Source organism: Prionailurus viverrinus, chromosome D1 (assembly GCF_022837055.1).
Source record: "Prionailurus viverrinus isolate Anna chromosome D1, UM_Priviv_1.0, whole genome shotgun sequence".
Classification (NCBI taxonomy): domain Eukaryota; kingdom Metazoa; phylum Chordata; class Mammalia; order Carnivora; family Felidae; genus Prionailurus; species Prionailurus viverrinus.
Window position 1 is genome coordinate 107,804,847 of NC_062570.1, and position 506,973 is coordinate 108,311,819.

Below are 506,973 nucleotides of genomic sequence, written 5' to 3' on the forward strand. Positions count from 1 at the left end.
TCCAGCTGCCCACGTGGCCTGTACCAGTCAGACACCAAGCCCCATCTTATTAACACTCTCCCCACCTCCGTCCTCACTGTCCCTGCCTCGTCCAGTCTTCCTCATCTGCACTGGCTTCCTCCGCTTTGACCTTTGGTCCGTCTTTCATTGGCCTGGCTGGTGACCCTTCTAGAACCTGGATCTGATCACGTGTCTCTTCTGCTTAAAATTCATCTGCAGCTCCCCACTGCCTCCGCTCAGCCTAGCAGGCAAAGCTGTTCCCAGCTGACTCCGACCTGCTTTTCGTGTTTCACAGTCCTCTCGTTCCCAAGCTCCGAGTTCCTTTATGTCCGTAGCCATTTTTGAATACCTTCCCTGTGGCAATTCATAAATGTTATTCCTAGTTTTCCCCACAACCCTGCAAGGTAAGTACCATTGACTCAGTTTTAGAGATGGGGAAACTGAGTCTCAAACAGGCTAGGTCACACTCAGGTCCATGCTCTTTGAGACATGTTGGCTCCTCTCTGTCATTTCTTCCCGGCCTCCCCGCCTTGGCTTATGCGCGAGCATAATAAGACTGTCAGCCCCTAGCAGCTGGTTGATGATGTCCAAGGACTAAAGGTCCCAAGGCTTCTTCTGACTCCTGTGGTGGCCACACTTCAGATAGGCACCTTGGTGGACATTGTGACCTTAGTGCCAGGCCTGGCTGCTAAGGGTGGACACAGGCCACCCGCCAAGACCACAGCTTCCTGCTGCCTCCTCTCACCACCTCAGCCAGAAACACCAGATCCACAGGGCAATTTTCTGTCACCAAAATTTGCTAAGAGGTTGAGGGATTGCAGACGATGACAAAGCGGCCATCAGTCTCCTTTAGGAGGGCCCAAGCCAAGGTCCCTTATTTATTTATTTATTTTTTTATTAACTAAACTCTACCCCCAACATGGGGCTAGAACTCATGGCCCTTAGATCAAGAGTCACATGCTCCGCTGACTGAGCCAGCCGGGCTTCCCGGAAGTCCCTTAAAAGAGGTTCTCTCGGGGTGCCTGGCTGGCTCAGTTGGTTGAGCGTCGGACTCTTGATCTTGACTCAGGTCATGATCTTAAGGTTCAGGGGATCGAGCCCCAAATCGGGCTCTGCACTGATGGCGTGACCGTGGGCTGGGCTGGAGACAAGGCAGCCATCAGCACTGTGGCCAGTGAAATGGATTGTGATCCTCTGACCTCTTTCTGGGATGCGGGGAAGGGATGGGGAGGCTGACAAAGCTGGGAGAGAGGCAGAGGCAGCCGCTGCTGGGGCTTGCGTGGAGCTTGCTCAGGATCATAGCACACTGTCCCTGTTGGGTCCCAGGCAGGAGGCGGGGCGGTGGGGGGAGGGGTGTCTCCTGGGATCCATCCAGGTCCCAGGAGCCTGGAGAGTGCAGTCTCAGATCCCTTGGTGCCCATTCTGGCCCCTCCCGCCCCATTTCCTGCCCCAGGGCCTGTGTGTGCCTTGGTCCTGCCTTCTCCCCCAGGGCCACCCCACACCCTGACCTGCCAGCCCAGAACTCCTCACCCCCTCAGCCTTCCCAGAAGAGCCATCCTGGTCCTCGGAGGTGGAGGGCGGTGGTGAGTTGGTCCTGGGGGCCTCAGATGGAGGAGACCAGGCGGGGAGCACACACACCCTCGGCCTTGGGGTTCACAGCTCCCAAGCTCTCCTCTTCTTCTCGAAGGATTGGATCGGATGGGGCCAGTTCATCTACATACGGCCCAAGGGAGGGGGAGAGCCCTTGAGAGCCCAGCCCCAGGTCCTCCAAGGGGGCGATGGAGGAGACCATGGAGGGGAGCACTCCTGGGGGAGGCCCTGGGTGCTTCAGCCCAACGTCTCTCCTCACGACCACGGAGGGGAAGGGCCCGGAATGGGGAGCAGGAAGGAAGCAGAGACGCCACAGGGACTCGAACCCTGGCCCAGCAGCACCGGGCGTGCCACCACCAGCGCCTTTTGCTTTTTCCTGCTTGTTTTCTCACAGACTCAAAGGTGAAAAGCAAAACCTGAAGGCGGCCATGGGCCGCGTCCAGTAAAAGAAACACCTGCGGCGGCTCCGGGCCCCCCTCCCTCCCAGGTTCCCCCTCGCTGCCCTGGCAGCCCTGTCAAAGGTGCAGCCAGGGGGACGCGTGTCCCCTTGGCCGCGTGGCCACATGTTTCCTGTTGTGCTGGACGCACATCCCAACTGCAGGAGCTCACGAAGTCCGACGGAAAACTGAACCACAAGTTATGGTCCTGCTCACTGTAGGGCAATGTCTTTGTATGTAGATGGAAATTTCCAAAAAGATCCTAAGAAATGGGAGAGGCCACCTCTCTGCAGTAGGGCTGGGATGAGTGAGGGGAGAAGGATTTTACTTTCATTTTATACCTTTTTCCATGGCTTGAATTTTTAACTCTATGCAGATGACTTTTATAATTAAAGGCAAAACTTTCAAGTTTTTCATCCAGAACAGGAAATCTAAGAACTAGAGGAAATTTCAAGCACCCCAGCCTAGCTCAAATGCCAGTGGTCCTCCGCATCTGCTGGGCCCCTGCTGTGTGGGGCCACACGGTCTAGCCCACCTGCCTGGCCTTCCGTCCTCGCTCTCTCCACCAGTGCCGGCTGTGAGGTCCTTCCTGCGAAGCTGCCACTGCTTGAAAACGAAGTCAGAAGCACAGTGTCCCCACCAGCCTCTGGCCCCGTGTCTGAGTTCCCCGAGAGGACGGTCTGAGTCACCAGGGCCCCAGAGACAGGAGGAACAGGAAGCGTACTCTGGACCCTGGGCCAGTTTACCTGCCCTGGGCCACCCTCCCCATCTGGGCCCCAAGCACCTGCTGCTCCCAGGCTGGGCTCTGCCTCCTGTGGGCCCACGGCGGGTCCAGTGGGAGCACCCCCAAGCTCTGCAGTCCTCATCCAGGAGTCCTGTCCTGGCCTCTCACGAGGGGAGGACTCCTGGACCCCTTCAGCCAGCCCTGAGGAGCCCAGTAGCCCTTCTCCAGCGGAGTCCAGAGGAGAAGGTGAGGCTCAGAGAGGACTGAGACCTGTTCAGCGTCACACCAGGCCAGGCTGACAACGGGTCCTCTCTACTAGTCCCGACGGATGCTCTGCAAGCACAGCCAGTCTCGTCTCTCCCTCTTTCTTTCTCTCTCTCTCTCTCTCTCTCTCTCACACACACACACACACACACACACACACACACACACACACACCAAGGTCTGGGGACCACTGGGTGAGCTCAGAGCCAGGTTTCCATCCCCCTCACCCATCTCCCTCACCTCTCCCCCACCTCCTCGCTTGCCCATCGCCCCTCCTGGCCTCTCGCCAGGCTTCAGCCCCCAAACACACCACAAAAGGCAGGCACTTACTTACTGCAGCAGGAAAGAGGAACCGTGCATAGCCATCTAAGTCCCAACCTGACGGAGGAACAAAGCTCTGACCTTAAAGGGCCTTAGAAATGGGGGGGTAGTCAAAACACAGTCTGTAAGATGAGCAAAGAATTAATTCAACATGTTAGTGACAAGACCCTCAAGGTGTCTGCTTAAGGAAACTCGGAGAGTGACCTACACAGGGAAACGTGTCCCCAGTGAAAATTAAAATGGCTTCAAGGGAAAAATAAATAAATAAATAAAATAAAATGGCTTCAAGGAAGCACTCCACACTCACAGTCAAAAACAGAAAAAATTGTGTTGGCAAGGCAGTGGGCAAAACAGGAGTGTATAACCGGCCCTTTCCGAACATCTGCACCCAGGGCAGTGAGCGAAGAGAAGCAAGCGATTCCTGCCCCTTGCCTCCGGCCAGGGGGACAACCAAGAGCAGCCTGGAGGTATAAAAGAGGATTTGCCCAAAGACGCCTGTGCCCGTGTAATTCAGGATTACAAAATGCTGGAACCAGCCCACGCAGAAGCCCACGAGGTGACAGTGGCAGGCTCACAGCCCGGAACACCCCAGAGAGCCTCAGCCAGAACAGGTGGATTATTTCAACACGAGTCGCTGTGTCTACAAGTGACAGTGTAGACACTGTGTCTACAACCTGAAGTGGAAGAAGCAAAATGGCTCCCGATCACAACTGTATGTACAACGAAGGCACGACACGGGCAGGAAACAGACGAGAGATGGAAAGACGGTTTCAAGGTTCAACAGTTGAAAATTCCAACACACAGGTACTTCATTCAACCCGCAAAGGAGGAGACAGTGAGGTGGGGGTGGGGAGGGGGTGGGCTCCCGTCGGCCCGGTCAGCACCCGGCACTCCACGCGGCAGGGCCGGACTCCACGCACCAAATACACTGCAGCGAAACACACAGAACAAAACTGGTGAGCAGTCTTGGGGGCAGTGGAGAGAACCACGCGTGGTGGGGAAAACGGAATCACACTTCGCATTACATAGGGACGTCGTGGCTTTGGACTGGACCCCAAACCGTCGAGAGGGACGGACCCAACGTATGGAATGTGACAAAGAATACTTTCTCAAACGCCATGGAGCATTGATAAAAATAATCATACCTTAAGCAGTGAAGAAAGGGAGCCACAGATCCAAAAGGCGGAAATTGTACTGGGCGCTTCCTCAGGTAACCATTCATTAAAATAGAAATTGATTATAATAGTTAAAAAAAACCAAAACACAACCCTTCCAAAACCTCGGAAAATTTAAAGCGTACTCTTTAAATAACTATGTTCAAGTGATACATCAGAACTAAAACCAAAAAGCAAATAGGAAATGAGGACAATAAACTCTTTTCCCAAATACAGACGGGGAGCCTTCAGGTGCACCATGGGGCACCTCCTGAGTCCCCACCGCGGCCCGGCCAGCCCCACCTGCACTCCTAGCTCCAGCCAGTTTCCTTCACAGCTCAGAGGCTTTGCTCACGCCCTTCTCTCCGCCAGGAATGCTCTTCCTTACAGCCTCACCTACCTGTCAAGTGACAGCTCAAAGGTCTCCCCTGGGTTAGGGCTCTGTCTTCACCCTCAGGCTGCACTCCATCCCCGGTGGCCGTTGCCACACTGTGTTAACTCACCATCTATCTAGTCACCATCGGAGACCGGTCCCCCGGGAGAACGGGGGCACCACGGGAAGGCAGGGCCCTTCATCTCACCTGCCTGTGTCTGTGGAGACCAGCTGAGTATCTGGACACCGAGGAGGCTGTTGGTTGGAGTGATCGTTAGAAACCGAACTGTGGACCGGAGCAACAGCAGTTGGCCGTTCCCCCCTGCAGAACGCCCCCCATGCTCCCGCTGGGCCCTGGCCACTAACTGGCCTCCATGCATCCTCCGGCGGCGGGGGTGGCGGGGGCGGGGAGGGGGCAGCAGTTGCCTCCCTTACGGAGGGTCCACGCGTCGGCGTTGGAGGGCTCTGTCCATGGTCACAGTGGGGCTAGAGCAGGACCGCCTCCTGCCACAGCCTCCCTGACCGCGCTCTGCCTCCCCCTCCTTCCGCACTAAGTATATAAGGCAAGACTGGAAAAAGAGGGACAAACAACATCCGAGGAGAGCACAAGAATTAATGAAGTAAAAGCAGAAATTAATAAATTACAACATGAAAGCAGAACTGGGTATTCTATCTAAAGCTGCTTCTTTGAAAAAACCAGTAAAATAGATTTCTCGAAAGTCTGTCAAAGATAAACTAGGAATAAAAAGTGAAAACTATTTTTTTCCCTTCCACCCCCAAAAACCATTGACAAGGATATTAAAATGCAAAAAAAAAAAAAAAAAAAAAAAAAAAAAGCTCTACACTAATTTAAAAAGGCGATTTTCTTAGAAAACTGAATTCAAGCACATTGACTTACAATGAAATAGAAATACGGACTAGCCTATAACTCAGGAAGACACTGGAAGTTCGCAAAGAACTTGGAATCTCCAAAAGGAAGTGGCAGCCCGGGCGGCGTTACCCAACACTCTGTGTCCAGTCAACTGTGCCAAGTGGGGAGGCTGACAGGGACCGGAAACAGCAGGGCCCCTCACTCCCAGCACCTGTGCCGTGTGACCCCTCATCTCAGCCTCACGCAAACCACGAGTTATGTTCTGACTTTATTTTTGTCCCCATTTTATTAAGGAAACAGGCTTCAAGTATTTTAGAAATGTGGCCAACGTCACGTGCTAAGTGGCAAAGCAGGGAACAGAAAGTCAGTTGTCCGGCTCAGAGGTCTGCTCTTTGCGGCTGCTCTTAAAAGCGTCTCTGCCTTTCCTGAGGTCCTGATACGGAAGCCTGCCTGACAACTCCCTGAAGCTGAAGTGGACCTTCTGATTCATTTCTGTGTTGGCGGAATAGAGCTCCAGGCCTGGGACCGGTGTGTTTCAGAAATCACAGGAGGCCATGATATTCCGTGATGCAATTAATCATGAGAGAATGAAAGGAGAAAAACTCGATGCTTGGGGGGGCAGCGGCGGCGGGGGGGGGGGGGAATGCAGAAAAGACATCTGAATAAATGCATTATCTATTACTGGACACAAAAAACAAAACCAAACCTTCCAAGCACTCCAACGAGATGACCCCGTCACACATACCAGGTAGAACCCGCTGACGTTGCACAGGAAGGCGTGCTGCTCACCCACTTCACGCTACAGGATCGGAACACTCTTCTCTGCCCCCAAACCTTAATCATTCACACGACACCTGGACATTTTTTGCCGTATAACCAGTCCCAGTTTTTTTTTTCCCTTAAATCAAGTTACTTTCGACATATAAATTTATTTTATGTCAAAGAACACTATCAAGAAAGTGGAAACACGACCCCCAGAAGGGAAAAACATGATAAGGCTCTAGTATCCAGAATACACAAAGAACTCTTAAAATTCAATAATGAGAAGATAAACACTCAATTAAAAAGGGGACAAAAGATCAGTATAGACAGTTCTCTAGAGAAGATCTACACATGGCCAACAAGCATATGGAAAGGTGCTAGACACAGTTAGTCATGAGAGAAGTGCAAATCAAAATCACAGGAGATACCACGTCACACCCATTAGGATGGCTATGATCAAAAAACCAGAGGGGTGCCTGGCTGGCTTGGGTGGATGAGCATGCGACCCCAGGTTGGGAGTTCAAATCCTACACTGGGCATAGAGCTTATATAAACACACACACACACACACACACACACACACACACACACACACACGCACAGACAGCCAAATAAGAACAAGGGTTGAGGGTGTGGAGAAATCAGAAACCTCATCAATTAATGGCGAGAATGTAAAATGGTGCAGCTACACTGGGAGACAGTTCTGCGGATCCTCAAAAAGTTAAGCACAGAGTTATCTGACCCAGCACTTCCACTCTGAGGCACACACCAATGACAATTTAAAACAAATTCAATAAAAAGTGCATAGAGATATTATTCATAATAGCCAAATGAGTGGAAACAACCCAAATGTCCCACAAATGACTGGATAAACAAAATGTGGTGTAGCCACACCAAGGGCGTATTCGGCCTCACAAAGGAGTCAAGTATTGTCACATGCTGCCACGTGAATGAAACTTGCAAACACTGTGCTAACTGAAGTAGGACGGACACAAAAGGACAAATGTATGATTCCCTTCGTAGGAGGAACCTAGAATAGGCAAATAGACAGAGAGTATAGTAAAGGTTATCAGGAACCAGGAGGAGGAACACCAACCTGCAGAAGCTGCTCGTGCTGTGTTCTTGCCAATCACTAGGTTGCCTCTGCCAAATCAACGTCACATGTACTTAACTCACATTCACATCTATTGCAAACAGACTTTGATCAGCTACAATAATGAAAATGCAGGAAAAAAAGCGGGGTGGGGGGAACCGGGAGGAGGGAGGGAGAGAGGGATGGGAAGTTACTGTTTTATGGGGATCAGGCTTCTGTTTGGGAAAATGAAAAAGTCCTGGAAATGGGATGACAGTGATGGTTGGCAAAACACGGTGAACATACTAAAACCCACTGAATTGTACACGTTGACAGCATGAATCTTACAGTATGTGGGGGGACATTTCAACTAAAAAGAGAACATTTCCTCTTAAAAGGAAATGTTGTATTACCACCATAAATAGAAATCCAGCAATTTTCAAATACATGATAAAACAAATACGTGAATATTAAAATTTGAAGAGCTCTGTCAGCAGATCACTCCAGCTGAGGACCGTCAGGATGACAACCAATGGGCAGCCTGATGTGTGCTGCTGGGGCTTGTGCACACCTGCCAGGGCCAGCGTGACCCTTCTCTATCCGCCGACAGATCCCACCAGCGGATTGGGTGGGAACAAGACCACGATGCTCACAGCTCATTAGTGATTACAGCCAATGCCAGCAAGACAGGAGAGAAGCAAGAAAAACGGAATGAATCACATGGATGGCAGAACCATTAAAGATGACTCTTACTCTGAAACTCCAGTAGAACAGTGCTCACTCCGTGTCAGCAGAGCACTGAGCACAATGCCTCTTTATTTCATTAAAGCCTCATCCCACTTCTTAGTAGATAATATGATTATCCCTTCTTACAAATGGAGAAACTGAGGCAGAGAGCTCACGGCACAGAAAATAAATAAGGGGCAAGTCAAGCATGAGATCAGAGTCATCTGACTCAAAAGCCCTTTTAGCCTGGATGCTATATTGCCTTCCAATTGGCCTTAATAATCAGCCTATTTATGTCCAAAATAACGTATACCTATCAAACAAGTCTTATCACATACTACCACAACCAGGAATTTTAATGGAAAAATATATCTAACCACAACACAGAATATAACATATCTAGGAGCGAACTTCATAAATGTCCATAACTTGCCTAAGAGAGGGCTAAAATTTCTGAGGACACGAAAATCATCCAATCCTAAACGAACAGGGGGGGCCCGTTCCTACGTGGAAAGTCTCAACGTCATAACATATCGATAAACATAACGCAATTCCAGTAAAAATCAGAGTACCTTAAAAAAGAATGCCAGGGGCTTGTATTACCACGTTTTACAATCAGATGTGATAAAGCTTAATATAATGAAAACACTGGACTGGCGGAGGAAAGATAGATCGGCGGAACAAACTAGAAAGTTCAGAAACATACTCAATTACATTAAAGGTACTTAGTACATAACTAACAAGTTTCAGATCAGTAGAGAAGGCATCACCCAGGAAGCGGCGCTGGGGAAATCAGCCATCTTGAATTAATTGGATTCTTACCTCACACTGTACAAACACCAACACGACTCCTAGACGGATTAAAGAGTTATGTCAAATGTCAAAAATGAAAGCACAAGGAAGCCAGTGGGAAATACAGCAGAACATCAAAGTATGAAACTATGGTCAAAATAACAGACTTGACAACAAAACTTAAAACCACTGGCAAGATGCAACAAGTAAATTTAAAAGGCAAATTACAACTTGAAAGCAACGCGGCAGCATCGCACGTCAACTTAAAAAAAAGAAAAAAAGGGGCGCCTGGGTGGCGCAGTCGGTTAAGCGTCCGACGTCAGCCAGGTCACGATCTCGCGGCCCGTGAGTTCGAGCCCCGCGTCGGGCTCCGGGCTGATGGCTCAGAGCCTGGAGCCTGTTTCCGATTCTGTGTCTCCCTCTCTCTCTGCCCCTCCCCCGTTCATGCTCTGTCTCTCTCTGTCCCCAAAATAAATAAAAAAATGTTAAAAAAAGAAAAAAAAAGGGGGAAACTACAAACTTAAACAATGTTTTGTAATCATTCGAGGGTAAACGTCCTCCAGTGAAGAGTTCTCAGGAGATGAAAACATAACTGAGGCACAAGCAGTCACACACGTCGGCCAACAGAGTGTTCACTCAGCTTTACAGAATCACAAAGTGGAAACTGAGCCACGGCGACACTGGAGTTTACCTTCTACTCAGCAAAGATAAAACCCCAAACGGCCAAGGCCGGGCTGCAGGGAACCGCTGCGTCTGCAATGGGGCGGGGGCTGGGGGGGCACTTCACAGCCTGAGTCATAAAACCAGAAGCCCTAAAAGAAAACATTGATACCTAAGTATATTTAAAACTCTGAACAGCAACATTCTAGCATGAAACACAAAAGCCGGATCAACGACAAACAGGCAAGTATTTGCCGCATCAGTGACAAAGGGTTAATTTCTTCAATATATAAAAAGCTCTTGAAAATCTGTAAGTACACAGCCCAATAGAAATAGAACTCAAAACGACAATGAAATGCTATTTTTACTTCTCACATTGACAAGCAACCAAGTTTAAGAACAGTGTTGGTGAAGTGCGGGAAAATGTCAAGCGGAAGAACGGAACTACAGCGAGCATGGGCTGGCAGTACCCATCACATTCAGAAAGACACACAGACCATGACCCAGAAACATTCCCCCAAAGGCACAGTTGCCCATATACACAAACAACCACATAGGCAGATACTCAGTATAGCCTTATACACCGTAAAAATTGCTAGAAACAATCTAATTGCTCCTCACAAGGGAAAATGGGTACATTTAAACACTGACTACCACACAGATGTGTTTCGAAAAGCCCAAGGTAGGCCAAAAAAGATAAGCGGTGAGCTCCTAGATGTACCGTTAACTGAACAGTCCAAAGTGCGAGACTGGATGTGGTGTGCCGGGGCCTCTGTAGTGAAATAGGTACACAGGATTATCCAGAAAGAAATTCAAGCAACTGGCCACAACTGCTGCCTCTGTGGGAAGGGAGGCTGGGGTTAGAGAAGGATGTCACTACATCCCCTTTACAGGGTTTGAGTTTTTCATATGTGCACATATCACTCTGAACATTTTTTATACCTTGAAACAAACTGGAAGGAAACCGGCAGAGCCTCTGCCCTTGGGGTCAGCAGGAGGCAGAGGCAGGGCCTCGCTCTGACGCACAGACAGCTGGTCCCACAGCTGTTACATCGACAGAGGAGTCAAGGGGACAGCTACCACTCACCCCAGAAGCGAAGGGGGCAAGAATAAGGCTGCCAGGGATAGATCTGGGCCTTGTGGTTCCCAGCGTGAAGCTCCCCATGACCCTATTAGTCGAGTAAGAGACAGAGCAGGGCTCACACTTGTGCTCCTGGCCCTCGGGGGGGCCTCTGAGGGGAAGCACGTACTTAAAGGGGGAACCACAGGCAGCAGAGGGAGCAGACTGTGCCCCACCCGGATGCACGCCTTTTCCACTTGGGATTAGAAACGTTGACAGACAGATGCCAGGTAAGAAGATTTCAACAAGACCAAACACATAAGATATAATTAAAAGCCACATTCGGCGGATGTCACAACTGCTGTCCTAGAATAGTTTGTTTTTCAGCCTGCTTAGGAGAAAGAACGCCAGAAGTAGACTCAGAGTCTTGCTAGGTCTAAATAAGTCAGACGGTATCTGATGCTCAATTCTGGTACCGACAAGCAGTTGTAGAGACCGATCAATTTTAACTCAATTCCATAGCACATTACTCTACTTTGGCAGCAGAAACTCTCAACCCGCCTGACAAGATGGAGAATCCCAGATGGCACAGCTGCTGTGCTGTGCTGTGCTGTCCTGGAGGGGCTGTGAATGCCTGGAGCTTCCTTAACAAACACACTTAGGTGGATTTTTTTTTTTTTTAAGTTATATGAAAAGAAAGCAAGTAAAGATAAATCCAGTATTTGGGATGGCGATTACGTTGGCCTAGAGATGGGGGCAGGGGGAGAAGATGACCACCCAGGTAGAAAAAGCTACTGTCTAACGTCCTAGGTTTTACACTGAACACAAGTCTCAGAAATGCTTACCACATTATTAAAAACACCAAGGAAGCAAATAAAAGAGAGCCATGTCATGTCACAAACCAAAGATTAACCCAGTTCTGTGTACTCAAGTTCCAACAAGGAGAGAATACTCTTGGCTTAAAGGAGCAGCATAGCCTCCAAATACTAGGTTTTCAAACATAGTAACAGTGATGGTCATTAAAATTTGCTGTATTTGACTAGAAACAACAGAAACTAGCGGCTAAAAATTCCAGAAACAGATTCAGGCAGATAATTAATTGCAAGACACTAATACTGACCTGGAGCAAAGCAAAATAGAATTCATTCAGTAAAAGTTTGACATTCCACTTTATGAGTATAATGCATCAATTTAGATTCACCCCTAAATTGGAATCATAACTCCTTAAACGGTGAAGACTACTCAGGAAACTGTAAGAGTACACAGACATTTAGCTACTAAAGAAAATGTAATCAGAAGCAAAATGAACAGACTTACTAATTATTATTAGACTTGGTAGATGGATGTTTCAAAAGTCCTTGTGTGATAGATACTTTTTGTACCAACAACAAAAGGGGAAAAAAAGGAGTACGTTTGACACTCGTAAGTGGCAAACGCTTACCTTCTGAACGGAACAAAGAATTTACGACCATTCTAGAACTCAGTGAGGAATTTCATACAGTAAGCGGGCAAAGAGGTAAAAGGCAGATGGTAAACCAAAGGGTAAAACGGACTAACCAGTAAGTTCAAAAACATGGATTAAGACTACCACAGCACTTTTAATAGTAGCAGTAAATACTTCATGACACTGGACTTGGCAATGACTTCTCGGACATGGCACCAAAAGCACAGGTAACGAAGGTAAAAAATAGATACGCTGGACTACATGAGGACTAAAAACTCCTGGGCATCAAAGGACGCAATCAACAGACTGAAAAGGCAGCCCACACAATGGGAGAAAATATTTCTAAGTCATCTATCTGATAAAGGGTTATTATTCAAAATATATTTTAAGAACTACAAGTCAATAACAATAAAAAATGATCCAGATTTTAAAATGGGCAAAGGACTTGAAAAGATATTTCCCTAAAGAAGCCATTCAAATGGCCAAGAACCTTATGAAAAGATGCTCAACATTACTAAGTATTAGGCAAATGCAAATCAAACCCACAACGAAACATCACCTCACACCCAACAGGATGGCTGCTATATAAAACAACAGAAAATAGCAAGTATTGGGGAGCATGTGGAAAACTGGGATTCTTGCGGACTGGTGGGAATGCAAACTGGCGCAACCACTGTGGAAAACAGTATGGAGGTTCTTCAAAAAATTAAAAGTAGAATTACCATATGATCCAGCAATCCCACTTCTGGGTGTATCTCCAAAAGAAATAAAAGCAGGGTTTCAAAAGGTATTTGCACACCCATGTCCCCAGCAGCATCATTCACAATAACCAAAAGGTGGATGCGACCCAGGTATTAATTGACAAGTGGTAAACAAAATGTGTTACATACATCTGATGGAACGTTCCGGCTCTTTTATTTTTTTAAAGTAAACTCCACACCCAACATGGGGCTCAAGCTCATAGACCTCAGATCAAAAGTTGCACACTCCAATGACTGAGCCAACCAGATGCCCATTTCAGCTCTTCTAAAAAGGAAGAGAATTTTGACATATATAACACAGATGAACCTTGAGGATATTACGCCAAGTAAAATAAGCCAGTCACCAAAGACAAGTACCGTATGATTCTGTTTAACATGAGGTACCTAGAAAGGCCAAACTCCCAGAAACAGAGAAGGGTGGTTGCCAGGGGAGGGAGGGAGAAGGGAATGGGGAGTTTAGCAGGTACAGAGTTTCAGTTTTGCCAGATGAAAACGCCCTGGAGATTGGTTGCACGACAATATATCACGCTACTGAAATGTACACTTAAAAATGATTAAGATGATAAATTTTATGTTGTATTTTACAACTAAAAAAAAAGTTGTAACAAGAAAAATTGAAAATATCTGATGTCACCAACTACGCAGGGAAATGGATATACTCACAAGAGGGAAGTGTAAGTTTTCCGGAGAGTATCTGAGTCTGTGAAACTGTGCATACTCACCGAGCAGGCAAAGCCACACACACACCACATTCACAGAGATGCTCACAGCAGGCACAATCTAAAATAGTCAAGACGCTGCTTACTACTTAGGAGACGGAGTAAACATCCTATAGTATAAGCACCATGGGATACAATAATGCAGTTTTTCATTTGATCTTTTTTTGAGGTCATGGGCCTCTTCGGCAAGCTTATGCTTTTCACACACACACACACATATATATGTGTATATTTATAAAATACACACCGTTTCTGAGCACTCACAGACCTCTAGAAGCCATCCATAGCATTCTTACGGAAGAATTAACAACCCTGAGAAAAAGCCACGTCCAATGTACTTGTGAACTCCACTGATACAGGGAAATGCAAATGAAAACAGAAATGCAAAATCAGAGCAGACCAGAATATGCACACTGATTGTCATCCAAGGCTCAGAGCAAGGCGGGCAGGGAGGGGGAACCAGGAGGTAGCGGTTGGACAGGAGGCTGGGTAATGAGAGGAAGGTGGCCCTGCAAACGCTCGATGAAGAGTAACCGTGTGCCCAGGACACACGTTCACCTGGCGCCATTTCACAGAGGAGGGAAACAGGCTCGGCGGGTGGGGTTCAGTGACTTTCTCTAGTGCATAAAGCTTCCAAGTGGCCAGGTCGGGCAAACCCAGATCCATCCTTCGGCACCTGCTTTGGACACCTGCCCCCGGGGCTGGCGTTGCCATAGGTCCAAAACAGTTAGGATGCGGTAACGCAACCTCCATCATGGAGGCCCCCACTAGAAGACAATACCTGCCTGTCCCCAAGGTCTTCTCCAGTGAACTGTCCTATTGTGACAGCCGTGACTCTTCCACTCAATCATGTAGCCACAGGGCGGGGGACACCAGGAGGGGAGCAAGCTCTGGGGGGGCTCTGAGAGGACATCAGCCCCTACCCCCCACTGGCTGCACAATAAACTCCAGTTGTGGTATATGTTTAAGCATAAAAAATTAAGCCATAAGTGTCACAAGAAAATCCAGATTAATATTTATATACTTTTGGGGTGGGAGAGATCTAAGCAGAACACCAAATGCAGAAACTATAGCAAAAGGACCTCAGAAAAATGGTGCCACTCTTTCGTATGTCTGAAACACAATACACAAAATGAAAAGGTAATCTAAAAACCGGGAAAAGTATTTATGTTGAACATAGATTGTTAATATCCTTAATATGTGTTCCTACAAAACAACCAATAGGAAAATGAGCAATTAGTAAGCCCAAGTAACCCCCCCCCCCCACACACCACTGCAAATGGCCAATCCACAGACATTCTGTCTCAGTAGCGGTAAAGATCTAAGGTTTTTAGTATAGTAATACCTTGGAATACTGTAGAAAAGGGAAGACAAAGCCAGGCTTACCTCAATTATGAGAACATTAATTTAGAAAGTCCCTCTGGGAGGGCTATTTAGCACTGTAAATGAACCTAAAGTCTTAAGTTTGACGTAGGCATTTCATATGTTCATATACCCCAAAGAAAGAATATCAGATGTGATCAAGTGTGAGCTACAGGGAAGGTCATCATAGCTGTACTTCCTAAGAGAAAAAAAAAAAAAAAAAAACCCTGGAAAATAATATCATCTAACTTAGATTGTTTAAATTGATATAGCCATATGATGGATTACATCACCGCAAAAGATGCTTTAAGTGACAGGAAAAGATGTTCACTATATATTAAACGAAAGGAGTTGCAAAGCAATTTACAGCATAATCCCATTTTTTGTAACAAAAAAATTGCATCTCATGCATAGGAAGAAAAAAACACTCTAGAAGCAAACGTACCAGTAACAGAAAATTACTGAGCATTTTGGTTTTTCTGTCTTATTTGTAAGCCTCATGATAAACCTTTTTTATACGTGAGAACTCAGTTAAGAGGTATTTAAAAGAGAGGGAAGGCGGCACAGAGCTGAGGGGCCTGCAGCAGAGAGCAGGCAGTGTCCTTACCCAGCAGGCCAGAAGGTGGCGGAGAGGACACCCACAAGAGCAAGGTCAAGGCCACACCCTCAGGGACATACACCTTTGCATCTTTTTATTTTTTGTTATTTTGCTACCTTCCTCTGCCCACTTCCAGACTGCAGGGGTGCAGTCTGTGTTAAATACGAACGCTTAAAACATACAAGTATCTGTAAGCCTGTTGGCATTTCATTTAATATCAGCACCACACAATAGAAAGCAGACCAGAGGTTAACATTTCCTCCAGACCCTCAGCCACACAGAGCGGCATAAGAGGTCCTACAAGTCCCTTAATGTCCAAGGTCAGGAAGACAAACCAAGGGCAGCCGACAGAGTGGAAGAGGTGGTGGTTAGCGTCTGATCCCTTTTGTAAGGAGAGCCACTTAGACAGTTCCGACTATGCCCAACCTGGGCACAGAGAGGCCTCAACCCATACTTACTCTTAGGCTATTTTCCTTTTTCAATGAACTTCCAAACGCAACTTTTGCTATCCTTGTGCCCCCATTACTTTGATCTTGCACCAGATCACCATTTTCTACTTAATGAATTTCATTGTGTCGTCCACTGCCTGTGCGAGTTCCGAGAGAAGGCCGAGTTCAGATCTATGCACTAGAAGGCAAAATGATTAGCAAAATCATCAACACGGTCATTCACACCTGCAGCCCATTCACTTGATGGGAGAGTAATTGTGGGTGAGGAACAGGCAGAAAGCTCCTTTTTCACAGACCATCTCAGGAGCCCCTGGATTGGGTGGAGGCTAGGAGGCCTGAGCTTCAGCTGCCTGCTGTCTGCCAATACCAACCATTGGGTGCCAATCACACCCTTATGGAAATCCTTTATCAGCCAACATAGTTGCTAGGAAACACTGCCATTTAGAAAAACATTTATAGCAGTTACCTTCAAGGTTGGAAGCAAGAGTTTTGTAGTCAGCATATAAAAAACAAGAAGAAACTAGTTCTGAAAAGAGGGCAGGGCAGCTGGAGGAGGGCTGGGGTAAAAAGCAAAGAGAAGGGAAGGGGTAAGATAGGAAAGGAGACCTAGATTGTTCTACAGGGATGGAGGACCACAGCGGTGAGCAGGGAGAGGATCCTGAAACTTGCACACAGCCGTGCCCACTCTCAGCAGAGCCTTTAGCCTGTCCCACACCCCCCACCCCTGCCCGGCCACGTCCTCCTCCCCAGCACCCATCTCCAGTTTCTCAGTAGCAGACACATGAGGGTTTACCAGGACCCTAGACGCAGGCCACCTAGACACAAGAGGGAGGACAATAGCCAGTCCCATGCCTGCTCTTGGAGGAATTCTTCAGGCCACGCTCTCCCACCCCTTTGTTTTGGTCACAGACCTAGCCTGTCCCATCTCCTCTCCCCTTCCAAGGTAAACTTCCCTTTCGGCTCCCTTGCAAACTAAAGCCTTAGCGGAGGTTGGCAAGGGTTTCTATCCTGAGCCCAAAGTTTTGCCTCCTGCGAGGCAAAACCTTTGGGCCCAAGAGTAAATACACAACAGCAGTGTGAGGACTTTGCTCCCAGGATGAGCCTCCTGCCACTTCCCCACCCAGGACAGAGTCAATTTAGACACATGAGACAAACTATGGATTCCAAGAGCTTCTGCTCACACTCTGTTTAACCTTGGCCTGCTCCGCAGAGCAGGTGCACAATCGAGCCCAAACTCATGTCACTTACCAAACCAATAAAGCCAAACCAAGTCTTTGTTACTAAAGATGAGAATTGTGTTTAGATTCGAGTCCAAAATACATTCCAGCTCCCCCAAACCACAAGTACAGAAAACACAGAACACGTGTCTGTTGTATTCTTCAGACGGTCTCCCTTCAGCAAAGGGAATGATAGGTCCCCTTTCCAAGGATACCATTTGGAAATCTAACCAGTTAAAGTTCCACGATATTAAAGTACTCGCCCAGGACCTTGACACTGACCTTCACCGGCTGGGTGGTTCAGCATCAGTTTGCATGACTATTAGACACTCCCTACGGTGAGCTGAGCCCCCATTCCTGTCCACCAGGGTGCAGACCATTGAGGACACGTTTTATTTGAAGTTACTACACACTCCACTAAGTGACCTCAATTATTTAAAGCAAATAATGAACAGCAAATCTAGGCCTAATTCTATAAGAAGATGATACATCCAACTTCATTATCAAGATAACTTGTTTACAGAAAAGATAAAGGTCGAAAAACATAAGATAGCAATACAAATTAAAGAGTTTTAGAACTCAAACCTTTATTTGTGCTGTAAAGAAAACGATTAGTAATCATGTACACGATGCAACAGAAGACTAGTTCTCAGCACAGAGCAACACAGAAGTACTTTACGCAGTGTAACAGCTTCCATTTCACAACAGCATACACAAACACATTTCCCCAAATGCGCATGACTAATAAATTCTGAGGACAGGAATTACATCATACCCAAGTCATGATGAAAAGCTGAACGATACCAACATATTTTTAAACATTAAAAAAGAACCCATAAGACAAAAATCCCAGAAGCAACAGGTATTGGGGATTTTAAATTTTTAGTGAAATCCAAGGTTAGAGACCAGGAGAAAGAGCTACTGGTATTACTTTACCAACTCCCTGGATGCATCTCAGAAACACGTAATCATAAACGGTTTTCTTGTCTTTCCCTGAATTCTTAAAAACAGACTACATCGAGCAAAGGCTCCCTGCTCCCCCCGCCACCATTTTGCCTGTTCCCCAAACTGATTTTGGCTGAGAGTTGCTCCAATGCTGGATCAATCTGAAAAGCACAAATGTTCAAACTAAATTTAGAATCGATTCACTCAACCTTTGCAAGGCTACATGGATTGTTTGCTACTATATATCACAGTAATTTTACAGTGACCATAAAAAGGTTATTCTGTTACAAAAACTAACAGCAAAAATTTTTACTGCTATTAATACGGACCACAAAGGCAAGAGATGTGTTTGAGACATAAAATTCCTATCATTGCACGTTCACTTTGCTCAGAATTTTCAACCACAACATCTCAGTAAATAGAAATGTTCCAAACCCCAAAGAGTACATCTAATCTCAAGTGCACACCACAATTTTAAACTTCAATACTTTAAAAGCTCACAATTTGCACATTTAAAGTCCTTTCTAAGACTTACAGCTCCCCAACACCCGCACACCTTCATATAAGCCACTGAAAAAGCTCATGGAGCAGCAAAGGCTAGTGAGCACTCTGCCGACGGGGACTCCTGCCACCCAGCTTTCATGGGACTTGTACTCATGTTCAGTTGTGCTCCCTCCTTCCCACCTTGCAGCAAGGCAAAACAATTTTAGCTTCTTTCTAAAAGTTTTGAAGCAATCTTTTGTGCTTTCTAAGCACAATGTAACTAGCACTAACAATTTAGTAGCGTTAACTAGTATCTTCCTCTGTGAGTCGATTACCTTCCCCAGAATTTTACCCTTTTTACCGTAATTCCCTTCCAACCCCCATTCCCTACCACCCCTACCCTCTGCAACATATACGGTATCAACCCAACCCTCTCCCTTTCCTCACCCCCACCCCTCCCAGTACCAATGCCAACGTGTACCACTCCAACTGTCACCCCTGCCAGGACCGATGCCAAGGTGTGCCCCCCCAACCCTCACACCTCAGTTGGGTCCTCCCATTTGAAGTTTACTTTCAAATTAAATCAAGCAAAATCCACATCAACAAATACATAGAAGCATCAAAGATCACTGGTAGTCCCCCAACCATTTCCCTCACTTAGTCATCTGTGATGCAATCAGAATGCCCAAAGACCTGCCATTTCTAACAGAATTTGGCCACAACCAACTTGTACCCACCCCCGGACTGTAGCATAACACGACCCCCCCCACACCCCCACCCCCTTCAGTTTGCCAGTAGGCTTCATTGAAGTATTTGCTCAAGGCATTTCAAACGTGAACACTTTCCCCAGACACAGGTTAGACCATCACACTAATTCCTCCAACCAGTGTGCAGGCAGGCAGGCGCGTGGGTGGGTAGGCGAACGAGTCACTGGGCTCCATCTGCAAGATTCATCTACAAGGCATGACTCTGCGTGGTGGCACGTTAGAACGTCCTACAGCTTAAGAATCTTCTTGAAGCCATGTTCGTAGCACAGAACTAGCAAAGACCGAAGGCTCAATTTAGAAGACGCAGCATCTGAAAACCTCCGCCCCGGAAAAGGAGGGGTGCCTGGGGGTTGGTGCTCCGGGATCAAACATTCAAAGCAACAGATCTGCTGATGGCCCGATGCATCTGCTTTGGACTTTGAATGATTGCCCCCTCATGAGCTCATCTGAAAACCTGAAATGGTGGCCTCCTGAACACAGGGCTTCCTGAGCAAGGCCTGGAAACAGGACACTGGAGAAGCTTCCACCTCCTAAGCCTCTGGAAATTCAATCTGCAGACATCAACTTAGGCGGGCTCTCTCCTTCAGGGTCTCCCCTCCTGCACTGCTACGACTCACACTGGCCATGGGCTCCATTTCTCCTGGTGCCATCTGATCACCACGATGAACACTATAGTAACAAACCATGGTCCATGAGGCATTTCGTCACTTTCAGCTGGTGCCATCGCTGCGGGCCCACCCAAGGGTACACATTCAGTCCCCACCCTCTCCGCAGGCAAGCAAGACCACCCCACCCCACCCCGCGTCTCAGCAGGGCGTGCCTCTCCTCCTCCACGATTACCGACGTAACCGAACTTCTCAAGGCCGTTGCCAACTTTCCCAGGCTTACCAGGTTACCAGAAGCAATGTTTTAAAACGAATGGATAACCTCGAGAGAGTTAAAGGGAGGAGGAAGGGCAGAGGGAGCTCACAGAAGAAGTTAGCACGGAACCTAGAGGAAAAGTCCAAAGGGGAGCACTGCCACCTGGAAAATAAAGCTTGGGTCAATTTTGTCCCCAGACACACAAATATCCTGCCTCAGCAGCCCCAGCCTGCCAGGCGTCAGGCGCCACACCAGTAACCGCTTTGATGGCACCCTACCTCCTCAATCACTCCTGAGACCACCCTTACCTCCGACAAAGGGTCTGACCTCACACCCAGACCTGGGGTTCACCAGGCTGGGCACGGCCTGGACCCTGTCCCAGGCCGAACCAAAATTACATACCACCCTGGGCCAGAGCTGTCAGGCCCGCGAAGCTAAGTTCAGTATCCACAAGACCAGGCCTCATCCCCACGCGGGTTCACAACCCTCTGAAAAAAAAGGGGGCTGCTGACATTGACGAGTTCGAGGTCTGCCCTCCCAGCCCTCCTGGGGCCCTGCACCCCACTGCCTGCCTTCCTGATCATGCTCAGGGAGCCAAATGCCCAATTCCGCTTCCTCTCCAGTAAGGGCGTTGAGATCCTGTTCTCCCCCTGCTTCTAACTTCTTTCCTCCTCCCACACAAGCCAGGGCACGGGGCTCGCTCGGCCCACGCAGGAGCGGTGCCCTCCTAGAGGCCAAGTTCCCGTTCTCCAGAAGGAAGCGACAGCCAGGGCTAAAGGGCTGTCCTCCCCTGGGTCACTGCGGGGACCTTCAACGCAGCTCTCCCCACCACAGGTTCCCCAAGATCTCGTTTCCTCTTTAACCTTTCTTAGTCTCACGCCCCGCCCCCCTCGAGTCTCATCTAAGCTTGTCATCTCCCCCATCTGCCCCCTGAGGCCCTGAGCTGGCCACTTCCTCCCCCACCACTACGGCCAAGCCCGCGGCCCTCCCTGTCGCTAACTCCTGATGGACAGGCCACAACTTTTGCTTTTATAGCCCCGGGCCGCATCACTCGGGGCACGGCTCAACGGGACGATTCCTCCACTGCCACGCGAGGGGAAAAAAAGTCCCTCCCTGACCTTGCCCAGGGAGACGACTCGGGGCGGGTCTCGGTCTCCCGGGGCGTCCACCACCTGGATTCCTCAGTTGTCCCCGCCTCCCCTTTAGCAGTGCCTCGTGACACGAAGATAGATTTCAAGGTCATATTTGGGAAGAGGAATCCGCGGGGGAGCGTCCCCTTTTTCTTTTCGGAGGACGAGGGAGTAGGAACACCCTTCCCTGAGAGACCGGGCAGTAGGGGTGGGGGGGGGGGGGAATTGGCGGGCTGGGGCCGCATTCCCGAGGGGGCCAAAGCAAACGCCGGGTCTTCTTAGGTCGCCCCGCCCCGCATAAGCCCGAAAGAAGGGCCGGCAGAGCGCCTGGAAAATTCCAGGCGGCGGCGGAGGGATCTCTGCAGAGGGCGCATCACCTCGGGCGGTGGCGGCGGAGCGCGGCCGCGTGACTCCTCGGGCGGCGGCTCGGCCGCGTGAGCGCCGGTGACGTCAGCGCCGAGGCGCGCGGGTGGGGGCGGGGCGGCCGGAGGCCCCAGGCGGCCGAACTCGGGACATTTCTAAGGGGTGCGGGGGCTGCCCGCCTGTTGGCGACCAGCCGTCCCTCGCAGAAGCGCACGCGGAGCTGCGCCTGGTAGCTTCTCTGGTTGAGAAAGCCCGCCGTGGGGTCGTTGTGTTAGGAACGGTTGGGGGGCAGGTTGATTAAAACGTTAATGCCCCGCGATGTTCCTGCGTGGTGGCTTGTAGGGAATGTGTTACGGCTTTGCTATTTTGTCCCCAAGGGGCTGACGGTTTGAGGTGTTCCGTAAGAAAACCACGCCTGGGATAGGCTACTGAGTGATTTTTCATAATGCATTAAGGGGAAATCAGTAATTGCCAAATGATGAAATCAAAATCTTGCCAGTGCAGAAAACAGTATACAACTGCGTGGCTGTAAGACCGTTTTACTTCTGGATTGGGAGGCGGGGAAGAAGGGAGACTTTGGGGAAAAAACTGCATTTATCCAGGGTAGTTTACAGCCTGTGATGGGGCCCAGGGAGCCTGTTTGATGGCTTGGGGTCACTGCCTGCTGGCTGCCCACGTAGAGCAGGCCTCCGACGTGGGTCTTCTAGAGCAGAGGCAAAGGAACCCGCTGGACTTACGATCCCCTCTGCCAAGGCCCGGCGGACCCAGGCCTGAGCGCTGGGTCAGGCTTTTGCAAGGGACGGGTGGTATCTCGCTGCCAGGGTGAGGGAGAATCACAGCTCGAGACCCCCTGTACCCTCCGTTCAGACCTTGCCCCCTGAAGTACATAGAGTGGAAGGAGGACTGTGTGGTCAGGTTAACCACAAGCGAGGATGGCTCCTTAGACCAACTCCGTCCCGGAAAGCCTCCTCCCAGGGTAACCACCCGAGCCCCAAACAAAACATTTCCTGACGACAGCCTCCTTTGGCAACTGGGAGGAAACTGCGGAAGATTTCTTCCCCAGCCTCAGTGAGATGGCATCTGCAGATGGGCCCCTCCTTGTGGTTCTTGCAAAACTCATCTCATGACTCTCATGTGACCGTCAGCATTGATGACTGAGTTTGTGGCAAGCCCGGGCTTGTTCCCCAATGGCTGCTTAGCCGAGCTCCCCCGTCCGGGAAAGATTCTGGCCTCTCACCTTTCCTCGAGATCTGCCCCCGCAGCCTTGTCCTGGCAACATTTCCAGGGGTCGATTGGAGAGACTAGGCCTGAGAGAACAGTGTGGGAAGAGAGAATTGCCAGTCACAATGTTTTAGAAAGCTGTACAGCGTGAATAATACCAAGCAGATTCCTTTCCTGCCGCGTCACAGTACCAGGCTGTGGGGTCAGCCCTTTATTTATCTACAAGGTGCCTGAGAGGTGGTAGTCACCACTGTGTCATTGCTTCCTGGGCCCAGCCTGAAAGCTTGCTTTTCTCCACCTCTGGTCTAAGAATCGCCCTCATTCATACAGATTCCCAAATCCCAGAAACAAACGTCTTTAGATTTTATTTTTTCAGAAAGGTAGGAGTAGGTGGAATTAGCAACACGAAGCATTCGGGTTCCACAAGGCTTAGGATTCGCCATCGCAAAAGGACATAAGGCCGTTCTTTGTGCCCTCGTGTCTGGAGCTGCTCTGTCCACCTGCTTTATTTTCAAGGACGAAATGGCAGTTTCAGAGGATCCTCGTGTAGAAGGTCTCCGGGCCTCCGGTTCCACACAGCCGGTTTTGTTTGGGAAAGGAATGTCCTTGAGGAGGGTGGAGAGGAAGACAGTGGTAAAAATAAACGACCCAGCTAAAATGGAGTCATGTGTGCTAAGCCCCATCAAGATTTAATGCCTGACTTAACCGCAGCTTCAGACCCATCAGGAATGTCCAGATCAGCCCTAGTGAGGTAGTCTGCCTTGCCTGGCTCTCCCCCCTAAAGGAAGGTGATCTTGCTTGAAACAATCCATTTCCTTTCACTAATACCCCCTTGTCACACGGTATCTCGGCCTGTAAAACCCATCTATTTTGCACAGCTCCCTCGAGTTCCTTTCTATGGATCAGATGGGATGCTGCCTAACTCGTTGAATCGTTGAATACAGCCAGTTAGGTCGTTAAACTTGCTCAGTTGAATTTTGTTTTTTAACAGTAGAAAGCCATACAGGGACATCTCTGTCCTGTGTGGGGGATGGGGGGGGGGGAGGTAGTCTCACAGTGAGGTGGACAAATGTGGGGCTTGGGTTCTGCCTTTTTTTTTCAACAAATAAGGCTAAAAATACCTCTGCCCAGAGGGAGGAGAGCAGGCAGTGCGTCAGCAGATTTCTCTGGATCAAAACAAGCTGTTCCAGGAAAACAGTCGTAAACAGAGAAACTTGGATCCCTGGGTGGGGCTGGTTGATGATGGGTCCACCCCACCCGAGCAGGCAGGCGGCTGAAGCTTTCTCCTTCCTGGGCCGCCCACTGAGGAGCTCAGGGTTGGAGGGGGAAGGAGGACGGGAGAGGGCCCCTTGGGCAACATCTCGATTTCTCAGGGTCAGGGCCTGGGTTCCAAGTCCTTTCTCCGGTCACGGCCGCCTTCCCCTCTTATTCTGAAGCCGGCTCAGCTCTGTTGCCAAACACACACCAGCCCAGGAAAGGACCCAGGAGATTTCCTGCAGGAGCTCCTGTGAAAGGGAGAGGAGAAGGGCGAGAAAGGGGTGTTACTTCAGGTTCACACCAAGGGCAGGGCAACTAGAGAATGTGCCGGAACCCTGACTCCATTCCCCACAGGTCCAGTTGCGGAGCTGTGACCTCCCGGGTCACCTTGGCTCTCTACTTACAGGAAACCCTTGACTGGGGCCTTTTCCCTCTGAGCCATAAGGCCCCTTGTCTCAGAGCCTGGCAAAGGAAACTGCACAGTCACCCAGTGGTGGCTGGGAGCCCTTCCTGCCCGGCCTTGCCTCGCCTTGCCTCACAGCAGCCGGTGCTGGAACAACATCCTGCCCCACCCCCATTCCCTGCTCAGCCCCCACTGGCCTCTCCTGCCCCGGCAGGAAGCTGGGCCCCATCTCACAGTGTAACCCTGAGCACGCTCTTAACTTCTCCCAGCTAGTCTTTCCTCGTTCCCACTTCATAATTCTGACCCGGATCGTCCTGACCAGAAGGCTCTTCACCTGGTGGCCATCTGGCCCAGCCGTCCCTCAGCTGCTTGAGGCCTCTGCCCAGAGGTCACCTTCTCAGTGGGTCCTGTGCACCCCTGGGACTTGGGCTCCTGGGGCAGGGGTTTCTGTTCCGCCCTCCACTGGATCGCCCCAACCCCGCAGTCCCTGGCACGCAGTGGACCTCAGTGAAATGTGTTAACAAAAGCAGCCTGTGTTCCGTAAAGGTCATCTGTCCGCTGTGAGGCTCTTGACAAATATTTGCGATACTGGCAGACTGAAGGAAGGAGATGAGTGCCCAGGTCAGCAGCAGCCCCACAAATTCAATGGCAGGCCCGGATTTGGGAGCCTGTCCAACTTGGACTCCCAGGTCAAGAGACCAGGAGGAAGGGCCAGGGGCTGCTCCGTGTGGACTGGGGCCCAGCAGCTCACCCTGAATGCCTGGGGCCAGCTAAGGGAACTAGGGAAGCCTGTCTCTGCTGGAGCTGGCAGAAGGCATTTGAGGGACAACACAGTCTGTTGGGGTACAGACTCCCCATAGGCTGGTTTGTAAGGCAGGGGAGGAGACGGACCTAACCTACATTTCATCCTACATTTTTTTTTTTACCCTGCCTGGACCAAAGGGCAGGCGGCCAGAGGAGGGGGAGCAGGAGAGATTAGGAGAGGGCTCCTTCCCATTTGATTCTTATCTCTTGTTGGTGCACGGAGCCTGTGGGCTCTCAGCCCTGATGCTCTTTCCTGAGGCTCTCCCCTCCTAAGGCCAGGCTTCACGCTTTGGCCAGGCCTCCAGGCAACAACTTGGATAGTGTCAGTCCTTTGCATCTGGATCTCCTGGACCCACTGACACATGCACCTGATACCCCTGGGCGTCAGGCCGTCGGTGCCCCGGCCCTACTGACCACCCCCTGCCTTCCCTGAGTCTTGCCCAAGCTGACCTTCTGCCCGGAGCCCGGCCTTCCCTTCTCCTGCCAACTCTGTCACTGGCTCGTGGTCACCTCCCTATGTCCTAAAGCCGCTGCCCCTTAAGCGCTCACCAGACCCGCCTGCCTCCTTACTCCCCATGTGTCGTCACTTCTCAGTCCCCAGCAGAGGGAAGTCCTGTGGAACTAGGGACCCTGACCCACAAGCCTTGTCTCATTTGACCACTGCTGTGCCCCACCAGTGGCCCCCAGACCTCCTCAGTCCCCCTGTTGCTGACTGAGCAAGTCCCAGCTTTCCTAGGCCCCGCCCTTTGGCCTGTACCCACCTTGCCAGCCCCTCCCCAAGCCCCACCCACCAGGAATCCTGGTGACAGTGTCTCTGGGCAGGGAGCTGGGGGTGCCCACATCCTACTACCCCACACCCCTAGGTTTGCATAGCCCCCAAGAAGCCCTCTACCTTCTCCAGGCTGCCTGCAGCCCCCACTGCCGAGCCTCCCACTTCCACTAGGGTCCCTGCTGCTAGGGTCCCTGTCCTCAGGCCTGAGCCTCGTCTTGTCCCTAGAGTGACTCCACCAGAGCACTGAACCTCTAAAGGAGCCTTTTCTGATCTGACCCCATGCCCCCTCCCATGCCCTTTGCATCTGGGAGCAAAACGTGCCTGGCACCAGGACTTGTGCAGCACTGGAGAAACCCTCTGAGTGGTACCCCTGGCCCCTGGAGGCTGCTGACCTTGACACCGTGAGGGAGGCCTGTGCTCTCACTGGCCTAGAATATCAGTGATTACTACAACCCCTTCCACCAAATGCCAAGGTCAAATAGGCAGGGGACACAGGAACCCTGAGAAAGAGCTGGGACTATTATTATCCTCTTGCAAACTGTATTTATGACAAGTAGTTTAAAAATAGTTGGCGGGCTCAGTATGGGTGGGGAAGGCAGGTGCTGAGAGACAGCTGGGCAGGGGGTGGGGGCCTGTCGGGCAGGGGCCGGGAACAGTCAGCTCTTGTGGGCACTGGGCAGAGCAGGACGGAGATGACTGGCCCAGGGTGTGCCCACCCCACCCCCTGGACTTCCCCACGTAGCCCTGGTGTTAAATATTTTGACTCGGTTGTCACTCTACAGAAAAACAAACAAAAAAATTCCAAAGCAGAATCTGTTTGCAGGATGCGGATCCTGATCTTTGGAAAATGTGGGTCCCCTCACCAATCAGTGCCCTTGGAGCTCCAGGACCCCCTATCATGGACTGTGGGACGGTGGTGGTGGTCAGGAGCCAGGGCCACTGCCCTAAAAGGGGTTGCGGGGGGGAACGAATGCAGCACCAGACCGGACCCCTCTCCTCCTCCCCTGCCGGGGGAGATTCTGCCCCGGGTTCCAGGTTCCAGGGATCTGGGCAGGAAATGCCGGCTCACTGCCTCTGCAGCCCCGCTGGAGGAGCTGGAGGAGCAAAGGGCGGGCTCAGCTGCCCCCTTCTGGCTATATCTGGACCTGCAGGCAGACTCTCCCCAGCTCTGCGTACCCCGCCCTTCCCACTGCCTCAGTGTCAACCTGATGGGGGCAAAAAAAAAAGGGCAGCCAACCTTGGGGCATGCAACTTACTGCTTAAAACTTAAGTCCTGACCCAGGCCCAACCCTGCCATCCTGTTCTGGGTGACATTGGGGTAATCCGCCTGCATTCTCTGAAGTGTGGACCTGGTCTGGACAGGGAGAAAGTGTCAGGCAGCTCTAAAATGTCCTCCTTGCCTGGGAGAAGGAGGAGCAGTGAGAATCTGCCATGAAGTCTCCCACTTCCCTTGGCTTCGGGCTGGCGGTGTCTTTCAGGCTCAAGGTCACAGCCAGGCTCTGCGCGGCTCCCCCTGCTCTGTGCCTGTACCCTCTCACTGTGCTCCATTTTTTCTCTATTTTATGGAATCTCTCAGGCCCTCTCCTCTAGGAAGGCTTCTCAGATCACCGAGACCCCCCTCCCTATCTGTTGTCTGTTTCCTTTGTCTCCCCCTGTCTGGGTGTGGCCAGCTCATCGGTCAGGTGCAAAGTGGCTTATATTCCTGGTCATCTGTGTTCCCATCCCCAGTGTCCCCTGCAAAGCCGACCGGACTCCGAGCTGACACCCTTTGGGCAACTCAGTCACTAATTCTCTCAACTCCTTTTGCAGGGGCATCTAGAAGTGCTCCCTGTCACGGTCACTGCAGACCTCCCCTTGCCAGCGCTATCTGTGTGCCTTGAGGCCTTGACTTCTCAGACTGAGCATGCAACCTTGCGCGGTTGCTCTGCCGTATTCTGAATCCAGTGTGGCTTCTGGCCTCCTGTGGGTGTCTCCCCACGCTGGCACACCGCTGGCTGCAGCCCTCCCCCTGTGGCCGGATCTGAGGCGCTGTGTGCGGTTGAGGCAGGAGCCGCCCGTGCCCGACCAGCTGAGAGGCCGAGATTGGGAAGGCCTGCGCAAGGGTCCCGGATGCTGTAAATGGTGGAGAATGACCCGGGACTGCCCCGGCCTCAGAAGGGATTGCCTGTGTAGACTGTTCCAGGGACCTCTGCTGTTCGAGTTCTGAAGAGTTAGGGGGTCTGGGGGCCCTGAAGTCCCAGTACCCCTGCACTGACCGCCATGGGCCTCTTCTGGTCTGGGGACCTCTGGAGCCGGGTGCTGGCTGAGCCAGGCTCTGTGTGCTAGGCTAGCAGACATAATCCACTAGGGCAACCCAAGGGCAGCTGGTATTTTATTATTACTTTTAAAAAAATTTTTAATGGTTTTATTTACTTTGAGAGAGAGACAGAACATACAGCAGGGGAGAGGCAGAGAGAGAGGGAGAGGCAGAGAGAGAGGGAGACACAGAATCTGAGGCTCCAGGCTCCGAGCTGTCAGCACAGAGCCCGATGCGGGGCTTGAACCCATGAACCGTGAGATCATGACCTGAGCCGAAGTCAGACGCTTAACCGACTGAGCTACCCAGGCATCCCTTATTTTATTATTTTTAAAAAATGTTTAGTGGGGCACCTGGGTGGCTCAGTCGGTTGAGCCTGATTTCGGCTCAAGTCATGATCTCACAGTTCATGAACATGAGCCTCACATCGGGCTCTGCGCTGACAGCTTGGAGCCTGCTTGGGATTCTCTCTCCCCTTCTCTCCCTGCCCCCCCCCACCCCCCCCACTACTGTGTGCTCGTGCTCTCTCTTTTTCTCTCAAATAAATAAACTTTATCATTTTTAAAAAATGTTTATTTATTTTGGGAGACAGAGAGACAGAGGGGGGGAGGGGCAGAGAGAGAGGGAGACACAGGATCCAAAGCAGACTCTAGGCTCCGAGCCTGTCAGCACAGAGCCCGAGGGGGGGCTCGAACCCACAAAGCACGGGGATCATGACCTGGGCCAAAGTTGGACGCCCAACTGACTGAGCCACCCAGGTGCCCCAATAAACTTTAAAATAACAAACTTTGATGCACTAAAAAGCCCCACCAAAGGAGACCAAGATAGTAATCTATTAGGGTGGTGTTATAGGTTGAATTGGGTCCCCTGCAAAAAGATGTGTTCAAGTCCTAACTCTTGGGACCTCAGAATGTGACCTCAGTTGGAAATAGGGTTGTTGCAGATGTACGGAGTTAAGATGAAGTGGCAGAAGGTGTGCCCCCAACCCAACATGACCGGTGGCCTTTTAAGAAGACGGCGACAGGAAGACAGACACACGCAGGGAGGAGCCATGTGATGAAGGCAGGGGTTGGGTTTATGCGGCGCAAGCCAAGGATTGCCAGAAAAGCACCGGAAGCTAGGAAGGGGAAGGAAGGATTCCTCTGCGGCTTTCAGACGGAGCATGGCCCTGCTGACCTCCTGGTTTTGGACTTCTGCCTTCCAGAACTGTGAGACCATAAATTTCTATTGTTTGAAGCCCACCAGCTTGGGGCACTTTGTTATGACAGCCCCAGGAACCTAAGGCAGGTGGAAGAGAGATGCATGAAAATGGCTTCTGGAAAACGGTCCGTCCTCAGGGATGAGTGAATGGACGAGCCTGACAAAATCACATAAAGATACAGCCACGCGGGTTCCAGGTGGTGTCACATCTGTTACCCAACGTCACCCACAACCTCATAGAGGAGGGGTGATCGTCCTCACTTCACGGAGGAAGAAACTGGGGCTCACGGAGAGGACTTCCGGCCTCACAACGGTGGGGGATCCTGACTCTGCCGCCACCTCTCCTGCCTCTGCAAACAGGTGCCTGACTCTCATTTGCAGAGGTGTGCAAAACACAGTGCTCTGCCCTTGGGCGTGGGAAGAAACCTTTAGACAGGCATCATACCTCCCCCACGAAGGGGAGGAGTAGGTATTGCTACTGTCCCCATTTTAGAGATGAGGAAATGGAGGCCCAGAAAGGTGATATAATTTGCCTAAGGCTGCACAGCAGGGAGGAGGAGTCAGACAATGAATGGGGTCTTGGCCTCCCCAGGGAGAAAGATCTGATCCCGGGGGAAGTCACCTGTCCAGGGTGAGAAGCTTGGGTGAAGGGAATGTGGGCTGGGGGGGGGGGGGTTGTTGAGAAGCCAAGGTGGGGAGGGGGTTAAAGAGTGCCGAGCCAAGCCCCCCGAGTGGGGAGATCGTGGGGTATGTTCTAAAAACAAGTGGAGGGGCACCTGGGTGGCTGTGGGTTAAGCATCCGGCTCTTGATTTCAGCTCAGGTCCTAATCTCACAGTTCACGAGTTTGAGACCCGCGTCAGGCTCTGCGCTGACAGCTTAGAGCCTGTTTGGGATTCTCTCTCCTTCTTTCTCTGCCCCGCTCCCACTTGCGTGCACGCTCTCTCTTTCAAAATAAAAACAAAAGCTTTATTTATTTAAACAAATTTTTTTAAAGTTTATTTACTTTTGTGAGAGAGACAGAGCATGAGCAGGGGAGGGGCAGAGAGACAGAGGGAGACACGGAATCCGAAGCAGGCTCCAGGCTCTGCCGTTCACGTTGCCGTCCTCACCATCCAGTCAGGTGTTGCTGGCCCCCTGCTCGGAGCAGGGACTTGGGCTGGTGCCACCTCAGGGGGATGCGTAACCCAAGACCCATGGGGGACACAGAAGGAGAGCACTACACAGTGTGGGCAGATGCCTGAGTGGAAAAAAAGGGGGCAGAGCGCCTCCCAGACCAGGAAGCCGACTTCCAGGGGAACTTCCGGCAGCCGCCTTGCCATGCAGAGCCGCGCTCCCCAAGGGGATCTGGTTCTCAGCTGGGCTCCCTCCCCGGGCCCCTCTTGGGTCATCTCAAGGGTGCCTGGAATTGGGATCACAGGCTCGGAGCCGAGCCCTCAGAGAATGGAAAGGCCTCCCCGGCAGCCAGCCTCTCCCTCTCCTCCCGCCGGGTCCCGTATAGGTCACAGGGGGCGGTTTGTAAGGGTCAGCCGGCCCGGGGGTGGAGGGGGACACACAGTGTAGGGTGGACAGCGTCTTCTCCTGCTGTCGTGCGCGGTGGCTACAGAGGGAGCACAAAGGCCCTTCTGTGAGGGCCAGCCCGCTGATGGCTGAAGCGGTATGTGGCTCCGGGGGGCGGAGGGGGGGGTGCACATTCTGAACTTAGGCCCGTGAACCAGCTGGAGAACTGGCGGTGGTCCTGGAAGGGGGTCTCCCAGTCAGCTTGAGCCTGCCCACGGACAGGCAGCCGCTGCTGCTCGCCAGGCCACCGGTGCAGGGTGTGGGACGAGGCCTGGTCAGAGACGGCAGAGGGGGCAAACGTGGCGGGCCCGGAGCACGAAGTGGTGCAGGGCTGTGGCGGGAGGGGCGGCACAGTAGGCAGAATAAGGTCCCTCCAAGATGTCTGTGTCCCGGTCCCCAGAGCCTGCGAGTGTTAGGTTATGTGGCAAAGAGGGGTGCCAGGTGCTAGTCAGCGGCTGTTGACAGGGAGATGAACCCGGATTGTCCACACTGGCTCGGTGTGATCACACGGGCCCCTAGACCTCGTGAGGGGAGAAGAGAGAGATGTGAGGACCCCACATGGAGGAAGGGGCCACCAGGCAAGGAGAGCAGGCTGCCTCTAGAAGCCGCAAAAGGAAAGGAAAACAGCCTCTCCCCGACAAGCCCCAGAAGCAACGAGGCCCTGTCGATACCTTGACCTTAGTCCAGTGAGACTCATTTCGGACTTCGGGCTACAGAACTGTGAGGTGATGAATGTGTGTGGTTTTCAGCCACTAAGGTTATGCCCGTTTGTTACAGCGGCCGCAGGAAACGAATACAGGTGGCGAGGGCTGACGGGCCCGGGAAAGAGGAAGGGGCTCCAGGTGGGCCGGGCTCCAGGCCGTTGGTACCCCCTCACCCACCAGAGTGGGGGTGTCCGCGCTGTCGGCAGGCCCTGGCCTCTCGGGTGGATCCTGTTCTCCCTGCCGGTGTCCAGACATGTGACTTGTAGAGACGAAAATAGCTAACACCCATCAAGTGCCTAGTCATCGCCAGACCCTCAAGCACCCCAACAACCCTATGAGACGGGTACTATTATCATGGCCTTCTTAAAGGGCAAGGAGTGGAGGCTCCAGGAAGTGCCCACAATCGTGCATCAGGCTGCCCTTGCCAGATGGCGGACCTCACGGAGGAAGGCAGGATAGGGGAGGGGCCCTAGTCCCAGGACCTCACAGCCACAGAGACACGTGACTTGCTCCTTCTGGCTCCCAACCCGCTCAAGTGTGAACTCCAAACCCCACACGGTGCTCACCCTCCAGGGCCAAAGCCTGTGGGCGCCCACGACAGGATCTATGGCAAACAAACCACTTCCTGGCAAGGCCTGGGGCACGAGGCATCCTCGGGGTGGGCACAAAAATCACCCCAAAAACGTCCTGGGTTCTCTGGCCTCTCGGCTAGGCACTGGTGTCCAGACTGTGCCCTCAGCCCCAACCCCAAGGTGTGAAGAGGAACGGGAGGGCAGGGGTCTGACAGGCCATGGCAGTATGGCTTAGGCCATGAGGGACAGGGGACAAAGGCCTGCCCACCATCGGTGCTTCGTTCCCCTGCCTCCCTGCAGACCTACCCCCTTGGTTCCCACCATGAACCACCAAATCCCTCCTGGACCTTCTTACCCTGGGAGTCCCTGCCCAGCCAGCGACACTGGAAAACCTCACTCTGGGTTCTCCATCGAATTCCACTCTGCAGCCCAGAGAGCTGCATACCTTGACACGTATTCAATAAAAAGCAAACATGCAGCCTATAATCAACTCGCAGGCTGTACTTAACACACTCCTGGTATTTCGTAACGTGAACCACCCAGAGTTTGCTGGAAATTCATTTATTATTAATGAGTCACATGATACAAAAGAATGAGAATATTCAAAGGGCACTTGGTGAAATACTGCTTTGTCCCAAAGGCCAGGCAGAAAAGGTCACGTCACAAGGGATGCTCAGAGAACAGCAGAGAGGCTGAACAATAAAAACAAGTAATGGGTCCACACCCGCCCCTCGCAGCCAGACCAGCAGATAAACATTCACCTGGGTCAAAACAGCGAGTGGGAAGAGATAACCAGATGGCTGCGTGCCGGGCAGGCCGGGCAGCCACTCAGGTCCAGTGATTCCAGGAGGGGAGATAAGATGTTCTCTGGCTGGGACATTCCAGAAGGCTCGGATACCTATTTATTATAACAAGCAACACAAGTCCCTACTGCTGGAGGCAAGCCCCCCTCAGAACATCTGGAGTGTGCACAAGTCACCAAAAGGAAGAGGAAGTGAGTGGGCTCCGCCCCTGGAGCCAAGTTCGCGTTTCCTCTGCCCAGGCTCTCCAGGGGAGGGGAGAACAAGGCCGAGCCCAGTGCTCTGCTGGGCCTGCCTCTTCCCCGCGGAAAGTCCCAGCAAGCGCCGTGAGAGCCATGGAGCCACCACGGAGGAGCCGAGGGGCTGGGAAGGCCCTCTGCTAGCCTGGCTCCTCTGGGAGAAGACAGGAACGTGAGGCAGGGGAAAAGCCACACCCAGTGCCACATCCAGCCTCCCTACAATGTCCCCGCAAAGATGAGACCAGCTCGCATGGGACATCCTCGCACACAGGCCACCCCAAAGGGTCACGCGGATGGACACCATGGCGCCATCTTGAAGGAAAGCCAGTAGCTCTGAGGTTGGCGGGAGCATTCTCCCAAGTTGCCCCCAGAGGCCACAGGCTTCGCAGAACTAAAGCAGATGAAAAAGGAGCAAAACCCAAACCTGAAGCCCAGGGTGGCTGGGAGCCTGTCCAAGTGTGAAGTGTGGGTCTGGCGGCGTGTTGGTCCACAGGACGGCCACCTCCCGGCACAGCGTTGTCACCAAAGGCTGGCAAAAAGGCATTTTCCTTCCGGTCAGAGGGTGTCCTGGCACAAGGGGCCTGAGTGAGGGGCACAGAATGCCCCCTGAGCCAGGCCCTGCCTGGCTCCCTCTAGTTTCATCCGGCAAGGGAGGGTATGGGTGAGGGGCCTCGCCTTCTCTGTTCCTCCTGTGGTTCAATGCACGAGGGCCCCTTCCTGCCCAAAGAGCCATGCCCAGACTGGCAGCAGGTTGTGGGGTGTGGGGGGGGGGTGCGGCAGAGGAATGCAGGGATGTGGTCACCAAAGTCCAGGGAAGAGACCAAAGACACACACTGGATCTACCGGTCCCGAACCCTATTCATCGGTCACCTGCCATCAGAGCCGCCACTGAGGACTTCAGAGCAGGGGACACTGTCCATCTCGAGAGGGGCACGAAGACAAGTCCCTGGCTGGGGGGAGGCGGCCAGAGCCTCCTCAAATGCTCCTGAGACGGCAGTGGGGCCGAGTCCAGGGAAAGTCCAAAAAAGACCCTGCAGGAGCCCCCGGCCAGCTCCGTGCAGCCTGCGTCCCATCCCAGGCACAGAAGCCACTTCCTCCCGCTCGAGGTGGCCCTCTTGCCCGACGCCAGAGCCGCAGCCTGGTCCCGCCCCTCGGGGAGAAGGGCCCTCGGCCAGGCCCCAGGGGGCCTCTGGGTGCCACCCCCTGCCTGGCACCGCTGCCCTCAGCCCTGCTCCAGGCTGTCAGCGGGCTGCACCACGGTGTAGCTCCCCTGGCCCATGGACAGCTGCCGGCTGAAGAAGGACGTGGTGCGCTTCGGTTTCACCCGCTTGATCTGCTGACCTATCAAGGAACAAGAGGACCGCGCTGAGGGAGGGCTTCCCGGGGTGGGCTGGTCCGCGCCCCCCCGGGAGCCTGGATTCTGGCACCAGGGCCTGGCTCCTTCCAGAGCCGGTGCAGACCCAGTCCCCCTCACCGCATCCACCAACTATCTGAGCCTCAGTCCCGGACCCCAACTCTTCTGCCCACGATGGGGAGGGCGGGGAATGCGGCCAGCCTTGCAAATCGGAGGCTGTTTCGGGTTTTCATTTGATGCTGGGCCAGCTGTGCTGTCTGAGGAGCTTTTGTTAAACCCAGTTCAAGAACAGACCAAAGAGGGGCCCCTGGGTGGCTCAGTCGGTTAACGTCCGACCTCAGCTCGGGTTGATCTCACGGTTCGTGAGTTCGAGCCCCGCATCGGGCTCTCTGCTGTCAGTGCGGACCCTGCTTCGGATCCTCTGTCCCCTCTCTGCCACTCCCCTGCTTGGGCTCTTGCTCTCTCTCTCTCTCCCTCTCTCTCTCTCTCAAAAATAAACAAAAAAAACAGACCAAAGAAACAAAACACCTACAACACAGACAACTGGTTTGAGGTGAACCTCGATAAGACAGAAAGAATTCTTACAAGTTAGAATTTCAGGCCAGGTGACCAAGGTCAACACCAACTGTCACAAGTCATGTTGATAATGCACCTTTGATGTGATGTGATAAAAATGGCACTTTTTTACCTCTGTGATCTCCCTCCCCAGCCCACAGCTCCTGCCTAATCACGAGGAAAACATCAGGCAAATTCCAATAACAAGGCATCCTACAATATCCCCAAAGAGTCATCCTCAAAACTGTCAAGGTCATCAAAAACAAGGGAAATCTGAGAAGCTACCACAGCCCAGAGGTGCCTACAGAGACACGAAGCTAAGTGTAGTATAGTGTCTTGGATGGGATCCTGCCACCTTGAAAAGGGACATTAGGTTAGAATGAAGGACTTTAGGGGCGCCTGGGTGGCTCAGTCGGTTGAGCGTCCGACTTCAGCTCAGGTCATGATCTCGCGGTTTGTGAGTTCGAGCCCCACGTCGGGCTCTGTGCTGACAGCTCAGAGCCTGGAGCCTGTTTCAGATTCTGTGTCTCCCTCTCTCTCTGACCCTCCCCTGTTCATGTTCTGTCTCTCTCTCTCTGTCAAAAATAAATAAATATTAAAAAAAAAAAAGAAAGGTTTTAATAATAATACTGTATCAGTATTGGCTCGTTAATCATTAACAAACATACCACATTAACATACCATGCTAACTAAAAAAAATCAAGCAACGAAAGAAAAATAGACAACAGAAATGAACAATAATCCAAGCACATAAAAATGGTCCAACTTCACCGATATTCAAATACCAACCCAAAAAGGTCTCTTTCAGTGGGACAGAGAGGGGATGGAAGCCTGTGCGCATTGTCTACTGGGAGGGGTGCAAGCGGGCATGCGGTCTGATACCGCAACGCCGTCTCTAGGAATTTGTTCCAAGGAATCGGTTTGGATTCTAAGCAAGGATTTAGCCACGGCTACATTGTTTGTAGTGGCTCACAACTGGAGATAACGGTCATGTCCCACACCAGGGAGCTGGGTGACAGTGCCTGCTGGCCATTCCAAGGAAGACTACAATGGGAGAAACAGTTACGTTATTGAAAAATTATTTTGCTGTTTCTGATTATAAAAGATTGGGGCGCCTGGGTGGCGCAGTCGGTTAAGCGTCCGACTTCAGCCAGGTCACGATCTCGCGGTCCGTGAGTTCGAGCCCCGCGTCGGGCTCTGGGCTGATGGCTCGGAGCCTGGAGCCTGTTTCCGATTCTGTGTCTCCCTCTCTCTCTGCCCCTCCCCCGTTCATGCTCTGTCTCTCTCTGTCCCAAAAATAAATAAACGTCGAAAAAAAAAAATTAAAAAAAAAAAAAAAAAGATGACGTGCTTGGGGCACCCGGGTGGCTCATCAGTTAAGTGTCCAACGTCGGCTCAGGTCATGATCTCACCATTTGTGAGTTCAAGCCCCGCGTCGGGTTCTGTGCTGACAGCTCGGAGCCTGGAGCCTGCTTCGGATTCTGCCTCTCCCTCTCTCTTTGCCCCTCCCCCACTCGTTCTCTGTTTCTCTCTCTCAAAAAAAAAAAATACCAATTTAAAAAAAATGACGTGCTTCTCGTAAAAAATGTAGGGGTGCCTGGGTGGCTCAGTCAATCAAGCGTCCGACTCTTGGTTTTGGCTCAGGTCACCATCTCACAGTTTGTGAGTTCAAGCCCCGCATTGGGCTCTGCACTGACAGTACAGAGCCTGCTTGGGATTCTCTCTCTCCCTTTCCCTCTGCCCCTCCTGTGCTTGCTCTGTCTCTCAAAAATAAATACACTTCAAAAAAGTTTTTAAAAAATGACGTGCCTGTCATAAAATATGTAAATACTGCAAAGACGCACAAAGAAAAAGCGAAAGTTACAACAATTCACCACCAGGGCTGGCACATCCCCCTCCTCCTGCACACGGATGCAGTCTTACGTGGGGCTGTCCTATTACCTGATTTCTATTACTTGGGTCTTATTTTGTGAACATCTTGCCAGTTATTAAAATTTTTTTAATGTTTAATTTTTGAGAGAGAGAGAGAGAGGCAGAATGTGAGCAGGGGAGGGGCAGAGAGAGAGAGAGGGAGACATAAACCGAAGCAGGCTCCAGGCTCTGAGCCGTCAGAGCCTGGGGCTCAAACCCACAAGTCGTAAGATCGTGACCTGAGCTGAAGTTGGATGCTCAACTGACTGAGCCACCCAGGCGCCCCGACATCTTGCCATTTAAACGCAGGTCTTTGTTACTGCGTTTAAAATCTTATTTTGGAATAAAACCAGATTTATCGAGAAGTTGCAAAGATAATCATACAAAGAGTTCCCGTTTGCCCTCATCTGGCTTCTCCTGAGGCTGGCATCCTCCGTCGCCGTCTCACATTTGCCAAAACTAAAACATAAACCCCAGTACGGTATGATGAACTGAACTACATACTTCGGGACTTCCCCAGTTTCCTTACAAACGTCCTCTGTCTGCTCCAGGGCCCGGACTGGGACATCACCCTGCACTCAGCCCTCTTTTTTACCAGCTGCCCTGATTCTACTGGATGTGGCTCCCTTGTTTCTGTCCCCACACCGAACTAACCGACGTCGGTCATTTCTAGTTTGTCACATCTGGACACTGCTGCAGGGAACATCTGTGGACGCAACAGTGACAGGGCCAGAAAAGGACTCTCCCGCCAGGGCCCCAGAGGCCCCCATTCCCAATCACAGAGCTCACAAGATGCGACCCTCACCCAGCTTCACTTTCTCCCGTTTAGGTCCCTGGCAACTGGACCCTACCTCGCTGTCCCCGGGGCCCTCCGTGGCGCGCATATGTGCATGTGCACGCGCGTGTCGTGTGTGCGTGTGCACGTCGTGTGTGTATGTGTGCGCATGCTCACCTTCCTCCACGTAGTCGATGGTGGAGAGATGCTGGAGGCGGCTGCACACCACGCTGCCCTGCCTCTGCAGCTGCGGGCGCTGAGCAGAAGATGGCAGGGAGCTGGCGGCCGAGGGCGGGCCGGACACAGACTCCTGGGGGGCGGTGAGCTCTGAAGTCTGGTTCAGCTCAATGCAGTACTCAATGAGGCCGCTCATAAGCTCAGCCTGGCGGGGAGAAAGGGGCCACCCTGAGGCCTGGGCGGTGAGCCATGGCCCAGGACACGGCCTTCCCATACTCTGCAGGGCGAGACGGGTAAGATGGATGGGCCCCTGCCTTCTGCTGGGGGAGGCCGAGGCGGAAACAAACGCCATTTACATAATAAAGGAAGGGGGGGTCAGGTGCTCTGTGGGCAGAGGGACAGGGGAGGCATCCACCTGGGGTGACTTCGGAGGTCAGTCCTGGAGGATGAGTAGGGGTCCCTGTCTCAGGTCTGGGAGGTGGGCTGGGCGAGAAAGAGCATTCTAGGCAGGAAGGCCGAGTGCCATGGGTGGCAGCAGTCAGGCCAGATGGGAAAGAAACTCAGCTGCGCGGAGACGATAAGGAAGGCAGGAAGAGGGCTCGGGCGGGGCGTCCTGGGTGGAAGGAATGGAGGGAGTTGTCTGAGAGAAGAACCTGCAGGCCCATGAGGAAGGCGGTGGTGGTCAGGTCACAGGGCTGAGGGTGGGGGACGCCCTCTGAGCACGTTCTTCAAAGGCGACACCTTCTCAACCAATTTTAAATATAACGCATGTTGACATAAAAGGTGAAGAGACCAGGTGTCAGTGAGCACAGTCCAGACACCACGTGATGGGGACACCAGGGGTCTGATGCGTCCACAGACAGCCAGCCGTCAGCGGGTGGAATCCCTCGGTTAGACAACATCCTCACCGAGCGCCTACCCCGTGCCAGGTCTACTATAGGCAGTGGGACACAGCAGGGACCGAGGAGGACCGAATGCCTGCCTCGTGCTCCCAAGAAGAGTACCCACAAGGGGTTGGGGGTCAGGGGCCAAGGGGATGGCCCCCCGCTGACAGAACAGCGGCCTGGCACCTGTGCCCGCACGGTGCAGCCAGAGGCCTCTCCGGAGCAACACAACCCGCCCTGGGAGGGGGGCAGGGCAGGAAACGCTGCCTGGGCCCAGAAGGAAAAGCCGGCATCCATTCTCCACGCCTGCCTCCTTTTCTCATGCAGAGATTGGCTGGTGAGTGGGAGGGCAGCCAGTGGGGACAGAGGATACGGGGCTGTAGGCACAACAGGGAAGCCCTCAAAGTTCCCTGGAACAAAACCTCAATCACAGCGTGATGCTTCTGAGGTCCAGGGAGCCTGCCATTAAAACGACCCCACATCTGACCAAATTAATATCCATTCAGGATAAAGCCTGGCAGACCAGTAACAGAAGGGACTATTAGCCTTCCTCGACCAGATGGGGGTGTCTGTGAAAAACCTGCAGCTAACACCATACGTATTTCGAGCAAGACCAAACATACTCCCGCCCAAGGTCAGGAGCAAGTCAGGATGTCTGCTCACACCTACCCAACACTGTACTGGAAGTCCAGGAGTGGAATCGGTCAAGACAAACAGAGGCACACACACTGGAGGGTCAGAATACAACCGCCCCTATTACACATGACATGACTGTCTATAGAGAAAACCGCAAAGAATCTGCAACAAAACTATTAAAACCAGCGAGTGAATTTAACAAAGTTGCAGGATATATGAATGTGTAGATAACACAATCAATTGTATTTCTTTTTGTTTTTTTCTTTTAGAGAAAGAGTGAGCACAGGAAAGGGGCAGAGGGAGAGAGAGAGGATCTTAAGCAGGCTCTAAGCTCAGCAGAGCCCGATGCGGGGCTCGATTCCACAACCCTGGGATCATGACCTAAACTGAAATCAAGGGTCAGACAGATGCTCAACCTAGGTACCCAGGTGCCTCCAAATCAACTGTACTTCTACATACCACAATGAACTGAAAATTGATATTTAAAGAGGGGATGTTTGCCTCTCCCTTTTTCTTCTTCCTGTTGTGGAGCATGTAGATGTGATGGCTGGAGCTGAAGCAGCCATCCTGGACCATGAGGTAAATTTAAGAGAAGAGAATATGCGTGGTGGAGAAAGAAAGTTAAAGGACTCTGAGTTCACAATAACAGATCTGGACTGCCTACCTATAATGTTACGTGACAGAAGGAGAAATTTTTTTATGTTCCAAAAAAACAAATAAATAAAAATAAATGAAAAAGTACCATCTAGGGTAGCACCAAGGAAAGAAAGAAAGAAAGAAAGAAAGAAAGAAAGAAAGAAAGAAAGAGAAAGAAAGAAAAAAAAAGACAACCTTAAGGATAAATATAATAAAAGATGTACAATATCTCTATGCTGACAACTATAAAATACTAGTGAAAAAAATCAAAGCCAAATAAAGGGAGACATAGAAATTATTGGCCTGGAAGATTTAGGATGTTAATTCTCTCCAAAATTGATCTACAGATTCAATAGAATCTTAATCTAAATCTCAGAAGACTTCTTTGGGGGGAGGAAGGGTTACAATCAACAAGCTTTTCCTGAAATTTATATGGAAATGGAAAGGAACTGGGATAGTCAAAAACAATTTTGGAAAAGAACAAAGTCCTAGAAATCATACTACCCGATTTCAAGTTTACTATTAAGTTTCAGTCATCAGTACGGTGGGATTATTAGTGAAAGGCAAACACATAGATCAAGGGCACAGAACAGACAATCCAGAAATAGACCCACACACACTTGGCCAACTGAATTTCAACAGAGACACAGGGCAATTCAATGAAGACAGGGTAGTCTTTTGAACAGATAATGCTGGAACAAAAACAAAAAAGAGAGAGAGAGAGAGAGAGAGAGAGAGAGAATGCTGATTTATACATCACACTCCATGTAAAAAATTAACTTGAAATGGAGGGACAGGGAGCGGCAGGCACACATCTGCGTGACGGCTGTGGACGGCTTGGCAGCGTCTCCTCAAGTGAGCGTGTGCTGACCTGGGGGCCCAGCCATGCCACTCCCAGGGGGACGCCCACGTATGCGCACAAAGCACACGCACGACAGTGATCACGACAGCGTTGCTGGCAACAGCCCCAAACGGGAAATCCAAGTGTCCATCAGCAATGGAGTGGGAAAGTCAAGGCTGGTGAACGTGGACGATGGGACATCGGAGAGCCTCTCCAAAAGATCAAGCCACTGCCGCCTGCAGGGGGGACAGAGCTCACAAACACACCACTGAGCAGAAGAAACCAGACAGAAGAGAACAAACTGAGGGAGCCTGTGCCAGAAGGGTTCAAAAACAGGCAGAAAGACTCGAGGGTGAAACAAGTCAGGATGGGGGCGCCCTTGCTGGGAGGAGGCTCGAGGGGTCTCCTGGGGTCCTGGTTCTTTTTCGCAATCTGAAAGGTGTTACGTGGGTTTATTTTCAGAAAACCCGTTGAGTCATACGCTTAGGATTTGGTAACTTTTCTCTACAGATGATACAGTAACATATTTACTTTGAAAAGGGGTCTAGCCTAGTGATGTAAAAATGACAGAATCATCAGCGGAAGTGGGGACAGTCGTGTATGCAAAGCCGTGAGAGGGAAGCCTTTGTGATGCTATAGGCCAGGGGTCAGAGGAGCCACTGCAGGGGACAGGAGTGGCCAAGAGCTCACGGTCAAGCTGAGCCGGGGACGGAGGACGGCCATCTGTGTACTGGGTGTGGCAAGGCAGAGCCCACTGGGCTCGCAGCAGGGAGGTGCAGGGATGAGGGCCGGGTGCACAGAGTGAAACAAAGGTGCCGAGGGGCCTTCGCCCCGCCACGCCCACTTCTCCTCTGAGAGCACCCAACTCCCAGGGGGCTTCGAGGACTGGAGCCAGTGCCGGCTGGTCGCACAGCCACAAGCCCAGCGTGGCATCTGCAAACCGGGCCTCTGACTCGCAAGAGTGGCTCTGGCCCAGCTGACGTCAGCTCCCCTGGTCCCCAGGCGCTCGGCAGCCCTCTCGCCTCCTTGTCAGCCAGCCCGGAGCCTCCAGTAGCCTGGGACCCCTTGAGCCCAGGCCACCCCACCCCGACCTCGCCCCCGGTGCAGGCAATGCCCACTACCTGCTTGGAGTAGATCTTGAGCAGCCTGTTGACCGGGGTGCCCTCGTTGTCCCCATCGAACTCTAGCCACAGGACAGACTCCTCCTCCTCGGGAGAGGTGTGGTCCCACGACAGCTCCTGGAAACGCAGGCCCAGGAGGACGTGCTGGCCAGCAGGAGACACAGAGCTTGGATTCTCGGAGCCGAGTCCATTCCCCCACTCCAGCCTGCTCACGTGACACCAGGAGGGGACGCCTGGCCAGGCTGTTTATCCCCAAGGCTGAGTCTAAATTCCTGTATGAGTTTCTCGGAGGAGTCCCCACTTTCATCAAACCCCCAAAGGCGGTTGTGGTCTGGGGAGGCTGAGAGCCCCTGACCCATGGCACTACTCACCAGCCGGTCAAGCCCCTGACAGTTGGGGCAGTCACGTGGGGGAAGGGGTGGGGGATAGGGGGCTTTTCCATGAGATCAGCTGGGTAGCGTCTCAGCAGGCTGAGCTGGGCTCTGGGCCCAGCATACTTGGGCACAGGTGCCCAGGAGGGGCTGGGGTCCCTCTCTGGGGGTAAGTCACCCAAAACTTTTCTGCTGGCTTAGGAGAGACTCTGGCCCAAGTGCAGAGAAACTGCCCCACAGGGCAGGATGCCGACACCACCATCTACGCAGGGAACCAACCGACAGCCTGTGCCAAATACAGGGGAAGAAGCCCGATTCTGGCAGCCGGAGAGGGCTTCTAGTCATGAGGCTTTTCTGGAAAACCAATAGCTAGTCTCCAGCCATTGGTCCGGCAGAGTGGCCAGGCCAGACCCCCTCCACCCAGAGGCTTTAATCCCAGCCCCAGCCTCCCCTTTCCCTAGCTGCCCTCCTGCCTAGCGTGCTGACAGAAAAGCTGACCTAGAGCAGACCCCAAGGAAGCTCCCAGGATGACACTGGAAGCCCCAGGGACCGTCCGAGGGGTAGGGAAGCCACACAGGCCATCCAGTCTGCCTCCGGGCCAACCACCAGCCCGCGAGAAGCAGGAAGGCCTGCGTGAGCACCCCGTGCCCTCTCCAGTGAGGCTCCCTGCTCCCCCAACCCAGGTCCCACCCTGGAGAAGCTGGAGGTACCTTCTCCCTGCTGTCGATGACATGCACGCCCTCCAGACTGATGGCCACCACCACCGGCTTTCGTCCGCCCCGGTGCAAAAAGCCCTGGGCCGGCTTGTCAACCTCACCATGGAAGAAGGCACACCTGGGAAGGGGAACTGCCATTAGCCGGTCACCTCCCGCACCAGGAACAGACCGTCCGGGGTCACCCTCCTCAATGCTCTGGCCAGGCCCTGCCCTGGGCATATGAGAAGTTTAAGCCATTTTGGTGACCGACGGTTAAATGGAAACCTGCCCCTGGGGAGGGAGAAACAGAGAGGGGGTGGGAGGGAGGCTTCCTGGGGGTGGTGGCATCTGCACTGGCCATGCAGGACAGGAGGGCTTGAACAGACAGGGGGAGGAGAGGAGCATCACAGAGAAGGGCAGGCACCTCAGACGGAGAGAAGAGTGTGAACCTGGGGGTGGGACAGAGGAGGCTACGTCCGGGGAACCGCCAGGAGGGGATGGGGCTGAGGCTGCTGGCAGCTGCCAGGCCGTATCAGGTTGGGAGAACTCCGCCGCCCACAGTCTGTCAGGCCAAGACCCTTCAGCGGCAGTGGGGTCAAGTTGCACCTGCTCGGGGCCATGAGGGGACAGGGGCCACTCAGGGAGGCTTCAGGGCTTGACACGGGGAAGGGGAAAAGGTATAGTGGCCTTGGCACACCAACTCACTGAGCCGCCACCCTCTCCCCCTGCCCCGCCACGTCCTTCCCTCTCCTACATCTGCCTGGCCTGCCGCCCCCTCGCACCAGGCGAAGCCGGAGCCCTTGCTGAGTCCCACTCTCTGTGACAGCCTGCACCCTCGCTCCGGGACTGGCCCGGAGACAAGCACGTGCTCCTCCGGGTCCTGAGAGCAGCCTCGCTCCTGTCCCTGCTCCTGGAAGACTTCTACAGGTTCAGCGGATGGCTGGGACTCCTACCTCACTGAGGACACGGAAGCCACCAGAAGCAGCCACTTGGCTGCCCTCATCTCAGTTTCTCACCCTCTGTCGGATCAGCCTGATCTGTACACACACATTCGCTCACCATAAAAATTAAAAGCCTCTGCCCCCGCATCCACCCATAAAGGCTGCATCTCTGGACTCCACTGCACAGCACCGACCCCTAAGGGGCCAGCCACACCGCTGTCTCCTGTCTCTTCTCACTCTCCTCCACCCGCTGCCACCCCACGATGCTGAAACCAAGGTCAACCAGCAGCCACCCAGGGCACGTTGAATTCGACCCGGAAGCGGTAGCGTGCGACGCTTGGTCACTTCCTCCTCCCTGACACTTCCCTCTGCCTGGCTCGTAGAGACCCACCCGCCCGCCTCGCCGTCCCGGGGCCTCCTTGCGCCTGTCCACTCGCACCTCCTTGGCCATGTCTTCAGGCTCCAGGTTTCAAACCGCCCAGATGCTGATGCTCACCAATGACCACCCGACTCTAGACTCAGAAACCTAACTGCCCGCCCGGAATCGCCAGCTGGGTATCTAGCGAGCATCTCAAAATCAACACGTCCAAATCCAAACCCCCAAACCTTTCCCAACCCGCTCCGTGGCACGGTCCCATCTCGGCTGATGACACCATCGCTCGTGTGCTCACGCCAGACACCTGGAGTTCTGCCTCCTCGCCTTCATCTGTCCCACTGTCCGTCTGTCTAGCAAATCCTGTCGACCGTACCCTCAAACACCCCGGCATCTGACCGCGTCTCACCTCCCGCGTTATTGCCACCCGGCCTGAGCCGTATCTCCCCTTCGGGGCACGGCCACACTGTCCTCGCCGGTCACCCGGCTGCCGCCCGTGCCACCTGAGGTCTCTACTTCTGCTGCTGTCTGACTTCCCACCGGCAAGGCAGCCTCACCAGGCAGGGCCCGCGTCTCTCTGCTCACCGAGGTATCGCCGGTGCCTCGATCGCTGGCACGCAGCAGGTACCCGAGAGCCACCGACCACTGTTGGTGGCGTGAGAGAACTGGCCACGCGCAAGGTCCGCGGGCCCAGCGGCCAGGTGACCGTGGCGGGTGGAAGGAGGGTTGCCGCCCGGCCTGGGACAGGTGCAAGGGGAGGACAGGGGTCCGGCTCGGTCCCCGTGGGGCCCGAGACACACCCCACGTGAGGACAGAGCTCAGCGGGCGCAGAGGTGGGCACCCTGGCAGGCCGTGCAGACTGTTGGGCTGTCAGGGGAGGGGACAGCAGAGGCCCCGTGGCCGTGGCTGCCCGGGACGATGACAGCCAGGGGGTCGCTCACCCGTAAAAGGGCAGCTCGTGGCTCTTGAGGAGGTAGGCACGGTAGTGGGTGCTGAGGGAGGTCCCGCGCCCGCTGTCACCGCCGGCCGCTTCCTTCACCTTGCAGTAGGCGTTCAGCAGGCCCTGCTCCCCCAGCCCCGCCTTGGTCCCGCGGCCCCGGAGGGCAGCAAAGAGCCCGTGGCCCCGCTTGCAGAGGTGGGCGGGGAGGAAGGAGTCCAGCTTCTCCCTGCGGAGGAAGGAAGTGGGGGGCTTGGTGGGAGGCGGGGCTCCAGGGCGGGTGCCCGGCCAGAGGTGCCGAGGTCCTCAGGGTGCGGCGCGCTCACGGGCAGGGGCAGGCGAGGCCCCGGACGAGGACCGCCAGAGAGCCCACTGCCGCGAGCCCAGCGGCAAGCCTGGCCGGTGACAGGCCTGGAGGACAGTCTGGGACACCAAAGGGGGAGCCGAGACCAGGCCCGCCGCACAGCCAGCCTGTGGCTGGAGGGTTTCAGCGCAGCGTCTGTGTCACTGAGTCACGAAGGTTTGGATTTCCGAGCTAGTGGAACTTTTACAACCAAAAACCAGGACAGCCAGTGACCTACATATACCTCTCCACGGATTTTCTGCCAAAGAGGGACATAAAAAAAAAAAAAACACGTCAACCCACAATCCGTCAACACAGGTCCAAGAAGAAAAGCTCGCAACCATAAAGAACCTCGGCATAACCGCACTGCTCCCGCGTCAGGCAGCGCTCTGACCGTGCGGGCTGCGTGCCAGCTGCTCCCAGCTGGGGGCAGCCGGAGGTGTGTCCTCGGGCAGCGAGGACCTTCTCAGAGGCCCAGCTTCCCCAGGGATAAAACGAGGACACCAACCGCTGGTTGCACGGAAAGGCGCCAGCAGGTGCCTGGCACCTAAAAAGTACCGCTGAGGTTGCCATTTTCACCACAGAAGGGAGGGGTCTCTCCTGGGGCTTCTGGACGACCAAACACCCGCCGTCAGCGGGAAGGCTGAGGTGAGGAAGGAGCTCGCGCCGGCCTGGTGGCCAACAGCGGGGCAGTGTGAGAAGGGGTGTCCAGGGGGCCGTCACCCTTTTCGGGGCTGCTGTGGGCGCTTTCGTTGCTCGTGCTCCCGTATCCCATCTTCCAGCGACAACTCTCGCCTGTCATCTGGAAATCCCGCCTTCCCCACACCCGTCGTTGGGGCCTGGGCAGGCTCAGGGCAGGCCCATCAGCGCTCTGGCCACCGTGTCTCCTTTGGTCGGACCTGAGGCTCAGCCAAGGGAAGGGGACGTCAGAGTGAGTCTGAGGACTCTTGTGGGTCAGGGAAGAGGCCTCTCCCAATACACAACTGGCCTGCCTGAGTGTGAGCTGGCCCAGAGGACACGGGGCCGGGCCAGGAGTATGAGGACAGGCGTCTGGGGATCTAACCGGAGCCTCTGCACCTCTGGATCCATCCAGAGCTGACAAAGTCCCTCAAGTACAAACACTTTGGGTTGCGTAAAGCAGCAGACACTCCCGAGGGGCAGGATCCCTACGGCCACCAGCCCCAGCCAGCTCCATGGGGAGCCCTCCGGCTCGACTGAGCCAGGTGGTCGCCGTGGGGCCCCAGCTCTTGGTCACCTGGCACAGGGCCCTGTCTCTGCACATCCTCTCCCCCGACACGCCGCCCACTACAGTGCTGGGGTGGGAGGAGTCTGGGGTCTAGGAGCAGGCTGTGCCGAAAGTTCATCTCCACTGGAATTACCTCTAAACCTCAGGACCATTGTCCGTGGAGGTCAGAGTCCGGCCTGGTGTGCTTCCGGGGCACACTCACTGTCACAGCAGAGAGCATTGCTTCTTGGGAGGGAGTGGGAAGCCCAGAGCCCGCAGGCTGGAGTGCCCGGGGAACGGGACCTCGTCCCTGGAGTACGGAACTAAGCTGGACGGTCATTGGTGATGGGGGTCAGTCCCCGGAAGAACCAGCTCACCTCCCTCCTGACCTCAGATGGAGGCTCCACCCTCATGCACACCTGGGGGCTCCTCTCACAGGTGTCACTTCACCCAAAGCTCCCACTTCTCAGGCCCTTCAGCCCAGAGCAGACGAGGAAAAGGAGGCTCAGAGAGGTGGGGTGAGTTGCCCAAGGTCACACGGCGTCGGGGCCAGCCCCAGGGGGCCTACGCCTCCCGACTCCAGATCTTGTCAGGTCACCTGCAAGCAAGGCTCCAGGACAACCCTCCCCACCCCGTGCCCCCGCCCCAGGTCCCACTGGCCCTCACCTCACGGCACAGGCAGTGGGCTGGCCAGGCTGGTAGGGCCCGAGCTGCACGCGGCACACCAGGGCGCCCAGGGCCTCGCAGTCCTCCACGTCACATGGGTACCGTGCGGCCAGCACGTTGCCTTTGGCCTCCTCATAGAGCAGCCGCAGGACCTCCTCGTCGTGGATCTGTGGGCCGGTGCGGGACGGAGGGGCTGCTCAGCTGGGGTGGCACACCAGTGTCCAGGGGTCTGCGGACAAGGGGAGGCCGGACACAGGGCCCCAGGGACGGGGGCACCGCCTGGCGCTCACCGCCTCACCTGGAGCTCCCGCCGCTTTGGGAAAAACACGTTCCTTCGGAACTGCAGGGAAGGCTCATCTGGGGAGAGAGGCTGGGGTCACCGCCCGGCTCCCCGGCTCGGCCCGGCCCTCTCCCCTGACAGGCCTAGTGCCCCCCTCACCCACCACGACTGACAAAGCCGGAGGGCTGTCCAGAGACTGGGGGGCTGGCTTGTCTCAGTGCACTTGCTGACCCCCGGGGCCACCCCCCTCCTGGGTTCCCCTCAAGGATCCTGCAAAAGCTGGTTAGTGAGGCCCAAAGGCCCAAGGGGCTGCCCTCCCTGGCCCCTGGCACAGTCTGCCCCCCACCCCTCCACACCAAGGATCTTCCCCTGGAAGGAGTGGCCGAGGGTGCCTGGGAGAGATGCGGGCCAGCGGGCGGCGGCACTGACCCATGGCCACATCGTCATCGGGGGCGTCGGTAAAACGCAGCAGCAGTTCCGGCCACTGGCGGCCCAGCTTGTAGGGCTGGTGCTTGGGCTTCAGCTGCACCTCTGCGGGACGAGAGGGGAAGCGGCCGTGAGTGTGGCCTCTGGCCAGTACGACTGCCACCCGCGAACGAAGGCGACGACGATGGCCGTCGTGGCCGGTATTAACTGAGCAGGTACAAGCACCCCGAACCATTTCGAGTGGTTTACGTGCATCTGCTCTGTAAGAACGCTATGCTCGTTTCACTCAGGCAGAGAAATGAGGCACAGAGAGGTTAAGTCACTTGTCCAAAGTCACACAACAGGTGAGAGAGGGTCAGGCTCTAGGCAGCACCAGCCTCTGACTGTTCCCTCCAGCACGAGAGGCGGTGGCCGACAGAAAGAGCCGGGGATGGTGGTACAGGAGAACCCAGCACTGCCATCAGGAAGCAGAGCCCAAAGCTGATAACTGGGACCCACAGACCCAAGAGGCTGTCTTCTCTTGCCCCTGGCAGAGCCTGGGCTTCCTCCTCTCCAGGCCTCACCTCCAGCATCCTCCCCAGGAACTCTGGCTGACCTTTATTCCATGCCATCCAGCTTGCCCACCTCATTTCCTCCTCACTCCTTCTCCCGCTCTGCTCCTGCCATACCGGCCTTCTTCAATAGCTTGAATCTCCCCAGCATGTCGGTGCCTCAGGGCCTTTGTACGCGCTGTCCCTCCAGCCTCAGGCATCCCCCCACACCGCCCCCCACATGACCGGCTGGCTTGGGTCTCAGTTCAAGCGTGTCCTTCCCCAGACCCTTCACTGAGGCAGCTCCCCTCATCAACTTCCTCCGTGCCAACTACACCCTCATGTGGTTGCCTTTACGGCGTTTACCACTATCTGATGTCACCTCCCTGCCTATGCTCCACTAGCTGCTGAGTCCTCGGGTCACCCGGGCAAGAGTGGCTCTATCCCATTCACTGCTTTACCGCTGGCCCACCGCAGGCCCTCACATGGGTGGACAGAATGGCCAAATGCGTCTCTCGTGGCCCCTTGACTCTGGGCAGCCAGCTGGCCCCAGGGCTCGACACCCCGCGCCAGGAATAAGAAAGCACTTTCACCTTACACGTCAGTGACCACAGCCTTTGAGAAGTCAGAGGCCACTTCCAAGCCATCAGATGAATGAGGATGGCTGCTGGAGGTAGGGGAGTGGGGAAGTGGCAATATCCATGCCATCAACTAGCTACTCCTGCCTTCTGACCCTGCTTCTGACCCCTATCTCCTCCCTCATCCCCCACCAGGGGGCTGGGCACCTTATCCTGTCAGCATGAAGCCAAGGGTCTTTATCTCTGTTCTTTGGGCTTACATCTGATCCCCGATCTTTTTTTTTTGGGGGGGGGGAGGGCGCAAGTAAGCAAGGGGCAGAGAGGGGAGAGAGAGAGAAGCTGGGTTCACCCAAAGCGGGGCTTGTATTCTCCCGAAGTGGGGCTCGAGCTCACCCGGAGTGGGACTTAAACTCACGAACTGTGAGATCACCACCTGAGCCAAAGTCAGTTGCTTAACCAACTGAGCCACCCAGGCGCCCCCATCTGGTCCCTGATCTTGGCTACAAAACAGTAGCCAAATCCCCCCAAACTGGTCTCCCTCCTGCTTGCAGCGTCTCCCATCCACCCCTGCATTCAGCTTCCTCACACCCCTTTCTCCTCCAATGTTTCTCAGATATTCAGATTTCCCAGTGGTTCCTTGTCCCTCATTTCCAATCTAGATCCTTGCCCACACCCATCTGCCGCCGCCTCTGCCACACCCAGTGGCAGCGCCCTCTCCCCTCCAAGAAAGGCTCCGTCTTCAACCCTACCCACCCGGCCACTCAGCTTCCACATGCTTTGCACCGGGATGCTCAGAGGATGCCAGAGCCAGAGGGTACGGAGACCATCCACTGAACAGGTGGGAAACTGAAGTCCAAAGAAAGACAGTGCCTGCCCAAGGCCACCAAGAGTTAGTGGCAACCAGGACCACAGCTCCTGCACCACACTTCAGACTGCGAGTTCCCCCAGGGCAGGGACACCTTTATTCCTGCTTCCCACTGTGTCCCCGGCATTTAGATCACTGGCCGCCACAGGGGTGCTGGGAGGCGGCTCTGGACCTACCTGTGAGGTGACCAAGGTAACTGACTAGCTGGGACCTCTGGACACACTGAGAGGGAGAGTGGACCAGGGGCAATGGTGCCCTTCCTTCTGTCTACAGCCCAGCCCTGATCTCGAGCTCCAGCAGCTCAGGGGACTCCCGTGATCAGAGCAGGACTACACTGACCCTGCGGTCCCACACACTTTCAGACAGGACCTTCCTGTCTGGAGGCTTTCACTCGAATGAGACTGATGGTCCCTGGAGCCTGTTCCATGCAGAGTGACAAGGGCACTGAGAAGGACAAACATTCCCCAAACATCCAGCTTGAGGGGTGGCTCCAGCCCACAGCACCCCTCCCCCCTTACAGCCCTGGGGCATTTGTCATAGCTTAACCCACTCTGGGGTTGGGGGGCAGCCAAGGGTTCCGAGGGGCCTGAGTCAAAGAAGAAATGGCCTTTCAGCCTTCCCGAACCCAGCCAGGGAACCAAGTGGGCACTGACTTCATGCTGGGGCCTCTAGCCACCCTCCTCCTGGACAGGGTGGTGCCCCAGGGTGACCCGGGCCGGCCACACAGGCAGCCCATTCATGTTCTTGCGGGGGGGGGGGGGGGGGGGGGGACAGGAATGTGAAGAGGAGGGAGCGGGGGCGGAGGAAGTAGGAGGAGCTGCCCAGCTGCAGGGACAGACAGAGCCTGAGGCGGGGCAGGGGCCAGCCGAAACCCTTGAAACAGACACCACCAGCTTCCCAAAGATACAAACCAAGGGGCTCGCAGTTTCGACCCACACCCGGAGGGTGGAAAAGGGGTAGGCTGAGCTGGATGGGGAATGGGTGGAGGAGACCTGCCAGCAGGAAGAGGGTGGGCGAGAGTAGCAGCTGGACAGGAAGCTCCAACGGGGCAGGGTGGGGGGTTGGACACAGGACATGGACAGGATGGAGAATCACAGGATGGGCACTCCGTCTCCCACTGGTCACTAGAGATTCTCCCTCTGGGGCAGAGGCACAAATCCCACTGGCCTGGCAAAGAGGTAACCACTAGGGGCCCTGGGGGACACATCACCCCCTTCTTGCCCGTTCCTCTACAAGAAAGGAGAATATTTAAGCTCAGCAGACATGCCTGGCCCTGGAACCTGTTGGGGCACCCTCTCCTTTGGCCTTCTTCCTGTGCGAGCCAGCAGGCCAGGGACCCTATTCAGAGGCCTCAGGGACACCCCCACCCCCCATCCCGCCCCCAGGCCTGAGGATGTGGAGAGCTACCGCCTCCCCGCCTTGGGATCTCAGCCTGAAAGGACAGGACACAGGTGGTCATGGACCAGAAACCAAGCAGGGCTGGACGCCCCGTGCAGAAAAGTCAAGTTCCCACTCGTCCTGTTCACCCCACCCTCGGGGGTGGCCGCTCCTTGGCCCACCTTCCTCCCTGCCCCCAACGAGGAGGTTGCAGTTCAGAGGCTGGCTGAGGAGGCCCTGTCCAGGCTTCCATTCTGATCTGGGTCCTACCAGTCACTGAACCCACCACTCCAAACCTCACCTTCTTCATCTGTAAGACAGGGCTGGGCCGTTAGGGTGAGGAGAGATTCTGCTCAAGAAATGCCAGCTCAGGTTGTGGCATGGACCACATGCTCAGTGAATGCAGATCCCTTCCATCCCTGTCCCCCAGTCCTGATCCTCTTCATGCCCCAGGTCCAGCACCAGTGAGGCTGAGGGGCAGGCTTGACCCCTCTCTGCCACCAGCAGAGAGAGAGTGGGGGCAGAGGATCCAGGTGTCCTAAAAGCGGTGGACAGCTCCAGGACATACAGAAGTCCCACTTTCTCCCGATGTCTGTGGCCAGAGGTTCCGGAAGCTGTCCCCTCCCTACTGGTCATTGCCCCTCCAACCCTCCGGCCTGGGCTTCTGACTGCCAAGCCTTACCCAGCAGAGGGGAGACAAGCCAGAGTGCAAAGACATCCAGGGCGATGTCTGGGAGCTGCAGGACCTCACGGACAGCCCGGTGCAGCTCGTGGGCATTAAGTGAGGGCAGGTTCTCCACGGCCAGGGGCACCACTGTGTCATCCGCCAGGTACACCAGCACGTCAGCTGCTGCAACAACAGAAACTGGGCAGGGTCAGCTGGGCCTGCTACGTAGGCAGAGGCATGCTGACCAGGAACCCTCTACCCCCCTCCACTGGGGCAAGAGCCCCCCTCCCCTGCTGCCCCAATCCCTTAGAATGCCTCCATACTCTAGAGGCAGAGCCCCAGCATCTTCAAAAGACCCTGTGACGAGTGGGGTTAAGGCTTATTGAGACCCTCAAACCACCCAGAAACACAGCAACTCTGGCGCAGCCCTAACTCCCCACCCTAGCTCCCTAGGCTTCTTCCTTGATGGAGAACATTCCACAGGTGAGAACCGAGGCAGAGACAGGCCAAACCCGTCCTGAGATTATAGGAGTTAGTGTATCAGGCTTCGAGGCAGGAGAGTTGGCGACTGGCTATTATCCTCAAGCAAGTCTGTCTCAAGCTGTCTCTCTCTGGCCCCAGCTAAGATAGAACAGGGGACTCCTAAGGCCACCCCAGGGTAAAGCAAGTTCCAGGGTTCAGCTTCCGTAGGATTCTCCAAGCCTCAGGACTCAATACCATGGCCTTCCAGGACAGTCTAACTAGGCCAGGAGAAATATAACCTAAAAAGCTGAGTGTTCACTTGTGTCAGCTTTGTAGGATTCTTATTTGGAGTCTGGTGCCGAAGGGAGACCCTCAGAAGAGCAGCCAGATTCAAATCCCCATCCCTGGAACTGCAGGTACAGTGAAGGACCCCTGAGCTCGGAGGCCCAAATACCTGGGTTCCAGTCCAGCCGGGGTCCTGGCTGGTGGGCTGATTCCAGCAAGTGTGAATGTGACTTGCTTCATTAAAGCAGGGCTAATCCCCGTCTCTCAAAGACAAGCTGTGAATCCAATGGGGTAAAGCCTATGAAAGGCAAAGGCATAGTTTATCATCAACACACATGAACGTGCGTTTTGGATCTCCAGTCTGTTCTGCCTCTAACAGCTACTTTCTTGACAGACCATAAAATAATCTCCAGGAGGCTGTGATTCAGACTCACTTTTCAGGTAGGGAAAACAGAGTCAATGCAGGCTCCAGTACCCACTGACTTAACCTCTCTAGGGCCCAATTTCCTTCCTTATAAAATGAAGATAATGATGCCTGCTTTCACCCTGCTGTTTGTGAGAAAGAAATCAAAGAAAGTCAAGGTGGCACTTTCATTCATGAGGTTTCATTTCAATTCCACAGCTATGTAAGATATGTTCATTTTACAAATGAAGAAAGGGAAGTTCAAGAACAGTACCCAACTTGGCCAACAGCCTAGTGACAGAGCCCACGTCCTCTGTCTTCTGTCACTTTTCACACGGCCACAGACCTTATTTGTTAATTACTATACTAACAAATGAAAGAGATGACAAGCCAGGGACACTTCCCCAGGGCTGAGACACAAACTGGGTATGGAGATTAGGTGAGGGGGGCAGGGACCCACCTCGGGCTCCCACGGAGGACACGCTGCTTCGATGGGACCGCTCAGCGGGGCCCGGTTGCCCAGCATTGCCTTCTGTCCCGTCCATCTACACAAGGAAAGAGAAAGAACGGCCGCTGGGGGGAGGGAGTGTCCAGGGATGAGGGGATTGGGGAGCCCCTCAAACTCTCACTGAGGAAGGCTGGAGTCCCGGGCTGATCTGCGAAAGTGAACAGCGTTGGCTGGGGGCACCGGTGTGCAGACCAGCGGGTCTTCAGCCAACTCAAGCTCGAGGCTGGTGGTCAGGTGCGGGGTCGACTCGCCGGGATGCCCCGGGCAGGGCACGGCGCCTTCCCATCCGCGGTGAGGACCCGCGCAGGGCGTCGTCGCGCTCTCACCTCGCAGGGAGTCAGTGCCCGCCGCTTCAGCCCAGGGTCCTGGTCTAACTCCGACCCCTCCGGTCCGACTCCAGCTCCGAAACCGGGTAAGACTCTGGCACCCGCTCGGGGTCCGGCTACCGGGGCGAGGACGCGGAAGCTGGGGCGGAGGAAGCGCGACGCGCACGGCCCCGCCTCCCAACCCGCAGGAACCAATGGGAGCCCGGGGCTGCGGCGCACGCGCCCTGCCTGGCGCCGGCGCGCTCTCGCCTCGCACGGGCCCGCGGAAACCTGGACCTCGCGTGTTTGGTTACGCCCCTGGTCCCCAGGCGGCCGGGCCGCGAAACATCCCCGCCACCAACACGGTGACCGAGGGCAGCGCCCCCCCCCCCCCTCCACCGGCCTGCCCGCTGGCCTGTAACAAGGTGTGGCGAAGGTTCAAGGAAATCAGGAATGGTGACCGAGCTATGGGCAATCACTTGCGCGTGGTTTGGGGCCGGTGCCCTCACTTGCAAAAATGGAGATGCGTCCTGGGACGTGTCAGGGACCCGCACTGTTCTGGGTGTTGCGTAAAGGTGACTCAGGCAGCAGCCTGTACTGCAGCAGCTCCCCCTGGGCCATGAGGGGTTAGGGGCTCTTTGCTGTGGTCAGAAGACTGGGCCCTTCTACGGACTCGGCCTGGACAAGCCCCTTCTCCCCCGGGCCCCAGTTTCCGATCTGTAAAATGGAGAGATTGAACTCAGTGGCCTCCTAGGACTCTCAGGTTATATGCTAGAACCCCAGGCCAGACACACTTGATTTTCCAAGGTGCAGTCACGTGAGCCCTCTCTATCTTAGACACACAGCCTGGAGACCTTGAGCCGTTCCCACGCCAGAAAGAGGCATTGGGCCCCTGAAGAGACAGGTGTGAAACCATTATCCCAGGGTCACGTCACCAACATGTCCTGGCAATGCCAGCATGTGTATGCCTGAGGTGTAGCTCTCAGGGAGAAAAACAGGTCCATGGGGCACCTTCCTAAGCCAGAGGAACCAGAAATTGTTCTCACCACAATGGGCTGGGTGATCAGGGATGGTGGGGGTGCAAGGGGAGGCGTGGGCTCACCATGCTCTAATTCCTCCCCGCCCCCTGCATTGGGAGGCTGCCCCATCTCCTAACCCAGCACAATTTCCTCAGTGTTTGAAACCTCTCTTTACCTGCCCTCCAGGAGCCACACTGCTGCGCAATTGAGCCCGTGACAACATGTCTTCCTCGCGTGAACTGAGGACTCAAGGGAGCTCAGGTGTGAGCTGGAGAGAAGAGTGCGGTCAGAGTGGGCATCTGCCTCCAGGTTCTAAGCTCTGGGACCCTCAGACCAGGACACGATGGTTTGGTGGCCTCCCTAAACCAGTGGGAGCGAAGTGGGACACAGTTCAGTGTGCTTGAGTGCGTACTGGGTGTGGGGTCTGGGCTAGGGCAGGGGATGGGGGCCAGGGTGAGACACTGCCCTGCCCTCAGGAAGCTTCTGTTCTGGTTGAATTAGGGAGTGGAGGTAGAGAGGGGGAAGAGAGAAGCCCAGAAGAAATGCAGGTTTAAAACTACAACTACCTGAGCCCTGCTGGGTGCCAGGCCCTCCCCTGTCTCCTCATGTCACCCTCATGGCCCATGTGGGTAGAAAAGTAACCAGCTGCTGTTTGTGGAGCGTATACAATGTGCCAGATTCTTTTCTTATGATTTTTTTCAATGTTTATTTATTTGAGACAGAGAGACAGAGACAGAGTGTGAGCAGGGGAGGGGCAGACAGAGAGGGAGATACAGAACCCAAAGCGGGCTCCAGGCTCTGAGCTGACAGCACAGGGGCTCCAACTCATGAACCATGAGATCATGACCTAAGCAGAAGTCGGACGCTTAACCCACTGAGCCACTCAGGCGCCTCTCTTTCCAAAGTCCTTTAATCCTTATACCACACTAGGAGGTGGATAGTATATCTCCATTTGTTGATGAAAAAATAGGATCAGAACGTTTAAATAACAAAGCTGATGTCTGGCCGTATGTGGTGGTAAGGAGGCCGGAACCCACGTCCCGTGAGGAGGGGCACCAGAAGAGATTCCTGAAGGCATTCCCAGTAGTGGGAACTGTGGGAGCGAGGTTAGGACACCGGGGAAGCCCTGGGCAATCAGAGCACAGCAGGCGAGGCTGGGAAGATGGGGTGGCACCTGGGAGGGGGTGTGAACACCAGGGCGAGGGGTGTGTGGTGGGTTTGGCAGGCAGTGAGGATGTCTTGGAGGTTGTGAGCTAGAGAAGGACGCGGTCAGAGCTCTGCTCTGCCAGGCAAAAGGCTAGCCTGGCAAGGCTCCAGGGAGTGGTAGTGGGTCTCCCTTGAACTGGGGTGGTGGGCTGGGATGAGAGAAGAGAGCAGGGCCCATTCTGATGTGAGGACACCAGCCCTCAGGCCTTTAGAGCCAAGAGGTCTTGGACTCAGCAATCAACTGGGCTGGTTTCCTACCTCTGCAAGCAGTGAAGGACCCTAAGGCCCACAGAAGGGATTGCCCACCATCCCTTGGGAGAGGGTACGCAGCAGAATGAGGACTGTAGTCCAGCCCTTGGTGAGAAGCCAGCGCTCAGGAAGGTCACTGGGGCAGCCCAGGGACCCCCAGGAGGTCAGACGTGAACCCCGCTTTGTAGAACCTGTCTGCCCGCAAGAAAGTAGTGGGGGGGTGGATGCTGCTTTGGCCACAATGGGAAAGCGGAAGGGTGAGCGGGACTGATTCTTGGGCATCTGCTGGGGAAGTAAGAGTTGCCACGAGATCTGGAGGGGCAGGTAGGAGTATTGTGGGGACTTTACATCCTTTGGGGCCATTTGGAGATGGGGCTAGAGAACTGGAGACCCAGGGGTGGCTGCAAGGCTGCCCACTAATGCTGCCCCCTCGCTTGTCTGCTCATTCACACTTGCAACAAATATTGATTGAGTGCCTACTCTGTGCTACGCGCTGTTCTAAGCCTTCGGGATAACATCAGTAAACCAAACAGCCCGAGATCCCAGCCCAGACAACAAGTTAATGACACAGTGCATCAGACAGTGATGAGTGCGATGAAAGAAAGGAAAGGTAGATCCAGGAAAGGGGCACCAGGAATGCCAGGCAGATGACGTTTGCGTCCAGGCTAGACCAGGCCAACAGGGAGAAGGGACAGCCGATGCCCAAGGCCTGGAGCCAGGAACCCTTCTGAAGAAGAGAAGGAGGCCAGAGTGGCTGGGACGGAGGTCAAAAGAGCATGGGGCTGTACTGTGAAGGCTTCTAGAGCCTAGGAAGGACTTTGGTTTTGACTCTGAGCAGGATGGGACCCGTGCAGGGTGTGGAGCAGAGGACAGACATGGCCTGACTTAAATTTCACCTGCATAGCTCTGGCTGCGAGGTGGAGAACAGACTGGAAGGGGGCAGGGCTGGAGGCAGGGAGGCCAGGCAGGGATCCAAGCGGAGGTGATGGTGGCTTCGGGCCTGGGTAGTAGCAGGGGAGGAGGTGTGGAGGGGTGGGGTGTGGGATGTGTTTTGAAGGCAATACCAACCCAACACAGTTTCCTTATGGAGTGTTATTGGGGTATGAGGGAAAGGGAGGGGTCAAGGAGGACTCCAAAGGTCGGGACCCACATCTGGTGCCTTCCCAGATTTCTGTGGGCCATGGCACCTGAGCACTGGACCTCTGTGCCCTCGAAAGAAGACCCCGCCCCCGCCCCACTACCCAGCATACCTAAGAATAGAATCTGACAGAACATTCTGTGGCTGTCGATGGAAACAACACGTTACATCAGAACCCCTGTGCGCTCTGTTAATGTCGGAGGTTCATCGTGTTCAGCAAGCTCAGCGCTCTCTGCCTGCACCCATGGGTCTGCCCTGATGCCCTGCCTCTGCCCCCAAGGCTGCGGGACTGCCGCCGTGCTCCCGTGCCCCACTGCAAGGGAATCATTCAAGTGCAATGGAGAAAGTCAGAAACACAGCCCTGGATGAGGTCGTGATCCTGAACGTGAGCACCACCGCCCCAGAAACCCCCTCTAGTGACCTCTGGAGACTCCCAAAGGACGTGGGAGAAAAGCGCCTCGGGAAGCACGCGCCTTGCCACAGATCACTTGGCTGGTGGGGGCAGAGCTGAGACCGGACGACACCACAGCCCATGCTGCCTCTGCTCCTGTACATCGGCCCCCCCTAAGGCAGAGAGAGGGGGCGGAAGCAGAAACGATAAAAGTACCAGACAGCACAATAAATTTCATATGTTGAAAAAAAAAAAAAAGTACCAGACAGGTGTGAGACACACAAGGCATGAACGGTCATCTAATTTCTCAAAAGATGCCACACAATTTTTAAATGATGTGAAATACCATTTTCAAAACAACACGGAGGAGTGTATTTAACCGCACTCAGCTCGTAAAGAGCCGATGGGCGAGTGGAATAATGGTGCACGCTGTAGCATGTTGAATGTATTGGCAACAGAGAAGCTTGCTCGAAGGAAGCCGAGAGCGAGAGAGAGAGAGGGATTCAGGTCCCTGCCGTGTCAGTTTGGGTTATTGTCCAAAGAGAAATGGGCAGTCATAACCCTTGAACTGAGACACACACCAGCCTTTACACGCTTGAAATCCCCAGCTTTCCCCCTAGAAAGGAGGGATGGAGAAGAGAAGGCCAAGCGAGGGAAGCTGTTTCTGACTCACACGAGGGAGCTGGGGAGCCATAGACAACCCTGGGAGAAGGCCGGGCTTCAGGCCCAAGAATCACTCCTCTCCTCCCACGCCGTCTGTCTGCCCCCCGGTGGCTATGCCCCATCTCTGCAGGCCTGGCTGCCTGTCCCGAGTGGGCGACAGCCTGGCGTGAGGTGCTGTGGGGATAGAGGGGGTTGGGGCCCGCTGGGCCAGGTAAGCAGGGCCTTGCCCTCAACAGGCTCGTTAAAGCCGGAGGCAGCCCTGGAGGCTGGGGCCCGGCTGCCCTGCCTGGTCACCGTGGGAGGCTGCGAGGCCGTCGTTGGCCGGCAGGGGGTCAGGCCACCTGGGCCATCACCCCTGCCCTGAGATTTCACATGGTGCGCCCTCCTCCGCTGTCGAGGCCACCCGAGTTGGCTCCCTCCCTTCTCCTGGTGCCGAGGTCTGGGCACCGGGCCACTGCTCACCCTACGGGCAGAGTTAAACATTAGTGGCAGGTTATCAGGCAGACCAGGGGGAGGGAGACCAGGAACCGGCACTCACCAGTGTCTCTGCTGGAGCCACCAGTTTCCGCCCCTGCTGGACAATGCCCGTGGAGGAGTTTGTGGCCGGCTGGATCTCTGGTGAGACACTTTTCTCCCTTCTGTCACATCCCCTTCACCCCAGGGGTGGGTCACTTCCTGGTGATTTGGGAGGAGCTGAGACCAAAGTCCTGGTGGCCCAGAAGCACCCAGAGCCAGCTATCCCGGAGCCTCCTGGCAGTTGCCTGAGGGGAGCGGAGAGGAAGCCAAGCTGCCCTCGCCTCCAGGGCCAAGGCGAGCGCTCCCCCAGACTCACCTGCGCCTGCAGACCCGCACCAGGAACCCCGCTTCCCTAGGCCCACCCTGGGGGGCTCAGAAAGGAAGTTCACCTTTGACCCCAGCAGCTGTCCTGCATTCCCCTTTGGGCCTCTGCCCTACCCAGCCGTGGGCTGCAGGCCCTGTCGCTGAGGCCTGTTGTGCTGGGGACCCAGCCCAGCTTCTGGGTGACACTTCTCTCAGAAGAAAAGAGAGGGACGTTTCGAACCTGCCTCCTGAGAAGGTTCTGTCTCCAGAACCTGCACCTGCTACACAGGGGAGATGGCCTGGGGGCCGGGACCCTCCTCCCCTGGTGTCAGCACGACTGTTCTAAGGGCTCCCAGCTCCGTACTGCTGGCTGAGGGGGTGGAGGGGGGGAGAGCAGGGCCCCGTCTGGATCGAGGCCACATACTCCACGGCAGTAGTGAGTGGAAGGCAAGAGGGAAGGAGTCAGGCCAGCAGCGAGGCAGGAGCACTGGAGAACCCATCCCACCGCCCCACGGTTAAATAGGCAAGACAGGCAGTGTTAGACGCTATGAGGACGTGGTGTCTGTGGTTGGCTCCTCCCTTTGGCCTGTGTCCTCCAGGTGGGGCCAGGGCTCTCTCTGATTGTCCCCATGTCCCCACGTCCCCATGCCTGCCTCACCCAGCACTTGGTGTGGAGGAGGTTGCAAAGGGGACAGCTGGAGTTTCTTTGGAGTCTGGCAGGTAGGGCTCTGCCCCATTTTCTCCCCCCTGAATTCCCCTTCCCTCTAGGCACCTGCTTCCTCAGCGTGGCGCAAGGGGCCTCACTCATACCGTCTTCGTATCCCACAGGAGCTCTGGGTTTGGTCCTGGGACACCCTTTTGACACTGTAAAGGTGAGTCGAGGGGATGCACTCAAGGAATAAAGGCTACGACCTGAACCAACAGTCAGGATGCCTTGAGAGGGGGATCTTTCCTATCAGTCCTGCCCTGCTGGCATCCTGCTGGGCAGAGGGAGGAGCTGGGCTAGAGCCATCTCTGCCCATCCCTGCTGGGCTGCCTGCTCTGTCCTCCTCATCCAGGTGCGGCTACAGACCCAGACCACATACCGGGGCATCATCGATTGTATGGTGAAGACTTACCGCCATGAGTCGGTGGGTGTCTTGCTTCTTTGGGGCTTTGGCATAGGAGGCCTCTGGGTGGCCAGCACCAGCTTTCTTGCCCCCTGGCAGGGCTCTGTCCCTGGAAGAGAGATGACCTAAGTCTGGGGCTACCCGGGGCTGGGTGGTAGCTTGGTGCCCCGAGGATGGACCTGGGGCTGCCTCGACCTCCCTTCGGCAGGTTTCAGGAGTGGTTTCTAGCCAGAGGAGACCCTGCCAGAGGTGGGAGGGGAGAAGAGGAGGCCTCCCTGGTCCCCCAGCCACTTTAGCATTTGCCACATCTTTCTACAGCTCCTGGGCTTTTTCAAGGGAATGAGCTTCCCCATCGCGAGCATAGCCATGGTCAACTCCGTCCTGTTCGGGGTCTACAGCAACACCCTGCTGGCGCTCACGGCAACCTCTCACCAGGAACGGCGGGCCCAGCCACCCAGCTACATACACGTCTTCATAGCTGGCTGCACCGGAGGGTTCGTGCAGGTGAGAGGGAGGTGTGGGGTGTGTCCACACGAGTACGGTCATGCACACGCGCACAGGTGTATGCACGCACACACATCCACACACGCGCGCGTGTGGGCACAGCGAAGGTCCGTTTGCTGCTTCCCCTCCCAGCCCTCTCTGCAGACCCTGGGTCTCCCCACCGGGTACATGAGGAGCTGTGGGGGAATGGCCAGCTCCTGGCTTCTGCCCGATGACCTGGCCTGGCAGAGCTGGCTGTGGCCGTCTGGGCTGCAGGCTTGGAGGGGAGGGTCATGGAGAACACTGTGGGGGGGGGGGGGGGGCGGGGCAGAAGGCAGAGAGAGCTGGGGGTGGGGTCTGGGGAGACGGTGCTGAGGGGGCCGCGTGGAGAACAGTCGATAACCCACTCTGAGGCTGACGGGGCTTGCCCACTCCGGAGGGCTCTGCCAGCCTCAGGGCTCTGGGAAGACTTCTCCCCCAGGTGACCTCTTGCCCTGGAGAACTGATAGCGCTCCCAGAGCTCCGAGCCCAGCCCTTCCAGTCCTGGTGTGGTCCTGGCACTGCCCCAGCTCATGCCCTGCTCAGCCCCTTTGCCTGCAGCCTGTGGCGGGCCGGGATCTGTGAGCCTCGCGGGGCCCCAGTCCACAGAGCTCGCTGCGAGAGGCCCAGGGCATTAATCATTAAATAGCTCTCATCATTCGGTTTTGGTCTTTGTTCTCAGCACTTAAGTATCCAGCTTTTGATTGATGGGGTGGAGGAAGACACGGCTTCCGGGCACCAGGGGGAATCCCAGCTGATTGGGGGGCGTGAGCACAGAGGTGGAGGGATTCTTGCCTGGCTCCCCTCCACACCCCGGTTGGGCGCCTTCCGTCACCCCCTATCTGATATTGCCCTGACGCTCCTAACATACTTCATGGGGCAGAGAGCAAGGACAAAGGACAGAACCAGGCGGCTTGCTCAAGTGAATTAATGATTCATGAGACCCCCCAAAGGTCCTGGCCTTTCTCCTGCCCCTTCTTGTGCAGGACACATGCCTGCATATTTCCCAAGCCCTGAGACTTGCACCCCACAAAAACAAGGAAGAGAACTGAGACCCCAGGCTAGTAGCCGGCCCAGAAAGGCCCAGCTTCTAAGTCACCCTCCCCTCCTGCTCTTTAGAAAGCAAAACAGGGGCGCCTGGGTGGCTCAGTCAGTTAAGCGTCTGACTTCAGCTCAGGTCATGATCTTGCAGTTTGTGAGTTCGAGCCCCGCGTCTGGCTCTGTGCTGACAGCTCAGAGCCTGGAGCCTGCTTTGGATTCTGTCTCCCTCTCTCTCTGCTCCTCCCCTGCTCATGCTCTGTCTCTCAATAATAAATAAATGTTAAAAATTAAAAAAAAAAAAAAGCAGAACAGATAGCGGAACGAGGTGTTATAGGGTCACTGATGGGGACCTGGTCCAAGGGCCGACTGGAACTCAGTTTCCCATCAAGCCTATGGATTCGGTTTAACAGGATCTTGGAGCAGAAATTGTGTTTCAGTGTGGAGAAGGTCAAGAAGAGGCAGGAAGTGACCCTGGTTAGCACAGGGCAGGGAATGACAACCTCTGATGTGCACAAAAGTTGCCTTTGGCTCAGTAAAGGCTGACACTGTCAAACACTGTGGCAGTGTCTGCCGTCCCCACTGACCCCATGGGCACAGGTTAGGGAGTGAGGACCCTAACCTGCCCCTGCTGGCCACCCTACCTTGGGCTCGGCCATTTCCTCACCCTCAGGAGCCCTGGACTCAGGGGCACATCGCCTGGAGGAGTCCTGAGTTTGGCTCCGCCCACAGACTCTGAAGGATGATATCAGGGTCACGCCTCAGGGGGAGGGACCCCAGGCCGCTGCCCCTCCTACAGGGGAAGAAGTAAGCAAAGTTGGCCTGTCGCCCTCTGACCATGGCCGCCAGAGCCGACTTCCAGCTGCCTCTGCCATCAGCCATCTCCAGGGCTGAGGACCTGAGCTCATGTACCTTCCACGAAAGAAACAATAACCACAGAAGCCCCTCATGACGTGCTAACCTCAGCCTCACCTCAATTCTCATCTGAACTCTAACAGCTGACCTTGACCTCGTACATCCGCATTGATTCGCACATTGGCCCCTGCCCCCACCTTCCCTCCACATCCACGCGGAACCACCTTCAGTCCTAATACTACCCCAAATGTTCGTTCCTTCTGCCTCAGCCGGGTGATAAGATCCCAGGACCCGCAGATCCCACCATCACCCACCTTCCTTGGGACACAAGTGGCTGGTGGTTTTCAGGAGGCAGGAAAGGCTGGCCCAGCACTTGACCCCGTCAGGGGCCTCTGAGAGGTGTCCTGCAGGAGGTAGGGGAGGGAGAACCTATGAAGTGGAGTCTCCAACAGGACTGAGGTGACCTCCTTCACCCTGCGGGGGGTGGGGGGGGTGGCAATCAGCCCTTTGCTGTCTCACGGGCACAGACTAAATCCTTTCTTCAGACCCAATCACTGCAGGTGGGTCTCACCCTGGCTTTGGGGAGGCTAGAAACCTATCCTCAGTCTTGGGGAAACAATCCAGGTTTGTCTCTGAGCACCAAGCACCAGGCAAGTTCAACGCTGTTGTCCAGGGAGAGGGGCAGTGCTGCTCGCTGTCAGGGGTCTGATGCTGTCAGGGGTCTGATGCTAAGGAAGCGGTCTGGCCCATGCCGAGCCCTGTGTGCAGAGGCTGCAAGCGGGGACCGGGGGGGGGGGGGGGGGGGGGGGGGGAAGATGCGGCCCTCTCTGCTCCCTACCTTCCTCTTGTTAGGATCAGCCCGTTGTTCTCTGCCCGTCGTTCTCTCCCAGAGCCCCACCCAGGGTCTTCCTGCTTCCTTACGTACAGGTCTACTGCTTGGCCCCTTTTGACCTCATCAAAGTCCGGCTACAAAACCAGACGGAGCCAAGGGCGCGGCCTCCGGGCAGCCCCCCGCCCCGGTACCGGGGGCCTGTGCACTGTGCGGTCTCCATCTTCCAGGAGGAGGGGCCCCGCGGGCTGTTCCGGGGAGCCTGGGCCCTGACGCTGAGGGACACCCCCACGCTGGGGATCTATTTTGTCACCTATGAGTGGCTCTGCCGCCAGTCGACGCGGGACGGCCAGGACCCCAGTAAGTGAACTGGCGTTGGGGGGGGGGGGGGGGGACGGACGGGGGAGCGGGGGAGGGGAGCTGGCCCTTGCCCGGAGGATGGGGAGGGACGCTGGGGATGGGGGGGGAGGGTGCCTTGCTCCTCGGGGTCTGACACCCGTCTGGGCTTCCTCTACCCCAGGCCCAGCCACGGTGCTGGTGGCAGGGGGCTTCGCAGGCATCGCCTCCTGGGTCGTAGCCACGCCCTTGGATGTGATCAAGTCCCGGCTGCAGATGGCGGGGCTGAAGCGCAGGGCGTACCGGGGGGTGCTGGACTGCATGGTAAGCAGCGCCCGGCAGGAAGGTCTGGGGGTCTTCTTCCGGGGGCTGACGATCAACAGCGCCCGCGCCTTTCCTGTCAACGCCGTCACCTTCCTCAGCTACGAATACCTCCTCCGCTCGTGGGGGTGAGTCCGGGCAGGTAATGCCGGCCGCTCCCCAGCGAGGCCACCGCCCACCTGCCCAGCTTGGCGGCCGAGGTGAAAGCACCGGCTTGCGATCCGATTCGAGAGGCCCAGTCCTTCCCAAGGGTGAGCAGCAGTGGGCCCGGGCCCTGGGCTCCGGAACACAGGCTGACTTCAGCCCCCCAGCAGCGCTCGCCTTGAGTCTGTGAAGTCCACTCCCCGGCCCGTGGTGCTGGTGACCTTCTGGCCCCCAGCCTGGGGCTTCACCCCTTAAAGAGCTCTTAGAGGCTGCGCCCCTGGGCGCTAACCAGCCACCGCCTGGATTCCAGCAACTCGTCCTCACGGGCCCTCCTCACCTCCTTTCAAACTGCTCCCCGCGTGACCCCCCTGGAGAGCAGCCTTCTGTCCCCTGCTGGTCCAGAGTCCTTCAGTGGCTTCCTTTCCGGTCTGGGGGAGAGCCCCCCCCCCCCCACCTCCTGGGCCCTCCCTGTCCACTAGCTTTCTTCTCCCTGGGGGCTTCCACAGCCCAGCCCCGCACTTGGAGAACAACCTGTGCTGTTATTGGCCTTGGCCTGGAAGGCTTATTCCCTCGTGGCCTGGAGCAAACAGTTCCCGAGGGGTGGCTAAGCCCGCTCCGGGCCCAGGTCGAGCACTGTCCCTTGGAGTCTTTCCTTGCCTCCCCCTTGCCTCTTGACTGGCTGGGGGGTTTTCATACCACTCCCAACCCCCCACCTCCTAGTCCCCACCCCCACCTCGTCCCCTGATCTCTTCCACATCCCCCACAGGCCTGGATCACGGCCCTCCCTCCCCTGTGCTGTGTCGTGGTTGTCGATTTGCTTCTCAGCCTAACCCCGTTACACAGGGAGCTCCTTGAGGTCAGGGGCCAGACTTCTGATCGGTCCTCCAGCTCCAACCACCACACCCACTTCCTTGGTACTGCACTCCCACCTTTCTACCGGGAGTTTCTGCCTGCCTGGCCCCTCTTGGGGTCGTCTCCAGGGGACCGGTGCCAGAAGTCGGGGCCACCTTCCCCAGGAGTGCTGGCCTGGCCACTCTCACGGACGGTGTTTGTTTTTCTTACCCATCTCAGTTGCTAAGTGGGGGTTACAAACTGGCCAAAGAGGGGTTCCTTGATTGGCAATGAAGCCGAGGAGAGTTTGTACCCACTAATGTCCCTATCTGGTTTGCGGTCAGCCTGGGCCCACCTTCTGGTGACCTGAGTGCCTGGGATTCTTACCATTTACTGGGGGCTCCCAATGAAAACCATTACAATAGGGGCACCTGGCTGGCTCTGTCAGTGGAGCACGTGGCTCCCATCTTGGAGTTGTGAGGTTGAGCCCCCCGTTGGGTGCAGAGATTGCTTTTAAAAAACAAAATAAAATCTTAAAACAAAACATCATTGGATGCCTGGGGTGGTTCTGTCGGTTAAGCGTCTGACTTTTGATTTCAGCTCCGCTAATGATCTCACTGTTCGTGGGATCAAGCCCCTCGTCGGGGTCCACGTTGACAGGGCGGAGCCTGCTTGGGATCCTCTCGCCCTCCCTCTCTCTCTCTGCTCCTCCCCTGCTTGTGTGCCCGCTTTCTCTCTCTCAAAATAAATAAACTTTAACCCCCACCCCAAACCATCACAATATTATCACAGTTTACAGCGTTCTAGCTCTTATCACAGCCTTAGCTCAGAGAGTGTGTGTAACGTGTCCAAGGTCACATGGCCAGTATGTCGCACCGCCTGCCCGGACACATCCAAGCCTCCAACTCCAGAGCCCAGTTGCTCTGCCCCCCCTGTTCTGCCTGGGGCCCGCGACAGCCTCCCACCAAGTTCAAACCCACCCGGGGCTGGCCTGATGGCATCAGCCCCACGTGTGCTCCTCAGAGCTCTCCTTCACTGGACGGTGGCCTGCAAACTGCGGCGGCACCCAAATAGCGCCCGTCTTTTTTTCAGTGTCACGGTGTGGCCACAAGGCATGTGCCCACCGAGCCGGGCTCCATTTCCTAACCTCCCTCGCGACTCAGGGGGGCCCTGTCCCTGGGCTTTTACCAGAGAAATGTGTAATGCCTGCAAATTGCCCATCTCTCTTTTTGTTTAATTTTTTTTTTAATGTTTATTTTTGATAGAGACAGAGCACGAGCGGGGAAGGGGCAGAGAGAGAGAGAGGGAGACACAGAATCCCAAGCAGGCTCCAGGCTCCGAGCTGTCAGCACAGAGCCCGACGCGGGGCTTGACCTCACGGCCCGTGAGATCGTGACCTGGGCCAAAGTCACACGCTTAACCGACTGAGCCACCCAGGGGCCTTGCAAATTGCCCATCTCTTACCTTCAAGAAGATTCCTCACTGTTGGCCGGAAGTGGGGCCCCCAGAAGGCCCTGCTGAGGACGCAGGAGGCACCCCGTCGGCCCAGAACCCGGGTGCCCACGACCACCTGGGCTGCTGTGCTCTGACACGTCTTTGTCGCAATAGTCTGGCCTCACCCTTGCTGACACAGTAGGTAGGGGTCTGCGGGTTTCCAGGTCGGGCTGATTCCAGTGTGGTCTCTGGAGCAGTGGCATCAGGTTCGAAATGCAGGATCCCGGGCCCCACCGGGGGTGGATGGAATCGGAATCTCTGAGATTGGGGCCTAGGAATCCGTGTGGTGCAAAGCATTCTGGTCCCTTTTATACACATTAAGGTTTAATGGTGTTCAGGTGCTCCTACAGGCAGAAACGTGTGTGCTGTCCTCTCGAGCTAAGGGACTTATGGGTCCAGTAGAAGGGACTTGAACTCCTAGCTCCAGTGGCCTCCCCACCTGGCCAGGGTCAGGAAGCCTGTGTTCCTGATATGGAAAGACAGGGTCTGGCTCAGCCAGTCACCGCCCTTTCTGTGCCTCAATTGCCTCTGACATCTGGTCGGTTAGTGAGGCCCCAGCGGCTGTCCAGCACCACGTCGGTGCCATATTTGGGGCCAGATAGGACGGTGATGGTACAGCAGTGGTTGGGGGCAGGGGTGGGGGGGGGGGCAGTCGGTACATGTGAGAGAGAAGGCGGCGCTTATAAATGGGCCAGAAGGGAGCAGGAGGTCAGGGTGGCCCTCTGTAGTTTGCCATTTCGCACATTACCTGTCAGCAAGAGAATAAACTTTAAAAATCCGTTCTTGACTGGGTTTTAATTAAATCCTCTTTTGGGGTAGCAATTACACCCTTAAGCCTGCCTTTGCACCGTCTAGGCATAGGCTTCCGTTTTCCCTATCTGGTTCTTTCCCGGGGTGTCTCTGGAGGCTGGAGCTCTTCTCTCCTCCCTTACAACCAGAGAGAGTGCAGGCCTCCCACGGGGCCATGTACTCCCGGCCCGAGCTGCTGTTGCTGCACATGGCAAGGGCTGCCAGCTGGACTGACAGAACAGAGCTGGAGGGAGGTTAGGGTTAAGTGTGAACACGATTAGTGAGAAAACAACTCATTCTTCTTTCCGAGGCCCAGGGAAAGGACACAACAGTGTTGGAAAGGGGGGTGGAAAGACAAAGAACAGGCAGGAAGTGGCCAAGGATAATTAAAAAAAAAGATTTTTTTAAATGTTTATTTTTGAGATAGACACACACACACACACACACACACACAGAGCACAAGTGGGGGAGGGGCAGAAATAGAGGGAGACACAGAATCCAAAGCGGGCTCCACGAGGCTCGAACCCACGAACCGCGAGATCATGACCTGACCTGAAGTCGGACACTTAACCGACTGAGCCCCCAGGCACCCCAAGACAATTTTTTTAAGTTTATTTGGTGAGAGAGAGAACGCATGCACGCACACGATCAGGAGAGGGGCAGACACAGAAGGAGAGAGAATCCCAAGCAGGCTCTGCGCTGTCTGTGCACAGCCCAAGGCAGGGCTCGAACTCACAAACCGTGAGATCATGACCTGAGCCGAAATCAAGAGTCAGATGCTCAACCGACTGAGCCGCCTAGGGATCCCCCAAGGATATTTCTAAAAGCCAAGTGTTTTTACATCAGCAGGGTCTCATAATAGTCACGTTAAGTTCCACAAGGAATTAACGTATCGTTGGGGGTCATCGTTACGTTTGAGGACTCGCTGAGGGGAAAGGAATCCTTAAGAACTAGGAAAGAAAATAGCAGATGCACTTGCTTTGAGTTGACAACGGGGATGGTGTCTGAGGCTTGCACGTCAGGAGCTTGTAACTTGGGCGAGCGTATACAGCATCTTACTGGTTTCATACTGTCAAATGTCACGTTTATTTGCAGAGCAGTGACCACAGGAGGCTAACTTATGTGGATAGTGACACAAAGACTATAGGGGGAAATGACACACCCAAGGACGATTCTGGCTTAAATCACTTCCTTCAGACTCGTGGGGATTCACTTCGTGAATGTGACTTGTTTCTGGCTTAACCGCTGTCCGGAGCTCCAGGGGCCCACACTGCCCTCTGTCTCTGGTCACCTATCCTTGAGGATCTCAAAGGCACGTCATGGCTCCCCCCGGTCCCCTCCTGCTGCCGTGCTCTGCGGTACAGGTGTGTCCTCGGGCCAGATGTCTCCAGGAAGCTCTCCTTTCCCCCTCCTCCCATATCAAAGGAGTCCCCAGCTCCTGCCAACCCTGCTTCTGAAGTTTTCTAGGACTCACTCCCTCTTCTGCCAGCCTCATGCCACAGCCTTGGTCCTGTCCTGAATCTGAACAAGTAACTCCGCTTTTTCAAATGCAGTTCTGATCAAGACACCCTACTCCTCTCATCCTCCTGGATGGCCTTCCATCACTCTGAGGAATCAGGGCAAGCTTCTACAAACTTCAAGGCCCTCAGACATTCACCTTCTCTTGGTTCCTTAAACAACCAGATTCCCTCTGACCGCAGGACATTTGCACATGCTGTTCTCACTGCCTATGTGCCTCTCACTCATCTTTCTGTTGTCATCACCACTTCCTTAGGGAAATTTGGTCAGCCCCTCTGTCTAGGTCAAGTTCCTTTGGTTTATGGCAGTAGTTTAGAATCACCTGGGGTGGGGGGGGGGGCTTGTTGAAATACAGATTACTGGGTCCCATGCTGGCGTTTCCGATTCAGTAAGTTTGGGAAGAGGCCAAGGACTTGTGCTTTACTAAGTTCCTACTGATGCTGCTGGTGTGGCCCACAGTTTGAGAAGCACTAGCTTTATGCAATCCCCACTTCGCCTGTAATCACACTTGTTTGTGTGATTCTTTATTATAATGTCTCTGCTCTAAGCTATGAGCTCCATGAAGCAAAGACCTTGTCTGCTTTTGTACATCATCACAACCCTAGCTGGCACACAGAGGTGCTCAATCGATGGTTTTGAACGAATGAATGAATGAATGAATGAAGAAAGAAAGAAAACTGATCTTCCCAACTCCCCCTCTGGCAGACTGATGCTCTAGACTTTACCTAGATCCCTCCTACTATAAAGCAACTAGACTCCAGATCCATTAGAACAAATAGGATCTTAAAACCCTAACCTTTCAAGAAGTAAGGGAACTTCCCAAGAGCCCCTTCAAAACAAGGAAGTAAGTGTAAACCAGCGTGTTGGAATTGGAGCTGCTAAGGGGCTCGCACTAATGCTTCTCAGCATTTAGGTTAAATAACTGCATGGAACTGTCAGGGGAAACTGAACCCCAGACTCATACATTAAGCCAAGATTCTGGAGAGGGATACACCTTTAGTGCAAAGGTAGACCAGAAAATCTCCATCCACCAGTAAAGGGAATTTACAAAGAAACCTACCTCTCCCTCGTGGTGGACAAAAATTAAGAATAAGATCGTCTCCCCTGTGAACCAGAAGCCACATGCCTATTCATATTGCTTCAGGTCTGGGACACCTTTCTTTCCTTCCTTTTTTTTTTTTTTCTTTTTAAAAAAATTTTTCTTAATGTTTATTTATTTTTGAGAAACAGTATCAGCAGAGGAGGGGCAGAGAGAGAAGGAGACACAGAATCCGAAGCAGGCTCCAGGCTCCGGGCTGTCAGCACAGAGCCTGACGCAGGGCTCGGACTCACAGGCGGCAAGATCATAACCTGAGCTGAAGTCAGAAGCTTAACCAACTGAGCCACCCAGGTGCCCCAGGGACATCTTCCATGGAGAAATTAACTTATCATGGTAGGCGCGCCCTCTGGTGTCTGGCAGGAGTAACTACAAATTTTTCTGAAGAGGCGCTCTCCTAAACGAGATCTTCGGGTTTTCCAGAGATGAAAAATAAAAACATGGGGCGCCTGGGTGGCGCAGTCGGTTAAGCGTCCGACTTCAGCCAGGTCACGATCTCGCGGTCCGTGAGTTCGAGCCCCGCGTCAGGCTCTGGGCTGATGGCTCGGAGCCTGGAGCCTGCTTCCGATTCTGTGTCTCCCTCTCTCTCTGCCCCTCCCCCGTTCATGCTCTGTCTCTCTCTGTCCCAAAAATAAATAAATGTTGAAAAAAAAAATTAAAAAAAAAAAAAAAACACAACAACAATTTAAATTGTTGTTGTTTTGTTTGTTTTTATTTATAAAACAATATATTTGTGTGTGTGTGTGTGTGTGTATATATAATATATATACGAGAAAGAAAATGAGGCCAGTAAGGTGACGGGGATGCCTGGAGAAGAAAGAGCTTCAAGAAGTTAGAAGAAGGGGCGCCTGGGTGGCGCAGTCGGTTGAGCGTCCGACTTTAGCCAGGTCACGATCTCGCACTCCGTGAGTTCGAGCCCCGCGTCGGGCTCTGGGCTGATGGCTCAGAGTCTGGAGCCTGTTTCCGATTCTGTGTCTCCCTCTCTCTCTGCCCCTCCCCCGTTCATGCTCTGTCTCTCTCTGTCCCCCCCAAAAAATAAATAAACTTTGAAAAAAAATTAAAAAAAAAAAAAAAAAGAAGTTAGAAGAAGTATACAACAGAAGTTAGCGTCCCGGGAGCTTTCCTTAATACACTGAGGATTGTGGGGCGCCTGGGTGGCTCAGTCGGTTGAGCGTCTGACTTCGGCTCAGGTCGTGATCTCGCAGTCCATGGGTTCAAGCCCTGAGCCGGACTCTGTGCTGACAGCTCAGAGCCTGGAGCCTGCTTTGGATTCTGTGTCTCCCTCTCTTCTACCCCTCTCCTGCTCACACTCTGTCTCTCTCTCCTTCAAAAGTAAATAAGCATTAAAAAAAAATTAAAAAAAAAAAAAAAAGAAAGGTACTTCATCAAAGTCGACAAAGTGCCGCAGCCACGCCCCCAGTGAGGGGGAGCCTGGGCCAGGGTGCAGGGGGGCGTGAGCGTGGCTGCCCTGGGTGCCGTGTCCTGGACCGCAACACCCCCCAGAAAACTGTGCCGCGCTGGCTTGTGATGGTCGATTGCCTTTTCGGCCGCAGTAGGATTTGGGCCTGAGCTGGACGCCTCACCAGCCAGGGTCCGTCTGTGTCCACAGCCCATGTCCTTTCCAGGTCAACCCATCCTCTTCAGATCCTACTCCCCGATCTGGCTCAGGCTGCCCACCTCTCACCTGGACCCACGTCTCCACGTCTCAGTTATTCTAAATTTTTAACACATATTTATTCATTTTTCAGAGACAGAGAGAGCACAAGTGGGGAAGGGGCAGAGAGAGAGGGAGACACAGAAGCCGAAGCAGGCCCCGGGCTCCGAGCCGTCAGCACAGAGCCCGACGTGGGGCTCGAACTCCCGAACTGCAAGATCATGACCTGAGCCGAAGTCGGACGCTTAACCGACTGCGCCACCCGGGCGCCCCATGGATCCCACGAATGACCTGTCCTCACCCTGAGACCCCCTTGGGGTGCCCCACCAGCTTGTGTGGTGGGCTGAAGACCCCTCCTGCTCCCCACGCCTCCCCCTGCGCTCTACAGGGACCGCCTGCCTCTGCTCACCACCTGGGGCCCCCTCCTTCCCGGCAGGCCTCCACGCTTGCCTCCCCTTTGCCTGGATTGTCCTTCCCGCTCCCCCCCTCCAGGACTCTCCCCAGGCTCCTGGGGGCCACAGCACTTTGCACAAGCCCGTGGGACGGCCTTTAGTCACACCGCACTGTCACTGTCTGTGAGGCCCTGCCCGGCAGGGAGGCCATTTTTGCAAGCTCACCACACAGGAGGCTTGCTGAAGAGATGTGAAATGATCAAAGGAACGGATGGCGATGCCAAGTTCTGGCTCCGTGTGGTTTCCCTAGACTGTCCCTAGCCACCCCTCCCCCCGTTCCTAATGCCACGATCTGAGAGCGAAGTCATCAGAGCGGCAGAATGTCCTGGGACGATACTCGGGATCTGTCTGTCGGCAGGTAAGGGGTCCCCGTTCCCGGGGAGTCCTTCCCGCTGGAGTTCTGGAAGACGGGGGTGCTGCTGGTCACGTGCAGCCACAGCGGCCAAGCCCGGACGGCGGCGTCGCGGCCAGCCTCAGCAGTCAATTTTAAAAATCTGAGTTGAAAGTTCTCGCCCCTTTTCCATGCAAACAACACCCCGACCTCTCTTCTGATTAAAAAACTTTATTTCCAGAAGCAGAACTGTTTCCGACACAGAGTTCAAGGGATCGGCCTGTCCGTAAAGCCTCAATTCTTGCTTCCCAGGTCCCGGCCTCCCTGGAGGTTGAGAAACGACACGCTAGCCTCACACCCCGCCTGGCGCGCCCCATCTTCAGAACCCTCTTCTGGAGGCTGGGGCGACCTTCTCTCGGGGCTTCGACTCGGTCTCCACCGCTTGTCTCCCTTCCACACCTTTCCCGAAGCTCCATTTCCGCGGGAAAGAGCCCAGCCTCCAGCCCGCCTTCCTCGCGAGGGCGTTTCCATGGGAAACAGGAGGGGGGGGGGGCCCGGCCAGCAGCAAGGGGGGCCCCTCACGAGCCGCAGAGACGCTCCACCTCCTCCTCGCAGGCGTAGAATTTTTCAAAGAGCTCAGGGGAGGTGCCGTTGCACTCCAGCCACCTCCTCAGCGTGCCCAGTGCCCGGAGGGCGTCGGCTTTGGTGGGCAGGGGCCCGAGGCCGTCCTCTCCGGCCCCCGCCTCGTCCTCAGTGCCCGTCTCCTCCTTGCACCCCCCAGACGCGGGCTCCTCACCCTCCAGGTCCACAAAGCGGGAAAACTCCTCGAGGCTCAGCCCGCCGGGGACCGGCGGCATCTCGGAGGCTTGGTCTGGGGACGGGGACATCTTGCAGGGAGCCAGCCCTTCCTGGACGAAGCTGCTCCCGATGAGCTGGGGGGGCACCTTGGCCCAGGCGGCCGCCGCCATGTGCAGCGCGTCCAGCACGGTGATGCCCGCCGCGGCCTCGGCCAGCGAGGCGCCGGCCCTCTTGCTCCGGACGGCAGCCAGCTTGCCCAGCAGGCGGTGCCGGTAGTGGGTCCTGAAGGCCCGGACCACGGAGCCGGGCAGCGAAGGCGTGCTGCCGTCGGCGGCCAGAGGCAGGAGCCGCACGTGGCGGAGCCCGGGCCGGCCGGCCAACCCCTCCGCCACCCGGGCGGCCAGCAGCAGGGTCACCTGTCGGCCTTGCCGCGCCATGTCCCTGTCAAACTGGGCCAGCCACTCTGACCAGGGGACGCCCAGGTCGGGGTGGTAGGAGGCCGGCAGAGCCGCACCGCTGACCCCGAAGAGGCACGTTGGCGCGGCCCGGAGCCCGCTGACCCACACGCGCCGCTTCTCGGTGCCTCTGCTGTTGGCGCACAGCAGCACCTGCACCCGGTCGCGCGCGCCCCCTCTGCCGGGCACTGCCCGGTACAGCAGAGGCACTTCGGCGCAGCCGAAAACGTCCTCGGGGGAGAAGTCTTTGAGAGAAAGAGGAGGCTGGGCCTGGGACGTGGGGCCCGGGGGAGGGGGCTCGGGGGGGAACGGAGGCGCCAGGACGTGCCGGGCCCCGAAGCCCACATTGTTCCGGCGTTTCCAGCGGACCAGCCAGCCAATGCTGGGGACAAAATCCTGGCCCATGATGTCGGCCAGCTCCTTGGCTTTGTGGAGCAGCATGGGCCCCGTCACGTCCCAGGCCTTGGCCCGGGCGATGTGGTACCAGCAGAGCAGGGCCTCGTCAATCCCGCTGTACTTGGACTCCCGCTTGCGCTTGCGCTCCCGGTTGGCCGTGCCGCTGCACCAGTCCGCCAGCAGCTTCTCCTTATTCTTGCAGATGCGTGAGATCTGGGGCTGGGAGACCTGGAAGCGCCGGGCCACCTCCGACTGGGACATCTTGGACTCATCCAGCAGCTCCAGCACCTGGATCTTCTCGGCCAGGGACAGGGCGTGCAGCTTCTTCTTGCTGCTCAGCTCCATGGCTTCTCCACGGCACCTGTCGGGGGAGGAAACAGTGAGCGGGGGTAGAGCCGGCTGAGGCCAGGAGGATGGGAGAGGAGCACAGGCAGGAAAAGAGGATGGATGAGGACAGGGAAATCGGCTGGTGTAGGGGAGACCCCGGGGAAGACTGGGCCGGCTGGGAGAGGGTGAGGGGGTACACTGGGTAGGTGTTCAGAGGGCTGGGCTGGAAGGAAGGGGGTGGCTAGGCTGAGGGAACCGTGGGCTGGGCACAGATCAGGAGGGATGGCAGAACAGAACCGGGGAGGGGGTGGCTCACTGGTTAGACGGAGGAGTCTGGGCTAGAGTTTCGGGGAGAAGGATGGATAGAGCCAAGGGGACAGCTGCAGAGACAACAAAGGAGTATGGATGGGGGAGGACATGGGGCTGGGGCTGAGTGGGGCAGGTGTAGGGGACAATCAGGGCTGGGGGGAGGAGTCCCTGGGAGGGGGAGAGGGATGATGGCCTGGGCTGGATGTTGGGAAGGGGGGGTTCGGGGAGAAGGAGGGGGCAGAGTGGATGAACAGAGTTGAGGTGACAAGTGCACAGACGACAAAGAGGGACGGATGGGAGCAGAAGGAACCAGGCTAATTTGGTGCTGGGTCCTGAGGAGGTAAGACTGCGGGGGGGGGGGGGGAGGGGGGGGAGGCGGGGGGCGGGGCGGGCCTGGAGAGGCAGTGCGAGCGCAAGGCCCAGAAGGCAGGTGCACAGGCGACAAACAGCAAGAGGGGTGAGGAGGCCGCAGGCAGCCAGAGGGACGAGGTGTCCCCAGAGGGGAGGGTGGTGGCCTGGGAGGGGGACTAGGGCGCGGACCCGAGCGCCTGGGACCCAGGCAGGCCAGGAGCCGGGCTCCGCCACCTGGCCGACCTCTCTCCACCTCGACGCGGGGTCCTTCGGCGGGGCGTACCCAGGCGCCCGCCCGCCCGGCCTCCCTGCCTCCCTGTCTCCCGCTCCGCACCCACCTCAGGCGCTCGTCCCGCGGCTCCCGCCCCTGCCCCGGCTAGGCTCGGCTCCCGAGCCCCTGTCCGGGCGCCGACGGGAGAGCGAGGGAGGGACGGGCGCCACGACCCGAAGGGCGGAGTGGGCCGAGGGGCTGCGCGGGTGGCGGGCGGCGGGCGCGCGCACAGCGGGACCCCGTGCGCGCCGCCCGCGCCGGGCTCTCCCCCGGCTGGGAAGACCGCGGTGCAGCGGCTCAGCTCCCACCCGCCGCAGCTCCGCCCAGGCCCAATCAGATTGGCCCTCAATGACGTTCAGTCCCTCCCCCAGCTAAGTCTCATTGGACGTCGGGGAAGTGGCGGGGCCCTCCTGGGGGCGGGGCTTCCAGCGCGAGGGGCTATGAGGCGGAGCCAAGACCCCGCGGGAGTCCCGGAGGCGCCGCCAGCCTCTGGGGCCTGACGAGCCTCTGGGCAGCGTGGGCACGGGAGAGAAGGCTTGGCGTCTCAAGGCCCTCCTGACCTTGACCTAGGCAGTCTCAGCTTTTCTCATCTACCAAATAGGGCTGACACCCCTCACGGATTGGTTGTGAGAAAAATGGATGAAAGCTTTAAGCCACACAAAAGCTGTTACCATGGACAGCGCTGGTCTCACGTCGATCTGTCCAGCTAGCGGTAACCACTTGCCTGGGGCCAGTTCTGGTTTAGGGCGAAAAAGGACTAATTTTTCTTGGTTTTGGTACCTGTTGGCAAGATTCAAGTTTCTTGACTCAAGATCTAATACCAGTCCCTTCCTCGGTAACCTTCAGTCCTGCCTATTGTTAGCAACTGGATATAGACACTTCGACCTGCAGTAGAGTGCTTCCCACCCTCAACCTCAGCCGGCCTTCCAGCCTCGTTTCCCTCCCCCACTGCCAGCTCTGATGGGAAGCCTGGGGCCACAGATGGGATGGGGGCCACAGAGAGTCCCCATCTCTCTGCCTTTCTCACAGGCTTCCCTCCCCAGCCCAATTCTACCGGCTGATTCTTCTTCCATCCCTCTATGTCCCATCCTAAATCTCATCCCTTGCAAACCCTTCCCAAATTTCTTATGCCTGCTAAAGCATTTTTTTTTTTTTTTTACATTTCTTCTTCTTTTCACTTCCTTTTCTCTTAGAGACTACTCAGCTACCAACGATCATTGCTTTACTTCCTCTGCTTCTGGCCTACTTCCGTGTAAAAGCCTGAGGACAGGGGATGTGCTTTGTTGCTACCAAAATTCCCAGCCTAGAGCACCCTGCCTACTTATTGAATGCAATGGTCTAGGCCACTGGCTTCTAGTAGGTAACAGTGGCTTTCAGACTGTTCCAAAAAATGCTAAGGATACCTCAGTGGGTTCATAACTGATTGATTCAAATCTTAAGTTTAAGAACTTCAGGGCACCTGGGTGGCTCAGTTAGGTGTCAGACTTCTGCTCGGGTCATGTCACAGTTCATGAGTTCAAGCCCCACATCAGGCTCCATGCTGACAGTACAGAGCCTGCTTTGGATTCTCTCTGTCCTTCCCCCACTTGCACACACTCTTTCGCTCTCAAAAAAAAAAAAAAAAAAAAAAAAAAAGCTTAACTTCAAAACACACGCTCAAGTGATATAGAAGATCCGTTATGGAAGCTATCAAAAAAAAAAAAAAAAAAAAAAAAAAAGCTGGCTGCAAAGAAGGAAACTCGTTTTTGTGCATGTAGACAAGTCCCGAGGAAGGTGGCAGTGGGGGCCGAGCTCATGCACACTGTACCTACAGGAACGAATGCCAGGCAAGCAAGGCTGAGTGAGGGGTCTCTCTGCTCATGTGCATTATCCATGCACAAAGCTTTCACATGTCCCATCGTAGTATTTTCTTCTGTGATTCTTTTATATTTAGACTCAAGCTCCTGAACCCGTGTAAAGTATCTGAAATCCCAAGATCAACTCTTAGAAACCTGTCACCATGTGCATATACAAGTCTCGCAGAATTTCCTTCAAACCAACCAAAATACAGAAACAGGATGCTGAACCCGACTCTAACCCAAGTTTTGTATTAACTGGAACAACTCTGTCCTTTACAACAAGGAATAGTTGTAACACAAATATACGTTAAAGAGTTAGAACAGAGTACTTGATTTTTTATATATGCTTCACATACAAGGGTTCAGCAAAAACTTTAATTTGAGATTAAATAAAAACCACTGTCCTAGGGAAGAAGTTTTAGGATGAAATGACCTTCTGAACCGGGAAAGGGAGTCAGGAGATAAACCATCCAGCAGGGAGTTCTGTGTAAAAACGTTTATTTGTACTAATGTTTAGAATACAGGAACTAAAGAAAGAAAAGACACCTCAACTCCAAAGCGACAGTGAATTAGGGCCTGCCCACAGCCAAGGGGAAGGCCACTCCAGGGTGTCCTGGCATGGACTGTCCCCCCCACTACTTCATGTCAGTGTCACCAGGCAAAAAACTGAGGAATCAGGGTGTGAAGACCTTACCAGCCGCTAGCGAGCGTGCAAGGGAAGAAAGGGATGTCTGTGTGGCTTCCCTGTGACCCAGGAGCCAGGATACACAGAGCAGGAGGCAGAGGCTCCCAATTCAGTTAAGGGCAGGAGCTGAATGTCCAGGTCCAGGAAGAACAAAAAGGGGATTTCGGAGGTAGGCTTTTTCATCGAGTTAAAAAACAGGCACATTATCCAACGTCTCCCTGTGGCCCCCAAGCTGCTGGCCTGGCCCCCTGATTCTTCCCCTCTCCCCACAAAACCAAAGGGAATAAGGAGAGGAGGCAGAAGACAGGAAATTCCAAGGGCGGGGAATGCTTCGGTCGTTAGAGACCGCCTGCGAGCGAGCCAGGTGAGCACAAGGAAGAATCAGGTGAAGCTGCTACTCCCCCTGGGGTGGGGTGGAGTGAGTGGGACAGGACAGAACAAGGAGGGTGACCAAGAGCATCCTGGCTCAGGCAAAGGATCCTGGGTAGCAGGAAGAGAGGGCTGCAGAGAGCCATTCTCGGGGAAGGAGGCAGCGAGGCTAAGCGGCACAACAGGCCCGGAAAGCTCCGTGCAAGCGCTGCCCCAGCTCGCTCAGCTGCTCACTCCCAGCCGCTCTTGGCAAAGAGACCCTGGTCTGCTCACCTCCAGGGGACGGGAACACCCTGGGGACCAGAGTGGAGGCAGAGCAGAGAGAAAAGCGAGCTGCTCTCCTACTCTTTCTCAGAGGACACTGTTTGAACCCTGTGATCACCAGGGCCGGGGCCCAAGGCAGGCAGAGTGAATGCACGTCACGGAGAGCAGTGAGAAGCCGGGCCGCAGGCATGCCTCGGGGCAGTGTGCTGCTCCGTTCTCCCTGAGGGCCTAGGGCCAGGGGCGGCCAGAGCTGCCACCCCAGCTTGCTGCTGCCAAAGGCAGATTGGCACGACCACCCGAGGTTCTCTGGACTTGTGAAAGAGGAGGAGGGGAGAGGTGGGCATGAAAAACAAGAGAGGAGGAGAGAAACAGCCCTAGATGCACGGGGGTGGGGGAGGGGAGCGGGGATGGGGGCACATCAAGAGGAGTTCTGGTTCTGGTAGATGGAAGCTTTCTCCTTCAACAGGTCCAGACACAAGTGGCAGCTCCAACTTCCTGCAGAGAAACAGAAAGGGTCAGGACGGGGCCCACACGGCCCTGGCGTGTTGCCCCTCCACTCCCCACCTCTCCTTCCAGCAGCAGGACCAGCTACAGGTAGGATGAGAGATGTTCTGCCGCAGCGAACTCCGTTACCCTGAGCTAAAAGAAACCTCTAGGGCTTCAAGTACCATGAGAAATAATTCTCGGGGCTGAAAGAAAGAATCACCTGGAGGACTATTTCCAAATGTAGACTCCTAGGCCCTCTTGGCCCTATTAAATCAGAATCTCTAGGAGGGCCTGGGAGGACAGAATTTTTCAAGCATCTCAGCTTTAGACTTGTGATTACAGAAGAACCAGACTTGGTTCTCATGGCCCCAAAGGTCAGAGCGGAGATCACGAACAGAGGCTCTAGAGAAACCAAGTTTGATTCCACAGTAAGCCAGCTTTCTGTGAAATCCACAGAAAGAGGAGACGGGCTTGCCACCGTCACTGGCGTTTGAGGAGAGTCTGAGGACCGAAGAGAGGAAAAGGGGCAAACTGTGATGACCCAACTTGCTATTATCTATTTCACCGAAAAACTGGAAAAAATGTCCCTTGTCAGAAAAATAACTGCTTCATACTTTGCTTATTAATATTTATTACGGTTGCATTCTTGTTTTGGTTTCTAGAAAGAAAATGAGCCCTTAATGCCTCAAAATCATAAATGTAATTGTACACATGTGGATGTGTACACGGGAGAGAATCCACACCTTTTATAAACTCTTCGGCAATCTAGGACTCTCAAAATGGAAGAAGGTCCTTTCTAACTGAAAGGTCAATACCACAGGGGCCGGCAGGCTTCTCTGTAAACAGCCAGCCAGAGCGTTAAATATTTTAGGCTTTGTGAGCCACATATAGTCTCGGTCCCATGTTCTTCTTTTTTTAAAATCTCCTTTAAAAATGTAAAAACCATTCTTAGCTCGTGAGCTGTATACACTAGCTGCGGCTGGATCTGGCTTACGGGCTGCAGTTTGCTGACACCCGACTTAGAGCCTAGACCGCCTCACGGCTTCTAGAGAGTTCTCCCTCAGCTGCCTGCAGCTCTTCACTACCTCAGCATCTGAAAGTACTTCACTAGGAAGGCCCTTGTACAGTTCATGTCGAATTTCGTCCGTAAATTAATATTTTACGGTTAAAAAAAATAAACCACAAAACACATGACTTTTCCCCAAAGTAGATACATAAAGTGGGCATGACCGAGGACACCAGCTGTGTGCTCCCCTGCAGCTGCCAAAGGACTCTCACACTTCGCTAGTGTCTCCTTCCCTAGGGGGGTGACAGCAGTCTGACCTCTGTTACAAGTCAGCTTAACCACACAGTGGGTCACTCGCTCTTGTCTGTAATGCTGGCCCACATCCTCTGTGCACAGTGAAAACCAGACACTCACATCCTCCCGAGCCAGCTCCCGAATTTCTATAAAGGAGGAGTCTGGGCACACAGATCTGGCTGGAGGGGGACTTCAGAGACGCTGCCACTTTTTGGTGCCACCACGGGTTCGGCTGAAGAGCTTCCACAGACTCAGAGCATCATTAAGCAAACTACTGGAGGGGCAGAGTGACCCATTCAGGCTCCAGGTTTAACAGTTTTCTAGACCGGTCAAGGGAAGAGAGATGCCGTGGACACTCAAACCTGTCAAGTTCAAAGAGCTGACACCAAAGCCTCACATCAGACAAACTACAAACGGAGTTTCCTGGACCAGCTGGAGGAAAACAAACCACTCCTTCTGGTAACTGTTTTCTGCTCAGCATTTGTTTTCTCTTGGGCTGGGGATTTTCTGCGTTTCTAAATGTATCCAGTGATAATGTGCACACATTAAACCCTTGAAGTTGAAATGCTAGGAAAGCATTCTGAGTGAAGGCAAAGTATCTATTCCCTGAGAAGAACAGGTCACCGAGAAGAGAACTCACTTATTGCACGAGTGGTCTTCCAAGTGACTAATGAGAACTGTTCCAAGCAACCTACCTTCAGGAGGCTCAGACATGGATGGGGTGAGACAGTACATATGGTAGCCACGATCACAGTCGTCGCAGAAGAGCAGCTGGTCCTAGAGAAGGCAAGACGGAAGAGGAAGGGGCAGGTGAGTGACTAGTGGGCCTGTCAGGCCACTGGGGGCGGGTAGGGATGGGAGCTTCTGTAGACACCGCTGCTACTTCCAAGAGGGGTGGGGGAGGTGGCAGGTAAGAACAGACTCGGGAATTTCTGGATAGAAAATGGCTGTCCTGGGGCACCTGCATGGCTCAGTCAATTAGGCATCAGACTCAGTTTGGGCTCAGGTCATGGCCTCATGGTTTCGTGAGTTTGAGCCCCGAGTCAGGTTCCGTACTGACAGTGCGGAGCCTGCTTGGGATTTTCTCTCTCTGTCCCTCCCACACTCGCGCTGTCTCAGTCTCTCTCAAAATAAACAAACAAGGAGGACGAAAGGGAAGGAAAGGAAAGAAAATGGCTATCCTCCACTCAGACTGAGTGAGTCACTGTCATTCCACCTGAATCCTCCCAGCTTCCTAACTCAGCTCCTGGCCTCCACTCTCGTCCCCTATGTTCTATTCTTCACAGACTAAAGTATCTTCTAAAAATGTTAGACAGGGCACATCACTCCGAGTAAACCCTCAGACCTGGTGGAGCGCCTTCCGCGCTCCCCACCCACTGTGCTCCCACTGCAGGAAGGCCCCAGCTGGCCACGCTGCCTCAGTACACTTGGCTCGTCTGCCTTAAGTCCTCTGCACGTGGTGCCCCACCCCTGGCCACGCTGTACCCGCAAACCTTCTTGGACCGGCTCCTCTGCATCAGCCAAATCTCAACACCAACGTCACCTCCTCGGCAAGGCCGGCTCTGACCACCTACACGCATTACCCAGGGACTCTGCCACACCACCGCTTCCACTCTCTTCACGGCCTGTCGCCAAAGTGTCACTCATCTCCTTGCGCACCGCTTGTTCCCGGGAGGGGACAGATCCCATGAAGGGAGTGGCCTCGTGGGTCTTGTGTCCTCAGTGCCTAGAACGGCAGCTGACACGAAGCTGGCGCTCAAGGAGCACCTGCCGAGCAAGGGACCCCAAGTTCTCACTGGGGTGCTGGGGAGGGTCTTGCTTCCCGCTCACAGGGAGCTCCCGCACAAGGGCCGCGGGTGGCCGGAGCCAGGCGTGCGGGGTGGGGACACGCACATCGTTCTCGGAGGTGCCGCAGATGTTGCAGCACTTGCACTCGATGCACTGCCAGCGGTAGGTCTTCACGGCCGCCATCATCACCGGGGTGAACTGCAGGCAAGACGGGTGCCCTGTGGAGGGTGGGGGAGCAGGTGACAACAGGCAGCTGTGGGGGGGTGCGGTGGCGCAGGGGGCGGGTTGCCCGGGGCTCCCCGGGGGGGGGCCGCCCGCGGCCCTGGGCTGGAGGTACCTGAGCGGCCACAGTCGGAGCAGGACACCAGCTCCTCGGGCTGCCCTGTCTTCTTGTTGATCTTGGAATCCCCCAGGCAGAAGTCGCAGTAGTTGTTGGGCAGGGCCAACCCGTCGGGACCCTTCTTGGCTACAGAGAAAGAACTCTGACGACACCCACCGGGGCCTCTGAGCACCCCGCATCCCTGCAAGGAGGGCTCTTCATAGGCCGACTCCCGCTCGCCCCACCTCCGACGCTCAGCTTACATTTCTGCTCCTCCGACCTCTGGGAAACCGGGGTGGGTGGCTGTGAGTCTTCCTTGTCCTCACCCTCCTCCTCAGCCAAGTGGGAGTGGGCGTAGTGGTAACTGAGGCCTGGTCGGTTCTTGTAACGTTTTCCACAGACTGAGTGGGGAGAAGATTGCAGAGAAAGGTGTTAGGATCCGAGAGTGCCACATCCCCGCCCCTCCAAGTCGTGGGGCTCCACCTGAGGCAGAGGCAACCACCCTGCCCCCGTCGGCTCTGTCTGAGACAGGCCTTCAGTGATGGCCGCCTCCCCTCGGCTAGGAGCGTCAGGCCCCGGGGCTCTCCAGCTTCCGTAGCCCTTCCCCGTTAACCCCCAGCCCGTGGCCACCTCTGCTCTTCCACACCGGCTGTCTGGGAGGCTGAACCCTGGCCCCATTACCACTTGCCCTGGCAACAGTCTGGGGAGCTCCGGGTCAGGAAGGGAAGGGAATTTCTATACTCTTGCAATATGGCAAGAAGGAATAAAGGTTAAGGAAGAGACGCCAAACTTTTTTTTACCTCTCAGTCCACGTGGGAAGCTCAAGCTACCCGTGAATCCCACAGAGCTCGTCTCTGCCCAATGAGGATAAAGGAGTGGGGAGTGGATCACTCGGGGATCGCCTACCAACTGAGTCCACTGGGGTATCTGGCCCCCAAGGCAATTCAAAGACACTCTCACATCAGTGCCCTGCCCACCCCCTGCCAACCAGCAAAGAAAGCAGATCCCCGCAAGGCATCTTGTACTCTTAAGCAGTGACACCAAAGAGAGCAAGGGGGCCGGCAGGAAGGAATGGGGAGAGGACGGGAGGAGGTGGTGAGACGGTGAGAAACGTTAGCTGACCACCGAGTGTCTGTTCTGGGGAAGGGGAAGCAGAGGGATCTGTTCGTAGCGGGTTCCTTAGAATGCTTTGAAGCCACCCCATGCAGCGGGGCCGAGCAGCCCTGGAGCCAGTCTGTGGGAGACAAGCAGCGGTAGAGGCAGCTTCCAGGACTGTGAGGAGCGGAGCACAACAGAAAGCCCCCTGCTCCTACCCCATGCCATTCCAGAAATTTTTACACTAGCATCACGGGAGATGAGAAAGGTGGGAGAAACAAGGGAGGAGGGAAAAGGGATAGGAAAACCAAAAGTCTGAAAAGTTGAGAGAGCTACCTCTCTGGGGCGCTTTCGAGGTATGCTTTTGTTTGAAACTATCTGAAAGACAGAAAGAAAAGTCATGAGAAGAAGGCCTTGATACACTTGAGACAGGAGCGGCAGCAGCAGGAGAGCGGAGCGAACGAGAGAGAGACCAGCGGCGATGGCGCTCCCAGGGTGGAGGAACAGAAGTGGGGCGAGTCAGAGAAAAGGGGGAGAGCAGACATTGAAAAACTCAGTGCTGGACTCTGGGGGCCCTGGCTTGACTAGGGCCAGCAGACCTGGACACGGTCTATTGAGAGGCCAATTCTGCCTGCTGAGTGGGCCCCCACCCCCAGTCCCCCACCCCCAGGGACAGCAGAGATCTCTCCCAGAGCATGCAGGTCCCACCCATCGTGGAGCAGAGACCGGGGCCTCCAGTCGGCAGGCAGGACAGTGTCGAGGCTTGTTTTACCACTCTGACCAAGAACAATACCCTCCCTTCTCTCGCATCCTGAGCAGGGGCTGGGTCCAAGGCAGGGACTACCCACCCACTCATGAGGCACTCACTGTCACAGGCATAGGGCTTGTCCCGATCCTCCAGGATGGAAGCGTCCAGCTTCTTCCGGGCACTGCCCACACCTTTACCCTGCCAAAAAGAACAAAAAGATGTCTTACCAAGCTGTCTAGGCCTGAGGAGTTAAGCTCTCCAGGAAGTGGCTGCTGACTTCACGAGAGGAGAAATGGCAATGACAAACAATAACGCAGAGGGACTCCGCGGGCTCCCCTGCAGGCAGCACCTTGGCTCCTCACCTTGGACTTCCCCTTGCCCCGACGCTTGGGAGTGTCTTCTTCATAGTCCTCGTCATCAAGGTCATCCAGGAAGTCATCTGGTTCTAGGATCCGCTGAGTGGACAGGAGGATTAGGATGGGCAGATACAAAGTACACTCAAAAGCTCCCCCACGACAGGACTGGCCAGGCCACCCACAACCTCCTCGGTCAGCTGGCCCCTCTGCTCCGGCCTCGTTCCTTACTGCGGCCCTTCAACGCCCTACCGCCCCAGTCCTTCTCTGTTCGATGCCGTGGGCTTTCCTTCCCTTTCGTGTTGTTCTCCTGGAGTGCCTTCCCCACCATCAACAAGGGACCGAATCAAATGCCATGTTTTCAGAAAGTCTTCCCTGGTACCCCAAGTAGCCATGTCCTCTCCTGCCTCTGATCTGCTGCCCTAGGGGCACACCAACAACGGTTCCCTTCCCTCTGACATCCCGCTTGCTAGATTTTTTTTTTAGTTTAATTAATTATTGTATTGTATTGTATTGTATTGTATTGTATTGTATTGTATTATTTGTTTTTAGTAATCCCTATACCCAATGTGGGGCTCAAATTCACAACCCGAGATCAAGAGTTGCACACTGTTCAGACCAGGCTAGCTAGGTGCCCCCAATTTTTAGATGTAAGTTAGAACTTTGTTGCTTACTTGTGTGGCCTTATAGGAAGTTTCCTTTTCAACTACTCTGTTTCAACTTCCCTGCATGTGAAATGGAGGCCACAGTACCTACTTCATAAAGTTGTAAAGACTAGAGAAAGTAATGGGAAAGCACTTAGCACAGTACCTGCCATATTTTTAGCTCTTATTATTTCTATGTATAGTTTTATCTTCCCTGTTGGCAGGGACCAGGTCTGCTTCACCCATGTAACCCCGGGCACCAAAAAACATCTGTGACAAAAGATGAACGAAGGAGAGTCTGTCCTTAGAAGGAAAGAAACAGGAAAAACTGGATGCTAAAAGCAAAGCCAGTCAGTACCCAGTGCTAATTAGGGAATGAAGCAGGAGAACCCACGGGCCTGCCTCCTGGCCCACAGCCTCTGCTTCCATTCTGCTTACTGGGTGGCCTCTGATGAAGAGGAGGCTGGTTTCCATCAAAGCTCCCTTAGCCACAGTGTTAATCTTGTACCTTCCGTGCTCGACTGTTGGTTACAGGAAACTCGCCCAGGCTGTCATCATCCACTCGGGGATCTGGGGCGCCTCGCTTCTCCAGGGGGTCGGTGCGCAACAGAGCCTCTAAACTACTGCCATCTTGAGAGATCAGCCCCTCTTTCTTCAGGGTTTGGTCTGTGTCTGCAGGCAAGGTCAGGATGAGGCGAGGCTCACAAGGGCTGAAAGCAGACCGCTCTGGGTCTACAGAGTGTGAGGCCAGCCATAGACCAGTCACTGTCATTTGGTCTCTGGTTGCCCAAGACACTCCAGTTTACATGGCACCATAACTTATCTGTTTACCTGTCGCTTCTATTAGACTGAATTCTTTAAAGGAAAGAATGGCTTCTCATTCATTTTAGTATCTTCAGGATCTAGCATTGGCCCTGGTATATAATAGGTAATTAACAGGCCTCTTAACCATGCAGCAGGCCACACCCCTACTCAGGGAGGAGTGTGCTTTACCTGGTTTAATAGATGGGAAAGAAAGTCTTGGATCCTCAGGAGGATGGGCTCGCCGCTTTTTCCTCCAGCGCCGGGCAGGGTAGGAGTACAGCTGCCCAGAGGCCAATCCTGTGGAAACAAAGAGAGAAAAGTCAAGCTCTAACCCAGTCCTAGGCAATAATATCAAACACTTTCTAGATGAGTAGCCCTCCCCACCCCATCCCAGCCTTGAGTTCTAGAGCAAGGGAGGAATATGGACAGTGAGGGTCCAGGGGCGGGAGGAGGGACAGTTTGTGCAAAAGACAAATGGGTGTAGGCACAGGGGCTTTGGCTGACACATGGCTTCCAAGAGCCCAAAGACAGCCTCAGCAGGCAGCCCTGCAGAAAACAAAGATGCGGGTATGAACCTGTCTGCTTCATCCCCCCTGGGCTTCTAATCAAGACAAGACCATATTCATCCTTGGGCGGAAAGCAGGAAGGAAAACCCTTTCAGCTGGCTCATCACTGAAGCTGAGGAAGCTCCTTCCTTCCTGTGCTTCTGAGTGTGAACCCTCACCTGGACCCCGGTGGCGCTTTTCCATCCAGATATAACAGTTGCTCTGGGCTACTCCAGTCTGTGAGTCCAGGAAAGGAAGGCGTACACTGCGCTCAGCACAGAGGCGGGCATTGTAATTGTGGCACTGCTCCATGGCATCTTTGTAGTACTGCTCCCCGAGGCTGCGGAAAGACCAAGATCAGGGTAGAGCGGAGCACAGGGTGCTGAGCTATCCCTCCCTTGCCATCTGCTTCTTTAGAAGGTTCCAGGGACTGGGAGATCGTGGCTGGGTCCTATCTGCCTCCATTTCTGCCTCATGGGACACCAAGTCCCTTCACGAAGCCATTATGAGGAAAGGCACTTTATAAATAAATTACCATCAGGAACACATGATCTCTCACGTGTCTAATCAGACCTAAGTCTAACCCACAGAGAGAGAAAGAAACGAATGTTCATTCTGTGCCTCTCTTGAGTCCAGCCTTGTGCTAGCCAAGATGCTGCTTCTCTTAACCCTCATGACTGAGAAGCAGAGGTTAGCTTCTTTTTATGAATGAGCAAAGGAGTTCAACAAGGTCTGGGGGACTTATTAAATATATTTAACAAACTACGGCGTATCTATACAATGAAATTGTATTTAGCCATTTGAAAAAAAGAGGGAAACTCTTCATGTGCTGATATCAAACAATCTCCAAGATGAGTAGAAAAAAATAAGCGAGGTACAGTGGTGAGAAGTGTTAGGAGATGCTACCATTTACGTAACAAGAGGTGGAAAAGAAACCGTAGGCCTCCAGAGAGAAAGACTGGGGGCAATTTCTCTTCTATGCCATTTTATACCTTTTGAATTTTGAACCATGCACAGGTTTCTCCCACTGACAGTTTCCTTTATGGCACTTCACTTTTACAAAAGACCTACATTAGTACCTGTTTTCACTAACCAAAAGAGATTCAGAGAGGATTTTCGCTTTCAAGAAGTGGTAATTGCTTCGTTGCTTTATGCCATTTCAGCTTATGAACAGTTTCATAGGAACACTCTACTTTTGGATAGCCGGGGTGAGGCGGGGGACCTGTATTTAGACAACTAATTAATTCTATATACTAATTTTTACAGTCAGTGGAAAACATCTGAAAATACCTGAACTACCTTGAAGCCTACTTTTTTAGTGTACTATTAGAGTGATATAAAACCTGTTTGCTCAGAGGCCCATCCTAGGTCCTTTCCCATTCCCACCATCAAATTATTTACTCAAAGACTCAGCTTGAAATCTGTATCTTCTTTCACTCCAAAGACTCAGTTTGAAATCAAAATCAAAGGTAAACCTTGGGGTGCCTGGGTGGCTCAGTCGGTTAAGCCTTGGACTACTGGTTTCACCTCAGATCATGATCTTGAGGTTCGTGGGTTTGAGCACCACACTGGGCTCTGCGCTGACAGCGTGGACCCTGCTTGGGATTTTCTCTCTCTCTGCTCCTCCCCTGCTCGTGTGTGCACGTGTGCACTCTCTCTCTCAAAATAAATGTTAAAAGAAAAAAAAAAAAGAGGTAAACCTTTAAGTGCTTTAAAAAGCAGGAAAATTACACAGTGCCAGGAGCTACTTGGTTCTAAGAAGCATGTATGGAGAAACAATCTTGTTCTCACCCTTCACAGTTTAACAAGCACTTTATTAACGGAACTTAAACTAACTATAATGATTCGTATCTACATATTCAAGCAATCTTAAAAATAAACTGAAGGCAGGGGTGGTTTCTTTGCCATAGTATCCCCAATACCCTCAAAGGCGTCTGGGACATCCTGACTTGACCTGGGAGTAAGACCTTGCATGGCCACAAGTCACCAGACAAATGTCGACATTTAATCAACCCCTGTGGAGCTCCAGCCCCTCTGCTACAGACTGGGGAGGTTGGACTAGATCAGCTCAAACATAGTCTGTGAAGGAGACCCCTAGCATGAGAAGCTGGACAGAGTATGTCTTGGTTGCTCATGTCCACAACTCAAGCTACACCAACAAACCATGCTCTGGAATCAGAGAGGGGGCTCTCACAGCAGCCGTAAGAGACTACTTAGGCACAGCCTACTTAGTATGTTCCCAAGCAACTGAAAAAGACACACACCATACACAAGACGGTGACAACACAAGACAGCCTGGCTTATTTCAATGAGCTGTAATGACTGTAATTTGAGGGAAGCATGAATCTTGTGTTGGAGAGTAAAGAGAAAGGAACAGGCTCACAGTAGCTGGCCTTTAGGAGGCAGCCATGTCCTTACCACACAGAGGAAAATTGGATAAACACGGCTGAATGCTGCAGCTCCTTTGTTTCTGCTGATGGGAATTGATACTGACACTGGAAGTCAAATGGAAGGAAGGATGAGATGGACTTTGGGCTGCAAAGTCAGAGCAAGGAGGCTAGAATTGGTTTGGGGTGAAAGAGTGAGAGATGTTCTATCAAAGCCCTTGTGACTTAAGTGGGATTTCAGAAGGCGGTGCAAACGGTCTCCCGAGTAGAGAACTGGCCATGAAACACCTAAGCTGGGAGGAGAGGATCTGATGAGGAGAGATTAAGAGAGAATTTATAAATAGGAAGATTCTTCTTCCAGAACAAGATGCAAGTCAGAAAAGATGAGCTAGTAGTCCTGACCGGGATGTATCATCTCAGCTGTTCAAAGAGCAGGCACACCATGATCAAGAGAAGCTCTGGAAAGATATCTCTCTCCACGGTGACGATGCTATAGGAAGAATACAAACCCCCTCTTAAAGGGCAAGTTCTGTAGGAAAATGTATTAATTGCGGCTCACAGCCCTCTGCAGCTACAACAGAGGAGAAAGTTACTAGTACTCAGGAACCAGTGGCTGGTGACCCTCACGATCTCTGTAGTTCCTTGAAGACGAATAAGTCATGCTCTGTGTCAATAGGCAAGTCCTCCCTTTTAGCACCACATGAAAGGGTTGGCAACTCTATTTCCCTGAAGAAAGTCTCCCAACACAAAGTCTCATTACCTATTAACTCTCCAAACCTAGGGAAGTCTGACATCCCCCAGTACAGTAAGATTTCTAAGGTAGGGGCTCTGATTCTTTTCTGGGAAGTATGAAACCTTTGTAAAACCTCCCCTTACAATGGGATTGGTGGGGGGGGGGGGGGGAATCAACAAAGAGAAAGGCAGGGAAACAAAGAAAGAACATCTGAGTCAGGAAGGATAACTATACAAATGGTAGATCAACAGCGACATTTCTAAATTGAGGGAAATGTCAGCCTGAAGAAAGAGCTGGGGGAAACTGGAGTGGGCAGATCAGAGAGAAAGATAATAGTGTTAGGAGGAGGGGTAGCTGAAAGAGGAGGCAGGATGGAGCTGAAAGCAAGTAAAAAAAAAAAAAAAAAAAAAAACCCACAAGAGAAGGCACTTAGCTTAATGGAAGTGGGAATGCATTCTCAAAGAAAAAGGCTACAGGCAGAAAAGGGGGAAGCAACATACTCTTTAAAAAGGCTCTTGGGAAGAGTGGGGGCTCAGCCCACCACAAAGGCAGATGAGAAGCTGCGAGTCCCTCAGAATAGTTGCCAAACCTTTACCTTGTCATCCAGGCAAAATCCAAAAGCCCTGCCTGGACATCTAGACAACGAGACACCTTCCAATTTTCCTACTGCTGCACCAAGCCCAATTTACCCATTAAAAAGAGCTTGCTCTATTTGGCCACCCGGCATGAACCCATTTCCATCTTCAGGGAGGAGGCTGGGTGAAATCAAGTCCCAAAGCATCTTGAACTCACAGCCAACAGACCCCTCTCCATTGCCCAACAACCGTTAACTAACTTTGCTCGACACCTGCCTGGCACAAGGGGACTGCACAGCGCGCAGCCTGCCCACCTAGGTGCCCCTCTGGGCTGCAGAGGCGTCCTGGACTGCTTCCGTCCAGTTCCCCTTTTTTGGTAGCTGGACTGGCCGGCGCAAAGGCCCGCTCCCCTGAAGTTCTCGCTCTTCTGCATCGGCTCCTCCACAAATTCTTCCCAAGAATGTTTTTGGTCTGGGGTAGCACATCCTCAAGACCACCCCCCCCCCACGCCGAACGTCACGGGGCTGTTAAAACAGCTCCGCGGGGCTTAACTGCGCCAAGGCTGCTGAGCCTGTTGCTCCAGGACCGGCTGCGGGCAGCCGATGGGGAGGGGTCGGCGGCCGGGCTTCGCGGGGACACGGGTCGGTCCCGGGTCCACCCTCGACCCGGCCCCTCCGGACCGAGGCGTCTGGTCTCTAGAGCGCACCCAGACTGGTCTCTCGTACGCCACAAGGGCGCCATGCTCAGGACACCGTGAGCCTTAAGGAAAGCTCAGACCGCACAGCCCCGCAGGGAGGCTGCCTGTAAGGGGCTCCCGTGGGCCCCCCTCGGGGCCTCCACAAGTTTCCAAAGAAGCGCAACGTCTTCTCGGGAGTCTCCTGTTGCCCTCCCTACCAGGAGTCGCAACGACGCCTTCTCGGGCACGTCCTTCCCTCCGCCTCGTCCCCTCCCGCACCGCCCCCTACTCCCAGGTCCCTTACAAGACACCCCCCCCCCCCGCCCCCCGGCCTAGGAGAGAAAGAAACGACAACTCACAGCTTCACTACATTTTCCACCACGGCCGCCATCTTCCCTGCTCCTCTCCCTCAGGCCGGGAGGCCCGGAGCCCTCAGTGCGCAGGCGCCGGGACCGCACCAGGGAACCGGTTTCCTCGTTCCTCTGCGCAGGCGCCGTGCAGGCGCGCGCGCCCGAGAGCGAGGCGCGGGGAACACGCTGGGTGACGGTCCACCGGGCCCAGGCAGCCGAGGGAGCCCTGTGCGCAGGCGCGATGGAGGCGGGCGCGCGCTCCAGGGGCTCCAGCTCGAGCCCGGTGTCTTCCCCTGGGAGGGCGGGACCAGCGAGAGAGGATCTGGCCTGGTGCAGAAATGAGAGGATGGATGAAATGATGAAATGCAGGTTGGTGAAAACTGGCAGGCCCAGAGATGGGCTAGATGGAGCATATACGTTCTGCTGCCTCGCCGACCTTTAACCTTGTGGTTAACCCTTTGCCCTCACTCACGGGCTCGGGGACGGGGATGTTGGTGGCTAGCCAAAGGCAAGAGTGGTGCACGGTCACTTGTCTTCCCCTCCCCCCCCCCCCCCAATCAAGTGCCCATTTAGGGAGAGGAAAATTAACGTCCAGAACTGGGCAGTTCTTTGTCCTGAATATTGGACTCTTGGCAAAAGTTACCTCCCTTTCCTGTCACCAAACCCAGCCACCGACTGAAGTGATAGCCACTTCTCCCATCCTTCCTACTTCTGTCCCTCCACCCAGGCTCTGAAGAACTTCTTTCCTGCAGCTGTCTGTGAATCTTTTGTACCATTCATTTCTCCTTCACTGTTGACTCATGCAAATTCATGTACAAACATGGCTTAATATCCTCTTAAAAAATCAGAGCTCTTCTGGCGCCTGGGTGGCAGAGTGAGTTAAGTGTCCTACTCTTGATTTCCGCTCAGGTCACGATCTCATGGTTGGTGAGTTCGAGCCCTGCGTCAGGCTCTGCATTGACAGTGTTGAGCCTGCTTGGGATTCTCTCTCCCTCTCTCTCTCTTCCCCTTCCCTGCTCATGCTCTCTCCCTCTCTCTCTCAAAATAAATAAATGAACATTAAAAAAAAAAAAAAGCAGAGCCCTTCCTTCAGCCCATGTCTGCCTTGGATTATCACCCCATTTCTTTCTACCCTTTCAAAGCTAAGTTTCTGTTTATACACCCTATCTCTGTTGACTTACTTCCAAGTCCCTTTCTGCCCAGTTTAATGGTGATTCTGTTCCCCCTAGTTCATTGAAACAGGTCCTAACAAAGACACCAGGACCTTCATTTCAACACATTTAGAGATCTCGTCTCCATCCTCATTGGCCTGTCAACCTCATGACACTACTCACCTTTGCCTCCTTTTCCAAGCTCTTCTCAGGGTCTCTGAGATGCACACCCTCCGGCTGTGCTTTGATCACACTGGTCCTTCAGGCTCTTTTGCTGACTGTCTGTCCTCTGTTCCACTTTTAACCGTCACAGTCCTCAGGGCATGGTCTTTGGTCTTTGACACATACCTTATCCCATTAATCCCAGGATGTGCGTATTCCCAGGCCTCTCTTCCATCTCAGGATTTTCGAATCAGAAGACGTCTTACCATCACTGTGCCTTAAGACCATTTTTGGCAGAAAAGAGTTGTGGGATATCTGTCCCTGCCTACCCTGCACCACATTTATAGAATGGGTGCCAGCAGCTTGGAAGCAAACCCCAGAGACAATACTGATGCACTCTTTTCCCTAGGAACCAAATGATTGTGGGGACAAAGGGTATCCGAGGTGACTCCAAAGCAGGAGTCAAAGGCACATGGGGCGCCGGGTGGCTCAGCCAGTTAAACATCCGTTTCTTGATTTCGGCTCAGGTCATAATCTCCCAATTCGTGGGATCCAGCCCCGTGTGGGGCTCTTCACTGACAGCACGGAGCCTGCTTGGGATTCTCTCTTTCTCCCTCTCTCTCTGATCCTCCCCTGCTTTCACACTTGCGCACATACACTCTATCTCTCCCTCTCTCTCAAAATAAGCATTTAAAAAAAAAGTACAGTATGTGTTGTGGCCTGAATGTTTGTGCTCCTCCCAGGCATATGTTGAAGCCCTAACCCCCAGTATGATGGAGGGTATTTGGAGGTGAGGCCTTTGGGAAGTGATTAGGTTTAGATGAGGTCATAAGGGTGGGACCCTCTTGATGGGATTAGTACCCTTATAAGAGGAAGAAGACAGATCTCTCTCTCCTTGAGGAAAGGCCATGTGAAGTCACGACAAGATGATGGATATCTACGAGTCAGGAAGTGCGCTCTCATCAGAACCCAAATCTGCTGGCACCTTGACCTTGGAGTTCCCAGCCTCCAGAATGGGAGAAATGTCTGTTGCTTAAGCCCCCCGGTCTGTGATATTTGGTTATAGCAGCCCAAGCCGACTAAGATAGTATGCTAGCACTAAAGCTGAACATACACAAATCCTATGGTCCGGCAACTCCACTCGTGGATACATACACCAAAAAGCATGCACAAGAATGCTTACCACTGCGTTCATTGTAATAGTTTCAAACTGGAAAAAAACCGATGCCCACAACAGTACAATAGATTGAGCAAAATGGAAAGAATAAGTTACCGCTATACAACAATGTGAATGAATCTCAAAAACTTAACACTGAATAAAAGAAGCCAGTTTCAAAAAAGGACATATTGTATGATTCCATTTATATAAAGGTACACAAATAGGCACACTAATCCATGGAGTCCAAACCCAGGAGACTAGTTATCTTTGGAGGATAATGACAAGAGGGGGCAAGAGGTAGCTACTGAGGTCCTAGTAATGTTCTTTTTTTTAATGTTTATTTTTTTGAGAGAGAGCACATTAGAGTGGGGGGGGGGCAGACAGGGAGAGGGGGACAAAGGATCTGAAATGGACTCTGCACTGACAGCAGAGAGCCTGATGTGGGGCTCGAACTCACTAACTGTGAGATCATGACCTGAACCGGAGTCAGATGCTTAACTCACTGAGCCACCCAGGCACCCCATGTTTATTTATTTTTGAGAGAAAGAGCGCAAGCAGGGGAAGGGCAGAGAGATTGGAGACAGAGGATCCAAAGTGGGCTCTGTGCTGGCAGCAGTAAGCCCTATGTGGGACACGAACTCATGAACCACGAGATCATGACCTGAGCTGAAGTCAGAGGCTTAACCAACTGAGCCAGGCGCCCCCTATAGTAATATTCTTTTTCTTCATCTGGGTAGTGGGTACGTAGGTTTGTTAATAATTTAGTTATTTATTAATAATTTTATTATTACTATTTTACATGGGGAAGTTGAGTAGAGTTTAATAAGTTTTTACAAAGATACAAACAGGTTTAGGGAAACCAATAAAGGATAATGCAGTACTCAATGGTTTATCCAGGTGTTGTGAGGTTTTGTGGCTAACACATACTCAATTTTTAAAACCTTCTTTAAGAAAATGAATGCAAAATCATTGATACAAAATAAAATTTTAGAGGTTAAGATGAGAAAGAAACCATATCAAATCACAAATCTGTAAAACTAAAAAGGTTTGTTCACTTTATAAAAATTTATTGAACTACACAAGGGGGCACTTCTCTGCATGTATATTTCAAACAAAAAATTTTTTTTAATTTTTATTTATTTTTGAGAGAGAGAGACAGAGTAAGAGCAGGGGAGGGGCAGAGAGGGGGAGACACAGAATCTGAAACAGGCTCCAGGCTCTGAGCTGTCAGCACAGAGCCAGACGCAGAGCTCGAACCCACAGAGCATCAGATCATGACCTGAGCTAAAGTCGGACGCTTAACCAGCTGAGCCACCCAGGCACTCCATCTGCATGTATATCTCTCCTCCTCCTCCTCCTCCTCCTCCTCTTCCTCCTCCCCCTTCTTCTTCTCTAACATTTATTTATTATTGAGAGAGAGAGAGACACAGAGAGTGAGCAGGGGAGGGGTAGGGAGAGGGGAAGACACAGAATCTGAAGCAGGCTCCAGGCTCTGAGCTGTCAGCGCAGAGCCTGACGTGGGGCTCAAACTCACAAACTGAGATCATGACCTGAGCCGAAGTCGGTTGCCTAACCAACTGAGCCACCCAGGTGCCCCTGCATGTATATTTCAATAAGAAATTTTAAATTAAAAATATTAGTAATAATACATAGGCTAGTTCTGTTTAGTTGGAAAGGTAGCATATGAACCCAGCGTGAATGCCTTTCAGTTCTTTTAGGATTCTTTTAAGAAATGCTTCATCACCAGGGGCGCCTGGGTGTCTCAGCTGGTGAAGCATCCAACTCTTGATTTCGGTTCATGTCATGATCTCACGGTTCGTCAGTTCAAGCCCCAAGTCAGGCTCTGAGCTGATAGCAAGGAACCTGCTTGGAATTCTCTCTCTCCCTCTCTCTCTGTGCCCCTCCCTGGCTCATGCTCCTGTTCTCTCTCTCTCTCTCTCTCTCTCTCTCTCTCTCTCTCTCTCTCTCAAAATAAATAAACTTTAAGAAATGCTTTGTCACTGAACAATAGATTCACTGAACCATTGACCAGCATGTACAGTGTTTCTCTTACAGACAGGAACCAAGGAATGGAAGTGGGGTGCAGCCTCTCCCAATCTCAACTAGTGACTCTTGCAAAATATTTCCTATTTCTGCACCTCTGGATTCTGCCAGATCCAAGAGAGGAATGCTTCCATCAGGGAGCACAATAACGATTTCTCCACATTAGGAGCTAAGATGGCCAATGGGCCATGTTTTGCTCTGCATGCCACTGGGCAAGAAAGTTAAAAGAGGGGTGCCCGGGTGGCTCAGTCAATTGAGCAGCCAACTTTGGCTCAGGTAATGATCTCACGGTGAGTTCATGAGTTCGAGCCCCACATCGGGCTTGCTGCTTTCAGCACAGAGCCTGCTTCAGATTCTCTGCCTCCTCTCTCTCTGCCCCTCCCCAGCTTGCACTCTCTCTCTCAAAGATAGAGATAAACATTAAAAAAGAGAGAGAGAGAGAAAGGAAGTACTACTATTGTCTGGGGTGTTGATTCTAATTGTCAAGGTGAGGTAGGATTATTACCCAATGGGAACAGGGAGAAATATAAATGAAACCCAAGGGATCTTCCTAATATTACATATAGGTAGTTAATGGGAAACAGGCTCCTGGTTAGGTATTTAATTCCAATATTCCCAACTGAACAAACGAAAACAAAACAAAACAAAACAGAGGAAATGGGGAAAAAAATCTTAAAGGCATTGAAAAGCTAATGATATAGTGAGAATAATTGGACCAATATTTAGGAAGCTAAAACCCAAAGAGGTAAGCTCAGAATTCAAAGCAATTTTTGTCCTGGGGACATTTACTGATCTGGAAGATACAACTGTGAAACTGAGCTGTTGTTTGGGGGTCTATGGTGGGGAGGGTTAAAAAATCAAATCTCAGAGCCCGCCCAAGGTGGGAAGATGGACATTCCACCATGGACATGTCCACACTGTGAGAAGGGATCCAATTGTGTATGAACCTGTAGTCCAGGATCATATTATCTGGGTGATTCAGGGAAGCTCAAGCCTTGAACTTGGATTAAAGTAGACCCACTCTGTCTAAGCGAAATTAGTCAGTCAGAGAAAGACAAGTATCATATGACTTCCCTCATATGAGGACTTTAAGATAACAAAACCGATGAACGTAAGGGACAGGAAGCAAAAATAATGTAAAAACAGGGAGGGGGACAAAACATAAGAGGTTCTAAAATATGGAGAACAGAGGGTTGCTGGAGGGGTTGTGGGAGGGGGGATGGGCTAAATGGGTCAGGGGCACTAAGGAATCTACTCCTGAAATCATTGTTGCATCCTGTGCCAACTAATCTGGATGTAAATTATAAAAAGCAAATACATTATAGAAAGAAAAAAAAAAAAGTGGACCCATCCTCGTAATGCCTCAGGACACCTAGCTGAAGCAAACATATTTGGTACCGAATCATAGACTTTAGGAAGGAATTTACCGTCATCCCAGTCCTCAAATTATGTCTAAAAGTATTTTTTTCAAATATGACAAAGATAACCAGGCACACAAAGAAAAAAGAAACCTTTCACAAGAACCAGTACAAAAAATACAAAACACAAACTGACTCACACAAAGATTTAACATGTTGGAATTATCTGATGCTGACCGTAAAATAACATTGCTACTGCATTTAAAGGAGTTAAAAACGAGCATAAGAACACCTTCAGGGGACAAGTACTTATTAAGAAATGCCACAACAGAATTTTAAAACAACAACATGGAACTTCTCCAACGGAACAATAAAATAACCAAAATTAAAAACACAATGAATCCTTTAAACAAATTACTCACAGCTGAAGAGAGAACACAGAAACTAGAAGATAGGTAGGCAGAAATTGTCCCTAACATTGCATAGAAAGACAGAAAATAGAGAATTAGAGCAGAAACATAGATACATAGAGAGATCTAATATACATTTAGTTGGGGCGTCAGAGGGTAAGGAGAAAGGGGGCCGAGGCAGTATTTAAAGAGAAAATGATCGATAATTTCCCAACAATAATGAAAGATGTGAATCCACAGATTGAAGAAGTCAAATAAAACCAAAACTGAGCTAAATAAAGACTTCATGGAGGCGCCTGGGTGGCTCAGTCGGTTGGGCACCTGACTCTTGGTTTTGGCTCGGGTGTGGTCTCATGGTTCGTGGGTTCGGGCCCTGCGTTGGTCTCCATGACGGAGGCATGGAAATTACTTGGGGTTCTCTTTCTCTCTTTCCCCCTCTCTGCCCCTGCCCCCTCTCTCCCTCTCTCTCTATCTCAAAATAAATGAATAAACTTAAAAAAAAAAAAAAAAAAAGACTTCCTGGAAATGAATGCTAGAGCACTTGGGATGAACTGTCGTAATGTCTGCAACTTATTTTCAAAAGGTCAGAAAAAAAAGTTTTTGTAGGCAAAGAGATAAAGGAAACGAGGCAAAATGGTAAAAGGGAGCCTGGCTGGCCCAGTCGATAGAGCATGTGCGACTCTCAATTTCAGAGTTGTAGGTTTGATCCCCACGTTGGGGGTAGAGATTACTTTTTTTTTTTTTTAATTTTTTTTTCAACGTTTTTATTTATTTTTGGGACAGAGAGAGACAGAGCATGAACGGGGGAGGGGCAGAGAGAGAGGGAGACACAGAATCGGAAACAGGCTCCAGGCTCCGAGCCATCAGCCCAGAGCCCGACGCGGGGCTCGAACTCACAGACTGCGAGATCGTGACCTGGCTGAAGTTGGACGCTTAACCGACTGCGCCACCCAGGCGCCCCGAGATTACTTTTTTTAAAAGTCCTGAAAAAAATTCTTGAAGGAGTCCGTAGCTTCTACGTATGTTTCTTTTCTCGCTGCATCAAGTGTATTTTTATATATTTTAATTCTCCCATTCTCTCCTGCTTTCCGCTCTTGAATATAGGGTGTATTGGTGATAACTAACTTTATAGCACAGTTCAGAGTTTGCAAAGTATTGAGATGGGGCTGGTAAAAAAAAGTTGCAGGAGGAATGAACATCTAGAATTCCTGGACTTGCAAGTGGATGTGATCATTGACAAGATATTGAGTTATCTCCCTTTGGAAAAAGAGTGAATCTATTTTTGACAGAAATAGGAATAGATCCATTCTACTAGGGAGGTTTATATTATATTATAGCAAGTCATGCATGAATGTTGGGCATCTAAAACAGCAGACTGTACGGACATTTGTCTTTTTTTTTTTTTTTTTTTTTTTGGCTGTCCAATGACTTCTCTGTTTGGGGGAAATTCCTTTTTGTGGGTGGTATTTGTAGGGCATGATGCCTGAACAGCACTGTACAAGCTGAAGAGGAAAGATCCATGTTTCCATCCCTGGCTACCTTGGTGCAGGCAGGTGTTTCTAGTTCAGTTAGTCTGATGCTTCAGGCCCCCTGCCTAAGTCCCTTTCTCCAGCAGCTCCGAGTGGTTTCCTAGGTCTCTTGGGTGGGTGCCTGATGCAGGGTGGGTGGGGGACAGTTCCAGGGGACCTAGGGCAGGCATGTCTCCGCCCCATGGCTACTCTGGCCTTGACTCTGGTCCAGGGCGAGGTGCAGCCTTCCAACTGGGTAAAGCTGTAAGGAAGGTTTCCTTTTTTCTTGTCTTCCAAGGGAAGGGACAAGCCGTTCAAGCACTGAGAGGGAGCCTACAGGCAAGAAGCTGCTGGCCCTTCAGCTCCCCACCTTTGGTCTTCACACTTGACCAGTTCTGATACAGAACTTCCGTTGGGGCAAGAAGGTTGCAGTGGAGTATAGGCTTTGGGGCGTCACAGGCCCGGGCTAAAGCCCCACAACCGATAGTGAAACCCCTAATCTCTAAATGACGGCAGAATGTTCAGACTAAAAGGAAAAAGTTGAGCAGGGACGTAAAATGATGCACCTGCCATGGAAAAGAATATGGTGGTTCCTCAAGAAATTCAACATAGAATGAGGGTATGATCTAGCAATTTCCGCTTCTGTGTATGGACCCAAAAGAATTGAAAGCAAGGACTCAAACAGGTATCTGTACATCCGTGTTCATAGCAGCATTATTCACAATAGCCCAAAGGTAGAAACAACGCATGTGTCCACTGATGGGTGAATGGATAGACAAAATGTGGTCTAGAGGGTATTCAGCCTTTAAGAGAAGGAACTGTCAACACCTGCCATAGCGTGGATGAACCTCAAAGAGGTCACGCCAAGTGAAATAAGACGATCACAAGAGGACAAATACTGTGTGACTCCACTGATTTCAGGTCCCTAGAGCAGTCAGATTCATAGAGACAGGAAGTAGACGGCGGTTGCTGGGGGCTGGGGGAAGGGAGAATGGGGCGTTAGCGTTGAGTGGGTATGGAGTTTCACTTTGGGAAGATGAGAAAAGTTCTGAAAGGAATGGTGGTGATGGCTGCAGAATAACGTGAATGCACTTAACACCACTGAATTATGCACTTACAAATGGTTAAAATGGTACAACTCATGTTGTATAGATTCCCCCCCCTTCCCCCCCCCCCCCCCCCCAGCCCAAGCAAAATGCCTCCTGGTCAAATTCAGCCTCCGCGATGAAATCTGACACAGGACCTGGAGGCGAGAGGCTGGGGGTGAGGTGGGAGTCTGGGATCCACAGGGTCAGAAGGATGAAGAACCAGCGGACAATGGAGGAAGGGGAAGCTGAGGCTTGAACTTGCCTCCAGCTGCCCATGTGGTCTGTACCAATCAGACACCAAGCCCCATCTTATTAACACTCTCCCCACCTCCGTCCTCACTGTCCCTGCCTCGTCCAGTCCTCCTCACCCTGCACTGGCTTCCTCCATTTTGACCTTTGGTCCGTCTTTCATTGGCCTGGGTGGTGGCCCTTCTAGAACCCGGATCTGACCATGTGTCTCTCCTGCTTAAAATCTGTCTGCAGCTCCCCACTGCCTCCGCTCAGCCTAGCAGGCAAAGCTGTTCCCAGCTGACTCCAACCTGCTTTTCGTGTTTCACAGTCCTCTCGTTCCCAAGCTCCGAGTTCCTTTATGTCCGTAAGCCATTTTTGAATACCCTCCCTGTGGCAATTCCTGTTATCCCTAGTTTTCCCCACAACCCTGCACGGTAGGTCCCACTGACTACCTCTTAGAGATGTGGAAACAGTCTCACATAGTCTAGGTCATACTCAGATCTATGCTCTTTTCACCACATGGCAGCTCCTCTGTCATTCACTCTGGTGCCCCAGTGCCTTTGCTTATGCGCGAGCATATCTCAGCCCTCAGGTCTGGCTCAGAATCACATCTATCCCTAATGGGCCCTGACACCAGTTGCATGTCGGCCCCAAGCATTCGCGATCGTGTTTTCTTCATAGTGTTCAGCACAGTTGGAACTCACCCTACTTGCTTACAAATTCAATATCCTTTTCCCACTAGAATATAAGCTACAGGAGTGGGGATCGCAGCTGTGTGATATCCCCAGCACCTGGAGCACACCTGGGTGCCCTGTAGGTGGCGATGAGCCCGCTGACAGGCACTGTTGGGTCCCTCCCAGCCCCAGGCCTGGCCGGTCCCGCCCGTGTGCCCCCTTAGTCTTCGGAAGCTGGAGAAGCTGCTGGTCCCTTGCACTAGGCCTTGGGATTACTCTTTCGCTCTTGGGTCTCCCCCGGTAGACCCCAGCAGCCTGGGCACAGCACCCGGATGACGCCAGTGCTCAGCCCCCTCTTATTAAGCACCTGAAGCAATATTGCAGTCTCCCTAGATGGCATTGGTGTATTCCTGCCTCTTTCTCACTATGGGCTTGGGATCCGGTAGAGGCTTCCCAAGGGCAGGGCCCGCCCTGCACACAGCCTTCTGGGAATGGGGTCTCCCCCAGGGTCAGCCCCGGGTCGCGGAGTCTGGTCTGTCTTCAGGAGGAAACCCGGGTCGAGGGTGCCGGGAGCACAACTGTCAGCAGCAGCAAGTTTTATTGCGACCAGAATCTCCCGGTCATGTGAGCGAGGGTGGGGCAGAGGGACGTTCGGTCACCAATGCCACGTTCCTAGTCCAGGACAGCGAAGCCAAAGTTCTGGCTGGCTGTGCCTTGCCTCTTCCCCAGCCCCCAGTCAGGGCATCCCATGGGGCTGAGGCAGAAGGGAGGTGGAAAGGGGACTCCATTTCGGTGGAGCCTTCATCCAAGGGGTCTCAGGGAAGGAGGAGCAGTTGGGGGGGGGGGGGGTCCAGTGGCCTGAGATGCTCAGGGCACTTTGGGCTGACTTCTGCACGTGTCCTCGGTGAGCTTTAGGGGAAGGCAATGAGGCACGCTCTGCCCATGAGGAGAGGGTGGGAGCGAGAGAAACAAAGGCTCAAAGAAAAGAAATCACTGGCCAGTGACCACACAGGGGGGCCTAGGGATCCCGACGTCTAGGCCAGGGCTCCATCCACCCCCTGCCTCCAGCATTCACTCCACCCTGAGCACCCGGCCTGGCCAGCCGTGGTCCTATGTGGGGATCTGCACGTGGCCCAGGTCCTGGTCCATGATCTGGAGGACGTCATCCAAGATGGAAGGCCCCAGGTCCACATGCAGGGAGAGCAAGGAGCTGGCATGGGACAGGAAGGGCTCCTCGGACCCCGACTCGGGCGTCAGCCCATTGTGGGCAGAGCCAGCCTCTGGAATTCTCCAGATGTCCACACTCCCTGCCTCCTGTGGGGAAGGCTGTGGGGAAGGCTGTGGGGTCTCCAGGTGCAGGCGAGGGGGTTTGGGTGGGGCCTGAGTTGCGGGCAGGGTGAGGGCCTGGGGCCCCCCGATGACAGGGAGGGAGATGGCGTTCTTGAGCAGAGGGGACGGCCCGTCGGGGAGCTCCCGCCCACACAGCGTGGCGGTGCGGGTGAACTGGAACGGGAGGTCCAAGGTGCCGTCCTCCTCGGGTCCCTCGACCGCCGTCCCTGGCAGGAGGTGGAACTTGCCCTGCAGGAAGGAGATGTCACCGAACATGTCGCTGCCACCGCCGCTGCCGATATGAATGGTGTGTCGGAAGTCCCCCAGCGGCGGGCTGATCATGTCCGAGGACAGCAGGTCCCGCAGCTTCTCCTTCTTGCCCTTGCGGCTCCCGCGCTTTAGATAGATGGGCACCTTGGTGGACATCGCGACCTCCGCGCCCGGGGCCGGGCTGCAGGGGCTGGGGACGGCGCACCCCCGGGGACCACGGCCTCCGGCTGCCTCTTCTCACCACCTCAGCCGGACGCACCCAGAGGGGGGGTTTCAGACACCCAAACCTTGCCCAAGGGCCCAGACAAGGGTGAGGGGCGTGGCTGAAGTTGGCCGGAGGAATGAGAAAAAGGACGATTAATGATCAGTGAAGTCAGAGGGCTGAGATAACAGAGATCACTCTCTCCCAGAAGAGTTGAAAATGCTCTGGAAAATTAGCAGCAGAAAGGTGGCGCTCTGGTGGGCAGCAACGGGCTCTCCGGTCTTGTTCTCACAGGCTCCCCGGTCCAGTCTGGGGCTGAAGAGCTGAAATACCAGAGGTATGAGTCAGGGACAGAAGGACAAAAGTCAGAGGCATCCGTCTCATTTCTGGGCCCCCTGCGTCAGCCCCGGGAGCCCAAGTGGGGCCACTCTCCTGCAGAAACCCTGCGAGAAGTCTGTGGTCACTTACAGACTCACTGCACCTTAGAGCCTGGATCACCAGCACCGAGCCCCTCCCTTTACGAGTGGGGAAACTGAGGCCCGGCAACGTGAGTGAGGGGCCCAAAGTCATATACAAAGTCATATCCTGGCTCTGGTCCCTTGCCTGGGGTCCCTGGCTCTGCTCATCACCCCCTATCGCACATCAGCTGTGCCCCAAGACATAAGAGTCAAGTTGTGTGTGTGTGTGTGTGTGTGTGTGTGTGTGTGTGTGTGTGGTGGGGGGGGGGGTCTCAGACTTGTCTCAATCCCGTACTTGACCAAGGAGAGAGATCTTGTAACCCCGTCTCACCCACCCTGTCTGTGCCAGACCTGGACACACAGGAGGTGTTCAGCCCGCAGGGCTGAATGACGGACACCTCCTGTTCGGCCCAGTCTCATCCCACCTAGAAGTGAGGGCACCTCGGAGTTTCTCTTTTCTCCTCCAGGTTAGCAGTTCCTACCTCTGGGACTGAGTCCAACATAGTTACTGGCCCTCCCCCCTGCCCAGCACCTAAGGGGAAGGTGGAGTGGAGGGTGCAAATACTTTGGGGGGCTCTGTTCTGTGCCCGGCATTTTGCTAAGTTCTTTGCAAACGCATGTCATTTAATCAGAGCAAGCTATCACCCCATTTCAAAATTTGAACCAGAGGGGCACCTGGGTGGCTCGGTCGGTTAAGCGCCTGACTCTTGATTTCGGCTCAGGTCGTGATCTCATGGTTCGTAAGATCAACCCCGAGTTGAGGATTCTCTCCCTCCCTCTCTCTCTGCCTCTCCCCTGCTCACAATCTCCCTCAAAATAAATAAAATTTGAACCAGAAACATTTTGGAGGGATTTGCACAAGGCATTGCCGAGGGAGGGAAGCAAAATGCAAAAATGTAGTAGAGAAGATTCCATTTCTTTTTCTTTCTTTCTTTCTTTTTTTCTGAGAGACAGAGAGACAGAGCTTGAGCGGGGGCGGGGCAGAGAGAGAGGGAGACACAGAATCTGAAGCAGGCTCCGGGCTCTGAGCTGTCAGCACAGAGCGTGATGCAGGGCTCGAACTCACAGACTGTGAGATCATGACCTGAGCTGAAGTTGGAGGCTTAACCGACTCAGCCACCCAGGAGCCCCTAGAAGATTCCATTTCTGACAGCAGTGATCAACTCCCCTCCCTCTACCCCTTCCCTGTATATATATGCATGTGTGTGTACCTATATATACAGGTCGGCATTGGATTATATCCTAGATAAAAGGAGAGAAGAGGCGGCCCTGGGTGGCTCAGTCAGTTAAGCATCCAACTTTGGCTCAGCTCATGATCTCACGGTTTGTGGGTTCAAGCCCCTTGTCAGGCTCTGTGCTGACAGCTCAGAGCCTGGGGCCTGCTTCAGATTCTGTGTCTCCCTCTCTCTCTGCCCCTCCCCTGCTCGTGCTCTGTCTCTGTCTTTCTCTCTCTCTCTCAAAAATAAATAAGCATTAAAAAGAGATAGAGAGGGAAGAATCTGGAAGGCCAGCACCAGGTTGTCATATGGGTTATGTAGATCGGGATGGGGGGCAGGGATGGGGTGTGAGGTCAGTGATGTGGGAGGAAGGGTGTCCTCAGTCAGAATTATCTGTAATATTTGCTACTGTTACTATAAAATGATATATGCAAATATGAAAAGGATGATTGCCAACATGTTGGTGGTGCTCTCAAGGTGGCAGAATTTCAGATGACTTTGCCTTTCTTTTCCGTACTTTTTTATAAGCTCAAATTCTTTCTTTTTCAGTTTTTAAAAATATTTTTTATTTTAGGGGTATCTGGCTGGCTCGGTCAGTTAAGCGTCCAACTCTTGGTTTCAGCTCAGGTCACAATCTCATGGTGTCCTGAATTCGAGCCCTGCATCAGGCTCTGTGCTCACAGCGAGGAGCCTGCTTGGGATGTTCCCTCCCCCCCTCTCTCTCTGCCCCTCCCCTGCTGCCTCTCTCTCAAAATAAAATAAAGAAACTTAAAAGATTTTTTTTAATTAAAAAAATAAGTAATATTTTTATTCTAGAAATTGAGAGAGAGAGAGAGAGAGGGAGAGAGACTATGAGAGGGGGAGAGGGGCAGAGGGAGAGAGAGAGCAGCAGGCTCCAGCTCAGCATGGAGCCCGCCACGGGGCTTGATCCCACGACCCTGGGATCAGGACCTGAGCTAAAATAAAAAATTGGACGCTCGACCGACTGAGCCACCCAGGCGCCCCTCAAATTCTTAATGATAAACACATGTATTATTTAGGTGCACATATTATCCATGTAATCAGAAAAAATAAGCTATTTTTAACGTGGAAAAAACAATGCAACCCGGAGGGGGTGTCATGCCAGCTTCACAGAAAAAGGAAGCATTACAAGCACTCAACGGCGTTCCCACAGCTGTTGGAGGGTTGGCCTCCTACGTGGCCACAGGAGAGCCCACATGTAGAAGCAGAGCACGGAAGGCAAAGAAAGAAATTTGTCCAAGGTCATCCAGAGGGGAACCAGATGAGCGCCCCCCTCTCCCACCGCCCAGGCGGGCAGGGGCTGAGCAGGTGGGAAATGGGCCAGGGAGGGGCGGGGCCACAGCTGGGAGGCCTGGCCGGCCCCATTCTCCGTGCTGGGCAGGGCGAGGAGGGAATGAGGGGGCCGGCAGGAGGGAGCCGGAAGGAGGAAGGAGCATGCAGGACAGGCAGAGTCCCAACTCCCAGCCCGGGCCCTCATTCAGGAAACCCCACCCCAGGACCGGACACCCTAGGTCAGTCACACTGAGCCACAGAGACCGGACATCTTGCCCCTCCCTGAGCACCTGCAGCTTAACAGGAAACAAAGGAATGACTCTCCAGTGGCGAAATTCCAGCTAAGCTTGGAAGGAGCTGGGGGGAGGGTGGGGGAGGCAGTGGGCGCCTCAAGGTCGTGGAATACCGTCCCTCACTCATCTACCAGACATTCACCTGTGCCCACCACGCCAGGCCTGGGGGCGCCCCAACACACATCCTACCGGTCTCCTTGATAGGCGAGCGGCCCTGAGACAGCCTTTCCCGCCTTTCCAGCCATGAAGAGTGGGGCCGACTGGTGGGGTTTGTCGTCCCCTCTCCCCCCTCCCCCCTCCCCCGGCCCCCCTCCGCTCATCACGTAGGGCGCCAAGACAGCCTGAGTATTTCCACAACAGATCGGGCGTCCCTGACAGCTGTCTCACTCGGAGCCAGCCGTACCCGCCCAATTCCAGATGTGGGGAGAACTGAGGCTGAGGGGGAAGGGCTGGGCCGGCATCAAGCCACCCAGGGGAGAGCTGGGAACTGCAATCATCAAGCCCCAAGTATTCGGGTTTGGCAAGCGTGAGACCCCAGGCTCCAGCGGCCCTTGCAGAGTTCCCACTTTTACGCTCCCAGGCACAGCACGGTGGGCGTCACGGCTGCCTTTTGCAGAGGCAGAAGCTGAACCTCAGAGACCTTAACGTTGCTGAGGTCACCCAGCTGGGAAGAGAAAGAGGGGGCACTAGTACCCAGCCAGGTCCTGTGGCTCTGACGCAGTAGGCCACCCAACCTCTGAAAACTGCTTGCAGGGAAGGAGAGAAACAGGCTCCCAGCTGGGCTGGGGCCACTGGGTCCCCAGGCCTCCTCCTTGTAAGTCCTACCGGTCGTCTCCGTCTCCCCAAACTTGCGTGGATCCAGAGAGATGAGAATGAGCTCTTCGCCAGGACAGGGTATGAGGGGCTGGAAGCGGTGGCTTCCCTCAGCAGTGGGCGGAGCAGAGGGCAGCCAGCCCAGCCCTGTGGGCTTGCTCTGGCCAGGAGCCCTGGGCCTCCTCCGGAGCAAAGACTTCCTCTAGGCGCAGCCCCTCCCGCCCTGAGGAGTACTAGCCCCCTGCCTACCAAGGTCCAAAGAGCAGCCCTCACTCTGTGACTTTGGGCAAGACGCCTCTCCTTTCTGGCCTTCACCTTTCCCATCTATAAAATGGGCTGACGAAGTCGTCACCAGGGGGCTACTGGAAGACCCTATTGCCACAGTCCAAGTGAGAGCAGAGGTACAACACACAGGGTTAGCGGGTCGCTGTCAGCCCTGTCATTCATTCAGCAAATAACTGTAGGTTTTCCGGGGACAGTGCTCCGAACAAGAGCCCCCATCCTCCAAGCGTCCGCCTTCTGCTCTGGAGGCAGCCTACGCAGAGTCCCCGTTGCGGGCCACGGGAGGTCTGGTCGCCCCGGGTCCCTGTGCAGAGTGGCGCTCGGCTCCACGGCCGCTAGGTGGCGCGCTCGCTCGCTCGCTCTGTCGCCTCGCTTCCCAGAGGAGTCCCGGCGCGCACCAGGGTCTCCAGCGCGCTTCGGGCTCCAGGCAGGGCCCCCCAAGGAGCTGCACGTTCGCGTACCAGATGCGGATTGTCTGAGGGATCTTCTTCTCTTGGGGTGTTCTGGTCTCACAACACGACAGTAGAGGGGGAAAGGGGCGATCGGGGACCTTGCCAGGGTCTCCAAGCTCTGGGAGGAGCCTGCCCCGTGCTTTCCGGCCTGGGCGATGTCCGAGTGTCCTCTAGGCGCAGGGCCAGACCTCGGGCGTGCAAGCCCCCACCCCTGGCTCCCGTGGGTCCTGTTCCTCAGCCCCAGCTCGGGTTCAGCGTAGACCCCTCCCCGCCCTCTGCCCGAGCGCCCAGCCCGGATCCGTTTCAGGACACTCGCGGCCGCGGCTAAAGATAGGAGGACACCTCACCATCGACTAAAAATACGACCCCTAGCCCGGGCGGGGACGCTGGGCGGCGGGAGGGCGCTCCCACGTCCCGAGTGTGAGACGGGGACGAGGGCTCAGGGTGAAGGGCGGGACCGCGAGTTCGGGATCTGGATGCGCGGCGCCTCGCAGGCGGAGGGGGCGCGGGCGTGGCCGCCTGGACCCAGGCGCGGGCGGGAAACACGGTGGAACCCGAGGTTCCCGGGAAAGGACCTGCGCGGAGGTGACACAGGGACCCGGGTGCGACCCAGGACGGGGCGCCACGGGGGTGGTCCGCTGCGGGGCCCCCTGGGCGTCGCGGAGGGGCGGCAGAGTCCCGGCCGGAACTCACCTTAAGGCGCTCAGGCGGCGGACCCGCGGGCTGCGAAAGCTCTGGAGCTGGACCGCGAGGCTATGGGACGCGTTCCCGGCTGTGAACTCAGCGCGATCCGTGGCCCCTGAGGCCCCGCCCCTGGCCCGCGGAGCCAATGCTGGGGCCGCCCCAACCAGGCCCGCCCACAGCCCCGCCCCACTCCGAGCCCCGCCTGTGCTCCCCCTTTGGTGGCGCGGCGCCCGGGTCCAGCAGCCGCGCGGACGTGGGGTGCAGTGCAGGCTCGGACGGCTGCGGGCCAGGCGGTGTCGGGTGCCCGGGCTGGACTCCGTAGACTCTGGCTGTGCCTGTCGGAGCCAAACTCGGTGTTAGAAGGGCCGAGGGCGCGGCAGCCGGAAGGCCGAATTATAGTTCGTCAGAATTCACCGAGCGTCCTTGGACCCGTTAGCTCCCTGAAGGGCTGGGTCGGGGGGAGGCGCCCGCGCAAGTGTATTCAGTGACCACTGAGGGAATGAATGAGGCCTTGGAGGCTCCCGAGTTAAAATACTACAAACTTGCGAGAGCTTTCAGGAGTTTACCTCTCCCTAGAAAAGAGGGCACTGAGGGTGTGCTGGCAGAGTGGCCTGGGTACGCCCGTTCGTCATCAGTCTAGGTGGCTTCTGGGTCAGGGGGTGGAATCCATACTTAGACTCGTTCCGTCTTCGTTTGTTTCATTCATTCATTCATTCATTCATTCATTCAGTACTAGAAGCATTTATTGAAGGGCAGGCCCTGCACAGGGCCCTGGAGATAGAGGAGGGAAACTGCCCTTGCTCCATTTAGTGATCCAACAGACACTTGAGCATCTAGCAGGGACCAGGTGTGGTTTTTGTCGCTGGGGATGCAGCGTCCCAGGAAAGATGGAAGACTGAAGTTCAGGGCCCTGATAGTGATCTGCTCCTCCAGAAAGCAGAAAGCGAAAGACTTTGGGCTTTAGGCCTTCCTCCTGCCTCAGGCTTCTCACCCAGCCATCGTCCCCACTGCCCTGCCCCGCCCCCCCAAACACAACCCTGGGAGAAGACAGCACTGTGCCAAGCCTTAAGCACTACCCCTGGGCCTGCAAGAATGCGGCTGAGGCACAGCCCCCTACCCTCTGTCTGCTGAGAGTCCTCCTTTGGGGGAGGGAGATTGGGAAGAGTCGAGAACTCCATTCAGAGCTGGTGACAAAATGGAAAGTTGCAGGGATGGAAGTTTGGACAGGCAAAGACACCCAAGACCACATGAAACTGGGAACCAGTTCCAAAACTCTTTGAAGAGTTGGGGTTTTTTTTGTTTGTTTGTGTTTTTTTTTTTTGGAGGAGTTTATTGGGGAGCACTGGGGGATGGGTAGAGAGCAGCGGATTTGGCCCCTTCAGCCTGGCCCTAGCCCCTGCTCCCCTCCCTCAGCGACTAGTTAGTAATCTGTCCACCATGGCTGCCAGCCCACGACTCCTAACCAGGGCCCTTAGCCATAGGAGCCACCATCTGTGTCCTGGGGACTGTTTTAAGTCCACCTGGATGTGACAAGTTTCCATGTACGTGCTCGCTCCCCATACTCCTGCCATCAGCCAGAGCTCGCTCAGGGCCCACACAAAGCCTACATTACATCCAAGGTGTGATTTGTGCCTGGTGGTGGGTTCTGTGCTCGCGCTCTCCATTCACAGATGAACTTATGTCACTTGCCTGGGGCTGGAGGAATCCCTAAGGAGCCAGCTGACGGCGCCTCTCCTGGAGGTTTTGCTGAATAGACAGGATCTTCGCGTACACACCCAGCTGCTGTGGGAGCCCTGCAATTAATGCGCATTTATGAAACAGGATTTCGTTTGCTAAAATTGGCTATTTTACGCAACTTCTCAGGCTGTGTGTAAGGGCCTGAGTGTGGGCGGGGAGGCTGGGATCCTGGGCCAGGGGATGGCCAGGGTGTCCTGCATTTCTGACTCAACAGACATCCAGGCCAGTGCTCCGCCTCCTGTCCCGCCTGCACCCTATGTCCAGGGAATAAAGCCTCAGCCAAGGCCTGGACTGTTCTCATTGGAAGGGCTCCTCCTGGACACGCTGGTGGCTGAGGGGGCAGGAGCCTGAAGAACGTTTGGGAGGGGTTAGAGGCCTTCCTTACATAGCCTTCCTTGGCTATGATGGAGCAGTGCCTAGAATGGGCTATTCAACTTCCTTCTCCTCCACTGGGAGCTCCCCCTGGCCCTGAGATGGGTCTAGTCCGTTTCTCCCACCCGGTGGCTGCTTCCCCCACTGGGGCCCTGTAATCACCACACAGTGACTGACTCAGCCCTTCCTTCCCCTCCCAGCCCCTTCTTCCTGGAAACCATCCACATCAGCCCCAGCCCCCGTGGGCCCAGAGGGAGAGAATTGGAAGCCGCCTTCTCCAAGGTTAGCTGGGGAGGATGGAGGGGCCGGTGGGGAAGCCTCCCCCCCCCAAACCAGGCTGGAGCCAGCTCTCCAAGGCCCCACTTACCTGGAGAGCTAGGCCCTGGGAGGCAGGGGGAAAATGTGACCAGGAGTTTCGGGGCAGGTCTGGGGGCAGAGAGTCACAAGGAAAGGGCAGTGATAATCTGGGGGCGGGGGGAACCTGGGGGGGGGCCAGTGAGAGGAGACAAAGTATCTGGAAGGGGCCTCAGCACCCCTACCCCCCCAGGACCACAGGGCAGCAGGGAGCTGAGCAGGAGCTGAGTCCACCCCTAGGAAGCCTCCCCCACTCCAGCCCGAGCTCAGCCTGCAGGGCCCCATGGCCTCAGCCAACCCCAGGCCTGGAATGGATTTTTCCTTGATTGTTTCTTATTTCCTTCCTCCCCTGGGCTCCTGCCAGCTCCAGCCCTGCCCTCCTCGCCCTTCATCCTCCTGTAGAGAACTCTGACCCACCAGAGGCTGGGATTCCAGATGAGAGTCCCCTCGGAACTGCCCCCAGCTTCTGTTTCTGTCTCGAACCCCTCCTGGGGAGTTGGGTGTCAGGGCATTGCGGGGGGACTTTCCTTTGGGTCTGGACTTTGGACCCATGCCCAGAGCCATGGGGGTTTCCAGAGTGGTGACAGCTCTGTCCTAGCGGGGACCAGCCCAGGCATTTCCCCCAGAGGCCTCTGGGAGCATCCAAGCCGCATGGCTGTCCTTCGGCCTGGGGAACACGGAGTCAGCTGGGGTCTTCTTCAACACTTCCCACCTCTCCAAGACATCTTGTCCGTGTTCATTTTGAAAACTCCTATTTGTATCTACCTCTTGCCTAGGGCTGTGCTGGACACAGAATGGCCAAGGCTGGTCCCCAGCCCTCAGGGAACAGATAACCCCAAATGAAACAAATAACCAATTCTAAAATAGCACATTCTGTGCCATAAAGGAGGGCCTTGAGGGTAGAGGCTGGCTCTGACTCACTTCTAACTGGCCCAGGCCAGCAGGGATGAGGCTCAGTCAGTGACTGCGGAGTGAAAGAACTAATAAGAACAGGAGCGAGAAGGATTCGATACGCTAGAGGGGAGGAAGCAAAAACTGCAAGGAGGAGGGGATATTTGAGCAGGGTATTAATGGGTGAATAGGAGTTCACCAGGCAGAGACTAGGAGGGAGGTTGCAGGTGGAGCCGGCAGAGACAAAGGCCAAGGCCAGGAGGACTACCCGTAGACGCATGGTGTGATCAGGAAACAAGAGATACCCAGCAGACCATGGCATAGGAGAGGGGGACAGTCTTTTTTTTTTTTTTTTAATTTTTTTTTTCAACGTTTATTTATTTATTTTTTTATTTTTTTTTATTTATTTTTTTTTTTTTTTAAATTTTTTTTTTCAATGTTTATTTATTTTGGGGACAGAGAGAGACAGAGCATGAACGGGGGAGGGGCAGAGAGAGAGGGAGACACAGAATCGGAAACAGGCTCCAGGCTCTGAGCCATCAGCCCAGAGCCTGATGCGGGGCTCGAACTCACGGACCGCGAGATCGTGACCTGGCTGAAGTCGGACACTCAACCGACTGCGCCACCCAGGCGCCCCATCAACGTTTATTTATTTTTGAGACAGAGAGAGACAGAGCATGAACGGGGGAGGGGCAGAGAGAGAGGGAGACACAGAATCGGAAACAGGCTCCAGGCTCCGAGCCATCAGCCCAGAGCCCGACGCGGGGCTCGAACTCCCGGACCGCGAGATCGTGACCTGGCTGAAGTCGGACGCTTAACCGACTGCGCCACCCAGGCGCCCCGAGGGGGACAGTCTTAAGAGGGTCGCGGGTGAGCAGTTTTCCTTGCCCAGCACCCATCCCTCCTGGTGACCACTGCTCCGTTTTCCAGAGTCTCCAGTATGACTCAGGCCACTCCCAAGGCAAAAGTGCCCCTCTTACCCCTGTTCCTTAGGCACCCGTTCTCCCAGAAGACAACGAGCGTTATCAGCTTCTTGTCAACACTTCTAGAGATACGCTTTGCCCATGCAAGCAAAGCCCCTCCCATCTTTTTTACACAAATGGCAACATATAGACAAGTAGGGCCCAACGTACTGCAGGTCCTGGTGGCGATGGGGGGGGGGGGGGAGGGGGAGAAGACAGGCTCCACTGTCAATAACAGTGGAGGTGACTCTGCAGGGCATGCGGGAAACCGCACCTGATGGAGCCTCTGCTACTGCCACTGTTCTGCGCCTGGCTTTTCTTCAGCGAACCTTCTATTTATGAGCGCACTCCATAGCAGGACACGGGAGGTGTCGTCACCTTCACATGTTTGCTGCCACACAGCGTGCCGGGGTGTCACAGTTTTCCTCCGCAGCTCTCAGCTGGAGCCCGCGTGGGGTGTTTCCAGCCCTTTCCCAGGCCAGTCTGCGCTGCGGCGGGTCACCTCGCGCAAAGGCCGAATCACGCACGCGTGCGCACAAGCTGCGCAATCATTCCTACGCGCGTAGGGGTGAAAGGACGCCCGCAGGTGTCACCTGGTCAGCTCTGTCTGTTTGTCCTTCCAGGGCATGGGCCGGGTGCCAGGCCCCTTTCTCCTCAGCCTCACCAGCATCTGGTCCTCGACCTCTCTGATTTCTTGCAGCCTGAGAGGGAAAAATGAAACAAAGCCAAAGGAGCCTGGGTGTGGTTTTAGTTTGTGTCTCTTACGATAAGGGAGTTTGGCCGCCTGCTCGGAGGCTTTAGGGCCATTCCTCGTTCCTTTTCCTGTGGACTGGCTGCACGGTCTCGCTTAGGAGGGTCACTTTGGAGTGTGTGTGTGTGTGTGTGTGTGTGTGTGTGTGTGCATGTGTGTGTGCGCGGGTGGGTTCTGGAAGGGGGCCGGACCGGGGGCAGGGGCGACTCTGCGGAGAGTCGGTTCGGGAAAAAGAACTTGACTCTGAGCTGTGGCGTAAAAGCCAGAGTTGGAGATAATAAAGTAGAAAGATTGGAATTTGGTGACACACCGGCCACGGCGCCCATGGAGAGACAAGGGGGGGGGGGTGTCGAGCCCAGTCCAGGGCGATGACTCAGAGTGGGGAGGGTGAGGCAGGGAAGGGAGGAAGGTGCGGCCACCGAGGAAGATGGAGGGTCCTGGGGGAGATGATGTGCCACCTGCCCATTCTCCACCTGGCATCGTGATTGCGGTGCCACATGCCCCCGCTGACAGGCTTCCGGGTCCACAGTCCCTGGGCGGGGCCCCTACCACCCGCTCCCCGCCCCCCACTCCCCCCCCCCCCTTGCAGGGGCGGCCCCTTGCGCCTGCTCCGCCCTTCGCCTCACCTGGCCCCTCGCAGGCCTGGGGGGCATCTCAGCTGGGGCATCTCTCCCTCAGGGAAGCCTTCCGAACCCCCGGTTGATGTCAAGTCCCCATGTGGCACCCTCGGAGAAACCCTGGGCCACTGTCGCGTCCGCACCACCGTCAACTGATTCACGCGCACCCCCCACTGGACAGTAGCCTCCAGCGTCTCCCCAGAGTGCCTGCAACATACCTGAGGGAGGAACAGAGGAAGGAATCCGCGGAAGAATGGCAGAGTGCTGGGGACAGCGAGAAGGGGCCATATAGGAGACAGGGTTTGGGAAGCAAGGGCCTGGAGCCAAGAACCTCTCTGTGGCCCCTCCCCTCCCTGGCGCCCCCTCTGCCCCGCCTGCTTTGCTTTCCTCCACAGCGTTCGCCTCCCCCTGTGCCTGGTGTTTGCTTGCTTGGGGTTTCTGCACCGGAGGGGAGCTCTGGGTGGGGCAGGCGCTGTCTGGGGTCCCCTCCGAATCCCAACCCGATCCTGACACAGAGCAGCCAGCGTCTGCGAACAGGAGCAAGCGGGCGCACTGATGGGCTCGGGCTCCAGGTCTGCATGGCAGAGGCCGAGGCAGAGGCTTGCTTCTCTCCAGGCGCCCGTGTGGGAAAGGCCGGAGGGAGGATGTGTGGCGACAGAGCATTGCTTCCGCAGGCATCTCCGGTGGGCCTACCGCCCGAGAGGCGCTCCGCAGGGACGGGTCAGGTGCCCAGCCCTCGGGAAGCAGGCATCCTGATGGATTCACGGGGGGGGGGGGTGGGGGTGGGTGGGTGGTATCGACGGGGACGGGACACGGAGAACCGAGGAGCTGGAGGGACCAGATCATGCTGTGTATATTTTCTTTTCAAGGATTCCCCACATGCGGCACAAGATTTCCAACGGGAGAGGAGCGTGGACGGGACGATTGATTCTCCGAGCCCTCCTGCCCCTGACTCCTAGCCCTTCCACTCCCACCCGCAGAGGTAAACCACGGTTGCTAGATGTTCTTACTAGATGCTTGAAGGGGCAGAGCACTTGGCGGGGACGGAGTCCTCAAGGGGAACGTGGGCTTCGGGAAGGGCCTGCGGGAATCAGGAACGGCCGCGCCTTCCAGACCCTGGTCCCGTTCTCCTCCTGCTCCTGGAGCAGAGAAGCCGGGAGGGTGCTGCCGCCTGCTTCCTGGGAGAGCGGCTGCCCTGAGGGGCCGCCTCAGCCAGCCCGGCATCTCCCCTTTCCCACCCCTCCGGGGGGCGGCTGACTCGGCCCTGGAGGCCCCGGGTTCCTTCTGAGCAGATGCTTCAGAGTCTGGGAAGATCTGGGAGTGATGGAGCCGGCAGAGGAGACCAGGCTCAGCTGGGCCCTCAGGGAGCAGTGTTCGGGGATGAGGGGTCAGCAGGGTCACGGGGCAGCAGCTGTCCCAGAGACCTCGGAGGGGCCCCTTGGCCCAGGCAGCTGCTGGCCTCTCAGCTGTCAGGCGGGCAGGGGGCGGGGGCAGGGAGCCCGGGGCTTGAGGAGGAGGGTGGGTCTGGGTGGGGGAATCTGGAACTGGCCGTGGGCCCAGGTGGGTCGAAGGGCGGGCTGGCCCCTGGGGGCCTGGCATTTCTAGGGCAGACCCAGAGGGAGCAGATAGGCCCGGCTGCTCAAGGATAGAGAACCCAGGATGACAGAGGGGTCCAAATGTCCGAGTGCAGCTGAGTCCCACCTCAGTGACAGCCACCTCAGTGACCCGCAGACTGGGAGGCCGGGAATGTCAGCTCCACCTCCAGCTACCACCCCGCACCCCTCAGGCAGACCCCCAGTACCTCCCAGTACCTCCCAGTTCGGCAGCTTTTCAGTCCAGTGAGCTTTATGTAGGCGACTCCCAGATCAACCTGTCCGGTCCCCACTCCTTACCAGAGTGCTACTCCTGTCACCGGACAGCCCAGCTCGGTAGCCATTTGGGTGCCCCCCTCAGTCCCAACCTGCCCCCGGTAGTCCCAGGCACGTCCCTAAGCACCTCTCCTCAACAACTTCTTCGCATGCTCCCAGGTCCCTGGGCGGCTACCTGTGACTCCTTTTCAGTCTGTCCTTGTTTACGTGCCAGGTTGGTCAGCGTGGCAGGGTTGGAGAGATGAGGGGTTTGGAGTTGAAATCCCAGCTCCGTCACTTACTCAGGCTGGTGACCTCCAACCTCTTAGCACCTGCCAGCAGGGTTTGTTGGGAGTTCGACGCGATCTCCGTGTCAAAGTGCACACCGTATGTCCTCAGAAACGTTAACTCCCTTGTCTTCCCACCTGAGCTGTGTCTTCTCCGTCTGTGCCCTGGCAGTCATCCCGATCCTGCGGTCCTGGATCAGGCCTTCATTGTTTTGGTTGCAAATGACAGAAAATTCGATTCCAACTAGTTTAAGCAAAAAAAGAGGGGGGTGGTGTTTGTGGCTTAGATTTTGCGGGGGCGAGCCTCATCAGAGCTCAGACAACGTGGCCTGGCACTGACCTCTATCTCTTGGCTCTGTGTCCTCTGGTTTAGTCCATATTCACAATGGGTTTCCCTCATGGCGGCAAGATGGCTGCAGCAGCCCCACCCTTGCGGCTGCCTCTTTTCTACCCCTTCCATGGAAGTCCTGGGGAGTCATTGTGTTTGCCCTGTCTTAGGTCCTGCCCATCCCCGGCTGTTCACCGAGGCCAGGGAGATGCGATGTGCTGCTTGGTTTAGGCCAGGGAGGAGTGAGGAGGGGGGAGTGGTTCCCCACAGGGAAACTGGGGTACTGTTTCCATAGGAATCGAGAGTAGGTACTGGGAGGCTCTGTCTTCCGAGAGCTCTTAGGTGCCTCTGGCCTCCAGCCTCTCCCAGCTTCACTGCCCTTTGCGGCACTGCGAGGCCTAAGGCACAGGCTCCATACTGTCCATCTGCTCCACTCCGAAGCCTTTACCAGTTCCCTGGGGTGCACGGAGTCAAGTCCAAACTCCTCTGCGAGGCATTCCTGACTTCGCGGTCTGGCTCCAAAGCTCCGTTCCAGGCCCACCACTTCTTTCTGTCCCCTCTTTCCTTTCTCCTTCCTCGCTTTCCTCTTTGCTTGCATTCCTTCCGCCATAAACCCAAAGCCCCTTCTCCACCAATCCTAGGTTCACACACACACGGGAGCATCATTCTTTTTTTTTTTTAAAGTTTATTTTGAGAGAGAAAGAGCATGCGCGGGGGAAGGGCAGAGAGAGAGGGAGAAGAGCGAATCTTAAGCAGGGTCTGCGCTGTCAGCGCAGAGCCTGACGCGGGGCTCGAACTGACAAACCGTGAGATACGACCTGAGCCCAAATCGGGTTGGATGCTTAGCCACCTGAGCCACCCAGGTGCTCCAGGGAGCGTCACTCCCAACAGCCCCAAAACTAGAAACAGCCCCAGGGTCCATCACCCCATTGAGTGAATGAAGAAGATGCCGTCTATCTGTACGATGGGAAATCACTCAAAAAAGGAAAAGAAATTAAGTACTGACACCTGCTATGGTATGGTGACCCCTGAAAACGGGACACTCAGCGAAGCCGGCCACAGAGGACCACGTATCGTATGATTCCATTTCTATGATGCGCCCAGAACAGACAAGTCTGTCGAGGCGGAAAGTAGAGTTGTGTTTTCTAGGCGATGCGGGCAGGGAGGGGGAGGGGTATGACTGCTAGTGGGGATGGGGTTTCTTTCAGAGGTGATGAGAATCCTCTGGAATCACATAGTAATGATGTTCAAACAACATTGCGAGTGTACTAAAAAGCACAGCATGGTGCCCGTTAAAATGGTAAAGGTGATGTTGCCAGATCTCAATAAATTTTAAAATGTTACCCCCCACCCTGCCCCGCCATCAGTCAAGGCCCTTCATGGTGAGTTCAAAGGCTCAAGTCCGGAGGAAGAGCCCCGTGTGGCCAACCAAGACTGGTTCTTGGGGTGGGGTGGGGGGCTCGGCCAGGAGCCTCAGGGTCAGGGGAAAGGAAATGTGTCCCAAACAGAAATGAAATATCAGCCCAAAAGGCTACTCCCAGCACCAGGGGAAGCTGCAAGACAGGCTGAGCCGGGCTGGGTGACCCTAGGTCAAGGGAAAGGAAACACCAGGCCCAAAGTAGCTGCAGAAAGGCAGGATACGGACCCCAAGGAGCAGAGTCACGGCCCTGCCCCAGCCCCCCTCCGGGTGCCCCCACCGCCCCAAGCCCCCAGTTTTGTTCTGGGGACCCACTTGGGTTCCCCTCAGCAGCTCACCCCTGACCTTCCTAGAGACAGAGCCTGGATTCTAAAAGGTGGCCATGCAGGGGTTAAGCGAGGGCAGCCTCAGGCTCTACCGGCACCAGAAGAGGTGGTTGGTAGCCCGGGTGGCCCTGAGGGGACACAACAGCTGGGACATGGAGGTGTGGAACTGGGTAAGAGTACAGAGACTTTGTTTCCTCAGGACCATCTGCTCCACCCTAAGGCTTGTGTCCCGAGGACACGGGCACGCCCAGGACCAGAGGAGGTGCTGTTGAGCGTTGAGCGAAAGGGGGTTCTGAAGCAGGCGGATCCCTGGCGCTCTGGCCAGGCCCCGGCTCCTCGGCTTCCTCCACCCTCCCTCCTCACCGATCGCCCTCCCAGAGCCTCACTCCAGACCCAGAGCCTTACTCCAGAGGTCGCGTGCCTCGGCGCAGGTGGGAGCGAGAGGAAGATTCCAGAAATTAGCGACCCAGCTCAAAAGGGGCTTAGGAGCAGCCAGCTGGCTCAGCTGGGCACCGACTTCCTGACAAGAGCCAAAGGGACCATCTGGTGGCAGAGAGGCCCATGCCCGCCAGACCTGTCTGCAATCTGGGGTTCGCATCCTGCTTTCTGTTCGAGTTTTAGATGCCTGCCCTGGCCCTCCCCGATCACTTCCAATAGTCACACGACTCGTATCCAGGCAACGGACTCACGCTCCCATTCATGCTGAGCGCCTGCTTTCTCACCCGGGAGGCTGCACCCCCTTGCCTCCGTCTGCCCTGCACACGCCTCCCCCCGCACCCCCCCCCCCCCCCCCCCCCGCCGCGGGTCTTTCCTCCCCCTCTGCCAACTGCCCCATCTCACAGGGCCTCTGGACTCAGATGGCTGAGTCGGTAATAAGGGGAAAAGGGGCTTCATACCTTGCCAAGTGAGGACAAAGACACTACAATTCCCCGGGAGGCTTCTTCAGCAGCAACACCCGGATTCTTGCCAAGAGCCGTGGCTCCCTGAGAGCCACACAAGGGTTCACGAGATAAGGGCTCAGAGGCTTGTTTATCATGGCCAAGGGCCTGGTGGTGAATCTTCCCAGGCAAGGGCTTTCCAAGGCGGGGAGGGGCAGGCTTTTAGCCGACCCTGGGATTGGTAGACGTACAAATGCTATTCCTGAACTGGGGTTTAAGGTTGTGGAAGAGGGGCCCGGGACTCCCCAAATGCCACATCCGGAGACAAAAGACATGAGGTCCCCAACCCTGCAGCTGGGTGCTTCACGTGCAGGGGATCTTGAGGGAGAATCAGCTCCCCAAGCTGGGGCTTGTCCCTGGTTCTTGTCTTCAGACGAGGCGCCTATAAAGTGAATGAAGCAAAACCGCAGCTGCTTGTTTTCAAAGGGAGACCAGTTTCACCCAAGCCTGGTCAGACCTGCCGTTGATTCCACCTCACTGTCCCAGGTGGGAGGCAAAGGTTGGACACCGCTCAATCACCTATTTATCTCTGACTCAGGGCATAGGCACTGACACCCGCTGCTCCCTCTCACACTTTCCCTCGGCCCAGGAGCTGGGGTTTCCGGTCTTGGCTTTGGCATACGAGGCAGGGCAGCCTGCCAGCTTTGGGCAGAAACCCACCCCGCATTTGACCAGTGACCGCCTTTCCCCAGATGCCAGGACACACGGGACGCCGGGGGACCCCGGAGGGCCCTGCTGTCCGAGCGCTCGGGGTTATGGGCGAGCACCGGGCCACGCTGTGCGACTTGGCAGGGTCGGCACCAGGGAATCCAGCTTTGGCACGGCTCCGTGCGGCCGCCCCGTCCAGATGGAGAGGTCAGGCTGGGACCACAGCGTGCATGTGAGGGCTGCGCGGGGAGGGCCGGGCACGCAGCCAGCTGCTTGCTCTGTAGCCCGGGCCCAGGGCCCCAGCCCAGCACACCTCCTCAGCACAGAGGCCTCAGGGGCCGGGGGCAGGGGTGGGGGCGGGGATCAGGGTTGGGGCTGGACAGAAACCCAGTGTGACAGACGCTCTGCCTTCTCTGGGCACAGGTCAGGGAGGCAATGTTCTTCGTTCTACCGGGAAAAAGAGAGAGCGGAAGAAGATTTAAACTCAGGAGTTCTCCTCAGAATTTACTTTTACTTCTCCAAAAGTCGTTTCCGTGTCTGATATCAAGGAGAAAAATCAAAAAGCCTTCTTGCGTTTTCGGAGCACGCCGCGTCCACGGCCGGTTCTCTCTGGACTCTGCGTGTACTTGAAGAAACAGCAGCTTTCCTCCCAAGAAGTTCAACTCAGAGCCAGGGTCCAGCTGCACGAGGCCTTGCCCGCCAGGCCTGGACCCCGCAGCCTCTTCTCCAGCTCGCCGCCTGCTGCCTCTACCTTTCCACGCCTGGGCTCTTGTGGGAAGGCCGCTCCTGGGCTCACGTGTCCGCGAGGCCGCGTGATGGGGGATGATGGAGCACCGGGGCCTCAGATCCTGACCACCTGGGCGGCCGCACACGGACTCCGCCTCCCCTCCCCGTCCTCAGCCCGCTGCCTCCTGAGGAGGAGTCGGCCGAAGGTGCCCCCCACCTGCCCTTTGGTGAGGCGCCCGGGGTTCACACAGACACAGCCGAGGACGTCCTGGGGAAAGGAGAGGGGCCGACGTGAGAAAGTTGGAATCATCTAACCGTCAGACCCCAGCGAGGGGTTTATAAAATGGAAAGGAAGGCCGAACCCATCTCAAGTCTGGTCTGTTAACTTATTATTGGAAAACCCTGAATTCCTTAGGAGCTTCTGAAACAGAATGAAGGAGGTGAACCGGCAGGGTAACAATCGGCTCCCAGACTTGGGGACAAATGTCTACCTCCTGAGGGCGAAATGGCTCTGGGTTGGCCAGAGGGGTACTGGTCGGGAGGATCCCCTACGAGGGACCCACCCCGGGGCAAGGTGGGGGGGGTGGAGGAGCAGGCCTCGGATGGCACAGATGACAAAGAGCCAAAGGGCTGAAATCCCCCTGGAGGTCACATCCGCATTCAGGGGCGGGGGCAGGCAAGTGCAAGTGTGAAACCTCTCCAGGTCACCCTGACATGGCCCCAGGTGACAGCCACTGTTTGAGGGGCTTCCTGCCCGCCCCTGGGACTCCCAGGCTGGGCCGACGGAGCACCGTGCTCTGGGGCGCAGGCGAGCAGGGGGATGCCTTTTTCCTTACACGTTTTACTAACAGATTAGTTTACCACCCCCCCCCCCCCCAAACAAATGAGGCCACCGTCCCCAGCACGAAGAGCGAGGAGCAGTGGTCTAGAAGGGGAAGTCAAAGACCGGTTCTGGCATTTCTGGGAAAAAGCAGAGTCCAAACCCACCTTCACGAAGTATTTCAGCTCTGATGGGATAATGAAGACGTCTGGGGTGACAGGCAGCTGGGCGTAGGTGTAGAAATTCTCATAGTCAATGGCCATGTCTTCCTGGGGAGGGTAGAGCGGGTAGTAGCTACAGAGACAGAGAGAAACAGTCAGCAGTGGCTGATCCGGGCCCCACCCTTCCCGCATGGCTTCCCTCTCTGCATCCATGCTTTCAGATTGTCCTTCCTGCTCCTCTGTGTTTGGGGGACAGAATGCGGGCTTGTCATGGCAGGGCAGAGTTCCCTGGGAACTCTTCCCAAGGAAGGCGCTCCCAATCAAATCGGTCAGAGCCCGGGACCCCGGAGCACACTCTTCACGGTCAGTTATTCCAGCGAGCCGGCTCACCTCCTCTGGGTCAGGATGTGCTTGAGGATTCGGCTGAGTCTGTCTGAAGTTCCGGAAGAACTGGGGAAGGAAGAGAAGCAAGAAACGGAATGCAGAGCCCTGTTTTTCAGCTTCTGTTTCTCTCTGGGGAGGACTCGAGGCTTTCATAAACTAGGGGGAAGCTACGCGGCCCGTGTGCGGTGACGGGAGGGTACCTCTGGGGAAGTTCAAAGACCCACCCCCAAAGAGCTCGGTCTGTCCCCACCTGAGGAGGGGAGCTGGCCACCGGGCTGCGAAGGGAAAAGGCAGGCATCCCTGGTGACGAGACCATAGCGGGCCATTGGCTAGAACCGCAGCGTGCAAGAATGGGCCAGGGGCCCACCAGTGGGTGGGGGCGTGCAGTCGGGGTGACCCTCAACCACAGCCAGCAAGCGCACACCCATCTGGCCCAACACGCCAACTGCTTCACACTCCTTCCGGTGACGGGGGAACTGAACTGCCGGACCTATGCTCAGCAGGTGTGGCGGGGTCTGATTCTGCAGAACGACACCTGCTCTGGTAAGGGAGGCTGCCCGTTCATTCTCCCGGAGCAGGGGCGCCCACTCCTGCCTAGGTCACGAAGGTGGGAGGGGAAGGAAAGCAGGTGAACTTCTAGGATTATAAAGGAAGCACAAAGACGTGGTTCTTCGGGGTCTCCGACACTGCAGACGAACGTAGCAGAAACGTATCCAGTTGCTGTCTTGGGGACAGAGAAACTCTAATGGCCAAAAGGTGTGGCACAAAGTGCTGCTCTAGGGACTTCCCAGGCAAGGCTGCCAAGCAGCCCCTCGATTCTCTGGTCTAGAAAGCCAGTGCCCTGCCTGCTGGCCCAGAACTGCTTCTCACCTACTGATCTCCTCGGCTCCCATGTGGAACAGCAGATCCGTGGACGTCAGGCCGAAGACCACTCCGTTCACGGAGAGGCTGCAGGGCTCAGACACGAACCGCACTCGCTAGATTGAAGGGGCGAGACGAGCATTTGTACACCAAAGCTAGAAACTTCTTCCCCATGAAAGTGGGGCGTCTCCCAGGGCTGGGGAGACCACCGAAAGAGGGAGCAAACCAACAGAGAGTAAATCACATTCACTTGTTAAAAAGAGAAGCCTAAGGGGCGCCTGGGTGGCTCAGTCAGTTAAGCGGCCAACTTCGGCTCAGGTCATGATCTCTCCGTCCATGAGTTCAGGCCCCGCGTCGGGCTCTGTGCTGACAGCTCAGAGCCTGGAGCCTGTTTCAGATTCTGTGTCTCCCTCTCTCTGACCCTCCCCCGTTCATGCTCTGTCTCTGTCTCAAAAATAAATAAACGTTTAAAGAAAAAAAAAAAAAAAAAAAAAAGAGAGAAGCTTAAAATTCAGGCCCTATCCGTGCCCCCAAAAGGCACCCCCCTCCCTCCGCTTAGGGGGAAGAGCTGGGTCCCCCGCAGCACATTGGATTCGGGCTGCCTGCTTCTCAGGGAAAGGATGTTGGTACCTTGATGTCTTCTCGAGGCAGATCGGAGTAGCTGAAGGGTGGCTGTGGGTACACGGACTCGTGGTGCACATCCCTCAGCGATGGGACAAAGACGAGGTGGGAGCCAGAGCTACTTTGTCAAAAAAGCATCAGGAAAAAAAAAAAAAAAAAGCATCAGAAGAGGGAGAAAACTGAGCGCAGTTGCGTTAGAACAGCTGGACGACAGACTGAAGATGTCGCAGCTTAATACGAGAGCCTGCATCCAGGGAGGAACTTGAGAACTGAATTCTAGAAGGAGAGGTGCTGTTTCCCATGGGACACTGTGAGCAAAAGACGACTGTTCTCATCTCTACCCTTCTACCTCAACGAGGCTCAGGTCACCCAGGACATGCTTCCTTCCGGGTGTTCCACTTTCTTCTGATGTTCTACTGGGGAAGGGATGGGACCGTTTGGTAGAAAAGGGGGAGAAGTTGGGATATAGAAAATCTAGAAAGACAAGGTTTAGACCAAAGAGTCAGAGCTGAACCCAAAGTTCTGTGTCTTCGCGCTACGCAAACAGATGCAGCTCACGGGCATTAGTCTCCCTGACCGGGGCTCTTTCCCGGGGAGAGGCCAGGCCTGCCGACCGCCTGCACACACGGCCCTCCCGATCAGGGATCAAACCAGACCCTCCCGACACAACGCTCGGTCTGAATTACGACGGAGACAGAAGCGCCTTCAGAGGGACGGGGAAGAACGCAGGTGGCCTCTCCCCGAGCCAGCCCTGTGCCTCTCACGTGCGGAAGCGAGGCCCCAAGTTTTTCTCAGCAGCCCGTGTTGCCAAAATGACAGGGATATTTAACAGCAACAGCAAAAGCAATGATTCCCCCTGACGGAGGCAGAAGCGGGGAATCTCTAGGGGACAACATGTAATCGCGAAGAAAAACCCTGAACTCTGGGACCCAACTGTTTATCCTCCTCAGCCACACAAAAGAGGAAAGGGGGAAAAAAAAATCCTGTTTCCCTGGTTCCCTCAGCGGTGCTTGGCAGTGGGGCCTATTACAAACCACACGGGCGCAAAGTGTCACTTTGGGGGCATGTTCAAGACTCACCAACAGCTCTCCCTGCCAGCTCCCTCTCTTGCTTAAAATGTGTGGCCTTCCCAGATACAGGTACAGGGATAAAGGCATTGGTGATTGTGGTCACATCTGTCACTTGTTTGTCATACCTGCTCAGAGTGTGAACTGAGACTTTTGCAACAGAGAATAAGGATCTTGAGACCACAGATACTTTGCATGCTATGGTCCCTCTGACATGGAAAAGTGCACTATCATTTCCCAAGGCCCGGCGGGGGAACCCAAATGGGACTCGCCGTGCTCCGGACCCCACGGGCTCAGTCTGTGGTGGACACGAAAGGCGGCTGTACAGCTGGCCCCTCTGTTTCAGCGAAGGTTCTGGAAGAGCAACGGTTAAGGAGAAAACAGCCCTCCCGCTCATGGTTATGAAGTGGCTGTAGGGGGAGGGATCCGAAAGAAAATTCCAACTATGCTGAGCATTGCACAGCCCTCAGGCATCACGGTGGGAGGGTCCCCGCGGCCGCTCCCTCTGCGGCTCAGCTCTCTGTGGAGGGGGTGCTTCCTCAATAGTTCTGGCTTTTACTGATAAATCAGCTTTGTGCTCCGCGTTTCTGAACTCTCAGGAATAAAAATAAATTCCCCTAACGAGGAGACGCTGACCACTTATATACAGTTAGGGGAAGGGGGGGCGGCTCTCCCTGCCCTGAGGCGCACACTGGCCACAGATGAAAGTGCCTGGCGGCGCTGGGTGTTCACCCCACAGTGACAATGCCCCATTTGTTCTTTGTTTGTCCCACCGCTGTCACCACCACACGGGGCGAGGAACCAAAACCAGAACCCGATGTCACAGGGACAGCACCCGGCCCACTGGGCACTGCTATGCAGGTCCCTGCCCACCCCCAGGGGACCCGAAAGAAGGGGACACCGGCCCTGCTCCCGGATGCCGGGAGGGGGCAGGGGGGTGATCTCAGAGGAGGAGCACTGGGCGCTCTCCAGCTCTGATGAACCCGGCCAGGGTCACAACAACGTGGGAGGCAAGAGGGCAGGCACTGTATGGTCTTCCTTTGTGGAAGGGGGGGGGGAAGGGGAGACCCAGTCGCATGCAGGCCGTCACTGGCACGACTCAAGTCCCCCACTGGCAGGTAAGTTAGAGGGTGTCTTCCCCCATCCCCGAGGCCTACCACGCTGGCCGTGCTGCCCATACAAGAGGTAGTATTACGACTAATCGACTCTGGGATCAGTTCTCACGGCGGATGGGCAGAAGATTATACATCTTGTTTTGAGAACCACCTTTGTTACAGACTCGTTTTTAAAAGCTTAGCCTCAGGAATGTGTATTTTTTATGAGCTCAGCTACAGGCGAGCAAATCCCTGGAGGAGAAGATCCATCACCTACCCCAATTCCTTTCAAACCCTGGCACTGGAAGGGCAGGGACAGGAAGTGAGGAGGTCAGCTTCCTGATTAACTTCCTACATGCAGCTTTAGACTCTTCCTGGAACAGTGCCCTTTCTCTCAAATTAGAACCGCTCATCTCTTTCATCGCCACTGTGACCTCTCACCGTCCCTTCCCCTTGGTCTACGGCGAGGATCCAGGGTCCCACCCTCTTGGGAGTTTCTACCACGGTTTCCTGGCCGTCAGCAGTGCCCCTCGAAACCCAGGGAAGCTCTGACGCCGGGGAAGGACTTGGGCTCACCCCAAAACAATCACTCGCGCAGCAAGATGTTTGGGGCCCCTGGGGATTTTGTCGGGTAACTCATCAAACACTTCTCAGAATCAGCTGGGAAGATTCCCATGGAACGAGCTTATACAAAGGCGAGCGAGAAAAAGGAAGGAAGTAAAAGAACAAGCAAGGGAAGAGCGAAAGTCTATGAAGCGTTTTCCTGTCAAGTGTGTTTATCTTTGTGTTTGACAGAGATGCCTCTTAACCTGGCGTCGGTGCACTTGAGGGTCAAGAGTTGGATCCGATCTCTGTAGTTCAAAAGGATGAAGGGGGTAGGGGCTACCATTGCTTTCCATCAGTTTCAGCTTCCTACTGGGAAGCCCTGGAGAAACCAGGCAGCTTAAGGTTCTGTCCAACATTCTGAATTCTGACCTTCGTGTCCCTTCAATAATTGTCCGTAGACACTGCTTGAAGACATCTTCAAATGGACTTGTCAGCAGACAGTTCTGCAAGAGAAGAAGGGACACCGATCTAGAGGGTAGGCGTTGGCCTTTGTTCACCTGCCTAACACGTTAGTGACCTCAGGGGCCAGCTGTTGAGCGAGGAGCTGGAGGGGATACAAAGACGAAAGAGACGCGAAAGGAGCGGAGTCTACCAGGGGGCAGGAGAGGAGATGGGGGAGGAATTCCAAATCCCCTGGAATGTAAGCTGAGACAAAGACTAAAAGGAAGAGCGTCTCGAAATCCTTTCTGTGGAAGGTACAATATCCAGAGAGAAGGGTAGGAGGCACCAGCTCTCGGCCGAGAGATGCCCTGGGAAGGGCCACTTGTGTTTTATGCACCAAGGGACAGCATGGTGTGGGGCAAGGAGCTGAGGGCAGCAGCCTGGTGGGGCGCTTTTGCACGTGCGGCTCCGCGACCCACGGACACCTGCATCCGAGCTAGTGCCCTGCGCCTCCGCATGCAGTGTCCCAAGGGGACACCGGGACTCACAGCTTTGTATTTCCCTCCCCCAGCTTCCAAATGGCCTTGTGTGCTGGGGAAGTGAAGCCTTCAAATTCCGTATCTTTACAAAAATGCCCCGCTACAATGTTTTTCTGTTTAGCCACAGGGATTAATTTAGGTTTGTTACAGATGCAGCGTAAACTCCGAAATCTGGAAGTAACAGCGAGGGCTCAACTGAACGCAAGAATCCGGCACTTGCCCATCCCAGCCCCGGTCACTTACCTCAACCTGCTCATGCTTAGCATCCAGGAAAGGTCCCAACTGCAACAGGCCCAAGGGGAGAGAAACAAAGGTGTCAGAACCACACGGTGTCTGTGAGCACCTTCACATACCCTCCTAGTGGTTCTCTGCCCAGGATCTATCTGTCCCTCCGGGCTGCGCGTGGAGCCCAGGACAGGTAGCAGATGGGGTGGGGGTGCCCGGCTGTGACCCTGGATGGAGGGGGGCTGCCTCCTACAACACTGGGCCTTTTCCCAAAGTCTCTTCCCCAGTTTTCCCATTGGTACCCGCCCCCCCTCCACCCAACGAGGCGAAGCTGTCCCAGGAGGGTTTCCTACCAGGATGCAGACATCTGGCCGGTCGCGGTTGATGATGTCAATTAGATCGAGCAGGGGGTCATACGTGATGCTGTCGGAGGTCGTGTATGGCCCGCAGGCCACCAGGACCATGTTTTGCTCAAAATCTAAGACAGAAAGGATCACGAGGTGTTGATTAGAAGAAAACGGAACGGTGGCAGAAAGGACGATTAGGGAAAAAAAAACGCCCCAGGATTCAATTGATTGAGAGTCTCCCTAGGTGTACAATTCTGGGAATCCAAGAATAAGACCTCATTCCCAGCCTCAAAGAATATTCCATCAGCTGCTAGAGACGGGGAAGTACGCGAATAGCCAGAGCACGACAGGCGGTTTGTTAGCAGCACACGTGAGCGATGGGAGGAAGCAATCGGGAGAGACGTGATCAAGGTGAGGTCTGCTAATGCGCTGCCTCCCTTTTTTATTGGGGTAAAAAAAGCACAACATAGGGGCGCCTGGGTGGCTCAGTCGGTTAAGCGTCCGACTTCAGCTCAGGTCATGATCTCACGGTTCGTGAGTTCGAGCCCTGCATCGGGCTCTGTGCTGACAGCTAGGAGCCTGGAGCTCGCCTTGGATTCTGTGTCTCCCTCTCTCTCGGCTCCTCCCCCGCTCATGCTCTCTCTCTCTCTCTCTCTTTCAAAAATAAATAAAAAAATTAAAGAAAAAAAACAAAACCACAGCATAAAACTTACCATATTAACCATTTTTAAGTGTACGTTTCAGTGCCATTAAAAGAATCCAGAATGCCGGGCAACCATCGCTGCCATTCATTCCCAGAACTCTGTTCCCATTAAACACTAACTCCTCCTCCCCCGCCCCCATTCTCCTGTCTATGATTTTGGCCGTTCTAAGTATCTCATGTAAGTGGAACCACCCAATATTTATCTTTTGGTGACTGGCTTATTTCGCTTTGCTTATGCTTGTAAGTAGGATTTTCCGGGAGCCAGGGCAAGCAGTCTCCTGGAGAGCGTGCAGTTTGAGTGTGTTTGGAGTGAGGGAACATCTGGTGGTCCCGTGTGGCTGCCGAACGCGGTCCACGGAGGAGTCCAGATGGGCTGGGTGTGAGGCTCGGAATGGGATTCCCGCGTGAGCGGCACAGAGGTGTGGCGTTTGGCCACCTGTCGCACACTGCCCTTTTCCCCACAGCATCGGCTTTCCTTTGGGAGAGCCAGCCCTCTCCTCCGTAAAGCAGTCTGGGGGCTGCAAATTAAGTGTACCGTCGTCCCCTGGTCCGGAGACAGACGTCTGACCAGTTTAAGCCATCCACACTCTTCTCCCTGGTTCTGGCATCTTGAGGTGAACTATCCAAGAACAGAAAAAAGGGTGGAGCTGACCTATTCCAGCCAGAGGTAACCGGGCGACATAGTTGGGGAATACCTGCTAACCGGATACCTCGAGTTGTGAGGCCCTTCCCTGCTTCTAAGTCTGCGCTCCTAGCTGCCTCTCTTACCTGTGGGCTAGCTGGATTTCCCCTAACAAATTCTCTTTTTAAGTCCAAACCAGTTTCTGTGGCTCTCACTGACAAAACCCGAAGATCCCTGCCTTCTCAACGTGTTTTAGCTTCCTATGGCTGTTGGGACAATGATCACAAACTTAGTGGCTTAAAGACAACACAGGTTTATTATCGCGGGTCTGGAGGTCAGAAGTCCTAAAATCAGTGTTGGCAGGGCTGTGTTCCTTCTGGAGGCTCCAGGTGAGAAACTGTTTCCTTGACTTTTCCAGCTTCTAGAAGCTGTCTGGCATTCCTCGGCTCGTGAACCTTCCTCTACCTTCGAAGCCGGCAGCCTACCATTTCTGTCTCTGACTCGGATCATTCTGCCCCCCCCCCACCCCTTACAAAGACCCTTGTGATTGCACTGGGCCCACCTGTGCAGTCCAGGCTAACCCCCCCCACTCAGGATTCTTAAATTAAGCATACCTGCAACGTCCCTTCTGCCATATAGAGTAACACAGTCACACGTTGCAGGGACTGGGGTGGGGTGGGGGGGCGCGTTACTGGTCTACCAGAGCAGGAACCCCATGAAATGAGATGGACAGTTCAGGGAGAAGAGTAAGTTTCATGCAACGATAGGGCAGAGGACAAAGTTAAATTTGGTTCTGAGGAGCCTACAGGAGATGTAAACCCTGGAGTAAATACCAAGTGCCAGCTGGACGAGGCCCCTGTCTTACTCTGTCTCCACGAGTGCCCGGCTCAACACCTTGGTCAAAAATGTTTCTTAATAACCTATTCAACTGCTTCCAGAGGCTTCCCTGGCATACAGCGAGGCTCCGGGCATCTCATGTCAATTTCGTTTCACTCCCTGAAGTGGACTAATATCACCAAACTAATCGTGTTGCCAGAAACACCTATCTTCTGATACAATGGGCAATGTCACAAACTCCTAAACTGCATTCCTGATTCTAGGTCATCTCCAAGAATGACCTCATCACTATCAATGTGCACAGGGGGTTGACAATACCCTGGCGTCAGCCATCTCATTGTGAGTCCTCAATAGTCTTCTGCTTTGCTTTCAAAAATGCTTTGAATTATTTTGAGGCAGTCTGTTAACACTTCTTTTTTGTCCCTTCCCCTCTAGATTAGTTATCAAATGACTCTGGGCTTCCTTAGAAATTTGTCTACTTTTTTCAATTTTTAAATTTTATTTAAATCCAAGTTAGTTAACATACAGTGTAATAATTGTTTCAGGAGAATTTAGTGATTTACCACTTACGCATAGCACCCCAGTGCCCACCCCAAGTGCCCTCCTTAATGCCCATGCCCCCACCCAGCACCCCTGCAGCAACCCTCAGTTTGTTCTCTGTATTTAAGAGTCTTTTGCGGTTTGCCTCCCTCTGTTTATATTTTTCCTTCCCTTCCTCTATGTTTTGTTTCTTAAATTTGTCTAATTTTTAAATAAACTTGCTATTTTGGAATAACTTTAGAAACATAGGAAAGTTGTAAAGACAGCACCAAGCTCCTGTATATATACCTTTCCCCCAGCGTCCCGTAACGTCCTAATGCCCCCAGCGTCCTGACTATGGTGCATTTGTCAAAACGTAGCAATTAACGCTGGCTCATTACTCTTAGCTTCTGAATTTATTTGGGTATTACTAGCTTTTCCACTAATGTCCCTTTTCTCTTCCCGGATCCCATCTAGGATAACACAGTGCATTCAAAGAAATTCTTTTATATAAATATTCCTATTTTCCCTCTCATAAAGTAACTTCCAGATACAAATGGCATGCCTCTTGTAGCCAGAACCCAGGTGGCAACGCTCACTGGGCTCGGACCCCGGCCTTCCACAAAGCGCCCGTGAAGCCACCAATCTGCTGTCACCCCTAGCCTCCGCCAGGGTGCGCCCAGGCAGCTTCTGCAGTTTTCCCAGGGCCTGAGGAACCTCGTCCACCATATTCACTGTTAGCAAAACAACGTTTGGACCCAGACTTACCTTCATCCTCTTTGGGGGGCTGGTAAAATGGAAGCGGCACACCCTTAAAGACAGGAGAAAAGCTAAATTGAGGCCTTACCCCAGGCACCATCTTTGGTTAAAAAAAGGGGTGGCCCCTGACCGGCATGGGAGGGGGGCGGGCAGATAGCATTTGCAGGTGGGAGGGAGGGTGGTGGGGGAGGGCTGAGATGCATAAGAAAGCAGCCTCAGTCTTGCTCCTTGGAGCTAAAAGCTCACAGATCTGATGATACCTGCATTCTTCTGTATGGCTCAGGGTGACCAAGAAATGCACGTAATGGGAGGTCACGGCTAATCTCATAATATAACTCAAGACAGGTGCTTAAAGTACCAGTTCCCTAGGCCAGGACCGGACAGCAGGGAATCTGAGACTTCTGCTTGCACTATGTGAAAATCAGCGGAGGATTATCACCTAGAGCAGGGATAGGTAAACTAGGGCCTATGGGTGCAACCTGGCTACTTCCTGTGTTTATAAATCAAGTTTACTGGCACAGAGCCACACTCATTGGCTTATGGGGGGTCCATGGCACTTTTATGCCACAGCGGCACAACTGAGTCATTGTGACAGAGACCGTATGTCCTGTAAATTAGCCTGAAATAATTACTCTCGGGCCCTTTACAGAAATGGTTTGCTGACCCCTGGCCTAGAGGCAGCTTCCCATTTTATAGAGAATTGGGAAGCAAACAGATAGGCTCTCAAAAGGGATGAGTTTCCAGGACAGTCAGAACTGCACGTACTGTGCCGGCAGCAAAGCGGGGGGGGGGTGTGTGGGGGGGTGGGGGTTGGGCAACTGCCGGGGTACCTCGTAGAGTTTGGTGGCAATAAGTTTTGCACCCGTGGTGTTGATTCCTTCCAGAATGACGACCTGAAGGACAAGAAGCAGAACGGGAGATAAATGACAAGTCACTAATACACTATTTTGATACAGTTAAAAATTATTAAGTATCGGGGCACTTGACTGGCTCAGTGGGTAGACCATGCGACTCTTGACCCTGGGGTTGTGAGTTTGAGTCCCACGTTGGGTAGTTTACTTAAAAAAAAAAAAACTTAGGTACTAAGTCCAGCTATCTCATTTTGTAGTTGTAAACGTGGGGGTATTTTTTTTAGAAAACAAATTAAAGGGGCTGGGGAGCCTGGGTGGCTTAGTCGGTTAAGTGTCTGACTCTTGGGTTTCGGCTCAGGTCATGATCTCAGAGTTCGTGATCTCACGCTTCGTAACAGTGTAGAGTCTGCTTGGGATTCTCTCTTGTCCCGCCACCTCCCCACGCCCCTTCCCTGCTTGTGCTCACTCACTCTTGCTCTCTCTCTCTCTCCCTCCCTCTCAAAATAAATAAAAAACTTAAAAAAAAAAAAAAAAAGAAAACAAAGAGGTTGTATTAGTAATAATTACGCTCTATACGGATGACCTAATTTTTTGTAATGATCCTATGAGGTAAGAATTATTATTCCTATTTTAGAGACGAAGACACTCTGGCTTCAAGAGGATAAGGAATGTGGCCAGAATGACACATCTTGTGGGGTGGAGCTGGACCCCGGCAACAGATCCCAGAGCCGAGGTCAGAGCACTGGGGGAAAGCTGGAATCCCCATGAGCCTGGGCTCTAGCTACACCCCCCGCCGCCACAGGTTGAAAGTGACAGGCAGCCGGTGACAGAACGCTCGTCCCCAGAGCTGCAGCCCGCCACACGTACTACGGGGTGAACAGCCCACGCGCGTCCCATCTCACCTGTCCGGGAAACAGAGAGTATTCTTTGAGCTCAGATAAATCCACTGGAATTTGAGCCCCTGAGGAGTGTTCCCGGTCTCCCTCAAGAATCACGGATTTGCTGTTCAGCTTCCCGTTGGTATCGCAGCCAATCTGGCCCAGCAGAGTGACAGGCTCCTACCGAAGGTGTAACAAAAGAATGACAGTCTTGGGGACAGGAGCTCAAAACCCGAGGTCAACAGAATAAATCACAAAGCAAATCCCAAACGGCAAATATTTTTTGGCGGGGCATCATATTGACGAGGATCACCGCTGCCTCTCACGGCAGAAGAACGAACACTCAGATGGCATTTGGTCTGTCTGCACCCCCCCCCCGCCATGCTTGAGCCCCTCTAAGTGGCCACCTAAGCTTGAGCATCTCAAGTAAAGGGAAACTTGCACCCCAAGGCAGCCCACCGCATCTCTGGAGAGTTTCGACTATCAACAGGAGCTCAGGTCTACCGAGCTCATGAACATCCGGCACTGTTCTACAGGCTTACGTGTATTAACCTGTCTAATTTTCACAATTGTGAAACCGTGGATACTGTTATTGTACTCACTTTACAAATGAGAAAAGTCAGCCCGACAGGTTACATAATTTAATCAAGGTCAAAGAGTGGGTAAAGTCTGGTTTGAAGTTTGGCTCCAGAGCCATATCCTTAACCACATACCATATTGTCTCTTAACAGGAAGTTCTTCTCTGAATTGAGCTGAAATTTCTCTCCCCGGGGCTTCCTCTATCCTGTTCCCACTCCTGGGGGCCGACTGAGGAAGTCTAATCTTTTCCCAAACTTCCTTCTATGGCATGGTTTTGCATATCTTCCCCAACTGGTCAATCTTCTCCGAATGCAAACAATGACAGAAGTACCATAAGGAATGTTCTAGAACACATTTCCCCTTAGGTTAAAAAATGTTTTAGAGAGAAAGCACTGGTCCATATATGCCAGATGATATCACCATTCAAGATACTACTGGCAACAGTTGGTCCCTAAGGACAGAGACCAGGAGCCACCGCTTCTAGACTCCCTATCCTTGCTGCTGTCCTCATATCCTGATAACCGAATGCTTCTATCTGTAGGAAATCTCCAGGGGGCACCTGCCTTACCACTAAAAGGAAAAGGCCTCAGTCTTTGCTTGAGCACAAGACCCTAACCAAGTGCACCGAAAATGACCGTCTCTGGTCACAAAACCCGACAGTTCTTGTAGGTCTTTCTTCAGAAGGATCCATTTTATCAAATTCGACCAAGACGGATGTTCTAACTAGAATGTAGACAAGACGTAAAAAAGGACGCAAGAAGGATGCCTGTTCCCCGTCAGTTAAAAAGTACAACAGTAACTGGGAGAAACTGGGAGAACAATTCTTACTTGAGCTGGGACCAGAACGGAAGTAAAAGCCTCAATCTGGTAATGTTCCTTAAGTTCGCTGCCGAGTTCTTCTATCTTGCAGGTCAGAACTGAAATCCCAGAGGGGAAAAAGTATCGCGTTTAGGACGTTCCGCTTGCCGAGGGGAGAAAATACCGCACGCTGTAAGATATTAAAGTCAGCCAGAAGCAGGAGGGCGCCCAGGACGTCTTTCTAAAGCCTGACGAATCTCTCGAAATCGGGTTGCTGGGGTGGCCTTCCGTTTGGCCACATATCGTGTAGCAGAATCCCTGAGAGTCAGCACGGATCCCCACAACCCAGTCTTCCTTTTATTTTGGTCATCAGTGAGGTTTAGGGGAAGTCAAGCCCAACCTGGAGCGTCTTCCATTCTTTACAAGGAAGAAGCCGTGAGTGTCTTTGACCTCACTTGGGCTTTTTTGACATAGTTCAAGTGGTTGCCACTGGGAAATGGTTGCGTGCTTTTTCTTTAGCACTTTTCTTCAGGGAGGCAAAGTGACTTGGGAGAGAATTACTGAGAGCATCCCCTCCACTCATGTCCCTCCACTAACAGGGGCATCTGGAGGACACCTACCGACTTCTATATTCAAAGGCAACCTTGGGACTCATTCTACCAGCCTTGCTAAAGTTTTGTTACTTTATACCTTTCCAGGTGGTTTTATAGCTTCTGAAACTTCTTTCTTTCTTTACAAAAATTTTTTAATGTTTTATTTATTTTCGAGACAGAGAGACAGAGACAGAGACAGGGAGGGAGAGTGTGAGTGAGGGAGGGACAGAAAGAGAGGGAGACAGAATCTGAAGCAGGCTCCAGGCTCTCAGGTGTCACCACAGAGCCTGATGCGGGGCTTGAACCCACGAACCATGAGATCATGACCTGAGCCAAAGCTGGGCGCTCAACGACTGAGCCACCCAGACACCGCTCCAGAATTTCCAAGGGAAAAACAATCACCTTCTCGAATATCTGGAAGCTTCTGAAACATTGATTTGTAGCTCCCGGTTAGTGCCTCTGGACACCCCAAGACCTTCAGGCTGATATTGCCAGCCCCTCCTCTTCCAGACCAAGACCCTCCCTGTGCTGAGCCAAAGGAGGTAACCACTTCTCCGCGGTTACTTCTCGCGTTGTACTTCTGAGAGGGAGCAGCACTGATCGGAAGCAAAACAGGTGAATATTACTATACTCGTATCTAAAGAGAGAGGGGAATACAATGAGGTCACCTTGGGGATTGGACAAACGTCAAGCTGGCCTCACATTGTCTAAATCTAATCAGCTTAATGGGGTCGCACATACCCGGACCTTTAAGGAATTCCAGGAATGAGGGTAAGTTTAGAGACAGAGACAGATTTTAAAGGGTTTTCTCCTGGCTTCAAATGAAATAAAGCGAGACCAAACCAAACCAAACGCTGAACTGATTAAGAAGCAAGTTTCAAGTATCACTTTCCTTGGTTTCTTACGATTTTTTTTTTTTTAGCACTTATTAGAATACCATTAGAGCCTGGCTGTGGATAAGCCCAAAGTTGCTGTGCACATCTAATACCTCACGATGTAGTTTAAGGTAGACACCCCAATAAAACACAGTTAAAAGGAATTAATCAACTTTCCCCAGTGTCTACGGAGGTGGAGATGTAATGAATTCAGTCAGTTGGTGAACAAATATTCCCATTCTTCAAGGCTCAACTGACAAGTTCTCGTATTTCCTCTCACTGACTGGTAAACAAAAACACACAAATACTGCTGAACAGCTTGGATGACAGTGAGGCCCTCTAATCCTCTGGTGGTGCACACAGCTCACAGAGAGGTCTATTTCAAACGGTCTTCATTTAATGCGCCGAGACTCTGCAGGGGCCAGTTTTATGTGGGTGACGTTGCAACTGGGGCTAGGAGTCCCTCTTTCGACAGACAGGCTACAGAAAATGAGCTCAATTAACCACCTCGCTCTCCAGGGCCGCCTCTACTTGAGTAATTTAGAGGTTACTTTCATAAATTACCAAACCAGTCTCTGACGTCAGCTTTATTAGCGTGCATTAAAAAATGCCTAGGCGGTGCATCGCCGACTTTTCCAAGCTCCTCCCAGAGCAACTCTGTGGGACAGCCATGACCACCGGCCCTTTAACGCCATGACATTTTGAGCGACTGCTTATTTAGAGATTATAACCGCCATGATAGTGCTGGTTCAGCTCATGAGAACCATGTCTATTCAGCAAGTTTCAAAGATGCCCTTGGAAGTCTAGAAAGCTCACGCCCGAAACCTGAGAGCAGGAGTGGACCAAACTGGCGTTAACTGTCCATCAGAGTCCAAGGACTGCTCATCTGGAATGATTGCGATCACCTCCTTTCTCAAGAGAAGGAGCTGGGAAATCTTAAGCTCTGCTGAATCTGGAAGACGTGATCCGAAGCACAGGTGGTGGCCGATGGCAGTCAGTATTTCCCTAAACTGTTAACGTGACCGCTTCTTAGCCTCATCCTGATGTGGCAACACCAAAACCTTTCTCCGACTCGGCAGGGCCCTCACCTATGGGATTCTCCAATAGAAGACATGTCATTTACGGATTTCAAAAAAAATCACATGTGATCTTTGTGGATTTATGTGCAGAGGTGGCAGCGGGGATAAAAATGCCAATTAAGTCCGTGTAGAGTCACAGCGACAAGAAACCTCTCAGAAACTAGTTGTAACCTGAGAGAGGAACAATAAGCGGGTTACACAACATTACGAACGCAGAGACGTGCTTTTCTTTTTAAAAACTAAATACTTTAGCTTAAGAGAAGAAGAAGAAACCCAACAACAAATGAACTAACAGAGGCAGGTGAAAACCTATTTGTCTCAACTGGCAAGACTCCTAAGACTCCAGGACTTCTGAATAGATAGGTTGTTTTCCACAGAAGATATCAGTTCCTGATCTAGGAAATGAGCCCCAGAAAAGTGGGTGGAAAGTGAGTTTCCTTAACTACTGGAAGACACGGTAATTTTCCACACAGGAAGAGAAGGCAGGGAGGGCAGGGAGAAACGAGGCTCTCCGGCCAGGCACCGCGGAGGTACATGTCCACCTGCATCTTGTAGGGTCACTCTGTAGAGTCAGCTACGCGATAACCAGAGAAAGGGGAGGGCAGGCCTGCTGTCTGGCAGCTGGATTCATTCTGATCCATACCTTGGAGAGAAACTGGATGGCGAGAGAAGCTGATGGGGGCTCCGAGTAGACACAGTCCTTTTGGTTAGGGGGGTTTCTGGGGTGGTGGTAGCTCGCTTCTGAGAACCCTAGGAACAAAACAGAAGACAGAATCCCAGTCACTGTAGATGCAAGTTGCTAACCGAGTGTATACAGCCCCTTAGGAAGAGAAGCATGGTGCCCAAATGTAGGGCACGAGGTAGGACATTTTGGCAAAGTCCCCCGCCCGTTTTCAAAATCAGAGATAGGAACAACTCCAGGCGGATAACATGGTTGAGCTCATAGTTGGAGACTATTTAGCAAACACCTCATTGACGGTCACTTCTGTTTTCTGGTTTTTTCTCATCAACCAAGAATCCAAAGATATGCCCAGGAAGGAGGATGAAACCCACAGCTCAGAGATTCATCGCTCCCCAAAGTCTAGGACAGACGACTGTGGCAGAGCAAAGACAAAACCCTTGCTGGGACCACGACCAGGAGGCCAGCTGGCCTGCGGTGGATTCCCTGCCCTTGGGCTCCTCCTGGCTGTGTACAGAAGTTATGCCACTACGGCTATCTGCTGGGGATGACTGGGGACAGAACACAAGAGAACGGACTCAAGACCGTCATTAAGTAGCTGGAATGGAAATTAGATTTTAAAAAGACGCTTATGCTACCACTCTTATACAATAACCATTTTCTTTTCACCCCTCTGCTTCCTGCCCACGGCTGGAGACTGCTGCAGCCCAGCCCACAATAACCATTTTTAAAAGATGTTTATTTTTTAAAGAGACAGTATGAGCAGGGGAGGGGCAGAGAGAGAGGGAGACACAGAATCGGAAGCAGGCTCTAGGCTCTACAGTGACAGCAGAGAGCCCGACGCGGGGCTCAAATCCACAAACGGTGAGGTCGTGACCTGAGCTGAAGCCAGATGCTCAACTAACTGAGCCACCCAGGTGCCCCTACAATAACTCTTTTTTAATAGTATTTTAATATTTTTCCAATTAAAAAAAAATAAATTCTAATATTTAATCTTAGTTTAAATACAAATCTTGGGGCTCCTGGGTGGCTCAGTCGGTTAAGCGTCTGACTTCGACTCAGGTCACGATCTCGTGGTCCATGAGTTCGAGCCCCGTGTTGGGCTCTGGGCTGATGGCTCGGAGCCTGGAGCCTGCTTCCGATTCTGAGTCTCCCTCTCTCTCTGCCCCTCCCCCGTTCATGCTCTGTCTCTCTCTGTCTCAAAAATAAACGTTAAAAAAAAATTTTTTTTTAAATAAATAAATACAAACCTTAATTTGAATATTACATATACTGCTTTTTTTGCACTATATTAATTATGAGCAGTTCCCCACATTATCAAAAACTTTGTCCTTTTTAGTAGCTGTGCTAATTAAATTGCTACGTAATAATTTACATAACTACTTCTCTACCGCTGGATGTCTGGGATGCTTGTAGTTTTGGGTGATTACATATAATGCTGAGATGCCCACTTTTACACAGATAGCGTCTCCCATAATTTGGATTATTTCCTTAGGGGAGAGTCTGACTAGGGATAGTTACTGGACCAAAGGATGGATAAGATTTTATGGTTTTGCTATACATTCTCAAACTATTTTCTTAAACGACCCTGGTAATACACAGGGGCTGTCCAACTCTGGGGCCAAGGTGGGGTGGCAGTATTTCAAGAGAAAGACAGTCTGTCTCCCAGGACGCGGCCAGAGGAGGTTACTCTGGGAGACAACGCAGTCTCACGGTGCTCGTCCTCAGCCCTCGCAGTGAAAGCTGATTGTGTCAATAAACCAACTCCAGTCATGCTTCTTGGGGATGCGCTCTGACCAAGCTCATGAGGTCTATCAACACTACAGGCCAGTATTCATTCACAGCGAGGACAAGTGACTGAGGGTACCGTATTCCCATAAGCCGGGGTGAGCACATGCTCACGCCACACAGAAACCCAAGTTACGGCCAAGGATGCCAGTTTACTAACTTGCTAGAAACAGAACGCTGGCGGCCTGGGAACTTCAGATCCTTGGGCTAACACATTCTCCCCTGTCGGGCAGGACATGAGGAAAGCCAGACTATAACCACTGGATTTACGGTGAGCCTGGAGGCAGAGAGTGGCTGTCAACCGCACAAGGCAAATAATGATGATAAACCAAGGCCACTGGAACATTCACCCCCTATAGCACAGGTACACCTGCCTCTGAGACCCGACAAGGGCCTGGCAACCTCACTGTGGCACCGCTCGTGTGGGAAAGACCGACGTTCGGCACCATGACTATTTTGTCAGGAGGCCACTGATGTGTGGCCTAACAACGATCAAGCAGTTTCCGTGTGGCAGCTCCTGTTCTGAGTATTTTACGTTCCTCTAGCTCAGCCCACACGGCGTCTCCCCTGAGCTTCAGATACATTTCATATCGTTTGCTCATTTCAGTCCGACTCACTCAACTCTGATTCCCTGGTCACCAAGTGTGATGCTTCCGTTCTAAGGGAGGGAGGCAGACTAAAACAAAGAAGTAAATACAGAACAGGTCTCATGGCAATGGGTTCCACAGAGAAGAACAGAGCAAGAGAAGAAAACGGGGGAGGGAAAGAGGAGGGGGCTTTGCTCTCGCAGGCAGAGCTGTTCCCTCAGGCAGGGGGCATAGGAGATGGACACGTGTGATGTGTCTCAAGAGCAGCAAGACCACCAGAGTGGGGAGGAGGGTGGGAAGACAAGGGAGTGGGGCCAACTCCGGACAGACGCTCACACGCCTTCTGAACGTTATCAGGGACGATGGCAGAGCCAGGGGAGAGCCGAGAGCAGGAAAAACCTAGTCCGACTTGCATCCGAAAGGGGCACGGAGCACCGACTGTTGTGTGAATTGCTTGGAGGCGGACAGAGTGAAAGAAGCCAGGACGGGAAGCCATCCCACTCACTCGGGAGACGCCGGTGCTGCAGGCCTGGTGGTGACAGGTCCTGGCGGACAGGGCTCGGCGAGGACCCGGATTCTGGAAGGAGGGCCGACGGGACTGGTGGAGGAGTTGGATGTGGGGTGTGAGAGGGAAGGAAGACTGGGGGAGGTCTCCAGGGTTCCTGGCCCGAACAAACGCAAGAGCGGAGGTACCTTTTAGTAAGGTGTGGGCTCCCGGACAAGCCCATCTCTAGGGGGACAGTCAAGTGCGGATTTCAGATCTCTTCAATTTTAGGCTAAGGGAAGTCGCAGGAGGCTCACATAGTATGTGGTGTGTGCCTGTTTTGTGTCAGCACCTCCACGGGGCACGTTTTTAGCTTTCTTGCTCGCCGCAGGCACACCTGAGCTACTCACCTTCCTTCTCACAGGGTAACCTGCTTTGAAACATTAAGGCTTGCTCCGTGCTTATGAATTTCTACACATTTTAAGCTTCTTGAGGGCAGAGCCCAGCCATGCTCGCTTCATTCACCACTGTTCACCCGGGGTCTCGTACAGTGCCTGGCACTCAGCAGCTGCTCAGTAAATGAACAAAAGCACCCCGATTGTAGAGCTGAGGAAACCGCAGCTCAGATAAAACAACTCACCCCAGGTCACCTAGGTCTTTTGACTCAGGCTTGGAGGGCAACACTATTCCACTTATCCTATCCTGCCTCTTACGCTGGGATCCAACACCAGAACTGCATTACTCCATTGTAGGACTTCTGCCTGACACAACACTGTGTAACTTTTACAGAGAGTAATTATGGAGAGACTGTATTTGTAAACATTTTATGATATGCTACCTGAAAAAAAAAAAAAAAAAAAAAGCAGGGTAGCTTCGTGGTCACAAGGACTGCTGTTATGTAAGCGCATCTATGCCCGTGATGGGAAAGGCAGACGTGGCAGGAACCGTATACGTGGTTCATCCCACCGTATACGTGGTTCACCCCCTCCCTTAGAACTTCAAATGTTGCGATAATGTTTTAATGTTTCTAGAATGAAGACCAAAAAAAAAAAAATGCTACTTGTAGAACGCACTTCCAAACACTATACTCACCTTAGAGGGTGTGGTGTAAGAGTTCAAGAGGGTCTCTTCTTCTTCCTCCACTTCAATTCTAAAAAAAGTGTTTAAGGAAAACAACCAAAATCTAAGGCGATGGTTGATTAGATAAGAAATCTAAGCAGTAGGTACTTAACATTTTTTTTTTTTTATTTTAGAGAAACAGCCAGTGGAGGAGAGGGGCAGAGGGGGAGAGAGAGAGAGAAAATCCCAAACTGGTTCCGTGCTCAATGCAGAGCCTGACGCGGTGCTTGATCCCACAACCCTGGGATCATAACCTGAACCAAGTAAGAGTCGGATGCTCAACCAACTGAGCCGCCCAGGCGCCCCAGTACGTACTTTTTATTATTGGTTTTTATTTTATTAAGTTTATTCATTTATTATTTCTGAGACAGAGAGAGAGCGAGCACGTGCACACATATACACAAGTCGGGGAGGGGCAAAGAGAGAGAGAGGCAGACACAGAATCCGATGCAGGGCTCGAACCCACCAACCAACAAACCGCGAGATCATGACCCGAGCTGAAGTCGGATGCTCAACTGACTGGGTCCCCCAGGTGCCCCTACTGTTTGTTTTAAAATTACACAAATTATGAAACACAGCATGTGGCTTGATGCAAAGACCTTGGGCAGAAAAGGATACAGTTCTTGTATGGAAACAATGTCTCTAGCTCCTGCGTGCCCACCATCCCCGGAGGCTCTGTGCGAGGCTTTGGGCAATCTTTTGCTCAGACACTGAGGAATAAAAGATAATGAATATATATTATTGTGTAGTCAAGTAACAGAGAAAGTGTTTTTCACAGCCGTGAAGTAGGCGTTCAAAACGTAATCACATATATCTAAAATTCCTCAAAGTAAGAATTAAGAGGATGCACGATAGACTAAAAAGGAACAGTTATCCCGTGACTATTTGTTTCTAAGAACTTAATTCTAATAACAAAACCAATGGTTTGAAGACCTACCACCCGACATACAGTTTTAGGTGATTTATACCCACTCTCATGTAATTGTTACAGTAACCGTAAAAAATATGGGTGATTAGAACCACTAACAGAAGAGGAAACGGAGGCCCAGAAACACGTTCCATAGTTTGCCCAAGTGCACCTCGGGACCAGAATCCAGACCTGATTCTACAGCCTGTGCTTCTCAACACATCCCAACGCCTTCCCTCAAGAGCAAAAATAGAGAATTTCAGGATTAGTTTCCTTACATTTTGTTCTTACCTCATGCTCAAAAGAGCTCAGGATCTCTGAGGTCAGGCGAACGTTACCTATGCTGGTGCAGAAGGCTATAAGCTCAGTGGCCATTTTCTCTTCATTCTGTCCGTACAGAATGCACAGCTCTACCACTGTAGGAAGGAAAACCGGATGAGTAAGAACTCAGTTCACTGCTTGCAGCCTTCCCCTTGAAAAGTGAAAATAATCCTCTATTTACTCAATCAATATTTATTCAGCACCCACTAGGGCCAGGCACTGTTCCAGGCATGAGACTACAGCAGTGAACAAAACAGAAGAATCCTGGTCTTCACGAAGCTTACTATTGGAGACAGAAAGCAAGTAAGTAAAAATCTGTAGGATGTTAGACGGTTACGTGTGCTGTGTAGAAAAATAAAGCTGGGGAAGGGATCAGGGGTTGGTATTTGTCAACACAACGATTAGAGCAGGTTTCAGTGAGTGAAGACCGGAAGTGAGGCGTGCAGTATTCAGGGAGAGAGCTTTCAAGCAAAGATCCCGAGGCAGAAGCAAGACCAGCAAGGCCGCTATGGCTGGAACATAGGGAGGAAGGAGACAGAAGATGAGCCGAAGGGCCAAGAAGGTGCAGATTGCCGGCCACTGTAATTACCCTGGTTAACACTCTGAGTAACTTGGAAAATCACTAGAGAGTCTGGACAGAACAGGATCACTCTGGATGCTGTGTTAAGCATAGACTAAAGGGGACAAGGGCAGATCAGAAGGACCAATTAAGATAATCACGGCAGGGTGCCTGGGTGGCTCAGCTGGTTAAGCGTCTGACTCTTGATTTAGGCTCAGGTCACCATCTCACGGTCATGAGATCGAGCCCCACACGGGGCTGTGCGCAGAGCGTGGAGCCTGCTGAAGACTCATTCTGTCTCTCTCTCAAAAAAAGAGAGAGGGACAGAGAGACAGAGAGAGAGAGAATTATGGCAAAATGCAGGTGAGAGGTGATGGTGGCTGGGATCAAGGTGGTGGCAGCGGAGGTGGGGAAGAAGTGGTTGGGCTCTAGATGGGAGGCATCCTGAGCGTAAGGCCAGTGGGACTCGCTGATGTGAAGCAAAAAAGGAGTCAAGGATGAGGCTGTTTTCAGCCTGAGCCCCTGGAAGGGTGAGGAAGACAGCAGAGGAAGTACCGTGAGGACATACAGGAGCTTGGCTTTTAGACACATGGAGTTTGAGATGCCAATTAAATATCCAGCTGGCAGTAGAATGGACCAGCCTGCAGTTCTGCAAGAGGTCTGGGCTAAGATGTACACCTGGGAATCACGAGCAACACATGGGATGAAAAACCACGAGACCGGCTGAGATGACTAAGGGGCTCGTCTGGGGCTCAGGGCGAGCTGAGAAGTGGTGACAACCAAGGTAAGAAAACAACCAGGTGTAGTGTCTGAGAAGCGAAGAGAAAAACGTGTTTCAAAGAGGACACGACCGTCAAATGCTGCTAATTTGAGACGAGGGCTGAAAATTCACCCGACTTTAGCTAGGTGAAGGTCACTGGTGACCTTGAGAGGAACAGTTTCAGCAAAGTGCTGGGGATGAAAAAGCTTCCTGAAATGGGCTGAGGGAGGAAAAAAATGAAGACAGCAAATATAGACAACCCTTTCGAGGAGGTTTGGTGTAATTGGGGAGGAGAGAATTGGAATGGGGGGGGTCAATAGAATGTTTTTTTTTTTTAATTTTTTTTTTCAACGTTTTTGTTTATTTTTTTTTTGGGAAAGAGAGAGACAGAGCATGAATGGGGGAGGGGCAGAGAGAGAGGGAGACACAGAATCGGAAACAGGCTCCAGGCTCTGAGCCATCAGCCCAGAGCCCGACGCGGGGCTCGAACTCCCGGACCGTGAGATCGTGACCTGGCTGAAGTCGGACGCCCAACCGACTGCGCCACCCAGGCGCCCCTAGAATGTTTTAAAAGAGGAGCAAGGGCAGCCTGAGTGGCTCAGTCAGTAGAGCATCGGACTCTTGTTTTCCGCTGAGGTCATATCTTGTGGCTCATGAGTTTTGAGCCTCGCATCAGGCTCCGTGCTGACAGTGTAGACAGAGTCTGCTTGGGATTCTACCTCCTTTGCTCTCTTCCCCTCCCCTGCTCACACTCTCTCTCTCAAAACAAATAAATAAACATTAAAAAAAAAGGGGGGGGAGCGAGAACCACATTTCTACGCTATTAGGGGAAAAAGCTCTCAGAGCGAGAAAAAGGGAAAATATAAAGAGTTTAGAATTACTGGGGTGATGTTCTTAAGAAGGTGAGAAAGAATGGGATTTAGGACTCAAGTGGAGGGTCTGGATTTTGCTAGGAATATGGAGAATTTATTCATTATAATAGGACGGAAGGAGAGGTAGGTGGGAAGAAGGAACGGTGGTAACTTATGGAAGTTTCCCAATTCTATTTCCTTGGTGAAACAAGTTCATCAGCTTTTGAGTGGGACAGAAAGATGTCAAAGGTGGCAAACAGTCATCCAGGACACGCAGAGGGGAACAGATCAGGGAAATATGGTCTGACCGGCAATGTTAGAGTCCCAGTGAGGTTAGTGATTATGAACTCAAAGCCTAGCGTGCCAACGTCACTACCAAAGTAGTTCTGGGAAATGGAAGCAACAGGAATTTTGGAGAAGAACGCACTGGGCATACGGACGTGGACTATTCTGGTATCTCACGTTAAGTTAACATGTTTGCATCCTGGTTTTATGTATTGAAAACTGCTCCTGGCCCAGAGCCTGACCAATAACAGGGAGCACTGGACCGGAGGAGAGGGGACTGGGGTTCAGGGACCAGCTCAGGCTGTTTCTCCCTCTGTAAACAGCTGACAAGCTCCCCACAGTTCCTACCAAAGTTCAAATTCAATTCTGGAAACCCACCTCAAGGGAGGCATATTAGCACAGACCACCAGCGGCTTTGATGGGAACCGACGGATCAGCAGAAATTTAAAGAGGCTGGAAAGGGAGGAGCCAGGAATAAAAAGCCATATTGCACCCCCCCCCCCCAACTCTTGCTCTGTTATGGAGGCTTAAATAATTTCCCAGCTCTTGCCACCGGGCCTAGTCTGAACCTGGCATGTCCCAAGTGCACCCTTCCGAAACTGCGTTGATTTAAAGTGGTGCTTCGTATTTTTATTTTTGAGTTGGGATCCAAGAGCACGCTGCAAACATTTCAAAGTCCCCACATCCCGAATCTCAACACCTGGATTCACTCTTCACCTCCCAACCACCAAGAGGTCCGATCTAGGGGAGGTGGGGCTTGGAAGCGGTCCCCCTCTGGGTTCTACGTGACCGGGAACACGGAGCGCGAGCGCGGACCTCCGCTGGGGTCCGGGGCGGAGGCGAGGGACTCACATTTCTCAGCCAGAGCCTCATCGCAATCCACGTCAAAGATCTGCAACTCCTCCACCAGGCGCTGGGCCGACACGCTCATGGTGACCCAGGGGGCGGCCGGGGGTCCGGCCCACCGAGCTCGGACCGGAGTCTAAGGAACCCGCGGCGTGGAGATCGAGGGGCAGGACGAGCTTCCCCTGATCCTTTCACCCTTCGGGAGACCGAGACGGAAGGGGGGCCAAACAGCCCGAGCCCTCAGGCGGTCAGAAGGTCCCAGGCGTCAGTCACGGAGGAGCGCCTTATTTTAATTGGGAGAAGCCCCAAACACCCGAAGGGAGGAAGCGGAAATCTCGTTAACTCGCTCTTCTGGAGAGAACGTCCTGCTTCCTAAAAGCTACGGCGGAGCATCTCGAGGACTGGAGCAAAACCGAGCAATCAAGGAAAACCCGCCAAATGGTGTGCGCGGAGCGCGCAGGCGCGAGGCCCGGTTCAACCCCACCCCTTCCCCTCCGCTTCCTTCTTCACCTTCCCAGGCGCCGCGCGCGCTCGCGCGTCTGAGGGCGCGTGCGCACAAACGCCAACGCGCCTGCCCGCGCGCTCGCGTCCGGGCCCCGCGGGCGGCCGACCCTGTCGCGGCTGCGCGCTTGCCTCTCGTAAGGCGCGAAAGCTGGGCCCCGGCGCGCGGTGTCCTTGACTCCCCGGATCGAAATCGCGTCCCCGTGCCAGCCGCGGTTGCTGCATTTCGGGCACCGCCCGCTGGGCGAAGCTCCGTGACGAAAGTTCGTCACCCTTTTGTCTCGTGCCTTGGTGCGCAGGCGCTGTTGTGTATACGCCCGCCAGCCTTCCAGACCTGTGCCCCCGCGCGGGAGAGGGAGGGCAGGTCTTTCCTTCTCTGTCCCCGTCTTCGACCCTGGAGTCGGTGTGCTGTCGCTTATCTTTAAGAGGGTGATTTCTTCGGGGAATCTGGTTGGTCGTCGTCAGTGGTTGTCAGCTTGGTCCCAGCCATAGCGCTAGGTCTGTTTTCTCGATCTGGGGCATTTTGGTGGAGGATGGAGGGGATGGTGACAAGTGCCTCAAGGTTTTGAGCGCGTTGGGCTTGGGTGCCTTTCCCAGTGGGCGACTGAAAGCTTAGGGGTGAGGGTGGGTCACTGAGGGGAAGAGTGTGGAGGTAAAATGAAGGGGTGGTCTTCCCCCTGAAATAGCTAAGCCTTTGAGCCAGGAAGTCTATTGGCTCAGCTTAGGGCAAGAACCTTAGACGTTATACTCCCCTGATGGGGCGCTGGGCTTTCTAGAAACGTTCATGTAATATACATCAGCCCTAAAGATGTTCATTTGCTCTTAACTCCGCATGTCTTATCCTAAGAAAACCAGCCAAGATCCAGACAGAGATCTTTTACGTACAGAGATGTTTGTGGTCGCCTTATTTACAATATAAAAAATGGAAACGGTTCCAACATACAAAGGTAGAGGCCGATTAAGGAAAGTATGGTTTTACCAACACAGTGATTCTCAAGACTGCCAAAGAGGCCAAAGGCTTCTAGGGGTCACCCCAAGGAATGAGCTGAGGCAGGGCCAGGCAGAGCCAGAGCCCCCTGTCTTGGCCTCAGCCAGGCAATGTAGAGCAGTCAAGGGCAGGATGGAGAGGGAAAACCCTTTCCCCTAAGGCCTCTTGCTGGTGGGTACCAAGGGCAGGCCCACCTGGGTACCAACAATAAAGGGTGTCATCGTTTTCTCTTGTTATGTAATAATTTATCACAATTTTAGCGGCTTAAAACATCCATTTAGTAGCCCAAGCGTCTGCGGATCTGAAGTCTGGGCATAGCATGTCTCTGTTCTCTGCTCTGTGAGGCTGAAATCAAGGTGTTGGCCAAGCTGGGTTCCTTTCTAGGGGTTTCTTCACCAGTCAGAGAAACTCTGGTTTTAAAGGGCTTATTAAGGGGCGCCTGGGTGGCGCAGTCGGTTAAGCGTCCGACTTCAGCCAGGTCACGATCTCGCGGTCCGCGAGTTCGAGCCCCGCGTCGGGCTCTGGGCGGACGGCTCGGAGCCTGGAGCCTGTTTCCGATTCTGTGTCTCCCTCTCTCTCTGCCCCTCCCCCCCTGCATGCTCTGTCTCTGTCTCAAAAATAAATAAACGTCAAAAAAGAAAAAATTTAAAGGGCTTATTAAGTCAAGTCCACCCAGATAATTTCCCTCTCTTGAGGCCAAATGACTTGGGACCGTAATTACATCTACGAAATAACTTTACAGTAGTGCCTAGGTTAGTGTGAAGACGGTGCTGTCCTTACATGGAACGATACTGACTCCGTAGAGCCCAAGAAAGAAAAATAAAGAGCAAAGGAGGAAGTTACTGAATGTTTGTATCTATTTTGAAATATGTAAGGCCTTTGATGTTGGGTATAGTTTCATTTTGTGATAAAAATAAATGCTAAAAATAATGTAGTATCAAAGAGGAGGACTTAGATCATCTGCTATGGGTGTTAAAAAATAGACTAGGTATGACACCGGCTCTCCTCCCTTCTTTCAGTCCTTTCCTGAATTATTAATTGCTTGTTATTATCTGGAGGCGGAGGATGGGGCTGATTGTCAAAAGACTGGCTCTGGTGTTTTATGGAAAACTTCTTTTTTTTTATAATTTTTTTTTTCAACGTTTATTTATTTTCGGGACAGAGAGAGACAGAGCATGAACGGGGGAGGGGCAGAGAGAGAGAGGGAGACACAGAATCGGAAGCAGGCTCCAGGCTCCGAGCCGTCAGCCCAGAGCCCGACGCGGGGCTCGAACTCGCGGACCGCGAGATGGTGACCTGGCTGAAGTCGGACGCTTAACCGACTGTGCCACCCAGACGCCCCAATATAGAAAACTTTCAAGAGCATGTCAATACTCTCTCTAGAATGTGGGGTTATTTGTCGTATATTGTGCTCAGATAACAGGAAGAGTCTCATTCCACATCCTATTATAAATGCTTAGTGGCCATTTGGATTTCCTTTTCGCCATCTTGCATCCTTTGCAAGATGCACTGGTTCCAGATCGGAAGTCAGTCACTGGTTCCGAACGGAAGTCAGAGTCTCAACTGACTGAGCCACCCAGGTGCCCCTCCCCTTCTTTTCAAATATTGGTGCCAATACTTTTATTTTCCTGTCTCAGTGCATCAATCCAAACCTTGAAATCACGGTTGAATCACAATGGACATCTAGCCTTTTTCCTGTTTCTCAGGGCAGTGGGTTCGGCATGGCCTCATGTGGTTGAATGGTTGTTACTGGTTTTGTTAAGAATACGTTATCAGTGTTTAGTTATTTTCTTCCAGTTCTGTTTTACTTAGAGTTTATTAGGAATGGCTGCTAAATTGTACCCAACACCGCAAGAGAACACTTTCCTCTTTTAACTCATGGATGTCATGAAGTGTGTCACTTACCACTTTTCTGATAATAAAACAAATGTTTGGGGTGCCTGCGTAGCTCAGTTAGTTAAACGTCTGACTCTTGATTTTGGCTCAGGCCAAGATTTTACCCACATCAGGCTCTACACTGATGGCTCAGAGCCTGCTTGGGGTTCTCTCTCTCCCTCTCTCTCTCTGCCCCTCTCCCACTCATGTGTGCGCAAATGCACATTCTCTCTCTCTCTCTCTCAAAATAAATAAACATTGTAAAAAATGCACTTTAAAAGATCATGTATTAAAAATATTTGTGCATCAAAGAGCACTATCAAGAAAGTGAAAAGATAATTCACAGGATAAGAGAAAATATTTGCAAATCATATATGTGATAAGGGTCTAGTATCTGGAATTATAAAGAATTCTTACGACTCAACAACAAAAAGACAACCTGGGGCTCCTGGGTGGCTCAGTCCGTTAAGCGTCCGACTTCAGCTCAGGTCGTGATTTCGCGGTTTGTGGGTTCAAGCCCCACATCAGGCTCTGTGCTGACGGCTCAGAGCCTGGAGTCTGCTTCCGATTCTGTGTCTCCCTCTCTCTCTGTTCCTTCCCCATTCACACCCTGTCTCTGTCTGTCTCTCAAAAATAAATGTTAGAAAAAAAAGACAATCCAATTTAGAGGTGACGAAGGACTTGAATAGACATTTCCCCAAAGACGATATACAAATAGCCAATAAGCACATGAAAACATGCTTAACCTCATCAGTTATTTGGAAGATGCAAATCCTATCTCTTCACACCCACTAGGAAGACTATAATAAAAGAGATAAGCAATAAGAAAATACCGTTGAGGACGTGAAAAAATTAGAACCCTCAAACACGCTGGTGAGAATGCAAAATGGTGCAGCCACTGTGAAAAAAATAGTCTGGCGGCTCCTCACACAGGGAAACACAGAATTACCATAGGATTCAGCAATTCCACTCCTAGGTATATATCCAAGAGAATTGGAGGCATTGAAACATACAAGAACGCTTACAAGAATGTTTACAGTGACACTGTTTATAATACCCAAAATAGGAACAACCCAAATACCCATCAACTGTTCATGGATAAATAAAATATGGTATATCATACAATGGGGTATTATTCAGTCATAAAAGGGAATAAAGTTACTGACACATGCCACAACATAGGTGACCCCTGAAAGCATTATGTTAAGTGGAAGAAGATACAAACAAAAGGCCACATAGTATATGATTCTGTTTACGTAAAACGCCCAGAAGAGGCAAAAGTGTGGAAACAGAGGACAGATTAGTGGTTGCCAGGAGCTGGGGGAGGGAAGAATGCAGAGTGACTGCTAACGGGTATAGGGTTTCTTTCCTTTCAGGGTGATGAAAATGTTCTAAAATTTGATGGTGGTGATGGCTGCACAACAGTGTGAATCCGTAACACTGTGGATGTGTTAAAAACCACCGAATTGTACAATTAGAAAACTTTTTTAATCTTTATTTATTTTAGAGAGGGAACGAGAGAGACAGAATGCAAGTGGGGGAGGAACGGAGAGAGAGGGAGACACAGAATCCGAAGCAGGCTCCAGGCTCTGAGCTGTCAGCACAGAGCCGGACACGGGGCTCGAACTCACGAACCACGAGTTCGTGACCTGAGCGGAAGCCAGACGATGAATCGACTGAGTCACCTAGGCGCCCCTGAATCGTACAATTTTAAAGGGTGAATTATCTCAAGAAAACTTTTATTTTTAACAGGGTTATGTGTGTTATAAGCAACACAGTCTAGTATAAATGCTCATTTTTTCTTTAATATGAGATCCTATATCATCAATCCCTTATGTTCATCTGTTTTGTCTCTTAAAGTCATCATATGAGTGAAGTCATATGATATTTGTCTTTCTCTGACTAATTTCCCTTAGCATAATACCCTCCAGTTCCATCCACGCAGTTGCAAATGGCAAGATTTCATTCTCTTTGATTGCCGAGTAATACTCCCTTGTATAGATATACCACATCTTTATCCATTCATCCATCGAAGGACGTTTGGCCTCTCTCCATACTTGGGCCATTGTCGATAGCGCTGCTGTAAACATGGGGGTACATGTGTCCCTTCGAAACGGCACACCTGTATCCCTTGGATAAATGCCTAGTAGTGCCATTGCTGGGTCATAGGGTAGTTCTACTTTTAGTTTTTTTGAGGAACCTCCATACTTTTTTCCAGAGTGGCTGCACCAGCTTGCATTCCCATGCCACATACATTTGTACCTTAGCAGGGGCAGATGCAAAGTAGGAATCAGATGGAACATGAGGGTCGAGATTTCATCTTTGGAAACTGCAAACTGAATAAAGGCTTTGAGAGAATCGAGTCAAAGAGCGGCAGTAGATATAAATATATAATATTTATAATATAACATAATAGCATATATGTGTGTTAGATCATACGTCTATGTGTGTATGATCAGTAATAGATCATCACACCCCTGCTCCAAGGATGCCAAAGGGAAATTTTAAAGGGCTTGAGGGAAGCGCAGAGACAGGACAGAAACACTTCGAACTGTCACGTGATAATGATATGCTATAACCTAATCTCAGGAGAAGCAATGTTACCTCCTGAGTCGAGTGAGAAAGGACTTATTTCACTCTTTAAATTTAATTTATTTTACACTTTCATTTTTTCCATTTATTTATTTTTTTATATCACAGTAAACGCATATAACGTACAACTTACCATCTTAACCATTTTCAAGCATACCGTTCATCAGCGTTCTCTTTACTTGGGACATGAATGTTGCCCGGAGGCATTGCTTTACACCTTAGGCACCGCGCCACCAGGTGGCAGCAGCGTGGCGCGATCCGGGATCGCTATTCAAACCGTCCTGCCCAAATTTCCCCTTCCGTAGCTATGTGAAGCTAGGGCTTTCAGGGCCCGAGCCTTGAACCAACGAACTACTGTTTCCCGAGTTCCTATCCTGTCTGAGGCATTGGATTTGATCTGTGGTGGAGAGGGAGATGGGTGACAAAGACAGTAAACCCCCTCCCCACCCCCCACCTTTACTCACCCTTTGTTCTTCCTTCTACAGCCTACAGGTCTGTCTGCCACAGGACTTTCATCCCCTGGGTGGCGCCCACCTTTGCAGAGCTAACTCCAATTCTTGGTTGCCTGAACCAAGGAAACAAGAAGCTGGAAGTTGCCGGCATTTGCTTGGGGTCCCGCAGCCAGTAGAGATCCCAGCCTAGAGTGGATGCAGATTTGCACTCTATCCATTCAGGTTGGCTTTGAGCCCTTGGTGACCTTGGGCAGGTTGCTTGATCTCTGCACTGCAGCTTCCTAGTTTGTCAAATGAGTATAAAACCACAAGGAAGGGCTGTTGGGCTCCAGGGCAGCTGTGAAATGAAATGAGTTGATGCGGGTGAAGCCTCTAGGCCCTGGAGTGTTGGATAGAGACCCATCAAAGAACGTAAATGATCTCATTAATCATGTTTTATAGGGGAACCTGGGTGGCTCAGTTGGTTAAGCGACCGACTCTTGATTTTGGCTCAGGTCATGATCTCACAGTTTGTGAGGCTGAGCCCCGTGTCAGTTGAGCAGGCTGACAGCACAGAGCCCGCTTGGGATTCTCTCTCTCCTTCTCTCTCTGCCCCTCCTCCCCTCAAAATAAATAAACTTTAAAAAAAAAGCCAACATACAAAGCGATACAACAATGATATTACTCTTCTCCTTGATTTCTGTGCTCCAGCCCCAATGGCCTTGCTTCCACGACCAAGCCAAGCTTCCTCCTGCCACAGGACTCTTGCACATTCCCTTCCCATTGGTTGGGTGTCTCTTTCCCCCTCTCATTGCTTGGTAGCCTCCATTCTTTTTTCAGATCACAGACGAACTGGAAACTATCCCCAATCCACTTGACCAAGTAAATTTCCCTCCATTATACCCTCGCATAACTCTTATCCTAATGGAAATTTTATATTATTTTTGTTTTATTTACTTATCTATTTACTTTACAGAGAGAGCTTGAGCAGCGGAGAGGTGCAGAGAGAGAGAGAGAGAGAGAGAGAGAGAGAGAGAGAGAGAGAGAATCTCAGGCTCCATCCTTAGGGCAGAGCCCGATGCAGGGCTCAATCCCATGACCTTGGGATCATTACCGGAGCTGAAATCAAGAGTCAGATGCTCAACCAACTGAGCCACCCAGGTGCCCCAGGAAATTTTATATTATTTTTGACCCCATGCTAAATGGTGGGAACCCTGCCTATGTATTCACAGTTGTGTTTCAGTGCATGGAATGTGAGAAGTGTTCAGTATTTCAGTAAGTATTAGTTGAAGGAATGTTACTTCCTGTAATCTTCAGAATAACCCTGTGAGGTACACACTTTTATTTTCATTTTCCAGATGAGGAAACTGAGGCTAAATGACTTACCTAAGGTCATATAGCAGAAACGGAACTCACCTCCAGCTGACTATACAGACACATCATCTATCCCTCTGTTATTTGGCAAAGGCCCAAATGTCTTTCTGAGTTTGTCTACGTTTTTTTTACTTCCTTTTATATAACCTGACATTTTCCTGGGATTCTCTTGAGTCAACCAGCCTCAAGTAATTATTGCTGTGACATTTGAAGAAGTGTCAGTACATTGCACATGATCAGAATCAGGCTAGGTGAACTGCTTTCCTCCTACTGTAGAACAGCTTCCTGTTTAGTGATTAAGCAGAACCACTGAGTACAGTTGTGCAGGCGGTTCACTGAGCCAGCGCACCTGGCCAAATGGGTGGGAATGAGGTGGTGAAATTAAGCCTGGGTTCTGCTGGCCAAGCTGTGCATCTTGCCGTGAAGCTGTATCCCCCCAGGGTGGGGTGGGGATTGGGACTCTTTCCAGCTTGTGCCAAGGCACCCTTCACTCACCAAGCTGGTTGCTCAGGGAGCTGCCTCTGCCCAGAGGGGAGTGTCTTTCCCAAGGTCACTCAAGGGTGGCATGTGGTCTAGATGGCCCTGGATTTATGTTTAGCCCACCTGCGTGTTTTAACTGAATGAAGCCTGCTCTGCTGTAGCAATTTCGGAAGAAAAGGGTCCTTGTGTATTTGGGGAGTGTCGTGTATGAACGGGAAAAGATGAAAAGGACATCAGTTGTTCTCACTTTCCCAGTCCAGCCTTCAGGGTGGGTGGCTCTCACCGGCTGGACATTCTTCTTTAGGGCGTCGTGTTAACTGTCCTTCTAGAACCAGGGCTAGACTGAGCCTAAGTGCTCACCCTAACAGGAGGGCTGTTGGCCCAGACGCTCTAGCTTTCTCGGGACGGACAGTCTGACAAGTTTAAGAAATTCAAATATTCGGGGCGCCCCAGTGGCTCAGTCGGTTCAGCGTCTGACTCGTGGTTTCTGCTCAGGTCACGATCTCACAGTTAGTGAGTTGGAGCCCCGCGTCGGACTCCGTGCTGGTGGTATGGAGCCTACTTGGGATGCTCTCTGTCTCTGTCTCTGTCTCTCTCTCTCTCTCTGCCCCTCCCCCCCCACTCTGTCTCTCAAAACATAAACTTCAAAAAAAGTTAAAAAGTTTCAAAAAAAAAAAAAAGAAATTCAAATATTCTTCTGGCTCATCCTGGGAAAAGAATACATTTTCAGGAAGACGAGATGGTGCGCAAGGTGGGCCCGGGAGACGGAGCTCTCAAGGACGCGAATTTTTTCTGTTTCCTTTTTTAGAATTAGCTGATTGTTTATTACTGAACAAAGCAAACACCCTGAATGTACACACGTAGCTAGCGAGTGGCCACGCAGCTATGGTGCATTTTCAGCTCCATTTACGTGGAATTAAAGCTACGGTTTTTATACCTTGTCCTACTTTTGGTAGACAGCAGTTTTCAACTCGTCCTCACAGTCAGAATGAGCTTACTCTGACATCGTATTTTTCGTAATTATCAGACTGACTCTGACGATCTGTTCTTTCACGATTCCGTACCTTGTTTTCTTGTCTAATATATTTCAATAGTTACATCTCCTCTCCTAATCCGGCAAAAAAAAAAAAAAAAAAAAAAAAAAAGTCGAATTTGGAGCCCTTTTCAGATAAAAGCTGACATTTAGCTATTTCCACTTCTGTGTGTAAGATTTAAGTCTCTCTTTATGTTCTGATGTCACTCGGTCACTTTTTAAACATCAGAAATATGTTGCCTGGCTTGCCGAGAAGTAATGGTTATCCTGTTTGGCGCGCTGAATGAAGAATGATCATTGCAAGTTTGCTGAAAATTTTGCTTCAGGGCCGCCTGGCTGGCTCAGTCCGGTAAGCGTCCGACTTCGGTTCGGGTCACGGTCACTGATCTCGAGGTTTGTGAGTTCGAGCCCCGCGTCGGGCTGTGTGCCGACAGCTCGGAGCCCGGAGCCTGCTTCGGATTCTGTGTCTCCCCGTCTCTCTCTCTCTCTGCCCCTCCCCCACCCACGCTCTGGCTCTCTCTGTCTCAAAAATAAACATTAAAATAATTTTTTTTAATATTAAAACAAAAAAAAATTTGCTTCAAATGGACATTAAAGGAGTCTTGTCAGTTCTTAGTTTTTACCGGTTTACATGAAGTTAAGCAAAAGCTGGGGAAGAGAATAAACTGTCTACGTTCTGGTAAAACCAACTTACAACACAGAAACCTTTGTTATATGTTATCGGAGTTTCTCTGAAGAGTCACATTTCTGCGGCAAGCAAGCTTTTACCCCTTAAACGCCTGAACCCCCGGGGGCCCCTGAGGCGGCTCTGCGGGTCCCCAGACCATGCACACTTCCACTGGAGTCCCGTCCTTCCATAGAAGTTCCTCCAGTGGCTACTTTGGAGACCTTTGCAAGTTCTCTCCACCCCCCCCCCTTCAATTCTCTTTTGCTTTGTTTGCGTCTCTGCCACTTGCCCGTGTCTTGGAAGGGCAATAACAGATCCTTGACAGCTTGTCTCTTTCTTTTTTTTAACGTTTATTTATTTTTGAGAGAGAGGGAGACAGAATCCGAAGCAGGCTCCAGGCTCCGAGCTGTCGGCACACAGCCCGACGCGGGGCTCGAACCCACGAACTGTGAGACCATGACCTGAGCCGAAGTGGAAGGCTTAACTGACTGGGCCACCCCAAGTGCCCCCTTGACAGCTTGTACCTTAAGGGGAGGAATTCGTAGGTCCTTCAGATACTTTGTGTTAAGCAGTTCTAAGACAAATCAGCCTTTTTCTTTTTCCTTCCTTCCTTCCTTCCTTTTTCTTTCTTCTTCCTATCCTTTCTTTCTTTCTTTTCTTGGTCTTTCTTTCCTTTCTTTCTTTCTTTCTTTTCTTTCTTTCTTTCTTTCTTTTCTTTTCTTTTCTTTCTTTCTTCTTCCTTCTTCCTTCCTTCCTTCCTCCTTTTTCTTTCTTTCTTTCTTTCTTTTCTTTCTTTCTTTCTTTCTTTCTTTTCTTTCTTTCTTTCTTTCTTTTCTTTCTTTCTTTCTTTCTTTCTTCTTCCTTTCTTCCTTCCTTCCTTCCTTCCTTCCTTTTTCTTTCTTTCTTCCTTCCTTTCTTTCTTTCTTTCTTTCTTTCTTTCTTCCTTCTTTCTTTCTTTCTTTCTTTTCTTTCTTTTCTTCCTTTCTTTCTTTCTTTTCTTTCTTTCTTTTCTTTCTTTTCTTTCTTTCTTTCTTTCTTTCTTTCTTCCTTCCTTTCTTCCTTCCTTCCTTCCTTCCTTCCTTCCTTCCTTTTTCTTTCTTTCTTCCTTCCTTCCTTTCTTTCTTTCTTTCTTTCTTTTCTTCCTTTCTTTCTTTCTTTCTTTTCTTTCTTTCTTTCTTTTCTTTTCTTTCTTTCTTTCTTTCTTCCTTTCTTCCTTCCTTCCTTCCTTTTTCTTTCTTTCTTCCTTCCTTCCTTTCTTTCTTTCTTTCTTTCTTTCTTCTTTCTTTCTTTCTTTCTTTTCTTTCTTTCTTTCTTTCTTTTCTTTTCTTTTCTTTCTTTCTTTCTTCCTTTCTTCCTTCCTTCCTTCCTTCCTTTTTCTTTCTTTCTTTCTTTTCTTTCTTTCTTTCTTTCTTTTCTTTCTTTCTTTCTTTCTTTTCTTTCTTTCTTTCTTTCTTTCTTCTTCCTTTCTTCCTTCCTTCCTTCCTTCCTTCCTTTTTCTTTCTTTCTTCCTTCCTTTCTTTCTTTCTTTCTTTCTTTCTTTTCTTCTTTCTTTCTTTCTTTCTTTCTTTCTTTCTTTTCTTTTCTTTCTTTCTTTCTTTCTTTCTTCCTTTCTTCCTTCCTTCCTTCCTTCCTTCCTTTTTCTTTCTTTCTTCCTTTCTTTCTTTCTTTCTTTCTTTTCTTCCTTTCTTTCTTTCTTTCTTTCTTTTCTTTCTTTCTTTCTTTTCTTTTCTTTCTTTCTTTCTTTCTTCCTTTCTTCCTTCCTTCCTTCCTTTTTCTTTCTTTCTTCCTTCCTTTCTTTCTTTCTTTCTTTCTTTTCTTCCTTTCTTTCTTTCTTTCTTTTCTTTCTTTCTTTCTTTCTTTTCTTTTCTTTTCTTTCTTTCTTTCTTCCTTTCTTCCTTCCTTCCTTCCTTCCTTTTTCTTTCTTTCTTTCTTTCTTTTCTTTCTTTCTTTCTTTCTTTCTTTTCTTTCTTTCTTTCTTTCTTTTCTTTCTTTCTTTCTTTCTTTCTTCCTTTCTTCCTTCCTTCCTTCCTTCCTTCCTTTTTCTTTCTTTCTTCCTTCCTTTCTTTCTTTCTTTCTTTTCTTCCTTTCTTTCTTTTCTTTCTTTTCTTTTCTTTCTTTCTTTCTTTCTTTCTTCCTTTCTTCCTTCCTTCCTTCCTTCCTTTTTCTTTCTTTCTTCCTTCCTTCCTTTCTTTCTTTCTTTCTTTCTTTTCTTCCTTTCTTTCTTTCTTTCTTTTCTTTCTTTCTTTCTTTTCTTTTCTTTCTTTCTTTCTTTCTTTCTTCCTTTCTTCCTTCCTTCCTTCCTTTTTCTTTCTTTCTTCCTTTCTTTCTTTCTTTCTTTCTTTCTTTTCTTCCTTTCTTTCTTTCTTTCTTTTCTTTCTTTCTTTCTTTTCTTTTCTTTCTTTCTTTCTTTCTTCCTTTCTTCCTTCCTTCCTTCCTTCCTTTTTCTTTCTTTCTTTCTTTCTTTCTTTCTTTCTTTTCTTTCTTTCTTTCTTTTCTTTTCTTTCTTTCTTCCTTCCTTCCTTCCTTTTTCTTTCTTTCTTTCTTTCTTTCTTTTCTTTCTTTCTTTTCTTTTCTTTCTTTCTTTCTTTCTTTCTTCCTTTCTTTCTTTCTTTCGTCAGGGAGGACCTGATCAGGATGTGTTAACATGCAGACCAAGTCTCCCTGTCTTTACTCATCTTAGTGATGTCACATCTGCCGGCGCGGAGAGCGTATGTGGTAGGGGAGGCTGAGTAGCAGGACGGTCGTACCTGCAGCAGTGGGCGTAGGAAGGTGACACATAAAAGTTCATTCCACCACAGGCATATTGACTGGGGTTGGGAGGGTGAGAAAAAGCAAATCCCCTTAACTGGCGAAGCTGAGGCCAGCAGAGGAGAGAAATGTTGCCCACGTGCCTGGAGCAGAGAGTGCCCTTCCTGTGGCCGGGGGTTGGGCCCATTCTCACTCATCATGCCTTCGCCGTGGGCCCCATATGGGCAGTCAGCCCCTGTTCCTTGTCTTCTCTGTGGCTGGAAGCCCCCCTGTACCCCACCTCTTCTCTTTGTTCTCTTTTTTTTTTAATGAAAAAAGTTTTTTCTAATGTTTATTTTTGAAGGAGAGAGAGAGACAGAGCCTGTGGGCCAGCTCTTCCCTCAGAGCCCCATCCAGTCCCTCCCCATGTCTCTTCTCTTGCCAGTTCTGGCTCTTGCTCACAGATTAACGCCTCCCACGGAAAAGACTCGACTTTCTGCGGATGGGACCAGCCGCATGAGTTGAAGGGCCCAGGGCTCCTTGTTCCAAGATGATTAAGAATTTCAAGATGGCGGGGCGCCTGGGTGGCTCAGTCGGTTGAGCGTCCAACTCTTGGTTTCAGCTCAGGTCATGATCTCGCGGTGCGTGAGTTTGAGCCCTGCGTCCGGCTCTGCGCTGACAGTACAGAGCCTGGTGAAGATTCTCTCTCTCCCCTTCTCTCTCTGCCCCTCCCTGGCTCGCTCGTGCTCTTTCTCTCTCAAAATAAATAAATAAACTTAAAAAAAAAAAAAAAGAATTCCCAGATGTGGCAGCAGAGCATTGAACCAAATGTGGGACCCCCCCGAGTGTGGGGACAGGTTGCACATCCTTCAGGGTGGCTGCGTTCAGTCATTCGCAGCTAAAGTCACAGCGTCCCTTTGCTTGAAGCCAGCGCTGGGCCAGGACCATGCTGTTGGTCGCCCTTCTCTTGACTTGGGCCTCTCAGCTGCTGCATTTCTCCTCAATGGATCTATAGTATGATTTTGTAATTTTTTATGTTTATTTATTTATTTTTGAGGCAGAGTGTGAGCAGGAGAGGGTCAGACACACACACACACACACACACACACACACACACAGAATCTGAAGCAGGCTCCAGGCTCTGAGCTGTCAGCACAGAGCCCGACATGGGGCTCGAACTCACGAACCGCAAGAACCTGACCTGAGCCGAAGTCGGACACTTAATGGACGGAGCCATCCAGGAGCCCCATCTGAATGGATCTACATTTTTGATGAGGGAGCGTGGGGCAAGCTAAGGGGCAAAGCACAAGCTAGCAGCCCCCCACCCAACCCCCAGGCGGAATATGGGTGATATTCCTCGGACACTCCTGGCTACCCAAGAACAAAGGGGAGGTGTTTACGTGCTTACCACGGTAATATGGGAAACTAAGGCAAATGAAAAACGAAATTCCCTTACTGCCGGCAGCCCCCTGACAAGTCCTTGAAACCGACAGAGTGACCTCCCTCTAGGAGCTCAGCTGCCGTAAGGATGACACTTTGCTGGGGGCAGAAGAGAACCTTAGCTCAACATTATCCCAACCTCAAGGACCCTGTAAGTTTACTTCCTTTATCTCCACTGCCCCAAGATATGTGCAGGCAATCACACCCCCGAGGTTATGGCCCCTGATATACATCTGAAGAGTCTCATGACTGGGGTTTTATTAACCAGTAATAAGTGGTGTTTCCCTAGCAACGGCTAGCCCCTAAACCTTGCTTCCAAAATACCTCCGAGACTTACTTTATCCCTGACCACCTCTCTACCTGAGGGTATATAATTAGTTACCTGTCAGCTCTTCCTGCCCATGGGTCCTGTCCCCGTGCTTGAATAAAACCACCTTTTGGTACCAAAGACGTCTTCAAGAATTCTTTCTTGGCCATCAGCTCTGGACCCCATGAACCGACCCCCCCCAAAAAAAACCTTTATCACTGTAACCCTTACTAAATCCTTCTGAGACCAGCCGCTGGTCTATGAGAGGCAGGTGGTTATGCTGGCAACAGCCCTGCCTGGGGAACCAGGAGACCTGTCTAGGATTATATGACAACGGACCTCGGGTTGCCCTTGAGCGAGGGCTTGCTAAAGAGAGAAATGGTCCTGGGACCCGGGAGCCAATAACAACGGTAGCACTATTTAAGATATTTTCGAGGGTATTTTCTTTTGTTATCTTCTCTTGCGCAGAACTGCTCTGGAAATTTCCATCTAGAAGGAGTAGGAAATGACCCAGAAAAGTCATATTCTTCAAACATTCATTACCTTGTTCATTAAAAGTAATCAGCACCCATTAGGAAAGGTGCCCCCTCGAAAACGAAGGAGACTTGATGCCCTGGGCTTCTTGAGCCATTGGACTCCAAAACCCATCGCATGCTTGAAGACAGCTGGAGAGGATGTATCTGGAAGAGTGCAATGGCAGAAATGTTCTAGATCTGTGCTCTCTTATACAGTAGGCACATATGGCTACTAAGCACTTGGATTGTGGCTAGTGAAACCGAGGGACTGAATTTTGTCTTATTTATTTATTTTTAAAGTTTATTTATTTATTTGTTTTTATTTTTTAAATAATTAAAAAACTTTTTTTACCCTTTATTTATTTTTGAGACAGACAGAGACAGAGCGTGAACGGGGGAGGGTCAGAGAGAGGGAGACACAGAATCCGAAACAGGCTCCAGGCTCTGAGCTGTCAGCACAGAGCCCGACGCGGGGCTCGAACTCACGGACTGCGAGATCACGACCCGAGCCGAAGTTGGACGCTTAACCGACTAAGCCACCCAGGCGCCCCTAAATAATGTTTTTAATGGTTATTTTTGAGAGAGATAGAGGCATAGGGAGAGTGGGGGAGGGGCAGAGAGAGAGGGAGATAGAGAATCCCTAGCAGGCTCCATGCTGCCAGCGCAGAGCCCAACACGGGACTTGAACTCACGAAACCGGGGAGATCATGACCTGAGTGGAAACCAGGAGTCAGCCGCTTAACTGACTGAGCCACCCAGGAGCCCCTCATCCTTTCCTGATTATGCTGTTAGGCTGTGTTGTAGAAACAACCCTAAGACAGGGTGATGACGGTACCGTGGCCTGTGTTATCCACCAAGAGGTCAGCAAGGACAGTGGCCCTTTTGAAATGGCAAAGTGGGGACCTCCACGAATCTCCCCCCTCACCGAAAAACAATGTGAGTAGTTACAAGGAGATATAAAAATCACCTTTTTCAGAACTCTGAAAATTAATCACAATTAATCAGAGGCTTGCAAGAGAGGTTCAACAGATTAGTCATTTGGGAAATGCAAATCGAAACCACAGTGAGATGCCACGTTACACCCACTGGGTTGACTATAATCAAAAAAATAATAATAATAACAGGTATTGACAAGGACGTGGAGAAATCAGAAGGCTCATCCATCACCTTGCCGGCGGGAATGTAAAAAGGTGCCATCTCTGTGGAAAACAGCCTGGCGAGTCCTCACAAAGTTACCCTATGCCCCAATAGTTGCCCTAGCCACCGTACAACCAAAGGAATTGAAAGCAGGTATTCAGACCAATACTTGTACACCAACGTTCATAGCAACCAACTCACAATAGCCCCAAAGTGGAAACAACTCAAATGACCCGAGAGGTGATGAATGGGGACACAGGGTAGTAGATCTACACTATGGAGTATTATTTGGGCGTAAAAAAGGAATGAAGCACGGATGATGCTACAGTGTGGGCGACTCTTGAAAGCATGACGCGAAGTGAAGGAAGCCAGACGCAAAAGACCACGTATTACGTGATTTCCTTTCCGTGAAATATCCGAAATGGGCAACTCTATGGAGGCAGAGAGTAGACCTGTGAATGCCACGTGTTGGGGGGAAGGGAGGAAAGGAGAAGGACTGCTGGTGGCTACTGAGCTTCTTTTTGGGATGATGAATATGTTCTCCAATTACACAGCGGGGATGGTTGCACAAGGCTGTGAATATACCAAAGTCCACAGAATTGTAAACATTAGAAGGTTACATTTTATGGTACGTGCATTACATCTCAAAAAAGGTGTTATGAAAAACAACCACATAAAGCTACCGATTAAAAAAAAACAAAAACACTTTGTTGCATCCACACGACTCCTGAAACAGAATGCTACGGGCACCAGTGACAGTCACAACAAAATTTATTGCAATGAGAAGCAAGGCCGACCGATTGTGACCCCGAAACAGCAGAGGTACAGAGTTTTTAAAGCCGATCACATCGTTTTATCATCACCTGGGAACAGAACAGAGAAACAGTCCCCAGCTGAGTTAGAAACAGTTGCCGAATGAAGTGATTATTTTAGACTTTCTGCCCCTGAGTTGCAACCAGTGGATCTCCTTGACCCTGCCTCTGATGCTCTTTTCTTTGAGCGTTTGTTTCCTTCCTTGGTGAAGCCTGATTTACAAGAGTACGAAGGGAAGCGTAATTTACAAGCGTAAAGCAAGGCTGTTATCTCTTGACCTTCAGTGTGGGAACAAAGCTGTTATTTTTCAAGCTACAATTAGCCCCACACTACAATTTAACCCTTACATTTCCCCCTTTTCTTGTCAGTGAATCAATCCCTTGATTCATTGTTAGGAACTAAGGGGACATAGTTGGACCTAATCATCATTATTTTTGTTTCACCAACTCGCCTCTTGACCTACTGTACTAACCAATTGATAATGCGCGGGCCGATAGTTAACCCGAGAAGTAACAATAGCAGTGGCCCAACTACGGCGGTGAGCAGTGATGTGAGCCAGGGGGACCAAGAGAATAAACTCTGATACCAATTATCGCTGGCCTCCAAGGCACGTTCCCTGGTCCTAAGATTATCCCTGACCAAACTGAGAGTGTCTCGGATTACTCCGGAATTGTTGGCATGAAAACAGCACATTTCCCCGAGGGCCACGCAGAGGCCCCCTTCCTTCATGAAGAGTAAATCAAGCCCTCTTCTGTTTTGTAATACAACCTCGGCTAAAGAGTCTAGTTGGTGTTCCGGCCGAGAAATTGAAGTTTCCAAGTAGCCTAGGTCTCGGTCTACTTGCTCGCTTACAGTTTTGAAATTTTCGTCCCCCACAATGAGTCCAGCAGTTCCAATAGCTGTGGGTCCCGCAATACCCAGTCCCACTAGGAGTGGAATTATATTCTCGGGACACTATGCACCAACCCTGTCCTTGGAGGTCTCCTAGGGTTAAAATTGGTTGTGAACCCCAAGGGGACAATGACATGCTTGGATTTAGCAATTTTATGACAGGCTTTTCTATGTCTTGTCTAATGCTGGCATTTGTAGCCATTCCCACATAATACGGGGGTTAGGGTTTAAACACAGCCAACAATCTTGTACAATCTCGGTGTGAGATGAATTTAGCCAAGCATACATAGAATCTACTGCATTTGCAGGGGAGAATGGGCTCTGGATATGACCTATAGTTGGTAATTCTGACTTTGTGGGGGCATCCGATCGCAGGGTAGGTTGGGAAGGGACAGTCGGAAAGAGCGGGGGTGTAAAATCATGTCCTTGTTTGGCTCTACCGGATTGGGTGGAGTTGTTTTTTTTTTTAACCCTTTGTATAGTAAAGGAAATGCCTTTGTCAACTCTTGGAGCAGACATCCTGAGACCCCAAGCGTATCCAGTGTCCCAGGAAGAGGAAAAGGTACGGGAACTAGAAACCTTTTTTAAACATATTTTTGTTGGGTTGCCTTTTCCTTGGGTCTTACATTTGGGATCTGGAGTTCTAAGGAGGGTGATTAAGGGGTCATGGCCCTGTCCCGCCAGCCAGGGAGCCAGCGTTTCATAACCCCATTTTGCACAATGGTATTGGCCTTTTCCTTCGCATTCGACGTTTCTATTTGCAGGGCAACTGTATAACCCTGGTATGTCAGCCAATTTTTGTTCTTGATCCCTGTGTCCACATCCATACGTAACCATATAGGGGTTTTTGGGGACCGGAGGAGCAAAGCCCGTTGGCTGTTTATAATTAGTAATTAAAGTCCCCCATGAGTCCCCCACCAAGTCGCATAAATCAAACAAAAAACAAGGCACAGGGAAGAGGTATTAGATGCTATCACCTACCCTGTGACAGTGTCCCTGAGTTCCCCTTGGTATGGCCAAAAAGATAAGGGATGCAATTCCGTACAGTCCCCCACGCTTACCATTATACAAACCCAGACAATTATTATTATTACGCCCACATCAGTCTTAGCTTTAAAGGATCCTCTGGGTGCCTTCGGACCTTCCATTGTGTTCGTTATCCGGTTCCGTATCAGTCTGGGGGTGTTCCCGCCTTCACGCAGTTTTTCTTGACCTGAGAGTGATGAATCCAGGTTCGGACACTGTCTATCTTCACGGCCACGGGTGTAGTCAGGATCGCAGCGTGCGGTCCTTTCCGGCGTGGCTCCAGGGTTTTAGGCTCGTGCCTCTTGACCCAGACTAAGTCTCCTGGTTGAAAGGGGTGGGGAAGAACAGGAGGATGAGCGAAGGCTTCTCTCAAGGGCCTGGTTATTTCCTTCTGTACATGTTGCAGGGCCACGAGTGAAGCCAGCAACTGGTCCTGTTCCAACTGTTCCATTCTGTCGTCTCCTAGCCTCGGCAGGATAGGTGGAGGTCTGCCAAATAAAATTTCATAAGGGGAAAATCCCTTGACGAATGGAGTAAAACACGCTCGCAAAAGGGCAAGAGGCAGGACATCGACCCAATTTTCGCCCGTCTCAAGGGACAATTTGGTTCAGGTCTCTTTTAGGGTCCGATTCATCCTTTCCACCTGACCCGAGCTCTGGGGTCTATATGCACAATGTAATTTCCAATCTACTCCCAGTGCCCGGGCTAGACCCCGGGACACCTGCGCTGTGAAGGCCGGGCCATTGTCCGATCCTATGCTCAGAGGCAGCCCGAATCCAGGAATTATCTCATTTAATAATTTCTTAACTGTCACCTGAGCCGTTTCTGATTTAGTGACGAAAGGCTCCACCCACCCGGAGAAGGTGTCTACAAAAACAAGCAGGGATTTGTACCCGTATTCCCCTGGTTTAATTTCAGTGAAATCTACTTCCCCCAACCGGCCTGATTGACTTGGGCGCAACTTACACATCTTTCAACCACCTCTTCAATCTCTTCTCCCAGCCCTTGCGCCCTGAACTTTTTCCGCACTAAGCGCCATCCTCCTCTTTCCCAGATGAGTCCCTTGGTGGAGCTGACCCACCATGCGCCGCCCGAGTGCCGCGGGTAGGAGTATCTTACCTTCAGGATCCTGAAACCACTTTTGTCCCGGCATCTTACTTCCCCCCTTTTCTGGAAACCCGCTCCAAATCTTTAGGAGTGCAACTGGGCTCCGGGGGAAGCAGGACCGGTCAAGATCGGTAGCTGCAAGGCACTTTCACTTTTAGTTAGGACAGCTTCTCGGGCTGCGGCATCAGCCAGGCGGTTTCCGACTGCCTCTAGGGAGTCGCCTTTTTGATGTCCCCGGCAGTGAATGATCCGCCAGTTTTGCAGGTTCCCAGACGGCAGCCAGAAGGTCTAAAATTTTAGCTTTGTTTTTGACGGCCTTGCCTTCCGTCGTGAGGAGGCTGCGCTCTTGATAAATGGATCCGTGCACATGGGCGGGGGCAAAAGCACAGCGGCGGTCCGTATAAATATTAACTGCCTTGTTTCTTTCGAGTTTTAGGGCTTTTGTTAGCGCCATGAGCTCTGCACGCTGGGCTGAAGTTCCCGGGGGGGGGGGGGGGGGGGAAGGCTCTGTTGCCATAGAACCTCGCGGTCTGTCATCGCTGCAGCGCGGGCATGCCTTTGCCCTTGAAACACCAAACCACTGCCGCCTGAAAACATGCTGATATCAGGGTCCTGTTGATATCAGCGTCCTGTAAGGGAACGTCCGTAAGATCGGAGCGGAGGGACGAGATCATCGCCAAGGTTTCTGGGCAAGAGTGCAGAGGGGGACCTTGTCCTTCGGGCAGCAAAGTGGCTGGGTTTAAGGCCGCGGGGGCACAAAGACGTATTCGGGGCCGGTCGAGGAGCAATGCTTGATATTGGGTAATCCGAGCATCTGACAGCCATCGCTCTGGGGGAGCCCGCAGCAAAGCCTCCACTTCATGGGGCCCCGTGACAGACAATGCCTGCCCCAAGGTTAGTTTGTCTGCGGCTTTAACTAGGAGAGCAGTGGCGGCAATTTGTCGAATGCGTGGGGGCCACCCGGAAGCAACTGGGTCCAGCCGTTTGGATAAATAGGCCACCGGTTGGTGCCAAGTTCCCAGGCGCTGAGTCAGAACTCCTTTGGCTACCCCACCCCCCCTTTTTCGGCTACAAACAAATGGAATGGCTTGGTGGGATCTGGCAGGGCCCAGGCCGGTGGGGTCGTGAGAGCATCTCGTAAGGCCTGGAAGGCTTTAGTTTGAGTCTCCCCCCATGTGAAGGACTCCGGAGACCCCTTGAGAGCGGCATACAAAGGGGCTGCCTGTTCAGCAAAGCCAGGTATCCATAGTCTGCAATGGCCTGCCGCCCCAAGGAACTCGCGGACTTGTTTGTGAGTTCTAGGCTGAGGAATATCGAGTATAGCCCGAATTCTTTGTTCACCGAGATAGCGCTTACCTTGTTTAAGGTTGTCACCTAAATAGGTCACCGCAGCACGACAGAGCTGCGCTTTTCTGGCTGACACTCGGTACCCCAGTTTTCGCAGAAGACTCAAGAGTCCTTTGGTGGCACTTCAGGCATCCTAAACGAGAGGGGGCCGCCAACAAGATCTCATCAACATATTGCAATAGAGTTACCTGCGGGTTGGAGATTCGAAATGGCTCTAAATCCTGGGGCAGGGCCTCATTAAAAAGAGTAGGAGAATTTTTAAATCCCTGGGGGAGTCGCGTCCAGGTGAGCTGTCCGGCTTTTCCCTCTTCAGGATCGTCCATCCAAATGCAAATAGTGGCTGGCTTTGTGGGGCCAGCGGGATGGCAAAGAAGGCATCTTTTAAGTCCAGAACTGTATATAATACACCTGAGAAGGGGGAAGCAAACTAGGGAGAGTATGAGGGTTGGGTACAGTGGGATGAATGTCCATTGCCCTGGCGTTTACTGCTCTTAGGTCCTGAACTGGCCGGAAATCGGATGAGTTAGGCTTCCGGACAGGGAGAAGCGGGATGTTGCATGGCGACTTGCATGGGATCAAAATGCCGGAGTCGCGCAAACACTTGATGTGAACGGCGATTCCCCGCCGAGCCTCCCGGGGCGTGGGATATTAGTCTTACCCGAAGCGCGGATGCCTTAAGTTCCACTATTATCGGAGCTTGATGAATCGCCAGCCCCGGGTGGATTGGTCTCAGCTCATACCTGGGGGAAGCCCGCCTGGAGGCTTTTGAGGAGGGGATGGACTGCATGGACACTTCCATTAGGCACCGGAGTGAGCAGGTCCTCTTCCCCAAGTGGCACAGTCGCCATTACGGTTGTTGGGCCATCCTGGCCGACTTTAATATGCATACCCCCTTTAGTGAATTTCAAAGAAGCCGTTAGTTAATGTAGTAGGTCTCCACCTAGTAATCCAGGGCAGGGGCATTCAGGCATGATTGGGAAAGAATGTGTGACAGTTTTACGGCCGAAATCTACTTGTCGTTCGGTGGTCCATTTACAAGTCTGGGACCCAGACTTGCACCAGGGTTGCTCCTCGCCTGGTGGGGCCAGGATCTTGTTTTAGAACTGAAAAGGCTGCCCCAATGTCCACCAAGAAAGTCTTAGGCTGGCCCCCTATATTAACAGTAACCAAAGGCTCAGAAGGGGCCACCGAGCCGTGGTCCCGTCAGTCGGAATCAACTGTCATTATCGACGCCTGGGGTGGCCGAGTTTTGCGTTGGGCTAAGTTGGGGCAATCTTTCTTCCAGTGTCCCTCTTGTTTGCAATATGCACATTGGTTTTTTCCTAGTGGCGCTCTAACCCTTTGTCTGTCTTTTTTCTTTGGCCCAGACCAGAATTCTTTGGGCGTTTGGGGTCCTCTTCCCTCGCGGGCATCCAGGACGGGTGTTACCCCCCTAGTCAATTTTTGTGTCTGTCTTTCTTCCTGAGAATCCCTACTGTTAAAAAGGTTTTGGGCTATTTCAACTAACTCAGATAAATTTTTTCCTTTCAACCCATCAAAGTTTTGTAACTTTTTCTGAATGTCTGGGGCTGCCTGTGAGACAAAGGCCAGATTTAATGCCCTTCTGTTTTGAGGTGCCTCAGGGCCTACAGGGGTAATGGTGCGGTACGCCTCCATGAGCCTTTCTAAGAAGGCCGAGGGGCTTTCCTCGGTCCCCTGTATGACTTCTGTTACCTTAGACATGTTTGTGGGCCGGCGGGCAGCCGCTCGGAGACCTCCCAGTAGAGTCTGGTGAAATAGAGTCAATGATCGCCTACTGTGAGGAGTGTTTGGGTCCCAATTTTCAGGATGCGAGGAAGGAAAGACTTCCTCGACTACAGCGGGATCCTCGGTGGGTTGCCCGTTTGGTCCCATCACTAATTTCTGAGCCTCGCGACGGATCTTACCTCGCTCCTCAGTGGTGAAGAGAGCTTGCAACAGCTGCTGGCAGTCATCCCGGGTTGGCTGATGGGTCACAAATATAGTTTCAAGGAGAGAAATTGATGCTTGGGGTTTCTCTGAGAACGAGGGGTTTCGAAGCTTCCAGTTGTAAAGGTCGCTAGTGGAGAAGGGTACATAAGTCATAAAGGGTCGGGCATCACCCTGCAGGGGTGGCCTTGGACGAAGGGGTCGGGTAGCGGGAGGGGGATGGAAGGGAGTCCCTGACCAGGTGTGAGACGGGCTCAGGGGAGTGTCCCGACTCGGGCTTGCCTCCTGATCTGAAGCATCTTGACCCATATTCTTTGAGCGAGAACTATAGGGTGGCGAGTGGTAAGTTTCTTTTTCTTCCTCCGGTGCAGGTGATAGAGGGGGTGGCTGCTTAGTCCCATCAAGATTCTTATTCTGAGCTCCAAATGGGCGGCCTTTGAGCAGCAAAGCCTGTACTTTAGGGAGGCGAGGGGGAAGGGGAAGGGGAAGGAGAAGTTTTAACCAATCTGGAGGGTTTTCAATGAGGGTTCTCCACGCTCCAATGTATGGGATTTTGTCTTCGTGCCTAGAAAAGACAATATCATGAACCTTATATACCAAAGAAAGGTCAAAGCTCCCCTGTGGAGGCCATTCGACCTGAAAGCTGGTCCATTCCACCTCGCAGAGAGTTCGAAGGACTGGCTTCTTAACATGGAGGCCAAACACTGAGGCAGCTTTTTTATAGTCCTGGAAATGGGTTAGTACGAGACTCAGAGGGGTGGGGGTGCTCTGATTTTGACCCATGACAAAGATAGGCAGAACTGACAAGGACGCACAGACAGTCAACAGGAAGAAGACAATTAAGACACGAAGAAAACACAAGTTCGAGATCTCAAGGCCAGTAGGCCGTGGCAGCCACCTGAAAATAGGATCCTTCTTGACAAAAACCAAACCAAATGGGGCCCACCGGCGTCCCAGTAGGATCCCTGACTCTGGGTCTATAGCCGCGTCCAGCAGACCCTCCTGAGTCATTCAAATGGCGCGCTCCAAGAATTCCTTACCTCTCCCAATCCCAAGCCTCCTCCCAGGGGTCGGCGGAGCAGTCCGAGGAAAGGGCCCTGTTTCAGACCTTTCACTTTCCCGGCCAATGCACCGAATGTTGCATCCACACGACTCCTGAAACAGAATGCTACGGGCACCAGTGACAGTCACAACAAAGTTTATTGCAATGAGAGGCAAGGCCGACCGATCGGGACCAACACTCTTGATCAGAGCGTGGCCTCGAACAGCCAGGGTACAGAGTTTTTATGGCCGATCACACCGTTTTATCATCACCCGGGAACAGAACAGAGAAACGGTTCCCAGCTGAGTTAGAAACAGTTGCTGAATGAGGTGTTTATTTTAGACTTTCTGCCGCTAAGTTGCAACCAGTGGATCTCCTTGACCCTGACTCTGATGCTCTTTTCTTTGAGCGTTTGTTTCCTTCCTTGGTGAAGCCTGATTTACAAGAGTACGAAGCGTAATGTACAAGAGTAAAGCAAGACTGTTATCTCTTTAACCTTCAGTGTCAGAACAAAGCTGTTATTTTTCAAGCTACAGTGTCAACACAAAGCTGTTATCTCTCAAGCTACGCATTAGCCCTACACTACAATTTAACCCTTACAGTTGGACCAGGTGTGGGAAAGGAGATGAGGCAATCAGACACGTCTGAACGTCTTACACACTTAGAAAACTGTTTGGCAGAATCTGGGGCCACTCTGTGATCCTACACGCCCACGCCTGGGCATACACCCAGCACGAATGAGTGGCTGTGTCCACCCAAATACTTGTACAAGAATGTTCATGACCATGATGTTCATAATAGCCCCAACCTGGAGACAGCACAGATGTATTTCAGGAGGAGAATGGATATATACACTGTGGTACATTCGTACAATGGAATGCTTTGCAGCGCTGAGAAAGAACCAACTCCCAAAGCCTGTATCACCATGGATGACTCCTAAAAACCTGTAATGAGCACAAAAAAATCCCAACACACGGAAGAGCGCATACCGTACGATTCGACTGGCGTGAAATTCAAACATAAGCAGAATCAACTGATGATGATAGAGGTCTGAATGGCGGTTATAGCGGGGATCCAGTAATGACGCAGAGGGCTGCGAGGGAGACTGCTGGGGTCCCGGAAATCACCTGTATCTGGATCTGGTGTTTACGTGTGTAAAACTTACCCAGCTGCGCACTTAAATTTTGAGCATTTAATGGAGTTAAGTTATATCTTGATTAAAGTAAAACAAACCAACCAAAAAAATCACCAGAAGGCTCAGCACTTGGCTCTGGCTTTGCCTCCCCTCAGAAACGATCGACGAGTCGACACTCTACGTGTACACCCACCCATCCAGGCAGGGCTCGGTGTCCGGACTCAAGAAGGAGGAGTCACTGAGGTTTACGATCTGCCAGGGGGGCTCGGAGGACCTCAGGCATCGCTCAGGCTTCTGGTCCTTGTCCAGCGGGATGAAGACTCAGCCGGTCCCCATCCCCTTTGAACTTTTGTTTCTTTAGTTGGTGAAGCCTGATTTACAAGAGTATGAAGCGTAATGTACAAGAGTAAAGCAAGACTGTTATCTCTTGACCTTCAGTGTCAGAACAAAGCTGTTATTTTTCAAGCTACAGTGTCAACACAAAGCTGTCCCATCCGGGACAGGGGACCCATTGGTCCAGTTGGCTGGCCAGCAGTGATGCTCTGGGGTCATGGCTGTGACGGTCTTCGGGAGGCTGTTACAGGAGGCCAGGATGGCAGGGAAAAGTATAAGCATGGTTCAGACGACTTGGAATTTCCCCATGGCCCAAGCAGCGTGGAGAAGTTCCGGGAAACCCATCGCGTCTCTCTCCGCTGCAGGTGTTCACAGAACACACACTCATGGCCTGTTTTATACACTCTCTTTACTCCTTCTTCTAGTGGGTTCTCGGGGAAGAGCTTCCGGGCATTTGTCCAGCGCCATGATACAATCACATCTTATTTGCTCTCCATCAGGAAATAAGGTGTTTCTACAGAAGAGTATTTCTTCAGGGAATAAACTTTTCATGTGACCATTTAAATGGAAGCCTTCCCGATAAGTTCCCTGAATCTTTTTTTTTTTTTTTAATGTTTATTCATTTTTGAGAGAAAGAGAGAGAGTGTGGACAGGGGAGGAGCAGAGAGAGAGGGAGACACAGACTCCGAAGCAGGCCCCAGGCTCCGAGCTGTCAGCACAGAGCCTGACGCGGGGCTCGAACTCACAAGCCGAGAGATCTTGACCTGAGCTGAAGTCAGACGCTTAACCGACTGAGCCACCCAGGCGCCCCTAAGTTCCCTGAATCTTAATTGTGTAAGTCAGTTGTCGATATCTATCAAAGACCTGCAGACCCGTCACCCCTCCGGGCTCAGGGGTTTCATTTCCGCTGTGTGTGAGATGACAAAAAGTGACGAATTCTCTGAGACAGCCTTGGTTAAAGTGAGAGGTGAAACCGTAGGCCACGGTCAAACTCGCCCGGGAGACAGTGCCAGGCCAAGGTCAAGCCTGACTGATGTAGCTGCTACAGACACAACGAGCCCCGTTAGATGTAAGGGTGATTACTCACATAGTGAGAAGGGGAATCAGTGAAAGGTGCCAGTTTCCTGGGGTCCCGGTCGCACGTACCAAAAAGGACGACCTCGAAACCAAAGGGGCCAATGGGCCGCAAGGTGAGTTGCGGGCTGCCTGACAGGCGGGAAGCCCGCGCCAGCCCCTGGCTGAGTGTTTTGTATCCGGCAGCTCTCCTGAGGAGGCAGGTTGGAGGCCTTGGGCCACATCAGAGCATGAAAGTGACAAGAAAGTCTCATGGTGCCTCAGGGTCGGTAAGTGAGCGAATGACAGATGACCTCGTTGAGGCTCCCACAGTCCTCCCACCCTCTGGTGGCTCGGGTGACCACAGCTTCCTGCCCAGACTTGGAGGAGCTCTGGTTCAAGCCTCCGCCTGCGTGGCCTGTGGGGACATGTGCAGTGTCACCAGGGCGCCATGGGGGAACACCTTCCCCTAAAACTCTGCCCCCGATCTTTCACCTGCAGCTAAGGCCGCCCCATCAGATACCGACATTAATCGTACGGATAGGGAGGGGCTTGAACTAAGTATTCTTTCAATGTTTAAAATTGTGATTTCAAAAAAATTGTGGTAAAATTGTTTTTTTAATTAAAAAAATTTTTTTTAGTGTTTATTTATTTTTGAGAGAGAGACAGAGAGAGAGTGCGAACAGGGGAGAGGCAGAGAGCGGGTGGGGGAGACACAGAATCCGAAGCAGGCTCCGGGCTCTGAGCCGTCAGCACAGAGCCCAACCCGGGGCTTGAACCCACGAACCGCGAGATCATGACCTAAGCCAAAGTCGAATGCTTAACCAACGGAGCCAGCCAGCCGCCCCTTGTCTCTATGATTTTGACTGCTCTAAGCACCTCATATAAATGGAGGAATACAGGCTTATTTTTTATTTTATTGTGTCAGGCTTATTTCACTTAGCATAACGTCCTTGTGGTTCGCCCGTGCTGTAGCCCGTTCAGAATTTCCTTCCTTTTAAGGTTGAATAATATGCCATTGGATGTATATACCACATTTTGTTTATCCAGTCATCAATCAACGGACACGTGGTTTCCTTCCACGTTTTAGCTCTTCTGGATAATGCTGCCAATAAACACGGATGTACACGTATCTCTTGGATTTCCTGCTTTCAGCGCTTTGGGGGTACATACCCCAAAGTGGAATTGTGGGATCATTAGGTAATTCTATTTTGGTTTTTCAGAGGAGCTGCCATGCCGGAAGCCAAGCTATCCAACCAGCCTGATGTCCGGGCCCAGGCGGGGAACGGATGGGGACCACATGGTGGCCCGGCGACAGTGAAGCTTCTTGTACTCCTGCTGTCATGTCATTTGGCCTTAGCGTTGGTCGGGGCGGCCCCCCTACCAGTGAAAGTACCTAGGGATTTGCCGGTTGGATAATTGCCCATGACGGCCCCCCCCCCCCCCCCCGGGAAAAGAACCACTGGGGAAAGAAATAAGATGCCGCAGGGAAATTGTGCGGCCCTACATCCAGCCCTTGCCACCCCCTATAAAGACTCCTCTACCTAAAGGAAGGACAGCCCCATATATTTCCCAGCCAAGGAGGGGGACAAACGGGTTTGAAATCCCCACTCCGGCAACAAAGGAATGTATCTATGGATACAAGTTACTCCAACCCCTAGGCCCCCTTGGCCCCCAGGAGGCATTCCAGATGATAACCGGACCTGGTGGGTTAAGGTACAGAATGGTTCATTAGTTCCTAAGTATACTTTGTCTCTCTGGGAGCGCGTAAGGCGTGGGTCCCCAGGGCCCTCTTGGCTCCCTCCCGGCACCCCAGACCAAAGCGAATACTTTTGTTCCTGGTACCGCCAATGGCACAAAGGAACAATTAAGGAGTCATGTCCTTGTAAACATTCCACTTGAGGTGTTGAGAGCTTGATGACCTTGAAAGGGCAGGAGGGAATGTTCTAAGAAAATAACTCTGTTGTTCCCTTATGGGTGATCACACAAAGGAACTTTTTTTAGAATCAGGTAATGCCGAGAAACATAGAGAACGCCCGCTACAAGGAATTTGCTAACAAATATAACGCCACGCTCGCCACGATAAAACGGCCAGTCTAACACTCTGCTGTTGTCTGTGTCCGTCTGTCATCTTCGCCGACGCCGTTCATCCTTCGGGAACCCCTGGACCTGCTGGGGCTGGACCTCGGCAAGTGGCGCCCGAACAGGGACCCGAAGGTAAGCAACTAAGAAAGTAAGCAATTGAGAGTATTCGGGAAGGCTAGGACTCCCCCTGGGGTGCTGCAGAGCCCCCTGTAGAGGATAAGTAGGTAGGCGAAGGGTGGACAGTTCAGAACAAAAGTTGAGAAGTCACGGGCCCTATTGAGTCTAAAGAGAGAAGACTCTTTATTGAAGTGCCATTGCGCATGCTAGGAAAAAGAGGGATTAAAGTCACCAACAGCCGGTTGGCTAGATTCCTGCATTTTGTTCAGGAATGTTGTCCGTGGTTTCCTGAGGAAGGTACGGTAAATTTGCAGACATGGAACAGAGTGGGAGATCAGCTTAGAGAATATTATACTCTCCATGGACCAGAAAAGGTACCTGTCGATGCCTTTGCTCTTTTTTGGAATTTAATCAAAGATGCTTTAGAACCCCAACAAGAGGTGGAGAAACTTCCCCAGCGGGAGAATTTTTCTTTAGGAGAAGGCACTCCTTGGCTTTCTCCTGCTAAGTCTCAGGCGATGCTGGCTTCGGCCCCGCCTGATGACGATAAGCTTACACCCGAGGAGGAACAGAATTTGGAGGATGCTGCAGCCAAATATCATGATGAGGGAAGCCCTATAGGGGTTTGTGCAGCTCAGCTAAACAATAAAGAGCCTGCGAAGCCTTTTCGGGCTCCCCCTGGTCCTTCACACCGTGATAAATTGTTTAGACGTCTGCCAGCTTGTCCCCCTCCTCCAATGACCTTGGCACCACAAAAGGTCCATGGATCCTCAAGTTTTTCAGCTGCGTTAAGACAGGAAGAACTTGGGGCGCCTGGGTGGCTCAGTCGGTTGAGCGTCCGACTTCAGCCAGGGTCACGATCTCGCGGTCTGTGAGTTCGAGCCCCGCATCAGGCTCTGGGCTGATGGCTCGGAGCCTGGAGCCTGCTTCCGATTCTGTGTCTCCCTCTCTCTCTGCCCCTCCCCCGTTCATGCTCTGTCTCTCTCTGTCTCAAGAATAAATAAACGTTAAAAAAAAAAAAAAAGACAGGCAGAACTTGCAGGGATGTTGAGTTTGCTCACTGTTTTCCTGTCACGTATGGAGGAGAATTTGATGAGGAGGTCACTTGGGAACCTCCGCCATATAAAATACTCAAGGAACTAAAGGCTGCACATCAGGACTAGGGTCCTGTTGCTCCCTATACATTGACTCTTTCGGACACACTGCTTAACCGATGGATGACACCTTATGATTGGGTGCAAGTGGCCAAGGCCTGCTTGTCTGGTGGCGATCATCTACCGTGGAAGGCGGAATATGAAGAATTGGCTAAAAAAGCAGGCTTCCATAAAAAGAAAGCCTAACGATGCTCCTATGACTATAGAAATGTTGTTAGGGAAAGGAGAATATGATACTGCCCGGAGTCCGATGTAATTTAGACAAGGATGTCCTTGCAGAAGTAAATTCCTGTGCAATGTTTGGAAGTCCTTGCTGGTCACCACTGGAAAAGCAACAGCACTAGGAAGTGTGAGACAAAAGGCAGACGAGCCTTTTGAGGATTTTGTCTCTCGCCTCATGGTGGCAGTGAAGAGCCATAACAGGTGAGGACGCGGCCAATACCCGCCTACCCTTCAAAAGCTTTTAAAAAGCAATTGTGTAACACCTTCAACATTAAACATACGACAGGAATTCCTTATAATCCTCAGGGACAAGCTATTGTAGAGAGAGCACACCAGACCTTAAAACATCAAATTACCAACCTGCAAGAAAGAGAGCTCAAATATAGTTCCCCTCATCATATTTTAAGCCATGCCATGTTTGTTATCAATAATCTCAATATGGGGGCGCCTGGGTGGCGCAGTCAGTTAAGCGTCCGACTTCAGCCAGGTCACGATCTCGCGGTCCGGGAGTTCGAGCCCCGCGTCGGGCTCTGGGCGGATGGCTCGGAGCCTGGAGCCTGTTTCCGATTCTGTGTCTCCCTCTCTCTCTGCCCCTCCCCCGTTCATGCTCTGTCTCTCTCTGTACCCCCCCCCCCCCAAAAAAAAAAACGTTGAAAAAAAATTTTTTTTTTAAAATCTCAATATGGATACTGCGGGCATGTCTGCCATGCAGCGTCACCGGAACCCTGATCTTGAGGCTCCTAAACCATTGGTACAATGGAAGGATCTTCCTACAGGAACGTGGAAAGGGCCTGATGTCTTATTGACCTGTGGGAGAGGATACGCTTGTGTTCTTCCACAGGATTCAGATCTACCTTTGTGGATTCCAGACAGGCGCATCGGACTTGTCCAACCCACCGCCTCCTCCGCCTTACCACTTGCTGACTCAAACAAGAGACATCTTCCGGAGGAGCACCTAAGAGAACCCCTGACACATCACATGAGAGAGCTTCGCCTTCAGGACAACTGGCAGCCGCTGAGACCGACACCGGCGCCGCGGCGGGGACCGACCCAGACGACTCGAGAAAGCAGTCCGCCAACTTGGGGCCAACTGAAGAAGCTGACCAAAGAAGCCGAAGGTGTGGTTCTCAACCAAGGAGTTCAGTTTCTGCTTCTACTCCCTTTGTTGCTATGCTTGCTATCTTGGCGCGTCAGGTAAATGGTGTTGAACCGGTTGCTTCGCATTTGGGCTTATTTACCTAACCTTCCTTCTTTTCTTTTCTTTTTTTTTTTTTAATTTTTTTCCAACGTTTATTTATTTTTGGGACAGAGAGAGACGGAGCATGAACGGGGGAGGCTAAGAGAGAGAGGGAGACACAGAATCGGAAGCAGGCTCCAGGCTCTGAGCCATCCGCCCAGAGCCCGACGCGGGGCTCGAACTCCCGGACCGCGAGATCGTGACCTGGCTGAAGTCGGACGCTTAACCGACTGCGCCACCCAGGCGCCCCACCCTCCTTCTTTTCAACCGGTAACTTGGGAAAATGAGGTTATCCCAGTTTACACGAACATTCCTCTTTGGATGGGGGGACCTCAGTCTCCTGTTCAATTGGGACAGGCTGTTAATACAAAGAACTTCTCCTTTGATGGAGTCTCAAGTTCTGTTGCTGTCTGCTTTCTTATCCCCAATTCTACGGAGGATGAGGCTCCCTCCATTGATGGTTGTGCTCCAACTTCTTATAAAGGGTTGTTGACAGGTTCTCCTAATGATGCAGAGGTAAACAAAAGACTCCTATGGTCTCTAATCTTGCTTCTACCTGGAGACTCTTCTCCTAGAATGTCTCCTCCTGAAGATCACTCTAAAGCCTTTCCTGTTTGAGCCACGTCTCCTCCAAAGAGGGATGACACTACTGAGGAATGGGTCTTTGTGAGCCCCAAGCTAGGCTTCCCAAAGTGGAGGCACTGTGCTTATAAAAATGAGATTCGTATTGCTATTCCTGGAACAAATTTGACCTTAACTGATAAAAGGTGTGCAGATCCTTCTGTAGATTATAGACTTTTCTTAGGATCAGCTCATGTTAGATACTCTTGGAAAAATGAATATATCCCCGCCCCATGCCAGTTAATAGATGGCATATTAATGCATGGGTGCCAAGCATCTTGGCTATCTCTACAAAAAAGGCAGGGTATTTTCAATCTGAAGTATGGTGTGCAATTGCTGTCGAAAACCGGTAACGCTGCCCAGGCCGGAAAATCAGGGCAGATATCAGGTACGAGCTTGCTTGCAACCTCCGTATGCATGTTTAACCTCAAGAGATTATAACTCCTCAAATACCTCTAGGTATGCTAACAAATATCACGTACCCTGTACCCGCTGTAATCTTTCAAATTGTATCTCCCCCTTAACAAACGTAAAGACAACGATTGTTCGGCGACCCCCATATTGAATGCCTCCTGTCACTTTAAACACTACATGGCTTGGTATGGTTTGCAAACTTTGCACCACGTAACTGCACTTCTCGTTCGCGGTCGTCGCTTTGTGGCTTCCCTTCTTCTCGAAACGACAGCATTTATGACTTTCGCAACCGAGTGGAGGCTGCTTCCTCCTGGATTCAGTAGCTGCTGGCAGGCGTGGGATTAAGACTCTTTATTCGTTAGTGGTCAAGTTGAGGGTGGCCGTGGACGCCTGGGTGAAACGGGCCAGACGTCCTGTGCACAAGAGCTGGAGAAAGAGATTGGTGTCCCCGTCTGTGCCTTGACCTCCCGACTCGAAGCTGGTCCCTTCCTTCCACAGCCCTACGACCCCCATGCCTGGTCCCTGCGACGATCACATCCTTTTCCAGTCTTTACCCACACCATTTGCCCAGGCTGGTCCCCCGGGGGCTCAGCAGTTTCTTCTGTATGTCCCTTGTAGCACCCTAAGTCATCTCCCACCACCTGCCTTGGGGGCCACGCCAGGACACCTCGAGAGTCATCACCTTTTGTTCTTGATCATTAGCATCAATATCAACACTACTGATTGCCCAAAGCAGCGCCCATAGTGGCTGCAAAAGAAGCACCAGGTTCGAGTCCCCCACCCCACCCTCTTTTTTGCTACTTGCAAATTCTAGTGACCTGGTTGTCCAGGGGTAGGCATGGGAAGGGAAAAAGAGAGGGTGACGGGTTAGTTATGTGGTTGGGCTTCTTAGAGCCAGTCTGGACCGCCTCACCCCTCCCTAGCTTCATAATCAAGCACTCTATTAAAGCTATGGAACCCTTTAGGGCTGGGAATTTTATGGAATTCTTTCCGTAAAATTCTTTACGGAATTTAGGGCTTGGATTGACAGTGTGTGTGCTGAGCCCTGGACGTCCAGTTGACTTTTTCAGTTTCGCCTTTTAGGGGCTCCTGGGCGGCTCGGTTAGGTGCCCGGCTCTTGATTTCTTTTTTTTTTTTTTAATTTTTTTTTAAACGTTTATTTTATTTTTGAGACAGAGAGAGACAGAGCATGAACGGGGGAGGGTCAGAGAGAGAGGGAGACACAGAATCTGAAACAGACTCCAGGCTCCGAGCTGTCAGCACAGAGCCCGATGTGGGGCTCGAACTCATGGACCGCGAGATCGTGACCTGAGCCGAAGTCGGCCGCTTAACCGACTGAGCCACCCAGGCGCCCCTCTTGATTTCGACTCAAGTCGTGATCCCACGGTTCGTGAGTTTGAGCCCCACATCGGGCTCTGTGCTGATATGCTAGCAAGGAGCCTGCTTGGGATTCCCTCTCTCCCTGTATCTCTGCCCCTCCCCTTCTTTTTTTTTTTAAATTTTTTTTTTTTTTTTACAACGTTTATTCATTTTTGGGACAGAGAGATACAGAGCATGAACGGGCGAGGGGCAGAGAGAGAGGGAGACACAGAATCGGAAACAGGTTCCAGGCTCTGAGCCATCAGCCCAGAGCCCGATGCGGGGCTCGAACTCACGGACCGCGAGATCGTGACCTGGCCGAAGTCGGACGCCCAACCGACTGCACCACCCAGGCGCCCCTGCCCCTCCCCTTCTTGTGTGCATGTGTGTTCTCTCTCTCTCTCTCTCTCTCAAGATAAATACACATTTTTTAAAAATTAAAAAATATAAGGGTGGCTCAGTCGGTTGAGCATCCGACTTCAGCTCAGGTCACGGTCTCATGGCTTGTGGTTTCGAGCCCCACATCCGGCTCTGTGCTGACAGCTCGGAGCCTGGAGCCTGCTTCGGATTCTGGGTCTCCCTCTCTCTCTGATCTTCCCCCATTCATGCTCTGTCTCTCTGTCTCTGTCTGTCTGTCTCTTCCTCTCAAAAATAAATAAACGCTAAAAAACTGAAATAAATAAATAGATAAATAAAGTCTACCCTTTGGTGGCTCCTGCCATCCAGCAGCGCAGGCTGGATCAGCATGTAGATCCCATTCATGTTGCGTCTGGGTCACGGAGAGGGGGTCGTGGGCCTGGTGACATCTTCCTGTCCTCCCGCTGCCAGGCACCAGGCCACGCTGCCTGTGGGTCAGCGAAGATGTAAGCAGGTGCATTGTGGGGGCTGCTTTCCGGGGTGAGCACCATAGCCCCCAAATCTGCCCAGTGAGCTGAGTTTCCTCTTCCACGTACAGTTCTCAGAAGCCGGGATACCACCAGCCCTTATCTCAGCTGACCTTTCCCGATCTTGCCTGGTGCAGGCATTCCTTGATCTTCGGACCCTGGGCACCTCGGAGAGCCATCTCTCCGGAGCCACAGCGGGAGATGTCCAGAACATTGTTGTCAAGGGCTCCTAGAAACGAGGGCCCCGGCTGGTTAGTGCCTGGGGGAGTAAAAGATAAAAAAAAAAAAAGTCTGGAGGCCGTTTGCCAGTTACCATGAAAATGATTCTAGGGGACAGCAGGCAGGGGGAGTTCTGTTGAAACAGTTCTCGCTCGTATCGTGATCAAGAACTTGTCTTCCCTTAGTTTCCGGCCAGTATTTTTGGTGCGTGGCTTTATCCCGTAGACTGTGACCTATAACCTCAAGATTATCCTCGTTTTTCATCGGAAACTTCCTTGTCAGGATGTTTGTTGGAAACAATCAGGTTTGTTTGTTCACTTAGAGAGACGTATACTCTTTGTCCTGACAAATCACATAACCTCATGGCAACTACTCCCCTAACCAGGTATTCGGAGAGTATTGCCATAATAACCCTATCAACTAGGTTAAGCTGTGTGCGTTTTCTTGCTGGTTAGGGAAACTATGTCCAGATCAATGTTTCTCAACCCCAAATAATGACGCGAGGGCCCCTGGGAGCGGGCCCTTCCTAGCACTGGTATTTTTCAAAAGTTTGCAAGTGATTCCAGGATTGGGAGTCACTATTTTAAATTTTCTCCAAAAATAAAAGCTAAAGTGGGGCGCCTGGGTGGCGCAGTCAGTTAAGCGTCCGACTTCAGCCAGGTCACGATCTGGCGGCCCGGGAGTTCGAGCCCCGCGTCGGGCTCTGGGCTGATGGCTCGGAGCCTGGAGCCTGTTTCCGATTCTGTGTCTCCCTCTCTCTCTGCCCCTCCCCCATTCATGCTCTGTCTCTGTCTGTCCCAAAAATAAATAAACGTTGAAAAAAAAATTAAAAAATAAATAAATAAAAGCTAAAGAAAACCAGGAAACCAAGACTTAAGAGCCAACCTAATTGCAGGTTTAGCCTCTCATACGAGTGGAATTTTAAACCAATCAATGGAGCAACTCCTGATAACACTAGTGATTTCCTGGTAACACTACCCGCTCGATAGACCTCTGCCCTTCCCCGCCAAAAGGAAAGTGACTGAACTATTCATTTATTTGGTCTGTGAATTCCATGCTGCTGCCCCCTTTTGCCTATAACAAAGCTTTTTAGTCGGTACAGCTCCTCAGAGCTCCTTTCTGTTCGCTAGGTGGGATGCTGCCCGCTTCATGAATCATGGAATACAGCCACTTAGATCTTCAAATTTACTCTTTCAACTTTGGGGGTTTTTTTTGTTTTTTTTTTTTGTTGTTGTTTTTTAACAAATTTGGCAGCAGGGATAGGATCTGAAGCCCAATTTTTGAGGGCATTTGGGGACCACGAGAAACGTAGGTTGTGGCACCCTGAAGCTTTTGAGTTCTTTGTCTTTCTTGCTGTTTCTGAAGCCACGGGCAAGTGCCTCTCAGTTCTGAGCTCTGCTTCCTTTGCGTCCAGCTCCTGGTCTCACTGGCCTCTGCTACACGGCAGGTCAGCTTGAACCGGCGGACAACTCTGCCCGGAGCCCATCTGAGCTGGCAGGTGGTTCTGCCCAAGCCAAGCGTCCGGCCTCTTCCACTGCACTTCCCCGATTTTTGAGCGGACAACACCCAGCCCTTAATTCTTTCTGAGGATCCACGTGGGAACCTTTAGTGGCAGTCCCCAGTCCCACCTGTTGAGATCTGCTGGTTCAATTCTTTCCCCAGTCCAAAGTTCAAGGGCATTGGTGGTGGTGCCCACGGGTCATTCGCTTGGCCAGGGTCATTCGCTTGACATCTCTTGGTTACTGTTGGTTTGTCTTGTCCCATAGAGGTAAAGGCTAGTTGCTAATGAGAACTCCAGGAATCAAAAAAGTCCACAAAAATTGGTGGGCATTTAAAGCAATTAAGAGCTGGGGCACCTGGGTGGCTCAGTCCTTTAAGCAACCGACTTCAGCTCAGATCGTGACCTCATGGCTCATGAGTTCGAGCCCCGTGTTGTGCTCTGTGCCGACAGCTCAGAGGCCGGAGCCTGTTTCAGATTCTGTGTCCCCCTCTCTCTCTGCCCCTCCCTTGCCTACACTGTGTCTCTCTCGCTCTCTCAAAAATAATAAACATTAAAAAAAAAATTTTTTTTTTAAGTGAAGCATTTAAAAGCTGTTAGAACACCAGCCACCTAACCCAAAGAGTCTGTATTAGGGCACGTTGGTCATGGAACAGGTCAGATTGATATTAGATTACCTACCAACCTCAAGAAAACTGTGCAACAAGGTACGCTGAAAAACATCACACAATTCCCAACCCAGTGGCACGTCCTTTTTGGGTGTTAGTTTGGCTCCAAGATACCCTAAGCCTTAGTTAAAAAAAAAAAAAGTAATAATAATAAAATTGGATCTTTGAATTCCATAGAGTTGACCATACCCTTTTCTGGCATTTTAATATCTAAGAACTGTGGTCCCTGAAACTTCAGACAGCTACACAACATTACAAAACCTTACTAAAAACAACCCGAGGTGGCTCAGGTGGTTAAGCACCTGACTCTTGATTTCGACTCCGGTCACGGGTCTCACGGTTCGTGCGTTCAAGCCCCACGTCGGGAGCTGCGCTGACAGTGGAGAGGCTGCTCGGGATTCTCTTTCTCCCTCACTCTCTGCCCCTCCCCCATTTGCACGCGCACGTGCGTGCTCGCTCTCAAAATAAGTACAGAAAAATAAAACAAAAATAAATAAATAAAAGCAACGTGTGGTTAGACTATTCATTTAAAGAACACAACCGAGGGGCGCCTGGGTGGCTCGGTTGGTTGGGTGTCCGACTTCGGCTCAGGTCATGATCTCGCGGTCCGTGAGTTCGAGCCCCGCGTCGGGCTCTGTGCTGACAGCTCGGAGCCTGGAGCCTGTTTCGGATTCTGTGTCTCCCTCTCTCTCTGATCTTCCCCCATTCATGCTTTGTCTCTCTCTGTCTCAAAAATGAATAAACGTTAAAAAAAAAAATTAAAAAAAAAAAAAGAACACAACCGAGGGACGCCTGGGTGGCTCAGTTGGTTAAGCATCCGACTCTTGAGTTCCGTTCAGGTCACCGCCTCACCGGGGTGTGAGGCCTCGCACCCTGTGTTGGGCTCAGAGCTGGATGTGTGGGTGTGGTGCCTGCTTCAGAGTCTGCCTCCCCCTCTGCCCCTCCTTCGCTCTCTCTCTCTCTCTCTCGCTCCAAAAAAATATATATATAAATAAATAAATAATAAATAAAATAAATAAAAAGTGCATTTGAAAGTAGAGGTTTTCAAATTAAACACAAAGAACGGGCATACCTATTTTAGGTGGCATGCAGGGGCCTCCAAAAGTTTCCAAAACTACAAAATAGCTTCATTGAAAGATTCATGGGAAAAAGCTAATGAAAGATCAAAGATATAAAAGGTACCTAAGACAAGAGACTGTACCAATCCTGCCTGAACTGCCTTTTCCACTATGGAGGGACTGTTAAACAGTTAACTTGTTAAAAACTGTTTATTTTCAAGAGAGAGAGAGAGCACAACTGGGGCAGGGGCAGAGAGAGAGAGAGGGAGACAGAGGATCCAAAGCAGGCTCTGCTCTGACATCAGCGAGCCCGATGCGGGGCTCGAACTCAAGAACCGGGAGACCATGACTTGAGCTGAAGTCGGCCGCCAATGGACTGACCCACCCAGGTGCCCCTAATGTTTTTTTTCATTTCTGGGAGACAGAGAGAGACAGAGCTCCAGCAGGGGAGGGGAAGTGAGAGGGGGAGACACAGAATCGGAAGCAGGCTCCAGGCTCTGAGCTGTCGGCACAGAGCCCGACGCAGGGCTGGAACTCAAGAACTGTGAGATCATGACCTGAGCTGAAGTCGGATGCTTAACTGAGCCACCCAGGCGCCCCAAAAACCAAATTCTTAAATGAAGTCTGACCTTGAACTCACTTTGGGATTTTTCAGAGGTCCTTGGAACGTCTCAAAAGGTTTGTTCTTTCTTCATAAGAAGGGAGATGTGAAACTAATTAGGCTAATTGGATATGTTAAATTACATGGGAAACACTGTCAAATAAGATGTAATACTAATTCTCCAAGTTGTATTTTACAGGTCCATGTGGTAAGTGTCCCAGAAATTGTGTGAAACTCTTAAAGTGGTATGTCCTGGTATAATGTTAACATCATAACTCCAGTTATTATTTAAAATATTGAGGGGCGCCTGGGTGGCTCAGTCGGTTAAGCGTCCGACTTCGGCTCAGGTCATGATCTCACGGTCCGTGAGTTCGAGCCCCGCATCGGGCTCTGTGCTGACAGCTCAGAGCCTGGAGCCTGTTTCGGATTCTGTGTCTCCCTCCCTCTCTCTGACCCTCCCCCCGTTCATGCTCTGTCTCTCTCTGTCTCAAAAATAAATAAACGTTAAAAAAAATAAATAAATTGGGGCGCCTGGGTGGCGCAGTCGGTTAAGCGTCCGACTTCAGCCAGGTCACGATCTCGCGGTCCGTGAGTTCGAGCCCCGCGTCGGGCTCTGGGCTGATGGCTCGGAGCCTGGAGCCTGTTTCCGATTCTGTGTCTCCCTCTCTCTCTGCCCCTCCCCCGTTCATGCTCTCTCTCTGTCCCAAAAATAAATAAACGTTGAAAAAAAAAATTTTTTTTTTAAATAAAAATAAATAAATAAATAAATAAAATAAAATATTGAGTGTCACAGAAATAACCAAACTTTCCTGCCAATTCCATTTTAATGAACTCTCATCATATCTTTAAGAATGGATATTTATGGGGCGCCTGGGTGGCGCAGTCGGTTAAGCGTCCGACTTCAGCCAGGTCACGATCTCGCGGTCCGTGAGTTCGAGCCCCACATCGGGCTCTGGGCTGATGGCTCAGAGCCTAGAGCCTGTTTCTGATTCTGTGTCTCCCTCTCTCTCTGCCCCTCCCCCGTTCATGCTCTGTCTCTCTCTGTCCCAAAAATAAATAAAACGTTGAAAAAAAAAATTTAAAGAATGGATATTTAAACGTCTTTGTCACTTACAGAATTATTATATTACTCCGATGCTTTTATGAAAGCCTTCCCACAAACTGCTTCCATTTCAAGGAAATTCACGGAAAGTGCTCCAGAATACAGGGTTTTTGGTTGTTGTCTTCTTTTCATCTTTAAGGTCATAAAACTGAACTGGGTAAGAACTTCCAGAACTAATGGAAACATTGGATTCCAGCAGAACAAGAATTCATAACAGGGGAAAGAATGAACTCATCAGGGATGATTATAGTCTTTAGGACTTTTTGTTTGAAACGTTGCTGGCTCCTTAACATTTTGCCTTTCCGGATTTAAGAAAACTTTTTTCTGTTTTCTCTTACTATGGCTTATAGCAGTTTGGTAAGGTATACCTTTGTAAACAAAGAGGAAACGTTAATTTTCTCTCCCTACCCGATCCCTCCAGAAACTCTTGGGTATTCTTGTCATGGCCACATAGTTATATGCGTAAGTTTGATAAGACTCGGTTCTCTCCTTGTAACAGGACACATTTAAAGACACTGGCTGTATTACCAAAACTTTGGAATATCATATTTGAGAGAGATATGTAAAACTCAGACATGACAAGACAGCTTTAAGGAACTGCTTTAACCTTGGCTTTGCTTCCTGGCCTCAGGCTTTTAAGAGTTTAATCTGAGATTTCTTATAAAAATTTCCAGCAAAACAGTCTTGAAAAGAGCTTATATAGGGGCGCCTGGTCCCTGCCATCCTGGGCTCGTGCTCTGTCTCTCTGTCTTGCTCTCTCTCAAAAATAAACATTAAAAAAATAGCTGCTCGGGGCACCTGGGTGGCTCAGTCGGTTAAGCGGCCGACTTCGGCTCAGGTCATGATCTCGCGGTCCGCGGGTTCGAGCCCCGCGTCAGGCTCTGTGCTGACAGCTCAGAGCCTGGAGCCTGTTTCAGATTCTGTGTCTCCCCCTCTCTGACCCTCCCCCGTTCATGCTTTGTCTCTCTCTGTCTCAAAAATAAATAAACGTTAAAAAAAAAATTTTTTTTAATAAATAAATAAATAGCTGCCCAACAAAAATCCTTAGACTCTCTGGCCAAAGTTTGTTCTTGATGATAGGATAACCCTTTATGATCTTTTCACTGAGCAAGGTGTCTGTGCTGTGGCCAACCTGTTACACCTGCAGGGGTGTAGTTGAAACCCAATTACATAAACTCAGCCATACCCCATTATGTACAATTACATAATTACACTGAGCAAGCTGCTAGGCTTAAAAAGGTGACTGCTTCCAAAGGGTCTTTGACTCATTTGATTTTGACTGGATTAGGTACTGGGGACCGTGGCTCTGAAGTGTGCTCCAGACTTTGGGAATTATCCGGTTTATAATGACCATGGGAATCTGCCGGGCATGCTGTATTCTCTCAAGAGGTTTAAATGCGTGTTGGCAATGGCTAACCATCAAGTAAATGATCTCCCTAAGACTGGAGCATCAGAGAAGGAACAAAGACTAAAAAATTGTAAACCTGAAGTCATGACCTGTGAATACCAGAGAGGTTCAGCAAAAAAACCGTCATGACCTGTGACCTGTCACCCAGAGGATCAATAAAGGCTGGGAGAACTACAGAGTGGTAGCTGAAAATGGCGCTCATGCCTAGAATTTTGATCACATCTCTCAGGGTGACAGTCTAATCAAAAGAGGGGAATCGTGGGGCGCATGGGTGGCTCAGTTCTTAAGCATCTGACTTCGGCTCAGGCCATGATCTCACGGTTGGTAGGTTCAAGTCCCACATCAGGTGAGCTCAAACCCTGCTTTTCTCTCTCTTTCTCTCTCTCTCTAAAAAAAAAAAAAAGATGGGGGGGGGGGTGGGGAGAATCGTTAAAAAAAACCCAAACAGGCCAAAATAGAGTCATTTGTGCTAAGCCTTACACCAACAAGCCAAGACTTAACCTAATTGCAGTTTTAGCCTTTCCCAGGAGTGGACTTTTAAACCAACCAGTCTAGAATTTCCTGATCAACACTAGTGAGGTCATCTGCTTGATAGACCCCCTGTCCTTCCCCCAAAGGAAGGTGGCCTTGCCTGAAATAATTTTTGGACGCTTAACCAACTGAGCCGCCTGGGGGCCTTGGCCCGTTAAGTGTCCGACTTCAGCCCAGATCATGATCTCACCATTCGTGGGTTCGATCCCTGCATTGGGCTCTGTGCTGACAGCTCAGAGCCTGGACCCTGCTTCAGATTCTGTGTCGCCCTCTCTCTCTCTCTGCCCCTCCCCTGCTCGTACTGTCTCTCAAAAATAAATAAATGTTAAACCAATTAAAGAAAAAAAAAGATGACCTAACTCTGTCTTCAAGGAGCCACTAAGTAAGTACGGAATGGATCCATTACGACACAGTAGGGGGAATGTGAGGAGGGAATCATGGGAGCCCAGAGGCAGGCAGGGGAGGTCAGGGAGTGCTGCCTGGAGGAGATGACTCCCAAGGTGAATCTTAAAGTATGATCAGGCACAGAAACCTTCCACCTTTCAAATGTACTGAGCTGTTGAGGGCTGCGGGTTGAGAAGAACTCAAATAGGAAAACCCACGTGGAGGATCGTTGAATGAGAGGTTCACTCTGTGGGAGGGACTGAGGAGTCGGTACCTCGAGGCGGATACCTTGGGACAGCTTTTTGGATTCTCATCCAAGCTCCCTTCCAAGGGCTGAGCTGCTGAAAGACGACCTTGGCAAAATGGCAGGTTGCGGTGGTTCCTGCCCACACTGTGATAGTCTTACTTTCCCCCCCAGATCGTGCTTTTCCCTGGGCTTACGGGGATGGGACACTGATCTCGTCGATTCCCTGGCCGCTCCAGGAAGAAGGGATTAGACAAGGAAGTTTGCCTGAGACTACGAAATGAGCCAGGACTTGAATCCCTGGTGAAAATCTAATCTGAATTCCGGTGAAGGTCGAGGTCAGGGAGGCAGGCACGAGGTCAGAGGGATGCCGTCCCACACCCGGGGTTCGTCTCTCTGCAAGACTTGTGGAGAAGCAAACCGCAGCCCATTTCTGCAAGGTGGTGCTGCGGGGAATGCAGCTGAGGGCTAGAGGTCTCTCCGGCTCCTAAGTCTGGTTTCACCGCTTATGCACCAACTGCTGACTAAGCACGTAAAGCACGTACCACGTGCAAGTCCCACATTTGCTAGTTGAGAAGGTAAGTCACAGACACAGGGGAAGAGAGCTTTAATGGCATATGCGGCCAGAAAGAGGCAAGGCCCCATGAGTGGGGCAGAATGGGTTCTCAAGAACAAGCCGGGTGGGGCTGTTCCAGGGACAACCAGGGGCAGAAATGTCAGCCACCCTAACGCTGAGACGTTGTTTTGAGGCGGGATAAGAACGAACAGAGGTCTGAAGGGGGCGGATTCAAGGACGGAAGGGAAAACAGCTCCTCCTTTGGTGCCTGGGCATATTTCTCTTGACTTTCTGCATGTTTGGGACGCCAGTTGGCTGCTGCTGGCCGGTTTTCTTCCAGTCGCCACAGCTCTGGTTTGTGGGCAGCTCTTTGGCACGGACTCGCCGGGCCACCACGGTCCTTGGCCAACCTCACCCCTGATCATTGTCAGGAAAAGCCCCAGCGGTGTCTACACACCAAAGAAGGTGCGGCCAGCAGGCTCCAGGCTCTTGGCAGCTTAGATGGTTTCTTTGAGGGGAGAAGCTCCCAGCTGCCGGAGAGAAATTTCTTCCGTCTTCTCTTCTGCATCCTCCTTGCGAAGACCTTGTCGGACTCTGTTGAAATGAAAAGGCAAATGGAAAAATGAGACGGAGAGGCAGAAAAGAAGGGGTGAGAAGCAGACGGTGTGAGCACAGCATTCATGGGTGTGTTTGTGCTACGTGCAAGGCATGCGTCGCTGCTGTCCCCAGGAAGGTGGGGGCCGCAGCAGCACTCCCTCTAGTTCTCACGGGCACCTCAGGGAAAGAGCGCAAGGTCAAAGAGTTTTCCAGTGAGGACGTGCCAAGGTCACCCAACTGGTGAATGGGGCACGAGGTTCAACGAACTTGCAGGTGCCGGGCTTGGCTCCCTGCGGACCAGGCGCTCCGGCAGAGACCCTGGGGGAGTGGGCACTACCAAGGCCCTTCTCCCCCAACCCAGGTAGAGAGTCAGCCAGCCCTGGAGGCAGGGAGGAGAGTGAGGGGAGGGGAGATGGCAGGGAGGTCACCAGGAAAGCCTCCAAGTCCGAGAGCTGCCCCTTGGGGCTTTCTGCTTGACCGGCTGAAGTTTTGCCCTTTTCTCTTTTATCCGTGTTTCTTTGAAAGGATCTGTGTCTGGGGCGCCTGGGTGGCTCCGTCGGTTATGTGTCCGACTTTGGTTCAGGTCATGATCTCACGGCTCGTGAGTTCGAGCCCCGTGTCTGGCTCCGGGCTGACAGCTGGGAGCCTGGAGCCCACTCTGGATTCTCTGTCTCCCTCTCTCTCTGCCCCTCCCCTGCTCATGCTTTCTCTCTCTCCCTCTCTCTCTCTCAAAAGAAATATGAAAAAAAAAAATGTTTTATCAGTGTTTTTATCCTTACCTTGTAACTCTTTTATTTCTAATCTCTTAGTTCAATCGTTTAAGCCATTTTTGCGTGTGATTATTGCTTCGATAATCACAAAGAAACACTTTTCTTCTGGCTTTGCTGTCCTCCATGTGTCTTTTCTGCACTTGAAGCCTTTCCTGACTCTGCCCCTTCGGTCCATCCATCTTATCTGTTGTATCTGTTGTGTGCCTGCGGGGGCTGACGGACGGCCCTTATGTCCCGCCTGCCAGTTTCTCCCCAGTTCTGGCCACAGAGTCCCCATCCCTTTCAAAGATAATTCCGAAAAACCCAGAGCACACATTCTCCAGATCCAACTGCTACAATGGTTAGGCTTGCTCAATATCACTTTTAAAAGTCATCTTATGAGCAACAATGACCAGAGGCAGCCTGTTGTGTGACCTGGAGTTCATGGTCTTCTTTCTTTTTTTAATGTCTGAAATACAATACAGTCAGCGTTAAAAACATGCCGGGGTCAGCCATGCAACTGGTGTTCACCATGGAGGAGAGGGCGGCAGGAGGTCCCAGCTAACCAATGGCCTGGGCTTTGGCCTTGGTGGAGTGCCAGACCTCTTGCTGCAAGGCTGAGAGCCCATCCCCCACCCCTCCCCTCTCTAAGCTCCCAGTACCAATGGGAGAAGCTCCATGGAAGGTCACTGATTGGATCCTTGGTACTTTGTCCGGGCCCTGCTGCCTCTCATCTGGGTCTTTCCAAGATCATGGCAGGCTTTAAGGAGCGTCAGACCCTTCCCTAGCTTCTAGGCCCCCAGAGGGGCTACCCTGTGTCTGGGAAACGACTTAACTGAATGCTTATAAATGCTTTCCTTGTGTGCCTCTCCCCCTTAATTACCAAAGAAAACCTGCTCAATATAGACAATTTGAAGATAATTTTTATGTTGAAAAATTTTTTTTAAGTTTTATTTATTTAAGTAGTCTCTGCACTCAACTTGGGGCTCAAACTCAGTCCCCTGAGACTGAGTCGCATGCGTTTCTGACTGAGCCAACCAGACACCTGGAGATAATTTTTAAAATGTAAACCAGCTAGGAAAAAAAATTAAATGTCACTCATACTTTGAGGCAACCACTGTCACCATTTCAACCTATTTCTTTCTCTCTTTTGAGCCCCTATTTTTTGTTGTTGTTGTTTTATTTCTTTTTTGTTGTTTAGTTTTGTTTATTTATTTAAGTCATCTCCACACCCAGCGTGGGGCTCAAACTCATGACCTTGAGATCAAGAGTCACATGCTCTACCGACTCAGCCAGCCAGGCACCCCTCGAGTCTCTATTTCCGGATATAATTAAGAAACTATCATAATTATTTTAACATACTATTTAACCGTATATTGTAAATATTCCCATGCCCTTAAAAACTCTTCATCAACATAACTTTTAATTATTGCACAATATATCATAATCTATTTAAATTGTTGGAGATCTGGAGAGTTGACATGTTTTTCCTGATACATCAAGCATGGTGATGAATAGCCTTGTAACTAAACCTTTACGTCACATACAATGGCCACATTTCAGCTTATTTCCTCAGGGCAGAATCCTGGAAATGTCACTGCTGCTTAGAAGAATATGAAAAATTTTCCATCTCATGAACAGCAATGCCAAAGAAACTTCCAGAAAAGTTGCAGGACTTTCCTCCTTCCTGTCCCTACATCTTAATTAACTACTACTATGTTTCCACTTTTTTTTTTCCTTATTGGGTATTTTAAAATGACCTCTCCCCTGTTTTAATTTGCATTTCTTTCATTATGACTGACCTCAATACCTCTCTCCTATTTTTGATCAGCATTTCCTTCTTTGTGAATGTGATAGTCTTACTTAAAAGGGTTTTTTGAACAGGGTTATTCGTCAACTGTTCCCTTGCTATGTCGCCCCCAAAATCTGGGGCAGAAGTCCAACTGGGTCACAGAGGTTGACTCAACCCCACACCAGGCATTTAGACCATTCTGAAGAAACACTATCTAGTCTTGTGATTCATGAAGGATCTGGCAACTTACATAGAAATAATTTATTTACAAATGGGTTTTCGTCAGCCTGTGAAGTGGAGGAAGTTCCCTTCCATCGTTACTCTGGGAACCAGCATTAGAAGGTATGTTACAGGGAATCCCTCTCAGCTTGCGGCCATCTTGGAGATGGGTAACCTGAACCTTGGACAAGCCATTTTCTTCTCTTAATCCTCGACACCCAAGGCCTGTGACCAGCACTCGTAATTAGTTGATGAGATTAGAAATTGAGGAAAACGAAATTGGCTGAGGAGTTCTTGAATTCTTATTGTCTCAAATATCAAAAACTCCACTCGACTGACTCATGAGAGAGGCTATCTCTTGTCTCTGGTTCCCCAGCATCACTATTTCCTACCAAACCAGAACAAGTTGAGTCGTTTCTGTCTCATATTTGGTTGGAAGGGAATTGCCAAGAAGAGCTCCTTACAAGTTCCTGAAGAAGCCCATGGACCAGAACACTCGGGAACCTTGCAGAGACATGCTGAATGTGGATCTAATTATAAGCCCCTCAGAGGGTCTAAAGATCTTAACTACAAGGAGTCCTACGGCTGACGGAACAGGCTATCATTGTCTATGAATCTTCGAGGGGGAGATATTGCCCCCAGGGGGCAACAAGTGGTTCTTGGTACAGGGGAGGGGACAAAAAATCTGAGATATTACAATGGCTTGTGGTCTTCCAAAGGGTCACGGTTCGTGAATAGATACACAGTACATCTGTGGCATTAAAATGTTATTGGGAGGGAGGGGGTGTGATTAGGGAAAAAAATGTATATACAAAAAGGTCTCTGCAGTGGGGGTGGGGGTGATAATGTAGAAAGGTCTAAATTCCTAAACCCAAGGCCCCATTTAGGCTGAGATTTACTAATGCAAAGGAGACAGAAAGGGTTTTTAAAAATCAGATCACATCAATCCCTTCCTCCAAGTCCTGCGGTCATTTCTCTACTGATTTAAAAGCCTAAATTCTCGGTCATCTCTAGGGCTGCCCCTGCCCCTCTCCAGGCTGGCCTTTCAGGTTCATCACTCAGCTCCTCCCAGCTCTCTGGGACTTCAAGGGGCTTTCACTGGGTGTTCCCTTTTCCACGAACACACGCCTTCCCTTCTCAGCCTGACTCATTCCATCTCTCTCAAGTCTAGGGGCATCCCCAACCACTCAATTATTCTCTCTTTAAAAAAAAATTTTTTTTTTTAACATTTATGTTATTTTTGAGACAGAGAGACAGAGCGGGAGTGGGGGAGGGGCAGAGAGAGAGGGAGACACAGAATCCGAAGCAGGCTCCAGGCTCCGAGCTGTCTGCACAGAGCCCAACGCAGCGCTTGAACCCACAAACTGATCATGACCTGGGCCGAAATCGACACTTGACCGACTGAGCCACCACCAGGCGCCCCTCGATTATTCTCTCTTAATTACATATTTATTTTTGTGTATTTGTTCTCTATGTGCCTCTCTTAACTCTGTAACCTCCAAGAGGGCAGGGATCACATCTTTTTTGTTCGCTCTACACCGACACTGAGCACTGTGTCTGGCACATAGTAGGAACTCAGTGAATAATAATTTAATACATAGATCAGATGTCAAAAAGCCTAAATTAAACACCAGCTCAAATCTTTGACTTCCAGAACTCTCCAGATCTCCCTGTGTCCTCCACTCTTCTTGGCTCACTTATGGCAGGGCTCCATCTGGACGTGCCCTTGCTTGGTGCCTACTCGAAAGCAGGCTTTGTTGCCCCAGATCTGGCTGTTTCCTCCTTAAAAAGTCACAGGCTTCAATTTTGTGTGCAAAAGTTTAAATTTTTTTTTTAATGTTTATTTATTTTTGAGACAGAGAGAGACAGAGCATGAACAGGGGAGGGGCAGAGAGAGAGGGAGACACAGAATCTGAAACAAGCTCCGGGCTCCGAGCTGTCAGCCCAGAGCCCGATGCGGGGCTCGAACCCACGGACCACGAGATCATGACCTGGGCTGAAGTCAGACGCTCAACCGACTGAGCCACCCAGGCGCCCCTTGTGTGCAAAAGTTTATATGAAATGCAAATAGACTTTGAGTGCTGCTAGTCTGCCTTTTGGCATGGTTACACTGGCTCAAGGGGAAGGATAGAGGGATGTGAGGCTGGAGGAGTGGGGAGGCCAAGGGGATTGTCCTTTATCTATTTAGGAGAACAACAACCTGTGCCATCGAGAATATATGGAAAACTTTTTTCCTTTCCCCTCCTGAACAATTCAGTCTTCAAGCCATTATGTGGGAAGGGAGTTAAATATGAGAAGGGAGAAACGGGCGGTGGGGGGTGTCAGATTGAGGTTGGAGGTAATGGTGTGAGCTCATCGTTCTCAGTATGATCTCTGGATATGGAAAAACAGATATACAGGTGTGTGCTCTATATGTATATTCATATATTCGCCGCTTCTGTTCCCTGAGAGGGCTTGAGAGTAGAAAACCCCCAGTAACGGTGAGCCCCTCTCACCTGGATCTTGGCTTCTAAATACCATTCTCTATTAAATGAACCAGGACACTCAGAGAAATGGCCGATCCCAGGACAGCTACAGGGAAGTGATGAGCCTAGAATATCTGGTTGTGCCAGAAAACAGGGATGTGCTTAAAGAATTTTAAGGGGGGGCGCCTGGGTGACGCAGTCGGTTAGGCGTCCGACTTCAGCCAGGTCACGATCTCGCGGTCCGTGGGTTCGAGCCCCGCATCGGGCTCTGGGCTGATGGCTCAGAGCCTGGAGCCTGTTTCAGATTCTGTGTCTCCCTCTCTCTCTGCCCCTCCCCCGTTCATGCTCTGTCTCTCTCTGTCCCCAAAATAAATAAACGTTGAAAAAAAAATAAAAAAAAAAAAATTAAAATTAAAAAAAAAGAATTTTAAGGGAACACAGAAGTCAAAGGGGTCCTACTTGTCAAATTTGGAACAAATTGAGCAAAGTAAACAGGGTATAGGGGCCCCTGGCTGGCTCAGTCGGTTAAGCATCCGACTTCGGCTCAGGTCATGACCTCGCCGTTCGTGGGTTCGAGCCCCACATTGGGTTCTGTGCTGACAGCTCAGAGACTGGAGCCTGTTTCAGATTCTGTCTCCGTCTCTCTCTGTCCATCCCCCACCTGAGCTTTGTCTCTCTCTCTCTCTCTCAAAAATAAATAAATGTTAAAAAAAAAAAAAAAAAGAAGTCCAGAGTCGGACACTTAACTGACTGAGCCACCCAGGCGCCCCGAGAACATCCTTGTTCTAAGGAAATACACACACGAGTCTTTGGGAGAGATGTCTCAGTGACTTTCTCTCCTATGATTCGGACAAAAAGTTCCTTGTCTAGCACAGCAACATTTGTTGAGCTTAAGAGAGCTCCCTGCCTTTTTGGAGGTCACTTAGTTTTCCACACTCCTGGCAGGACCAGCTAGGTCAGATCCAGTCAGCAAATTGTTGTGGGAAAAATGGCCTTGTTATCAACTTTTATAAAAATTAAAATTATTTTTAGTAGATGGCCTCCATTATTTTTTAGTTGTTGGTTCATATCCATAACAATCTACGGTAGTTTTAGAATGTTCCTGGGGCGCCTGGGTGGCTCAGTCGGTTAAGCGGCCGACTTCGGCTCAGGTCATGATCTCACGGTCCGTGAGTTCGAGTCCCGCGTCGGGCTCTGTGCTGACAGCTCAGAGCCTGGAGCCTGTTTCCGATTCTGTGTCTCCCTCTCTCTGACCCTCCCCCGTTCATGCTCTGTCTCTCTCTGTCTCAAAAATAAATAAACGTTAAAAAAAAATAAATAAATAAATAAAAAGAATAAATGTTCCTGGCAGGATCAAAGGAAGCGGTGTTACCCCAGCTAGAATTTCATTTGGCATTGGTGCGATTTCTCTATAGCCAGGGAAAGCAAAATGTGATCTTAAACATGCCCGGGATCAGAACCATCGCAGTAACATCAGGGGAGGGCACTTCTCCGGCTGCATTTTCATGTACTTGGGTCCCTCAGGCAACATCTCAGAACTCCCGCAAACAGGCTCTGGCTTGGGTTCCCGACAAATATTTACCCAGCATCTGGGGCGTCTGGACCTATATCTGTAGTGTGGGTGGGAATTAAACAGGTAGAGAGCATGGGGAGGAACATTCCAGACAGAGAGAACAGCCTCGGTGGCGTCAGGGGCCAGATCCTGGGAGCCTTGTAAGAGGTCAGATTTTCTTTTTTTTTTTTTAAGATTTCAGATTTTTAAAAAATGTTTTTATTATTTATTTTTGAGAGCGAGAGAGCTCCAGCGGGAGAGGGACAGAGAGAGGGGGGGACAGAGGATCCAAAGCGGGCTCTGTGCTAACAGCAGCCAGCCTGATATGGGGCTTGAACCCACAAAGCATGAGATTGTGACCTGAGCCAAAGTCGGACCCTCAACCAACCGGGCCACCCAGGTACCCCGAGATTTCAGATTTTACCTTTAGTGTAAAAAGGTGCCAGTGAAGGGTTCCAAGGAGGAATAGTATGTTTCTTTACATGGCAAGCCTTTTGCACCAGTTGCCGTATGAAGAATAAAGTGGAGGGGCACCTGGGTGGCTCAGTTGGTCAAGCGTCTGACTCTTGGTTTCGGCTCAGGTCATGATCTCACGGTTTCGTAGATTTGAGCCCCTCGTGGGGCCCTGCACTGACAGCACAGAGCCTGCTTGGGATTCTCTCTCTCTCTCCCTCTCTCTCTCCCTTGCTCATGCTGTCTCTGTCTCTCTCAAAATAAGCTTAAAAAAAAAAGAAGAAAGTGGAAGGGACAGGGGAGGCTATGAGGCTTGTATAGTTATCTAGACCAGGAGGGGGATGGTCACAGGGGTGACAGAGATGGACAGGTTCTAAAGACATTTTGGAGGCAGAATTGGCAGGACTTGCCAAAGCATATGTCCTTGTCCTTGATCTATGTGAGTCCAGCCCTAGGCCATGGCTCAGGTTAGATGTAGGATGCTCACGGGGGATTATTTTTATTTATTTTTTTAATGTTTATTTATTTTTGAGAATGAGAGACACAGAGTGGGAGCCGGGAGGTGCAGAGAGAGAGGAAGACACAGAATCCGAAGCAGCCTCCAGGCTCTGAGCTGTCAGCACAGAGCCCGACGCGGGGCTCAAACTCACGGACCGCGAGATCATGACCTGAGCCGAAGTCGGGGGCTTAACCGACTGAGCCATCCAGGTGCCCCCACCCTGGCACTTTTAGAAACATCGTCAAAGACATTGTCACCTTACTCCGTGACCTCTCTAAGGAGATCATTAGAGACATTTCATCTGGTGCCAACTGTTGAGAAAAGTTTCACTTCCCCCAGAGAACTGGTATCACTTTGTCTCTCTGACAGTAGGACAAAAGGCATTCACGGGCTCTCCCTTTCTGTTGCCAGGAATCTCTGAGCCAAATCTGAAGGCCACCACGGCAGCCACACGGGCCTGTCTTTGAGTCAGGATGTGATACCTCCCCTCCCCACAAACTGCCATCCCTGCTTCTCTGCCCCGCTTTACTCCAGCTCATGTGCCTGCTTTGCTTGGTCCACGGTTTATTCTGGGCTCTGTTTTGACACTGGTTGCCGGCTCTGTCCTTGCCGGACGCTAAGCCGAGATCCCAGACACAAGCGTAGGCGCGGCCTACACGAGTCTCCCAGTACGGCCCCGCTCGCCATGACATCGTAGCAGCCGCAGGAGGACACTCGCCCCGGGTTGTGTCACGGGGGACCTGGGCCTGTCTGGCCACCCCCACCCCACCGTGCCCAGAGGCTCCTCACCTCCTCTCCATGGCCTCGATGGTCTCCACCAGGGGCGCGTTGCGGGTCTCAGCCAGGAAGCAGACAGCCAGGCCGGCCAGGATCGGGGTGGCCCCGAAGCCCAAGGGCGGCAGGATGGTGCTGAACTCCCCAAGCGTGGTGACCAGGGGTGCAGTCAGACCCCCAAAGCGGGCACTGACCGAAGCAAAGCCCATCCCCATCTGCCTAGAAAGTGTGGACCGGTCAGTGGCCGTGGCCCAGACCTCCCAGGGGGCTGGGAGTGCCAGGGCTTGGGTGCCAGGGGGCAGAGCAGAGAGGAGAAGGGGTCCTGCTTCAGCAAGCCCAGCAGGTGTCGACCTGGAGCTCCCGGGCCTTCCAGGTTGGGGCAGGTGCTGCTCAGCTTGTCCCCACGCACCCACCTGATCTCTGTGGGGTACAGCTCGCCCGTGAACAGGTACACACAGATGAAGGAACTGGCCAGGCAGCCTTTGCCGAGTGCCGCCTGGGCCATGCGCAAGGCCTGCATGTCTGTAGAGGGGGGAGGCAGAGCAGAGGGTCGGGGGTGCTCGGAGCCCCAGAGGGGATCAGGGAGGCAGAGGGGGTAGTGGTGGGAGCAGGGCGCTCAGGAGGGGCTGGGGCATGGAGAGGAGGCAGAGGGTGAGGCTTGGAGCCTGGAAAGGGGGGAGGGAGGCCGGGAAGGTGAGGGATGGCTCACCTTCTGGCACAAACATGTTCGCGATCACCATGAGCCCCGCCAGGAGGAGGAAGGAAGCCACTGTGGCCCGGCGGCCCACGTAAATCATGGTGGTGGTGGCTACCAGCATGGCCGGGATGTCTATGACCCCAAACAGGACCTGGACCAGGTAAACGCTGAGTCCAAACTTCTGCAGGTCTATGGCCAGCCCGTAGTAAGCCAGGGAGTTGGAGAACCTGGAAGAGGCAGCAGAATGGTCCTGCTCCAGCCCGGGGTTCACTGTTCTGGACCCGGGGGGACAGCACACGGGATGAAAGACACAGGACTCCTCTCCCGGGGGAATATCACCCGACTTCCCATTCCCCGCCACCAAATCCAAGTCTCCGACTTGAGTCTTAGAGCCCTGGTCCCTCCCCCCGCTTGCCTGCCCAGCCACCTGCTCCCCCAAGCCCGTGGGTTCTGGAATGTGAGTGTCCTCCCCTGTCCCCTCCACCTCCAGCCCTCAGTGGCTGATCTGAGCTTCACGTCTAAGAGCTGGAGGGAGATAAACGAGAGCCTTCCAACAAGGCAAAGACTCCACGGGACACCCCCCCCCCCCCCCCCCGCCCCGCGTCTCCCAGCGTTTACTGAGAAATCGGCACCTGAAGATGGGCTGCTTCCCGCAAGGGGGTTTACGGCCAATCTGACAGCAAAGGGGGGTAGAGTTCCCACACCCGGTGGGGGGGTGGGGGGCTGGGGGGAGGGGGGGGGTCTCCGCGGAAATTTACGACACCCCTGAGGCAGTGTCTCAAAGAGACATTTGTACATACATGTGCATAGCCGCATTATTCACAACAGCCGAAAGGCAGAAGCAACCCAACTGTCCATCGACAGATGAGTTGAGACACCAGCGTGTGGTGTATGAGGCCAACTACTCAGCCTTAAGAAGGCAGAAATTCTGGCACGCCCTGGGTGGCTGCTTCGGTGAAGCGTCTCTCACTTTCGGCTCAGGTCATGACCCCAGGGTCGTGGGATCGCGCCCCGCATCAGGCTCTACACTGAACATGGACCCTGCTTCCAATTCTCTCCCTTTCTCTCTCTCTCTCTCTCATCTCTCTCCCCCCCCCCCCACTGTGCCTCTCTCCCCCACTTGCGCACTCTCTCTCTCTCACAAAAAATAAAAAGGGAGTAAATTCTGACACGTGCTCCAACATGGATGAAGCTTGAGGTGAAATAAAACAGCCACAAAAAGATAAATACTGTACGTTTCCGCTTCCCCGAGGTCCCCAGAGCAGACAAAAGTAGAGACAGAAAGGAGAACGGCGGTTGCCAGGGGCCGGGTGGAGGGAGATCGAGCACTTGTTTAATGGGTTAAAACAGAGTTTCAGTGTCGCAAGGTGAGGAGGGTTCTGGAACGCAGCAATGCTGAACTGCACACCCACAAACGGCCAACATGCTGAATTTTGTTACGTGTATTTTACCACACTTACGAAAAGCGAAACAAAACAAGGTCCAGAGGAAGGGGGCTTGGGGTTGACGACCCTCATGAAGCCCTGTGGGTCGGCCTGGTTTTGCTTCCGGCGGACCACATGCTGACGCGGCCTCAGGAGCGTATGGGGAGGGGAGGTGGGAAAACAGAATCCGGCGGTGGGCTCTCCCCAAGCGGGCCTGGCATCTGCCCCCTTCCCCCGACGGAGAAACGCCTACCATCCCTCCCACCCACCCCGGCCACAGGAGTCAGGGGAGATGGAGAAAAAGCAAAGACGCTTCTGGAAAGGTGACCCGGTAATTCTTGTTGGGCAGGTCTGAGGGAGTCCACGGGAAATCCGGGTCTGATTTCTCCTCCCAGGTGGAGCTGAGAGGCAAGGCCGCCAACATATTATTTTGACCACTCTGGAAAGCAAACCCAGGATAAAACACCCTGTGGCTCTTAATACTGAGGGGAAGGCAGCGTGATGTAGGCTTTGTTTGCTATGCTTTATGATTTATTTATTTATTTATTTTTTTAACGTTTACTCATTTTTGAGAGACAGAACAGAGCGTGAGTGGGGGTGGGACAGAGAGAGAAGGAGACAGAATCCAAAGCAGGCTCTGGGCTCTGAGCTGTCAGCACAGAGCCCGAAGCGGGGCTCGAACTCACGGACCACGAGATCACGACCTGAGCCGAAGTCGGACACTTAACCGACTGGGCCACCCAGGCGTCCCTGTTTGCTTTAGCGTAGATACTTTGACCAATTGGGAAAGACCAATTCTGCCTCATCAGTCTCCTTACCTGTCTGGACATCAGGGGCATTGCTCGGACCCCCTCTCGATGTCCTTCTGTCCCCACCCGGTCCTCCCCAACCCTTCCCTTCTGGTGGGCTCCTCTTGCCTCGGCTTCCCGGACGCTGAGCCCTCATGCTCTCCCTCCCCCTCTGTCTGGTATTTCTCTGTCTTCTTCCCCCTTCCTCGTTCTCTCCGGTGTACATGTTCCTGCCTTTCTTCCTTCACAGCATGGAAATAAATGTTCCACCACGTCCGGGCACACGGCCGTGAACAAGATGGACGCGGCCTGCCCTCCCGGGACTTCCGGTCTGGTGGGGAGACAGGCATTGTGGGAAGGAAACCGCGCTCCTCTCCCCATCGTGGAAACAGCTTTGTCACGTTATCCAAACACAACACAATTATCCTTCGTGTTTCCCTGCCTTGCCGTCTCCTGAGCGGACACTGGGGCTCCCTTCCTAGTAAGGCCTCCAGAGCCCCTGGCCTCCTTTCTGGCATGGTTTTGGCAGGAACGTGGGGCAACCTGGACCCCAAGGACAGCAGGGAAGGGCTCAGATGAGGACAAAGACTCTCATGGAAAAAGCCCTAGACTCTCACTTTCCACCCCTCTCCTCATCTCCCCTCCTCTGCCCAGGGGTCTGCTGCAAGGCCATACCCCTCCCCCATGGCATTTCGGAAAGGCTCTCGTATTTCAGGGAGGGGTCATGGATGGAGCCTGGCTGTCTAGCAGCTTTTATTATTTTTTTTTTAAGTTTATTTATTTGGAGAGAGAGAGCGGGAGAGGGGCAGAGAGAGAGAGAGAATCCCAAGCAGGCTCCGCGCTGTCAGTGCAGAGCCCGACGCGGGGTGCGAACTCACACGCTGTGAGATCACGATCTGAACTGAAACCAAGAGTCGGACGCATCACCGGCTGAGTCGCCCAGGAGCCCCCATCTAGCAGCTCAGTATCTCTGTCCCCCTCCAACCAAAACAGTTTGCTCTTTATCATGTGCCCTATTTTCATCTTGGGGTAAGAATGACTTTCCAAGGGTGGGGAAGACAAAGGCCTCATCCCTGCTCCCCTATGTGAAACCAGTCTAGAGTCCGACAACCCCAAATGATATTTTTCTCCTCGTGGCCCCTGCCACCACCACATCCTGTGTCATCAAAGATGGTGAACCTAGAAAACTCTTGACTGGGTCACATGAGGCTATGACGTCAACAGGAAGAGGAGGGGCCTAAAACAAAGGCAAAATTCTTACTTGCCTCCTAGTCATTTTATCATTTAAGAAATGATGAGGGGTTTAGGAGTTCTGTGGGAGGAACTGGGAGCAGAAACCAATTTATACACTTTCTCTTATCTCATATCACGTAAGGTAACACTCACAGTCTCCTGGGATTAGGACAGGGAACGATACTACTCACCAGTTAACTATATACAGAGAGAACATATGATTAAATAAATATAAATATATATTTATATTCTGGGTAGAGTTTTTGTCGGATGTTGGTTTTTTGTTTACATTTTGGAAAAAGTTTACATTCACAGAAACTTTGAAAAGTTAGATTAGACGCCTTTGGGGGGGGTCGTTATTCAGCCCCCCACAAGTAGTATATTCATACAGTGGAATGTTACACAACGAAAATAACTAAGTTATATCCTGCAACCTGGAGGTACCTCACAAACATGATCTTGAACAAGAGAAACTCGTTGCAAAAGAGTACACTCTGGGGGCGTCCGGGTGGCTCGGTCGGTTACGCATCTGACTTTGGCTCGGGTCATGATCTCACAGTTTGTGAGTTCAAGCCCCGCGTGGGGCTGTGTGCTGACAGCTCGGAGCCTGGAGCCTGCTTCGGATTCTGTGTCTCCCTCTCTCCACCCCTCCCCTGCTTGTGCACACGCTCTCTCAAAAATAAAGAAATCAACATTAAAAGAGAGAGAGAGAGAGAGAGACCAAAAGAGACTCTTAACAATAGAGAACAAACTGAGGGTTGATGGAGGGAGGTGGGTGGGGGATGGGCTAGATGGGTGATGGGCATTAAGGAGGCCACTTGTTATGAGGAGCACAGGGTACCGTATGTAAGTAATGAATCACCAAATTCTACCTCGGAAACCAATATTGCGCTGTATGTGAACTAACTAGAATTTAAGTAAAAATTTACAAAAAGTATTGCAAAGCTGCTATGTGCCACGAGCTGGATTCATACAACACTGTACAAATATTTACATATGTGATTAAGTTATTAAAAGTAAGCAGCACGGGTGCCTGGGTGGCTCAGTCGGTTAAGCATCCGACTTCAGCTCAGGTCACGATCTCACATTTAGTGGGTTCAAGCCCCGCGTCGGGCTCTGTGCTGACGGCTCGGAGCCTGGAGCCTGCTTCTGATTCTGTGTCTCCCTCTCTCTCTCTGCCCCCTCCCCCTCTCATGCTCTCTCTCTCTCTCTCTCTCTCTCGAAAGTAAATAAAACATCTTAAATTTTTTTTTTTAAATTCTAATCTTCACAACAACCTATGTGGTAGGTACTTTTATGACATCAATGTTACATATGGGGAAACTGAGGCACAGAGAGGCTAAGTAACTCGCCCAAGATCACACAGACAGCAAGTGGCAAGAGTTGAGATTCTAATCCAAGCGATCGGGTTCCAAGTCCCGCCTCTTTTGGTTTTGCTTTATTTTTTTAATCGAAGTACAGTTGAGTCCTGCCTCTTAACCAACACACTGTACTGCCTGTATGTTTCTGAGCTGTTTGAAAAGAAAATATTTTTCTCAATGAGTACGCCGTACTTTTTATCTAGGAAAAAAGCCAGCGAAGAAAGAGAAATGCAAATTAACAGAAAGCATTTACAACAGAAGTTTGTGAAAGTCCACCAGTTCCCAGCACTTAACCTTCCTCCCGAACCTCCCCACCCGCTGACAGAAAAACCGTCTGGGCGGCCCAGTCACTAGCTGTCCAAGTTCCTCCCTTTTAACAGAAATGGGCCTTAGCTTATTCTTCCCAGAGGGATCCAAGAGGGGACTTTCAACCCTGGAACTTTTGTTTCTTTGTTTTTTGGTTTTTTAAGTAGGCTTCACACCCAGAGTGGAGCCCCACGTGGGACTTGAACTCACGACCCTGAGATCAAGACCTGAGATCAAGAGCTGGACGCTTAACTGACTGAGCCACCCAGGCACGCCCACCCTGGAATTTTTAATTTATGATGTTTCTTCCCAGTGGGAAGAAGACAGGAAAGTTGGAAGCTCGCAGGCCAGGGGAAAGCCTGGGTCAGCTGGGTGACCGCGGTAGGGCGTCCCTTCCCTGACTTGGGTTCCGAGGAGTTCTCTGGCTGCCCAGAGCCAGAACTGCCCCACGGGCAACACTGTTGGGGCAGAAGCCCTCTCAAGGGCCAGAGTGGTGGACCATTCCACATTCCCAATGCACAGCAGATACAGTTCCAGACTTAAATCAGAGAATAGAATCTACCTGAGCGCTTAAACCCCAGCCAGGTGTGGGGTTACGTGTCCAAAAGTTGTGTTCTCTCTCTCACTCTCTCTCTTTTTTTTTTAAACACTTATTTAGTTTTGGGAGAGCACAAGCAGGGAAGGGGCAGAGAGAGGGGGACGGAGGATCCAAAGCGGGCTCTGTGCCGACAGGCTGATGGCAGCGAGCCTGATGCGGGGCTCGAACTCGTGAACCGCGAGATCGTGACCTGAGCTGAAGTCAGACGCTCAGCCGACTGAACCACCCAGGTGCCCCCAAACGTTTAGTGCTCAAAAGGACCTTAGGGGTAGGTATCTAAGTAGAAAATTGTGGCACCAGGAGGCTGGCTGGCTTGTTCAAGGTCACCCAGGGAGTCTGTCTTCTATCACTGCCTGGCTGGTTCCCACTAAACCCAAGGGCTGGTTCTGCTCCAGAGAACAGGTCATTCATAGCCTGTGTTCCCTACTTCACATATATCCCTACTTCACACTTACTATTATTCTGCCAAGTGAAATGACAGTGGTCCCCTCCCATTTTTTAAATCAGCTCCTTATCTGAGGATTTGCCAGCTTCCAGTCTGTGCCAAGGGGAACGGATTGCTTTTGTATTTTTACCCATTAAAAGAAACTTTTTTTTAATGTTAATTCATTTTTGAGAGAGAGAGAGAGAGAGAGAGAGAGACAAAGCACGAGCAGGGGAGAGGAAGAGAGAAAGGGAGACACAGAGTCTGAGGCTACCTCCAGGCTCTGAGCTGGCAGCACAGAGCCCAATGCGGGGCTTGAACTCGTCAACCGCGAGATCATGACCTGAGCCAAAGCCAGACGCTTAACCGACTGAGCCACCCAGGCGTCCCTGTATTTTTATCCTTTTTACATCTTCAGGCCCATCTACACAGCTGCTGTGAATTTCTTCCTGCTCATGTGGCAAACTCCACAGCCATTTTGTAAAATCCCCCTAAATGCCATTTCCTGCATGAAGCACTCAGCATCCCCAGCCAAGAGAACTGCCATAAGGACGCTTGTCATACCTCATAGACATTATTGTTTCCCTGTCTGTCCCCTTCTGGACCCACAAGTGTTTTTCTAGAGTGGGACACTTCCCAGAATCTCCTGGAGAGCCCCAAGGGCATATCAGGATGGGACAAGGTGCATTTGGGAAAAGTTGTGTGAGTGATTTCAACAGGTGGCCCTCCACCAAGGTGAGACCCACTGCCCAGATTTGGGGTCCCTAGGTCAGCCCAGATGTCTCATCTATGACCACATGTCAGCGCCCAGCAGAGGGTCAGAGGACCCTAGAGAAAGAATACGAAACAAGATTGAATTCACAAAGCTCACGTTGAGAGTATTTAAGAACAGACTTTGGAAGTGGGAATAAAAGGCATGTCCCGGCCTCGGGTCAAGGACTTGGGCTTGAGCACATCACCTACCAGACCACCATGAGACAGCACGTGATCTTTCGGATGGCCGGGGTTCGGAAGAGGTCCAAGACTGAGTTGGAGGGGCAGACACTTGCTATCTCACTCTGGATGTAGGAGCTCACCACCTGGGCAAGGAAAGGTTGATCAGCAGAAGGGAAGGATCTGGGATCCTATCTTCCTGCCAGGAGTCCCTTCATCTGTGGAGAGGAAGCTCAAGGTTGAGTTCTCTGGCAAGATGGCTGTTTCCAGTCTCCTCTCTGTCCTGAGACCAATGGCCCTCCACAGATTGTGTCCCGAGCTTTAGAATGAAGCAGAGGCTCTCATGCGAGTTCCAAGACTCCTGAGCTGCCTGCTGCTGAGGCTGAAATAGCCACCTGTGGTTCAAGAGAGACCCTCATGCCTCACTTCTGGTAGAGGATCTGAGATTGGCTTGGCCAGTGGTCAGGGGTAGGGGTTTCTCGTGGTTCTGCCACTCGCCACCGTGTGTTCTTAGGCAAATGACGTGAGGCATTCAAACTTCAGTTTCCTTATCTGCTACAGTGACAAGTAAATGAGATTATGGGGGCACCTGGGTGGCTCAGTGGGTTGAGTGTCGGACTCTTGATCAAGTCACGGTCAAAGGAGGGTGGATCAAGCCTGCTTAAGATTCTCTCTCTCTCCCTCTGCCTCTTTCCCCCACTCGTGTGCTCTCTCTCTCTCTCAGATTAAATAGGTAAATAAAGAAATGAAATTATGTACCTTAGCATGGTGCCTAGCACGGGGCTCGATAAATGGTACTTAATTTATAATAACTGGTGACTGTCTTATAAATGGTAATTATCTTATGAGGGTATTTGTAATACATGGTGCTTTTATTATTGATTCTTCGATAATTTCATTTTATGATTTCTATGTTAATGTTTTCATTTTATTTTGTTATTGTATTTAAGTTTCAGCCAGGCGTCGATGGGAATGGGGTCCCCCCCCCCGCCCCTCCCTTGCATAGATGGATGGCCTGATCAACAAAGCAGTTAAATTATTTATCTCGGATCACACAGCCGTTCGATGGAGAACGTTTTGGCCAGACCGGAACTCATCCTACTCTTATTCCGCCGCCTCTCCACCTGGATGGTGGACGAGTCCTGGGAAGCTACTAAATCCTGGTACATCTTGAGGCCGGCCACCAGCAAGATTAGAAATGGTTCCTACTCTTCCTGTACCCTTGCTGCCCACCTCTTTGGTCAGCCTTTCCCCTTCCTCCATTCTCCCATTCATAACAGCCACCTTCCGAAGGTTCTCCACAGCTAGCTGGGACTTGCCATGGAGCAGGAGCCATCGGGATGACTCTGGCAGCCACCTGTGACCGAAAGAAGGACAAAGAATGGCAGCGTTGAGCGGAACCCACTCTCCAGACCCAAGTACACCTTCGTTCCCCTTCCTTTGGACCCTGAAAGGTGACGTCTCCTGCTGCCTGCTGAATCCGGAAGACTGGGACATGCCAGCTTGCCTTTTTCAGCGCGCACCAGACAGGGAATCCCTGAAGGGCATCTAGTAACTTCCACACATCCAGTTTTGAATCTGGTTCTGACGCTGGTGTGTAGCTTAAATGAGGCACGGGCCCTCCCTGGGCTGTGCCTCGGTTCCCCACTGGTTGTGAGTTGCAAAGGAGCTGATGAGGCAAAACCGCTGTAATATTCTGGAGCCCCACGCTAGCGTAAGGGATTTTATTGGAGCTTCCCGATAAGCCACGGGCCGTACCTGTGAGCCCGTGGCCTCCACGGGCATCGACCCTCTTCCGTGGGTCACTGCATACCCCAAACTTGTCATCCGCCCCACGCCCCACGCCCCTCTCTGTCAGGACATACCAAGAATAGAGGAAGAAGATGAGGAAAGGAACAGAGACAGCAAACTGTAGCCACCGCCAGGGGCGGATCACGTATGCCACTCCGGCCAGGATGAGCTGACCCAAGGTAAAGGAGTACCCCAGCAAGACCCCCGCCACGGTCCGGCCCCGGGTGGGCATCCACTCCACGACTGCAGAGAAAAGCAGGACAGAATCAGTGGGACTCACAGCCCACGGGGTTGTCTCATTCACCTGTGCCCTTTATAGGGACTCTGTGGACACCTGAAATTTTTCCCGAGATCTGCTGAGACACAGGGAGCACCAGAGAATCAGACATAACCAAGAAAACCACAAGGATGTTAGGAAAAATCACGGCAGATTTTTTTTTTCAATCCTAGAGTCAGGAAAGGCTTTTCTAAGAAAGTCACAAAACCCAGAAGCAACCAAAGGGAAGATCAACAAAACTTGACTCTATAAACACAGGAACGTCTGAATATAAACAAACACAAAGAAACACCACGAGCCAGGTCACAAGGTCAGCGAACACAAGCAAAGGAACAAAAAATTCGCAACTCAAATTACAGATAGAGGGTGAATTTCCCTAACACTGGACCGGTTCCTACAAATCAATAGGAAACGGAAGAAAAGGCAAAACAAACGAACAAAAAACAGGCAAAAGATGTACGTGGTTGGTAGGAAAGGAAATAGAATGGCTCTTAATTACATGATTGTTTTGTAAACAGCAAAACTTGGGAACAACCTACAAGCCCATCTATGGGGGACTGGTTGAATCATGCACGCTCGGAGGAGGCAACCACAACAGATTAACGAGGACACGTCTTCCCCGTGAGCAGCCAGCTCCTGTGTCCATCGTGTGTCCAGGCCATCAGCAAATCCTGTTGCTTCCACGGGCAGAATCTAGCAGAACCCCTCCTGCTTCCTCCTGCTACCCCCTGGTCCAAGCCCGTCTGCAGCCTGCTGACCGGCACGGGAGCCCCGGAACTGGCCCCCACGGGGATCCTGGCAAATGCTAAGCCAGATCCTCTCCGCAGCTCGGGATCCTCGAGTGGCCCCCGTCTTGCTCAGAGTCAAAGCCAAAGTCTTGTAAATGGCCACAGGGCCTAAGGGTCTGCCCCCCAACTCCCTGACCTCATCCATCACCACTCCCCTGCCCCCTGCCCACCCCGTGCTCTGCTCCAGCCACAAGGACCCCCTCCTCTGGAGCCCACTAGAAACACACACCCCTCGGGGTCTTTGCCTGGAATGTCCTTCTCCCCAGATAGCGGCAGATGCCCTCCCTCCCTCCTGCGAGCTTTACTCAGTGACCACTCTCAGTGAGGACTTTCCCGGGCCACTGCCCCCTCCCTCTGCCCCCACCGCAAGCTTATTTCCTTTGTGGGCTTTAATTTTCTCCTGTAGCACTTATCACTTTCCAACATACTATATAACCTACTTATTTGTGTTTCTATCTTTCTTCCTGCACAAGAGCACGGGCTCCACGGGAGCAGAGATCTGCCTTGTTCGTTGCTCGGTCTCTGGTGCTTAGAGGTGCATCGGGTACACGGCGGTGCGTGTATGTGTGTGGGGAGGGGTGTGTGTGTAGGGGTGCATGTGTATGTAGGGGTGTGTGTGTGTCATAGAGGCGATTCTAGCATGAGATGGGCCATGCATGTCCATTCCTGCCTTCAGATCCCACGGGCTGTGGCTTGACACCCCATCCCGAAGGCTGAGACGAGTGGGCTGGGATTTGCTGGGATCCTGAGTGAGCTCGTGCAACCTTCGATGTCCTGATTCAGGGAGGGGGGCTGTCAGGTGCGCCGGCCTGGCACCTCCCGGTTCTCCAGCCCCAAGATCTCCCCCACCCCTGAAACGAAAGATCCATTCCGTCTTTGGCAGCCGTCTGGATGCCTCAGACCCTCCCTGAGCCTGTCCCGGGAGCAAACTAAGTCATCAGCAAACGCAGGTGGCTAGCCTGCATCCACCGTGGGTTTCCTGCTGCCTGACAGTGCGCTGGGCCAGAGTCACTGGGAGCTGCCTGAAACCAGCCTGGAGTGAGGACGGACCCTGTTACTTCGGCCTGGGCAGGGGGGACGTTCCCACTTGGCTTCCAGGGCGCAAGGTCTCCACCATGGCGCTGTGGAGTCACCACCTTTGCAGCCTGGGTGAATCCTGCCCCTTTGGAGCCACATAAGCCCCGCCGCCTTGGGGGCCACTGTATCTCACCTCCCTTCTGGGTCCCCGCCCTGAGCCCACAACGAGTCTGGCATACAGTAGGCGCTTACTAAGTGGTTATCGTTGACTTATTCACACAGGAAATAATTCAACCCTCTCAGCATACAGGTGGGCAAATCGAAACCCAGGGTCCACAGCTCACTGCTGACAGGGCCATGGTTGAGAGCCCAGGTCACCCAAGAACCCCGGGCTGGGGGTTCTGAGTGGAGGTTACTGGGTGAGACTCCCAACACAACACAACAGGAAAGACTGCACTAAGAGGGCGGCCATCCCCCCTTCCACGAGCCCCCCTCCCCGCCAGGCCCCTCCGCGGCCGGACTCACCCAGGGAGAGGGAGTTGAGGATGATTCCGGAGAAGGTCATGCCCATCAGGAACCGGAAGACACAGTAGGCACCGAAGGAACCGAAGTATGCCGTGGCGGCCCCCGAAACTGCCAGCTGCAGGTAGGACCAGACCAGGGGGCCCTTGCGGCCCAGCCTGAGCCAGGGGCCGGGCACGAGGTTAGGGTCGGAGGTGGCAGCAGCAGGGAGGGCAAGAGGAAGTGCCCCCCAGGCCCGTCCCTCATAACAGAACATCGGCTGGGCCCCAGGCCCTGGAGGCAGAGGTTGGTCAGGGAGGGAGAAGCATGGTGTGGGAGAAAACTGAAGACACAGAGATGTATTTCCTCTTTGGCCCCTTCATTCGAGGAGTATCTCTGCCCCCCCCCCCCACCTCCTAATCTTCAGGCTTAAGGAAAGGCAGGGATTCTGCCAAGGTCCAGAGGCAGGCGCAGCAGGTGGGGAGAGGGTCCCCTGCGCAAACTTCTGGCTGGCTGGAGGCCTCACCCTGGAACTCACGGGCCACTGGGAGCAGGACCCCCGGGCCAACTCTTCACGGAAACTGGTCATGTTGGGGAGGCCAGGGTGGGTTGGGGCCTTGTCACACCACAAAGGGGTCAAAGGTCAGGATTCAGGGTAGCAGGGTTATCCCAGTCTGGTTCTGACACTGCCCCGTTTGTTCAGTGAGGGTCCAGGGCCAGAGTTTTCTAGCTGGGCTGGGAGGGCCGCAGGCCATCAAGGGGACGGGCAACATTTCTTCTCCACACACCCCATGATACACTCACTCATTCAGTCATTCATTCTTTTTGGGGGGGAGGGGGAGAGAGAGAGGGCGGGGGGGAGGGGCAGAGCGAGAGGAAGACACAGACTCCCGAAGCAGGCTCCAGGCTCCGAGCCGTCAGCACAGAGCCCGACGCGGGGCTTGAACCCACAGACCGCGAGATCATGACCCGAGCTGAAGTCGGACGCTTAACCGACTGAGCCACGAACGCGCCCCGGGGAGGGCTCTCTCTAATGAAATACGCAGAGACCTCGAAGTGAAGAAAAAGCCGGTCACAGAAGCATGCGTGGGGTGGGCCAGCATTTGTATAATGAAGGTGGGACACAGCAGGTGCCCACGTGTCCATGTTGGCTTGGACTGCATAAAGTCATGAACTATCGCTGGTAGGATGCACAGAAACCAGGCTGCCCTCTAGAAATTACTGGACGGCGGGGCAGGAGTGGGAAAGGGACACGTCCCTGCATGCTCTCTCCCACCTTCTGGAATTTTGAACCGTGTGAATGTGTTATGTATACACAAATAAGCCTCAATAAAGGAACATTAGGGGCGCCTGGGTGGCTCAGTCGGTTAAGCATCCGACTTCAGCTCCAGGTCAAGGTCTCACGGTTCGTGGGTTCAAGCCCCACGTCAAGCTCCGTGCTGACAGCTCGGAGCCTGGAGCCTGCTTCAGACTCTGTGTCTCTCTCTGCCCCTCCTCCACTCGTGCCGGCCTCTCACTCAAAAATAAATAAACATTAAGAACTATTTTTTAAAAATACAGAAATAAGAAAAATTAATGAAGAGGCTCAGGTGGCTGGGACCCTCCTCCCTAAAGGCTCACCTGTCCGCAAGGCCACCAAACACGATGGCGCCCACCAGCACGCCGGCCATGTAGATGGACTGAGCGAGGTCGCGGAGGGGGCGGGCCTCACACACCAGATCCCACTGCAGGGGAGAGAGGGACGCTCCAGCCTCCGCCTCGGGCAGCAGCCTCCCACCCCGCCCCCGGCCCCCGCTGACCTCCATCACGATAGTGGACGGGAAAACGCTGCGGTCATAGACCCAGCCGTCCCTGCAGCCCTCCGTGGCCGCCCCGCGGACAGACGTGTTGGGGCTCAGGAGGGCCCACTGAGGCTCCTTGAAGCGCCGGCATGGCTCGGGGTCCCCCAGGCGGTCCAGGGGTACGACGGCCCTGAGCCAGGCCCCCGAGTCGTTGGTGGCGGCCGCGGTGTGGTTGGAGGGGCCTTGGCAATGGTGGCGAGGCACGGCAGCCGTGAAGTTCTGCAGGAAGTTGTGACAGGCCAGCAGGCTGCAGGGCAGCAGCAGCAGGCCCGTGTAGACGAGCTGGAAGCGACCCACTCCGCCTAGGCGGTCCAGCAGGTCTGTGAAGGCCATGGCTGCGGGCCTGGCCTACGGCCCAGCCTGCCGGGGCCTTATGTAAAGGACGGGGCCCTGGGAGGTGGAGGAACAGGCCCGGGGTCAGGACCGCAGATGCCCCGTGTCTGGCAGGTCGGAGGGATCCAATTACACCTCACAGGAGGCCTCGAGTGTCCCCAGGTCTGCAGCCCCCCCGCCCCCCGGCCCTTTGTCCTTGTTTCTCTTAATCTCACTTCCCAGTTCGAAGACCAGGGGTCCCAGGGCGCCACCTCACAGCGCACTGCCCACCGCTCAGGTCTGCAGGCCCAGCCACCGGTCCCCTGCCTTCACCAGGAGGACCCCAGCAGTAAATGGGGCACCATCACCACGCTCCCCTTTATTCTGGAGGCCTTTGTGAGGCATCCTCAAGAACCCGGTTCCAGCCTCGGCACATGGGATCCAGTTCCCGTCCCCTAACCCTCAAGAAGTCAGGGGCTGGCTGCACAGGAGAGCCTGAGGTGGGGGGCCGGGGGAGAAGTCCTTTAAAAATGCTCATACAGGGCAGGGGCGCCTGCGTGGCTCAGTCGGTTAAGTGTCCAACTTCGGCTCAGGTCATGATCTCGTGGTTGGTGAGTTCGAGCCTCGCATCCGATTGAGCATGGAAGCACAGAGCCCGCTTCAGATCCTTTGTCCCCACCTCTCTCTGCCCCTCCCCAGCTCATGCTCTCTCTCTCAAAAATAAATAAAAATTGAAAAAAGAAAAAAAGTTTGAAAATGCTCAAACAAGGCAGCCAAGGGGGAGCCCTGATCTCCCTGCCTCCGCCCCAGGCACTCAGCCCCAGGGTGGGGGTTCGTGAGGGGTTAGGGCCGCCAGATCATCCAGACCCTTAGCATTCCAACCGTCTCATCAGACAAAACCCAATACAGAGAACTAAGAGGGCGGGGCCCAGTGCACCTGCCCTCCCAGCCCTCGACCTGGCCCTCTCCCAAATCAGCCCGGGCTCCCAGGAAGTGATGGCCACTCCCCTTACAGACAGGACGCCAAGGCCCAGGACCTGGTCTAGGACTCCCAAGGACAACACACAGGCTCAGGACAGTGGGTCCGGGCCCTGTGCCAGCCTGTGGCAAGCAGTGTCCCAAAAGTCTGCACTTGGGGCTCCACCTGGGGCTCTGAGGGCAGCTCCCACCTCCGACCCAGGCTCTGTCAGCCTCTGCCCTGCAGATGCTATCCTAGTTTGTGGCTTACCCCTGGTCCCCCCCCCCCCACCCCTTCCCACTCTGTCTCCTCTTCCACCCTCACTGCAACCCACCCTTATCTATGGGAAGAAAAGCCAGGACCCCAGAGGGGCTGGGGCAGCTTACATAAGCTGCAGGTGTCTAGGTGAAGGAGGCTCTTGTGCGCTGGGAGCTTCCTGGGAGGTCAGGTTTGTGCTCAGCGGGAGTCTGGGTGTCAGCCAGAGCCTCACAGGCTGGAGTATACAGGGAGGGCAGGGACCGGGCTGTGAGGAGGGCACAGAGGATCAGCAGAGTCACATGGGACCTCAGCAGTCTGGCCCCGTCCCTGCAGCTGGGGCCCCATCCCTCCCAACGTCCTAGATACCCAGTACTCGGGCAGGGGTGCGAGCCCCCAGGGTACTGGGGAAGGAGACAGCGGGCGGCCAGGGGTGGTGTGAGGTCCCGGGCTGTCCCTGAAGGTCAAGGCTTGCTGATGCCTTCCTGGGCAGCAGGTTTGGACAGAAGCACACTCCAGAGACAGATGTGGGGCCTTTTCCTTTATTGTTTGGGGTCTCTCTGCATGGAAACCCGAGACCCCACCCCCACCCCACACCCAGGTGCCTCTGGCACCCCCGTTACTGGTACACCGGTCCCTGAAGAGTCCCCTGTAAAATCACCGATATAAAAAAGGAGGGAGCGAGGGAGGGAGCGCCTGACCACCCCTCAGTCCAGGTGACTCCTGGTCGGCAGGTGGGGCAGGGCTGGGGGGGCAGGCCACGGAGGTGAGGGGCACTGGCTTCTGCACGGGGGAGAACAGGCATTCCCAGCCCCAGGAAGAGGCCTCGGCTGGGAAGGGCTTCTGCACATCTAGACGGCAGACTGTGCAGAGTTAGTGGTTATGGTGTAAAGTCTGCAGGTGAGGCCGCTGGGTAGGCTGGGCGGGTGCCCTCTGGCTGCAGCGAGGGGACAGGACACGTCAGGATGCTCGGAGGCCGGGGGCCGTCAGCTCCCCTGGCAGCCTCATCCCGAGGCAGGAACAAGCGAAAGTGGCCTTCCTCGTTTGGCGACGGGAGGAGCGGGGGGAGGGGGGGAGTCCATCTGAGCCCGTGACTGGCGAAGGCAGGGAAGGCCACACGGCTCTGCGCAGAGCAGAGGAACCGTGGCAGCTGGGAGGTGAGGGGACAGGAGGACAAGGCCGCCTCCTGCTCCAAGGAAGGCACTTGCAGCTGGTGTGGCCCGGTGCGGCATGGCGGGAAGGCATGGCTTGGCAGACGAGGGAGAGGAGCACGGCAAGGGGACCGGAGCCCCTGCCTCATGCAAACATGGTCAGCTGTAACCACTGCCGGCAGAGGAGGGCAGAGAGAGAGGTCAGCCAGCGACAGCAGAAACGCCCAGTCCAGCCTCCTAGCCCAGGGGCCACCATCTCTGGGGAGGGGCACTTTCTTACCTCCTCTACCCCTGGGAGACCAGGGCGCAGGCACCCACGAAGACCTCCAGGAGCATGCCCCCCACCTCCCTTCCCAAGATCCAGACACCCCCACCCCATCCCATCCTTCCATCCTTCCAGAGGCCTGCCCTTTGGGTCTGGTTCTGAGGCCACAAGTTCCTGCCCCAGGTGGGTAGAAAGCATCACCACCCGAATACCCTCCCCCGCCACGGCCAAGGGAAGCTCCCACCTTAAACAAGTCAAAGGTCACCACCCCGTCCAGATCTGTGTCCAGAGTTTTGAAAAACCCTACGTTCAAAAGAAGACGTTTTGGCATTAGAAACCAGTGGGACATTCATGCAGGACCACCCTGCCGCCTGCCCCTCCCCCGCACATCCCCACGGCACCCCAAGCCCTCACCTGTCACACTGGGAAGCAGCTCTCTCTGCTGTCCTCCCCCTCCCCCAGTCTCCCGACTCGGCCTTCAGGTTCCCAGGTACTTCGCCTCTCTGGGACACGCCATGGCACATAGGTCCCATCTGTAGCTGTCATTCCCATCAGCTTATGGGAGACAGAACCAGAGGCAGGAGCCAGATGAAGACACTCACGGAACATGGTCTCCAGCCGCACCAGGCAGCACACGAAGTTGTCAAAGTCCACGGCCAGGTCGGGCTCCGAGTAGCGGGTGATAATGAGTTCGTACAGCTTCTTGTTGAGCTTGAAGCCTGGCCCAGGAGAGTGCGTGAAGGCCAGGGAAGCGGGGCCAGGGAGGGGGGCTGGGGCCTGGGCAGGGTGAGCCCCACCTGAGCAGGGCCAGGAGCTGGGTGCGGGGGGCGGGGGGTGCTGGGCAAGCAAGTGCCAGTCCGAGGGAGCAGGAGCCCAGACCGCCCCAGGGAATCAGCGGCCAAGGAGGGCCCGGGGGTCCAGTTTTGTTTGTGCCGAGTGCCCTCGCCTCATCCTGACACGGGACTGTGAAGATGAGGCCCGCACCTCTCTCACTGGAGGCCCTGGAGCCCAGCTCCACCTCTCCCTGGCTGTGTGGCCGCAGGCCAGTCACTGTCCCCAATCGTGCTTTTCTCCGGGCGCAATGGAGACAGTAAAAGACCTTATCCCCGTTAGGCCACAGTGAGGACACGGGGAAGCGCTGATAAAGCACTTAGCTCAGTAATTCAGTAAGAAGGCAGGAGATGGCTGTTACCGCCACACCATCACCATCTCCACCCCGGGGACAGGGCCGGTGCCGCGGGCCGCCACTCTGGGTAGCCGCCGACAGGCAATCGGCCTTGGGCCGTCTGCCTGGGGACAGGCCTTACCCGCAGACTCGATGGCCATCCGCATCTCGTAGGCACTCATGCTGCCCGACTTGTCCAAGTCAAACTTCCGGAAGATGGCCTAGAGTGGGGAACAGAGGATGAGGGCCAGGCCGAGGGAGGCACCCAGCCCTTCCGGCCCACCCCAGGGTCGGGGGCTGCTGCGGGTGGAGGGCAAAGACCCGAAAGGTGGGCCGGGGGCTGGGGTCTGGAGCGGCAGACCCAGGGCGGAGGGCCTAGACCACGCAGCCCGTCTGGGAGCCCGCAGCAGACCCCTCCTGGGACTGAGGCCGCACAGGAGGGAGGGACCACCTACCAGGTAATTCCGGATGCGGTTCCACAGGATGTTGAACTCCACCAGGCCCAGCTTCCCGTTGCCGTCCCGCTGGGGGGCTACCGTTAGGAAGCTTAAACCCGCACAGGGTGAGGGAACAATGGGGAGAAGGGGAGACTGACAGCAAGACGAGGGGAGGGGGAAGGGCAGGCGCCCACGGGGCCAGGTGGGTTGGACAAGGAGGGGTGCCACCAGCACCAGCCTTAAGGTGACTCAAGGACCCAGGCCCTGCTCTACCTCTCACTCAACACAAAGCCTGTGCCTCAGTTGCCCCTCCCCGCTATCCCCCCCCCCCCCCCCCCAATCATGGGGAAATGGCCTGGGAAAAGGACTGGTTCCTCTACACTCCACAGAACACTGTTCCGGGAAAGGTCACAGGGCGTCCTTCCCCACCACGTCCCCCACACCAAAGCAGCCTCACGAAACGAAAGCAAAAGATACGTCCATGAGGTTCACCATGCTGCGGCACGACTCCAGGCTGAAGCCCTTTGTCCGCAGGTCCTTGTCTGCAAGAAAATCGGTTCCAACACCTCAAGCAGCAGGCTTCCGGGGCCTGCCCCCGGGGCACTGGGCGGGATGGGGACCAGGGAAGTTCGATTCCTGGCACCTGGTGTGCAAAGCCTAGCAGAGTGGGTGCGTCAGGTCACTCTTATCGGCACAGTGTCAAGTACTTTAGCAACCGAGCCGGTGTCTACACCACGAAGAACCAAGAATGAAAGGAGATCAGTGCTCCACCAAAGCGAGAGAAACGCAGTAGAAACGTGAGGCCAAGGCGGCCAGGGCGGGGGTGAGGTTGGCCGCAGGCCCCGAAGGGGGACAAGAGGAGAGGGGTCTGGGCTGAGGGAACAGCAGGGATGGAGGTCAGAGGCAGGGGCAAAGGGACGGTTGGGGGGCGGGGCTGCCTAGAGCTGCGCACGCGGGGGAGTGAAGCCAGCCCCGTTCTGCAGGCAGCCCCTCGGCCTGGCCCTGGGGCGTATCTTCCAGAGGAAGGGGAGACCTGTTCCTTGCTCCTACGGTGCTGTCACCAACTCGGCTTCTAACGACACCAGGTCACGGCACTTGGGCATGGAGAACGGGGTCCGGCAAGATGGTGCAAAGAGTTTGGGAGGAAAATGGGGGTGAGCAGGGCTCAGAAAGGCAGTGGGGGCTTCCCCTGCCCATGAAGACCAAGGGCTTGGGTTGGGCTCCGTGTGAGAGCAGAAGCCTCGATTCTGGAGTCTGGAGGAGGGGGGGTGCCGACTACAGGGTGGAGAGCTGCTGTCCTGGGACACTCACGTTTGCTGATGATCCTGTTGAGGATGGTCCGCAGTTCCTTGACGCTGATCTCCATGTCCTGGGGGAAGAGGGAGGAGGCACCCACCCTGGAGAAACGCTGCGCCCCTGCGCCCCCTCCCCGCCCTCCGCTCCACCACACCCTGCCTACCTCCCCTGCCAGCTGCCTGAAGAGGGCCTTGAAGTTCTCATCAATCTCCTCTTCTGAGAGCACTTGCTAGATGGAGAAGGGGGAGAGCAGGTGAGGGGCGCTCCAGCCAGGCCCCCGCATGGGCAGCAGCTGGGGCGAGGCCGGGACCACTCATCACCACACGCCTGCCTCCTCGTGTCTCTGAGCCTCCCTCTGGTCACCAGTAAAGTGGGAATCACTCTCCCCCTGCCTGGGGCTCTGCGGCCTGAGGAGAGTGCAGTTCAGCTCCGTGATGGCGGTGGGGGGGAGGCTTTGGGCAAGTTCCTTAACCTCCCCGAACTTGACTTTCTCGCTGAAAGGGGAGATGGTGGCCTCACCCGGACAGGGTTGTTGTGGAGGCAACGGGGTAAAGGGCTCAGCACAGAGCCGCCAGAGACCAGCGAGAGCTCAGGGACCTCGCGTCACTATTATCACCAAGCCCTCTGCAAAACCGTAAAGTGCTGGGCAGATGAGGGATTGGTATTACCCCTAAAGCTTCTGTCGGGGGGGCTCCCAGGAGCCAGGACACCCAGGTCCCCGCGATACGCCCAGGGTGAAGGGGTGAGGCAGAGGAGGAAGGCACCTGGGCGGTGGGGGGGCGGCGGGCAGGGCACGTACCTCATCAGGGAGATTGGCCTGGATCTGGTCGTCCAGCTCCCTGCAGAGGTGGAAGGACAGAGGGGCCAGTCAGGGTGGGGGTGCAGGGGGGCCCGGCGGAGGGGGGGGAGTGGGCACCGGGGAGGGGCCTTCAACTCACTCGGTCCCGGCCTTCTTCTCCGAGAAGAAGCGTAGCACGAAGTCACCCTCTTTGTTGGGCTCGAAGGTGGAGGGCACCACCACGTACTCCCCGGGCGGCAAGCGGAAGCGGGTGCTGACCTCCCGCAGGTTGATGAACTGCTCCGAGCGCGCCCGCGACGAGTTGGCCAGGAAGAAGTCCCGCTTCAGGTGCACGGCCGGCTGGCCCACCAGCTGGCGGGAGGGGAGGAGGGGGTGAGGGCTGCAGCCGGCCGCTCAGCCCGCCCTCGGGGAGCTGCCCGCACACCGCACACCCGGGCCGCAGGCCCCGGGCTCCAGCCGAGCGGCCGGCAGGCTGGTCTCGGCCCGGTTGCCCTCGGGCTGCACGGCGCCGCCAGATCATCTTGTCTCAGTTTCCCCGTCCGCAAGATGGAGGGGACAACGCTGCCTACCGCACAGGGCGGAGGTGAGGACATACTCTGGAGGTGAACGTGAACGCTAGGACTCCGGCGAAATAACATTCCCGCTATCGTTACCCAGAGCGTCCCCCCGAGTCAGACACCGTGGGGTACCCTCCACGGGGCGCCTCATTCAAAGCTCACGACAGCCCCGTGAGGCGGCGCCCTGTGCCCATTTTACAGATACTGACGCCGAGGCCTAAGCTTAAGCCACTCGCTCGAGGGTGCAGAATATTCAGCCTGTCCACCGCCCTGCTCCTAACCGATGCCCGAGGCATCCTCCGCCGGCACTAACTCAGCGGAAACAGTAAGGCGGGAAGAGCCTCGTGTGTGCGTGTTGGGCGGGACTCTGAGGGCCGGGGTTCAGACCCAGCTCTCTCACTTACTACCTGTCCTGACCCCCTGGGACAGCAACATCTGCCCCCTCCGGGGGGGGGGGGGGGTGGGAAGACGGTTCACGAACAATAAAACGAGGTGACTTCTTAACTCTCTACGTGTGGGCTTGCTGCCATCTTGCTCCCCTCTGGGCACCAACAGGCCTTGTGTGTTCAGGGGTATGTAAATCCAGGTGTCAGATGTCACCTACCTCCGGAGGAACCTGCCAGAGAGACGGAAGAAGTTAGAGATGTGTGCTTGGCCTACAGGCACAGCGTGTGCTGGACAGAGGCCCTGAGTTCTTAAGAATCACGGGATCTGAGGAGACCGGGAGGCAGGGCTCGGGGCCACTGGCCGCCCAGACCTGTCTTCACGCCAGAGAGGCACCTCAGGACCTCAGGAAAGGGCCCCGGGCAAGGTCCTCTTCACCCCTGGAACACCCTGGGCCTTGGCTCTGAGTCGGACCCAGCACAGCCCCCAGAGCGGCCAACTGCAATGTCCTACAGCCCAGGGACATCAGAGCCCCCACCAGTTTGCTGTCGGGAGCTCCGGGCCTGGGCCGAGACTGTAGCGGTTCTCTTTCCCTGCCAGGAAGGTCCAGAAGTTTCTGTGTTGAACACAGCAAGTGAAGCAGGGCCCTCCCAGGCCAGTCTCTGCTTATATACTAAGACAGTGAGCTCACTACTCCTCCAGGGCCGCCCACTTGCCCACTTCTTTCTGAGGCCGAGCCAAAGTCTGTCCCCCAGAAGCTACCTCACAGTCATCAGCTAAGCCAGAACCCTTGGCCCAAGGGGGGCCACGGCAGGCGCCTCCTGGGGACAGTGGCCAGGGCCACCTGCCTCAGGACTGTGGCGGCAGTGTCCTCTGGCGCCCCCTGGTGGGGCTCGCCCACGGTGCACCGGGAGCCCGGCTTTCGACGCCGGTTCATCGTGATCGTGTGATCGGCTCACCTCGTAGACAGCGAAGCCGATGGTCTCCATGTCGCGGCCAAAACGGCGCTCGCGGCGGCGGTGCTTCTGCATGAGGGCTAGCACGAAGCTGCAGCCTGATTCTCGACCCCCGTAGTAGTCGTCGTCCGCGTCGTCCGCCTCCTCCAGTCGGATCTTGAACTGGGGATTGACCCAGAAGGTGGCTGTAGGAGGTGGGTTGGCGGGAGGGGTCAGGGGAGGCGCAGAGCAGAGTGGTCCCCGCCTCCAGGCTTCCCCTCCCCCACGTGTCCCTTCGTTCATACGTCCCACAAGTATTATTACTAAGTGTCCGCCGTGTGACAGACGGGCAGTGGGGGGCACACGCGGTCCCTGCCCTCATGAGCTCACATTCCAGGAGGGGAGGCCAAGTCTGAGCAAGTCGGGGCGCTTATGAGAACAATTACAAAGAGTAAGCAAGCTGGAGCTGGGAGCCGGTCAGGGAAGGCGTCTTTGAGGAGGTGACATTTGAGTGAGATCTGAAGGAGAAGCCCTGGGAAGACACTGGGAAGCAGGAGGGAGAAACAAGGACCCACACGAGGGAGACAGCCGGTGTCTAATGCAGCATCCAGCTCCGGCAAGCACGGGAGATGTGGACAGTGGCAAAGGTCGGCGGGAGCCGGGTGGGCAGTGAGGAGGGTGGTTTGAATCAAAGGGCAAGAGGCCCTCCCCACGCCCCAACAGGCTTGCACCAGGAGTGGCATGAATGGATTCGGATTTGCAAAGGTAGCTGCAGCTGCTGTGTGGACGATGACTTAGGAGAGAAAAAGACAAGGCAGGGTCTGATAGGAGGCCACTCGGCTGCAAAGGGTGACAGAGACTTGCGTCTCTGGCAGTCTGGTGACTCAGTCGCCCACGACCCCCTAAAACAACCAGGTGCTGGACACAGTAAGCAAAGTGGCTTTTTAGAGGCACTAATAAGCCACAGCATTCCCCTCCCCCTCCCCCCCCCCCCAAGTTGACATTAACCAAAATGACGGATATCAAGTGTTAGCCGGGAATGTGGAGAAATCAGAACGTCACACGCTGCTGGTGGGAATGTAACACGGGGCCGCCACTTCGGAAAACAGTCTGGCACTTCCTTAAATGGTTACACACAGAATTATCCTATGACCCTGCAATGATACTCAATACTGCAATGTATGAAAACGTACATCCACACAAAAACGTGGATGTAAATGTTCACAGTGGCATTATTTGTGATACCCGAATGGTAGAAGTGACCCAAGCCGTCCATCAGCGGAGAAATGGATTTTTAAAAACGTGGTATAACCAAACAATGGAATATTATTCGGCAACAAAAAGAGAGTACCGATATGGGCTCTAACACAGATAAGCCTACGAACGGGCAGATCCACAGCCGCAGAGAGGAGGCTGGCGGTTACCTGGGAGTGAGGAGGAGGGGTCAGGAGTGACAGCTGTAGGGTGGACGGTTTCTTTTTGGGGTAATAAAAATGCTCTAGAATTGATGTACTGATAGATGCACAACTTTGTGAATATATGAAAACCACACTGAATTTTCCACTTTTAAGTTGGTGAACTGGACCGTATGTGAGTGATAACTCAATAAAGCCTTTTTTAAAACATGGCCACTAGGAGCCCCGCGAGGTATATAATGCCGAAGGACTCCTGCAGATGCCTGGAGACCCTGAGCCCTGGGTACAGGGACAGGAGACAAAATCTAGCAGGAGATCTTTGCAACAAAACTGGGACCCCTATGAGGAATGCCAACAGCATACATAGGAAAGAAAAATAAACCCCACTGGGAGGAAGGAAAAAAAAAATTCTCCCCAAGAATTTATAACCACAAGCCTTCACGTGATCTTGCAGTTTCAATTTGTTCCTTCTTTTCTTTAATTAAAAAAATTTTTTTAATGTTTATTTTTGAGAGAGAGAGACAGACAGAGCACAAGCGGGAGAGGGGCAGAGACAGACACACAGAATCCAAAGCAGGCTTCCAGGCTCTGAGTTATCATCACAGAGTCCGATATGGGACTTGAACCCACGAACTGTGGGATCATGACCTGCGCTGAAGTCGGATGCTTAACCGACTGAGCCACCCAGGCGCCCCTTTTTTAAATCTTTCAAAAATGTTTATTTAGTTTTGAAGGAGAGAGACACAGAGCGTGAGTGGGGGAGGAGCAGAGAGCGAGGGAGACACAGAATCCAAAGCAGGCTCCAGGTTTCAAGTCGTCAGCACACAGCCCAACGCGGGGCTCGAACTCGTGAGCCAGAACATCACGACCTGAGCTGAAGTTGGACGCTTAACCGACTGAGCCACCCACGCGCCCCCAGTTTCAATTCGTTCTGCCTATGAAGTCAAGGAAACCTTCAGGAGATAATTTATTTTTAAAAGTGTCCTGGGATTCAAAGAGTCATCCCAGGTGACTGATAGAAACACCGGAAGAACCTAACTTCACCCAAGGACTCAAAGAACTCCCACAGATGAACTTCTAGGCCAAAGGAGACAAAAATCTCACAAGGAAAGCAGGCATGAGTAAGTGAGAACCAGCAGCCACAATGGACCAAAACACCAACCCTCTGAGACTAAAAATATTGAAATAATCAGATGCCAGAATATAAAAGACTGGGTTTATTATATTTAAAGAAATAAATGAGAAGCTTGGGAATATGAGCAAGAATAAACAGATTTGAAAACCAGGGGCGCCTGGGTGGCGCAGTCGGTTAAGCGTCCGACTTCAGCCAGGTCACGATCTCACGGTCCGGGAGTTCGAGCCCCGCGTCAGGCTCTGGGCTGATGGCTCAGAGCCTGGAGCCTGTTTCCGATTCTGTGTCTCCCTCTCTCTCTGCCCCTCGCCCGTTCATGCTCTGTCTCTCTCTGTCCCAAAAATAAATAAACGTTGGAAAAAAAAAAAAATTGAAAACGAGCCACTAGAACTTCTACACATTAATTTTTTAAATAAAACTAAGTACTTGTTAGAAGGATTAACCACCAGATATGACACAGCAAAAAAGACAACTCGTGAAATGAGAATGGATCGGAAGGAACTACCCAGAAGCAGAAGGCAATGCAAGGAAATTAGGAGACGGCAAATTTGAGCAATGGTAAGAGACTAGATGATTGAGCAAGGAGTTCCAGCTTACGTTTGATTAGAATTCTAAAAGGAAAAAATGAAGAGTGTAAGAAGGAGCTGTTATTCTAAAAGATCATGGCTAAGAATTTTCTAGAATTGTTGAAATACATCAACCTGCAGGCCCAGGGAGCCCCGTGAATCCAAAGCAGAATAAAAAGAAATCCACACCTCAATACATCTTGGTGAAATTACGGAATATCAAAGATGAACAATCTTTTAAAAAAAAAAAAATTTTTTTTTTTTTACATTTATTTATTTTTGAGAGACAGAGTCAGACAGAACATGTGCGGGGGAGGGGCAGAGAGAGAAGGAGACACAGAATCCAAAGCAGACTTCAGGCTCTGAGCTGTCAGCACGGAGCCCAACGCGGGGCTCGAACCCAAGAACCGTGAGATCATGACCTGAGCCGAAGTCGGCCACTTAACTGACTGAGCCACCCAGGTGCCCCTCAAAGATGAACAATCTTGGGACGCCTGGGTGGCTTGGTCGGTTAAGCGGCCGACTTCGGCTCAGGTCATGATCTCACGGTCCGTGGGTTCGAGCCCCGCATCGGGCTCTGTGCTGACAGCTCAGAGCCTGGAGCCTGTTTCAGATTCTGTGTCTCCCTCTCTCTCTGCCCCTCCCCCGTTCATGCTCTGTCTCTCTCTGTCTCAAAAATAAATACACGTTAAAAAAAAAAAAAAAAAGATGAACAATCTTAAAACAGAAAAGACAAAGCATCACAGAAGGCGTGGGAGACAGAGTCTCGGCTCACAGAGCAACCAGAGAGGCAGAGTGAAGAGTAACGGTACTTCCAATGGGCTAAAAGGAATGCAATCCAGAATTTTGTGTTCAGAGAATTGTCAAGAACGAGCACACCGCAGAGGTATTTTCAGAAGAGTGGAGAGAGTTTATAGAAGGAGAAGAGGGGGAAGGAGGTGGAGGGGAAGGAGAAGGAGGAATACGAAGGCTTATGTTTTAGGCAGATGGAAATGAGCTCAGATAAAAGTTGTGGAAATGGTGAGCAATAAATACTGTTCTTCTATGGGTGAGCCGGTGAATATGGGCTGTACCAAATAATGATACGGAGCAAACACCTCGGTCCTCCAAACCCAGAGACGGGAAAACTAGTAGAGGGAAAAGCAAGAGAACTCAAAATCCAAAATAAGGCATAACAGGAAGGACAAACAGAAAACGCACAGGAAGTCTGCTGAAATAAATACAAAGTCATCAGCAATCACCATGAATGTCAATGGACTAAACTTTCCAATCCAAGGGCAAAATGTTTCAAACCGGATGATCAAAAAGCCAGTGGTGTGCTGTTTACAAGAGCTAACCACCGAAACACTGAGCTATAGAAAGATTGGACATCAAAAAGTATAACAAAATATACCACAAAAATACTAGCGGAAAGAACATTGGGACAGCTATAGTGACAGCGACTGAGAGGGACTAGAAAGTTAAAGAATTACACCCGGAGAAGGCAGCCATTAAATAACAACAACGTAACAGGTCTGACTCACTAGGAACTTATAACAAGTCTAAGCTTGATGCAGCTAATATCATAACGCAAAATCTGTAAAGCAAAATGACAGATATAAAGGGAGAAACTAGCAAAAACATCAGCATGGCGTGTGACTTTATCTTCCCTCTTCCAGTAACTGACAGACTAAGCCGACCAAATATTAAGTGTGATCTGACGGACAATTATAAAACATTCCCCCTAACACTCAGAATTGCGTGACACTCGGATCGTTCAAGAGAACAGACTGTAGGGCTGCGATGCCTCTGTTCCAATCCCAGCTCCGTCACTTATCAGTGCCTCACTTTCTTTACCTGTAAAGCAGGTATCATAATAGTGCCAGCCTCACAGGGTCAGTGTGAAAGTTAAACAAGTTATCATACTTAAAATATTTAGGGGAGTGCTTAGCATATAAGACACACACACAAAAGCGTGAACCAGTCTTCTGAGAACATGTGAACACGCGCTGGGCCGTAGCACCAGCTTCTGTTTATTTCAAAGCTGCGATCTCATAAGACCGTGTTTTCTGACTACAAGGAAATCAAGTTAGAAACCAACAATAAAACGGTAACTAGCAGGTTATAACTGGGGCGTTTGGTTATTAATTCACTCTTAATTGTTACAGGTCTATCCAGATTTTTTCTTTTTCTTAAGTTGGTCTCGGTAGCTTGTTTCTTTCCAGGAATTTGTCCGTTTCACCTAGGTTAGCTCATTGGTTGGCACACAATGGTTCACAGTACTTCCTTATAATCCATTTATTTTTGTTGGTTTGATAATGATGGTCTCTCTTTAAGTCCTGATTTTAGTAATCTGAGTCTTCTTTTTTTCTTGTTTACTTTGGTTAAAGATTTTACAACTTTGCTGAGCTCTTCTAAGGACTGACTGTTGGTCTCGTTGATTTTCTCCATTGTTTCTCCATTTTCTGTTTCATTTATGTGTACTTTCATCTTTATTATTTCCATTCTTCTGTTTGCTTTGGGTTTCGTTTGACCCTTTACTACATTCTTAAGGTAGACGATCAGGTTGTTGATTTGAGATCTTTCTTTTCTAACATAGGTACGTACTGTTTTAATTACCATTCTGTGTGATTTCTCATATTTCTGCATTTTTTAAATGTTTATTTAGTTTTTGAGAGAGAGAGAGAGAGAGAGAGAGAGAGCATGAGCAGGGGAGGGGCAGGGAGAGAGGGAGGCACAGAATCTGAAGCAGGCCCCAGGCTCCGAGCTGTCAGCACAGAGCCTGACGCGGGGCTCAAACCCACAAAGCATGAGCCAAAGTCGGCCACCCAACCGACTGAGCCACCCAGGCACCCCTGTTTTCTCATTTACATTATCATTTCTTTTTGACAAACTAACTCATTCTATGAAGCCAACACTATCTATCTTGATACCAAAGCCCACCAAATAAAGACATCACGAGAAAATTACAGGACGATATCACTTATAAATATCAACATAAAAATCCTCAACAAAATACTAGTAAATCAAGTCCAACAGTATATTAAAAGGACGAGATGGAACAAAATAGGATTTATCCCAGGAATGAAGGCTAGTTCAACACAAAGTCAATCAATGTAGTAAGCCACATTAATAGAACAAAGGGGAAAAACCTACATGATCATGGTTTTTTTAAAATATATTTTAAAGTTTATTTATTTTGAGAGAGAGCGAGCACGCACAGGGGTGAGGCAGAGAGAGGGATTAAGAGAATCCCAAGCAGGTTCCTCACTGCCCACACCGAACCCGAAGCAGGCCTTGAACCCACGAATTGTGAGATCATGACCTGAGCCTAAATCAAGAGCTTAACCAACTAAGCCACTCAGGTACCCCATGATCATCTTAATTGATGCAGAAAGGCATTTCACAAAGTCCAACACATGTTCATGATAAAAACATTCAGGAAACTAAGAATAAAAGGGAATGTCCTCAATATGACAAAGAGTGTTTACGGAAAAACCAGCTAATATCATACTCAGTGGCGAAAGACTGAAGCTTTCACCCTAAGATCAGGAACAAGATGCTTGCTTACATCGTTGCTACACAACCACTGTATGGGAAGTTCTAGCTAGATGAATTAGTCAAGGAAAAGAAAAAAGGTATTCAAGTTGGAAAGGAAAAAGAAAACTATCTCTAACTGCAAACGACATGATCCTGTAGGTAGAAAAACATAGAGTCCACAAAAAAGTTACCAGAACTAATAACAAATACAGCAAAGTTGCAGGTTACAAGACCAAGACACAAAAATCAGTTGTTTTTCCATATACCAGCAATGAACAACTGAAAAAGTAAATTACAGAAACAATTCCTTTACAATAGTATCCAAAAAAATAAAATATCTAGGTATAAATTTAATAAAGGAGTTGAAAGACTGAACACCGAAAACTGCAAAACGCTGCTGAAAGAAATTAAAGACATGAAAAAATAAAAAGACATCCCATGTTCATGGATCGGAAAACTTAGTAGTATTATGATGTCAACATTACCTGAAGTGATCTGCAGATTCAATGCCATCTTTATTAAAATTCCAGCAGCCTTTTCACAGAGGTGGAAAGCATATCCTCAGATTCATATGGAATTATAAGGGTCCCGGAAGCCAAAAGATTATGAAAAAAACCCAAAAGTTGGAAGACTCGCACTTTCTGATTTCAAACCTTACTGCAAAGCTACAGTAATTACAACAGTGTGGTACTCGCATAAAAACAGACGTACAGACTAAAAGAACTGAGAGTCCAAAAATAAACCCAGACATCAATGGCCAACTGATTTTTGACATGGGTGCCAAGACCATTCGATGGGGAAAGAATAGTCTTTTCAACTGATGATACTGAAACAATGAATTTCCACATGCAAAAGAATGAAGTTGGGCACCTATCTGACACCAGTGATCTTTTACATCGCTACTGTGCTTGTGTGGGGGCACCAAAAATCACACCCACGTAAGACAGCAAACTTAGAAAACTGCTGTGTGCATTCTGACTGTTCCACCCACCAGCCAGCCATTCCCCCATCTTTCTCCTTCTTCTGGAGCCTCCCTATTCCTGGAGATACAAAAATCTTGGAACGAGGCCAATTAATAACCCTACAAAGGTCTCTGAGTGTTCCAATGAAAGAGTCCTGTCTTTCACTTTCAAATCAAAAGCTAGAAATGATGAGGCTTATCAAAAGTCAAGATAAGCAGAAGCCTAGGCCTCTCGCATCAAACTGAGTGCAGAGGAAAAAAATCTTGAAGGAAACTGAAAACGTTACTCCAGTGAACACACATGATAAGAAAGTGAGACAGCTTTACTGCTGATATGGAAAAGTTTTAGTGGTCTGGATGAAAGATCACACCAGCCCCAACATTCCCGAAGCAAAAGCCTAATCCAGTGCAAAGCCCTCATTGTCTCCAATTCCATGAAGGCCGCGTGAGGTGAGGAAGCTGCAGGATTAACGTGTGAAGGTAGCAGAGGCCGGTTCGTGAAGTTTAAGGAAAGAAGCCAACTCCGTAACATGAAAGTGCAGGGGGAAGCAGCAAGTGCCGTGCAGAAGCTGCAGCAAATTACCAAAAGAGCTCGCTAAGGTAATTAGGGAAGGCGGCTGCCCTAAACAGCAGAGTTTCAATGTAGACGAAGCAGCCTTGTATCAGAAGAAGATGCCGTCCAGAACTTTCATCGCTAGAGAGAACCCAATGCCTGGTTTCAAAGCTTCAAAGGACAGGCTGACTCTCTCTAATCAGGGGCTAGTGTAGCTGGTAACTTTAGGTTGAAGGCGATGCTCATTTGCCATTCCCAAAATCCTAGGGCTATTTAGAATTTTGCCAAATCTACTCTGCCTGTGCTCTTTAGGGAACAACAAAGCCTACACGACAGCACACCTGTTTACAACATGGTTTACTGGGCATTTTAAGACCACTGTTGAGACCCACTGCTTAGAAAAAGATCCCTTTCAAAATATGACCTGCTCACTGACAATGCACCTGGTAACCCAAGAGCTCCGATGGAGACAGAACAAGATTAATGTTGTTTTCATGCCTGTTAACATAGCACCCGCCCTGCATCCCCTGGATCAAGGAATACTTGCAACTTTCAAGTCTTACTACTTAAGAAATACATCTTGGGGCGCCTGGGTGGCTCAGTTGGTTAAGTGACCGACTTCGGCCCAGGTCATGACCTCGCAGTTTGTGAGTTTGAGCCCCGCGTCAGGCTCTGTGCTGACAGCTCAGAGCCTGGAGCCTACTTCAGATTCTATGTCTCCCCCTCTCTCTACCCCTCCCCTGCTCACGCTCTGTGTTTCTCTGTCTCTCAATAATAAACATTGAAACATTTTTAAAAAAGAAAAAAACAAATACATCTTGTGAGGAAGATAGTGATTCCTCCAATGGATCCTGGCAAAATTAACTGAAAACCTTCCGGAAAGGATTCGTCATTCTAGATGCCATTAAGAACATTTGTGATTTAGGGGCACCTGGGTGGCTCAGTCAGTTAAGCATCCAACTCTTGGTTTCAGCTCAGATCATGATCTCATGGCTTTGTGGGTTTGAGCTCTGCATCGGCACCCCACCAATAAAGTATTTTTAAATCAAGGATGTATACAATTTTTTTAAGACGTTATAATGCTATTGCACACTTAATAGAATACAGTATAGCATACATATAATATAGGCACTGGGAAACCAAAATATTCATTTAACTCACTTTATTGTGGTATTTACTTTACTTGGTGGTCAGGAAATGAACCCACAGTATTTATCTCTGAGGTATGCCTATACAAAAATTAACTTGAAATGGACGAACAATCTAAATAGGAGAGTTAACACTGTAACACTCTCAGAAGAAAACACAAGGATAAATCTCCATGGTCTTGGGTTTGACAATAGATTCTCAGATATGACACCAAAACCATGAGCAACAAAAGAAAAAATTGAAAATTGGGCATCATCACCATTAAAAATTTCCATGCTTCAAAGGACGTTATCAAGAAAATGAAGACATCCACAGAATGGAAGAAATTATATGCAAATCATCAATCTCAAAGTCATATCCAGAATGTATAAAAAACACAACTCGGTGTGCCTGGTGGCTCAGTCGGTTAAGTGTCCAATTCTTTGTTTCAGCTCAGGTCACGATCTCTAAGTTCGTGGCATGGAACCCCACGTAGACTTCTGCCTTGACAGCACAGAGCCTGCTTGGGATCCTCTCTCTCTCCCTGTCTCTCTGCCCCTACCCCGTAATCTCTCTTTCCTGCTCTCTTTTTCTCTCTCAAAATGAATTTAAAAAAAAAAAAAAAAAAAAGACAACCCAATCTAAAAATGGGCAAACTACTGGAATAGAAACTCTGAAATATATATGTAAGTGCCCAATAATTACATAAAAAGATATTCTTATCAACATCATTGTCATTAGGGAAATGCACATCATCAATGAGATACCATTTCATACCCACCAGGATGGCTAAAAACCATGGACAACAGCAAGTGTTGACAAGGATGCGGAGAAGTTGGAACTCCCACATTGCTAGCGGGAACGTAAAATGGTGCTGTCACTTTGGAAAACAGTTGGCAGTTCCTCAGAAAGTTAAACATGGGAGTTACCATGGATCCCAACAATTTCGCTCCTACTTAGAGACCCAAGAGAACTTTTGCTCACACAAATACAGGTATATGAATGTTCACAGCATTCCTACTCATAATACCCCAAAACTAGAAACAATCTAAATGCCCGTCAACTGATGAATGAATAAGCAAAATGTGGTATCTCCAAATCGTGGAATATTATTCAGCCCTAAAACTGAAATCAAGTCCTGACACACATTACAAGATGGACAGATTTTGAAAACATCACAATAAAGAAAGAAGCACAAAAGGCCACACATGTTGTGTGATCCCATTTATAAGAAATGTCTAGAAGAGGCAAATCTAGAGATAAAAAAAAATGTAGATTAGTGTTTGCCAGGGGTTTAGGGGGAGATTGGGAGACAGGGAGTGACTGCTCACGGATACAGGGTTTCTCTTGGGAGTAGTGAGAATGTTCTGGCATTAGTGATGGTAATTGCACAACACTACCGGTATACCAAAAACCACTGAATTGTATACATTAAAAGTGGGAATTTTATAGCATGTTATACCAGTTATTCAAAACATTATCAAAATTGTGTAACTCAAAGATGCACTTGGAAGGGAAATGTATCACCTCAGGTGTTTACAAAGAAAAAAATAATCGAAATTAGTGAAATAAGCCACTAATTGAAGAAGTCATAAAATAAGGTCTAAAAATAAATCTAAAGAAAGCAAAGGAATGAAATAATGAATAGAAAAGCAGAGATCAGTCATATGAAAAGAATACTATAGGGGCACCTGGGTAGCTCAGCCCATTAAGTGTTTGACTCTTGATTTCAGCTCAGGTCCTGATCTCACAGGTTCCTGAGTTCTAGCCGTGCATCAGGCTCTATGCTGACAGGGCAGAGCCTGCTTGGGATTCTCTCTCTCCCTCACTCTCTGCCCCTTCCCTGATCGCAATCACCCCCCACCAAAATAAACATAAAAAAAAGAAAATAATACTATACAAAGATCAACAGTCAAAAGTCATTTCTTTAAGCATAATACTAACAAACCTCTCACAGAATTAATAAAGATGAAAGAAAGTGCAGGGGCGCCTGGGTGGCTCAGTCGGTTAAGCGACCGACTTAGGCTCAGGTCATGATCTCGCAGTCCGTGAGTTCAAGCCCCCCATCAGACTCTGTGCTGACAGCTCAGAGCCTGGGGCCTGCTTCAGATTCTGTCTCTCCCTCTCTCTCTGTCCCCTACCCTGCTTGCATTCTGTCTCTCTGCCTCTCTCAAAAATAAACGTTAAAAAAATAGATATATAAAAAAAGGGAAGTGCAAATAAATAATACAATAAATAAGAGAGGACGTCATTACAGAAGAGGTATCGGAATATATTAATACCTTTATGCTACTAATTTTGAAAACAGAGGCAAAGGATAAATAAACTCCTAGAAAACACAACTTGGTCAAAATAGGTTCAAGAAGAAATAAAGGACCCTGAATAATCCTATAACCATTAAAGATCAGTATCAAAATGTTAATTTTCACGCCAAGAACAGAGCAGGGCTAATAGCTTTAAAGATCAAGTCTACCAAACATTTAAGCAACAAATCATCCCATCTTATGCAACTCTTCCAGAAAATAGAAGAAGATCACTTCCCAGTTCACCTTCTGAGCCAAATATAGTACCCGTACCAAAACTAGACAAGGTCAGTATGAGAAAGGAAAATTACGGGCAAATCTCATTTGTGAACTTGGATGTAAAACTACGGTTTAAAAACCTATGTCATGGCCGCGTTGTTGTTTTTTCACTCGGGAATGTAAGGTTGATTTATAAATTTTTTTTTTTTTCAACGTTTAGTTATTTTTGGGACAGAGAGAGACAGAGCATGAACGGGGGAGGGGCAGAGAGAGAGGGAGACACAGAATCGGAAACAGGCTCCAGGCTCCGAGCAGTCAGCCCAGAGCCGACGGGGGGGGGGGGGGGGGGACGGGACTCGAACTCACGCGAGATCACTCGAGATCTCGCGAGATTGTGAACTCACGGACCGCGAGATCGTGACCTGGCTGAAGTCGGACGCTTAACCGACTGCGCCACCCAGGCGCCCCTGTAAGGTTGATTTAATATTAGAAAAGTGATTAACGTAATTTGCCGTTTTAAGAGATAAGAAGCATATTACAATAATAAATACACCTAAAAGCACTGAATGACATTAAAACCTCATTAACATGATAAAGGCATCTACAAAAAAACTAGAACAGAAAAAACTTTAGGGATAAAATCTGTAGTAAACATCCAGTAGTAAAAAGTTGCCCTTTATGAAAGGGCTAAGGGGTGGGGGTGGGGGTGGGGGTGGGGGTGGGGGGAGGGGGCGCCTGGCTGGCTCAGTAAAATGGGTGGGGAGTGTGCGAGTTATAAGAATTGGAAACGAACAAATTTATCATTATTTGCGATCAGAAAATCAAAAAGGATCTATAGATAAATCAGTAAAATTAATTATAGTGGAACAAGTTTGCTGGATACAAAATACATTTAAAAGGTCAACTGCATGTTACTGTTTATCAGCCACTATTACATGGGAGATGAAATTTTAAAGAGATACTGGGGCGCCTAGGTGACTCAGTCTTAAGGTTAAGCATCCAACTTCAGCTCAGGTCATGATCTCACAGCTCATGGGTTCGAGCCCCACGTTGGGCTCTGTGCTGACAGCTCAGAGCCTGGAGCCTGCTTTGGATTCTGTTGTCTCCCTCTCGCTCTGCCCCTCACCTGCTTGTGCTCTCTCTCTCTCTCTCAAAAATAAATAAACACTGGGGTGCCTGGGTGGCTCAGCTGGTTAAGTGTCTGACTTCAGTTCACGATCTCACGGTTCGTGGGTTCAAGCCCCGTGTCAAACTCTGTGCTGACAGGTGGGAGCCTGGAGCCTGCTTGGGATTCTGTCTCCCTCTTTCTCTGCCCCTCCCCCACTCTCTCTCTCTCTCTCTCTCAAAAAATAAACATTACATTTTTTAATATTATTAATATAATAGCAACAAAATGATACAATATCTAGTAATAAATCTCAAAACCTTTAAATAGAAATTATAAAACGTTACTGAGAGACACTGAAGACCAAAATAAAGAAAGAGATATACCACATTCTTAGATAAGAAGACTCAACACCAGAAAGATGTCCTTTCTCCCCAAATTGATCTATAGATTCAGTGCAATTCAAATTAAAGTCTCAAAAAGGATTCTTTGTACGACCTGGTAGCTGATTCTAAAATTCACGCAGGGAAACAAAGGGCGAGAATAGCTAAGAGACTCTTGAAGGCATTCACCCTGCCCAAAAGCTATAAATCTGTAGCAATGAAACCAACGTGCTATCAGCCGGAGGGACAGACCGAGGGATGGAATGGTGAGCCCGGAAACAGAACCACACATACACGGGAGCTACAGGACACAGCTGTCACTCCAGGACAGCGAGGAAAGGACAGATTTCGCACTAAATGATGCAGGGAACAGTGGTCTTCTAGTTGAGGAAAAGCTCAAATTGGATCCCCATGAGGGAGAAGAAGACCAAAACGGGGCTGTGAGCCATGCTGGGAAGGTGGAGAACGCAGGACATGAGAACAGAGCGGAGGTGGGTTTGGCAAAGATAAAGGCTCCGGTGTGGCCTTCAAACCAGCAGTGACAGTAGCATGGTGAGGACGGAAGCTGGACGGGCGTGGGTTACAACGTGAGCTGGGAGTGGGAAAGGAAACGCAGGAGGGTGGCAAGCTGGACATTGTTGCCTCGAAGGGGAGCCCAGAAATGGGTAGGAAAGCGGGGTCAAAAAGAGGATTGCTCTAAGCCAGGAGGTTCTCCATAATGACCCAGGAGCAAGAAGTGAAGGATGAAGGAACCAAAGGCTTCTAGACACACGGGAGAACACGAGCAAGAGCAGGGCTGGGCGTGGTCCCCATGAGCATGGACAGTTCTGCCACTGTCACAGTCGGGAAGGCAGTAATGACAGGCACAGGCTGAGACAGGCGGGGCGAATCCAGGAGGCGCCCTGCGTGAAGACAGCTATCTTCCAGTGAAGTACAAGGCCGAGTCCACAGATGGGAGGAACCACGGAGGCCAGTTTGAGGGCATGGGAACGTTACTCATCAGCAGTGGACTTGTTGGGGACCACGAAAGGTGGTCATCTGGGATTTGTGGCCGTGAATTCACAGGGCAGGTGCAGCCCCGGGTGTGTGATTTTCTCTGCAGCCACACTCGGTGGTCCTGAAGCTGATGAAGGGGGCTCAGTTAGGACTCTGGTTGTGCCGGGGGAGGCGGGGGAGGAGCAGAGGGAGCCACAAGGCAGGAGCCACAGTGTTTGCAGGGACAAGATTACAACAACGACACCAGCCTGATGAGAAGACAAGACGGGAGACAAAGGACACCACAACAGTGGCTTTAACGGACCAGATAATAAAACGCCGCTGAGGCCTGCAGGATAAGGGAGCTGAACGGGTGAAGGCAGAGGTCAGACCGGAAGGTGTGGCTGGGCTCCCGGGTGTCTCAGGGGGTGGCTGAACTAAGGTGGAAGAAAAAAAGGCCACTGCAGGTCAAGACGGGGAAGAATAGAGAGGCCAGGCCGTGGACCAAGTCACCCACGTAGATTCAGAAGCCCAGGCAAAGGTGATGGAGGCCCAGGGAGGAAGACAGTGGGCCAGGAGAGAAGGTTCCAGAATGAGGAGTGACAGAAAAGTGGCTGGATGGCAACAGAGGCTTCTCCACTTGTTAACTCCCTGGGCTCAGGCCCTAGGATGGGGAATCCAGCATGGCTCTTCAGAATTTACAAGTACATTCAACACTGTAGGTCTCAAAGCAAATCCCAGAGCTCAGCACAATCTATCTCATGCTATCTTACAAACGAGGAAACTGAGACCCAGCCAGGGGACCTGCGGTGGGCGAGGCCCTCGAGCCGGGAGGCAGCAGGGCCCGACTGCCACCCCGTGCTCCCTGCCCCTGTGCGCCCCGCTGGCCGCGAGGTCAGATCACCTGGGTAGTTCCGGCAGCCCCCTGCGGTGCTCCCCCGCCGCCAGGTGCCCTCGTAGAGCGTGGTGTTCCATTTGCGGATGGACCGGCTCTTGAGCGCGTCGGGCGTCAGGTTGCAGATCTCCAGGCGGGAGAACTCACGCAAGAAGTCTCGGAAGGACATCCTGGGGTCACGGTGCAGGGATGAGCCATGGTCCCCAGCCAGGGCACCCAGGGAGGAGGCACATGCGGAATTTGTGCAGCTTGGGAGCTGGGGCGCCAGGCCCCGAGAGGGACCAGACTAAGGAGGGGGGGCGCTCACCAGAACTCTCCATCCTCCATCTTGATCCGGAGCTGCTCCCGCTCGTAAGGGTCCACGTTGTTCCACTCCGAGGAGCTGGCCGGGAGAAGGGTGCTGCCAGGGGCTGGTGGGAACTGACCCGCCGGCCTCTGTTCCTGGGGCCTGTGCTCTCAGCCCAGGTCAGAAGACCTCCGCATGGTCAAGCCCGAGATTCCATCCCAGGGGCTGTCTTGTCATGGCCAGCTCTGAGGATGCTCACAGGCTGGGTGCGGAGGCCGGTTGGGCCTGAGCTTTGTCGGGACAGCCCCCCAGACCCGGTAACATGGAGATGCCACCCCTCCCCACCCCCGTTCAATCCCGAGCAGAGCCCCAGCAGAAATGCCAGTGGCACTGACCAACTTTCCCCAGCCTCCCCGGCCAGCGTCCTCTGCCCCTCACCCGTCGCTCCAGGCTCCCGTCCACTCCACCTCGCCCCAGGGATTCCGCATCCGGATCAGGCTCACCATCTGGCCCTGGTAGTTCACCTGTGCCCCAGAGCTCCCGTCAGCACCTGCTTCTGGCACGCACCTTAAACACCCCTGCCTGCCACCTCACTCTCAGGAGCCCCGCTCGGTACCCAGCACCATGCCAGGGAAAGTACAGCCCTTTCTCTAGGAACTTACCATGGAGGGAGGCAGCTACGCACAACACTACAGAACATCAGGGCAGGGTAAGATAAACATCTCAGGACGAGTGGCCCCAAGAGACAAATAAGATGCTCCAGGAGGTCAGAGGAAGAGCCAGCCCCTCCCACAGCCCTGGTCACAGGCCAGACAGGCAAAGGCAAGCAAGGGGGCAGGAACCACCCTGCAGGGACAGCCCCCACGTGCGGTGGTACCTGCTTGGCCCCCGTCACAGAGTAGGCGTGGCCCTTCACCAGCTTCTTGAAGGTGATGGCCTCCATGTCCAGGACACTGGAGATCTGTAGAGACACACGTGCTGTGGTCAGGGGCCAGGTTCCGGGGACCAGGCTGGCGTCCCCATCCCCAGTCAGGAGGTGAGTGCCAAACACTCACGGGTCTTGAACGTTCCCCACGCACATACGACAGCTATTGGGAGTGGCAGGCAGGGACCCTGACTCCGCCTAACAGCCCCTCACACGGTGCCCCTAGAAGAGGGGCCGTCTGGGCACTCCGTCCACATTACCGCCCGTAGGGGACCTGGGCAGCCCACTGACACTGCTTTGGCCAGAGCTGACCGGACTCTGTGCAAACACGTGTGTCCACACACGTACAGTCGCCATAGCTCCCCCAGAGCCCCAAGGCCCTTGCGAGGAGGGATGCAGTGAGGTAGAGGAGGGGGTGAGGACAGGCTAGAGGCGGCCGGGACCGGGGAAAGGTGGAAGGTGGGAACGGGGTTAGAGTCGAGGATGCAGTGATGTAGGGGGAGGAGGCTGAGATCAAGGGTGAGTCGTGGGAACAGAACAGCAGCAAAGAGGGTGAAGGAGGCTGGGCGGGAGCGGAGGCTAGGAAAGAGCTGAAGTCGGAGGCTGGTGAGCTGGACGGCGGGTGGGCACAGCATTAGATGACAGGAACAAGCAGCGGGAGGGCGGGAAGGCAAGCTGAGGTCTGAGGTTTGGGGGGCAGGGATGACGCCAGACACAACGGAGGCAGATGGGACCGGAGGGATGGATAAGGCCAGGGAGCATCCAGAGACGGTGTGGGGTGAAGGACAGGGTCTGGAGCCAAGCCCGGGACAAGGGACGAGGCCAGGCTGCAAGAGGAGACTGGTCACAGGTCGGGGTGCGAGGGGCAGGGCTGGGCGCACTCACGTCGATGGAGCAGCCCAGGAGGGAACCTCGCTCGAGCGCCTTGAGGATGATCTGGTAGAGGTCGCTGGGTGCCTTGCGCAGCTCATACCACTCAGTGACTCCGCCTGTGAAGTCCTCAAAGCCCTCCGAAGTGCTGCCCCCGGAGAGGGCCTCGTAGCTGCCATTCACCCTGCAGGGCAGCCCCAGGTCAGCACTCTGACATCAAACGAGACCCGAGACCCCAGGGGTGCCTGGAGCCCTGCCCCGGGCCCCCACTCACTTGGCATAGGCCTTCTCGAGCAGGGCGCTCCAGAACTCATTGCCTTGGGCGGAGTGCACAAACACCAGCTTCCCGTCCTTGATGGGCAGTAGGTCATCCACGACCACATCTACCCATTCCCCAAACTGCCACAGCTGGAGGGGGGGAGAGCACAGTGAACACCTGCTTTGGGATCTCCCAGGCCGCGGCTCAAGTCTCAACTCTGCCATTTACTAGAGACGTGACCGTCTCTAGATCCAGGATCCTGAACAAGTTATCCTCTCTGAGCCTCAGTTTCCCTATCCATAAAAGGGAACAGCAGGGGGGCGCCTGGGCTCTGGTCATGATCTCCCGGTCTGTGCGTTCGACCCCGCGTCGGGCTCTGTGCTGACAGCTGGGAGCCTGGAGCCTGCTTTGGATTCTGTGTCTCCCTCTCTCTTTGCCCCTCCCCGCTCATGCTCTGTCTCTCTCTGTCAAAAATAAATAAACACTAAAAAAAAAAAATTTTTTTTTAAAGGGAACAGCAGGGCCGTCCTCAAGGGAACACTAAACGCGATCACAAAGGTAAAGCTTTTAGGGCAGCACTACTGATATTTTTGAAACAGACCAAGGTGCTTTGTCAGGTATGGAGAGGTTGGAAAGCCCTGGGGACCTGGCTTCCATGGAACCAGCCCCCTATCTCTCCTCTCCCCAAGCTAGGTCCTGACGTGTGTGTGTGTGTGTGTGTGTGTGTGTGTGTGTGTGTGTGTGTGTATGGGGGGACGGGGTGAATGTGTAAATTAAGTGTAGATCAAAAATGTGGCATCTCGACCACAAGATGGGTGACGTTCCCCGCAATCATGAGTTTGCTTCAGGGATGGCCAGAGAGACGGGTTTCCCAGGGCCCAGAGGAGTCAGGACCCTGGGGCAGAAGCGGCCAAGGGCTAGGGAGGCGGGAAGGAGGGCAGAACAATGGGACAAAGGGAGGAGGTGGACCCCAGTAGTGAGGGTTGTAGGGGGAGTGTTGAACGGGCCAATCAAGAGGTTGAGGAGGAGCCGATTAGAGGAGTGAGGGAAGGGGGCGGAGGAAGGGGCAGCGAGGCCACACCCCTGCATACCAGCTCGGGGAGCAGGTGCAGCACTTGGCCTAAGTAGATGGCACCGTGGGTCCTGTAGGCTGGTCTGCTCGGAATAGGGTAAGGGACTCCCTGACTAGGTGTAAGGGGAGGGCCCCCAGGAGTCCTGAGGGCAGGGCTGGGGCCACCAGGGTCAGAGGGTCTAATCCAGGATTCCCGGAGGTGTGTGTCTCCCACCATCAGCTGACTGAGAATTCCTTAGTGTCACTTGAGAAATGGGTCCTGTGTGCAAGAAAGGAATAACTGGTTTAAACAGACTTAAATCCTGTCTTTCTTTTCTGCAGGGCTCTGTCAGAGGCTGGAGACCGACAAAGTCACAAGAGGAGGTGGGGGTGGGTGGGTGCAGACGTTTACGTCTTGGGTGGAACGGCCACATGTGCTGTTCCGTTTCTCCCCGTGGAACGTTATTTATTTTTCAGATGGGGAAACTGAGGCCCTGTGGAGGAAAAGGATTTGTCCCACAGGATATAACACAGAGATCTCTCTATCCCTCCAAGCGCTTTCTCCGTGAGACGCACAGGGAAACTGCCAGCTGAAATACCTGCCCTGCCCAATCGTTTCACACATGACAGATCTGAGATAGTATCAGGAGGTCAAATTCTTTCTAGAGGAAGAACTGGCCCCCACAGGGTGTGGACTTAAGCCACCTAACTGCAGACTGCTGTGCGTGACCGGTCCTCACCTCCTCCGGTGCCTGCTACCCCTCCTTCCCCCACGCCCTGGTCCCCCGTGGATTCGGGGCTCCTCACCTGGAAATGAAAGATGCCGGCATAGCCATTCTGGAAGCTTTGGCCATGTGGAACCACTCGATGCAGAAGCGTGTCATTAAGGGTGAGGGAGGCAATGGCAGCCAGGAGCCAACAGTCCCCTGGGATGGGAGGGACCCACATCAGACCTGCTCTGCCAATCTGCTCCCAGTGATGCACGAGGGCCCATGCTGGGGAGAAACTGGGATTCCCTGGGTGCCGGGTCCCTCGACTTACAGAAGAGACCCAGGAATCTAGGCAAACCAGCCCAGCACTGATAGCCAGAGCCTGTCTGAGCTTGCAGGAGGGAGGGGTTAGGGCAGAGCCGGAAGGAGCAGGCATGGGGAACTATAATGGAAAAAACACCCAGAACCCCCCCCCCCCCCAGGGCCTACCCAGTGCTCCCTGGCAGATGTCTGTGCGTGTGGCTCCATCCACAATGAACTGGGGGTTTGAGAACAGCTCCTGCAAGAGACCCAGAGTCCTGTCTCTGGGCCAGCCCTCCTAGACACTGGAACCCAGCCACCCCAGACCCCACTCCCCACCAAGGACCTGGAGTCCTGTTCCCATTCCTCACCCAGGATGGGGGTAAACTGAGTCCCACCCAGGGTGGTGGTCCCTCTCACCGTGGGACGCTTCCACTTGATGCCATAGGTTTTGGAGGAGTTGGGGCCCAGGTCCTTGTAGCCCAGGCTCTGGGGCACCGGGGGGAAGGCCTCATCACGAAAGAGGACCCCACTCTGCAGACAGTGAGCCCGCAGCTGCTCATAATCCTGGCCCATGTACTTGATAGCATTTTCATGGCGGCCAAGGCCCAGCTCCTTGGCCCGCTGCTTCTGCACTTGTGCAGACACCCCCGTGCAGTACACCGGGGTGATGATTTCCTCGGCCATCCTGCAGGACAGACCACCCTGCTCAGAACCCAGGCCTTCCCAGGGCTCCTGCCTGTGGTCCCCTGCCCACCCTTCCTTTCCAAACCTGGGGTTTCCCCACCTCTCTATGCTCCCAGCATCCAGGAGAGGGGCTTCTCTGCCCCTAGGTGTGCTGGCCACCACCTCCCTACCCCCCCCCCCCTCCCCACACACAAGGCTACCACCTCTCCCTTCCCAGACTCCCATTGTCCTGGGCCTGCAGTGCTGTGGCCAGCCAGCCAGGTGGGGCAGGGCAGAGCCTGGAGATAATAACACGGTAACCCCCTCCCCAAACAGCCAAGCTCCTAGGCGCTGGCCCCTTTCCCTGGCTGGGAGGCTGAGAACCTCGGGCAGCCAGGGACCCCGTCCCCAGACCCCTGAGGCAGGCTGGGTGCTCAGGGCTGCTGGACCCCTTCCCCTCTGGCCTTCCCCCAGCTCAGACCCTGGAGACAGTGATGAGCGCAGGCTGGGCCGGTGGCCCGGGCGGTGCGGCTTTCCCCAGCCCCCGCCCCTGTCCCAGGCACGCAGAAGGCCCCGGGGTAGGGGCAGCCCCTCGGCCGGCAGCAGTGGCCAAGGGTCGGGGAATCCCGGCCCGGCCATGCAGCTCCTTACCTGGGGGAGCAGTGTTTGGGGGAATCGCAGCGGTCCCCGCGGCTGCCTTCCCGGGTGGCGGCTCAGGGCAGGGCCCAACCAGGAAGAGCGCTCCTCCCCGCCCTCCTCCCGCTGCTCCTCCGCCCTCCTCTCCCCCTCCCTCCTCCCCCTTCTCCCTCCCCTCCCAGGCTCCGACCCCCGCTTCCTCTCCGCTCTCCCTTACCTCTCCGCCACCTTCTGCGACTATCTCTCTAGCGGTGTCTCCCCGCCCCTCCCTCGGCGGCCAGCTCCGCGAGAGGACAAATTAGTAAAAGGCGGAGTTGTCCCCCGGGAGGGGCCGCCGGCGCCCAGACGGAAGGGCACTGCGGGGGAGGGGGAGGGGTGCGGGGAGGGCAGGGCCGGGGGTATTTTTAACCCGGGGCAGCGGCTCGAGTTGCAGGGCCGGGCGGCCCCACCCCACGCGGCGCCCCCGGAGGGCATTCCCTGCCCCTCGGGCCTCCCCGGGCCGCCTCCGCCCCCGCCCCGGCCCCCGGCCCCCAGCGCCCAGCCGAGATTACCCCCGGCGGCGGCAGCAGCCGCTCCAAGGAGGGGCCGGGCAGGGCGCTTGCCTGCGGGGGGACGCTCGGCCGGCAGCGGCCGGGCTCCCCCCCACCCCGGCTCCCCGCCCCCACCCCACCCCCGCCGCGCGACCCTGGGCGAGTCCTTGCCCCTCTCGGCCTCGGTTTCCCGTTTGCGCCGCGAAGGGCACGGAGGTGAGCCGCTGCGGGCACCCGTCTCTCTCGCGCGCTCTGGGGTCTCCGGAGCCCGGACCCTGCGAGGGGTGGGCGTCCCTGCCCTCGCCCCCAGGCCCTCGGCCCACCCACCTGGGAGCGCCCTTGTGCCGCCTCCCCCAGGAGGGGGCGGCAGAGGCTGCGAGCCGGTCGCCAGGCCCACCCAAGGCCGGGAGATCCCGCCTCCCGCCCGCAGAGCTGCGCCGGGAGAAGTTGGGGAAGCCAGAAGACCGAGGGAGGGAGGAGGACTAGCGGCGTTCCCCCAGCCCCGGGCTTCGCACTGACCTCTCTTGCCCCCTCCGCCCCACTCCCTTGCAGCCTCCTTTTGTACAGATCTGAGCAGTCTTCCACCCCAAGTGGAGTGTAATGGAAACGCCCATGGTTCACCTAGCCCTGCCCTAACGCTCTGCTCAAGCAACACTAGGCTTATCTATGTAGTTTTAGGGTTTACATTTAGGTGTATAATCCGGGCTGATTTAGACTTTGATATGATGTATCCTAAATAGTTATCAGATCCGTCTACTTCTCTCCTGAACCTACGATTCATTCCCTAGTTCCAGCCACCGGCCCCCTGGTGTGTTTTGTTTTGTTGTTTTGTTTTGTTTTAATCTGCACGCGCCGTTTCCTCTCTTGCCTCCTCCAACCCTGATCTCTGCTCAGGTCATGATCTCACAGTTGGGGGGAGGGAGGCCCACCTGGGGCTCTGCGCTGACAGCACAGATGATATTCTCTCTCTCTCTCTCTCTCTCTCTCTCTCTCTCTCTCTCCTCTCTCTCTCTCTGTCCCTCCCTCATTCAAGTGCACCTGCTCCCATCTCTCTCTCTCTCTCTGCCCCTCCCCCATTCAAATGCACCTGCTTCCATCTTTCTCTCTCTCTCTCTCTCTCCCCCTCCCCCTCTCTCAAAAGGAATAAATAAACTTTAAAGAAATGCCTATTGCTCAGTAAAAGAACAGGGCATCAGGGTGGCTTAGTCAGCTGAGCGTCTGACTCTTAATCTCATGGGTTCCTGAGTCTGAGCCCCACATGGGGCTCTGTGCTGACAGGGCAGAGCCTGCTTGGGATTCTCTCTCTCCTTCTCTCTCTGCCCTCCCCCCAAAAATAAATAAACTTGTAAAAAAAAAAAGAAGCCATTAAAAAACTATGTAGTGTAGGATTCCAACTATGTAACATTCTGTAAAAGACAAAACTAGAGATAGTTAAAAAAAGATCAGTGGTTGCCAAGAGTTTGGTGGAGGTGGGGAGGGATAACAGATGAAACTGGGGGCATCTTGAGGGCCTGAAACTTATGTATGATGCTACAATGATAGTTACATGACATTATACCACACAAACGTAGGATATTAACAACAAGAGAAACAATGTAAGGGAGAAAGAGGGGGGTATGTGCCCAATTCTCGGTATTTAAAGAGCCATTTTTCTGTAAACCAAAAACTGCTCTAAAAAATAGTCTATCTTAAAAAAAAGAAAAAAGTTAAAACATACACCTACCATATATGACCCATTATTCCACTCCTAGGCTTTTACCCAAGAGAAATAAAAGCGCATGTCCAAAGACTTGTGTATGAATATTCATAGCTTTGGTAGGGACGGTCATCAAACTATCTTTCCTTGAGATCTTTTCCTTTGTAGCTGGGCATCGCACTGCACCACTGCTGACATCTAGGGTGTCGTGAGGGTGACAGCCATCCACACTGCATCCCACAGACGGGGCAATCCCCATGATCTCTTTAGTGGGTTCCAAGTGCTCTAGTTAAAGGTGGGTGCGGTATCTGTCCAGTAACTTGACAATATTATCGAAAGTGATGTTCCCACCGTGCTTCATGTTTTCCTGCTTCTGTCTCTGGGTGGTTTCTTGAGGGGTTTGATGATCAGGGCAGAGGCAGAAGGCACCGCCCGTATGGCGTCCTATCTGTTCACTGTCATCCCCAGCCCTTGCCATCACCAGTTTCTTTTGGCGATGTCGTTACCAATCTTCTTGAGGGACAGACCCTACGTGCCAATCTTGGGGGCCCAGGCAGACATGGCACCGGCCTCCCTGCCAGTTGCACTTTAGGTATACAGTTTTGATCTCCTGGGGCTCGAATGTAAGCGACGTGGTGGAGGTGGCTAGTGCCGGATGATTTCGGGACTGGCGACGAAAGTTGCACTGGGGCCTCCTCAGAGCAAGAGAGCTGAAAGCTATTCACAGAAATTGTAATTGTGGCAGCCCAAACTAGAACCAATCAAATGTTCATCCACGCATTGTGAATGCATAAGCAAATTGTGGTATGCATGTACAACAGGATACTACCCAGCAGTAAAGACGAACAAGAAGTGAATCTCAGAATTACAACAAATGTAAGAAGCCAGGCAGTTCATCCTGTGTAATTCCACTTATATGAAAATTCCAGAGAAAGGATGCCAATTGAGTGCCAGAAAGCAGATCAGTGGTTACCTGGAGGCGAGAGTGGGGGCCGGCAGGTAGGAAAGGGTGCGAGGGAAGGATGGACAAGGGGTTCGAGGAAACTTTTTGGGGTGATGGTTACGTTCACTACCTCAATTATGGTAATATGGGTGTATACATGTCAAAACAAAATGTACATTTTTTTTTAAATTTTTTTTTTCAACGTTTATTTATTTTTGGGACAGAGAGAGACAGAGCATGAACGGGGGAGGGGCAGAGAGAGAGGGAGACACAGAATCGGAAACAGGCTCCAGGCTCTGAGCCATCAGCCCAGAGCCCGACGCGGGGCTCGAACTCACGGACCGCGAGATCGTGACCTGGCTGAAGTCGGACGCTTAACCGACTGCGCCACCCAGGCGCCCCGCAAAATGTACATTTTAAGTATATGTGGTTTATTGTACGTCAACTAGACCTCAATAAGCTGTTAAAAACACCACCAGGACTTGGAGTGCCTGGCTGGCTCAGTTGGTAGAGGATGTGACTCTTGACCTTGGGGTTGTAAGTTTGAACCCCACGTTGGGTGTAGAGATTACTCAGAAAATAAAAATCTTAAAAAAAATTAGTCTTACACACACACACACCAATAGGACCTAATTACTGATTAGATCTGGCTCTTGGAACACCGGGAGGGATCAAAGATAACATTGAACCCTTGATGTGGCTTGACCACTTAAGTGGATTAATGAGGCAGGGGGACTCACCAAGCTGGGGAGACAGTGGAAGACCTTTGGGAACAATCCCTCCAAGCAGAGATGCTTGAGGAGGGAACAGCTCTCAGAAGTACAAATTGGGGAGCCACTGGCCACTGGTGCCATCTGAAAGAAGCAGAAGTCGGGGGACAGACGCTTTATTCTGGATACCAAGATACTTCACAACGATGTCAGTTCTCCTTAAAGTCATCTACAGATTTATCACAATTAATATTCTGATAGGGAGGTGGTTAGAAAAGCTGATTTGAAGGTCACAGGGAGGGGCACCTAGGTGGCTCAGCTGGTTAAGCCTCAGACTCTCGATTTCGGCTCAGGTCATGATCTCCTAGCTCACGGGTTCGAGCCCTGCGTTGGGCTTTGCGCTGCTGGCACAGAGCCTGCTCGGGATTCTCTCTCTCCCTCTCTCTCTGCCCCTCCCCACCTCAAAAATAAATTTAAAAGCCTTAAAAAAATAAAGTTCATAGGGAAATTAAATAAGAATAACCAGGAGATTTCCAAAAACAAAGAAAAATCAGGGGAGACTAACTCTGCCAGATATTAAAACACAACAAATCCGGGGCGCCTGGGTGGCGCAGTCGGTTAAGCGTCCGACTTCAGCCAGGTCACGATCTCGCGGTCCGTGAGTTCGAGCCCCGCGTCAGGCTCTGGGCTGATGGCTCGGAGCCTGGAGCCTGTTTCCGATTCTGTGTCTCCCTCTCTCTCTGCCCCTCCCCCGTTCATGCTCTGTCTCTCTCGGTCCCAAAAATAAATAAACGTTGAAAAAAAATATTAAAAAAAAAAAAAACCAAATCCATGATAATTTAATGTAATTAAAGAGGGGTATTGACACGCATAGATCATTGGAAGATAGAAAAATCTAGAAATAGATCCAAATGCACACAGGAATTTAGTATACGATAAAAGTAACATTTCAAATCTGTTGAGAAAAGTTGAGTTTTTTAATAAAAGGCATTAGGAATATAGGAAGGAATTTTGTATATGATAAGTTCCAGATGAACCCAAGATTTAAAAGGAAAAAATGAAAACAAAAATGTAGCCAAGAGCGAAGGGAGAAGATTCTTTAGTCATGTCAGTGTGGAAAAGGTCTTTTCAACCATGACACAAACCCCAAAAGCCCCCAAAAGCTTACTTTACTACATTAAAAAATCTGCACAGCAAAGGCAGTAATGAACTGAGGAAACTACTTACAATTTACATCTTGAAGGGCTATTTTTCCTGCAAACCCTTTTATGTCAATCAGAAACCGAAAACAGGAGAAATGGGCAAAGAACAGGGTAGTTCACAGAAAAAAAGACAAATCGCTCTTTTTTTAAAGATTGTTAAATTTTTACTTTTTAATTAAAAAGATTTTTTTAATGTTTATTTATTTTTGAGAAAGAGACAGGCAGAGCACAAGCAGGGGAGGGGTGGGTGAGGGCAGAGAGAGAGGGAGACACAGAATCCGAAGCAGGATCCAGGCTCCAAGACATCAGCACAGAGCCCGACACGGGGCTTGAACTCACGAACTGTGAGATCATGACCCGAGCTGAAGTCAGCCGCTTAACGGACCGAGCCACCCAGGCGCCCCAGGAGAGAAACAGTTCTTAAAAGGTATGACTCTGAATTCACTCAAAAGAAAAATAAATGCAAATTTGAACTTCACCAAGAGATCATTTCCCAAAGATAAAAAGATCTGGTAGGTTACTGACTCATGAATATTCTGGAAGAGAGCGTTCACATGTACTGCTGAAGTGGGGATCGATATGGGTACAGCCTCTATAGAGGGACCTCTGGCAAAAATTGTAATGACTATTTTGATGTAGCCTTCGAGTAATTCTAGGAATCCAGAGTACAGATATCTTTTCACTTTTGAATAATGATATCCTTACCCAGTCTTAGTGACTCTGTAGTACTGTTGGGAATAGCAGAACTCTGGAAACAACCTAAGTGTCAATTAATAAGGAACAAGTTACATTTTGGTCCATCCATGAAGAGGAGTACTATAGAGCTGTCAAAAGAAACACGGATAAGGAACCGTCTTCAAAATATGTGGATAAGCACACACCAGGATGCATGGAATTCTTCCCTTTGAGTTTTTAAAAGGGAGGGGGGGCATATGTATATATTTGGTGTGGTGTCTTTCTTCTGACACCGATTCTCACATCAGATGTGTTTCTTCCCAGATACCAAATACATGTGACTTTTCCACACCAATTCTCCAACTCCCCAATGCCAACTAGGTGCTTACAGTTCAGTTCAGTTCTGACATAAATTCCCAGTTAGTACAGATCCTGTAGGTTAAGGGTTCAGTCCCACAAGATGCCAGCCACAAATGGGATGCCCAGGTGACCCACACACCTGTCTGGCTTACTACAAATCTGGGGTGTCCACCACCCCCTCCTCAGCTTTGCTGATTTGGTAGAAGACTCGCAGACCTCAAGAAAGTGCTTTGTGTACGAGTTGTTTAAAGGATACAACTCTAGGGGTGCCTGGGTGGCTCAGTCAGTTAAGCATCCGGCTTCAGCTCAGGTCATGATCTCACAGCTTGCGGGTTCGAGCCCCGCATCAGGCTCTGGGCTGACAACTCAGGGCCTGGAAACCTGCTTCGGATTCTGTCTCCCTCTTTCTCTGCCCCTCCCCCGTTCACGCTGTGTTGTCTGTCTGTCTCTCTCAAAACTAAAATAAACATTAGAAAATTAAAAAAAATAAAGGATACAACCCTGAAGCAGCCAGATAGAAGAGGTGTGTAGGGCAAGGTATGGTGGAGAGGGGGAAAGAGCTTCCTTGGCCTTTCTAGGCGGCACCCCCCCATGCCCCCCCCCCCACCGGGTACAGTCTCTGTTCATCAACCCAGAAACGTTCCAATGTCCAGTCCTGTCCTCTCCTCCATTTCCCACTCTTGACCGGTCTTTCGGATGACCGGCCCCCACTCTGAAGATAAGTGGGGGCCCCACCCTGAGTTGCCTCATTAACACAAATTCAGGTGTGGCCCAAAGGGGCTCACCGTGAATAACAGAAGTCACTCCTGTGACTCAGAACATTGTAAGGGTTTTAGTAACTCTGTCCCGGGAACCAGGGACTAAGACCAAATACATATACATATTTTTATTACACCACATTTGGTTATGGATGTTTATATTCTCTCTGTGGAAGGACACAAACGATAAGTTTTATAGCTTCCAGGGAGAGGAGCCAGGGGTAGGAGGTGACTCTTGGTTAAGAATTTAAAAGGTACAGGTGAATATATTACTTATTTGAAAAACAAATTAAAAATACTTTGTAGCCCTCGTCTTGGCTTCTAATGGGCTCAACCTCCAGGCTTTCTTACTTCTACACTTTTTGGGAGCCACTCGTAGAGCATGCGAGGTAATGGTGCCCAGACTCCCCTGTTTGACCATGTGGACTTTTCCAGCTTCACTTCCAGCCATTCCCCAAACACACCCTCCCCTCCAGGCTTTCCCTAGGCATTCCCTCTACTGGTAACACCTGGGGCTTCCATCTGAGCTCTGTTCCTTTTTTTTTTTTTTTTTTTTTTTTTTGAGTAGGCTTCCGGCCCAGCATGAAGCCCAACTCAGGTTTGAACTCACAATCCTGAGAGACTCTGGGATCGAGACCTGAGCCAAGATGGAGTCTGGCCGCTTAACGGACTGAGCCACCCAGGCGCCCCTGAGCTCTGTTCCCGAGACAGCTTGAAACCTTCTGGGATTAATGCAATTCAAACCTCACACAACACCCATCCCAGAGTAATACCCATTTTGCGGAGGAGGCGATGGAAACTAAGGAACATGCCAAGGCCACACAGGAACCTGGGATTTGGATTTAAGCTGCCTGACATCAGAGACCAAGTGCTCGTCTCGACTCTGGACTATCCAAGAATATCCTACCTCCCAATCTCTGTCCCTTCATGGGCAAACTTGACATTGTTCCAGGCCCAGTTCAAAGGCCACCTTCTCTGGAAAGCCTCATTAACAAGTTGACTTTTGGGGATGGGGGGTAGATGTATTATAAGAATTACCTTATATGTGACTGCAGCCCAGGGCAGTCACCAAGTGTCATTCCTAAACAGACCAGGCCCTGCAGCCCTGTCTGAGCTAACCACAGAGTACTTCTCCATTTAAGCTTTCTTTTGTCCTACAGGTTCCAGGGCCTTGTAAGGACTGCGTGTATTTTCATCTCATTCAACCCCAGCTATGCTGTGTACGGTTCATCATGCATAGGTGATGCTACAGAGGGGAAACTGAGGCTCAGGATGACCGGTCATCAATGGAAAGGAAAACTGCTATTACAGAGCCTCTGCTCGTGAGTCTCAATCACTGATACCTAAAGCTGGCAGACCACCCCCCCTCCAATTCCCTCCCTACCCCTACCCTGGGTCAAGGAGCCAGGCCAGGGCCTAAGCACAGTCGGTGTCCTGTAGACACGAGTTTATTAGAGGGGCCAGGGTCAGAGTGGGTACAGTTGGGAGGAGGGGACTGGGGGGCCTGGGCAGCACTGCCAGCCTGTGGCCAATAAGACAGAAGGCCGGGGCGGGGCGGGGGGGCCCACAGCCGGTAGGGCTTGGGTCAGCAGACAAGCAGGCGGGCTGCTCTTCACCCTGCAAATATCAGCGCCTAGGGCACGGTGGAGGCTTCGGGAGGACTGGGGAGAAAGGTCAGGGAGAGGCTGAGAGAGGAAACCCACCAAGCGCCCACGGTTAGGAGGTGGCAGAGCTGGGACGTGCGCCCAGGCCTGCTGGACCCCAGGCCCTGTGCCCCAACTTCCCGTTCTGTTGGGCCCCACATCTGCCTCCCAAGCTCCCAAGCCCACCCCCCGCTCCTGTCCCCAACTCACTGTGGAGAGTGTAGGTGCCCGGCTCCAGCTGCAGTTGGGGGGGCAGGATGATGAGGAAGCCCCCCACCAAGGGGTCTTCGGCCACTGAGAGACAAGCTTGGGAGGGAGGGCAATGGCACTCAGGGTTTGGGGAAGGGCACTTGGATAAGACAGGCAAGGGGCGGGGCTGGTGGCTGCAGAGGCCGTGGGCAGGGAGCAAGCCACAGAGGGAACAGTGAGGAGGCGAGAGGCCGGGGCCTCCAGGCAGGGGCACCCGGGCCTTTGGGCAGCCCCTCTGAGCTCCACCGTGGTGGGGACGCCGCTCTCGAGTCCAGGCCCAATGGGACGGCTCCTTGGCCATGACCTGGCATGAGGAGAGCGGGCAGTCAATGGGGGTGGGAGGTCCGGCCTTGTTCCCCCGCCCCAGGATGGCGGCGGGGCCTCACCTCCTCACAGCACTGGCGGCTCACCATGGCCCGGAAGCCCATCCGGGCCCACAGCTTATCCCTCTGGTGCAGGAAGTCCGCCACCTGACGGCGCCAATCTTTTCCCAGGGCCCACAGAAAAATCACACATTTAGGGTCCTCCAGATCCTCCTCCATGTCATTTGCAAGAAACCTGGCCTCGGAGGCAGGGGGCGGAAAGCAGAAGTAAGCATCTGCCCTGCCCCCTCCCACAACTCCTAGCAAGGGTCCCCCCTCTCCTGCCCTGGGCACTCACAGCGCCAAGAACAAGTTGCTGTGGGTGTACTCGCTGAGCTTCAGGTTGGCACGCCGGAAGTAGACCAGCACCATGGCCAGGAGATACTGCAGACACAGAGGGGGGCAGAGGTGACAGTTAGGCACCGGGAGAGGGGGCCGTGAGGGGCCATTTGCACCCGAGGAAGCCGTGGTGCAGGTTAGAGAACCCAGGGGAAGTAGTGGGGTGAAAACAAGGATTTAGGGGCGCCCGGGGGGCTCCGCCGGTTAAGCATCTGACTCTTGATTTCAGCTCAGGTCACGATCTCACGGTCTCCTGGGTTCAAGCCCCGCGTCAGGCTCTGGGCTGACAGTGCGGAGCCTGCTTGGGATTCTCTCTCTCCCTCTCTCTCTCTGCCCCTCCCCTGCTCACGCTGTCTCTGTCTCTCTCAAAAATAAATAGACTTAAAAATAATTTAAAAAACAAAACAAAACAAGGATTTAAAAGGGAGGTGCTCCCTCCATCAGACCGGGAGACTCAGTGAAATAGCAGCATTCAAGCCTCTTGTGACTGGGCTTCTACTCCGTGTCACCTCACCTTATCTGAAATCTGGAAACAGGGATCTCTGGAAAGGAATTCCTGCAGCAAACTGTGCTCTGGAGTAGAGAAGAGAAATGATGGACTGGGGTTACCACACCCCCACACAAGCCAAGAGTGGCACCCCAGAGCCCAAGCCTCCACCCAACCCACTTGCTGACATGTCCCCCCCCCCCTTCTCCCTGGGGTCACCTGGGAAGGGAAGGGACAGAGATTTTAGATGCCTGCCCTGGGCAGGTCCCACCTCTCACACTGGCTCACACTGGGTCCCCCCAGCCCCCCAGCACCCCGCCCCACTCCCACCCCCGGGGAACTCACCCAGAAGGCTGAGGAAGGCCTGGAGCTCCTGGTGCGGGCGCGGGCGGAGAGACACGCTGCCCCCACCCTGACGGCTCCAGCCCCCCAGCTTCACCTGGGTGGCAACCACGGGGAAAGTGGCAAAGTCTTGAGTGTCGCTCATTTCATGGGGGTGGGGGCGGGTAGGGCGCGGTGGGGCAGGATGGCCTGTGGAGAAAGTAGCCTCGGGACTCGGCCCCGACCCCCTTGCCCCCCACCCGTCGAGGGGGTCGAGGGTGGCCAGACAGGGGGCCTCCAGAAGATGGAGAGTCGGGCGTGGAGACGGGGGTGGGGGCGGCGCTCGGAGCAGGCAGAAACTGGGGTATGCGTGGGCTGGGGAGGCCAGAAACGCAGCCGACTTGCTGCAGCTCTCGCACCGCGTCCCAGCCCCCCCCCCCCCCAACCAGGCCAGGCCGGAGAGCAAGAATGGGAGCGACAGGCACCTCTGGCTCCGCTGAGCGCTAAACCCCAGAAGATGGGTACACCCCAATACCCCTTTTGCAAACACAGGAGCCGAAGCGGGCAAGACTCGCGGCTACTTAACTGTGGGGCCTGTCTGACGCCCCCAAAGCCGAAGAGTTTAATTGCTCCCCAACTCCCAACTACCCCTTCACCCCACACCGAAGTGGCATACCTGGAAGGACCACCAACCCCTTTCTTCGTGGAGAGGAAACTGAGGCCCGGGAGTGGGGGGGTGGGGGGAGTGCCTTTAGAGCAAGTTGAGCGGGGGGCACCTCAAACGTTTCAAGCTACGGGGAGAGACGCCAACTACGGGGTTCAGAAGGTGCGGCCCGGCACCCCGTGGCCAACCTGGGGGCCTCCACCTAGGCTCCCACAAGCAGCCCAGCCTCCTCCAAAAAGCCTTACCTGAGCTACGGCATTACCTACAGCATAACTCCCGGCCCAGAGCGGCTGTATTTATAGAGCCCCGGCGCTGCCCCGCCCTCGCAGCCCTCCGCCAATCAGGCCCCTTCCTGGGGAGGGGGCGGGGCTTCGGGGCATCACCGCTCACCTCTGCCTGGAGTCAGCTCGGGTCTCCACATTCGCCTCCCAGCTGCGGCTCCCCGGGTAAGGGCTTCTCCAAAGCTGCACCACCTTCAAGAGGGGTAAAGGCAGGCCGGCGGGACCCCAGGGCCTGCATGGCGACACGGCCCCCTCCCCACCTCTTTACAAAGGTGGAGCCAAGGTGCAGGGCCCGGAAATGCGGCCTGGGCCCCGTTCACTGATTGCGCCTTGCTGGGGCAGGGTCGCTGGCTGTGTCTGTGTTTGTTTCAGATCCAGGAATCTCAAAAACCTCGGAGCTAGAGAAGAGAGTGTCCTGGCACAAGAATTCCCGGAGTCCACATCCCCTTCCCAAGATCCTTTAGCGGCTGGGGGAGCCGGGCCTGTGGCTCCAAGCCTGGAGAGGAGGCCTTTGCCAAAGACAGTCAAGCCCTCTCCTCGCCCCTAGCTGCCCTTAAGATTTTCGTCTTCACCGCTTCATTTACTCCCTCTCCAACCCTATGGGACAGTCAGCACCTGCATTACTTTCCACATTTGACGGGTGACGCTTTGTTTCCCAATTTTTTTTTTTTATTGTGGTAAAACATACATAATGAAAATTGCCTCCTTAGCCATGCTTAAGATCAGTAGTTTAAAAAAATTTTTTAAATCTTTATTTATTTTTGAGAGAGAGGGAGAGACGGAGTGCAAGCGGGGGAGGAACAGAGAGAGAGGGAGACACAGAATCCGAAGCAGGCTCCAGGCTCCGAGCTGTCAGCACAGAGCCCGACGCGGGGCTCAAACTCACCAACTGCGAGATCATGACCTGAGCGGAAGTCGGACGCTCAAACGACTGAGCCGCCCCAGCGCCCCTTAGGTTCAGTAGTTTTAAGTACATGCATAGTGTGCAACCATCACCACCATCCGTTTGCAAAACTGGACGCCTTTACCTGTTAAACAGTAACTCCCTGTTTCCCTTCCATGGTCCATGGCAACCACCATTTTACTTCTGCGTCTGTGAAGTCAACTACTCTAGGGACCTCATGCAGGTGGAATCACACAGGGGTTGGCTTTTTTTGTGATGCCCTTACTTCACTTAGCATGTCTGCAAGGTTCATCCACGCCCTACCATGTGTCAGGATGTCCTTCCTTTTTACGGCTGAATAATATTCCATTCTGTGTATAGACCACAGTTTGCTTATCCCTTTATCCATCGATGGATCAAGGCCCACCTCGAGCTCTGTGCTGACAGCACGTAGCCTACTTGGGATTCTCTCTCTCCCTCTCTTTCTGCCCCTCCTCTGCTTCTCCCCGTCTCAAAATAAACAAATAAACCTAAAAAAAAAAATAGAATAAAAAATAAAATACATATTTTAATAGAAACGGAGGCCAGAAAGAAGCTGAATCGTTTATGCTCCAAGTCCCTAGTGGGCTCAAGTCACGGGACCAACACACCTGCCCGTGGGAAGTAGGTCTTGTGGTTCTCGTTGCCATTTCTCAGATGGTAAACTGAGGCTCAGGGCCTCGGCCTCTGACATTTAAATGAAAGATGAAGGGAATGTGGCTGGGCCACATGGGTGGTGAGTACTGGACCAGGTTTGGAGCTCAGGTCCCGGGACCCCAAATGCAGGCTCCTTCCTGTGACCCAGCTGCTCGTCACTGGTTGGACACCCAGCAGTCGTCTCTGCTTTTGCTCCCAGGCTCAGGCTTCGGCCCGGCTGCCAGTGTGAATTTTCATTCGTAGGGACTGCCCCTCCTGCTCTGTGTCCCCCAGGCTCTGTTGGTTTCTGAGTCGCTTAATCTCTTGATCTCTCTGCTGTCTCTCAATCTCTCCGAGTTTCTGGGTATCCGGATGTTTTGGGGTCTCTTGGCCTCAGGCCCCACATTGAAGCATAAGGCAGGGAGCCTGGCTGTCTGGTCTAGAGCCTGACATGGAGGAGGTGTTCAGAATGAATGAATGAATGAATGAATGAATGAATGAATGAATGACTCCCCCAGGCCAGCTGTAGTTTTGACCCCTCCCCCTCAGTAGGTTGGTAGAAAAAAGCTTGCGGGTGTGCTTCAGGCCCATCCCCTCGGTGACAGCCTTGGGCATCTGACACTCCACACTGGGGAGAATTTTTTTTTTTTCACTTTTTATGTTGAAAGAATTTAGACTCGCACAGATGTTGCTTAAGAGGTAAGGAAAGTGGCGTCTTTGTCTGGTGTTGGAATCAAGGTAATGCTGGCCTCAGACAATGAGTTTGGAAGTTTTCCTTCCATTTCTATTTTTTGGAAGAGCTTCAAAAGAATGGGTGTTAACTCTTCTTCAAATGTTTGGTAGGTTTCCCCTGGAAGGCCATCCGGTCCTGGACTCTTGTTTGTTGGGAGACTTTTTTTTTTTTTTAACGTTTATTCATTTTTGAGAGACAGAGCATGAGTGGGGAAGGAGCAGAGAGAGGGAGACACAGAATCTGAAACAGGCTCCAGGCTCTGAGCTGTCAGCACACAGCCTGACACGGGGCTCGAACTCACAAACTGCGAGATCCGGACCTGAGCCGAAGTCGGACGCTCAACCGACTGAGCCACCCAGGTGCCCCTGTTGGGAGACTTTTGATTACTGGTTCAATTTCTTTACTGGTTATGGGTCTGTTCAATTTTCCTATTTCTTCCTGTTTCAGTTTTGGTAGTTTATACGTTTCTAGGCATCTGTCCATTTCTTCCAGATTTCCCATTTTATTGGCACATCATTGCTCCTAATGTTCTCTTATTATTGTTTTCATTTCTGCTGTGTTGGTTGTGATCTCTCCTCTTTCATTCGTGTTTGTGCCCCCTTCACCCAGCTTCCCCCAAGGGTAACATCTTGCAGAACCAGAGAGCAGTTAGAACCAGGAAACTGACGTTGGCACGACAAAACTCTACATATTATTCGGATTTCATCAGTTTTTACAAACGCTCCCTTTTTGATTGTTTTTTGTTTGTTTGTTTGTTTGTTTTGGTGCTTGAGACCCATCCAGGTTGTTGCATGTTATCAACGGTTCCTTCCTTTTTATTCCCAAACGTTTCTATTACCATCTAGTATTCCACTGTATGGAATGGGTGATCTCCAGTATGGGCCATTACAAACGAAGCTGCTATGAACATCGATAGGGATGTATGTACAGGATTTTACACGGACACAGGTTTTTATTTCTGTAGGGTTAACCACCTAGGAGGAGTCCTGTGCTGAATGTATGTTTAACTTTATGAGAGACTGCCAAGCTGTTTTTCAGAGTGGCCGTTTTTCAGAGACAGTTTTGGAATTACCAATCTTCTCTTTTAGTCCGTTGTTGTTGTTGTTGTTGTTGTTGTTGTTGTTTTGGGCACCCCCTTCTACCCTTCTAGTTATTTCCACCTGTAAATGAATATGCACCTTCTTCACCATTTTTTTTAGTACTCGGACGTCATCCACATATAAACTTTCGATCGTTGGGTTTCGAGGCGACAAATTTTAATGAAACAGTCTTCACTGGAACTCTTTGTATAATGTGTTACATACTTCTGCGTCTTTTTTTTTTTTTTTTGGTTTAGTGTACAATATTTTTTTTTTATGAAATTTATTGACAAATTGGTTTCCATACAACGCCCAGTGCTCATCCCAAAAGGTGCCCTCCTCAATACCCATCACCCACCCTCTCCTCCCTCCCACCCCCCATCAACCCTCAGTTTGTTCTCAGTTTTTAACAGTCTCTTATGCTTTGGCTCTCTCCCATTACTTCTGCGTCTTTCTTACTCGGTTTCCTTAGTTGCGTGGTTGTGATTCGCATTTCCCTGATGGCTGATGATATTGAACATCTTTTCGTGCGCTTATTTTCTGTCGTGGGCTGAACTGCTGACCCCAAAAGATGTGTTGAGGTCACCCCCCTCCCCGCCACCACCGTTTCCTGTGAATGGGATGTAATTTGGAAATAGGGTCTCTGCAGATGTAATCAAGTTAAGATGAGGTTATAGGTGATTAGGGTATGTCCTAGTCCAGTATGACTGGTGTCCTTAGAAGAAGAGAAGAGACACAGACGGGCACACAGAGGAGCACATCAGGTGAAGACCGACACTCAGAGGGCAGACAGCCAGGTCACAACAGGGGCAGAGATTGTTGTGGTGGCAGGCCAGAGAACACCAGAGATGGCCTGCACCCACCAGAGAGGCAGCATGGCCCCTCAACACCTTGACTTTGGGCTTCTAGCCTCCAGCACTGTGAGAGATGAGATGTATCTTCAAAGCCCCCTGGGGTTGTGTAACTTTGTTACACGGCAGCCCCGGGACACTTTTGCATCCATGCATCTTCTCGGGCAAAGTGTCTGTTCCAGTCTGTTGCCTGTTTGTTAATTGGATGGTTTGTTTTCTTACTGTCGAGTTTATTTTTATTTAATGTTTATTTATTGATGGGGAGGGGTGCACGAGTGTGGGAGAGGCAGGGAGGGAAGAGAGAGAGAATCCCAAACAGGATCCACGCTGTCACGTAGATCCCAACACGGGGCTTGAAGTCATGAACCCATGAGATCGTGACCTGAGCCAAAGTCAAGAGCTGGACGCTTAACCAACTGAGCCGCCCAGGCGCCCCTCTTACTGTCGAGTTTAGAGAGTTCTTTACATATTCTAGATCCAAGCTTTGGTCAGATATATGATTTGGAAATATTCTCTCCCAAACTATAGCTCATCTTTTCCCCTCTCTGGGCATTATCTTTCACAGAGGAAATTTTTCATTGTGATGATGTTCAGTTATCGATTTTTTAAAAATAGATTGTGGGATTTCAAAGGGAGGGATTCTCCCATTCAAGGGCCTCAAGAAGCCCCAGAGAGAGACCAAAAAAAAAAAGCCAAAGAGGAGAGGCAGCCAAGGGTAGACCCCTGGAGAAGAAAGAGCCAGAGGCTGGGGGCTGAAGCTGCCCCGGGTAGACCTGTAGGGGGCTGGCTTGGATGGAGACACAGGCCTGGGGGGCAGGGGCGGGCAGGGATAGGAGGAGGGGGGAGCTGGACATGAGCCCCGAGTGCGCATGCCCAGAGGGTTACCGTGGATCCAAGAGGCAGAGGACAGCCAAACTTCCAGGCCTGGTTCTGGGCCCCTTGCCTCGGCACCTGCTTCCCGATTTGCTCCCTGAATTGCTTTATTTTTTCCACCAGCTGTAAATCCTTCCAGAGGCTCCAAAGATTCTTCCCGGCCCTGACACTCCTCCAAATCCACACTTGTGCCCCTGGCTGCCTCTCGGACATCTCTGCTTGTTTTCTCCTCATCTGCCCCCATGAACCTGACCCTTCCTCCGTTTCCCCACCTACTTACCAATAGTTGTTTAAAATTAACATGGCGACAGGCGCGTTGGGGTGGCTCCGTTGGCAAAGCACCTGGCTCTTGCTGTCCACTCGCGTCGTGATTTCACACTTTGTGAATTCAAGCCCCACACTGGGCTCAGCCCTGATGGTGCGGAGCCTGCTTGGGATTCTGTCTCTCCTTCTCTCTGCCCCTCCCTCGCTTGTGCGTGCTCTCTCTCTCCCTCTCCCTCAAAATAAATAAATAAACTTTAAAATTAAATTCAATTAACAGGGCCACAGCAAAAACCTGGAGGTCATTGCTTTTCATTTTTTTATGCTTTCTTTATTCTTTCTATTTATTTATGTAATATTTTATTGCAGCACAGCAGCCGCATAGAAATGAGTAGCTGGATGAATTTTCAGAACACGCCTATGTAGCCAGCGGCCCCACGTGCCCTGCTCGGTCTCTGGTGTCCCCTCCCTCTCTGTTTCCCCCAGGACGAATCACCATTCTGGAGTCTATCCTCATAGGTTAGTTTTTAGTCTCGCCTGCTTTTAACTTTATGTAAATGGGAAGCACACAGTAGGTCTACTTTGGGGTAGGGACCCCCCCCCCACCACCACCAAGCTGCTTCTTCCTTCCCCTTGCTGGGCAGTGTTCTCTCGGGGGAGAATTTGGAAGGACTTCTACTTTCTTTCTCACCCCCAACATCCATTTCATCACTGTATCTTATGGATTCTGGCTCAAAAATCTCTCCCTAATTCACGCCCACCTCTCCTGCCCACTGCCTCCCTGGGCATCAGCTCCGGCATGACTACCCCAGTGGTCCGCTGGACAGTCTCTGACGTCCTGTGCTTTGGACCCTCTCTACAGCTGCAATGATCTTTTAAAAATAGTCCTTTTGGGGTGCCTGGGTGGGGTGGCTCAGTCAGTCAGGCGTCTGACTTCAGCTCAGGTCATGATCTCACGGTTTGTGGTTTGAACCCCGCACTGGGCTCTGTGCTGATGGCTCGGAGCCTGGAGCCTGCTTCGGATTCTGTGTCTCCCTCTCTCTGACCCTCCCCCGTTCATCGTTCATGCTCTGTCTCTCTCTGTCTCAAAAATAAATAAACGTTAAAAAAAAAAATTAAGAAGACACGAAATGGATCCAAAGTCAAACTCACAAAAGGGCATGCAATTTACGCAAGAGATAAACTTTTGTTTTTGAAAGCCACTGAGATTTTTGGAGCTGCTTTTTATCGCATTGGATCTCTCTTTGCGGCTGTGACGAACTGCCACAAACTTAGCGGCTTAAAGCAATACATATCTATTACCTTACAGTTCTGGAGGTCAGAAGTCCAAAGTGCGTCTCGCTGTGCTAAAGTCAAGGTGTCAGGAAGGTCCCATGCCTTGTGCAGGTGGCCGGCGTTCCTTGATGCTCAGCCTCCCTCTTCTACCTTCAAAGACAGCAGCAGAGAGAACATCTCTAACTCTGACTCCACTTCCACTTTGAAGGACCCTTATGATTACATCGGGCCCACCTGGTTAATCCAGAATAGTCTCTCCAGCTCAAGATCCTAGACTTAATCCCATCTGCAAAGTACCTTTTTTTTTCCCTAAGTTTTTATTTATGGGGTGCCGGGGTGGCTCCGTGGGTTAAGCATCTGACTTTGGCTCAGGTCATGATCTTGCGGTTCGTGAGTTCAAGCCCTGCATCGAGCTGTCTGCTGTCAGCACAGAGCCTGCTTCGGACCTTCCACCTCTCTCTCTCTCTCTCTCTCTGCCCCTCCCCAGCTTGCACATGCTCTCTCTCTCTCTCTCTCTCTCAAAAATAAAAATTTAGGGGCGCCTGGGTGGCGCAGTCGGTTAAGCGTCCGACTTCAGCCAGGTCACGATCTCGCGGTCCGGGAGTTCGAGCCCCGCGTCAGGCTCTGGGCTGATGGCTCAGAGCCTGGAGCCAGTTTCCGATTCTGTGTCTCCCTCTCTCTCTGCCCCTCCCCCGTTCATGCTCTGTCTCTCTCTGTCCCAAAAATAAATAAACGTTGAAAAAATAAATAGATAAAAATAAAAATAAAAAATAAAAATTTAAAAAAATTTTAAGAAGTAATAAAATTTTTATTTATTTGTAGAGAGAAAGTAGGGGAGAAGCAGAGAGAGAGGGAGAGAGAACCCCAAGCAGGCTCTGCACGCTGTTAGCACAGAGCCTGACTCTGGGCTTCAAACTCAAACTGTGAGATCATGACCTGAGCCAAAGTCAGACGCTTAACCACCCAGGCGCCCCTGCAAAGTACCTTTTGTCACGTAAGGAAAATGATCAGAGTTGCCAGGAATTGGGATGTGGACATCTTTGAGAGGGCATTATCCTGCCTACCGCACTTATCACAGCATAATTTACACTATGCTAACTAATCTACTATTTATAACATAGTATATCAGCACTGCATGCTATTTATACAAGATACACATAAAACAGAAGGATATAAAGGGTTTGGAAGCACAAGGATAGGGGAAAAATCAAGCAAATGCTAAAAGAAAGCTAGAGTAGCTACATTAGTATCAGAAAAAAAAATAAATTTCAGGTTAAAAGCATTACTTGACAGAAAGAGGGTGCTTGCATCATGATTTTCAAAATATATAACAATTTTAAGTTTATTTACTCTTAAAAATAAAGTCCACAAGCCATAAAGATATGTACGTATATACATAGTAGATAGAACCACAAGGGAAAACAAATAGCAATAAAGCAATAAAAGTATGTAAATTTATATATATAACATATACACATAACATATATATATATATAAATGGATAGAACCACAAGGAAAAACAGACAAATCACAGTTGTAGATTTGATGGCGTGTGCAGGCAAAAAATTTAGCAAAGCTATAAGAGATATGAAGAAAGTGGTTAATGAATTTGACCTAGTGGACAAATAGGGAGCGGTGCACCTAAATGCAGAAAAGCATACGCAGAACATTTTCCAATAAATTAGTTGATTAAATTCTAGACCAGAATGCACCTCAACTAATTTCAAAGTACTCAAATCATTGTGGCTTTTGGCCACAGTGCCATTAAGTTAAACATCACCAATAAACAGATAAATAGAAAAAAAAAAAATTGGACACTAAAAACGTTTCATGACATTTCCGGGCTAAGGGAAAAACACACACACACAACAAAAGTTAGAAAATAGGTAATAGATTTGTGTTGTTTTAGACTGCAATCATAATGAAAATATCACGTATCAAAGTTGGGCGACACAGCTAATAATTCTCAGAGAGGAAGTTATGACCTCAAACGCAAATATTGGAACATAAGAAAGGGTGAAAGCTGATGAACAAAACTCTGTCTTAAAAAGTCACAAAACAAAAGGGGGGGGAAATTCGGGGTAGCTGAGGACCACAGGAGCTGCCTGGATCCCCATTTCTCGGTGTTTCCTCCCCAAACAAATCAGAATAACAAGAGTGGGGATTAAAACTCTGCTGAAACCACAGCCTCAGCATAACTTGAAAGTAGAGTGTCCAAACTTGAAAATAACTGTAAATAATAAGAAAGCCCGCCCAATCACAGCGCGGACCCCACCCCGCCGGCCACCAGGCTTGCGCGCGCAGAGAAACCAGGGACAAGGGGTTGGCAACAGGGCCCAAGGTTGATCCAGAAACTCTGCCGCTAAGATGTTCTGCCACAGTCTGAAAATGCCGGGAGAATGTCCTGGGAGGTCAGAGCTTACACTACCAGGAAGGAATTTAAAAGTGGATGGGATTGGGAGGGGGGGGGGGGGGGTCAGTCTTTAAAACGCATAGGTTCTGGGGCGCCCCACTGGCTCAGTTGATGGAACCGGACCCTATCTGTGGGTCATCAGCTCAAGCGCCACGTCGAGCATAAAACTTACTTAGAAAAATGAACAAGGGGGCGCCTGGCTGGCTCAGTCGGGTAAGCCTCCCACTTCAGCTCAGGTCATGATCTCCCCGTTGGGGAGTTCGGGCCCCAGGACGGGCTCGGGAGCCCGGAGCCTGCTTCGGATTCTGTGTCTCCCTCTTTCTCTGCCCCACCCCCACTCACGCTCTGTCTCTGTCTCTCTCTCTCAAAAAGAAATAAAATAAAATAAAATAAAATAAAATAAAATAAAATAGGTTCTGGGAGAAGGAAAAAAAGGCGAAAATGAGCAAGGGGTGTCCTTGAGCAACTGGGTGGTGGAGGGGGTAAAAAACAAAAGGGGAAAATTCAGGGTCTTACAATACAAAAACGGAAAAGTTGGAGGCCACAAGCCCCTCCCCCCACCAAACAAATGAAAATCCACTCAACTGTGGACTTTGCTATATTGACAGGAGAGAGTGCTGTTGAACTAGGAATCTTGTAAAACACTCACTACCACAAAAATGAAAAGGAAGATCATTAACAGATCTGTATGGAGCTATTAGTAAAAACCAAAACAAGGTGGGGGGCACCTGGCCGACTCGGGAGAGCACGGGACTCTTGATCTCAGGGTCACGAGTTCAAGCCCCACATTGGGTGCAGAGCCTACTTAAATAGGGGCACCTAGGTGGCTCAGTTGGTTAAGCGGTGGACTTCTGCTCAGTCATGATCTCACTGTTCATGAGTTCAAGCCCCACATCGGGCTCGCTTCTGATCCTCCATACCCACCTCCCTCTCTCTCTGCCCCTCCCCCGCTCATTCACACACACTCTCTCTCTCTCTCTCTCTCAAAATAAATAAACTTTTTAATTCATTAATTAAAAGAACCCCAAATCAGAAAATGAAACACATCAACTGAGGAAACTCCCCCCCCCCAAGAAAACACAACCATGAATCCAAAGAAACAAAATATTCAAAACAACAACAAACAAACCCTAATCACGCTCCAGTTGCAAAGAAATCATCGGTAAGTTCGATAAAGTAGAAATGCCAACAGTATTCTCTGAGCACGACACAATAAAATGAGAAATTATTCATAAACACAAAACCAAAAGTAATTTGGGGAAAACAAACCGGAATACAAAGTTCTAAAAAGTACCGATAATGAAAATACCACCTAGCAGTGTGGGGCAGAGGTTCTGCCCAGGCAGAAAGGCAGGCCGTGAGGGTGAAGAGCTCCAGGGGTGCATGGGTGGCTCAGTTGGTTGAGCTTCAGACTCTTGATTTCGGCTCAAGGTCGTGGGATCGAGCCCTGGGTGGGGCTCTGTGCTGAGGTGGAGACTGCTTAAGATTCTCTCTCTCTCTCTCTCTCTCTCTCTCTCTCTGTGCCTCTCCTCCATTTGCTATTTCTCTCTCTAAAATAAAAAATAAAATAGGGGGCGCCTGAGTGGCTAAGTTGGTTCAGCGTCTGACTTCAGCTCAGGTCCTGATCTCACGGTTCATGGGTTCGAGCCCCTCGTCGGGCTCTGTGCTGACAGCTCGGAGCCTGGAGCCTGCTTCGGATTCTGCCTCTCCCTCTCCCTGCCCCTCCCCTGCTCCCACTCTGTCTCTCTCTCTCTCTCTCTCCCTCTCCCTCAAAAAAATAAAATAAACATTAAAAATTAAAAAGATAATAAAATAAAATCACATGTAGATACAGAAAAAGCATTCAACAACATCCAACACCCATTCGTGATAAAAACTCTCAGTAAACTAGGCGTAGTGAGAAACTTCCCTAATTTCATAAAGAGTATCGACAAAAACCCCACAGATAACATCACACTTAATGGTGAGAAACTCAAAGCTGTGCAAATAAGATCAGGAACAAGGCAAGGATGTGCCCTCTCATCACTGTTTTTCAACATTGCACTGGAAGTATTAGCTAATGCAATCAGACAAGAAAAGGAAATAAAAGGGGTACAGATGGGAAGGAAGAAATAAACCTGATTGTTGTTTGTAGATGATATGATCATCGATGTAGAAAATCTGAAAGGACCAACAATAAATTCCTAGAACGAATAAGTGATTATAGCGAGTTTACAGAATACAAGGCTAATATACAAAAGTCCATTTCTTTCTGGGGTGCCTGGCTGGCTCGATTGGAGCATGTGACTGTTGATCTCAGGGTTGTGAGTTCGAGCCCCACGTTAGGTGGAGAGATTACTTAAAAAAAAAAAATCTTAAAAATAAAAAAAGTCCATCTCTTCCCTAGACACAAGCAACGGACAAGTGGAATTTGAAGTTAAAAACACAAAACCGTTTCCATTAGCATCCCCCGAAAATGAAATACTGAGGTATAAATCTACCACAACGTATACAAAATCTATATGAGGAAAACTGTAAAACTCGGATGAAAGAGATCAAAGAAAGACTAAATAAATGGAACGATAGGGGCGCCTGGGTGGCGCAGTCGGTTAAGCATCCGACTTCAGCCAGGTCACGATCTCGCGGTCCGGGAGTTCGAGCCCCGCGTCGGGCTCTGGGCTGATGGCCCAGAGCCTGGAGCCTGTTTCCGATTCTGTGTCTCCCTCTCTCTCTGCCCCTCCCCCGTTCATGCTCTGTCTCTCTCTGTCCCAAAAATAAATAAACGTTGGAAAAAAAATAAATGGAACGATATTCCATATTCATAGCTAGGAAGGCTCAACATTGCCAAGATGTCGATTCTTCCCAACTTGATGTATGGATCCAGTGCAATCCTGACAAAAATTCCAGCAAGTAATTTTGTGGATATCAACAAACGGATTCTAAAGTTTACCTGGCGAGGCAGAAGACGGGAAAAGCCAACTCAATATCGAAGGGCAGAAGGACTACACTACCTGATTTCAAGACTTACTGAAAAGTTACAGTTATCAAGACAGTGTGGTGGGGGGGGCGGGGGGGGGGGGAAGTAGACATATAGATCGATGGAACAGAATAGAGAGCCCAGAAATAGAACCACATAAATATAAACAGCTGATCTTCGACAAAGGAACAAAGGCAATACAGTGGAGAAAATACAGTCTTTTCAACATCGGTCTGGAACAACTGGATATGTACACGCAAAAAAACGAATCTAGACACAGACATCACACCCTTCACAAGAATTCACTAAACACGGATCATACGCCTCAATGTGAAATATGAAACTATAAAACTCCTAGAATATAACATTGGAGAAAATCTAGCCGACCTTGGGTCTGGCCATGACTCCCCTGCCCGCAGTCCTCTTGAGGTATAATTGACATAGAACGTGACATTGAAGGTGTAAGATCATGACTTTTAAGATACGACACCAAAGGCACGATTCGTGAGAGAAAGAAATGATAAGCTGGACTTCCTTAAAATGAAAAACTTCTGCAAAAGATAATGTCAAGAAAAAAAAAAAAAGATAATGTCAAGAGAATGAGAAGACAAGCCAAGGACAGGGAGAAAGTATTTACACAAGACACATCGGGTAGGGGACTGTTGTCCAAAATAGACAAAGAACCCTTAAAACTCAACAATAAGAAACCAAACCGATTTAAAATGACCTTACTATCATCAGGCTGTGTTCCTGGACAGCTTCTCGGGCTGGGAAGGCAAGCAGAACACACATTCCGAGGATGGGGGAGAGGGTGAGGAGCCCCCAGTTGCCTGGGTCCAGCTGGCGGGGCGACTGGCAGTCACGTCCTCTGGATGACCTCCTCCAACACACGACCAAGGGGGCTTTGTTCCAGAAATTCAAGCTGGGCTCAATGTTAAGAGGTCCATTAATATTACACAGCATATTAATAGATTTAAGGGAAAATTTGTATGATTATATTCTTTAAAAAAAAATGTGAATGTTTATTTTTGAGAGAGAGAGAGAGTGTGAGTGGGGGAGGGGCAGAGAGCGAGAGAGAAACAGAATCCAAAGCCGGCTCCAGGCTCTGAGCTGGCAGCACAGAGCCCGACGCGGGGCTCGAACTCACCAACTGTGAGAGCCAGAGTTGGACGCCCAACTGACTGAGCCACCCAGACGCCCCGTATGATTTTATTCTTTAAATTTTTTTTTTCAACGTTTATTTATTTTTAGGACAGAGAGAGAGAGAGAGCATGAACGGGGGAGGGGCAGAGAGAGAGGGAGACACAGAATCGGAAACAGGCTCCAGGCTCTGAGCCATCAGCCCAGAGCCTGACGCGGGGCTCGAACTCACGGACCGCAAAATCGTGACCTGGCTGAAGTCGGACGCTTAACCGACTGCGCCACCCAGGCACCCCAATTTTATTCTTAATGATGAAAAAAAACCTTCCACAAAATTCAACACCCTGTTTTCATAAAAACATTGAAGAACATAGAAATTGAAAGATATTTTATATATGCATATATATAGTATATATGTGTATAGGTTAATATATGCATGTATAGATGTATGATATGTACATAGTGTCACATATTATTAAGTATAACAGCAATTGTATAATCCTAAAATATGATATATTAATATTACATGCCTTATTTATTTATTGATTGATTGATTGATTTTGAGAGAGACAGAGAGACAGAGAGAGACAGAGCATGTGTGTGAACAGGGTAGGGGCAGAGAGAGAGGGAGGGAGAGAATCCCAAGCAGGCTTCTTGCTGTCAGTGCGGAGTCCAAGTGAGGCTCGATCTCACGAACCTCAACGACCCAAGCCAAAATCAAGAGTTAGATGCTTAACTAACTGAGCCATCCGGGCACTCCACTAATATTATATATCTTAATTCTGATGCCAGTATCTAACTAAAAGTGAAAACACTAGAAACATTTCACGAAGTTCAGGAACAAAGACAGGAATGCCCACTTTCTCTGCTACTCAACATTTTACTACAGGTATTAGCCATTTGTGGGAGATAAGAAAAATAATTTAGAAGCATAAAAAAATGATAAAGAAGGACATAAAAGTGTGCCTTTTTGGAGATAATGACAGTATACCTATAAAACCCAAGGAAATCGATGATAAAAACTAACTCAGACTATAAAATATTTCTAATAAGTTGACTGGATAGAAAATTAACACACAGAAAGCAATAGTCTTTATACACAATAAACAATAATCAGAAGATGTAATGGCAGAGAAATTTATTTACAACAGCAACAAAGAAGATTGATTCCCTAGGAAGAAACCTAACAAGAAATCTGTAAAGCCTAAATGAGGAAAACTTTAAAATATTGCTAAAAACATAAAAATAAAAGTAAAATATTGCTGAAGACACAACAGTATGTGTGAACAAATGGGAAAACATCTTTGTTCGTGGAATGGGGGTCCCATCAACTTTATAAAGATGTCAGTTATTCTTAAGTTATTTTTTTTTCTTTGAGAGAGAGAAAATGCAAGTGGGGGAGAGGGGCAGAGGAAGAGAGAATCCCAAGCAGGCTCCACACTCAGCGCAGAGTACAACTTGGGGCTCGATCCCACAACTCCAGGATCTCGGCCTGAGCCACAACCAAGAGTCAGACGCTCAACTGACTAAGCCACCCAGGCACCCCAAGTTAATTTATTATTTTAACGCAACCCCAATAGAAATAGCCAGCAACTTAGACAACTTGATGCTAAAGTTCATGCTGAAAAAGTAGTCAGGAAAATACTGGGAACAACAACAACTAGGAAGAAAGATTTGGGAGCCGTCCTCCAAGGTGTCCCCCAGTGACGTCACTTCCTTTTATAATCCCTTCCTACACCGTTCCTGGGTTGAACCAATAAAATGCAACAGAGGTGATAATATGTCAGTTCTGAGACTAGGTTATAAAAACCGAGGTTTCCATATTGGGCCTCTCTTCCTTTCTCCCTCTTGGATCAGTTATTCTGAGGGAAACCATGCTGTGAGCAGTCCCATGGAGAGGCTCACGCCGGAAGGAACTGAGGTCTCCAGATAGGGACGAACTGAGGCCACCCCACAACCACATGGGTGAGCTTAGAAGGTGACTCTGCAGGCTTCAGCCTCCGTGGAGCCTTGAGTTGACTGTGCACTTGCCTAACAGCTAGATTAGCCAGAGTCCTCAGCCCTACACTGTTGCCAGATTCCTGGCACACCCAGAAGCTGCTAAAACACAGTAGATCGAGAGCTATCACACGACAGATCGCTACACAGAGGACTAACAGGCTCTAAAACATACTATAAAGCCTCTGTAATGAACACAGCATAGCAGGGCTAGATGGATAGACAAACCAATGGAACAGAGTACCGTGGAAATTTGGTATAGGAAAGGAGGCACAAAGCATCTCAACTCACTAGGGAAAAGATGGCCTTTATAATAAATGGTGTGGGGCAACTGACTGACCATTTGGACAAAGACAAAAAATAGACCCATTCCTTACCCTATACATGAGTCCTCGGCTCAGGAATCTGAACGTAAAATACAAAACCACAAAAGCACTAGAAGAAAATAAGGGTGCATTTCTCTTTAACCCCTGAGTAGAAAAGGGCTTTCTAATTCGGACTCAAAATCCAGAGAGAATAAAAGAGAAGATTAGTAAGTTTGACTACCTCACACGAAGATCTTTGCACAGCAAAAATGCCATAAACCAGGGGCGCCTGGGTGGCTCAGTCGGTTAAGCTTCCGACTTCAGCTCAGGTCATGATCTCACAGTTCGTGAGTTTGAGCCCCGACTCGGGCTCTGGGCTGTCAGCGCAGAGCCCACAGCAGATCCTCTGTGTCCCTTGCTCTCTGCCCCTCCCCCGCTTGCACGCTCTTGCTCTTTCTCTCTAAAAAACAAATGAAACATTATTAAAAAGGCCGTAAACAAGCTGTGACCGCCATCGTAGGACCACCAGAGGGCACATCGGGAGACAAAAATCATTACGCTGAGGATGTCAGAGTGGAAACATAAGAAAATGCTAGATCTCTGATGACATCATCGAGCCACTTAATTATCAGAGGAATGTACCACCTACTCGGACTTCTTTTATGTGAAATAATAAATGTCCTTTATTTTAAAGCCTTTTTACTTGCCTTTTACTTGCTGTTGAAATTACCTCGTGTTAACACTTGATCCCCATAAAACATTCCAGCCATAGAAACATTGTATATACAATAGAAAACAAAAGCCTCTCACAGTTTCCAAAGACACGGGACAAATGAAGACAAAATGTGTCGACCTGTATCCTTAATAGAGAAAGAACTATTACAACTTGAGAGACAAAAAGACCAAAACCCTGGTTTTATTTTTTTATAAAAAAAAATTCTTTTTAACCCTGTTTTTTAAAAAGGAAAAAAGATCTGAACGGAAAATTCACAGACTAAAAGACATAAAATTCTTTTTCAGGGGCACCTGGGTGACTCAGTCGGTTGAGTGTTTCACTCTTGATGTTGGCTCAGGTCACGACCCCAGGGTCGTGGGATCAAGCCCTGGCCTCTGTGCTGAGTGTGGAGCCTGCTTGAGATTCTCTCTCTCTCTCTCTCTCTCTCTCTCTCTCTCTCTCTCTCTCCCTGCCCCTCTCCCCCATTCTTGCCGTTACAGGTTATGGTTGCGTACGAACTCCAAAACACCAAGAGCGATCGCACAAAACCAAGTTTATGACGGCCGGGCCAGATGGGAAGTAACAGTTCTCGAAAGTCTGGCCCCGAACTAGGTTTGAAGATTTCTTACAAAGGCTGCATAAACCAATCAGGTTACGAAAGGTGGTAGTTGAAATAGGCGGGCCCCGGGGCGCCTGGGTGGCGCAGTCGGTTAAGCGTCCGACTTCAGCCAGGTCACGATCTCGCGGTCCGTGAGTTCGAGCCCCGCGTCGGGCTCTGGGCTGATGGCTCAGAGCCTGGAGTCTGTTTCCGATTCTGTGACTCCCTCTCTCTCTGCCCCTCCCCCGTTCATGCTCTGTCTCTCTCTGTCCCAAAAATAAATAAACGTTGAAAAAAAAAAAATTAAAAAAAAAAAAAAAAAAGAAAAGAAATAGGCGGGCCCCAGGGCGCCTGGGTGGCTTGGTCAGTTAAGCGTCCGACTTCGGCTCAGGTCATGATCTCACGGGTCCGTGAGTTTGAGCCCCACGTCGGGCTCTGTGCTGACAGCTCAGAGCCTGGAGCCTGTTCCAGATTCTGTGTCTCCCTCTCTCTCTGCTCCTCCCCTGTTCATGCTCTGTCTCTCTCTGTCTCAAAAATGAATAAACGTTAAAAAAAAAAATTTTTTTTTTAAATAAAAAGAAATAGGCGGGCCCCAATCACATTGCCTTAGAGTTATTTGAAACATAACTTACTGACTCCAGCTAGTTGAACGCTGAATCATGTTGTTCGTAATGTTAGTTTTTAATCTAGTTAGAGCAGGATGGGGTGACTGAGTATGGGGAAGTATGATTATGCCAAGCAGTTTACGGAAGCCAAACAAGCCATTAAGAGGAAGCTTTAATTGTCAGTAACTCAGCAATGTGGATTTAAGCAGAACTAATATTCAGGGAATAGGAACGCCGCATTTTAGCGACGATATCTTATTTCTGTGGAAGCCCAACGTAAACATTGGCTCGGTATCCCAGGTCCTAAGGTCCTCTTAGGTTCACATATAGTTTATTCTTGGACGCTGGGATGTTAACTATGTTTTATTCTTCAACATTGCTCTCTCTAAAATAAAAATAAATTTGAAAACAAAAAGTAAGAATCTTTTTCACACGCGCGAAAACATGTTCAAACTCACTTAAGTAAATCAAATTAAATCAACACCGAAACAACCATCAGATTGGTAAAAAAAAGTAAACAATACCAACATATTTTGTTGGTGAGGCTGTGGGGAAACAGACCTCATATGTCACCAGGGGAAACGGGAACTGGTATAACAACCCTTCCCCAGGGAAATTTGGCAACTTCTAGCAAAGCTACATATGGACTTACTTTTTGGCCCAGCAATGCCACTTCTAGGAAATTCCCCTGAGAATACATCTCCAACAATACGAAAGCATACATGCAGATTATTTTTTTTTTAATTTTTTTTTTAACATTTATTTATTTTTGAGACAGAGAGAGACAGAGCATGAACAGGGGAGGGGCAGAGAGAGAGGGAGACACAGAATCTGAAACAGGCTCCAGGCTCTGAGCTGTCAGCACAGAGCCCGACGCGGGGCTCGAACTCACGGACCGTGAGATCATGACCTGAGCCGAAGTCGGACGCTTAACCGACCAAGCCACCCAGGCACCCCATACATGCAGATTATTTACTGCAGCTTTGTCTGTCATTGCAAATAATTGAAACAAACTTTGCATACTATACCATATGTGGGAGGTGGGTGAATAGATTTGGTACATATAGACAATGCAGCTATAAAAAAAAAAATGAGAAAAATCTCTATGAACCACGAGGGAGTAATTTCCAGCAGCAGATAGGGTGCTACCCATATGAGGGAAGAGATTTTAAGAAAATAGACATACATCTGTTCCTTTGTGCAAAAAGAAAGACAAGAAAGATAAGCCAGAATGAATGACATTTATTACTTTTATGGAGTAGGTGGGAAACGGGTTAGAAAGAATCCAGGGGGTGCCTGGGTGGCTCTGTTGGTTGAACCTCTGACCCTTGATTTCAGCTCAGGTCATGATCTCACGGTTCGTGGGTTCGAGCCCCACATCGGGCTCTGTGCTGGCAGTGCAGAGCCTGCTTGGGATTCTCTCTCCCTCTCCCTCTCTGCCCCTCTCCCTCTCTCTCTCTCTCTCTCTCTCTCTCAAAATAAATAAACATTAAAGAAAAGAAAGAAAGAAAGAATTCAGGAATGAAACTGGCATAGAAGGGGTAAGGGAAGAATCTGAGTACAATTTTTGTATAGTGCTGACTCTTAGGTCCGCCTGCTCCCCAAAACAAGAAATAAATAAAGTCAACCAGAATGTGGTGGTGGGGGGGGGTACCTAATAAGGAAAATAAACAGTAAGACATGAACTTAGCTGCATTAAAAACGAGTAACATAACCATACTGAAGGTCGCCTGGCAGTATTTTGATTACATACAGTAAAGCAAAAGACAAAGGTTGCACTTCAATTACCATATTTGTTTTTCAGAGCGGTATGGGTTAGAAATTCTGAAACTATCTAATATGTATATACTTGTATTGAGCAGGTAAGTAATACATTGTGGATGAAGAGAACCAGATTTGTCACTGTTGAAATAAGAAGTTACAAATAAGGAAAAGGGTAGTGTTGGATTGGAATCAAAGACATTAAATATAAACTTATGGGGGCGCCTGCGTGGCTCAGTCAGTTAAGTGTCTGACTTCAGCTCAGGTCATGATCTCGCCATTCATGAGTTCGAGCCCCGCGTTGGGCTCTGCGCTGACAGCTCAGAGCCTGGAGCCTGCTTCGAATTTCGTGTCTCCCTCTCTCTCTGCTCCTCCCCTGCTCATGCTCTGTCTCTCTCTCTCTCTCTCTCTCCTTCAAAAATAAATAAAAACATTAAAAAAAATTTTTTTAATATAAACTTATCATCGGGGCGCCTGGGTGGCTCAGTCGGTTGGGCGTCCGACTTTGGCTCAGGTCATGACCTCGCAGTTCGTGAGTTTGAGCCCCAGGTCTGGCTCTGTGCTGATCAAGCTCAGAGCCTGGAGCCTGCTTTGGATTCCGTGTTTCCCTCTCTCTCTGCCCCTTCCCCACTTGTACTCTGTCTCTCCCAAAAATAAATAAACATTTAAAAATTAAAAAAAAAAAAAGAAGAAGAAGAAGAAGCATCGAGAGCAGACGATGATGTCCAGCTTAAGCAGTCCGGCAAGGGGCAAATGCTTCCTTCCCCCACCTTTTGTTCTCTTCAGGCCCTCACTGGACTGGATGATGCCCACCCCCTTTGGGAAGGACTAACTGCTTCCCTGAATTCAGTGATTCGTACGTTCATTCCATCCTGAAACCCACTCCAGACACACCCCAAAATACTTAGCCAAATATCTGGGCACTTCGTGATCCAGTCAAGTTGACACATAAAATGAACCATCGCAGATAGTAATCGATTGTTACTTAAAAATAAAATAAATATGGGGCGCCTGGGTGGCGCAGTCGGTTAAGCGTCCGACTTCAGCAAGGTCACGATCTCGCAGTCCGTGGGTTCGAGCCCCGCGTCGGGCTCTGGGCTGATGGCTCAGAGCCTGGAGCCTGTTTCCGATTCTGTGTCTCCCTCTCTCTCTGCCCCTCCCCCGTTCATGCTCTGTCTCTCTCTGTCCCAAAAATAAAAATAAACGTTGAAAAAATAAAATAAAATAAATATGCATGAGCCTATACTCATATAAATAAATGGGGTAGAAGAAACAGCTCTTCTTTAAGTAGGATTCTAATAAATAAATGCGGAAGGAATGATAGAAACAGAGAATCAGGAGGCACCTGGGTGGCCTAGTCGGTTAAGCGTCTGATTCTTGATTTCGGTTCAGGTCAGCATCTCATGGTTTGTGAGTTTGAGCCCCGAGTCAGGTTCTGCGCTGACAGCCAGGAACAGGCTTGGGACTCTTTCTCTCCCTCTCTTTCTGCCCTTCCCCTGTTCTTTTGTACATGCGCGGGCTCTCTCTCTCTCTCTCTCTCTGTGTCTCAAAATAAATAAACATTTAAAAAATGAAAAGAAGTAGAAAATCATCATTAGACAAACCCCACAGTAATAATTGTTGCATGAATCACTCATGGATGTTAAAATTAGTAAGTAAAGTATGTGAGAAACAACATATTTACATCAATCCAAAGTATCTCCCCAGAGATGTTTGCTAATCACGAAGAGAAAAACCTGAAAGGCACCACCTTAACCAAGTGGTCAAAGCGTACGTGTCCAGTTATAAGACGTACCAACATCACGGACCATGTAAGATGCAGGACTTACAAGAGGACTTCACTTCTGGAGTATTCTTACCCAAAGCGAATCATCTCAAAGTACGCATGACAAAACATCAGAGAAATCCAAATTGAGGGATATTCTAGAAAATAGCTGGCCAGTACGCTTTAAAAAAACAAAAAAAGGGTAGGTTCATGGAAGAAAGATAAGGCTGAGACATTGTTCCAGATTGGAGGAGACCAGGGAGGCATGACAAGGGTGGTAACCAGCCTCCAAAACGGCCTGAGAGAGGCTGCTATTCATGGAACACGCCTGACCTGTGTACCAACAGGATATTGTGAAAACCACACAGCGTGATTTCTGAAGCTAGGTCATCAAGGACTTTGCAACTCCAGCTGTCCTTTCTCTGGGTGAAGCCAGAGGCCACTCGAGCAGCACCCTGGAGAGCCCCACGTGGTCGTGAACTAGAGCCTCCTGCAGTTACGTGAATAGGCCGCCTTGAAAGCGGATCCCCCAGTCCTCATCAAGACGTCAGATGACCACGGTCCAGGCTGACATCATGAACGCAACATTCTCCGAGACCCTGACCCAGAACTACCCAGCTAAGCAGCTCCCAAATTCCTGACCCACAGAAACTATGAGATAAAAAAAATATATATATATATATATATTTGTTATTTTAAGCTACTAAGTGTTAGGGTAATTGTCACATAACAATAAATAATACAGCAGTGATATGCAATTTGGAATCCTGGAATCCTGGAATTCCTGGACCAGGAAAAAGACATTAGTGGGACCACTGACACAGATAAAACAAGGTCTATAGTTTAGCTAATAGTATTATGGCTCTGTTAATTTCCTGGTTTCAATAACAGTCCTGTGGTTGCGTAAGATGTTAGCATTAAGAAAAGTTTGGTGAAGGGTATACAGGAACTCTCTGCACCGTTTTTGCAATTTCTTGCAAGCCTAAAATGATTTCAAAATCAATAGCTTTAAAAAAAGAAGAGAAAAATATTCCTAACGAAAGTAGAAGGAATAAACTTAACAAATACAAGAGGAGAAATGAATAAAATAGAAAAGGAATTTTGAAGACAAAATTGGGTTCTTTGATAATACCAAGAAAATCGACAAACCTCTGGCAAGATTGATTCAGAATAATTATTTTTTTATTATTTTTAAAAATATATATTTATTTTTTATTTTGACAGAGAGAGAGAATGCGTCCAAGCAAAGGAAGGTCAGAGACAGTTACCATTTATTATAAATAAGTATCATTTATCAAGTCCCATGCTAGGCACTAAAAAATGTGGAATCTGCTCAATGTGTCACTGAAAATGGGAAATGGAGGGGCGCTTGGGTGGCTCAGTCGGTTGAGCCTCCCCCTCTTGTTTTCTGCTCAGGTAATGATCTCACAGTGGGTGGGATCGAGCCCTACGTTGGGCTCTGCGCTGACAGCTCAGAGCCTGCTTGGAATTCTCTCTCTCCCTCTCTCTTTCTGCCCCCTCTCCTTCCACATGTGTGTGCTCTTTCTCTCTGTCTCTCTCAAAGAAATAAACTGTAAAAAATAAAATAATATGGGGCACCTGGGTGGCTCAGTGGGTTAAGCGTCCAACTTTGGCTCAGGTCATGATCTCACGTTCGTGAGTTCAAGCCCCACGTCAGGCTCGGTGCTGACAGTGCGGAGCCTGGAGCCCTCTTCGAGCTCTGTGTCTCCCTCTCTCTCTGCCCTTCTCCCTCCCCTGCCCACCCTCTGTCTCTCTGTCTCTCTCTCTCAAAAATAAATAAACATTAAAAAAATTTTTTTAAATAATAAATAATAAAAAAATTAAAAAATACAATAATAAAAAGTAGGGGTGTGGAAGTCAGGGAGATGTGTTGGGAGGAGGCAATGGAGAAACAGAAATGTTGCCAATGTTTTGTTTTTCAAATTTGGTGTTTATTATCGCACTCCATGGTTTATGTACATTTGACAACCATTTTGTACATATCAAGTATTTCACAATTTTAATTTTTTTAATGTTGATTGATTTTTGAGAAAGAGACAGAGACGGAGCTTGAGCGGGGGAGAGGCAGAGAGAGAGGGAGACACAGAACTCAAAGCCGGCTCTGGGCTCCAGCCTCCGCACTGTCAGGACAGAGCCTGACGCGGGGCTCGAACTCACAGACCGCGAGATCATGCCCTGAGCCGAAGTCGGAGGCTTAACTGACTGAGCCACCCGGGCGCCCCTCTTTCACTCCCATTTTAAATGTCACTTCCTCATCCCATGTTTCGTTGTATTTTATTATTCACTACGAGGTGTGGCATTTAAATAGCTCCCTAACAATCTCCCTCGCTTTCTATATCCCTGACTTCCAGCCAAATGCAGAGGGTCTCCAGGGCACTCCGTGGGCCCCCAGGGGATGGCAGAGCCACAAAGTGGAAGGAGCCTGGGTTCTTGCATAAACAGATGGGAGCCTGCCCTCCGATGGCCCCTCTATCAAAGACACTTGGTGTGTTAGTTACCTGTTGTTGTAGAAAAATTATCCCAGAGCTTTGTGGTTTCGATCAAAAAGCAATTTACTCCCTCTCTGTTCCGTGGGTTAGGACTTCAGGAGCAACAGAGCTAAAAGTCCTGACTCACCATCTCTCGTGAGGTTTGCAATCAAGATGTCAGCCGGAGCTTGGCACAAAACAGACACTCAGATCAATAGAGCAGAATAGAGAACCCAGAAATGGACCCACAAACATATGGCCAACTAATCTTTGAAAAGAAGGAAAGAATATCCAATGGAATAAAGACAGTCTCTTCAGCAAGTGGTATTAGGAAAACTGGACAGTGACATGCAGAAAAATGAACCTGGACCCCTTTCTTACACCAGACACACACAAAAAAACTCAAAATGGATGAAAGATCTAAGCATAAGACAGGAAGCCATCAAAATCCTCGAGGAGAAAGCAGGCAAAAACTTCTTTGACCTTGGCCGCAGCAACTTCTTACTCAAAACATCTCCGGAGGCAAGGGAAACAAAAGCAAAAATGAGCTATTGGGACCTCATCAAAATAAAAACTTCCGCACAGCAAAGGAAACAATCAGCAAAACTAAAAGGCAACCGACAGAATTGGAGAAGATATTTGCAAGTGACATAGCAGATAAAGGGTTAGTATCCAAAATCTATAAAGAACTTATCGAACTCAACACCCAAAAAAGGAATAACCCAGTGAAGAAATGGGCAAAAGACATGAATAGACACTTCTCCAAAGAAGACATCCAGATGGCCAACAGGCACATGAAAAGATGCTCCACATCACTCATCATCATAGAAATACAAATCAAAACCACACTGAGATACCACCTCACGCCAGTCAGAATGGCTATCATTAACAACTCGGGCAACCACAGATTTGTCGAGGATGCGGAGAAAGAGGATCTCTTTTGCACTGCTGGTGGGAATGCAAACTGGTGCGGCCACTCTGGAAAACAGTGTGGAGGTTCCTCAAAAAACTAAAAATAGAACTACCCTACGACCCAGCAATGGCACTACTAGGCATTTATCCAAGGGATACAGGTGTGCCGTTTCGAAGGGACACAAGTACCCCCATGTTTATAGCAGCACGATCGACAATAGCCAAAGTATGGAAAGAGCCCAAATGTCCATCCATGGATGAATGGATAAAGAAGATGCGGTATATAGATACAATGGAGTATTACTCGGCAATCAAAGAGAATGAAATCTTGCCATTTGCAACTACGTGGATGGAACTGGAGGGTATTATGCTAAGCGAAATTAGAGAAAGACAAAAATCCTATGACTTCACTCCTATGAGGACTTTAAGAGACAAAACAGATGAACATCAGGGAAGGGAAGCAAAAATAATATAAAAACAGGGAGGGGGACAAAACAAAAGAGACTCTTCAATATGGAGACCCAACTGAGGGTTACGGGACGGGTTGTGGGAGGGGGGATGGGCTAAATGGGTCAGGGGCACTAAGGAATCTACTCCTGAAATCATTGTTGCCCTAGATGCTAACTAACTTGGATGGAGATTTTAAAAATAAATTAAATTAAAAAAAAGAGAGAGACGCCAATCAATCAATCAATCAATAAAAAAGATGTTGGCCCGAGCTGTCATCATCTGAAGGCTTGGTAGGGACGGAGGCTTGTTTGCAGGGTCCCCTTCCCTGGGGGCTCACTCTCATGGCTGTGGGCTGCAGGGCCTCAGCTCCGACCCTGTGGTCCTGCCTGCGTGTCTGCACGCCATGGCAAGTGGCTTCCCCCAGAGTGAGTGACCCAAGGCAGAGGGCAAGCAGGAAGCCAAAGTGCCTCTTGTGACTGGATGTCACATTTTTCAGCCACCATTTACTCATTAGAAGTGCATGACCCAGCCCAGCGCCCGCTCAAGGGGAGGAGAATTAGGGACCGCCTCTTGCCTAGAGGAGTATCCAGAACGCATGGACACCTCCCAGACGCACCATGCCCTGGCTGAACCCATTCACCCACCTACGAGATACCTGCACCTGAGGAGAAGCAAATATGATAACCAGAAGGCTGTTTGACTGTGAACTGGGGCCACGGGAGTCTCTGGGCACGCACCTCCTTACATTCTCCTGTGTTTGTCTGTGTGGATCCCATCCCTCTTTTTTTTTTTTTAATGTTTATTTATTTTTGAGAGAGAAAGAGAAAGACAGCGCCCAAATAGTAGAGGGGCAGAGAGAGAAGGAGACACAGAATCTGAAGCAGGATCCAGACTCTGAGCTGTGAGCACAGAGCCCGATGCGGGGCTCGAATCCACAAACTGCGAGATCATGACCTGAGCCGAAGTCGTAGACTCAACCGACTGAGCCACCCAGGAACCCCTATTTATTTATTTTTGAGAGAGAGAGAGAGAAAGAGAGAGAGAGAGAGCACGCACAAACAGGGGAGGGGCAGAGAGAGAGGGAGAGAGAGAATCCCAAGCAGGCTCCATACTGTCAGCACAGAGCCTGATTCAGGGCTTGAACCCACAAACCATGAGATTGTGACCTGAGCTGGATGCCTAACTGACTGAGCTACCTAGGTGCCCCACCCCTAATACCTTTTTTGGTACATTTGGGTAAGAGGTGCTGTCCCTGGACCTGTCTTTAGCCCACGCCTGTATTCTACGTCCCTTTACAGATGCCCTCAGGACCTGCGTTCAGAGTTACGACATGGCTCCCGGTCTCTGCTCTGCCCTCCGATGACGCTCAGGCTGTCTAGCCTGGTGGTGACCGTTCCCTGGCTTTTCCCAGAGACTGTGAGGAAAGGCTTAGCCCAGACACTGCTTGGGTTAGGGGCGTAATTCACCACAGGCCCCGGGGGACCTGGGTCCGGACGGTGGGGCCTGTTGGCTCACAAGAAGTGCTAAGGTGCATTGGGGAACCAGACAGAGTCCTGGCTCGGCCAGGACTCAGAGACACCCAGCAGGGTGACTCTGGCTAAGTTCCCTAGCCTCTCTGAGCTTTTTCTTTCTCAGCAATAAAATGGCCACTTGCGGGGCACCTGGGCAGCTCAGTCAATTAAGCATCCGGCTTTGGCTCAGGTCACCATCTCCCAGTTCGTATGTTCAAGCCCCGCGTCGGGCTCTCTGCTGTCAGCACGGAGCCTGCTTCAGATCCTCTGTCCCCCTCTCTCTGCCCCTCCCCCACTTGTTCTTTCCTTCTCTCTCTCTCTCTCTCTCTCAAAATAAATAAATAAAAACTTAAAAATAATTTGATAAATAAATAAATAAATAAAATGGCACCTCGGGGTGCCTGGCTGGCTCAGTCAGTAGAGCATGCGACTCTTGATCTTGGGGTCATGAGTTCAAACCCTAAGCTCAGCTTAGAGTTTACTTTAGAAAACAAACAAACAAACAAACAAAAAACAATGGCAGCTTGTCACAGGACAGGGATTGAGAAAATGGACAAGGGATAAAGTAAAAGGGGTGAGAACAGGGCTACGGGGCCACCCTGCCTGGGTTTCGGGGCTGACGGTCTTTCCCTAGCAGCTCTGCAAAGCCCGGGCGAGTTGCTCAGTCTTTCTGTACCTCAGTCTCCTCGTCCACGAACCATGCACGATCACAGAACCTGGCTCGTGGGGCCGTTGTAAGAATTAAAACCACGCCCGGCATCCAGTCGGAGCCCAGCACACACGGGCTGTGTGATAATCCTTACGATTTGCAGCATCCACAGGGGAGCAGTTTTCATTATTCCAAACCCTGCGCCGACGGAGGCCACAGACGTGGGAGCAATTACAATACGGGGTCGTACGAGATTGTGTCCACGCTGGCTCGGTGCCACGGGCGCCAAGAGGAGGGAGGGATTCATTTGGGTTCACAGCCGATGCCTGGCAGTGTCTCAGACGAGTGGAAGCGGGTGTAGCCATCTGGCTCACGTGGCGGCTGTCCCAGGCTCCTTCCAGCTGCCTTCTTGGACTGCAGAGGTTGGAATGATAAAACGAAGCCAAACAGAGCAAAACAACAACAACAACAACAAAACCACATATGCTTCAGCTGTTCCGTGGCAACCACGGGAGACTTAACTCTGGAACCCAGTGAAATAGAGCCCCCCCCCCCCCCGCCCCGGTATTCCTTCTGTCCCTGTGCTTCCCAAACCGGGGCACCGCGGAGCCTTCCAGGCCCCTGGATGGCAGTGTCATCTCACTGGAACAGCCGTGTCCCCACTGCCTGTGGTATGCCACCTCAAGTGGCTCTGACTGGAACTCTGTGCAGGAGGAAATGATTTCAAACAATCGCAACAGGGACTGTCCCCTCGCTTCTCCACGAAGCTGCTGCCCTCTGTGTCCCTGATTCGGCCAGAACCGACCACTTCAGGGCCATCAGGCCCAAGACAATGCACGTATCCACCCATCTATTCATCTACCCAAACGTTTGTTTATTTACTCCTTCAATATTTACTGAGGACCCACCAGGCCCTGGACCTGGGGCTGGGAACGGGGAGACAAACCGGGTATGATGCCCACTGTTTGGGCCGTCTATCGCTGTGAAACAAACCAGCCTAAAACCTAAAGGTTTGCACCAACAACTGCCGTTTCATTCCTCACCGTTTTGCAGTTTGGGCAAGGCTGAGTGAAGCGCACAACTCTTTTCTCCCCCATGTGGCATCATCTGGCACAGCCAGCTGTCTTCCCAGCAAAGGATGGGCTTGCTCGGGAATCGCTGAGAATTTACAATCTGGGACGAGCCAGCTGCCACGGTGAAACCGCAGGCAAGTCCCCGAACAAGGGAGAGGGCCGTTCTTTGATAGAGGCAAGTGGGGCGTCGGGAGTCATAAACGGGGAGCTTGACGTATGGTGACTTCTCAGTGGCTGAGCTGCGACTGTCTGTCCTTGGCTGGGCTGTGGCTGGAGGAAGAAGAAATGAGCCTTCCTCCCGCTGGGATGGTCGGTAAAATAGTACCTATCCGCTCTTCGAGTTCCTTCCCTCCCCTTTGGCTCTGCAGTTGACAGCTAATGTTGGGCGTGAGAGCTCCCCCTGCTGGCCTCCTGGCTCCCTTCTAATGAGGTTTCCTTTCATCCCTTTTCACCCGGGCAGGGGCTCCATAGAGAGAAGAAACAGAAGCTTCAGGCTCACCTGGCCACCCAGCTCCCAGCGACCTGGAATTGCTACTGCCTTTGTTTTTAAATCTTTATTTATTTTTCTGTGTATGAAAGGAATCCCCTTTCTTGGTGAAAAATTCAAACCTTACAGAAATGTCTAACCCATAAATACAGACACAATCCTATCGCTACCTTCCACCCACATCACCACCAGGACTCGTTGGTGAATATTCCTGCGGATATTTTAAGGGATTTTTTCCCCCCTCGGTTCACAAAACTGAAATCTTACTGTATAACCATTGTACAATCTCTTTTTGCCATAATAACATGGGGTGGACAACTTTTCATGGCAGTGACAATGAACTCAATTTATCCTTTTTTTTTAAATTTTTTTAAATGTTTATTTATTATTGAGAGACAGAGCATGAGCAGGGGAGGGGCAGAGAGGGGGAGACACGGAATCCGAAGCAGGCTCTGAGCTCTGAGCTGTCAGCACAAAGCCCGACGCAGGGCTCGAACCCATGAACCGTGAGATCATGACCCGAGCCGCAGTCGGACGCTTAACCGACTGAACCACCCCGGCACCCAGATTGTATATATACATTTTAAAAGCAGTGGAATATACAATTCCACCAAAAAACCTTTTTGATCTAGATTGAAATTTTAGGTCCATTTGGAGAAGAATTGAGAGTTTTACAACCCTGAGCTTGTTAACCCTCTGGGCCTGATAAAGTCTTCTGTTGTCTGTATCTCAGGAGGAGGAATGGAGATAGTTAACTACTGACTCATCTTAAAAATATTTATTGGTCTATTTTTGTTCTCAGTTTTAGCACATCTTTTATTTTCCAGAAGTTGTCCATTTCACCTAAGTTTTCCAATGTATTGCCATAAAATTCCACCTACTCTATTTATATTATTTTAAAACCTCTGCTGTGTCTGTGGTTATTTCTGGTTTCCATTCTTTATATTATTTGGACCTCAACTCTTTTTTTATCAGTGTTTTTTTTTTTAATTTTTTAAAAACTTTTATTTATTTTTGAGAAAGCGAGAGAGGGCGTGAGCAGGGGAAGGTCAGGAAGAGAAGGAGACAGAATTCGAAGCAGGCTCCAGGCTCTGAGCTGTCAGCACAGAGCCCGACGCAGGGCTCGAACTCACAGATCGCGAGACCATGACCCGAGCCGAAGTCTGACACTTAACTGACCGAGCCACCCAGGTGCCCCCTTTTTTGATCAGTCTTGACAGCAGTCTATCTTGGGGGGGTGACCGATCAGGTGGAGGCTGGTGTCTCAGAGGTGAAAGAATTCACCCAAGGCAGAACAAAGGAGTTAGAAGTTCATGGAATACACTGCAAGGGAAGGAGGGCAGGACAGCAAAGAGATTGTCTGCCTGGAGGCGGGGGTGGGGGGCTGTAGTTAAGGGGAGGAGGTCAGGAGGTAGGGGAGGTTCGTGTGGAATTTTCTTTTTGGTGCCTATGACCGGTTGTAAGTAGCCCCTTGGTCAGCTAGGGCTTATGGGTATTTTGAGGTGTGGCACCTGATAGGTGGTCACGGTGGGCCCCCTCTACCTTTCTCAGGTTCCCACTGCTCAAGCCTGTTGCCTAAAAGCAGCCTCTACATATCTTATTATTAGCGAATTCAAAGTGCCAGCTTTCACCTTTGTTAATCTCTAGTTCAGCTTTACTTATTTTATTAATTTCTACTTTGCTGTTTCCTTGACTTTTTCATTGGTAAAATTCACATACCATAATATTCACCATTTGAAAGTGTACAATTCAGCGATTTTAAGTATAGTTACCAAGTTGGGCAACTGTTACTAGTACGTATGCCAGAACATTTCTATCACCCCCAAAGGCAACCCCACATCCATTAGCCATCGCTCCCCATTTCCCAATCCAGCCCCTGGCATCCACTAAATTTCTGTCTATGTGGACTTTACTCTTCCAGATATTTAACATAAATGGAATGATACAATATGTCTAGCTTCTTTCACCGAGCATAATGTTTTCAAGGTTCATCAGTGTTATAGCATGAATCAGCACTTCTTCCTTTCTATAGCTGAATAATACTCCATTGTATAGATATGTTACATTTTGTTTCTCCGTTCACGGACCTTTGGGTTTCCACTTTTCAGCTATGTTGAATAATGCTGCTACGAACACTCATGTACAAGTGTTTATGTGAACAGACATTTTCACTTCTCCTGGGGATGTAACCAGGAGTGGCATCGCGGGATCATAGGGTAACTCTCCGTTCATTTTCTTGAGGAAACGCCAAACTGTTTTCCAAAGGACCTGTACTATTTTCCCCTGCTAGAAATGCGTGAAGGCTCCAATGTCTCTACATCTTTGCTAATACTTGTTATTATGGGGCTTTTTGTGTGTGTCTTTTTTATTATAACCATCTGGGCGTGAAGTGATCTCATTGTGGTTTTGGTTTGCATTTCCTTCGTGTGCCTATTGGCCATTTCTTCTTTGAAAGAAATTTCTGTTCAACTCCTTTGCCATTTTTGAATTGGGTTATCTGCCTTTTTATTATTGAGTTGGAAGGATTCTTTTTATGTTCTAGATACAAGTCTTTCATCAGATATATGGTCTGCAAATCTTTTCTGTTATTCTGTGGGTTGTCTCTTCAATTTCTTGATGCTGTCTTTTGAAGCACAAAAGCTTTAAGTTTTGATGAAGTCCAATGTAGTGTTCTTCTTTCATTGTGATGCTTTTGATGTCATATCCAGGAAACCATTATCTAACCCAAGGTCATGTAGACTTATGCCTGTTTTCTCCCTAAGACTGTTATAGTTTCAGGTCTTACATTTAGGTCTTTGATCCATTGTGAGCTAATGTTTTGTGTATGGTGTGAGGTAAGGTTCCCAGAACCATTTGTTGACAAGACTACGTTTCCCCCTGCTGCCTCGTGTTGTTGATAATCAACTGACTATAAATGTATATGCTTATTTCTGGACTTTTAATTCTACTCCACTTCTTTGTCCATCCTCTTGCTATTACTACATAATCTTGATTGTTGTAGCTTTGTAGTAAGTTTTTAAAATCAGGAAGTATGAGTACTCCAACTTTCTTCTTCCTTTTTGAGAATGTTTTCTCTGTTGTGGGTCTCACGCATTTCCACATGAATTTGAAGATCTCATCAATTTTTGCGATGAAGGCAGCAGGGATTTTGACAGGGACTGCTGAATTTTTAGATCAATTTTAGGGACCATGCCGTCTAACAATAGTAAGTCCTATAACCCATAGATATCAGATATCTTTCCATTTATTTAATGTTTATTTTTGAGAGAGAGAGAAGATCCAAAGCAGGCTGTGTGCTGACGGAGAGCCTGATGGCGGGGCTCAAACTCACAAACGGTGAGATCATGACCGGAGGACTGGAGCCAAAGTCAGACGCTTAACTGACTGCGCCACCCAGGCATCCCTCTATGTGTCTATTTTTGTGTCAGTACCACACTGTTTTCATTACTCCAGCTTGTAGTATAACTTAAAATCTGGAAATGTGATGCCTCCAGCTTTGTTTTTCTTTACCAAGATTGTTTTCGCTGTTTGGGGTCTTCTGTGGTTCCATACAAATTTTAGGATTATTTGTTCTCGTTCTGTGAGTAATGCTATCGGTATTTTGATAGGGATTGCATTAAGTCTGTAGATTGCTTTGGGTACTATGGACATTTTAACAATATTTGTTCTTCCAATCCCTGAGCATGAAATATCTTTCCACTTGTATCATCTTCAATTTCTTTCATCAACGTTTCGTAGTTTCCAGAGTCCAAGTCTTTCGCTTCCTTGGTTAAGTTTATTCCTAGATACTTTATTATTTTTGGTGCAATTATAAATGGGATTGCTGCCTTAATTTCTTTCTGTTGCTTCATTATTGGTGTATAGAAATGCAGTGGGTTTCTGTACATTGAGTTTCTATCCTGTAACCTTACTAAATTCGCTTATTGGATCAGGAACAGGACGAGTCATACACATGACACATCTGGGGTCCCCACAAATAGGGCATATGCCTGACAGGCAGAGCGTGGGGAGAGGAGACAAGACGTGAACGGAGGTGTCAGAAGATCTTTCTGGCCATTGTAGGGGCAATAAGTGGAGAGCAGAGAATAGGAAAGGAGACGAGTCGGGTGGCTGTTAAACTGGACCAGGCATAAGATGGTGACAGCCTGGACTAAGAAGGCCAGGAGATAGCGATGGAAACACTTCGAAGGCAGACTCAGTAGGACTTCATCTTTCTCTCTCTCTCTCTCTCTCTTTTTTTTTAATGTTTATTTATTTTTGCGAGCGAGAGAGACAGAGCCTGAGCAGGGGAGGGGCAGAGAGAGGGAGACACAGAATCCGAAGCAGGCTCCAGGCTCTGAGCTGTCAGCACAGAGCCCGACACAGGGCTCAAACTCACGGACCGCAAGATCATGACCGGAACCCGCGAGATCATGACCTGAGCCGAAGTCGGCTGCTTAACCGACTGAGCCAGCCAGGTGCCCCTCCCACCCCCAGGACTTCATCTCTTGAGTAATATACCGTAAGAGCCTCCTGCCCCCGCCCCCCCCCCCCCCCCCCCCCCCCCCCCCGCTTTGCCTGCAACCCCACTCCATTCAATAGCACAGGTGCTAGAGTGACCCTCTTACCTAAGTAGAGCCTTTTACAACATCTCTGCTCATGGCTCCTCATGTCACTCAGACTAAAAGCCAAAGTCCTGGTAATGGCTAATGCCACCTGGTTCTGCCTCCTCCTCCTCCTTACCCTTTTGCTATTTCCACTCTGGCCACACCCACGTCCTCCAACAAACCAGGACAGGTCGACTCTTACCTAGCTGCAACTCTTTACCCAGATATCCACTTGGCTCACGCCTCTACCTCCTTCAAGTCTTTGTCCAGCTTCTCACTGATATGGCAACGTGCTTCAAGCACCCTACCGCACTCCTGACCCCCTTTTGTTCTGCCCTTTTTTTTTTTTTTTTTTGCCTAGAGCACTTATTATTCATTGCCTCCCAACGTAGTAGAGAATTCACTCACATCATGCGTATTGTCTATCATCCAGCACATTTACCAGAATAAAACGCCAAAAAGGCAGAGATCTGTGTTTTGTTCACGGACATCCTAAGTTCCTAGAACAGGCTGCATCTGACACATACTCGCAGACAACTGAATAAATGACTTATTTACCAGTCGGGATGTGGGGACAGACGGGAGAGGGACAGGGGAACAAGATGCCCACGTTTCCGGAGCCGGGAAAGAGGGGATGACTAGGGACACTGAAGTGTTTTAAAAACAGGAGATATTCTAGTAAAGACCAGACGTGGGAGTCATCAGCACTCGGGTGGGGAAATGGAATCCACAGGAGCAGAGGACATTATGTACACAAAACAAACAGAAGGGGCCAACGTGGACACCGACATTTAAATAAAAGGACAGAGGGAGGAAAGGGGCAGATGTACAGCCAGAGAGAAAAGCAGAGGCCTGTGGGATCACAGAAGTTGAAGGAGGAGACTTTTTACAAGAGGAAAGAGATCGAGTCAAGCGAGAACCGAAAGCTGACCATTGGTTTTAGTCACTAGAAAGTAATAGATGGCCTCGCGGGGGAGCCAACCCTGTGACAGCTAAATTGGTCAGGCCAGTCGGGGAGGTGGTGAAGGTGATGAGGCCAACCAACAGCACGGGAATCTAGAATCAGACACACCCGATACCAATCCCAGGACAGGTCGTGTTAAATCTCTGAACATCAACAGTCCCAAGTCCAAAATGAGTATAGCACCTTCTAGCTCATGAACTGTACTGCTTGGACGTTAAATGCGACGGAGGACAACGCAAGGCACAAATTGGGTGTATCGGCTTCATTCTGTCAACGAGCCGACTGGGTTGGCTGCGACTGCGACACAAACAAATACTACGCAGCCCAAGATCAGTAGTAGCTGCGATTACGGCCCGGGGCTGAACACAAGGAGAGCAAAGCTGTAGGCGCCGGGAAGCTGACGTCAATCCCTTTGCATTGAACACCATCCCAACATTAGCCGGAATTAAAGGTCTGCCTTCTTAATCCCAGACACATCAGGCTGCCCCTCCCTTTTGTGGCGCAGCAAATGTTCCCGCTGGGCAGACACAGATCACCCGCCCACGGACTGCGCCCCCCCTACCCCCCAACCCTGCCAGCTGTCCGCCCACTGGGGTTGGACCCAGACCTAGGCAACGCTGCCTTCCGTCCCTAGCAACCGCTCACCTGCTTTTCTCTTTCCACAGGCCAGCAAATGTCCTTCCTTTTCTTATTGGTCCGCGTAACTCTATCTAGGCCAATTAGTAGCAGCCACGGGGACCCAACTCACTCCCACACAAATCGGGGGTGATCGCGGAGAAGCAAATTTTTCTTTTCTGAACCCAGTTCTCCAAGGAAGACTCTTATTTGTGAAGTTGTTGCGAAATCTTCTGGAATGAGACTCTAAAACATTTTATTTCTCTTAAGCCCGTAATGCTTGTCCCTTGCACACTCCCCCTTCCAAGTGGTACGGCCCACACGAAGCCCCACCTTCCAGCCTCTTTGAGAGCCTGAGCCCTCCGCTAGGTTGAGTACACTCAGCGGCGGAGGCGATACCATCTTTGACTGATAGATGGGGGGACTCCAACTATCTCCCGGGTGGTCCTATTCCGCTCCGACCACCTCTCGCGTCTTTCGCTCCGGCCGTGGGCACGAAGCCTAGATACAGTGGCGGGACTACCGCTCCCGGCACCACGGACGGTGCGCGGGGCGGCCAAAGGAAGGGTGCACTTGGTACGATCCACGCCGCGCCCCGCCGGAAGTGAGGTGTCTCTCCCCCGAAGTTCCGGCTCGCAGGGGGTGGGGAGTGTTGTTAACCGGGGCCGCCTCCGCAGTCGCGGGGATTGAGCGGGCTCGCGGCGCTGGGCTCCTGGTGAGTCGGCCGGGGTGGGGCCCGGGTTGTGGTTGGAGTCGGGACCTGGGCCCTCCCCTTGCGGTCTCCGGGGTCGACGCGCCCCCTCAGCCCCGCTTGCGGCTTGTCAGCTGGCGGTAGACCTCAGGCTCCCGTGCGGCCGCTCTCCGGAGGCTGGGCCCCACCTGCGACGTTCGCAGCTCCCGGAGCTTACAGGTGCGGGGGCGACTCGGGTCCCTCTCCGTGCCGCCGCTGCATCCCTCCAGTCGGCCGTTTCTCCGGTGCCCCGAGTGGACATTGCCCCGGCGGGTGGGGGACGCCAGGGTTCCAGGCTGACGTATCCCGCCCGCTCCCGCGGGGCGCGCGGCGGGGTTGCGCACCCCGGCCGAGCTGTCACCGGCGCCGTCGCCTGCCCGGCTGCGCCCCCCAGCGCCTGGCTTCTCCGAGTCCAGGAGGCACGTAACCGCTTCTGGAGATTTCTGCGTTTGCATCCTCTCCATCACCTTCACGGTAGAGCCCGTGGTAGCAGTTCTCCTTCCTGCAACACGTTTGCCTTTCCCCGTTCCTCCCTGGAGGCGGTGGCTTGGCAGGCGGCGTGGAAAGAGCCCTAGATTTGAAACAAAACTGACCCAGGCTCCAGGCCTTGCGTCAGTCTGATCGCTTAACCCTTTTGAGCCTCCATTTTCTTGTTCGTAAAATGAGGGGGCGGGGGGGCGTTTGCTATATTTGACGTCATGATTGTGTGGGAGAGGTGAGGTGGGGGGGGGAGTCTCTCCCTGGTGTTTAGTGACATCGCGCGCTGGGCACTGTTCAGGGTTTGCGCAGTGTGCGCAACACTCAGGTTATTCCTTCCCTGTCCCCACGCAGGTCTCCAGGCCGGAGCGATGTTCCGCACCGCAGTGATGATGGCGGCCAGCCTGGCGCTGACCGGGGCCGTCGTGGCTCATGCCTACTACCTCAAGCACCAGTTCTACCCCACCGTGGTGTACCTGACCAAGTCCAGCCCCAGCATGGCAGTGAGTTCAGGGCTCAGGGTGGGAGGAGCTCCCTGGGAGGGAGGGAGGAGTCTGCTTGAGACAGGGGCGGAGCTGGGGGGTCAGGTAAGCGTGAGAGGCGTGAAGCTGCCACCAGCCGCCTAACTTTGAACGAATTGGGACGGGGACATAGGGAGGTTCCGGAATCATGAGCCCCAGACATAGCAGAGCAGAAAGTGACCTCAAACCATAGCCTCTTCTCACTCCTAGGTCCTCTACATCCAGGCCTTTGTCCTTGTCTTTCTCTTGGGCAAAGTGATGGGCAAGGTGTTCTTTGGACAGCTGAGGGCAGCAGAGATGGAGGTAAGATGTTCACGACTCCCAAAAGTGAGGGCCAGGGAGCTGGGCAAGTAGAATGTCTTGAATTCCTCGTCCTTCTCTGCCCAATCCCCAGCACCTTCTGGAACGTTCCTGGTATGCCGTCACTGAGACTTGTCTGGCCTTCACTGTCTTTCGGGACGACTTCAGCCCCCGCTTTGTCGCACTCTTCACTCTCCTTCTCTTCCTCAAGTGTTTCCACTGGCTGGCTGAGGACCGTGTGGACTTTGTGAGTTGGGTCGGGGGTTCTCAAAGCAGATGGGAGCCAGGGAGTGGCTTGGTAGGTGGGCTTGTGAAGTGAAGGCTGGGTGGGGGGGTGGGGCGTGAGCCCCAGCCTTCCCGACAGGCCCCCTTTCTGCTCTGCCTCAGATGGAACGCAGCCCCAATATCTCCTGGCTCTTTCACTGCCGCATCGTCTGTGAGTGAGATCCATGGGAAGGGAGAGGAGGGAGCTGGAGGGAGTAAGAGGCTCTGTGGAGGATTGGAACGTGATAAGTCACGAACTGCGGACCCGTGCCGTAGAGCGCAGGCTTCCCCCTCGACCCGCAGCTGTACAGGAAAGATAATTTGGGAAGTTAATTTGCATCATCTCTGCCCTGTTCCACCCCAGGGCTTTTCAACTGTCCAGCCCCTCAGTTCTTTGTCTCCTCACCTGGAACTTGGGCTGCTCTAAAACCCTCCTAGGCAAAACTGGAGCTCCCAGGGGGCCGGGGTCAAGCCACCTGACTAGATGGCTAGGGCTTGAGGGTGGGAGGTGTCTTAAAGCGGGAAGTGGCTGTCAGTCCTTGGGCTGACCCCACCAACCCCCTCTTTGGGGGGTCCCCACAGCCCTTATGTTCCTCCTGGGTATCCTGGACTTCCTCTTCGTCAGCCATGCCTATCACAGCATCCTGACCCGTGGGGCCTCTGTGCAGCTGGTGTTTGGCTTTGAGGTAACACTGGCTCGGGAGGTGGGGAGGATGAGCCTGAGGTGGCCCCGAGTGTGCCTCGAATAACCCAACGGCCCCTCCCTGGGCACCTGTTCTGTGGCCAGGCCCGTGCAGGCCACCAAGGAGCAGCCGTCAGTCCCGCTCCCGCCTCGTGCGCTCTCACGCCTAGGAGAGCAGGGGAGGCACAGAAAGAGGCGTGTGTGTTGGGGGAGCCCTGACCCGGCGCTCAGGGAAGGCCTCCTGGAAGGCGACGCCAGAGGAGCTGGCTGTCGTTGGGACGGAAGCACTTAGCTCGATGGACAGCTGGGGAGGGGTGTTCAGCGATAGCAGCTCACCGTACGCTAGACCCCGTGCTGAGCACTGGCTGCGTCTTTTAATCGGCAAAGCAACGTAGTCACTAAGGAACATTTAATGCCGTCACTTGGCAGACAAGCAAAGTGTCTGACGTTCCGAGAGGTCTGGTGAGCCGCTAGGAGTCAAACCAGCTAGTGAGTGCAGGCGCTCGGGAGACCCCAGCTGTGTCCAGTACCACGCTTGCGTCGTTGCACTCTGCTGTAGCGGCCTGGGTGTGGCAGAGGGTGACCAGAGCAAGGAGGTGTCGTGTGCTTAGGTCCCCGCGCCCCCTCCTCCCTCCAGTATGCTATCCTGATGACTATGGTGCTGACCATCTTCATCAAGTACGTGCTGCACTCCGTGGACCTCCAGAGCGAGAACCCCTGGGACAATAAGGCCGTGTACATGCTCTACACGGAGCTGTTTACAGGTGAGAAGAGCCTGGGCCTCCCCTGACCTGGACCAGCGTCCCCAGCCCTGCCTCCCAGGCCCTGTGACTGCTGCTCTCTGCACCTCCCCTTGCCCCCCAGGCTTCATCAAGGTTTTGCTGTACATGGCTTTCATGACTATCATGATCAAGGTGCACACCTTCCCTCTCTTTGCCATTCGGCCTATGTACCTGGCCATGAGGTAAGCCCAGCTCAGCCCAGCCCAGCCCGTCCTGCCCCTGCCCCTGCCCCACACCTGATTTTTCTCCCTCACCCAACTTTCACTGCAACTCTCCTTTCAGGCAGTTCAAGAAGGCCGTGACAGACGCCATCATGTCTCGCCGAGCCATCCGCAACATGAACACGCTGTAAGTGGGTCGGTCCAGTTGCTCTCCCTAGCTCTGCCCCAGGTTCCTCTGTCTCCACTTCCGGTCTGGACATACCCTTGGCCCGTCCTCACTAGGTATCCAGATGCCACCCCGGAGGAGCTCCAGGCAACGGACAATGTCTGCATCATCTGCCGAGAAGAGATGGTGACTGGCGCCAAGAGACTGCCCTGCAACCACATTTTCCATACCAGGTGGGAGGGGCCTGGGAGCCTGACTGCAGGGGATGGGCTCTGGAAGGCAGGCTCCTGGGGACTTGCCGACCGTCACCTGTTCTTGACCCCCAGCTGCCTGCGCTCCTGGTTCCAGCGGCAGCAGACCTGCCCTACCTGCCGTATGGACGTCCTTCGGGCATCACTGCCGACCCAGTCACCACCGCCCCCTGAACCTGCGGATCAGGGGCCACCACCTGCTCCTCATCCCCCACCACTCCTGCCCCAGCCCCCTAACTGTGAGTGGTCCCCTCATTTGGCCGTCCAACACACTGTTGAGTACTTGCCTGGAGCTGGGTAGGGGAAACACGGAGGTGAATCCTCCAGAAGCTCAGTCTGGATAGGGGAGGGGGTCATAGAAGGAGACCTCCGTGGACTGAAGTCACGTGTCATCAGTGCTGAGCTCAGAGAGGCCCATGGGAGCAGGGACAGAGTTCCTAACAACCAGTCTCTCACACGTGATTCGGAGCTATCTCACTCCGGACCTTTCTTCACTGCCTCGTCCTCTCTCTGCAGTCCCCCAGGGCCTCCTGCCTCCCTTTCCTCCAGGCATGTTCCCGCTGTGGCCCCCCATGGGCCCCTTTCCACCCGTCCCGCCTCCCCCCAGCTCAGGAGAGGCTGTGGCCCCTCCACCCACTAGTGCAGGTGAGTCTTTTGGCTACGGCGACAGCCAGGGGGCGGGAGGAATGGAGAGCCGAGGCCTCAGCTCTCACCAACTTCCTGTTCTCGCTCTGTACCAGCCCTTTCTCGGCCCAGCGGAGCAGCCACGACCACAGCTGCCGCCGCCTCCTCCGCCTCTGCCTCGGCACCCGGCTCTGCCCCCGCCCCCGAGGCCGGCCCCGCTCCGGGCTTCCCCTTCCCTCCACCCTGGATGGGCATGCCACTGCCTCCACCCTTTGGTAAACCGAGCCGCCCTCGGGGTTGATCTGGAGGGATTTGGGCGGCGGGCCCAGGCCGCCCCGGCTGAGCCTCTGCCTCCCTCCAGCCTTCCCCCCGATGCCCGTGCCCCCCGCGGGCTTTGCTGGGCTGACTCCGGAGGAGCTGCGGGCTCTGGAGGGCCACGAGCGGCAACACCTGGAGGCTCGGCTGCAGAGCCTGCGCAACATCCACACCCTGCTGGACGCCGCCATGCTGCAGATCAACCAGTACCTCACCGTGCTGGCCTCCCTGGGGTACGTCTGCACGGGGGCCTGCGCGCGTGGCGGCAGCCTGGAGCTGCCACCGAGGCCCCCGGCCCCGGTCCCAGGCCTTTCTCTTCGGCCACCCTGTGATGCCTGTTGGTTCACGTCACCTGTGTGTAGGCGCAGCAGGATCTCTGGGTTTCTCGATGCCTCTGTTCTCTCGCTCCAGGGGGCCTGCCTGGGTCTCAGGAGGGCTGGTGTTTATTATTAGCAGAGAGTTGACTTCGAATCCTGCTCCTTTATATTTTTCTGTAGTCAGTTCACTCATAATCGTCACCGCTTTAGCTCATCACATACACCTTTCTCACGTGTGGTGACTCTGTGCCCGGGAAACACTGCCCCTGATCTGAGACCGCGCGTAAGTCACCCAAGGGCACCTGGGTGCCTCAGTCAGACGTCCGACTTCAGCTCAAGTCACGATCTCACAGTTCGTGAGTTCGAGCCCTGCATTGGGCTTGCTGCGGTCAGCACCGAGGCCACTTCAAATCCCGTTCGCCCTCCGTCTGCTCTTCCCCTCCCCCCGCCCCCAAAAAGTCACCCAGAACCAGCCTGGCCTAAGTGTAAGTTATGGTGCCCACCACTCATTTGCTTCGTGACCACTGTCACTTTAATTGAATAGAATGGTCCTAGCTCCTATTCACGGGTCACACACACAGAGTGTCTGGCACACAGAGCACAGGCTTGGAGGGGAGTTTGAGTCTGAGCAACCGGAGTACGGTTTTCTTCAGTGGAAAATCTTAGGTGGGAACTCTGTGAGGAGCGTGGCGCCCCGCTAGAGACCGCCGTTTACCAGCGAACAGGCCAACGATTCTTGCCCGCAAGTAGTTTAGTCTGTAGTATGAAATCCCGAGAACTCACACACGCTCGCTGGCGTCTGCTGCGGACTGAGGCTGCAGAGGTGCGGGCTCCACCCTGCAAGGCTCACCAAGGGCAGAATCTTCTCAATCATGCCAACATGTCCAGGCCTCACCTCCCTCGTCTTTCTCTCCTAGGCCCCCTCGGCCTGCCGCCTCAGTCAGCCCCACTGAGGAGACCCCTGGAGTCGTCACTGCTGCCACCCCCACCAGCGTCCCCAGCTCGGAGGCCACCACCCCATCCCCAGGAGACTCCCCGCCGGCCCCTGAACCTGACAAGCCTCCAGGTAGTCTGGGCGAGCGTGGGGAGGGGGTGGGGGTTGGGAGGGAAGTTCTCTGGGTTCCACTTCGGAACTCTGTCCCCAGCTCCCGAGTCCGTGGGCACGGAGGAGCTGCCTGAGGACGGGGAGCCTGACGCCGCAGAGCTCCGCCGCCGCCGCCTGCAGAAGTTGGAGTCCCCTGTTGCCCACTGACACGACCCCAGTCCTACTCCTGCCTCCACTCTCTTGAGCAGCCCTCGCTGTAACGTGTCCTGCCACCAAGTGCCAGCTCCCTCTGTGTGCACCAGGGAGTAAGAACCCCCAGCTCTGAGACAAAGCAGGTGGCATCCCCTAGGCCGAGTGGAAAGAAGCCTGAGGCCCCAGTTGACTCCAGCCCTTTCAGTCCCCGGCAGCCACGGGGATCTCGGGTCAGTCCCAGCCTTTCTTTCCAACCCGTCACCCTTTTCTGCTGGGGCCGTGAAGGCAGAAAGGCAGTCTCTGAGAAGCCCTCTACCCGCCTCGGGGAGAAGGGGCAGCCCTTCTAAGCCCACTTGTGTGCGTGTGTGTGTGAAGTCGCTTCAGTGCTGAACAGTATTAGCTCCCCAATCCCACGTGTGAACTTTAGGAGCTGGAGGCAGGCCAGGAACTTGCTTCCTGGGCCACCCACCAAGATTGGTACTGATTTCCCTTTTCTTACCCTGAACTCCCTAGAAGCTCTTTGTGACGGTGACTGTGTCACTTACGCCCTGTGGTGTTTCCGCGTCTTAGTGGCAACCGCACAGCTCTGGGAAAGGAGTGCCGAGCAGGTGGGCAGCATTGAGGTGTCCACGCCCCTCTCCCTGCAGTTTGTCTAACGTGAGACTTCCTGGTCTCACCCAGCAACCACTGCCCAGCCTCACTCCAGGCTGAGGGCTCGTGTGTCTGCCCCTGAACCACTGCAAGCCCCAGAATCTGTGGAAGGCCACTTCTCAACTTACAGAACTTTTCTTGAGTTGAGAAGAATTGGAATTACTTCCTTGCCGTTGTCTCTTGGCTTAAATTTTGTCTTTGAACTTGAATGCTTGACCCTAGGAAAGAGGAGCAGGAGTGTCAGACTCCTGGTCTTTCCAGTTTAGAAAAGGCACTGGGCCAGGTAGGGACCACAGGAGCCGAGGCCTGCCTGCCCTTGTCTCTTTCTCCCTTGGTTTTGTGTTACAAGAGTTGCTGGAGACCGTTTCAGATGATTATTTAATTTGTAAATATTGTACACATTTTAATAGCTCAAATTGTATATACCGCCAAATAAAGACTTGCATTAATGACCGGTGGAGCTAGTGTCATGGGGTCAGTGTGCCGGGAGTGGTCTTCTTGCTCAGGCTGTAGACTGGAGAATCCCGGGTGGGGGGGGGGGGGGGGGGTGTGACGGTTTCTTTAGACATTAAACCATTACAACAGTATCTCCATTTTCCAGATGAAGAAACCAAGCCCCAGAGAGTTAAGCTTTTAGAACTCCCAAGGACAGGGCAAGTGTGAAGGCCCACGGGCCCAGAGTGGGATGGGAATGATGACAGGGGCAGAAGGCCAGCATCTTTTTTCCTGCAAAGGCCCTGACCACTCCTGACACCAGGTCAGGAAGCTGGCAAGAATGGCTTGTTCTGCGCTGGACCGCTAGAATCTCCCAAGCACCCCCTCGTGGACAGCCCAGCTAAAGCTAATCACTTAGCTTCCTGGAGCTAGAAACCTAGTCACGCCCAACTCTGGCCTAGAATGGAGCAAAGGCCACTGGGCCGCCTTCTCCAAGGGTGAAGAGAACGAGCCAAGGGGCTGACGTGGGTGCTTTATGCCTATGCCCAGGACTGTGCCGGGAACTGAAGACCTCTAGGACCCACGCCTGAGTTCCCTGTGTCCTCCGTAGCCTCCACCAAGCCGGGTCTGGCCTGGAGCAAGGGCTTAAGGGTATTTGTGGTAGTGAGGGTCTGAGGGCCAAGGAAGGCAGGTGCTCAGTGTGTTTGCCCTGTGCCACCCCTCCCCTGAACTGGATTGGGCTATTTCCCCCAGAGGGGCAGTCAGCAACCTCCAGAATTTGAAGAGCTGAGCCCAGTGAGCTCCAATGAAGGTAGGGTCCAATGTCAGACACCCCGCCCCCAGTGCTGGCCCCTGTGTAGAGCGTCCCGTTCCCCCTTAATGTGAGCAAGGCCTGCTCTGAAGCCCTCAGCCCTCATTTAACCCGTCTACGCTCTCAGCCCTGCCATTTATACCTGCTGTCCTGGTTGGTCCTACAGCCATCTCCCTCCTGGCCCGCCCCCACCCCAGACTCTAGTTGTGGGGAACGCTGTCAGGCAGGCTGCTCAGGTGGGCCTCAGAAGCCCTTTTCCAGGAGCCAGGCTTTGAGCTGCTGGTCAAAGTAGCCCTTGACCCGCAGGGTACCTGTCACCTCATTGATCTGGGTGACTGGTGTCTTCCCGAGCAGTGGACTCAGAAAATCTTCCACATCCTTCTGCAGGGCCTAGGTGGAGAGAGGACAAATCAAGCCCGGTCAGACCATCCCCTCTAGTAGACTCCCCATCCTTCAGCCCTGAAAAGGTCAGAATCAGGCCCTAACCCATCCCCTTGCTTACCCAGATGTCCCCCTCCACCTTTCGGATCACAGTCATCTGGCGGTTGCCATGTGTGATGTCCTTGTAGACAGGGATATTGTGCATACGAGAGCGCCTCACAAAGTAGGGCAGGTTAGGTGGGGGGTCTGTGACAGGAACAGTGAGAAGTCAAATCTCCCCAGGCTTTATGCCACCTTAGCCAACACCCTTCCCCTCACAGTCTACACAGAGTCAGTGCACCCAATGGCAAAGCCACCTCTAGATTTCAGATCAGAAGACCCGCTCTTTCCCTAAGTTTAGAGCCAGGGCCAGATTGTTCACCCTGGTAATCTCGCAGGCCCAACACAGGGCCTGGCACCAGAAGGTGCTCAAGAAGAAACGAAGTTAGGGCCATGCCTCCCTGGATCCTCATCTGGGGCCAATCCTTGCACTTCTCCCCCGGCACAAAGAATCTCTGGCACAAAGAAATGGGGATTTACAAGCACTGAACACCTACCTACCGCATGCTGGGCTCTGTGCTAAGTGCTTTATGTACTGAGCAGATTATCTCCATTTTGAGAAACCGAGTGACTAATGATCACGCTGGCAATGAATAACAGAGCCAAATTCGAACCCAGCACTGCCCAACTCCCAAGCTATGTTCTCAATTATGGTACGAGGCCTACTGGAGTCGGGGCATGGAGGTCCCAGCTCTTGGGTCTTCTCTCTTTGCTTCACTGTTCCTGAATGGGAAGACCTCATCCCAACAGCGTTGATGGATGGGTACTAGTAAAACAGGGCTGCATTCCCAGGCCCCTCCTTGAACATGAGATAGGTGCTAAGCCCTGAGTGCCCTCAACACAAATCCTGAACCCACTGGGGAATCCAGAGCCTCAGCTGGGGAAGTACACCACTGGGGGGGGTTCCCTGTAGCTTCCAAGCCATCCCCATCACCCAGCTCACCTCTGGGTGGCCGCCAGCCACTAGGAGTGGGATAATGTTCATGCTTTGGGGGCTTCGGGATGCGGGTAGGGGGTAACAGGCGCTCCACAAACTGGTATTCATCCACAGACTCCACAAAGCTGGGGCAATCAGGAGGCCCCTGGGTCTGGCTCTGCGGCCAAAATCAAAAGCAAACAACCGTTGCTCTACTGGCCCAGCCACCATACACCCACCCACCACGGGAGAGGCAGAACTTCAGTAGGTAGAAACACTACAGGTGCAGAGACTGGGATAAATAAAAGACTGGAGGTAGGAAAGCATGAGACTTGTTTGCCAGGGTAGAGGTAGGACTGGAAAAGAAGTTCAGGCACCCTGAAGCATCTGCCTCTCTTGGGATTTCTGTGGGACTCAAAACCCAAAGCCAAATCACTGTCAGTCTGACCAATACAGCATTTTTCAGTATTTTAAAGTTTCCTCTAAACATCCTGCTGAAATGTTTCTAGTTCTGGATGAGGCACTTTCAGCAATCTTGATAATGCCACTCACAATCATCTGACGTGACCCTCGCTTACCTGGAACGTTTTGGCCTCATATAAACACCGCCAGGCATTGGACTTAATGTATTATGGGTACTGTTTTGAGTTAATTCCTACAATGACACAGTAAGGTATTTTATTACCCCCTTTTTTCATCTAGGAAAAATTAAGACATTAATAAACAGTCTACCTAAGGTAACTCTCCGCTGTCTCTCCATCCTCCAACAGATAATCCTGGAGTCCTGATGGGCCCCGGGGTTACAAGCAGAATGAAGTGGCCTGTATATCACGAACCCCAGGTTCCCTAAGTGTCGCCAAAGATCTGGGGCCGACCCCTACCCTGTGAAACGGCTATCCCTTTTTAAAATTAGGCAGCAAGCGTTGATGTGTAGCCTCTCCCAGTTCTGACCAACCCGAGCTGTCCACCAATCAGGTTCCAAGCCCCACACACAGGGGCGCGTCGTCGGCCCTGCACCTTGCCTCTCAACCTTGTATGTGAGCTCCAGGGTTACAGGAGTAACAACCAGACTCACACGCAGCCCGCTTCCCCCACCTCCAGGCTCAGCGCCCTCACCAGCCACCGTAGCCCGCAGCCCGGCTGGACGCCGGTTCTCCAGCCCCTCAGCGAAGCTCGGAACAAGGACGCTGCCATCTTGCACCGCTCCCGTACACTGGCCTTCTGCGCGCGCAACCGGCCTGGTTCCGCCCCTTCGGGAGCGCACCGCCCCGGGCCGAAAGAACGCCTGCGCAAAGCGTAAAGAGGCGGAGCTAGGACTGCGGTGGGCCGTACAAAAGCCAGAGACCTTCGCGGTCGCTCAGCAGTGACGTAGCACGCAGCAGGCAGTGAGGGCGTGCGCGCCCTTCCTCCTTCCTCTTTCTCGACTCCATCTTCGCGGTTGCGGCTGCGGTGGCCGTAGTTCAGGTAAGATTTGGGTCCCCGCTGGATCTGGAGAGCTTAACAGTAGGTTGGCCGCGAGATCAGAGGGCACGGGAAAAGTAGAGGCAGAGGAGCTGTTCTGAGGGCCAAGTTCTGTTTCCCACCCAACCTCCCTGAAAGGCCCGGCCTTACCCACGTGAGATCCCGCGACCACCTAAATCCCAGAGCGATCGGCCGCGGCCCACCACCCATCCCCCGACCCCTCTAGAGCATTGTTTCTCATACAAGCCTTTCTTTCTTCAGTCGCCGACATGCAGCTCTTTGTCCGCGCCCAGGAGCTACACACCCTCGAGGTGACCGGCCAGGAGACGATCGCCCAGATCAAGGTAAGGCTGCTTGGTGCTTCCTAGGCTTCATCTTCTTTTTTTCTTTTTTTTCCAATCTCCCCTCCCTCGGGAACGCTGACGAATCTTTTTCCCGGTAGGCTCGTGTAGCCTCTCTGGAGGGCATCGCTCCGGAAGATCAAGTCGTGCTCCTGGCGGGCACGCCCCTAGAAGATGAGGCTACCCTGGGTCAGTGTGGAGTGGAGGCTCTGACCACCCTGGAAGTAGCCGGCCGCATGCTTGGAGGTGAGTTGGGGAGGATTGTCCTTTGAACTGTTTGTAAGCTCATAACGAGTGTGGGCTGTGGAGTTCATTGTCCTCAATCCAGGGTGGTTCTTGTTTACCTCCCTTAGAAGGAACTCCTGAGAGGTCCGTGGGAGACTGAGCCAGAGCCTAGTTCTCTTTTCAGTCATTTATTAGAGCCTATAAAGGCTTGAATTGAGAGAGAGAGGATTCTGCTGGGTGGGGCCTTGTTGCTCCCCTGACTGTTGGCTGTCCTTTACCATCGCAGGTAAAGTCCACGGTTCCCTGGCCCGTGCTGGGAAAGTAAGAGGGCAGACTCCTAAGGTAGGTGAGAGTATTGGTGGTGGTGTTCGGAATTTGTTTTGTTTTGTTTTCCTTCTTCAAAGTTAAGCCAAGACCTTTGGCCTTTCCTCTTGTCTACCTTCTTCCTGGAGTTGGGCTGAGGGAAGGCACGGAAGAGGTCAACCTGGGTCTGATCGTTCCTTCCTTTGCCTAGGTGGCCAAGCAGGAGAAGAAGAAGAAGAAGACGGGTCGTGCCAAGCGGCGGATGCAGTACAACCGGCGCTTTGTCAACGTTGTGCCCACCTTTGGGAAGAAGAAGGGCCCCAATGCCAACTCTTAAGTCTGTCGTGATCCTGGCATTCCCCAATAAAGCCACTTAGTCCAGACATCTCATAGTTTCACCTTCACTTGCAGGGCTTCGGGAGGATACGTGGCTCCCAGGGTCGGTGGTGTGTTCATTAGTTTCTTGGCACTGTCTAGTTGGAAGAGGCAGGGACCCTTGGGCTGGCATGGGCAAAAAGTGATAAACTACAAGAAAAGGCTTGCCGTGAAAATAACTCGGTAATTCTCCCGAGTCCTTTTTTGTTGTTGTTCTTTAAACAGAAGGTGGCAAGAATCGTGGGAGGATTATGGAGGCCGTGGTAAAGGAGAGGGGTTTGAATAGTAGATCTATCAGGAGGGCCATTCTGACCTTCCCTTGGAGATGGGACCAGCTATGTATGGCCTTAGTGGAGTCCTTGGCAAGGGTCGGGCCTGTCCCCACTTTAGAAAGGTGGGGTGACCCCATTGGGTGGAGGCCAGTGACTTGGGCAAAGCAGTGTAAAGAATTCACCCCAGGCAGAACAAAGGAGATAGAAGTTTATTGAACACAGTGCAAGGGAGGGAGGGCTGGGATAAGGTGAGGAGGTAGGGGAATGTATGGAATTTTCTTTTTTTGGTACCTGTGCCTGGTTGCAAGTAGCCCATTGGTCAGCCAAGACGTATGGATATTTTGAGCTGGGTCATCTGATGGGCCTGTTTGTTGCCCAAAAGCGGCTTGTACAGAAAGCATTGCCTGATTACTTTGGCATTGTGTAACTTTGCTCACCTAATCACAGGTCAGGTGGGTTGTTTCTGTGTTCCCAGAAGCGGAATTCTCTGGGATTCATTTCAAGGTCCCTTAGCTATGTGGGTACCCACTTGTTTTGATAAGGTTTTTCAATCTGCTTGTTCTTGGAATACAGTATAACATGAGGTAAAGACCTCGGGATCTAGACTTGGACTGCCTTGAGTTTTAATCCTCGCTGCATTTATTTTCTGACTGACAAACTACTTATTTAATCTCTGTCATCATCAGAGTTGCTGTGGAGACTAATAAAGGATGTGAAAGACTGAGATCAGTACTTGCCACATAGAAAGTGTGCAAGTATATTGGCTATTTTTATCTCTAGTAATCTTTCTAGAAAAAAGACGTCCCCTCCCTTCTAGGAGTTTGGATTCTCGTGGGCTAAGTGCAGAAGCTAGTTAGTTTCAAGTGCTAGAGCCTCAAAGAAAGTAAGCAGGGTGTTGTAATGAAAGAGGGGCAGGGGGTGGTGGGCAGACATAACATCATAGGGAAGGGCTCTGAGGATGTGTGACACCTGAAGCAACCTGTCAAGTGAGATGACCAGAGTTCCAGCCAGGAGAACAGTGTGCAAAGCTATGTGGTATTGTTAACATGGAGGAGTTTGGGTTTGAGTCCCAAGTGCCAGTGGAACGTCGCCCGAGTACAGGGAAAGGTTTTAAGCACGTGCCTGATGTGATCTGACTTGTGATCCAGTACTTTCTCTGCCTGATTTTTCCGGACAGCTGGCAAGAACAGAAACCAGTTAAGGGACCAGTAGCTTAGACCAGTGGTCGTGGGGATGGAGAGAAAGAGCAGACTTGAAGGTCCTCAAATTCATCCAGATCTTGATAGGGAAGGAAGTGATCCACATTGAGATAAATACAACTTACTGAGGCTGGGACTAGATGGAGGTGAGGGACTAAAGAACCAGAGCTCACTTTGATGGGTGCCATGGATGGTCTTCAGGACACTTGCCACGGTTTGTGTGCGTTATCATGCCCACTCTGCCACAAATAAGCTCCTTTAGGACAGGGACCACATCTCTGCCCCTCAGTGTGATTTTGGAACCTGCTGTGGATTCTGCCTTTAAAAGTTGGATAAACCACAGATTAGGAGGGGGATTCAAACAAGTTCAGTCTTCAAAATTGCTTTCTTCTCCAGAGGGGAAACGCCTCCAACACACACACACACATTGTAGGCCAAGTAATCTATCTTCATTCTTTTTCTATTCCGCTTTGTGTCCCCCAGTTAGAATGGCTACCCTCCCAGCGCAGGGACGCATCTCATCCCCCGAGGGCCTGGGGCAATTAGCCGCCTAGAGTTAGAGTTAGGTGCCTCGCCGAGGGTAATTTCCGCCACCGCGCTTTCTGGTGCCAAAAAGGGAGCCACTAGGGGACGAGCTGGTACCGGCGGAGCTCCCGCCGAGCGCGCTTGCGCTCCCTCCTCACCGCTCAGGCCGGGCTTGTGCGTCAGGAACCCTCTCCTGCGCCTGCCCGAGCCCTACTTGACCGAGAGGTGGGGTTTGGCTCCCGAGTGTGGGCGGAAGTTGCCGAGAGTCCTCGGGAGCTTTGGCTACGCCCCGTTGGCCTCCCTTGGAAGCGGAAGCAACCGCTTAGCGCCGGAAGTCGCCCCGCGCCGCCTGCGCGTGTTCGCCAGTGGCACCGGGCGCCGGTTGCCATGGAGCCGGCCGGGCCGTGCGGTTTTTGCCCGGCGGGGGAGGCCCAACCAGCGCGCTACACCTGCCCTCGCTGTAATGTGCCCTACTGCTCGCTGCGCTGCTACCGGGCGCACGGCACCTGCGCCGAAGACTTCTACCGGGACCAGGTGCTGGGGGAGCTCCGCGGCCGCAGCGCCTCGCCCAGCCGCCTGGCCAGCGCCCTGCGGCGTCTGCGTGAGCAACGCGAGACCGAGGACGACCCGGAGGACGCAGGCCTGAGGCCTGGCCCGGCGCCCGGCGGCCTCTCGGGGCTCTGGGAGCTCCTGGCCCCGGCCGAGAAGGCGGCCTTCGAGCGGCTGCTGAGCCGGGGCGAGGCCGGGCGGCTGCTGCCCCCGTGGCGGCCGTGGTGGTGGGGACGCGGGGCCGGGCCGCGGCTCCTGGAGGAGGTGGGCGATGCCGCGGGCGGTGACCCCGTGGGGCTGGAGCCCACCCCCGCGAGGGCGCCACCGGAACCCGTGAAGGAGGCCGCCGCCGAGCCATTTCTCGGAGACGCCCCCGAGGCCTGCGCGCCCACCGTGCCCACCCGGATCCCCACGCTGGCCAGCCTGAGCCGTGGCCCGGCCTCGCCGCTCGTGCGCTTCCAGCTGCCCAACGTGCTGTTCGCCTACGCACACGCTCTTGCCTTGTATCACGGCGGCGGCGACGACGCCCTGCTCTCCGACTTCTGTGCCACGCTGCTCGGCGTTTCCGGCGCCCTGGGTGCGCAGCAGGTCTTCGCCTCGGCCGAGGAAGCCCTGCAGGCCGCAGCCCGGGTGCTCGAAGCCGGCGAGCATCCTCCTGGGCCCCTGGGCACACGGGGCGCCATGCGCGAGGCCGCCCGCATCCTGATGGGCGAGGGCCCGGCCAACCAGAAAGGCTACACGCTGGCGGCACTGGGGCACCTGGCGCGGACCCTGGGCCAGGCCCGGAGGCAAGCTGTGGCTACCGAAGAGCGAGATCGCCTCTATCGGGCGCGGAAGAAGTGCCAGTTCCTGCTGGCTTGGACCAATGAAAATGAGGTGGCCCTCACGCCCCTGGCTCTAGACTGTGCCAGGGCCCACCGAGCCCACGCTGTGGCCGCCGAGGAGGTGGCAGCCCTCACTGGGGAGTTGGAGCGGCTTTGGGGAGGCCCCCTGCCACCTGCTCCAAGAATTCTCATTGAGGAACTCCCTGGCTGAACTGGGATCTCTTTGTCATGAATAAAGCCGCGACTGCTGTGCCCTGGCATCGGTGCCCATTTCTGAGTAACAGCTGTTGTCCCACCCCCTCTCCCCTCCCCCACCCCCACCCCTGGGGCCCACAAACCACCTCTCAGCTTCTCCCAGATCAGAGCTGACCCAGCCGGTTTTTAAACACCCTAACCCCAGAAAGGGAGAGAAGTGGTACCAAGGGTTCCAGATGTTTATCCGAGGAGGACGAGCAGCCCCCCCCGCCCCCCCCCCCCATTTTGGGGGCACTGGCTTCATTTCTCCTCTCTCCGGAGCACCTCCCTGAGGCTGTTCACCCCTGCCCGTGGGAGCTCAGAGCAGGGGAGGGGTCCAGGCTCCTGGTGCTGCGTGCGCTGACGGGCGGGTGGGCACGCGCCCCCACCCGGGGTCGGTGGAGCTGCTTCAGTAGACGTAGGGCAGGATTCGGTAAGGCACGCGCCGGCAGTACTCCTGCCAGGCCAGGCCGTACTTCCGTAGGCATTGCTGTTCATCCCGGGCCTCCCGGTGCACCAGGAGCGCCGTGAAGTAGAGGAAGTAGAAATAGGGCAGCAGGTGAGACACCCCTGTGGGGAAGCGGAGGCTGTGACCCCTCAGCAGCGCCCCCCCTCCCCGCCCCAGTTCACAGAGGTTTCCACACCCACTGGCTCACGGGGACCCCGGGGCTCTATGGTGAAAGGTCCAGGTCTGCAGCAAGGCGCCGGCACGGCTTAGGTTGGATGGAGGTCGGCCCCGGCCACTCAGTCCATCCCCAGCCCCCTGACGGCTCCCTCCACCGGGACGCACCCCTGCTCTGCATTCCACACCCAGACTGGGCCTCCTGTGTTCACCATCTCTGCCCCCCGCACGCGTGGTGCCCGCCCTGTGCCCACCCGAGCCGCTCACCGCAGGGCAAGGACCACGCCAGAGCCATGATGAGGTCCCCGAGGTAGTTGGGGTGGCGGACCATACCCCACCACCCGGACACCAGCAGCTGCCGCCCCGTGGCCGTGGGGATGGTCTCAAGGCCTGGGGAGAGACAGGGCATGAGGGGGCGGGGGGACTGCTGGAAGCCCAGCTGTCCTTGACACCTCACTCGTGGCAGCCCGGGAACCCAGCTCACCAGCCACTCTGGGGTCAGAAGGATTCTTTCGGAAGGTGTTCTTCTGGGAATTGGCTCTTCGGAAGATGTAGTAACCAAGAGCTAGGGGAAAGCACCAAGTGGTCAGGGCTGAGGGTTATAGCCTTCTACCTGACCCTAACCCTCCCCGCACAGCCCCGGAGACCTCGGACCCAGTCCTCCCCAAGCCCCGGCTTTAGAGAAGCGCCTGAGGCTTAGCACCTACCAGGTGCCGAATAAACATGACGTGAATGAATGACAGGGGGAGGAGCCCCTTCCAGACTGACCGTTGATGAGACAGATGGCGGAGGCCATGGGCAACCCCAGGGGCTGCGGGTGGTGCAGCAAAAATTGGGCCTGCAGGCTGTAAGTGAAGGGTACCCAGGCTAGGTCCCCAAAGGCCAGCATGAAGCCAAACCCGTCGTGTGTGATGTCCATGGTGGTGAGAACAGCCTCCTGCAGGGACGGGACCCAGACACACTGGCTCAGTCCCCACGAGGTCCTCAAATGCCCTCCCCGCCTCTCCGCCCAGTCGGGCCTCACCTCATGCCAGAGAGCATCACCCACATAGAGTAGCTGGAAGCCGTTGACCAGCCACATGGCCAGTGAGGGACTCCCCCGAAGTTCCGCTTCCTGCATCAGCAGGGCCAGGTTGATGAGGACCTGGGGTCGTGGGGGAAGGAGAACAGGGCAGTGTGTCCCCAGCCCGTCTCTACAGAGGTGGCAGCACCTACATGGGAGAGGAGCCAGCCTTTCCCCTTACAGCTCTCAGTCCTCAGGCCTTTGTTGAATGGATCCAGGCCCTGTACCCAGGGGAAAGACTGCAATAGATGCTTCTGGAAGTGCTCCCTGCCTGTTGGCTGACTCTTGCCTCATCCTATAATATTCCTTTTGGGAGAGCAACAGACAAGGATTAGAACAGATGTGGTTTGGGGGCGCCTGGGTGGCTCCGTCGGTTAAGCGTCCGACTCTTGATTTGGGCTCAGGTCACGATCTCACAGTTTGTGAGTTCGAGCCCCACGTCAGGCTCTGCGCTGACAGGGCGGGGCCTGCTTGGGATTCTCTCTCTGCCTGCCTCTCTCTCTGCCCCTCCCCCGCTCGCTCTCGCTCAAAAATAAATAAACATTAAAACACACACACAAACTCTTCAAAACAGACCTAGTTTTGAATCTCAGCTTTGCGACTTGGGCAAGCCGCTGGCCCTCTTCAAAGCCTCCTTTCCCCCACCCCATGTGGGAAATGATCGTGGACCCGCCTTATGGAGCTGAGGACCAGTGGACCTGACGCATGGACAGCACGAAGCACGATGAGTCTAGCACCCAGGAAACACTCAGTAACGGCTGGCTGGCAGCCAGCCTGTGCCGAGCGCCCCATTCCGGTAGCGGTGGCTTTGGTGTCGCCGTTAACGTCCCCGCTTCTAATCCCCACAAGAACCTCAGCAGGAAGCTCTCTGACTTTATTCCATTTCACACATGAGGAAATGGCCTCAGAGGCCAGAGAGACCTTGCCCGAGGGACCCTTTGGGAAATCTTGACCACAGTCCAGCATGGGGGATTACAACCGAAAACCACAGTTGGCATGTCATCAAGGCCACTGGTGACGACCAGGTTGCCGCACCCAGTGACCAGTCTTAAGTTGGGCACCGCTTGGACCGGCAGGCAGCATAGCATCACCCTGTCCTGTCCTCAAAATAGATCTTGAACTTGACTGCTTTATTGAAAGTTGCACCTGCTCACGTAACTCCCTCCGTGCCTTTTCTCCCGAGCCATGCTATATATTTTTTACTTCTGTTTTGTCTGCCTTCCCCAATAGAGGGTAGGCTCCATGGGGACAGAGATTTTTTTTTTTTCCTTGCTTTCCTGTAACTTTTTCTCCTTTGTCTCCTTGGACCTAGAGCAGTGCCCAGGGCACACAGTGGACTCAACAAATATTTGTGGAATGGATGATTAATGGTTTACATCTGCACAGCATTGGCCCTGCCTGCCTCAGCAAGCTTATCCATCCCACCCCTCCCCTTAGCCGGGCCCAGCATACCCAGCCGATGAGGCCAGGCCGCAGTTCACAGAAATATTTGAAGTCAAAGGAACAGATGCGCGGGTTGAGCTCCCGTCCCAGGAAAAAGTCGTAGATGGGGTTGCCTGGAGAACAGCCGAGGGATGAAGGTGCAAGCGAAAGCACCCCCACCTGCCCCCATCCGCTCCCTACAGGGCCCCCTCTCACCTGAGGTCCCCCCAGGTGCCAGGGCGGAGGGAGGGACTCCCAGAGCCTTCAGGTAGAGAAGGAAGCTGAAGATGAAGGCGGTGAGGGTGGCCGCAAACGCCAAGGGCACGAGCATTTCCGGGAGCGCCCCCAGAGGCAGCCCCACGGACACTGCCAAGCCCACCAACAGGGCCGTCAGCACCAGGGCCTGGAAGCCTGAAGCGCAGTCCACGATGAGTCCTGGGGGCTGCGCCCCTACACCCCTGCTCTCCCCCTCCATGCCACCCCCACCCCACCCCAACACACACACACAGTCCAAAGCCCAGGGAGGTCAGGGACCTTGCCCTTGGCTTTCAGTGGGTCACACCGACCACGGCTCTGGTGCACAGAGTAGCAGCAAATGCTGCGGGTAGGGGTGGAGGAACAAGGGACGTGCAGAGGGACAGTGAGATCCCCCACGTCGGCCTGGGCACATGGCATGAAATAGGCATCTATCGGAGCTTGGGGTCGGGGGCTAATCGCCACTGGGCCTGGATCTCCACCCCCACCGGGCGCAAGTCCGGCGCAAGGATCCCCCAGGCACCGTTAATGGGGTAGCGCAGGCGACTCTTGTCCTTCAATTCCAGCCCCTCGGCCACCTGCAGGCACAAAGGGACTCTGTAAGGGGGGAGGGTGCCTTCTCTCCGGGGGCGCCCCCTCCCTCCGCCCGCCGAGTCCGCACCTTGCGCGCCGGCAGTAGGTAGAGAGCCGCCTGAAGGCCGAGCCAGGTGAGCCACAGCAGCAGCACCCGCGGGCTCCACAGCACGTCGGGACCCGGCAGGTAGGGGGGTGGGCCCAGCAGGCGCGCCGGGCCCGAGCGGGCCACCAGGAGCAGATGGAACATGGTGGCGGGGAGCAGCACCATCAGCGCCGCGGCGCCTGGGGAAGGGGGCGGTCGCGTCGGGGGTCCGCTCCGCAACTCGCCCACGGCACCCGCAGGCGCCCTGTTGCCTCCAGGGCCCCCTCAGCATTCCCACTGCCTTCTTCCATATCCCGTCCTCAGCCCTCAGCCCCTTCCCTGACTTCCACCTTGGTCCCCGCCCCCACGCTCGCCCAAGGATCCTCCCCCTGCTCCCCATCCTCCGTCCAATCCTCCACTCCTTAGATGCCGCACTCTGCAGCCGTCTCCCCAGACACTCCCCCCCACCCCCCACCGGACCCCTCTGCCTCGGGATACCCTTCAAAGCCTTCCATTCTCAGACCCTGCACCCTCCCCCATCTCTCAGTTCACCCCGTACCCGCCGAGCCTCTGGTCCCAGCCCCGCCTGCCCCATTACCCAGGGGTCCCCCGAATTCCAGCGGAGCCCGGGAGCCCTGAGGATAGGCCATGGTCTCCACTCCACCCGGGGCCGGGGGGTACACAAGCGTCCGTCAAAGGAACACCGTCCACCCCATCCCCCAGGAGATGAGCTTGGTGACGCAGAGGATCGGCCCGCTTCACGCAAGCACCTGCTTGGTCCCCGAGCTCGGACTACAAGCGCCCGAGTGCCGAGCTCTTTAAATGGACCCGCCCCCGGCCCATTCCAGGCCCAGCAATCCAGCCAATCGGCTCTCGGGAGCGGGCCTGACGCGAGGGCCTCCGAAGCCACCTCCGTAGCCTCACAACTCCACCCCGGGCAAGCCCCGCCCCCGCAAGCGACAAGGAGGAGGAGGAGGCAGCGCGTCTTTATTTGGCAGGTTTTGAGGCTGGAGGGGAAGGGCCGCCCGGGCGGGAGACCAGGAGATGGGAGGGTTGGGGCAACTGGGCGAGCCTGTGCCTGGCAGCGGCCCGGCCTAGCCGCGCTCACAGATGACCTCGACGACACTGGGTTCCATGGGCACTGGGTCCGGGCAGCGCAGGGCGGCTGAGGCCACCACTTCATCCAACAGTAGGTGCACAAGCTCCTCGTCGGCCACGAAGCGCCACAGGTAGAGCTGCAGGAAGTGACAGTCCACCTGCACCTGCTGCAAGCCGAAGCGCCCAAAGGTGCGCAGCCGCACACACTCCAGCAGCGTCTTCAGGCTGATCTTGATGATGCCGGTCAGCACCGATACCTGCAGGCAAGGAGAGGAGGCTGCTCTGGGACAGCAGGTGTTGGGTAGGGGCACTGGATCCCGGAGGGCACCCACGTTCTGGGCAGGGGCCAGAGAGACAGTAAGAGGCCAGTAGCTGTGACGGGGTGTAAAAGTCCCAGGACCCATCTGAGACGGAGGGATGGATACAAGGTTAGCACCACCATCCGGAGGGGGAACAGACAGGGAAAACCCAACAGTCAGAAGCAGAGATGGGAGAAGCGCCTGGTCGGTTGAGTGTCCAACTCTTGGTTTCAGCTCAGGTCATGATCTCATGGTTCGTGAGTTCGAGCCCCGCATAGGGCTCGGTGCTGACAGTGCAGAGTTTCCTTGGGATTCTCTCTCTCTCCCCCTCTCTGCCCCCTCCCCCATTCACTCTCGCTCTCAAAAAGAAAAGGCAAGCAGAGATGGGAGTCAGCACTGACACCAGGAGCGGGAAGGCTTGCTGAGTTAGAGGCAGAAGAACACCAGGTCCCCGAGTGTGGGCTGGGTTGGGGCAGGGCCTATCGTGTGGACAGGAATCCCTGATGAGGACCCAGAACTCCTGTGGCAACAAGGACAAGGATAAAAGAGGCATTCCAGATCAGCATCGAGACCCAGGCTGGGGGCACCAAGGTCAGGGCAGAGGGCCATGGGATATGGCAATGGCGGGGCTGTAGGTGACCATTCACTCCTAGAAACAGCCCAGAGATAGAGCCTGGTGGCAGGGGGCAGGGGAGCAGAGGAGTCCTAGACTCCTTGAGTCAGATGCTTGAGCCAACCTTCCCAAGGGCCCCTAGAAGGTGGGGTCACAGGGGACTTCAGACCTTGTTGAACTCCACAGGGCTGAACACGTCGATGCGTTCAGAGAACAGCTTCTGGATGTTGCTCAAGAGATTGGTGTCCATTGGGGCACTGGATGGGGGGAGACAAGCAGTCAGAGCCCACCCTGCACCCACATCCTCCTTTGTCCATTCCCCTGGGGTTACCCTGGCCGGCCAGACCTGGGCGTGTAGCTGGGGGCGTAGCGGCCCTGCTGTCGAGAGCTGCTGTACACGGAGAAGGTCCTTTTGCTGGAGTCACTGCTCTGGGCCTTGCGGACACCCTCTTCGTACAGAAGACCCACCTGGTGGTGGTAGGAGGCACTCACTGTAAGGAGGCCAGAGCAAGGGGACCCTCTAGCCCACCAGGTGCCCAGGGTGAGGGCCAAGGACACTCTAAATTACAAACTCTGGGGAGGCTGGGTGGCTCAGCGGATTAAGCTTCTGACTTGGGGTTCGGGTCGTGATCCCACAGTTTGTGGGTTCGGGCCCCACATCAGACTCTCTGCTGTTGACACGGAGCCCCCTTCTGGTCCTCCCTCTGTCTGCCCCTCCCCCACTCACGCTCCGTCTCTCTCAAAAATAAATAAGCATTAAACAAAATAAGAATAAAAATAAATTACAAACTCATCTGTTAGAAGCACCACAGGGTAGTGGGGACCTGGCATCTGGTTGGTACCCGGTCGCTCTTCATAGAACCGGTGGAGCGGGCCAAGGGTAGGACATCAGACTTGGCGCTGAGGCTCAATCTTCAGTGCTAACCCTGTCCTGATGCCCTGGGTGACTCTAGAGCTCAGCCCCCTCATAGGTGACGTGCGGGCAATGATGCCACAACCCAGGGCTGAGGAGGAACGAGGCCACGGACGCAGGCACTGCTCGGCCCTGCCGTCTTGATCCTCTGAGGGCGGCTATCTTCCAACCTCCCCGAGCCTGCATCAGGACCCCTCCTGGCCAGCCCAGGGCCAGCACCTGCACGTCGATAGCCGTTGTGTCCTCCACCACCCGCTTCATGACAGCACGCACGTTCCGGGGCTCCAGGGTACTCAGCCAGTCCCGTGTCTCTACACTCTTACGCAGCATCTGTGATATGACGAGGCCCTGCACCTTCACATAGTGGGTCAGTAACCGCCGCGCCGTCTCCCTGGCCTCTGCGCACAGTGTGCTCACGGGGGTCACTGGAGACGGGTCCTGAGCCGGGGACGCAGAGGACAGAGGGGCAGTGAGTACGGGGTGGGCAGCTCGGGGGCCACCGCCAAGCAGGGGCGGGGCACGGGCTGGGCACGGGCAGCTGGCCCGGGTCTGACGGCGAGGGCACCGCCCAGCCGCCTGGACTCCCGGTACCACCATCCCCTTCCCTGCTATGAGTGAGCGGTTCACCTGCACGAGAAACTGTTCATCGGTGAGGGTGAGGATGTAGGAGATGGTGGCTGTCTCGTAGTCCAAGCAGAGGCGGGAGAGCAGCAGGAGCAGAGCAGGTGGCGTGGCACCCCCCTTCTCCCCAGGGCTGTCACAGAAGCTCTGAGCCGTCTGGCACATGGAGCGGATGAAGCCCACGATGAGGCCCTCGCGAACACCCTGGCTGCAGAACTCGCCCTGTGAGGAGGAGGGCCGCAGATACACAGCAGGTCCCCTCTTCCAGGCGGGGGCCAACAGCGACCCTCTACTGGGGCCCTACGTGCCCTAGCCCCTCTCCAAGGGACAGCTTGGTCCTGCATTCCGGTCCCCAAGAGCAGCTCCCCCCGGGGGGAGGGGGGGCGCGGGAGTGCAAAGGGGACAAAACCAGCACTGGGGACCCTGCTTGCAGATGTCCTTGGAGCCTTCCCCCCCCCCCCCCCCTCTGGGTAGTGCCAGCCTTCCTCGTGACTCCCTCAAAGCACACCCAGAGGGCCTGGGGCAAGGACTGTGTGCTCCAACAGCTGCCAATCTACGGGATGAATGAAACAATGCCCAGAATGGGGGCTGGGGCAGGGAGATAAAAGCCGGAAGGTAGGCCATACCCGGAAGTAGGGCTTGTTGGAGAAAGACACCTCCTTGGCGGTGAAGAGGTGCACAGCTGCCAGCGAGGCCTTGATGTGGCTCAGGATGGAGCTGGCCACGTTGGCCAGCAACTCGGCCAGGCCCGGGCCTTCCTTTCCAGCCAGGCGAGGGGCAGCCAAAGCCTGCCGCACATCGGTCAGGCAACCCAGGAAGGCCGACCGCAGGCCCTGCAGGTGGTGGCCCAGGCGCTCGCGGGCCACTCGCTCCACGATCTCCGTGGCCGCCTCGGCCAGCCCAGCAGCGGCCAGCAGGGCCCCAGGAGCCCGCAGGCGCCGATGGAAGCGGTCCAGCGCCCGCACCAGCAGGGAGTTGTCACCACCACCCTGCTCCTGCGCCAGCCGCCGCTCCACTAGCGCAAAGTAGCGGCCACCCAGCTCCCGGGCGAAGGCTGCCAGCTTCTCGGCACCCGCCGGGCCCTGGGCCGCAAAGAGCTCCTGGTAGGCCGAGGCCACCTGGCAGAGGCCACCCACAAAGCCACTTCCTCCGCGATCCGTGAACTCTAAGACGTCGGGAGCCGGAGGGGAAGGCCCCAGCTCTGCCTCCAGGCTCCGCAGCTCGGCCTCCAGCCGCCCGCGGGCGTGTGCCAGGAACTCCTCACACAGCTCCTCCGCTGGCTCGCCCAGGGCCAGCAGCAGCTCCACGCACTCTGCCTGCTCGGGGGCGCCGGAGCCGCCCTCCCTGCAAAGTGGGGGGCGGCGGTCAAGGGCAGGCTGATCGAATTCGGGCGGGAGGGCGGAGGGGGACGAGTTTGGACCGCAACTGGCAGGCCCAGGGCCCCGGCTGGGGGTGGGAGAGGGTCCCGGGGGCCACACCTGAAGCGCTGCCGCAGCTGCTGAGCCAGGCGAGCCGTGATGACCTGGCAGTCATCCTGGATGGCGCGGAACGAGGGCAGGTGCTGGTACTGCTGCAGGACGGCCCGCGCGCGGCCCTGGTAGCGCACCGCCTGCCCGTAGGCGCCCAGCTCCACGCACTTGGTGAGGCGCGAGGGCAGCTCGAAGAGGAACTGCAGCTTCCGCAGCAGCGCGTGGACCCCTGGGGGCCGGGGACAGGTGGTGTCAGCCCCAGAGCCTCGGGGTAGGCCGCTCCGGCACCCGCTCGGGGGCAGGGCCCACCTGCTAGCTTGGTGATGCGCTCGTGGCGGTCCTGCAGGGTGGCGCTGATGCGCGCACTGAAGTCGGTGATCACAGCCATGTTGGTGGCCAGCCGGTCCATCTCGTCCTCCATCTTCCGGAAGTCGTTCTTCATCTTCCGGATGGTGTCTGGCGGGGAAGGGCGCGGGGGAGGGGAAAGGAGGCGACTTGTCAGCTTGCCACAGGGTCCGACTGCTCCCCCCACCACACACACACACACGCACACATGCACACACGCACACACATGCGCACGCGCACAACCCTCCTTCCCAAATGCCCCTGAGCCAGCTCCTTAAGGGTCACGTTGATGATTCAGTGCAAAAAGCAATGGTGTTTGGTCACAGTAAATGGGAGGGAAGGCCGCATCTTCTGAGCACAAGTGCCCTGGTGCGGAGACAGCCCGTGGAGCCACAGTCCCTGCGCTCAGAAGATGCCAAAAGGGGGCACAGAGCACTTGGCAGGAGCCTGTCTGCTCCTTCCCAGGGGCATCCTCCGCGCCCAGCGCACTATGCGGCACAGAGGAGACAATAAATATCTGTTCGCCCTTATCTCCTTCGCAGACTTCCCAAACCATTTCACTCCACTTTCTGGAACATGTCCTCTCTTCTCTGAAGGGTCCTTTAGCTCTCTTGTCTCAGGGGAAACCTGCCTAAGAGTTTTTCTTTTCACAACCGGTGCCTCAGGGCCTGGCCCCTTGACACTTCTAGATAGTTTCTACTCTTCTTCCCTTTTAAAGACCCCAGCTTCGTCGAAGACTGTGCCGTCAAACGGCATCCCTCTTGCTGCTGTCCCTCCCCTCCTCTTTGCCTCACCTCTCAGTGCCTGGTCACTGTCACCTCCTTGTGGACATGACCATCCACGTGAATGAGGCTTCAGACATTCCCGACTCTCCGTTCACAATCTCCTCAGTCCCACCCACCCTTGCCTCTGCCTCATCTGTGCCACCTCTCCTGGTCCTCGGCAAGACCTGTCAATCTCAGCTTCAAGCCTCGCACCTTCTGTAATTCTGATCATTCACCCTGTCTACCCACTCTAACAATCCTTTGCCTTTTCAGGAACTCTGGACCCCTGCCCCTAGCTCAGGGTCACTACTCATCACACTTCTCACAGCTGCAATTCCCTACTCATTCCCCAGGAACTCTGACCCACCACCAGTGTCATCACATGTTTACAAGCCCCCTTGCCTCTCTTGTCCACTCCCTCCATTACTTGCTAGTGAAACTCTACCGCAGGTTAAGCCCAACTAGCCACCTATCCCATGCATCGGAACAGCTAAAACCACGCCACAAGAGCATGCCAACTGCCTCCCTTTATTTTTTTTAATATTTATTTGAGAGAGAGAGAGAGGGAGGAAGGGGTGGAGAGAGAGGGAGACACAGAATCACAATGCAATTAAATTGGAAATTAATAACAAAACTAGAAAGCAAAGAGACCCCATCATTTGGAGAAAAAAAAGAAAACTTCATTCTTAATCGGCTAGTGGGTCAAAAGGGAAATCAAACTAAACTGCAGCATATAACAACGAGAACACTAGAAATCAGAACCTATAGGCTATAGCTCTCTAGAGCAATGTTCAGAGGAAATCAGTTTTAAATCCCTATATTGGGGCGCCTGGGTGGCGCAGTCGGTTAAGCGTCCGACTTCAGCCAGGTCACGATCTCACGGTCCGTGAGTTCGAGCCCCGCGTCGGGCTCTGGGCTGATGGCTCAGAGCCTGGAGCCTGTTTCCGATTCTGTGTCTCCCTCTCTCTCTGCCCCTCCCCCGTTCATGCTCTGTCTCTCTGTCCCAAAAATAAATAAACGTTGAAAAAAAAAAATAATAAATCCCTATATTAATAAATTAGAATAAACATTCAACTCAAGAAGTTAGAAGAAAAAGTACTACAAAAGAAAGCAGAAAGAAATTAGTAAAGCTAAAAGCAGAAATTAATACACTTTTTAAATGGGGTGCCTGGGTGGCTCAGTTGGTTACGCATCCAACTTCGGCTCAGGTCATGATCTCGCGGTTCATGAGATGGAGCCCTGCATCGGGTTACTCGCTGACAGTGAGTAAGTTTATCGCAATATAAATAAAAAAGATCAGGATCACTGAAAATACAAGGATAAAAAATAAAATTTATAGGGGCGCCTGGGTGGCACAGTCGGTTAAGCGTCCGACTTCAGCCAGGTCACGATCTCGCGGTCCGGGAGTTCGAGCCCCGCGTCAGGCTCTGGGCTGATGGCTCGGAGCCTGGAGCCTGTTTCCGATTCTGTGTCTCCCTCTCTCTCTGCCCCTCCCCCGTTCATGCTCTGTCTCTCTCTGTCCCAAAAATAAATAAAAACGTTGAAAAAAAAAAATTTTTTTTAAATAAAATAAAATTTATAAAATGTTAGCTAACCTAATTTTTTTAAAGGGGAAAAAAACGAAATAAGAAATAAGGGGTGAAATAATCATAAATACACAAATTATAATAATCACAAGATACAAGTTTGCTCGATTCCACATAAAAGAATTGAAAACCTGAATGAATAATTTGCTACAAAAACAGAATTTACCTAAGTGGATTCCAGAAGAACAGAAAACACAAACGGAGGGAAGGGAGAATGTTGTCAATCAAAGATTCTCCCTCCCCTCCACACAAAGGCACCAGGCCTAGGGGATGTCGTGGGGCGGCTACCAGAGCTCAGAAGGGCAGTTCGTTCCAATGCTCTGTGTAAGCAATGCTCAAACAGAAAACATTAGAAAAGCTTTCACGTTAATTTGTGGAACAAACCTAACACTGACATGAGAATGTTAATAAAAAGTTCAAAGATGAAAATGGTACGTTCATGTCTCTTATGAATAGAGATGCATAAATTAATAAATGGAGATGTGTAGGTAAATTAGCCAACATAATCCAGCAGTGGATTAAAAGAATAATTGATAAAATATGTCCAAATGTTTTTTATTTCATAAATGTAAAGACAGCTCAACATTAGAAGCCCCTCCCCTGCCCATTCTCTCTCTCTCAAATATAAATAAACATTCAAGAACATTTTTTAAAAAAGAACTTTCAATAACAATTCACCCATATAAAAGGTGAAAGAGGGCCAATTCAACATCTATTCTTGAATTTGAAAAAAAGTCTCTCAATAAAATATGAACAGGGGCGCCTGGGTGGCTCAGTTGGTTAGGCGACTGACTTCGGCTCAGGTCATGATCTTGCAGTCTATGAGTTCGAGCCCCGCGTCGGGCTCTGTGCTGCCAGCTCAGAGCCTGGAGCCTACCTACTTCAGTCTCTGTGTCTCCCCCTTTCTCTACCCCTCCCCTGCTCACGCTCTGTGTCTCTCTGTCTCTCAATAATAAATAAACGTTAAAAAATGAAAATTAAAAAATATGAACAGCTGAGTATTTCTCTAACCTCCAAAACCCAGCATCAAGTTAATGAAGCAATGCTAGAAGCATTCCTCTTAAAATCAGAAAGATAACAAGGATAACCATGATCACCACTACTATCTAAGGTTGTTCTGAAGATACTGGCCAATTCGATTGGACTCAAGAAATATATTATAGAGATACACAAATTGGAAAGGAGGTGAAATTATCAATATTTGCAGACGATAGACTTGTATAAATAGAAAACCCTAAAGAATCACCGAAAACGTTACAACAAACAATAAGAGAATTTAGTAAGGTGATTAAGTATGGAGTTAATACAAAGAAACAAAATATAGTTGGATTCAGACCACATGCTCTCTCTCACACACACACACACACACACCCCAGACGGATCAAAGTTTAAATGTGATTTCAAATGTAATCATGGGGCACCTGGGTGGCTCAGTTGGTTAAGCATCTGACTCTTGATTTTGGCTCAGATCATGACCTCCCAATTCGTGGAGTTCGAGCCCCATGTCAGGCTCTGTGCTGACAGCTCAGAGCCTGGAGCCTCCTTCAGATTCTGTGTCTCCCTCTCGCTCTGCCCCTCCCCTGCTCACACTCTGTCTCTCTCTCTCTCTCAAAAATAAATAAACATTGAAAATTTTTAAATAAATAAATAAATCATTGGGGTGCCTGGGTGGTTTATTCAGTTGAGCGTCCAACTCTTGATTTTGGCTGAGGTCAGGATCTCACAGTTCTCGGTATTGAGCCCAGTGGCGTCAGGCTCAGAGCTCACAGTGCGGATTTTCTCTCCCCCTGTCCCTTTCCCACCTGCTCTCTCTCTCTCTCTCTCTCTTAAAATTAATAAACATGAAAAAAATAAAATAAATCATTATGAAAAAGAACAAGTCTATAGAAAAATAGGAAAAGGACATGAACAGGCAGTCCACAGACAAGGATACCAAACAGCTCTTAAACAGGCAAAAGACTTTCAACCTCACAAGAGACATTGAAACTACACAGAGATACCACTTTTCACCTATCGGATGGCCAAAGATGAAAACTTTTGGCAGCAACGTTGGCCAGGGTGTATAGAAAGAGCTCTTCTCTTAGTTGCTGGTGGTTGCACAAACTGACCAATATGTACGGAAAGGAACCTGGCAACATCTAACTGCGGTCATCTGTGAGGCTTCGCGCACCCACCGCTGGTTTGTGTGTGGCTCCTGGGCCAGGGGAATATTCTCGGAGCAGGACTGGAGTAGCAACCCAACTTGGGGAGAGAATGCAGGGCCAGTGGTCATGGGGGTCCTTGGAAGGTCATGAGGCATTTCAGCCCCCCCCCCTCCCCAGTTCTTGTTCTTGCTTGTTAACAGTTTAACCTGTGATACAACCTCCTCCCAGGTCTGTCAAATCATACCATCAAAAGAGCAGATTCTTTTTTGGATTAGGTGTTTAGGCCCATGATACTTAGGTGCTACCTCAAAAAGGAAACTTGAATCTGACTTCCAAAGGGGGGAAAAAATCCCCAAACTAAGTTATCAGAGTAAGAGAGGGGCACCTGGGTGACTCAGTCGGTTGCGCGTCCGGCTTCAGCTCAGATCACGATTTCACAGTTCGCAGGTTCGAGTCCCGCATTGGGCTCCTGCTGTCATCGCAGAGCCTGCTTCAGATCCTCTGCCTCCCCCTCTCTCCTCCCCTCCCCCACTTACGCTCTCTCTCCCTCTCTCAAAAATGAATAAACATTAAAAAAAAAAAAAAAACAGAGTAAAAGAAAACCTACCGCTAGTGTCATTGTTGCTGATTTCACAGGCCCAGAGCCACAAAATTAGAAATTAAAGTTCTACCATGTCAAAAAAAAAAACAAAAACAAAAACAACTTCATACCACCAAGTAATAAATACTACACTGTGTATCTTTGAACTATTTCAAGCTTGTTAACTGAACCAGCTTGGGCTAGGGCAAATGGTTAGCTGTTTGGACACCAATATACCAGCCTGGGGGAGGAGTGGGGGGTAACTGGTTACTGGTAGGAGACTGGAGGGGGCCTTGCTAGCCTGCAGCTTACTGACCTGGGTGCTGACTGCATAGACCTGTTCTGTTTGTGAAATTCATGGAGCTGTCCACTTATGACCTGTGTGCTTTTCTGTATGTCTGTGAATCTTCAGTCAAGTTCACCATCAAAGACTGCTTTGTCTTTGCCTGGAGAAAGGAATGGGAAGAGGCTTTTCATTGCACAACCTTTGAGAGATCTTTTCAATTTTGAAACAGATAAACGCATTATTACATAAACTCAAGGTTGAGGCCAGATGCTGGCAAAGTTTAGCCCGCAGGCCAAACCTGACTTGATCCCTGGTTGGGTTTTTGTTTGTTTGTTTGGTTGGTTGGTTTTTAACCGGGATATAATCAACATACCATAAAATTCAGTGGGTTTTAGTATTTTTGGTATATTCACAAGATTGTGCAACCGATATCACAATCTATTTCCAGAACATTCATCACCCCAAAAAGACCCTCAGCAGTCACTTCCTGTTCTCCCCATGCCTCAGTCCCTGCCAACCACAAATCTGTCTTCTGCTTGTATGAATTTGCCCATTGTGTACATTTAACATAAATGGAAGCATACAATATGTGACCTTTTGAGCTTGGCTTCTTTTAGTTAGCATGATCTCAAGGTTCTCTGCATTTTAGCATGTATCCGTATGTGGGGAGTAAGCTTAGGAATTCCCTGAGCTTGCACTCATGGGTTAACAAGGCATACAGGAATAGGAAGCCCCAGGATAAAAGCATCCAAGATTAGGTAGGCAAGATTAGGTATTCAGGGCAGACCCCCCCCCCCCCCACTGCCAATTTAGTACAATAGCAGAAAGCTGCTTTCACGGGAAGGAAGGGCCAAAATAGGTAAACAGGTAAACAGGGCTATAGACCACAGCAGGACAGTGGGGCCAATTAGCAAAAGAAAGCAGGTGCCTTGTTGACCCTGAGGTAGCCAGCTGTCTTGTCCCTGAGTTAAGTTAAGATAAACAGAGGTGGCGCCTCATGCCTGCCTTAAACAACCATCCCCCCCTGGCCAGGATTTTGTTTTGTATTGACCCAAACCCCTAACACTGCACATCTGTCTTCAAAACCCCCTTTCCCTCACACCCATGAGTTAATGTTCACAGTTTCATTGTCTCTTTGCACACATCCTTCAGGCTCATCCTTCAGGCTCGTAAGCTTTCCTGATCCTAATAAAAACAGAGCAAGGACCCTTACTTGGGGCTTGTCTCCTCCCGGACTTTAGCCTCTCTCTCACTTTAATCCTGTGTCTGCTCTCTTGCTGGACAAGACAGAACTCCAGACCCAGAGTCTATGACATCGGTATGTTATATTTTTTATGGCTGAGTAATCTTACACTGTACGGGTCCACGTTTGTTGTTCTATCCACCAGTTGGTAGCCATTTGGCTTCTTTTGACTATTATGAATAATGTTGCTATGAACATTCATGTACATGCTTTTGTGCAAACATTTTCTCTTCAGTATATTCCTGTGAGTGGAACTGCTGGAACATAGGCGAACTCTGTGCTTAGCTCTTTGAGGAACGGCCAGACTATTTTCAGGAGCACCATTCTGTATTCCTGCCAGCAACATATGAGAGTTCCAAGTCCTCCACATCTCCAACATTTGTTATATCCCATTTGCTGGAAATCCCAGTGGGGGTGCAGTGGTATCTCACTGTGGTTTGGATTTGCGTTTCCCCAATAACTAATGATGCTGAGCATCTTTACATGTGCTCATTGGTCATTCGTGTATCTTCTTTGGAGAAATGTCGATTTGAATCCTTTGTCCATTTTTAAATAGGGTTGTCGTTTTAGTGCTGAGCTGCAAAAGTTCTTTATATATTCTGGACATTAGACTCTTTTTAGATATATGCCTTACAAATACTTTCTCCCATTCTGTAAGTGGTCCTTTAACTTTCCCGGCAGTATCCTTTAAAACACAAAACTTTAATTCTGATGAAGTCCAATTTACCTATTTTTTTTTTTCCCTTTAGTTACTTGAGCTTTTGGTGTCTGTAAGGGGAAAAGACACTCTGGTGCCTGTCCTCCACTCTCGATACTCCAACGCAACTTCGTATCTGACACCACGTGTGTGGGGTTTCCACACATCAAGCAATTCTGCAACACCAGCTGGGTGTCCCACGATTTAACTTCATTGTGACACTATTTGCCTGGGGTTAGTGTCAGATCTCACAAGTTCAGGGCTCGGTCACCCAAGACTACTCTACCTCCACCTCAAACGTCAGTCCAAAGTTGAGGTTGTCACTGGTACTTTTGACCAACTGGCTGTAAACTGGAGGGTTCCCACCCATGATCCCTCTGCAGGTTCAACTAATTTGCTACAGCAGCTCACAGAATTCAGGAAAACAGTTTACTTACTAGATTACCGGTTTATTACAAAAGGATACAACTCAGAAACAGCCAGATGGCAGAGAGGCATAGGACAGCATATGTGGGAGGGGCACAGAGCTGCCATGACCTCTCTGGGCATGCCACTCTCCCAACTTCCGCATGTTCACCAACCTGGAAGCTCTCAAACTCTCTCCTTTTGGGAGTTTAGTGGAGGCGTCACCGATGAGGCATGACTGATCAAAGCGATAGCTATTGGTCACTGAACTCAATCACCAGCCCCTCTCCACTTCCACATCCAGGAGGTCTAGGGGGCGGAGCTGAAAGTGCCAAACCTCTAATTAGTCACATGGTTGGTTCCCCTAGCAACCTGCCCCTATCCTCTGGTTATCAAGGGGCTTTCCAAAAATCATCCCATTAACATAAACTTAGGTGTGGTTGAAAGGGGTCTGTTATATGAATAACAAAAGACATCTATGTTGCCTTTATTGATCTGGGGTTATTTCAGGAACTGGAAACAAAACTAAATATTATTACAAAAGATGCCTTGCAAATATGGTGCATTCCACTGATTGATTTGCATGTTGAACCAACTTTGCATTCCTGGAATAAATCCCACTTGGTCATTGTACGTAATCCTTTTTCTATGTTGCTGGGTTTAGTTTGCTAGTATTTTGTTGAGGGCTTGGCATCCATATTCATAACGGATATTGGTCTGTAGTTTTCTTATGTTGTCTTTCCCTGGTTTTGGCGTTCGACTAATACTAGCCTCATAGAATTAGTTAGCCTCCTCAAATTGTTGGAAGAGTTTGTGCACTATTTAAATGTTTGGTAGAATTCAGTAGTGCAGCCATTCAGTCCTAGGCTTTTCTTTGTGGGAAGTGTTTTTTCAATATTGATGTCTTTCATTGTTATACATCTTCCAAGATATTTTATGACTTCTTGAGAAAGTTTTGGAAGTTTGTATTTCTCCAGGAATTTGGACATTTCACCTCATTTTCTAATATGTGAGCATACAACTCCTCACAGTGTGCTCTTATAATCCTTTGTATTTTTGCAACATTGGTAGTAACATCTTCTTCCTCATTCCATTTTAGTAATTTGAATGTTCTCTCATTTTTTTCTTGGCCAGTCTAGCTAAAGTTTTGTCAATCTTGCTGAACTCTTCAAAGAACCAATTTTTGGCTTCATTTATTTTCTCTATTGATTTTCTACATGATTTACTTTGTTCTAATCTTTATTATTCCCTCCTTTTGACACACTTTGGGTTCTGTTTGTACTCCCCCCCCTCCCAGTTTTTTAGGTAGTATGTTATTTATTTGACATCTTTTCTTTCTTTCTTCCTTTACTTGCGTCTGTATGTATATAATTTCTACACCCATCTCTGAGATTAAGAGTCCCATGCTCATCCAACTAAGCCACAGCCAGGTGCCCCTCCCTCTTTCTCTCTCTTTTTAAATTTTTTCATGTTTATTTATTTTTGAAGGAGAGAGACACAGAGCGTGAGCAGGGGAGGGGTAGAGAGAGGCGAAGACACAGAATCTGAAGCAGGCTTCAGGCTCTGAGCTGTCGGCACAGAGCCCGACACGGGGCTCGAGCTCACAAACCAGATCATGACCTGAGCCAAAGTTGGATGCTTAACCAACTGAGCCACCCAGGTGTCCCATCTCTCTCTCTTTTTTAATCTCTCTCTCTCTTTTATAGCTATAAATTTCCCTCTGAGCGCTGCTTTTATTACATCTCATAAGGTCTGGAATGCTGTGTTTTCATGTTCACTCATCTCAAAGTATTTTCTAATTTCCTTGCAATTTCTTCTGTAACCCATTGGTCATTTTAGAGCATGCTATTTAATTTTCACATATTTGTGAACTTCTCAGACTCCTTTGTTACTGATTTCTAATTTAATTCCACCATGATCAGAGAACATATCTCATGTGATTTCAATCCTTTTAAATTTATTGAGGCTTTGTTTATGACCTGACGTATGGTCTATCCTAGAGAATGCTCCATTTATCTTGAGAATAAGGTGTCTTCTATTGTTGCTTGGTGGAGTCTGTTAGGTCTATTTGGTTCAAGTGATCTTTTAAGTCTTCTGTTTACTTGTTTTTCTATACAATTGTTCTATTCATTTTTAAAAGTGGGATATTGGAGCTTCTATTATTGTTGACTTTCTTTTTCTCCCTTTAATTCTGTGTATTTTTGCTTTGTGTATTTTGGGACTCTGTTGCTAAGTGTACAAATGTTTACATTTGTTAAATCTTCCTCATGGACTGACCCTGTCATCATTACAAAATGCCCTTCTTTGTCTCTAGTAACAATATTTGCCTTAAATGCTATTTTGTCAGACATTGGTACCACAATTCCAATTCTCTTCTGGTTATTGTTTGCATAGAATATCTTTATCAGCCCTTTTTCTTTCAAGCTATTTATGTATTTGAATTGAAAGAGTGTCTCTTGGGGCGCCTGGGTGGCTCAGTCGGTTAAGCGTCTGACTTCAGCTCAGGTCACGGTCTCGCGGTCCGTGCGTTCGAGCCCCGCATCGGGCTCTGGGCTGATGGCTCGGAGCCTGGAGCCTGCTTCCGATTCTGTGTCTCCCTCTCTCTCTGCCCCTCCCCCGTTCATGATGTGTCTCTCTCTGTCTCAAAAATAAATAAACTTAAAAAAAAGAAAAAAAAAAAAAGAGTGTCTCTTGGAGGCACTCTTGAATCATGTGAGGTTTTCAAATCTATTCTGCTTATCTCTGCTTTAATTGGAGAGTTAAATCCTTTTACATTTATTGTAACTACTCATAATGTGAGACGTACATTTGTCTTTTTGTTACTAATTTTCTGTCTTATGTTCTTTTTTGTTCCCCAGTTCCTCTATTCCTACCTTCTTTTGCATTAAATAGATATTTTCTAGTGTGCCATTTTAGTTCCCTTTTGGGGTGTGTGTGTGTGTGTGTGTGTGTGTGTGTGTGTGTGTGTTGGGGTATACCTTAAAACACTCAACCAGGCAGCTTACAACTCTGCCTCAGCCTTCACTTACTACATGTGCAGAGCCCGAAGATGAGCCAGAGGTGAGAGCTTAGGGCATCCTGAGGTCTTTCTTAAAAGCATGTGTACTGGGCATCTGGGTAACTCAGTCAGTTAGGCATCTGACTCTTGGTTTCAGGTCAGGTTGTGATCTTGCAGTTCATGAGTTCGAGTCCCATGTCAGGCTCTCCACTGACAGTGCAGAGCCTGCTTGGGACTCTCTCTCCCCCTTTCTCTCAGAATAAATAAATAAACTTAAAAAAAAAAAAAAAAAGCATGTCATATATATGTGACCTTCAAGATTCCCAATATGGATGTCTCATTTCTTAGCTTTTCTTTTAGGCTTTTTCTTTTTAAGCTTTTTTAAGTCTATTTTTCGCCCCAAATATTATCCATCACTTGAGGCAGACACAATACCTGTCTAATTGTTTTTGACAAACACCCCCTGGTGAAAGGCTTTTAGTACTGGGTGACCTCAGGGTCAGGACAAATAAAGACAAATCTAGGGAGTAGAATCTTTCAGGAAAGCACCAGACAGGTTACATAATGACAATTCTCTCAGCATGAGGCTTTGAAACAGGTCCAGTCCTGTTCTGGTCCCTCCAGAACTAGAAATAGAGGCTATTTTCCAAGGCTACTGCTGAGCTGGAGAGGAAATGGTGGGCCAAGTTAAAACATCACTACTACAAAGAATTCACTACTTTGACCAAGATTCAGCTGTTTTTCTTGAATAAAGGCTCGTAAGATTGCTACAAACATTTGGTTAATTTCTAGAAGTCTGAAAAAGTTGACTCTGACCGTTTTGGCCAGTGTTTTGGTTCCTTTTATGGCAGGGAGATTTCCAAATACACTTGCTCCACTGTTTTCGCTGATATTCTGGATGTCACAGCTGTTGGCGGAAAGGAGTTTCACCGGAATACAACCATGTATACGCTTACCCAGCGTCTATAGCTGCTTTCAGGCTACAATAGCAGAGGTGAGTACAGAAACCAGGTGGCCCACAAAGCCTAAAATATTTACTCCACCCAGAAAATGCCTGCCCCCCCTCATGTACATCCTATGCAGTCGGGTCCTGTTCCCATCATCCCGTCACTCTTACTCTGGTCATAGAGTTCTCAGGGCCTCTGCACAGATCGCTTCCTCAGCCTGAGCCACTCTGCCTCCAAATCCTCCCACGGTCAGCTCTTCGACATTCACCTTCATTGTCCCCTCCTCACAAAACCCTTTCTCTGCCACCCCATTCGAAACCACTCCCAACCGCCCACTCTCTCTATACTATCCTGTTTCATTTTCTCCAGGGCTCCTGACAGGGAAAACGATCCTATCTTCTGTCTCTTTCTCTAGAATGCATGTTCTGTGACGGCTGAGAAATTGTCTCGTTTGCAGCTATATCCTCGGGCCTAGCATAGCGCCCGGCGCACAGGCAATCCAATACTTGGCAAGTAAGTGAACGAACGAATGAATCAGCCGAATGGATGTACATTCGTGCTGATACCGCGTTCCCTCTGTGACCGCTCCTCTCTCTGCTACAGGCTCACCCTCTTCTGTACGGCCGTCAAACACGCACTCCTCAGAGGCCTGTTCTGGGCTCTCTCCTCTTCTCAGGCTCTATCCTGTCCTTGGGCAGTCCCACCCACACTTCCCTTTAAAACCTCCTCCTCTTCACAGCAGACTCCCAGGCTTATCCCTCCAGCCTAGCTCTCCCCTCTGAGCTCCAGACCCACACATGTATCTGCCGTCTCGTCAGCTCCTAGCACCTCAAAACCTAACTCCCTTAGCCTCCGAGTTCTGAGATCCCGCCCCTCGATAAAGGCTCCCCACCTCCAGCGTGAGTCAGAAGGCCACTCCTTAGAGGTGCTCAGAGGACAGAAGAGATGGACTGGACTAGATCTGTCAAGGCTCCTTCTAACCTGAGACACTGTTGTCATCTGACATGGATCTCCAGAGTTATGATGAAGACCAAAATCCTTCTCATGATCTACAAGAGCCTTCATGATACAAGGGCCCCAGGGTCCTCCAGGTTTGTTTCACGTCTGGCTCCCTTTCAGAGAGTAAAAACCACAAACAAAAACACCAACCTAGCTCACTTTGTCCCTGTTCCCACACCTGATCTTCTTGTAGTTTCTGGAGCACCAGATCCACCATCCAGGGGTCACGCTGAAACCTAGGGGTCATTCTTTATGGCCAAAGCTCTTCAACACCGTGTCCCGTCAAGTTGCTGCAAATACTTCTCAGCTGGCCCAGCACGGTCCTTCTCCACCACTCCCGTCCTGGGGTAAACTCCCCAAATCTCTGGCTTGGACTAGTGAAAAGACCTCTCTCCAGCCACCTCTCCAACCCATTCCTCCCAGTGCAGCTGGAGGGATCTTCTCAGAACACAAATCTGCCACATGACTCCTGTATCTAATCACCTTTGTGTGGCTTAGCGCTTAGGAGGGATAAAGGCAAAATTCCTTAATACGCTCTAGGAGGTTACACTCTACCGTGTCTGACCACCTGACTGGCTCCGCCCACACTCTGCTTCCCCTTCTGCAGTAGTTGGCCTGCTCTCGTCCCCTCTCCCTTCCCTGAGGGCTTGGCTCCCGCGGTTCTCCCTGGCTCTTGCACCACGGATAAGCAGTCCCCACACTAACGTTTAGCCCATGCTGATCAATTCTATTTCCTGGAATGCTTTCTTCATTTGGCTTGGAAGACACCCATGCTCCTGACTGTCCTCAAACCTCCCCAAATGCCTGCTTCCTTTGTGAGATCTCCCTTCTCTTCGTGACTTTCCGAACGTCAGGCTGCTGCAGGGCTCAGTCCTTAGACCTCTTCTCTTCTCTCTGTATACTTCCTCCCTAGGAGAGCTCATCTTATTCCAGGGGACCTCGAGGTCCAGACTTCTCTGAACTCCAGACCCTTCACCTAATCAATTATAAAAAAAAAAAAAAAAAAAAAAAATCTTGAATCATTCTACTTTTCGACTGCTGACATGCTTCCTGGTCCCTGCCACCAGCATCTTGCCTGGACCACTCCAGTAGCCTCCTAATGCATGTCTCTGCCACCCCTGCCTCCCTAGAGTTCATTCACTGGACAGTGAGCGTCCTTTTAAAACCACGGTCAGGTCACCCCATTCTTGTCATTTCATCTCACTCAGAGTAAAGTGCAGGATCCCCACAACCACTTATAAGTCCCTAAAATCTGGTTCCCACTAACTATCTACCCCAGTCACCTACCACTCTTCTCCCTTGCCTCCCCCCTAAACTCCCTGCTGCACTCTGAATATACCCAACATGCCCCTCTCTTCAGAGCCTTTGCCCCCGCTGTTTCCTCCCCCACAGTAGCTGGTTCTTTCTCATCAAAGCCCTGCTCAAATGTCACCACCTCAAAGAGGCCTTCTCATACTTACCCTAGCTAAAGGCAGACCCCAAGATATATTACTCGTTTCTCCCTACTCGGTGTCCTTCTTCTAGTACTTACTACACCTTTATTTGTACATTCACTGATTGTCTGTCTCCCCAGCTAGAATGTGGGCTCCAGGAAGGAGCTTGATCTAGCTGGTTCATTGCTGTGTCTCCAATATGCAGAACAGCTCTTGGCAAAAAAAAAAAAAAAAAAAAAAAAGCCAGCCAGGAAGGCAGGAAGGCAGGAAGGAAGGGGCATTCAATGAAAACTTCTTGAATGGATACAAAACTTTACAGTATTTATAGATTTAGGACCCCTGATTCCAACGCTCAGTTTATAACTCTCTCCCCTTCATAGGAAAAAGATAAAACAGCAAACCATCCTTATTTAAGCAAGAGCTAAATGTCAAAACTATACAAATTCTAAGAAATGGAAAATGTAATGTTTGCAAAGTTCCTGTGAGAAATTTCTTAGCACAGGAATTATGATTTCTTGCTGGTTGACATTGGTGTTAGCAAACACAGAGGTGCCTATTCATTGAACCGGCTCCCAATCAGATAAAAGAACAATAACTATGTGTTACTACACCTGGCATTGTGACACTTAGTACAGTAAGCGATGTCACAGTGAACCTCACAGAGGTTCATGCAACATCCTCGTGGGCCACAGGTAGACTCCTCAGGATCTGCCTCTAGGACTAAGTACACATGGGTCCAAAATGATCACAAAACTCTGAGTAGTGCATCTCACCAACATAAGACAGAAGTTAGTGTGGATGATAGCTAAACATTGTGTGGCACTGTCCTGGACAGGGAATAAAGGGGACAGGAGGGGGAAAAAAAGAAAAGAAAAGAAAAGAAAAGAAAAGAAAAGAAAAGAAAACCTTTACATGAATTTTGTGTCCCTTAATGTCATAAATTTTCTCTTTGCTTCATTTAAAAGGGAGGGGGGAGGTGGAGAGAGGAAGGGAGGAAGGGAGGGAGGGAGAGACAGAGACAGAGACAAGCCCCCCCTCAAGAAGGACCTGGACAAGAGAAGAAAGCTACCACTAATGACAGAAACTAATCCTTACTGAGACATCCTTAGTGTCACGGATTCTGAGTGGTTAAGATAAATCCATTTCAGTTTAAAAATGTCTTTGAGTTTTCTCTCCTTTGACCCTCAGAACGACCCTCTGAGAGCAGCTATTAAGCCTATAGTCGTTTGACCACAAAGGTTCTGAGCGGGAGGTGAGCGTAGATTAAGGTCAGGGAAGGACTAGAATCTGGGTCTTCTCCCCCGGAATCCCTTGCCGGTTTCCCCAACACAGGAGGAACAGGTCAGCGGGACTGCGAAGGGTAAGGTCCCGGTGCGAATCACCTGTGGCTGAGATGAACTTGTTGTAGTTCTCATAGACCAGGGTCTGCATGTCGCTGTCTAGAGCCCGGATCTGCCGCACCATGTCTGTTTCACTGTCCATCAGCTGGGCCAGGGGGCACTCTCTACGCAGCTGGAGTAAATGGGGTTGTTAGTGTTCAGGTCAGGGGGTACTCAGGTCCCTCAGGCTTTCAGAGCACGAAAACCCGCATCCCACCCCTGTCCGGAATCCTAGACATAGAGCCTATAAGTGGCACGGGTCGGGAGTTACTAGGTTCGGTCCTGTTTGGGATTTGTCAGCGTTTCAAACGCTCAGACCCGGCCAAGGCCCAGTCCTTATGCCTGTCAGCGCCTGGGCCACGCCCCCTACCCGGGGCCCGTCAGAACGTCAGCCCGGGACACCTCCGACTCCGCATCACTTGAGGCCAGTCCAGATCTGCCCATGCCCCCCTAGACTCCAGCTCTGCCCCTGCTTCCTGCCCGACCGTCGTCGTCTTTTTATGAACCCCTGCTTCCCTCCCCCCGCAACAAAGTCGAAGGCACGATCTGGGGGTGCAATGTATCGGGAGCCTGGTTCCCCCCACCACACAAACACACACCTTGTCCAGATACACTTCCGGGTCGAAGTGCGCCCCGTTGAGATCCGTCGGGTCCAGGGGGTCCGACCCCGAGGGGCGCCCCGCCGCCTCCCCCTCCGAGAGGCCATAGTAAAGCTTTAGCATCCCGTGCGCCTTCCGCCGACGCTCCGGAGCCTCTGCCTCGGGCCCCTCCGGAGAGTCCCCGGGTCCAGACCCCGGGCCAGGCCCAGCGGCTGCCGCCGCCATCGCTCCAACTGCAGCCCACGGGCGTGAGGCTGGGAAGAGGACCGGGAGGAGGCACTTCCGGGAGCCATAAAGTTCTTGTTGAAACGAGGCAGTCCTGCAGGTGAAACGTCCCCCCGCAGCCCTGGGTCCTTCGAGACTAGAGTTCCCCCGCACCTTTCCTCCCCGAGCGAAGAGGTTCCGGGAGAAGCCTGGGCTCCCCCAGCTTCTCGGGTGGAGGGAAGGAGTGAGTGGAACTGGTCCGGTTGCTTCCCTCCCGGATGGAAGGCGGGTCCTGGCTCCCAACCCCGCGCACCCTTGCGGGCAAGGACCCCCGGAATACGGGGACGGAGCTCCCGCCGCGGAGCCAGAGAGCGTGTGCCGGACGTCCTGGCACTGGCTCCTTACCTGGGCGGCGGCGGCTCCGTTTCCCCCATTCCTAAACTTGGGGGACAGACTTCACAGTGGGGTTGCGAGTATTAAATGCCCGCACAAGAGGACAGGTAATGACTTGAAGTTCAAACTGAGATCACGATGAGCTTTAACGGAGAAAACGACTTCACGTCGTGGTCCTTGGAACATTGCTTATGATGGGCTGTGGTGGGCTCGCGGCGGGGAGGAGAGGGCAGGGGAAGTGTTGGAAGGGAACTCACCTTGCAGGGGTCTTGCGGGCCCAACGCATCCTACCATGTGTTTTCCTATGGCCGGCGAGCTCAGAGTGTTGTTTTGTGTTTTCGTTGGTTTTAAAAAATTAAGACTGATGTTTGATGATACATGAAAATTATTTAAGTTCATATAATCAGGCTAGATCTTAAAAGTTCTCATCATGAGAAAAAATGTGGCGCTATGTGACGGGTGTTAACTAGACTGAACTGTGATCCGTTTGAAAATATACACAAATAGCGAATCATCGTGTTGTACGCTTGAAACTAACGAAGTTATGTGAAATATTCCAGTGTCTATAGTTTTTTAAAGTATCTACTTATTTGGGGGAGAGCACAAGCGGGGGAGGGCAAGGGAGGGGGACAGAGGATCCGAAGTGGGCTCTGCACTGACAGGCCAAGAGCAGAGAGCCTGATGTGGGTGGGGCTCAAACTCACGAACTGGAAGATGGTGACCTGAGCTGCTGTCACTCAACCAACTGAGCCACCCAGGTGCCCCATCTAGTGTCTGTAGTTTTATTTCAACACCAGCCATGACCAGTTGTATACATTTTATTTATGCCCACTTTTGCACGACAACAGCAGAGTTGAGTAGTTGCATCAGAGGCTATATGGCTGGCAAAACCTAAAACGTTTACCATCTGGTCCTTTCAAGGAAGTTTGCTGACCCCTGAAATCTATATTCAGAAGGATGTTCAGAGGCTGTTTAAAAAAACACAGTGTCGGGGGCACCTGGGTGGCTCAGTCGGTTAAGCGTCTGACTTTGGCTCAGGTCATGATCTCGTGGTCTGTGAGTTTGAGCCCCGCGTGGGGCTCTGTGCCGAGCTTAGAGCCTGGAGCCTGCTTCGGATTCTGTGTCTCCCTCTCTCTCTGTTCCTCCCCCGCTCTCCTTCCCTCTCTCTCTCAAAAATAAATAAACATGTAAAAAATATTTTTTTTCAATGTTTATTATTTTATTTTTGGGACAGAGAGAGACAGAGCATGAACGGGGGAGGGGCAGAGAGAGAGGGAGACACAGAATCGGAAACAGGCTCCAGGCTCTGAGCCATCAGCCCAGAGCCCGACGCGGGGTTCGAACTCACGGACCGCGAGATCGTGACCTGGCTGAAGTCGGACGCTTAACCGACTGCGCCACCCAGGCGCCCCATGTAAAAAATATTTTAAAAAATACAGTGTCGGCCTATGAAGCTATAATCTTAAGAAAATGAAGAAAAGAGTATAAAGATTTAGATCTACTCCAAGAAGTCTATAAACTTAAAAAAAAAATAGGTTGCAGAACACTGGTGAGAAAAATGACCCAAAATTTGGAAATAAGACCCAAAATGGAACATGTCCTCCCAGTGCCATAGCCATCCAAGGACTATTTAAATCCCCATAGGGATGAACATTTGATTTTGCAATTTACTAAGTGTTCAGATGCAGACATTACAAGTAGATGTTGTGCAGACACAAAACATTTATATCCAGTAGAAAAAATAACTTCCAAAATTGTATTTCTTATCGCCCTATAGGACATGAACCAGTTTTGTGTCTAACCTAGAATCATACTCTAACACTCCTCTTTAAATGCCTATCAATATCCAGCTCCCCGGGGTGCCTGGGTGGCTCAGTCGGTTAGGCGGCCGACTTTGGCTCAGGTCATGATCTCGCGGTCCGTGAGTTCGAGCCCCGCGTCGGGCTCTGGGCTGACGGCTCAGAGCCTGGAGCCTGCTTCTGATTCTGTGTCTCCCTCTCTCTCTGTCCCTCCCCTGTTCATGCTCTGTCTCTCTCTGTCTCAAAAATAAACATTAAAAAAAAAATTTTTTTTTAAATCCAGCTCCCCAAGACGTATTACCACCTTACTGAGGGGGAACCCCTCACTGATGGGTTAATACAGCTTGGTTACATGTTCATTCCAGATCTAGCATCGGACTTTTAACATTTTGAAGATTATACTCTGACAATACATATGCTGTGATTCTCTACATATTTTTTAAATTATGCATGTATATGCACATGTACGCACATGTAGTTACATCAAGAAGGGACCCAAAAGGGGCGCCTGGGTGGCTCAGGTGGCTAAGCGTCTGACTTCAGCTCAGGTCATGATCTCACGGTTTGTGAGTTCGAGCCCCGCATCGGGCTCTGTGCGGACAGCTCAGAGCCTGGAGCCTGCTTCCGATTCTGTGCTGTCTCTCTCTCTGCCCCTCCACTACTCACACTCTGTCTTTTCTCCCTCTCAAAAATAAATAAACATTGAAAAAAAATTTTTTTGAAGGGACCCAAAAGATACCCACTCACCAAACTATCGAGGGGGTTACCTGTTAGGTACATAGGAGGTGGAAGGCTCTTGCCTTTTCTTCTGTATGCTTGTGTATCATGCAAATCTGTTTTGTTTTGTTTTGTTTTTGAGAGAGGGTGCAAGTGAGCGAGGGGCAGAGAGGAGAGAGAGAGAAAGTGGGGCTCATCTGAAGTGGGGTTTGTTTTTACTGGAAGCAGGGCTCAAACTCACGAACCATGAGATCATGACTTGAGCTGAAACCAAGAGTCAGACACTTAACTGACTGAGCCACCCAGGCACCCATCATGCAAATCTTTTACAAGAACAAGTTCACACACTACTTGGATACTTCCTTCAATGTCACTGAGCCAGGGACGCCTGGGTGGCTCAGTCAGTTGAGCAGCTGGCTTCGGCCCAGGTCACGATCTCATGGTTCATGAGTTCAAGCCCCACATCGGGTTTGCTGCTGTCAGTGAAAAGCCTGCTTCAGATCCTCTCCCCACCCCCCCCTACTAGTACGTGCTCTCTCTCAAAAATAAACATAAAAAAAAATTTTTTTAATGACACGGAGCCAGAAACCCTAATGCATAAAAGCTCATGTGTATTCACCAGAGAACCGAGCTGCAAACTATTGTTTCAGCAGTGGGCCCATGGCTGGGCCCTGGGTGTCACCCCTGTGATGTGTCAGAACGGGGGTCTCAGGGACGGTTGTGATTAAGGACACTGGGCAGCAAGCATGGTGTGGCAGGAGACTTTGGGTCTTGGCCAGACCTTGAACCTTACTTCTGGGGCAGAGAGACAGGAAGGAGGCCATGGGAGTGGCCAAGTTCATGTTGTCCTTCCACTTTAGTTCCTGGGAGTGTTCATGTCCCTCCACACCATTTCTGCCCGTTTTTCTGGATTCTGTGGTTGAGAGTCCTGGAGTTTTCACCTCTTACACGTATGGAGGAAATGTTTTCTTCTTGCTTGGAAGTGTCCCTGCCCACTTAGTCTCAGTACTGGATCTCACTCTCAGTATTGACTCCTTCACTCATGGCCGTGAGCACTTGAGCCGGCACTCCCTCTCTCTACCTCGAACTTGTGCACAAAACAGGATTTATGCCACGAGTCTCACCTGGGACTCCGGGAAAGGACAGAGATGATGGGGGTGAAAGTGCTGCGTGCTTGAAGGTGGCAGAGAAGGGCAAGCTGGTCAGCATCAGGCCCCTGAAGAAGAGGATAGAAGAGCCGGGTGCTCTCTGGACCTACGGAAGGCCCGGGGAAGGTGCCAGAACAGTTATGGGCACTCTCTCACCTCTTCCCTTCCCTTCGTTCCTCCCCATTAGGGGATGGAGCAGATACTTGGGGCTTGCAATTCAGCCCAGGCCTCCTCACCTGGGAATGCCCTCCAGCTACCCTTCTGGGGCCTAGTCTCTTGTTGGCCGAAGACTTGCTGTGGACCTGCGACATGCCCTTCCGCCGTTCCGAGCCCCGGCTCTGTACCAAGTACCCACACTGCCTCCTCTGTGGCACCGTCGAGGGGACTCAGCGAGAAGGTACGCAGAAGCGTACACGGTGTGCGGGCAAGATGATGCGGGACGCTGTCCCTTCATCAACCCGATGAAGCCAACAGGCTCCTGCTGGCCTGCACCTGTCACCCTCCAACCTCCCTTAACTTGGGAGCTCCCCTGGCCCCTCATGAACCACTCCTCTATTGGCTGGAACCAGCCTGGATTCTAGAATCTTGTCCCCTCCAATGTCCTTGTGGCCCTGGAACCCCACCGCTATTCCACTCTAGAAAGAGAAGGGCCAGCTGCTTCTCCTGGACAGTGTCGGCTTGCTCAACTCCGCCGTCTGACTGGAGTCTACGCTGCCGCCAGGATGCGGTGGCGGGACCGGCTGGCTGTGCTCTTCTTTCCAGAAGGCATGATGCTCACTGTGGCCTCACTGATGCTCTTCCTTGTACACCTGAGTGTCTTTGCCAGCGACGTGCACAACTTCTGTGTCACCCACCACTACGACCGCATGAGCTTCCACTACACGGTTGTCCTGATGGTAGACCGGGGCCGGGGCTCAAGGGCGTGGTCGGGGGAGGTCCAGGGGCTGACGGAAACCCCGCTGTTGTCTCAGGGGGCCACTCTCCCACCGGATGGGGCCTACAGTTCTCCCAGGTGATCGGCATCTGCTGGGCCGCCATGGGGTCACTCTACGCTGAGATGACAGAAAACAAGTTTCTTCGGTGCTTTTCCCTGACCATCCTGAGTGAGTGGGGGTGGGGGCTGGGCTAAGGGGGAGGGGGAGCTTTGGATCCCTGAGACCTGGCAAAGAGCAGGCAGGGAATGCTGATGGGGGCTGTCTCCTCTGCCCAGTGCTAAATGGAGCCATGTTCTTCAACCGCCTGTCTCTGGAGTTTCTGGCCATCCAATACCGGGAGGAGAGTCACTGAGGCCAGAGGACCGGGCCGAGAAGGGGGAAGGAAAAGGAGGCTTCGGTGTTTTAATAAAGTCTGTCATTTATTTCCACCTGTCATCTCCTTCGTGGGGAGGAGGGTGGGAGGCTGGAGACCCAGGGTAAGCAGGTCAAGACAAACGTTTGAACTGCAGGGGCCCCAAGCCCAGCCAGCAGCCACTCTAGTGGACTTGGCTGGGCCTGGGATCTTAGTGTCTCAAGCTTGAAGGAGAGGAGCGGAGAAAAAAAGCCCCCAGGCCTCCCCACCTCAGGCCCCCCAGGTCCTAGGCTGGCCCAGCTCCAAGCAAGGGCTCAGGAGGGTCCCACACGGATGTGAGGGTTCATGAGCGGGTCCAAGTTGGGATCGCTGTCAGCTGCAGCTCGGCCCAGGCGAGACATGAGGGCAAGGAGAGCCAGGAAGCCCAGAAGCCCCAGGAGCAGCAGCAGCCCTGCCCGCTGGAGCAGGGTCAGCGGCCGCTTGCGAGACCCAGCCCGGCTCCTAGGGGGACGAGGGGAAAGGCAGGTCAGGTCCCCAATCCCTGACGGCCCCTCAGCCCGGAGAGGAACCCCAGTCACGACACTTGTCTTCTGGCCCTAGGGCCACCATTCCTGAGCTTTGTTTCTTCATGCGTGCAGGGTCAACCCTGCACCTGCCCGTTACACAGGTGACTGTGCAGCTCAAACCAGCTGAGGCAACAACTTGTTCTGGAAACTGGAATGTGTCAGGCATGGTAGAGTCACTAAGGTCAGCTGGTGCCAGAGCAGGAAGGGGCCTCAAAGAGCCCAAGTTCAAGCCCCAGATACCTAACGGGCAAGGAAACAGCCCGCGAGTAGAGCAGACCCAAGACTCCTGCTGCCAAGCTGCGGCCTCCCTGCACAGCCCAACACGAGGTGTCACTGCCCAGAACAGGCCCCTTTTGTCATGAAACCATCACGCCCAGGGCCTCTGGCTCTCACTTCCTCCCCTCCCCCTTCCTGCCATGCTGCCCCACCTGACCCTGTGTACCTGAGCAGCTGGGCCAGCCAGCCCAGGGCAGGCCGGCGACGGTACTTGTCATCGTCACAATCCCCATGGAGGCCTGGTGAGCGGTCATCGTCCCGCGTGTCATACACCTTCCTCGGGGCTGAGGCTGCAGGGGCAGAGCCACCGGTATCCACAGGCTCAGAGAAACTGGCCTGCAGCAGGGTGGGGGGTGGGGAGGGCAGGAGCTCCTTGCCCTCTCAGCCTGACAGAATGTCTCAGAATCGTGGGGAGGTGATGGCCATGTAAGAGTGAGAGGGGAGGGCCCCCCCGGGGAGGACTCTGGAACCCTGAGCTCCTTACAAGCCAGCCCACTCCCTTTCTATCCTCCTCTAGACTGGACAGTGCCCCGGCTCACCGTGAGTCAAGGGCTCAGGGCTGCCCATGTGGATCACCGTGTGCTGCTCGGGCCGGCTCGGGGAAGCGGGGGGCCGGGGGACTTGGCTGTAGAAGGCTGGGGCGGCGGAAGCGCTGGCAACCTCCTCTCGTTCTGGGGCACCACTGGCTATGGCAAGAAGAGAGCTGTCAGCAGAGCAGGGTGGCGAGGGCCCCCAAAGGCAGTGCGGGCCACCGCTTACCATTAAAACTAGACCAGTCGGAGAAGTCAGAGGTGTTGACGGGCTCGGGTTCCGGGCTCACCACTTCATCGATCTGGAGGAAGGAGCCTGTGCCATCGGCCTGCCTAATTATGTCCCTCCCCACCCATCTGGCCCAGGTGGCACCCAGGGCAGATGGTCAGACAGACAGACAGATTCTCACCAGAGGAAGGCCCAGTCCTGCTCGGGCCCAGTTGACCGTGGCCAGCTTCTCTCTCAGTGCAGAAGCCACAGGGCCAGCCAGGTTGGTCGGGGGGAAGATGGGGCCACTGCAGCTGGGGCACTGGTAGCCAGCAGGCGCTGTGTTTCGGGGTAGCTGGGCGGCACGTTCGTTGAGGCAAGCCCAGTGGAAGAGGTCTTAGGGCCCATGAGATAGGGGAGGAGAGGCAAGAGGAAGAAGACACTTAGAACCCCTAGCCCAGCAAAAGCCCCCAGCCTGCTCTAGGGACATAGGCGCACATACACCTAAGCCTGCAGCCTTCCTGTCCTCACTTAGGTCCATTTCAGCAGTGTCCCCTAAGACTTGAGCCTTCTTGGTCACCACTGACCCAGTCAAGGTAGATGCTACCAAGATCCCCAGCCCACTAGGAGGGAGAAGCCCACCAGGGTGGGAAGAAGATGCCAGCGACCCTTAAAGTGAGTCCTCTCTGAACCTGCACTGAACACAAGATCCTCGGGCTAACAGCTAATCAAGAACAGTTTCAGAAAAAGTTCCTAAACACACACAGGCACAGGGATGCATGCACACACCCACGGACACAAATGTACGCGCGCTTGTACACCTACAGTCAAACACAAGTACCGTCCCCTGTATCTGTACTCGTGGGCACACTAACTCGCACACGTACACATCTATACATTCACGTTTGCTAAAATTCAAGCACTGTCACCCACACATACTCCTGCGACCCCACAACGCACCTGTGTTCGTATGTTCACACGATTTACCCGTTTACTCGTCCCCAAGTACTAAGGAACCCGTTAACACATGTAAAAACATAACCCACGTTAAATTCATGGATATAGATACACACATACACACAACGAGAAATACGTACACGGAGCTCTCTTGCACTCGCTCCTTCAAAAAAGTGGAACTAAGACTCCTACACCGCAGTCAGGTCAAGGTCACGACACATGTGACTGCTGACTTCTTCTTGCTGATTTACTGTGGGAAACTCCCTTCCTCTCTCCCTTCAGCTCACTGTTGGTCCAGCCAGCTACTGCCCACAGTCATGATGATAACCACAAGTTTGACCGACTCTCCTTCAATCCTCAAAACGGGCAGGTAAGCAACGAAGAGCTTTAGGGGCGCCTGGGTGGCTCAGTCGGTTAAGCGTCCAGCTCTTGACCCTGGCTCAGATCATGACCTCACGGGTTCATGAGTTCGAGCCCCGAATTGGGGGACATCAGTGTGGAGCCCGCCTGGGATTCTCCTCTCCCTCTCTGTCGCTTCCCCACTCTCGCGCGCTCTCTCTCTCAGAATGAATAAACTTAAAAAACGAGAAACAAACAAACAAAAAACCCTAGGAGCTTTAATATTTAGGGCAAAACACTGAGGTCTAGAAAGGGAAAATGACTTGTCTGAGCTCGCATAGCAGGTAAATAATGTAGCAGGGCTAGAATTTTGGGCTCCAGCCTCCCAAGCTTGGGAGGGGGTGGTTTCCATTGCCCTGCTGCTTAGAGAGGCCCTGGAAACTGGTCACCAAGCTGGGCCTGTCCTGCTCCCTCCCAAGGTGCTCAGGCCTCACCATAACAGACGAGGCGGGTGGTCTCCCGGTTGGCCAAGGGTATGTTGCACAGTCGGCAATTTGGATTGTAGTCGCTATCTTGGAGCCACTGCAGATAGGACTGGACGATGCACTGCAGAGGGAGAGAGAGGTCACAACTGGGGCCCATCTTCTCAAGGCCCAGCTGCTGGTCTCTCATCACAAAGGAGAATCATCCTTTCTTTTGTCCAATCAATAAACATTTATTGAGCCCACAGTGTGCTAGATAGAGTCTGTCTTAAGGGCTGGGGATAGAGCCGAGAACAAAATAAACCAAGTTCCTCCCCTCCTGGAGCTTCCATTCCAGCCCAGGCCCTTCAGAGATTTGGAGAAAACCAATACTGCCTGCCCACCCAGTGCCCTGCGCAGCCGCTCCCATGAAGGACGCACCTTGGCGTGATTGGCTACCAGGCAGTGCTCGCAGACGTTGACCCGGTGTTCGAAGCAGAACAGATTGGTCACCTTCCTCTTGGGGCACTTGCAAAGTCCCATATTCGACCCTGAGAAAGGAGTCTGAGTTAACAGAGAATTCTGTTGTCCGCCACTACGAACTCACAAGCCCAGATGGTTTCCACTCTGAACTCCTCTAGACACCTCTCATTATCGCCCCAACCCCCAATTCCTGCCCACTGCCCCGCTACATCCCTGGCCACGCCCCCTGAACAAATCCCGCCTCTAGCGACCCCCCATTCCTCCTGGATCCCGCCCCCCGCCACGTCCCTCCATCAGCGTCTCTCCGATACCAGCAGCCCCGCCCCCAGGGGCTCCGCCTGAGCCCCACCCCCTCCAAGCCCCGCCCCCACGTTCAATACAGACCCCGCTCTTCGTGTTCCCGAACGACCGCCGCACCGGTCCCGACAGACGCGAGAGCTGGCCCGAGGCGCGGAAGGACAGACACCGCGCTCAGCCGAGCTCTGCGCTCTCTACCCCGGACCGCTCTGATTATCCCTCCGCTGCCACGTCTCTTCCGGGTGCGGCGCGCTCTGATGACGCTAGCCTGCCACTGGCCCCGCCCCTGCTGACGCTAGACGTGAAGACGGCTGAAGAGGTGAAAACTGAGCACGGCGGCCCTCCCCCCTTGCGTCACTTCCGCTTCCTCCCAGCCAGGCGGGTAATTTGAACGTTTCTGTCTCCGTCGGCCCTCCGGGTTGGCGCGAGCCCTGGCGGCGGAGACCGTGGCGGAGATCGAGACCAAGGCTAATATGTCCGAGAGGCGAACGCGGTCCGGAGGGGCCGCCCAACGCTCCGGTGAGCGGAAGGCGCGCGGGAGCTTGGGGCCGAGCCGTTTGAGGGACGGAGCCCCGTGAGGAAGGCCCTCCCCCCACCGCCCTAGGAGGCTCCTTCCCGGGAAGAAGCCCCAAAGGGCTTGTTTGGGAACTTTCTCTCGCCCTCTCCTGAACTTGTTCTCTAGACTCTGAGGTTTAGAGCCCTCCCCTACCTCCTAACTTTTTTCTCTTCCCAGGGCCCAGGACCCCGTCTTCTACTCAGTCTCCGCGGAGGTCCCAGCGGAAATCAGGCCCTGATCTCCCCAGCACCCTCCCTGAAATCTGGCCCAAGGTGAGCCCGGGATTCCTCAGTTTCTGCCTCGGAGGCCGGTGGAGTAATGTGTAGTTCATGTTCGCTCCTCTTTTCCAGGCATCCCCTGCGGCTCCTGTCAGAAAGCCCATCGTTTTGAAGAAGATCGTAGCCCATACCGTAAAGGTGAGGGCTAACAGAAGGGTTGTGGGTTGGGAGCCAAAATTGGGGGTGGCTAAGCGATCGGTTATTACTGTCTCCACAGACCCCATCTGTGCACACGCCTCGAAGGAGCCCAAGGGTGAGTTCATTTTCATCTGCTTAGTTGAGTGGGGAGCACTCTAGAAATGGGGCAGGCATACTGGCTGCTCCCATCTGCCCAGGTAACTGTTTTGAGGTACCGATCTTCCTCCCGTTAGGACGGGGTTACAGCCTAACAAACCTATCGTAAGTTGAAAATATCCTAAGCCAGAAATGCATTTCATACACGTAATCCTTTGAACGTCATAGTTTGGTGAAGCTTGCCTTAAACAGGCTCAGAACACTTACGTTAGCGCGCCGTTGGGTAAACCATCTAACGCAAAGCCTATTTATAACAAAGAGTTGGATACCATTTAATTTCTTGAGTTCTGTATGAAAGCGAACAATGGGATGGTTGTACGTTCTATCCATTGTTTACTCTCCGTGATCGCGTATCGGGAACTGCCTGACGAGAGAGTATCTTACCCCGTATCACTAGCCTGGGAAAAGATCAAAATTTGAACTGTGATCTCTGCTGAATGTGTATCAGTTTTGCGCGGTAATAAGGTTGAAGAATTTTGAGTCCGTCCATCAGTAAGTTGGGAACCATCTGTATTTGGAAACATGTTGCCTTTGGAAACCTACATACATCGCCCGTGTTGCGCACTCTTTCTGGACTTAATAATACATCGTGGCCTTGTGGCGTTCTAATAGTCTATATTGTTTTCCTTGAGGAACTGAGCTGTGTCCCAACTCTTCCTCCTCCTTTCCAGTCTGTCTGCTCTGTTTGTGAGTACTGGTTGGTGTAAGAGAAACGTACAGCATTTGTCCTGGTTCAGCAGGAGTTACTAAGGGTGTTTCATTAACAGAAAACCTGTGCCTGGGGATGCAATAAATGGAAAACGCTAGCTGCCTTTTAGGAGCACATGGAACTCCCAGTCAGGCGGGGAGAAAGACCGATGAGCAAGCGATAGTAGCCTGGTGTGCTGAGAACTGCAATAAGAAAAGTACTAGAGGTCAGGAAGGCACCTAACCCAGACTAGCTGTCCCTGCGATTGTGTCACAGAAGAAGGAAGGTTTCAACTAAGTCTCTAAAGACAGTAGTGTTTGGGCACAGGAAGCCGTGTTTGCCGCGACCTCTTAATTCACAAAATCCCGAGGCGCGCAGAAGGGCAGCTTGCTCAGTGTGCCTTTGGCGATCTTGTTAGGGGATGGAGCAGGCTAAGACAGAGCAGTTCCTGAAGCATGAAAGCCACACTCGGGAGCTTGGGCTCCATCCTTGGCACCGCAGGAGCCTTTGGGGAGTCGGTAGTCCCCGAGGCATGCTGGCGTGTTTCAGAAAAATCCCTCCTGGGTCTGGGTGGAGACCGGGTTGGAAAAAGCCTGCTGCTGGGGACCCGAGGCCAGGTAGGAGGACTTGACTGAAGTGACGTGGCGGGGGCCTGAAGGAAGGGAAGGGCAAAGTGATGCTCTGCCCCTCGGCTCACCACGTGACCATCCCATCACACAGGACTCGGCTTAAAGGACACCTCCTGGAAGCCTTCCCTGATCACTTGTACCCTGCCGCTGTTGTGTTTCTCTTCGTAGTTCTCGTTAGGCCTTACAGATACCTGAGAATATTTGCGTGTGGTCTTGAGGGCGGGGACTTCTGCCTCCCCGTGGTAATCCCTCATTCTTGTTGGTTGAACGATAGGTTGATGATATACTGATCAAAACTGCAAGGATTTGGACGGCTGTTTGGCTGTAGGGAATGAGGAGGAAGTAGTCTAGGGTGACCCCCATTTTGTTCGGCATCCCCCCTTTTTTTTAGTTTATATGAGAGGCAATGCAAGTGGGGGAGAGGCAGAGAAGGGGGGGAGAGAGAGGGGGAGAGCGCGCATGCACAAGAATCTCCAGCATGCTCTGCGCTGACAATGTGGAGCCCAAAGCAGGGCTTGATCTCACCAACCATGAGATCATGACCTGAGCCGAAATCAAGAGTCGGATGCGGGGCGCCTGAGTGGCCCAGTCGGTTGAGCGTCTGACTTCACCTTAGGTCATGATCTCGTGGCTTGTGGGTTCAAGCCCAGCGTTGGGCTCTGCGCTGACAGCCTGGAGCCTGCTTTGGCTCCACTCGTGTGCTCATGCGCGCTCTCTCTCTTTCTCTCTCTCTCTTTCTCTCTCTCTCTCAATAATAAGCATTAAATAAGAGTCGAGTGCTTAACTGACTGAGCCACCCAGGCACCCGTATTCAGCATCCCCTTTACTAAGACTCCTGGGGCAGATTTCTAGTGCTTGTAGCTAGGAAGTGTCTCTCTTGATAACCAACATACTTCTGTTAGACCACAAGAGTGGCGGAATTTGTCCTGTTTCCTACCTTGTCTTGGCTGCCAGAAAGCTCAGTGTGGAATTTTGTGTACATTTGTTCAGTGAGCATTTATGGAATGCCTGCTGCACGCAGGGCTTTGCGGAAGGTGCTGGACGTAGGCAGGGTCACCCAGACGGACGAAGACCCCTTGCTGTCAAGAACCTCATATTCCAGTTGGGGTGATGGTTGACCAGTGAACAAGCCAAAATCCGAGAGTGGTGGCTGCCGGACGAGATAGGTCAGGGTGGCAGCAGTAAATCGCAGTGGTAGGGGGGGCTGGTCTCTGCTCTATGGTAAGAAATATCTTCTCTGAGGAAGCCGCGGTTGAGCTGAGAATAGAATTTTTAAGGAGCCAACGCGTGGACCTCTCTTCTTTTTCTCTCTTGATTGTTTTAAGTTTATTTCTTTATTTTGAAGCAGGAGAGGGGCAGAGAGAATTCCAAGCAGGCTCCACCTACTTAAAATTCCAACCCACCCCCAGTCCTATCTTGTCCTGTTTTTTTTTTTTCCGAAGCGCTTAGTACTTCTGACGTGCTACGTGATTTTTCCCTGTTCGTTAGCTCTGTCTTCCTCCCACGGGAACGGAAGCCCCATGGAGACCGGGTTTTCTCTGTTCTACTCCCTGTTCTCCCAGTGCCTAGAACGGGGCCTGGAACGGGGCCCGTGACCAATAGGTACTTACTGACTGGATGCACATTTTAGGAAAACTCTTGCCAGCTGTGTGACATATAGACCACAGAGGGCACAGGCAGAAGCAGGAAGAGAGGTCAAGAGGTTACTGCACTGGTCAGGACGACCCGTGATGGACGCCTGCATCAGTAGAGGTTGGCCAGCTTCTGGTCACGTGTTGTTTGGAGACAGAGCCGACAACACCAAGTGGTGATAAGTCCTCTTGCGTTACAGAAGTGCACTCAGAAGCGATGGCAGGTTGTTCTTCTCCTTCCCAAATTTGTCTCAAGGTCTGATTTGTTGCTCGTCCTGTCTTTTCCTTTATAAGTGTTCTATGCGTCTTTCCACACTGAATCTCCTCGGACCTTTCTGGAAGTAAGTAATAACAGCTAAGTAACAAGGAGTTGTTCTCTCTTCTGCCCTGGTACAGATTGCTTTTTTCTTGGAGAAGGAAAACAACCCTTCTAGCAAGGAGCCTGCTAGGGAGGAGCCCTTCAAGACAAGCAGTGTCCCCATCACCCCCACCCCTACTCCTGTGCTGTGCCCCCTGAATGTCGAGTCCAACTCCAGGGAAGACCTGGACGCCAGAGACTTGGAAATGTCTAAGAAAGTCAGGCGATCCTACAGCCGGCTGGAGACCCTCGGCTCTGCCTCCACCTCCACCCCAGGCCGCCGGTCTTGCTTTGGCTTCGAGGGCCTGCTGGGGTCAGAAGACTTGGCCAGAGTCTCACCTGTGAGGTGTTCAAAGTTAACCGAAGTCCCCAGGGTCCCTGTGAAGCCCTGGGCCCCAGATACCACTCTCCCCGGAATCTCTCCACCTGCTGTGAAAGAGAAACGAAAGAAAAAGAAGGTTCCGGAGATCCTGGTGAGTGAGGGGCAGGGCATTTCCTCTGCTGGCACACGGGACACACTGGGAGACATGCCGGGACTCAGGCTGGCCTGGGGCTCAGCACCTGCAGGGTATAGGTAGAAATGCCCTGGCCAACGTGCCCCTTTCCTCACTCACCTGTCCCCTCCTCCCCCCCCCCCCCCCCCATTTCTCTTCCTCTAGAAATCAGAGCTGGATGAATGGGCTGCAGCCATGAATGCCGAGTTCGAAGCTGCTGAGCAGTTTGATCTCCTGGTTGAATGAGATGTCGTGGGGGCCGTATTCTCCCCTCCCTTGTACATAGCTCCTCCTCCCTGCAGAGAAGACACTTGGGGTCCCCTCCCCTGGTCTTGTTACCTGTGCATGTGCCGTCACCACACAAAGCCTGTCCTCCTCTGAAAGCTTGTGCAGCGGCGACAGCATCTCAGGAAACGTACTGCTGTCCCATGTCTATTCTAACCCACCGGCCTCTCCTTCCCTCCCAGGGGAGTCCAGCCAGTTTCCACACCAGGGAGTAGAGATTACTGGCACAGCCAGAGGAGGTGAAAGGCTGGGGTTGCAGGTGAGAGAGGACCTGGGCCGCTGTGGGGGATTGAGGCTGCTCTGCATCAGCCGCACCGAGCCTCAGGCATCCCCCCCACCCTGCATCGTCTTCTCCTGGGGGTTTGGTTCCCGGCCACGAGCCCATCTGCGTCAAGAAGCTTGGGCTCCCTCTCAGATTCTGTAGATGGTCCAGGAGAGAATTCTGAGGAAGAAGCTGGACACTGTAGAGTTTTACATTGTGAAGGAGGGAGGGAAGCCTCGGTTGGGTCTGAGACCATAGCTCTTACTATGAAACCTGTTCTGTAGGTCTGCTCCGCTGCTGAGACTGTTCAGTTAAATGCCAGGCTGCTGGGGGCCAGGAGGGTGCGTTTTTCGGTGTGGCCATTAGGTGCCACAGGAACTGAGGCCCGGGCCTCGGGGACGCCTGCACAGGGCCGGGAAGGGGCTGTGGTGGGAGGTGCCCTTATCGTCGCTTAGCCTATTTCTTACAAAATAAGTGCAGAGTCTACTCCACTGTAGAGGGAAAACAGGGTCAAGCAATCCGAATCCTAGTCCTGCTAGCGTTTTGCAGCTACACCCATAAAGTTCTAGGAGGTGCCTTTTCGCCTGCCAGAAAGGCACAAGGGTCAGAGGCAGTTTTAGCTTCCTTAGTGTCTGCTCACACGAGAACACTGCCTGACGAGATGTTAGGAGCAGATGGGGCGCGCGAGCGTGGGTGTGTGGTCTCATTGTTTCTGGGGAGCCCTGCTCCCCTGCTTCTCTTGGTTCAGTGCTGGTAAAGAGCATGCTCTCAGAGGCTGCCCTCCCACGATTTCTGCCATACGTCTTCTGACGTTTACGGGGCCGTGGAGGTAGAGGGGAGATGCACGCATGCTGGGTTAGGGTACTTGATGATCCGGCGCGGGCCCGGTGGGCACCCGTGAAAGCCCTCAAAAGGCCTGGGAATCCCGGGCTTCCTGTTCAACACTTCGTGCTTCGTCAGACCCTGCAAGCAAGCCCCCTTGCTCGGACGGGCCCGGACGCTCCAGAGCTGGACAGCTAAAGAATTCTTGTCCTCACTGGCTGGTGGGGTGGGACACGTGGGAAGTGTCTTAGCAGAGTCGAGAGTAGCCAGGTGCTGTGCTGATGGCATCGTTGCAAATTCTCGCTGTTCCTGAAAAACTAAGACTAGAGTTTAAGGGGAAATTGTGTTGTCGTTTTAATAAAAAAAATTTTTTTGATTACAAAGTTTCTGCTCATTCGTAGACTGCTGTTTTTATAGAGGCAGAGGCGAGGGTGGGAGGCCCAGGAAGCCAAGCCTTCTTTGACCTCTGTCACCAGGGTTGTCCCCTTGTGCAGGGGACTGCCAGCCTGGCCTCTGGTGGCCCCGTGATCACTGCTCTGCTCTCACATTTGTTTTTTTCTGTCCAGTCAAGAACAGGCCCTTCAAGGCAGGACTTGCTTCTTCAAGGCAGGACTGCCTGGAAAGGGGGCCTCCAGGGAGCCCCAGCCCCTCCAGTCCCAGGAGGAAAGAGGTGGGGCTGCTAACAGCTTCACCCGGTGCCTGGGGACCCGCTCCTCACAGAAGCCGGCCTCTGTTCCCCTGTGAGGCTCCTGCGAAGGAGCCAGCTTCTCACATTGGCCCAGCCGCCGTGCCCTACGACAGTAGGGGCAGAGCCTCCTGGGGGCTAGTCAAAGATACAGGTTCAGTTCGCCCATCCGGCTCAAGGACGCCCAGGGACGCGTGTGCCGCTTGATGGCCTGTGACGCGAACTAGTCTCCCTTCCAGCTCCTCTTTAGACTTGTCCTTGCCTCCTGGCCCTTAGAACAAATTAAGGGCTTTAACTCCTTAAATTCAGGGTGCCTGGGTGGCTCAGTTGGTTAAGCATCCGACTTCGGCTCAGGTCATGGTCTCACTGTGAGTTCAAGCCCAGCGTCGGGCTCTGCTGTCAAGGGGCCCAGGGGGTCATCTGCAACTCTGTGCTCGCCCTCGCCCCATCCCATCAGCCCTAACCTCAGCCTCCCTCTGTCCCAAGGCCATTGGACAGCACTGGCCTGGCAGGTCTAGTTCCTTTTAACCTCTCACTTCCAAACTCCACACTGGGGCCAGACTCAGTTTCCTAGAAGACAAAAATAGCCCGTCTCTCCCTTGCTTAAAGCCCTTTACACAACTCCACTTCTGAGTGTAACACCCAAAAGAATGGAAAGTAGGGTCTCGAAGGGATAAAAGATAATCATTCGTACAGACCATCGAGAGGCTGGCTTTTGTGGTGTCACAGCGTCTCCTGCACTTGTTCCCCGGTATCCACACGGTGTAGACACTTGGCAGGGGGATCAGTTGCGCCTGCCTCTCCACTCCCAAGGCCCTTGGCTTCCCCCCACCCCCCCCCCCCGTGTCTCCTTGTCCCCCCCACACTCCTACTTACGGCCCAGACGACCCACAGACACACAAAGGTCTCTCCATGCCTCCTTGTCACCTGGGGGCCACAGCCAGGCCAGCTCACACTGTGCCCTGGTGGGAGTGCCCTTCAGCACCGGCCTGCCCAAGCCGCTCCCTCTTTTGGATCGCTCTCCCCGTGCCAAGATACCCCATTTCCTATGGACAATCATGCGTCACATTCACGGCGGAATCTAGCTGGAGCTTTGAACCAAATGTGTGGCTCCCTTCTTTCGTGGCTGGGGCTGTCGACAGGCTTCTGTTATGGCACATCTCCCTGTGTGTGCTGCGCTCACCTGGGAACCTGGGACCTTCCCTAGCCCCCGGGGGCTTTTCCTGGGCAGAACCGGATCACCTATCTGTGTGCTCTCGGGACCCTGCCCAGACCTGTCCCACAGGAAGCAGCTCGGCACAGTTTACTGGGGACCACTAACTGCAGAGTAAGCTGCGTTCTGTCACGTTCATGCCACTGATTACTGACCTTTTCTTATACTTGGGCCCTTGAGGCCGCTTCCAGTTTCGCCCTTTGGTATAAATCGGCTACTCTGTGTAAATTATTTTTTATTTCCATGGGAGTCGTGTCTTTAAGCCTCATTACCAAAGCAACCTTACCAGGGGCAAAGGTCCCGGCTAGTTTTGTAGATCTTGTTATACGCTGCCAACTTCCCCCAGGACACAAATCAAACCCAGTGACAGAGCTACCCGCTTGGGAGCGCTGGTATGACTTTGGAGAGTTACAGGAACTCCTGCAGGATATTGCCAGCCACGAAGGTTCTGTTTACATCATGTGGACAGGAATTATAATATTTTAGGCCACCTGGAAAGGCTCAATGTACGGCAGAGAGGACTTCACATAGGATCCCTGCCACGACCCATGGGCCTGTCAAAAGCTCAGACGGAGCTCGGTATGAAGGACACACGGGAGGTCACTATTTGCCTTCTCATTGGATTGTCCTCTATCACTAGGCCAGCCGATGTGCAAGATTCTGGAAAATCTGAAAGTGAAAAATGGCGACAATTCCGTCTATTGACTGAAGACTTTCTGTCACCTGGGGGCGGGGGGCGCCTGGGTGATTCAGTTGAGCATCCGACTTCGGCTCAGATCATGATCTTAGGGTTCGTGAGTTCGAGCCCCGCATCGGGCTCTCTGCTGTCAGCACAGAGCCCGTCTCCCTCTCTCTGTGCTCCCCCGATCGCATTCTCTCTCTCTCTCTCTCAAAAATAAACACTGAAAAATATATATTTAAAGACTTCCTGTCACTTGGGGAGAAGCTGCTAGTAACATCACTTCGTAGAGACAGATGCATATTTAGGCTCAGGGATGTGAACCCGTCCACGGGGGTCCCGGGGAGGTACATCTGCTCAGCAGAGAAAAGAGTGGGGTTCAGCTCAGATTACAGAGCAGGGAGGGAACAGGAGGGGGGTGAACAGCACGGGCAAGAGTGGCGGTGGGGGCAGCTCAGGCTGGTGTTGGGAAGTGAGGCTCCTGGCCGGTCTGAGCAGAGACCTGTTCAGGGACAGTGGCGTATTAAGGGGGTTGGAAACAGGGGTGTACATAAGAGAGGGTCTTGAATGCCACACTATTTGTTTCTCGGTGTCTCATTGATAGATGATTTCTATGCCCAAAACGGGAGGGATTCTCCACTTTTTTACAAGCTTCTATAGGATTCCTTTCAACAGGGTGCCCGTCACGCCCCCACCCCCTATACCTTGCATTTGCAAGGGTTCGGTTTCTAAACTATTACCAGCATGTAGCATGTTGCCAGATAAAATGCGGGTCACCTAGTAAAATTTGAATTTCAGATAAACCATGAATCATTTTTTAGTCTAAGTATTTCCCAAACACTGCATGGGCCATACTTACGCTTTTAAAAGTATTCGGTTTCATGTGAGATTCAAATTTCCCTGGTACCCTTCCTTGTGCTTTATTTGCTAAATGTGGTAATCCTAACTTTGAGGGGTCTGGTTTGCTAGACAGAACTGGTGGTGGAGGCTCTCCAGACCGGAGGCTACGTCAAGAAAACCAGACAAGGGGCGCCTGGGTGGCTCCGTCGGTTAAGCGTCCGATTTAGGCTCAGGTCATGATCTTGCGGTTCGTGGGTTCGAGCCCCGCATCAGGCTCTGGGCTGACAGCTCAGAGCCTGGAGCCTGCTTTCGGATTCTGTGCCTCCCTCTCTCTCTGTCCCTCCCCAACTCCCTGTCTCTCTCAAAAATATATAAACAATTAAAAAAAGAAAACCAGACAAGGCTGGAAAGGGGGAGACCAGCAGGATGGCGGACGCGCCTCACCAACCGGGCTTCTGTCTCCTTCAGTCTCTCAGGGGCAGACGAAGAGCCCACTCTACACCCGTGGTGAAGCCAGAGGTGCAGCCTGTTGAGAAGCAGGAGCCAGAAGACCCTCAGGTCTCCGGGGAGCCAGTCTTAGAGGTGACAGGAAGCACCAGGGCCTCCCAAGGCAGACGGCAGGGGTGGCAGGGAGGGTGGCAGGTGGCTGGAGAAATGCTTCCCCTGCCGGAGAGGAGCTCTGGACTGCCGGCCACCAGCCCCGCTGTCTTGCTCTACGGTGTGAGGGGACCCAGTCTCCCTGGCCGCCAGCCTTCTGCCCTTCAGTCACCATGGAACCTTCTCTGCCAAAGCCGTCTTCTTCAGAGCAACCGCGGAACTTGCAGCCAGAACCTACCGTCACATTCCTGTTTATACTCCTGAGCACAGCGGAGCCCAAGGAGTCCAAAGACCCTGAGGGGTAAGGCTGAGTGAGTGTGTGCAGGGGAGGGAGGCAGAGGGTGCTTCTCTCTGTTAACATTCAGACCTGGGCCAGGACTCGGCCCTGAGATGCGCAGACCTGGGCCTGGGCCTGGGCCTGCCCTCCTCCCCAGACCCTCCCCCAGCCTCTAGACCCTCTGGTCCAACCCTTGCTGCGCACTCTTCCCAGGGACGCAGAGATCCAGGAGGACCAGTTCCTGGACAAGGAAGACTGGGGGGCCCGGCGGACCTCACAGGAAATCAGCCATTTGCACAATGATTGCATGAGGTGAGCTGGGCCGGAGCAGGTGGGGGCGGGCGGGGGGACAGGGCTTCCCCGCTCCCCCGCCACTGAGGTCAGGGCCTCGGGCTTGACAGCGGTGGGTTTGCACCCTCGCGTGCCCCTCCTCCTTCCCCTCTTCTGCCTGCTCACCGTTCTGCACTGGATGACCTCCTCACTGGCCAGCAGGTCCCCTCCCTCCCCAGCATCGGTGCCCTCCTTCTGTGTGAGCGGAACCTGCCCCACAGGTGCAGGAGGCGACCACTCTTTCCTATCGGGCAACTGGGTGCCCGCATGCCTGGTCAGCAAGGCTGCCTGCAAGGGGACCCCCACCTTTAACTGTCCAAGAACTTGAGGGAGCAGTTTGGTCTGTGGAGCAACGGGGGTGGGGCTCTGTTCTCTGGGTGCCAGGCTCTGGAGTCTGTGTAATTCCGTGGCCACTTGGCCCTCCGTGGTGATGCCAGGGTCAGACCTCTGCCTGGAGACAGGTGGTTTGGGGGGTGGGGCAGGGGGACACATTCCCTCCGGGCTGCACGTGGGCTCCCATAGCACAGATCCGAGGGGTGGGCACGTTGATTCATACCCAGAGCACTCGGGCCGGGCTACTTCCGGGGCCGACCCTCTTGCTGGCCTGGAACCACACAGAATTCTGTCATGGTCCCCGCTGCAGCCCAACAGGCTGGGATGGCTAGCCTGTGGGACAGAGCAGCCGGCCCTTCTCCTGCTGGAGAAGAGGAAGACACACTCTTCATTTCGGTCTGGGTCTCCTGCTGTGAGTCACTGGGGGGGGGGGGGGGAGAGGAACCCGCCCCCACCTATGGCTTTGCCAGGACAAGAGGACCCTTGGTGAAAGCCCGTTCCCAGGTGGCCTTTCCAGGTCACACAGCCCAGGCAGGAGACGCGTGTTGGGCGCTGCGGGGAAGCTGCTTAGGACAAGAGCCTGGGGGCTGACGCAGGTCCCTTTCCATTCTAGACTTTGGGAGTCACTGAGCACCATCCAAGCAGACAACCTGGCCCTGGGGGAGAAGCTGCAAAGGCTGGTGAGCCCCTCAGCCCGGGACCCCCTTTCTTCATTGTGCCTCCCCCTCCTCCCTGCCTCCCAGCCCAGCTAGAGGGCCTCATAGCGGGCCTCAGACAGTCCTGTCCGGGGTCAGTACCCACCTCTGGGCCCTGCAACCTTTTGTTCCAGCTGAACTTGTCATATAAGAGCCTCCAGGAGGAAGCAGAGGCCCTCCAGGAGGAGGTGAAGGCCATCCACGAGGGAGCCCAGGCCATCCAGGAGGGAGCCCAGGCCGATCCGGAGGAGGCCCAGGCTGTCCCGGAGGATGCCCGGGCCGTCCAGGGGGTGGCGCTGTCCCCGCTGCCCTGACAGCACCCCTGTGGCACGTGGGGAGCAAGGGCAGGCCTTCCCAGCCGCTCACTCAGCTCCCCTTGCCTGTAGCAACCCAGCTCCCAGGAGACAGCACTCGTCCTGCAGCCTGGTGCTCCCGCCACCCACAGACACCAGCGTCAGCCCTGGCCAGGCCCGAGGCTGGAAACTGGTCGTCTCCTCGGGAAGACGTTCCAGCAGTTCCTCTGCAGGTCCCAGCAATAAACTTCTCCGACGTTGAGCAGCCACTCCCCGCGTGTTTGTGGGCCCTGGGAATCAGGTAGGGTGGGAGGTCACCAGCTCCAAAATGAGCTTGGTCCCTGGGCCCCCTCTAAGACACCCCCCCCCCCCCCCGCCTTGGTTCCCTGGCCCTGAACTCCCATCACCCTGGAAGAGGTTCCAGGCCTGGTGGTGTCAGCCTCAAGGGCAATGTCCCTGTGATAAGCACTGGGGTGGGACTAGAAGCACCCCCCCCCCCCCCCCCCCCCCCCCCCGCCAAGGATGGAGGCCACAGGTCTAACTCCAAAGGGCAGAAAGAGACTAGGGAAGGTCTGGAAGAGCCACTACCCACCTTGCGACCTGGGATAAGTCTCTTCTCCTTTATGAGTCCAACCATGGGCAAGGGTGGGGGCTGGTAGTGGGAGCTCCACAGGGGTCCAACACCTGACACTCGTGAGACCTCTTGCCCTACAACCATGGGACTCTTCCTGCCCTGGCTGCGGCTGGCTGCCTTCCTGTATGACAGGAGCATGGTTCATTTGGTTTGGTGTTCAGACTCCTTAAAGAGGGGCGCCTGGGTGGCTCAGTCGGTTGATTTCAGCTCAAGTTCGTGGGATCGAGCCCGGAAGTCGGGCTCTGCGCTGGCAGTGCGGAGCCTGCCTGGGATGCTCTCTCCCTCTCTCTGCCCCTCCTGCGTGCTGTCTGTCTCTCTCAAAAATAAATAAACTTATTTTAAAAAAAGAGAAAAACAACTCCTTAAGGAGGAAGAGGACAGAGCCAGCAAGATTGATGAGGTTCTTGGGGTGACTGTGGGGCTCGTGGGGTCCGGAGCCGACGACCAAGAAAGACAGGACCCGTGGGCAGGAAGAGCTGCCCCGGGACCCTGAAGAGAGACTGGTTAAAGTCCAGGGGAAGTTTCCAGTGAGATTTTCATATGCTAAAGACTCAAAGGTTACCGGAGGCCTAGCTATTGTCAAGCTAAGGCGGTTTTCTCTCCAGCAAATCATTAGCATTAAGACTGTAAGGAGTTTCTGGAGAAACGTTTTACTCTGCTGCCTCAAGTATTTATTTGTCAATGGGCTGCTGGTTAGAAGGAAATTGAGTTCTAGCTGCCATTTCTTTCTGCCTTTGTTCCCCACCTCGCTATGGAGGGGTGATGGAGACTTTTAGGTCCTTCGGGACTCTAATCTCTATCAGTTAACCATCTGTTTTTCCCCTTTCCTTTGTTCTCGGGCAGCCAGGAGTGCCCAAGGAATGTCTCACAAGTCCCACCTTGGTGGGGGAGGGGGGTGTTTGCGGCCTGTCAGCTTGCCTCGTGCTCCCTTCAAGATGATGAAACCAGTTTAAAGGAGGATACAAGAAATCGACACGTGTGTGTGTGTGTGTGTGTGTGGTCAATGGGGGAAGCAGGAGGAATCCTGAAATAAGATTGCTATTGCTAAATTAGATCAATATTGGTCAATATCCTATAGAACAGTGTTTTTCAGGGGCACCCAGGGGGGGTTCAGTCAGTTAGGCGTCTGACTTCGGCTCAGGTCATGATCTCACAGTTTGTGAGTTCGAGCCCCGTGTCGGGCTCTGTGCCGACAGCCTGGAGCCTGCTTCTGATTCTGTGTGTGTCTCTCTCTCCCAAAAATAAATATTAAAAAAAAAAAAAAAGAGCAATGTTTTTCAAAGCCCCATGACCCCTAAGGGTGATAAAATGTACTGGGCAGAAATTCTCTAGTATGACACGAAAGGACCGGGGCCATCTTTCTGCCTCATACCCACTGCAGGGAACACTAACCGAGAGGATGGAAATTCAGGTTTGCGGCCCCTCTTCAGACCTAGTCTGACTTACACCAGCCCCGGTGGGATCACGCCCAGGCCAGTAACTCCCGACAGATTTGATTAGTGAAGGTTTGATTTGATCAGAGCTGAGCTGAGCTCTGACCTAGCAGCCGCCTCCCCCAGGACTCCACCCTCAGGGCCTGGATGGTTCTAGGAGTCCCAGGTGCCCCCCGCCCCCCCCCGCCCCCCCCACTTCCTGACCTGTTCTTGAAGGCGGCCCAGCTGTTACAAAACAGCAATCCTGCCATTTTCCTGAAGGGAATCATCTGATGCTCAGACGGCTGTTGGACCGGAAGCATGGTCCCCTTTGAGCCTGCTTCCCCCGAAAGCCTCCAGCATCTCAGCCTGGGAAAGCAAAGGTATGCGGCTACGTGAACACTGCAGGATATGGAGTCGGCCACAGAGCCCTCTCTGCGCATTTGTCTCCAAACCACAGAAGAGCTGACAGGTGCCCCGGAGGCCCCAGCCTTGTCCTGCCCTGAGCTCCGTCCCTACAGCCGCTCCTGTTGACACAGCAAGGCAGCAAGGCAGGGAGGCCTTCCCAAGGAGGGGGTCCCACAGCACAGCCATGTGGGCCCCGGGACATTCCCAGGTCTTTTCACACACACACACACTACTGTGCCATTCACAAGCTGTGCCCCCCCGATCGTCCAGGCCTCTCTGTCTTCAAGGCACTGAGGCTGGGTTGGCAAACCAGCCTCCTACGTCCCCGTGATTCCGCCTTGTGAGGAGCAGAATGGGATGCCCCTCTCCGCCTGGAGCCTGAGAGGTGGTGTAGCTTTGGAGAGAAGAGGTCCTGCTCCCGGGTTCTAACCTCAGCTCCGCCACGTGCCAGCCCGTGTGGCCTCGACCGAGTAACCACACGTGCTTCTTTTATCTGCAACATGCCCACTTCAGAGGCCCCCACGAGGACCGGTGACCCAGTGCGGGCTCGGAGAGTTGTTAGCACGCAGCGAGGGTTGGCAAGTAGCCTACTTCCGGTGCATCTACCCACGCCTCCGACGTGGCTTCGGGGGCCCCGTGGAAGCAGGGTGGAGCGGGGTACCCCAGCAGGCTCCCAAGTCCCACCCCACCTGAAGGGGCTGCTATTCCTGCCTGTGAGGGTAGCTTGATCCCGCGGCCCAGCAGCAGCACCCTCTGGAAACATCCCGCCCTGGAGGACTGTTAGATCCCACATCCCCGTCTCACGAGGGCACTTGTGTCATGCAGGCCCCCACCCATGGCCACCTCAGCGATCCCACTGGGGCTCATTCAGACGGGGTCTGTTTCCCAGGGGTTCTGAGCCCACCTTTTGTATCCCTTGGGGTTGCCCCAGGCCCCCTGCGTTCTGCTCCTTAAATCCCAGATAGCTGGGCCATGATTGCCCGACGCTGAGGAGGTGCGTTGGTCCAAGGCGGCTTTCCATCCATTCGACGGGCATGTGCTGAGTGCCTCCTACGTACCAGGCTCTGTCCTGGGCTCCGGAGATTCAGCGAGGGTGATTCAGTGAGATTCAGTGAGGGCGAAGCTTCCATCCGGGAGCGGGGAAGGGTGAGCAGGCCAGGACCAGGGAAAGACAACAGGACCGCTGGGCAGTGCTGAGAGCCTGCCTGAGGTTTGGGCTCATAAAGGTAAAGCAAGACCAGTGAGGTCACGTGATTCTGCAGGCCCATTCAGGGTCAAGGGTGCAGGTGCAGAGTGGGCAGAGCGCCAGGTTTTTTCCCCCAGCGAATGTGACGAAAGCAGAAGAGGAAGCCGGTGGTGGAGAGGCTTTGTAAGGGGCTGGGCGAGACCAGGAGGGAGGAGAGGGAAAGTGGGAAGAGCTGGCATCAATGGATCAGGGGTCCTGGAGGGACAGGAGAACTCCTGCAGGCAGCAGGATCAACAAGTGAGGTGGGAAAATAAAGAGATCGCGGTAGCTACCTTAAGTGGTTCCGTCAACACCACAATCCAAAATGTTCAGGGAGGGGCCACACCAGCCACCGAGCCAAGATGGGGAAAGGAAAAGTGGCCAGGTTTACATCCGGTGCAGAATGCAGCATAGACACCAGCTGACTCCAACAGCCTGAGCTGGGGTTCTCAGATGGCACACAGAGATGTCACACGCCCTTGTCCACGTGTTGCATCTGTAATTTCACAGGTTCAAGTGGCTAAATCCCTCCAGGAGGGGGTGGTGTGGGACCGTGGGGCTGTTCCTCGTGCCGTCGTCACCGTGTCTGTTCTTCAACTTATCGGCCGATCTTGACGTCCCTCCCACTGCCTGCCAGGTGGTGACAGTCCTCCTGGTCCTCAGGAATGTGTACGCTCCCCACACTAACAGGCTTCTGATAAGATCCAAGGTCATATCTGGCATGCTGATAACCACCTTGCAAAAACTGTGGCTTCCTGGTGTGCCTCCCTGAACCACTGATCACACTAAACCCCCCCATAGCCCTCCCATGCTGTCCTCCTGACCCGTAGCACCAGGGGGGATGGACACAGGAGGGTGGGGGGCAGGTGGTGCCCACAAAACAGGGTTGTGAGCAGGAAGGGGGCTGCTCCGGGAGTGGGCTGTGAAATCACACACACACACCAAGTCTACCCTGCCCGGCTCGCCCAGCTCTTGGGGCATCTGTGGGACAATCAATGGGCTGCAGCCTGGCGGGGGAGAGGCCCAAGGCAAGATAGGTCATGGGGGTAGGAGGAGTCACAGCTTGAGCCCCAGGGATCTTTCCACCCTGCCTGGCTCTCTGAGGCCCAGAAGGGGCCCAATCAACATTTGTAGTGAGAACTTGGTGTCTTCCTCTCCCTCTCAGCCTTTGCACATGCTGGGCCATTTGCACGGATGGCCTACCCCTTGCCTTCTCTGCCTGCTGAATGCCTTCTCATCCTTGGAAGATCCCCTCAAATGTTCCCTCTTAGAATTCCTCATTCTCCCCACTGGAAACACACTGGTCCTCCCTCTATAGGGGCACTGACCACATGGTTGAGCCCAAAGCCTGCCTGTCTCCCCTCTGGACCTGAAGTCTTGGGCACCTCTTCCTCCTCAGGCCCTAACACGGGTCTTGCACAGAGCTGGATGAATGGATACTTGCAGGTATAAGAGAAGGAGTGAATAAAGGAATGGATGGATGGGAGGGTGGGTGGATGCGTGGATAGAAAAATGGATGGGTAAATGGGTTAGTGGGTAGATGGATGGATGGGTGGATGGATGGATGGATGGAAGGATAGAAGGATGGATGGATGGATGGATGGATGGATGAAGGATGGTTGGATGGATGGATGGGTAGTTGGGTGGGTAGATGGATGGATGGATGGATGGGTGGCTGGATGGGAGAATAGATGGGTGGGGGAATAGGAGGGCAGGTGGATAAATAGTGGATGGATGGATGGATGAACGGGTGAATGGATTCCAGAGAGGGCAGATAGGGTTAGAGGATGGAGGAGGAAGTCACCTTGCAAAGGAAGAAATGGCTTCCCTTTCTAAGAGTTCCACTTCCTCACATAAGCTGGGACCCCTGCAGGATACACACAGAGAATTCTTCTGGATCCCCTTTCTTCCTTTAGCCCCAGGTTTTGCATTTTAGGGAGTCAGATGAGGCAGGAGTGGCTAAAATGTACTGAGCTCCCATGATGTGCCAGACACTGGGCTAGATTTTTCTGCAGACGTGGTCTTGTTTAATGAAAACAGCACCAGTTTTGTGAAACAGATCTATTATCCCCGTTTGACAGCTTTAAAAAAACAAAACAAAACAAAACAAAACAGAGTCAGAGAAGCTAAACGAATTGCTCAGGGTCACACAGCTTACATCCGGCAAGGATGGCATTTGAACTCAAAACCTGCTCAAGCAGCGGGGGCTGAATGCGCTGGAAATCAAAGGGCGCTGAGGAGACAGAGGCAGGGGTGGCAGGGGGCAGGCCCAGCCTTGCTCTGAACAGTGGCTCTGAGTTCCAGTTCTGGCTGAGACCTGGTGCCTCTCTGGGCCTCAGTGTGCCCATATGGACTTGATACCCTGGGGGTCGCTTCGGTGAATGATGCAGATATGGAGGTGGATGGGAACAGCTCGCGGCCCTCCCTGCAGGATGCTCCCTGACTCTCCCCGCCAGCGGAGGGCCAAAGGGCAGGGCCACCCATGGGGTAATGGTTAACTAGACCTGACACCCATCTATAAGGAGTGACCCCAGCTGGCCAAGACTCCACAGGATGCAGTGGGTGAAGGTGCTTGGGGGGTTGGTGGGGGCCTCTGCCCTCTTGGGCCTGGGGATCATCCTGGGCCACTTTGCCATTCCCAAAGGGGCCGACGCACCAGCTCCCGGCGTCTCGGTCTCCCAGGACCTGGATCTGGAGATCCTTGAGACCGTCATGAAGCAGCTGGATGCCAGCAAGATCCGAGAGAACCTTAGGTGAGAGGGCTGTCTACCCTCCCCTCCTGTTCACCAGAGGCGCCTCCCTGACCCTGGGCCTGGCCCTTTGTCTCCCCGCAGAGAACTCTCCAGGGAGCCTCACCTGGCCTCCAGCCCCCGGGATGAGGCGCTGGCACAGCTCCTGCTGCAGCGCTGGCGGGACCCGGAGTCAGGCCTGGACGCGGCGGAGGCCCCCATGTACGAAGTGTTGCTGTCCTTCCCCAGCCGGGAGCAGCCCAACCGGGTGGCTGTCGGTGAGGTCCCTCCCACTCAGGTCTGGGGATGCCCATGGGGCGGGACCTGCCGGGCCCAGCTCTGATGCTGCCCCTCCTCCACAGTGGGTCCCACTGGGACCATCCTCTTCTCCTGCCGCCAGAGTGAACAGAACCTGACTGGGGAGCAGGGGGACCCCGATGTGGTGCCACCTTATGCCGCCTACGCTCCCCCTGGAACCCCACAGGTGGGCCTGGGACACTCCCTCCCCTCTGCCGAGGCCCAGTCCCCTCTGGCTCCACCCCAAATTCTCCCTTCCTGACCCAGGGCCCTTCCCCCTAAACTCCACTGACACACCTTTTGCCCATCGCCTAGCCATTTTACAAACGCTGATGGCCCCATGTTCAAGGTCAGGCCCACTACAGGGCACCTGGACCCAGAGGAAACGAGATGTGACTCCGTTCGTTCTTGGGAAGTTTACAAGCTCTGGGTGAGGCGGGGAAAATAGAATCAAAATCCTTCACTCTGCCACTCGGCCTCCCTCTCTCCTTTCCTCACCCCCTCTTTCCTGGGCCTGGCTCTGAGGATCACCTCCCCTTGGGACCAGGGCCTCCTCGTCTACGCCAACCGGGGAACGGAAGAAGACTTTATGGAGCTACAGACTCAGGGCATCAGACTGGAAGGCACCATTGCGCTGACCCGCTATGGGGGTACAGGGCGTGGGGCCAAGGTGAGCAGCAGCCCCCAGTGCAGGAAACTGGTGTGTGTGTGTGTGTGTGTGTGTGTGTGTGTGTGTGATGGGGTGGTCAGCAGAGGACAGGAAGAAGAGAGGGGAAGAGGAAGGAGCAGGGTTGAGTGGCCTGCGGAGCCCTGGGCTGGGGCACAAGAGGTGAGCTATATTTGTGCTGTTACCACTCATGATGTGCTGTGTGACCCTGGATGCCTCCCCTAACCTCTCTGAGCCTTAGGAAATAAATGGATCAGGTAAACTTTGATATTCTGGGGGTCTAAGTTCTCCTGAATATTCAACTTAAGTCCCTCCTGTTGCCCTCCCTCCCGGCCTGCATCTTTTCAACTAAACATTTTGGCTGAGTAGTTCACATGTGTGTTTTTCAAAAATGCGGGATTTTTTTTTTTTTTAAATGTATAGAGTGAGAGAAGGGAATAGGGAGTTAGGGTTTAGCGAGTACAGAGTTTCAGATGTGCAAGACGAAGAATTCTGGAAGTGGGTGGGGGTGATGGTAGTGCAATAAAATGTGGATGTCCTCCCTGCCGCTGAACAGCAGGCTATAAAATGGTTAGGGTAGTAAATTTCATGTAGATTTCAGCTGCGGTCACAGGCTCAGGTCTTGATCTCACAGTTTGGGAGATTGAGCTCCTTGTGGGATAGCTCCCAGCCTGCTTGGGATTCTCTCTCTCTCTCTCTCTCTCTCTCTCTCCTCTCTCTGCCCCCCCCCCCCCCCCCGCTTGCACACATGCTCTCTCTCAAAATAAATAAATAAACTTAGAAAAAAAAAGAGAAGTGCCCATAATAAGATCTGCAAAAGAGAAAAGAGGAAGAGCCATAATGGAATTACACAAACTATAGAATTTCCAGTTAAAAAAAGAAAAAAAGTTTAGAGTGCAAAAGCTTTCCTGTCATGCCATCCTCCAAAGAGGAATCTATCCACAGTTTCTTTTGGAAGAAATGCATATGAATATATATTTTTATTTCTCCCTCTTTTTGTATAAAAGCAGCATACTATACCCACCTTTTCAAGGTGTGCTTTTTTTCACCTTAATACATCCTGGAGATGATTCTCCATCGGCACATAAATTGTGTCCTTGTTCTCTTTCTTTCTTTCTTTCTTTCTTTTATGTACTATTACGTTTTCATTGTGCTAAAATATACCAGTATAAACTGACCGTGTTAACCATCTCTAACAGTACAATGCAGATGCATTAAGTAGCTTCACAATGCTGTGCAAACCATCACCACCGTCCATTTCTAGGGCTCTCGATCATTCCAAACGAAACTCTGTGCCCATTAAACATAACGTCCCCTCTCTCCCTCCCCAGCTCCTGGTGACCTCTATTCTACCTTCCAGCTGTATGAGTTTGCCTATTCTAGAAACCTCATATAAGAGGAATCACACAATACTGACTTTTTGTGCCTGGCTTCTTCACTTAGCATAATGTTTTCAAGGCCCATCGATGTTGTATCAGAACTTCATTGCCTTTCAAGTCTGAGTAATTGCCTCTTGCATGCTGTACACCACACATTGGCTTATCCATTCATTCTGCCCATGGACACTTGGGTTCCTTCTGCCTTTTGGCTCCTGTGAGCGGTGGCCCTGCTCTCCTACGCAGCTGCCCAGGGTGCCCTTGTGCGATGCCTCTGTTCACGTGACAGCCCTGCTGATGAGCATCGACCTGCCTACGTCCAGCGGTCTTTTGCTCCCTCGAGCAGGGCTGCAGTAAATGACTTGTGCGAGCATCATCTTGCCTGTGGGAAGACAGGTCCATCCTGGCTGCCGCAGTGAGGGAGGGAGTGGAACAGGACATGACATCCCCTCTCCTTTCCCCTAAACACAGCCTCATCCCCCTCCCGCAGGCTGTCAATGCGGCCAAGCACGGGGTAGCTGGGGTGCTGGTGTACACGGACCCCGCAGACATCAACGATGGGCACAGCTCCGCCAGCCAGACCTTTCCGAACTCTTGGCGCCTGCCTCCCTCAGGGGTGGAGCGAGGCTCCTACTATGAGTATTTTGGGGATCCTCTGACTCCCTACCTTCCGGCCAATCCTTCTTCCTTCCGCCTGAACCCTGATACTGTCCCTGGATTTCCTCCCATTCCCACTCAGCCCATTGGCTTTGAGGATGCAAAAATCCTTCTCTGGTAAGCTCTGGTGCCCCCCGGGGACCCCTGCCCGCAATCCAGTGGCCCCCAACCTCCAACCCCCACACCCTCCACCTCCTCCTCAGTAACCTCCAGGGAACCTTGGCCCCAGCTGCCTGGCAGGGAGCACTGGGCTGTGACTACAAGTTGGGGCCTGGCTTCCGACCTGATGGAGACTTCCCAGCAGACAGGTGAGGTGGGGCCCCGCTTCCTCAAGGCTCCTCTCCTCTTCCCTTGTTATGCTTCTCTGCCCACGTCAAGGCCTGGCCTTTTCCTTTCTTCTCTCTCCCAACCTTCCCCTGACTCCAAAATATCTGTCTTGTCTTTGGGGAAGCCACAAGGCCCTGTGGGGTTCCACCCGCCCTTCATCTACACCCTGTACTCTCCAGCCACCCTCTCTCTCTTGAACTCATTCCCAAACCAAGGCCTCTGCACTTGCTTGCTGCTCCCTCTGCCTGAACACCATTCCCCACGCTCCTGCCACTCCTGGCCTGTCCTCCCCCCATCTGCCACCAGGTGTCCTCTTACAGGTCAACCTGTTAGTGTCCTCGCCACACCCCTCCACCGCCTGCAGGTGCTGTCTTCCTCGTGGTTTGTCTCGCTCAGGGGAGGGAGGTCCCCCCAAGGGCGGGGCTGTGTCTGTCTCAGGCCCTGCCCGGAGCCTAGTACGGTGCAGGCATACACTAAGTATCCAATAAATACTCTCACCTGAGTAAGTCAGTCCGTGAAAAGAACTGACTCTAAAGAGCGGGGCTCTAGCCTTGCTGCCTCTCCAGGTACTTCTGGGCAAGTGACCTCGTGGTGTCCCTTTCTCGCTCTGGGTCCCAGTTTCCCCTGTATTGGGTTGTGAGGGGAGCGGGCAGGGCCAAGACTCTGCTCGCCCCCTTGGCTCCCCAAGCCAGGTGAACGTGAGCATCCACAACCGCCTGGAGCTGCGGAACTCCTCCAACGTCCTGGGGATCATCCGCGGGGCGGTGGAGCCCGGTGAGCGCCCCGTCGGGGCTCCCTGACCACGCCCCCTGCGCTCCGCCCGGCTGGCCCCGCCCACCCTCCTTCTTCCCTGGTTTCTGAGCCTGGGCTCCTCTCTCCAGACCGCTACGTGCTGTACGGAAACCACCGGGACAGCTGGGTACACGGGGCCGTGGACCCCAGCAGTGGCACTGCCGTCCTCCTGGAGCTCTCCCGAGTCCTGGGGACCCTGCTAAAGAAGGGTGAGGCAACCCCCGGTCCCCGGTCTAGGGACTCTCCCAGCAGGAGGTCACCCGCAGCCCACTCCTCCCCCAGCTTCCCCCCCCCCCCGCCCCAGTCCTCTCCCACCTCCTCTCTCTCACTCTCCAGTGCCCACTTGTGCCAAGCCTGAGGGCCCTGGGGGACGACCTGCACGGACACCAGCCCTGGCCTTGCTCCGGTCGCCCAGTGGGACATGGGGAGCTCGTGCGGTCGGTGGCTTCCGAGAGCCTCCTGTGTCCCTCCAGTGGAGGGAAGCCGGGTGCCACCGTAAGGAAGGCAGTGCCCGGGCTCTGCCTTCAGCCTAGCTGAGGCAGGGATGACAGGCAGTCGTTAACTCAACAAACATGTCCCGTATGCCTACTACGTGCCAAGCCAGTTCTAGGCACAGCAGACCCCACAGTGAACACCTGAGTGGCTGTGTGTAAAGACAACCGTGGTCACAGTTTGTCCTGCTCCAAATGGGGAGGTTATGGGGAGTGAAGACCCTACATGGAGGGACCCGTCAGAGGCCTTGGCATCCTCAGGGCCAGGAGGGATAGTGGGCTTGGGCCAAGTTGGGGGCAATGGGAAGGAGGTCTGTGGGTTGTCACAGGTGCGGGAGAGGACGAGTGGAGGACTCCTGGCTCCCCGATTGCTGGTTTGAGCTACCTATATATGGCAGTGCCATTTACGAAAAACAAATTGGGGTCAGAGGGCAGATCGAGGGGGAAGAACGTGAGGTTAGTTCTTTACATGTTGATTTTTTTTTTTTTTTAGCTTTTGTGTGTGTGTGGTAAAATATACGTGCCATACAATTTGCGCTTCTAACCAGTTTTAAGTGTACAACTATGGCATTAAGGATATTCTGTGTTGTACAACCATCACCCCCATGCATCTCTGGAACTGGTTCGTCTTCCGTTACCTATAACATCCTAAAGTTATCACTCCATAATTTGAATGGATACCAAGTTAATCTCATAGGAAACTCTACTGCTATAAAGCGCTGTCTTTCCTCTTTACGTGACTGATGTCACAAATCACATCGTTATACATGCGTGCCCGTTCACACATGGATTTTGAGGGGCCTAGGAGACATTCCCCCCGGGGAGAGGGCAAGCAGGCAGTTGAAAGTGCTGATCTCCAGGTCAGAATAGAGACTCCAGAGATAAACTGGGGAGTTGGTGGCATAAATGGCATGTGAGATCACAGGCGTGGTAGAGATCAACTGATAAGTGGAGGGGGGCTGAGCTGGTGGCTTTATCCCCTTCGTTACAAGGACAGGAATTTCTGTCTCTGTCGTTGCCGTTCAAGTTTTTTATTTTGAAATAATTTCTGGGGTGCCTGGGTGGCTCAGTCGGTTGAACATCCGACTTCGGGTCAGGTCATGATCTCTTGGTCCGTGAGTTCGAGCCCCGTGTCGGGCTCTGGGCTGACGGCTCAGATGTTGGAGCCTGCTTCGGATTCTGGGTCTCCTTCTCTCTCTGCCCCTCCCCTGCTCATGCTCTGTCTCTCTCTGTCTCAAAAACAAATACAAACATTAAAAAATTAAAAAAAAATAATAATTTCAAGCTTACGCAAAGACTTGCCAACATAGTACAAAGAAGCCTTAGACACCCTTCATCCAGATACTCCTGATATTAGGATTTTTACCTTGTTTTCTCCTTCTCTTTTTGTTTTCTGGAGTGTTTGAAAGTTGCAGAAATGCTGGACTTTTACCCATAAACTGTGTATTTCCTAAAAACAAGAACATTTCCCCTCATGACCACCATACAATGACCAGAATCAGGAAATTAACAATGGTCCCAGTTGTTCTCATAATGACCTTTAGAGCAAAAGAAATTTCTGGTTCAAGGGCCAATCCCGGATCACACATTGCACGTGTGGTAGTGGTATGTGTCATCTGTGGAGGGTTAGGGGGTGTCTGGAGGAGGTAAGGGGCAAGCGAGGGCTGCTAAGGCTTCTGGGAGGCGGCTGGAGACTGCGGCAAGAGCGGTGTGGCATCGAGATTGGAGATGGAAACGCGGTCGCCAGAGGCAGTGAGAGGGAGTGTGGGCAGCTAGTGAAGCCCCTGGACTCTGGAGCCGGGCTGTGGATTTGAACCCTGGCTCTGCTTCCTACCAGCTGTGTAACCAACCCTGAGCAAGTCATTTAACTTCTCTGTGGCTCAGTGTCAATTGCGAAAAGGAGACTGTAACAGTCCCTCCCTCAAGGCATTGAGGACTGGCTTAATATGAATAATGCCCTAAGGAGAACATCAGTGTCTTATTATCAAGTGGAGAAGGTTCCGGAAGAGTTTGGCATAGGATGCTTGAAGGAGACAGTTGGGGGGGCCGAGGGTCAGGATGTCTACCCAAAGCATGCCTATAAGGAAGGGGGAGGGAGGGCATCCTGGCAGAAGGGATCACCTGAGATTGGTATTGGGGGCAATTTTGTGGTGGGGTCACAGCACAGGCCGGGGGCTGGAAAAAGGAGGCCAGAGGGAGCCTGGGCCAGAAGGCTGGGCTGGAGAGTAGCTGGGACCTACCTCCTGTCTCTGGCAGCCCCGCCCCGTCCAGCCCTTCCTCCTCTCCACGTTCTCGATATTTCCAAGCGACCCCAAGATCCGGGGACCCTGTCCTCCAGCCCTTTATCCCCCTCCCCAGGAACCTGGCGGCCCCGCAGATCAATAGTGTTTGCGAGCTGGGGGGCAGAGGAGTTTGGCCTCATTGGCTCCACAGAATTCACCGAGGTGAGTGAGCCCTGCAAGGCTGGCGGTCAAGGGGATTCCCGAGGCAGGGCACCGCTGAGCTGACGGCGGTCCTCCCACCCTCAGGAATTCTTCAGCAAGCTGCAAGAGCGCACCGTGGCCTACATCAACGTGGACATCTCCGTGTTTGGTATGGGGGGCAGCTGGGCTGGCTGGGGGAGGCGGGTAATGAGGGGCCGGGGCCTGAATAGAGGCTTTTCTGATCTTCCCACAGCCAATGCCACCTTGAGGGCTCAGGGAACACCCCCGGTCCAGAGCGTCATCTTCTCCGCGGCCAAACAGGTGAAAGGGGGTGGGGCCGGGAGGAGGGCTGTCCCAGGAGGGGTGGGCGGGGCTGGAGCTGGTACTTATTAGAGGGTCCTGGCGTTGGGACTGAGGCTGGGGGCAGGCTTTGTAGGAGCCGCAGGGCTATGCATAGGAAGGAGACTCTAGTGGGTAGAGAGGAGGACGACGGCCTCTTGGGCCTTGGGGAAGGCCAGCCCCAGACTGGATTCCTCTCCGGGTCAGATCCCCGCACCGGGCCTCGACGGCCTCAGCATCTACGACAACTGGATCCGGTATTTCAACCGTAGCAGCACAGCATACGGCCTGGTTCCCAGGTGAGCGCAGGGCCAGGACAGGGGCCCGGGAAGGGCGGGCTGGCCCAGAGGCCTCCAACCCGACCATCTTTCTTTCCACAGCCTGGGCTCTCTGGGTGCCGGCAGCGACTACGCACCCTTCATTCACTTCCTGGGCATCTCCTCCATGGACATCGCCTACACCTATGACCGGGTGAGCAGGCACTCCTGTCTCCCAGCTCCGTACCTTGCTCCACAATCCCCTTCCTCTTTTAGAGCTGCTCTAGTGCAGACTGAATCCGGCTCCACCACTCAGTAGCTGTGCTACCTCAGCCAAGTGTCTTAACCTCTCTGAACATGTTTATGCTCACCTGCCAATTTATCAAATTTAAGATACTACTGATTTTAAGATATAATATGGTGATGTACACTATTCAGGGGGGAAAAAAAGCAACACTGCCAGTTAGTTGTAGGGTGACATTGACTTAAGAAGCATCCTGGGGCAGGGCACCTGGGTGGCTCAGTAGGTTCAGCATCTGACTTCTGCTCACGTCATGATTTCATGGTTCGTGAGTGCAAGCCCCACATTAGGCTCCCTGACAGCTCAGAGCCCGCTTCGAATCCTCTGTTCCTGACTTGTGCTCTCTCTCTCTCTCTCAAAAAAAAAGCATCCTGGGCTCCTGGCTGGCTCAGCGGAGCATGCAACTCTTGATCTCAGGGTTGTAAGTTTGAGCCCCACATTGGGTGTAGACATTACTTTAAAAAATCAATTAAAAAAACATTTGTTTAAATGTTCATTTATTGTTAGGAGAGAGTGCGAGCAGGGGAGGGGCAGAGAGAGAGGAGACACAGAATCTGACACAGGCTCTGGACCCCGAGATGTCAGCACAGATTTGGCTTGAACTCACGAGCTGCGAGATCATGGCCTGAGCCAAAGTTGGACGCTTAACTGACTGAGCCACCCAGGCGCCCCGAGAAACAAATCTTACCACCAAAGAGGCATCCTGATTCCAGAGATCTTAAAATATGACAAAAATGTTTACCCCAGAATAGACTAAGTAACAGTATAAAACAGGGGTGATTCATAGCACTGGTGTGAGGGTCAAATGGGATAAGGGATATGGAGTGCCCAGCTTGCGTCTCCCTGCTTGATGTTCCAAGAAGCCACTTCTCTCATCCATGGCTATACTGCTGCAGGGCAGTAGAGCTGGGATTTGAATCCTCTTGTCTGATTCCCAAGCCCTCTTCTTCACGTGAAATAGGAAACTGGCACCTGACCCGGTTCTGCTACTCTTAGCTGTTTGGAGTCAGGCAGGTGACTTTACTTCTTGAGCCTCAGTTTCCTCCTCTGTAAAGTAGGAATTCTAGAACCTACCTCATACCCGTGGCGATGATTCGAGATAATGTCCCTGTGTTGTAGCTCGCTGTTGATTCGCCTTCTCCCGCTTCTCCTCTCAAGCCTGTCGCTTGGCCTTGTTCCCCTAGAGCAAGACCTCGGCCAGGATCTACCCCACCTACCACACAGCCTTCGACACCTTTGGTTACGTGGACAAATTTGTGGATCCTGGTGAGGAAGGGGGCAGGGGGAATCCTGAGGCTAGAGGGCGGTGGGCTGAAGACTGAGCCCTGGCCTGATGGCATTCCTTGCAGGCTTCAGCAGCCATCAGGCTGTGGCCCGGACAGCAGGGAGCGTGCTGCTTAGGCTCAGTGACAGCCTCTTTCTGCCTCTTAACGTCAGTGACTACGGAGAGACCCTCCGAAATTTTCTGCAGGCTGCCCAGCGCGACCTTGGGGTCCTGTTGGAGCAGCACAGCATCAGCCTGGGTATGGAGCCCCCTTAACATGGAGGTGTGGGGAGCCCTGCACCTCCAGGGCTAAGATGCTGCCTGTTGCCCACAGGGCCTCTGGTGACTGCAGTGGAGAAGTTCGAGGGGGCAGCCGCGGCCTTGGGCCAACACGTATCAGCGCTGCAGAAAGACACCCCCGAGTGAGAAAGGGCAGCAAGCAGGTGTCTGGGAGGGTGGCCTCCGGGGCAGGATGCAGGCTGGCAGCTGGGCTGTTGGTTCCAGGGTGACAAGGTCCTGCCACTTCCAGCCCCCTGCAGGTCCGGATGCTCAACGACCAGCTGATGCTGCTGGAACGGACCTTCCTAAACCCGCGAGCCTTCCCAGAGGAACGATACTACAGGTGAGCCTGCTCAGGGCTCTTGGGAAGTGCTGTGCGGTGGGGGCCGGGCAAGGGGCACCCATCTGAGGGCGGAGAGATGTCAGAGTTCTGCTGGCCTTTAGAGCACAGGACAGCCCCTTGGAACAGGTGGGGAATCAGCCTCAAAGGAGGGGAGGCAAATCAATCAAGGTCACCTTGGGGCTATAACGTACATCTCTCACCCCCACTGCAACAAGGGCCGCAGGTTTCAGAGGCGGCGGGGAGGCGCTTTTGTGCCTAGCTGTACAGAGAGGGGCCCCTCCAGGCTGAAGCTCCCTCCTCTCCTGGTCCCTGAGTGACTTTGCATCTCCCCCATATCTGCTTGCAGCCATGTGCTCTGGGCACCCCGCACGGGCTCCGTAGCCACATTCCCAGGCCTGGCCAATGCCTGCTCCAGGGCCATGAACACGAGCCTAGGATCTGCAGCCTGGGCGGAAGTGCAGAGGCAGCTCAGCATCTTGGTGGTGGCCCTGGAGGGCGCGGCAGCCACCCTGCGGCCTGTGGCTGACCTCTGACCCCAGCCCTCATTCTCCAGCTCCCACCATCCTTTATCCTAACCTTCTCCCACCCGAGTTCTTTTTGGGTGTGCCCCAGTCGTCCTTGATGCCAACCTAAGGCACTATCACTGGACCCTCCAGAGCTTGAGACAACAGCTCAGGGTCCTGCCAGTTGTGGACCCCTGAAGGGAGTGACAAGCCTTCCTCGTCCTGGATCTTGGTCGGCAGAGGGTGAAGATCCGGAGACGGGGATGGTGGGGAGTGTCAAAACCACCAGCGGGTGGGGGCGCCTGGGTGGCTCAGTTGGTTAAGCGTCCGACGTCAGCCCGGGTCACGATCTTGCGGTCCGTGAGTTCAAGCCCCGCGTTGGGCTCTGGGCTGATGGCTCAGAGCCTGGAGCCTGCTTCCGATTCTGTCTCCCCCTCTCTCTCTGCCCCTCCCCCGTTCATGCTCTGTCTCTGTCTCAAAAATAAATAAACGTTAAAAAAAAAAATTTAAAAAAAAAACAAACACACCAGCTGCTCTTGGTGGTACGCGGGCAAGGAAGGGATGCATAATGCCAACCAGCGACCACGAGACCCACCCCTCAGGGACCAGCAGGGAAACTGAGGCCCAAGATGGCTAGGGCCTTGCCCAGGCTGGGTTCCTCTCTCCCTACATACCTATCGTGTCTCAACAACCCCCTGCCCTCCCCCACATAAATCAATTATAGTTATTGTCCCTACAAAACAAATTCCTTTTATTGTGTAGGAATGATGAGAAAAGAAACCTGAGTGCTTGGATCCATTCCTGGGCTCTGGGAGAGCGCACAGCTCCTCACGCAGGGGACTTCCGTCTAGCCACACCCTCATCTTCCTCCTCCGCCATGACCACCTCCTCCAGGGTGCGCGCTCCCAGTTTGCTCGCCACCAACACACTGCAGGTCCCCGCAGGTGGCAGCCCTTTCTCCGTGTAGCGACCCCTGAGAAACACAACTCTCTCCTGTCCGTCCAAGGGCAGTCCGTGGGCCTGGCACAGATCCCGTGCCTCTTCCGGCCCATCCAGGGCCAGCAGGTGGACCATGAAGCCCAGGGGCAAGGTCTGGCCTTTGGGGGTGCTCAGGGCACGAGCGAGGCGGGCCAGGGCTCCCCGGCGGGCACGGCCTATGTGGCACTGCACTGCGCAGCTTTGCAGATAGGGCAGGATCCGGAGCAGGCGGAATAGGCGGGCGGTGTTGCCTTCTCGAAAGGCCGAGTCCACAGCCAGGGCCCTGCGCAGGGCGGGGCAGGATCGCAGGGCGGCAGGTAGCTGCAGAACCTCATGAAGGGCCTCCACGGAGCCTGTTGGGGCGGAAGCCGGGGGACAGCTCAGTGTGTTTCTCTGATCAGGTCCACGTTCCGTGGCCTCCGGTTAGGCCTCTCCCCCACCCTAGCCTCCCACTTGCTAAGGTCCTCAGCCACACCCACCCCCTCTGGCCTACCACCAAGCCCTTCTCCGACCTTGGGCCGCCCACCTTCCGCTCTGGCCACGCCCCTCCCCTGGGCCAAGCTTACTTTCCCTCCCCCTTTCTCCCTCAGCCCGTTCCTGAGCCTTATTGGAATGAGGTGCAGAGAGAGCCCCTTCAAACAGTCTGGATCCTCTTAGCAGAGTGAAGCATTGTTTTCGGATGAGGGAGCCAGGCCCAGATGATTTCACGACTTGGCCTGAGGCTGTCCTTGAGTTCGTACGTAGAATTTGACACACACACACACACACACACACACACACACACACACACACACACACACCTGTTTTCTGGCTTCAAACTCAGCTCTTTCTCCACTGCCCTAGCTGCGATACAGATGAGGAAGCTCGTTCTGCCACACCTTCCCTGTCTACCTGGTGAGGCCTTTTCTCCAAAGAGCTTCTGCCCCTGCTTCCCTTCCAGGAGAATCACAGACAATGGAACCTCGGGCCTCTTTTGTGAACTAAGGCTTCTGACCCATTAGTGGGTTGTGAAATCAAGAGCATTTTATTGCAATTAAATAGGATAGCATTAGAACGCACCATCCACCCACAGGGAGGATCTAATGTCTTGAAACTTCTGTGTCAGAAGTCTCATGGGCATATATTCATGGCTGCTTTGCAACACTGAACTGCAGGTTTAAAAAAGTTTGAAAATCACTTAGGTGAATTTTCCCGTTCCAACCTTGTCCTCTCCACTTTTATTACAAAAACACCCGAGACCCAAATATGGGAATGGACAGTCCGGAAGGCCCACGTCGGGGCTCGGCGGATCTTGCGCATTGACTCGACAGACATCTAGAAGGCAGGGATGGGGAGGGAGCTAATGGTGAGATTGTAGAGCTTCCCGTTCCTTCCCTGGCTTCCACCGTCCGTCTACAGGGAGGCACCCTTCCCACACCCCGCCCCCGCCCCCGCCCCCTGCCCTTCCGCCGGGACCCGGACTCACCCAGGTTGTAGAGCAGAAAGAGGCCCTGGAAGACGGCCTCGCGGGGATGCGGCCCCGCGCCCTGAGCGTAGCAGCGCCGCAGAGAACCGAAGCCCTCCTGCACCTGGGCCTGTAGCAGCACCGGGTCCGCTGGCCCGCGCACGGCGTCGGGCCCCAGCCGCGCCACCACGGCCAGCAGCACTGCCAGCGCCGCCTCCAGCACCCCCGCCGCCTCGGCGTCGCCCGCGCCCTGCAGGGCCAGGTCCAGCCGCACGGCGCGCAGCCGGTCCGCCACGAAGCTGGCCACCTCGGCGCTGGATGCGTCGGCGCGCTCGGCCACCTCGCCGGCCAGGTAGCGCACGGTGGCCAGCAGCACTGACGGCGGACGCAGCTGGCTCGGCGGGGGCCGGGCCTTGCCGGCGGCCGGCCGCCTGTACTCCTTCACCGCGCGCTGCGGGTCCGCGCGGGGCCGGTCGCCGCGGCACCCCGGCGCCACCTCGAAGCGGTGCAGGCGGCGCTCCTTCTCGCGCTGAGCGCGCTCGGCGGCCGGGCACATGTCCGGGCACGTGCCCACCGGCAGCTTGCAGCCGGACATGGGTGGGCTGAGGGGAAAGGACAGGCTCTCAGCATCCCGGGGACCGCGGCGGCCAATCGCTCCATTCTACGCGAGGGCTGGCGGGGGCTCTGGCGGCGGAGCTGGCTGATTGTGGCGGGGCCCCGCCTCCCCGCCCGGGGCCTGGCGTCCCCACCGCCCAACTGGCAAGCGCCGTCCTCTCACCGAATCTTGTCCCCTCCCACAAGGCCTCCAGCAGGACTCCCGAGACGCCCCGCGTTGTAGTTCAGCGCCACCATCTCCGGCTCAGGCGTCCCTGAAGCCTCCATGATGCACCGCGCGCAGCCCCGCCCACTCCCATGACACACCAGTTTGTAGTCCCTTCCGCAACCAACCGCTTTGCAGGAGGGGCGGGGAAAGAATAGAGCCACGCCTTCCCAGGTTTCTGCCTGCCAAACCCTCGCTCTTCGTCCCTGGGCACCTCCCAAGATGGCTAACGCTAATTTGGGTTCCTCTTCATCATCCTTTTCACCCAATAACCTGGTTCAGTCGGTCCTGCTATCATTCTCTACTCTTGTTTCCCTGGAGACTATTCTCCCTATTTTCTAGATCAGGGGTCAGCAAACTTTTTCTGCAAAGGGCAGATAGTAAATGCTTTGGGATTTGCGGATTGGAATTAGTCGACTCTGCCACTATTCACCTCAGCTGGTGTAGTGGGAAAGCAGCCACAGACAGTATTAAACGAATGAGCCTGATTGTGTTCCACATTTTATTCTTAGATACTTAAATTTCATGGAATTTTCACCTGTCACAGAATACTATTCTTTTGATTTTTTTTTCAACTATTAAAAAATGTAAAAACCTTTCTAGCTCATGGGCCTTACAGAAAAAGGCACTTAGGCAAAATGTGGCTGCTGGCCGTAGTTTGCAGAACCCTGTTCTAGATGGGTAAACAGCTCGTTTAGGACCAGAGATGCTGCTCACACAAGATAGGATCACAAGTAGGAGTCCCGATTCCAAGGTGGCAGATGTGGTCAAGGAGCTTCAAATTCATTATTTGTCTCATTCTTGGTCCAGTTACATACAGAAATGACCCCCAGAGTTACAAGACCAGGATATAGGGCCAGGCCCCAGGGACAGTAAAAGGGAGTAGCTGGCAGTGCTGGAGCTAGTCCTGGGTAGGGGTTCATGTCCTCTCACGGGGGGAGTTGGGACAGATGCAGGTGCAAAATTTCTTCTGCCCGCTTTAGATATTCAGCTGCCTTCTTCTTCACACCCTCCCGGCGGGCAGGTGATGGGTCACCTATGGAGAGAGAATGGTTCAGCTGAGACACCTGGGTTCAGAACCCCTGGTCCAGCCCCTTACAGTTCACAGAGCATCAACGTGCATCTTCCCCCCTCCCCACCCGCCCCGCTGCTCCCCCGCTCCCTGGGAATCAGATCTATTCTCCCCATTTTACAAATAAGAAAATTGAGGCCACAAGAGGTAAAGAAACTGCCCAAGGTTATATACCTGGTCAGGGACAACACTTCTCCCCTGGACTTGCTTGTTTTGCACCTTCCCGCACCTTCGCTGCACCATCTGAGACTCTGGGCCTGACCTTCCACCTTCCAGGCCTACTCACCGGGAACCCCCTGTAGCAGGATGTGCACGCCGTCCCGATAGCCCTGCAGGGCTGCAGGGTAGGCACCTGCCTTCTCATCCCGCAGAGCCTGGGTGATGAGCTCTGTGGCTTGGCTCAGATATGCAGGGACGGGCCGTTCTTCCTCCTCCTCTTCCTCCTCCTGCCCTCCAGGCTCCCAGGGTTCCTGGTCCAGCCTTTCAGACCCCGCCTCCATTGCTGCCAGCTCACCCAGGTGGGTTGGACTGGGGCCCGCACCTTCTACAATCAGATATGGAGGACTCAGGCCAGACTGGCCCTCCTTTTCCCAGGGCCTGCTGCCCATCCCCAGAACCCTCTTGCCCATCAAGGTACCAACCTGTTCCACGTGGAGGGAAGCAGTGCCTGAGCAACTCAAGAGCCGTTTGTGCATAGCAAACTAGCCATGACCTATTTAATTGATGCAGTCCTTTGCTTTTGTAAAAACAAAAACAATGACCTTCCTAATTCTTTCCTTGGGTGCGCACTAACATTAGTTTGTGAGGTTTGGGTCACTGGGCCTACTCCTCTCCTGACTATAGTTGATCTACAAACGTAAGCATTCTCTCCACAAAGTTTAACGGAAGGATGCTAGAGCAACCATACCAGGCCAAGGATAGAAAGGCTCCAAACCTTGGAACGTTAGAATAAGGGATTCAGAGAATCTCAGGTCTTACAACTTCAGTTGAGAACCCCCTCCATGGGGGGCCTTCCCCCTTCCACGGGGGCGGGGGGGTCTTGTGGTGCCTCCACCTGCCAGCAGCTGCTGCAGGGCCTCCCGTGCTGCTCTCTGAGCCCAAGCCTCACCCCTCCCCGATCAACAGGCCTCTCCTGCCTTCAAGATCTGCAGCATGACCCCAAGCCAGCCCGGAAACCCCCACCTTGGGCTTCCAATGAAAGGAACTCAAACCCTCCGAAGACAGGGTGACCCCTGCCTGTTCCAAAGCTTTCTCAGGGGGGAGGAGATCCCACGGTGGGAGGTGGCTCATTTCCTTCCTCTGTGGTTGCCCACTGTCCAAGGGCCTCCAGCTTATGTCCCCTGGCACAGGGCAGGGGGGAGTATGGGGGGTGGGGACCTGCTTCCGATTCTAAGGCTGCCAGCTGCCCGAAGGGGGGCTCCTTTCTAGGATTCACACAGGCACGACACAAGCTAGTTGGTGGCTCTGCCTACTCTCCTTGCCCCCACATCAGCCCCCCTCTGCTTGTCCCAGCTTGTTACCTTCCCTGGAGAAGGGGTCGAAGAGGGCAAGCTCAGCCTCTGTGAGGGGGCCTCGGGCAGGGGAACCGGATGCCTCCTCGGTGCTCCCACAGTTAAAGAGGAGATCCAGGGCCTCCTGGGCAGGGCTGGATGGTGGGGGATCCGCTGAGGAATAGATCATTGGTGACATTTCATGCCTGTCCTTATCATTTCCCAGCTTTCAAAATGGAATTGCCTCTCATTAAATCCTTGTGGCACCCAAGGGCACAGATAAGCCCACGTTTAGGGTTGTACCCCTTTTACAGATTAAGAAACTATAGCCTAGAGAAGGAAAATGGCCTGGCTAGAGCTCCTCAGCAGGTTAATGGTAGAGGGGCTGGAACACACCCCAGAATTTTTACTGGGGAAAATCTTTACTGGGGAGCAAGTGTGTGCCCATCACCACCCCCAGACCCTCCAGCCCTGCCGCCCTCCCCACCCCCCATGTACCTGGCACCTCCAGTTCCTCAAGGCCTCTCCTCTCTGCAGGGAGCGGCTGGGGCAACCAGGGTTCCTCAGGGGGTGGTGTGGGGATCAGAGGGGGTGGCAGGATATGTAGGTCCCTGGACATGTCAGAGGGCCGGGTTACCTCCCCACCCTGCGGGAGAGAAAGACAGGGATGGGGAAATCTCCAGCGCGGCCTTGAGGGCAGGTAGGTTTCCCAGGTACCCGGGAAGAGGGACAGCAGGTACACGCACCCGGAAGAACTCCTTGAGCTGGGGGCTGTTGTTGAGTGCAGGGATGTGCACCGTGAAGCGAAGCAGGTCCTCGGCCCCCTTCCGCCGCTCCTCAATCACTGAGGCCTCGAACCGGCCTGCAGCCGCCCCAAGGCAAGGGGTGGGGAGAGAGGCAGTGATCCACAGGGGTCACTTTCCTGGTTCAGCCGGAGAGGATCCCAGCAGCCTGCTGCCGTCCTCCCCATAATCTTCCCTGGCTCCTCCCGGGGAGGTGGGGTGAGGGTGCTTGCAAGCAGGGACCGAGCTCCCTAGTCATCCCTTTGCCAGATGTTTATTGAGCACCTACTAATGCGCTAGATTGGTGTTGAGAAGGCGAAAGAGAGAAAAGCAAGGCCTCTGCTCTCATGGATATCCCATCCTAGACAGGCGGGGCAGACAGCCAGCAAGAAACAAAATAGTTTCAGACGGTTTTGATGTGACGGAGAGGAAAGTAAGGCTCAGAGAGAGAAGTGACTCGGCCAAGGTCACAGAGCAGGTAGCTCTGTGTTTACGGTTGCCCTGCTCTGTTCTAGATGTCCTGCAGAGTCACCTAGCTCTGACCTCGTCATCATGCTGCCAGGGGAGCAGCTGGCTGCGCTGCCCACAGCCTGGCATGACCTGCCAGCAGCAAGCCTTCTTCTTGCTGTGAAAGGGTAGCTCACGCGAGTCTACAGACGCAAGTAACGGATCAGTCCCGGCCACCCAGAAATACACCACGAGTGGCATACGTAATTTGTCATTTTCTAGTCACCATGTTAAAAAAAAAAAAAAAAAAGGTAAAAAGAAACAGGTTAGCTCGGTGTTAATAATATATTCCATTTGGGGCGCCTGGGTGGGCTCAGTTGGTTAAGCGTCCGACTCTTGGTGTCCGCTCAGGTCACGATCTCAAGGTTCATGGGTTCGAGCCCTGTGTCAGCCATCAGCGTGGCGCCTGCTTGGGATTCTCTCTCTCCTTCTCTTGCCTCTCCTGTACACACACACACACACACACTCTCTCTCTCTCTCTCTCTCTCAAAATAAATAAATAAGAGGGGCGCCTGGGTGGCGCAGTCGGTTAAGCGTCCGACTTCAGCCAGGTCACGATCTCGCTGTTGGTGAGTTCGAGCCCCGCGTCGGGCTCTGGGCTGATGGCTCAGAGCCTGGAGCCTGTTTCTGATTCTGTGTCTCCCTCTCTCTCTGCCCCTCCCCTGTTCATGCTCTGTCTCTCTCTGTCCCAAAAATAAATAAACGTTGAAAAAAAAAAAATTAAAAAAAAAAAAAAGAGATTCTCTCTACAAAATATATAAATAAATACATAAATATAAATATATAAATAAATATCTTTATATTGAGTTAAGTGAAATGCTTTATATATATGTTTCACTTCACCCAAGCAACCAAAATAATCTCCTTTGGACACGGGATCCATAGATAAGCTATCAGGATAATTTACATTCGATTTCAGTGTGCATTCAACCCACAGGCACACCTCAGCTCAGACTCACCACGTCTGGCTCACAGCTGCTGCTTTTGGACAGCGAGGGTCCGGAGGAAACACCGGCTTGTGGGGAGGCATTCTGGTTCTAGCCATTTACAGGCCAAGCCCCTTCATGACCCTGCGTCCCAGCGGCCTTGTCTTGAAAATGGGGCTAACTCGCCTGGGTGGCACAGTCGGTTAAGCGTCCGACTTCAGCCAGGTCATGATCTCGCGGTCTGTGAGTTCGAGCCCCGCGTCAGGCTCTGGGCTGATGGCTCGGAGCCTGGAGCCTGTTTCCGATTCTGTGTCTCCCTCTCTCTCTGCCCCTCCCCCGTTCATGCTCTGTCTCTCTCTGTCCCAAAAATAAATAAAAAACGTTGAAAAAAAAAAGTAAAAAAAAAAAAAAAAAAAAAAAGAAAATGGGGCTAACGAAGATGGAATGTTACAGGGCCTGAGGCGCACACTAAAGGCTAGGCTGCTCTGAGCCTCAGTTTCCCCCTGTGTGGAAGGAGGCTGTCTCTAAGGGCCCTTCAGCTCCCCAAAAGTGTCTCTGCTGGCGGTCTGGGTTCCCCTCATCCAGCCCCCACCAGCAGGGCTCCCCTTTGCCCACCTGTCCCTCCATCTGCGGCCTGAATGCCAGGATGAACACTCACCAAACACTTGGGCACGGGGGAAGGCCGGGAACTCCTCCAGGCGGCGGAAGAGGTTGCGGTGGGTGTAGGCCAGGTCTCCATGTAGCTTGCGGAAGTCGCTGTACCGCTTCCAGACCACCACCTAAGGGGGACACAAGACTTGACCCAGGCCGGCAACAGTGGAAAGAGGCTTCCCCGCCCCCCTCCCGCCTGGCCCCAGCGTGGGTGTGCAGATTGGGGCGTAGCACCCCCTCCTCCCAGGGCTGCGGAGTGATCAGTTGTTCCTTTACTGCTCCTGCATCTGGAATCGGGGAATGGTCCCCCTTCCTCCCAGGAGCCTCACCTCTTTGACATCCTCTGGGTCCCTCTTTGAGATGAACTGAGGAAGAAAGGCAAGAACCAGGTGAGTCCAGAGACTGACATCTGACACCCCATCACCCAGTAAAATCCAGGGAGGCCCCAGGTACCTCCCAGCCCCCTCTCAAAAGGGCAGGGGCCTTTGGCTGTTGACCACGGCTATCAAGGTGTCCTGGCTTCGAGGCTTTGTGTGGCTTGGAGCAGTTTTTCGACCATACGCCAGTTTCGTCATCTGCCCAACGCGAGGGTCCCTAAGGACCCGTCCACACCCCTCGGTCCTCGGCCCAACTTTGATCTCAGTTCCTTCGTGAATTACATGCAGCGGCCACACTAACCTTCTCTGCGTCGTTCCAACTGTGGCCTACGTACCACCTAAGTGAGCACTATTTCAGTTCCTTCAAAGGGCCAAGTCCCTGAATTTCATACTGAAACCAAAGAACCTCAGGTTCTCCAAAGAATCAGGTTCCGTCCCAGGAGCCCCTCCTTCCTTAAGTGAGGGAGACGCTGCGGGCAAACACTCCTGAACACAGAAGAACCATCACTGGGGTTGTGACCTTCTGGAAGGGCAGACTGGGGTCTGAGGTGGAAAGAAGACCCTGTATTTGCTATGTTACATTTCTTTTTTTTTTTTTTAATTAAAAAAAATTTTTTTTTTACATTTTTATTTCTTTTTGAGAGACAGAGTGCAAGTGGGGCAGGGGCAGAGAGAGAGGGAGACACAGACTCCGAAGCAGGCTCCAGGCTCCGGGCGGTCAGCACAGAGCCCGACGCGGGGCTCGAACTCACAAATTGCGAGATCATGACCTGAGCTGAAGCCGGACGCTCAACCAACTGAGCCACTCAGGCACCACCCCTCCTTTTTTTAAAAAATTTTTAATGTTTATTTATTTTTGAGTGAGACAGAGACAGAATGCGAGTGGGTTACGGGCAGAAAGAGAGGGAGACCCAGAATCCGGAGCAGGCTCCAGGCTCTAAGCTGTCAGCCCCGACGCAGGGCTTGAACTCATGAGCTGTGAGATCATGACCTGAGCTAAAGTCGGAAGCTCAATCGACTGAGCCACCCAGGCACCCCCACTATATTATATTTCTCTTTTTTTAATTTATTTTTATTTTTTTAATTTTTTTTTTAACATTTATTTATTTTTGAGACAGAGAGAGACAGAGCATGAACGGGGGAGGGTCAGAGAGAGGGAGACACAGAATCTGAAACAGGCTCCAGGTTCTGAGCTGTCAGCACAGAGCCTGACGCGGGGCTCGAACTCACGGACCGCGAGATCATGACCTGAGCTGAAGTCGGACGCTTAACCAACTGAGCCACCCAGGCGCCCCTTTTTAAAATTTTTTTTAACATTTATTCATTTTTCAGAGACAGAGACAGAGTGGGAGTGGGGGAGGGGCAGAGAGAGGGGGAGACACAGAATCTGAAACAGGCTCCAGGCTCCGAGGCATCAGCACAGGGCCCGACGCAGGGCTCGAAGTCACGAACCACGAGATCATGACCTGAGCTGAAGTCGGACGCTTAACAGACTGAGCCACCCAGGTGCCCCAATACTGCAATAATTTTCTATGGCGACAGATGGTCAACTACACTTATTGTGGTCAACATTTCATCATAAGCGTCGAATCGCTATGTGGTACACCTGAAAATAACATAATACCGTCTGTCAACTAAACCTCAGTTAAAAATAAAAATTCTTTAAAAATCACACAGCAAGTAAGAGGGACAGCTAGGACCAAAACCCTGGCTTTTGCTTTTCACAACAAACTTGCCTGAAATATGTTGGGTAAAAGAAACTAGATTTAAAAACTTTTGAGGAGGGGCGCCTGGGTGGCGCAGTCGGTTAAGCGTCCGACTTCAGCCAGGTCACGATCTCGCGGCCCGGGAGTTCGAGCCCCGCGTCAGGCTCTGGGCTGATGGCTCAGAGCCTGGAGCCTGTTTCCGATTCTGTGTCTCCCTCTCTCTCTGCCCCTCCCCCGTTCATGCTCTGTCTCTCTCTGTCCCAAAAATAAATAAACGTTGAAAAAAAAAATTAAAAAAAAAAAAAACTTTTGAGGAATATATATACCTGAAAAAAAAAAAACCCTCATATCCAGAATATATAAAGAACTCCTATAGATCAATACTAAAAAGATAACTCAACTTTTAAAATTCGGCAAAATAGGGGCGCCTGGGTGGCTCAGTCGGTTAAGCGTCTGATTTTGGCTCAGGTCATGATCTCACAGTCTGTGAGTTCGAGCCCCACGTCAGGCTCTGTGCCACCAGCTCAGAGCTTGGAGCCTGCTTCAGATTCTGTCTCCCTCTCTCTCTGCCCCTCCCCGACTTGTGCTCTGTCTCTCTCTAAAAAAACAAAACACGCACACACTAAAAAAAAATTAAAATTGGGCAAAATGTTTGAGCAGGCACCTTCCACAAAAGAAGGTGTTTGAATGGCCAATAAGATTATGAAAATATGCTCAACATCATTAGTCATCAGAGAAATGCAAATTATAGTGCAATCAGATGTTACACATCCACCAGCCTAGAATGCTGAAAATTAAAGATGCTCATGATATCAAGTGCTGGTGAGAACAGGAGTATAAAACAGTATAACCACTTTTAAAAACCAGTGATTTCTTTCTCTTTTCTCTTCCTTCTCTTCTCTTCGGATTAAAAAAAAAATTTTTTTTAATGTTTATTTTTGAGACAGAGGCAGAGCACAAGCAAGGGAGGGGCAGAGAGACGGAGACACAGAATCTGAAACAGGCTCCACGCTCTGAGCTGTCAGCACAGAACGCGATGCAGGGCTCGAACCTACGAACCGTGAGATCATGACCTGAGCCCAAGTTGGACGCTCAACCGACTGAGCCACCCAGGCGTCCCTCTTCAGATTTTATTTTTAAGGAATCTCTACACCCAACATGGGGCTCAAACTCACAACCCCAAGCTCTACTGAAAGAGCCAGGCAGGTGCCCCGAAAATTGGTAATTTCTAAAGTCTATTTATTTTGAGAGAGAGTGTGGGCAAGCACAAGCCGGGTAGGGGCAGAGAAGGAGAGAGAGAGAGGGAAGGAGAGACTGAAAAACCCAAGCAGGCTCTGCGTTGGCAGCACGGAGCCCTACTCAGGGCTCGAACTCACCAACCATCGGGAAATAATGACCTGAGCCGAAACCAAGAGTCAGATGCTTAACCGACTGAGCCACCCAGGTGCCCCCCAAACTGGTAATTTCTAGAACAACTACACAGGTACCTATCAAATGACCCACTAATTCCACTCCTAAGTACATACCAAGAAGAAATGGGTGCACATGCCCATAAAAAGACTTGTACATGTGTTCATACAACTCTACTTGTAGCAACTAAAACACTTTTTAGATACAACCCAAATGTCCAATAACAGCAGAATGAATAAAGAAATGGTGGTGTATTTATACAAGGGACTGATACCACATGGCAATGAAAAAAGAATACTTATACATGTAACAACACAGATGAATTCCAAAAACACCATATAGACAGTGACGAAGGCCAGACACAAAAGAGTACTTGCTGTGGATGATTCCATTTGTATGAGGTTCAAGAACAGACAAAACTAATCTGTGGCAAGAGAAGTCAGGTCAGTGGTTACCTCTGTGGGAGTAGGACTATAGATTGGGAAGGAACAAAAAAAGACTGTCTATATCCTGGTCTGAGCGCTGCCTGCACAGACGTATACATATGTAATGTAAAAATTACTGGGCTATGCACTTGAGATTTGGGCATATGTATGTAAATTATGTGTCAGTTTTTAAAAATTTACAAGGGGAAATAAAAAAAAAAAAAAGGAAGAATACCGGCAAGTGACTTGTAGTACGTCACTGTGTGTCAATAATAAAATGATACACATATCTGCTTTTTAAAATAGTCTTTTTAAAAATTTTTATTATTTTTTGGTTTGTCAGGTGATTATCTTTTTTTTTTCTTTTGTAAGTTTTCATTTAAATTCAACATAAAGTTAATATAAAGTGTAATATTAGTGTCAGTAGAATTTTGTGACATACCTCATTTTTTTTAAGTTTGTTTATTTTGAGAGAGAGAATGCAGGGTGGAGGCAGAGAGAGAGAGAGAGAGAGAGAGAACAGGGTAGAGGCAGAGGTGGTCGGGGCAGGGGGGAATCCCAAGGAGGCTCTGAGCTGTCAGTGTAGAGCCTGACTCAGGACTTGATCTCATGAACCTCGGGAGTAGATCCATGACCTGAGCCTAAATCAAGAGCCGGAGGCTTAACGGATTGAGCCACCCAGGCGCCTCTGACATATTTGCTTTTAAATATAGGGTTTATCTGCAAGGATAAATAAGAAACTAGCTGCATTGGCTCTCACAAAAATGGCAGACAGATGGGGATGGTAAGGGAGGGAAAATTATTTATCTTTAAAAGTTACAAAAAATATATCAAAACAATGCATTTACTTGTTTAAAAGTGCTTCAACAGAAAGACTTCTAGGAAAAGGCTACAGCTCCTTGCCACACCCTTCCCACCCCCCTCCGTCTCATCTTTCTAAGGGCAATCTTTTTGTGTTTTTAGGCCAAAGTTAAGGCATAAAGGATATGGGGAAAGCTCATTTTAAACATCTAGGATTCTGCACTTAAATCACTTTGGAAGTATCTTTGAGTTTCTGCATCCTTTTAACAGTTACTAATGCACCAGTTTAATAGTTGCCTAGTTCAAAATTCTAAAGGTACAAAACAATTTATAGCGAAGTCTTCCCCAACCAATTCTTGTATGTCATTCTACAGGTACTCTTTTATACTGCTTCCATTTTTTAATTTTTCTCTTGGTTTCCCCCAAGTATCTATAAACTGTGCTTATAAACGTTGTTACTGCTACATACGTCAACTTTCGTCTTTATCTACTAACTTCCTGCTAGGACCGTGAAGATAGAGACTTACTCTTCAGATTCTTTTGAACTGTATGAATTTTTAAAGCCATAGAGCGGTGTTTTCTGAAGAATTAAAAATGAAAGTCTTTTAAAAAGGAACTTTTACGTAAACATCAAACAAACCAGTTAACAAAACTTAACTCCAAGAGACTGGAGAACTGATATTTGGATGGAACAGAGCTTTCCTCTTAATTTGGAGAAATTCACAGCCTGAAGTGAAGACACCACACGTCGGGCGTGGGAACCCACCCCTCCCACTCCGAGAACTGCCGTCCACGCCCTTTTAAAAGGACAGCGCCCTCCCAGGGCCTCGCCCCCTGAAGGCTAAAGAAGTAAACGAAGGCTCTTACCGCAGCCTCCCCTTAAAGGGGAAATCCATTTCTGTCGTCTAAAAAGGGAGCTTCCAGCTGCTCCTTGCCTTAAGGTAAAACCCGGCCCCCCTCTAGTTAAAAGGGTAAAGGTCCCCGCCGGGCCCCACCTCACCTGCGCGGTCACTTTATATTCGGTGTAGCCTTTGGGGTGGGTCCGGGGATCGGAGACGGTGTAGTGCCGCAGAAAGTCGTCCTTCGCCTGGCGGGACATGGCAACCGAGCTGGAGCGGAGCTGACCGCCGACCTCTGCCTCCTCCACGCCGCCCCCGCCCCTCCGGGTCAGCCTCCGCCAGCCACCGCCTCAGCCAGGCTTGCGCCCTCCTTCCTTGGGCCTAGGGAGCAGTCGCAAGTGACGGCGCAGTTCTCGGCCCAGGCGGGCGGCCAGGGAGCGTCTAAAAAGTTCACGGTTGTTGGTAAAGCGTGAACTGGGGGGTTGAAGCTGGGGAGGTTGGATCGTTCAGCTGGGACCCGAGGTCAAACCCGCCCCATCAAGCATCGCCAGCTTCTCCTCTGCTTCCCAATTCTCTGCTTTCATCTATCCACCCACCTTTCACTGTGTCCAAAGTGTGCCAGTTGTAGCCAAATCATTCCCTGTCTCCCTCCATAGGATTCGATAATTCATGTTTTCAGGAAACGTAGGGGAAGCAAAAGAGAATTCCAGAGAGGCAGGATGGCTTCACAAGTTCTGAAGTCACACTTTTTTTCTTCTTTTTTCTTTTCTTTTTTTTTTTGGATAGCATTTTCTTTCATTTTTTTAATCAATTAATTAATTTGTTTATAGTTTAATTTACATCCAAGTTAGCACATGGTGCAATAATGATTTCAGGAGTAGATTCCTTAATGCCCCTGACCTATTTATTTATTTAAAAAAAATTTTTTTTTTCAACGTTTTTTTTTATTTATTTTGGGGACAGAGAGAGACAGAGCATGAATGGGGGAGGGGCAGAGGGAGAGGGAGACACAGAATCGGAAACAGGCTCCAGGCTCCGAGCCATCATCCCAGAGCCCGACGCGGGGCTCGAACTCACCGACCGCGAGATCATGACCTGGCTGAAGTCGGACGCTTAACCGACTGTGCCACCCAGGCGCCCCACCCCCTGACCTATTTAGACCATCCCTCCTCCCGCAACCCCTCTGGCAATCCTCTGTTTGTTCTCCATTTTTAAGAGTCTCTTACTTTTGTCCTGCTCCCTGTTTTTATATTATTTTTCCTTCCCTTCCCTTCTGTTCATCTGTTTAGTATCTTAAATTCATCATGTGAGCGAAGTCATATGATATTTGTCTTTCTAATTTCGCTTAGCATAATACCCTCCAGTTCCATCCACATAGTTGCAAATGACTTTTTTTTTAAATGTTTATTTATTTTTGAAATAAAGAGAGAGTGTGAGCAGGGGAGGGGCAGAAAGAGAGGGAGACCCAGAATGTAAAGCATGCTGCAGGCTCCGAGCTGTCAGCACAGAGCCTGTTGGGGCTCTTGAGCTCAAGAATGACTGAGCCACCCAGGCACCCCTGAGGTCACACTTCTTACCAGCTGTATGGGTTTCCTTTAATTACTGGAGCCTAAATCTCTCATTTCTAGGTTTATAATAGAGGGTGTTTTATAATAGAATCTCCTGCAGTGGATATTTCTTTTTTTCTCTTCTTGGCCTGTCCAGCATTCACCCCCTTCTCTCTGTTAGCACCGTATCTTTGTTTGAAGATAGTTCTCTATATGTGTAGCCCTTCAGCCTCCTGCCGCAGAATCCGAAGGTGTTGGCTCCTTTCCTTGCCCCAGCTCCTGGGCCGGGGTGGGGGACTCTCTCCTGAAGCCTGAGTACCTTGAGTGAGGGACCGAGGGCACAGTGTCTGGCAAGGGGACCAATTTGTTCCTGGTGTGCAGTGTTGGCCGCAGATTTAGCTGCCCAGCCCCTGGGCACTCCTGACGTCTGGCATCCTGAGACCTCCGTCGGGGAGACCATGAGTTCCGGGTGTCCTTCCAAGAACCATCCAGTTGGCTGGGGGCAGTTGTGATCAGTATCTGGGGCAGGCCGATGAGAACCCAGACTGATAACCACCGCCGCCAGGGTGTGAAGCTTAAAAGCAGTAGTGTGAGTCAGGCCCTCAAGTGCTCATGGCCACTCCTGGTGCAGGAACTCAGATGTGTGGCCACCGTACTGCCAGTCTCCAGACAGAGGTCAAGGAAACTCCCAAATAAGACTTGTGGAGGCTCAGGCAGAGGGTAGATAACCAGGAGGTGTGGGGGAGGGCGCTGAGATGGGATATCCACTTGAACGGTACACACCTCTGCAGACCCATTTGCTTTGTTTATTTATAAGTGTTTATTTATTTATTTTTGAGAGAGAGGAGAGAGAGAGAGAGAGCAGAGGCGGGGGAGGAGCAGAGAGAGAGGGAGACACAGAATCCGAAGCAGGCTCCAGGCTCTAAGCGGGGCACAGAGCCTCTGCGAGAGGGTAGCGGCAGCCAGGGTCTGCACGTAGCCTTAATTTCATGTTCCATTAGATATAAACAGCAAAGAGCCTCAAAGTATGAAAGGGAGCACAAAGGGTCTTAAACATTAACGAGACCCACATCTGGTGTTTATGTGCAAGCACGCAGGGAGCGCGTGCAGTTTCACGGACTGCCAGGCAATTACAGTGGGTCTGTTTCTTAACTGCCTTCTGGGGGAGCACGGGGCTCTGTACCTCGTGATGCTGTCGCGTTCGACAGCCTTGAGACCAGAACACTGCGGATGTTTCAGCTGTTGCCCCCTTCACCCTCCGGGGCTTACAATACATTTTCTAGAAATAACTCCACAAAGCCCCGTTCCTATCTAGATCAGTTTCCCCCCGCCCCCGGCCTTCAGACGCCAGCTCCACCACTTCCATCGACGGGAGGAGCACCACCATTTCCATCAGCGGGAGGAGCAGAGGGAGGCAAGTTGCAGATTCCCGCTGCCAGCAGGGCTCCCCACGTTCCCACCGGGCTGAGTGCAGGATGCAGGCTTTCTGCCACAGCTCACACTCCCCATCTGCAAGCCTTGGTAATGAGTATGGCCTTGTTACTTTCTTCTTTTTCTCCACCCATGCATAATTCATGCTTTAAATCAAGGATGCTGGTTACTACTAAGGGCGCCCCCGGAGGACTTGAACCCTGCGATGACTCATCTGGATCAGTGGATGGCTGAATTCACATCCACTGGATCTGCTTGGGCTCTTACCGGTTCAAATAGTGATAATTATAGCTAACACTGTGCAGTGCTTGTGACACACAAGACACCCACCCATTTGGTCCTTGTCCCAAACTTAGCAGGTCGGTGCCACGGATCTCTCCCCCAGACGGGGACACTGTGGCACAGACAGGTTAGGCAACTTGCTCAGCATCACCCGGTGAGTGGCAGAGCTGGGGTTTGGCTCTGGAGCCTGGGTGTGCTCACGCACCATAGGGCTTGGGACCGCGGAGACCACAGAGTGTCTCACACAGAGGACAGGGCAGGGCGTTTTAATCTTCTACACGGTAGGACAGGTTATGTTTTGAGTTTGTCTACCTGACGCCAATTTCCCCTCGTCCACCCTAACAGAGCCCAGATTTTGCACATTCCCTCTCCAGGAAGGAATCCTAACACCAGTTTAGGAGCAAATCTCTGTGTCTTTCTCGCCTTTAACGTCAGTCCCTCTGGGGAGCCTGCCTGGACTCTTCCAAGTGGGATTCGTTGCCGCCCTGTCCTGTGCTCCCCTCATTCTTTGTCTGTCCCTGTGACACTGCCGCGGTTAACCCTCTGATTGAAATGACCCGTTCCTTTCTGTGCCCTGCTGCGCCCTGGGCTCCGGGTGGGGCTCTTAAAGCTGCTGGATCAACGCATGACTCTACCAGGAAGTGGGGCAGGGAACGGTTTATTCTTACAGCTGAGCAAAGGATGAGGCCCACAGCCTTGGTAGCAGCAGAGGCGGCCCCCTCCCAGCCCCAGCCCTCTCCTCCGCAGGCGGGCCGGGTCAGGAGCCAGGGTGACAGCCAGGGAAGCAGCCCTCCGGCCACGGGAGCCGGCCGCCCAGAAGCAGTGGGTAGTGTTAGCAGCAGCAGGTTACGGAGTGGGGCGGGGGGTGTTAGTCAGCCTGGCCGACTGCCATCTCCCCCGTGGATGGTGCCTGATGAGGGCCGGGGGAGGGGGCTGGACTGTGAGGTGTGGGGGTGTGTGGGGGGGAACGTCTGGAGTGGTTCAGTCGGCCGTGAAGACGCGGCTGGAAATGTCATCCAGGAGCCAGTCGATGCCAGGTAGGAGGTTCTCCCCGGTGACGGCGCTGCAGCCCTGGATGCACCAGTGGTGGCTGTGGATGGAGTCCAGCTCCAGGGCCTGGGAGGGGGGAAGATGACGGTGGGCCCTGGGGACCACAGGCCCTGCCCACTCACCCCCTCTTCCCTCTCCTGGCCCACGGGAAATCCATGCCTCCCTTTAGGGCCTGCTCTCAGGAGCCTCCCCTGGCCCCTGGGGAAGATCTGTCAGCCCCTCAGGGCACCTGGGCTCTCAGCACCCAACCCCACCGGCGCTACCCCTCAGTAACCGAACAGGGACGCAGGCTCCTGAGCATCTGCTAGGATCCAGGCATTGTGCTACGAGCCCCACAAACGTCCTCCCATCCACTCTTCCCAAGGTCCAAGGAGCCAGGGATTGTTGGGCATTTTACTCAGAATACCTCAGAGAGCTTAAGCAACCTGCCTCAGGTCACACAGCTAGTAAGTGACAGAACCAAGATTCTAACCCTACTCTTTCTCATGCTGCTGCTTCAAGCTCTAGAATCAGAAGTAGGATCGATATAATTTGGGGACACAGAGGCCTGTGTTTAAATCCGGGCTTGTCTGCTCCCTGGCTGTGTGACCCTGGGTGAGTCGCCTAGCTTCTCTAAACCTGCTTCGCCATCTACAGAGTGATAGTAACAGTTCCTAGTCCGTGAGGCTGGGGTGAGGACTGAATGTCAAGATAATCCACGCAGAGAGCCTGGCATGGGAGCACTCACTACTGGCTGGCTGCTATTGTCCTGACGGATCATGTTCGCAGGCCTGCCCTCCCCCAGGCTATGGGGCACAATCGTGTCTCATTAATCACTGACTCTCCGGTGGCCTGCATAGGCCCTGCCACACAGGAGAGGCTACTAAATGCTAGTCGAACAAGTTAACAAAGAAAACGTGTGCCTCCTTTCCTCCACAAACCTGTGTCAAGGCCCGGACTCACCTCACAGATGGCGTTAGAGGACAGCGCTCCGGGTAGGTCCTGCTTATTGGCAAAGATGAGGAGGGTCGCTCCAGCCAGGCGCTGGGGGAAAAAAACGGGGGGGGGGGGGGGGGGGGGTTGGGAGTGGGGACTCAGAGGGCAGCCCGGCCCCTCCCCCTCATCACCCAGAGCAGGTGGGGTCAGAGATCTACCTGGAAGATCAAGGCAAGGCCCTGGGGTGGTAGGAGAGGCCCAAGTGGGGTAGCACCATGGCCATGGTCTGTGAGTCCAGCCATACTTGGAGCGGGTTGGGGGGGGGGGTGCAGAGCCCTAGGCTGGGGCCCAGTGGGCACCTCTCCCCTCTATGCCTCAGTTTCCTCCTCCATAAATGGGGAGGGGGTGACGGACACGATGATCCCCAAGCCCTCTGGTTCTAAACGGCTCCCATATCCCATGACCTGATATGCACAACGAATGCAACTGTCCTGGAGACCACGGGGTCTGCTGGAAGTGACCTTTCCCTCTTCCAAGTTCATGTTGCCCTTTAACTGTGCACTACCCTCACAGGCCTCACTCTTGGCCTCTGCTTCCAGTTAGTTCCACGTGTGTATTTCCGCCGGGAGTCCCTCCACATAAGCAGGTGGGTCTAGCCCTGACAAATGGCCTCGAGGTGCCAGGCCAGGGCTCAGCACTGACATCCATGATCTCACTGAACCTGCTTGACACCCCTTGGAGGTGGCTCCTGCTACCCCAGGTGACCTGTCCCTGTGTGCCCAGAACAGTCCTGTTGCTGTCTGTTGTCCCTGCGTAAGTATTAACAACTTCCTCTTCCATTCTTAAAAGTGTCCTTGTTTTCAACTAAATGCAGTGTCGTACCCCGGACAAATCCTGCAGCAGAAAAAGGAGATTGGTGGGAAAACTGGTGAAATCCAAGTAAAATCTCTAGTTAAGAGTGACTTACTAATGTTACTTTCTAAGTTTTGACAAATGCAGGGTGGTTGCATAAGAGGTTAACAGGGGAAGCGGAGTGAAAAGTATTTGTTTCTTCGCTATCTTCGCAACTTTTCTGTAAAACTAAAATTTTACTTAAAGCGTTTTGGCCCAGCTAATAAGTTAGCAGAGCACCCTAATTATAATGCCCAGCTCAGAAACGAGGAAGTAGAGGTTCAGAGAGGGTAGGTGCCTTGCCTGAGGTCACACAGCGGAGAGGCCAACTCCCGAGCCAGGCTCCGCTGCTTCCCAAAGCTCCACCCACTGGCCTCAGATGAGCCTCCCGAGAGCCCCATTCACGGTGCAGAAACTGAAGTTCAGGGTGGTGGAGCGGTGACATCACGGGGACCCTAACCCTAACCCAGGTCCCAGTTCATAGCATGCCCTGCCCACAGCACTGTGGGTTTCCCTGGGCCAAATGTACAGGTTGTCTCTGCCTCCCCAAGGGTGGGTACCTGGTGAGGGCTCAGTGAAGGAACAGAGCCCCCCCCCCCCCCCAAGGTGTTCCTTTGGGGTCACGGACCCCTCAGGGAATCTGCTCACACATCCACGTATGTGCACAAAATGTGGGGGCCTGGATGGAAGCCTGGCTCCCCCCTGCTTGGCCAGCCAGCCTGCCCACCTCCTCCACCAACAGGCTCTGGAGCTCCCGCTGGCAGTCCTTCATGCGCTGCCGGTCGGCGCTGTCCACCACCCAGATGAGGCCGTCGGTGCTCTCAAAGTAGTTCCGCCAGTAGGACCGCAGGGACTTCTGGCCGCCCACATCCCAGATGTTCAGCTTGAATCTGGGCGGGAACGGGGTGGCCAGAGGGTCAGCCTGGCCCCTCACCCGCCCTCCCTGCCCTACTCTGGGCCAGCCCGCTGCAGGGCCCCCACTCACCCCCGGTGTTCCAGGGTCTTAATGTTGAAGCCCAGTGTCGGGGAGATGGTGTCGATGTCTTCCCCGTTGAACTTCTTGAGGATGGTTGTTTTGCCAGCATTGTCCAGGCCTCTGGGGCACACCAGGTTAAGGAGAAGTCACCGTGCTCTGCCCAGGGTGGTGACATCACCGCCGTGCCCCTCTTTTAGGGGACCAAGCGTTTCCCGCCACGTATCAAATGAGTTGAGCACGTGCCTGAGCCCCAAGTTATCGGCCCGTGAGAAATGGGAAGGTATCAAGAAATAAAGATTTTATCATCTCGTCCTGACCGAAGATTCCTTCATTCGCTCTACAATATTTATTGAATACTGACTATGTGCCGGGCCCTCCTCTGGTGCTGGGGGGGGGGGGGTACCCCAGAGTCAAAGTCCCCACCCTGTGCACCTTCTAGTCCAGTGTAGAGACAGGCGACAGAGTGCAAACAAATGAGAATCAAGGTACCGTCAGCTCCTGGTGAGTAAGGAATGCAGCTAAGAGGCTTTCGGGGAGGGCCTTTGCAGGAGCTTCTGTTAGCTCGGGCACCCCTCTCGGGGTCTTGGGCTGAGGCCCAAACGATAATAAGCCAGCTTTCCAAAGGGCTAAGGGAAGAGCATTCTAGGCAGAGGGAACAGCAGGAGCAAATATCTGGAGGTAGCCAGCCTCACCTTTCTGTTTCTGGAACATTCCAAACCCTCTGCTGCTGAGTGCGCAAACAAATGGGAACCACACTCCTCTGTCCTTCCAACGCTCGAGGGGGCTTGCAGCTGGGAGCGGGCCCAGGAGACTCAAACCAGTGGAATGAGGGGGAACCAAGAAGTTCTCCTGAGACCCAGCCTTCACCTCCGATTATCCAACTCCAACTCCAACTCCATCATCCCCTGGATCATTCCCATCAGCAGACAGGCTGGTGTCTCTCCCACCTTAGGAGAAGCAAACGTCACCCTCTCTTGATCCCTTCTCCCTCTTATTCCTTTACTTCCTTCCCTTGACAGCAAATCTTCTCAAAACCATTGTTTGTAAGCACCCTCTCCAATTTCTGCCTTCCTGCTCGTTCTTGAGGCTTTTGCTGCCACTGCTTCCCTGAAACAGCTCTTACCAAGGTACCTAAACACCTCGTGTTCTTCTCCTGCTGGGCAGTAACCAGGCCTCGTCTTCCCGCACCATCAGCAGCACCTGACACAGTGGCCTGCCCCCTCCTCCACTGCCTCACCTGGTTCTCATCGCCCTGACCTCTTATCTAGGTAAGCTCGGTCCTTTCCTCTGTCCACACTCATCCCTTAGAGCTCTCACCCAGGACCATGGCTTCAGATACCATCTGGGTTTTTTTTTTCTTTTTTAAGCTTATTTTAATTTTAAGAGCACATGCCAAAAAAAAAAAAAAGAGCACATGCACAAGCAGGGAAGGGACAGAGAGAGAGAGGGAGAGAATCCCAAGCAGGCTCTGCACTGCCAGTGCAGAGCCCGATGTGGGGCTCGAACCCAGGAACCAAGAGATCGTGACCTGAGCCCAAATCGAGAGCCGGAAGCTCAATCAACTGAGCCACCCAGGTGCCCCGCAAATACCACCTTTATGCGAATGACTCCTAAAAGTACACATCCCACCCAGCTGCTCCCCTGGACTCAGTCCCTCTCTTCAGCTGCCCATCTGGCACTTAGAGGATGTCTCAGAGGCATCTTCCGTGGCCAAACCTGAGTTCTCCTCTTTCTGAACCTGCTCCTTGCCCCCCTTCCCCATCTCAGCAAGTGGTTCCTCATTCTTCGAACCGCTCTGGCCAGAAACCCCAGAGTCAGGCTTGACTTGGCTCTCCCTCTCACTTTGTGCCCAATCCAGGAGCGATTCCTGCTAGGCCTGTAGGCAAAATGTTCCCCATCTTCCATCACCTCCCTGCTTCCACCCTGATCCAAGCCATCATCCTATCTCGCCTGTGGCGGAGCAATGGCACACCTAACCTGAGATCATGCTTCCTCTCCACACTTCTCATCGAAAGGAAAAGCCAAAAACCAAAAGGCTCTTCAGTCCCCTCTGTCTTCATCTCGTAATCTAGTAATCACTCTCTCCAGCCACACTGCCCTCCTTGACATTCTTTTGAACACACCCGTTGAGTTCCTCCTTCCAGACCTTTGCGCTCAGTTCCTTTTGCGTCAACAAATTTCCCTAGATATCCACGTGATTCAGTCCTCACCGCCTCATCTTTACTCCACTGTCAATTTCTCCATTGTGGCCTTCATTGACCACTTTATTTAAACTGCATTTCCCCCCCCCCCCCCATACGTCCTATACAGCTTACCTATTTGCTTTCTCCCCACAGCATTATGGACCGTCCAAGACGGTGGGGTTTGGTTTTGCTGTTTTACCCCAGCCCCTAGGAGAGTGCCTAGTACATAGTAGGCACTCAGTAAATATTTAATTGGATGGGTGGATTCTCGGCGCCTTTCTAAAAGAGAGCTTTTTAAAAGAGACATGATGGGACTATTATAGTTATGTCTACACTTAAATGTCTTTTCTCCCCTGCTAGGGGAGCTCTGGGTGAAACCCGCCCAGCTCCGGGATCGCGGAGTCCCGACGCGGCCAGGATAAGAGGGGGCAGAAGGCGTGCAGGCGCCTGTTAACGGGACTCGGAAGGTCGGCGGGGCCCTCGGGCCTACACGCAGTCAGCCTGGGGAAGGGACAGGAGATAACGACCGGCCGCGGGGCCACACAGACGGGCAGCTGGACACAGGAATGAAAACAACCCGAGGCGTCTACACCCGCCTCCCCCCCCCCCCCACGAGGGCGGGGCCCGCACGCCCCCGGGATTCCGACCTTGAGGGCGGGGCCGGGGTCTGGCACCCTCGGACAGGGGAGGAAGGTCAGAGCCAGGGAGGACAGCGGCCTCACGCTCGGGCCAGACCGACGGGTGGTGGCATCCGAGTCGCCTCCGGCCCTCCTCCCCGCCCCCTGCATAGGGATATCTAGTCTAGCCGCTGCGCCTGTAGGCCCTCACCTTTGGCCTTGGCAACGGAGACCCCCCGCCCCGAGCCGGTGGTACGACCTCCTCACGCCCCCCCACCCCGCTAGAGCGATTGGTAGGGCCCACGTGCGTGACGCACAATGGGCAGTTGGTACGCGCCGGCCGCGCACCCCGCGCCCGGTAGGGGGCGCCTGGCACCGCCCGCCTGGCGGGGCCCCCGCTACCCTCGCGGCTCCGGCGTCCAGGAGGATACAGCATGAGCAGTCGCAGCTCCCGCTCTTTCTGCTTCATCTTCTTCAGAATGGTCAGAAGCCCCATGGTCCCAGTAGCCCCCTCCCGGCCGCCGTTTCTTCCTAGTCCCGGGACCCCTCTCCCTGCTCCTATTGGCTATCACGCCCACCGACAGCGCAACCTATTGGTCGGCCTGTTGCTGGGTCCCGCCCTCGCTCCCACGTGACCGCGAAGCTGCCTGGCGGTGGGGCCGAGATGGTCCCTCTAGCGGTGCTAGGGGCTTCTGCGGGGCCACCTGCGTTAACCCTTCGCTTCCCGAGGGCTTGGGGGACGAGGGCACCGCCATTCCTTCTTCCCCAGGAACCCAGACTCGGCCAGGAACGGAAACCTGGATTGTATCTTGGCTGCACAGGGGGTAGGAGTTGTGACTCAGGAGTCGGAATCGACAGCCCCAGGGATGTTGACAAGCTCGTCCGGGGGCCAGTGTAAGGCCCTGTTCCCCGGAAACATGACCCAGGTCCTGCTCATCTTAGGTCTCGGCATCATTCTAAACCTGCCAGTTACAGGGCCTCCCCTTTTCCCCGTCTCCTGGACTCGCAGAGGGTGGGCCGGGGATTCTTCGTCGCGGGCGAAAATGCCCCCTAGGGGCCGTTTCGAAATGTGCGGGAGCATTTTGGGCTTGTCCCAATGACAAGATACAGTTCCTGTTGTTTAGATGACACAAAGAGTTGTTCTGCCTCGGATGCCCATCATTTCTCGTTTGAGAAGGACTGGTCTTCATTTTGCCAGTGAGAATATTGAGACGCACACGATGGTTAGCACAATGACTGGCGTATGGTAGTTACTCAATCAATATTTGTTATTGAATGAATGACTGTCCCAAGAGTTTGGTTCTTTACCTTAGCGCTCAAGTCCTGAAGAAGTGAAGAAAATGAGGCCAGGGCCAGGCAAACTGTAAAGTCAGAAGGGTGAGCTAAGCTTATGGTCTTATTTTGAGCCCTTGCCCCATCCCACTGCAGGGTAAATGTGAGTGGGTAACAGAGTAGGTTCTGACTGGTGCTGGGGAGAGAACAGTCAGGCACAAGCTGAAGATAATGGCTGATTTCTGTGTGATTTGTTTATAAAGCTCGTCACCTTTTCTACTTCACTCTCCTGGCAACCCTGAGAGGTTTCTTTTTTGTAGATAGTGAAGTCCAGAGAACTTGAGAAGCTGGGGCAGCACTTTATCATTTTTTTAATATATATATTTTTAACGTTTATTCACTTTTTGAGAGACCGAGACAGAGTGTGAGCAGGACAGGGACAGAGAGAGAGGGAGACACAGAATCCAAAGCAGGCTCCAGACTCTGAGCTGTCAGCACAGAGCCCGACTCGGGCTCGAACTCACAAACCCTGAGATCTCAACCTGAGCCGAAGTCGGATGCTTAACCGGCTGAGCCAACTTGGGCAGCGCTTTAAACTCAGATCCGGGGGCACCTGGGTGGCTCAGTCGGTTGAGCGGCTGACTTCGGCCCAGGTCATGATCTCGCGGTCTGTGAGTTCGAGCCCCATGTGGGGCTCTGCTGACAGCTCGGAGCCTGGAGCCTGCTTCGGATTCTGTGTCTCCCTCTCTCTCTGCCCCTCCCCCACTCATGCTCTGTCTCTCTCTGTCAAAAATAAATAAACCTTAAAAAATATATATGAAAAAATAAAAAATAAACTCAGATCCGGTTGACGTTAAAATGCACTGTTTTTCAGAGTCTCTCCATAGTGTTTGTCTAGAGAGGGAGAGGTCTGGAGCAAGCCTGAGCTTCCAGTCCTGCAGAAGAAGGTTGTGGACAGATGAGGGCTGGACAGAACAGGGTCCCTGGCTGAGCCCCCTTGGTCAGTACTGTTTTACCCTCCACCAAGCACACACAGGGGGAAACAAGTGAGCCTAACTCCCGTTCAAAGGCTTTGAGACACAGCAACATTTATGACGAGAAAGTTCACTGTGGTGGTTTGAAACAACAAGAAATTGGAAAACATCCAAGTGCCTTCAGTGGGGATCCGTAACCTAAGCTGGGTGGTGGATCCCATGAAGCCTTTGAGAAGGGTGAGGTGGAGGGATAGTGTATCTGCAAGGAAAGATCTCATGCCATACGAAGTGAAAAAAAAAAAACAAACAAACACGTTTTCACTCTCATTTTAATTTTAAAAATAACAACCCACTAAACAGTGTTTCCCAGGTACGTGGGTGGCTCAGTTAAGAGTCTGACTCTTGGGGCGCCTGGGTGGCGCAGTCGGTTAAGCGTCCGACTTCAGCCAGGTCACGATCTCGCGGTCCGTGGGTTCGAGCCCCGCGTCAGGCTCTGGGCTGATGGCTCGGAGCCTGGAGCCTGTTTCCGATTCTGGGTCTCCCTCTCTCTCTGCCCCTCCCCCGTTCATGCTCTGTCTCTCTCTGTCCCAAAAATAAATAAAGAAAAACGAAGAAAAAAAAGAGTCTGACTCTTGATTTCGGCTCAGGTCGTGATTGTGAGACTGAGCCCCACATCCGGCTCCACACTACAGCAGGGAGACTTCTTGGGATTCTCTCCCTCTCTCTCTCTGCCCCTTTCCTGCTCGCTCATGCACTTTCTCCCTCAAAATGAATAAATACACTTAGAAACAAATAAAGTGCTTTCCTACAGGATGCAGCCCATTAAGTAGATTGTGAAATGATTGTAGTGTCACAAATTAGTCGAACCATATGAAGTCACCTGTATTTGACCATTTTGACTACGAAGTTGTCTGTTTCATGTGGGTCAACCTAGCAGCATTAGCAAAGATGCGGAATGAACAGATTAGACGATATCACTGCCTTTGCCTTCCGTGAAGTAAAGGTAAGTAATGTTTTTTAATTTTTTTTAATGTCTATTTATTTTTGAGAGAGAGAGCGTGAGTGGGGGAGGAGCAGAGAGAGAGGGAGACACAGAATCCGAAGCAGGCTCCAGGCTCTGGGCTGTCCGCACAGAGCCCGACGCGGGGCTCGAACCCACCAACTGCGAGATCATGACCTGAGCCGAAGTCGGACGTCTACCACCAACGGAGCCACCCAGGTGCCCCAAGGTAAGTCATGTTGAAAAATCAGATATCTACATGTACGTGTGTGCGTCTTACTCAGAGTCCCAGTCATGAAAATCACTGTTTGAAAATCACTGCAATGCAACTGCTAACTCGAGTGGGTGTTTTTTTTGGGGAGGGGGGGTTGGTATTTTTATTTAATTTATTTTTTTTAATTTACATCCAAGTTAGTGAGCATATAGTGCAACAGTGATTTCAGGAGTAAGATTCCTTAATGCCCCTGACCCATTTAGCCCACCCCCCCCCCACAACCCCTCCAGCAACCCTCTGTTTGTTCTCCATGTTTAAGAGTCTCTAATGTTTTGTCCCCCTCTCTGTTTTTATATTATTTTTGTTTCCCTTCCCTTATGCTCATCTGTTTTGTCTCTTAAAGTCCTCATAGGAGTGAAGTCATGTAATATTTGTTTTTCTCTAATTTCACTTAGCATAATACCCTCCAGGTCCATCCACATAGTTGCAAATGGCAAGAGTTCATTCTTTTTGATTGCTGAGTAATACTCCATTGCATATATATATCCCACATCTTCTTTATCCATTCATCCATGGATGGACATTTGGGCTCTTTCCATACTTTGGCTGTTGTCAATCATGCTGCCATGAACATGGGGGTGCATGTGTCTCTTCGAAACAGCACACCTGTATCCCTTGGATAAATACTTAGCAGTGCCATTGCTGGGTCGTAGGGTAGTTCTATTTTTAGTTTTTTGAGGAACCTCCACACCGTTTGTTTTCCAGAGCGGCTGCACCAGTTCACATTCCCATGGAGTGGGTTTGAAAGAAACTTACAATGATGACCTTAAGCACGTCTGGATTGTTTCACTTTACTACCGCCACTAGTACTGAAATCCTTGTTTAAATGTCAGGATGGAAGTCCTGCCCTGTCCAAACTGGTCTAGCTTCCCAGGGGCCACAGGGTAGGATTACAATCAATATCAATTAAGTAAAAGAAAAACAACAACAACCTGGGAAGGAAGTAACTGTGTGTAAGTTTCAGATAACAATTGTCTGGAGCTACAAATCTGGAGTGGAGGGTGGGGAGGAGAAGTGGGGGGCTTTTAAAGACACGTGGAAGGGTCTAGCGGGTGACAGGCAGTATTTTCACTTGCCTCACTGAAAGGAGGAAAGGGTGCTCTTAAGGAAGTGAAATCTTTAGGGAATACCTTTGGAAGAAAACTGGGAAAGATCTATAGAGCTGTAGTTATATATAGCTATGAATATATATATTCACGAGAAAGAATCATGGGATTGAAATACCAAATCTTGGCAGCTGTGAAACCTGCTTTTGAAGGGAGAGTTTCTGAGGCTAAGCTAAGTAAGTGGATTCTAAGTTGAGGATAGAATTATAGATGCCTTTTAAAAAGACATGTGCTATATAAAAATATGTATATTAAAAAAGCATGTATGTTTACCCAATGTCTGGGGAGGAAATTTTGGCACTATAATTTTAATTTTACGAGGTATAGCTTTTTTTAGAAGTAATCGCTATACCTCACATGGGGCTCGAACTCATGACCCAGAGATCAGGCGTCACATGCTCTCCTGACTGAGCCAGCCAGGTGCCCCTTAAGAGGTACAGCCTTTTTGGGGCGCCTGGGTGGCGCAGTCGGTTAAGCGTCCGACTTCAGCCAGGTCACGATCTCGCGGTCCGTGAGTTCGAGCCCCGCGTCAGGCTCTGGGCTGATGGCTCGGAGCCTGGAGCCTGTTTCCGATTCTGTGTCTCCCTCTCTCTCTGCCCCTCCCCCATTCATGCTCTGTCTCTCTCTGTCCCAAAAATAAATAAATAAACGTTGAAAAAAAATTTTAAAGGGGTATAGCCTTTTTTATTCATCTGTACCTTTCACGTATCACCTTTATAATCATAAAAGGAAAGTAACAAAACTCTTTATTTTGGAACAACAGCAAGCAGGGGAAAAGACCCTGCTTTAATTAAATCGCCGGTCATTAAGCATTAGCAAGACTATACCTAAGTATTTTATTGATTTGTGTATATAAGTATTTATTTTTAAGCTTACTGTAGATAATTTTTTAATTTTTTTTCCGTTTCATTTATTTTATTTTTAAGTTTATTTATTTTTGAGAGAGAGACAGAGAAAGACAGGCAGAGAGGAGGGCAGGGACAGAGGGCCCAAAGCGGGCTCTGTGCTGACAGCAGAAAGCCCAATGTGGGGCTCGGTCCCATGACCCTGGGATCATGACCTGAGCCAAAACCAAGAGTTGGTCGCCCACCTGACTGAGCCACCCAGCACCCCTAGATGAATTTTCTATTTGACTCCTCAAAACTATAATCTATGTCAAGGTTGTTTAACATAACGTTATAGTTTTGATAAGAGAAATCCTGTGTTTCTCCCCGGCGAGACACATCTGTGATGCAAGTTTTAGTTTTTGGAGCACATGCACAGGCCAGAAGCAGCAACTGGCACTTGGGGGCAGCATACCCAAGGGCAGGCTTTGTCCTACCAATCAGTAAACAAAGAATTGGAAGGTGGAGGGCGCGACCTCATCCCCGAAGTGGCCACTGCCTAGAGACCACGGTTTCGCCCTGGCCTGCTCTAGTAGGCCCACCCCTCATCTTCCTGTAGGCCTGAAGTGTCCAGGAAAGGCCCTGTCCCCGGCGGTGTGTACAAGGTGCGGGCCACAGCCACAGCCGAATGCTTCAAATGGCGAGCCAGAGTGTTCAGGCGTCCTCATTACGGTCTCAGTCCAGCTGCCTCACGTGGGAAACAGCGGTGTCCTCTCCGACTCACAGATGACACCGTGAGCTGTTTACTCACACCTTTGTCATTCACCTAAGGGCACAGGACCTTCTCCGGCTTTTCCAGAAACTTAGGAGTGGGGAAGGACTCGAAAATCTGAGTCTCTTCCAAGAAACGTCGGTGTCCCCTCACCTGTGCCTGTGGTATCCTCAAGGGCAAGGCTGAGCCAGTGATTCTGTCTCCACAGGGCCCGGGTGGGCGAACGTTTCACCTTCACTCCGCAACCGGAGAGGCAGGTACGGCTCTTCTCTGCACTTGACAGATGAGCCAGGGGCTCCACTCGCCTAATCACTGCAGCAGCCTCTCCACCCACCGTTCTCCCCAAGGCAGAGGGACATTTTTATCCTGTGCTCAAAGCCTTCCCCTGTCTGCTGGGTGCTCCCTGTATCTTCCAGAGTTAGAGCCCAAGATCTTCGGGGGCCTACAAGGCCTGCGTGAATGGCCCACGAGGCTCTCTGCCCCCATCACCTCCTCCTCCCCTGCCCTTACCAATCCGCTGATACACCAGCACATTCCCACAGCCCCGAACCCATACTTTCCTGTCCCCTCCCTCTCTTCAATTCTTGGCTCACATTTCCAATCTCAAAAACAAATTGTTTTTGTTCGAATGTCTCATTGAGGCCCACCCTGACCACCCTGTTTACTGTTTATTTTTATTTTTTAAATGTTAATTTATTTTGAGAGAGAGAGAAAGAGTGTGGGTGGGGGAAAGGGGCAGAAAGAGAGAGGGAGAGAGAATCCCAAGCACGCTCCATGCTGTCAGCGAAAAGCGTCTCAGGGCTCCATCTCATAAACTGCGAGATGACGACCTGACCCGAAATCAAGAGTCAGACGCTTGATGGACTGAGCCACCCAGGCGCCCCTGGACCACCCTGTTTAAATCTGAAACCCCGTAATCTGCCACCCACATTCCCCAAATCCTTGACTTTGCTCTGTATCCCCCAAGACACTGAAACCCTTCTGCCAGGCTACATAATTCCTTTAAGTTGGTACGTTTATTCTCTCCCACCCCTCCGTCCACCCTACAACCTCCACAAGGCCAGGGATCTGGATTTTTTTCCACAGGGTCACTGCAAAATAATCGATATATGTCACCGTGTAAGTTGAAGGTCTACAGCTAAATGATTTCTGCGGTAGGTTTAGCTAATATCCATCTTCTTATACAAACAGAAGAAAAGGAGAAAGGAAACAAAATTCTCCTTGTGATGAGAACCCTTGGGATTTTTTTCTCTTCACTTTCCCATACAGCCTGCAGCACCGGTAGCTTTGGGCATGGCGTTGCACACCACACCCCCGGTACTGTGTTATCTTGTAATTGGAAGTTTGTCTCTTTTGACCACCTTCCTCCATTGCCCCCTCCCCTGATTATGCACCTCTGTTATTGGATCCGTTTTATTTTTTGGTTTTTGTAGGGTTTGATTTTTGTTTTTTACTTAAAGAGAGAGGGAGGGAGAGAGAGAGCACGCGCGTGTGCGTGTAAGCAGGGGCGGGGCAGAGGGAGACAGAAAGAGGATACCAAGCAGGCTCCGTGCTCGGTGGCGAGGAGCCCAACACGGGGCTCGATCCCATGACCCTGGGATCATGACCTGAGCCGAAATCAAGTCTGATGCTCAACCTACTGAGCCACCCAGGTGCCCCATGTCTGTTTGTTTAAATTTTTAAAAAATTTTTTAATGTTTATTCATTTTTGAGAGATGGAGAGAGGCAGAGCACGAGTGGGGGGGGGGGGGCCGAGAGAGAGGGAGACACGAAATCCGAAGCAGGCTCCAGGCTCTGAGCTGTCAACACAGAGGCTGACGTGGGGCTCGAACTCACAGGCAGTGAGATCATGAGCTAAGCTGAAGTCGGACGCTTAACCAACTGAGCCGCCCAGGTGCCCCTGTTTGTTTTAAACAGGTGTCTCCCAGCAGGGAGAACAGAGCCTGCCACGTACTAGATGCTCAGTAAATATCTGTTGAGTAAAAGGGACAGGGTTAGGGGGTCCTGTTAACTGCTTCCCAGCTGTTCACTCGGCCAGAAAGCAGCAGAGCTCTGGGAGCCTTGCTCTGAACCGCCAGGCTTGTCGGCCTCCAGACCAAGGCAGATCTGGCCCCGACCTTGGCCGCTGAGATCCTACAGACGCCAGTTCCCAGAGCAGACCCATACGGAACAGGGCGTCCCTTGGGCACCCTTTCCCCACCGTCGTGCAGCGGGAGAGCTGAGGCCTGGATTGGGGGGCAGGCAGGTGGCAGTGCCGGGAGAGGGACCCAGGCCTCCTGTGCCCAGGTACCTGCCCTCAGTTCAGTGTCTCCTTGTCTGGTAGAAAGTGCCCTCGGTTGTCTCCATGGCACAGAGCCCTGAGGCTCCCAGGTGTCTATCTCCCAGAAGGCCTCAGGCTGGCCGCAGGCTCCAGCCACACCAAGAGGGGCCCCAGCAGGCCCATTGTCACATTCTTTCCTTTTACAAATGGGAAAGTGAGCCCCACAGAGGGCACGAGTCTGCCCAGGCCTCACGGCTTGCACCACACGCTGCCAGTGAACCCAGTTTTCCTGGGACCCTTTCCTGGCCTTTCCTCTGGAGGGGGGCCGTTTTCGGCTTCAGGAACCCCGGCCCAGGACCTGCAGGGGTCAGCCATCGTTCCCCTGCAGGCCCACAGCAGGTTTCCTCCCCGGGTACGGTGTTCCCTGTCCTCCCGAGGGTGCTGTGAGTCCCCATTATTTCCACGCCAGGGCCAGAGGCCATGAGCTGGATCAAGAGGAGAATGGTGGGAAGAACATGCTGGGACTGGGGCTGGGGCGGGGCCTGTCAGCCTGATTCGGCCGCGGGCTCGCTCTTGGTCAAGTCCCCTCCTCTCGCTGAACCTTACTTTTCCCACCTATAAAGCAAGGAGACCGGATGGACAATCTCTAGACTCTTCTGACCGTGACCTAATGCCAACCTGCCTCGCCCAAGCTCTTGGCACCTTTGGTACAGTGCTTGGGATGGGTCGGCCAAGGCAAGCACTCTCTTGTCTCTTGCTTGGGAGACGCTGGCCACACTCAGTTGGGCTTTTTTTTTAATTATTTGAGAGAGAGAGAGCACAAGTAGGGGAGAGGAAGAGGGAAGAGGGGCCGAGAGGGAAAGAGGGTTGGAAGCCGGCTCTGCCCTGACAGCAGAGAGCCCAATGCAGGGCGAGATCATGACCTGAGTCGTAAGTCAGACACTCAACCAGCTGAGTCACCCAGGCGCCCCTGGGCTTTTATATGCCACCCCTTTCCAGCCCCTCCAGGCTCTTGCCCGTGACCCTGGCTGGCTGTCTCCCTCTACCAGCCTCCGAGTAAGAGGGACAAAAGGGGAGAAAGACCTTCCTGCCTCTCAGGGCTCTTGTGGGAACCAACACAGAAGACAGACTAAGAGAAAGCCACTCGAGGAGTGGAAAGGCTCCCTCAAAGGCCAAGGTGACAGTCCCTTTTCTCCAGTGCCCAGGATCTTAGCAGGGCGCCCAGCCTGGGCTACTCTGCCATCGACAGTGGACTCTGGAGATGGGACGTCACAAGGGAAACCCACCCACGGGCACTGGGGCAAGAGGGAACTTGCTGGTGACTGCTTTCCGTATGTGGTTTCAGTCGTCATGACCGGGCTGACAAAGCAAGGGTACTATCCCCATTTTATAGACGAGGAAACCGAGGCCCAGAGACATAAACCATGTCTGAAGTCACGCAGCTAGAAGGGGCAGAGCAAGGATTTGAACCCAAGCCGGCCTGGGATTCGGACCACCTGGAAAATCCAGGAGCTGTGCTCACCGGTGCCACATCCTGTAAAGCCCTGGAAGGTTTGCTGTCCCTTTAGCACTCAGCTGTTCTCTTATTTATACTCCCTGCTTTTACTTCCAAGAGTTTGAGTCCGTTTCCCGACCTGGAAAGATGTGTACGTTAAAAGAATAGCAGACCCTCAGAAGCACAAAGCTCTGGAGGCAGCAGAGGGCCTGCGGGACTAGGGGGGTGGGGACACGCGCCAGCTCCCACTGACTCTGTGATGGTGTCACAGAGCCCTGGTGGAGTCACCCAGCTCGTGGGAGGCCTGGCTGTTTGCAGATTCCAGCTTTGATGTGTGCTCACAGGGTGCTGTGCTGAAGTGAAAGTCAGTCCTCTCCTCCCTACGGGCTGGGGAGTCCCCACGATGTCGCAGCCCCAGTCCTTGTGCAGCATTCAGGTCATCTGGAACCTTCCCCTTAGCAAGCCCCCGCTTTCCCGCCCACGGGTCCCTGGGAAGCAATGGAAAGAGAGTGCAGGCTTGGTGTCCGGGACGTGTGGGGCACTGTGTCCATCCCACCTGGGGATGTGATTCTGCCAAGGGATGTGCCGCGAGCGGCAGCCTCCTCATATCTGAATCTGAGCCACGGTGGTGGATCAGCCCAGCATCCGTTAACCCTTCTCCCGCCAACAGCTCTCTGGGGGTTGCCCTTCCCTCAGCCCTAGTCCCTAGAGTTAAGGTGGGGCTGACCCTTTCCCCTGGCTCCAGGATGGTCCTCGGAGCCCAGCCTTGTCTACCTTATCCTGGCCACAGTGACTCATGTCAGCAATAGCCACACCACCCAAGCCAAACCGAGGCCTGGCCCTTTGTTGAAACTTCTGGGAAAGTGGCGGGGTGGGCGGGTGGAGGGATGCACCCCCCTCCCCCCAGGGCAGCTGAGCTGGTATTTCTGTTTTAGTAAGAAAACAGCTAGGGTGAGACACTGGCTCCTGATGGCATTGTTTGGGCAGCATGATCCAGCTGTGCCTGAAGCTGGCACACTATAGACTTGTCAGTAACTTAAGCTGGAGTTAGATCATTTAGAAAACTAAGAATCCAGAGAGCGCCAGTTTCCCACCTTTTATGATGCTCCCTTGTAAGCATGAGAAATTGTGAGCAATTTACCTCAAATATTAAATGCTGCTTCTTACACGTGGACACAAACATTAACTTCTTTTCACTAAAAACATATTTCATTATGTAAAAAAAATGTTTTTAAAAGTACTTATTTTTTTTATTTTTTTATTATTATTTTTTTAAATTTTTGTTTTAACATTTATTTATTTTTGAGACAGAGAGAGACAGAGCATGAACGGGGGAGGGACAGAGAGAGAGGGAGACACAGAATCGGAAACAGGCTCCAGGCTCTGAGCCATCAGCCCAGAGCCCGACGCGGGGCTCGAACTCCCGGACCGCGAGATCGTGACCTGAGCTGAAGTTGGACGCTCAACCGACTGAGCCACCCAGGCGCCCCTACTTATTTTTGACAGAGAGAGAGAGCGAGCGCAGGGGAGGAGCAGAGAGAGAGAGGGAGAGAGAGAGAATCCTAAGCAGGTTCCATGCTGTCAGTACACAGCCCAATATGGGACTCGAACCCATGAACCGTTAGGTAATGACCCAAGTTGAAATCAGTTGAATGCTTCAGGTGCCCCAGGAAAAAAATCTTATCCCTCGTGTATTCCACCATTTTTTTCTTAAAGAGTAATCGTGGAACAAAATACAAGCCTTTGGTCATGCCAACAGAAATTTATCAGATAGTTATCAAGTGCCTTTGCTAAAAGTTTAACGGATGTTTATGTGACTTGCTGTGTGCCGGGCACTGTTTTTTTTTTTTTTTTTTTTTTTTTTTTTTTTTTTTTTTTTTTTAACGTTTATTTATTTTTGAGACAGAGAGAGAGAGACAGAGCATCAACGGGGGGGGGGGGGGTGGTCAGAGAGAGGGAGACACAGAATCCGAAACAGGCTCCAGGCTCTGAGCTGTCAGCACAGAGCCCGATGCGGGTCTCGAACTCACAGACTGCGAGATCATGACCTGAGCTGAAGTCGGACGCTTAACCGACTGAGCCACCCAGGTGCCCCTTCTGGGCACTGTTCTAAGCCCTTTACGTATATTACTTCCTCAAATCCTTATGTGATTATGCCCATGTTACAGAAGAGGCATGAAGAGTTAGGTAACTTGCCCAAGATCAAGTTCCAGGTCCCCGGACGGAGCCCTGCCCATCCTTCCATGTCCTTGGTAAAGAGCTTCTTCCGTGGAAAGTCTGCCCTGATTTCCTCAGTAGGGAAGTGCCCTCTGCTGCCACAGACCACACCCTGCCCTGTTGGCTGATGTGCTGGGCGTGTGTCGCACACCCGGGCGCCTTGTGAGTTTGTGCCAGCTGAGGCGCAGCTCCCGCACAGGCCCATCCACACTTGCAGGCGGGCAGTTGATAGCCAGCCTCAGCCCCACCAGCAGCCACTTGGCCTCTTTCTCTGCTACCCGTCATCTGACGCTCCCTCGAGGTGCCCTGAGGAGGTCCGCCCTCAAATGAGGGGTGCACAGGGTGGGGAGACCTGGAAAGAGGGTCCTCATCCCTGGAAAACTGGAGACCCCTAGCATCTGTCCAACCTGGAAGGTGTGGGAAGGAACTGGGAGAGAGCATCAGTGCGTCCTAGCTTCTCCCAAACCAGCTGAGGATACCAGGATTGTATCCTCCCTGTCCCTCTGTTTCCTCACTGGTCAAATGAGGAGGTTGAGTTGAGGACAGTCCCCCAGGAACCCAGGGCAGGTCCCGTGGGAATGAGTAAAGCAGAAGCTTCGTTACTCGTCCGGAAAACTTTTGGGGTTTCTGGCAAGCTGTCTGCTGGGCTTTCATTGGTTTATTCATTCATTGAACACCCATCATGCGGAAGCAGTGTTGAGGGGATATACCTCAGAGTAAGACAGGCAACGATCCTGTGGCCCAAGAGCTCCCTCGGTAGCTCTGGTTTGGGGAGGCCTCCCAGCCTTCACCCACGGGGACTGCAGGCTTTGAACCAGAGGCTCAGGGTGTGGAGAAGGACTGAGGCCTTGGAGGAGAGACGCGTGTCCTCTGCCCCCTGCCTCTGGGCCACCTGGCCTCTCGGGGCATTCGTTTCCTCATCTTCTAAGTGAGAGGCTGGACTGGATGGCCCTGGAGCCTGCCCTGCCAGCCTGGGAAGGCAACCACCTCTTTGGAGAAGCCACACACACGGCCATTCAGGGTTAAACATTACCCACCCTGTGTCCCTCATCCCTGCCACTCCTCAGGGAGAGCAAGCCATAAACGCTGCCTCCTTCAGACTTCCTCCAGGGCTGTGGCCTCCTGGGAGGGGCCGCAGGCACACTTGCTGACTGCCTCTCTTCCACCCAAAGCCAGGGTCTGGAGAGGGAAAGACTGGCGGTCCCGGTCTGGGGCTGGGGGCTGAGGTGGGGAGCAGTTGGGCCCTAGCTACTGCCCTCCGGCCCCACAGATGTGTTTTTCCTTGGTTACATCATGCGTGTGGCTCCCCCAGATCCTTCCCTGTGGAACTCCTGGACTGGCTTAATGAGCCCCTTAGGTGCCCGCCGCAGGCAAGGTGACCTGGCCCTCTTGGTTTTTCAGAAACAAAAACAATCCAGAGCAATCGAGGCAGCCTCACTGCATGGGGTGCCCCATTTCAGCCTCTGTCCCCAGACCCCTTACAAGCAGGGAGGGCCGGGCCTAGCCGTCATGCCCAATCCCACCCACCTGGGCATTTGAAATCATGAGCCTTCATTAATCCCGTGTTCCCGCAAATCTCAATGCAAAGAGCTTTCTCCTCGGCTCCTTCTTCTCCATCCTCAAAACAGCTTTGTAAAATAGATACGATTTCTCTGTCATCTGTCGCGTACATAGGACAGCACTGAGGCTCCAGGCTTCAGACCTTGTAAGTGCAGGGTGTGAGGGTCAAGCCTAACTCTAAAGCCCAGATTGGTTTCATGCCCAGTTTTAGGCAGAGCAGGGGAGGGGAGATGGTCACTCTCCAGGCCCTGCTCATGACAGACATCACTAATCGATCACGGCATGGCCGATACAGCGAATCATTTGCAGTGCTCTTTTCTGAACAGCTCAGAGGCAGCTGTGAAGTCCCCAACACAGCACTCCAGGACACCATTACCTATCAGAAGATCACGTCTACACTATTTGCCATTCCTGTGGTCCCACACCGTCAGTCTGGAGCCCTCAGGACTCAGGCACAATCCCCAGAGGCTCTAGTCACCAGAGCAAGGGACCCTCTGTGCTCCACATCAGTTGCTATGCTGCTCTCGGGAGGGGCTTCCTGGCTCCTCTGGGTTCCCCCAGACAGATGTCCCTTCCAAGCATGTCCCTCCAACCACCCAGGTTTGCCTGAGGCTCCAGGGCTAGCTAGGTCTTTAACAGAAGTTTTTATTATGAAACATTTCAGGTATACGCGTGGAGAACAATAGCATCACAGAGTTTAAGCAACAAAACACCACAGCCACAGCTGAAATCCCCGTGTGCCCCCCCTCAGCGCACCGCCCCCCAGGCCACCGCTCTCTGAATTTTGTGTTTCTCGTTCACAGGCACGTTTCAAGGACTTTCATTGCGTGTTTGCATACCCCTATCAGCAAACCCCACAGAAGTGATGTGGTTCAGACTTTTCTTGCAGCTGTGGCCTTCAGGCAATTGGATGTTACAGACTTTCAGGCGCGATGATAACGTGCAGCCTCGATCGTCCACCAGGTCGTAAGTGCAAATATTTGTTAAACTCTTACTCCGCGCCGGGCGTGGTCGCAGGCGCCTTGCCTTCCTGAACTCGTTTGCTGCTCACGACAGAATTATTTTGATCCCCGCTTTATAGATTTGGGGGGGGGGGAAGGCACAGAACGGTGAAATTATGTACCCAAGTCACATAGCTTGGAAGCTGTTCCCCTAACTGCTAGACATCCCTCCCTCTACTGCTGCGTGGTCTGTTGAATGAAAACACAGTAATTTATCCATCTGTGCTCCTATTTAAAGGCCATCGCCTATTTTTGCACACTCGCCTCAACATTGGTGTCAGAGGGTTCGGGGGTGGTTGTATTACCTCGCTTAGTGCCTACATGAAGCCTGTGAGCGGGTATTTGTATCATCCCCCCGGCGCCCCGTGCCCTTTTAGGGATGAAGAAACTAAGGCTCAGAGAGGGTGAATCGATTTCTCAAAGCTGCACAGCTCCAGGGTGCCAGAGGTGGGCCGTGAACCTGGACTCATGCCATTCCAGAGCCCAGAGGCTCTCCCCATGTCCCGGATGAGCCCTACGTCCCCTACTGGCTTCTCCTCTTGGTTCCGTGCCTGGCAGCCTGCCCTCCCTCCCCCAGGACACCCTCCCCGTAACCGGCTTTTGGTCTCCCCCCCTCCTCTGGCCACCCTCTGTCAATCTCTTTCCAGGGAAGGGGCCCAACCGGAAGGCCAGTTCATGTTAGGAAATTCCAGCCACGTGAGCCAACCGGAGCCAGGGATTCTGAGCAGCCCGTGGCTTTAGAAGAAACTGAAACTTGTCTTGCCGGGGGCGGAGTGGTCACCGGGGATTTAAAGAGCTGCCACTTCCTAGGGCCCCCAGAGGGCACCAGGAGGTCACAGTAGCAGAGGGACACCTCTGCCCACCCCTTGCCTAAGCCATGCACCTCTGCGAGGGCAATGCACTGCTGACGAGGACGGTGAGTACGGGGAACCAGGGACAGGGGATGGGGAATATGCCCGAGGGTCCCCAGTTCCCGGGCAGGGAGGGATGTGGTCAGGGCTGTGTGACCAAGGGATCCATACACCTCCTCCTGGGGGGCTTCAGGTCCCCCAGGTGATTGAAATGAGGGCTTTGGGGCTCTGCTATTTCAGAGCCAGCCTCCAGTTTAGAGGGTGGCCTCTGAGCAACCTGTCCCCTAACCCACTCTCCCTTCATTGCCTTGATGGGAACATTCTTTTCCCTCCCCAAATTCTCAGACTTGGCTCACCTTGGAGGCCCTGCCCCTCCCCCAGGACCCAAGTACCGAAATCCTACCCCTTTCTGTCCCCTGCTGGTCTCTCCCCCAGGCTCCAGTCTCTTGGCACCCCCAGCACCTGGAGTGGGCCTGTCGTGACCTTGAACCGAGCAGCACAGAGTCCTCAGCAGGGAGGCCAGGGTCCTGCCTGAGCTCCCTACACTCAGAACATATGTCCAGAGTGACCTAGGGGAGGGCGACTGGACCTGTGGGGCCTCCAACATTCCCTCTCACCTGACCTTCCGAAGCTCTGGGCATTTGGGTTAAAATATTTTGTCTACATTTTCTTGACGCCCTAATGTGGGGACCAGGGCAGGGGGAGGGGTCCCGCTGTGAACCTTTTGAGTCTACTCAAACGTCCCTGCCGGGTTGCTGCCACACTGGAATGTGAGCCACTTGGGGGCAGGGGTTTTTGCCTGGTTCGTCTGCGGCTCTGTTCCCCTAGCTCAGTGGCTGGCGCGCAGTAGGTGCTCGATAAATATTTGTCGAGTGACTGAACACCAGCTTCGGGTCTGAGCTGGGCAGGGGCTCACGGAGCCCAATCGGACCCTGGCCCTGCCCTTGCAGGTGAAGCCCACACCTGTTTTATGGCCTGTGAGGAAGGCAGTGGTGGCTCCGTTGTACAGCTGAGGCGGTTGGGCTCAGAGAAGGGAGTGATTTGCCCAGAGCCAGATGGCTGGTAAGGAGAGTGTGGGTGTGAAGTCAGTTCTCTCCGGGTTCGAATTGAAGCTCTGGGCTTCTCTGTTTGTCCTCCCCCATCGCAGGCCGTAAGCAGGATGTGTGGGTGAGGCCGGCGTTCCAACATGGTGGGCCGTGCAAGGAGGGATGCTGTGCGTGTGTTTGTGTGTGTGTGTGTGTGTGTGTGTGTGCGCGCGCGCGCGTGTGCGCCCCCAGGGAGACAGAGGAAGGAGTCCCCTGGGGAATTGAACTGGGGAAGGTGTGGCTTTACAGATGGCCTGGACAGAGGGTGCAAGCCCCTGCTGGGACCCCTGACCCCTCCGCCTCACACCCTGCAGGACCCCGAGGAGCATCAGAGGCTGAAGAAGAAACAGAAGAACCGCGCAGCCGCCCAGCGCAGCCGGCAGAAGCACACGGACAAAGCAGACGCCCTGCACCAGGTGGGGTTGCCTTTCTTTCCCCATCCTGACTCCACTCACCTGGCCCGGCCACCTCGTCTCCATCCGCCTATGAGCAGCTCCCCTTATATGCTGCATGTTTCCAGGTCACCTGAGTTTGAGAGAGGTGCTGAGATACATGCGGGGGCTCTGGGGACACAAAAGTGCATTTGCAGCCCAGCCCCGCCCTTTCGGCGCCCTGATCTAGAGAGAGGAGACAAGATAGAAGCAAACAGAAGAACTCAGCACTCACACTATGAGAAACTCTGGTTCAGGGTTAAGGTGGGCAGGCTTTAGGGTCCCAGCTGCAGCACCCATAGCTACAAGGCACTTCCTTCACCTTCACTGTCCTCATCCAAAAATATGGGGACAATAATCCCTGTCCCCTGGCAGGACCCCTGTGGAGATCAAAGGAGGCAAAGGAGCCTTGGAGGTGGGGGGGGGGGGCAGGAGAGGGTTCCACTGTACTTGCCTCTTGACCTTGGATGGTAACTTGACCTTGGATCGTGACCTGACCCTTAGAGCTTTTCTTCTTTCTCTGTGCAGAGAGCAAGGATACTACCAGTTCCATCCCAGGGAAAGGATTAAGACCTGGGCTCAAGACCTGGCCCTTGGGAAGGCCGCATACCCCTTAGTCCTTATAGCGATGAGTGAAATTCACAGCCCTCCATGCCAAAGGCCCTACGCTCTCTGCTACCCCCACCCCTACCCCTCTGCCCCCCTCTCCTAACATCCCACGCCCTGTTCTCCCTGTTCTTTCACTAGCCGAGCACATCCAACCTCAGGGGCTCTATGTAGACCGTTCCCTCTGTTCTCAGAGAACAGCCCAGCTAGACCTTCCCTTCTTTCCAGTTGTTTGGTTTATTTCTTATTTATTTTAATTAAAAAAATTTTTTTTAAGTTTTATTTATTTATTTTTGAGAGAGAGAGATAGAGAGAGTGAGTGGGGGAGGGGCAGAGAGAGGGAGAGAGAGAGAATCCCCAGCAGGCTCTGTGCTGTCAGCACGGAGCCCGACTCGGGGCTCGAACTCACACGCTGTGAGATCGTGACCTGAGCCAAAACCAAGAGTCGGACTCTTAACCGACTGAGCCACCCAGGCGCCCCTCAGTTGTTTGGTTTAAATGCTACCTCCTCAGAAGGACTTTTCTAAGCCATCTGATCTAAAGAGACGTCTACTTGTGACTCCGCTTTATTTTTCTTGTTAGCCCTGAACTTCAGTTACATATTCAGATATCTATCGCTTGTCTCCCTCACCAGACTGTAAGAGCCACGAAAGCAGGGAACGATTCTGTTCCTTGCTATTTGCCCATCACCCGGAACAGTGCCTGACAAACAGAGGGAACTCAGTAATGCCCTGTGAAGCGAATGACAGAGTCAGAATAGAGCGCTCTAGGAACACACGGCGGGGGGGGGGGTAACACATGGGTAGCAGCAGTAGGATGATACCAGAGATGAAGTCTGAGCTGGTCTTGAAGGATGAATCGTTTTCCAAATGGATGGAGGTAAGAAAAGGCATTGCAGGCAAATGAAGGAGCCCGGGCTTGGGTGTGAGGGAGCAGCACCCTGTAGATTGTCCCGAGTGAGGACCGATGTCCAGTAGGGTGTCCGTCTGGCCGGGATAGGGAGCTTCATGCGTTCATGTCTTCATTCCTCCCAGAAATGCCTATCGAGTGTCTCCTGGGTGACAGGTGTAAGTCTTAAGCATTGGAGATACAGCTGTGAACACAGCAGACGGAAGCCCACCCCACACTCTCCGGGGCTCGTATTCTCATGGGGGAGCCAGCCGGACAAATAAATTGTCCGTGAGGCATCTGGGATGTCAGCTGGTGATAAGTGCTATGGGGAAAAATACAGGGGGTGGGTGGGGGGGGGGAGATGGCAACCTAACTAGGGAAGCCTTCCCTGAGGCGGTAACATGTGAGTAGCCTGGATGTGGCCAATGAACGAACGAATGAACCGATGAGTGACTCAATTTCTGGAGTTGAATGGAAGCCTTTGGAGAATATTTTTTTTTTTAAGATTTTTAATATTTATTTTTGGGAGACAGAGATGTGCACGAGTGGGGGAGGGGCAGAGAGAGAGGGAGACACAGAATCGGAAGCAGGCTCCGGGCTCTGAGCTGTCAGCACAGAGCCCGACGCGGGGCTCGAACTCACGAGCTGTGAGATCATGACCTGAGCCGAGGTCGGACGCTCAGCCGACAGAGCCGCCCAGGCGCCGCATAAGCCTCTGGAGAATTTAAGCAAGAGGTGACCTGATCACATGTTTTCAAAACGTTATTCCACGGGCAGAGACCAGCCTGGAAGCAGGGCCTTTGATTCTGTTAGAATTTTGAGTTCATGCCCGAAGCGACATTTTTATGTAAAACATCCTTGCCTCCTCTTTTAAAAATTGTCCACGAAAGAGATGAGGTTGGGGAGGGGACCAGAGGAAGTCACTCGGCCTTGGGAGCCGTGGAAAGAAAGTTCTTTTGTTGCTGTCGCCGTAAATGGTTGTTTAGAACTGCGTGCTATCAAGGGGGGTCTCAGGACCCAGTGTCCAGCAGAACAGACCCTAACAGACGCTGACTCAGGGGTGCTGGATAGAACATAGTCGCCCTGTGAACCACTACCCTGGGCTCCTCCCACAGTGCCTCAGTGGGTGAGTCCTGGGCCCTGGGGAGGTCTGGCACTGACACGAAGCAGCCCAGAGGTGCGTACGACAGAATGACCTCTCGGTTGTCATGAGAAGGCCACATCGGGATCGGCCCGGGAGAGGAGGTTGCTGGAAGAGTGCCAGGGAGAGGAGACAGGAAGTGTGGCAGAAAGCAGAGTCCGTTGGAGGGACAGGAAGTGAAGGGGAGCAGGAGGTGTGAGCCAGGCCCGCCGTGCACAGGGAGGTGTGGGAGCCTTTAACGTCCGGTTGATGATGCAATTGCCGGATGGCTCCTCTGGGCCGAGAGAACAGAGTGGTTCGAGGGGCGCCCCAGTCGGTACAGCTCCCAGGTGAGTGGAGGTGACAGGCTGGTGGAGCACGGCTGGCTCAGGGAACTGGTGGCAGGGATGGAGAGCAGCCCAATCTACCCCCGTAGGAGAAGGGGCAAGACGTGGCGGGCGGTGGCGAAGAGCTGGCCAGAGAGGAGGAGCCAAGGGGCCCTTAGCTTAGACATTCAGATGGTAGTGGTATCTTCCCTCCTAAGTTAAGGAGCCTGGGGGCAGGGTACGGGGCTCGTGCTGGGACCCTAATGCCGGCTGACACCCCCTTCCCCACCCTCCTGCTTCTGCCCCCAGCAGCACGAGACGCTGGAGAAACACAACCGCTTGCTGCGGAAGGAGATCCAGACTCTGCAAGCTGAGCTGGGGTGGTGGAGCCGGACCCTGCATGCGCACGAGCGCCTGTGCCTGATGGACTGTGCCAACCGCTTGGCTCCGGTGCCCCCTGGCTGCTGGGGCCAGACTGAGCAGCCCCCGGACCCCATGCCCTGTGGACAATATGGCTTCCAGGAACAGCCGGGCCTGTTCCAGACTCCCGTCTCTTCTCCCTCGGCTCACCAGCTCTCTTCACATCTGCGGCCTCATAGTTCCCCTGGCCTCCTCCTGTCCCCTCTGCCTTCTCTGTGCACCGTGGCCCCTGCACCCCCTCCCCAGCTGGCCCCCAGCCCTGTCCAGTCAGCCTCGCCCACTGGCTCCAGCCTGCTAAGGCCTTCCTCCAAGCTCGACACCCTCCTGCCCAACCCCCCAGCCCAACCTGCCCCTCTACAGCCCCTTGGGGTGCAGCACCCCACCAGGGGGAAGCTGGGGTCCCCACCTGACAGCGCCTCACCTGCTCTGGGGCTGGCCGGCCTGCAGGGTAGGGAGCACAAGCCTGTGTCAGCAGCAGCAGCAGACCGGCAAGGGCTGGGTGTGGATCCCAGTCCCCACCCACTCCTGGCCTTCCCCCTGCTCTCCTCTGCTCAAGTTCACTTCTAAACCACCCCCTGGAGCTGAGCCAGCCCCTTCCTGGGGCTGAAGGAGCAGCCATAGCACACAGGGACCTCCTCCATCACCCCTGGAGGTTGCCTTTCTTGGCTGACCCGCTGGCCCAGCATTTCACCAAGAAAAGAGAGTCATTCCTGCTGCCCACCACTCTGCTGGGCCCTGTCACTGCTATTATCTTATGTCGAGTCTGTGGTCATTGCGCAAAATCCGGATCGTCGCTCCCCTTTTTTAGATCAGGAGATAGAGGCCAGAGAAGCCGTGTGATGTGCCCAAGGTCACGTGGCCTTTTTTGGGATCTGAAACCCCACCATCTGCTCCTCCTTTTCTTGGTGGGATCCTGGCCCGGGCACCCTAGGAACTGACGTCCTAGAAAGCGGGGGCTGGCGTGAAGAGGTTGAAGTGCCGGGAGCAAGGAGGAGACCTTTCTTCTGGTCTGTGCCTCCCAGGGCCACAGATCCCTGCGGTCCTTGAAACCTCGCCCTACTGGGGCTGGTTCAGAGTCCAGGCCTAGATGGGGAGAGGCCAGCCAAACAGGAGCCCGGAAGTGGACTCTTTCTTCCCTAGCCGTGCTTTCAGTGCCAAGGAACCGCACTTGTGAGTTGGAGCTGGGGAGAAGCCTAGTACAGTCTCCCTGGGGATGTCTGCCGGAGGGGCACCTATAGACATGCCAAGACCTCTAGGAGAGTCTCCAGGGTCAGCTCTCCAGGCTCTTCCCAAACAGCTCCCTGCCTTTCCCAGGCAGGAGCTCAGCTGTAGTATCGGCTGGGATTGGGGGTGGGGGTTCTCACTCAGACTCAGTCCAAGCTCCGTAAGGGGCCTGAGCCGAGAAACCCCAATCCTCCACCTGGATTTTCATACAGACACTATGCAAGTATTTGACACGCTCCAAGATGCTGAGCACGTCTTGGCGTACGTGTTGTGGTAAATACATTAAAGTGTTTTCCAATTCTTTTTGCTTTGGCTAGTTTTTTTAAAGCTCTGATTGTACTCTACATGATTGAAACTGAAGGGCCTTTGAAAGAGGAGGGAATAGTCTAGGGGCTTAGAGGTGGGCAATCCCTCATGGGCCTCCCAATCTAACCCCCTCCCCATATTGCGGATGAGGAAGCTGAGGCCCAGAGATGGGATGTACTTGTCCGGGGCCACGCAGCTAGACCAAGGGTGATGGTTTCAGGATTGTGGGTGGTGCCGGCGGTGGGGGTCTGAACCACAGGTTCATGGAGAGCAGACTGGTGGGAGGAAAGCCAAGATACTTTTCACTGAAGGTCAGCGGGAGTCTGGGACAAGAGTTGATATCATGCGCCATGGACTGAGACTTAACGAGGGGCAGGCCCTGTGTGTGAGGACACTGTGGTCTGGCTTGTGTCCGTATGACCTAAAATTTGTCAGGTACTGTGCTGTGTTTCACCTGGGTTAACCCCCGGGTTGTGCCTCTAATAACTCTGTGAGGTAGGTACGGTCGTTATTCCCACTGTTCGGAAAGGGAAACTGAGGCCTGGGGGTGTTAAGTAACAAGCAAAGGACACATAGCCAGGAAGTGTTGTAGGCTTGATGCAGCATGAGAAACACTTAAACATAGGTGATCCTGCCTTCTCCCTACCCCATGCCCCCTACCCCCTCTCCCCACAAGCCCTGCTTGAAGGGGCCAGCATGCGCCGATAGGCGTGAACCGAAGACTTAAAACCCCACCTTGAGCTCAAAACATGAGAGAGGGAAGTGACTAAATTAATGTTGGTGCACTCATCAAATGGGCTGCTGGAGAGGCGCGAGGAATAAATAATGCTTCGAAGTACAGTTAATGAGATGAGAAAATGCTCCTAACACATTAAGCTGGGGGAAAAAAAAAAGAATGTGTAACTGTCACTATAGTTTGATATTCTGTTTCTTTAAAAATATAAAAAGGAGTGGGAGGAGATGTTGTAGATTCTCCCCAGAAGGGATATGAGCTAATATCTGTGAATCCTCGAATTTGTCAACATAGCTACGGTTATAGCCTGAGCCTTCCACGTGGTTGAGTAGAGCCTAGAAATTTATATCTGGGTGTATCTATTGCTGTACAACAAATGACTCCAAAACTTAGCGGCTTCACGATGAGTGTTTATCATCAGCGATGAGTGTTTATCATCTCACAGATTCTGTGGGCACAGCGTAGCTGGGGGCCTGGGGCTCAGGGTCTCCCACAGGCCCCAATCAAAGCGTTGGCTGAGGCTGCAACATGGGAAGGTTCAGCTGGGGGTGGAGGAGATCAGGTTCGAAGCTCATTCCTGTGGCTTGTCTGCCGGCCTTGGAAGGTCCACTTCCAAGCTTGCTCACAAGGTTGTTGGCGGGCTTTAGTTCTCTGAGGGCTGCTGGACCTCAGGTTCTTGTAGGCTGTTGGCTAGAGATATCAGTTCCTCGCCACATGGGCCTCCCACAGGGCAGCTTGATATGGAAGCTGGCTTCCCTAGAAGCAAGGAAGCTAGAGAGTGAGGAAAGGTGAGCAGTACAGAAGCCACAGTCTTTTGTGACCTAATTTCGGAAATAACATCCTGACATTCTTACTGTATTGTATTTAGTAGAGGGAAGTCACTAGATCCAGGCCATGCTTGAGGGGGAGGGGACGACATGTAGACATAAAAACCAGGAAGGGAGACCATTGAGGGAACATTCATCTTAGAGGCTGCCTGCCATCCTTGGACCCCTTCTTTTTCCTTTCTTTTTTTTTTTTAATTTTTAAATTTATTTTTGAGAGAGAGGGAGAGAAAGAGAGAGAGAGAGCAGGGGAGGGGCAGAGAGGGAAGCATAGAATATGAAGCAGGCTGAAGGCTCCAGGCTCACAGCTGTCAGCACAGAGCCTGACGCGGGGCTCAAACTCTTGAACCACGACATCATGACCTGATGCCAAGTCAGATACTTAACCAACTGAGCCACCCAGGCACCCTTCTTTTTCCTTTCACTATCTGCATAGCAGGTGACTCTCTTTGGAAAGGTCATTTTCTAGAAAGAAACTATTTTGGCCCCTTAATCGTAGTGGCAATACCCCCCTCCCCCCCCCCCCCCAGTAATGAGCAGAGAGGATCTGATGGGTTTGGGGTTGCAGCAATGCCCCTGGCTAGACTCATAGCCCCGAATTAGCCTTGCAGCGAGCACAATGCAGACACTCCCTCCTCACAATGACCTTTGAAGTGATGCGTGGACAGTCAGTGCTGAAATAGCAAGCATGTGCAGGGCAGGAGTCTTCTATGCTTTGAAAAGGAATCGCTCACTGGAGGACTAAAGTTTAAACTCAGTTTACACTCTTTTAGCTTTTTTTTTTTTCTTTTGAGTTTCACCTCTGCACTGGGTTGTACAGTACCTTTTGGCTCCCTAAAAGGTATGTCCACCCGGGAGCTATGCATGTGACCTTATTTGGAAAAAAGATCTTTGCAGATGTAATTAAGTGAAGGGTCTTAAGATGAGATCACTGTGGATCATCCAGGTTGGCCCTAAAAAAATAAGAGGAAGTCACCAATAATAGGGAGAGAAGATGCAGGGAAGAAGGCCATGTGAAGACAGAGTAGAGATTGGAGTTAGGAAGTCCCAAGCCAATGAACACCTGGAGCCACCAGAAGCTGGAAGAGGCAAAGTAGGCTTCTCCTTGTGGCCTTCGGGAAGAACACAGAAACAGGAAGGCAGGGAGGATGTTGTTGCAGTTGTCCAGGTGAGCGATGGTGACAGTCGTGACCAGAGGGGTCGCGGGGAGGTGGTAAGGAGAGACCAGATTCAGGATGTGCTTTGTAGATACAGCTGAGGGGGAGTGCTCATGGGTTGGGTATGGGAAAGGAAGGAAGGAAGGATGATGCTGTGGTCTGGAGCCTGAGTAATTAGTGGCTGGTAGTTCCTAAGAGCAAGAAAGATTGGAAGAGGAGCAGTTTGGAGTGAGTGTGAGTGGACAGGGTTGGGAGCCCTGTCTTGGCAATGTTAAATTTGAAATGCAGATTTGTCACCCAACGAAAAAGAAAAGAGTTTGGAGATAAGAGGGATGGTCAAGACTGGCTATATAAATTTGGAATCCAGCAATGCAAAAATGGGTGAGCGGACAATGGTGACTGGACAAGGTGATCTCTGAGGGCCCTTGTGGCTACGATTATATGAGGACTTACTCTTCTTGTGCCCTCAGACTCTCTCAGCCTGGCACTCCTTCCCTTCACCTTGGCACGCCCAGAAGCTTCCCCCATCTTTTCTCTTTAGATGCTTTTTCCTTTAGGAAGCCTCCTGTGATCTTCCAGGATACAAATGACCCCTTTTTCCTTAGACTTCTTGTCACACCCATGTGCCTTACCAACATCCATTGTTTTCCTTCTAGAGTGACTGTGCATTCCTCTCTTTTTTTATTTCCCTCAGTGGCAGCAACCAGTCTGGCACATCATGAGTACCTCTAAATGGCCTGTGTGCCAGGAGGCAGTAAAACATGACGGATAGAGAGCTTGAGCTCCAATGCCAGACGGGATAGGATTTGCAGCCCAGCTCCACTACTTTCTGGCTCAACTTCTTCAAGCCTCAGTTTTCTCATCTGAAAATGGGAATTTAAAAACGCACTGCAGTCCACCCAATGTATATGTGTGTATGTGTATACATACTCCTCTATACATGTGTATCTAATATATGTTATAGAAAAACATATGTTCGCCAAAAGATATGAGCAAGAATGTTTATATCAGCAATATTCATAATGGCAGAAAACTGGAAACAACTCAAATACCCCATCAGCAGCAGAACGAATAAATTGCATAACGTCTTACACAAGGTAATGCTACATGACAACAACAATGAACAAACTACAACTATCTAGAATATGAATAAACTTCCCAAGCATAATAGAAGCCAGACACAAAAGAGAAGACAATTTGTATGATCCATTTATGTAAAGTGCAAAAGTAGGAAAAAACTAATCTCATAATGTTCTGTTTCTAGATCTTTGTTTTGGTTACATGAATATATCCGCTGTATGAAAATTCATTGTGTTGTATGTTTATGATCTGTGCTCTTTTTCCTTATGTCTGGAAGACCACAATAAAAAGAGGCTGAATGTAAGGACATCACAGTCCCTGGGGCATAATAAGTGCTCAGCGTATATTAGTTATCGTGAAGGAACGAAAGAACCCATGTCTTGCCCTCAAGTGAAATACATTAACAATCAGAACCATGGACAGATCAGAGTCTGCTCTCAAGGAAAGCGGAAGGGGAAGAAATTGATCTCAGGTCTGATCCTGGGGACTTGAAGAAGGAGAGAATCTGAGATCTTTCCTCTTGGATTAGTGGTTCAGTGCCTTCTGGGGGGCAACCTTCAAGGCAGAAAGGAGACTATTCCAAGAGGACCATGGGTATCTGTGTGTGTGTGTGTGTGTGTGTGTGTGTGCTCATGCAGAATTTCATTCCATTTTAAAAGGTCTGCAGCTCTTATTTTTCTTTTAATTTTTTTTTCAACGTTTATTTATTTTTGGGACAGAGAGAGATCATGAACGGGGGAGGGGCAGAGAGAGAGGGAGACACAGAATCGGAAGCAGGCTCCAGGCTCTGAGCCATCAGCCCAGAGCCCGACGCGGGGCTCGAACTCACGGACCGCGAGATCGTGACCTGGCTGAAGTCGGACGCTTAACCGACTGTGCCACCCAGGCGCCCCTGCAGCTCTTATTTTTCTAAGCCAGTGAATACTGAAATCTCCTCAGAGAGGTCATTCCTGGACTTAGCATATCCAATAGCTTGCTCAGGCTCTGCAGGCTTTGCTCACTGTTTGGGCTTGGTTAGGGGAGATAGGGAAGAGAGCCCAGGCAGGATAAAAACAACCTATGACAGAAGATCTTCCCTCAGTCATGCCCAAACTCCAGGAAGAAAGGCATATCTTGTTATCAATTGAAGGAGCTGCTTTATTTGATAGTGAGTTCCCCATCACTAGGAGTATCCACACAGAGGCTGCACAGCTACCTGTCAGGATATTGCAGGGAAAACTCCTACAAAGTGAAAAACTTACCCAGGTGACTTTCAAGGGCACTCCAAGTCTAAAATTCTATTATTTAATTCAACACAACATTCCCTTGAAGGCATGAACTGCTTCTCTATGCATTGCCCCTGCTTATCAGTACTTTTCCTTTTTCCTAAGAATTAAAATGTTTCATACTCAGTAGGAAATTTGAAAAGCAGGTGAGCAGAATTACTTATACCATTGAATGAATGCTACTCAGCAATTAAAAGGAGTGAACTACAGATACACCTAACAACTTTGATGGGTCTCCAGGACATTATGCTGAGTGAAAAAAGCCAATCTCAAAAAGCCACACACTATGTGATTCCAGTTATGTAACATTCCAAAATGCCAAAATTATAGAGATGGAGAACAGATTAATGGTTGCAAAGGCTTAGGGATGGTGGGAGAGGAGATGGGTGTGGCTATAAAGGGTTGCATCTTTGAGGTGATGAAACAATTCTGTACCTTGCATGTGGTGGTTATACGAATTTACATGTGTGAATAAATGATACAGAACTATACACACACTTTATAGCAAGGACATTTTTCTGGTTTTAATATTGTACTAAGTCATGTAAGATGTAACCATCGAGGACAGTGGATGAAGTGTATGGGACTTCTTTGTACCACCTTGACAGCTTCTTCCAAATCTATAATTATTTATAAAAATAAATAAAATTAAATGAATTTTAAAAATTTAGAGCACAGAAAACCCACTGTTAACATTTTAGCATATTTTTATGAATTATTTTCTTCACACAGTTGTGATCATATTGCATATAAATTTTGCATCCTGAAATTTTTTTCTTTTTTTTTAAATTTTTACTGTTTTTAAATTTATTTTTGAGAGAGAGAGAGAGAGAGAGAGAGAGAGAGAGAGAGAGACGGAGCATGAGCAGGGGAGGGGTAGAGAGAGACAGAAACACAGAATCTGAAGCAGGCTCCAAGATCTGAGCTGTCCACACAGAGCCCAACAGGGGGTTCGGACTCATGAACCGCAAGATCATAACCCGAGCTGCTTATAACCTGGCCGCTTAACCAACTGAGCCACCCAGGTGCCCCCTGAAATGTTTGTTAATAGAATATCGTGGGCATTTCCTCTGTCCTGAACTTCTCCACAACACCATCGCCATACTAGTTATGCCCATCAGTTGGAAAATGGATACAGAAACTGTAGTATGTTCATACAATACAATATTATTCAGCGATTAAAAGGAACAAACTGCACCAATATGGATAAATCTCAAAAAAATTACACTGAGCAGAAGAAGCTTTACACAAAATAGTATACACTATATGCTTTCAATTATATAAAGTCCCAAAGCAAGCAAACAATCTATGACGGAAAAAAATTAGGTTAGTGGTACCTCTGGGGTAGGGGTGGGGGATGAAGTGAGGGCAGGGATTGAGTCGGAAGGGGCATTGAGTAGGAAGGGATTGAGTAGGGCAGGGATTGAGTAGGAAGGGGGAACTTTTTGGCATGTTGGTAACGTTCCATATCTTGATAGGGATTTGGGTTACACAGGTAAATGCATTTGGTAACATGTAGCAAATGTACGCTTAAGATTGAGGCATTTCATTTTATGTAAATCTCCTCTCAAAAGTAAAAACTTGTAAATCAATACTGATCCCCATTTAATGAAGTGCATGCTGAAGTATTTACAGGAAGTATACTGATGTCTGCAACTTCTTTGAAATGCCTCAAAAAAGAACGAATTGCTGGGGGGAAAGAAGGATGGGTGGGTGGGTAGAATGGGTATGTGATGAAGCACATAGAGTTAAATTGAAATGACAGTCTAGAAGGTGGGTATACCACTTTTCTGTCTGTTTGTAGATTTTCATTATATACACATATATATATTTTTAAATTTAGACAAAAATCACTTGGAATCTTTGGTACAATGCAGAATGTCCCCCATCCCGGTCCCCCCGGCAATGTGACTCCCTGGTCCGGGCCTGGGACCCAGTGTCTAGATCAGTTTCTGTGGAAGATTCTCGGCACACTTGAGCCTCTAAGGGCTCAGTCTCCCAGCTAGGTCCAAACATGAACCCTTGCCAAGCATCCGTCTTCTCGGTTTCTCCAGAGTCTCTCCCACCTCCTTGCTGAGGTTCGCTGCTTCTGTCCTATGGCAGCCACCGCCCGCAGAAGTTAGCTCTCTTTACTGAATTTACAAAGGCCTCCAAGGTCTAAGCTGGGCCCAGAAGATTCTTTTTTCTGGGGGGAGAGGGGGGGATAAAACATAATAATACTCTATAGGGAGCATATCCAGCTCCAAGAGTTCCCCTCCAGATTATGAGGAAGTTCTCAAAAATAGCTAAATTTGCTAGAGCCTGGCCCACTGCTCAAGGGAGGGAGAGAGAGTGGAATGGGGAAAGAACTGAGGTTGGTTCTCTTGTCACTCATGGATCCGGTTCTAAGCCCAGCTCTTCTAATCTACCAGCTCTTCAGGCTGAAACCATAAGCTAATCTTCTTCTCTGCACTTTGCACGGAATCACTGCCAACTCGGCTGCAAAAGTCCCACGGATGGTCCCAGGTTTGGAGTCTGCAGGGTTGGTCTCCCTGAGCATCACTTGTCCTGTCTTCACCACATTCAACCCCTCCCAGACCCTGGCAACCACAGGTCCTGACTGAATGTACTTCACCAGGCCGGCAAGGAATGGACCGTCCTTCAGGTCAATGTGGTGTTCCTTGAGAAGGTCTTCAGAAGCCTGAATTGATTTCGTAGCAGTGAGGAGAATCCCTTTTGCTCAAAACACTTGGTGATCTCTCCCACGAGGCTGCGCTGGACCCCATCAGGGCTTGATGGCAATGACAGCTGCTCAGGCTGCAACTCCCGCAGCCCCTCTGGGGCTGCCGGCACCGGAGAGGCCCAGAAGGATTCTGAGGCCTCTTTGAGCAGCTCTAGCCCAACCCATTGCATCGCTGAGCTCTACAAGGCTCACACTTGGGTAGTCACAGGGTGTCACAGACTTGCTGTGAGCCAACACTCAAAGAAGGAGAGAAAAACAGCCAATCAAATGACAGTTTCCCTTAGGAACCACTCCTCCTCCCCTCCTCCTACCCCCAGGGTTGCCTCTCTGAGCCAGTTTTCCTGGTCTCCAGTCCCCTGAGATGAGACCTGAAGAACATCCAACATCGCCTGACTCTGGTAATTGACCTGGGAAGCCGGAAGGGGGGTGGCAGGGGCTCAGGGGAGGCAGAGCCCCAGGTGCTGCAGGAAGTGGAGCTGTTAATTTAGTGGCTTCTTCCCACCCTGGGAGAGGGAGATGGGGGAACTGCAGAGGCCCAGGAAGCAGGGGTCTTAAAGGGGACAAGACCCCTTTCTGACCCTATCAGAAAGAGCCACGTTATATCCCAGGCTTCTTCATGCGTCATACTCGGGATTTGTCTTGTCCTCTGGGGCTCGCTGGTGGAGCTACTCAATGGGAGGGAAGCCTGTTAAGGAACCCATGTGACCACGCTCCCTCTGACAAGCCTTAGGGAGGCCCTGGGAGAAAAGGACCAGGAGAGGGCACTGTAATGCCCAGCCCCAGCTCCAAGGGGTGGGACAGAGTAAAGACTAAGGAAATCCCCTGAAGGGATCCACTGAAGCATCAGGTGGTCAGACAAGAAACAGCAGCAACAGCAGCAAAGAGGGCCCCTTGACAATGCCCAGCCCAGGGCTTGTCTGTGAGAAGCACCTGAACTGTAACCATAGCCACATCAAAGGTTCCTTGAGTGTGGTCCCCAGCAGCAGCAGCATGATCACCTGGGAACTTCTTTTGCATGTCCAACATGCAAATTTTCAGTCCCCTTCTCCTTCCCAGACCTATGAATCAGAAACTTGGGGGCTAAGCCCAGCAATCCACAAGCCCTCTAGGTGATTCTGACAAATACTTAAATTTGAGAACCACTAGTATAATCTGACAGATTCTGGAGCTGGGCTGCCCAGAAAACTTCTATTCACAAATTCATTCACATTCATCGAGTATTTGTGTATTTATTTATTTATTTATTTATTTTTAATTTGTTAGCGCTTATTTATTTTTGAAGGAGCAAGAGACAGGGCACGAGCAGGGGAGGAGGGGCAGAGAGAGAGGGAGACACAGAATCGGAAGCAGGCTCCCGGCTCTGAGCTGTCAGCACAGGGTCCGACGCAGGGCTCAAACTCACAAGCCGTGAGATCATGACCTGAGCCAAAAGCCAGAGGCTTAACTGACTGAGCCACCCAGCTACCCCTCATGAAGTATTTATTAGCACCTTCTGTGTGTTGACCCTGTGCCAAGTGTCACGAGGAGCCCAAAGTGGGGTGAATGATAGTTCCCACCCTCCAGGCAGACTGATAGTAAGTACAAAAGATGGGTGAAGAGCCCCAGGAAGGAGCCCAAGTTTCTGGTTAGGATGATTAGAGAGGACTTCCCAAAGGAGTGGCCTTTGAGATGGACCTTGAAGATTGAGTTAGAATCAACAGAGCAGAAAAGCAAGGCACTTCTAAAACCAAAATCTAACTTAAAAAAAAAATGTTTATATATTTTTGAGACAGAGAGACACAGGGTGTGAGTGGGGGAGGGGCAGAGAGAGAGGGAGACTCGGAATCTGAAGCAGGCTGCAGGTTCCACGCTGTCAGCACAGAGCTGGGCCAGGGGCTCAAAGTCACAAATCACGAGATCATGGCTTGAGCCAAAGTCAGACACTTACCCGACTGAGCCACCCAGGCACCCTCAAAATCTAACTGTTAAAAGCACCTTATGGGGACGTCTGGGTGGCTCAGTTGTAAGCGTTCAACTTTGGCTCAGGTCACGATCTCACTGTTCAGGGGTTCAAGCCCCACATCGGACTCTGTACTGACAGCTCGCAGCCTGGAGCCTGCTTCAGATTCTGTGTCTCCCTCTCTGCCTGCCCCTCCCCTGCTTGCAGTCTGTCTCTTTCTCAAAAATGAAACATTAAAAAAAAAAAAAGATCAATGAAAGGAAAGAAAAATATTCATTAAAAATAGGTAAATAAAATAAGAGCACCTTATAACTTTGGGGATAAATTCAAGTGCATCAGCCAAGCTTCTCCATGATCCAGCCCTGTCTCCTTCATTAACTCTATGTCCTGCCACTCTACACCTCCATCCATAGATTTGAGTAAAATTGAATTTCTCATAGAAGTGCGCACACAGCATGCTATTTCTTTCTTTTCTTTTTTTATGTTTATTTATTTTGATAGAGAGAGCAAGTTGCTAAGGGAGAGAGAGAATCCCAAGCAGGCTCCTCATTGTCAGCACAGAGACCAATGCAGGGCTCAATCCCAGGAATTGTGAGATCATGACGTGAGCCCAAACCAAGGGTTGGACGCTTAACCGACTGAGCCACCCAGGCGCCCCAGCAAGCTATTTCTTATTGCCAGGGCTTCGCTTAGCCTGTCTCTTCTACCTGGAGTGCCCTCTTTGTGTCTCTTAGTCCAATACCCACCCGTTCTTCAGGACTCCTTACAGGCGTTATCTTCTCCAAGAATCCCTCTCCTCCAGGTCCCCAAAGGCCTGGAACACTGGTCCCTCACTGCCTTCACTGCACTGTATTTAAAAATCTGCTTTACGTTAATCCTCCCCCCGTTGGAATGTGAACCTACCGTAAGTGGGCATCTTCCTCAACTTTGTGACCCTAGAGCCTAGCACAGTGCCTGGCATGCAGCGGGCTTTGAATAAATTGTTCTTTAGCAAAGGAAAGAAGGAAGGGAGAATGTTAAGTAGGAGGCTCAGGGGAAAAAACCATGACAAGAATGACGTAGAGTCTGACAAGGAGCCCATCCCGAAGGCAAAGGCACAAAGTGTTTTCCTCTACATAAAACCTGGAGCAGGGGAGACAGTGCTTAACAGCCAGGAGCCTCTTGCCGCCTGCTTGCTGGCTGGACAGTCCTGGCATATGTGCTTTGAATCCAATTGTCATCTGCTGAGCATGGCTGCTAAAATGTTCCAGTATGTCAGGCCAAATGTGAATCCATATAGGTCTATTTAGCACTGTAGGTTCGTTTCTGAGTTGGGGTCCAGGTTTATTAATTCTCAGGATTCCCAAGAGCACATGAAAAGATGCTCAAAAGATGCATTAGGGAAATGCAAATTGGATCTACAACTAGATACCATTAATATCTCTTAGAGTGGCAAAAAAAAAAACAAAACCCAATATTTTAAACTGAAAATACCAAGTCCTGGGGTGCCTGGCTGGCTCGGTTGATTGAGTGTCCGACTCTTGGTTTGTGGGATTGGGCTCTGCATCGACGGCACAGAGCCTGCTTGGGATTCTCTCTCTCTGCTCCTCCGCTCATGTTCTCCGTCCCTCTCTCTCTCTCTCCCTCAAAATAAATAAATAAACTTAAAAAAAAAAAGAAAGAAAATACCAAGTGATATCAAGGATGCACAGCACGTGAAACTTTCATACTCTTCTGATAAGAATGCAAACCAATACAGCCACTCTGGAACACAGTTTGGTGCTTTCTTAGAAAGTTAAACATATACTTGCCATAGAACCCAGCAGCCCCTGTTCTAGGTAGTTTTTTTTATGTTTTTAAAAATGTTTTTATTTATTTTTGAGAGACAGAGCAAGAGTGGGGGAGGGGCAGAGAGAGAGGGAAACACAGAATCTGAAGCAGGCTCCGGGCTCAGCGCCGTCCGCACAGAGCCCCAAGCGGGGCTTGAACTCACGAACCGTGAGATCATAACCTGAGCCCAGGTTGGACGATGAACTAACTGAGCCACTCAGGCGCCCCTCCTGTTCTAGGTATTTACTTGAGACATATGAAAACTTACATTCATACAACAACTGGTTATGTCAAGCCTTATAGAAGCTCTATTCAAAATCGCCAAAAACTGAAAACAAACCAAATGTCCACCAATAGGCAAATAATAAAGAAATGGTGGAATATCCCTACAATAGAATACTTCTCAGCAATAAAAAGGAATGAGTTGGGGTGCCTGGGTGGCTCAGTCGGTTAAGCGTCTGACTTGGGCTCAGGTCACGATCTCACGGTCCGTGAGTTCGAGCCCCGCGTCGGGCTCTGTGCTGACTGCTCAGAACCTGGATCCTGTTTCAGATTCTGTGTCTCCCTCTCTCTCTGACCCTCCCCCCGATCATGCTCTGTCTCTCCCTGTCTCAAAAATAAATAAAACGTTAAAAAAATTTTTTTTAAAAATAAATAAATAAAAAGGAATGAGTTATGGATATATATACAACAACATGGATAAATCTGAGTGTATCACTCAGAGAAAGACCCCAATTCCAAAAGGTTACATAGTGCATGAATCCATTTACGTGACACACTGGAAACTAGGAATGGAGAACAGGCTGCCAGTAGTTGGGGTTGGAGGAGGGTTTGATGATAAAGAGGCAACCAGAGGATATTTTTTGGAGGGACAGAACTGTTCTCTATCCTGATGTCCTTGAATCTATGCATATGTTAAAAATCATGGACTTAGGGGGCACCTGGGTGGCTCAGTAGGTTAAATAAATGTTAGCTCAGGTCATGATCTCACCGTTTGTGAGTTCGAGCCCCGCGTGGGGCTCTCTGCTGAAAGCTCGGAACCTGGACCCTTCTTCGGATGGTGTGTCTCCCTCTCTCTCTGTCCTTCCTCTGCTCGTGCTCTCTCTCTGTCTCTCAATAATAAATAAAAATTTAAAGAAAATCATAGACTTATACACCAAAAACAATGAATTGAACTATATGTGATTTTTTTTTTACTTTGTATTTATCTATTTATTTTTAAGGTTTATTTATTTATTTTGGTGGGGGAGGGGCAGAGAACGGGGGTGGAGAATGAATCCCAAGCAGACTCCATGCTGGGCACAGAGCCCGACTCGGGACTTGATCTTATGACCACGAGACCATGACCTGAGCCAAAACCAAGAGTCGGACACTCAATCAACCGAATTACCCAGGTGCCCCTATAATTTTTTTTTACATGTAATACTAGTTTAAAGTAAAAAAAAAAAAAAATCCCAAGGGACCAGGCAGTCTTCAGGCCCACAGGTGGTGCCCCTCCCACCACCTTGCCTGCGGTGGCCAGGTGTGGTGGCCAGGTGTCGGTACCACCTCTAGCTCTTGAAGCAGGTCAGTCAGTTATACAACCCTCCTGGGGGGCTCAGGAAAGCAAGCTACAATTCTCCCATCTAGTTTGATTTCCGGGTCGTCTCCATAATGACAGCTAATTTTGTCTTATTCACCAAAGTATCCCCAAAGGGCTAGAACAGTGCTTACAGTTATTCAAATAAATATTTGTTGATCGAGTAAATATTTGTTATCCCTTTATCTGACTGGCTCCAAATTCCTGAATCCACTCTCTTAATTGAAGTACTCACCTCAGCCCCCCTTCCCCTTCTCCAGTTATGTCACTAAGTTCCCTCCTGGAATTTTGGCACGTAACGTTCCTGCTCAGGGGGTGGCTCTGCCCCTTTTCTGGCCCAAGGGACACCTGTCATCTCAGGTAAGAATTCCTCCCTATGGCTGCATCCCACTACGGGCCCTCAGCCAGAGCCCCCGTGGAGGCAGCCCTGGGCTCACCACACAAGATGGTGCCCAACATGGGGCTGGCACCCTCCCCGAACAGGAAGGAAAAAACAGCGGGCCACGTGGGCGGAGAAGGCACCCATGCCTTGACGGAGTGTGTGCGAGTCTGTGTCCGCCAGGAGACTAGACGGAGTAGTATTACATGTAAAAAAAATTATAGGGGCACCTGGGTAACTCTGTTGATTGACCGTCCGACTCTTGGTTTTGGCTCAGGTCATGGTCTCGCGGTCATAAGATCAAGTCCCGAGTCGGGCTCTGTGCCCAGCGTGGAGTCTGCTTGGGATTCATTCTCCACCCCCCTTCTCTGCCCCTCCCCCACCGAAATAAATAAACTCAACTCAACTTTGGTTGAATCTTCCTCCTTGAAAGTGTTTGTGTGCTCCTTTTATTTCACCCGACACCCTGTAATTGCAGATGACAGGAAGTGGGATGTTTGGTCATTTGGAGTTGTAAGTAAGCCTTTTGGTTAGAATCCCCCGGGTTCCTGCTTATTTCCCTTCTGGCTGGTTGAAACTGAAGACCCTTGGTGTCCAGTGATTACTTCCTGTTCATCACACCTGACAAGGGGCCCTCTTCCATAGGAGATCATGTACATCACACAAGTGGCCATTCAACCTTCTTTACCGCTTTGGGACAAATAATATCCAGGTAGGTAGATTACAAGTAATTAGCACATGTACACAACAGAAGCCTGATCCCTTTACCCTGCATGGATCCTATCCCCCCCCGCCCCCCGGCCCAAAGAGGGGTCTTTCTCTTGGTTCCCAAGCATAAAGAGTACAAGAGTGCATACAACAACTGCTGGAAAGCTGCCCGGTGCTCCGACTCAAGTCTCACTAGCTTGGTCATCTTTTTCTCTGTGCCAAGCAAGGTCAGAGCCACAGATGGGTGTCTCCAGAGCTGTGCACACAAATGTGTTAGTTTCAGTCCACAGTGTATTCAAGTTTTTCAATTAGTTGCCAACATTTTTTTTTGGGGGGGGGGTTAATGTTTCTTTATTTTTGAGAGAGAGACAGACAGACAGGGAGGGCACAAGCCGGGAAGGGGCAGACACATACACACACACACACACACACACACACACACACACACACAGAATTGGAAGCAGGCTCCAGGCTCTGAGCTGTCAGCACAGAGCCCAATGCAGAGCCTGAACTCACGAGCCATGAGATCACGACCAGAACTGAAGTCAGACGCTTAACCGACTGAGCCACCCCGGCGCCCCTAGTTGCCAACATTTTTAAATTGGGAGATTCCCCAGGAAAATCAGATCTGGCATTACCAGGCCACACTTCCCACAGGCCTCCCTTTAGCGGAACACTGGACAGCAGATGCCTTCTTTAGATGGGGCAGATGCCCAGGTGAGATATTTTCCTCCCCCTCCATCCACTTTTCCTTTTTCTTCCTGCCTTGCTTTTCCAGGTCTTTGCATGTACTACTCAGTAGCAGGTGCTCAGTTGCCCTGGGTATAAAAAGATATACAAGACTCAGCCTTCAAAGAGCTTACTATTTGGGCATCATGTGGAGTAAAGTTTTCAGGTGGGGTGGGGGAGGCATTCCAAACAGAGGGAACACCATGAGCAGTGAAGAGGAAAGCAGGAGAATGCAGGAGGACCGTAGACATAAGAGTTGGGATCGCCGGATATCTGGGCACGTCCGTTTTCAGGAAGGCAGACACCCAGTCCCTCCCCCCCCCCCCCCAGATGACGTAGGGCCAAATCGCTTAATAATTCACATGGTCAGAATTTGATCAGCAGGGAGTTGTAGGGAAGGTGCTGGGCTTTGAAACCAGAGACCCCTGTTCCTGACCTCGCACCTCCGCAAGTCGCTCCCATTCCCACGCCTCTTTCAAAATAGGATATGAATAACTGCTTTACAGAGGCGCCCGAGTGGCTCGGTCCGTTAAGCGCCGCCTCTTGATTTCGGCCAGGTCATGATCTCATGGTTTCTGAGTTTCAACCCCAGGTCAGGCTCTGCGCTGACCGTGTGCAGCCTGCTTGGGATTCTCTCCCTCCCTCTCTCTCTGCCGCTCCCCTGCTCGTGCACTCTTTCTCTCTCTCAAAATAAATAAATAAACATTAAAATAAAATTTAAGGGGCGCCTGGGTGGCGCAGTCGGTTACGCGTCCGACTTCAGCCAGGTCACGATCTCGCGGTCCGGGAGTTCGAGCCCCGCGTCAGGCTCTGGGCTGATGGCTCGGAGCCTGGAGCCTGTTTCCGATTCTGTGTCTCCCTCTCTCTCTGCCCTTCCCCCGTTCATGCTCTGTCTCTCTCTGTCCCAAAAATAAATAAAAACGTTGAAAAAAAAATTTAAAAAAAATAAATAAAATTTAAAAAACCTGCTTTACAACACTGCGGTCGGGATTTACCAAAGAAGAGCGAGTATGAAAAGTGCCTTCACGATGCTGGACACATTAGTAGGGGCTCCGCAGGACACAGCTCCCACGGCAGGCACGGACTATGCGCTAAGTGAACAAACAGTGGACAGGAGGAGCAGTGACAAAAAGGCCCCGGCCGGGGTGGGGCCGCGAGCCGCTCTGGACCTGAGCGGCGGACCACCCACGGGGCCGTGGCGCCGCGCCGCGCACGCGCACATCACGGCCAAACCTCGGCGCGCGCGCCCACAGCGGCAGGCGAGGGAGCACATCTGCGCGTGCGCAGAACGCTCGGCCCCGGCGGGAGGTGGGGCGGGGAGCGCGGTTGCGCGTGCGCAAAAGGGCTGGCGGGCGCGCGGCATGAGCCAAAGCGCGAGCGAGCGCCTGAGTGAGTTCCCGAGCCGCGCTTCGTGCGCAGTCGACGCCCGCACGTTTCGGGGGCGCTCTCCGGGCGGAACTGCGGCCGAGGCCGCTTGTACGAAGCGCGAGGAACCCGTAGCCTGTATAAGGGCCCGGCCTGGCCTGGGAAAGTCTTGAGTCTGAGGTAACGGCCCACAGCGGCCTGGTGCTCCCGTGAGGGTGGCGCTTCGTGGCCTTTTATTTTCCGAGGGAGAGTTACAGCCCCGGCGGCCCCTCCCTTCAGCGGCGCGAGAGGGCCCGGCTGCCGCGGCCACTTGCAGGCCGCGAGGGTGGCCCGGGGCGGGCTGGGCAGCGGGGGGCGGCGGCGGCCTGGGCCGACCCCCTTCGCCGGGCGAGCGGAGCGGCGGCGCCGAGGCCGAGAACGCGGCGCGCTGGCCGCTCTTCCCGCCCCCGAGGGCCGCCCCGTCTTCCGAGGGCCCCGCGCCCCCCTCGCCGCACCCTCTTTTTTAAAACCCCCTTTCCCCGTAACGAAAGTGTGCCCTCTGCTCTGCAGCCTCGCGGTGACCCCGGGCTCAGCGGTTGCCACGAAAGCAAGACTTCGCCCACGGAGACGTTTCTCGTCCCCGCCATGTCTTAGTGATCTCGGGGAGTCTCTGCCTTGCCTGACTCAACCTGGGAGGGAAATACTGGAGGCGTGGCACTCAGTGAGACCTCCCCTTCCCACCCCCCCCCCCCCAGCCCCGCCGTTTGAATCTTGGCATCTGCGAAAAGTGGAAAGATTAAGCCTGCCTTGGTCCTTGACTTTTCTCAACTTCAGTGCCTCCCCTTGCGCATGTGCAGGTGGTGAACCTACCGCAGTATCCCAACCGTCTCCCTAAAATCGCTCTTTGGCTGGCTCGTGGGCACCTTAAAATTGAGCACGTCCCACTAAGGAGGTCACATCTTCCCCCTCAAAAATGGACTTTCCAGGGGCGCCTGGGTGGCTCAGTGGTTGTGGGGTTCTTGATTTCAGCTCAGGAGGTCATCAGCAACTCCCGGTTGGTGGGTTCCAGCCCCACTTCGAACTCTGCTCTGGCAGTGGGGAGCCTGCTTGAGCCATCTCTTTCTCCCTCTCTCTTACCCCTCCCCTGCTCGCTCTCTCTTTCTCAAAAAAAGGAATAAACTGAAAACTTTTTAAAAAATGTACTTTATAGGGGCGCCTGGGTGGCTCAGTCAGTTGAGCGTCCGACTGCAGCTCAGGTCATGATCTTATGGTTGGTGAGTTCAAGCCCTGCGTGGGGCTCTGTGCCGACAGCTGGGAGCCTGGAGCCTGCTTCAGATTCTGTGTCTCCCTGTCTCTCTGTTCCTCCCCGGCTCACACCATCTCTCTCTTTCAAAAAATAAATAAACATTAAAATTTTTTTTTAAAGTTTACTTTCTAAGGCAACTTTTTCAGGAAGTGGTACTTTTTTTCCTCTTCCATTAGCTGCTCAAGCAATTAGGAATCATCTTTGTTCTCTCTCCCTTCCCTCATCAGTTGACAAAATCATGTCTAGACATCTTCGCATCTTCGCATCTTCTTTTATCTTCGCAGGCATCCTCCAAACCAATCCTTTTCTCTTCATCTCCACTTTTGTCACTGGAGACCAGGCCACTTAATCAGCTTCTGCCTAGCACCACAGGCATCGCCTAGCTGGTCCTAGTCCTTTTTTATCTGTTCTTGTTCTGGATTATTTCCCACGTTACAACCGGATCCATACATATGTGTACTTTAACTCACAGCTGTGTGGTCATTTCTTTATTATACCCTTCAGTGCCTTCCTATTGCTTTCAGGATAGACTCCACAATTCATAACCTGGGCTGTAAGTAAGGCCCACATCCCTTCTTTACCTGCACTTTCTCCCCTGATGATCACGTCTGTTCAATAGTTTCAAATACCACCTAAACACTGATTACTTAAATTTACATTTCCATCCCGATTTCCATCTCTTGCACACTAGGAGACCACCCTCTCAGCATATCCACTGGGATGTTGAATAGGCCTTAGACTTAACCAAAACAGAACTATTGAGTTTCTCTACAAATCTCTTTCCCTAGAATCCTTCCCCATCTCAGAAAAGGGTATGTACCATCCTCCACCTAATAGCAAAGGCTGAAAACATAAGAACCATCCTTGACTCCCACATCTAGTCCATCAGTCTAAAATATACCCCCATTCAGCTATTCATTAAGACTCCCCAGTCAAAATCAGCATCATCTTTCTCCTGGACTACTACAAAAGTTTCCTAACTGGTTCCCTGCTTCTACTTTTACCCTTGTACAGTTCATCTTTCTAAAACAAATCAAATCCTTTCATTCTTTATAAAACCCTTAGCATAAAATTTGAACTCTTTACAGTGGCCTACAGGCCTTACACGATCTGGTTGCTTCTTATCTCTGACTTCGTCCTCCTCTATTCTGTTTTCATTCTCTGTGCTCCAGTCACACTGACCTTTCTGTCCATTAAACCTAAACCACCCATCACAAGGCATCTGTGATTGCTGGTTTTTTTTCTGCTTGGAATGCTTTTCCTCTTGACTTCGCATGGTTGTTCAACTTTCCATTTGGGCCTCAGCTCAGCTGTAATCTTGTCCGAAAAGTCTTCCCTGGCCACAGTAGTTAAGCACCCTCCCAGTTACTCTTTTCTATGAAACTCTTTTATTTTCTTTAGAGTACTTAGAGTACTTCAAATTACATTTATGGACTTACATGTTTATTGTTGCTTCCACACCTGAAATATAAGCCCTTAAAGACAAGTTATCACATCTCTCTTGTTATACTCTAGACATAGAGCAGTGCATAGTAAGGCTCTCACATGTATGCTGACTAACTCATTGCTTATTTGTATGTGTTATCTCAAAGCACTGTCCTTTTTGCCCACTAGGTTCCAAGTTTCTATACTTCTTTCTTTTGAAAGCGCCATGCTCTCTCCAAGTTGAAGACTCTTACATCTTCTGTTTCCTGTACGCACCTCAGACCTGCTCTCTTTTTGTGCGTCCCTAACTCATATTCATCCCTCAGGTATGAGTCTTTTACTTAGAATGGGCTTCCATGATTTCCTTTCTAGGGTTAGGATTCTCTGTATCATGTTCCCATATCACCCTGTTCTTTTTTGTAGCAGTCACCACACTTGAAATGATTTGTAAGCTCTTTGCAGGTGAGGACCAAGTTCCAATCCTCTCCACTTCATCTCCAGCGCTTCCGCTTCTGGAACATTGTAGGCATGCGAATATTTGTGAGCTGAATGAATGAATGTTGAATGAACATGAGATTGAGAGGCTCAGATCAGGTAAAAACTAGGAGAGCAGTTAGCATGGAAAATGAATTAGCTGACTCTACCTTTCCTACTTCGATAGAAGTTTTTGGATCTTGTGAGCTAGAGATAAGAAAGCATTATATATACTGAAAGTGCTTTATAAATATGAGGTTTGCTTGTTTGCTAAGGCCTCTTCACCATTAGAGCCCTGTGGTTTGATGGTTATTCAAAGTACAAAACTTTATGTTTCTTAGCCATAATAAATGATTTGTTGTTTTAGAGCTAGGCTTAAAATGTAAAATATAAAGAATTGAGGCTAATATTGAGTGTAGGCCAGTTTATAATCAGTTGGACTGTCTTGCTTTAACAATTCATCTGAGTTTTAGTCTTGCCCGTCATGGCCAAATTAGATGATCTCCTCAAGTCAGGTATATCTTTTTGTAAATACAGTTCTTATCTCTGCCCCCCGCCCCACATCTCACCAGAATTGGATTAAACTTAGTAAAATATTTCAAATTTCCTGTATGAAATGTCTCTCATTACATAAAAAGTAATTTAGTTTTCTTATTAATTTCTTCAGAATCTGCCATTGTTTCCTGGCAAGAACAAAGCTGGATATTTTAGAAGCTTTTCTTTTCTTTTCTTTTCTTTTCTTTTCTTTTCTTTTCTTTTCTTTTCTTTTCTTTTCTTTTCTTTTCTTTAAGTAGGCTCCACACTCAGCATAGAGCCCAACTCAGGGCTTGAACTCACGACCCTGAGCTGAGATCAATAGTTGGACGCTTAACCAACTGAGCCACCCAGGTACCCCTCAAGCTTTCTTTTCACACTTTCCTATATCAGTCTTCTGTCACTAAGACCATCGAGATATGTACATCAAGGACTCAAGAGTTTTGAGCTCAAAGTTGTAAAAGATGTTCCTTTCTCTCTACCTAAGCATATTCTCTAAACCATTTGCCCTTCTGAAACTACTGATGCTTTCCCCCCCACCAATTTTACATATTCTTCCCTACATGTACGGGTGAGTACAGGTCAACTCACCCAATGGTGTAACCAAAAGATAAAATGTCTCTCATTGCCTTCAGTTTTACATCCAAATGCTTTTTGGGTTCCTGGGGTTGGTAGGATGTTTAGAGTGCTACAGTGAATTCAGTGTGATGTGAATGCTAATAGGTTGATCATCACGTAACAAGCCAGAGCTTCTGGGCAGGGTGATGAGATGAGATACCATTCTATTGCTTTTCTAGAATAAGGACCACAGTTCTGGACCTATTGACTAAAGGTAGTTTTTCCAATAGCTTTTAGGATGGTTAAGATGTAAGTGGTGCAAAGGTAACTTAAGAGATTAACTTAGACTCCTTTCTGGTCTACTGACTTGTCCATTAGGCCTTTTAATTTCACTTTAGGGCATCTTCCTACCTCTCTGTTAGAAACTTTAGTTACTCCTTACCTCTCAAACAAAACAAAACAAAACAAAACAAAATCTAACACAGTTCCAAGGGCAAATCTATTCCTGAACAAATGCCAAGAGCATTTTAAAGATTGTGTTTTACCAGAAAGAGTAGGAAGAAACCTAAAGAGAAAGAACGATACCAGTAAACACGAAAGTATTCTGGGTAGTCTTAGATCAGTCTCTCCCTGTCCCCTCCCATATCTTAAGACTTTGTTTTGTCTTAGAAAGGTTATTCTTGGGGCGCCTGGGTGGCGCAGTCGGTTAAGCGTCCGACTTCAGCCAGGTCACGATCTCGCGGTCCGTGAGTTCGAGCCCCGTGTCAGGCTCTGGGCTGATGGCTCAGAGCCTGGAGCCTGTTTCCGATTCTGTGTCTCCCTCTCTCTCTGCCCCTCCCCCGTTCATGCTCTGTCTCTCTCTGTCCCAAAAATAAATAAACGTTGAAAAAAAAAATAAAAAAAAAAAAGAAAGGTTATTCTTTATTGAAAAACCTGTGTAGAGCACTAAAATAAGCAGTTATACCTGCATTATTTCATAACCATCCTAGCTACCCTGCAAGGTAAAGAAACGGAGAATAGTTCCTTTTGACAATAGAGCTTGAAGACAAACAAATGTGAACACTTTAACACTCCAAGAAATAATTCTAAGAACATTTGATCAGAAAAGCTTACATTTTGGTTTGATGCCTTTATACCCAGATTGAGTTTGCCTTGAGTCATCCACAATTATAAGAGTGACCAGGGTTACAATTTAATAAAGTGACTGACAGGGTATTGTGATGTAATGGGGAATGTGTGGGTCAAAGGAATCAGCAATCTTGGGGAGTGCTAATCCTGGTTCCGTACTAAGTTATATGACACCTTGTGGAAGTTATTTCGTTCTTTGTTGAAATCACTTTATTCTCATACTGTCTAAAACAGAGGGCGCTTCCAACTATAGGCAACCATGAATCTCTGTTTGGAAATACAGACTTCAGAGAGTCTGAACATACTTCAGTAAAGCCAGGCAGACCTTGGAGACTAGCCAAGGACTTGTGAAGGTGGAAGGAGTTGCTGGTCATCTGTCTTCAATCTCAATTCTAAAACTTGGGTAGTAAATTCATAGTATCAGTGGGATTTCCCTGTTTTGTTACCCCCCACTCATTAATGGTCACAGAGCCTATCATATTAGATCTGCTCAGTAAATGTATTTTGAATAAATGCTTATGAAGCTCTTTTATTCTTTAACACTATGGAGGATTTTTCCATCAAATATCACCAGATATATTTAGTGACAGCACTTCCTTATCTTCCACCTCAATAGTCAATGTTATCCTCATATAACATTCAGCCCTGCTTTAGGTTCTATGAACTGACCCAGATGTTTCTTTATGTGAAAAATTACTAAAACTTTAAAAAATCGAACATCATTGCCTATGTGGCATTTAAATATAATTATTGGAAATTTTCAAAGAAAAGGTTCTTGATTGGGATTTGTCAGATTTTGCGCTGAAATTAAAAGTAGTCAGTTTTCCTCTCTTAAATTTGCTTTTCTAGTGAAGCATTAAGAGAGAAACTTCAAATCTATCAAAACAGCTAATGTTTATGTAATATTCTAGAGTTTATGGAGTGCTATTTACAGCATAATCTCATTTAATCCCACTACAATTCTAGATGGGATTCTCATTTGTAGATGCAGAAATTGAGAAATGGCAAGGCTAAGTGACTTGCTCAGGATCTAATGGCTAATAAGAAGCAGAGCTAGGACTCAGGCCTTGATCCTCCGATTGCAAATCTTACGTGTTTCCAACTAATGCATTTTGCTTCTAAACTTTTCTTTGTTTTAACACCATCGTGTTGTTTGATCACCTAAAAATGGATTGAGAGTGACCCTTCTTCATATGTTAAGACCCCATATTGTTATCTTGACTACAGTACTTAGGTTGAAAAATAACCTTGTGAAATCTTTGAACCAATAGTACTATGTGGTTGTTTTGGATTATGCTGTCTAATCTTTATTTTCAAATGAGGCAATTAGTGTGTGGTTGTTTCTGAAGCAGGCAGCCAGCAATTAACAGGCAGGCCCCAGCCAGAAGAGGGCTGTTGTTACCTTTTTCGGACAGCCACTGTGGTGCAGTACATGAAGTTTCCTCTCTGGATTGTCATTTCCAGCAAATGTCCTTCATTTCCTTTGCTCTGATCCCCCAGCCCTCAGTCTGTGGTGAGAGGTGACTGCATTTTAGTAAAACTCTCTGAATAACTGAAAGCTAAATTTTTGTGGCAGCAACTTTTGTGGCAGGTAGGCTCCTTTCCTACTTAGAAAAGTCATCTTAGCACCGAAAACACCATCAAATCTAGCTGGGTTCCTGCCATGCCTTGAGCATGGGAATCAACAAGCTTCTCTCCCCCCCGCCCCCCCCCCCCCCCAGCCTTCCCCACCCCACCTCAGGATATGAACAGTATTTCCCCTCTGGTAACTTTGCAGTTGGCACCAAGTATTTCTTTTCACTTTTGACTGCAATTCTAGTCTAAATAGTCTCATGGGCTCTGGCTCCAACCCGCTGTCATTCTAATCCCAAGCAGCTGAGATCAGACACTGGGATATCTCTTTACTGGCAGCCCCAGACATGAACTCTGGAAATTGTGGGAAATTCCATTCTTTGGGCACGTAGATCTTCTGACTCCACCACATGAGAGTTTTCCCTGCTGAGTATAAATGGTACTGGGGTAATATGGAGGAAAGAGTAATGAAAATAGTCCTTTATGTGTATATAGTATTTTAATACTTACAAAATGATTTATATTCATTATCTTATTTTTTTGTCCTAAAAACCCCAGAAAGCAGAGTAGGAAAGTGGTTAAGAGGTATCAAGTCTGGCTTCATATTACTTCATTTGAAACTCAGTTCCAACATTCATCTCTCAATGTCTCAGTTTCCTTATCTATCAGATTTGGGCTGTTGATCTCAAAGCCTTGGTGTAAGGATTAAGTGAGATGATACATGTAAGACACTTAAGGTAGGGCATTTTAAAAAGTTGTTGTTAATTGTTATTATTGTATAAATAAGAAAATCAAGGCCCAGAGAAGCCAAAGAGGGATATTGGACCCGAGACTCAAACCTAAATTATTCTTTCTTTGTGCCTGTTCTGTCTACCCATCTTAGCTACCTCTGAAATCAATACTTTGTGTTGTGTGTAGGTAGCTTTTATCCTCAGGAACTCTGAACCTCTCATCTCATTATTTATTACTTACACTTCCATATGAAGAGACAGAAAGCGCAGGGTTTATTATCTCTACAAGTAAAAAGAGGCACAGAAAAGTCCCAGTGACTTAGAAAATCACTAATCACTGTGCTTAATTCTTTTTAGTGTGTACCGAATGCCTGCTTGGAGGAGAAGAGACATGCCATTCTTCTTTTCCCATCTTTCCCTTTTCCTGACTTTCCCTCAAAGAGGACCTTAAGTGACAGAGATTCAGGAATAGGAAAAGTAAATCTAGTAAGTGCTAGGAGGATAGTAGGTACTCTTGTGGCACAGGGCTGTCTCACAAGTGGTGAAAAGGAAGAGTGGTTGAGAGGTAGGGAAGATAAGGCATTCCTTGGCAGCACTGGGAAACATTAGCGTACATCCTTATTTGCTGCATGAGCTGTGGCAGGAAGGTGTGTTCCTTCCTTAACTTCATCTAAAATTAACAGCAGAGGTCTTCCTAATTGTGCCACCTATTGGTACATTCGGATTGTTTCATTATTTGACTTGAGTCCTCTTCATACTGGCCTAGATTCCAAGGAAAGTGGGGAACAAGGGGGGGAGAATAGATTCAAGAGATGTTTGAGAGAGAGATTTAATCCTAAGAAAAACCTTATGAGGCATCAGATGTTGGTTATCATTAGTCTCATGAAGAGAAGTGATTTGCCCGAGGTTGTCAGGTAAACTACAAAACTCGAACCCAGGTCTTCTGATTTCAAGTATAGAGATTATTCCCAAACACCGTGTATCTTCCCCCATGCAGGTAGAAGAATGTTCCAAGTGATTAAAATAGGTGATTAATGTAAAATCTGAGACAGGACATAGGCAGTGGTGCTGAATGTTGGACATTTTACTCATGAAGAGACGCTACGGACTGGGCAGGTTCTCTTTCCCATATGATAACATAAGGAACCATCTTTAGCTTTTCAATAATTCTCTAATATTTGTATTTCATTTAGGCTATCATTTGGAAGCAATGAGTTTAAAACCCTTCACCTACCCGTTTCCAGAGACGAGGTTTCTTCACGCAGGACCCAATGTGTATAAATTCAAAATTAGATATGGCAACAGTATCAGGTAATTTTGAAGCTAAGAGAGTAGCCTTTGCAAATACAGGTTAGTACATTCCCACAGGTATCCCTTCTCTACCTTCCCCCTGTCCAGGGGACTGGCTGAATTAGCATCTTGTAGGACTCTGTTTCCCATGTATTTTATTTTATTTTTTTAAGCTTATTTATTTGAGAAAGACAGAGACAGTGAGAGTGAGGGAGGGGCAGAGAGAGAGAGGAAGAGGACGAGAATCCCAAGCAAGCTCCACACTGCCAGCAGAGAGCCCAGCACAGGGCTCAAACCCATGAAACTGTGAGATTATGACCTGAGCTGAAACCAGAAGTCAGATGCTTAACTGACTGAGCCACCCAGGTACCCCTGTTTCCCAAGTATTTTATAGTCCATATATTAATATTCATGTAAGTTTCTAAATTAGTGATGGCATACCTTTGGAGCAGTAGTTCTCAAGATTTTTTTTTATCTCAAGATCTCTTTGCACTCGTAAGATTATCAAGGATCCCAAAGAGTTTGGTTATGTGGGTCATACCTGTCCATATGTATCATATACAGTTTAAAACAGGAAAATTAAAATAACATACTTACTAATTTAAAAATAATATATCATTAGGGGTGCCTTGGTGGCTCAGTCGGTTAAGTGTCCAACTGCAACTTAGGTCATGATCTCACGGTTCGTGACTTTGAGCCCCACATCAGGCTTTCTGTTGTCAGGACAGAGCCTGCTTCAGATCCTCTTTCCACCTTTCTCAATGCCTCTCCCCATTTATTCTCTCTCTCTCTCTCTCTCAAAAAGTAAATAAACTTAAAACAAAAATAATATATCATTATGCTAAGGGAAATTAGAAAGATAAATATCATATAATTTCACTCGTAGGTGGAATTTAAGAAACAAAACATGAACATAGGGGAAGAGAAGGAAAAATAAGATAAAAACAGAGGCAGGCACCAAGGGATACAGGTGTGCTGTTTCGAAAGGACACATGCACCCCCATGTTTATAACAGCACTATCAACAATAGCCAGAGTATGGAAAGAGCCCAAATGTCCATCCATGGATAAATGGATAAAGAAGATGTGGTGTACATATATAAAATGGAGTATTACTTGGCAATCAAAGAGAATGAAATATTGCCATTTGCAACCATATGGATGGAACTAGAGGGTATTATGCTAAGAGAAATCAGTCAGAGAAAGACAAATATCATATGACTTCATTCATATGAGGACTTTAAGAGACAAAACAGATGAACATAAGGGAAAGGAAACAAAAATAATATAAAAACAGGGAGGGGGACAAAACATAAGAGACTCTTAAATATGGAGAACAAACAGGGATTACTGGAGGGGTTGTGGGATGGGGGATGGGCTAAATGGGTCAGGGGCATTAAGGAACCTACTCCTGAAATCGTTGTACTATATGCTAACTAATTTGGATGTAAATTTAAAAAAAATAAAAAAAAAACAGAGGCAGGCAAACCATAAGAAACTCTTAAATACAGAGAACAAATTGAGGGTTGCTGGAGGGGTGTTGGGTGGGGGGATGGGCTAAATGGGTGATGGGCATTAAGGAGGGCACTTGTTGGGATGAGCACTGGGTGTTATATGTAAGTGGTGAATCACCAAATTCTACTCCAGAATCCCTTATTACACTATATGTTAACTAACTTGGATTTAAATAAAATTCTTAAAAATTGCTGAAAATAATGTCGTTAAATGTTAACAAATAATATGTTTTATTAAAAGTAACTATATTTTGGGGCACTTGGGTGGCTCAGTTGGTTGGGTGTCTTGATTTCAGCTCAAGTTATGATCTCATAGTTATGGGATCAAGCCCTGCGTCAGGCTTTGCACTGATGGTGTGGAGCCTGCTTGGGATTCTCTCTCTCCCTCTCTCTCTCTCTGCCCCTCTCCCCTCAAAATAAATAAATAAACATTTTTTAAAAAGGTTATATTTTTTAAAAAATTAATGAGGAGATTGGCACTGTTTACAGTGGGATAAAGACCCTAGGAATGCAAGGATGGTTCAGTATACAGACATCAGGGGCACCTGGGTGGCTCAGTCAGTTAAGCATCTGACTCGATTTTGTCTCATGTCATGACCTCTCGGTCTGTTACATTGAGCCCCATGTCTGGCTCTGTGCTGACAGCCAGAGCCTGCTTGGGATTCTCTCCCCCTCTCTCTCTGCCCTTCCCTCACTCTCTCTCTCTTTTTTATTTTATTTTTTAATTTTTTTTAAACGTTTATTTATTTTTGAGACAGAGAGCATGAATGGGGGAGGGTCAGAGAGAGAGGGAGACACAGAATCTGAAACAGGCTCCAGGCACAGAGCCTGACGCGGGGCTTGAACTCATGAACCGCGAGATCACGACCTGAGCCAAAGTCGGACACTTAACCAACTGAGCCACCCAGGCGCCCCTCTCTCTCTCTCTTAAAATAAATAAGCATTAAATACACACACACACACACAGAAATCAACCAATATAATACACCACAGTAACAGAATGTAAGGGGAAAAAGTCACATGATTATCTTAATTGAGAAAGAAAAAGCATTTGACCAAATCCAGCACCCTTGCATGATAAAAACACTCAATAAACTAGGAATAGAGGGGAACTTCCTCAATATGATAAAGACCATATATGAAAATCCCACAGCTAACTTACTCAGTTATGAAAAACTTAAAGCTTTTCTCTCAAGATGCTCATTTTCACTACTTCCATCCATCATAGTACTTGTTTCTAGCCAGAGCAATTAGTCAAGAAAAAGGAAGAAAATGCATACAAATTGGAAAGGAAGAAGTGAAACCATCTCTATCTGTGGAAACCATGATCTGACCTGTAGAAAACCCTAAAGAATTCACACACACACACACACACACACACACACACACACACACACACCAAAAAAACAAAACAAACAAAAAACCTATTAGAGCTGATCAATGAATTCAGCAAAGTTGCAGGATACAAAATCAACACACAAAATCAGTGGTATTTGTATACACTAGCAAAAAACAATCTGAGAAGAAAATTAAGAAAACAATTTCATTTACAGTAGTACCAATAAGAAAAATATTTAGCAATAAATTTAACCAAGGAGATGCAAGACTTGCCCACTGAAAACTACAAAAAGTTGCCAAAAGAAATTGAAGACTTACTAGATATCTATGTTTGTGGATTGGAAGACTTAATATTATTAAGATGACAAAGCAATCTACAGATTCAGTGAAATCCCTATCAAAATTCCAGTGGCATATTTTGCAAAACTGGACAAGCCCATCTTAAAATTCATATGAAATGGAGCATCCAGGTGGCTCAGTGGGTTGAGCATCCATCTCTTGATTTTGGCTCAGGTCATGGTCCCAGGGTCATGGGTTCGAGCCCCACATTGGGTTCTCCACTGAGAAGTGGAGCCTGCTTGGGATTTTCTCTCTCCTCCCGCTCTCTCTCTTAAAAAAAAAAAATCATGAAATTTCAAGAGACCCTGAATAGCCAAAATAATCTCGATAAAGAACAAAATTGGAAGACTCCTACTTCCCAATTTAAGAACTTGCTACAAAGCTACAGGTAACCCAAAAAGCTACAGGTAATGGCGTAAGAACAGCTTACAGACCATAGAATAGAATTGAGAGCCCAGAAATAAACCTTCACATTCACATCTTTGGTCAATTAGTTTTTGACTAGAATGCCAAAACTGTTCAATAGTGGAGGAACAGTGTCTTTAACAAATGGTTCTGAGAAGAATGGATATCCACATGCAGAAGAATGAAGTTAGACCCTTATATTGTACACAGAACTTACAAAAAATAGATCAAAGACCTAAATTTAAGAGCTAAAACTATAAAACTCTTAGGAGAAAACATAGGTGCAAATCTTCATGACTTTGAATTTGGCAGTGGTTTCTTAAATACCATACCAAAAGCATAGGCAACAAAAGAAAATTCGATAAATTTGGACTGCATTAAATTTTTAAAAATTGTGCATCAAAGGACACTATCAACAGAGTGCAAGGGCAACTCACAGATGGGAGAAAATATCTATAAATCACATATCTGGTAAGAGTTTAATATCCAGAATATAGAAAGAAGTACAACTCAGGGAACCTGGGTGGCTCAGTCTGTTAAGCATCCGACTCTGGATTTTGGTTCAGTTCATGATCTCATGGTTTGTGAGTTTAAGCTCCAAGTCTGGCTCTGTGCTGACAGTGCAGAGCCTGCGTGGGATCTCTGTCTCCCTCTCTCTGTCTCTCTGCCCCACACTGCTTGTGCTCTCTCTCTCAAAAATAAACACTAAAAATAAATAAATAAATAAATGAACATTAAAAGAAAAGAAGTACAACTCAAAAACAACAAAATAAACCAGTTTAAGAATCGACAAAGGCTGGGGTGCCTGGGTGGCTCTTTTAGGTGACCAACTTCAGCTCAGGTCTTGATCTCGAAGTTGGTGAGTTTGAGCTCCCCATGGGGGTCTGCACTGACAGTGCGGATCCTGCTTCAAATCCTCTGTCTCCCTTCTCTCTCTCCCCTCCCCCACTTGTGCACACGCTCTCTCTCTCTCCCTCTCTCAAAAATAAACATTTAAAAAATAATAAAAATGGACAAAGTATTTAAATAGACATTACTTCAAATGAGATCCACAAATGGCCGATAAGCACATGAGAAGATGCTCAATATCCTTACACCAGGGACATGCAAATCCAAACCTTAATGAGATACCACTTCACACCTACTTGGATGGGTATTAAAAAAAAAAAAAAACCAGAAAATAACAGTTGGCAAGGATATGGAGAAATTGGAAGTCTTGTATAGAACTGATGGGAATATAAAATAGTGCACCTGCCATGGAAAACAATTTGGCAGTTCCTCAAAAAGTTAAACATAGAATTACCATATAACACAGCAATTTCATTCCTAGGTATATGCCCAAAAGAATTGAAAACAGGGAGTCAAGCAGATTCTTGTACAACAATGTTCATAGCTGTATTATTCATGATAGAAGATGGAAACAGCCCAAGTGCCATCAAATTGGTGAATGTATAAACAAAATGTAGTTATATGCGTGCTGTATACATATATGCAATAGAATATTATTCAGCTACTAAAGAAATTGCAAAAGAAATGAAGTTCTGATACCTGTACAACATGGATGAACCGCAAAAACATTATGCTAATTGAAATAATCCAGGAACAAAAGGAAAAATATGATTCTACTTCTATGAAATATTAAACAGGAAAATTCATAGAGGCAGAAAATAGATTAGGGGTCACCAGGGGAGGGGTGGAAGGGAGAATGAGGAGTTATTGCTTAATGAGTACAGTGTTTCTGTTTGGGAAGATAAGCTTTGGAAAAATAGTGGTGATGGTTGTACACCATGGTTGTGAGTCTAATTAACACTGCTGAATTGTATACTTAAAAATGGCTAAAATGGCAAATTTTAGGTTATATATATTTTACAATTTTAAAATGTATTAGTTAATTTAAAATAATGTATCCATTAAGTGTTAACACATTTTTATTAAAAATATCTAATTTTCAAAGACAAAAAAATTAATGAGAAGATTGGCATTGTTTTAAATTTTTGCAAATCTCATTAGTCTGGCTTGATAGAAAGCTGATAGATTATATCTGCTTCTGCATTCAGTCTGGTTTTTTTGGTTGAATTATATGAAAAAAATCCAGCCCCACATAGATGTGTAGTTGGGGAAGGTAGAAATGTATTAATAGCCTTCACAGATTATTGTGGGCATTCTTTGACCCTACATTAAAATTTAAGAAGTGATAGTTTTTTTGTTTGGTTTTGTTTAACGTGGTACTTTTTTAAAAGTTAGTTGCAATATGGAATCTGAAATTCTATCAGTGAACATTTTGAACTCTGCTGTATTAAAATCTGTCTTGTTCTGGGAGTGAATCTTTTACCTAGGATGATTTGTAACATAATGTGTTTCATTGGTCATTTGGAAAATATTGGTTGACTGACTTATATAGATAATCCAAATGTCAACACACTTCGTTATACAATATCAAAAAATCATATCTGTTAATATCACGATCAATCTTAGAAAAGTGTTTTAAGTTTTTGAAACTTGTCGATCTCACTGTGGTGGATTGAGTTTTCCAAAGTTCAAATTTTGCTTGAAATCCCAAAATTCATCATTGGCACAAATAAACACTGTCAGTTGTTTTGCTTGAATTGATAAGCTCACTATTCATTTTTGAGGAAATGTCACATTTCTAAGTCTGTATAATGACTATAGTGTGTTAGCTGATCATTGAAGTAAAATACCATTCCATGAAAGGCAGCTAGTTTAATCTGCAACTAACTTTAACAGTTAGTTGCCCAAGTGCTTTTCCTCAAGACACCCATCATATTTCTGTATGCAGCAGAAGTACTTAATGAATACTTCCCATTTTATCACATAGTGTATTAAAAAGACATATATTTAAGGGTTGAGATTTTATAAAATTATTAATTTTTTTCTTGCTTCCTCAAATATATTAAATGAAGCTGGATTTTTTTTTTCCTGTGTGGCAGTCAAGATTACCACAACTGCTAGTACAGTTTAGTGTAACTAGCTAGATTTGTGCAAAGGCACCAGCAATTTTGCCCTCCATTGCTTTTGTTACTAATGATTACAAATGTTAACACAGCAAGGAAAAAAAAGGCAAATAACATCTTATTATTAGTATAAAAAGAGTTATGCCTTCAAGAACACTTGACAGGGGCTTGAGGATGCCTGGTGGTCCACAGACTACACTTGAGTACAACAAGTCTAACAAATTATTAACTTAATTTCAGGTCTTGGCAAGTTAATGGGGAAGATATTTTGGAACAACCTTCTACCAGTTCTCAGACCATACCACCTACGTGATCACTTCTTCCCATGAGCTGTTGGTCAACACACACGATTCTTACTTAGTCATGTTTCTGTAGCTCAGTGGAAGTATCATTTTTGCTCTTCTGTCTACTCTGTACTGACAGTAGAGTCTAGCGTCTTCAGAGCTTTCCTTCTCAGCTTATTTATCTCTTGTTTGTTTACCTTCTAGAGGGGAAGAGATAGAAGATAAGGAAGTCATCCTCAAGGAGCTGGAGGTAGGGGGAAAAGCAGACAACTTCTGGGAAAGTTATTCTTTAAGCCAAGGATGCGTCCATATCCAGCTTTTAATTATTTCCTGTGAACTGAGTCACAACCTCCACTTGATCACTTGGCTTCTCCCTGCCGTAGTTCCTCTGCAAAGAAACTTAACTGTTTTTCCAAGGAAATTAAAGCCTGTATCCTTTCTCAGTTCTTCTAGTTGAAGTGTCAGCACCTTTGAGGCTTAGAGTTCTATTGTTTCCACCAGAGTTCCCAGCCCTCTGCAGCTCTCTTCTGTGGTGGCTGGCGTAGAGAAAGCTTCTGGAGGACTGCCGCCTTCCAGGGCTCTGGGAAGCCTCACCCTCCCACCCACTGCCTGGTACTTGACGTTCAGGAAACTCAATTGTAAATACACATACAAGACTGCTGTGTCTTCATTTTAATTGGAAACATTTGCAATTGCTTTATTCCCACTTCATTTTCATTCCTCCTTTACCCAGCCTTACTTAGGTTCTCCCACAGGAGAAACACTGAGCAAGTGAACAGCTTTGTGAATTGGTGAACGCGTTGGGCAAGGAGTCAGAGCTCTGGGCGCTGGCCTTGGATTCCAGCCCTGGCTGAGCCACTGATTAGCAGTGCGAACCCCAGCAAATCATTTCTGTCTCTTGGTCTTAATTGCCTTGTTCATAAAATGAGAGTTCTAAACTAGTTTATTTCTCTTCTGACTTCACAACTCAGTGATTTGGGACCGTTCAGATTTATAAAGACATACACTGTCATATTTCAAGGAATTTGAATACAATGAAATATACAAACACAAAACTCTATGAAACCAAAAATTTGAGTCCTAGCCTTAAAGGTATCTATAGCTCTTTGGCTAAGTGTCGAAGGTACCTTAGAATCTTGTGGGAGATCAGAGACATTGTTATAAATAACAATTATTTTAATAATAGAACCATGAGAGTTTTCTGCTTATTTTAATTGTAAGTAGAGCAGAGTTTATTTCACTTTGCTTCAGTTAACATGGGCAGAGAAAAGTGCAAGGCAGTATCTAGCAAAGTGGAGAGACCATAGACCTCAGAGCCAATCACACCTAGATTTGAGTTAAGTTCTGCCTTCACAATGGGACTTTTGGGCAAGTTACCTACCTTCTCCAAGCCTGCTTCCTTACCTGTCAATGAGGTTGATAAACAGTACCTGTTTTCACGATTGTGGTGAGGGTTAGAAATAGATGTGTGCAGTGCCTGCCACACAGTAGCTCAGTATGCGGTAGCTAGGGAGCATTTATATACATTTATAACCAAAGTTTTCAAGGTGCTTTTTCTGTGTTCTTGCTCTCAGCTTTCAGGCAGATATTCTCATCTTCTTTTACTCAGAAAACATTTGTTGATAGGCATCGTGCCTAATGAATGGTTAAGAGAGTAAGCCCTGGAACCCCATTGCCTGGAACCCCATTGTTCATATCTTGGCCCCCTCCATTACTCCCCCATTAGTAAGAAAGGGCATTTCAGGCAGAGGGAACAGAGCATAGAAATGGAGGATCAGAAGGCATGTTCAGGGAACAGCACATAGTTCAGCTTTAATAGAATGAAGGGTTTGCAAAAAGCAGTGACAGGTGTAAATGGACAGATTGGCTGGGACTAGACAATATTAAACTCATTTCAGATTTTTTTTTCCAGGATTCTATTCGTGTGGTCTTGGGAAACTTGGACAATCTGCAGCCATTTGCTACAGAACACTTCATTGTATTTCCCTGTATCCTTTCATTTCAGGATAGAAATAAGCTACAGGTCACACTATAGATTCAAATGGAAGCAGCAGACTCGTAGGACAGGGAAGGGCAAGGGTCTTATCCCTAGAATAGTACTCAGGGATTCGTACTGACTGCTTTCTTCACTCCTTAGCACCATTTCTCAGATAAAAGCAAATGGGAAAGAGTGTCCCACCTGAAATTCAAATATGGGGAAATCGTCTTGGCCCCCTATCCATTTGTTTTTACTCTGTATGTGGAGATGAAATGGTTTCATGAAAACCCGTCACCTGGTAAGTAGAATGATGGAAGTTTTAGTGGTGGAGGAGAAATAGGGAAGGTTGAATGTCCGTGGGTTAGCATTGCAAGGTCAGTATGGCAAAATGGCCAGCCTGACTGGGCCCTAACGCCACCCAGTGTAGAGGTTAGGAGCAAGTGCTCCAAGCCAGATGGCCTGGTTCAAATCCCAGTGGTTTTGCCACTTGAGAGCTGTGTGACCTTAGATGAGTTCCTTAATCTTTCTGTGCCCCCTTTGTGAAATGGCGAAGGATAATAATAGCACCCATCTCACTGAGTTGTTATATATATATATATATATATATATATATATATATATATATATATATATTATACATATTAATAAACAAAGTCTGACTGACAGTAATCACTCAGTGAAAGAGATCTCTTATATAAAAATACTTCCTTCCATTTTAGAGTATTCAGTGACTTTTACGTTAGCGGTATCTTAAAGGCATCTCCAGGTTTTTAATCTCTGAAGGCCATTGCTATTTTTACTCATAGAGGGACAAATAGATACCTGCCAGTTTGATTTGGAAAAGAGTGCAAAGGCCTTGCCTCAAAGTATCTCCCCAATTCATTTGTCACTAATGTCTGAAGTTCTACCTTTTTTCTTTTTTTCTTCTTAAAAATTTTTTTAATGTTTATTTATTTGTGTGAGAGAGAGACAGACAGACAGAGTGTGAGCAGGGGAGGGGCAGAGAGAGGGAGACACAGAATTAGAAGCAGGCTCCAGGCTCTGAGCTGTCTGCACAGAGCCCGACACGGGGCTTGAACTCACAAACTGTGAGATCGTGACCTGAGCCAAAGTCGGACGCTTAACCGACTGAGCCCCCAGGGGCCCCTACCTTTTTTCTTTTATACTAAGGATCATTCCCTTTTAAGTGGCATATCATTAGAATATAATATAAATGTAGTATGTTTGACCTTGTAGATGACAATAGTTCTTTAAGTCTAAAAAATAGGGGAAGAGAGTTTGAAGACCCCGGATTTCTAGCAAAAGTGGTACCAGGCAGAAAAGGGAAAAGGCATACATAGAGCTTTTTTGTCTACGACCAGTTGTAAGAAATAAGTGGTAGCCAGAAATCCAGGTGAAACAGCATCTTGATCCATTATAACCTTCAAATTTCCATTGTAGGGAAACCAATAAATGACAGTCCTCTTGGATTGGTAAGTTTGCCTTTTCTACACAAGATGAAAATTGCCTTTATTGCCATGTCTTGTCCAAAAAGTCCTGCTCTTGTCTCTTCCTCTTACTTTGCCCCTTGGTTGCTGCCCAGGTCCAATCAGAATTGTATACACGAGACCATCTTTTTCCTCTTGGCTAAATTTCTAAGACTGTCTCTAACAACGATATCTAGCCTCACTTGCGAAGCTGGTGTTAAAAGTTGCTGTAGGCAATTTAGAGATGGGGAGTTCTCTTCACTGTGCCCTCGTGAACTGTGAGCAGGTCCGGAAAAGGAGTCACAGGAGTCTGGTTCCTCTCTGAAGGTGCCGGCGGAGACGAAAGCAGCAGGAGCCATGATGAGGAAACGAGCGCGAGTGGAAGTACCCAGCCCCCTGCACGGGCCAGAGCTGGACAGGTCAGTGGTGTTGGGGGAGAATTGAAATCCTGCATCCTCGTTAGGCTTCGCCAGCTGTTGCTGCTGGCCGATCTTGTCCTTCGCTGAGTCACTTTTTGTCTTCACCCTTCACTGGTACCTGCTTATTTCCGGGGGTGGACTAAGGGAAGGAGACACGTTGATGTTTGCAAAGTAATTTGAAAACAGTTCCTTCCTCGGCAAAGTGGGAGTCTTCTGCTCATCAAGACAGTGACTATGAGGAAAGGCGATCACATCTGTACAACTGAATCCAACACATACTCAGCACTCAGCATGGTCACACTACCAGAAGGCCCAAGACTTAAGAAGTCCCAGCATATTATATAAGAACACGGAAAAATCCTCAAGAGAGTGAGAAAAAAATAAAATAAAATTCTATTTTACCTAGTAAGCAGTGAAGTTTTTTGGAAATCTGCCTTTAAGAGAGAATGTGAGCTAAAATGTAAATACGTACAAGAGGGTATGTATCAGTCAATGGGTGAAATACTGCAATATTAGGGTCAATGTTGAACATATCCTTAACATGTTGAAGTTGCTATTGTGGAGGCTACTTACTTTATTCTTTACAATCTCTGTCAGGGACAGAGTGAATCAGTAAAGATAAGATAATTCAGTCATTCTTAACTCGCACCCAGAGAGGGCAGCTGGAATAATCCAAGGTGTGGTTTGCTCCCCAGCCCAAAGTGCTTTCAGCCCATGTTCCCAGAGAGCAGCTGCTTCTTTCCTGGGGTCGTGTGGGCAAACAGTTCCGTGAGGGAACTGAGGCCTCTACCCTCCACATGCACATGTCAGGGAAGAGTCAGGAAACTTCTTTCCCAGACAGGTGGAATGTGAAGGTACTTGGAGGTGTGAAGCTTTGCTCTGTTCTATTTGACTGAATTTTCCATGGAGATGAGGCCTCACATCTTCCCTTTCTCTGGGTTTTGATGCAGTCAAGTATTTCAAAATCTGATTACCTGCTGTCAATCACATTTTCCCTTTCTCAACCCCTAGATCCTTAAATGTTTCAAATTGGGATTCTGCTGTGAATTAAAGCAGCACCCAAAGAAAATTTGGCCACGCAATTTATTCCGTAGGCCAGGAGTGGTATAAAAATAGCCAACCTGCTGAAATATTCATTTAGGCCACATTTGCTTAAATGTGATGTTGCTGCTGCCAGTAACATTTCCTGGGCTTTTTTCCCCACCTCAGGGCCAAGATGGGGATTTCCAGCCAAGGCCCCAGCAAAAAGAGGCCCCTTATGGAAACCAGGAGGGTAAGCACCAAAATGGAGGCTGCAAGGCTTTTGGCTGTTCCTGTTCTGTAACAAGTCATAATTCCTGTTACCAGCACATTTTCGTCCTAAGTACAGACTGAATTGACTGAACTCATTCTCAGGTTTCACCATCTGCAGAATAACATTCAGCCACTCTACTTCTGCCACAACCTGTCCCAAAAGTAGCCACATAATACACACATCGATGAATCCTTTTGTTAAAAGGCCTTTTCTTCTCAGCTTAAAAAGCTGCTTCTTGTACTCTGCAGTGAGAGAAGAAAATAGGTCTGTTGAATCGGGGTGGGATCTGGTATAGAATTTTTTCATTTTAGAAAACTTTTTGCCTTCATCTGCACCGGGGTCTGAGTCTGGGAACATCTAGTTTTTATAGACAAGCTAGGCATACATCAGCATGGGATACTGGTAAGAGAAAACTTCACTTAGAGCAGTGATGGGCTGGCCCCAGTGGCATTTGATTTCATTTGTGAGGTTTATTCCCCATTTAGATATTCATATACCTGCTACTCTTGCATTTCAGGGCTTCTTTTTTAGTGGCCTGTGGAAGAGTCCCCTTTTTCTTTTCTTCCCCTCTTGAAATAGCTGTTATTTGTGCCTTTTTCTTACTTTTCACTTATCTCTCCAAAGTAGCTCTGACCTTAAGTATTTAAAGTTACTTAAGGTCACACTCCCTGTTCACCTCCCTCGCCTTCCCAGAACCCGTAGCATGATCAGTTATGCAGTAAGTATCTGTAAAACATGTGCATTTATTCGACAAACTGACTGCGTGTCTGCTGTGTGCCAAGTACTAGAGATCTCCTGCTCTCCCCTAAAAATGCCAACTGTGTAAAAAGCTAGGCAGACAATTATTGATAGATGTGCTACGTGCAAGAATAAAGGAAGCAAAGGGACCACAAAGGAGAACCTCACCCAAACCAGGTGGATGGGAGGGAGGCTTCTCAGAGTAGCTCAGAGGACTAAAGCCAAGAGGAACGAATATAGTGCTTTTGGTGACTGCAAGCCAGTGCACCTGGAGCTTAGAGTACAGTGCTAAGAAGGGTTATTGGAGAGATCAGCACAGGCTGGATCTTGAAAGACTTAAGGGCAACTTCAAGATCACAGGCTTTCCCCTAAAACATTTTTTAAGTAGGAAAGTAAAGTGATTTTCATTTCTATATGATTATTCTGCCTCCTGTTTGCAAGGTATTGTGTTAGGTGCTGGGGTGCACCCAAACATGTAAAACATGGTTTTTCTTGCAGGAATTTATTGTTTAGTTAGGGAAAGAGAGAACCCTTAGGGACTCAGTCCTCTGGCTCTGTGGGTAGGGGCAGGGTATAGGACCCATTATGCCATGGCCACCTGGCCCACTGAATGATTGTAGACAGATGATTGCCCTCTTCTATACTCCTATCCTTTCAAGAGGGAAGAAAAAGAAATGAGAAAGTACAGGAGGGGTACATGAAGCTCTGAAGAACAAAGACGCTTTATACAACCAAGATAATTACTATTAAAAGAACATTTCCCTCACTCTCTATCCTTCATACCTTCCTATTCTTAGTTTGACACATCATCTCCCTCAAGAACAGTACCCACAGTTTCTTACTCAACATAATTACCTTTTCAACCTGATACTGGGTTTAGAAAAAAACTCTGAGCCCCAAAAAAAAAAAACAAAAAAAAACACAACACCGAAACAAAACCCAAAAGGAACATGTTTATTGATTTTGACTCAAAGCCCAATGACAGTCTCCATTGTAGACCCTGTTCCCAGAAAGAGGATTTCTCTTGAATTAGAGTGATCATAGTGGCTCTCAGTGTAAGTCACTTGAGATGGAAAAATCGAATTTGCTCCTATGGTCCAATGCTTAATATTTTCTCTCCCCTTTGGGTAACTCAAGATGTAGGGTCACAGTCAGTGTGGACTGTCATGTCTTAACAGGACACCACTGGGAGCTGATACAGGGAAAGCTTCGAAGAACATGGCTCATATCTAAATAAAGTCTCTGTTTCATAAGAGGTGTTTTGGGGAGAATGGGAAGGAAAGGCAGACCCATTCCCTTTATTACTCGAGGTGCCAGACTAGAGATCCAGACTTTGTAAGGACAAAAAGGGGGAGAGCAGATGTAAAACAGACTGCTGTGTGTGTGTGTAGCTTTTTTTTTTTTTTTTTTGCCACTTCTGCTTGAACTGCTTGAACTTTTTTTAAAATTTCTTTTTTTTTTTTTTTTTTTTAATTTTGAGAGACAGCGTGAGCCAGGGAGGTGCAGAGAGAGCAAGGGATAGAGGATCTGAAGCAGGCTCTGCACTGACAGCAGAGAGCCCAATGTGGGGCTTGAATTCAAGAGCCACAAGATCATGACCTGAGCTGAAGTTGGACGCTCAACTGATTGAGCCACCCAGGTGCCCCTTGAACTATACTTTTAAGCAGATCTGGCCCTGAACATATAGAGGACAGTTTTGTGTTGGGTTGTCAGTGTATTATTATGTCTTGTTGGATGTCCCAGATGGTACCATCAGTTTAATTTCAGGCTATGTTTTTCTTTTCTTGTGACATTTTCCTGAGGAGACATCTGTCAAGATTTTAGGAGAACACAAATGCTAACCTATATTGTGAGGGGAATCTGCCCTGGTTGAGAGATCTTTACCTCTGTCCCAGGGCCTTTGAACCCTTCTATTCCCCACTGCCACCCTTAGTGGATGCTTTCATTAGAGCCAGTGCAGCAGAATTTAAGCTCCAAACCATAGTTTCATTAAATTTGTAAGAATCATTTTCTCAAGCTAGAAGTTAGAGCTGTGCCCTCTCAATTCCATCTCCACCCTGTGGTGGACTGCAAGCCAGTGCACCTGGAGACTTAGAAGAGGTAAGAGTTCCCCTTCACTTTTATAGGAGTATGACCCAGGTAGCAGCCTATGTGTTCCGGAAATTGAGGGTTTATGGAAATGTTTATCTTAGAAATACAACTCATGCTTAAGATGGAGGCTACATCCTAATTTCTTTCTTTCTTTTTTTTTTTTCATCCTAACTTTCCTAGAGGCTTATCATACCTCTGCCTCCCAGACCCACCTTGATAGTCCACAGCCCCTGGCTGTAGAATTCTTCACCAGCACAATGGCTCAAGGAACTTCCCAGCACTGCTAAGGTAGTCAGGCCCTTTCCAGGTGAGGGGAGTGGCCAGTTAGCAGAGAGTCCCAAAGAAAATATATGAACCATGATTCTGAATATTGGGGTATCAACTGGAAATGTGGGCTTGGAACCAGGTTATAGGATGTCCTCCTCAAAGTATTAAAAGAAGTTCTGTAGGGGCTCCTGGGTGGCTCAGTCGGTTAAGCGTCCAACTTTAGCTCAGGTCATGATCTCACGGTCCATGGGCTCGAGCCCCGTGTCGGGCTCTGTACTGTCGGTTACAGAGCCTGGAGTCTGCTTCGGATTCTGTGTCTCCCTCTCTCTTTGCCCCTCCCCAACTCATGCTCTGTCTGTCTCAAAAAATGAATAAACTTTAAAAAAAGAAGTTCTGTAAAGGAGTAGCCCAGGGAGAAGACTGAGTTATAGTGTGCTGCCTGCTTATGCCATAGTCATATTTCCACTACCCAGCTCTAGCCACACTCATCTTTTTAGTTGTTAAAGGTAGTGCCTCCTATACACCATGTCCCTGTCTAAAATGCCCTGCTCTCTCTGACCGTCTCTTCACCCCCATTATGATAAAATTTCACTCATCTGTCAAGACCCCATTCAAATAGCACTTTCCCTGCGAAATCTTCCTTGACTAACCACCAACCAACAAATAGCATCCTGCCCACCAAGATGTATGGGAGTCAAGTTTAAAACTTTTCTTGGTCCTCTTTTTATCAGAACATGGAAAGAAAAACCAAGCAGAAATGTCAGGAGAGCCCAACGTTTGATATCACTGATGTCCAGGAACAGGGTAGGTTCTGGGAAATTTATTCTCTTTTAATAATCATCCTGACCTCTTTCGTTCTCTGATGAGCAGAGCAACACAGAGCTGAGTCTGGGCACACTTGCTGGGTGATATACCTGCTCCCATGAAGACTCTTGTTGGCCATCCTCTGGTGTGGGGGCCTGCCCTCGAATCGTAAACGCTCCCTCAGCTTCCAAGAGAAGTGAGAGGAAACAATGCATGTCCTTCCTGTGCAAATGATGATGAAATTGATGCTCCCACTATTTGAAAACAGTTCTATACGGGTGATAAGTTTTACAGGAAAGTTGGGAGGGATGTGTTTCACTGTTCTGTCTCGTTGGAGAATAATCTCTGGGAAGCTGTCTTTCCTCCTCTTCCCTTCAGGGCATTAATGTGAATATTGGAGGTGCAGCAGATGTTCAGCAAAGGCTGGAAATGCTTGTTAAGATGTCCAGCATGAGGATTCAGTATGGATTGTAGTTATCACAGATGCAGGGATGTAAGCACATGAGTTCTTCAACAAGTTGTCATTCCATGAGAAAACATCATGGTGGGTGGCCAGGACTTAAGCCGTGTAAAAATCTCAGGGGCCCAACTAAAAATAGTCCAAGGTCAGAGTAGTATCTTACTGGGCTGAGATGAAATTGGGAAGGTCTCAACAAACAGTTTGGCTAGCTTCGAACAAATGGTGTGAGGCTGCCCTTGGCCCATACTAGATGTCATGTGAAAGTCCCTGGGCTAATACCTTTTCCCTGCCTGAGTGTTTTCCTTGCAGATTCTAAGCTGGGGGACAGCCTAGTGGGACAGATCATCCCCCCATTGCAGCAAGACAATCCATCTCCACCGGAAAGACCCGCAGAGCTGGCAACCAATGGCTTCTTTGGGTTTCTAAGGTAGGATGGATTTCTCTCCTGTCATTAAACTGAGACCCAGAGCAATCTAGCTCCAGAGTCTGCCTCATTGAATCTTTTGGGGAAATTAGAAAAGCAAGCAGATTCCCCACATAATCTCTATTTTTCCCGGGATACAGGATGGAAATGAGACAGCACAAGGGCCCTGACTGAATTTATTTATTTTTAAAAGAAATTTTTTTTTCAACATTTATTTATTTTTTGGGACAGAGAGAGACAGAGCATGAACGGGGGAGGGGCAGAGAGAGAGGGAGACACAGAATCGGAAGCAGGTTCCAGGCTCTGAGCCATCAGCCCAGAGCCCGACGCGGGGCTCGAACTCATGGACCGTGAGATCGTGACCTGGCTGAAGTCGGACGCTTAACCGACTGCGCCACCCAGGCGCCCCGGCCCTGACTGAATTTAATGAAGACCGTGTCTTGTTCGCTTTTACACATCCCACCCCACCCCACCCCAGTGTGCCTAGCATTGGACCTTGTCCCATAAATGCTGCTTAAACAGAGCCTGTTCTTACCGTTAGGTCATTCAGATGCTTCGGTTACCAAAATGTTTCCATTCTCCTCTCTGAATCTAGGCTGTGTCTTCAGAGTCCTTTTTGCGGAAGACAATTAGCAAATCCCTTTATCCATCTAGAGCTCAGCCATCCCATTGAATTCTCCTTCATGTGTCCCTCCTGAGTATAATTGAATTTGGGTACCTTTTCAAATGCTGTTCCAGACTTGAATCCATTCAGTGGTTCCCCGAAGCCAAAATGTCCTAGCTAATGGAGCCCTAATGGGACTGGGAGAAGGGAGGGACCTCTAGAATCTCAAGCCACTCTGTTCTCCTTCCTGCAGCTCTCTCTTCCCCTTTCGTTATTTCTTCGGAAAGAGCAGCTGGTGAGTCTTCCAGATGCAGCAGTGGGAAGAGCGTCCTCTCGCAATGACTCTTCCCGTTCCACCCTCCATGCATGACATTTCAGTCAAGGGGAACGTGGGCCCTAAACTCTCTGAGTCCTCTTGTGGGTTTGTCCTATCCTTTGCCTCTTTACAGTGGATTTTTTTTTTTCAATTTAAAACACTAAGAAAAGAACTTCCTAAAATGTTCTAGTCTGAGAATTGTACGCTCTGAGGGCCAGTTTAGGTCTTTCGTCTCCAGCACTTAGGATCCTAATGAAAATAAATTATTTACGAAGAGTTATTGACTGAATTTCATGAAGTAGAGAGAGAGAAAACTTCTCCCTGAAGATACAGGGAAGCAATGCCTGAAACCTCCCCTGGGTCTGCCTGGTCCTTGTTGGTGGGATGCTTTGGGTGGGTGGGGTCTGCACCTGACCGCAAACTTTAGCCTCCCTGCCGGGGCCTAGGGAATGAAGTTTGTAAGACTCAAGAGCCCCACAGACCCCCAAGACATCATATGTCCCCAGTTCACCCAGTTTGGCCCCAAAGTGCACCCTCAGTGCATAAATGCTTTCCACTCACCTACCCCCTCTGGCTTTTGATAGGAGAACAGTTTAGCTTCTCAGATCAACTGCAGGTCAGCCCAGGTTAGGGCCCCCGGAGAAGACCAGGGCACCCCAGCTCTGACTTCATGTAACCCAGAGGCTGGTCTGGGACAGACAGATTAGACTTGTGTTGTGTGGCCACCGAAGACCAAATGGGAATTTAGGGAAACTCAGTTTAGCTCAGAACAAAGGGTTCTGTTATAAATGTCCAGTATTAGAATGGACCACCTTGTGAGGTAATGAGTCCTTGTCACCTCTAGTCTTTAAACAGAGCTGATGGTCCATCAGATGCTAAAAGGTTCCCATGATTAATGGCAGTGTTGGGGCTGGAATGCCTAGGTCCCTTGCAGGCCCCTTGTTAGGCTGCCTCACCCTGGATGGGGAGAAGAGGTGGATGCTGTGGACATGCCCAGGTCCTGAGGAGAGAAGTGGAACTGGAGGATTAAGGACAAGTTGCGTTTACGGCCTTTGCCCTATGGTCCCAAACATGGCCTGCTTTACAAAGCTGTCGAAGGCACACTGCAGAATCTAGCGAAGTGAGCGCCATTCTGACCCTGAGTAGCTTACAGTGAAGCCTTGGCAAAGTCACCTTCCTCTCTGGTTCTGATTTTCTCATCTGAACACCGAAGGGGAGAACCAGTGAGCTCTCGAGCACCTTCAGGCCATGGCAGTCTGTGTGGCCGGCTCTGCCTTTCTGAGCAAATCAGTGAAGTAGTGGCCCTGGGGTGTAAGGGGCCAAATCACCATAGGCTTCTTCCTGATGTCCTGCAGCTACTGCTGATGGGGAGCTTTTCCAACTTGCCACATTCTTGCCCCAAGTGTAATTTAGCACCATGTGTGGATAGCAGATTTAGCCTGATGTTAACTAGCTGTGTGACTTTTAGTAGCTTTCCTTTTAGAAGACTTAGCTGCTTTACCTATAAGACCAGAGCCAGAGCTGGACTAAACAATGGGATTTACTGGGGGTGACAGCTCCAGACTTTTCTAGGAGTCAGGACCCTGTCATTCCAGGAACTAAGGGGATCCCTACTCTGTGGCTGACCCCCAGGATGAGAAGTCATCCACCTGACAGTGAAAGTGAAGCTCTAAAGATGGACTTGGAACCCTCCGTTCCCTCCAACTCTGCCACCAAGCATATCTCAGGAGGCCCTTACTGGTGTCATTTCCCTTGTCCCTCTGCAGTGGCTAAAGGATAACCTGGGAGGAGCTTAGGAGCTTTAAGTTCGGGGTGGCAAGGCCCTGAACAGGGGAATGTCCTGTCCACAGTCACACGGCAAAGAAGAGAACCCTCAGCCCACAACTCGGCCCGGTCTTGAGCCCTCTCTCCCCAGCTGCCTACAAGCCACCCATTCCACCAGTTGGTGGGCTTTTTTCCACATCTCACTTCTTCCAGCCCTGGACCTCAGACAGCAGAAAGCGGCAGAAGCCATTCTCTGAGGACCGCACCTCAGAGAAGAGCTGGATCTCCCAGGTGGGATTTGCTCTAAGGCCTCTGGCAGGGAGGCAGGCATGAAAGCTGATCCCCAAGAGGGCGTGGCTCCAGAAAGCTGGCAAATAAAAATCCGGAGAGCCAGCACCGTCTGGAGACCCACAGAGGACCTGAGGAACCCGCTCAGCAAGCCACTCAGTTCCTGGGCCTTGGAAGTGGTAAGCCTCCTGAGGCAGGAGGAGCCCGGGGAGGACCTAGGGACTGCGAGTGGGGCAGATGGAGGGAGGCAGATGTTTGTGCTCCGATGGTAGAAGAAATTTCAGGGGAGAATCACTGCAGCGAGCTGACAGCTGCTCACACTCCCACCCAGCAAGAGAGACCCCCAGGCAGACACACACATGCGCCCAAAGACGGATACGGGGAAAAGACAGCCCCGCTCACAGGCTTGCCTCACCCCAAGCAGAAAGAGCGGCCCAACCCTGGCTCATTCACCTGGAGGCACACAGTAAAGAGCCCCCCCTCCCACCCGCACGCTGATCTAGAGCCCGTTCTTTACCCGCTGTGTTTCAGATACCCATGGCATCCCCCCACATGCTGCTCCTCTGCCTGCTGGTCCTGGCAGTCACCGAAGGCTGGGGTCGGCAGGTGGCCGTCCCGGGCTGCCACTTGCACCGTGAGTAACCCCGGGAGCAGAAAGCTGGGTGGGAGCAAACAGCTGATGGACTGGACCAAAGGTCAGGCAGCACCCTCAGTGGACCCCCCCCTGAGGTTCCCGCAACTGGAGCTAGGCGAGGCTTTGCAGAGGCTCCGTCTGCCACTTGCCCGTCTCCTTCTAGCCTTCAACGTGACAGTGCGAAGTGACCGCCAAGGCACCTGCCAGGGCTCCCATGTGGCACAGGCTTGTGTGGGACACTGTGAGTCTAGCGCCTTCCCTTCCCGGTACTCTGTGCTGGTGGCCAGTGGCTATCGACATAACGTCACCTCTGTCTCTCAGTGCTGTACCATCAGTGGCCTGAAGAAGGTGAGAAGGCCTAGCCCAGTAGTGGCTCATTGGGGGTGGGGAGAGACCAGAGGAGATGGGGATCTAAGATGGCCCAAGGAAGGCGAATGGAACATGGACCCCCTTCTCCCACAGGTAAAGGTGCAGCTGCAGTGTGGGGGGGACCGGAGGGAGGAGCTGGAGATCTTCACGGCCAGGGCCTGCCAGTGTGACATGTGTCGCCTCTCGCGCTACTAGCCCCTCCCTTCCCTTCCTCCTTCCCCTTGGTCAGAGGTTTGAGTTGGAGTATATCCCAAATATCCTGAGCCTCGTTGAGGACAACAGCTCCAGCTCTCTTAAGAGTCCGTGATTGTCACCTCCAGAGAAGAGGGGAGTTTCTCTCTCCTCCCTGCCTCTGCCTGGCCTCCTAACCAGCCTATCTAATCATTTCACTCCATTCTTTGTCCCTACCCCTAAATAAAGCAAGCAATTCTCAAGTTTCTCTCTTTATTAAGTCTACCCCCAGGCAGGGGAAGGGGGACAGACCATGGTAACTGTGACACCCCCCCCCCCACCCTAGGACACGGGGAATCTCTCCTGCCTATGCCCTCACCCCTCCCCCTGCCCAATAAATAAAAAGGGGACAAGGAAGTACAGGGTGAGGGAGAGGAGGGAAAGAAAATGCCCCAGGCCCAGGACAGCGTCTGTGTTGGGGGTGAGCTGGGGAGAATAAATAGACCATGGATCCCATGGTGGGGTGAGGAAGGACCTCGTGCTGGCACGAGGCAGGGCAGGCAAGGGGCTAAGTGCCCTTGCTCTAGGCAGGAGCCGGGGTGGGAACCTGGCTGCAGTCTGGAGCCCAGCTTTGCGGGGCAGGTGCAGTCCCTGATGGCAGCTTCCTGGTCAAGCCTGCCCTGGTCGAGTCCTGCCACAAAGGCCTGAGAGTTCTGTTGCCAGGACCACCATCTCTCCTCCTCTCCCCATAGCAAAAGCTGCCCATGCCGGGCCAGGCAGGGAGCCCTCCAGGCCCGCTCTGGCAAGGCCAGGGGTAGGTGTGTGTCTCTCTGGGCCCCTGGGCAGGAGAGGGGATGGAGGGACTGAGAGCTCCGAATTTAGCTCTTCCCCTTCTAGGGGATCTCTAGCTCTGACCCCCACTGGTGGCCACCTGGGGTGTAAGCCGCTGGAGGGGGGCCTCTTTGGCCCCTTGGGTCCCCTGTAACCGGCGTAGCCGTAGCTCCTCCAGGCCTTGCCATAGCTCCTGACGCTCCCGGGCCTTCTGCTGCTCCCTGGGGAGAGAGGGTGAGGCAGCTCCCATACCAGGGCCGCTCTACAGTCCAGCGTCCCTTACCACCACCCTACTGTAAAGGGGCTGTATGGGAACCTTCCACTTAAGGCAAAGGGCATTGGGAAACTGGCCCCGGTCTGCGGTGGTGAAGCTGAAGGGGAGGAAGCTCCATACCTGGAAGGACGTGGGAGCACGACTGGAGGAGGCAGTGGGGGGCTGGGCGTGGATGGCCCGGCACTTGGCAGGAACACAGGGACACTAAACATCTGATCAGATAGGGTGTGGGGCCGTCCTCTTAGGCTCCCTCCAACCACGAGGAGCTAGCTCCTTCCTGCTTTTTTCCCCTCTCCCCCCATGCCCAGCCCGACACTCACTGCTGCTTCTCTAGCTTGTAGGAGGCTGTGAGCTCATCAAACAGCTTTCCATTCATCTCCATGAATGTCTTGAGCACATTGTAGATCAGAGATACGATGGTTCTTAGCAGGGTCCAGCGAAGGGGGAGGGGAAGAGAAGAACTTCAGTTAGGCGCCCCCTCCCTCTCTAGGACTCTGCCTGTCCTAGACAGCATGCAGCCGTGAACACCACAGGCACTGCTCTCTCCCTGCCCCCTTTACCATCCCTGACCCTCTCCAGCTAGGAGTCATCCCACATCTGGACTGGTCGACCCTGGAACCAGCTTCTGTGGGGTGGGTCAAGGCCTGGGCACTCACTGATTCCAGTGTTCCTTAGAGACTTGGTAGAGGGTCCCAAACACAGCAGGCAGCACAGTGTGGCAGTTGTCCTCAATGAGGCTCAGGATATACTCGTTGTTCCAGAAATACAGAGCCCGCTCTGCAACCTGGGGGCAGGGCAGCAAGGTGGCAGAGTGGGCGCCTGGTAATGGCTTCCCTGCGTGTGCAAGGGCCCGGTGTCCACCCCCACCTCAAAACCCAGGGAGCTCTGCCTCAGCTCATCTGACCCACTGGAGGAGGCAACGCAGTGAGGAGAAAAGAACACTGGGTTTGGAGTCCAATGCTCAGGGTTGAATCCTAGCTCCACTACACATGGGACGTATGACCTAGGGTGAGGCGTTTAACCTCTCGGCCTCAGTTTTCTCATCTGTAAAATGGGGCTCATAATAGCTCTCTCCCCCCACCCGGGGCTGCTGTAACCATCAAATGAGGTGTTTAATAAATTTAAGTACCAGAGTCACTGTGAGAAGAACTGACTTCCGCCAGATTGAGGCTCATAAGATTGAGGGAGACAGTCTGCACACACGTGCAGGAAAAGAGCAGTTATGGCCAGCCTGAGAAGTGGAACCGCCTGGCTGTGCCCTGGAGTGGGACTGATGAAATCAAAAGCCACTAAGAAGAAGGAGCAGGGATAACAACCCATTCTGGAGCACACTGCAGCTTACGAAATAGGTTTGCACTACATAGTTCTCAGACCTCATCACCATCTGGGGAGGAGATCCCTGTGGTCCCCTTCACAGATGAGGGAGCTTCGTCAGATTCAAGTGGCGGAGTGATTGCCTGTGACCCCTTAGCCCCTCGGGAGTACAGCTGAAGCCTGACCCTAGGTCTCCTGACCTGAAGTCCAGCATGTCCCCGTCACCAGACCCTGGAGGGTCCAGAGGAGACACTGTGGGCGCAGGGAGCGGTGTTTGTTCGACTGGCCAGCCCTCCTAGTCCCTACCCTGGCTCCCACTCTTACCTGTTCAGACCCCATACCTGGAAATGGGGGCTAGACACACAGCGGGCCACCTGCTTGAAGAGGGGTTCCTGGATCTTCACAAACTGGGAAGGCTCGATGACATCAAGAATCTCTTCCATCTCCCCCAGAAACATCACCTGGAGGTAGGGACACAGGACACGGCAGTTCCCATCTCCCCCCCCACACGCATTTGACCGCCCTCCAGAAACAGCCCTCCTGATCCCTCCCCCTGGTGGGCATCAAAGCCCTTCTTCGTACCTCCTTCTGGGTACAGGTTTTTGGCCAGTATTTGAGCAGCCCCCGGATCACCTGTGGGAGTTGAGGCAGAGAGGAGTCAGACCTGCAGGGGTGGGGCCTGCCTTGCCCCCCAGAGGTACTCACGTGCTCTGTCAAGGTGGCGTCTTTCTCCAGGAACTGCACCACACAGTATGCCAGCTGAGGGGGGAGGCGGGTGGGTGGAGAGAAGGAGGACTGGGGTCAGGAGGGGACCAGGACGGGAGGCCAGATGTCTGCTCACTTACTGTGTCTACTCTCTCGTTACTAAACGTTTATTGACTGACTACCTATGACGTGCCAGACACCGTGCTCTGTGTGCAGGGACATAACCGTGTTCACCCAGGAGGAACATTCAGCACACCAGTCCTTATACATTTTACAAAAGCTTCCATAATTGAAATCTGTGTCACAATCTGTGGGACCGTGGCAAGAGAAGAGTTTAATCCTGCCTAGGGCAGGTCAGGAGGGAAAGGGCTGGGAAGTCTTCACAGAGCTGATGTCTGAGATCAGCCTTAAAGCGTCATGGAAATTCTCTAAGGTAGACGGAACAGAATTAGTAAAGGAAAAGAAGGTAAGGGAGGGAGGATCCCATGAGTTCAGGACTTAGTGTGTGGCTGGAGCAAAATGTTGGGCTGACCCGGATGACCGGATGGCTGCCCTGACTGTGTCAGGATCTCTCTGCTGTGGCAGGGCCAGGCCTGGGCCTCACCTGGGCATGAAAGACAGACAGTGACTTGACAGAGTGCAGGGGAATCAGGACCCGGACCAGGAACTGCTTGTGCTCGGTCTTCAGGGGCAGCGCAAAGCCATTGATGATGCTGAGGTGGGGGCAGAAGAGAGGAGGAGGGCTCAGAAGACCGGGCCTCAGTCTTTCCTCCCAGAATCCTGATGCTCCGGCTGAGGCCCAGAGAGAATCACCTTCCTAAGATCTCCAGCAGCTCAGCCACACCATTGAAGTGCTCGAGTTCATAGATGAACCTGCAAGAGAAAGAGAAGGATGCGGCAGGGCTCAGAGAGATCGGAGCAGGCCCAGCCCCTTCTCAGCTATCCTGCCTGCCACCCCATCCTGCGCACTAATCCAACTGTCTCCCAACCCAGAGGCTGAGCTCCCTTCCCAACACCCCAAACCACGCCCCACTGAGATCCACACCCACAGGTGAATCACCCTCCTCAGCCCAACCGCTGGTGCTCAAACCTCTCTTCTAGGAAGCATTCCAACTCTTCTCTTTCTCCCCCAGACCCTAATTCTCATTTTCTGGCCCCCCATCCAGTCAGCAGGCACCCAGGCTGCATCCTTCACTCTTCATGCCTTTCAACCCAATGAATAACAGACACTAAGAGCATCTAGTCTGTGCTATGGACTTCTCAAAATGATCCTGAGAGATAGGGTTTATTAGATCCATTAAACAGATAAAGAAATCGAGGCTCGGCAGTTTGATGACACCCGCCCCAAAGTTAATAAGCAGGATTATTATTGAACTACAACTCCTGGAGGACGGGGATCAGGTCTCACCTATTCTGTAGCTAATAACAACAAGAACAAATGTTTCAGCCTTGGTCAAGGAGCTATATGCTGTGTGCTTTGGAAGCACTGCCTTGTTTCATCGTGATGACTGTCCCTGGGTTAGTGTAGCTAGCATTCCCATTTTAGAGATGGGAGAACCTAAATGATTCGCCCACAGTCACCCAAACATTTGAACCAAACTCAAAACAGGCCACCTAGCTCCAAAGCCAATCTCAACTCCTTCCTACCCTTGTCCAGACCCATGGGGCCCCCTGATGCCCAGTGGGCAATCATTGCTCAATACACATTTGCAGAAAGAATCTCTTCATTTGGGTCTTTATGGTCCAGCACAATAAAGATCAAAAGATTTGGATCCTAGGCTCCTAGGACTGACCGAGTCCCTGCAAACTACTTCATCTCCCTCAGCCTCTATTTTTTTCATCTGTAAAATGGAAATAAATACCCTTTCCCTGCTGACCTCACGGGAGCCTTTGCCTCTGTCTTCTCCCCTGCAGCTCCCCTCCCTCCCCAGGTCTCAGCTGGGCAGGCAGCAGGCACCCACCGGAGGAAGATGTGGCTGCACTGTTTGCGGATGTAGGCCCGGAGCCCCAGGAACTTGCCATAGACCCGGTGCAGGATGGTCTTGAGGTACTCACGCTCCCGGGGGTCCTCACTATCAAATAGCTCCAGGAGCTGGGGGACCCAGGGTCAGGGGTCAGGGAAGAGGCCAAGCCCAGGTTGCTCCCATCCTATCCCCACACCCCTCAGAGAGCCTGCCCCTGTCCCATGGCACCACCCGGCCTGGGCTCCCCACTTCACCATCAGGACAAACTTTTGATCCACATATCTCTTGGCCACAGAGGGTTGGAAGTCTGGGCTCTCCAAGAAACGCAGGAAAAACTCATATACCAGCTGAGAGAGGGGAAAGACAAAAAGGTGACTGCAGGAACAGCTTCCCTCCTCCCCCTACCCGCCCTCTGCCAGTCTAGGAGGCCATCCCCCCCTCTACTGAAACTCAGCTCCCTGCCTTCCCCAGCCCCCATACCTGCAGATGTGGCCAGGAAGGCTCAAGGTTGGGCTCATCCTCTTCAGGATCAAATTCAGGGTTCTCACTGGGTGGCAGGGTCCGGAAGATATTCACTGAGATCTGAAGGGCAGGGGCAGGGTTCTTTTAGGAAGAGCCCTCGAAGGCAGAAAAGCCAGGAGGTCCCTTATCCAAAGGTCTAACGAGCCTCAGCACCTTCCCCGGCAAGCAATTCACTCCTCAGCGATCATGACCTGAACATATGGAAGCCCTGGGTTGGGGGCTGGGGACCCAGGGATAAACAAGTCACATCCCTGCCCTCTATCGGGTACTGGAGTCCAGCGGGGATGACAAGATGTTAAGCAATAAGGTCTACGGACATCCCAGTCAGCAGAAAAGGAGGTGTCTAGCCTGGACACGGAGACGCTTCTCTTCACTGAGAAGAGGCTGCACCTGAGCTAGGCCATGGCAACAAGGGACACGATGGGAGTGCACGCCAGGCGTCAGGAGAGCATAAGCGAAAGTGCAGGGTGGGACAGGCCCAGGAGGCACCGAGGGACCTACACTGGCCAGATGCAGTAGGGCTGCGGGGAGGAGGGGAGGAAGATGTAGGCCCGGAAGCTAAGCCAAAGAGCATGGGGTTATCCTTTGCAGAAAAAGGGGAGCACAGGCAGGTCAGTAGGGTTCCATGTCCCCCAAGCCCTCCCCCAGAGGCCGGGAGCCAGGCAGGTGCTTACCATGCGGATGATGTCAGGGTAGACAGGCTCAATGAGGACCCCCCGGGTGCTCCCCACACACTCCACCAGCTCATTGAGCGCTGCCCGCTTCACCTCCTTCCCCTTCAGGTCAGCCACACAGTCCAAGAAGTCAAACATCACCCCACATTGGGCCAGCTTCCGGCTCAACAGCTCGTGCAGCTCAGAGGCTGGCACATCTGGGGAGAAGGGAGGGGGCTGAGCCTGCGCGCCGGTTACCACAGCTCTGGGCATGGACGAACCTTCCTAATCCATAGAGCAGCCTCCCCCTGCCCCCAGCCCCAATGCTCGTGTCATCCTCCACTCTTTGCAGACAGCAAATGCCTCCTGTCCCACCCTCCATTCCTGCAGGATAAAGGAGCTGCTTCTCTTCCTAACCCAGGCTCAGAGAGCAGGATGGCCTGACTCAAAGCAAGGTAAGAGACCCTGGATGCCCGGGCTTGCCACGGGTGCCCAAAACAACCATGCCACCCTTTCATAGGTGGCACTCTGTTCTAAGAGCCAGAGATGAGAAGGAGGGTGGGTGCTGAGGATCTCCAGGGTACCCTCTGGCTCAGCCAGTCGAGCCCCGTGGCCCAGAGGTGAGGACCCTACGTGGTGATCACAGGGAGCTGTGCTGAGCACCTGCTCCAGGACCCTGGCGGTAGCCTCCTGGAACCCAGACTGTGGGCCCCACCCTCGGCCGTGGTCTGCCCCCCCAGGGTGGTGCCACTTCCAGATGCCCCACCTCCAAGGATGACAGGCCAGTCAGGCTATGCGTCAGCAGAGGGCTGGAGCACTGGGGGTGGGGGTCATCTCCAGTGCTGGAGTCCCCAGCCCAGAAGGAGCCATCTAAACCCTCTGATCACAGTGGCCAGCTGCTTCTCACTACCCGCCGCAGCGTCGCTTGCCCGCTCTGGGACTCGGGTACCCTGGCAGCCAGCCGCAGGGCTCACCTTTGAGCAGGGGCAGTGGAGTGAGCTCTTGCTGGTTGCTCTGATAGCGGAACTGAGAGGAGCTGTGGGAGCGCCGGGGCCGGGCCCTGCGGAGGGAACGGCGGGAGAAGCCGTCCACCTTGTCGGGTGGGGGCACAGGCGACAGCCCAGGGGAAGAGGGGCTGGTGGGGGTGCTCGCAGGGGGCAGTTTTGTCTCCATGGTGGCCAGGCGGTGGGTCAAGCCTTCAGGGCCCCTGGGGTTCCCTCTGGGCCCGGAGGATGCCGAATGAGGTGAGGCTGACTAACTTGGGCCCATCCTGGGGCGGGGGGGGGCACACAACCACAGTCTGGGCCCCCCCCCAGGGCCTTCGGCAACTGCCCAGTCCTGGGGGGCAGCAGAGTAGAGAGGAGGATGGCTCAGGCCTCAGGTCCTGGGGTTCCCGAAGAGTCCAGTTAGAGTTCCCACCCTGGTTCTTTTGAAAATGAAGTCAAGGCAGAGACATCAGCAAGAGAAACAGAGAGAGCCTGTCAGTTCTTCCCAGAAAGACCGCGTGTGCGGCTGCTCCAGTCTTCTATTCCCTCCTACCTTTGCCCAGACCCTAAATACAGGTGCAGCCCATTCCCACAGGAGCATATCCCACCTTCCCCTAGACCTAAAGGCCCCAGGCTCCAAAACAATCCCTCTCCAGTCCCTACCCAGAATGGGGAAACCCCATCCTCATCCCTGGCCCCTAACAGCATGGGGCCCCCTTCTGCTCCACTAATACAGGCCACCAGCGACTTCCCCAAGAATGGGGTCCCTAATCCCACACACCCCCCCTCCCTCCTAAAACCTGGCATCCTTCCCCACCCCACCTCCTCTTCCTTGCCCCGCAAATCTCATCTGCCTCCCGGTGCGGGGACACTCACTTCTCAGAAGCCCAGACTTCCGTCCCCGACCACAGGGGACTGCGGGTGGGGAGGGGGCGGCCGATCAGGGCTCCTTCGCAGAGGTTCCGCTCCGGGCGCTGGCGCTGGGTGGCGGCGCTCCCGGGTTCTCTCTTCGGCTCCGGAGGGGCCGGAGCATGCCCCCAGCTCAGCCCCTGGTCGGGGTGCGGACGGCTGGCACGCTCTGGGCTGACCCGAGCAGCGCGCGGACCTCTCCTCAAGTCGTGGGACCCGACCCAGCACGACGCGACGCCGCGGGAGCCCCGGCTCTGGGCGCACCGGCACCCGCCGCCCAGCTGCTCAGGATGACATCAAGTCACCTCCCCCCGCCCGGCCCGCACCTCCCCGAGGGCTGGGTAGTTGCGGGGGGGGGGGGGGGGGGCTGCGTCAGGATGTTCCCGGGGGCCGCTGGGAGATGTAGTCCCCGCACCGCTTAAAGGGGGCTGCCGGAGCAAAGGGGTAGTGCCTGCACGGTCCTGGGGTCAAAGCTTAAGCAGAGCGGGATGACGTCCAGCTGGGGCTAGGCTCCCGGGTTCTAGAAGGGAGACCACCTAGGAAGAGAGGACTCAGGAGTCTGCATCGAGAAGCTGGCGGTGATGTTGGGACCCTGGCAGGAAAGAGGCCCGATCCTATACCAGAAGCAAAGATTTGGCCTGCTCCCTCTGTGCTCCAGGCATTTCACCCCCATGGGAATCCCACCCTCACCCCAGAATGGCAGGACACTTGAGAACCCACTAGGAAACTGGCACTGAACTGGTTAATAATCTGCAGTGAGCAAGAGCCTGCTGGGAGAGGTGTGGTGCATTCAAGACTGCTGGGAAATGCAGTCCATCCTTAGGCCTGCAGTCCCCCTCCCGTCCTTTGCTGTCTATGGTGACATCATGGTCTGGGGTTTAAAGGGCCAGCCTTGGAATGGCAAAGCATCAGAACAGAAGGTGCTGCCTGGCGCTGCCATCCCACCCCAGGCAAGCTGGCCTCCCTGGACAGACCTCCCTTAGCCCCTCTGGGCCCTAAGATGTGCTAGTGGGGTCTCTTGTTCAAAACCTTACTGTAGGTATCCAAGGTACAGGTGGGATTTCAAAAGTTTGGCATTCTGGCCAAAAGTTCCTGGCCTGCAGTCCTGGGTCTCCTTCTTAGGACCCTAGACCCCAACACTCTTTTATTTCTCTGAACTCCATCCCCTACACTGCACTGTGAAATCTCCACCCAGAAGTTTTGCCTGGATGAACAACTAACCGGTCCATGTAAGCAGCAGCAATGGGCAATAAGAATGGACACCGAGGTCAGGGAGGGGACTGGGGCAATTTTCAGAGTCTTCTCATTCTGCCTTATACCTTAGCAGCCATCTTCCCTGCTACAGAGGGAGCCCGGGTGCCCACCTGCTGGTGCAACAGAAAGCAAAGCCCATGGATTAGCCAGATGGGGTACAGGGCTGTATGGCTTGAGAGCTGGCCAGCAATCCCTTGCTCAGAAATCTTCAGCAGGCCTTATCCACCTGACCCTTTGTGTCCTCGTCTGTTAAATGGAAACCCATAATTTCCTCCTTGCCCACCTCCCAGGCTCAGGAAGTGAAGCCTTGTCCCACATCCCTGCAGAAAAAAACTGGGGGACAACAGGCCCACGGAGCCTTCTACAGCCAAGTGAGGACCCCCACGCCCAGAGAAGAGAAGTGCTTTGCCCAAGGTCACGGAGTCTGTCATCAAAAGCTGGAACCACAGGCCTCCTAGCCTGAGTCAAGAGGGCACCACCTCCAGCCTCCCATCCTTGGCTCCCTGGGCTAGGACCCTGAACTCTGAGGGTCTCCAGGCCAGAATGACTGTGGAGGCTTTATACTTTATATAAAGGGTACTATGCTCCATTTGAGGATATTGGGGATTGAATGGTGGAAGAGGTAAGACTTCTTACAAGACATGACATTTGAATTGGGTCTCAAAATAGATACAGTGTCACCTGGAGGTTATGGGGTAAACATTATTTTTATTTATTTATTTATTTATTTATTTATTTATTTATTTATTTTTAATTTTTTAAAAATGTTTATTCATTTTTGAGAGAGAGAGAGAGAGACAGAGCGTGAGTGGGGGAGGAGCAGACACACACACACACACACACACACACACACACACACACACACAGAATCTGAAGCAGGCTCCAGGCTCTGAGCTGTCAGCACAGAGCCCGATGTGGGGCTCAAACTCACGAACCGTGAGATCATGACCTGAGCCAAAGTCTGTTGCTTAACCAACTGAGCCACCCAGGAGCCCCAACATTATCATTTTTTAAATCATCATTATTGAGATACCACTCACATACTATACAATTCACCCATTTTGGTATTGTTTAATGCGTATAGAATTTCAGTTTTGCAAGACGATAAAGTTCACAATGTGAATATCTTTAACACTACTGTATTCTCAGAAATGGCTAAGGTAGTAAAATTTGTTATGTGCATTTTACCACGGATCAGACAAAATGCCAAATCCAAGCCCTCCACCGTGGACCTAGTCAAAGGCACAGCCCCCAGGCTATCTTCCATGATCCCATCTACACCTATCAAGACCCCATTGAGGGATTTCCCTGAGGGATTTCTTCTGGGTGGACCATCCCTGGGGAAGGGAGAGCCTCAACCCCAGGGCCCCTGAGGCCTACAGCACCCAGTTTGCCTGATGAGTTTTTACCTAATCTAATATGGAGAAGTCCCCAAGGGGTCCCACAAATCCCGACCCTCTCCCTTTTCTCTCTGTGGAGAGGAACCGTGCCCTGGATCTTCATCCCAGGAATACCCCTGTGAGGCCCCGTCCTGAGAGAACACCATCCTCTTTACTCTGTTCTCTCTCTCTTTACTCTGTATTATTTATTCTCTCATTCAGCTCCTACTCCGAGGCCTGGGTCAGGTTGCGGAATGACTACATCTTTGGAGTTGGTCTTCTGTGGATCTCATGGCACGTTGCAGGAGGCAGCATGAAAGACCTTTGTGCCCTTCTAAGTCCTAGTTATTCCTCTGCTGTGGCACAGACACTGTGCTGTGGCACAGACGTGAGTGCAGCCTCCCTGGAGGGAAGCTGGCCTAAGAAACAGCCACCCAGACTGAGGGCCTAGATGCTGGGAATGGTTCTGTGTCCCCAACCTTTGCACGTGATGCACCCTGTTCCCACAGCAGGGGAATAGTTGCCTCTCCAAGTCTGGACTTCAGGACTTTTCCTAGACTCCAGTATACACCCTTCCGCTCCCACTGCCTTTGGGAGAAGTGATGCTTGTTCATTCACTTGCTCCACAGGCATTTACACACAAGGCCTCAGTTTTCCTCTCCTGTAAAATGGGGATATTAATAGTACCTACCACCAAGGACATAGTGAAGAACAGACGAAGTAATGCGTATAGAGTGACAAGCCCAGGGCCCAGGACATCACACAGGCTCAATTCATGGTGTCTATCATTTTAATTATTTAATTTTTTTAAAAAATTTATTTTTGAGAGAGAGAGACAGAGTGCAAGCCAGGGAGGAACAGAGAGAGAGGGAGACACAGAATCCGAAGCAGGCTCTGGGCTCCAGGCTGTCGGCATAGAGCCCGAGACGGGGCTCAAACTCACAGACATCAAGATCATGCCCTGAGCCAAAGTCGGACACCCAACCGACTGAGCCACCCAGGCGCCCCTATCATTTTAATTATTAAAAAAATGTTTTTAACGTTTATTTATTACTTTGAGAGAGAGAGAGACTGCACGCTAGGGAGCCTGCCTGAGTGAGCGGGGCAGGGGCAGAGAGAGAGAGGAAGACACAGAATTCGAAGCAGGCTCCAGGCTCTGAGCTGTCAGCACAGAGCTTGATGTGGGGCTCCAATGCAGGGCTCGAACTCACAGACCTTGAGATCCTGACCTGGGCCGAAGTTGGTTGGACGTTTAACTGACTGAGCCACCCAGGCACCCCTCTCGTTTTAATTATTATTAATTTAATAAATGTTGGATGAACATAACACTGCCCCTGGCCTATTATGGGAGAAAGGTTAATCTCTTGATTCATTCCACATTTTCCTATTAATCTGCCTTGAATGGAACCTTCCCAGTACTTCCCAAAATTACCTAGGAGGCTGTTCCTTAGTCCCTTCCAGGTAAATGGACTGTACCACCTACCACCCCAACTCCAGGTTACCGGGGATAAAACAGGCTCTTGGAAGAACAGTGACTTGCCTGAGGCCACACAGAGCTGGGACTGGAATCCAGGCCCCTGGCTCTCAGGTCAGGGTGGTTGCCCTTGCTTCAGGCTGCCTTTATTAGATTGCAGTAGAGTCCCCCTCCCTAGTAAGGCTAAAATAGAATTATAATTACCTGTCGGTATCCTTTAAATCACCTATGATGTCAGAGGGCTTGGGTGGCCAACCCTGTAGAATAAGAGTTGGCAAACTTTCTGTAAATGGCCACGAAACAATTATTTGGGGCAACAGCTCCCCACCTTCCAACAGCTCCCAGACAGTACTTAATCGAGCGTGGTTGTGTTCCACTAAAACTTTATGGATACTCACAGGTGAACTTCATGACATTATCATGTGTCATGCAGTCTTATTCTTCTTTTGATTTTTTCCAACTATTTAAAAATGTAAAAAAAATTAAAATTAAAACTAAAAAATGTAAAAACCATTCTTAGCTCACTGGCTGTACAAAAACAACAGACCCCTGCTCAAGGGATTAAGTCCATCTGTTATTAATTTTAGGTTAGAGATAAGAAAAACTAATTTTTTTTCCCCCAGAGAGGAGCTGGAGGCTTGACCAAATGCGGAGAGAAGGGAGGGTCGGTAAATCTCCGGCCCAGCATTCCAGGTAAGGGGGGGGGGGGGGGGACTTCCTCGGTGATGGACTATAAATCGGTTTTCTTATCTGTAAAATGGTTTTCTTATCTTTCAAATCTCCACCTAAGAAGGTCATGAGGGTTGAATGAGATAAAAGATGGTGAAGCGTTTTGTAAAATGCAAATGCTTACTCACTTAATTGTTTCTATGACGCGCGCTGGGGCTCTCACACAGACTTTATTCCTCTGGGAAGCTTAAGTTTGATGGGACACTGTCCCTTTAAATCCTGCCTAACTACCTCAAGTACTTGGAAGAGTCGGCACATGCGCATTCCTCTGCGGGGCTGGTACCTCCTGCAACAGCCTTCCCAGAGCCCGTAGAAGGGAGGTTAAAGGTCCTCCCACCGAGAATTTTTACGCAAGCGTAAATCAGGATTAGGAGCCCTGTGTCGTGCGGAGAGCCCAGTCCCTTTTTCGTGCTCGAAGACTCCACCCCCCGCGGCCAATCAGCAAGCCTCGCCCTTTACAACGGCGAATGGCATTGAGCGTGGGGGGCGTGGCTGAGGGTCCGGGGGGCGCGGCCTGGCGCTGAGAGAAGCGGCGGGGAGAGCCGGGGGCTCTAGTGAACAGCGAAGCCCGACAGGCATCGCCGGCGGGTGGCGAGCGCAGGCGGCCCGGGCCCGACGGTCTCCGAGATGTCACGATGGCTGTGGCCATGGTCGAACTGTGTAAAAGAGCGGGTATGCCGCTACTTGCTGCACCACTACTTGGGTCACTTCTTCCAGGAGCACCTCAGCCTGGACCAGCTCAGCCTCGATTTGTACAAGGGCAGCGTTGCCCTGCGGGATATCCACTTGGAGATCTGGGTGAGGAACCAGGCCCGAGCTCGCGAAAGGGGGCGGGGGGCGCCGCAACGACCTAAGGATTCTGACTGAAGGGTGGGCTGGGGACCGGGCATACGGCGTGGAGAGGCCATGGGAGTCAGGCCCTTTCCAGGCGACTGATCGCTTCCAGGGCCAGAAGCTGGGTAGGACTGGGTCCCTGCCTCCACAGTAGGAGAAACTGAGGCTGGGGAGGGGGATGTCACTTGTCTGAAGAATGCCAGAATAAGCACATCGAGTTTGGGGCCTGAGTTGGGAAGCGTGGTTCTCAGGGGCTAAGGAGAAGGTGAGGAAGGAGCGGAGGAACTAGGGGGCTCTAATAGGACCGGGCCAGGGCAGTGAGAGAGTTGGGGCCTTGCAGCTGGTCAGGGAAAGCTGGTAGGGGTCCGGAGTCCTGCCGAGAGCACCTGTGGGAAAGGTGCTCTGACCTCCTGACCCTAAGATCCTGGGCCAAGTGGGTGGGGTTCCCGCCTCCGGACGTGGATGTCAACAACCGCGTCAGCGCCGGTGTTGATCAACACCTCGTGTGACTGGCGACTGCCGCCCCTGCCTACTTCCTGCTTTGGGGAGAGTGGGATGGACCCAGTAGCGTTTGGGGAGGGGCTTGGGAGTTAGCATCCGTCCCCACCTGCCAGAGAGTCCCTGAGGAAAAATGGAGAGGTTTGGCTTCAAGCCGGGAGGAGGCCAAGGGAGATGCTGGGGAGGCGGGAGGAAGAAGGTCTGGGTCAGAGGCCTGAGGCTGGGGGCGGTGAGAGGCGGTGACTCACAACTCAGCTGAACTGGGAAGTTGCAAAGAAGCCACCAATTAGAGGCATCAGCCCAGGGCTGGCACTGGGTCAGCCCTCCAGTCCAGAGCCGCAGGGGTGGGCATGGGTCAGGGGCTTCTCAGTTTTCTGGCTGGGCCGACAGAGTGCCTGGCCTAAATGCAATGTGGGGCAGGAAGAGCTGAGCTTTAGGGGTAGGCAGGCCTCCCTGGGCAAATGTAAGGTAAGGGGAAACTCCTGAGCCCAGAGCTGGGGACACTTCCCGATAGCTTCTTGCCTGTGAATCCTAGTGGAGGAGGCCTTTTCTGACCTCTGACTTCAGCCTCTTAGGCTGGCCTGAAAGAAATGGCCAAGACCTCTAGGCTGCCTCTTCCTACTTCCAGTCCCAGAAAACACTCCCACCCTGCCCAGCCCTGCCCTGCCCTCTTGGTGGAGATTGAAATGGCTCCTAGCTAGGATGCTTTCTGGGCTGGCCTCAGGAGTTGTCCCTTGGAAAGCAGGTGCTTTCCCCATAGCCAGCCCCTCCTCCAAGCTGCTCTGCCTGCCGCTCCTGCCTTGAAGACCCCAGAAGAAGCTGAGTGCCTGGGGATCCTGGGATGGGGTGAGGAGAGAGACTTCAGTCACAGTCCTCACCCCACACTGAGTGGTTAAACTAGGCCCTTCTCTCTAGGCTTCAGTTTCCCATCTATGGATCTCTGGGTAAGGAATTTCAACTTGACCTCTATGAGTCTTCTAGTTCTGCCATGTGTTTGTTTACTCACGGATCCAACAAGCGTTACTGGGATCCTCTCTGGGTGGTACCACACACTCCCTGGGGTCACGTGAAGCAGGCAGGTGAGTTCCTGCCTTCAAGAAGCTCCCAGACTGGCAACGGTGCTGTTTCCCCATTTGTAACCAGGGGTTCTCAGCCTCATACCTCAGAGAGGTACAGCTACACCAAATGTTTGAAGTTGGGCAGGGGTCCCCTCCGGCTCAGCTCGGCCCTCTGCCAGCCTCTCGTGTACACTCCCCTTGAACTCCACACTGATCCAGAGAGAACGTGGGTGCTGCTGCACTCCGCTGTGCCTTTGCACGTGCTGTTCCCGTGCCTGGAACATACCACCTTCCATCCCCTCTGCCTGGCTTCCTCCTTCTCATCCTTCAGCTCCCCCTCCTCTGGTTTAAAGGATGGACCACGTTTAAAGGATGGGCCAAGAGTAGGGATCAGCTAGAGCAATAGTAGAAGTTTGTAGGTAGCACAGGGGCAGTGGGTGGGGGGTAGGGAGGGGGCAGGGAGAGCCAGGGAGCTCTCGAAGGTCACAGCAGCCCACCAGGAGTGCTGCAGCCAGGGAGACCGCCACATTTGGAGGTTTCCCTGAGCCGGATCTGTCCCTTCCCTGCTCCCAGTCTGTGAACGAAGTGCTGGAGTCCATAGAATCACCCTTGGAGCTGGTGGAAGGCTTTGTGGGCTCTATCGAGGTGGCCGTGCCTTGGGCTGCGCTGCTCACCGACCACTGCACCGTGCGTGTGTCAGGACTCCAGCTCACTCTGCAGCCCCGCCGGGGCCCAGGTGAGGGTTGGGCAAGGCTAGGGGCAGGGGGCTGGGGAGCAAGTGGTAGGAGTAGGCCTGGGCACCTCTTCTGAGACCCTCTGCCTACTCACAGGGCCAGGGGCTGCTGACTCACAGAGCTGGGCCTCATGCATGACCACGAGCCTACAGCTGGCTCAGGAGTGCCTTCGGGATGGGCTGCCCGAGCCCTCTGAGCCACCACAGCCCCTGGAGGGACTGGAAATGTTTGCCCAGACCATTGAGACTGGTAAGTAGGCCTCCCATGGCCACCCTGCTCCCTGCCCCCCTGTAGCCCACAAAACAGGGGCCCTAGACAGTGGGATGGCCACTCTGCCGCCCCAGTGGGGAAACTCTGCCTGCTCCCTTGCGGCTCTACCTGGCCTGAGACCCCTTTCCGCCCCTCAGTGCTACGAAGGATCAAGGTGACCTTCCTGGACACTGTGGTGAGGGTGGAACACTCACCAGGTGATGGGGAGCATGGCGTGGCGGTGGAAGTCCACGTGCAGAGGTAGGGGCATGCCAAGCGGGGTGGTCTGGTGCGAAGAGGAGGGGGAGTGAGGGGCTGCCGCATGGCCTTGGCGGTGCCCCTGCCCCGAACCCCAGCCTGGGCTCCTGAGAGGTAGCAGGGCGAATTTTGGGTGGTCCTGGTGGTGGCTGTGGTGGTGGGAGGACCATATCGTGAGCCTGGAATGGGGCCCGACGGCCAGGGTGATACAGGCCCAGAGTGGCTGGGGCCCTAAGGAGCAGGTTAACACACCAGGGTCTGAGGAAGAAGGGCTGGCCATGGAGGTCCAGGATGGCCTGGCTCTGGTGGGGAAGCTCTGCTGTCCAGACTCTGACCCCAGACCCCTAGAACAAAGTGCTGTGTTCAGAGAGGGGCGCCAGCCTGAGGTGGCTGGGGCAAGGGCTCATCCTCCACTCCCCAGACTGGAGTACTGTGACGAGGCAGTGCGGGACCCAAGCCAGGCCCCCCCAGTGGACGTGCACCAGCCCCCTGCCTTCCTGCACAAGCTGTTGCAGCTGGCGGGGGTCCGCCTACACTTCGAGGAGCTCCCCCCACAGGTGGGCTGACTCTGATCCCCACAGTTTCTTTCTCCTTCTAATCCCTGTCTTCTCTCCCATCTGCCCCCACTGACCGTCCCCCCATTCCTTCTGACCATCTCTGACCTCGTATGTTCAACCCGTTCCCTCCTGTATCCTCTTGCCTCCAGGAGGAACCCCCAAAACCCCCCTTGCAGATTGGCAGCTGCTCAGGGTATATGGAGTTGACAATGAAATTGAAGCAGAATGAGGCCTTCCCAGGCCCCAAGGTGGGTCCCAAGCCCCTGTGGAGGATGGAATGTGCTCCATTTCAGAATACGCCTCAGCAGTGCAAAGCAGGGTCATTGAGTGGGGGAAGTTACTGCCTTCTTAGCAATTAGAGAAACAGGCTCAGTGGTCAAGTTGTGGCCGGGGTTCCAGAACTAGCTGGTGACAGCTTAGCCTGGCAACTGACATCCTACGTCCTCTGGGTGAGGGCAGGTGAGTGGTGGCTCTCAGAGGGCCTAGGTGGCAGATGTAGGCTCCATGGTTGTCTCCTCTGGCCCCTTCTGGCCCCAGCTGGAGGTGTCTGGACAGCTGGGCTCCCTGCACCTGCTCCTGACCCCTCGGCAGCTCCAGCGGCTTCAAGAACTGTTCAGTGCCATGAGCCTTGCAGGTGAGGCCTCTGGGCGCTCCAGGGGAATGGATGCCTGGGGAGGGGCCAGCCAGGCCAGGCTGACAGAAACAACTGTCCTCCTCCTTAGACCCCGAGGGCCTGGTGGACAAGCTGAACAAGAGCCGCCCGCTAGGTGCCGAAGACCTGTGGCTGATTGAGCAGGACCTGAATGAGCAGCTTCGGGCAGGGGCTGTGGCTGAACCCCTCAGCCCAGAACCCCTTGCCAGCCCTCTTGTCAACCTGGACAACACTGGTGGGTGTGGGGTCACACTTGGCATTTGTCTGGGCAGTGAGCATGGGTGCAGGAATAGGGACCAAGTATGGCTTTCCCTAACCTCCCCTGTCCTGGCCCACAGACCTCTTCTTCTCCATGGCGGGCCTCACAAGCAGTGTGGCCTCAGCCCTCTCCGAGCTCTCCCTCTCCGATGTAGACCTAGGATCTTCTGTGCACAGCGACATGGCCCCCCGCCGGCTGTCTGCTCATGCCCACCCAACTGGTGAGTGCTCCTGGGGCAAGAACAGCTGGAAGAGGCCTCAGTGCTCCTGTGATGTCACGTGGGTGCAGGAGGCCTCCACTGATGCTTAGCCGTCCGCGTGGGTGACTTGGTTCCCTGGGGATGGTCGGGAGGCTGGTGACACAATAGATAGAGGGCTAGGTGTCAGAGTCAGTGATCTTGGGCAAAGCATTTAAATTCTTGGAGACTCCGTTTCCCCTTCCATAGAAAGGGTGTAATAAGATCTAACCTTGCCGAGCTATACGTATTGACCGGTGTTTGTCGAGAGATCATGTGTGTCAGGCGCTGGACTGAGTGCCTTGCCACCTCTAGTCCTTCCAGCTCCTTGAGAGGGTTGAATTGAGCTTGGGCTCAGTTTCTGGCATGATGAGGCTCTGTGTCGCCCCTGCCCGGCCAGGCCCCATGCCAGAGTCATAGTCCATCTGGGCCAGGGCTTCTCCCAGCCCCTGGCCCAGCATCTGACCATCACTTTACCTGGGGTGCCCGTGAGCTCTGGGAAGTCCCTGGTAAAACCTCTCTCCTCTCAGGCAAGACGGCCCCCACACCCCTCCCGGACACCCTGCGCCCTGACTCGCTGCTAAAGATGACCCTGGGGGGCATGACCCTGACCTTGCTTCAGACATCTGCCCCATCTTCTGGACCACCTGACCTCAATACCCACTTTTTTTCGGAGTTTGATGCCACCAAGGATGGGCCCTTCGGCTCCCGTGACTTCCACCATCTCCGACCGCGCTTCCAGAGGGCCTGTCCCTGTAGCCACGTCCGGTACAAGCCTGAGGCAGGGGCCCAAGGAGAGACTCCCCGAGCCCCCCGAGCCCAACCTCTGATGCCCAGCTTCTTCCTCGCAGGCTAACGGGTACAGCTGTGCAGCTGTCCTGGGAGCTGCGGACAGGCAGGGGCCGGCGGACTACCAGCACACAGGTGCACTTTGGGCAGCTCGAGGTGCTGGAGTGTCTGTGGCCCAGGGGCGCTTTCGAGCCTGAGTACACGGAGGTGAGGGCCGAGAGCGAGTGAGGATGTGGGAGGGCCCGCAGGTTCAGGTGGATCTGGAGGCCCCGCCTGACTCTTGCCTCCTGTGTCCCATTCCAGATCCTGAGCTTCCCCGGCAGCCTGGGTTCCCAGGCCTCAGCTCGGCCCTGTGCCCACCTGCGTCATACGCAGACTCTACGCCGTGTGTCCAAGGTAACCCCCCCAACCCGTGCCTAAGGGCCCTTGGCTGTTTCCGTGGTACCTTGACCCCACCCCATCCCCTGGCCTCCCCTGGTGGCTGCCTGCTCCCACCCTCCAGCCCCCTTGCCTGTGCTCCAGCTAGAGCACACCTCCCCATCTGGGAGCCCTTGAAGACGACGTCTGGGCCCTACACATGTATCCTTTGGCCTGGTTGCCCCTTCCCTGGCTCATCTTGGCAACCCCTGCCCGTTTTGAATATTGGATGGCTTATATTAAACAAACATGGTCCTCTTTGTCAGGCAATGTGGTGAGGGTCTCCCTCTCCCTTCCTAGCTTTGTCCCCTGTGCAAGCTTTTCTCCACACCAGCCAGGCGGCCTCTGCGTTTTGTTTTTGCTCAAGGGGGTCCCTTCCCATCCTGCCCTCACCTACCCCACAGCCCTCGCTGACCTGAACACCTTCACCCTCAGAGCCGACTCCGGCGCCCAGCCGCCTGCCATTGCCACTCAGAACTGGCCCTGGACCTAGCTGACTTCCAGGCAGATGTGGAGCTGGGGGCCCTGGACCGGCTTGCTGCCCTGCTGCGCCTGGCCACCATACCCCCTCCCGAACCACCTGCTGGCCTCCTGGTAAGATACCCAGCTGGGGCAGGGGGCTGGCACGGACCCTCTAGCTCACAGCCATAGTGCTGGGGCCTCTGGCAGCTCTGATCACCCCCCTCGTCCCGCAGACGGAACCCCCACCAGCTGCCGAGCAGCAGACAGTGGTGCGGTTGTCAGCACCCCAGGCCACGCTGCGGCTGCGCTTCCCCATTGCTGACCTGCGGCCCGAGCGGGACCCCTGGGCAGGCCGAGCTGTGCGGGCTGAGCAGCTGCGGCTGGAGCTGAGTGAGCCCCAGTTCCGGTCAGAGTTGAGCAGTGGTCCTGGTCCGCCCGTCCCCACCCGCCTGGAACTTACCTGCTCCGACCTTCATGGTGAGAGCCCCCAGAGGACAATACCCAGTGCAGGGCCTCAGGCCTCTGGGAGAGGGGGGCCCAGGGCTATGGAAGGGACTGAGACACAGTTGGGACGGACTGGGGCCCAAGGTCTCACCAGCTCTGTGAGATGCCAGCATTACCTGTCTTCAGGCTCCTCTGAGAGTGTGCAGAGTGGACCCTTCATCACTGGACTGCTGCCGGCCATGGGCGTGAGGGAGGGCGCAGGCACCACGATGGAGGCTCCGGGCCCCCACTAACCCCACCTGACATTGGGGAAGAAATGGGGAAAGGCAGCAATGACAACCCCTCCTCTTCATCCTCGCAGGCACCTACGAAGACGGAGAGAAGCCACCCATCCCCTGCCTGCGGGTCTCCAAAGCCCTGGATCCCAAGAGCCCTGGGCACAAATACTTCCTGCCCCAGTAAGTGGGGGCTCAAAGGGCAGACAGGAGAGGAGTGCTTTGCTCCTGAGGGCAGCAGGAAGCTGGAGGGGGCGGGGACCAGGGGCTGAGGGAGACTTGCAGCCCGGTGACAGGCCTGTGCCCTGGCAGGGTGGTGGTGACCCTGAACCCCCAGCTCAGCAGTGCACAGTGGGAGGTGACCCCCGAGAAGGGAGAGGAGCTGGAGCTGTCGGCTGAGAGTCCATGTGAGCTGCGGGAACCTGAGCCCTCGCCGTTTTCCTCCAAGAGGACCATGTACGAGACAGAGGAGGTGAGGCCCCAAACCCAAGGGAGCCACTTGGTGGCTGTGGGCCGGGAGGACAGGATCACTTAGGGCACCAGGTGACGTGACCCAGCACCGGCAAGAGTGGCATCGCTTCCATCGTCTTTGATCAGTGGGGAGTCCGAAGCACCCCAGCTCATGGGGCCTAAGGGTGGGGACACTGGTGGGGGCAGGTCCTTCGCTGGGGAGATCAGGACCTTGTCTCTCGGCAGGGACCTCGGGATCCTTTTCTCTGAAGGTGATGAGATTTGAGTGAGAGACAGTTAAGGGCCTAGTCTCTGGGTTTGATAAAGTGGGTTTGAATCCAGGCTCTGCCACTCTAGCTTTGTCATCTTAGAACTGGTCTAATCTCTTAGAGACTTATACTCAGATGAGTTTCCTTATCTTGAAAGTGGGTGCAATGACCTGTGTCGTAGGCCTATCATGAGGATAAAGGAGTTAACATACATGAGGCCCTCCAAGCAGATTTGGCATGCTGCCAGCGCTTCTCCCGAGATGGCTGTCCTACCTCCCAGCAGAGAAGGGCTCCCATCAGTGCATGAGAATGAATGAATGATAGGAAGTCGGCGTGCAGACCAGAGTCTGATTCCCGAGCCAGCGGCAGACCCTGACATCTCTCAGATGCCTTTCCCCACTCCCCTGACTAGATGGTGATTCCCGGAGACCCCGAGGAGATGAAAACCTTCCAGAGCCGGGCCCTGGCACTATCACGCTGCAGCCTTGAAGTGGTCCTGCCCAGTGCCCATATCTTCCTGCCCAGCAAGGAGGCCTATGAGAGCCTCTATAACAGGTGGTGACTCAGGCGAGTAGGGGGAGTATGGGGAGGGGCCGGGCTGGGCCACCCTCACTGCTGCTGTCCGTCCACTTGTCTCAGGATCAACAACGACCTACTCATGTGGGAGCCTGCGGACCTGCTTCCCACCCCTGACCCCACTGCTCATCCCCCTGGCTTCCCCGGCCCCTCAGGCTGCTGGCACGCCAACTTCAAGATGTGCAAATCGGCCTTCAAGCTGGGTAGGAGGGATGCCCTGGCACGGATCCCAAGGTCCCCAGAGCTGGGTAGGGCTGGGGCAGCCCTCCCAGGTCTCCTTCCCACTTGGCTCTTTGATTTCACCCCAGACTCTGACTCGGATGAGGAGGATGCCCACTTCTTCTCAGTAGGGGCATCAGGTGCCCCCCAGCCCCCTGCCCCTGAGTCCCCAGGTCCTCGCTCCCAGAGTACCTTCTCTACACTGGTGACGGTGCTGAAAGGTCGGATCACAGCCCTTTGTGAGACCAAGGTGAGGGCAGCCCTGGGGAGGTGACCCCCCCTGACTCCAGAGCTCCCCACCCACCACTGGCAGGAGAGCAAGACCTGTCTGAGCAGTTGGGGAATCTGGGGGAAAAAGCCCCCAGTGGGGCCGAGAGTGGCCCATCCAGCTAGCAGCACCCACCCATGACCCACCTATCCCATCACACCCCATTAGCGCCGGTTGTATGCAAGGTGCCACGTTAGGGGTCCAGATGGGTGCTGTCTCGTGCTGGATGGCGGGGAGGGCAGGGATGACTCCCCTTCTGGCAAAACAGGCAAGTGTTGCTCCAGACCTTTAGCAGAATCTGGGTAGAGCTGGGGCTGGTCCTAGGCGGGCTGGGGCTCCAGGGCCCCCCTCCCCTGCCAAGGGCCTAGGGGCTACTGAGTGCCCTGGTGGGGCCAAGCCACGTGCTTTGTCTGCAGGATGAGGTTGGGAGGAGGCTAGAGACCTCACACGGGGAACTGGTGTTGGATGTGGAGCAAGGCACCATCTTCAGTGTCTCCCAGTACCGAGGCCAGCCAGGACTCGGCTACTTCTGCCTGGAAGCCAAGAAGGCGAAGCTCTATCACCGAGGTATGAGGGGAGGGGGCTTTCAGGAGGGACTGGGCCCCGGGTGGAGGGGACGGCCAGCCAGCTTGGCAGGGGGCTCACCGGGTGCCTCCCCAGCGGCTGTGGCTGACCGCCTGCTGCCCAGTCGCCTGGAGCCGCCCAGCTTTGCTCCTCCGGCCCAGCTGGCCCCAGCCATCTACCCGTCAGAGGAAGGCGTGACCGAGCGGGGAGCCTCGGGCCACACGGGCCAGGGCCGGGGCCCCCACATGCTGTCCACTGCTGTGCGCATCCACCTGGACCCCCACAAGAACGTCAAGGTACAATAGTGCCCGCTCCCGGTCCACCCGCTTGGCTGGGACCACTGCCTCTCTGGTGCCTGGCGGGCTGGGCCCCACCATGCTGACTGTGCCCCACCTCCAGGAGTTCCTGGTAACACTGAGGCTCCACAGAGCCACCCTGCGCCACTTCATGGCCTTACCGGAGCAGAGTTGGCACTCCCAGGTGAGTGAGAGTGGTACAGGCAGGCAGGTCTCTGGACCAGCGGGGAGGCCAGTGTGAGGGGTCTGGGCTGGGCCAGAGCTGACTTCCAGGCGAAGCCCCTGGGCAAGGGGTATGGTGGCAGCTGACAGGTGACGGGCAGCAGGTGGGGAGCCGTGCTGGGGTGGTGGGGGTGGGGGTTGCTTAGAGGAAGGAAGAGGCCCCTTGTCCTCACAACTCCTGTCCTGGTCCCCAAAGCTGTTGGAGTTCTTAGATGTGCTTGATGACCCAGTGCTGGGTTACCTGCCCCCAACGGTCATTACTGTCCTACACACTCACCTGTTCTCCTGCGCCGTGGACTACAGGTACCCAGGCTGGGTGGGCCAAGAGCCAGGGGCGGGGGCGCAGGCTCTCATGTGTCAGGAGCCTACTCTAGCCCACGTGTGACCCCCAGGCCCCTCTACCTCCCTGTGCGCGTCCTTGTCACCGCTGAGACCTTCACGCTCTCCAGCAACATCATCATGGACACCTCCACCTTCCTACTCAGGTATGTGCCACCCCCACCCAGCTCACTTTCCATCCCACTCCAAACTGGGCTGCAGCTGCTACTCCCCTGGGTCCTGCCTTTCTGCTGTGTGTCCTCGGGCCGGTCTTTGAGCCTTTCTGTACATTAGGGTGATGATCCCTCCCTCGGGAATGAGAATTGGTTCCGCCTTCCCGAAGGACAATTGAACCTCTGAATCAGAGCCTTAAAAGCATTTGTGCTCTCTAACTTGACAGTCTCACTTAGGTGGTTGTCCTAAGGATCTATAAGAAAAACAGGTGGAATGTGATGTCTCTGGAGTATAGCTCAAAACAGTTCAGGGGCACCTGGGTGGCTTAGTCGGTGAAGCATCCTACTCTTGATATCAGCTCAGGTATCGATCTCAGGGTTGTGAGTTCAAGCCTTGCATTAGGCTCCATGCTGGGTGTGAAGCCTACTTCACAATAAAGAAATAAAACAGTTGAAACCTAGAAATAATCTAAATACCCCCAGATTATAACCTGAGTCAGTAAACATGGGTTAGCCAGCTATTAAGTCAAAGAATGACCTTGAAAAATATGGAAAATCCCTTAATGCAGCATGGACTGAAAAAACCTACGTCAAGGCTTATGAGGGGTTATGTGTGTCCGTGTCTGTGGCTTCACAGAAAGGATGAAAGAAATGTATAGGCGCTTTTCTCAGAATTTGGGATCAGGGAATGTGAATAGAGATCATTTCTTTTTTCTTTCCACGTTTTGAGATGTCTCAAAGGAGGTTGTGCTATGTTGCCATTAAAATAACTTATTTTGGGGCACCTGGGTGGCTCAGTTGGTTAAGCATCTGACTCTTGATCTCAGCTCAGGTCTTCATCTCAGGGTCAGGAATTCAAGTCCTGCATCAGGCTCCACACTGGGTATGGAGCCTACGCAAATAAGAATAAAATAAGAACATATTTTGAAAGAACAATGAATGTCGGGGGGGGGGGGACGCAGGACACGTCCCTCCTGGGGCCACTGTGAGGTGAGGGGGAGGTGCAGGAAGTACTTGGAGAGCCCTAAGTGCCATGTGACCTAAGCAAGCTTGTGTTATTTCGGGCCTTCGGCTCAGGAGACAGGCCCAGTCTCCCCATGGTACAGACAAGAACACTGAGGCCGAAGAGGACCCAGCGCTGGCTTCTTGTGGGCTTGGGACCCCCTGTGGGTGCCCCCTTGCCCATCTCTAGGAGCCCCACCCCTGTGGCTCCCATGGAGCTGCAGTCTGCAGCGGCTCCTGGGCCCTTCTCAGCCCTGTTCCCCACCAGGTTCATCCTCGATGACTCGGCCTTATACCTGTCCGACAAGTGTGAGGTGGAGACCCCGGATCTGCAGCGAGGTGGGCAGGGCCTGGACGGGGCTCCCTCCCCACTGAGGGACCCCAGCCCCCGGCCACACCCAGAGCAGCCAGATGTCCTCACCTCGCTGCTAGCTGGGCCCTTAGCATGCACGCCAGGGCTGCACTCGGATGAGCCCCACGTTCTCCCCTGTGGGGGTGGGCCAGGAGCTGGGTGTGAAGAAGCAACTGGAACTTCTCTTACTTTCTGCTTCAGATTACGTCTGTGTCTTGGATGTCGACCTCTTGGAGCTTGTGATTAAAACCTGGAAGGGGAGCACCGAGGGCAAACTGGTGAGTGTTGCCCGGGGTGGCCCGGAGCCAGAGCAGTCGCAAAGGCCGATCACCGTTTCCCTTGTGGCCGTCTCTTCCCTTCTGCTACCTGGGCCTGGGCTGGGGTTATGGTCACTGCCTGCCCTTCGGTGCCGGGCTCTGTTTATTGGCCCTCCCAGAAAGGGCCAGGCCCACCGTGCATGTCTCAAATTGGGAACCCCACCACCAGAAGGCAGCTGTAGCCAGAGCAAAAAAAGGGCTTTGAGAGTCAGACGGCGTTTGTGGGGCCCCATTCCCTCATCTGTAAAATGGAGATAATTGGCCCCACCTCCCCGGCTTGAGGCGAGGGATTGAGGACGGACACGGGAACGTTGGCAAGCCGGGAGCACCCCTGCTGCCTTGGGTGGCCCCGAGCGAAGCCCCTTTTAGTCTCAGGCTCAGTTTGCTCAGTGGGGTTGCCGGGCAGCAGGCTGTATGGAGGGATGGACCCTGGGCAGGTGGGGTGTGGAGCCTGGGCTGACGGCGCCCCGCCCCCAGAGCCAGCCGCTGTTCGAACTGCGCTGCTCCAACAACGTGGTGCACGTGCACAGCTGCGCGGACTCCTGCGCCCTGCTGGTGAACCTGCTCCAGTACGTAATGAATGAGGGCGACCTACACCCCCCTCCCCGGCCCCCCAGCCCCACGGAGATCGCCGGCCAGAAGGTACAGGTGAGGCCTGGCCCTGCAGGCCACTAGAACTCTGCCAGGCCCCTGCCCCTGCCCCTGCCGTGGCCCCCTCGGGGTGGGGTGCTGGCTTCGGAGGAGCAGGCGTACCTCCTTCCTGTCATTCATTCATCCCTCCTCCCCTGCCTGGCCCAGCTCTCCGAGAGCCCTGCCTCCCTGCCCTCCTGCCCCCCAGTGGAGACAGCCCTGATCAACCAGCGGGACCTGGCCGACGCCCTCTTGGACACCGAGCGCAGCCTGCGGGAGCTGACCCAGCCTTCAGGTGGGATGGGAGTGCTTTGGGGCCGGGGGACGCAATCAGGCGCCCAAATCAGGCATCGCACCCCCCAAACTGGACTCTCTCTCCACAGGTGGCCCCCTCCCTCAGGCCTCACCCGTGTCAGTCTACCTGTTCCCCGGGGAGCGGAGTGGGGCCCAGCCCCACTCGCCCCCTGTTGTGACCCCTACTGGCAGCTTGGGGTCCTGCTCAGAGGCCAAAGAAGATGCAAAGGAAGAGGAGGGAGATGGAGACACTCTGGACAGTGACGAGTTCTGCATCCTTGACGCTCCTGGTCTGGGCATCCCGGTGTGTTGGTGGGGAAGGCTGGGCAGGGCCAGGAACTGGTGGGAGAGAGTGGCTCCCTTCAGCGTGCTTGTAGAGCTCCCGGGGAGGCTGGGTCTGTGGCAGGGCTGGGGGCGGTGGGGTGGTGGTGGTCTCTGGCTCTGGGCTCTGAAGGATTTTTCCCGAGGAAGAAAGAATGGCATCCAGGACAGAGGGATGGGACATAGGACATCAAGAAGAGGGAGGGCGATTAGCAAGAAGGGGGTGGAAAACCATTTGGCTGCAAAGGTACGGATCTGCTGGCCCCCAGGAGCCAATGTGAATGTCATGTGTAAGCAAGACCCAGGGCCCAGAGAGACAGGCCTGGCATGAACAAGGGGCACTTAGCCCCCACCCGGGAAAGAGCACTCTGACACAGCTTCTGGGGATGGTGGCCCAGGGGAGTCATCTTTTGTCCAAAACAGGGAGGGAAATGTGAGGATGGGGACGAAATCGCGAGAGGGTGGTCTGGACTAAGGAAAGCATCTGTGCACACGTGTTCACTTGGCCTTCTCCCTGTAGCCCCGAGATGGGGAGCCCGTGGTGACACAGCTGCATCCGGGCCCCATCATCGTGCAGGACGGGTACTTCTCACGGCCGCTGGGCAGCACAGACCTGCTCCGGGCACCTGCCCACTTCCCTGTGCCCAGCAGCCGTGTGGTGCTACGTGAGGTCTCCCTCGTCTGGCACCTCTATGGAGGCCGAGACTTTGGCCCCCACCCTGGCCACAGGTGAGAAGGATGGGTGTAGGTGGCAGCTATGGCCATGGGGCCCACCCACTTAGGAGATGGGGCCCGGGCTGGGGTTCAGCTCTGACCTTCAGCCACTGATAACCTTGAGCAGGATCCTTGCCTCGGTGGCCTCCGTTCTTCCTTCCTTGCCCTGCACCCACCTCCCAGGGCTGAGCTGGAGAGTGTCTCCCGTCCCTGGCTGAAGGGCCCATTCAGGGGAAGGGGCAAGGGAAGGGGTTCCCCTGAGTCCATTTGTCCCCTCTCCGTCTTTCCAGGGCAAGAGGCGGCTTCATGAGCTCCAGGGGCTCCCCTTCTCGCTGCTCTGGCCCCAACCGGCCCCAGAACTCTTGGCGGACGCAGGGGGGCAGTGGGAGGCAGCACCATGTCCTCATGGAGATCCAGCTCAGCAAGGTGAGCTGGGGGCAGAGTGCAGAAAGCCGCCGGGGTGGGGGACAGGGCAGGCTATCCCGTCCCTGCCCCTCAGCCAGCCCTTCGTGGCAACTTACCTCAGGGTCCCCCGTCACGCACCGAGTCACAGAGCGGCTGCCGTGCTGCACACTACGTGCCGTTCTAGATGTTGGGTGTCGCGACAGGCAAAGCAGACAGCACCCCTCCCTTCCTGTCACTTGTGTGGTAGTGAACGGAGCCACGGATCTGTATGGTGTGGAACGTGGTGAACGTTTGGGGAAGGTGAACCAGGGAGGGGCACGGGGAGCGCTGGGGATGGGGGCCAGCCATGTTCTCGAGAAGGTGCAGTTTGCGCGAAGCCCTGAAGAAGGGAGCAGGAAGAGGTTTTCAGGCAGAGAGCACGGCACGAAGGCTGCCAGCCAGGAGCCTCCCTGGTGTGTCCAGAGCGGCAAGGAGGCCAGCAGGCTGCGGCCGGGCAGGGAGGAGGGCGGTGGAGGCCGTGCGTCCAGCTGGCAACCAGGCTCGCAGGCCCCACAGACCATGGGACGGCTTGGGTGTTTACTAGAGTAAGGCGCCCTCAGCAGGACACAATGGCTGCACGGGGTGGCCGCTGTAGAGCCCATGATGATGGTCAGATTCTGGAGAAATTTTGCTGGGGAAGAACAAGTTGGGTGGGTGGCCAGGCTAACCTGAGAGATTGTGCAGGTAGAGGTGCCGCCCATTGAGTGAGCACACGGGGCTGTCGCGGGGCTGGCACATCGGGAGCAAGGGTGGAGGGCAGGCTTTGGAGGGCGAGGCCAGGGCGCAAGGTGAGCAGGCGTGTGCTTTATGAAGAGCCCTGTCGTGTGGAGAAGGGGGTGGGGGCACCACCAGGAGGGGCTGTCCAGGGGAGAGGGGACAGCAGTTCCAAGATGAGCTGGAGGCGGTGGACAGGACACAAGTGCGGAGGGACTGGAGAGATGTTCTAAGGAAGCAAGCCTGATGGCCTTGGTGACGGAGAGGTGGGGGCGCAGTGTGGGGACTTGGTGACAGACAGGTGACACTTAGGCGACAGGAAGGGAACGGGAGCAAGTACATTCAGGGGAGGAGTTCAGTATGTTAAGAGGAGTTTGAAATGCCTGTGGGACAGCGACAGGGAGGCAGCGAGGTGGGGGGCTGAGGGGGGTGCTGGGGGCAAGAAGGGTGGCTGAGAGACAGGGGCCCTGCCTGCGTGGCTCAGGCCTCCACCCACCCCTCAGGTAAGCTTCCAGCACGAGGTGTACCCAGCGGAGCCGGCCCCCGGCCCCGCGGCCCCCGGCCAGGAGCTAGAGGAGCGGCCACTGTCCCGCCAGGTGTTCATTGTTCAGGAGCTTGAGGTCCGAGACCGGCTCGCCTCCTCCCAGATCAACAAGTTCCTGTACCTGCACACGAGTGAGCGGATGCCACGTCGCGCCCACTCCAACATGGTACAGGCCACCCCCGCCGTCCACGCTGGGCAGAGCTGTGTGCGCACGCCCGCGCCGGCCTGTTTGGGAGAATGCTGGGGCTCGGGCGGGCTCAGCTGCGGCGACAGCATGCGCCGATGCGAGGCCAGCTGGGCACGGGGTGGGGGCAGGGACCTGAGGCCCCACGGGCACCCAGAGCTTGCCCTCTGCCCCCAGCTCACCATCAAAGCGCTGCACGTGGCCCCCACGACCAACCTGGGTGGGCCCGAGTGCTGTCTCCGTGTCTCGCTGATGCCCCTGCGGCTCAACGTGGACCAGGTGAGGAGGTCAGATGGGGGTAGAGCTGGAGGTGAGCCCCGCTGCCTCCGGGCCTGGGCGCCTGACCTGCACCTTCCCCTGCAGGATGCCCTGCTCTTCCTCAAGGACTTCTTCACCAGCCTGGCGGCTGGCATCAATCCTATGGTTTCGGTGGAGACGTCCACTGAGGGTGAGAGGCTAAGCTGGGAGGGGAGGGTCCGGGCCTCCCACCTCCCGGCCATCCCCAGGCCCATCCCCAATCTGTGCCCCCCACCCTAGCTCACCCTGAGACCCGAGTCCAGCCCAGCAGCCTCCAGGAAGGCCAGGCTGAGGACACAGAGACGCCTGGCTCCCGGGAGACCACAGGCAGTGGACACCGCTCCTCTGCCGAGCAGCAGCCTATCTACTTCAGGTGGGGCTGCAGGCTGGGGGGTCCCAGCCCAGGCCGCAGAGGGCCGGGTCAGTGACCAAAGGCCCCTCTCCCCGTTCCCCACCCAGGGAGTTCCGCTTCACGTCCGAGGTGCCTATCTGGTTAGATTACCATGGCAAGCACGTCACCATGGACCAGGTGGTAAGTGGGGCTGTCAGGCAGGCTGGCTGTGTGGGCCCATCCCTCTCGTCCCCGTTCTGCCCAGGTGTGGCCTCGGGGGCCAGGGCTTGCATCCAGGTGACATCAGCTGCTGAGTCGGCCTTCAGAGGCTGTCGTGGGCTGGGCAGGCCCCTGTGCTCAATCGCGTAAACCCCAATCCCTTCTCCGTCCCCAGGGCACTTTCGCTGGCCTCCTCATTGGCCTGGCCCAGCTCAACTGCTCTGAGCTGAAGCTGAAGCGGCTTTGTTGCCGACACGGGTGAGCCCTCCTTGCCCTGCAGCACCGCTAGCCTCTCTCCAAGGTCCTCTAGCTTCCCTCTGCTCTGTTTCTGACTGGTTGTGTGGCCTTGGCCAACTCATCACCCCTCTGGGCCTTCAGTTTCACTCTGTATAATGGGGACCATCATCCTCCACAATCCTCCGGGGGGTGCTATGGAGAGCATTGGGGTACCTCAGTTCCTGGTCCCATGACCCCTCAATGTGTGGCTCTACCTCTCCTCTCCTCTCCCCTTCCCAGGCTCCTGGGTGTGGACAAGGTGCTAGGCTATGCTCTCAACGAGTGGCTGCAGGACATCCGCAAGAACCAGCTTCCTGGCCTGCTGGGGGGCGTAGGCCCCATGCACTCAGTTGTCCAGCTCTGTGAGTGGCTGACTATCGGGGCTCTGGAAACTGCTCTTACTCTTGGGCAGCCTAGAAGCTGCCTCAGGGATAGGTAGAGGAGGTCTGAAGTCAGGGCTTGTGTGGGCAGCGCAGCCCTGAGCTTCTCTGACAACCCTGTCCCTGCAGTCCAAGGGTTCCGGGACCTGCTCTGGCTGCCCATCGAGCAGTACAGAAAGGATGGGCGCCTCATGCGGGGGCTGCAGCGGGGGGCTGCCTCTTTTGGCTCCTCCACGGCTTCCGCCGCCCTGGAACTCAGCAACCGGCTGGTGCAGGCTATCCAGGTGAGTGGGCACATGGTTCCAGGCCAAGTAGGGCAGGGAGGGTGCTCCACAGCACCTGACCCATCCCCAGATTTCTACTGAGGATAGTCTTGGGTGTGTGGTCTCATGAGACACAGTCATGGATGAGAGAGGCCCAGTGACCAACTTGGGGCCCACACAACTCCCATGCTGGAGGGTGAGTGCCCTCCAGGCTCTACAGCCCACTGGTGTCTGTTCGTGGCCACCTCTTGAACAGGAGGGCAGGGGGTGTGACTCTGTTTACAGACGGAAAATCTGAGGCCCAGACCGGCCCTCACTCATTCAGGCCCTGCATTTTGCTAGGCCCAGACAGATCCCAGGGACACCAGGGCATTGTCCTGTGAGCAGCTGTAGGTCAGTGCCGTGAACTCTGGTAGAGGGACTAGGACGGACACGCCCTTGTGGGGGAGCTCAGTGCTTTCTGGGATCTGCAAGCCCAGCCCCCTGCAGGCAGGGGGCAAGATCTCTAGTGAGGAGGCTGGAAGGAAGGATTAGCAGGTCCCAGAGAGGCCCCAGAGGCACAGGTGAAGAGACTGGGTGAGAAGTGAGGGGGCAAAAGGAACAGAGGAGCCAGCTTCGGAAGGTAGAGGGGACTCGGTGGGGGTGAGCAGGGGGGGAAGCCAGTGTTCTGCCAGAGCTGCCTCTGCAGCGGACAGGGCAGGGCAAGGTGCAGGGTAGGGGAGACGGTGCACTCAGTCTCAAGAAAGCTGCCTGTGTGGCACCTCACAAATGGGGCAAGGGCACACAGATGTGGTCCACACGAGGAGGGCTTGGGGTCCAGAGGACGTTGGGCGAATCCCCTCAGGAGGCATGTGCCCACCTGAAGCCCCTTGACTTGAGTCATGGAAGCATCAGCAGGGCCCCAGGAGCAGCACCATAAAGCACAGCTATGGAGGGAGACAAGAGTGCGGCGGCTCCCTGGGCTGGCCAAGGGTCTGGCACGGTCCTCTGGGGCTGGCTCGGGGGCCTCGGGGCTGGACGTGTGTGCCCCGGCCAGGTGTCCTCATCCGGTGCCCTCCGTGTTCCTCTAGGCCACAGCTGAGACGGTGTATGACATCCTGTCCCCTGCGGCACCCATCCCCCGCTCCCTGCAGGACAAGCGCTCCGTCAGGAGGCTACGAAAGGGCCACCAGCCCGCCGACCTCCGGGAGGGTGTGGCCAAGGCCTATGACACAGTTCGAGAGGTGATGAGGCCCCGTCCCCCCTCCCAGCCCCACAGCCACCTCCCCACCCAAACCCCTGCGCTGACCTCCCACTTCCACAGGGCATCCTGGACACGGCTCAGACCATCTGTGATGTGGCATCCCGGGGCCACGAGCAGAAGGGGCTGACGGGCGCCGTGGGGGGCGTGATCCGCCAGCTGCCCCCAACTGTGGTGAAGCCCCTCATTCTAGCCACGGAAGCCACGTCCAGCCTGCTCGGGGGGATGCGAAACCAGATCCTTCCCGACGCACATAAGGACCACGCTCTCAAGTGGCGTTCGGATGAAGGCCAGGACTGAGCGCCAGGCGCCCTGGACCCAGGGGCACTGCTGCCCACCTCGCACAGCCAGCCCCAGTGGCATCTTGGTCCCTGCGCCTCCCCAGATCTTCGGCCCACAGCTGGGCGGGCCTTCGGGGGAAGGGCCTGGAAGGACCCTGCCTGGCCCACCCTGCCAATCGCTGTGAGAATGAGGCCTCCCTGCCTGGGGCCTCGGCCCTGTCTCTGCACTTTTCCTCTGGGGAGAAAGGACGCTGCCTCCGCTACTACCTGGGCCCACACTGCCGCCTTGTCCCAGAATAGGAGGCATTTGGACCCTCAGACCCCAGCCCCACTCAGCCAAGTATCTTTCTATGTCTGGGGGGAGGTGGGGAACAGACCCTGTGTGGTTCAATGTATTTTTAAGCTCCTTGAGCGCGTGGGTCAGTGTCTGCATGAAGTGGAATAAACTGCCCACCGCCAGCCCCCTTGTCCCGTGTACCTGCGCTGCCCCAGCCTCAGCCTTGACCTTGGCTCTCACTCAGATCCCCACCTCTGTACCCAGCACCTCCCATGTCACCACCAGGGGTCACCACACCTGCCCAGCAGGTTCAAACTGGCCCCCAGCTTCCTGCCCACCCCTGCACCCCTTCCCCTGCCTGCCCTGCCTCCGCCCTGGGCTCCTCGCCACTCGGCCCCACTTCTGCTGTGGCAGGAGCGGAGGGGGCAGGAGGAGGGCTTGGAGCCCGCCTCACCCGACCGTGTTTCTTGGCTCTATCCCTGCAAGAGCCCAGGATCCAGCCTTACCTGGGGCCAGGTATTAGGGGACAGCTGGGAGGACACTGGCCTGCAAAGGGTAGGGCTGTGGGGTGCCCCCGGGAGATGCAGACCCTGAGCATGTGGCCTGAGGCTACGCCCTTGGTCTCTGAGCCTCAGGTGCCTCCTGGTAATCCCTGCCTGGGGACCAGGAGGGTCAGTCAAGGCCCTACCTGGAAGGCTGGGCCCTCTGGAGGCCGCTCCTGCGTCCCTAGCAAAAGGCTGTTCAGGTGACTGGAGCCTCTGCCCTGGGGTCCCAGCTCCAGGGCACTAGACAGGGAAGGACACTGGGGGGTAGCACTGGCCAGCAGGGGTCCTGACAGGCGTTTCCCTACATAGGGAAGGGAAAATGCCCACTGTCCCCACCACCACACATGCATGCGTGCACACACACGCCTTGTTTCAGAACAAGAAGGGGCTACTCTTATGCCCCACCCCACCTTGCTCCCCCAGGCAGGTGGGTCTGTGGGGAAACTGAGGCTCAGACTAAGAGGCACAGACTTAGAGAACCCTCACCTTGCTAGGGTCATCTGCAGACTTCTCTTTGGTGAGCAAAGGTTCTCCCCCCAACCCCAGTCCCCTCTGTGCCCTTGCTGTCCCCTTTGTGTCTGGGCACCAAATGAACAGGGCAGAAGTTTTGTCCTGGTGGATCCCAGGGGTCTCGGCTGCCCATGGTCACTTGAGGGGGCAGGGAGTGAAGGAAGACAGGCTGTGGGTGGCTGGGGTCTGATGCCACCAGAAGGGACAGATGGGGGCCCAGCCTGATGCTTCCTAGAAGTGCCCCACCCCACCTGGGCACAGTCCAGGGTTTCATGCCCTTCGAACCACACTTGTGATCAGTATTGACAAGCAGCAGAGTAATCATTAACCACCGCCAGGGGCTGGGCCAACGGCTCAAAAGGCACTGGGCCCAGGGCGTCCCCACTTCCTCCTTGTGCCCCGAGGGCCAGCCAGGCACCGAGGTAAGAGCCGGTCCAGGCGGTCAGACCCCTACAGCCCCTCTGCCCCAGGGCGCTCCTGAGCCCAGCTACCTTTTTGCAGGGTTCCCAGCCCCTCTGAGGAAGGAAGGGAAGGGCCTAAGCAGCTGCTGGGTGACCTGAGCCAGTCCTTTCCAGCCCTGGGGCCTCAGGTTCCACCTGTGAGATGAGGGAGCCCGACCCCTGACTGGGCAGTGGCATCGCTGCCTCCACTAAGCCTGGCACTTGGTCTGGCCTGGGCATCTTTGGGAGGGCCTTCTAAGCTTTGGTGATGGGAGATGTCACCTGCTATGGTGTCTTCATTCACAGGCCTGTCTTTCCAGGCAAAGGACTCCTGCCCAGGGACCTCCCATCCCACCTTGACTGCATCCCAAGAGGGTGGAGGCTGCTTCGGAGAGGTTGCCAGGCAGGACAGAGGCCCCGCTCCGTGAACTCGGGCAGCCTCCTTTGCCTCTCTGGGCATCTCCAGTGTCAGGAAAGGGAGAAACGGTCCAAGTCCACTCTCAAGGCTCAGAGTCCCAGATCCCCCTTCTTCTCCAAAATGTCCCCTAGGTGGGTAGGACTGGCCTTGGATCCTGTCACTGAAGCCTCTGGGGCCAGATCCTGTCTGGATCTGGGGGGTGGGAGGTTTGGCGCGAACACACTTTGCAGGAGAAAAGTCTGCTCCCCTGGGAGTCCTGGGCTGGCTCCAGGACCGCGGGCAGAAGCTCCTTCGGATCTTCACAGCAAGGTGGGACCCAAGGGTTGAAGGGACGGTGGCTTCCAGCAGTCAAGGCTGGCGTGCGGGACAGGTCTCACAAGCCCTGATTTGCAAGTGAGGAGGAACCAGCAGGAGATGAGGCCACACGCTCAAGGTCACCCAACTGCCAGACCCCTGCAGGCGCTCAGGCCACTGAGGCGCTAAGTGCTCTTGCAGATGGTGGTCGCTGACAGCCCTGTGCTTAGCATTCTGCCGGCAGGTTTGCACATCGCACCTTCTCAAGTTCCCTGTTTCTCCCCGTCGCCTTCCTCTGTCCCTATTTGCTCCGTTCCTTTCCAGTTCTCTCCGGCTCTGCATCTGCTTCTCCCACCTTCTGTGTCCCCCGCCCCCACTTCACCCCTGCCCCTCTCAGTCTTGCCTCCAGCTTCTCATCTGGGGCCATCCTCGGGAATCTGGACGGTCAGAGATCCCTGGAGACCGACAGATGTCCAGCTATCCCTCACTGTCCCTCTGCCCTGTGGCTGTGGCAGGAAGGGTGGGCAAAGGGCAGAGGGTGGAGGCCACGGTGGCCCAACCTGGAACTGGGGCCCGGCTCTGGTTGGGAAAGAAAGGAGGAAACAAGGAACTTGGGGACAGAGGGTGTGGGGTGTCAGGGCGGGCAAAGGCTGCCCAGGAGCTATAAATCGGGGCCACTCCCGGCTTTATGAGCAGAGCTGGGGCTGAGACAGGACTTCGCCCAGGAAAGAAGGGCTGGCATCAGACTCCAGGTGTGGGCCCCGGATGATAAGGAGCCTCAATAAAGAGACCACGGACCTGGGGCCATGAGGACCCAAGAGGCCCACATGGGTGGGCACGGGTCCTCCCCGGACTTCTGCCCAAGGGGGAGACACCAGACAGGCAGGGTCCAGGCCTCCAGTTGGTTCCCACCCTCTGTAACAGCAACTCCATGTGGAAGTGCCCACTGGTTCCAGTGGGGCTGCTGTTATCGGGGATGGGGACCAGTACCCACGGAGGCGGAAGAGCACGCCAGCAGGGACCTCCACGGCTGCGCTCCCAGGCCCAGGATGGCAAAGGGCAGTGGGCTGTCGGCAGGCTGCCGAGACCGAGTGCACAGGGCTCTGACCTATGAATTGACAGCCAGTGTTCTCATCTCCCCTCTGGCTGCCAATTCCATAGGTCACAGGTATGTTCGCCTCAATGTCAGCCACCGGGACCTGCAGTGGAGGGAGGGGAAGGGATGGGGCGAGGGGTGTCCAGAGGGCAGGGAAGACTTGCTACCCCAGGGCAGCCCTCAGGTCCAACTCCTTCCTGTTTCATTCCTACCTTTCCATGTCCCCTCCCGTGAGCCTGCCCTGCTTTAGATCCCTGCCTATACTGACCGCTTGTGGCATGCCTGAGTGCTTTACCCATGCTTTTCCCTCTGCCTGGAACACTTTTCCCTGCTTTTTTTGTGCCAGATTCACCCTTACTAACTGTTCCAAGCTCTGTCCAAGCATTGGCTGCCTACAGGAAGCCTTCCTGAATCCCACTTGATCCCCTGTGCCCGCCTGGGCACCCCCAGCAACCTGCGCTTCCCCAGAGAACTGTACTCCCCCCCCCCCCACCCCACCCTGGTGTTTCCATCCTCCCCACCACCTGTGAGCTCAGCTCCCGGCACCCAGCCCCGTGTGCTCGGTGGATGTCCAAACAGATCCTAAGCCTTCGTCTTGCACCCCAAGGAAGCACCACCAATGTCCCATGTGGCCAAGAGGGGCCGAGGGCTCCGGGCCCCAGTCTGTGTCAGAGCCTCTCCAGGACGAGAACCCCCGAACCGCCTCCCCTCCACTGGCCTGTTCTCTCCTCTCTCCCTACAGCACAGCCCGGACTTGCCTGCCCAGCTGTGGTGGCCGTGGAGGAAGGCGACCGTGTGGGGGCAGGACCTGGCGGAGGTCGCCACAACAGCCTCTCTCCTGCTTGGCTGTCTCCTGCTTGGCCGTTCTGGAGACATTCGCATTTGAATTAAAAGCCTTCTGCTGCTAAAAGATAAGCTTTTCGAAATTGGAAACAGAGACCTAAGAATAAAGTTCAAATTGCTCAACGATAGGAGCCCTTTCTGTGTGCCGGGCCCTGGCATGCATCGGTCACCTGGGATCAACTCAACGACCTTGCGAAGCGACTATCATGGACCTGTTGGGAGATGAGGACTTGGGGCTCACAGAGGGGGGAGCATCTTGCTAAAGTGAGAGTAGTTGAACCTTCTCTCTCGAGGACCAGGCAGCTGGCAAGCATCCAGCCACCCTCTCTGGCCCCTATGACTCTTATCCCAGTGGGGCTTTTTTTTTTTTTTTTCAACGTTTATTTATTTTGGGGACAGAGAGAGACAGAGCATGAACGGGGGAGGGGCAGAGAGAGAGGGAGACACAGAATCGGAAACAGGCTCCAGGCTCTGAGCCATCAGCCCAGAGCGTGACGCGGGGCTCGAACTCCCGGACCGCGAGATCGTGACCTGGCTGAAGTCGGACGCTTAACCGACTGTGCCACCCAGGCGCCCCATCCAGTGGGGCTTTTTTGCTGCCCCATCGGCTCCGGATCCCTGGGCCACCATCTTTACCGAGCTGGGCTCAGATGTCCCTCCCACTACCTCCCCTCACTACCTCCCACTGCTCCCCCCACCCACCACACCTTGGGCCCCTGGGCCTCTCCCTGCTCCCTCTTATCTTATCCCTTCAGGGCTGAGAGCTCCATGCTCTTAACACCCCGGGCTCCAGACTCCTGGAGGGCAAAGTCCATGATTCACTCATCCTGCCTGGCCCCTGACCCCACCCCAGCATGGCAGGTGTTCCAGAAACCCTGGCCCTCTTGGGGGCTGTCAGGCCCCAGGCTCAGAGTGCTGGCTTAGGGTGGGTGGGTGGAAGGGTGTCCACTTCCATCTGCCTCTACAGAGCCTCTGGCAGCTCCAGGAGATCATATCCCAGCTCCAGAGCAAGGCCCACCCAGCTGCCTCTGACCAGCTCGTTTCTCTTCACTGCCCCAGGGCCGTTTCCAGAGAGGCCCCGGCCGGCCGCCGGTATGCTCCTTGCCTAGCCTGGATCCTGCCCCCACTTTCTCTTAAGACCTCCGGGACACCTGCTGCTTGGTCCTTTCCCCCCACCCAGTGGCTCCCGTGACGTGACCACTCTTAGAGTCCCCATCACCAATGCCTGGCTATTCCCCGGCCCAACTTGCGAACCCCTGGCCGCAGCAGCCACTGACTTTTTGTTTCCTGTAGCCTCGGAGACTGGTGCCGAGTAGCTGCTTAATAAATGCCAGCTGAAGTACCGACCACATGACCACGCATGTGAATGAAGAGGCCTGTGGGGAGCAGGCCGCAGACGCAGGCGGGTGCAAGGCCCTCAGTGAGTTCTAGCTGTCGTCTCCATCACCATCACCATTGTCTCCATCACCATCACCATCACCATTGCTGCAGGTTTGTAAAACAACACGTAGCTGACGAGGCATCCTGAGGGCATGTGCAAATTCCCACAGCAAAGAAAGCCCTATGAGGGAAGGAACGGTCAGAGTTGGGGGGGGCTTTGATTGGGAAAGTCTCCCCGAGAGAGGTGAGTCTGAGTTCAGCTTTTGCTGCGGTGAATCCTAGGAAAAGGTCATGAGCACCGGGGAAGGAGGGAATAACAGGGAAAAAGGTACAGAAAGAAAGGGCTGGGGCGGGGTGGCGGGGGGGGGGGGGGGGGGGGGGGGGAGGGTGTGAGTAGAGTCGACCCTGCGCTTTGGCAAGCCGCGCTCCCTAAAGCCACCGCCAGGGGGTGCACTGGGCCACGTCCCTCCCTGGCTGGCTGGGGTTGACGCTCCCCACCTCCTCCCCAGCTCAGGGACTCCTCCCAGCCCTTCTCTGAGCAGCCCCCCAGGGCACCCCCCCCCCCCCAGGTCCTCACAGATGTCAGCTCCCTTAACACAGTGGCGGGTCCCAGGCACTCAGTGCACACCTGGCACAAAGTGGGATTCCTTAGGGACTTTTTTTTTTAACGTGTATCTATTTATTTTGAGAGAGAATGCAAGTGGAGAAAGGGGAGAGAGAGGGGGAGAGAGAGAATCGCAAGCAGGCTCTGCGCTGTCAGCACAGAGCCGGACAAGGGGCTCGATCTCACCATCTGTGAGATCATGACCTGAGCCGAAATCAAAAGTCAGAGGCTTAACCGACTGAGCCACTCAGGTGCCCCTTGATGGGGCTTTTACGGCTGCTTTTTGTGTATAAAACATAAATTTAGGGGTGCCTGGGTGGCTCAGGCGGTTAAACGTCTGACTTTGGCTCAGGTCATGAACTCACTGTTCTTGAGTTCGAGCCCCGCGCCGGGCTCTGTGCTGACACCTCGGAGCCTGGAGCCTGCTTCGGATTCTGTGTCTCCCTCTCTCTCTTTTCTCCTCTCTCTCTCAAAAATAAGTAAACATTAAAAAATTTAAAAAGCACATAAATGTATAGTGTATGTTTGTCTCATTAAAAGTAAGTCCCTGTGTAACTACCACTCAAGAAAGAAAATCCATGCCGCTGAGCACCCCTATATGCGTCCTTCCGGGTGACCCCCTCCCCCCCCCCCAGATAAGCACAGTGCCGCCCTGTTCTTACAGTTCACCACCACCCAGGTACACAGCGGAAAACAATATGTGTTCCTTTCGCCTGGGTTTGTGTTGTTGTGTGTTTATTCTTTAAGTGGACCCGGCTGCTGGGTTCGTCTGTGTCCGCGTGGTTGCTGGCGCCATAGTGTGTTTCCATCCGTTTGCTGCTGTGCCGCGTTCCGCTGTGTGAATAGAAAAGCCGGGGTTGTCCTTCTTACTATAAACGGACTTAGTACTGCTGGGTCACGCGTGGGGCAGCAAATACAACGCTGGACCAGGCTGCACAGTGGTCTGAAGGAGGAGCGCCTGGTTACAGGCGGGTTTTTTTGGTTTGCTGTTGACAATCATGAAACCTTCAGAAAAGGTGCGAGAAAAGCACAATGAACACCCTTACACCCTTCGCCCGGATGCACCGATACTTAACATTTTGCCACGTTTGCTTTCTCTTTCTCTTTCTCTCGCACGCGTGAATGTTTTCGGAACCGTTTGAGAGTAGGTTACGTTCGTTATGACCCTTCACCCTTAAATATTTCAACACGTACCCCCCCCCCCATGACATCTCTTTACACAACCACAGTACGGTTACCAAATTGAGGCCCGGCGACAATGACTCAATACTGTGATCGTACGTGTCATCCCCTTTCGAATGTCTCCCGTTGTCCCAATAAACGGGGATCACACCTCACCTGTGGTCGCCTGGTCCCTTCAGCTTTCTTTAGTCTGCAGTTGTCTTCGACCTTGCTTTGGTTTTCAAGACCTTGACATTTTTGAAGAGTACAGGCCAGTTGTTTTGTAGTATGCCCCCTCGGGTTTTTTCCCCCCACTTGCCCCCAATTAAGAAAATCAAAGGGGGCGCCTGGGTGGCTCAGTCGGTTGAGCGTCCGACTTCGGCTCAGGTCACGATCTCATGGTTTGTGGGTTCGAGCCCCGCATCAGGCTCTGTGCTGACCGCTTGCTCAGAGCCTGGAGCCTGCTTCAGATTCTGTGTCTCCTTCTCTCTCTGCCCCTCCCCCGCTCACACTTTGTCTCTCTGTTTCTCAAAAATAAATAAATGTAAAAAAAAGAAAATCCAATATGTCCATTATGTGAAATTTTGGCAATATAGGAAAGTAAACAGAAATTGCCCCAGCTCCGATGATGCAAGAGTAGCCCTGTAGACATATCCTGTAATCACTCAAGTTAGCAGACTGTGTTGTTCTATGCACTCTGTACATTAACTCACTTAGCCCTAGAAGGCGGGTGTTTTCCTTAGCCCCAATTTACAGCTGCTCCCAGAAATCTCAAATCTTGCTAAAGATCACATGGTTCGGTAGGACTTGAATATGACCTTGTACTTGGCCCCTATGCTACACTGCCTCTCGATAGTTGTTGGGTTTGAGTGTGTGTGTCTCAACCTTTTGGTGACATTTAAAAAAATTGTTTTTAACGTTTATTTATTTTTGAGAGAGAGAGACAGAGTGAGACAGAGTGTGAGCAGGGGAGGGACAGAGAGAGAGAGACAGAATCAGACGCAGCCTCCAGGCTCTGAGCTGTCAGCACAGAGCCCGATGCGGGGCTCGAACCCACAAACTGCGAGATCGTGACCGGAGCCACAGTTGGATATTTAATCGACTGAGCCACCCAGGTGCCTCTCAACCTTTTATTGACATTTGGAGCTGGATAATTCTCTGTTGGGGGCTGTCCGGTGCATTGCAGGATCCCTGACCTCTGCCTGCTAGATGCCAGCAATGTTCTCCCAAGTTGCTCTCCAGGCACTGCCAGAGGTTTCCTGGGGAGTAAAATCACCTCCAGTTGAGAAACTCGTGTGTGTGTGTGTGTGTGTGTGTGTGTGTGTGTGTGTGTTGAGCCAGGCCACACTGTGTACAGTCTTGAAATCTGCTTTTTCAGTTTTTTTTTTAAATGTTTATTTACTTTTGAGAGAGAGAGAAACACACACACACACACACACACACACACACACACACACACACGTGTGTGCAGGGGAGGGGCAGAGAGGGAGGGAGACAAAGAATCTGGAGCAGGCTCCCCGTCCTGAGTTGTCAGCACAGAGCCCAACATGGGGCTTGAACCCATGGACTGTGAGATCACAACCTGAGCTGAAGTCGGACACTTAACCGACTGAGCCACCCAGGTGCCCTGCTTTTTCAGTTATCGACTCCACGACCACATTTGTTCCTTTCCATTTTCTTCTCTTCGCCGGTTGAACGGCTGCGAGGCGTTGCCAGTCAAATAAATTGTCAATTGACCAAAAGACAAATCCATTGCTGCGGTCATCTTCTATGGCCACGCAACAAATTACTGCAAAATTAGTGGCTTAGAACAACCATTTATTAGCTCATGTTTCCGTAGGACAGAAATCCAGAGTCTCGAATGCTGAAATCTGGTGTTGGCCGGGCTGAGTTCTCAGCTGGAGGCTCAGGGGTGGAGGGAGTCTCCCTTCATGCTTATTCTCCTCGTCAGCAGGGATTGGGATTCCTTGCTGGTTGTCAGCTCTTGGCTCCTAGAGGCCACCACGTTCCTTCCACGCGGCTCCCCTCCATCTTTAAGCCAACAGTGGAGCATTGAATCCTTCTTGTGCTTTGAATTTCTGATGTCCTTCCTCTGCCACCAGCTAGAGAAGAGTCTGCTTTTTAAGAACTCATGTGATTAGGTCCGGCCACTGGGAGAATCTCCTATCTAGAGTCAGCTATGCTGTCAAACACGCTCTATCACAGAGTAAACCACCATAACCACATTCACAGGCCCTCTTCCAGGTGTGTAGACCAGAGCAGGGAATCTTAAGGGGATTCAGGGAGACGTCTTGGAACCGACGGGCTGGAGGCCAGATTAGAAGAGCAGAACATAGAGGCGTGATGCCAGCTCTGGGAACGGTCCTGCTATATCCCTGCCCTTGGAGAAGCCCCAACATGTATTTCTGGGAGCAAACGCGGACCTTGGGCAGACACGGCCCTCATCTCATCTCCCCACCCCCCAGTCCCTTTCCAGATGACCCATCCCCGTTGCCTGTACTTAGGGCAGGAGGAAGAAAACACAGGTCAGAGGAATGTTCCAGCGGGGCCAAGAGGGAAGTGAGAGGCTGACTGCTGGCAGAGGAGGTCAGCTGGGGCAGCTGTGTGGACCACCCAGCTCAGTGGGACTTGCGTGGCGACCGATGTGGGGGAAGGAGGGGGGAGCTGTAGGTCAGCAGAGGGGACTGGAGGGTGGCCTTGGGCACCGTGTCTGACCCGCACTGAGGTGTGTGGGTGTGAGGGGCTGGGCCGGAGGAGCTGGGCTTGTGCCGGGGTGGCCAAGTATGACACACTGTCGGGCACGGAAGTGCTGCTCCCCGTGAGCCCCGTGAGGCCCGTGGGGAGGCTCAGGGTAGCCCCCAGCCGTGGGGGAACAGGGGCTCCAGGCTATGGTGAGGGACAGTCAGCTGCAGCAGAAAAGCGTGCCTGGAGGGGACGCGAAGAGGGTGGTGGCCTGCCTGCGCTCACGCAGGTGGGGCCACCACTGCGATCACCCCGGCAGCAACGTCTGAGCCCCTCACCTGTGCTCTCCGGCTGCTGGGACCTGAACTCCCAAGTCCCATCTTGTCTCTGACCTCGCCACTGAGCCCTGGCAGCCTCGTAACTGGCCGACGGCCTCCTCGCATCCCCCACGTCCCCTGCTGACCTGAGCCTCTTTCTGCCATTTCTCCTCCTATGCCCACCATTCCCATCAGTATGGAGTAAGAAGACCCCAAGACCCTGCCCAAGGACCCCGACGGTATCACTGTAAAAGGCAGAATTCCCATGTGCCAAATAATAAACTCATTCCCACGGAGTCCCCAAACCCGATGCGTCCACAGCAAAGGCCTGGAGGGCAGCGCGGGGGTGGTGCCTGCCGCTCCAGCCCCGGCAGCCCCTGCAAGATGGGGAGCTTGGAAGCCCAGCGGTGGGTGGAGTTACTACCAAAAGTGCTCGGAGGCTTCTGTGGCTCAGCTCTGCAAGGCACTCTGTGGTTCTGTATACACAGCATCCTCGTACATCTGCACGCTGGGCCCCCAGGCTGCAGAGCTTAAGGGCAGAGTTAACCCCAGCCTGCACCTAGCTGGGAAAGAGGTTCTTGAAACTCCCTTCCTGTACGTTGCCACCAGCCCAACCTCGCAACTTCCAGATTTGAGCGTGCAGACGGCGGCGATGTTAAGATTCCAAAGGCCCAGCTTCTTATTCAGCCTGAGTGACTTCCAACAAGGTACTCACCGTCCCTGGGCCTTGGGCTTTTCTCGCTGAGATTTGACAGCAGAGATCCTGAGCAGCCCTGACACTCTGTCACCTCCAAGCTGGGTCTATCCCTGCCACTGGACGCACCTCCAGATCCGGCAACTCTCCCCAGGACCCTAGCCCCAGGGCCACACGCACTGCTGTGCTCTTCAGGAGAGAGGCTTCATTGGGTGCAGAGGATGAGCTCGTGGCCAGCGCTGGAGACCTCAGCCTGCAGAGGAACAGCCCTCCCCATCTCTTGACCTTGTTTTGACAAAATTCATCTCTTGGCCAATTCTGTTTCTCCAGACTGCAGGGAAAGCTGTGTCTACACAAACCCATGTGGTTTTGGGTTTTCCCAGCCTCGTACAGACCCTTCTCTAGACCAGGCCATTGTGGGACTGAGGGGCCGGCTTTGAGGGAAAGCAGGTAACCCCCTTCTGCTGAGAGCAATCTCTGGGACTGCAGGTGTATGCTTCTGCATTTGAAAGAAGGAAACGCTGGGGGGTGGGGGGGGGGCATCATTTCCGAGAAAAAGGAAAAGAGTCGAACTCTTCCTCAAGATAGAAAGTGAAACCGAGACACCCAAAGTGAAATGCTTCATTCGTGTTTTACAAAACTCCCACCAAATAGAATCTACCCTACTCAAAACACACACACACACACACACACACACACACACACACAGAAAATTAGGCCATTTTCACAATCTGGGAACTACCAGATGAGGAAGCTGGCCAGGACCTGAGCGCCAACTCCGTGAAACTGGAAAACTGATCTCTGCCCACTTGGGCCTCATGAGGGAGAGAGATGCCTTCTTCCAGTCCTTTGTGCTCCTTGGAGAAAGCCAAGCGGCCATATGTAACAAACACGGGCTGAGTCTCATGTATAAATAACCCAGGAACATTTTGTTTTTCAATTTTATTGGGAGGGCTATTCCCAGCACGGAGGGCTCTGGGGAGATGTGATAAACCACCGCCGGTCAATGTGAATGCCACCGAGGGGGAGCTCGCTGTAGCCCCATTCAGGCCATTGAACAACCAACTCTTTCAGGATCCTCAGCCCCGAGCTCTGCCCTGGAACAGCCCGGAAGTTGCATCTCCGGGGTGGACCCCTCAAAGCACCATGGAGGAGGCAAGTCCTTTGGCTTCTAAGGCTGGCCCAGGAAGTCTGGACTGGACCCACCCAAGGCTCCTGATCATCAGCTGGCACTCAGCCTCTGGTGACAGCCCTAAGAGGCTCAATGTCTTTTTTTGACACCAAAAAAAAAAAGACCCTTGGGGCTTCTGTTTTACTGTGATTGATGAAAGAACACTAATGAAATCTCAAATAAAAGCAGCAAGTCAGAGACCTAAGATT

General features: G+C 52.3%; 28 protein-coding genes, 5 long non-coding RNA genes and 1 pseudogene across 91 annotated transcripts; 13 read left to right on the forward strand and 21 right to left on the reverse strand.

The window, feature by feature from the left end:
* Positions 1–4,175: 4,175 nt before the first annotated feature.
* Positions 4,176–9,449, reverse strand: LOC125177066 (uncharacterized). The gene is made up of 2 exons (XR_007156503.1): positions 4,482–9,449; positions 4,176–4,264 (listed from the first exon to the last, which is right to left on the reverse strand). It is a non-coding gene; the product is annotated as an uncharacterized LOC125177066 (long non-coding RNA).
* A 13,339-nt stretch (positions 9,450–22,788) lies between these two features.
* Positions 22,789–24,908, reverse strand: LOC125176928 (uncharacterized). Its single transcript, XR_007156430.1, has 3 exons — positions 24,788–24,908; positions 24,248–24,631; positions 22,789–23,731 (listed from the first exon to the last, which is right to left on the reverse strand). It is a non-coding gene; the product is annotated as an uncharacterized LOC125176928 (long non-coding RNA).
* An 8,329-nt stretch (positions 24,909–33,237) lies between these two features.
* On the reverse strand, positions 33,238–55,034 carry FRMD8 (FERM domain containing 8). 5 transcript variants are annotated; one of them, XR_007156387.1, is made up of 12 exons: positions 54,880–55,015; positions 54,506–54,590; positions 52,911–53,078; positions 48,882–48,983; positions 48,471–48,529; positions 48,173–48,339; positions 45,943–46,167; positions 43,703–43,826; positions 42,622–42,765; positions 38,504–38,708; positions 34,602–35,072; positions 33,238–34,260 (listed from the first exon to the last, which is right to left on the reverse strand). XR_007156387.1 is itself a non-coding variant. In XM_047878591.1 (11 exons), exons 2-11 carry the CDS (start codon positions 54,588–54,590, stop codon positions 34,954–34,956), a joined length of 1,398 nt encoding a protein of 465 aa, XP_047734547.1. In that variant the 5' UTR covers positions 54,880–55,034; the 3' UTR covers positions 33,238–34,953. The 5 variants fall into 5 exon arrangements, 4 of the variants coding, with proteins under 4 accessions (XP_047734547.1, XP_047734543.1, XP_047734544.1 ...); XM_047878591.1 differs by having other exon boundaries at positions 33,238–35,072; positions 54,880–55,034; XM_047878587.1 differs by having other exon boundaries at positions 33,238–35,072; positions 52,911–53,075.
* Positions 55,035–60,037: 5,003 nt separating this feature from the next.
* On the forward strand, positions 60,038–65,544 carry SLC25A45 (solute carrier family 25 member 45). 4 transcript variants are annotated; one of them, XM_047878593.1, is made up of 6 exons: positions 60,038–60,142; positions 61,172–61,215; positions 61,402–61,473; positions 61,771–61,956; positions 64,795–65,056; positions 65,217–65,544. In XM_047878593.1, exons 1-6 carry the CDS (start codon positions 60,106–60,108, stop codon positions 65,483–65,485), a joined length of 870 nt encoding a protein of 289 aa, XP_047734549.1. In that variant the 5' UTR covers positions 60,038–60,105; the 3' UTR covers positions 65,486–65,544. The 4 variants fall into 4 exon arrangements, with proteins under 4 accessions (XP_047734549.1, XP_047734551.1, XP_047734550.1 ...); XM_047878595.1 differs by lacking the exon at positions 61,771–61,956; XM_047878594.1 differs by lacking the exon at positions 61,402–61,473.
* An 8,431-nt stretch (positions 65,545–73,975) lies between these two features.
* Positions 73,976–75,656, reverse strand: TIGD3 (tigger transposable element derived 3). Its single transcript, XM_047879290.1, has one exon. The coding sequence runs from the start codon at positions 75,654–75,656 to the stop codon at positions 74,241–74,243; it is 1,416 nt and encodes a 471-aa protein (XP_047735246.1). The 3' UTR covers positions 73,976–74,240.
* Positions 75,657–78,888: 3,232 nt separating this feature from the next.
* Positions 78,889–92,656, reverse strand: DPF2 (double PHD fingers 2). Of its 3 annotated transcripts, XM_047879294.1 has the most exons (12): positions 92,538–92,656; positions 87,987–88,147; positions 87,452–87,559; positions 86,967–87,130; positions 85,824–85,916; positions 85,581–85,659; positions 85,050–85,091; positions 83,882–84,019; positions 83,637–83,765; positions 83,405–83,517; positions 82,207–82,288; positions 78,889–80,220 (listed from the first exon to the last, which is right to left on the reverse strand). In XM_047879294.1, the coding sequence occupies exons 1-12, from the start codon at positions 92,567–92,569 to the stop codon at positions 80,144–80,146; spliced, it is 1,218 nt and encodes a 405-aa protein (XP_047735250.1). In that variant the 5' UTR covers positions 92,570–92,656; the 3' UTR covers positions 78,889–80,143. The 3 variants fall into 3 exon arrangements, with proteins under 3 accessions (XP_047735250.1, XP_047735249.1, XP_047735247.1); XM_047879293.1 differs by lacking the exon at positions 85,050–85,091; XM_047879291.1 differs by lacking the exons at positions 78,889–80,220; positions 82,207–82,288; positions 85,050–85,091 and having other exon boundaries at positions 82,297–83,517.
* A 10,235-nt stretch (positions 92,657–102,891) lies between these two features.
* Positions 102,892–109,732, reverse strand: CDC42EP2 (CDC42 effector protein 2). Of its 2 annotated transcripts, none has more exons than XM_047877890.1 (2): positions 109,615–109,732; positions 102,892–104,436 (listed from the first exon to the last, which is right to left on the reverse strand). In XM_047877890.1, exon 2 carries the CDS (start codon positions 104,065–104,067, stop codon positions 103,423–103,425), a length of 645 nt encoding a protein of 214 aa, XP_047733846.1. In that variant the 5' UTR covers positions 104,068–104,436; positions 109,615–109,732; the 3' UTR covers positions 102,892–103,422. The 2 variants fall into 2 exon arrangements, with proteins under 2 accessions (XP_047733846.1, XP_047733847.1); XM_047877891.1 differs by lacking the exon at positions 109,615–109,732 and adding an exon at positions 108,200–108,316.
* A 4,801-nt stretch (positions 109,733–114,533) lies between these two features.
* LOC125176457 (uncharacterized) lies at positions 114,534–117,965 on the forward strand. Its single transcript, XR_007156249.1, has 4 exons — positions 114,534–114,660; positions 115,351–116,014; positions 116,159–116,271; positions 117,466–117,965. It is a non-coding gene; the product is annotated as an uncharacterized LOC125176457 (long non-coding RNA).
* Positions 117,966–119,301: 1,336 nt separating this feature from the next.
* On the forward strand, positions 119,302–121,590 carry LOC125176458 (uncharacterized). Its single transcript, XR_007156250.1, has 3 exons — positions 119,302–120,084; positions 121,125–121,287; positions 121,504–121,590. It is a non-coding gene; the product is annotated as an uncharacterized LOC125176458 (long non-coding RNA).
* On the reverse strand, positions 121,558–147,994 carry POLA2 (DNA polymerase alpha 2, accessory subunit). Its single transcript, XM_047877889.1, has 18 exons — positions 147,198–147,994; positions 143,861–143,985; positions 143,281–143,372; positions 142,636–142,693; positions 138,649–138,755; positions 136,454–136,647; positions 135,489–135,577; positions 134,106–134,261; positions 133,183–133,245; positions 132,362–132,404; positions 128,919–129,043; positions 128,584–128,622; positions 127,790–127,863; positions 124,663–124,771; positions 124,042–124,148; positions 123,178–123,237; positions 122,794–122,920; positions 121,558–122,074 (listed from the first exon to the last, which is right to left on the reverse strand). The coding sequence occupies exons 1-18, from the start codon at positions 147,274–147,276 to the stop codon at positions 121,922–121,924; spliced, it is 1,800 nt and encodes a 599-aa protein (XP_047733845.1). The 5' UTR covers positions 147,277–147,994; the 3' UTR covers positions 121,558–121,921.
* A 16,017-nt stretch (positions 147,995–164,011) lies between these two features.
* On the reverse strand, positions 164,012–195,659 carry LOC125176804 (uncharacterized). Of its 19 annotated transcripts, none has more exons than XM_047878665.1 (3): positions 195,649–195,659; positions 187,600–187,606; positions 164,012–173,306 (listed from the first exon to the last, which is right to left on the reverse strand). In XM_047878665.1, the coding sequence occupies exon 3, from the start codon at positions 171,398–171,400 to the stop codon at positions 169,646–169,648; it is 1,755 nt and encodes a 584-aa protein (XP_047734621.1). In that variant the 5' UTR covers positions 171,401–173,306; positions 187,600–187,606; positions 195,649–195,659; the 3' UTR covers positions 164,012–169,645. The 19 variants fall into 19 exon arrangements, 14 of the variants coding, with proteins under 14 accessions (XP_047734621.1, XP_047734624.1, XP_047734635.1 ...); XM_047878668.1 differs by lacking the exons at positions 187,600–187,606; positions 195,649–195,659 and adding exons at positions 182,159–182,274; positions 182,359–182,787 and having other exon boundaries at positions 164,012–170,954; XM_047878679.1 differs by lacking the exons at positions 187,600–187,606; positions 195,649–195,659 and having other exon boundaries at positions 164,012–170,519; positions 170,672–170,844; positions 171,430–173,522.
* On the reverse strand, positions 190,349–213,934 carry LOC125176806 (solute carrier family 22 member 20). Its single transcript, XM_047878680.1, has 10 exons — positions 213,352–213,934; positions 213,173–213,276; positions 211,577–211,731; positions 209,044–209,212; positions 208,412–208,535; positions 207,209–207,324; positions 200,124–200,338; positions 199,828–199,936; positions 199,430–199,633; positions 190,349–190,908 (listed from the first exon to the last, which is right to left on the reverse strand). The coding sequence occupies exons 1-10, from the start codon at positions 213,724–213,726 to the stop codon at positions 190,812–190,814; spliced, it is 1,668 nt and encodes a 555-aa protein (XP_047734636.1). The 5' UTR covers positions 213,727–213,934; the 3' UTR covers positions 190,349–190,811.
* A 1,512-nt stretch (positions 213,935–215,446) lies between these two features.
* CAPN1 (calpain 1) lies at positions 215,447–243,751 on the reverse strand. 3 transcript variants are annotated; one of them, XM_047876964.1, is made up of 22 exons: positions 243,622–243,751; positions 241,883–242,150; positions 241,652–241,721; positions 241,260–241,378; positions 239,417–239,550; positions 239,158–239,326; positions 238,225–238,308; positions 237,786–237,871; positions 237,369–237,443; positions 237,071–237,231; positions 221,932–222,113; positions 221,193–221,204; positions 220,171–220,382; positions 220,032–220,071; positions 219,396–219,461; positions 219,248–219,305; positions 218,414–218,478; positions 217,955–218,023; positions 217,642–217,720; positions 216,937–217,053; positions 216,579–216,637; positions 215,447–216,241 (listed from the first exon to the last, which is right to left on the reverse strand). In XM_047876964.1, the coding sequence occupies exons 2-22, from the start codon at positions 242,147–242,149 to the stop codon at positions 216,215–216,217; spliced, it is 2,151 nt and encodes a 716-aa protein (XP_047732920.1). In that variant the 5' UTR covers position 242,150; positions 243,622–243,751; the 3' UTR covers positions 215,447–216,214. The 3 variants fall into 3 exon arrangements, with proteins under 3 accessions (XP_047732920.1, XP_047732918.1, XP_047732917.1); XM_047876962.1 differs by lacking the exon at positions 243,622–243,751 and adding an exon at positions 242,982–243,238; XM_047876961.1 differs by lacking the exon at positions 243,622–243,751 and adding an exon at positions 242,780–242,921.
* A 783-nt stretch (positions 243,752–244,534) lies between these two features.
* SPDYC (speedy/RINGO cell cycle regulator family member C) lies at positions 244,535–288,885 on the reverse strand. Of its 8 annotated transcripts, XM_047876973.1 has the most exons (14): positions 288,637–288,885; positions 281,925–282,224; positions 280,909–281,295; positions 266,716–266,905; positions 260,642–260,764; positions 254,094–254,382; positions 253,064–253,249; positions 252,746–252,804; positions 252,191–252,276; positions 251,917–252,088; positions 251,492–251,834; positions 248,551–248,604; positions 246,674–246,787; positions 244,535–245,707 (listed from the first exon to the last, which is right to left on the reverse strand). In XM_047876973.1, the coding sequence occupies exons 6-13, from the start codon at positions 254,122–254,124 to the stop codon at positions 246,747–246,749; spliced, it is 972 nt and encodes a 323-aa protein (XP_047732929.1). In that variant the 5' UTR covers positions 254,125–254,382; positions 260,642–260,764; positions 266,716–266,905; positions 280,909–281,295; positions 281,925–282,224; positions 288,637–288,885; the 3' UTR covers positions 244,535–245,707; positions 246,674–246,746. The 8 variants fall into 8 exon arrangements, with proteins under 8 accessions (XP_047732929.1, XP_047732931.1, XP_047732936.1 ...); XM_047876975.1 differs by lacking the exons at positions 266,716–266,905; positions 288,637–288,885 and having other exon boundaries at positions 281,925–282,900; XM_047876980.1 differs by lacking the exons at positions 248,551–248,604; positions 288,637–288,885 and having other exon boundaries at positions 251,492–251,587; positions 251,941–252,088; positions 281,925–282,900.
* Positions 288,886–289,102: 217 nt separating this feature from the next.
* On the forward strand, positions 289,103–296,536 carry SYVN1 (synoviolin 1). 3 transcript variants are annotated; one of them, XM_047876966.1, is made up of 16 exons: positions 289,103–289,321; positions 290,168–290,316; positions 290,545–290,637; positions 290,729–290,881; positions 291,022–291,070; positions 291,481–291,584; positions 292,218–292,344; positions 292,445–292,544; positions 292,645–292,710; positions 292,806–292,922; positions 293,016–293,179; positions 293,457–293,585; positions 293,681–293,839; positions 293,926–294,112; positions 295,114–295,262; positions 295,342–296,536. In XM_047876966.1, the coding sequence occupies exons 2-16, from the start codon at positions 290,185–290,187 to the stop codon at positions 295,446–295,448; spliced, it is 1,836 nt and encodes a 611-aa protein (XP_047732922.1). In that variant the 5' UTR covers positions 289,103–289,321; positions 290,168–290,184; the 3' UTR covers positions 295,449–296,536. The 3 variants fall into 3 exon arrangements, with proteins under 3 accessions (XP_047732922.1, XP_047732921.1, XP_047732923.1); XM_047876965.1 differs by lacking the exon at positions 289,103–289,321 and adding an exon at positions 289,385–289,516; XM_047876967.1 differs by lacking the exon at positions 289,103–289,321 and adding an exon at positions 289,629–289,755.
* On the reverse strand, positions 296,449–299,986 carry MRPL49 (mitochondrial ribosomal protein L49). Its single transcript, XM_047876983.1, has 4 exons — positions 299,843–299,986; positions 298,754–298,904; positions 297,833–297,957; positions 296,449–297,720 (listed from the first exon to the last, which is right to left on the reverse strand). The coding sequence occupies exons 1-4, from the start codon at positions 299,918–299,920 to the stop codon at positions 297,574–297,576; spliced, it is 501 nt and encodes a 166-aa protein (XP_047732939.1). The 5' UTR covers positions 299,921–299,986; the 3' UTR covers positions 296,449–297,573.
* Positions 299,987–300,065: 79 nt separating this feature from the next.
* FAU (FAU ubiquitin like and ribosomal protein S30 fusion) lies at positions 300,066–301,439 on the forward strand. The gene is made up of 5 exons (XM_047876984.1): positions 300,066–300,190; positions 300,449–300,531; positions 300,630–300,774; positions 301,040–301,095; positions 301,268–301,439. Exons 2-5 carry the CDS (start codon positions 300,457–300,459, stop codon positions 301,391–301,393), a joined length of 402 nt encoding a protein of 133 aa, XP_047732940.1. The 5' UTR covers positions 300,066–300,190; positions 300,449–300,456; the 3' UTR covers positions 301,394–301,439.
* Positions 301,440–303,737: 2,298 nt separating this feature from the next.
* ZNHIT2 (zinc finger HIT-type containing 2) lies at positions 303,738–305,060 on the forward strand. Its single transcript, XM_047876971.1, has one exon. The coding sequence runs from the start codon at positions 303,815–303,817 to the stop codon at positions 305,009–305,011; it is 1,197 nt and encodes a 398-aa protein (XP_047732927.1). The 5' UTR covers positions 303,738–303,814; the 3' UTR covers positions 305,012–305,060.
* Positions 305,061–305,255: 195 nt separating this feature from the next.
* Positions 305,256–309,872, reverse strand: TM7SF2 (transmembrane 7 superfamily member 2). Its single transcript, XM_047876968.1, has 10 exons — positions 309,653–309,872; positions 309,058–309,254; positions 308,920–308,974; positions 308,358–308,552; positions 308,172–308,275; positions 306,681–306,800; positions 306,425–306,593; positions 306,141–306,221; positions 305,924–306,046; positions 305,256–305,604 (listed from the first exon to the last, which is right to left on the reverse strand). The coding sequence occupies exons 1-10, from the start codon at positions 309,702–309,704 to the stop codon at positions 305,444–305,446; spliced, it is 1,257 nt and encodes a 418-aa protein (XP_047732924.1). The 5' UTR covers positions 309,705–309,872; the 3' UTR covers positions 305,256–305,443.
* A 152-nt stretch (positions 309,873–310,024) lies between these two features.
* On the reverse strand, positions 310,025–330,790 carry VPS51 (VPS51 subunit of GARP complex). Its single transcript, XM_047876960.1, has 10 exons — positions 330,473–330,790; positions 329,877–330,006; positions 314,377–314,523; positions 314,077–314,296; positions 313,225–313,942; positions 312,605–312,820; positions 312,197–312,415; positions 311,411–311,532; positions 311,234–311,321; positions 310,025–310,409 (listed from the first exon to the last, which is right to left on the reverse strand). The coding sequence occupies exons 1-10, from the start codon at positions 330,695–330,697 to the stop codon at positions 310,149–310,151; spliced, it is 2,346 nt and encodes a 781-aa protein (XP_047732916.1). The 5' UTR covers positions 330,698–330,790; the 3' UTR covers positions 310,025–310,148.
* A 4,665-nt stretch (positions 330,791–335,455) lies between these two features.
* Positions 335,456–336,083, forward strand: TMEM262 (transmembrane protein 262). 2 transcript variants are annotated; one of them, XM_047876985.1, is made up of 3 exons: positions 335,456–335,629; positions 335,737–335,836; positions 335,944–336,083. In XM_047876985.1, the coding sequence occupies exons 1-3, from the start codon at positions 335,456–335,458 to the stop codon at positions 336,018–336,020; spliced, it is 351 nt and encodes a 116-aa protein (XP_047732941.1). In that variant the 3' UTR covers positions 336,021–336,083. The 2 variants fall into 2 exon arrangements, with proteins under 2 accessions (XP_047732941.1, XP_047732942.1); XM_047876986.1 differs by having other exon boundaries at positions 335,456–335,617.
* Positions 335,623–340,381, reverse strand: ZFPL1 (zinc finger protein like 1). Of its 2 annotated transcripts, none has more exons than XM_047876982.1 (8): positions 340,225–340,381; positions 339,799–339,908; positions 339,391–339,502; positions 337,803–337,996; positions 337,622–337,694; positions 337,402–337,548; positions 337,029–337,152; positions 335,623–335,785 (listed from the first exon to the last, which is right to left on the reverse strand). In XM_047876982.1, the coding sequence occupies exons 2-8, from the start codon at positions 339,898–339,900 to the stop codon at positions 335,776–335,778; spliced, it is 762 nt and encodes a 253-aa protein (XP_047732938.1). In that variant the 5' UTR covers positions 339,901–339,908; positions 340,225–340,381; the 3' UTR covers positions 335,623–335,775. The 2 variants fall into 2 exon arrangements, with proteins under 2 accessions (XP_047732938.1, XP_047732937.1); XM_047876981.1 differs by lacking the exon at positions 335,623–335,785 and adding an exon at positions 336,069–336,521.
* A 48-nt stretch (positions 340,382–340,429) lies between these two features.
* On the forward strand, positions 340,430–352,638 carry CDCA5 (cell division cycle associated 5). 2 transcript variants are annotated; one of them, XM_047876969.1, is made up of 10 exons: positions 340,430–340,656; positions 340,871–340,965; positions 341,044–341,109; positions 341,189–341,224; positions 344,610–345,044; positions 350,320–350,433; positions 350,643–350,749; positions 350,939–351,037; positions 352,002–352,068; positions 352,218–352,638. In XM_047876969.1, the coding sequence occupies exons 1-10, from the start codon at positions 340,611–340,613 to the stop codon at positions 352,395–352,397; spliced, it is 1,245 nt and encodes a 414-aa protein (XP_047732925.1). In that variant the 5' UTR covers positions 340,430–340,610; the 3' UTR covers positions 352,398–352,638. The 2 variants fall into 2 exon arrangements, with proteins under 2 accessions (XP_047732925.1, XP_047732926.1); XM_047876970.1 differs by lacking the exons at positions 350,320–350,433; positions 350,643–350,749; positions 350,939–351,037; positions 352,002–352,068; positions 352,218–352,638 and adding an exon at positions 345,231–346,817.
* A 5,970-nt stretch (positions 352,639–358,608) lies between these two features.
* NAALADL1 (N-acetylated alpha-linked acidic dipeptidase like 1) lies at positions 358,609–369,463 on the forward strand. Its single transcript, XM_047823341.1, has 18 exons — positions 358,609–358,808; positions 358,890–359,062; positions 359,147–359,268; positions 359,629–359,751; positions 361,615–361,898; positions 361,985–362,089; positions 362,797–362,882; positions 362,990–363,109; positions 365,750–365,835; positions 365,920–365,983; positions 366,068–366,135; positions 366,361–366,452; positions 366,534–366,624; positions 367,896–367,977; positions 368,061–368,234; positions 368,310–368,397; positions 368,505–368,597; positions 368,944–369,463. Exons 1-18 carry the CDS (start codon positions 358,609–358,611, stop codon positions 369,128–369,130), a joined length of 2,238 nt encoding a protein of 745 aa, XP_047679297.1. The 3' UTR covers positions 369,131–369,463.
* On the reverse strand, positions 364,586–372,404 carry SAC3D1 (SAC3 domain containing 1). Of its 2 annotated transcripts, XM_047823343.1 has the most exons (4): positions 372,301–372,404; positions 371,544–372,124; positions 369,882–370,431; positions 364,586–364,620 (listed from the first exon to the last, which is right to left on the reverse strand). In XM_047823343.1, the coding sequence occupies exons 1-3, from the start codon at positions 372,402–372,404 to the stop codon at positions 369,929–369,931; spliced, it is 1,188 nt and encodes a 395-aa protein (XP_047679299.1). In that variant the 3' UTR covers positions 364,586–364,620; positions 369,882–369,928. The 2 variants fall into 2 exon arrangements, with proteins under 2 accessions (XP_047679299.1, XP_047679298.1); XM_047823342.1 differs by lacking the exon at positions 364,586–364,620 and having other exon boundaries at positions 369,831–370,431.
* A 426-nt stretch (positions 372,405–372,830) lies between these two features.
* Positions 372,831–383,692, reverse strand: SNX15 (sorting nexin 15). Of its 3 annotated transcripts, none has more exons than XM_047823345.1 (8): positions 383,490–383,692; positions 378,100–378,135; positions 377,778–377,898; positions 375,651–375,766; positions 375,403–375,550; positions 374,935–375,078; positions 373,771–373,958; positions 372,831–373,378 (listed from the first exon to the last, which is right to left on the reverse strand). In XM_047823345.1, exons 1-8 carry the CDS (start codon positions 383,586–383,588, stop codon positions 373,346–373,348), a joined length of 885 nt encoding a protein of 294 aa, XP_047679301.1. In that variant the 5' UTR covers positions 383,589–383,692; the 3' UTR covers positions 372,831–373,345. The 3 variants fall into 3 exon arrangements, with proteins under 3 accessions (XP_047679301.1, XP_047679300.1, XP_047679302.1); XM_047823344.1 differs by having other exon boundaries at positions 373,701–373,958; positions 383,490–383,690; XM_047823346.1 differs by lacking the exon at positions 373,771–373,958.
* Positions 383,693–387,230: 3,538 nt separating this feature from the next.
* On the reverse strand, positions 387,231–393,807 carry ARL2 (ADP ribosylation factor like GTPase 2). The gene is made up of 5 exons (XM_047823407.1): positions 393,652–393,807; positions 390,430–390,540; positions 390,172–390,334; positions 388,581–388,661; positions 387,231–387,704 (listed from the first exon to the last, which is right to left on the reverse strand). The coding sequence occupies exons 1-5, from the start codon at positions 393,714–393,716 to the stop codon at positions 387,570–387,572; spliced, it is 555 nt and encodes a 184-aa protein (XP_047679363.1). The 5' UTR covers positions 393,717–393,807; the 3' UTR covers positions 387,231–387,569.
* Positions 390,773–393,209, reverse strand: LOC125146672 (uncharacterized). Of its 2 annotated transcripts, none has more exons than XR_007144835.1 (2): positions 392,736–393,209; positions 390,773–391,367 (listed from the first exon to the last, which is right to left on the reverse strand). It is a non-coding gene; the product is annotated as an uncharacterized LOC125146672 (long non-coding RNA). The 2 variants fall into 2 exon arrangements; XR_007144834.1 differs by lacking the exon at positions 392,736–393,209 and adding an exon at positions 392,398–392,728.
* A 13,998-nt stretch (positions 393,808–407,805) lies between the features above and the next one.
* On the forward strand, positions 407,806–415,232 carry BATF2 (basic leucine zipper ATF-like transcription factor 2). Of its 2 annotated transcripts, none has more exons than XM_047823506.1 (4): positions 407,806–407,940; positions 408,623–408,891; positions 410,226–410,327; positions 413,595–415,232. In XM_047823506.1, exons 2-4 carry the CDS (start codon positions 408,853–408,855, stop codon positions 414,270–414,272), a joined length of 819 nt encoding a protein of 272 aa, XP_047679462.1. In that variant the 5' UTR covers positions 407,806–407,940; positions 408,623–408,852; the 3' UTR covers positions 414,273–415,232. The 2 variants fall into 2 exon arrangements, with proteins under 2 accessions (XP_047679462.1, XP_047679463.1); XM_047823507.1 differs by having other exon boundaries at positions 413,598–415,232.
* Positions 415,233–422,660: 7,428 nt separating this feature from the next.
* Positions 422,661–423,186, reverse strand: LOC125146601 (nucleoside diphosphate kinase A-like; annotated as a pseudogene).
* An 8,323-nt stretch (positions 423,187–431,509) lies between these two features.
* MAJIN (membrane anchored junction protein) lies at positions 431,510–458,504 on the forward strand. 6 transcript variants are annotated; one of them, XM_047823509.1, is made up of 11 exons: positions 431,519–431,704; positions 440,425–440,542; positions 447,577–447,622; positions 449,285–449,360; positions 449,523–449,648; positions 450,791–450,822; positions 451,144–451,235; positions 452,445–452,508; positions 456,357–456,429; positions 457,199–457,316; positions 458,171–458,504. In XM_047823509.1, exons 2-11 carry the CDS (start codon positions 440,442–440,444, stop codon positions 458,214–458,216), a joined length of 774 nt encoding a protein of 257 aa, XP_047679465.1. In that variant the 5' UTR covers positions 431,519–431,704; positions 440,425–440,441; the 3' UTR covers positions 458,217–458,504. The 6 variants fall into 6 exon arrangements, with proteins under 6 accessions (XP_047679468.1, XP_047679469.1, XP_047679465.1 ...); XM_047823510.1 differs by lacking the exon at positions 431,519–431,704 and adding an exon at positions 432,070–432,224; XM_047823511.1 differs by lacking the exon at positions 431,519–431,704 and adding an exon at positions 439,627–439,717.
* Positions 458,505–460,326: 1,822 nt separating this feature from the next.
* On the forward strand, positions 460,327–461,722 carry GPHA2 (glycoprotein hormone subunit alpha 2). Its single transcript, XM_047823301.1, has 4 exons — positions 460,327–460,464; positions 460,817–460,919; positions 461,083–461,267; positions 461,382–461,722. The coding sequence occupies exons 1-4, from the start codon at positions 460,327–460,329 to the stop codon at positions 461,481–461,483; spliced, it is 528 nt and encodes a 175-aa protein (XP_047679257.1). The 3' UTR covers positions 461,484–461,722.
* A 65-nt stretch (positions 461,723–461,787) lies between these two features.
* On the reverse strand, positions 461,788–469,968 carry PPP2R5B (protein phosphatase 2 regulatory subunit B'beta). 6 transcript variants are annotated; one of them, XM_047823551.1, is made up of 15 exons: positions 469,585–469,965; positions 468,697–469,148; positions 467,744–467,940; positions 467,028–467,129; positions 466,802–466,894; positions 466,545–466,675; positions 465,397–465,456; positions 465,188–465,296; positions 464,584–464,637; positions 464,461–464,511; positions 464,220–464,339; positions 463,221–463,348; positions 462,885–462,986; positions 462,685–462,776; positions 461,788–462,511 (listed from the first exon to the last, which is right to left on the reverse strand). In XM_047823551.1, the coding sequence occupies exons 2-15, from the start codon at positions 468,893–468,895 to the stop codon at positions 462,129–462,131; spliced, it is 1,821 nt and encodes a 606-aa protein (XP_047679507.1). In that variant the 5' UTR covers positions 468,896–469,148; positions 469,585–469,965; the 3' UTR covers positions 461,788–462,128. The 6 variants fall into 6 exon arrangements, with proteins under 6 accessions (XP_047679507.1, XP_047679506.1, XP_047679510.1 ...); XM_047823550.1 differs by having other exon boundaries at positions 464,461–464,637; XM_047823554.1 differs by lacking the exon at positions 462,685–462,776 and having other exon boundaries at positions 462,215–462,511; positions 469,585–469,963.
* A 5,017-nt stretch (positions 469,969–474,985) lies between these two features.
* Positions 474,986–494,791, forward strand: ATG2A (autophagy related 2A). Of its 2 annotated transcripts, none has more exons than XM_047879306.1 (41): positions 474,986–475,251; positions 477,417–477,579; positions 477,674–477,826; positions 477,985–478,087; positions 478,506–478,641; positions 478,791–478,889; positions 479,179–479,275; positions 479,364–479,528; positions 479,632–479,772; positions 480,318–480,555; positions 480,639–480,783; positions 480,880–480,972; positions 481,429–481,587; positions 481,689–481,932; positions 482,261–482,357; positions 482,487–482,646; positions 483,306–483,448; positions 483,533–483,672; positions 483,778–483,938; positions 484,373–484,523; positions 484,617–484,816; positions 484,920–485,000; positions 485,235–485,341; positions 485,431–485,523; positions 486,800–486,870; positions 487,085–487,161; positions 487,678–487,848; positions 487,999–488,125; positions 488,214–488,428; positions 488,966–489,174; positions 489,450–489,585; positions 490,821–491,027; positions 491,223–491,324; positions 491,409–491,493; positions 491,583–491,715; positions 491,802–491,874; positions 492,068–492,150; positions 492,409–492,530; positions 492,678–492,832; positions 493,882–494,034; positions 494,115–494,791. In XM_047879306.1, exons 1-41 carry the CDS (start codon positions 475,081–475,083, stop codon positions 494,349–494,351), a joined length of 5,796 nt encoding a protein of 1,931 aa, XP_047735262.1. In that variant the 5' UTR covers positions 474,986–475,080; the 3' UTR covers positions 494,352–494,791. The 2 variants fall into 2 exon arrangements, with proteins under 2 accessions (XP_047735262.1, XP_047735263.1); XM_047879307.1 differs by having other exon boundaries at positions 487,678–487,842.
* Positions 494,792–506,973: the final 12,182 nt, after the last annotated feature.

Excerpts from the sequence above, each read along its gene's own strand:
- ZFPL1 (XM_047876981.1), bottom strand. The coding sequence starts at position 339,900 with ATGGGACTTTGCAAGTGCCCCAAGAGGAAGGTGACCAATCTGTTCTGC. Across the intron at positions 337,153-337,401 it reads CCCTGAGCCCTTGACTCACG|CCTCAGCCCCGAGGAAGGTG; the intron begins GTGAGCCGGGGC and ends CTGCCCCTGCAG. Across the intron at positions 336,522-337,028 it reads TGGCTGGCCCAGCTGCTCAG|GAGCCGGGCTGGGTCTCGCA; the intron begins GTACACAGGGTC and ends TCGTCCCCCTAG.
- ARL2 (XM_047823407.1), bottom strand. The coding sequence starts at position 393,716 with ATGGGGCTTCTGACCATTCTGAAGAAGATGAAGCAGAAAGAGCGGGAG. Across the intron at positions 390,541-393,651 it reads GAGCTGCGACTGCTCATGCT|AGGCCTGGACAATGCTGGCA; the intron begins GTATCCTCCTGG and ends GGTGTGCCCCAG. Across the intron at positions 388,662-390,171 it reads AGAGCCTGTTGGTGGAGGAG|CGCCTGGCTGGAGCGACCCT; the intron begins GTGGGCAGGCTG and ends TTTTTCCCCCAG.
- TM7SF2 (XM_047876968.1), bottom strand. The coding sequence starts at position 309,704 with ATGGCCTATCCTCAGGGCTCCCGGGCTCCGCTGGAATTCGGGGGACCC. Across the intron at positions 308,553-308,919 it reads CCTGCGCTACCCCATTAACG|GCTTCCAGGCCCTGGTGCTG; the intron begins GTGCCTGGGGGA and ends ACTGCGCTTCAG. Across the intron at positions 305,605-305,923 it reads GGCGTGGTCCTTGCCCTGCG|GGGTGTCTCACCTGCTGCCC; the intron begins GTGAGCGGCTCG and ends GCTTCCCCACAG.
- LOC125176804 (XM_047878665.1), bottom strand. The coding sequence starts at position 171,400 with ATGACTCAGGAGGGTCTGCTGGACGCGGCTATAGACCCAGAGTCAGGG.
- DPF2 (XM_047879294.1), bottom strand. The coding sequence starts at position 92,569 with ATGGCGGCCGTGGTGGAAAATGTAGTGAAGCT. Across the intron at positions 85,092-85,580 it reads CAAGCCCTATGCCTGTGACA|ATAGTTTCAAACAAAAGCAT; the intron begins GTGAGTGCCTCA and ends TCTGTCTTTCAG. Across the intron at positions 83,766-83,881 it reads GAGGTCGGAGGAGCAGAAAT|CCAAGAAGGGTCCCGACGGG; the intron begins GTAAGCTGAGCG and ends CTTTCTCTGTAG.
- POLA2 (XM_047877889.1), bottom strand. The coding sequence starts at position 147,276 with ATGAGCGTGTCGGCCCAGCGCCTGGTGGAGGAGTTGCAGATCTTTGAC. Across the intron at positions 142,694-143,280 it reads ATTGTTTCCATACAAGAACT|AATTGAAGTGGAGGAAGAAG; the intron begins GTATCCTTTTCT and ends CACTTTTTTTAG. Across the intron at positions 135,578-136,453 it reads GCTTCCAGATATTCGAGAAG|TTCTGACCTGCAAGATAGAA; the intron begins GTGATTGTTTTT and ends CTGGGATTTCAG.
- SNX15 (XM_047823344.1), bottom strand. The coding sequence starts at position 383,588 with ATGTCCCGCCAGGCGAAGGACGACTTTCTGCGGCACTACACCGTCTCC. Across the intron at positions 375,551-375,650 it reads AGCTCAAGGAGTTCTTCCGG|GGTGGGGAGGTAACCCGGCC; the intron begins GTGCGTGTACCT and ends TCTCTCCCGCAG. Across the intron at positions 373,959-374,934 it reads CGACCCCTTCTCCAGGGAAG|AAGGTGCGGGCCCCAGTCCA; the intron begins GTAACAAGCTGG and ends ATCTGATTGTAG.
- ZNHIT2 (XM_047876971.1), top strand. The coding sequence starts at position 303,815 with ATGGAGCCGGCCGGGCCGTGCGGTTTTTGCCCGGCGGGGGAGGCCCAA.
- SAC3D1 (XM_047823343.1), bottom strand. The coding sequence starts at position 372,404 with ATGGAGGCTTCAGGGACGCCTGAGCCGGAGATGGTGGCGCTGAACTAC. Across the intron at positions 372,125-372,300 it reads GTGGGAGGGGACAAGATTCG|CCCACCCATGTCCGGCTGCA; the intron begins GTGAGAGGACGG and ends CTTTCCCCTCAG. Across the intron at positions 370,432-371,543 it reads CTTTCTGCTCTACAACCTGG|GCTCCGTGGAGGCCCTTCAT; the intron begins GTGAGTCCGGGT and ends CCGCCCCAACAG.
- CDCA5 (XM_047876969.1), top strand. The coding sequence starts at position 340,611 with ATGTCCGAGAGGCGAACGCGGTCCGGAGGGGCCGCCCAACGCTCCG. Across the intron at positions 350,434-350,642 it reads CCGGGGAGCCAGTCTTAGAG|CCGTCTTCTTCAGAGCAACC; the intron begins GTGACAGGAAGC and ends TCTCTGCCAAAG. Across the intron at positions 350,750-350,938 it reads GAGTCCAAAGACCCTGAGGG|GGACGCAGAGATCCAGGAGG; the intron begins GTAAGGCTGAGT and ends CACTCTTCCCAG.
- VPS51 (XM_047876960.1), bottom strand. The coding sequence starts at position 330,697 with ATGGCGGCGGCAGCCGCTGGGCCTGGCCCGGGGTCTGGACCCGGGGAC. Across the intron at positions 330,007-330,472 it reads CGGAAGTGTATCTGGACAAG|CTGCGTAGAGAGTGCCCCCT; the intron begins GTGTGTGTTTGT and ends CATTTACTCCAG. Across the intron at positions 314,524-329,876 it reads CAAGTTCATCTCAGCCACAG|ACACCATCCGGAAGATGAAG; the intron begins GTGATTCGCACC and ends CTTCCCCGCCAG.
- FRMD8 (XM_047878591.1), bottom strand. The coding sequence starts at position 54,590 with ATGGACGGGACAGAAGGCAATGCTGGGCAACCGGGCCCCGCTGAGCGG. Across the intron at positions 48,530-48,881 it reads CGATGACGATGTGGCCATGG|ATGAGCCTTCCCTGCAGTTC; the intron begins GTCAGTGCCGCC and ends CTCTCTCCCCAG. Across the intron at positions 42,766-43,702 it reads TCATCGACAGCAGGGAGAAG|CACGTCCTCCTGGGCCTGCG; the intron begins GTACCTCCAGCT and ends CCTGCTGGCCAG.
- NAALADL1 (XM_047823341.1), top strand. The coding sequence starts at position 358,609 with ATGCAGTGGGTGAAGGTGCTTGGGGGGTTGGTGGGGGCCTCTGCCCTC. Across the intron at positions 362,883-362,989 it reads CCGCGGGGCGGTGGAGCCCG|ACCGCTACGTGCTGTACGGA; the intron begins GTGAGCGCCCCG and ends TCCTCTCTCCAG. Across the intron at positions 368,398-368,504 it reads CTGCAGAAAGACACCCCCGA|CCCCCTGCAGGTCCGGATGC; the intron begins GTGAGAAAGGGC and ends TGCCACTTCCAG.
- MAJIN (XM_047823509.1), top strand. The coding sequence starts at position 440,442 with ATGAGTTTAAAACCCTTCACCTACCCGTTTCCAGAGACGAGGTTTCTT. Across the intron at positions 449,361-449,522 it reads ACACTTCATTGTATTTCCCT|ATAAAAGCAAATGGGAAAGA; the intron begins GTATCCTTTCAT and ends ACCATTTCTCAG. Across the intron at positions 451,236-452,444 it reads CACGGGCCAGAGCTGGACAG|GGCCAAGATGGGGATTTCCA; the intron begins GTCAGTGGTGTT and ends TCCCCACCTCAG.
- BATF2 (XM_047823506.1), top strand. The coding sequence starts at position 408,853 with ATGCACCTCTGCGAGGGCAATGCACTGCTGACGAGGACG. Across the intron at positions 408,892-410,225 it reads ATGCACTGCTGACGAGGACG|GACCCCGAGGAGCATCAGAG; the intron begins GTGAGTACGGGG and ends CACACCCTGCAG. Across the intron at positions 410,328-413,594 it reads AAGCAGACGCCCTGCACCAG|CAGCACGAGACGCTGGAGAA; the intron begins GTGGGGTTGCCT and ends TTCTGCCCCCAG.
- LOC125176806 (XM_047878680.1), bottom strand. The coding sequence starts at position 213,726 with ATGGCCTTCACAGACCTGCTGGACCGCCTAGGCGGAGTGGGTCGCTTC. Across the intron at positions 211,732-213,172 it reads TTTGGTGGCCTTGCGGACAG|GCTGGGCCGCAAGGGCCCCC; the intron begins GTGAGCCTTTAG and ends CCCCTGGCTCAG. Across the intron at positions 199,634-199,827 it reads CTGTACCCCACAGAGATCAG|GCAGATGGGGATGGGCTTTG; the intron begins GTGGGTGCGTGG and ends CACACTTTCTAG.
- TIGD3 (XM_047879290.1), bottom strand. The coding sequence starts at position 75,656 with ATGGAGCTGAGCAGCAAGAAGAAGCTGCACGCCCTGTCCCTGGCCGAG.
- SLC25A45 (XM_047878592.1), top strand. The coding sequence starts at position 60,973 with ATGTCCCCACGTCCCCATGCCTGCCTCACCCAGCACTTGGTGTGGAGG. Across the intron at positions 61,216-61,401 it reads ACCCTTTTGACACTGTAAAG|GTGCGGCTACAGACCCAGAC; the intron begins GTGAGTCGAGGG and ends CTCCTCATCCAG. Across the intron at positions 61,474-61,770 it reads AGACTTACCGCCATGAGTCG|CTCCTGGGCTTTTTCAAGGG; the intron begins GTGGGTGTCTTG and ends ATCTTTCTACAG.
- SYVN1 (XM_047876966.1), top strand. The coding sequence starts at position 290,185 with ATGTTCCGCACCGCAGTGATGATGGCGGCCAGCCTGGCGCTGACCGGG. Across the intron at positions 292,345-292,444 it reads CTACACGGAGCTGTTTACAG|GCTTCATCAAGGTTTTGCTG; the intron begins GTGAGAAGAGCC and ends CTTGCCCCCCAG. Across the intron at positions 292,923-293,015 it reads AACCACATTTTCCATACCAG|CTGCCTGCGCTCCTGGTTCC; the intron begins GTGGGAGGGGCC and ends CTTGACCCCCAG.
- CAPN1 (XM_047876964.1), bottom strand. The coding sequence starts at position 242,149 with ATGGCCGAGGAAATCATCACCCCGGTGTACTGCACGGGGGTGTCTGCA. Across the intron at positions 219,462-220,031 it reads AGGCCAATCTCCCTGATGAG|CAAGTGCTCTCAGAAGAGGA; the intron begins GTACGTGCCCTG and ends TTCTCCATCTAG. Across the intron at positions 219,306-219,395 it reads TCAGGCAGCTGGCAGGGGAG|GACATGGAGATCAGCGTCAA; the intron begins GTAGGCAGGGTG and ends CTCTTCCCCCAG.
- PPP2R5B (XM_047823550.1), bottom strand. The coding sequence starts at position 468,895 with ATGGAGACAAAACTGCCCCCTGCGAGCACCCCCACCAGCCCCTCTTCC. Across the intron at positions 467,130-467,743 it reads ACCCTGACATCATCCGCATG|ATCTCAGTGAATATCTTCCG; the intron begins GTAAGCACCTGC and ends CCTGCCCTTCAG. Across the intron at positions 464,638-465,187 it reads TGTCTGTCTTTCATGCCCAG|CTGGCATACTGTGTGGTGCA; the intron begins GTGAGGCCCAGG and ends CTCCCCCCTCAG.
- FAU (XM_047876984.1), top strand. The coding sequence starts at position 300,457 with ATGCAGCTCTTTGTCCGCGCCCAGGAGCTACACACCCTCGAGGTGACC. Across the intron at positions 300,775-301,039 it reads AGCCGGCCGCATGCTTGGAG|GTAAAGTCCACGGTTCCCTG; the intron begins GTGAGTTGGGGA and ends TTACCATCGCAG. Across the intron at positions 301,096-301,267 it reads TAAGAGGGCAGACTCCTAAG|GTGGCCAAGCAGGAGAAGAA; the intron begins GTAGGTGAGAGT and ends TCCTTTGCCTAG.
- ATG2A (XM_047879306.1), top strand. The coding sequence starts at position 475,081 with ATGTCACGATGGCTGTGGCCATGGTCGAACTGTGTAAAAGAGCGGGTA. Across the intron at positions 479,529-479,631 it reads TGTCAACCTGGACAACACTG|ACCTCTTCTTCTCCATGGCG; the intron begins GTGGGTGTGGGG and ends CCTGGCCCACAG. Across the intron at positions 491,494-491,582 it reads GGTGGAGACGTCCACTGAGG|CTCACCCTGAGACCCGAGTC; the intron begins GTGAGAGGCTAA and ends CCCCCACCCTAG.
- SPDYC (XM_047876976.1), bottom strand. The coding sequence starts at position 254,124 with ATGTGGAGACCCGAGCTGACTCCAGGCAGAG. Across the intron at positions 252,805-253,063 it reads GGCCTTCCTCAGCCTTCTGG|AGCACAGTTTGCTGCAGGAA; the intron begins GTGAGTTCCCCG and ends TCTCTACTCCAG. Across the intron at positions 248,605-251,491 it reads GGGCACCTACACTCTCCACA|GTTGTTTCCAGAGTTCTGCT; the intron begins GTGAGTTGGGGA and ends ATTGACACTTAG.
- TMEM262 (XM_047876985.1), top strand. The coding sequence starts at position 335,456 with ATGCGGTGGCGGGACCGGCTGGCTGTGCTCTTCTTTCCAGAAGGCATG. Across the intron at positions 335,630-335,736 it reads ACTACACGGTTGTCCTGATG|TTCTCCCAGGTGATCGGCAT; the intron begins GTAGACCGGGGC and ends TGGGGCCTACAG. Across the intron at positions 335,837-335,943 it reads CTTTTCCCTGACCATCCTGA|TGCTAAATGGAGCCATGTTC; the intron begins GTGAGTGGGGGT and ends TCCTCTGCCCAG.
- MRPL49 (XM_047876983.1), bottom strand. The coding sequence starts at position 299,920 with ATGGCAGCGTCCTTGTTCCGAGCTTCGCTGAGGGGCTGGAGAACCGGC. Across the intron at positions 298,905-299,842 it reads GCTGCGGGCTACGGTGGCTG|AGCCAGACCCAGGGGCCTCC; the intron begins GTGAGGGCGCTG and ends TTTTGGCCGCAG. Across the intron at positions 297,721-297,832 it reads AGGTGGAGGGGGACATCTGG|GCCCTGCAGAAGGATGTGGA; the intron begins GTAAGCAAGGGG and ends CTCTCCACCTAG.
- CDC42EP2 (XM_047877890.1), bottom strand. The coding sequence starts at position 104,067 with ATGTCCACCAAGGTGCCCATCTATCTAAAGCGCGGGAGCCGCAAGGGC.
- GPHA2 (XM_047823301.1), top strand. The coding sequence starts at position 460,327 with ATGAAAGCTGATCCCCAAGAGGGCGTGGCTCCAGAAAGCTGGCAAATA. Across the intron at positions 460,465-460,816 it reads GTTCCTGGGCCTTGGAAGTG|ATACCCATGGCATCCCCCCA; the intron begins GTAAGCCTCCTG and ends GCTGTGTTTCAG. Across the intron at positions 460,920-461,082 it reads CCCGGGCTGCCACTTGCACC|CCTTCAACGTGACAGTGCGA; the intron begins GTGAGTAACCCC and ends GTCTCCTTCTAG.